General features: G+C 50.3%; 5 protein-coding genes across 31 annotated transcripts; 3 read left to right on the forward strand and 2 right to left on the reverse strand.

Annotated features, from left to right (window-relative positions):
• The first annotated feature begins 25,251 nt into the window (after positions 1 to 25,251).
• Positions 25,252 to 249,651, forward strand: CELF6 (CUGBP Elav-like family member 6). Of its 10 annotated transcripts, none has more exons than XM_084642408.1 (13): positions 25,252 to 25,522; positions 45,221 to 45,303; positions 144,887 to 144,935; positions 171,418 to 171,546; positions 174,199 to 174,278; positions 177,237 to 177,380; positions 179,245 to 179,389; positions 179,727 to 179,876; positions 181,589 to 181,651; positions 190,742 to 190,822; positions 192,494 to 192,637; positions 231,323 to 231,478; positions 248,460 to 249,651. In XM_084642408.1, exons 1-12 carry the CDS (start codon positions 25,288 to 25,290, stop codon positions 231,448 to 231,450), a joined length of 1,431 nt encoding a protein of 476 aa, XP_084498534.1. In that variant the 5' UTR covers positions 25,252 to 25,287; the 3' UTR covers positions 231,451 to 231,478; positions 248,460 to 249,651. The 10 variants fall into 10 exon arrangements, with proteins under 10 accessions (XP_084498534.1, XP_084498535.1, XP_084498531.1 ...); XM_084642409.1 differs by having other exon boundaries at positions 171,421 to 171,546; XM_084642405.1 differs by lacking the exon at positions 231,323 to 231,478.
• Positions 249,652 to 271,933: 22,282 nt separating this feature from the next.
• On the reverse strand, positions 271,934 to 323,771 carry PARP6 (poly(ADP-ribose) polymerase family member 6). 14 transcript variants are annotated; one of them, XM_084641700.1, is made up of 23 exons: positions 323,512 to 323,771; positions 313,535 to 313,712; positions 309,344 to 309,421; positions 308,810 to 308,904; positions 305,555 to 305,615; positions 304,619 to 304,709; positions 303,041 to 303,107; positions 300,794 to 300,943; positions 299,758 to 299,935; positions 298,403 to 298,456; positions 296,870 to 296,965; positions 295,174 to 295,266; positions 294,695 to 294,820; positions 293,882 to 293,947; positions 293,246 to 293,313; positions 292,088 to 292,160; positions 290,974 to 291,086; positions 289,496 to 289,568; positions 288,591 to 288,660; positions 281,087 to 281,259; positions 276,232 to 276,295; positions 273,588 to 273,672; positions 271,934 to 272,581 (listed from the first exon to the last, which is right to left on the reverse strand). In XM_084641700.1, exons 2-23 carry the CDS (start codon positions 313,535 to 313,537, stop codon positions 272,479 to 272,481), a joined length of 1,980 nt encoding a protein of 659 aa, XP_084497826.1. In that variant the 5' UTR covers positions 313,538 to 313,712; positions 323,512 to 323,771; the 3' UTR covers positions 271,934 to 272,478. The 14 variants fall into 14 exon arrangements, 11 of the variants coding, with proteins under 11 accessions (XP_084497826.1, XP_084497833.1, XP_084497832.1 ...); XM_084641707.1 differs by having other exon boundaries at positions 281,180 to 281,259; positions 290,974 to 291,083; positions 292,112 to 292,160; positions 299,785 to 299,935; positions 313,535 to 313,789; XM_084641706.1 differs by having other exon boundaries at positions 281,180 to 281,259; positions 292,112 to 292,160; positions 299,785 to 299,935; positions 313,535 to 313,789.
• A 39,957-nt stretch (positions 323,772 to 363,728) lies between these two features.
• Positions 363,729 to 403,081, forward strand: PKM (pyruvate kinase M1/2). Of its 2 annotated transcripts, none has more exons than XM_084642317.1 (11): positions 363,729 to 363,880; positions 375,659 to 375,819; positions 376,816 to 376,907; positions 382,321 to 382,452; positions 383,039 to 383,225; positions 385,266 to 385,536; positions 386,775 to 386,925; positions 390,039 to 390,191; positions 396,240 to 396,406; positions 400,682 to 400,863; positions 401,774 to 403,081. In XM_084642317.1, exons 2-11 carry the CDS (start codon positions 375,678 to 375,680, stop codon positions 401,878 to 401,880), a joined length of 1,584 nt encoding a protein of 527 aa, XP_084498443.1. In that variant the 5' UTR covers positions 363,729 to 363,880; positions 375,659 to 375,677; the 3' UTR covers positions 401,881 to 403,081. The 2 variants fall into 2 exon arrangements, with proteins under 2 accessions (XP_084498443.1, XP_084498442.1); XM_084642316.1 differs by lacking the exon at positions 396,240 to 396,406 and adding an exon at positions 397,065 to 397,231.
• Positions 403,082 to 441,354: 38,273 nt separating this feature from the next.
• On the forward strand, positions 441,355 to 524,308 carry GRAMD2A (GRAM domain containing 2A). Its single transcript, XM_084640916.1, has 13 exons — positions 441,355 to 441,439; positions 481,592 to 481,705; positions 482,918 to 482,975; positions 493,201 to 493,273; positions 493,867 to 493,970; positions 495,665 to 495,763; positions 500,157 to 500,228; positions 503,756 to 503,818; positions 510,411 to 510,567; positions 512,000 to 512,102; positions 514,185 to 514,292; positions 516,836 to 517,584; positions 517,693 to 524,308. Exons 2-12 carry the CDS (start codon positions 481,641 to 481,643, stop codon positions 516,837 to 516,839), a joined length of 906 nt encoding a protein of 301 aa, XP_084497042.1. The 5' UTR covers positions 441,355 to 441,439; positions 481,592 to 481,640; the 3' UTR covers positions 516,840 to 517,584; positions 517,693 to 524,308.
• Positions 524,309 to 542,664: 18,356 nt separating this feature from the next.
• Positions 542,665 to 555,102, reverse strand: SENP8 (SUMO peptidase family member, NEDD8 specific). Of its 4 annotated transcripts, none has more exons than XM_084641990.1 (3): positions 554,959 to 555,102; positions 550,375 to 550,445; positions 542,665 to 545,788 (listed from the first exon to the last, which is right to left on the reverse strand). In XM_084641990.1, the coding sequence occupies exon 3, from the start codon at positions 545,743 to 545,745 to the stop codon at positions 545,107 to 545,109; it is 639 nt and encodes a 212-aa protein (XP_084498116.1). In that variant the 5' UTR covers positions 545,746 to 545,788; positions 550,375 to 550,445; positions 554,959 to 555,102; the 3' UTR covers positions 542,665 to 545,106. The 4 variants fall into 4 exon arrangements, with proteins under 4 accessions (XP_084498116.1, XP_084498118.1, XP_084498119.1 ...); XM_084641992.1 differs by having other exon boundaries at positions 550,375 to 550,500; XM_084641993.1 differs by lacking the exon at positions 550,375 to 550,445.
• Positions 555,103 to 573,548: the final 18,446 nt, after the last annotated feature.

Raw genomic sequence — 573,548 nt, forward strand, 5'->3', positions numbered from 1 at the left:
ACTTTGCCCACAGTGGAGAGCACTCTGCCTTGCTGGGTGGGTCCGGGGCTGGGGCCAGTAGCATTTGCTAAGCAAGGTGAAGGGATAGCTCAGTGCTTTGAGTATTGGCCTGCTAAACCCAGGGTTGTGAGTTCAATCCTTGAGGGGGCCATTTAGGGATCTGGGGCAAAAATACAATTGGGGATTGGTCCTGCTTTGAGCAGGGGGTTGGACTAGATGACCTCCTGAGGTCCCTTCCAACCCTGATATTCTATGATAAGTGCAGGGTGTAGGCTAGATTCAGTTTTGCTTCAGGGGGCAGCATTGCCTAGTGGCTAGGGCACTGAATTACAATTCAGGAGCCCATGGTTCAATTCCTGGCTTTGCCACTAGTTTGCTGGGTGACCTTGGGCAGTTTCTCCACCTGGAAATCACTGAAGACATATGCGATATCAGGTCTGGTGGTGGTGGTGGTGTTATTATTGCTAACATAGCCTGAACTCTGCCTAGCTTTGCTCCCCAACACGCCAGCCCCCAGTGTCAGAGCTGAGTTCCATTCTCTTACTCCAGTGGAACGATAGCTCGCACAGAGAGGTTCCCCATGGGAGTCAATGGCTTGATTAGCCTTTATACTGAGGCCGCTTTGCATCTGCAGAGTCTTACAGTGAGTGTCAATGTAATTCACTCTTGCCTTAGGCCCCTTGACACCCCCAGAGCCCCGTGGTCTTCATGCGAATGAGAATCTGCCCTCCTAGGGCTACTTGTGGAGCCAGGTCCTACTCAATGGGCTGATGCAAAACAACATGGCTCATTGGGTTCACCCTGGCTATGGATCTAGCCCCAGGAAAGGAAGGGAAAGGAAAGGAAGGGAATTGCAACTCAGCCCACAGTTAATCACCTGCCCATGCATGTCCCCAAGGCTCTTCTAGTCACAGAGTCAATGTCACTGTAGCATCAGGACAGGCCACAGGACTATCGAGACCCTTTCAGCTCCGTTCCAACACACAGCCCCAGAGCAAAGGCGGCGAGAACAGACAGGCAGGTACCTCTCCCAGGCAGCATTGCCCTCTGCCAGTTGACGTTGGCCAGTGTGGGCAGGTCTTACAATTTTACTCCAAATTTTGTAATGTTGAGGTTTTCTTAACCTCCCAGCTTCTGGGGTCATGTTATTACCTGAACATCTCAGCTTTCCTTTTCTTTAAAGTAAGGCCCCAGCCCGCATGGCTGCAATGCAAAGCTTGAAAACATGAGCCCCCAAAATTTCCAGTAGCAGAAGACAAATAAAAAGACCTCCATATTGATCATGTTTGAGATCTCATGATTTTAAAGGCAGACTTAGGATTTAGATGGGGCCTGGCTCACAATTTCTGACTCCTTGTGGCTGGTGATTTTGAATATCCCAGAGGGGAACACCGCTGAAAGGAACAGTTGGCTAGGGAAGGGATTTTCTATTTCATGGGAAATTCCTCAATTTTGAATTTTTTTCCAACCTGAAACGGAGCCAAACCCCCAAATTACCCGTGACATAAATTATTTTTTTTAAAATGGATCAGTCAAAATGAATCACTTTGATCAAATAAATACAGTTGTTTTGAAGCAAAACATCGGGACATTCCATTGTGAAACTGGCAAAACAAAATGTTCTGCCCTTAGCAAAACCCTTTTTCCAGTGTTTTCCCAAAATGAAATGCATCGAAATTGACGTGTTTCCCTGAAACATGATGATCACAATGGACCCTTCTGTTCTGGCCCCGCGATCCATGCAGGTGTTTTGCTTTCGGTTAATTGACATTTTCTGATGGCCTGGCAACACTCCCAACCAGTCCAACTGAAAAGCAAAGTTCCTGAGATGGAAAGCTGCTTCCAATTGCCCAGAGCGCCCCAATCTCCAGGTCAGCCCCTCTCTGCCGCTGAATACGCAGAGGTGCTCACTCCCAGAAAGGGCTGCAAATTCCAGCAAGAAACATCTCTCCTCTGGCTCCCGAATGGGGTTTGTAATGTGTGCCAAGGTCCCTGTCATTTAGGAGTCCAAGTCCACACTGGCAGCACCTACTCAAGACTTGAACCCCCTGTGCAGGGCGCTGCATGGAGAAGACACCCGCTGACCCAGAGAGCTCCCCCTCCACCCAACAGACGGGACAAAGCCCAAGGCAGTAGGGGTCCAACTGCCCCCTCCCAGCTTTCAGCTTCCTAGGCCGTAGGTTGGTGGGGTACACTCAGCGGGTACTTTGTGTATTTTCTTGCTTTTCTTTCCCTTATTCCATTTCTTCCATCCCTGATTTCTCTCCTCACTGTTCCCTCTCTCCTTTTCCCTGCTCTCTGCTCCCTCTCCCCAGAATTTCCTTGTCCTATGTCTCCTTTCCGGGTCTGAATCGCCTTTCCCACACTGTCTGGTCTCTGCCCCTTCCTGTTCCTCCCTCTCTCCTCCCCTCCCCTCCCTCTCTAGGGCAGTAATAAAGGGAGGGCAGTGCTGCTTGTGTGCTAGGCCCAGGGCAGAGCCCAGCCACAGAGCAGCCATCTCCCCACGGTCCCCTCGCATGTGCTGCAGACAGGCTGCAGCCAGAGTGCTGGTTTTCCAGGCTCTGGCCCGGGACCAGCTCTGAATCACCCAGCGGGGCCTTCAAGGTTAACTCAGACACGGCTGAGGTGAGCCTGGTGCCAAAATCGGGCCCGGAAGTGGCTCCTGTCACAAACCTCTGCGAGATCCTTGTCACCATCCCCTGCCAAGGGCAAATGCCTTGTGCGGTTCCTGAGCCACCTGGGAGAATGCCACACACAGTCGTTAGGCACCTCAGGAGGCCAGACATGGCATGGGAGTGGGCACAGCCTGCCACCCCTGTGCCGTTGCTGCGTCCCTCCACAGGGCTCTCAGAACTCTCCTAGAAAATTACTGGTGGCCTGGATTCTCTCCAAGAGTCGCCAGACTTTGGGGGCAAGTCCCCGCTGGAACACGCACATAGCTCTTGGGACCATGGGACCGAAGGTGTCTCAGCTTGCCGATGGGAAAGTCACAGAGCTCTGGACGCACCCAGGCCAACCTGGTGCACAACAGACTCGGTCCTGCATTACCACAGTGCCTAGAGACTCCAATCAAGTCAGAGCGAGAACACGTGTCTGCCTAGGACAGTTTCCCTTTGCCAAACAAAGTAGAGGGGACCCCTGAGAGAGTCCCTCCCTGGTGCCACACTGAGCGCAATGCATGCTGGGACAGGACTTTGGAAGTTTAGGGCCACTAATACAAAGTGGCCAGTGGTTTGGGTGCCAGCTTGACACACTGAGGACCTGATGTTCAGAGGGGCAGAGTCCCGCAGCACCCACTGGCTTTATGGCTGGCCCCTTCCTGCCAGGGTTGGCCCGCTCAGCATCAGCAATGTGCTGCAGAGACTCCGGCTGGGCCTGTGGAACACCTGACCTGGAGGGGCCCGGGCCACAGGGCGAAGGTGGGTGACCTTGAGAGCTGCTCGTGTCAAGCCCCATGCCCAGGAGGGGAGTCTGATTCAGCACAGCCAGAGCACAAGGAACATTCCCCTGTGGCAGCCGAGGGCTGCAGGCAATGGGTGTTGGGCATGGGGGTGCTAACCATGGGCAAGGGCGGGGTGTGTGGACACTCGTTATGGGTGATGGTATGAATGCTCGTTATGATATGCGGACTCCTCCAGAGAGGTGGCCAGTCTGGGACAGTGGCTCAGTCCCCTGACTTGAGAATTCCCGCAGGGCGGACAGCCCATCCTCAGTGCTTAGCGGGGTCGACCTGTGAGCAGGGACAGCTGCACGGCTGGGTCCGACCTCATGGAGGACAGGCTGAGGGCGGCACTAAGCCAGATGCGTGTGAGGCAGGGTCCTCAGGAAGGGAGAGGGGCTGAGGCTCCTGGGATACAAAGCTGCTATTATGGGAGTGTCTCTCTTGCGGCATGAAGGCCCTCCCCAAGGAAGCAGAGGGTGAATGCTGTGGGGGGGCAAGGCAGGGCAAGGTGCCAGAGCTGGACATGCCATAAGCAAGAGGAACTACCCAGCCTGGCAATGTCGGCCTGGGTCCATGCTGCCCCAGCTGGCTTTGCGGAGGTTTTCAGGCTGCCCCGGGCAGTAGGCACAGGCTGGGGATGTGGCAGCCAACCAGGCTCCAGATGAGGTGGTGCCCCATGACGAATAGTGAGCCAAACAGGACCTGGATGGGCCTTGCTCCAACCACTGATGCTGCTAGGCCTGGGCCAGCCACAGCCTCCCTCACAACATCCTGGAGCCGCTCTCCCTGCCCACTGGAGGCCGCGGGAGGGCAGAGAAGTAGGGTGCCAGGAGGGAGATGCTGATAAGTTAGAGGAGAGCTCTGGCTGGTTCCCTTGTTTATAGCCTAGTGCCTGGGTCACTGGGCTCAGAGTGAAGTGATAGCTTCTGGGATCTCCTCCCCAGAGCCATGAGATGAGCCCCTTGGCATGGCACTGCACCACTCAGGCCAGGTGCTTTGGGGTGGGGGGGCGGCTTGGCTCAGGACTCCCATGGGGCATCTGCCTCACATGCACTGGGCCAGGCATGCCACCTCCTCCTGCCTGAGTTACCAGGGCTCTGCCCTGGCCTATGGGCTGGTGACTTCACCTGGGCTTCACGGAGCTGTAACAGGTAGCTGGGACCCTTCCAGCCTGAGCGTCTGCTCCATGGTCCCGGCCCCAGTCCTTGGTGGCACCCGACAGGGTTAGGGTGGGGCAATGATTTCCCTGCGTGGCCAGGTGCCCTCCCCAGTGCCAAAGCCTGGTGCCCTCGGCATGGCCAGGAAGAGTGCTGTGTCCAGCCTCCATTATGAGGCATTAGCTCAGCCACCCCATGGGCACTTTTCAAAGGGACGGCAAGGCAGTATCAGAGTGGCTGGCAGGGACAGGTGTATACAGGCATCCCCCTGCTCAGCTCTGCCCTGGCATCGCTGCACATCTGCACCGTCCCTGCTGTACTCCCAGCGCTGCCCATTCCCCTCACTCCTGCCCTACAGCACCCTCTTGCTAGTCCTGTCCTGCACCCTCACACAACACCTCAGTCCTTCCCTGTAGCCCCCTGTTCATCCAGTCCTGGGGTCCCCCACACAGCTCCTCTGCTGTGCATTAGCCTGACCTGCAGCCCCCTGCTGCTCCACTGCTGGGCTTGTCCGGAGCCAAGCCTCCCAGCCTGCAGAGCTGTGCGCTGAGGGTGTGGAGAACTAACTACGCCGGGTGAGTCTGAGACCCCCGCCCCTGCTAACACCAGAGTTTGGAGTGTGTTCTCCCTTTGAGCCCATGGCCAGTGCCCAGAGTGAGAGCCCATGGCTTATGGCTGCCCAGCGTGCCCACCCACCGCCCTGGGAAACCAGCGAGCTCGCACGGGTGCACTGCAAAGCCACCTGGCTCCCTTCCATGGGCAGATTAGATTAAGAACGGAAATGAGGGGCTGCAGCTTTAAAGGGCCCCTGCATTTTAGGGAGAGAGAATCCCGCCCCAGACAGTCCTGGGCCTCTTGGCAGAGCTAGGCACAGACCCGAGGGGAGCACTGTTCTTATTGAACTCACCCCTGCGGGCCCTAGCCAAGATCAGGGCCCCGCTGGGCTAGGCACTGACCAAACCCAGACGGAGAGACAGCCCCTGCACCAAAGCCCTGGTGGGTGAAAGACACAAAGGGCGGGAGGGGAAGCAGAAGGAATTTGCTCCAGGAGATGAGTGGCAGAGCTGGCATAAGTCCTAGGCTAGGGCCCTGCTCACTAGGCCACGCTGCTGCTATGTAGTTAGCTAGGGGGAGCTGGAATTCGAACCAGAGGGAAGCCAGACTTGGGCAGGAGGCTGCACTGTGCCACGTAGAGACACACACAGCCCAGTGGCACAGGGCTCCGTGGTTGATGGGGCAGCAGAGCAGCCAGCTCTGCCATGCTTTCAGGGGAGATGGCTGGTGGGAGCCTGCTTCGGGGGGTGGGGGGCAGACAGGCGGAGGAACTCAGAGCTCTTCAGAGCCAAAGCTCAGGACTTCCTGCTGGTGCCCTGGAGCGAGGGAGCAGCAGGCACAGGGCGAGGAGGAGAGACTGGAGGTGGCTCTAGTGTTCAGTGGGAGGCCCCAGTGAGGGGCGGGGGGGGCACTAGGAGCCAACAGGTGGCACTGGCAGTTGTGTCGTGATTGTGGAACCAGCTGGAGACGTCGCCGTCCAACCATCCTCTTCTTTTCTCTCTCCCAGGGCTCACGCCAGTGAAAGGGCATTGCCAGATCCCAATCGGTTGAGGGTCCCTCTCTCTGGCCAGACCCTGCCCTACTATAAGCCTCTGTGGAGCTCTCTTCCCCGGTACCCTCCCCCTGACCTGGCCCCTGCTCAGCATGTGCCGTGGGGGCAGTAGGAGCAGCAGGCTGGGCGTCATGGAGATCTCAGCACAGCAGCCTCCTCTCCAGGCTGCTCCATGGCCGCACTCTGCAGGAGGCCACCTAGGGACAGATCCCCCAGCCCCAACCACTGCATGGGGCTCCATTGCACACTGCGGGGGGCACCCCTCCCCCCGGCAGTGCACTAGCTCCGGTCCCACTGCAGGTGGGGCAGTGCCCTGAGGGGCTGCATTCTGAGCTCAGTCAGCCTTCTCCCTCAGTGGAGTCACTCTGGCTTTGCCCTGGTGCCAGCAGGCTCAGAGCATGGCTTTCGTGCGGGCCAGGACCTGGCTGCATGCCTGGCAGGTGAAGCTCTGCTTTGCTGTTTAGTCCATTGAGCCAGCAACTTCATTTTCTGTGGCCCTGCAAATGACTCAGGACTAATGAGTGACTTATTGGAAGGGCTCTAAAAGAAGGGCAAAGTACCCAGGAGGGGAGTGGAGGGGCCTTCCTCTCTTGCCAGCAACCAATGAGATTCTGGAGGGAGACTGCCCCAAAGTGGGGAAGCAAGGAGAAAGCTTCCATCAATCCCCTGCCCCCCAAGACAGGGGCTTTCTTTGCCAAATGTACCGGTGCCCCCAGGCCTCCCCAGATCTCCCAGAGCAGCGCAGAGGGCATGTTGCCAGCGGCACCCAATGCCTCAGAGGGGCAGTCCCTGGTGTTTCAAAACTGAAGCCAAGAAAATCTTCCAAGCAAGCATGACTCTTCAATCAGCTGCTGGGCTGCTAGGCCTGGAGTGTGAATGCACCATGCTACCCCTGGAGCAGGAGTGCTGAGCATGGATGCTTCTCCCTGCATGCATCTGGGGTTCACAGCGATCCCCAAACTGATCCCTGTGAAGGTTTCTCACTGCGTAACTCCCACGTGTGCTGTTCACGGCAAGGAGCAGCGCTCTGACAATCCAGCTGGGTTGGTTAGTTTCCACTTGATATTTCTCTTCCCCGATTGGGTGACACTCAGGACCAAATTTTTAAGGGCTCAGCACCCTAGATGAGGATTACATTTTCTAAACTCTGGCATCACCCATGACTGAGCTGTCTGAGCTCTTCCTCAAATCCACCCAGGCATCCTGCTGCCTCAGTGCAGGAAACCCTGGGCCTGGCTCTCTGGCCCGTGCTGTGCAGGAGGCCAGACTGGATTGTCACACTGAGCCCTTCGGGCCTTGGGAGCATGGAGTTCTTTTGAAAATCACAGCCTGACTCTTGGGGCTGGGTTTCCGGTGCGAATCCTCAGGGTTCTGAGACGGTGATTAAACTGGGACTGTTCCCAGGGCCGATGCTATCCCCAAAGCGGCTCGCTGGAGCAGTCCCAGCACGTGTGGAGTGGCAGGTCGTGGAGCACTTTCCAAAGGCACCTCCCAGCTCTTCATTTCACAGCCGCCACCAGCTACAGAGATGGGAACGAGTGCCAGCTGCTGCTGACACTGACCGATCTGAACCTGCGACCTCGGCCAACTAGCAGCGTCTCCTGGGGTGCGGAAGAGATGTGACTCAGTTGCCCTGGGCACAAAGGAAGTTCATTAGGGAGGTGCTGGGCATGCACTGATCCTGCCACTCTCTGGGTTTGCAGGAGGGCAGGTTGTGATGCAGCCTGTTACCATACAGGGCCAGCCTAAATCCTTGGCTGGATTAGGCTCTCATGGGCTGGATTGCTGACAACTTGGTGGCCCAAGCGTCTCTGAGCTTGGTGTGAGGGCACAGTATGATTGGGGCCAATAGTGTGAGCACACTGAGCTGGGACTCAGGCTCTCTGGAAGGAGACTGGGGGCTGCATCTGTGTTTGCACACACAGTGGGACTCTCTGCTCGGCTCCATCTGGGCAACGGATGCAAGTCCCGTTTTTGCCGTTTTGTCAGTAAGGCAGAGCTGCTCATTGGCTTTGCCACATTTCCGTTCCAGGTCGCTAGTTCCACCCCAGCTTGGGCTGCTAGGGACTAAGACACGTTTTCAAAACTAGCCACTGAATATGGATGGCTCAGAATCACGAGCTGGGCACTCAGCAATGGCCATGCTCAGAACTGGAGGCCACTTCTGAAGGGGGGTCTCTGGGCTGAGGGGGTCAGTCTCTTTTCTGGGCGACAGGTGGGTGCCCCCATCACGAACACATTCCTTTATTGGTAACCCCAGCAGAGAGATCCTGGAGACTAAATTTCCTCTCAGTGGAGTGGGGTCAAGAGACTCAGCAATTGGCAGTGCGTTCTCTCAGGACTGTAGGGAGTGTTTGCATGTAGCTTAGCATCAGTATAAAATAATGCTGAAAGAAAAAAAGTCGCAAATCAAACCAGGAGGCTGAGCCCAGCTGCCTGTGCGTCCCAGCCCTGCCTGGCATTGCCACGTGGCATTGTCAGAAGGAAGGTTCATTTTGGTCTGCTCCCAAATTTTCATTCACGCTCTGGAGTCGTGTGACGGTGGGCAGTCAGTCCTCTAAATCACAGTAGAGCCCAGGAGTCAGCCCACTCCATCCCATTGTGGCCCTTTAAGATTTGGGGAAGTCTGATATAGGCAAGGACCTAGGAAACAGGAGACGTTGGCAGAGAGGAAGCGGTCCCAGGAATAAGTAGTATTTAGCGGGGCACCCAGTACCTTGTCTTTAAGGGCCTGGGACGAGGAGCCTTAGAGAGTGGGTGGGGAAAGGCTCTCCCCTCTCTCAGCCAATTCGGATGAGCTTTGGGAAGGGGACCAATATAAATGCTGTTTCCTTCCCCATAGTACAAGCAGTTCAGTCTGCTGACCTGGCGGAGGCTGAAGGTAAAGAGGCAGCTTTGGGAAAAGGAGAAGCAGGCACAAAGTGCAAGCCTGCTCTAGGAAGAGGGCTAGGGGCACCGGAAAGGGGAAGGAACCTGCCAGGCCTTACGTGGACCCAGAGTGGGTGTGAACTCATGAGACTAAAGCAGTGGGTTGCAGCCTGTAAAAAGGGTTAATAAACCAGCCCCTGCAAGGCAGGTGTTTGTTTGAAGTAATCTGGCCTGGGTAACTGATTGAATGAACCAGAGCCAGGTTGGTGGGCAGGCCACAAGGGACCACAAGGGGGCGTGCTCCAGGGCGGCACCCCATTCTGGGGGAATTCAGTGTTAGGAAAGAGACGGAATAATAAGCATCAGCTGGAGTCAGGTTTAGTGCGTGCAGGGGCTGTATTAATCATCCCCCCAACTTGGCCAATGAACTTCAGTCCTGACCTGTAGCCCCCTTGTTAGTCCAGTCCTGGGCTCCTATACATTGATCTGCAAACTTACTTCAATCTGCCACCCACCCCCATTTCAGTCCCAGGGCTCCTCTTCAGCTCTGACAACGTGATCTTCAGCCCCGCACTTCTCTTCCAGTTTTGGGTCTCCACATCAGGGTCACAGAGGTTTTTGGGGATCCAGGGCAAAATCTGAAAGTGACCCCCCCCCTTCCAAAAAATGACCATGGAGATGAGGGAGTTTCCGAAGAGCACTACTGAAAACTTTCAAGCTGATTTGTGAGGACAAAAGACAAATCACATCATGTTTATCTTTCTTGGGGTTTTTTGAAGCAGACGCATTTATGACAGCAATTGGAGTCAGGTTCCAAAGCGGTTGACTTTTTTTTCAGCTGCTTCAGATTTTGTAATTTTGCAGATAAGTGAATGTAGAGCAACATTAAAAGATGAACCTTCAACTTGCTTTCCTGGTTTTCATGGTCGTATGCACTGGGCCTGTCTTCATCATGGAGTGTTTTCCTCTTTCGGCCTCTTCTCTTCTGGAAATCTTGTTCCAGGCCAGTTGCCACAAGTTTGGATTTGCTGAGAATCAGGCCAAGATTCTCAAGGGTACTCCAGTTCACTTAGCTGGGATGGCGCCAGCCTTGGTTCTTCATCAAGTTAAGCTCAGAGGCTCGAAGTAAACAGCTGATGTTGTCAGCGGCTGGGAAGGTTTGAAACCAGAAAATACGCAGGAAAACGCATGTGAAAGATTGTAACCATTGAGACAAACATTCCACTTGGTTGCATAAGTTGAATTCTTCCTTCCGTTTCACCGGAGCCTGGTGAATTTCCCTGGGTCTCTTCACTAGCGCTTTCATTGCTTCAGGTCTTGCCCTCCCCTGAGTCTGGGATAGACTGTGCAGTGAAATGTGCAGCGTCCTGTAGGATTTTCCATCGGGCAAGACTGGAACTGAAGAAATCCACGGCTAGACTGGTCAGGGAGACAAGCTGTTTTGCACCTTGGCTTATTTGCACCTTGGCTTATTGCACCTTGGCTTATTAGTGATCTAGAACCCCCTTTCATCTTCTTCCCTGCACCTGAGTGAGTTATACGGAGAGCTGGAGCCCACCCTCTAATGAAAACTCAAGAGGAGGTTTATGTAAGCTGGAGCGCCTGCAGCACTGGCCTTTAGTGAGCTCGCTACTTAGTAAAGGGTCCTGCTAGCCCAGGCCTGTGCCGGTCTCACACACAGGCTGTGCAGAAAGCAGACACAGGGGGTCTGTGACAGAATTCTCTGTTCCCCCAGTTTTTGCATTTTATTGTTTCTCGAATCCATGTCAATTCTCCTTGCGCCTCTCGTTGAGATGGAATACCAGAGTTGATGCTTGAGTGATCGGTGGTCACTAGTAGAGACACGATAAATCGACCCCTGCTGGATCAGTCGCTACCTGTCGATCTGGCCGGTAGTGTACACATGCCCTAAGGGCCAGATGTTCAAAATCTGACACCACCTCCCCCAAGCCCCCTTTTTGTATTTTCAGTCTGTGGATGTAAATAATTGCAAGTGAAAATCAGGTTTGCAGCGGCTGCAAGTGCCCTTTAAGAGGGGGGGGGAGCTTTTTGCTGCCCCTGGCCATGCCACTCCCCCCACACACCTGACCTTCTTTGGGACCCCCCCCCAGCAGCCCAACCCCCTGTCCAATGAGCTCCACCCCTGCCCAAAAGCCTCAGATCTCAAGGGGACCACCCCAGCCTGTCTGCTCCCAAGAGCTCCTGCCCTCCTTCCTTGCCTTACCCCACTCTGCCAACCTCTCTCTCAGGGGACACGTCCATCCTGCTTCCAGCCCAGTCCCTGGTTTCACCAGCCAGCCGGTGAAGACCCAGGGCGCCGCACACAGGAGTTGCACTCACTGGAGTGGTGTTGTGACCCCCTGCGCCAGGTCACACCACCACTGGCTCAGATTTGGCTGGGCCCTGGCCTGGGTGGCCCCTCTGGCTCTTCAGCCTGAGATGCATATGTCTGGATTGTGTCCATGGACATATGTCAACCAATAATCATGTTGTGCCAGAGCAGGGAGGCCTTGTCAAAGGGGGGGACCCAGAGCAAATTGCCCCTTTTCCCTCCTCCCTGCCTCCCCACCACCACCCCCCTGCACCACTCTGCCAGTGCTCCTCAGTATCTTCCTGCAGCTTGCCCTTAGAATCATAGAATATCAGGGTTGGAAGGGACCTCAGGAGGTCATCTAGTCCAACCCCCTGCTCAAAGCAGGACCAATCCCCAACTAAATCATCCCAGTCAGGGCTTTGTCAAGCCTGACCTTAAAAACCTCAAAGGAAGGAGATTCCACCACCTCCCTAGGTAACACATTCCAGTGCTTCACCACCCTCCTAGTGAAACCGTTTTTCCTAATATCCAACCTAAACCTCCCCCACTGCAACTTGAGACCATTACTACTCATTCTGTCATCTGCCACCACTGAGAACTGCCAGGTGGGCTGCATTGTCCTGAACTGCAGTACGAACAGAGCCCTCTCGGGTCCCAGGCTGAGGTTCCCGGGCTTGTCTCACTTGCAAACTAGCCTGTGCCTTCCCTGGATTTGTCATTCGTTCCCCTGGGAATGTGGGCTGCGGAGGAGCCGTCTAGCCATATAGTTTTAACTGGCAGGGCCACTTCATCTTCACTGCCTTTTGTGGAGGGGGCGGGAGGCACCGAAGGGACCAGTCGATAGTACTGATGGTCGCAGCCCATGGGTGCGAGGTGCTATATGGCCCAAGAGGGGAAGGGGGCCCTATGCCCAGGCAGCTAACTGTCAAAAGGGTGGGGGTGCAGTGTCCATGCAAAGGGACAGTGTTACGGATGGGCACACAGATACAGAGACAGACCCAATATGGACCTTACTTCATGAGGAAATTAAAGCACAAAACAACGAGCCCAACCAGGAGATGCCCTCAGAGATCTACAGGTTCAGGCACGGGGCCATTGGCCTCTCCTGCCCCTCCCTAGCATTTTGGGGCAGTTCCTCTGTGGGGCGGCATGGGGTCTGCTGGGCTGCGGACAGAGACTTCATAGACTCTCCTGCCCCCCAGGGTCTATAGGAGGGCTTGGCACTTCTAGACTGTGTGCTTCAGCCAGGCCCCTGACTCCAACCTCGCCAGCATTTGGGGGTGAGTAGAAGTGTCTGGCAATGCCTTTGTTCCCCTATCTCACTGCCTCCCCACATCCTGGGGCTCCTGGGTGGACTGGGCCCCCCTTCCCCTTTGCAGCCCAGTAGTCTGTAACCCCAGCGTGCTGCTCTGGCAAAATTGAGTTTTCTGTAATGTAATTGCTGCAGTGATTCAGTTCCTGTAGCATTTAGTGTAAATTGTGTTCTTCCCGAGCAGCGCACAGGTCAGCTCTGACAATAATGACTGCAAGTCAGAGTCCCTGGCACCGGCTGCACAGAAAAGGTGCAATTGGTTCCCCAGCAGAGCTTTAGCCAGAGATACAGCTTCTTTGATCAAGTGTGAAATTCATTTCCTGGCTGTATGGAATACAATTCCAGTGCCGTGCTGCTCCCTCCACGGGGACAGGGCTGCAGGAGGGGGTCTCTGCTTCGCTTTGTCCGCAGGGGCTTGGGGGCAGGAAGAGGAGGTGACTGGGGAGAGGAGGAAGGATGAAATGGGGGGACCAGAGAGAGCTGCATGAAGTTTCCCAGGGCAGCACTCCCAGTGCCAGTTTGCTCAGCATCTTGCTGACTCCCTGACCAGCCTGAGACGAGTCTTGTGCAGATTCCAAACCCTCCAGTCACAAGAGTCACTCGCTGCCCCAGCTCTGGGCTTCCCCGTCCACAGGCCTGCACAGCCATCCCTAGGGGTCCCAGCAGGGCCTTTGCATGAGTGTTGCTAGGTGGAGGGGTAGAGCTAGCGGTGTTTTGGGGTGTTTGGAGCAGGGGAGGAAGGGGGAGAAAGAGATATCCGGTTAAAAATAAACATTGCACATCACCCGTACATTTAACCCCCCTACACACTTACAGCCGTGTGCACATACACACGAGTACACGGAAACAGACGTACACACCCACGTAGATGTCTTTATACGTATGCACACACCCAGACACATGCACACAACAAACTCATTATGTAATGACTGGGGGTCTATTTCCTTTTGCTAGTTTCAATAAACCACATTCTAATCCCGATTCCACCAGAGTTAATCCAGAGTCAGGCTATTGAAGCCCATAGAGCTAATCCTGATGTACAGCAAGGGGACGCGGCTCAGATGCTAACTAGCTAACGAGTGTCATGATTTCCTTTAAGTGTGTGGAGCTGACAGTGGTGCTGCCTGGGGTCCATGGTGCATCGGTGGGTGCTACCTAGGGACAGCCTGCAGGAGGCTGTGGAGTAACACCAGCCAAGGATCTGGCCCCAGGACTAACCTGGGTAGCGTAGCCTGCACTGAGTGTGATCGGGTGAGTTCCTGAGCGCTGCTCGGGGATGTGTAGGTCAGCGCTCCCTGTGGCAGTGCCCACTCGCAAGGAGAAGCTGGTGGAGGATGGGAGCCAGGAGGAGAGACCAGTCCGGATTCAAATTGCGTCCTGGACCTGGGAGCAGGTTGTGCCAGGAGGTGGGCCAGTACTGCCCAGCCCCTGAGGCAAGGACGCTCATCGTGGCTTTACGAGCTCTTTGTCACCAGCCCCAGCTTGCAGGCCTTGTCCCTGCTCTGCGTGTGCTGCAACAGGCAATGGGACTTATAAGGGCGGGTGCCCTGCAGCTGCCAAGCCCTGGTGGTGGGTGCCAGCCTGCTGCTCCTTACTAGTGGGCTCCACCTCCTGCTTCTCCCTCACAGCCTTTGTGTGAGGTCTGAGCCCAGCCAGAGCTGGCACAGCACAGCTCCAGGGCCGGGGCAACAGGGGCTTTGCTGGGATGGGGGCAGGGCCCCATGGATGCTCCTGCTCTCAGCCCTGGCCGCTGCCCAGTGCGGAGGGGACTGTTCCTGGAGAAGCTGCTCCAGGCCTTGAAGGAGGCGAGAGGGTGGGGAGGAAGGGGGAAAAGAGAGATGTCACAGGAAAAGAGGTTAAGGAGGGAATGGGGGGGGGAGAGATGGAGGGTCATCGGGGGGTGGGGGGAGAGGAGAGAAAAGGGGGTCAACAGACAGGACCGGTAAAGAGAAAACGCTGAAGCAACAGATAAGGGGAAAGAAACTGGTGTCAGGTGGCTCCCTTTGTGCCCTGTCCACAGGCCAGGTGAGTCTTTTATAGCCCTATCCAGGAAGCCCTGGGGGGTTTCAGCTCAAGCTGTGGCTGCTCATGCGTTTAGCTCTAGAAGTCTCCGGGGTGCTGGCCGAGATGGCAACCACCACCCTGGCACTGTCCCAATTAACCACGCAAGCCGCCTGGGATGCACCCGTCCCCCAGGACAGCCCATCCCGCCCCCTCCTGTGAGGATTGTGCAGGCCGTCACCACAGAGCACGCGTGAAAAGGGCTCCCCGAGCAGGGCTAGAAGCTGCAGCAAGGAGCAGACAGGCAATAGGCTCAGGTGGGGAGGATCCGAGGGGGCTGATCTGGGGGAAGAGACGAGGCACCGGAGCTTGGCGGGACGGGGATGTTCTGCTTTGAAGTCATGGGATCTCTTGCTGTTTGGTTTTATTTCTAAACGAAACCCAAGAATGTCAGCATTTCCCGGGACATTTTCGAAAAAATTCCATTTTGGGTCCATGAGAAGGTTCTGTTTTGAGAAACTCAGCATGGTCCACTGAGATTACAAGTGGTTCTTGTCTCTCTCACATCACTTAGATCAGACTCAAACCTCAAACCAGTTTGGAAACAAAAGGTGCTTTGAAGAGAAAAAGCGAAATTTTGTCAAAATCGAGGCTTTCCCAGGGGACGTTTGGATTTTGACAAAATGGCATTTTCCCACAGGAAATTTCTGACCCACTTTCCTAAGCTTTGTTGGCTGCTATTTCTCTGGGCAGCACATACTGTCCAGCCATGACTGGCATCCCCCTCTCCCCTCTGTACACACCCAGGTAGATCTACAGAGTCATTTCCCACATGGACTCTGTCCCACCAACAATGGAGATGTGGCCATGTGGCCAGCATATAGAGGGGACAAGTTTAGCCCCAGGTCCTCAAAGCTATTTAGGCACCTAACTCAATTGATGTCAATGAGGATCTAGGCCTCAGAGTTTGTCAGGAGGCAGCATGGCAGGGGTGATACAGGACATCTGGGATTTCTTCCTGTCTCCCCATGTGGTTTTCCCCACTCTGTGCCTCAGTTTCCCCATCTCATAATACTTCTGTGTCTCCTAAGGAGTTTGCGGTCCTTATTAGAAACAGACTACAGACACACTCGGTGGCAGTGAGTCAGTCAGCCCTTCTGTGCTGGGCTGTGCCCTCATGTCTCTCCACTCACTGGGCCAAATCTGCCCGAGGGATAGTGCCATTGGCTTCACTAGAGTTACAGCAGGGCTGAGTGTGGCCGGCTGCATTCATGCGCTGGGGGCCTGTATGCTTGCAGAATTCATAGGCGGCTCCCTCTAAAGACCATCAGTGACTTGAGAAGCGTCTTACACTCCTTCTCTTTCAATAAGTGTCTTTGGAGCTCGGTGGCCCGGTAGTACTGGGTTTGGATACGCAATGGGTCCAGCGTGGGCACCAGCAGAGTAAGGTCTCCTTCCACGGCCTGCCGCCTCCGCCCCAATCTGGCAAGATGGCCTCTCAGCCTGAGAGGGGAGTAGGGTCTATGCAGTCCTTGGTACTTCTGCTGAGGCTGCCAGGGGAAGGGGCTGACCAGCCCCCGGGATGGAGGTATTGTCTGTGGTGTAGCTGACTAGCTGAGATCCTCAGTGCATTTCACACAGGCCACTCAATGGGCATCGGCTGGGGGACGGGGTTTACAAACCCCATGCTGAGCACTGGCAGAAGGGAGAATCTCCCCCGCATACAGGCTGAAAACACCCATCACAGCTGCTAGAGCTGCCCATCATGGAGGTACGCACCACAGCTGGGACCAATCAGGAAAACAAGCCCAGCTAGAAAGGAAGGAGAATGGCAAGAGCTGGGGAAGGAGAAAGGCCTGGGGGGGGAGGGGTGACAGCAGACCCATGCTAGCTGCTCTGCAGGAATCTGACAGCCTGGTAGGGGACGAGGGCAAGCCCTGGTAAGGGCTGAGTGACTCATTTTAGGTTAAGTTGATGGGCTGGGCTAATTTGAGATGAATAGAGGGCCACCAGTTAGGAGAAAGCTGGGACCTCTGGAGAGACTGCCCCAAGAATAGCCAGCAGACAGTAATTAGGTCAGCACTAGCCTGGGATGGATTTGAACTCATGCCATGGAGGAGCAAGATGCTGTAACCCATCACCAGATCCCAGACAAAAAAGAAAAAAAAAACGGGCTGGGGCTTTTGCCTGCTGGCCGTCCCCTCCAGCCTCCCTAGAGCAGCGTTAAGCCATGGTCCAGACCCATAACCTGCCAGTTTCCCAGGGAGCTTTTCTCCTGCAGACACTTGTCAATTCAGATCACTCAAACCTAAGGCAGGAGGATTTGGAACAATAGTGTTGCTCTTTCCCCCACAGAGCACCTTTCATAAGCCCACCATTGAAATGCAGCCTCCACTGAGGACGGCTGCTTATCAGCACCCAGCGCCCCTAAACAACGGTTTATGAGACGCAGTGAAGAATCCCATATCCTGGGGGATCTGCAGAGGGAATTTAAGGAGGCAGAATGCTACAAACCAGGCTGGAATCTGGGGATGACAGCCTGCCTTGTATAATGGGGGCCATGGGCTCTTTAAGAACTACTGGCTAGACTGCTGAACTCACTGCCACAGGAAGTTTTTGAGTTCAAGAATTTAGCAAAATTCAAAAAGCATTTGACCATTTATAGGGCTTAAGGTGATCTCCAACTATGAGAGAGCAGGATGGTCTATGTGGGGGACTGCATGGTTCTTGCATCTTCCTGGAAAGCACCTGCTGCTGGGCAGTGTTGGAGAGAGGATACTGGCTGGACCTCGGTCTGACCAAGTCTGGCAATTCCCATATTCCTTTGACGTTCAGAACCTCCTGTAAAATGGGCCCTCCAGCTGCTCAGTGCCTCCTCACGCTCTCCTGGGGTACTGCATCAGTCCTGACTGAGATGGAAGAGCACCATCTTCTGTCCGGTTTCAGAGTAACAGCCATGTTAGTCTGTATTCGCAAAAAGAAAAGGAGTACTTGTGGCACCTTAGAGACTAACCAATTTATTTGAGCATAAGCTTTCGTGAGCTACAGCTCACTTCATCGGATGCATACTGTGGAAAAACCATCTTCTGTCCATTTGCAGCATCTTCAGTTAGCCTTGGCGGCACCCCATTCCAGCACTGACTCATGTACTGGATGATCTGCCAAGATTCCACCCCATGGTGGTAATGCTCCCTTTCTGGCACTGCGTCTCCCACCTGTGGGAAATCCCTGCCCTGGGTGGGTTGCTAGGTGGCTCGTTGCAAAATTGCTGAAAAATTGAGCCCATTTGGGAAAATGCCAGTGCGAGTCTTTGAAGAGTGTGTTGGAAACAGCTCCAGTGATCACCCGGGCTGCTGAGCTCTGGATGTATTAAATAAAATAGACTTTCATTATGTAAGTGGCAAGAAAACTGCCAGAGACCCCAGTGTAGTAATTATGATGTCTTTTATTAGAAGCATGGAAAAAGATGAAGATTGTATGGCCCTGGAGACCTCCTGCAACTTCTTTGAGGTCTGGAAATCTCCTGTGTTTTTGTCCTCTCTTTTAGACTAATAGGAGATGTCATGATTGCATTCCCCATGCTACAGTTCATTTTACGAGGCTGTGTGAATCTGGAATCTGATAGAAAAGTGGCATGTGAACCCGGCCGGGAGGGAAGGAATCCAGAGTCACAACTTGCCTTGGAGATGGTTCAGGACAGGAGGGAAGTGTGTGTGTGTGTGCTCACACCTGATGAGGTGTGTCTGTTATCATTATTGTAGTTGTGGCCTAGCAACCTCAGTCATGGACCAGGCATAGGCACTGTACAGACACGGAACAAAAAGGCAGCCCCATCCCTCAAGAACTACAATATATATTGTAAGTATAAGACAAGAGACAGCAGGTGGAGACAGACAGACAGATGGGGGAGCACAAGGAACCAATGAGATAACATTGTGTCTATCTGGGTGTGGTTTTGTGTATATACAGGTATGTGCAAGTCTCTTTGTGTTGTTATTATTAACCGTTGAATTGCAGTTATGCTTAAGGTCCAAGCAAGACAGGCCCTCATTGTGCTAGGTGCTGTACAAACAAAATTCCCCTGAGATGCATTCCATATGTTCACCTGCCCTCCCCTCCCATGAGAGCCATGCTGGGTTCTAATATTAAGCATGTAGAACCAGCATCTGTCTCTCAACCTGCCAGAGCTGTCCTCTTACCCCTTCAGAGGGCATTAAGATGAGTGTGCCCTGTGTATTCTGGGTCCATTACAATAACAATATGCAAAGTTTCTTGGAAATCACTGGGACCTGTGCACATGGTCTCCATGATGCAGAGCTGTCCTGCCCATGGCATCATATGACACGGGGGGAGATCCAGGAGAGAGTCACTTTCCTCTAGCACTGAACAAGGAACTTGGGAGATAGCATTACCCCTAAAGCTATTCTGGCTCTCTCCTTGCCTCTCTGTAGAGCTTCTGCATAGCATCTTCCCCAGCACCCTGGCTTCCTGCTACCATTTTAAAGGCACAGGACACATGTCCTCACATATGGAAAGAAGCTGGTTTGGTGGTACACGGGCAATAGCTTTTGTTGCTAGACAGGCTGGGCCAGATCCATAGCTGGCATAAATCAGCAAGCAGTGATAGTATGGAGGAATGCAAACCACCATGCAGCAGGCCTCCTTTCCCAATCTGGGTTGTGATCTCAGATTTAAGCAGGGTTGAACTAGGTCACTACTTAATGGGAAATCCCGAAGGAACTTGTAGATGCTGTGCATGATTCACCAAGAGGCGCTCTCCCTGCTGAGTCAGGGCTGACTCTGTGTCCCTACCTCTTGTGATGGGGAGGGATGTGACCTCTGGGGTTGCTTCTGAAGACAGGTATATAATTGGGGTGCATAATTCCCTGTTATCCTGCATCTTGTGTCCTTCACACAATGATTGCAACCCTGCACCCACTCTATACACACTTTGCATGGGTGAAAGGAGTGAGAGAATAGAAAATCAGTCCTAAGCGGGAACGGGGAGAGAGGCAGCAAGAGAGAGACAGCGAGAGAGCAGGGGTGTTGAACCTAATGTTCTGGCTAAATCTGACCCTGGGTCATTCTGCTCTATCCAATGAAATTCCCTCTGATGCCTCAGTTCGATATGGGATTCTTGTCCACCTTCTACCTTCAAACGTGGCTCTAGCATTGCTGGGCGCTGTCAGAGAGCTGCCATGCTCTGTTCCAGAAATGGATGCAGTGAGCAGTGAACAGTTAGCCAAAAACTCAAAAGGTAATAACAAAATGTTTTTTAAGTACATCAGAAGCAGGAAGTCTGCTAAACAACCAGTGGGGCCCCTGGACAATCGAGATACAAAAGGAGCACTTAAAGATGATAAAGTCATTGCGGAGAAACTAAATGAATTCTTTGCTTCAGTCTTCACAGCTGAGGATGTTAGGGAGATTCCCAAACCTGAGCCGTCTTTTGTAGGTGACAAATCTGAGGAATTGTCACAGATTGAAGTGTCACTAGAGGAGGTTTTGGAATTAATTGAGAAATTTAACAGTAACAAGTCCCCGGGACCAGATGGCATTCACCCAAGAGTTCTGAAAGAACTCAAATGTGAAATTGCGGAACTATTAACTATGGTTTGTAACCTGTCCTTTAAATCAGCTACTGTACCCAATGACTGGAAGATAGCTAATGTAACGCCAATATTTAAGAAGGGCTCTATAGGTGATCCTGGCAATTACAGACCGGTAAGTCTAACATCAGTACCGGGCAAATTAGTTGAAACAACAGTAAAGAATAAACTTGTCAGACACATAGAAGAGCATAAATTGTTGCGCAAAAGTCAGCATGGTTTCTGTAAAGGGAGATCATGTCCTACTAATCTATTAGAGTTCTTTGAGGGGGTCAACAAACATGTGGACAAGGGGGATCCAGTGGACACGGTGTACTTAGATTTCCAGAAAGCCTTTGACAAGGTCCCTCACCAAAGGCTCTTATGTAAATTAAGTTGTCATGGGATAAGAGGGAAGATCCTCTCATGGATTGATAACTGGTTAAAAGACAGGGAACAAAAGTTAGGAATAAATGGTAAATTTTCAGAATGGAGAGGGGTAACTAGTGGTGTTCCCCAAGGGTCAGTCCTAGGACCAATCCTACTCAAATTATTCATAAATGATCTGGAGAAAGGGGTAAACAGTGAGGTGGCAAAGTTTGCAGATGATACTAAACTGCTCAAGATCGTTAAGACCAAAGCAGACTGTGAAGAACTTCAAAAAGATTTCACAAAACTAAGTGATTGGGCAAAAAAATGGCAAATGAAATTTAACGTGGATAAATGTAAAGTAATGCACATTGGAAAAAATAACCCCAACTATACATACAATATGATGGGGGCTAATTTAGCTGCAACTAATCAGGAGAAAGATCTTGGAGTCATTGTGGATAGTTCTCTGAAGATGTCCACGCAATGTGCAGCTGCAGTCAAAAAAGCAAACGGGATGTTAGGAATCACTAAGAAAGGGATAGAGAATAAGACGGAGAATATCTTATTGCCCTTATATAAATCCATAGTACGCCCACATCTTGAATACTGCATACAGATGTGGTCCCCTCATCTGAAAAAAGATATACTGGCATTAGAAAAGGTTCAGAAAAGGGCAACTAAAATGATTAGGGGTTTGGAACGGGTCCCATATGAGGAGAGATTAAAGAGGCTAGGACTTTTCAGCTTGGAAAAGAGGAGACTAGGGGGGTTATGATAGAGGTATATAAAATCATGAGTGGTGTGGAGAAAGTGAATAAGGAAAAGTTATTTACATGTTCCCATAATATAAGAACTAGGGGCCATCAAATGAAATTAATGGGTAGCAGGTTTAAAACAAATAAAAGGAAGTTCTTCTTCACTCAGCGCACAGTCAATCTGTGGAACTCCTTGCCTAAGGAGGTTGTGAAGACGAGGACTATAACAGGGTTTAAAAGAGAACTGGATAAATTCATGGAGGTTAAGTCTGGCTAATGGCTATTAGCCAGGATGGGTAAGGAATGGTGTCCCTAGCCTCTGTTTGTCAGAGGGTGGAGATGGATGGCAGGAAGGAGATCACTAGATCATTACCTGTTTAGTTCACTCCCTCTGGGACACCTGGCATTGGCCTCTGTCGGTAGACAGGACACTGGGCTGGATGGACCTTTGGTCTGACCCAGTATAGCCATTCTTATGTTCTTATTCTTATGTTCTTGTGTCACCCATATGGCTTATATCGACAGCTGTCCATTCCCTCCCTTAACATACATGTTGTCTTGGAGTAAATGCACATGAATCACTACGAATGATGGGTGAAATCCTGGCCCTACTGAAGTCAACGGCGAAACTCCCACTGGGGGGGATGGGCTGGAATGACGGCCCCTGCAGCTCAGAGTTTTCTATATACCAAAGCCACAGTGGAGTAGGAGCAGCAGCAATGCCTCTCACCCTGCCCTATCGAGGTACCTCAAGGGACCAGCCCAGAAAAACAGAAGGGAGTTCACACTGCACAGCTCACTCAGCCCTTGGCCTCTCCACTTGGACTGACAAGGGGGCCAGCGGAGACCCCCCTGATGCTGATTATAGTGGTGCTGGGCAGTTCCTGGGTTCTTTTCAAACACCTCCCACAGGCCAAAGAGGCTGGCGGTGTTGCTCCTCCCAGCTGGCCCATTGTCTCCCATGATCTTGTTCTTGCCCGTCACAGCAGTGCCCATTTGAGCCTCCAGGTGGGGTCTGGAGATTGGCCTTCAGGTGCTGGTGTTCCTTCAGCTACCACACTGCTCTCCAGGCCTTTCAGCTCACTTCCTCTCTCTGCAGCCAAGGGCTGCTGGTCTGGGCTGCGGGGGATGCTGAGGGGGGCGGGGGAGGCAGCTCTCACACTCATGGCTGGCTGGTTTGTGCAGAGGGAGTATGAGGGGTTTAAACATTCCCCTGTGGAGCATCTGGTAGGTGAACAACCACATGTCTGGAGGCCCCTTTGGAGCAGCCATTTCATCATACACCCAGGCGGCTGCGGTTATTTGGCAGTGTGCGGGGGATGGTGGGTGTCACGGAGTTACCGCGTCAATGCTCTGGAACTACTCTGTATGAAGCCAGTCAGGACTCTGGGGGAGCCTCCTCTCTCTGAGCACACTGTCACCAGGGCAAGAAGCTTACACAGCTTCGACCTTCCTGGGTCTGACCTCGGAGCATTCAGCATCCCCATCCACACCGTACGCTTCCCACAGCGAGTCTGCCCAGGTGGGGCTCCTGGGGAAGCCAGAGGGTCCTGCACCCCAACTCCGCAGACAGACGTGACTCTCAGCCAGCTGGTAAAACAGAAGGTTTATTATTCAACAGGAACACAGTGTAGAACAGAGCTTGGTATCACAGAAATCAGTGACTTTCAGCCAAGTGCATCATGGGAGTCCTGGGTCAGACGCCCTGGACTTCCCCTCTTCCAGTCTCCCCACCAGACTGCCAGCTTCCAGCAACCAACCTCCAACACCCCCCTTGTTGTTCCTCCTCCTTCTCTTTGTCTCCCTTCCGGGGCAAAAGGTGTCACCTAGTCACATCCCCCCTCCTGGGTCACAGGTTACATAGGTGCAAACAGCTGGGCAGCCTCACCTGCCCTGAGGGCATCAGCAAAAATCACACACACCCAATTCCCACCACCCAAGTATTGGTGCAGTACACAGGGAAACTAAGGTACACACAGTATTAGTATAGGACAGTAAGACTCACATGCAACATGACAAGATGAATAAAACCCCACTTCGTCACAGGAGGATAAATGTGGCTCCTTTCCACATGAGGCCTCCTCCCACCTCAGCTTCCCACAGCCTGGGAAGACCATGCACAGCCAATGGTGCTGCACATTGCTACCAAGAGAGGGACTGGCTAGGCCTGAGCTGGGAAATATGGGCATCTCCTCCAGTGCCCATGGTGTACTGAGCACAAGCTGGAGAGGCTGAAGGGATGGGAATTAAGCAAATGGCATCTCACTCCCACTGTGTTTGCCCCCACTGGGAGTGGGGGGAGGGCCTGAGCTCTGAGATCTCATTTTGCAGGATGAGGGTGCTTCCCCTCCACACTCTGTTAGACAAATCCAATCTCCCTCCCCATCATCCTCCATTCAGGGCAGTGTGAACTCAGGGGGAAGTGTGATCTGAGATCCCATCTCCCTCTACCCCCATATGCAGAGCCCTGGCATTAGGCTCTGAGGGCCCTGCCACTGGGGATGCAAGAGGAGCCCAGGTTCCCCCCAAAGCTCCCTCCTGGGTTGAGAGCTTTTTACAGGCCCAGGGAGCTCCCCAGTTACATGTTCCCTTTCAACTGACCTTTCAGTTCCTCCAGGCTACTGGATGAGACTATAAAGAGTGTGCTGAAATCCAAAGTGCCTCACTGCATAGCCAGCTTGCTAGGCTTCTACCCCAGCTTGTTTAACATAATATTTGTCATAACAGCTCCCATTCTGCTCCTGACCAGTGTATTTATGTTAAAAACAACATAGGCCCAGGTCCACACAGGTATTTAAATGTCTAAATTCCACTGAAATCAATGGAAGATCTAAACTAATCTATCTATCCCCATACACCACCTCTATCTAATCTATCTAATCTGATATTGGACAGACACCTAACCTTAACACATCTGATGAGAGAGGGTGGGATTTTATTAGATATTTCTGTTGCATTCTGTCCCCTTATACCCCTTGTTAAAAGGCAAATGTTTCTGTCTGGCAGACCCTAAAGTTGTCAGTTCATGAGCAGCTGGAGAGATCCTTCTTCTGATTGCACAAAGCCTCCCCTTCTGCAGGGGTGCTGGAACAATCTGCGTAGCCGGGGTGCTGATAGCTACTGAACCAAACTGTGCCCTGTAGGTGATGGAAACCACTTCTAGCCAAGGGTGCGGCAGCACCCTCCCGCGCACTCCTACACCTATGCTCTTCTGCTGCCAGCTGTCAAAACACACAAATGCCCTACCGGGGAGGAAAGAGGCTGGCAGCTTGGCTGAGTCCAAGGGGTGTGCGTGGTGCTGGGTGCTGCACCTTGCTCCGGCCCCTGGTGTCTGCTCCTGGGGCCAGCACGCACAGGGCTGGCACCGCTCCCCTCCCACCGCCTTGGCATTTACCCTCTGCCCAGCTCCCCCAACTCTTGGTTTGCAGGGCAGTCAGCCCTGATCCTCCGGCCTCTGCCCCGGCTCCCGCCCGCCCAGCTGAGCCGCTCATGCATCTGCGGCAATAGTAGCTCCCTTTGCTCTCGGAGCGGCTCCGGCGCCCGGTGCCAGTCCCACGGAGCAGGCTGGTGCAGCCCACCCCGCCCTGCCGCTCCGCAGCCCCCTCCCCGCCGCGCCCCGGGCACCCCCAGCCCCGTGCGCGGGGGAGCGGGGCTGGCAGGGGGCGGGGAGAGAGGTTGTCTCCCAGCCCCTGTCCCGCTGCCGGCTGCCCCCTCTGATTGGCTCCCGCTGCCTCATTATGCTAAACCCTTGCGTCTCGTGGCGGGCTAGCCGGCTGACGTCATCCGGCCGGGGGGCAGGCGCGAGCGGGGCGCGGAGGGGCGCGCAGAGGCGGCCCCGCGCGCGGAGCAGGAGCGCGGCCGGCCGCGGGAGCATGGCCACGGGCAGCGGCGGCGCCGCGCTCAGCACCGCGGACAGCGCCGCCAGGATGAACGGGCTGAGCCCCGGCCCGGCCGGCATCGCCATGAAGGACCACGATGCCATCAAGCTGTTCGTGGGGCAGATCCCCCGCAACCTGGAGGAGGGGGACCTCAAGCCCCTCTTCGAGGAGTTCGGCAAGATCTACGAGCTCACGGTGCTGAAGGACAGGTTCACCGGCATGCACAAAGGTAGGGGCGCCCCCGGGCCCCGGCCCGGAGCAACAAAGGGCCGGCTGCTGGGGGGAGTGGGGCCCGGCCCCAGCTCCCCGCCTGCACCATGCACCCAGCCCCCACACCCCCCCAGATTACCCACCCAGCCCTGCTTCAACTGCCCCAGCTCCCCCACCTGCACTGTGCACCCAGCCCCCAAAGCCCACCAGCTCCCCAGGCCCCGTGTGTGCAAGGGGGAGAGGATCTGGCCCCCAGCATCCGCACCTGCACCCAGACACTCTCCAGTCACCCACCCAGCCCCTCTGCAGCTGCCCCCAGATCGCAGGACTCTGAGCCATGGAGAGGGTAAAGTTGGGTCAGATGAAGAGCAGGGTGCCTGGTTATACATTTCCCCCTCCCCCCGTCCTTGTGGGGCTGAGCCCCATGTGTGCCATCGGTAACTGCTGGCTTTGCCACATTTGCCAGGAGTGGTCTGGTTCAAGCATGGATGGGGGACAGGCACTGGGAGTTGCCTACCTCTCCCTCTTTGTCTAGTGATTTAAATTAGTGCCAAAAAATTGAGTTTGTGTTTAGAAATCAATATTTTCGTGCCCATGGGGGGGGGCAGCTTTTCGGTTTGGTTTCTAGCTGGAGAGAAAATCACTTCAAAATAGAGAATAAAACCTCTTGATCCCTTTAAATAATAATAATGGGGTGTTTATGGCTGGGCTTATACTGCAGTTGAGGAACAACATTTTGCAGGGGAAAATGGTGTCTGTCATCGGCTGGCAGCTGGTAACCTCGCTGAATGTCGAAAGTCGGGGGGAAACAGTCCTGGAAAGGATTACCTGTTGGGTGACTTCTTGCAACTGTTGTTAAAGTAGTAGCATGCAAAAAGCAAAGGGGTAAACCAATTGAGTAGCAGCAGCCAAAGAGCTAGGCGAGGGAAGCAGACTCAGTTTGCCTCTAGGTAAATGCTCTGATTTGTAATACAATAAATGTTCCTCATCCATCCCAGCTAGGTCCTTAACAAATACTCTGTTTTGTATTTTTAAAAGGAATAAAGAAGTAAGGTACTCCCTCTTGATTTGTAAAAAGCAGAGGATCCAAATCCGACTCTGCTTGATAACGGATTCCCTACTTATGTTTCAAAATCTTGGTTTAGCTTTAAATGTGTCATGGAATATTCTCTGCTCCTCAGAGGGATTCTTTTCAAGGGAGAGAGGTAATGAAAGCTGGTAAATTTCAGAACAACCTGACCAGGCGGGAGCTTAGATCACTGTCCCCCATCCCCAAAACTGCCCCTCCTGAAAGATCTACAATAATAAAATCATCCCATGCCTTTGCAACTTTTCCTCGGATGGCTGTTCTGAAAAGCTCCCCTGCTAAATACAAACCAGAGGCCTTGTAATCCTGATTGCTTTCTCCTTTGCAGAATTAGGAGTTAATACCCTGTAGCATGCGTGAGTTCATTACTCCTTGATTTCCAATATTTCCCAGGTAGGATTCCTGAGATAAGGGGTTTATATAATGCTGAGCCCCAGTTCAGGTAGAGGCACCAGATGACTGAAACAGTGGGGGAAGCACAGAACTGGTACATGGGAGGTTAGATCTCTCCCAGATGGAAAGAACAGAATGGTTTCCAAGACATAAAATGAGACTCCAGGATGCAGGTAGCAAGAGGTATTCTCTGGAGTTTCTAGGAAGCCAAAATGAAACTTGGTCTTTAACATGATAGATGGATGATTGTTCCGCAGCTGGCAACTGTCTGGCCATTTTAACTCTCTAGTTCTCAGGTCTGTTACTGTTACCCTTCCCCAGTCCAGAAAAATAATCAGACTTGTGCAACTTTAAATATCATACTGAAAAAATGCATTTTAATTTGAGACACTCATCTCATTAAAATGTCATCCCTCTTTACTTTTTAAGTTTTGGAGTGGAGCTAGCTCATGTGTGTGCATTCAGAACTTCTACCAGACATTTCAGGATAGATAGATAGATTCCTGCAAACCACCCTCCCACCCCCCGCAACCCGGAGGAGAGTGCTGAGTTGGTTTGAAATGGTAAATATTCTAAATGCAGACAGCTGATAGGAAAGGGACATAAATGGCTAGTATCTAAACGGCGTTAGTTGGATATTTTAAATTTTACATCAGCAACTTTTCTAAAATGCCAAAAGATAATTTGTGTGAGTGCATGTGATCTCCCCGCTTTACACAGGAGAGTAAATACATTACACATAAAGGAAGTTTAAAGATTGCTAAACAAACAGAACAAATTGGCCGCCCCCAATCGCTGTTGTCTATCCCATTGCAGGCTGATGGCAACACTCATTGCATTGCTCCACTCCTGAATTCATTCTATTTGAAGGCAAGTTGATTGCACTTATTAAGAGTTATTAATACTTAATCATCTGGCAGATTTAATTGTGCCAATATTAAAAATGCATCAATGTCAATTTCATTCATTAAATATTTACTTTTTTTGAAGGGAAACTGTTTTGCTGCTGTTTTAATATCACTTTAAGAAGCTTTGAATAGGACCTAATAAAATAATTGGAAGAGAAAGATGTATACAGCATACAGGGAGCTGGGCAAAATTCTTCTTTCCTGTTTGCTTTGGCTAATTCTTTTTGCGAAACTCTAGTGAAATATCATTCATTCATTTCACCAGCATAATAAAGACGGGGTAAATAGATTTGTGCCTGGGCTGGGCAAATTGTGCTGTCAGTTTTGCCAGCCAGAGATATAAACAGTGCAGGTTAGATTGTGCAACCCTTATACATAACAACGAGCATTTACTCACATGACTGTGGCAGAGTTACTCATGTGAGTAAGAGCGCACCAGATTGAGAAATCTTACGCTAGTTGCATTTTTGAGTCACAAACCAAAGCATGTGATATTGAAAGGGCCAGAAACCAGTTCCCTTTTTCACACTGAGTAGCCCCTCTCCTCAGGAATAACCCCTTTACAATCAGTAGGAATTACTGAGGGCAATGCTACTAAGAGGATCAGAATCAGGCCCAAAGAGATTAGATCGAAAGATGTCAAAATTCACCCTTGTAGTTTAGTCCTGAAAATAAAATAATAAATTTGTAGTGTAGCAGAAGGTGGCTACATTCTCTAATCTAATCTAATCTAATCTAATCTAATCTATCTGTCTATCTGTCTATCTATCGAGTGTTTTCTTAGCACTCAGCACTGGAAGGAGCTCAGCTGAACTAGGCTTGACCCATAAGGACAAGATTTCTGCTTGCACCCCTTTCCCGCCTTAAATTTAAAATACCAATCAAACCTTTCCTAGAATAGTTTTACAAACCCTTTCCCTGCAACACTAAGTCCTGTCCATCATCCCCGAGTATTTCCCATCACAATAACACTCTGAAACAAAAATCTGGGGCACAAATGATGTCTCATAAACAGCAAAGCACTCTGAATTCCCCAGAATTACTATCCCTTCATTTTTGCTTTCCTTCATTTTTTCCCTTTTCTTACTTTTCCCTTCTCTACCCCTTTCACTCTTTGATCTGGCATCTGCACCATCCCTCCTTGCTCCCTCCTTCATTGACAATTTTTCCGTACGGTGTCACTGCTGAGATTTGGGCTCTTCCTTCAGTCTTCAGGATTTTTTTTGTGACTAAATTGAAATGTGCTATTGAAATTTAGCCTCTGGACCCAGATTTGGTGACAGAGCTGATGGGGGTTGGAGAAAGTGAATCAAAATGTCTAATGAAGGAAGAAAAGGAGCTGTGAAGAGAAGGAAATAACTGGCAGCACCAGTTTTGCTCCTTTCAGCACGAAGACACAGGGCCAGGGAGACCACACGCACGCACACACACACGATCTGCACCAACATAGATTGTGGTTTCTTCCTATGTACTATAGTAATTAATACCAATAACATCCGATCCCCTGTATTGGTACATAGTGCCTTTTGCCGGGAAGAATTGGTGCATGGTATGTTACAGACAGCTTCTGGGGATGTGAACCCCAGGGCGTGTTACAGACTGCCTCTGGGGACATGAAGAGGTGTTTATTTCTTTGCCTTTGTCCACCACTGAAATGCAGCTGCCTCTGGGGAGCATTGCATTGCAAGTGTACTGGTGCGAGGCACAACAGTTCAGGAGAGGGAGGTAATGGGACCAAGGTGCTCAGTTTTGCAGGGGGAATTTAGGGAGGCAGAATATAAATGCCAGAGTTGGGTGTAAGAGTATAAATACAAAAGCTAAGTGTCTGCATAATGTGAGTGTAGAGAGACTTTGTGAAGGGCGGGGGAGGGAGATCTGTCCTGCTATACTATGTGCACAGGGCCTAACTTCACTGGCTAACACCAGCTGCCCTCCCTCAGCAGCCAGGAGGGCTCTGCTAGACACCAGGCGTGTAAGCACAGAACCTGCATTGAGCTGGGTTAGCAGATGCAGTGCTTGAAATCTCAGTGCCTGGACCCCTGTCTGGATTGAGGGTCCCACCAGAGGATCCAATGTGGCAGAAGAGCCAACTTTGGGAGTGTTCAGCGAATAGATGCTGCTGTAGACAGAGTCACAATTCATGCTCCTGATCAGAGACAGCTGGGAAAATGCTGTCTTTCTTGAAGGGCCTAGTCCAAAGCCCATTGACCTCTGTGGGGCTTACTGGTTTCTGATGACAAATTGTAGCCCATGCAAGGCTCCCTCTTCCCAATCCCACATTGGTTAGGGGCACATCAAAGCCCTTCCTTGCAGAATTAGCATACCCAGTGCAAACTAAGCTGGGGCCTGGCTCCTGAAATGCCTTTGTGCCCATCTGAGGAGCTGAGGAGATGTGGCTGAGATGGGCTGTGTTCTCCTGAGATGTGGGGTGACCCTGTCCTACAAGGGCACCCCAGCTTGGCTCTCAGCAGAGCCCTTCTCCTGATGCATGGAGAGCTCTCTCGGTAGAGCGCTTTTGGAGTCAAGTAAAGGTTATGCTGGGAAAGGCCTTGGATTGCCAGCCATGGGGATATGTTTGTCCATAGAACAGGGACTGCATGGGTGACTGCAGGGTAAGCATCCTCCCACATTGCCCCATCAGTGTGCATCACTGCTCCAGTGAGAGGGGAGCTCGCTCTTCACATCACAGTCACTCCTTGGTGACTCTCAGCCAGGGGGTCTAGCTGGTGCCAGCTCTCATGAGACCGCTAGGACCTGGTCTGAGACCCATTCGCTCAGCTCATGCTGAGGCCACCAACCAGCCATCGTGGTCTGGACGTTGGGTTGCTACAGTGTCACGTCCATTGCCTGGCAGAACAGCCACTGCTGGTCTTTGCTAGTGGCCTGTTGGGAGAGAAAGAAAGGGAGAGGCAAGGCTGTAGGAATATGAATAATGGCCGGAGAGCCAGAGTCTAGCTGCCTGCAGCATTTTCAGCCCCTTGGGCCAGGCAGAGGGGCAGGGATGGGGTGGCTGCCCTCTTGGCTTGTGGAGGTAGGGAACCTTTCTCTTTCCAGTGGCTTGGCTTGCTGAGGGAGAAGAGGTTACAGTGACATGGTCTCCCTGGTTACCAGCTCCCTGGAGAGTCTGGGAAGATCTGTGTGACACACAGCACCCCCTGGGGAATGCCGTGTGAGCCACTCATGACAAAGCTCCAGTGGCATGGGTGTAATGCAGAGCAATATCCACCCACCCACCACGGGCAGGAGTGCATGGACACTAGATACCAGAGTAGCTGCAGCACTCATGCTGGCTGAGAGAGGTGTGTGCCGCCAGTACCTAGATGTACAGACAATACGGACTGCCAAGGCTGGATCAGCCTCTCTGCTTCCTTAGTAGAGGAGACCCAGATCTAGGGGGATCAGCCCTGGGGGGCCACCCGGGGGGAGCAACCCTGGAGGTCACCTGTGGGGAGCAGTGCCAGTTTGGTGGCATCTTCCCACCTTCCTCCAACCCAGGAGAAGTTTCTCTGGGAGGTGGAGGCTCCCGTGGATACCAAGGTCAGGGCTGAGCTAGCAGTATGGGGTGGGGAGCAGCCTCTTAGCAGCTCTGTTGCTGCCCCCAAGGATCTCTGAGCTGGAGCTAATGCTGCATGGACCCCTGCTGGGCCTCTATATAACTGCTACATTAGCTGTGCTAATGAGGGGTGGTGAACACAGCAGCTATGCACTGAGTGCTGGAGACCACCCCAAGATCCATAGGATGCTCAGGAGATCTCTCCTAGGCAAAAGAACCCCCCTTCCTGGGGCTCTGACAGCACCTTGCTTTCCTTTCCTCTAGTTTGCCCAGCTCTGGAGAGGACATCCCCTGAGTGATGTTCTGGGCCATGTCAATGCTCACTAATTTCTCTCTAGGCAGCAAAACATGCTGCGGAAGTGACACAGCTTGTCTGAGTATAGGTGGAGGCAACAGGTGTCTTGCTTGACGTATGGGTCTGATCTGAAATTCAGTGGCAGAAAATGACCTTAGCACAGAGTTCTGTTTGCTTAGTGGTTGGTCGTCCTGAATGCTGAGCAAAACTCAAATGTCCGAAAAGCGTTAAGGTCACCCAGACAACCTTAACTGCCCGCTTTCAGACCTGTTAATGCACACACCTTCACACTGCCAGCTACACCATTGTTGAAATATACAAACTCTTCCCCTCCTTTCACAGCCTGTTCACTCACCCACAGGACTCCATCAGACACTAGTCAAGGGCAAAAGGGAAATAGAAAACCCCAAGAGGCTGCCTGCCCCACCTTCTCTGTGTTCCCCTGGAGTGGGCAGTAGCTGGGGGGATGCTGCGGGTACACTTCAGGTGCAGGCAGGGGATTAGGAGGGCCAGTGGAGGCAGTAGGCAGGCCTGCTTGGCATTGTAAAGTCCAGAATACACTCACACACTTAGCCACGGCCCCAGAAAGTGTCCCCACAGGTTCAATTTCAGAAGTACTTCACAGCCTTGTACAGCTCCCCTATGTGTACTGCCAGGACACCCTCACCTAACCATCATTAAAGCATTAGCATCCTCTCATGTTCCATCACACAACTGGCAGGATCCTTTGGAATCAAAGACCGATGTCCAGCAACCACCATAACCCAGGCACTTCTGCACTGACATGGTGCATCCTGGACATGCACCCCTTTCCTTTCCTCACACAGGAGGGGGTGGAAAACATGCATCTTCCCTCAGATCACAGTCACAGCCCTGTCACAACCCCCCTATGTCCTTACAGCACGAACACTCCTGTACCAAACAGGCAGTGATTCCTGTCGGCCATTGCCCACTCGAGAGGAAGAGCGGGCGAGTGGCCTGGGCAACCTTTTTGTTTTGTCCTTTAATAGTGTTCGATGGAATCCAGGGTGGGGGCATGACTGGGTGGTGAGAGGAGGGGAAGAGCTGGCACATTTCAGCAAGTGTGGGGTGGGCAGGGTGTTGACAGGGCCTGTTGGGGCCTTGCTGGAAGAAGGCTGTGTTGAGGCTGCCTGGGCACAGCCAAATCAGAGAAAAGTATCACAGCTCCTGGGCGCAAATCTCTGATGCCGTCCGCAGCTGCTCTCATACATTGTAGGAGGGACACATGGGAATAAGGGCCAGGTCATTTCTGCCTGAGTTAATTACCACAATGGCGGGTAGATCACAACCTCCTTAGACACTGCAGAGTGGGCTGAACGCAAGGCCAACGCGGGCCACCTCTCGCCACCCAAATCAGCCTGCAGTCAGCAATCCCCATGCCGTGGTGTTCTCCTTGCTCTCCTGCAAACTTTTGCAACCTGGGGATCTAGGAATTGTCCTGAACCCACACGTTGGCAACGCTGCCAGCGCAGATAGTTCTTTTTTCTCACAGTCCTTGTGCTTTCAGTTCCAAACCTCTGTACTATGCCTCTTTGGAGACACCACATTCATCTGCCCTGAGATCAGGAAGTAGATACTTGCCTCCCCTCCTGCAAAGACTAGTAAAATACAGGTTTCAGAGTAGCAGCCATGTTAGTTTATATTCACAAAAAGAAAAGGAGTACTTGTGGCACCTTAGAGACTAACAAATTTATTTGAGCATAAGCTTTTGTGAGCTACAGCTCACTTCATCGGATGCATTCAGTGGAAAATACAGTGGGGAGATTTATATACATAGAGAACATGAAACAATGAGTGTTACCATACACACTGTAACAAGAGTGATCACTTAAAGTGAGCTATTACCAGCAGGGGGGAGGGGGTGAACCTTCTGTAGTGATAATCAAGGTGGGCCATTTCCAGCAGTTGACAAGAACATCTGAGGAACAGTGGGGGGTGGGGTGGGGAGGAATAAATATGGGAAAATAGTTTTACTTTGTGTAATGACCCATCCACTCCCAGTCTCTATGCAAGCCTAAGTTAATTATATCCAGTTTACAAATTAATTCCAATTCAGCAGTCTCTTGTTGGAGTCTGTTTTTGAAGTTTTTTTGTTGAAGAATTACAACTTTTAGGTCTGTAATTGAGTGACCAGAGAGACTGAAGTGTTCTCCAACTGGTTTTTGAAAGTTATAATTCTTGACGTCTGATTTGTGTCCATTTATTCTTTTACGTAGCAATTGTCCAGTTTGACCAATGTACATGGCAGAGGGGCATTGCTGGCACGTGATGGCATATATCACATTGGTAGATGTGCAGGTGAACGAGTCTCTGATGGTGTGGCTGATGTGATTAGGCCCTATGATGGTGTCCCCTGAATAGATATGTAGACACAGTTGGCAACAGGCTTTGTTGCAAGGATAGGTTCCTGGGTTAGTGGTTCTGTTGTGTGGTGTGTGGTTGCTGGTGAGTATCTGTGTCAGGTTGGGAGGCTTTCTGTAAGCAAGGACTGGCCTGTGTCCCAAGATCTGTGAGAGTGATGGGTCGTCCTTCAGGATAGGTTGTAGATCCTTGATGATGCGTTGGAGAGGTTTTAGTTGGGAGCTGAAGGTGATGGCTAGTGGCGTTCTGTTATTTTCTTTGTTGGGCCTGTCCTGTAGTAGGTGACTTCTGGGTACTCTTCTGGCTCTGTCAATCTGTTTCTTCACTTCAGCAGGTGGGTATTATAGTTGTAAGAATGCTTGATAGAGATCCTGTAGGTGTTTGTCACTGTCTGAGGGGTTGGAGCAAATGCGGTTGTATCGTAGAGCTTGGCTGTAGACAATGGATCATGTGGTGTGGTCTGGATGAAAGCTGGAGGCATGTAGATAGGCATAGTGGTCAGTAGGTTTCCGGTATAGGGTGGTGTTTATGTGACCATCACTTATTAGCACCGTATTGTCCAGGAAGTGGATCTCTTATGTGGACTGGTCCAGGCTGAGGTTGATGGTGGGATGGAAATTGTTGAAATCATGGTGGAATTCCTCAAGGGCTTCTTTTCCATGGGTCCAGATGATGAAGATGTCATCAGTGTAGCTCAAGTAGAGTAGGGGCATTAGGAGACGAGAGCCGAGGAAGCGTTGTTCTAAATCAGCCATAAAAATATTGGCATACTGTGGGGCCATGCAGGTACCCATAGCAGTGCTGCTGATTTGAAGGTATACATTGTCCCCAAATGTGAAATAGTTATGGGTGAGGACAAAGTCACAAAGTTCAGCTACCAGGTTTGCTGTGACATTATTGGGGATACTGTTCCTGATGGCTTGTAGTCCATCTTTGTGTGGAATGTTGGTGTAGATGGCCTCTACATCCATACTGGCCAGGATGGTATTTTCAGGAATATCACCAATGGATTGTAGTTTTTTCAGGAAGTCAGTGGTGTCTCGAAGATAGCTGGGAGTGCTGGTAGCATAGGGCCTGAGAAGGGAGTCTACATAGCCAGACAATCCTGCTGTCAGGGTGCCAATGCCTGAGATGATGGGGCATCCAGGATTCCCAGGTTTATGGATCTTGGGTAGCAGATAGAATACCCCAGGTCGGGGTTCCTGGGGTGTGTCTGTGCGGATTTGTTCTTGTGCTTTTTCAGGGAGTTTCTTGAGCAAATGGTGTAGTTTCTTTTGGTAACTCTCAGTGGGATCAGAGGGTAATGGCTTGTAGAAAGGGGTGTTGGAGAGCTGCCTAGCAGCCTCTTCTTCATATTCCGACCTATTCATGATGACGACAGCACCTCCTTTGTCAGCCTTTTTGATTATGATGTCAGAGTTGTTTCTGAGGCTGTGGATGGCATTGTGTTCTGCACGGCTGAGGTTATGGGGCAAGTGATGCTGCTTTTCCACAATTTCAGCCCATGCATGTCGGCGGAAGCACTCTCATATGCAGTCCAGTCTATTGTTTCGACCTTCAGGAGGAGTCCAGTCTATTGTTTCGACCTTCAGGAGGAGTCCACCTAGAATCCTTCTTTATGTAGTCTTGGTAGGAAGATCTCTGTGGGTTAGTATGTTGTTCAGAGGTGTGTTGGAAATATTCCTTGAGTCGGAGACGTCGAAAATAGGATTCTAGGTCACCACAGAACTGTATCATATTCATGGAGGTGGAGGGGCAGAAGGAGAGGCCCCAAGATAGGACAGATTCTTCTGCTGGGCTAAGAGTATAGTTGGATAGATTAACAATATTGCTGGGTGGGTTAAGGGAACCAGTGTTGTGGCCCCTTGTAGCATGTAGTAGTTTAGAAAGTTTAGTGTCCTTTTTCTTTTGTAGAGAAGCAAAGTGTGTGTTGTAAATGGCTTGTCTAGTTTTTGTAAAGTCCAGCCACGAGGAAGTTTGTGTGGAAGGTTGGTTTTTTATGAGAATATCCAGTTTTGAGAGCTCATTCTTAATCTTTCCCTGTTTGCTGTAGAGGATGTTGATCAGGTGGTTCCGCAGTTTCTTTGAGAGCGTGTGGCACAAGCTGTCAGCGTAGTCTGTGTGGTATGTAGATTGTAATGGATTTTTTACCTTCAGTCCTTTTGGTATGATGTCCATCTGTTTGCATTTGGAAAGGAAGATGATGTCTATCTGTATCAGTACGAGTTTTTTCATGAAGTTGATAGATTTCCACTCCATACGGCTAAATTCAGTGCCTTGCATAATGACAGGTTTCAGAGTAGCAGCCGTGTTAGTCTGTATTCTCAAAAAGAAAAGGAGTACTTGTGGCACCTTAGAGACTAACAAATTTATTTGAGCATGTGCTTTCGTGAGCTACAGCTCACTTCATTGGATGCATTCAGTGGAAAATACAGTGGGGAGATTTATATACATAGAGAACATGAAACAATGGGTGTTACCATACACACTATAACGAGAGTGATCACTTAAGGTGAGCTATTACCAGCAGGAGAGCGGGGGGGGAAAGTGGCAATTCTTCAACAAAAAAACTTCAAAAACAGACTCCAACGAGAGACTGCTGAATTGGAATTAATTTGCAAAGTGGATACAATTAACTTAGGCTTGAACAGAGACTGGGAGTGGATGGGTCATTACACAAAGTAAAACTATTTCCCCATGTTTATTTGCCCCCACCACCACCCCTTCACCCCCACTGTTCCTCAGACGTTCTTGTCAACTGCTGGAAATGGCCCACCTTGATTATCACCACAAAAGGTTTTTTCCCCCCTGCTCTCTTGCTGGTAATAGCTCACCTTAAGTGATCACTCTCATTACAGTGTGTATGGTAACACCCATTGTTTCATGTTCATATAAATCTCCCCACTGTATTTTCCACTGAATTCATCCGATGAAGTGAGCTGTAGCTCACGAAAGCTTCTGCTCAGATAAATTTGTTAGTCTCTAAGGTGCCACAAGTACTCCTTTTCTTTTTTAGTAAAATACAGACTCCCTCAAACAGCCAATCCAAGGCTTGCCTACCACCCAGGCCCATGTCCTGTCCCCTCCACAGCCCCTCTCCCTGTCATCCCCTGCCCCCCACACATACAGTCCTCTCCCTCCATCTCCTCCTCACCCCACAGAACACAAATGTTGGTTAGACTGGCTGTTGACTATTCCGCTGTGTTCACAGTAACCCTCCCATAAACTAAACACACGTTATAACAGAGACAGCTTGCAGCAAGCAACATGTGTTCTTCAATCTTTATTGCACAGACATACAAGGGTTCGGACTAGAAACTTGTGTGGCAGAGTGCTGAAGAAGAGAGGGGATCCAGGAGAGGGGGCGGGGACAGAGACTGGAGTCCGGATTTTCCCAGTGTCCCAGCAGCCAAGAGGGAATTCCCTCAGGGTGCCATCTGGAAGGGAGGGGTGTGACTTGGGCTAAGGGGTGGGATTTGGTGGGAGGGGCTTGAGCGTGTGTTTTGGCAACCCAAGTAAGGCCACCTCCAGAAGGCAGGGTTTCCCAGAAGGAAGTTACTGTCAGCTAATGGGACCTCACTTTCCAAAGACTGCAGGTTGTACCTGGGAGGTGGGAAAGGTCTGTGTAATGTCCCAGGGCCAGGCCCTCCAGATCCCTTACCAGGACTTGGCAACATCCTAGGGTCCCGCAGAGCCCAGTGCCTGCTGGGACGAGGCTGTGGGGATGCCTGTGTAGTGGAGGGTGGAGTCAGACACTCTATTTATGAGCATCAGGGTGTTGAGCAGCCAATATTCTGCCTTGTTTGGAGGGGGCTGGCTCCCCCCACCCCAGAGACAACTCTGGGCTCTACAAAGAGTGCGGGAGGAAGAATGTGGCACTGATGGATTTACCCAAGAGGTACAGGGCGAATCACTACTGCCTGGAGGGAGCCTCGTCTGTGCCCACTGCTACTGGCAAAACAAGCACCCCACTTCGGGCTCTGAGAGCCCCACTTTTTTCCTCTGTAGGCTGGCAATTTCCACCCCCAGCCTTAGGCTCCCTGAGTGAGTCACTGGTAGGGTTGCCAGGTGTCTGGTTTTCGACTGGAATGCCAAGTAGAAAAGGGACCCGGGCAGCTCTGGTCAGCACCACTGATCGGGCCTCTAAAAGTACAGTGGGTGGCGCAGTGGGGCTAAGGCAGGTTCCCTAGCTGCCCGGGCTCCGCATGGCTCCTGGAAGCAGCCAGCATGTCTGGCTCCTAGGCACAGGGGTGGCCATGGGGGCTCTGTGAGTTGCCCCTGCCCCAAGTGAGGGCTCCGCAGTTCCCATTGGCCGGGAACTGCAGCCTATGGGAGCTGCGGGGGCGTCACCTGCAGGTGTGGACAGCACGCAGAGCCACCTGGCTGTGTCTCCACCTAGGAGCCGGAGTGGGGACATGCTGCTGCTTCTGGGAGCCGCCTGAGGTAAGTGCCACCCTGCCAGAGCCCGCACACCTCACTCTCTGCCACACTCCAACCCTCTACCCCAGTCCTGAGCCCACTCCCGCACCCAAACTCCCTCCCAGAGCCCACACCCCCACCCTCTCCCCCACCCCAACCCACCTGCCCCAGCCCTGAGCCCCTCCTGCACCCCAAAGCCCTCATCCCTGGCCCCACTTCTAAGCCCACACCGCCAGCCGGAGCCCTCACCCCCTCCCACACATCAACTCCCTGCCCCATCATGGAGCCCCCTCCCACACCCTGAACCCCTCATTTCTGGCCCCCCCTGGTGCCCACACCCTCAGCCTGAGCCCTCACTCCCTCCCGCACCTCAACCCCTTGCCTCAGCCTGGTGAAAGTGAGTGAGGGTGGGGGAGAGTGAGCGATGGAGGGAGCAGGGATGGAGTGAGCAGGGGTGGGGCCTCGGAGAAGGGGCAGGGCAGGGGCGGGGAAGGCGCATGGCAAGGGTCTTTGGTTTTGTGCGATTAGAAAGTTGGCAACCCTAGTCACTGGGACAGAGCAGAGAGAAGCTGGCACTAAATCTATACAGCTAGTTCCCCCCAGAGTTCTGCACTGGCCTGGGGCACAGGTCTCTCCCACCTGTCTATACACCCCACTGCATTACACCTGAATGCCCAGCCCCGCGACCCTGGACACCCACAATGCGCACACATCCGCTGTTTCCCCTCTGCTCCATGCTGCATGAGCTGTGTCTCTGGGAAAGGCAAGAGACGTTTCTTTCACCAAGCTGAAGATGATGATTCCAAGAAAAGGCAGCGTTAGGATTGAAAACATGATCACAGATAAAAGAAACAGATAAACTGCAGCCTAGAGCCTGTGCATACTGCCAAGGTCCTTTCCTGGCTACTGGGGTACTTCTCACCCTCTAGCCTGGCCACCCAGTGCTGGGCCTGTCCAGAGAGCTGGGAGCCACTTTTCATGAGACAGAGTTTGACCACTGTAATCTGTGTCCTTCTTTCCCCTCTTACACAGTTCCAGTCTCTTTTCAAAGCCAGGGTGCTTCGTTACCTTCAGCTGCCCACCCTTCTCCCCGCCAATGGTCCTGCTATTCAGCGTCATCTTCCTGGGCTACTTTGTAAAGGCCCAAACCTGCACCTTGTCTTGACTGTCACGTGGATGTCAGTGATTTCACTTGTGCCTGAGTGAGCGCTGAGAGCCTCTGCCCCAGGTGACCGGTTTTGCCTCCCACAGTTTTGGAACACAGTGTCCTACGTGTCACAGATCTTCAAATCTTTGCTGTCCATCTGTCCCGAAATAACCACGAGAACCAGCGAGTATCTTAGGGCAGAGACCCCGCCCTGGCCCCCTGTGGTGAAACGTCCTACAGGTGGTGAACACGGGGCAGGGTGCCCACCTGGGCATGTCCTGGCAAGTCCCTGGCTACAGACTCATAATTGTAGGTTTCAGAGTAGCAGCCGTGTTAGTCTGTATTCACAAAAAGAAAAGGAGGACTTGTGGCACCTTAGAGACTAACCAATTTATTTGAGCATAAGCTTTCGTGAGCTACAGCTCACTTCATCAGATGCATACTGTGGAAAGTATTTCACTTCATCGGATGCATACTGTGGAAAGTGTAGAAATACTTTCCACAGTATGCATCTGATGAAGTGAGCTGTAGCTCACGAAAGCTCATGCTCAAATAAATTGGTTAGTCACTAAGGTGCCACAAGTCCTCCTTTTCTTTTTACTCATAATTGTGTAGCCCCATCTGTTGCCAACAGGGGGCGCCTGGGACACAGCTACTCACTCTGGGCCAGCTTTTAAAGTGTTCAGCGCCCTCTGTTGGGGCTGCATTGTCAGTGCCATTTAGCTTCAGTGGAGGCAGCAAGGCTGAGGTTTCCAAAGGAGTCACAATTCCCATTGAATGCCATGCTGCTGTGATACGCCCCACCTGCCTCGGGGCACCATCTTTCTCAGCAGGATAAAATCCTATAGCAAGGGGGTGTTGGGAGCTGGGAGGGGGGCTGAGCACTGCGTGGGAGACTCTGGCCTGTTATTTCAAACCCAGCAGACCTAGAAATCACTTTACAAGCCAGCCATTGGCATGCAAATATCTCAAAGGTAAAGCAAGGCCAGGCGGCCAGCATCCTGGTGATTTTGGACATGCTTCTACCTTGGTCTACTTGTATCTTGGCTGCTCAACAGGGTCAGACATGGTCACTGCTTGGCTGGGAGACCTCGGTGGAAAAAAACGTGACGCTCCAGGAAGTGGCAGGTAGTGCTTCCCCTCTGAGTCATGCCCAGGCTTCAGGAGAGGAAGGATAGCCTTGTGGTTAAGGAGACGGACACAGATTTGGGTTTGATTCCTGCCTCTGCCACAGACTTCCTGCCTGTTGGGCAAGTCAGTTAATTCTCTCTGGCCCTTGGATCCCCATCTGTGAAAAATGGGGATAATAAATCTTTCTGACCTTGCAGGATGTAAGCCGGATAAAGCCATGTTAGTGGGGTGAAGGGGCTGTAGAAATAGCCAGACAGCACAGGGTTAAAGGAAGAGGAGTCTAAAGATGTTAGCCTAAGCCCTAGGTCAGAGCCCATGTGCACTAAAAGATGCTTAGTGCACATGGAGTGGAGCATGAACAGGTGGTCCACCCCCTCCTCTGCAATTTTACCAGCCTGTAGCACTAATTAGACCATCCTTGGGGCTGGTCTAACTTGTGCCTGCAGGTACTGGCTCCCAAGGAGCCACTCCACAAGCGCCAGTAGCGAAAATCCCCAATGGCTGGAAATGGGACATTACATGGGGAGGGCTTTGAGTTATAACAGGGAATCTTTCCTAGGTATCTGCCTGGTAGGTCTTGCCCACATGCTCAGGGTCTAACTGATCGCCATATTTAGGATCGGGAAGGAATTTTCCCTCGGGTCAGATTGGCAAGAGACCCTGGAGGTCTTTTTCCTTCCTCTGCAGCCTGGGGCATGAATCACTTGCAAGTTTGGTGGATTTTCTGTAACTTGATGTCTCTACATCATGATTTGAGGACATCAGTAACTCAGCCAGAGGTTGGGGGTCTATTACTGGAGTGTGTGTTGGGCGGGGGGTAAGGTTCTGTGGCCTGCAATGTGCAGGAGGTCAGACTAGATGATCACTATGGTCCTGTCTAGGGTGACCAGATAGCAAGTGTAAAAAATTGGGATGGGGGTGGGGGGTAATAGGTGCCTATGTAAGAAAAAGCCCCCAAAATCGGGACTGTCCCTATAAAATCGGGACATCTGGTTCCCCTAGTCCCGTCTGACCTTAAAGTGTATGAGTCTATGAGTGCATTGTGTAGCAGCTAACCTTAGAACAACTGGGGCTGGGCTGTCTAAGCCAGCTGTGGATTTCCCTATGCTAAGGGACTCCTTTGCTGAGGGCAGCATTAGGTAGCCACTGGACTCCTGCAGGAAAGTAGGAATCCAAAAGAAGTACCCCATCACCCCCCAGAAGCAGATGCTGAGGCCAGAGGGGTTGACACCCAGGACTCACAGGGACCCATGGCTGGCAGTGGGAATGATCACTGCTCTCTGGCTAAAGGACAGCTGGGCAGCCCCTACTCTTTTCTAGGCAAGCCAGTTCCCAGAATCCCCACTCACGAGCTCCTATTCTCCAGTTCTGCTAGCCATTTGGGACTACATTTCCCAGGATGCCCTGCACTTGAGCCTCCCACAACCAGCTGACTATGAACCCAAGCCAGGGAATGCCTCTTTGGAAACAGCCATTGCTCCCAAGGGGAGAGCGCACGCAGCACTGCTGAGAGCACACAGCAGGCTTCCCGCAGTGCTGGGCACCTGAACTGACGGGATACCTTCAAACAGCAACCCTGCCACCGCATGCCTGGAGAAGAAGATCTGGCTGACCCTCAATGAATGGAAATGAGGAATCCCCCCTTGTGCTAGGCGTGCCCCGTCACAGCCTTGGCCAGCTTTGGCCTGTAATGGGCAACCGATGGTAACAGGGTGGGGCTTTGGACTTGTCCAGTGGCTATCCAGATTTCTGAGTCTGTTCCAGCCTGGGCCTTTAGCTCAAGCCATGACAGCACCTGATCTAGATCCCTCAGTCCTTTGGCCAGAGGACGCAGGCAGGGGCATTATTGCAAGTGGGCATTATCAGTTCCTCTAGGGAGGAGCAGAGGGTACCAGATGCCCAGTGAAGCCTCTTTTCTAGCAGGGTTCCTGGCCTCACAGAAGCACCATGCTGGTGTAGATGCTAGGAGATGTAAAAGTGAGGTCCTGAGCATTCCTGGCCATCAGAGATCATCCCGGGGCCCTTTTCACAGTGTCAGGGAGCTGAGCCCTGGGATCCTGGCCAAAGCCCACCTCCCCAAATTCCCTATGGCAATTTCAGGTGGAGGTTGGATCACCCTTGGTTACCTGATGGGGCAGTGTTGCTGTGCTCTGTGAAACAGCTGTCCTGACTCACCCCAGAAGGGGCTGCATTTCAGGAGAGGGTGAAGTGATCCCTGGATAAGGTGTGTGTGGACGAAAGGTGAGAAATGCTTGTAAAATAAGGGGACAGATTTATCCCTGGTGTAGTCATTGGCATTACGTCGGGGATGAGTTGGACCCACCCTCACTGTCCGAACCCCGGCTGGATGAAGAGCAATCAGTCATGCCCTTTGAGATCAGTACTTACAGCTGCTTCCACAGCTGATCACAGGGAGAGCAGTTCCTCATGGACTCTTAGGCCATTAACCCCTCAGTGGCTGAAGTCTTTTAGCTACTAAATGACTGAAAGGTAGCGTCTGTCTTGGGGAAGGGTGTTTGTGCGGGGGCAACTGGGGAGGAGACACCCACCTCTGGGTCTAACAGTCTGGGTCAGATCCAGGCAGGGACAGTGCCCTGCACTCTGCCCCACACCCCGTCATGTTGCCCAGCCTCACTGTACAGCCCGTCCCTAGTCGGACATGGGCATTGTAGGCCCTTGCGTGGGGCCAGCTCCTGGAGCCATGTGAGGAAATCAGCTTTCATTAAAAACCAATAGGAAGATTCTGAGCCCCCTGGCTGGGAAGAAAAGCTTGAAAACATGACCTGGGTGCAACAATTTCGCCTGCGTTTGCAGAGACCCTGAGATAATAGCTCTGAGAGCCCCAGGCAGCTCAAGGGAGTGTTAACCTCCAGCCCTACTGCTCTGGGAGCCCAGCCAGCCTCACCCCAACAGCATGAGAAGAGCCCAGCCCCAGGCAGATACACCCCAATTGTGGGGGTAAATACTGCGGGTGCCCCCTGCCTCCTTGGGGGACAGAGGGTATGCCTGCTGCATCGCCCAAGGGGAGGAAGACTTGGGCTGCTCCTGGGGATATGGGAGTCATACTGCTGCCCCAGCCTCTCTGGGGGAGGGGTGACCCCAACTGGAGGTGGGGGTAATGGCATGAGGGTGTGGCTGTGCTCAAAGGAGGGCCTTGTCTCAGGGCAGCCTGCTCCCCACAGCCTGGTCCGATCCCCTTCTCCCCACCTTGGCAGCCTAGTGCTGCTGATTTGTTAATCTGGAGGGATTTGCTTTAATCCTGGTGTGTTTGGCTCTGCTCGCTGATTTCAATTAACCAGACCTGGCTAATGCACTCCGATTGCCTTAGATCCAAGCCTGTTTCCCCTCTCCCTGGACCCAGCACTGTCCTTGCACAGCGGCCAAATCCACATCACCTCATTTGTGATTTAGACCCAGTTCCGTGGACAGGCGGGGCCTGCAGCTTTGGTCTCCATGCCAGGGGAGCCAGTACCGAGTACTGGGCCCCTCTGGGTGGACAGCCAAATTTCGGTATCGATTCCCTGGGGCTTACAGTCAGTCTCCATGGCACATCCAGCCCCAGGCTTCCCCAGGGGCAATGCCAGTGACGGTGCCAATGCAGTGGTGGTTGTGGTGCCGTGTTAGGATGCAGTGAGACTGCTCCTCTGCCCACAGGTGGTAGGAATGATTGGACTGACTCCCTAGTAATAGCAGAAACAGCATGCAAGTGCCCCTGACAAGAGAAGGTGATGATAAGAGACCCAGCATGAGGGACAGACATGTTGGAGCCTCTTTGGTGCCCCCTACCCAGGGTCTTGCTGACCCCTCCCTGGCGAGGAGCGCAGGATTCACCCTTGTTAGGCCTCCAAGACTTGGGAGTCTGCAGGTGGCCAGTGAAGAGATTTGTTTGCTGCGCCCCAGCCCAGCACGCTCTCCAGGGCGTGGCGGGGTCAAGCCGGGCTCTGTGTGGCTCCTGCAGCATCCACAGGGTGAGATCCTGCTGCCCAGTCCTGCTCTCGGCTCCCCGGCAGCATCAGTGAATGGCGCAGAGCGGGAGCTGAGCACAGAGCGGGACTCTGCTGGTGAACTGGGGTGATGAGGGCCGAGCTGGAAGAGGGCAGTGCTAGAGCTTCAGGGCATGAAAGAGGCTCAGGAGACGCAGCGGGGCGGATGTGCTCAGGAGAGGCCATTATCCAGGATCACTGCAGAGCGGTGGGAGTCTGCAGTCTGCCTGGCCAGGGTTTCGCTGAGGACTGGCTATGGCACACCTGCCTGCGTACCTTAGTCGCCCCTTTCCGTGCTGCCATGTGCCCTTCGCTGCAGCTGGGGAGAGGCGCCATGTCAACTCCGTGCTGGGTTTGTCGTCTGGGCAGGAGCTCTGGCTTGGCGTCTGTGCAATAACTGCCTTCTCTCCCCTCCCCAGGCTGCGCCTTCCTCACATACTGTGCCCGGGACTCTGCTCTGAAAGCCCAGAGTGCGCTGCATGAGCAGAAGACGTTACCTGGGGTAAGTGACACCAGCTCCTTCTTCGGGGAATCGGGAATGGCCGGTGGGGCAGAGTCCGCAGCCCGACGTGAGTGGGTGGCATCTGGGCAAACCTTAGTTCACTACTTGGCATATGGGATCTGGATCGTTTGTCAGAGTAGAGTGAGTTCAAGCCAAATCCTCAGTGCTGTGCCCTGCGAAATCCCGTTTACTCCAGCTGGGGAGCTGGCCCCATGCAGCTGCAGCTGTTTCAGGGCTACGAATTCTGTGCTGGCTGAGGCATCACTGGGGTTATTTTTTGGTTAATTTCCTTCATTCACTGAGGCCTGCCGTAAACCCCCTGGGTTTTCTCTCTGTTTGGAAGCATCTCTCCTACTCTCACATACTGGTAACCGAGCAGCACCCCAGTGGCAGCCAGGCTGCTAGCCCCAGGGCCAATGTCGCAGGTGGAGGGCAGAATCCAGATCCCCAGGTATGTGGGGTTGCATCCAGGTTTAGTGCATCTCCTCTGCCTCCCTGAACTGAATCCGCTTGTGAGGAGAGAACAGATCTGGGAGCAAGTGGGATACGGGCCTTTGGCCATTTGCTATCATAAATTCTACATTAGCTCCTTCCCTGGTAACTTCAGCCTCCAATGCACCTGAGAAGTGCTCGGGCTGTTATGTAATTTTCCTTCCTGTGTGTGTCAGAGGAGATTCATCCCACCAATTCATCCCATGCCCAATCCAGAATGCAAGAAAACCTGGATTTCAGCTTGTAGGAGTCCAGTGGCTGCTTCTGCATGGGATCCTTCTTATTTACAGAGAAGGGGCGATTCAGCCCCTGGGCAGGGGGCCAGCACGAAGCCAAAGCTCTGCTCACGTCTGGCTGATGCCTTGGCCCCCTGCCCAGCAGTGAATCCCTCCCAGAGGTGCAAAGATGCCTGGAAATCCAGGTGTGAATATGAACTACCAAAGCAAAATAACACTACTGATTTGAAATGGACTGAGGGGGTAGGACAGCATGCCCCTTGGGGCAGCTCTCGCCTCCCTGTGGTCAAATTCTCTGCTCAGCCTGGCCCTGGGGGCCTTCGCTCACTTGCGGGGAGAGAAGGGGATAAGATACAGTGATCAGTGTTTTGGCAGGCACCCAGTGAGGTAGGTTTGGTGGGAACAGGAGGTCCAGTTCCACTCAGCCTAGCCCATTCCCAAGGCCCTCGGGCTGTGATGGTGGGAAGACCAAGCTGGCTTGGTCCTCAGTTGCGGAGGAGAGCAGAGAATCTGTGTGTGCAGCACCGCGCTCCCGGTTGGGTTGTCGGCGGTGGGCGTCAGACCTGGGATGGCAGGCAGGCATCTCTGTTAGCTAAGGCTGTGGCATCTTCACCAACCTGTACCTGTGACTGGGCCACCATGCAGGGAGGACAGAGCTTGATGCAGAACGGATCACACATGGTGCGCATGCCTGTTGCTTTGGTACCAATCCATGAGTCAGAAGTGGCTGATGATTTTAGGGGAGCAGCCCTGAGAAACCTGAAAGCATACTGGTTCCAGGCAGTGCTGAGCAGCCACCCACATAGTCTGACCCCGGTCAGGGATCTCGGCTTGGGCACCCAAAATCACACGTCACATTTGCAAATCTTGGCCGGGGTGACTGGGCCAAGACTCGGGGGATGTGTGGCAGAGCCAGGAATTGGATTCTGCTCTCCTAAGTCCCCGTCTGGATCCCCAGCCGGAGCCACGGCAGAAGGCACTGAGGCTCTCCTGAGAAAGGCTGTTCTCCTGAGCTCTCCAGCCCAAGGCAGTGCGGGTGCGTTCAGCGCAGGCGGCATCTGAACGTAGGCATGCTCACATGAATCTTCTACCTCGCTACATGCAAAGTGTCCAGCCCAGGCAGAGATGGGGGCTGTCGCAAGGATCTCGCTCCACCCTGTCAGGCTTTGGTTGGGGTTAAGAGGATTCATTCTGAGGGAAGCTAAGAGGGGTACAGGGATGCATGAGATAACACAGGGGCAGGAATAACAGCAGCTTGCTCCCCTCTGCTGCCTTCCCTCTGAGGACTCACAGAGCTCTACAGACATGAATGGTTAAGCTTTGCCCCCTCCCCCACAATGGGTTAGGCCTTGTCCCCATTGTACAGATGGGGGAACTGAGGCACACAGCAGGCTTGTGAGTTGCTCCCATAGGAAGTCAATGGAAGAGCTGGGAATAGCAGCTGGGTCTCCTTACCGCTCTGCCCCACCAGTCTTGTGCCTTGTTAACGTGTGTTAAATATGAGTACAGACTGTAGAGAAGACAAGCTCATAATGAACAGCCCAATGTCCATATGTTCTCGCTAGTGTGCCAGAGCAGCCAGTAGATGGCAGTGTTGCAATCAGCCGTGCTCAACTGTGTGTCATAGCCTCAGTACTGCTAAGAGATTCATATGTAGTTCACGTGGTGGTGGTAGGGAGGGGATGCTTTTGGAACAGAGGGTTTATAGTTCAGCTGTCGGAGCAGCTGTGGTGTCTGAGTACTCATGGTGAATGTAGCTTCTTTATGTTGTTGCACTGTGCTCAGCAGTAACAAATATTGGGGTCTTGCAGGTCGGCTTTTCATCAGAGGAGAAATGATGGGGCGGAGTCTGGGTGTATTCCTAGTACAGCTTGTTTTTTACACGTCACGCAGCAATCCTAGAAGAGAGGTGGTCCCATGCAGCATGCAGGCAGTCCCCTCTCTGCAATCGTGGCCCAAACTCCAATGCCCGGTGCCCAGGGGACAGCTCAGCAGCAAGAATTAACTCTGGTTAAAGAGCTCAAGGCACAGAGCAAACTCCTATGCCATTTGCCACAGCTCCCCAAACAGAAACTGCATCACAAAACTAACAGCGATGCAGCATTTCTTCCAAGACTGCTTGCATGCTTAGAAAAACCTTGTCAGTTCACCACCCAGTGACCCCTGCCACAGCGACATGTAATACATGGCTCTGTCACCAGGGGTATCTTCTTTCTTCCCTGATGGTGTTAAGTGTTTATGCTTATCACATACTCCTCTCCCTGTCGCCTGCATCCGAGATCACTAAAGGTATTATCCATCCATGCTATCCTTTCCATCTCCACTCAGTAGACTGCCTGGAGTGCAATGCTATAAACACTCATTAGCTCTCTGGCCTTGTGCAAGTCACACAATTGATCTGTGCCTCAGTTTCCCCATCTGTAAAACAGAGGGGGGGACTCCCTGATGGGAGAGTGGTGAGGTTTTGTTAGTGACTCTTTGCAAAGTGCTGGGAGATTCTCGCATGCTGGTAAGTGCATGGTTAAAATGACTGCCCCCAAGGTATTTTCCATTGTGAACTCTTTGCGTGTTGGGGAGTCTGCCTCTCTGGCTATAAGTTGCCTAGTATAACAGGAGCTGTGGGCACTCTGGGAATATCGATATTAAATAATAAGGATAGGAGCAGTTCGCTTGTGGCTAGAGCTGTGGGGGGAGAAATGTCCATGAATGGGACTTTTGGTAGTGACTTAGCTAGAGGGCCAAGTCACTGCAGCAAGTCACCTCTATGGCAGGAGGAGGGCAAACGTAACTGTGGGGATACTGAGGCAGATCCCTGTAATGCTGGGTCTTGCTGCAAGGGGGCACTCTGTAAGTCAGTGAGGCTGTACCCCACAGTAATAATTAGTGACAACAATAATTTTGGAAAGGAGATAAGACCTTATGTGTCAGGGCTTAACCAAACTATTAGGGATCACGGTGAGACCTTGGGGGGTGGGGTGGGGTGAGATTATCGCACAACTGCCTGCTGTGGGGGTTTTTGCACCTTCCTCTGAGCTGCTGGTGCTGGTTACTGCCAGAGACAGGATATGGGCTAGATGGGCCTTGGGTCCAGTCCAGTTGGGCAGGTCCTATGTTCACAGGAGCACCCAGTTTTTAACAAACTTTGGAGAACTCTGTCCGGGCTTGTCATCCAGAAGGTTTGTAGCAGAAACCAGATTCTGGGAGCTCCCCTCCTCCTATCAGAGAAGAGAAACACCAAGTCTCCTCCACCTCCAATCAGAACACCTGGAGTTTCACATGCTGACAAGGAACAAACCAAAGAGTGCTTGTGGATAGGAATTATTTCAAATAATGCCTCAATTGGAGGAAAGCCAGGGTGGCTCCGGGAACACAAAACCCGATGGCATGAGTTGAGGAAAGGATCTGTTCTAAATGATCCAGCTACAGCACCTGGGCCTGTCAGCAAGAAAGTCAGAGCTGGGCTCGCATTGGCCACCTGCCGAAAGTGGATTCTGGCTCAGTTCCCTGATTAGGGACTGATCATAGCTTCACAGGTCCTGCACTGTACTAAGGGCTTGAGCCCATTCCGCTATTATTAGTGACAAAACTCCCACTGACTGCAATGCAAGAATCAAGCCTTCAGCGTCTTCTGGGAGCTTTTGAGCATCCTCAGCCCCCCTTGACTCCAGTGAAGATCAGAATGCTGAGCACCTCACAGAATCAAACCCTGAAGCCCCAGTTCCTTAACTTTATGCACATGCTTGAGTCCTTCCCTGTTGAGCAAAGCTCTTAACCACAGGCTTAAATCCCACTGATTTGATGGGACGTAAGCTCACGCTTATAGCTAAGCACATGCGTCAGTGTTTCACTGAATTGGGGCCTTGATGAGGAAACAAGCAGGAGACTGAGGCTCTGCCTCCACTAGAAATGGTCCAGCTGCATGGTTGTGTTGGAGACACGACTGGGATAGAAGGGGTAATTAATCCAACTCTCCGAGAGGCAGTAGCTGAGTCAATGGAAGAATTCTGCCATCAGCCTAGCAATATCCAAACCAGGGTTTAGGCGGGATTAATCACATCGCGTAGGGCATGAAATGAACTTTGTAGTGTATACCAGCCCACAGCAGACATATATATAACAATGGAGAGTGTAAAGGAGGCCAGTCCAGTTCCTGCGTATCATGCCCATGATACAGTGACTTGGGGATTGTCGCTGAAATGCAAAGGCAATGTGTTTGTAAAGCACTGTGGTTAGTAGTAGCCATTTGCTTACCACCTCACCCGGACAGAAACACGTCTTTGACAAATTTCTGTCACAACCTTTTCTTTGATGAAAAACGTCTCTTCAATGGAATAGAAGTTTCTTTTTTCAGCAAAGTTTTTTTTGGGGGGAGGGATTAATTTAAAAAAAAAGTTGGTTTTCAGTTTTTCAGTGAAAACTGGAAAATTTTCATGAAAATTTTCAGGAAAAAATGTTGAGTGTTTTTTTTCCACTCCAAAATTGTCCCAGAAAATCAAACCCCTCTCTTTCTCAGCTCAACTTCTGACGCAGTGTTGAATCGACTTCTGGAACTCATTGCTGCAGGATGTGACTGAGGCAGCTAGCTGAGTTTAACCAAGTTAGGCACCTAGGAACAAGAGATTCTACAGTGACAATAGCCAGGGTAAAAAGGACAAGTTCTCTCTAGACAGCATCATGCTTCAGGGAAACAGCTGCTCTCCAGCAGGGGTCAGGTGCAGAGCAGAGGTCATATGACTGAAGTAGTGAGCAGAGGCAGGTGAGCAGACTGGATGGTTTGTCCAGTATTGCAGGCTGTGAGCTGGATCCTGCCAGGTGCTGAGCCCCGCCATTTCCCCTCATTCCAGAGTGTGTTTGTTAGCCAGAAGCCTGTTCTTGGGATCAGCAGTTTGGGAGGTCATTGCAGACCTGGTGAAATGAGCTAGTGAAATGAGCCTGCACAATTGCTTCTCCTCTCCACTGGCTGCTCTAAGACCCCACCTGGGGCAGAAGAACTCCTGGGAGCGAGTCAAGGGGCAGGATCCCAGCCATTGAATCGAGAGTGAGGGGGCCATTCTAGGCAGAGAACTGAACCAAGTGCAGGAGAGAAAGCTGCAGTGACGGACACTGCCTAATTTAATTGTTCCGGATTTTGTTAGATCCTCCTCATTTCACCTGTGGCTTGCTCTGCTGCTCCCTGTCTGTCTCTGCTCTGCAGATGGAAGAAGAGTGGTGAAGAACTCAGGAGTCACTTTCTCTGGGACAGTTAAACTGTATCTGTAATTCTACTGCTTTGGCCAAGCCCTGAGCCTTTCCTGGCATGGGGCATGCTTGGCTTACATCAGAGGAAGGCATTTTGAACCAGGGCTGAAGGCAGCTAGGTAAGGCGGGGAGGACAGTAGAGCATCAGCCATGCAGATGGATCCACGAAGGCCCGGCTGTGTGATGGGTTTGGATTCAGACTGGGTCTCGGCCCGAGCGCATCGGAGCGCAGGAAGCAGCCCTTGATGGACTGTGTGGGAGATCTGGGGAACTCTGCAACGAGGCTGGCCAGTTGCACTTTGGGAACCTCCTGGGGAAGGTGTTAATTGCTCTGGGCCTTGGTTCGGTTCTTCGTACCCTCTCCTCTCAGCGTGGGAAGGAAGGGGCAGGGGAGATGGTAAGAGACAAGAGCAATGAGAATGAGTGTCTGGGATGGGACTGGGGAGGTGAAGGGGGTTGGGCCTAGGAACCAGGGACTGGGAGTAGGTCTGAGCTGCTGCCCTCTGGAAGGGATCTGAGCGCCCTCTAGGGGCAGCGCTAATCACACCACTGCTGCGCTCAGGGGATGCCCCGTGGATGGTACCACCTTGATCCTCAGCCAGGCGGGGCAAGCGTCTGTGGAGAGTGGCAGAGCAGTTTGGAGCATTGTGAGCAGTGCCCCCAGGCCTCTACCCCACTTAGGCACCCTCTCCTCGGGGTGCAGGGTGCCAGCACAGAGCCCATCGGCCAACCTCAGGCAGGGCTTCCAGCTCCCCTCCCACACCTCTCTGTCCCTTCTCCCTCCCCCAGTCCCTGATGGGGCTTCTAGATTTCAGTTCCCAAGGCCCAGATTCTGAACCAGGCGCCGGATTGGGCCATGGTGGAGGATCAGTGAGCCCAGGAGGGCGATGGAACTGACAGGATAGTGGGGTGAGAATTAAGGAGAGGCAAATCCTCTTGAGTGACCTTTGACTTCCCTAATGGATATTCAGGGAGGCCCAGCTATTCCCTTGCTCCCCCCACCCCCCTCCACTCTTCTCTGCTGTATCCGGCCACTGGGGGGCAGGTGAATAGGCAAGACTTTATGTCATCCCTTCAGGCTCTTCAATGGAAGCTGGCTGGCCTGCTGCCCTTTCTTGTTCTCATCCAAGGTACAGTCCCACCCCACCCATTCTTCAGCCTGGGGCCCCCAAAATGTTCCTCTGAGACCCAATATAGCTGCAGTTAGCCCTGCCCAGCTTCCAAGTGCATTGCAGTATAGTGCTGGGAAACCTCCTATCACGTGGGGCATCTCCGTGTGCCCAAACTCATCCTATGGCAAGTGATCACATGGAAACATGCATCCCATGGGAAGAGACCACATGGAAACACGCATCTCATGGCAAGTGATCACACGGAAACATACATCCCATGGGAAGTGACTGCATGCAAACATGGATCATGCAAAACAACCACATGCAAACGTGAGTCACATGGGAAATGATCATACACAAATACTATTCATTTCTCCCCAGCAGCACAGCGCCCCCAGCATCAGGTCCATGAGGCCAGGGCCACTTATTGGAGTGCCACCAGCACTCCCAGAATCTGGGTGAGCTATGGAGTCTCTGGCCCAAGTGTCAACCCAACCTGCTGCATCTTAGCTTGGGAAGTGGGCTAAGAACCCAGCCCGAGGGGGCAGAGCTGCAAACACTCAGCTCTGTGGACTCCAGTGAGGTCAATCCCACGCGACAGGTGAGAGCTTCGCTCCCCGCAGCTCCTAATCTGCGTGGGTCTTGCCAGCTGAGCCCTACATCCTGCTTGAAGAGAGGCTGCATGGAGAGCTATTGACCTGCTGTTCTAATTGCCTGACATTCTGTTTAGTAAACCCTAATTACTGCAGCCAGGAGTTAAATGGGAGGCTGTTAAACGGGGATTGACAGCTGGGGCCGGGGACCTAATTACAGACGTTCCTCGTGCCCAGCACGAGTGTGCACTGCCGCTGTTGCCTTGGAAACACACAGGCCCCACATGGCGTGTGGGAAGGAAATTGCAGGCCTCAGACAGCCAGGCCCGGTGGGTGCTTGTTCTTTAAGTCTGTGTGGGCAGGTGTTTGCTTGATGCTGCTAGGCGAGGGCAGCACCCGGGGGGATCATTAGCGTGAGGCCCGTGTCACTGCTGCAGCAACTTTGGGGGGCTCAGACCAGATGGAAGTGGTGTTCCCCTGATGAAATGCCCAGAGGGGAAGGCAGGGCTAGCGGTGAGCAGGGTGCTGGCGCTTGACGCAGTCAGTGCTCCATGCCCACTGTAAGGGCTCGTGACGATATCCAGCCCCAGCTGTAGCCCAGCTGCGATGCCAGGGATGGAACGGAGGATATGGCAGCCAAACTGGCTGGAACGCACGCTGTATGGTGGGGGCGCCGGACACTGCTTTGCTGGAAGACAAGCGCAGGAGGATGGGAGATTAGAGTGCTGCTTGGTTGTCAGCCCTGGAGCAGGTACTATATGGCAAGAAGCAGCAGACCCTGCTTCACGCCTGACCTGGAAGGACTGTCTGTGAGGCTGGGAGGGAAGTTTGGCCTCCCATAACCTGTTCCATCCTTGGTTTCTCAGCTGGGGCTGCCATGGGGAGCAGAGGCTGAGAGTGACCAACTCATCGGCCACGAGGGGTCCCCAAGAGCTGTCAGGGGGGCGATTCTGAGCCATTCTGCAGCTGAGCTGCAGAGTTGGGTTCCTGTGGTGAAAGGCTCTATTGCTATTCCACTGGCACACAGGGTACGTCTCTACTACAAAAAGCACCGGCGACAGCGACTCTCCGACCCGGGCCTACAGAGTTGGGCTGACAATCTGGTGCTAAAAATTCCCACTCAGGCTCTGACACCGGGCCAGGGGGTTGGTCTCTGAGCTCGACTGGGAACATCTGCGCAGCGCATCTTAGCGCCATAATGTGAGCCCAGCGAGCCTGAGCCTGAAGACCTGCCTGTACTCACTGCTGCGGGAATGTTGTTTGCAGTGTAGATGAACCCACAGAGGTGCCAGCTCAGATCATGGCTGAGCACTGGATGGACACACAGACAGAGTGTAACAGCATTGCTTGGAACTGGCTAGCCCTGTTCAGTAAGCCCTGTTTGTGCCATAATTAGCTGCCTCCCAGGCTCAGGGGCAGGACTGGTGGAGGTGGGTGACAGCCTGAAACACCTGGGCCTCAGCGAAGGGCAGAGGACCCAACTTAGAGAAGGACCCACAGGCAGCAGGTTGGGTTCCTGTTGAAGGCCTAGGAAGGACTCTGGGGAAGCAGTCTAGGAGTCAGTGCCCTACCCCAGGGAGGAGATTCAAAAGTAACCCAAAGGGGTGGGAATGGAGCTCAGAGGGCATGCTGTAGGCAGCCCAAGCAGGGTGGAAAAACCTCATTACCGTGGAAGGGGATCGAACTCTGTAGGGGCTGCACCCTGTGAATCCCTGGGAGAGACAGAAAATTCTGCTGAGGGGAAACTGAGGCAGGGTGCGCCTGCAGCCCCATGCTCAGCCAGCAGGGGGTGTTACAGGGCAGTATACCCTGTGACACAGCAGCTGCCCCAAAGAGCTTACAATCTAAACATACAGACATGGCAGGAAGTATCACTGTCCCCAGCTTCCAGAGGGGGAAACTGAGGCACAGAGAGACTAAGTCACTTGCTCAGGGGAGCCTGTAGTAAAGCAAAGAATTGAATCCTGGTCGCCTGAGAGCTGGACAGTGCCTCAATCCCTCTTCCAGCTCCCATTAGCCAGAGGGAGCAGGCATTTGTCAGTAATCCAAGCCAGGCAGCATCCCGATTTTGATTTGTGTGGCATGGGCTGGGAAGGGTGTCTGAGCTCAGCTGCTGCAACAGGGATCGAGGCACGTACGTGTGCCAGGTGCGCAGACCTTTCACAGCTGGTCACCTTTCAGGCTGAAACGTTCTAGCTTTCGCAGAGCGTGGTTAAAATGGCACTGCTGCTGCTTTGAGTCAAAGATTGAACAGAAAAATTCCTCTCCCTTTTGTTTTAAAGGTGGGGAGGGGAGAACCCCCTTGCCATCCTTTGCTGGGTTAGCTAGGGAGCCCCTGGGACTTGTGCTGGCTTGCTCCAGGATGATTTCTCTATGTCAGGCAGCACCAAGAGGATTTCACAGGCTGGGAACGGGGGAAACTGGTTAGCAAACCTGCTCTTATAGGTTCCAGGGTCAACAGGGACCATTCTGATCATCTGGTCTGACCACCTGCACAGCACGGGCCAGAGGCCTTCCCTGAATTAACCCCTGCTTGAGCTAGAGACGATCTTTTAGAAAAACATCCAAATCTTGATTTGAAAATTGCCCGTGATGGAGAATCCACCCAAGCCTTGGTCAGTTATCCCAGTGGTTAATCACCCTCCCTGTTAAACATTAATGCCTAACTTCCAATCTGAATTTATCTAGCTTCAGCTTGAATCTTGTTATGCCTTTGTCTGCTAGATTGAAGAGCCCATTGTCAAATTTTTGTTCCCCACGTAGATACTAACAGACTGTGATCAAGTCATCCCTTAACCTTCTGTTGGTTAAGTGAATTAGTCAGAGCTCCGTGAGTCTCACTGTAAGGCAGGTTTTCCAGCCTTTCTCTGCTGAATACCCCACACCCTGAGCTCAGAAAGCTGGCCTGAATCTACCCTGCAGTTCCACTTTAAATGAGCCTCTTCCAGACTCTGTCAAAATGGCTGCTTGTACTCCACCGTTTTGATTGTGGTTTTTAACAGGGGCAGCTGAGCCCTGACAAACTCCGTGCCTGGGTGGGTTTGCAGTATTGTGCATATTCCCTTTAAGTGTGGGTGTCTGGAATGAGCATGTGCGAAGTGAGGATGATGGCAGAGCAGCCCGGAGGTCCACTGTCACAGCCACCGGTCTGGGTGTAGCAGCACCGTGCACTGGGGATGCACTTAGCAATGCAGAAATAAAGGTAGGGATTAAAGATTCTTTCTGGGGTGAGCTCAGAGCACGCAGCTCTTTGGAGATGTCTGCAGATGCTGGCAACTGGAGATTGGGTGGGAAGCTGGGGACTAGCAGGGCTGTGCGTTCATTCTTTACACGTCTGTGCAGATTATGTTTCATGCCCTCTTTTTGATAAGCAAACCAGGGGATCTAAACCCTGCAGTGGTCCTCCCTTTAGCAGGTCCCGGCTGTTTGAGGAAATATACTGTGGATTGGTGTCCGGAAACTGCCTCCGGACCAGAGCTCCCGGTCTCTGATTAGATCCCTCTCCTATATTATGTTTCCCTTTCGTGTGTGTGCCCTGGTGAACTGGCCCTTCAGCAGGGGTGCCTGGGGACCAGCGCTGGCTATCAATTGCTGCTCAGCATCTGGCGGGCAGGGTGTGAAGTGGGGTCCTTTCACAGGGCGAGTTTATTCCATGGGTTCTGCTCCTCCTCTCCTCCCCAGCACTCCCACTGAGTCTCGCAGGCCTGATCCATCCCCACCCCCTGACCTGATCCAAAACCCACCAGAGTCTATGCAGAACTGGTTCTTGACCTCAATGGGCCCGAGCGCCTCAGAGCTGAGAGGGATTAAGAATCAAGCATCTCGGTCCAGGTATTCCAGCATCAGCAGGGCAAATAGAGACAAAGGGGGCCTCTGCATACACACAGGTGTGGACTGTGGGGACTGGCTCCCAGCATGCAATGCTCCTTCGTGGGCTGGGCGGCAGCCCTGCGGAGGGGGCACCGTGCCCAGAGTTAGCTAGGGCAGAGAGGGGTTGCTGGACAGAAGTCAGGCATTCAGCCACAGGGTCCTAGAGGCTCCCCAGCTGGACAGCGGGCTAGCCCCACCACAGAGCCAGCTGTGGGGGTCGGGGCACTTGCCTTGGGTTCGCAGATCTGGAACACGAGGATCTGATGTAGTTATTCCTGATTTACACCAGTGTGTTGGGGGGGGGAAAATCTAGCACTGCACCATGCTTTGGGGTGGGGGTATACAACAGCTCTCTCACTCACACACACACGTGTACACAACTGCACACACTGAAACCCACAAGGCTGGCTAGATGCAGAGCCACTTGCTAGCCATACTGGGCTGCACCCCTGATTCTTGCATCTTCTCCTGTCCCCACCCCTCCAGCTCTGAATTTCACTCTTCCTGATCCGGGGGCTGGTCCCCTTCTGCCAGCTATGCTCCCACCCACAGCAGGTAGGCGGGGGTGTCCCTTTACAAACTAGCTCCCCCATCCGTGGTGTCCCTGCATGGCTGCTGTTGGATCCCTGCAGACTGGCCCCGCTGGCTGAGTGTGGGGAGAAGCTGGGCTGGGGAGGGAGCTGGAAGGAATGAATGGTTCCCATGCCATCTCCGGCTCTGGCAGAGTGGGGAGATGAAACAGGTCTGAGCAGCTCCCCCGGCCCCTGTTGTCTCTGGGTTTGGTTAGCAGCCTGCTGCTTGCTTGTGAGTGGGATAACGGGGTGGGGAGGTTGCTGGAGTGTTTTTCCCTGGGGTGGGGGTTCTTGGGCCAGTTGGGAGAGGGAGCTGTGACATGCTGCCAGTGTCCTGGAAATTCAGATGAACAAGAGGGAATGACATTAACCCAGACTGAACTCGGGTTAAGCCCTTTGGGGCCCAGTGCAGTCATGTCTGAGTTACGTGGCATTGCATGCACCTTTGCTAGTCAGGAGCTGGGAGGCTTGTGAACATCTGTCATCAGCCTGGGAGGCCACCCCCGGGGGAGATTTGCATAGGCTGGGTCAAACTGGGCTCTCCAGAGACCAGCAGGCAAAGCAAAGTCTTTTGGATGAACAACCAGAGTTTAAACAGGCTCAGGGCCTTCTTCCTGGCCCAGCGAAGGAACAGGACTGCTGGCCCACAGAGGGCCCCAATCCTGAGGGGCGGGATGGAGGGACTGGGCCTGCCATGGTCAGGTGACCACGGTGAGCTTATCAGCATGCGTGCAGGTTCTTGTGGTGTTTCTCCGATGCTTTCTACCTGAAGTGGGCCAGCTGAGAGTGGAAGCTTTTACCTCTCCAGAAGTCTCTGAGGAGAAGCAGGCCAGTCTCTCTGGGCAGCCTGTCTGTGCTAGGAATACACAGTGAAGGCAGGGGACTATGCAGCCTGGAAATACCCTGCTCAGAAGGGAGTGAGGCGCAGATCTGCACCCAGCAGCCAGGGAGCTGGGCGCCTGAGGGTGGGTATGGACCACTGCCAGAAGATACAGGTGCCCTGAGCTGTGACGGCAGGCACTAGGTGCCATGATTTCATAGTGTAAGCACCACCCCCTTGTGGGCTTTAGACACACCCAGGTCCCGTCCCCTGCCTTACACCGTCCCTCAGAGTGCGCTGCCAGGCACGCTGTTGCTAAGGAAGATGCTGTAGGACAGTGCTTTCGTTGCTAAGGCTGCCTGTGCCAATGGCCTCCAGCGCTGTGCTCCTCCCAGTGCCCTGAGTGACCAGTCGCGATCCCCAGCAGGCTGCAGAGCAGGTGCCAATGGCACGTGGGCTCCCACTCATTTCACCCGCTCGCAGTCATTGCTTGGGGTAATGAGGCAGCACCGGGGAGTGCTTAGAGCAGGGTGCTGCTGGCCAGAAGACTTGGGTTCTGCTCCTGACACTGCCTGTGTCACCCACGGCCAGTTGCGGCCCCTCTCTGGCCTCATTTTCCCCATGTGTGCAATTGGGGGATGCTGCAGCTCACCCTGGGTTCTGGGAGGAAAGGCATGGTGTAAGTGGTGGATATAAGGGTAATCAGCAGAAAGAGGGACCAGGGGGTCACGCTGGGGGGTGAGGTTGAACGAAGGAGGCTGAAGAGTGGGAGGCATGTTCCTGACCGGGTGCTCTGGGAAGAGGGAGCTCACTTGGCTCAGTCCAGAGTGGAAGGTGCATCGGCAGGTGGTGTGCCACGGACAGCCCTGTCCTCTCCCAATGGGGCAGGCTGGGGGCCCCAAGAATAGGCCATTTCCCTCTGCCAAGTCTGTGACTGAGGGAGGGTTCCCCAGAGGGAAGGGGCCCTCCTGTGGCTCCAGCAGCCACCCCACAGAGCCTGTGGCAAGGGCGGCCTCAGGCAGGACCACGGAGGCAGCTGCCTAGGGAGCTATGTATAAGGGGGCTGGCTGTGGGATTGCTCACTAACAGGCATGCCCTGACCCCTGCCTCTGCCCACCCGCACCGCCCCTCCCAAGCAGGGCTGGCTCCAGGCACTAGCTTTCCAAGCAGGTGCTTGGGGCGGCATTGAGAATGGGGTGGCAGTCCGTGTCCCACGGTGGCAATTCGGCGGCAGCCCCCCTGCTCTCCCAGGCGGGGGGCGGGGGAGCAATTCGGCGGCCTCTCTGTCGCTGTTGTGGCGGCGGCAATTCAGCGGCGACTGCTTGGGGCGGCAAAATTGGTAGAGCCACCCCTGCTCCCAAGGGGCTGCTCTCGGCACTGCCCAGTCAGGTGAGGCCTCAGGTACATCCCAGAATCCTTTGCACTTAGCTGCCATGGCTTCCTTTGAAACTTGAGTGCAAAGGATTCTGGGAAGCTGTGGGGAGCTAATGGCACATGCAGCGTGGGAGTGAGAAGAACCGGAGACACACCTGCCCCTTGGGAGGAGGATGGAACCAGTACTGGGGTCAGGAAGGATGGGGCAGCCCCACAGTCCTGTGGGAAAAGAGGAAGGGGACAGTGCCAGCTACTGGGCCATTGTAGCACTGCCCGTGGACTGCCCCGCATAGCTGCCCCTAGGGCAGGGTGGGGGAGTCTCTTTGCGAGTGGTTTGGTGGCCTCTGGCTCAGCATGGCTCGCTCTGTCTGGCTCGGGATGCCTCTGAGGCAGAGCCTGACAGCTTTACTGATACTTTTTATGGTGCGCTGACAGATAGCTTCGTTACAGAAGGGGAGAACTGTCCATAAATTACCAAGGAAACATCTCCCTGTCCCCTAGGGCGCAAGCTTGCAAACACATTCTGATCCTAGCTGGGAACTGCCATGGGGTCACTCTCCTCCACTGATTTCCAGTACCTGGGGGGAAAGGAGCAGTGAGGGGAGGGGGGACTGGTCAGTCACATCTGGGAGAGGGGGCCAATCGAGACCTTGAGATCAAGTCTGGGAAGCTGTGGTCTCTGGAGACACTGGTGCTGGTCCATTGCCCAGAGTCCTAGGACTGACTGTCTGATCTCTCTTGTTGGCTCTTACATGAGAGCTCCCTTAGCGCTAGCGTCAGAGCCCCTTGGAAATCCCACTGTGTTGGCAGGAAGAAATGCCAAGCAGCTAGATAACCAGTTTGAGGTGCTGAACAGAAAGAGCAGAGCTGAGGAAGCCCAGTTTTTATTCAAAATGGGAACCGGGCCACCAGTTCTCCTGGGTGGCTTTGGAAATCTCAGCCCAGGTGCCTCCAGGCTTGAAGAAGGTTGGGATCAGTCCTGATCGAGGTTAGGCATTTCCCTCACCCCAATCCTCTAACTCTTGGGAGCCACCACCCTGGAGGTCTCCTGTCCTGCACGTCCTGCTCTGGAAGCCCATGCTACAATGAATTGCCCACCAATTGGAAACAGCGTTCCTAGGTAGGAGGTTCCGTGTTTCCTGTGGTTGAGGGTACCGTGCATTGCAGTCTTGGGCAGCGCTCATCTCCGGGAGACTGGGCTATAGTGTGGGAATCCAAAGGGAGTAACCGTCAAGAGTAGGAGGGAATGGCAGGCTAATGGCTGAGAAACTTCTGTTTAGCAAGAACCTCTTTGGCCAAGGTAGTTCATAAAGAAATGTTGGCCCAGGACAGGATGTACTTGTAACCACAACTCAGGGGATCCGGGCTCTGTCCCTGGATTGGGTCACTCCTGTGAAAATCCCAAGCTGTGCCTCATTTCCCACATCTAAAGAGGAGAACTATTGTTCTCTGCCTCACGGGGTGTTGTGAGACTAAATTCATTGATGAAATGAGGTGCTTGGATACTAGACTGATGCGTGCCAAAGACAAGCCCATACATACCTCTGGGGTGAAACCAACCAGCTGTTTAATAGTGCCCAGTCATGCTTAACAACAGGGTTTGGGTCAGGAAAGGGCAAAAGAATTCAGCTTTAATTGCCCATGCAGACCTTTAGATGGGACAGCAGTTGTGATACCTCTACCCTTATGAGAAGACCATGATGGTTTTAATAATGACTATGAGTGGTCAGGATCACTGTTGATCATCTCTGTAGAAAGATGATTCCACCCAGCAGCAAAGCACCCGCTAGCATATTGGTCGCTACTGACTCCAGGGAAGAGCTACCCTTTGCTGAGTTCTGCGCTAGCAGCCGGGCCCTACACTGTTCAGCCTGTGGGATGCAAGGAGACCACAGCCCCTGCTGAAGCAGCGATGAGTAGAAGAGAAACGACAGAAGGTGCAAACCCAGGAAGCTCCTTAGTTAAGCAAGAGGTCATCTCAGAGCTAAGCAGTTTGGAAGTTACGAACATTTTAAATGCTGTTCTTTCCCTTGTGTGCACTGGAACTTTTCTGTCTGTTTTCTTCAATGCAGTTTTTAAATAGCATTTGGAAAAATGCTCCAGTTGCCCACATGCCATTTAAATGTTCATCACTTTAGAACTACTGATCTGATTTGCCTCACCCTGGCATGACTTTTAAATCTCTACTAGATCTACAAAACAAGCCAGGTCGGACGTTTCTGGCTTTGAGTTGTCAGCCATAATTGAACTAGTCCTTTGCCTGGTAACAATGGATTCTATCCTTCCCCACCTCATCCCTTGAAAAAAAAAAGCCTGTCTCATGAAATGCTAGATAAGTAAATACAGTGAGGTTTTCAAAAGCGCTCTTTGCTATCCAAAGTCTGGTCCCATTAAATCAATGGTAAAAGTCCCATTCATTGCAATGGGAGCAGAGTTAGGTCAAGGCTTTGAAAATCCCCCTGAATACGAGATTTAGGCTGTGAAATCAGTTGCTCTTGTGAGATTGAATCAGTCATGTTGCATACCGGTAGACTATTCTAGTCTTCTTCAGATGCCAACTTTAGAGCTGCTCAGGAAAGGACATCTCTTCTGGGGAAGAACTTTGATGAAAATAAACCACAGAAACATTGTTTTTGCACAAATCTTCCATCCAGTCTTTTTCATAGAATTCCAGGGTTGAAAGGGACCTCAGGAGGTCATCTAGTCCAACCCCCTGCTCAAAGCCAACAAATTCCCAATTTTTGCCCCACATCCCAAATGGTCCCCTCAAGGATTGAACTCACAACCCTGGGTTTAGCAGGCCAATAGCTCAAACCACTGAGCTATCCCTCTTCTCAGTGAAATGTTTTGGGTTTTGGTGGCTGCAGGTTTTAATTATTTTGTGGGTGGAAAATCAGGCATTTTTTCCATGAACATTTACATTTTGATGGAAATTGTCCTGAATTTTCTGAGATGGAAATGTTAATGTTCTGTTGTGAAGCTACTCTGTATAAAGTAGAGACTGCCTGTTATGGAAGCAAAGTCTGTATTCAGGGATCCCTTGGCTTGATATAGCCTCTATGTGGTATTCATGAGTTTTGCTGAAATTCTCTATGGGTAAAATGAGGCCCAGGTTTGAATGTGTATTTTACCCACCCACCCAAAATGTATCTGCCAATCAGTCTTGCACTTGCTTAGCTGCTAAGACCTAGCCTCAGTGGTCTGGTGATGACCTCACGAATGCAGAACATGGAGCTGGATCTCTGGTGCTGGAGTAGTTGGAGGAATGGAAAAGAAAACCCTGCCCCAGGGCTTGGCAGGATAAAAAAAATTGCCCTGCCTGTGAAACAAAAAGAACCCCTCGCAGGAGTGCAGTCTGGGAACTTGCTGCTTTATTCAGCTGCATCACAGCAAAGTGCCAGGGGGCAGGGGAAACTCCCCCTGACAAACAGGAAGCAGGGATGGGAGGATGGTGTGGAAAAAGTGAATAAGGAAGTGTTATTTACCTTTCACATAATACAAGAACCAGAGGTCACCTGATGAAATTAATAGGCGGCAGGTTTAAAATAAACATAAAGAAGTATTTCTTCACACAATGCACAGTCAAGCTGTGGAACTCATTGCCTGGGTATGCTGTGAAAACCAAAAGTATAACTGGGTTCAAAAAAGAATTTGCTAATTTCGTGGAGGATTGGTCCATCAATGGCTATTAGCCAATATGGGCAGGGCTGCAACACCCGTGGTCTGGGTGTCCCTAACCCTCTGACTGCCAGGTGCTGGGAGAGGATGACAGGGGATGGATCACTTGATAAATTGCTCTGTTTTGGTCATTCCCTCTGAAGCATCTGGCACTGGCTACTGTTGAAAGACAGGATACTGGACTAGGTGGGCCATTGGTCTGACCCAATAAGGCCGTTCTTGTGGATAATTTAGCCATGATCACCACTTTACTCCTTTCAGTGCCTTATAGTGTCCATCATAGTAAAAGAGACACCACTATTCTCCTGCAGTGAATACAAAGGGGATTTGTTATTAAGGCTGCTGGACACAGACAGACCCTGTGATTCTCTCTGGCTCCCGCCTACCAGCTTGTGTTGTTTAGGGTCACTAAGGAGATCTCTGGGAATCCTGGCCTGGATCAAGTGATGGGGGAAGGACTGCTGACTGCATCCTCATTGAAGGTGTCAGGAGCAGTGCTTTTAAACTGGAAACTCCAGTAGTGATCCTGCTCAGCCAGGCCAAGTGCTGCAGGACTGTGCTCCTCACCTGAGGCAGGGCCGGCCTGGTCCAGCATCTCTGCTGCAGCTGCTGCCGAAATCCATTAAAAATTGAGCAACAATTTGAAATAACACCAAACAGATCAATCAAGCATGTGTGCATTAAAATACAACCAAATTAACCACGGGATCATCAATCTTTAATGAGCCCCCATCCACAGCTATTAAAGGGGAGCTGCTGGGAACTGGTGTCTGTGGAGAGGGCTGCCATGCAGCGCTTGACTGCATGACATAGCTAGAAACACATTGAACGTTCCTTCTCGCCGTGATACATGACAGACCTGGTAAACACATACGCTTCGTGTAATGTGAACTGATGCCTTCCTGTGGCTCCTTCGCCTGCTCTCTTGTGAGCTGGAGAGGTGCATGGGAGACCAGGGAAGTGCTTGCTGTTTGCTCATAAGAGGGTAGGATCCTTGTAAGTTTCCTGCAATGGCACCTACACATTCCTGGGTGCACTGAACATTGGGGTGGGCTGGATCTGGGGCACAGTGAGTCACCTGGCTTTCAGCAACCTCCAGCTGTTGATTGCAGTTGACTGCCAAATAAATGGACCCAGACATTGGAAAGCAGTGAACTGAAGAGCAGCGAGAGCCATAAGTAACGGCATCTCTTGTCTCATACTGACACGGACTTAGGCACTGTTTTGCTAATAACAATCAATCAGTCTACAGCCTTTTGGGTAGAGCCCTTTTGAATTTCTTGTTCCAAACTTATTTTCAGTGAAAATGGCCTTTTTTCTCCCCCCAAAAGAAAACATCCTCATCGTTGGAGGGGTGGCGGGGCGGGTTGTTTTTGTTTTGGAATTTTCTGATTGTTCTCAACAAGGAAACTGCATTTTTTCAGTTTTCAACACTGAAAGGGAGTATTTTGTTGCTGTTGTTCCCCTCTCCTTTTCTCTTCCTTTTTCCTGCCTTTCTCCTTTTTCAGGGGCAGAATGGAAAGGGAGGGGGCAGGGAGAGATGAAAGGAAGAGAAAAAAAAACAAAAAAGGGAAGTTTTTACTTTTGGTTTCAAAAATTGAAAACATTCTCAGTTTTCATTTCTTTTGTCAGGGAAAAAGATGGAATTTTATGACGAAAAGTTTTGAGGAAACTGTGTTTTGGCTTACTGTGCCCCTGGGCTAACAGAGACCTTGTTAACCTGGTAGCCTCTCATGGGGCGTACAGACCCCATGCTCTCCCCACCCCTGGGCTCCTCAGCTGGGGCTGATTGGTGACCCCGCAGTCGCTGACCAGATAAAAAGACTGCAGGTCAGAAAGGCAGACGGCTGCTAGACAGGCTGAAGCACCGCTGCCTGCAGCAGTGTGGAGGGAAGCCGTCCAGCTAGCTGGGCCTCCAGAAGCAGAGGATCATGGGGTGGACTAGAAAGGCATGGCAGGAACCAGTCAGGAATTGAGAGAAACTGGCCTCAACTGTTTCATATTGGGTCCCTGCACTGTAGCCCAGAGGACTGGGCAGTCCTACCAAACTCAACAGAAGAGTTAGCAAAGCCCGTGGGTCAAAGGGCTCTGAACCCTCCAAGAGTCTGGAAACTGTTGACCCATTGTAGTGTTACTGGCCTCCTGACTCATTAGCCTCTCTGCTGCCTTGAGAGGGGAGAGACTATTCATGAGCTGGCTGGAGTTAGAGTGAGGAACTACCAGATCTGGAGCTAAATGATGATTGGTTGAACAAAGGGGAAACTGAGGCAGACTTTCCATAACACCTGCTCAAGTGGGGAGGGGGCGGGGGGTGTGCCATCCAGTGGCTGAAGCAGCCCCAGACCCTGCCCTGATGGGAATTCCCTACATTGTGAAAATAACCCATGTTCCTGTGCTCTATTAATGAGGGGGGAGAAGATGAATTACAACTTTTTCCCTCTTCCCCATCCCCTGAGTGCACAGACTGGAGCCTTGTTTCTGTGCTGACTCAGCCAGGGCTGCTTGCAGCCAGGCCTGGAAACGGACGTGCTAAATTCCCAGCAACACGGCTGTGCTCATGGGGCCTCTGGCCATGCAGGATGAGAAAGAGGCTGGAAATCTCATGCCACAGGGAGACTTTCTGGCTCATTTTCATAGGTTCATAAGTTTTAAGACCAGAAGAGACCACTGTGGTCACCCGGGGTGGCAAATGCTCCGTGTGACACAGACAGGGAACCTCACCTAGAGATTCCTGCAGCAAACCCAGAACATCTGTGGCCGATGCCAGGCCCACTGCTCCTGGAGAGTAGTCAGCATGGCTCATGGGCAGGGGACTCCGCATCAGTTCACTGGGGCTCTACTGACCAGTCTTGGCTAAGTCACTTCATCTGTGCCTCAGTTTTTCCATCTCTAAGGTGGGGATAATGACCCTTCCCCGCCTTTATAAAGCATCTTCAGAGCTTCCTCTGGGCAAGTCCAGTGAGGTTCATCCAGCACTGCCACGGCTCCCTCTCCAGCTGCTGTGCCTGAGAGCTGCCCAGCCGCTCCCACAAGGGTTTGCTTTTGGAGAGCCCACTGAATGCTGGGATCTCCAGGAATTCACTTGTGAGGCGCCTGCTCTCCAGGCAGGGGAGCTGAGAACCTAGCTGTGCGTGAGGGGATCCCAGCCTGATGCAATTGACTTCATGGGGAGCAGGGCTGGGCCCAGCAACTCCGCCCAAAGTCATCTCACCACTTCTCTGGCTGCAATCGCTGCCCCTGCCTCCTACAGAACCTCAGCCAAGTGTCTCCCTGGGGTCTGCTCCCACTGACAGCTTGGGGGAGCCGCTCATTGGTTTCAGCGGGGGTCAGGTTGGGGTGACTTGGAGGCGCTGGGGCGGGAAAGTGCAGATCTAGCCCAAGTGCAGCGGAGATGAAATATTCCAAAAGCCACAAACCAGAGCATTGATTTTCTCCCGCGTGTGTGCTGTTCTGCTTTATGTGGGCTTCGACCTCCTGAGCTTAACAAAGTGAAAATAAATATTTAATTATTCTCCTAAATAAAAATCAATAGCGCTGCTGGTTGGCTAAGTAAATCGCCGGGCCCATAAATTTCCCCGCCACGCAGCTAGCAGATCTTCTATTAAGGTTACGACTAATGGAGAGAGGCCTTCACTAAATGGTGCTGCACAGAAGCAATAATTAAAGAGCAAGAGGGGAGCCTGACGGACCGCAGGGAAAACACCAGCCCAGGCTGAATTTGCTATATGATTGGGCATTGCCTCCCCTACTGTTGGTCAGAGAGGAGTCCCTGGACTTTGTATTCCACTGGAGTAGCTGCGACGCAAGCACACTGTGGTCCTTAAGAATAAAGAGATGAGTTATACAGTACATCTATAGACCTGTGAGTGAAAATGGAGCATGTGTGTTCTCGCAACAGGGCTGGAGTGTGTGTGTGTGTGAAAGAGAGAGAGAGAGAACGGCCATACTGGGTCAGACCAATGGTCAATTTAGCCCAGTATCCTGTCTTCCTACAGTGGCCAATGTCAGAGGCTCCAGAGGGAAGGAACAGAACAGGGCAATGATAGAGTGATCCATCTTTTGCTGTCCAGTCCCAGCTTCTGGCAGTCAGAGGTTTAGGGACACTCGGAGCATGGGGATGGAGAGTATGTGGGTACATGCAGCAGACATGAGCTGTATGTTGTCTGTAGGGAGTGTGCTGTTCATATATGGTGCATGTACCCATGGCAGTATCTGGTGTGTGTGCATGTTTGCAATGGACGTGTATGCTGCGGGTCTGTGAAAGGTACAGCATTTCCCCCCAGCAGTATGTAGCCTTATGTAGAGATGGGTGTTTTTCCCCCCTTGGAGTGGTAGATGCATTGGATTGACATGCATAGGAATTGACTTGAACTCATAAGTCATAGCAGGCTGGGCTAGAGGAAAGCATGTAATAGTCCGAAGTTGGCCTGCTACAAACCCCTGGCTAGGCACTACTTTGCCATCGTGCACTTCTACATATCCATGCACTCGGGAAAGGTTCTTCCTTGGCACACCCTGGGTCTTCTCTGGGCAGTCCCCCAGCCACCTATGGGCCAGCTCGACACTGCTTAGCTTGCCAAAGCTCCGAAGCAGGCATTAAGCGATAGCACTTTCTTTTTGCTAACAGCAGATCCAGCCTTGGTCTACAGGTGCCCAGCTAGCCTGGTGCTGTCTTCACTCAAAGGCTTCCTGAGGCATGTGCCCATCCGGCACGGCGTCTGGAGCCAACTGCTGGTGGAGTTCAGGAAGCAAGTTTTTAATCTTGGTATAAAATTGAATCTGATTTTTTCCTTTTTTAAGTTCATCCACCTAAGTCTAATTCACTTTACACAGCCCATAGCTGTCAGAGGCTGACTTAGATTGGAGGAGAGTGCTGGCGAGAGGAGATTTCGGCTCCAATGCTCAATCACTGACAGACGTCTCTGCCTTGATTATCTCTGTGCAGTTCCTCTCCTGCTGCTCATGCAGCTCCCTTAATGTCTGTCTTGTGTTCTGTCCCATCTCTCTGCTGTGGGCTCCAGAAATTCCTGCTGCTGACAGGAAACACAGTTGTATGAAGGGTTGATAGGTGGAGCATTACCATTAGTCGTCACAACTCTGTGGGGCCGCAGATAAGCAGCAAAGCTATGGAACAGGAACACTGGAGCCTTATAAATGTGAACCAGGGCTGGGAAATCTCCCACTTGTAGGAAATTTCGGACCACACCAGAAATATCCAGTGTGCACTTTCAGGGATAGGGAAACACATAATGTACTGATATGTGTATATGCAAATGCAAGATGCACAGAGATATTTTTGAGAACTATAGAAAACCTTGAGAGGGGTTAGATTGCTTATTTAATGAGATTGTGCTAGGTGCTGTGGAAAAACACAGAGACCTCAGGGCTGGGGTTGAGGGGCAGGGAATCAGACTGGGAAAACAAAGAGAGGTGCTCCTCCACACTCTGCCTACAAAATAAGCTCTCCCACGTGACACACGGCTCTGAGTTGTTTGTGCAGACGTGCAAAGTATGATCACCCCTGCTCCCTGGGCTTGACTGTCCCTCACTGGGATCCAAATGTGCACTCGGCCCTGCTGGGAGCCCCATGCTTGGCTTCCCCTCGGTGCGCCTGGGGTCTCTGGTGGGCTCTGCTAGGCTCCTTGGGCATGGCTCCTTTTCAGCTGGGGGAGGGAGGAGTGGGTGAATCTCCCAACTCCATGCACACCTGGTCCCAAATAGTTGTCACTCACAAGAGGCTATGGAGATCTTCATGGCACGATTGCCCTCTCCTTTCTTGGTGACTAGTGAAAAAGGTAACACTGTAATGGTCGGCATTGTTATCCTGGAGTGTCTGAGCTGGCCCCCATTGAGATGAACAGGGCAGTTCACACCTCTGCTTTTCTGCTAGGCATCTGTTACGCTCCACTCACGTAGCCGAGGCATGCCAGGACAGCTCGAGATGCTCTGTTTTTAAATGAAAGCTTAGGTGCTAGAGGATAAGCAGGCTGCCAGTACACCATACCAGCTGCAGCTGAGCCCTGCCTGGAGGTGATAGTGGACAGCGTATTAGACATGAGCTTGCATGGAGTTAGTGACACAATGTGCCAAAGCACCTGCAGGGGTATCAGTCACAGAGCAGGGATGGTCTGGGCTCTTCTGCTGAAAGGAATTCACAGTGGAGCAGCAGAAATGAAGGATGTGAAAGGATTAGCGTGGAAGGAGAGATCAAAGCCCGGCTCCTGCTCCCTTTGAACTTGCATTGATCTCCATTACGGGTCTGATCCACCTGTCACTGGCAAGACGCCCATGAAGTTCAATGGGGGTTGGATCAGTTCCTCTGTGCATAGGCTGGCCAAATGGTGACAAAGCAGGAATCTGCCAGCCTGCGAGGTGTGTAAATGTCTGAGAATGGTCTTGGGTGTCTGACTGTGGCTCACATGGAATCATAGAACTGGAAGGGACCTCGAGAGGTCATCTAGTCCAGTCCCCTGCACTCATGGCAGGACTAATTATCTAAACCATTCCTGACAGGTGTTTGTCTAACATCCTCTTAAAAATCTCCAATGATGGAGATTCCACTGTGACGTTGCACTCCATATGTTTTATGGAAATATGCTAATGAGTGTGAATATAATGTAACTGGAATATGCTTCATGCAAAAGGTCTCTTGTAAGGTATCATTACAAATCTTATAATCTACTGAGTGTGTTCATCCTGTTTGTATGTATGTATCATTCTTGTATCTAAAGCTAGAAATGTGAAGTATTACTCTAAAGTCTATTGTAACTATGCAAAGTGTTGGCCATTAATAATGGCTTGGAATCTTGATGGCTCCCATTAACCAGGACAATTGGTTGTAAATGGCTCTGTTTACTCACAAACCTTCCTGGGTACTGTCCAGGCCGACCCTGAAAGAATGGAGAATGAGGTCTTACAGTGACATGTGATCATGTCACCTGGTACTGGAATCCATCTTAAACCTGGTGCTTTTCCATTTAGAAGGAAGGGTGGGAACCCAGAGAGAGACAAAGGATTCCCGCCTTATGCCAAAGCTATAAAAGGGGGTGGAACAGAACAAAGGGGGATGCCAGTCATGAGAAATCTCCTAGTTACCACTGGAGCTGGAACCAACAAGAATTGTACCAGGGAAAGGATTGGGCCCAGACTAGGAAGGAGTCAAGTCTGTGAAAGAAGCTTATTGGAACATCTCTGAGGGTGAGTTTTTGACCTGTATTCAGTTTCTTAATGTATTAGGCTTAGACTTGCGTGTTTTGTTTTATTTTGCTTGGTAACTTACTTTGTTCTGTCTTTTATTACTTGGAACCACTTAAATCCTACTTTTTATTCTTAATAAAATCACATTTGTTAATTATTGAACCCAGAGTAAGTGAGTAATACCTGAGGGAGCAAACAAACAGCTGTGCATATCTCTAGAGGGCAGACAATTTATGAGTTTACCCTGTATAAGTTCTATACAGAATAAAACGGATTTATTTGGGGTTTGGATCCCATTGGGAGCTGGGTGTCTGGGTGCTGGAGACAGGAGTATCTGCTGAATGGTTTTCAGTTAAACCCTGCAGCTTTGGGGGTGTGGTTCAGACACTGGGTCTGTGTTGCAGCAGGCTTGCGTGTCTGGCTCAATAAGACAGGGTTCTGGAGTCCCAAGCTGACAGGGAAAACGGGCTCAGAGGTAGTTTCAGCATGTCCAGTGACAGTCCCAAGGGGGTTTCTGTGACCGAACCCGTCATATTCACAACCTCCCTAGGCAATTGATTCCAGTGCTTCACCACCCTGACAGTTGGGAAGTTTTTCCTGATGTCCAACCTAAACCTCCCTTGCTGCAATATAAGCCCATTGCTTCTTGTCCTATGCTCAGAGATTAAGAAAAACTTTTTTTCCTCCTCCTTATAAGAACCTTTTACATGTGTGAAAACTGTTATCATGTTCCCCTTCAGTCTTCTTTTTTCCAGACTAAACAAACCCATTTTTTTCAATCTTCTTTCATAGGTCATGTTTTCTAGACCTTTAATAATTTTTGTTGCTCTTCTCTGGACTTTCTCCAATTTGTCCACATCTTTCCTGAAATGTGGCGCCCAGAACTGGACACAATACTCCAGTTGAGACCTAGTCAGAGTGGAGTAGAGTGGTAGAATTACTTTGCATGTCTTGCTTACAACACTCCTGCTAATACATCCCAGAAAGATGTTCACTTTTTTTGCAACAGTGTTACACTGTTGACTCATATTTAGCTTGTGGTCCACTATCACTCCCAGATCCCTTTCCGCAATAACTCCTTCCTAGGCAGTCATTTCCCATTTTGTATGTGTGCAGCTGATTGTTTCTTACTAAATGGAGTACTTTGCATTAGTCCTTATTGGATTTCATCCTATTTACTTCAGACCATTTCTTCAGTTTGTCCAGATCAGTTTGAATTTTAATCCTATTCTCCAAAGCACTTGCAACCCCTCCCAGCGTGGTATCATCCATAAACTTTATAAGTGTACTCTAAATGACATTACCTATGTCATTCATCACATGACTATGCAGTCTCCTACTCTATCAGTGTCAGAGGTGGTCTCCTTTCCCTTGGGAGAGGCTGTATTTTCAGGGTATAAAGCCCTGGGTTCAGTCCTCCATGATAACTGTAGGGTACTTGCTTGCTGCTTGTCACACACCCACCAAGGCTGAAGAGGCTCTCTTTAGTGTAACTAGGAGAATGGGGTGGGTGCAAGCAAGGGCAAATTAAGGAGGAATATCTAAACAGCCTAGTAGTGAGATCTGGTCAGCTGTGGGAAGTGGTGGAAGCCCTCTTGCTTTAGACATTTACAACCAAATTGGACACAACACTAGGCAGTGTGTTGTAGGGGACAATCCACAGCTGCACAGGGGATTGGGATGGAGTCCAGCTGTGTGGCCAACTTTCATGATTTTCTTGTGAGTCTGGCAATATATGGGGTTTCTCTTGAAACCCTAGCTCCTGGATCCATGTGATTACGTGAGACTCAGCTGTCATTTAAAAAAGACCTAAGTTCCTAGAAACCCATGGTTGTAGAGCAAAGCTTCTATGTATTGAGCAAGGCTGGTCCAGCAGTTAGGGCACTAACCTGTGACTTGGGGGACCAGGGGTTAATTCCCTGCTTGGTTGCCAACTTCCGGTGTGATCTTGTGCCAGACACTTAGGTTCTATGTGCCTCAGCTCACTACCCCTCCATGGTGTGTGTGAACAAATATATTCAAGATTGTGAGACACTGAGATTCTCTGGGAATGGGGGCCCATAAGCAGCTTAGAACAGACCCAAGTGCCTTCAGAGATGCAGAAATGAACTCAAATGTTCTTGGTTTTAGACCTCTCCTGGTTTTTGGAACGTTTGGGGTTGGCAATGCTAGAGTCTGTGAGTCAATGGGTTATTTTTAACGACTCGGGGCCTGAGCAGCTGCCATTGTAGTCATGGGAAGATACCCATTGACTTCAGCTAGTTGGTTTGTGCCCTCTGATTCATCACAGTGAATAAGACTTCATGTAACCCAGATACAATAGACATTTACTCTGCAGAAGGATGGGAACATAGGAACGGAAGGGATCTCCTGTGTCATCCAGGCCTGGCTATCACAGGCAGCATCCGATCTTGTTTATAAACTTATCAAACGCCATCTTCAAGCTAGGGAGGTTGTTTGCCCCCCACATCTTCTCTTGGGAGGCAGTTCCTGAATCTCCCTCATCTGGTGCTCTGTTTATTCATGGAGAAAGATTAAATAGTTTGCCTCAAGGACTCTGGCAGCTTAAATTTCACCCCAAATTTAAGCCTGGTGAAAATGAGCTTTTACAAATCGTGAGACTAATCGACACATTTTCATGAAGTTTCATTTGGATTCAAGTTCCACCAGAAGCAGAGTTTTAAATATGGAACAAACATCCACCCCACTGCAGAGCCTGTGACCCAGCCATTGCCCTGCTGAGCTGGGGTCTGGGGCTCCAGATGTGCAACTGACTAGCAACCAAAGTGGTACTGACTAAGGGCGAATTTCCTCCATTTCTGGCAGTCTCAGTCATTCCTAGTAGACTGCAGAGGTTGTGGTGCTCGGGGCAGGGAATGCTCCGGCACTGCACAGGGGTTGGGCAGCTGTTCTTTGTTTCTGCAGCGTCTGGCACAATGGGACCCAGTCCATGAGCAGGTCTCTGAGGTACCATGAGAATAATGATAATAGGTAAGAAAGAGCCTGTCAAGGTTCCTCCCTGACTCTGAACTCTAGGGTACAGATGTGGGGACCTGCATGAAAACCTCCTAAGCTTACTTTTACCAGCTTAGGTTAAAACTTCCCCAAGGTACAAATTAATTTTATCCTTTGTCCTTGGAATAACCACTGCCACCACCAAACTCTAACTGGGTTTACTGGGAAACGTAGTTTGGATACATCTTTCCCCCCAAAATCCTCCCAACTCTTGCACCCCACTTCCTGGGAAAGGTTTGGTAAAAATCCTCACCAATTTGCATAGGTGACCACAGACCCAAACCCTTGGATCTGAGAACAATGAAAAAGCATTCAGTTTTCTTACAAGAAGACTTTTAATAGAAATAGAAGTAAATATGAGTAAAGGAATCACCCCTGTAAAATCAGGATGGTAGGTACCTTACAGGGTAATTAGATTCAAAACATAGAGAATCCCTCTAGGCGAAATCTTAAGTTACAAAAAAGACACACAGACAAAAATAGTCATTCTACTCAGCACAATTTTTTTCTCAGCCATTTAAAGAAATCATAATCTAACGCATACCTAGCTAGATTACTTACTAAAAGTTCTAAGACTCCATTCCTGGTCTATCCCCAGCAAAGCAGCATACCAACAGACACAGACCCTTTGTTTCTCTCCCTCCTCCCAGCTTTTGAAAGTATCTTGTCTCCTCATTGGTCATTTTGGTCAGGTGCCAGTGAGGTTACCTTAGCTTCTTAACCCTTTACAGGTGAGAGGATTTTTCCTCTGGCCAGGAGGGATTTTAAAGGGGTTTACCCTTCCCTTTGCATTTATGACAGGGCCAGATTCTGAGCTGGTGTCAATCAGTGCAAGTGCTATTGACCTCAGCGAAGCTGCACTATCTGGGGAGCTGGCCCTATGATTCTTGAAAAGACAGTACAGAATTTTTCACCTGTCCATACTGCTGTAGGTTCAGAACAATTCCTTCCCACCCAGCGTCCCCTCAAGCTGTAGCAGGCCTGCAGTGACAAAGGGCCCATCTCTGCAGTTAGCTGGCAAGGCCTGGTGCGCCCTCTGTGTGCAGCATGGCTGGGCTGGGAGCTCTGGGCCGGCTGGTTACAGATGCACTGGGGAGGAGCAGGGCTGGGTTTTCTGGCTGGTGGTTAGGGCCTGCGTGGGAGGGAAAGGTGCTACATACAGCAGGCCCTGGAGAGTCAATGGGACTGACCACCCAGCTGCCACAGACACGTCCCCGCAGACAGAGGGGGCTGGGTGCCTTTGAAACTGGAGGAAGCCCCAGCCCCAACTAGGCTCTCAGCACTGAACAAACATGTCTGCACCAGGGATGTGTTGTCAGTGTTTGGAGAGCGCTGATAACTGATCCCTGGGGAGGGGGGCGCCTGAGTCGGTCAATTCATGTATCCCTAATGACTCCTGACAGCTGCTGCTGCTGTTCACATCCTCCTCGGCTTCTGCCTCCCAGCCTCTGAGCCCAGGCTCGCTGGTGCGTGCACACACACACGCACACACTCAACACACACACACACACACACCCTCTGGCCTGCACTCTCTGGGCTTCCCAAACCCCACCCCCCATCACTTATGTCCTGCACTGAGCCAGGCAGACTCCAAGCTGTATGCTCACTTTTGCCAGAACACTTTCTGTACCCACCTCTCCCCCATCTACACTCACTTCCACCCCTCCTCTGCCCAAGTTCTCCAGCTCTGCCCCCCCCATACCCTGTACACATTTCCCCTCACAGACACAGTCCGCCTCTGCCCCTGCTCTGCCAGCCCTCCTCTGGCCTACACTACCCCCACCCCGTCCTCTGCCCTGGCACTGCATTCCCTGCTCTGTCACCCTTCCTCCCATACCCGCCTCTGTGGCAACTGCTCCCCCTAGCTACACACACACATTGCCCAGTGCCGTCTAGGCGAGGAATCCTCTCTCCACCCAACACTGCAGGAGAGAGGAGAAGAATGGAAGGCAGAATTAATTCCCCTAGTCAGTGATGACCCAGAATGGGCTAACCCCCCCGTCCCCCATTCTGATATAAACCACAAGGGGAGCTTTCCTGACCACATGTGGCCATGGCCCTGTGTTACATCATCTCTGAGAGATGGCACCTCTAGCCGCACAGAGCCTGCTGCACCGTGCCGGGCAGCTGGCTTTCTGGGAACCTGTAGTGAACTGCCACCACCACTTCCTACCACAGCCAGGGCTCTTCCCTGCTCTAGCCTGCCCCAGCTCACCTTAGGAGAGCATGGCGGAAGTTGTGCTGACGAAGCTGCTCGGCTATAGGAAGGCTTTATAGAGTGTGTGGTATGAATACAAGTCGCCACGCTGTCTCCTTGCATGGTACAGTGTTATCGATGCAGTGGCAGGGCAGGGAGACTCAGAAAAGATGTTGAGGGGAAGGCAAGCGGTCCTCGCCTGACCCAAGCCTGAGATCGTGTTGTATGCAGTGGGGGGAACATAGGGCATGGGTTAAGGCATTGATCAGCATAATGGTACATTAACAGAGACAATGGTACAACCCACAATCCCAGTGGATTAACTGACCATGGTATGACCCACAATTCCATTACATTAACAGTGAGCATCATACGACCCATGATCCCATTGCATTAACAGTGCCCATGGATGACTCACCATCTCTGTGGCCAGTGATAATATCCCTCTGTTTATTTTGAATATGAAAAAGTTCGGAATGGCCAGTTAAAGTGAGCTGATTGGCTGGGCCTGCTCAGGGTGCTGGAAGGGGGCTTGATTAAAGGTGGCTCTGGGGACCTGAGGTCTGTTCCTGGCTCTCCCAGTGTCTTGGGTGAGGTGCATCCCCCTCTGTGCCTTAGTTTCCCCATCTTGGAAATGAGACTCAGGTTAGTGACTTGCCTGTGTGAAGAACTTTGAGATCTACAGGCGACCAGCACTCCATGGAGCTGTGCTGTTCTATCACCGCTCACCAGCACCCTGGAGATGCAGTGCACATTTCTGGAGAGGCCTTACTCACAGGAAAGCTAAAAAAAGCTACTTTCCTCTGGTGTGGTTCCTCTTTCTTTAGTTTACTGGGAACACCAGGCCCATTTCCACATGGGACCCAAGTGGTACCAACCCTTTGATATTTTCCTGACCTGCTGGTGCCTGGATTTGTCTGAGACTTGTGTATTGTCAGTTTGGATGACTCCTTTCTCTACTCTTCCCACCTTCTGCCTCATGGTGTGAGGTCTTTTCTCACTCTTCCTGTATGGCAAGTGGGTAGGTACCACTAGGTTTGGGGGAAAAGAAAATGTTTGTACTCTACCTAAGTCCTACCTTCCATCCCAAGAACTGGTGTCAATACAAATTCCACCCACCATGCCAGGAAAACTGGAGGTCAGCAGTGAGACAGTTAGCAGTGTTGATGTCTCACTGTCCATCGCTAGGTTTCAGAGCCAATGCCCCACTCAGACGACTGGGGGGTAGCTCGCCCAACTCTTGAAGCTGTGGCTTTAGTGTGTATGTTGACTCAGGAAAGCTACTATTACAGCAGGCGAGAAACTTTCTTCTTTCTAATGAAAGTTGACGGGCTGCTGTGGATTTGCTGATTTGGGATTTCAGCCAATGCCAGCTCTATCCAATTGCTGTTTGTCCATCACTGTGTACTGATGTATCATAGGCCTTGTTTCTTGGGCTGGGTGCTGAATTAAAACAGGAGCGGATCTGTGTTTTGTGGCCGTCTGTGCAAGGCTTAGATATAAACCCCAATAAGCAAACACAGTGCACTCTAAACACCGTGTTTAAAAATAGACCCTATCTGTAAATACAACCAATCCGACATACTGCTGAGCTCAGGCTGAGATTAGACCCAGAGTTCTGGCTGTTCTCCAGAAGGCTGGATCAATGGGTATCAGTTTCCCTGATAATAAGGGGACAGATGGTTTAGGCAGCCCAGGAACTGCACATTATTCCAAGGTCCATGCATGTGTTTGAATGGGAAGGAAAAGTAAAGAGAGAGAGAGATAAGGATGCAGCTATGGCTCAGTACGGAAATGACAGGGGAGGCGGAGGACTCAACATAAGGCTTTGCTTGGGGACGTACTGAACCGCATACTATGGTGTCTGGAACAGAAAGAAAGCGCTACCAGGAATAGTGCAGTGCTACATGTTAGCAAGAGGCCACCTTGGAAGCTGGTAGCATAAGATGGCTTGGATATGCTGTTCCTAGCAGCTAATGGAGTTGCTCTCTTAGCTGCAGTGACGGAGTTCCATGCTGCAGTGCTGGGTGTGACCCTGATCCATGGTGCTCTGTTACCTGCGAGGCCCTTACTCTGAACTTCAACAGCAAGTTTGAGGACTCTGCCGTGTGTGAGGGCAGGTAACAGTGCATGCTGCTGGACTAGCTCCATAGGAGAAGGGCTAGTGGGGGGGCCCCGATCTGAGAAGGTAAAAGGGCTGCTGACCAGAAGCCTCTGTCCAGTTCCTCCCAGTGCTGGGAGCCGTGAGGGTGGTGCCCAGCTAACTGTAAAGCCTCCTATCCCTGCTGGCTCCCAAAGCACCTACTCTCCCGTCTTCCCTGGAGAAAGACGCTGAGCTGGCATTAACCCCCTGCCGTGCCATGGTTTGGGGACATATCTCGTGTCTTTCCCCATGGCAGGGCCATGGTGCGATGGAGGGAAAGCTCCTTCCTGCCTCCCCCATTCAGACTGGGGGGATTCACCTGACAGAACTCTGGCCAGGGATCTGAGACCCAGCAAGCCCAACAGGGGTGGGATAACTCGGGATCACGGTCTTGGTAGGGAAACCAAACCTTCCTTCCAGGCGACTGGCATTGGAGTGCCTAGAGCCCGAGCTTGGCTTCAGCATCCTGCTCTGGGGGGCAGGCCTCCCTTTCTGAAATAGTGCAGTCACCTGACATGCAGGAGCCAGCACAAGGCCTAGGCACCACCCCCAGCCCTCTCCCGCCAATGAGGTCTTGGCCCCGCCCCTGCCTTCCTCCCGTCAACAAGGCTTAGGAGTCACCCCCACCCACCAATGAGGCCCGGGCACCACCCACACCCTGCTCCCACCAATGAGGCCTGGGCGCCAGCCCCGCCCTCCTCCCACCATTGAGGCGTGAGCACCACCCCACCCCCTCCCACCAACAAGGCCTGGGTGCCATCCCCGCCCCCCTCCCGCCAACGAGATCTGGGCCCCACCCCCGTCCTGCTCCTGCCAGTGGGGACTGGGGGCCATTCGTGTCCTTGGCATGCACCTGTGGTATGGAAGGGCTGCCTGGGCCTCATGCTGTCCTCTGCCTAACTGATGGAAACTGCCTTCCCCAGGGGTCACAAGAGGCTCTGTGAAGACAAAGCTGAGGGAATCTCTTCCCCACAACCCCAAACCAGTTTGTTTGGTGCTTTTCCAACCCAGTAAGTTGCCATCTTGCAGAATCCATTAGCCCCTTGCTGTGGCAAGGCTGCAGCTCCTGGGAATGCTCGTTATGCTGCGTCTAATGAGAGCTGGGCTTCCTGCCTCAGAAAAATGAATTCCCCCCACCCCCCGATGCCAGCAGTCAGGCTGGGATGCAGGAGCTGCAGCACTTTGGGTGGGATCGGCTGGGTTGAGCAGCTTGTAAAGCCCATGGGTGTCTGTCTGGCTCTTTCTTACCACCCTGCAGTGATAATTACTCCCCTTCGCTCCCAGCCAATGCAGCCAGGCCCCGCACTAAGCCCTTTCCAGGCACTTTGCTCTGGGGCAGGAGGAATGAGTGAGGGGGGCATTTCCCCTGAGGGCGAGGCCCAAACATGGGTGGTGCTGGGGGTGTCGCAGTCTGGGAGCAGCAGAGGCAGCGCTCAAGCCGGGAGCCTGCCTTCCCCTGCTAGCTTCAGCCCTGAAAATTCCCCACAAAGAATCTTGTGGTGCCTGTTGGCAAAGTGGGCATCCAAGAGCCGGAGGAAAGGAACAGGGCCATGGACTTACCGTGCTAGGGATTTTAATGGAAGAGGCTTGCTCTGAGTAGCATACACATGGTCAAACACAGGCCCTTATGCACCAAGGCACTGTAAGAACCTGCAGGACTAGAACCAGCTCACGCGGGCTGTTTGCTGGAGGGTCTCTGTGACGCTAGGCTCTGCAGGAAGTACCGCCCAGCAGGGACTGAGTGGGAGCCCCTCACAGCCCACTGTGGCTGTGCTGATGATTGGCTGATGCTAGTATTTAAACCAAGAAGGCAGTGTGGGGACTCGGTGTTTGAGCAATGCAGACTGCCTGATCCGGATCCTGATCTTGCTTGCTGCAGACCCTAAGACTGGCTTTTGACCCCGATTTGTCCTTGAGTTTGCTATTTGCTTGCTATCTGTAACCGCCTGACCCAGCTCACTCTTGACCCTGCTGCCTGTCTCCTGGCTGCAATTTAACAGCTGACTGGTGCGGACTGGCCACAGCAGTCTAGCCCTGACATGCACACCTTTGTACCTGCAGCCAGATACCTCCATGCACACATTTATCTGTATACACTTCCACAATGAGGGGAGGTTGTTACATCTTGAACAAGGAAAGTTAATGAGCACAGCTGAGTGCACCAGGCTCAAAGTTCACAAGAAGCCTTACCATAACAAGTCAGGGTGCGTAGCCCATTGGAGTGGGCACAGTGTTTGTGAGCAGACCTACTGTAAACAAATCCCCCTGCCTCATTTCTAGGAGAACAGCTTTTTACCTGCTTCGTCTCTTGAGCATGGAAGCCCAGAGATTATGCAAATGTGCCAGATTTAGCATGATAGGGCCTGGATCTTGGGGGCAGTCTCTAGGCGCTACCATGCCATGATCAATGACAACCATTTGCAGGGTCCAACAGGTGCCCTGGATTTGGGGGATAGAACCATGGGGATAGCTAGTGAAATTCACCAATGGGCTGCTCTGAGGCCTGGGCACCCCTTGTGCCTTTGGACAAATGGTGCACAGCACTGAAGCAGTGCCCAGACCTCATGCCAGCCCTCTGCCCATGGGGAATTCCCCTGTTGCCTTACCCTCTCTGCTAGGGAGGCGAGAATCAGGTCCCCTAAGAGTCCCCAGCACCATTTGCAAGAGCAAGAATCCAAAAGAGCTCTGTGTCACCACTAGGGGTATTGCACCGGCTCCCACTATGGGTAGGGTGAATGCCAAGGGTAATTACTTCCCAGGAAAAATTAAAGAGCGCAGTATTAGGGGTATTGGCCCAGCTCCTCAAGAGGATTTAGGCACCTAACTCCCATGGGATCGGAGTCATCATCGGAGTCATCGGTGACAGTGGACGAGAAGCTGGATATGAGTCAGCAGTGTGCCCTTGTTGCCAAGAAGGCCAATGGCATTTTGGGATGTATAAGTAGGGGCATAGCGAGCAGATTGAGGGACGTGATCGTCCCCCTCTATTCAACATTGGTGAGGCCTCATCTGGAGTACTGTGTCCAGTTTTGGACCCCACACTACAAGAAGGATAGTGGATAAACTGGAGAGAGTCCAGCGAAGGGCAACAAAAATGATTAGGGGTCTGGAACACATGACTTCTGAGGAGAGGCTGAGGGAACTGGGATTGTTTAGTCTGCAGAAGAGAAGAATGAGGGGGGATTTGATAGCTGCTTTCAACTACCTGAGAGGTGGTTCCAGAGAGGATGGTTCTAGACTATTCTCAGTGGTAGATGAGGACAGGACAAGGAGTAATGGTCTCAAGTTGCAGTGGGGGAGGTTTAGGTTGGATATTAGGAAAAACTTTTTCACTATGAGGGTGGTGAAACACTGGAATGCGTTACCTAGGGAGGTGGTAGAATCTCCTTCCTTAGAAGTTTTTAAGGTCAGGCTTGACAAAGCCCTGGCTGGGATGATTTAATTGGGGATTGGTCCTGCTTTGAGCAGGGTGTTGGACTAGATGACCTCCTGAGGTCCCTTCCAACCCTGATATTCTATGATTCTATGATTCATTGCCCTTAAAGATGCCCTTATCTGTGGGGGAGGGAAGAGCATGGCATGTGGGTAAGGCTATTCCAATAGCCTTGTGGCAGCACAGGCATCCAGCCCCACTTTTTGGTCCTGCTCCCATCTGCCTTGCTTGGGCACTGAGGTAACTGGGAGTTTGCACAGCTGCCACGTTCCCCACCCCGCAGCCGCTCATTAGGATTCTGCCCGCACACCCGGTTGCTGTGTAAACCCTGTGGTTCCACTAAGTGGGCACATTTTTACATCCCATTTGGGTCCAGTTATGTAAATTTGACATTTGTAGCAAAGAGCCATTCCTAAGCCACTCGGCTCTGCTGAGCCAGATGGGAGCAGCTTGGTGTGTCAAAGTCCACAGCGTTGAGGGCTCCATATCATGTCCACGAACTGCGCCATTGCCCCTCCCCCTGCCGGGCCTCAGCAGCAAAGCAGAATCCTGTGGATTTGAGTGCCATGGCTGCCCTCTGCCCCTGCCGCTCCTCTGGGGTGGCTTTGGTTACTGTGGGGCACAGTGGGGTAGTTTGCAGGGCGAGGGTCTCTCTAGGCAGCATTCTGAATTAAGGCGGCTGAAACTGGCCTGGGTAAGGCTGGAAGTGGGCCGAGGCCAAACCCCTGCATCCAAATGGCCGGGTGGAAGCTGACCAGAGAAGGCTGATGGCTATGCAGCATCTCGGGAAGGGGTTGGGAGGGCTGAGTGGGCAGGAGTTGGTGCTGTTCAGCGGGGAAAGAGTGCTGCAGGGCATGCAATCTGCATCTCCGCATCAGCACAGCATTCTCTCACATACCCACATGCATGTGCACACAAGCATGTATGCGCACACGCCTGCATTCAGGTGTTCACACACAACCTGGCGTTGTATCCCAACGGCTTGTCTCTGCCATTGCATGACCGCCTTCTGGAAGTGAAGTGGTACTGAAATGGTACTTTGATTTTCTGTCGGAGAACATGTAGAATGAAGTCAGATTACTCATATGAGCAGTGTTGGGGGGGGGTGTCCCATCCCCCCCACAGTGTGAGGCTTTGTCTAGGCAGCTGTAGATATCTTTATTCATCAAGTCAGGCCTCTTGTTGATGCCTGTCAAATCATAGAATCATAGAATATCAGGGTTGGAAGGGACCTCAGGAGGTCATCTAGTCCAACCCCCTGCTCAAAGCAGGACTGATCCCCGACTAAATCATCGCAGCCAGGGCTTTGTCAAGCCTGACCTTAAAAACTTCTAAGGAAGGAGATTCCACCACCTCCCTAGGTAACGCATTCCAGTGTTTCACCACCCTCATAGTGAAAAAGTTTTTCCTAATATCCAACCTAAATCTTCCCCACTGCAACTTGAGACCATTACTCCTTGTTCTGTCATCTGCTACCACTGAGAACAGTCTAGAGCCATCCTCTTTGGAACCCCCTTTCAGGTAGTAGAAAGCAGCTATCAAATCCCCCCTCATTCTTCTCTTCTGCAGACTAAACATCCCCAGTTCCCTCAGCCTCTCCTCATAAGTCATGTGTTCCAGTCCCCTAATCATTTTTGTTGCCCTCCGCTGGACTCTTTCCAATTTTTCCACATCCTTCTTGTAGTGTGGAGCCGAAAACTGGACACAGTACTCCAGATGAGGCCTCACCAATGTCGAATAGAGGGGAATGATCACGTCCCTCAATCTGCTGACAATGCCCCTACTTATACATCCCAAAATGCCATTGGCCGTCTTGGCAACAAGGGCACACTGTTGACTCCTATCCAACTTCTCGTCCACTGGAACCCCTAGGTCCTTTTCTGCAGAACTGCTGCCGAGCCATTCGGTCCCTAGTCTGTAGCAGTGCATTGGATTCTTCCGTCCTAAGTGCAGGACTCTGCACTTGTCCTTGTTGAACCTCATCAGATTTCTTTTGGTCCAATTATCCAATTTGTCTAGGTCCCTCTGTATCCTATCCCTACCCTGCAGCGTATCTATCACTCCTCCCACAGGCCATGGAGGCTGGTGACCAGCAAGGTGGGACAGCATCATCATATCTCGTGCTGCCACTGGGAAAGTCTGAACCTCCAAAAGTGGTCTTCTAAACATGGACATGGCCCTGGATGGTCAACTGTCCAACCAACCTGTGGCTGCGTGCACATTCTTCGGTGGTGGTTGGGCCCCCTGGGTCTGTTAAAAACACTGGACCGGAAGGCAGGTCCCAGAACAACATTCACACGCAGCTCCAGTGGCTGATGCCCACCCTGGAAGGGGGTACAGCCAGCCTCCAGTTACACCCAGAAATCCCCCTGAGCCTCACACAGTCCTGGTGCATACAGCCAGACCATATTGTATTGCGTTCTAGCCAGTTCTCAGCAGCTGTACAGGTCCAGACCTAGTTACTCCAGTAAATGGTGCTGCTGTTCCAGGAGGTGATGCGTTTCCTTCAGTTTTTAGTCTCTCAAGAGTGAGTGTGTGTGAGGTCCTGACCCCATTCCTATGAGCAGGGTTGCGGCTAACGCTGCTGAATGCCTGCCCAAATTCCAGCTCCAGTAGTAACATGTTGCTTTCCTGAAGTTTTAATTGGATTTGAGGATTCTTTACTTCCTCTCCTAAATGTCGCTGTGCTCTGCTAAACAGTTGCTGCACTCCAAGCCAGAATGGGCTGCATTTCAGAGAGAGGTGACAGGATGAGTAATCGTGTGGGGGGGTGGGGGATGAGCCTTAATTAGTAAATGTGTGTGGTGAGATTTGAGACACTGTAGGAGTGGAAAGTGGTTTCTATGATTATTATTCCCCCCAGTCCCCAGAGGAGCTAGCCATGTCCCAGTGGGATGGAGCAGGAGAGAGGCATGTTGGGTTTGAAACCACTCCAACTTCAGGAATTTTTTGCTAGGGATTTGGATCCAGATTCCAGCTTTGTTAGAGCACCCCAGGGATGCTGCTGCGCTGAGGGGCATGGGGGACGGGCCAGCCCACCATCACCCTGTTAGCGGCGCGTTCCTGAGGACAATGGTGTAGTGTTGTCAGCAAGGAGCACATCAATCGTATATTGGGCTGCACTGAGTCAGGAGACAGGCTCCTGCTATGTGGGTTGCTCCTAAATGAAGTGGAGCGTAAGTGTGGTTTCCAGCACTCTGTTCCCATTAATGAAACTCTGAAATGCCTACTGACTAATGAGGCCTCCCTAATACCCACTGAGTTGTGATCTCTGGTGGGCGGGGTCGCTCCCACACACTGAGCAGCTACACAGGGACTGGAGAGGCACCGCATTGTCTTGCCTTGGTTGATAAGGGCCAGTACTGGCCCTTACAAGGCAGTCACATGCAAAGTTTGTGTCATGCAACCCTCTTGTGATTAGTCTACATGGAGGATTACAGCCTGCTACTGCTGCCTGTGATTAGGGTCACTCCTTTAGCCTGGTGCTTCGGTGCCAAAGGTCCCTAGCTCAAGCCATGCTGAGTGGGCTCATAATGCGTGTGTGTGTCTACATGCACAATCGCATGTGCACAGAGATACAGCCAGGCACACATCTTCGCATGGCGACTCACAGCCCATGATTGCAGCAGTTAATAAAACAATGTACACGCTTTGGGCAGACCCCAAGGGGGACTTCTGAATTGCAGCTGGGCTCAAGCTGGTGTGGTAAAAGCAGTAGTGTGGATGTCCTTGGCTGGGACAGCAGCTCAGGCTCTCCAGCTCCCTGCCCCCCAACCCCCTGAGTGTGAGATCAAGGGCCATGATTAATGTGAATTCTGCTTGCTCCCAGCTGCAGTGTAGACACACCCATGGGGCCAGGACAGAGCCTGGGAGTTGGGAGAATTGAGTATCAGGACCATGGACAGCGGGACTGTGCCTGGCACCAGGGGCGGAGCATAAACCGAGGTGTTTCTGGGTGTAGCTGATGCTCAGAAGTTGAGTTTGAAGATCACGTGGGGGTGGGGGGGGCGGGGTGACAGTGATAGATGCTGATTGAATGATAAGAGCAAGGGGGAGAGTGACTGAAAACACTAATATTAGCCTCCAGCTGGGGGGAAGAACTAAGTAACTGCTGCTAGCAGGACATTGCCATCCAGTGCAGGAACACAACCTGCCTCCCACCGGAGCGCCCTGCAGCTGGAGAAGGTGGGAGGACAGCTAGCAGGGCCCTGCATGTGGGGATAGCCCAGCAGGAGCTCTGCTGCCTGTTCCCCATAGGGTTGAAATCAGAGCACAGGAATTGCTCCCCCATGTGGATTTTGATTGTTTACGGCTCATCTCATTGGGTGGACAATCACACATATAGGGGACGGGCTGTGAGAGTCACTGGCAATGTCTGGCCTGCATGGCCATCCATGCAACTCTGACACTTCTCCCGCAGTCCTGCCGCAGTGTGACCCTGCTGTGGGCTCTCGTCTCTGGGTGTTCCCAAAGCCTGGTCAGGAATGGACGGCTGTGTCCCCAGGACACTAACCTTCCTGAGGTCAGAGATGGGTCGCCCAATCCCTGACCATGTCTGACTCCCATCTGTTAGTGAATGCCCTGGCCCATGTACAAGGGAGAAGAGGGGCCCAGGTGTGAATGGCTCCCCTGGTCACTGCTGGCATCAATGGGGGCAGGCCCAGCTGCTTACTAGCAGTGGGGAGTAGGAGGCCAACACTGCAGACCCCAGATCCATGAAAGCTGGGACCCTCCTTCCTCTTTATAGGCGGTGACAATAATATCCCCTTGCAGCGGAGAGAGACAAGTAACACTGCTGCTTTGGCCTTGTGTACACGGGGAAATTGTTCCAGTGTAAAGTAGGGTGGGAATTCAGAGTGCAATAGTTATGCTGGAATAGGGGTGTTCCCATTCAATATTTTCATTAATAACCGGGATAATGGAGTGAAGGTATGCTTATAAAATGTGTGAATGACATCAAGCTGGGAGGGGTTGCAAGCACTTAAGAGGATAGGATTAGAATGCTAAATGACCTGGAAAAACTGGAGAATTGGTCTGAAATCAACAAGATGAAATTCAGTAAAGACAAGTGCAAAATATTTCACTTAGGAAGAAAAAATCAGAGGTGCAACTACAAAGTGGGGAATGACTGGCTAGAGGGTAGCACTTCTGAAAAGGGTCTGGGGGTTCTAGTGGATCACCAATTGAATATGAGTCAGCGATATGACACAGCTGTGAAAGAAGCGAATTTCATTCTGGGGTGTGTTAACAGGAGCAGCATATGTAAGATGGGGGAGGTGGCTATTCTGCTCTGTTCAGCACTGGTGAGGCCTCAGTTGGACAGAGCTGTGTGTTGTCTGGGGACAAACGTGAGGAAAGATGTGGATAAATTGAAGAGAATCCAGAGAAGAGCAACAAAAATTATAAAAAGTTTAGAAAATCTGTGGGGAAAGGCTAAAAAACTGGGTGTGTTTAATCTAGACAATAGAAGATCTGATGGGGGACCTGTTCAGGGCTGTTATACAGAGGACAGCGATCAGTTGTTCTCCCTGTCCATTGGAGGTAGGACAAGAAGTCATGAGCTTAATCTGCTACAGAGGAGAGTTAGATTCGATATTAGGGAAAATTGTCCAACTCTCAGGGGAGTTAAGCTCTGGAACAGGCTTCCAAGGGAAGTTGTGACATCTCCATTACTGGAGGTGTTTAGGAACAGGTTGGACAACACCTGTCAGGAGCAATCTAGGGTTACTTGGCCCTGCCTATGATTCTGCAGTAGCTATTCTGGTCAGCATCCCCATGTAGACAAGCTCCTAGTTAGTCCATTGCTGTTCACTGTCCTTTCTCCATTTGTTAGTAGTTTCCCGCCCTTCCAGTGGCCCCATCCTGGTATGTCACTTCGAGGTAGGGAGGGTGATTACAGGTATGTGCATTACAGTAGCACCTGCAGCCCGTCTTGAAATCAGAGCCCCACTGTGCTGGGTGCTGTACAAACATGTAGTGAGAGACAGCACCTGACCCCAGTCTGAATAGACAAGGCACTGCTGAGTGCTCGGGCCATGGGGTGGCAGCTCGCTGAGTTGGGTCTCACTCGTAGCTTGGTGCCTGTCTGAGTGGGATGGCCTGACCCTCTGTTGCTGGCAGCCAGAAGCTAGGAACTGGGGCTGCTGCCATGCACAAGAATGGAGGCTGATCCCCATTTTCTCAGCTAGCAGAGTGACTGGTGTGGGGGTTAAGGCTTGGGAATGGGACAGGGATCCAAGGTGGGCAGTGGTCAGAAGCTGCCTCTCTCTGGTGACAGGCAAGCAGCCTCCATGAAATGAGGCAGGTGCCCAGTGTCCCCTGGCATTGGGCACTCACAGGCAGCCAGGGCAGCAGAGGGGGACGAATGAGCAACCAGGGACTGACTGGCCCTTCGTAGGCACTTGCTCCAGGCCCTGAGCAAGACACATTGACAGGACAGCGTGGAGAGGGGAAGCAGGCACCTGCTGCGCCCGTTCTGTGGCTACAGAGGGAATGCCAGCACAAGAGGGCTCATCTCCCAACTGCAAATGGGTTTATTGTTCTGATCCTCCCCCCCCCGCCCCCGCCATCCTTTGTGTGCCAGAGTGCCAACCCCATGCAGGTCGGAGATGGCCCCAGTCATGTGACAGGGAGCACAATGCTAGCCTGCAACCCCAGACTGAGCATCACCACTGCCGCCATGTCCCACCCCTTCTCAGAGCCCAGCCTGGCACAGGGGAGCAGCTGGGCTGCCGCCTTTAGTCAGGCTCTGGACAGAGGGATGAAGCACTGTCTGATCATCATCATCAAGGCAAATCCCAAAGGGCGGGGCCTCCTTGCAGATCCTGCACCGCCAGCTCAAGCTCTAGACTGATCCTGAAGGTGGCCTGGCTGGTCACAGTCCAGGTGTGGCACTGGTGATCTCACCACACACGGGCCGTGTAGCAGCGTTCCTGCATAACTACCCCCAGCTCTGATGGGCCTGCTCTGCTCAGTGGGACGAAATCAGCTCTCCAAACAGATTTGTTAGCAGGCTGGCTGGAATGACAGCGCGGCCAATGCGTCTCCTGATGCCTTTGCTCTATAGCAGGACAACCCTCCCCCCCTTCTATCCTTATTATTTTTTCAGTGCATGAAAACAGGATATTACAGGAAAAGAGGAGAAAGGGAGAGAGCACAATTGACAACATCCTATTCAAAAAGAGAAAGAAAAGGAATTGGATCAAGCCGTTCTGTGGAAATCACAGCTCTAATAAGGACACGTCCATCCTGGAGCCTCACCCTCTCACTCATATCAACAACGGGGCAGGAGAGTTTATTAATGGAAAAGCTGGAGAAAGCTGGCACTTACAAACCCTCCACATTTAATATGATTTTCTCAAAGGTTAAAGCATAAGAGAATCCTATGGCTGGAAGCTGCAGCCAGATACATTCAGTCTGGAAATGAGGGGTAAAGAAACAGGGAAGGAAATTAACCATCCAAACATCTGCCCCAGGAAGAGAATTAACCATCTGCCCCAGAACTGTGATGGACCATCCATGTGTTGGGATCTTTACCCCAAGACAGAATGGGTCTCTGAAAGATACACGCCATCACAACTACATGCTATTGGGCTCAGTGCAGAGGTCGCTGGGCGAATTCTCTGGCCTGGGCTGTGCAGCAGGTTGGACTTGCTGATCACAAAGGTCCCCTAGTCTGGCCTGAAGATCTAGGCATCTATCTATCTTTTTTTGTCTGCCAGGCACAAATTTGCTGGCAGTTCTGCCTTTGAAAGGGACTGGCGTTAAGTGGACATTTGGAGGGCTTCATAGATTGGCTCCAAAGAGAAATGGCCAATATTTTGGAATGAGTATTTTATTTATTAGTTTTTTTCCTCCTGCAAAGCTACCATTGGCATTGTAACACCCTGACAGACAATGGAGCAGGTGCAGAGGCAATGCCCGGGTGGGCCCAGGCCCGAGATGGCTTCTGGAAAGGGAATCATTTTTGTGTAGGGCATGTTTTTGGAAGAAGGGTGAAGCTGGGACCTGATGATGATGATGAAGGCAGGTGGCAGGACAGGGGTGGGTGCTGGGGAATTGGTGCAGAGCAGTATGGATCTTCACAGTGGAGCAGGGCCATGTGCCTGGGGGTGCACTTTACTGTTTCTCACACCAGGAGCTGAGTCCGTCCCTGCTTGTTTTGAGGCAAGAGCTCACAGTTGCTGGCAGCCTGTGTTATATCGGGGAGGCGGATGGGATGGACACCCCCTCTCCCGGTGGGCTGCACCCCCTGGAGGATGTGACTGCAGGCTGGCACATTGGCACACAGCACCTCTTGGAGGCGGGCCCAGACAGAGAGGGGCTTTGCCTGGTTCTTTCCCATCAGCCCTTGCACAGCAGTGCCACGGGGTGGGCGGTCGGGCACGATTTAACTCCTGTGTGATACCAATCCTCAGTGGCCCCTCCCTTTCTCATTTACATATGTGATTGGCAGCTCTTTAGAAGCACACAGCAAGCAGAGTCTTCATCTTGGAATTACAGCAGATATATAGCTAAAGCAGCAGTGCTTCCCCCCTGCATAGTGTGAGCAGTTCTGACTGTCCTGGCCCGAAAAGGCCAGAGCAGAACCAGGAAAGCTCCAGCGAGGAGCAATGAAAATACTTCTGTTTTGAAAGAGATTGAAAGATGTGGGGCTCTGCACCTTGAAGAGGAGACACAGGAGGCAGAGAAGCTAGAGAGCAGGTTTGAGAGGTCAGTTGGGAGCTCCTTCTTTAGCCCTAATCCCAGAGCAGGAAACTGAAAGGGAGCAAATTTAACTGACAACACAAAAATGCTGTTTCACCCACAGCATGAATTCACCTGCAGAATCCACTGCCACAAGATTTCGTTTTATTCCAAAAAACAATCAGACATGTTTATGAGCATGAGTAGCAGATATCTGCAATTACACAGCAGGGGAAACACACAGATTCCCCTGATGGGAAGACATCCTCATTTCAACCCCCACCTCGGCACTAGATGCCCCTTTGCTGGCAGGCTTAGCAGAGGATTGAATGGGCAGATGCCCATTGGCAGAGGGTTGAGGAGGCTGCATTGTCCCAGTCCTGGTTCAGATTCCCGGGCTGTCGTCTCTCACCAGTGCTAACTTCACAGCTTGTTCAGGGCAGAGTAAGTGACCCAGCCTGAGCCTGAGCCCAAGGAGTTCCCTGCCCCCACCCAGCCCGTACTGAGACGACGCCAGCCCTCAGATGTGATGGGGTGCGAGCTAGAGCCTTGACAGAATGAAATACTCCGTGCTGGATCCTGCTGTTTGCGAGGTTCTGGCCACCCATGGCTAAGGTGATTGGATTTGGGGTCATGGCAGAGTTAACAGCAAAGCAAAAGAACAGCCACACTGGGTTAGAGCAGTGGTCCATCAGGCCTAGTATCCTGTCTTCCGACAGTGGCCAATGCCAGATGCCCCAAAGGGAATGAACGAAACAGGGCAATAAGTGATCCATCCCTTGTTGTCCAGTCCCAGCTTCTGGCAGTCAGAGGCTCAGGGACATCCAGAGCATGGGGTTGTGTTCCCTGCCCATCCTGGCTTATAGCCATTGATGGATTTATCCTCAAGGAACTTATCTAGTTCTTTTTGAACCCTGTTCTGCTTTTGGCCTTCACAACATCCCCTGGCAATGAGTTCCACAGGGAACTATGTTTTCCAATGTGCATTACTTTGCATTTATCAACATTGAATTTCATCTGCCATTTTCTTGCCCAGTCACACCACCAAAAAGAAGGTTCTGATGTGAGTTCCGCGCCTAGGAGCTGTGCAAAGCCACCAGAATGCCCAGCCCCACCAGCCTGCCACGCCAATCACCTCCAGCCTCTGAATGAAGCTATGTCCGGCTGGGAGCCAGAGTGGGCTCAATGAGCAGAAGGTTTCCAGGCCAGAAGGGACCCGTCTGACAATCTGGTCTGACCCGCTGCCCAACCCAGGCCAGAGAACCTCCCCCAGGAGTCTCTGAGTCCAGCTCGTAACTCCTGGTGGAGCTGGAGCAGTGCCCTGTGGTTAAACCAAGGGGCTGGGATTCCAGAGGTGTAGATTCTCTGCTACGGCCTTCCTGTGTGACCTCAGGCAAGCCACTTCCCCTTTCACGTGCCTCAGTTTCCCTGTCTTTCCCATGGGGCTGTGTAATAGAGCCAGACTCACCCAGCAGCACCTCCTGCTGGTTGTCCTTGGGAATTAGCCCATCAGCCTCTAGAGCGCTCTCTGCCATATGGTGATCTGCCTTACCACCGGCCCCCATCCCTCCCAGGACTCAGTGCCTCCTCTCACTGGGGTGCTGCCCCTTGGCAATAAACCCCAACAATCCCTGAGGGTCTCCCCTCCCCAGGGAACCCCCACCCACTACCCCCACCTCGCCTCAGTCTTGGCTACTGCCAGTCATCGCTTAGCCCTGCTCCCCAGCGCAGACTGCAGTGTATGAGCCACTCATCACAGGCGAGGGGGCTTGGACCTGTTGCCTCTGTCTACCCGTGGGCTGCCCCCTTGCAACCTCAGTACCTAATAGGCCCTAAACTAGACCTCGCAGCCTGGGGGTTTCCAGGCTAGAGCTCCCCTGGCTTTTTCCCCCCAGCCCTGCTCCAAGCTAGGTACTCCCTCGGGTCCCTGCAGCCAGGCCCTTCCCTCTCTGAACACAGAGACTCTGGCTAAGCGTCAGCCGAGCAGCTCCTTTATAGGCGCAGCTGCGACCTGATTGGGCGTGGCCCAGCTGCGGCCATTTCCCCAATCAGCCTAGCTTTTCTTGCCCTCAGCCCTGGCTCTCTCCCAGGGCTGGCTTTTAAGCCACATAGGGCAGGAGCGGGTAACCACCCTGCTACAGGCTGAACAGCAGACTCCACTCATTACAGCTTGCAAATCTGTCTGCGATGGTCCCGTGGCAGGCGCTGGAGAGAAGGAGGGGGTTGTTCTAATTGCCAAGTTGATTGATGGGCTCAGCTTCCGGGCGGGCGTCACTCCCAAAAGCTTCCTGGGCACCATGCCAGGGACAAACCCAGCCTCGTGATTGGCAAGGGAGACTGTTGTGTCTCAGCAATGGCTTTCTTTTCCTGCGCCCTTGTTTTGTGGCTGGAGCTGGCACGACAAGCCCTTTCAGAGGAGAAGCTGAGGAGGCCGTGAGCCATGCAGAGCACACCAGAGAGCGTCTCGTCTTGTGCAGCCCCCTCCCTGACACCACACCTGCCCCCTGCCCTCCCCAGGCCTGGGCCATCGCTCCTGCTGGGGTCCCAGCTGGACGTCTGCAGGTGCAGTGTGGCTGTGGGTTCCTGCTGGGCCGGGCACACCATGCCATGCCCCGACCATGCCTTACCTTGTAGTAACGTGGCTGTTTCAAATACCATCCCCACCAACTTTGGCCTGCATGAAAACCCCTCCCTGGGAATGCTCTGAACAGCCCTGCTCTCCTTTGCGTGGCTCCTTCCCAGCCCGGCTGAACACATGGAGTGCTAATTGCCTGAGCTCTTCCGCAGGCCCTGTAGTTCTCCAGTCCATCATTAACTACTGGGTAGAGGAGCCACGCATCATGCAATTTACGATTAATTAATTCAGGGAGGAAGGACGGGCTGGAATTTGTTCCATAGCTAGATGAAGCAGCGAGGGCACCCAGCATGGACCTGCTCTTGTGAATACTTCACAGACAATAAACCATTAACACGAGGGGCCGCTGGAGAAGTCTAATGAAATCCTGGGGATAACTGACTCCAATTGGTACCGGCGCTGCTGTGGGTTTGATGCTGGCACTCCAGGCAGTAGCTTCCAGAAGGCAGCTCCAGGCCATCTCTGCTCCTGTTGAAATGTCAGTGCTTGGGTTTCAGACCGCCAAGCCCTGCAAATGCACTGGCTGCAATTGTACGAGCAGGTCACGTAATTGCATGGACATGGGCCTAATTAGCTGCCTAGATGTACAGTCAGCTGATCTGTGAGCGCAGTGGTGGCCATCATGGGCTGGCTTCTGATCCCCCTCAGGGTAAAGCAGCAGTGATGCCGTTTAAGACAGCTTTATGCCTGTGTAAAGCTGAGCTCAGAATCAGGCCCTCAGTGGGAATTGGAATCTGCACACCTAACCGGGCTGAGAATCTGGCTGGCATGCTCCAGGCACGCTCACCTCCAGTTGAATGTTTGTTGGTGCAGGGACAAACCCAGAGGGCCGAGGACCTCTGGCTGGGGTAAGTTAGGGCTCAATAGCACTGCCCAGAGCGGACCTTGTTGGGGCCAGGCACTGGGCAAGCGTCTGTGCCAAAGCACCCGAAGCATCGCCCATAGCTTCTGACTCTGGACCAGCACTCTGACGGTTCCCTTGCCCCACACCCGCAGCGCCCACCACTTGCCCAGTCTGGCAACTTCCTCCTCCCACAGCTCTGCCAGAGCAATGCTACTGACTCAGCGTCCATGCCTGGCTCTCCCCAGCCACCCTCCCACACAGCTCTGATCAAGGAAGTCAAGTCAGGAGCCGAAATATGTAATGCTGTTGTGGTCCTGGGACCCCAACAGGCTCCTCAGTCCTGAATGGCAGCCCCCTCCAGCCACCCCCACCCCATCATAGTCCTGAGCTCACACACACTGTTCTGCCAGTGCCTCTCAATACAGGCCCCAGCCCTGCCAGGCTATCTCAGTCCTGGGCTACCCTCCCTACACAGCTCTGTGAATGCCCCTCAATACCGACGCACAGCCCCTGGCTCTTCCAGCCTTGGGTTCCCCTGGGAGTGTACACACAGCTCTGCGAATGCCCCTCAGTACGGACCCACAGCCCCCACCTCTGCTATGCCAATCCTGCGGCCCACCTCACCCACAACTCTGCCAGTGCCTTTTAGTCCTGACCTGTAGCCCCCTCTGCTATTTCAGCCCTGCGCCCATGCACCGCTCTGCCTGGAAGCTCTGCCCTTCTGTCCTGCTGGACTGTTGCCTCTGACATTGCAATGTTAGCCATTCGCACAGCTCTGACAATGCCCCTCTGGCTTGCCCCACAGCAGGTATGCTGAGCAGTGGGATGGTCCGGTGGTATCAGGGATTGGGGGAGCCCATCACACTGGTGAGCCTGGGCATGGCTGCGGGCACTCCTCAGCACAGATGGGAGCCAGAGCATCCACTCACTGCGCCTCCATGCCAACTGGGCACCTGTTAGCCTGAGCTGAGTCAATGAACAAAGCCAGGCCGGAGCGAACTGCTGCCCAAAAAGCAAAATGCGGTCACAAGGCAGCGTGAGGAGGATTAGAGCAGTTTGGAATAGAGCAATAGGGCGTCCTTGCACAAGCTCCTCCAAATCCAGGCTTAGCAAACAGCTGCATTCTCCAAGCACCTGGCCGTTGTTCCAGCATCTCCGACTCGGGCCTCTGGGCAGGGCCCCTTGGAGTGCAAGACGCTTCACTTCAGGTCTTAATAAGTATAATGGAGCCTACTTAGTGTGGCAGCATAATTCATGCTTTAAACAAAGCCACTTTCTCTGCTCTGCTGCCTTACGCGTGTTATATAATTTGACAAAAGCAGAGTGGGCTATTTGCTTAATACGAGCATCAGTGTCACCCCCGCGCTGCGCTGGGTAAACAGGAGCCGTTATGCTGCTTAAAGAGCTGCGGGGACCCCCTGGCATCATTGCAAGGTTGAAGCCAATTGCGCTTTGGCTCCTCAGCAACTTTTGAACCTCCAACAAAGGCCTGACTTCACTGACATGAATATTTGATGCTGCATTTTTTCTTCTTTTTCCCCAAATGAAGCAGGGAACAAAAAGTGTCGTGATTCCATTTTGCAGAGCAGGGAAGTGCAGCTCATTAGCTTCAAGTTCTAACGTGATTAGAACTCTGCTACAATATGGGTGGATCAGTCCCAGAGGATGGGCCCCAGGGTGTGAGGTGCTGTACAGGCACATAGGGAGAGACAGGTCCTGTCCCGAAGAGCTTACAGCCAGAGCCTCACAGGGATTTAGGGTCAGAATCTAAATACAATTGAGGCTCAAGGCCTTACAGTCCATATAGAAACAGAGAAAGAAATCTTCTTCTCCCCATTATTCAGGTGGGAAACTGAGGCACAGAGCAATGAAGTAATGTATACAGAGAGTCTGGGGCAGAGCTGAGCACTGATTCCAGCTCTCCTGAGTCCCAGTCTAGCACTTCAACTATCCTCCCACCAGGGTGAGTATTAGAGCATCACAGGACAGAGAGCGTGGGTCTGCTGATGCGACGTGCTGGTGGCAGTAATGTCCAAGTAGCACTGAACCCAGGAAGTAAAACACATCCAGAGTCAGGAGTGGGCAGAGGGAAGCTGGGGATAGGACTGAGGCCATTTTGCCTTTAGCCAAACACTGTCTATGACCCAGTCATGAATCCCAGGAGAAGCCCCCATGAAAGATGACTTAATAAAGAGGAGAGAAGTGTTGTCTTGGCTTCTGTGCTCAGCTCAGCTACTACTGGGTGAGCTCGGTCAAGTCACTTATCCATCTGTGCCTCAATTTCCCTATTTGTAAAACTAATCTCATAACAACTCTTACTTATTTCTAAAGGGGCTGTGTGGCTTAATGAGATAGAGGTTGCAAAGCTCTTTGAAATCCTCAGGTTGCTGACACCAGAGTGACCAGCAATGATTGAAGCAAGAGGGAAAATGGCTACAGAGCTGGTTGGGGAGTCTGACTGAGACATACAGAACCTGTTGTAAACTAGAATCTGGCTCTAGATCACCCCATATGAGTTCACAAGACTCGTTCCACCCTGAGTACTTAGATTCTGTGCTATAGGGGTACAGGATGTTTGTCCAGTGATCATATGCTACAGTGAGTACTACATGGAGGTAGGTAGGTAGGTAGATTATATGGAAGGATATGCATGGTGATGATAAGTAGGTAGATAGAGGAATGTGTATGGGGGTGGATAGATAGATGGATATGGAGGGATATGCATAGGATGGTAGATAGGTACAGGGATGTGTATGGGGATGACTAGATAGCTATGGAGCGATATATATGGTGATGATAGGTAGATAGGCAGAGGGGTGTGTATGGGGATGGATAGATAGACAGATATTAAATACTGATGTTTAAAACTGAACCTCATCACATCAGCCGTTTCTATGATTAAGCCCATGTGACACCTAATACCGATAAAAGCTGTAGTCAGTTTTGTTTATACCATTGGCTCCACTTCAGCACCTGGGACAGCAGCTCTGCCATTCTCTTGGCCTGGGGAAGACTTCGGACCAGGGATCCAGAAATCTTGTGGGTCTGTGTGTTTGATCAAACCCCGTCTGATTAACAGGAAGCAAGAACAGAACATGGACTCCTTAGAACAAGGCCAACTGAGTCAGTAGCATTTCTAACCCTGACACAGCTCTTTAAGCCAGAATCCTTGATGTACTAGGACCCGCCAGGAGATAATTGACCACAACCTGAGTTATGTATTCCAGGCAAAGGTGAGGATCATTTACTTGATTGCCAAGTCTTCTGCAAAGGTGGCTGCTGCAATCAGAACATGCCATTAAAAGAGACTTAGTGATTTCTACTATTTTGAGTTGCTGCACATTACTTTAACAGTGATTGTGATATTGCCCAGGCCCAGCAGCCCCTTGGAATCATGCCGTTTGTACTGTAGAGGGCTGATCATGCTGAACTGGTTCCTTCTTGGGGGCAGGGGGCAGGTCTTGTAAGTAACAGGAATTAGAGCCACTGCTGGGCACAGAATCTGTTTGGCTGAGTTTCATCAAGAGTAACCCAGGAGACTTGGGGATGTTCGCCATTGGTTGAATGATTTAGTCAAAGGAATGCAAGTGTTGTCATATGGGAGCAGCTGACTGTGAGAGAAGATCATTGGCCCCCCTGAGCTGGTAGCTGCTTTCTGATGTAAAAGTGAAGCTCGCTGGTCTGTCTTGCCCAGAATCCTGCCTTCTGCCATATCAGACCAACCCCCTGGTCCATCCAGATTGGTTGGCTGCCTCTGGGAGTAGTTGGTACCTGATCTTTCAGACGATGGTGGAACTATCTGTAGCATATATGGACATCTGTGCACTGCTGTACATGAGGCAGGAGTGGAGGCAGGCAATTCCTTCCTGAGGACTTGAAGGTCACCTGATGCAAGAGGGCCAATATCACCTGAATCTGTGTGAACCATCTAGCATGGCTGCAGATGCCCAGTGGGAAGATCAAGGGGTTCACTCCTGCCAGATAGAGATTACTCAGGTTCAGCATACGTATTAAAGAACAGTGCTTCAGAGCTTTGGGCAGCTTAGTACGGAAACCACAGCAGGAGGCAGGGGATCAAACTCTCCTGGAGGAGAGACAGCTTTAGCTCATGATGAGGCCTGGCTGAGTTTGCAGGTGTCCTCTGCTGCAGGATCTATGCAAACCAGCTGAGAACCTAGCTCTTGAGGGGCTGCAGCTGTGTAGAACCAGAACAGATGATATCATAGGGCGGTGGGAAGGTTTCTCCTGCTGTCTGCACTTCTAGGGTCACATCAGCCTTTCTGCAAGGAGAACATTCCATCCTGGTCCTGAGGTAGCAATGATCCTCAGCTTGACCTCAGAAGTAGTCAGACTTTGGGATGCATCAGAGGCAGGAGGCAGCTTCTTCGGCCCCAGAGACATCAGCAGAGTTGAGGGTGCACCCGGTGAGCACCAAGAGCCTCACTTTGGATGTGTTCCTTTCCCCTTTTCCTTTGGAGGAGTCACTGTCCATTTTTGTGCCAGCATGGACTGTAATATATGGCACTAATGGGTGTTTGTAATTTTCTGTCCTGCTCCACCCCATGCCAAGCCCTACCCATTTCTCCATCCCCATTCAAGGATCTTTCTCATGAGAAGGTTCTTTGAGCAGGAGTTACCTCCCTGCTCCCAATGGGATCAATGGAAGAGGTTCATCAGCCGTTACAGATATCAGGAGGCCATTGTACTGTTCTGGATTTGAGGAGTTCAACAGGAGACCATCTGCATTTGTGATGGTTACATACTGTTTTGGAGCTCCTGGATTCAGGGGTACCTGCTTCCCCATGCCCGTCAGACTGGCACACAGGAAGCATCTCATTTTGCAGCTGCAAGGATCGACACCTGCGTGAAGTGCTCATCTTTGGCATGTGCACCACACCATGAGTCTTCATCAAGGCCCTGAGTATAGCTGCAATAGGTCCACACTCTGTTTGGACAGCTGGCCGGTGAATTGCCTCAGGGATGCATCATACCATAGAATCATAGAATCATAGAATATCAGGGTTGGAAGGGACCCCAGAAGGTCATCTAGTCCAACCCCCTGCTCGAAGCAGGACCAATTCCCAGTTAAATCATCCCAGCCAGGGCTTTGTCAAGCCTGACCTTAAAAACCTCTAAGGAAGGAGATTCTACCACCTCCCTAGGTAACGCATTCCAGTGTTTCACCACCCTCATAGTGAAAAAGTTTTTCCTAATATCCAATCTAAACCTCCCCCACTGCAACTTGAGACCATTACTCCTCGTTCTGTCATCTGCTACCATTGAGAACCGTCTAGAGCCATCCTCTTTGGAACCCCCTTTCAGGTAGTTGAAAGCAGCTATCAAATCCCCCCTCATTCTTCTCTTCTGCAGACTAAACAATCCCAGCTCCCTCAGCCTCTCCTCATAAGTCATGTGTTCTAGACCCCTAATCATTTTTGTTGCCCTTCGCTGGACTCTTTCCAATTTATCCACATCCTTCTTGTAGTGTGGGGCCTAAAACTGGACACAGTACTCCAGATGAGGCCTCACCAATGTCAAATAGAGGGGAACGATCACGTCCCTCGATCTGCTCGCTATGCCCGTACTTATACATCCAAAAATGCCATTGGTCTTCTTGGCAACAAGGGCACACTGCTGACTCATATCCAGCTTCTCATCCACTGTCACCCCTAGGTCCTTTTCCGCAGAACTGCTGCCTAGCCATTCGGCCCCTAGTCTGTAGCGGTGCATTGGATTCTTCCGTCCTAAGTGCAGGACCCTGCACTTATCCTTATTGAACCTCATCAGATTTCTTTTGGCCCAATCCTCCAATTTGTCTAGGTCCTTCTGTATCCTATCCCTCCCCTCCAGCGTATCTACCACTCCTCCCAGTTTAGTATCATCCGCAAATTTGCTAAGAGTGCAATCTACACCATCCTCCAGATCATTTATGAAGATATTGAACAAAACCGGCCCCAGGACCGACCCCTGGGGCACTCCACTTGACACCGGCTGCCAACTAGACATGGAGCCATTGATCACTACCCGTTGAGCCCGACAATCTAGCCAGCTTTCTACCCACCTTATAGTGCATTCATCCAGCCCATACTTCCTTAACTTAAGACTTCCTTAACTTAACTTAACTTAACTTAAGAATACCCTTCGGACATTCTGGTCTCCATTCCAGGCATTGGGTCTGCAGATCAGCTTTCATGGCTGCTGAGGAGAGAACTTCTGTAGGAGCTGCCATGAGCTCAGCAACTGCATGCCTCCGACAGCCCAGGCTTCTAGAGGTCGTGCCAGGCTCTGAGCACAGTCTGCTTCTTCCTGAGCTGATGAGGAGTCACGTCCTCTTACCTATTTGTTATTCTCTCTGCCAGTCTCAGACGGAGATGGCTGAACTAATGGTTTGAGTGTTGGTTTGGACAACATCCAGACTCGGCTGACCATTCCTCAGGAAACCAGAGATTGCCTTGAGTGAGAGAGTCTCATGAAACAGCATGCGAGGGCGCCTCATCTGCCCCCCACCCCTGTTTCATCAAAGGTGACAGTGCCAGAAACTTCAAGGACAGGATGGGTTACTCATTTCAGCTGCTTGTCTATATACACCTGTGGGCCTGTGCATGGGAGCCTACAGGAACCAGACTGCATGTGTAACCCACACACCTCCTGGGTGTGGTGTTCTCTCCCCTCTAGTGGTACCAAGACCACTTAGAGATTAATGAGTGCTCCACAGCTTTAGCTGAGAGCCATATGGTTTTAATTCATGTGGTAGAGGCTCATGCACTAAGCTCCTTAGGTCCCGGGTTCGATCCCGCCCACTGATGACCAGGGTCTGTCGGCGTTACAAGGGGGCGCTCATCCAGGATTTCAACTGGGAAGTCTCTGAAGCTCGGGACGCGCTTCCTCAGCTAGGGGAAGTATGTAACCCACACACCTTCTGAGTGTGGTGTTCTGTCCCATCTAGTGGCACCGAGACCACTTAGAGAGAGATTAATGAGTCTGCTCTACCGCCTTAGCTAAGGGCCGCATGGCTTTTAGCTCCTGCGGTAAAGACTCATGTATTTAACTCCAGAGGCCTCAGGTTCGATCCCGCCGACCCACGACCGGGGTCTGTTGGCGTTACACAAGTAACACCTCCCATAGCTGAGAGCAGTTCACTCACCCGCAGGGCTCTCTCCTGCACACGAAGTTCTGACACACAGCCCCCCTGTGATGTGTTACATCAGTCAATGAGGTGGAGCTCAGCCCACACTCCCGTGCCATGGATCAGTCTGACTTGGGAAGTGGCGCATTCATCATCTGATCTCACCTGCTGTTGCCCATCTTCCAGGCAAGGACGATGTCCTGGCAGGTGATGTAAGCAGGAACTGGAGTGTTCAGTACCAATGGTCACTGAAGGACACTGCAAATCGAGTGTTTTGCAGCTGGGACCATCTCAGATAGATGTGATGGTGAGGAAGGAGAATGCGAAATGTCAGTGTTTGGGCTCCCCATCGCAGGGTCCTGACCCCTAACGTCTACATTTCAGTTTTAGAGCCCCGCAGCCTGATCCCCATGATCCCGAGTCAGCTGACACGGGCCAGCCGCGGGTGTTTAATTGTAGTGTAGACAGACCCTAAATGCTTCCATAACAATAGTAATGGTGATGCTAATGTCTTATTCAGACCGCTTTGTGAACCACCAACTTCTTGGGGCTTGAAGTTGCTCCCTACCATGTTGACTGGAGGCTCCTAAGAGCTTTGGGAGAATATTCTTTAATGCTGTCTATCCCTGGAGAATATATCCTTGGCAGCAGTATCACCAGAGCCAGGGGAGTCCATGAGATCCACACCTTAATGGAGGAACCTCCTTACATAGTGCTCCATGAGGATACAGTAGAATCAATGGGAGTTTGACACCAAAATATAGTTAAAAATCTGGTCCTTAGATTTATGTGTATCAAACAGGAGACTTGCCTGCGTAGGTAGGAGATGATCTCTAAGTGCAGCTCATGGAAGGCAGCTCACGGGCAGCTCACGGAAGCTACTAGATCGCATGCCCTGATTCTCATGGGTGACTTTAATTTTCCTGATATCTGCTGGGAGAGCAATACAGCGGTGCATAGACAATCCAGGAAGTTTTTGGAAAGCATAGGGGACAATTTCCTGGCGCAAGTGCTAGAGGAGCCAACTAGGGGGGGCGCTTTTCTTGACCTGCTGCTTACAAACCGGGTAGAATTAGTGGGGGAAGCAAAAGTGGATGGGAATCTGGGAGGCAGTGACCATGAGTTGGTTGAGTTCAGGATCCTGACGCAGGGAAGAAAGATAAGCAGCAGGATACGGACCCTGGACTTCAGGAAAGCAGACTTCGACTCCCTCAGGGAACGGATGGCCAGGATCCCCTGGGGGACTAACTTGAAGGGGAAAGGAGTCCAGGAGAGCTGGCTGTATTTCAAGGAATCCCTGTGGAGGTTACAGGGACAAACCATCCCAATGAGTCGAAAGAATAGTAAATATGGCAGGCGACCAGCTTGGCTTAATGGTGAAATCCTAGCGGATCTTAAACATAAAAAAGAAGCTTACAAGAAGTGGAAGGTTGGACATATGACCAGGGAAGAGTATAAAAATATGGCTCGGGCATGTAGGAATGATATCAGGAGGGCCAAATCGCACCTGGAGCTGCAGCTAGCAAGAGATGTTAAGAGTAACAAGAAGGGTTTCTTCAGGTATGTTGGCAACAAGAAGAAAGCCAAGGAAAGTGTGGGCCCCTTACTGAATGAGGGAGGCAACCTAGTGACAGAGGATGTGGAAAAAGCTAATGTACTCAATGCTTTTTTTGCCTCTGTTTTCACTAACAAGGTCAGCTCCCAGACTGCTGCGCTGGGCATCACAAAATGGGGAAGAGATGGCCAGCCCTCTGTGGAGATAGAGGTTGTTAGGGACTATTTAGAAAAGCTGGACGTGCACAAGTCCATGGGGCCGGACGAGTTGCATCCGAGAGTGCTGAAGGAATTGGCGGCTGTGATTGCAGAGCCATTGGCCATTATCTTTGAAAACTCGTGGCGAACGGGGGAAGTCCCGGATGACTGGAAAAAGGCTAATGTAGTGCCCATCTTTAAAAAAGGGAAGAAGGAGGATCCTGGGAACTACAGGCCAGTCAGCCTCACCTCAGTCCCTGGAAAAATCATGGAGCAGGTCCTCAAAGAATCAATCCTGAAGCACTTGCATGAGAGGAAAGTGATCAGGAACAGCCAGCATGGATTCACCAAGGGAAGGTCATGCCTGACTAATCTAATCGCCTTTTATGATGAGATTACTGATTCTGTGGATGAAGGGAAAACAGTGGATGTATTGTTTCTTGACTTTAGCAAAGCTTTTGACACGGTCTCCCACAGTATTCTTGTCAGCAAGTTAAGGAAGTATGGGCTGGATGAATGCACTATAAGGTGGGTAGAAAGCTGGCTAGATTGTCGGGCTCAATGGGTAGTGATCAATGGCTCCATGTCTAGTTGGCAGCCGGTATCAAGTGGAGTGCCCCAAAGGTCGGTCCTGGGGCCGGTTTTGTTCAATATCTGCATAAATGATCTGGAGGATGGTGTGGATTGCACTCTCAGCAAATTTGCGGATGATACTAAACTGGGAGGAGTAGTAGATACGCTGGAGGGGAGGGATAGGATACAGAAGGACCTAGACAAATTGGAGGATTGGGCCAAAAGGAATCTGATGAGGTTCAATAAGGATAAGTGCAGGGTCCTGCACTTAGGATGGAAGAATCCAATGCACCGCTACAGACTAGGGACCGAATGGCTAGGCAGCAGTTCTGTGGAAAAGGACCTAGGGGTGACAGTGGACGAGAAGCTGGATATGAGTCAGCAGTGTGCCCTTGTTGCCAAGAAGGCCAATGGCATTTTGGGATGTATAAGTACGGGCATAGCGAGCAGATCGAGGGACGTGATCGTTCCCCTCTATTTGACATTGGTGAGGCCTCATCTGGAGTACTGTGTCCAGTTTTGGGCCCCACACTACAAGAAGGATGTGGATAAATTAGAAAGAGTCCAGCGAAGGGCAACAAAAATGATTAGGGGTCTAGAACACATGACTTATGAGGAGAGGCTGAGGGAGCTGGGATTGTTTAGTCTGCAGAAGAGAAGAATGAGGGGGGATTTGATAGCTGCTTTCAACTACCTGAAAGGGGGTTCCAAAGAGGATGGCTCTAGACTGTTCTCAATGGTAGCAGATGACAGAACGAGGAGTAATGGTCTCAAGTTGCAGTGGGGGAGGTTTAGATTGGATATTAGGAAAAACTTTTTCACTATGAGGGTGGTGAAACACTGGAATGCGTTACCTAGGGAGGTGGTAGAATCTCCTTCCTTAGAGGTTTTTAAGGTCAGGCTTGACAAAGCCCTGGCTGGGATGATTTAACTGGGAATTGGTCCTGCTTCAAGCAGGGGGTTGGACTAGATGACCTTCTGGGGTCCCTTCCAACCCTAATATTCTATGATTCTATGATTCTAAGTGAGAGATGATCTCTGCTTAGAGCTTAACCATGCAGCTCAAGCTTTGCATGCTCTGACTTCTGCAGGAGTCATAGTACCTGAAGGACCTATCTTCACCGGCTTCACAGCTTGCCTGCATCATTATAAATGCTTCCTAATACGCAAGTCTTACATGTATGCAGAGCCACATTTATAACTGAGCTAGTTCAGCCCCGACCCACCTCCTCTGACAACTGGTACTGCTTGTGCTTGTTACCCTCTCCAGACAGACAGCACTTGGAGAAAACACCATCATTAGCCAGTAGTGCAGGCTGTCTGTCTAGATCCACACTCCCCACCCTCTATCCCTATTTCTCTGGACTTCATTAGAGATTGTAGGTGGAAGGGACTGAGTGGAATGGAATGCCTAATCTAGCCGACAATAGCACATGCACACAGCGATGTGCTGATATACACTGAGAATCTATTTGAATAGCACCCATTAGATAATCTATCTGCAGTGATATTCAGAATGGAAAATCTCACTCCTTGTAAGCAGGAAATGGAACAGTCCAACAGTAACTATGACAGTTCCTAAGAATGGTTATTTCCCCAACATGAGGCCTCCTGTGTAAGCAACACTGAATGGTCAGTCAGTGCAGCGATCTCATTGGCTGAACATGCTTATGTATTTCATAGCTACTGGGATATTTATCTAGTGTATAGAAGTAAATCAACCCCAACCTTCATTTATATCCAGCCTCCACTTACAATGGTCAAAGTCGGAATATGACAACAAGATTGTAAATATGAAGATGATCTGTGTGTATATGTGTATAGATAGAGGGGAGGGGATGGGAATGGATGGATGGATGGATAGATATGCATGCAACATAATCTCTCTAAACAAAGACTACACCCCTTACGAAACATCCCTCCAACAGCATCATACCATACTTCATATGACATAATAAAGAAAAAAAGAAGAATCCGATTCTGCTCTCAGATATGCCAGTGTAAATCTGGAGTTACTCTGGATTCACACTGGAGCAAGGCCAGAATGTGGCAATGTAACTATACCAGCATGTATATTTGTTTGTATAGGTTTCAGAGTAGCAGCCGTGTTAGTCTGTATTCGTAACATATCGTATCCAGTGCATGTCCTGTATATGCCCATATGAGCTGGGGTGGGTGCTTTTAAACGGTGATTACCACACGGTTGGAGGGAATGTATTACACCCCAATGGTAGGTAGGCAGGTCACCCCAAATGAGTGCTGATAAAATCTTTGGTGCACCCTACTACACCATCGGCTGCTTTATTTATACCACTTATTTTTGTCCTTCTCTAGTGCACCTCCAATTTTCCCTCTTGAAGTACATTAGTTTCTATGGAAACAATGGTTTCATTGCTATAGGCAGAACTTAGCATCAGCTACATGTGCAATATAAGATCAGTGTATGTAATTGTTTAGAACTGGATTGGGAAACCTTTATGTATTGGCATGATTTTGTTTGTGATATAAATATATATGTATGCAGCAATTCTAGGCATAGCTATGTGATTACCACATGAATCTCTCTCTCCCTATCTAATTCCAGTCGGTGGAGTTGCTCTTGCCTCATAGCAAAGTGTAGCCTATCTGTTGGTGTGCCTACCTGTCTAGGTGTTTATGATGTGCGCATCACCATGGTATCAATGTACAAATATAACTGAGGATGTACTTTCCTAATGTTAACTGGGCACAGGGCTGTTTTCCATAGCAAATTAAAACCATGTGCCAATATAAATGGCTCTAAAACAGATTTCATTCCCCGCACTAAATGACAGCTTAATAAAGCACCACTGAGGAACCATTCACTGGAGCTTGTCAAATGAAGCAGTAGAATTAGCTCAGAAGAAAAGAGTATGTTTGCTAAAATAATTATATGATGCCCCTTCCATGCACGATTGTACACTCTTTGAAATGGGGATGGTTTTCACTTTGTTCTTTGTACAGTGCCTAGCACATAGTTAGCTCTTGACACGTAATAACAAATAATCCTGCAGCTGCTCGGTACTTGGAGTTTCCACTGAAGTCAACTAGAATTCTGTGCATAGAGACTAGGACAGTATTTGTGTCTGTTTGGTGTCCCTTCCTTCCTTTGATTGCTGTCTGTCAGCTCAGCAGCAGTAATGGGGCCAAATGAAGTCTTCCCACTGCTGTCTTTCTTATACCAGTTTCATGGATTTGTTCATCTTGAAATATTTTAGGTCTATGTCATTCTTAACATGTCTATGCAACATATCCTTGGTTGTCTTCTACTTCTAGTTCCTTGCACTCTGGTATATATTGCCATGCATGGTATCTTTTCTGAATCCATTCTTGACACGTGTCCAAACCATCACAGTCATCTTTCTTGAATCTTCTGTAACAGCATCATTTCTTGGCCTAGCCGTTTTCTTATCCCTTCATCTTTTCCCCCTGCAGTTTTGGAACTCAGTATTATCCTTTAGCTAGTTCATTTCGTCAGTCAATATCTTTCATTCATTGGCTTTCTTCGTATGCCACTGTTCCAACCCATACAGCAGTACCAGCATGACAGTTGTCTTGTGTACACTGATTTTCATTTTTATCTAAATGTCGTTAGCCTTCCAGATCTTGCAAAGTTTTCCAAATGCAATAGCGGCCAGTCCAATTCTTCTTTTTATGTCATCTTCACAATTCCCATTCTTTGACATTAGTCCTCTAAGGTACACAGTTTTTTCCGCTTGTTCTAGTTCTTTGTCTCTGACTTCAATCTTTACCTCTTCCTTTTGTCTGTTTGGTGTCCAGCTAACCAAATCATAAACTTAACCGATAGGCAGTTAATGAGAGCTAGGCAAGGCAGAATTTGATTTTTTTAATGATTTTGACAGATCACATCAATGTTTATTTTAAAGCTTTGTTTTCTATTTTTATAGATTTTAAGTTTCACGGTTGTACACAATTATAGGTTTTAAGCTTATTTTTAAAGCTTTTTATCAATTAAAATTTGTACAGTTATGGGAAGTTATTGGGGGACAGACAGTGGAGAGGGTCAGATAATAATTATTTAATGACAGTAGATGTTGAGATTCAAAAAGTGAAAGCTCTATAACTGTCAAAGCACATATTGTCAACGTCACATGCCAAAATATGCAAAGTAAATATCCTTAAATCAAATGCTAATAAGTTCTCAAGCAGCACTTTTCTTACTGTGTCTGTCTGTCTGTTCTGATTGTTATCGGTGACAATAGTTTTTCATGGGGGGGAGTGTACAGTGAAATCGATGTTTACTAACACTGACCAATAAAAATCGAATCCTGCCAAGCCTAACTGGAGATGATGCAGCATGGGGGTTAGGATCCGCAAAGTAAACCAGATCCTTTGCTGCTGGAAATCAATGCCATTCAAGTCAATGGAGTGACGTGGTCTACACCAGCGGAGGATCTGGCATATGAGCTTAAAAGGATTATGTCATTATTTGTATTTATTTAATCCATTTAAAAGGCACCTGTCAACACGCATATAATTCATGGAGCTGCCCTTGTACCAGCTTCTCCACTGGTACTCCCATTTCCCAGGTGTTCAGAGCAAGGCCAGCAGGCATTAAACAAGGGGGGAGTGCGAGGGAGCACTGGGGAAAGGCCTCCCGCAGAGTACCCTCTCCTCTTACCTCCTCAAGGGGTGGGGCACTCTGAAACCGGAACAGCAGGAGGAGCTGGGTCCTGGCTAAAGGGTCCCTGGGCTTTCCCCAGCACAGAGAAGAGGTGTCCCCTCACTGCCTCTTCCATTCACACACCAGTCTGTCCCCTCCCAGCTCCCTGCCTCCTCCAGGGGCAGGGGGAGGAAGCCCCAAAGAGCCAAGGGGTCCGAAGAGGAGATCCAGCCAAGCTGGGGTGACAGGCTCTGGATCCCCTTCCTGGCTTGGGGAGGGGGGTCCTGCCCAGATCATACCTCACAGCCTGACATGGGGGAGGGCGCCAGAGCCCGCTGTCACTGGAGGCTGGGAAGGGGCAGGGATAGTGGCCATGCAGGGAGGGGATGGCTAGTGATGCTGGGCCCAGGCAAGCAGCACGGGGCTTTGGGGCTAGCCCAGCCTGAGCCCTGGGGGTGCGGGCCGAGCCCAGGCTAGTTATGTGCTGCTTGAAGCCCGTTTGGGCTGGGGGCTGCTTGGAGCCAGCCAGGCCAAAGCTGCCCAAGGAAGGCCAGGGGGCCGATTGCAGCATGGGCTCGGGCTGTCTCTGTAGCTGGGCTTGGGGACACTGCTTCACACAGTTTGGGCCCTGAGCAGCGGTCACACGGCAATGGGGAGCGGCGGGACCTGGAGCCGTGGCAGCACCATGCAGCTGCCGCCCTGCTCTGCTGCTCCGAGGTGGGCTGCACTGCCCACCCCGCGCTGTTCAGATGTCTGGCCCCCAGAGCAGAGCCTGGAGGCGAGAGGGACCTGGCTTGGGGTGGCTGGGGAGTCCCCCCAGTGTGGCAGGGCTGGCTTGGCATGGGGCTGGCGGGGGGCTGGGCCGGTGGGGGGGCTGGGCTGGCCTCATGTGGGGCAGCTGAGAGGTCCCCCCGAGTGTGGTTGAGGTGTGGGGCTGGCCTGGTGTGGGGCCCCCAGTATGGCAGGTGTGGCATCCAGTGTGGCTTCAGTATGGTTTCAGTGAGGAGTGTGTGTAGTGGGGGGTTGTACAGTAAGGGTTTGTGGGTCAGTGTCAGGGTGTTGGTAAGGGGTGTGTGTAGTGGGGGAGTTGTGTTGTAAGGGTTTGTGGGTCAGTGTTGGGGTGTTGGTGAGGGGTTCATGTAGTGGGGGGGTTGTGCGGTAAGAGTTGTGTGTTGATGGGGGTATGTGAGCGTGTGTGTGATGCCCAGAGAGTGAGCCCCCAGCACATGTGCTCTCTGCTTCCTCCCAATGGGGGCCTGCACAGCCCAGACCCTCTGGGAATGGGCAGGTTGCCCTGAGGTTGTTTATCCTGATTCCCTGGTGTGATATGGGGAAGCCCATATGCTCAATCTGCCTTGGAGCAGGCAGCACCACCCCCGTTAGCTAGAGGCCATCCTGCCGCCAGGCTCTGGGTTGGGGCTGGCTGGCTCTAGCTCAGCCCCTGGGGCTATAACCCAAGGGAGGCGCGCACAGCGAATTGGGCACACGTGTTACTGTGTAGGTGACATGCTCCCACACAGCACCCAGTGGGAGCAGCCTGGGCACGGGGGCTGTGTGTGCAGTCGCACCTCAGTGACACAGCATGATGACCTCCCACTCGCTGCGGGCCAGGGATGAGTGGGAACCCCGTGGAACGGGGGTTAGCTGGACAATGAGAATATTACCGAGCTCTGGCAGGGGCTTTTCCTCTCTAGAGCTGGAAGGAGGCCAATGTCATCATCCCATTGTAGATATGGGGAAACTGAGGCACGGAATGGCAGAGACTCACCCCAGGTCATGCAGCCAGTCAAGGACAGAGCCTCGTCCTGCTGACTCCAAGATTGCTGGCATGCCCACTGGCTCATGCTGCCTGCCTTTATCCCTACTGCACTAGCCCCCACTGCCCCGTCTAGTCCCCTGCAGGGCACAGCTCACCGCCTGAAGCTAGCTATTGTGAAAGGGCTGCGGGCATCTCGGCAACATGCACCAATATTGCAAACACAACCTTGCCCAGCAGTTACCATGGAGATGCTGCCATGGAACATCCAGCCCATTAGTGACCCGCCTGCTACCAGGTAGACGCAGTGAGTTGGTGGGGAGGGATAGCTCAGTGGTTTGAGCATTGGCCTGCTAAACCCAGGGTTGTGAGTTCAATCCTTGAGGGGGCCATTTAGGGATCTGGGGCAAAAATTGGGGATTGGTCCTGCTTTGAGCAGGGGGTTGGACTAGATGACCTCCTGAGGTCCCTTCCAACCCTGATATCCTATGATTCTATGACTTGGGGTAGCTCCACTCAAGCTGGCATTCTAAAAATAGAAGCTCAGGCTCTCAAGCCTAGGGGCTGGGTGAGCTGCAAAGCCCACACTGCCGTGTCTAGGGGGCTTTGGCTAGCCATGCTGACTGAAGTGGAGCTAGTGCGAATGTTCACCCACATTGAGAGGCTGCCTGCTCCCTGCAGGATGGATGTACCCAAAGGGGGTCCGGGTGGCTCAATGCAAATGCCCTCTGTCTCGCCCAGGACCTGGGCCCTGGACCAGTGAGCACAGAGTGTGCTTCCCCTCCCACCAGGGCACAGTTAGAGCTCCTGCCCATAGGTGAGTACCAGTATGCACCCTGGAGGTGGGGCCCTGCCCTCCGCTCCCCTCGCTCCGAGCCAGCAGAGCCAGAGCAGAGAATGGAGAAGGGCTGTAGAGGTTTTCACCCTCAGATCCTTTGCAAACCCAGCCTGCGCTGGTGGGGCAGCCAGGCTGGTTCTGTCAGAGGGAGTGCCCGGCCGGCTCCGAGATATGTAAATGCAGCAGGTCTGGGCTGAGGCTGAGCGCAGAATGCTGGCCAGCTGGCAGCATGTGCTGAGATTTCCCAGGACAGCAGCCTCAGAACTGGGACCATCCTGGGAGATCCTGAGCAGCTGGCAGCCCTGCCTCGTGGGCAGGCTGAGCAGAGGTGCTGAAGACTGGCTGGGCTGGGCACACAGGCTCCCCTCGAGCTTCGGCAGGTTTGGGAGCTCTGTATTTCAAACCTTACTGCAGCCCTGCTCCCGCCTGTCCTCGCCTGTAACCCCCGCCATCTGCCCTCCTCCTCCAGGCGCCCCTTTAACTGTCCCAGAGGTTCCAGGGGGACAAGAGCACATTTCTGACAGCACCTCTGTTATTGAACCCCCACAGCATCACTCAGTGGGCCTGGGCCTGGGAGCCCATTTACACTGCAGCTGGGGCCCTGTGTGGGCCTGGCCAAGTTTCTGAGAAGGGTGCTCTGAGTACCCCTCCTCCCCAGTGCCTTCTCCCCCTGAGCAGAGAGCCAGCTATTCCCAGAGCAGTGGATTGATTGAAGCAGGCAAGCTGACTGTTCTGCTGTACTCACAGGAGAGCTGCTGTCTGGGCTCCAGCCCCAAGAGCACTGCACAGGGCTGGGTAGCAGCCAGCCACAGAGCCTTCCTGGCCAGCCACGGGGCAGGAAAGAGCCCATGGTAGCTGACACATTTTGTGTGGCCAGTGCCTGCTGATGCCACCGGGATGTCTGTTTCAGCACCAGTTCAGCCATACCAGAGCGGGTTTGTAGAGTGATTTGATGAGGTTGGTGAAAAGAGCGCCATCCGGGGTCAGGCAGTGGCATCAGGCACCGTCTGGGGCCGGGCAGTGGTGTTGGGTAGTTCATTGATTCCTGCCTTGGTCCCTGTTCTTGCCTTGGCACAGGAAAGGAAGGGATGAGGAGCATGGCTTTGCTCTGGGAAGGCTACCTGCTGGTCAGAGGTTTGTCAGCCCTGGAGGCAGATGCCTCCTTTACTCACAGAACGCCCAGAGCAGCAGAGGCCAAAAGCGTGCTCCCATGTTCCTGGGCCACAGAGCAGCCCTGAAGGGACAGTCGGGAACGGAGAGAAGGTGACTCAGTCTCTGTACTTCACTCAGCTGTCAGACCTGCTGCCAAAAGGACACCAGTGAGAGTTCCCCAGGGTTGCGTCCTAGCTGATGGGGACACCTGACCATTTTGAACTGGACAGAGGTCATCATTCATTCCACACATGCCATCAAAGAGCCAGGAGGTGTGAACAGCCGCAAGTTACCCCAGTGTTGGCCACCCAGAGGGACCACCGCTCCCCAAGCCAGTGCCTTTTCCCATTCCCATCCACCGGCTGTACAGAGGCTCCTATCTGAGTTTGCCCTTGTTTCTGGTAAAGACAGCTCTTTCCACTGTGGTTCTTAGACCGCCCTCCGTGAAGCTGGGCCCTGGCTGAGCCTTGTCAAAGCGCTTACTGGCACCATTGACTGGCCGGGTTTGGTTGGCTCTGCGTAGCCCAGGACAATAGTGCTGCATGAGCTCCGTCAGTTCCAGCAGGTAGCTTTGGTGGATCTCTGTCAAGGGCTCCTCTCCTCTTTGACAATCAGTGTGTTCTCCATTCAACTTGTGATTGTGTTTGCACTGGATCTGGAGGCAAAGCAGCCAAAGCCTCACAGCCTGGTCTCCCGATCAAGCCCTCTTTGTACTAGAATTTCCTTTCTGGATGAAAGAGCAGGGTGGGAGCTAGGAGGTGTTGTCACCAAAACTGCCTTGGGAAGCATGCTACCTACCCCATGCTCTCTACTGGCCTAGATTCTATGTTATAGCCCCTGTTTCAGGCCTGAGTTTACCTCTGCCCAGTGAAGGTACTCAGCAGCTGCCAGATCCTGACACCGAAGTAACAGAAAATGATGGATACAACTGAAAAGGACTGAATCCATTGCTTGTAGCGTCCTCCTCTTCCTTGGGTGTGGCAATGTGTCCCTCCTCTGGGATCTTCTCAGGATCTTCCCTCCCACCCCCCATCTCTTGACTGGAAATAGAAATAACTTTCCACTGGAATATCTCCATGGGCTTCATGTACAGTAAGGAGTTCAGCGTCACAACTCCCTCCCCCCCAGCAAGGGAAGAATCCTTCCCCCCCACATTTTGTAGGTGGGGAAACTGAGGCATGAGAAGGCTAAGCAAGGTCCCACAGTAAGTCAGTGTCTGGCAAGATTAGGGCACAGCTTTCCCAGTTGCATGCTCAAATCAGGTCATGCTGGCTGTCCCAGGTTGTAAATAGGGGAGCAAGGTAAAGAGTGAAGACTCTGTGAATGGGACTGTGATTCCCCACACCCGCCATGCACATGGCAGAGCCTTGGTTCTTTAAAGGGGCCGCATATAACATAGCAGAGTTGCTCACCACTGGTTGCAGCTAAGGACGTCCCTTGTAATGCTGTCAGCTGGGTGGTCCCCATGGCACACTAAGGCACACTCTTGAACTGGAGCAGCCAGGGGAGGGAGCTGAGCAAGATCAGGTGATGTGCCAGAGCTGTGAGTGGAGGGCCCAAGTGGAGAAGTTGGTGCCGCGGGCCAGTCCAGATGCGCATTGGCGCAGCTCCCAGGGCAGATTGGCAGAAGTGGAGTAGAAATGGGAGCTGCAGATCTGGGGTGCAGTGCGTTCATGGTGCTGGCCCAGTTCCTGCCTGCCCAGGCCTCTCTAGGTCCTTCCGCTGATAAGGCCTGTTCTCTTGCACACCATTCTTCCTGCCAAAGGCCAGTGGGCCATTCTGTAGGGGCTGGGTTTGCTCTAGAAATCCAAGAGGCCCAACCCTTCCCCGCAAGCTGTCCCATAGAGGGGCTCCCTGGGCGATCCCAGACAACTGCTTCCCTCCACCCCTGCAGGGACCCAGCGGAGAAATTCCTGCTGGCCTCAAGAGAATCTCCACTGATCCCAGCTGTTATTTATAGCCCTTGCGGCCAGCAAAGCAGGTGATGTTCTTGCTGGGGGCAGGACAGTGAGGGGTGGGGGCATCCTGGTTAGGAACCCTGGCCCTTGGGGCTTTTGCAGCGAGTGGCAGGGCAGGGGTCATGGAGGACGGCTGCAGAGGTTTGGTGGGAAGGCCCCTGTGGGACAGCGTTGCTAACTGGCTCCGAGTCAAAGGGATTGCACCTGGAACACAGGCATGACAAGGGGTGGGGTTTGGTCTCTGGCCATGCTGCTGGGCCTCCAGCTGAGCTAGTCCAGCAGGGAGCTCTCAGCACAACCAAGGCAGGCTCCTCACTGCCCAGCCTGGAAGGATGGGTGCTGGGGGACAAGGAGGCATCCTCTGACCTCTGCTCTGAGCAGCTCAGGTCCCAGAGGGCCCTCATTCTGGGCAGTGCTTCTCAGGAGCTCTGGCTGCTAGGGAGCCCTGCATGGGGCGGCTGCCAGGCCTTGAGGCAGACGCGATTCACTTTGGCACACCTAGGTTCCCACAGGGCTGAGATCTCAGCTAGGTGGGTTTCTGTGCTCCAGAGGGGTCGGTTCTGGCAGCAGGCGAGAGGGAGAGCAGCGATGTTGTTACGACATGATTCCTTGCTGACATCAGGTTGCAGCTCGCTCCCCCACTGCCAGATTCCTGGTGCGATGGGCTGTCTGATACCATCCCCGGAGAGCCCACGCCTCTCCAGCTGGGAGTGCAGCCACTAACAGCATCAGGCAGCAGGGCTCGCATTGGGAGAAACACCTCCCAGGGACGGCAGGGCTTGGGTTCCCCATCTGCCCAATACTGCGCAGCTCGCCAGTCACAGCTGCCTTTTCTAGTGAGGACAAGCTTTCCAACCCCCGGGTTTGCCCGGGAGGCTGCAGGCTGGGGAAGGGACTAGCCCTCACTGGGATTCTTGGGCAACTAATTGCCTCTTCATGCTTCACGTTGGGGTTCATGGTCTAATGTGTGAGCAGAAGGTTCTCGGCGCTGCGTCCCAGCCAGGCACTGAGCTGCCGTGCTTTGTAGAGTTAGACTGGCCCTTTAAGTTCATGGAGTATCAATTACAGCATTTGTGAGACTGACTCTGGCTAGGGGTGAATGGGACTGGAGTAACTGGGAGTGTGTCCTGACCCATTCCCTACAACGCCTCCTGCTGGGGAAGGCTGGGACTGGATTAGCTGGAAGTGTGTCCTGCACTATTCCCTCCAGAGCCTCCTGGTGAATCATAGCTGTCACAGGAGGTCATGGTCACAGAAGAAGCAGGATCTGGCAGGTAGCCAGGGCTAACCACAAAGGATGGAGCACCAGGACAGAGGCCTTGAGCTTGACTGTCAGGTTGGAGCCAGCCCAAAGAGCAGGGCACCACGGTGATGTATGCACTGGCAATGAACAGATGGGCTGCTGCATTTTGCCCTAGGTGGAGCCTGTGCAGGCTGTTTGGCCTCCTTCCTGGATGAGAAGTGCAGTAATCCAACCGGGAGTTCCCAAAAGCCTAGCATCCTGGCCAGCGGTGTCTGGGACGGGGTCGTCTGCAGCGGTGTCTGGGATGGGGTCAAGTTGCAGATGGAAGTGGGTGTATTTTGCCGCTATGGCTATTTGGGCCTGGAGGGCCCAAAGCTGTGGCCCCATGTTCCTGATGGTGAGGGAAGCAGTGGAGGAAGAAAGTTCTTCCACCGACTTCCCACCCTGGTTGGGTCAGGCTGTAGCCACCTGCTTTTCCTCCAGGCTTAGACTGGCTGGGCATTGAGTGGAGTGGTGTCCTTTGGCAGCGCTTTGTCTATCCAGATGTCCCCAAGTTGTTGGGAAGGAGTGAAGAGGGCGCTTGAGGGTCCCGTCTTCCTAGGGTGGGATGTGCTTGTGCTGGTATTTCATTCAAAGAGAGCAGTAAAAGATGTTTTTATCTCCAAGGGTACAATCTACACGCTCCCCCCCCTCCCCATACCCATACACTTCTCCCACTACGTTGCTGGATTTGGAGCTTGCTCTGTGGTCCCACTTGGAGTCCTGCTGCCATGGACTCTCCTGGCATCCCCCATGCCAGCTGATCACAGGAGGGAGGCCTCCCAGGAAGTTGCTGGGCTCTGCAGGTGGTTTGTTGTGAGCTGTTAAGCAGCTGCCATGTTCCACCCCAGAGAGGGCTTCGTATTTCAGCAGCCAGTGACGGGCTGCCAGTTATACTAGCTGTGCATTTACTATGCTCCTGTATCTATGCACACAAACCTCCCTGGCCTAGCTCCTGGACATAGAGCTCTTACGTGAAGAGACCCAAGGTGATAAGGCATCAGACTTACAGCTGACATCAGCAGTGCACAGGTAACTCCAGCGGGCACAGCACCCATGTCACTGGGGCAGAGCTGAGCCGGTGGGTTCCATTCTGGCACCACAAAAGTCAATGGGAATTCTGCTGCTGACTCCAAAGAGACCAGCATTCAACTCCCCCAGGTCCTGCACTGCACTGACCACTCAGCCGTTTGCCGGGGCCTGCCAGGAGCACCATGGGGAGCAGGGCTAAGTGTCCAGGTCGTGGGCTCTGCTTAGCCTCATCAGGGTCATTACAGCAATGAGGTAGAGGAGAAGGGAGGCCGCTGTGACTATCAGTGGATAGTGCAGAGCTGGAGAGTTTCAATAACAAATTAGTCCTGATCATTAGGAACATTCCCCACCACCACCCTGGGGCCCAGACTGCCTGCAGAGGTGGATTACCATTTTGTGGGGCCTTGGAGTGCCAGGCAGAGTGGGTCGGGGCATGGGGGCAGCCATTTTTCCAGGGGACCCCAATTAGCCAGGGCCCCTGGGCACAGGCCCCGTTGGTCCAGTGACTAATCCGCCACTGTGCCCATGTCTGGCTTCTCTCATCCCAGCTCTGGCTGGCAAACGGTACCTTTGCAATCGTATTTCCCCAGCCTGCCCCCATCCCCCATGCCTGAATCGTTACCAGTGGCAGTTTCAAAACCATAAACAAACCGGGTCTCAACATTCCTTCCCACCCCGCATTTTTATTCCTTAATCAAAGAGTTCATGGCGCGTTGCATTCTAGGCCATATGCAGAGCAGGGAGCCAGCAGAATAAAAGAGCTCGCTGTGATGGCTCCACAAAAAACAAAAATAAGTTCAGGCCACCGTTCCTATAGCGAAGAGCCTGTGATCAACCTGACGTTAGCAGAGATTTTACAGCTGTATTATTGCCCATTAAGTCAAGTAAGTGTGTTTGTCAGAGGAGTTCAAACATAACAGCTTATGGGTGCTGGTTAATACAGAGCCCCGGACATCAGCCAGGGACAAGTCCCATCCCCCCACCCCTCCCACTACCCCCCCCCGTGCAGCTCTCAGTGCAGGATGTTCCCGACAGTCCTGCCCAGTACTCATAATAGCTAACGCTGTTTTGTTAGGATAGCAGGAGCTTGGCTGCAGTTTGATGCTCAGGATACTAGAATGAGGCTGGTATTTTTCTCCTGGCGTAGTTGATGCTGCTGGTGTGGGCAGGCAGAATGCCCGCCTGGGCTGTGGGGAGAATCTGGTGCCAGCTGAGGAAGTCCAGGGCAGCGTTAGGCAGCTGGTGGCAGAGCAGTCTCAGAATGAATCAATGTTCACCTAGGAATTGGGATGTGCCCTGTAGTGCCCCCTCACAGCAGAAGCAGAACTCAGACAGATCCCCTGCTCGAGAAGACGAGGGCCCTGCCGCCTGAGCTCACGGAGAATTGCCAGTAACAGTGTAGGGTGTATGTCCTGCAGTTAAGCTGTTCACATTCCGCCCAGAAGAAGGCAGCACCAGCCAGCTCATTACACTAGTTAGCATTTCTACGCTGCCTTAGAGGATCTCCAACCTCTGGACAAGCATCAGGTCGGCCCCCAAACTCACCCCCCTGTGAGCAGCATCTCAGGAAAACAACACTAGCCTTTGTTTTGAAACATGCTCAGTACCCCCACAGCGTGGCAGGATTAGAACCCAGGTCTCCTGCTTCCTGCCTGTGCTTTAAACTTAAAACTAATAAAGGAAACAAGGAGCAACACTGGCTTCTTCTGCCCTTTGGAAAGGCCTGGTTAACGCCCCGCAGGGAGAGGAGGGAGGGGGCAGCATAGAGATGATTGTGGAATGTGAACCCATAGGTCTTGCTTCTTGAACTGGTTTGAACGAGCTGCTGGAATGGATTCAATCCTTTAAATCCCAGGACAGCAACCTAGGCTGGCATGAAGTGTTGCTGGCACCTCCAGCCTCGCCACTCTAAATACCGCTGGTGCCACGCAGATCCCGATGAGCCCTTTGGCCGCTGAGCAGGGAGGGGACATGTGGTCGTTGGCTAGTCATCATCTGGAGTGAAGGTGGAGGAGCGGATTGAAAAAGCATGGTGTGTGGGGCCGAGGCCAGCTGCTCCAGCCCCACACTCCCAGCAGGAGGCGCTGTTGGATTAGGGTGGGAGCGGTGTCTGCCGGAGAGCTCTTGGCCCTTCCGGTCCCGGTCTCTCTGCACCAGAGCACCTATAGGGCATGCTGGGGGCATCACGGGAGGATGCTGCCCTGGTCCCAGCCACTCCAGTGGAATCGCTCTGTGGGGATGGTATGAGATGGCTTCTATGAGGCTACTTGATTCTGAGCCTCTCGCGCCTGTTTTCCCAGCCAGGGACACAGCTGTGCACAAAGCAACCCTCCCTGCCGTCTCACTACACTGCGCAAGGATGAGCTGCTTGGGCTGGGGCCATGAATGAGTGAGGGGAAGGTTCTGCCATTGAGTGTCCTAAAGCCGTTTGCTATTCTGACTGTTATGTCACCCGTGACATGACACGCTCAGACCCATTGCCTGTGAGCCGGTGTAGTCCAGAGGAGCTGGGTGTCTCAGTATTTTTGCTGTCTTCAAACTGAGCCGAGATGGGGGTGAAGTCAGGCTTGGTATGTTTGGCGGAGGGAATGCAATGGGCGGTAGGGGCCAGACCAGGCCTGGTGGGAAGTGTGGGCAAAGCCAGGCGTGGCATTTTCCTGCTCTTCCATTGTGATAAAACCCCAGGAGGTGGATATGTATGCACCCGACTCACACTCATGTGTGTCCGTCTTGTGCTTCACACGTGGGCAATGGCCGTGGCAGGTGTGAAAATGAAACCACAGGTATGGCCCAGGCCCAGGCAGGCAGATGGTTCCCTGGTGTGTTTGAAGTAGTAAGGGTACGGAGGAGAGGTACAGAACGAACAGCTGAGGGTATTAGTAAGGGACTAAACTGTGCTGCAGGCAAAGGCTGTGCCGGTAACATTTGGTTGTGAAACCTGCCAGTCAGGGTGTTGTGCAGGCTTGCCCTGTGCCAGTCTATAGAGGATGAGAGACTGTTACATTACCCGCTAGGTAGGTTAGCTTGAGCTGTAGCAGCTCAGGCTTTCTATGTCCGGAGGTCTCTGGTTCAATCCCCAGGGGCTGGCCAAGATGGTGCCCGCTGCAGTTACACAGAAGCTCTTCTCTTTTCTCACTTACCCTCCTCCACTGGCACCTGCAGCAGTCTGCGCAGTGCGGGGAGCATTGCCGGATAGCCCTGGCTCATTGGCATCTGGGCTTCGAGCCATCAAGCCACTGGTCTGTAACGGATTGCAGCAGAAACAGCTGGTGGCTACTGAAATCCTAGCCAAGGCAGAGAAGCAACAGGGCAGCTGCCCGCATGAGGGGCTGTCTCCCCAAACATTGCACTGAGGTTGGGGCTCCCAGTGCAGGCTCAGAGCAACAGGGGTGGGGCTTCTACCTAGGGTGTTTGGACAGCATCTCCTCAAGGCTGATCTGGTCTGTTCACAATCCACCAGCAGAAGGGACCCTCTCAGGCAAAGCACTTGGGTTCTTACTGAGCCTCCCAGGGGGAGAAAAATTCATTAATGACAACAGGCAGGGGAACATGCAGCCATTGGAGATCAGACATCAGAGCCAGGAGGAGACCTGGCAGGTCCCTTCCAGTGGGCCCAGCACTGGAGGAAGGAGGAAGCGGTCTGTTTCCCAGGGCTCTGCCCAGCCTGGGTAGCAGTGTCATGAGGTGAGCCGGTGCTACATGCACTCTTAGATCTGGGCAGTAGCTGCATAGAATGGTTCCAGCCCAAGCGGAGGGAGCCATAGTGAGGAGTTTGTTGATTAGGACAGAGGGCCTGGTGGGGCTACTGGCTTAGAAAACGTAGCTGTTGGAGTGGGAGGCAGGTGGCCCCAGTGTGTGACTAGGAAAATGTACGTTTGTGGGCCCATCGGAGGAGAAGGACGGTTTGTTACAGCTTCACACACTTGGGCACACACTTCACCTTGGCAGGAGGAGGAGATACCACCCCTACTTTTGTCTCCACCCAAGAAGAAGGCAAGGAGCCGGTGCGTCACCGGCTGCTTCCCCCCAACGGACCAAGGCAGCCTGCAGCAGCTCCCAGCTGAGTTGTGGATGTTCCTGGGGTTGGCCATGCTGGCAGCTGTCACATGAGTGGGAGCTCCTCCGGGATTCACCTAGGCAATGGCTGCACTGACAGCCCCGAGAGCTAAACCCACGGGCCCCCATTCCATGAGCTGCTGAGCCAGGCTCAAGAGCTGCCACCAGCTCAGACGCTACGTGCCTGTAGGTTAATTAGAGAGGCAGAGTAGCGTATCTTGGCACTCAGAAGACCTCAGTTCTGCCACTTACTGGCTGCATCACTGTGGGCAAGTCACTTCCCCTCTTTTTGCCTCAGTTTCCCCTCACACCCTCCATCTTTGTGTCTGTTTAGGTTGTAAACTCTTTGGGGCAGAGAGTCTCTTTCTCTGTTTGTACAGCACCTAGCACATGGGGCCTGCATTTGGCAAGGATCGCTAGGCACTGCTGGCATATAAATAATAGCCTCCTGGAGATCTCTCTTAGGAACTGCCTGGGTCCCTGTCATGATAGCATTTGAGCACCTCCCAATCTTTATCCTCCCAACGGCCCTGGGAGGCAGGGCAGGGCTATGATGCCCATTGCACAGATGGGGAACTGAGACAGAGAGACTGTGTGACACCCAAGGAGTCTGGGGCTGAGCAGGGGTTGCGCCTGAGTCCTAGTGCTCTAACCACTGAGCAATCCTTCCTCCCTCTAAAGAAGGTCTCTCAGGACCTCCATTTTAGCAGGGAGAAAACACTGTGGGAGGCCAGTGCTGTCCTTTCCCTTGCTCACAAGGGGTCTGCAAACAGGCCGCAGTGTACAAGGAACAGCTGGCTGTGCAGACTTGTCCTGACCATGAGGGAGAACCATGGGGGTCCCTCCCCTGCAGAACATCCATGGCTGTTAATGGCTGTGAGGAGCCACAGGCTTGGGAGGGACCAGTGAATTTCCACGTTCCTTAGGCCAGTAAAGATTCTGGGGAGGATGGGGGACAAGCGTGCACTGCACGCTGCGGACACAGGACGGGGGAAAGTCATGAAAATGCTCAGTTGCCGGGGGCTAGCAGGGCCCCCAACCTCGAGAGGGAGAGGGACAGAACAGGTTGTTCAGAGCTGGGTTCTGGCTGATGAGGGTGAGCTGCCTTGACACCAGCCAGAGTGGCTGGGAGAGAGCATGAACCGGTGGCTGCGTCTCCATCAGGAACAAACTGCCTGTCATTCGTATTCAGGGTCTATTCCTGGAGAAATTCGTCTGGCTGGCTCGCTGCGGGCACCACTGAGGAGGGAGAGGCGATGGAGGGAGACACAGAGAGAGGGAAAAGGCAGGAAGAAAGATAGAAAATAAGAGAGTGGGAGAGAGAAAAGGGGAAATTGGGCATCTAAGGCAGAGAGAGAGGGGCAAAGGTCAGGCGTCGCCAGGGCGGGGCAGTCGGGAAGCAGAAGTGACTTTGATTTATGCCCATGAGAAAATTGAAAACTGTGTTACATCAGCAGGTCATGTAAACGAGTCTTGGGCATGGCGCTAGGCAGATGTGGGGATCAGAACAGCGGGCTACTGAGCAGGGGGGAATGGCTTAATGAGCTGAGCTGCACAATGGGAAATGAAGATTAATGCCCAGAGCCCAATGGGCAAGCCTGGCCTGTTCTTTGCCTCTTATTATTTATGTGTGTTGTGCAACTGGTGATAGGGGACGGGACACCGTGCTTGGCAAGGAGAAGAAAAGAGGGATAAAGGGGTATTTGCTTCAGTTTCCCTGTCTTTATTTTGCTGCTGTGCCACTTGCGGCTGGGCAGTGTAGTCACATTGTGGGACTAGATTCCAACCTATGTTTATTGAAAAACCAATTTTGGAATGTATTTTCACTGGGAAAATGGAATATTTTGAGTAAAAAAAATCAATAACTTGGGGGGGGGGGTGAAAATATTGATTAAAATGTGAAAATGTTCGAAACCCTTAAAATCCTCCTGCTTCCAGAACTAGCCCAAGGAAAACCATTTCAGAGTTTGCCAGCTCTGTTTAACAGCACAGGACACTGCAGGCTTGTCTAGACGGAGTGGAACCAAAGTAATATAAGTTGCTGCTGGAAAGTGATTTCTGATTATTTATTATTGGTATTGCTGTAACACCTCTGGGTTTTCTGATGGAAACTGGTTCCATCAGCCAGCTCTAGGGGTAGGTTCATATAGATGCTTTATAAGGGCATGGAGACTTTCAGCTCAAGTGGTAGCCACTCCTGCTCTTAGTGCCAACGGTCCTGGGTTCAAATGCCTCTGTCAGCCCAAGGCAGGTCAGTTACAGTTCTGGGGAGAGGCCCGTCAAAGGAGTAGGGAGGTGCTGTGCAGGAACCAATGGGAACACACAGGAAATAAGTGGCGGAGGAAAGGTGAGGGGATCCAGTGGGAAGAGGCTGTGACTGCCTCCCTTTGGCAAGTTCCTTCTCTGTGGGAGGCACCAAGGCTGGCTCTGCAGCCTAGCGTATCTAGGGGCTGCTTGGGGCAGCAGAGATCCTATGGCCATGACGTGGGGAGGGTCCCTTTTTTTCTGCGGTGGCCTGGCGCTCTGGCCCTAGCCCGGAAAGGCAGATGGAAAGGGGGCTGGGCTGCTTTCCCCGCTCCCTCCCCAGCTTAGCTCTCAGGGGGATGATTTATGGACAGGCAGTTGGCAGCCTGGCTGAGTTTAATAGAGTGTTTTGCAAAGGCTCAGGGCTGTGAAGGAGCCAAGTAGAAACCGGAACAGGGAGGATGCAAAAGAAATAGAGTAAAGGTGGTGGAGAGAAAAGAAGGGGACATGAGCCACAGTGCTAGTGTCCCCCACACCCTCCCTCCCTTCCTAGTTGAAGCCTCAGACAAAACTACCCCCTTGTTGGTGTTCGTCCTTCTCCTCCCAAGTGGCTCATGGGGTCTGAACGAATGTAGCTAGCTAGCCAGCCCCCTCCCACTGCGTTACCGGCAGCCTCCCTCAGATGGCGGCGCAGAGCCCTGGGGAGAAGACGTGGTCAAAGGCTGGTTGGGCCCTCCCAGGGTTCAGGCCCTGAAGGCTCTGAGGAGGCCTGTAGTGAAGTGAGCAGAGGCAGCTGTCGTGCACAGTGCGAGTGGGCTGCCAGGCTGGAGGCTGCTGGCTGCAGGGCGTGGCTGGTGTGTCCCTGCCTGAGCAGTGATTTTCTGCCCCCCACCCCGTGTTCTGTCCCTCCCTAGCTAGCTCCACCGCCCCCCTCCCCCCCGCTCCCTGAGAAGCTGGACTCCCTCCAGCTTGCTGACCCTGGTCTGTCCAGGGCTTCCTGCTGCTCCCTCCAGGTTGCCCGTCCCATCCCTCAGCTCTCCAGACCGGGAGAGGGGCCGGGATGGGTTGGTGCTCACATGTGCCACCTGCCTGTTCCTGCCCTGGCCGTGGAAGGGGAATGTGCTGCCCATATGCGGGGCTGACCCCACCCCATCACCTTCCCGAGGCCTGGTGCTTACCTGATAGATGTCCCTTTGGCGCTCATGCATCCACCATTCCTCCTTCATTCTGTGGCCCAGGCCCCTTTGCACTCCCTCATTGGACACGTTCTCTGTCCTCTGGGCCAGTTGGGCCCATTGGTCCATGGCTCACCCCGCCCAGCATTGACCTGGGCCACCTGCCACAGGGGTGTACATTGGGTCCCTCTGCCCTGGGCTCACAGGAGGAGAGAACAGATTTCTAAGAGCCGGAACCCCAGATCTACTGAGCGCTAGGCCCAGCGCTGCGGGCAGCCTGGGCCCTGCTGGATTACCTGGGCTGGGTTGGCTCGCAGAGCCCCCTCTGACCAGCACTGAGGCAGGGAATTGAGCTGTGACTGGGGAGCTGTCACACCTGTTTAAAGGAGCCGCTCGTCTCATTTGAATGGAAATGGAATTTTCTCCTGTTTGACATAAGCCAATTTGGATGAAAAATCGGGGGGAGGGGGGAAGGGGGAGAGCACGGGGGGGCACACTGGGGGGGGAAGCTAGCAGGAGGTGGGGAGGCAGGAGTGTGGGGAGGCAGCATGTCCTAGTGGTTAAAACACCCAAGTGCAAGGCAGGCTTGGGGAGGGGGTTCTGCTCCCAGCTCCACCCCTTGCTTGCTGTGTGCATGTGAGCAGGTTACGTGGGTTTTCGGATTGGGATTATGATGCTGCACTAGGTGGTGTGTCCCTGCGGAGGAAAAGCAGCCCCGCTCTCCCCAGGGTGAGTAGGACAAATGCTTCTGCCTGGCCTCAGCGCACATGCTGGGGATGTGATGCAGGTGTGTGAGGTTGTGTCTGGGGTGTGCGTGAATCCGTGTGTGAGTGCGTGGTATGAATGTGTGCAGGGATATATAGATGGTGCACATGTGCGTGCACGAGTGAATTTGTGATGTGGGTGTGTTCCGAATGTATGTAGAGCTGTGTGTGTTCATATATGTGTGTGGGGGGGTGCACATCCTAGTGTGTGTTACCAATGTATGTGGGAGTGTATGTATTGTACATGTGTGCGTCTGCGCATGTGAGTGACGCAAATGGGTGTGTGTGTGTGTGTGTGTGTGTGTGGCGAAGGTGGCTGGCCCTGTGTCAGTGTGCACTGTGAGGCTCCCTGTAGCGTGTGATGCATCACCAGGCAGCTTCCAAAAGAGAAGTGTAGGGACCAGTTCTGCTGTCAGTTACCCAGTGGGTTACTCCGGACTTGTGCCAGAGAATCCCATTGGCCCCACAGGAGATGCCATCCCACGCCATTCCTTTGGCCCATACAGTCCAGGAACCTGGCCCTGGCACTTGCCACAGCTGATGCTGCAGAAGGCATATAAAAACTGCCCCAGCCCATTGTGTCCTGCTTGGGAAGGACTCCCCCATATTGCCTGTCCATTCATGGGAGGGTTACTGTCTACGTGCAAGATAGTCGTCCTCAGGATGTTACCTCATGCCAGTGCTGCAGCCCGCTGTGTTCAGGATATGGGGCCTTCCGCTGAGGGACCCTCTCAACTGGCACCTCCCCTGCACAGTCTGGACAGAGGAGGAGTCTGTCTGCCCAAGCAGCTGTGCAGCACATCTGCTGAGTCTCTTCTGCACGTGGTTGGGATGGAGGATCTAACCACAGACATTTCCAGCTCCCATCCAAATCACAAGGGATCTTGCCATTATTTCCAAGCAGGTTCTGCTTTTTCATGCCCTGAGTTCCAAAGCATCCCCCTGCACCTTATCATGTGATACAGCAATTCTTTCACCCAGCACTGTAACGCAGCCACCTCTGGGGTGAAGCATCACAGCTGTTTAACTGTGCACAGCAACACTACAGGCTATGATTTGAATACTACGTCTTGGGGGGTGGGGTAGTTAGGGAGGCAGAAAACTGGAATTTGGCCAGGACACTAGGGCTAACACCCAAAGATCCAGGAGATCTTTACTGAGCAGAAATGGTAAGGCTGTCAGCTATAATATCCTAGTATAGGATTCACCAGTAACTGCTATACCATGCCTATTAGCCAATACATTGGCCTCCGTACCTGGCAGGTCTGTAGGACAGGTAACAGAACCCAGGGGGGATGCTGGTGCCCACAGCATTTGTGCTGGGGGAGCTGAGAGCTGAAGTAGAATGGCAGAGTGCTGACTCACAATGGTGAGAGATCAGCTCCTCATCACGCCCGAAGCAGGGACATATTCTGCAGGAGATAGATGAGTTCTTCACGTCTCCTTGGTAGAGTCATGAGCTGCTAATGGGCAGCTCAGCGCTGAATGGCCTGTCCCTCACCTGGTGACTTTGTCATGCCTTCCAGCCTGGTGATTGCCCTCTCAATCAAACATTTAACCACAGGGGCATGACTACCCCAGCTGGCATATTCTGGGTGCTTCCTTGCATCCTGGGAAATGCAGTCCAGGACAGAAGGGCTGCCGGATCCAGAGGAGCCTGGAGCAATGAATCACAATTCAAAGATTAAAGCAAATTCCTTGCACTGGACCAACACACCCAGACACACAGCGAAGCTCTGTTACGTGACAAAGGAATAAGACTCAGTCCTGACCTGCAGCCCCTCCCAGGTACTCCAGCCCTGGGCTTCCCCCCCCCACCCCAGACAGCTCTGCCAGTGCCCCCCACTCCTGACTCACAGCCCCCTGCTATTCCAGTCCTGGGCTCCCTGGACAGCTTCAACACCACAACCTTACCTGTCCCACCCCCTGGCGCTGCATATTGGCACCTCGCCCAGTGGCATGATGGGTAATTTAAGCAATAGCTGGTGCTTTGGTTCATCCATTTTGTCTTAAAGTTTAGTATGGATAAAAGTGGGGGAGGTGAGACGCACCTCCCCCTCCCTCAGCCCAGAGCAGCACCTTCAGATAGTGCCCATCCCCGCCCCAGCCTTCTCTAACTGGATGGATGCTGCAGGGCTGTTCTGGACAGTGTTCTGTTCTGGAGGGGGACATCTGGGCCACCTCCTGCTTCTGGGAGGGCTGAAATAAAAATGGGAAAGTCTGGTGGGATCCCAGCTGGAGCAGTGGAAAGGGAAAGTGTGTGTGTGTGCGGGTTTGTGTGTGTGTGTATTGGGGGAGAGTGATCTGAGTTTATGTGAGCCTCACAAGGGGGCAGAGCTAGTTTGGATAAGGCTCTGCTCACACCAGTATAATGATTAATTATTGTTTAATAATTTCTTGCAAAGCACATGCAACTCCCCTGTATTCTGTTGCACTCGGGGCCTCTCAGAAGCATGGCCAGTTAATGATTATTATGTACTGGATAATTAGTACCTGGCCCTGTTTCCTGTCTCTGACTGGCCAGGTGCTGTTTCCGACTGGCTAGGTGCTTCCGAGGAGGATGCAAGCCTCCCTTCAGTGGGCAGCCTGTGATTGTTTGTACTGTCCCCCTTTATCCTCCCTCTGTGGCGAGATGGGGTGACCAGACCTGAACACAGCACCCAAATCAAGGGCTCCCCATTGGTTTACAAACAGTTGTTATCATGGGTCCAATCAAATTTCCCCTCCTGGCCCTCATATGCCCTGGGAGTTAGCTCGCCTGAACCCCAGGCTTAGCTCTGCCACAGATCCAGTGCGTGAGATTGGGTGAGTTACTTGACCTCTCTGTGCCACAGGGTGCCCACGAGATCCCACTGACCCCCTCCCAGGGCTCGGGGGAGATTGAAGGAATGTTTGTGAGACTCTGGGGGATTCTGGGATGAAAACCGCCAGGCTTGGGTCCATCCCTGCTCCAACTGCCCTGGCTTCAGCGGCATTCCCAAGCCGGCCTGTTGTTCCTATGTCAAAAGGCTCAGGCCTAGATTCTCCTTGTGCCCAGGTGGTGCTCAGAGGCAGGGATGGGCAGAGCTGGCTGGGATCCTTGATCCTGTGCTACCCAATCCCAGTGTAAGTGAGAGCAACTAAGGAGCTGCCAAAACTTATGCCGATTACAACAGGTCCTGCAGTGACCTTACATCAGCCAAGGATGGCGTACTCTGCTCCCCTCCCCCTCCTTCTGCTATTCTGGGCGGGCACCTGCAGAAAGCTCCTCTTTCCAAGGGCTCTTGCCTGCCACCTCCATCCAGAATACAGCCGCTTGGCAGGCCCGGAATGGCACAGAGCTGACCCGAGAATCCCTGTTCATGTCCGGAGTCATTTCCTCTTGGTGGGGAGGAGCGAGAAGGGGAGCTATCTTTCTGACCCCCATCCCCCCGCCCGCCCTTTTAGAAGTCCTCGTGAGCCTGGCAGCACACACAGTCCTTGGGTAGGTTAGTCAGTCCCTGAAGTTCGTATCACGCAAGCCGGCTTGACATTTACAAACATCAGACAGTCCCCAAGAATCAATAGAGTTTAATAAGCGCCTGGCAAAGACGAGAGACCCGTCACAATGACATTCCGCGTTCTGTAAATGTTATTCGAAATCATACTCACAAGGTTTTTATTCCATGCAGCGTAGAGCGGCAGGGCTCTGGGAATACGTCCCATCAAAGGCCATTTCGCTGGGAACTGTGATGGGCTGGTCGGTGAGGGGCTCAGCCAGCCCCCCAGCCCTGCCCCACTTTGTACAATGTGTGTATTGCCACCATGCTTCAGTGCACTGGGGGAGGCCAGCATCTCCTGAGGGTGTCACCCAGGCAGAGCCAGCTGGTCTCCTTGGCCAGGGGCCCGGTGGAGTTGGGATGGAGATGTCAAGCCCCAGGGTGTGGAAGTGGCAGAACGCTCCTCGGGTGGGATTCCTCCGAGAAAGGGAGTAACGGCGACATCAAGGTGAATGAGCCCACGCCTGCAAGGTGCAGAATGTGCCCGCAGCATGAAGCTGAGGCTCTGCCAGTGGCCTCCAGGGGAGCTGCTGAGCATCCACTGGCAGCACTTGAGGTCAGCTCCTCCGAGGGGGCATGCAGGGCCACCAGCAGGGGCTCAGCTTGGGCTCATTCACCCTGATGTTGTCGCCGTTATTCCCTTTCTCAGAGGAATTCCATCCAAGGAGCAGCGCCTCTGAGGGGGTACGCAGGGCCAGAGCCTCTGATGGGGTACGCGGGGCCAGCACCTCCTAGGGGGAACACAGGGCCAGCGCCTCCGAGGGATCAAGTTACTTGGGCTCCTAACGTACATCACCTGCTGAGGCTTTCTGTGCCTTGCAGGGCGAGTGGGGGAAGGGGTGCGACACTTTTCAGGGTGACCTGAGGTGTCTGGGGGGATTTGCTAGCACCCGCTGACGGCACAAGGGAGTCTTGTCTGTGCCGGCCGGGGGCAACTCCCAAAGCTACCCACTGCCGCCAATATGAGCCCTCCACACCGGGCTATGGGCAGCCCCTCCTTTCCCTCTGAAGGTTAGCAACAGACACCCCACCTTGTCACGCTTGAGTGCCCACTGCCCGCTCTGTACACCGATCCGTTGCCTCCACCTCATTCCAACCCTGTCCGTAGCACGAGGCGCTTAGCTGTGGCTGTAGTGAAACATACCAATGCTCAGATTAAAGATCCCAAAGCCAATGTAAGGGTTTGGACACAGAAGGTAACAGGTGGGAGAAAAAAATCACAGGCAATTATAGCCTCTACTCACGAGCAAGGTCCTTGCCTGGCCTACAAGGTCTCTCACCCCATGGTCCATCCAGACAGCGCTTATCCAGCCTGGAGCTCTGCAATCCCCTCTTCATGGCATGCTCCCACAGGTGGAATGTCTTTTCCATAGCAGGTCCCATTGGTGCCGTTTCTTCTGCTCTTACGTAGCCCACAGCTGTTTATCCCTTTTCAGAGTCTGGTAATTTCACTTGCTTCAGCCCTGAGCGTTCCCTCCTCCAAGTCTTTTCTTGGGGTTCTTCTGTCACCTATTGGGTCCAGGCTGGAGATGCTGGGCTGGGTGGAAAGGGATTGGTTGCTCCCACTCTTGCTGAGGTAGCAGCGACCCGCCCTGCCTCAGGTGATGTACGCCATTTCCAGGAGTTGTGGAACCTCAGATGCCACATTATACGTGTCTCTCCAACTACTCCCCCTACAAACATCTCACAGTAACGGGGGCGATAGGCTTATTCTGCAGAGATGACCCACAGCCCCCTTTGGTGGCATATTGAGAAGCCAGTCAGACTCTGGTGTGATGCCTACCTGGCCGTACGTATGCCGCCGACGCCGAAGCTTTCAGGTGCTTGCCAGCAGTGCTGGAGATGTATGGTAGAGGTGGGAGGGCAGAACCAGATGGAGGTTCTCAGAACCATGCTTACCCCTCGGCTCTGCAGAGTCAGGCTGGAAGAACAGGCCTGGTGGGATGTTAAGCCAGGAGCTGTGCAGGGGCATTTGCTGCGGTGGAAGCCTGGTGCTCCTGGTAGCTGATGCGTGGTCTTGGTGCTGGCTGGGGATGTTGGAGATCTTGGGTCAGTTCCCAGCTGTGCCCAGTGTCCCTTTGTCAGGCCTGAAGAGAAACACTTTCAGTGCTAAGGAGGAAAAGAAAAATTATCCGAATGAACTAGTGGAACCCAGGAGCATGTCACTGGTCTGCCAGGGAGCTTTGAATCAGGACTGCTGACGCAGCTTCCCCTGGGCATTTTGCCCTCTATACAATGAGGATCATAGCACTGCTGTGCCACACAGAGGCACTGTGCAGCTAAACGTGTAAGCGACTGTACGGTAATGGGGCTGGAGACATCCCTGAGCTGGCTTCAGCTGACAGGACAGTGAGACAGGACATTAGTGGAGTGTCTCCATAAACAGAAGGTTTGTTCCAGTTTACATAGAAACCACTCGGGATGGAGGGGTTCGCTGTGGGCGCTGGTAGACCTGGAGGGGGCACTGGTAGATCTGGTGGGGTTTGCTGGTAGATCTCTTTGGCTTCAAGAAGGTATTTGACAACCCACCGTGACAGGGTGTGGAGATCCGCACTCGGCTACAGCCATGAAGGGATTACGGGGCAGAGTCACTACCTCCCCAGCTGAAGCAGTTGAGATAGAGATCACAGGCCAGACAGGGAGCTGGCTGCTAGAGAGGCAGAGAGAGGGCTGTGCTGATCTGTGGCAGACAGGCAGAACGCTGCCCGGAGAGCAGGACCAGCAGCCTCTGAGGACTGGGCTCAAACTGCTGTGGGGAGCAGAGCTCCTCAGCCTATACCCCTTCTCTTATGCTCCAAGAGCTAAAGGAAAATGGGGCTCCTAGGGCCGAGTCAGCAAGTCTGGGAGAATGTGACAAGTGGGGTTGGACTGGGAGGCAAGGTGAGCAAGGTCCGAGAGAGCTGGTGGCTTCCCAGGCACTGAGGCCAGGGGAGGAGCTGAGTCCCCACCTCCTCCACTGGATCAGTGTTGCGATGGAATGGAATGGGCTGCAGGGATCTCTGCAGTGCTTCTGTAGATTCCAACAGTGTACCGGACTGAACTGCATTGCATAAGATGTATGGCGTAGCCTAGGGTATTTGGGACCCCATTGTGCTAATACTGTATGTTGAACTAGGCAATCCTAGGGGTCTTCCAATTAAATTAATTGGCAGCAGGTTTAAAACAAACAAAAGGAAGTATTTCTTCACACAGCGCAGTCAACCTGTGGAACTCCTTGCCAGAGGATGTTGTGAAGATCAAGACTATAACAGGGTTCAAAAAAGAACTAGATACATTCAATGGCTATTAGCCAAGATGGGCAGGGATGGTGTCCCTAGCCTCTGTTTGCCAGAAGCTGGGAATGAGTGACAGGGGATGGATCACTTGATGTTACCTGTTCTCTTCATTCCCTCTGGGGCACCTGGCATTGGCCACAGTCAGAAGACAGGATACTGAGCTAGATGGACCTTTGGTCTGACCCAGTATGGCCATTCTTATGTTCTTATCCTGTAGCAATATTGTCACCCAAATAGTAAAAGACAGGGCTCTAAGTGTGGCGGGAGAATCGCAGAGGCCCTGCATCAGGTCATACTGGCAGCCAGACAGAGCTGGACACAGTGAATGTTGATTTGCACTAGATTGGACTGGAGCTCCTAACGAGTGGTAGCAAAGCAGGTTCTCTGCCCAGACACGACCTAGTGTTGGGTGGTGCGCTCTGGACACAGAACGAAGGGCCTGTCTAGGGGCTCTGAAGTCGAAAGTCAGGACATAGAGAAAGGAATGAGCTGGACTCAGATGGGCCAGCCTATGTGCCTCTGAGAAATTCTGCCTGCTTGGCTTTTTCCTATCCCAGCCTCTCACTCCCTAGCCCAGCCGAGGACGGGGCCCTGGGTCCAGCCCTTGGGGAAGAGGGGATGAATCAGGCAGGAGCAGCATTGATGGGCTAAAGAGCCCCACTGATCTTCCGGAGAGGAAAAAGGGGACTGCAGTATGGGAGGGGGTCTCTGCTGAGGACAGCACCTGTACCACAGGCTTGGGGTCCTGCTCTGCCTTAGGCTGGGAGGTCTGAAGCAGGCAGCACCTGGGCCCATCCTAGTGGCCACACACAGCAGGCATTTCATGTTGGTTGGCTGCAGTGCCACGAGGGGAGCGGGCAGAGGAGAGGGGGATGAGGAATCAGCCGGACTTCGGAGATCCGGTTCAGGGCTGGCCAGGGCTGGGGTTCGCATGCTGTCTGCTTGTCCTCGAGGGCGGGGCCACTCCCTGCCATCTCCCTCTCACTGACTGTAGCGATGGCATGTGTCAGGTGGGCACCCTTCTCCACCAAGCAGAGGGGCCTTGGGCAGGGACAGTACTGGCCATGGGAACCCATAGCTCTCCAGGTACCAGCTGGCGAGCCCAGCTGGTGGGCTGCGTGAGTGAGTGAGCGTCCGGCAAGGAGCCGGCATGCCCGGGGCAGGGAAGCGCTGCTGGCTGAAGCTAGCTGTGAGCTGGAAGAAATGCTTAGAGATATTGAGGAGCAGGAGCCATGGGTTAGCCGGGCCCCCAGCGCGGTGTGTGGGAGTGGGGGACTGATTACTGTACAATAGCAGACTGGAAAATCTTTCCTATGTGGAACTGAACCTGTGGGGATCTGTGCAACGGGGTGGAGCCCTGCTGGCATCTATGGCTGCTGGAGTTTAATCAGTTCAGTTTAAATTAGTGTCCAGAGCAGATTTTCTCCTGGTTTCAGGAAAGCAAGCTGGGGTCCAAAGGGTCCACACAAACCGAGCAAGTCAGCATACAGCAGTCATGGACCAGGCCAGACCTGTTCCCATTCCCAGGGGCAGGACTGCATGCCCTCTGCTGATCCCCCTCGCCCTCTTGCATGGCCTGGGAAACCTGGAAGGGAGGCTGCTAGCTCACGGGGCAGGCCCCCCACTGGAGGAGCCCGGCCCTTCGTGTGGGCCTGGTTGTTCAGGGCCTTGTCAGAGCACGTCACAGAATCGGCACTGAAGCCCAGAGCCAGAGGGGACTATGGAGACGTGGGAAGAATCAGTTGTTTTTCAAACCCTGTTAAAGGGGAGCAGGGTGGAAGGTGACTGCGGACCCTGCCATCCTGGTAGGTGGGGAAGGAGCAGGAGGGAGCTCTCCCAAGGGCACTGGCTATAGGAGGAGTGCGCCTGTGAAATACATTGGGAGTCCATGCAGCGAGAGCCAGGCCGCAGCTGGAGCCTGCTAGAGCAGGGAGGCACAATGAGCTGCTGGGGCTGGCTGGGCAGGGATGGCCTTGCCTGTGTAAACACACCGTGTGTCTGTGGCAAGGCCACAGGAGTAGGGAATGGAAAGGTGGGAGCCAGGAGATGCTGAGGCTGTTGGTCAGCACCTGCTAACACCCTGGAGAGAGCCGTCAAGCTGAGACTGACGACTGGCCTGGAGACAGCAGCTCTGACAGGACCCAGCAGAGCTTTTCACCTGGAATGGATTGTGCCAGAGGAACCTGACCTCTGCTGAGCAGCGTAGGGCCAGGGGAACGCAGAGGTGCCATCCAGCTCAGCTCCCCGAAAGCTCCCCACACACCACAGAGACCAGTGAGCCTCTGGCACCGTTCCCACCCCGGCTGTGACCAGTGCACAGGGCCTGACAGAACACTAGATGGGGGGCCACGTGTGCCTCCGGGGTGGGGGGAAGGCTGGGAAATCCCTGTCCGTGGCACACAGTGCCCCTCTGACGCATAGGCACCAACTTCTCCTGGCGCCGGTGGGTGCTCGACCCCTCGGCCCTGCCCTGACTCCACCCCTTCCCCCCCATTCCATCCCCTTCCCCAAAGTCCCCACCCCAATTCCGCCCCCTCCCTGCCACTATTGGACTCCTTTCCCAAATCCCCACCCCGGCCCCGCTTCTTCCTGCCTCCTCCCCTGAGCACGCCACGTTCCCGCTCTTCCCACCCCCCCCACAAGAGCTTGTTACTCCGCGAAACAGCTGTTTTGCAGCGGCAAACGCTGGGAGGAGAAGTGGGGATGCGGCACGCTCAGGGGAGGAGGCGGAGGTGAGGTGAGCTGGGGCGGGGAGGGGAGCTCAGCTGTCGGTGGGTGCAGAGCACCCACCAATTTTTCCCCCTGGGTGCTCCAGCCCCAGAGCACCCATGGAGTCAGCGCATATGCTCCGAGGGACAAGCTTCGTGTCCCATGGTCTCCCTGCACCGGCGTGAGTGGGTGGCTGGACATGCCTTCCTGACCCAAAATGTGGCTGAGCCCTTCCCATCTCCTCCTTCCGGGGCATTGACCAGGGTTGTAGTGGGCATGCTCCCACTTTGTCCGGAGCACAGAGCAGGTGTCGTCTGCTAGAATCCAGTGGGCAAGCGCTACAGAATCAGTTTCCCTGTGATTGAGGGGGCAGTTGATGGATTTCAGTCCTCTCCCCTCCTGGCCCCCTCTGCCCACACTGACCAGCCTGCCAGCCTCCACCACTGCCTGACCCAAACTGTGCCTGCTCCACCCTGGCTTCCTCCCTGTACTGCCAGCATGTGCTGTATGAGCCCCTCCAAGCTGTTCTGAGCTCAGCCCGGTGCTGGCAGGGCACTTCAATCCACACTGTGGCTCTGATGCGGCTTTGGTCCGGGGCTCGTGCTCCTGTGCCATGTGCCCGCAAAGCAGGTGCTGCCTGGGGACCCTGGTAATTGGTTAATGGAGCCCCTGATCAGTTGCGTTTGCCTGGCTGGCAGGGCAGCGAGCAGGCTCCTGTCCAGCTCAGCAGCAGCCTGGAAGGAACAACATCAAATTAGAAACCCCAGAGTCATTTCTCACACCCTGGTGTATCACAGCCCCAGCTTTGGGGCTTCCTGCAGACCAGGAAGGGAGAACTCCTGGGGGAGGCCCAGGCCTTTGTCAATGGGGCTACTCCCCCACCCAGCCCAGAGGGGTGTCTGTGTGTTGTGGGAGGGAGGTGTGAGTGTCAGCATGTGTGCACGTGTGGTACACACTGGGGTCAGTTCTGTGCCCGCTCTGTCTGCGTGCGTGCATCTGTTTCGCCCCAGGTGTGTCTGTAGGTGTAGGGCTGTGTGTCAGGAGCTGTACTGGGCTATGGCGGAGTGTGTCAGGCCGTGGGTTGTGGTGATGGAAGGAGGCCTGTGCCCATTGCGGTGCCAGCTGCACTCGGTTCTCTGCCCCTCTCATGGTCAGCGGCCTATTAGCGGCTCACAAAGTCAATTGTTCAACTGTGACTGTCTCCTGGGTTACCATAGCTACCATCCTAAGCACATGGCATGTCTCCAGGGCAACGCAGGAGAAGCACGCTCTGTTGCCTGGGTAACCAATATAATTGTAGTGCTTTTAGGAAGGGGGGGGGTTTAAAGAGAAAAAGGAGGCGACAGCACAAAATTGCTGGCTGGGACAGTGGGTGGAGAGGGCACCCAGCACACACAGGGCTGGGTGTGGGGCAGAGGTGGGTGGGCGTAGGGCAGCGGGCACGGAGACAGCCCCTGCCCCACTCTGGATTGGGGCCAGGGATGTCCACAGCAGTGGGTGATCAAATGTTCCTCATCCTCTGGCCCCAAGGGAATCGTGAGCCACATGCTGGCACTAGGGGGGGGAGGGGTGCATGCTTTGTGCATAGGGCGCTCTGCTCTCTGGGGAGCCTGGGGTACAGCAGGCAGAGGGGTGGGAGTGAAATGGGGTCGAAGGTGTCAGTTGCAGTAGCCGGGGCTCAGCCCGTTTCCTTGTAAAAACCCACCTCAGCAGCGGGCAGCCTGCGCAGGGCAGCTAAGACCCAGTGCCCCCCTCACAGCCTCTGGGGGGGGTTCCTGCGGGGCAGGGCTGAGGCACGCCAGCGAGGGGCAAAACATGAGGCGCATGCTGTCCCTATCCTGGGGGTGAACAGACACCTTCCTTCCACAGAGTCCTGGACACACCCACAGGCGCACACCCCTCAGCCATGCTGACACACCCAGCGGGGGGCACCTACGGGACACACGCACCCCATACAGACACCCACACAGGACACACCTACAGAACACACCCACTCCAGACTGGCACACACCCCTCGGTCATGCTGACACACCCAGCGGGGGGCACCTACAGGACACAAACACACCCATACAGGCACACCCAGACAGGACACACCTAAAAACACATATACACACACACCATACAGGCACACCCATATGGAACACACCTACAGAACACACACACCCCATACAGGCACACCCAGACGGGACACACCTACAGGACAGATGGACCCATACACCTGTACAGACATATACAGCAGGGTGCACACATCCAAACCCCACAACCATGTGCATGCATAGAGTTACCCCCCACACCTCCATAACCAGCAAATGGCAACACTCACACACCACCAAGGGCACAAGCCAACACAGCCGAGCCCCTCCCAGCAGCCAGAGCGTCACTGGGGAAGGACTGTCCTGATTTGTATTTCATCCTAAGAGCAGCGGTGAGAGGGCAGCTTGACCCCCCCCCCCAACCCATCCCGCATGCCAGTGGGAAGTATGGGACATGGCTGGGGCACCTTCCAGGCTCGAGCACCGGGGAGCGCTTGGCAAAGCAAGGAGTCAGACGGTGCCCAGAGGCCGTGCAGCAGCTGTTCTGCACAGGCAAAGGGCTGGCACACAGCCTGGGCTGGCCCGGGACCAAATGCCCCTCCCCTGCTCCCCAAGCGAGGACCCTGTTGTGGGGATTCAGCTGGTATTCAGAAAGGGAGCACAGATACAATGGGGCAGGGGAGCATGTGCTCCAGAGAGTGGGGGAGGGTGGAGGGGCTGGGAGAGATTTAGGAACTGGAACGAATAGTCTTATCCCAGGATGGCCTTTATCTGGGTACTCCCTTGGAGTGGCGGGCAGGATTTGCCATCTCCCCTTCTGGGGCGGCACAGGGAGCAGCACGTCGTCCGGGCAGCAGGGGGGCTGGTTTCTAGCTCCAGTCATCCCCACAGAGTTCCACGTGCCCTTTGGACGGCCATCAGAAAAGCTGGGCATCCCATCAGCCATCCCCACGCGGAGCAGGGCAGGAACTGGTCGGTGCTCAGCTGGGCTGGAGGGAGGGGCTAGCCGCCAAGAGCCTGCAGCCAAGTGGCATCGCACCACTGAGCCCTGGGGAGATCCTCTGGCTCAACACCAGCGTAACCCAAAGGAGTCGCTAGGCTGGGCCACCCGGTAGCAGCTGGGGAGCTTCAGAGTCCGGGAAGCGAGGATCTCAGCTCATGTGGGGGGGCCTGAGGAGCATGTACGGGGGACGTCCCCATGCTGGCTGCCCCCTGAAAAGCTCCACACTCCCCCTGGTGGGGTGGGATGGGCCAGGGGCTGGCCTGTGAGCTCAGGGACGGGGTAAAGGGGATTCACGCCACTGACGTCAGCGGAGTTACTCTAGATTTACACCAGTGTAACTCAGATATGAATCTGTCCCCTTGCATCTGATGTTACCTTATGGGCTCGGGGAAACGCCCTAATCTGTGAGCAAAATTCTGATCTGATTTACACTGGTATAAATCTAGAGTTACTCTGCATACTTTAATGGAGTGATACCTGATTTTCAGGCTCCACCGTAGGAGCCTCAGTCTACCATGGGAACCCTGCATGTGAACACGCGTGTCGGGTCGAGTCAGGGAGCAGCCTTAGTACGAACATGAGCACCCAGGGGCTGGGCTGGGCTACCCTTCAGGGGCCGACTTGAGAACTTGGGCTCTGAATGGTCAGGTCCCTGCAGGACTGAGAGCCAAAGCCCGAAGCATGAGTGGCTGGCTGTATTTGCCTGTCCCACTCGTGAAGGAGGATGGGGATTAAGAAGGCAGATGGGCCAGTTGTTCTGCCTGATGGCCTTCCTCTGTCTGTTCAGTGCTCTGGAAAGAGCTCTTGGGGATCTCCAGGGGGTCCCGTCACTCCAGGTGGGCTGGGTCCTACTCCTGTCCACGCACTCTCCCTCTCCCTGTGCCCTCCTTCCTTTTGCCCTCTTCCCCTCCCTGTTCCTTTGGTCTCGGTTTCTGCTCCAGGTCTGGCCTGGCCCCAGAGCTTCCTTGCACACCCCAGGTGTGTTCAGCACTAGATTCTCTGTGGCTCTGCCAGGTGTGGCTGAGGTTAGCTCCAGTCAGGTATGTTACACACTGCACCACCTAGTGGCTGAACAGTACAACACAGCTTAACATCCCATTACAGTTCCTCCTCCTTTCTTTTCTCTTCCCTCCTGGCTTTCTCCACCCCCCTCCTTTGCTAGTTCCTCATTTCCCTCTTCACTTTTCAACCCCTCCTGGCTCTTCTCTCTGTTCCTTTTCCATTGTCTCCACCTCTCCACCCAGTGCTTTCCTCTCTCTTCCCCCGAGCCAACAAGGACCAGCAGGGGCCCGTGCAGTAGTGCTGAGGGGCTGGGGCATGGTCCAGTGCTTGCAGGGAGAATTGAGCCTCTGAGCTGTGGGGCTGAGCTCCCGGAGCTGCCTCCTGCCACAGTTATGAGGCTCAGGGCTTCCCAGGAGAGGGGGTCCGCTTGCCTCTGAGCTCCAGCTGGGGGACGTTTTTTCAAAGAAAAGATTTTTCATCAGAAAAACGAGTTCTCATTGAAAATAGCAGATTTCATGGAAAAAATTTACTTTCAATGAAAAATATCGGGGGGCTTTCAGTCGTCATCATCCCCCCCAAAAGCCCCAAACAACCCTGGATGGTTTGGGTGGGGATTGGGCAACTGAAAACCAAATTTTCTTTTTCTTTTTTTTTTACAAGACCCCAACATTTGCCACAAAAAAGAAAAAAAAAACTCATACCCCCGGCAGCTCTGGACTGGACACCTCCTAGGATTGACCGAGCCAGCTGAGGCTTAGCTGTGCTGCCAGCTGCCGTGGCTCTGTTAGGACACTCAGGATATGTGACATTGGTCTCAGACCCCAGCTCCTGGCGTCCTGTGACTGCGTATCTCAGTTTTTGTTCCAAAACAACATCTCTAGTTCTCGTGGTGGCAGAGAAAGACCTGAAAGCCTGGCCCCATGATGCCCCAGAGCCACAAAGAACCTGAGCGCTAGGATTTTTATTTTAGATCTCACACTTTTTAAGCCAGTCCCATGATACTTTGGGGGCTGGCTACTGATGTTGGCGGTTGGCAGGGCTCAGGCCAAGGTGTCAAGGGGGGTTACACGCCAATGAAAGTCGATGCGAGTTGGGTACCAGATCCCGTAGGACCCTTTGGAACTCCTGGCCTTAAACTATTAAGCCAGTACAGTTATGTGGGGCTTGTATGTCCCTAGAGATAAATGGTTCTGCACACTGTGCCAGGAAAGGCTCTGCTGGGCTTAGCACCATGGCACAGGCCTGCCCTCTGCCCTCCATCCAGCCCAGGAGCCTGGAGCTGAGCAGACCCAGTCTCCGCACCGTGCAGGGAGAGAGGTGTAGCAGCCTGGGAGTGGCAGGTGCATAGAACATGGCAGATCCAAGGGCTGCTGGTGCCTTATGCACTCTGGGAACAGGGAAGGGATTTGGCAGGGACTGAAAGACAATCCCTCAGTTGCTGGCAGGTTCCTAGGAGCGCGGGGTCACACATGGATGCCCGCATGCCCTGAGGGGTTGTGAGGTTCTTCTCTGCACACTGCAGGGGTGAGCTGGATGATCAGAAGGTGGGATCCTCATCTCTAGATCACTGACTATGCTGAAGAAGGAAGGAAGGAGTTGGGAAGGAGAGTTTTCCTCAGGGTTCCCACAACATCCAAGCAATCGGCCAGATGGATTGTGTCCGCCTTCCTCTGTGGCATCCCTGATTGGCCAGAGCTGGAGACAGGCCACCCAGGCCAGTGCTCTGAGGAGTTCCGAGAATCCTCTCCCTTGCTGCCTGGCTGGTGTGTCCTGGTCACGTAAGCAACCACCAGATTTGGGCTCAAGAAGGGAGGTGATGCCAGGGTGATGGGGTAAAACCAAGCGAAGGCTGACAGCGAGGAGACGCCCCTTCCTGGGAACTGGGGTGTGTGTATGTGATTTCTACCTGGTCAGGAAAAGCCCTTGTGTAGGGGGTGCCCTGGAGTGAGGTGCTGGTCCCCTGTGCAGACACTAGGAAGGTGTGGGTCACCCAGCTGCCCATGGTGTAGGGGAAGGTGTAGCCACTGCCAGGGGGGAAGCACCTGATCTCGGCTCCATGGCTGGCATGGGCTGGGTGCGGTGGGGCAGCATGCTCAGCCCCGGAGGGAGGGGTCACCTGCCAGGGCACAGCAGTGACCCAGCCAGCCACATGTGGCCCAGGGCAAGCTGGGGTGGGAAGGCTGGAGGGGTGGGAGTGTCCTCAGGACAGCCAGTGCCAGCCTCTGCCGCCCCGATCCCTGTGGAGGGACACCAGGAAGAACAGGAAGGGCCAGAGCCTGTGTGGCCCCTGGGCAGCATGTGCCTGGAGCTGGATTCCAGACGCATGAGGCTGGGATTCGGAGTCTGGATGGTCCTGTCCTCTGTCCATCCCTGTGGGGCTTCCCACACCAACACCCACCCAAGTGTAATGGATGCTAAACTGCAGTACGCTATTTAGCCCCTAGGGGGTCCTGTGCATAAAGTACCTTATTTAAGCCAACCTGGGCCATAGCTGGGCATGAAAGGCACTGATGCTGAGCACAGCTGGGGTGGCTCAGCGAGAACTGGGACAGTCCGGAGCTGGTACTGGGCCATGCCAACGGGGAACAGTGGCTCCTCCATTCACCAGTGTGTCACTGTTTGTGGTTTGCCAGAGCTGATCTCAGTGCCCCTGGGCAGAAGATGGGTTCCCCAGGGAGGGAGGGGGACCTTGGCAGTCCAAGCCCTCGCCCTTCCTTCAGGTATAGAGGAGCGTGGAGATACTGCAGGTGACAAGCTGGAACCGGGGCTCGTAAAAATTCCCCTCGGTGTCAGTTTGACTAATTTGTTAGTCTTACCGCTGGCAGGATCCGCTGGGCCCGGCCCAGGCCCAGGCCATAAAACTAATGTAGTGAGGCAGCAGCCCAGCGTAATGAGGGGTACGGCTCACCGCCTGGAACAGGCATTAGCTTTATGAACCGGGGGGTAATTGAAAGGAAATATTTGTCATTGGGCTCCGGCAGAGGAGAAGTTCACAGGAAACTTTGTGGCTGCTGCTGCCTTGGCCCTGGCCTGCCAGGTCTCCTGCCCACCCAGATGTGCAGGAGGCCCGTGCAGGTGGGTGGTTGGAGAAGGGCACCCAGGGGCACTTGTGTCTAAACAGCCATTTCACAGCCCTCCTGTCACTTAGCTCCGTCATGCTGCAAACCCGTTCCCAGCCTGTGTCTCTCCCTCGGAGAGAGAGGGGCTCAGCAGAGGCTCCAGGGGCATGAGCAGCTAGTGGTGCTGATTTATGACCGGTCTCCACTGACACCCCCAGCCCTACCTATGCAGCTAATGCCGGACCTGCAACCCTCCACACTATCCCAGTCTACTGCTGCACCCCCTAGCCTACCGTCCCCCAGCTAGCCCAGTCCTGACACCCCCTCCCGCCCAGTTCTGCCAGGCCCTCTCAAGCCCAATCCATAGCACCTTGGGTTTGTCACCTTTTCAGTCTTGTAATGTAGGAAAAGAGCCACAACCCAAAGCTGGAGCTGGTCTGGAAGCCCAATTAGAAACCCAGCAGGATCAGGGCATGATGCTCTGAGGTCAAGCCGGGAGCCCTTTCTCTGATCTTCCACCGCTATTATCAATCAGCCAAAATCCACCCCCCAGAGTAAATCCACTGCACTCTCCAATGGTATCTGAGCCCCCAATTTGCCCAGCCACCTCCCCCTTTCTGGGCTGATTTCCTGCATCGGCTGCAAGTACTCAAACCAGCCTCCCAGCAGGTAGCCGACTGCAGCGTGGCCCGCGCAGCTGCGTGCGATTGTGAAGTAGTGGACGTGTCGTGTGGTTGTGTCAGGCGGGGCAGGTGAGATGATGGATGGGAGATGTCAGCATCCTTTCATCTGTCATTTTGACGAGGCCAAGGAAAGTTAATTGACTTTAATAGCCAGCAAATGACATCAACAACTTCTCCTAATACGCAAATCAGTTAGCGAGATGGTTTGGCAGGAGCGGGGCTGCTGGGTTCCTCAAGCAGCAACGAGCGAGCAATGCAGGCAGCCAGACAGGCAACACGGAAAGCAGCATTTGTCCAAGGATTCCTGCTGCGAAATGCAGCCACCTCTGGGGTGAACAGCTGCAGCCTTCCCACAGCACTGCTTCCCTTCTTGACACTTTATATGGCATGTTGCCTCTGGGCAGGGGTGGGATTAGACCAGCAGACTGTCCCCCATCTCCCACAGAGGGGACTGAGAACCCTAGTGGGCAGGGTTCACTCCCTGGGAGAAGAGGCAGAGGGATCAGCCTCCAAACCTGTGGATCTCCTAAGATTCATATGGCTCTTGGCAGACAAGTGCCTAGTGGCCCTGGGTCCTCGGCTTGAAGCCACCCCTGTTCTGGAGCTTCCTGTGTACACACGGTTCAGCTGAGAGGGGAAACTCACCTGGTCTGTTTCACGTTTGTCCCTGGTCAGTTTCACCTCTGGCGCCCCTTCCACTTGGTGGAGCGGGTTGAAAAAAATCTTCCTGCCCCAAAATGGGGTTTAACTGGGGTTTCCTTGCAGGAAAATGTAAGTTTTGGTGACATTTTTCATTTTGTTTTTCAAAAGCCCCAAATGTTGGGATGGGGGGACAACCCCCCGCCCTTTTCTACTGTCCATGGTTGGACCCAGTCTAGCGCTAGTACAAAGCTGTTGCATTGGAGCTTCCAGCACCTCAAGGGACCATCTAGAACTGAGAAACAGAGACCGGCCTTACCCAGCCCCCAATGTGCCAAGCCATGGGCCTACACACCACAGCCGTCAGCAGGGCCAAACCCTGGTCTTTCAGCCCCTTGGGTTAAAGCACAAGCCCTGCTGGCTGTGAGCCACCTGATCTAGCCTCTGCGACCAGCCACTACCGGGTGCCCTGGTCCCGGCAGCACACAAATACTCCCAAGCTTGCAGGCTGCTGAGATCTGGATCCAGGGTGCTTTTGATTCAGCAGCACGTTCATAGTATAGTTTATAAACTCTGTATTCTGAGCCGACGGGGTCCTTGGAAACTAAGCAGGTGTGCGCTGTGGGGAGCTCCCAGACTGGAGAACAGGCAGTGGAGTAGATCACCTAAGTCTCTCCCTGTTTTGCCATCTCCATGGGAGCATGGTCTCTTTAGGGCTGGCTGGGTGGATAGCACCACCAGGCCCAGCTCACTTCACAGGGGCTGCACTGGGTGTGTTTAACAAACAGCTTGGGAGACCTGGACTGAATGCTCTGTGTGAGACAAGGCTGGCAGTTCTGTTTGGGCAAAGTGCTGGGATAGCTGGAGCTGCAAAGAGCAGCCCTGGAATTGGATCTGGACCTGAATCTCCCCCAAGTCTGTGGGGTTTGCTCCCTTAGTCTGGGCACATCCCTGTAGCTGTCGCAGAGCCACGGAGAGCAGCCGTGGGGTGAAAAGGTATTTGTAGGCAGACATTGAGCCGTGTGCTGCCACGCCCTGAGAACCCGGCTTTGCTGTGTTCCCCAGGGTATCGCCTGGCCATGTACAGTTGTAATTGGCCTTACCACCCACTGAACCACAATTAAATAGGAACAAATGCCTGAGACACTGTCTCCCCCCACCACCACCCATGGGGGTCACTGAGTGCAGAACACAAGGCAGGCAAGGGCAGGTATCACTGTCTCTCTTTTGTAGTGTCCCCCAGTTCATACTGCCGGGCCAGGCCCTTTCTGCCTCTAGCTGGCAGGGTCACAGTCACAGCCTCAGCACAGAGCTTGGTTAGCAGCTAGCACTTAGCAGGCTTCCCCTTCACCCCCCTCCTTGTTAGCCCTAACACTCACCAGCTACCAGCTACAGCCTTATGGGCACAATCCAGGCTGTGGGCTTTTCCCCCACAGCTCTGTGCTGACTTGGGGAATCATGAGATGGCTGGAGCCCATCCCCAGCAGCAAGACCAGAGGGGTAGGAAACTCCTTGCTGTCAGATCCGCTGGCTGGGCATGGGACCTCCCCGTTGGGAGCTCCCCTTCAGCAGCTTGGGGCCTATGGCCAGGACAGCCTGCCGTGGCACCAGCAGCCTGGCCTCGGTTCCTTTGGGACGGGCGGTGGGGTCACCTCCTGTGTGTATGCTTTACCAGCAGCCTTTCCAGGGTGAGGGTGCAGAGGCCTGCCTGTGATGGAGAGCCCCTGAGAGCAACCGGGCTAGGGGACAGCCGCCCAGAGCTGGAGTGAACCGCTCCAGGATGGTCCGGGCTGGGCTGCTGATGCAGTTCCACCTGCTGCCACATGGGGCAGCAGGGCGCCAGGCTCAGGGGGACCCTGTGCTCCCTGGCCAGAGAGGGCACTAGTGAGCGATGCCAAGACTCCCTCCCCCAGGGCGGCATCGCCCAGGGAGTCCTACTGATGGGAGCAGAGCCGCCCCCTAGTGACCCCGCTGGCTGGGCTGCCCGAGTGCCCAGGCACTGGTGGCAGGACTGGGCCTGAGGTTGCTGGCTCCTCATACAGATGGGAGGTGTCACCCTCTCCCGACAGCAGCGCCCCCCGTCAGTGATCTGCCCTCCCCCTCTCTCCTGCCCCAGCTCCTTGGCCCCCAGCGAAGCGGCCAGGCTGGGGGCTGTGGGAAGGCCAGGCCCTGATGAAGTTAATCATTATCACCCTTAATTCCTCCACTAATCCCTGCGATCTGGGGAGAGTTTAGCGCTGCTGTTCTCTGGCTGCCTGTGGGGAGGGTGGCTTTGCGTCGGGACGAGGGATGGGGGAAGGGATGGCTAGCTGGAGATCCTGCTTTGCCATGCTGCGTTGGGGGGGCGGGGCTGTCACTCCCACCGCTCCTCCCCCATGTTGGGTGCTGTTCCTCACCCCCACCCTATTGTCCTCGCTGGGCAGAGTCACTGACCCAGCTCCTCTACCTGCTCCAGGGACTGGCCCCTGCCCTCCAGAGAGGGGAGTGGGTGGGGCACAGCACAGGGCCCAGCCGCTCAGTCCTGCGGTGCATTAGTCGGGTAAGTTGCTCGGCAGAGGTGGAGGTGGGAAATATTCTTGCTGTTCCCCCTCTAGAGGGGCTGTTGGTAGGTGTGATCTGACACCCTCCCCACCACCACCCACCCACCCACCCATGCCTGCCTGGTTCCGAGGCCAATCCTCAGGCAGGTTCTCTGGCCAGTGTCTCTTTTTGGTCTCTGTCCCAGGACACCCTGCCTACCCCTCCATCCCAGCAAGAGGCTCCAATCCCATGTGCAGCACATCTGTCCCTTCAGTGTCCCTGGCGTAGAGCTTGCAGAAGCTTGCCCCATTCCCTGTGGCTCTGCCCTGGCCCCTGTGAAGTCAATGGGACATTTGCCATTCAGTGGAGCTGAGATGTCAGCGTTCATCCCAGCTAGGCCCACAGATCCAGGGCCAGCTTCCTGATGACTGAGCTGGGGGTATCTTTCTTTCTCTTGATACTAACACTCCCCACCTGGGCCAGTCATGTGGAAATCCCTAACTGGACAGCTGTGCCCGCTTGGAACAGATCACGCTAGTGGCTCCTGCTTCCATGTGTCCAGCTGGTAGTCACCCTCCATCCTCTCCCTCCTCCCCCAGCCAGCAGCCCATCCATGCCTGCAGACTCTAACCACGCTGCTCCTTGTTTTGTTTTGCAGATGAATCGCCCCATCCAGGTGAAGCCAGCGGACAGCGAGGGCCGAGGAGGTAGTTGTCTTTTGAATACATACCCATGTGTCTTGGCTGGCTGCTCTTGCTGGGTTAGCTGCTTGCACAGTGCAGGGAAGGGCGAGGACTAATTATGCTCTTCTATTCCATCCTTCTCCCTCCTGGGGCATTTGCCTATAGCAAAGGGCCATGGAGAGCGGGGAGAAGGGATTTCATTTGTCTGCAGTGATTAAAAACCCTTCAGAGCCCATGCTTCTGGCCCTGACAAATTGTGGTGCCTATAAAGCACATGGGAGGTGGTTTATCATATAAGGAACTGCTTAGGCACTCTAGGGAATATCCATCATCTATCTATCTGTCTATCTATCCCCATACATCCCGTCTATCTAATCTATCTATCAGTGAGGGCAGGGGGTCTGGGTATCAGGGGGTTCAGATGCATGGGGGTTAGACAAACAGGGGGCAGCTCTCCGTACAGTGACCCCTCCTCCCACGGCTGAGGAGCAATGGGGGCAGGAAGCAGGGGAGAGAATGTGGAGCTTCCTGCAGGCGGGGAAGATTTCTGGGGTTGGGTTTGACCTGGCCCTGGCCTGGCTGCTCTGGGCAAGGGAAAAGAAAGCCCCATCCTCCCCCACCCCCAGTCCAACTGGAACTAGCATCTGAGCCCAGCGCAAGATAGGAGCCACCAGCTGGAATGTCCCCAGCCTCCCCCCATCCCCCGCAGTGATTTACCTCTCCGCTAGCTGCTCCGGGCACCCAAAATGATGCACCCACACTGACGGAGAGGGCTGTGTGACCATTCTTGCAGTTTCCCTTTGTTTGCCCATCATTTTCTGCAGGGAAGCAAAAAAACCTGGGGGGACATGAGTGCAGCATGCGCACAGTGGTGCAGAATTCCCGCAGGAGTACATGGTGCTGGGCATGTACAGACACAGAACAGACAGTCCCCACTCCAAGGAGCTGCCCAGCAAAGTAAAGAACGAAGTCCATTAGCTGGGACTTGGTAGCAGACTCATTAACCTATGTGTGATCCGCATGCTAGAGGAAGTCAGAGACCCACTGCAGTAGCCGAGGCGGTACCAGCTAGCATGCACGTGTTCTGCAACCGGGGGCAGTTTGCCTGGCCTTCTGCTCTCATGTGCCCTCATAAAATGGAACCAGCTAGTAGCTGAATCTGTCGGTAGCTTCCCCTGAAGGGGCCTGGGCTTGGATGGCCCTGGAATAGAGTACACTTACAAAGTTTGTGGATGATACCAAGCTGGGAGGGGTTGTAAGTGATTTGGAGGATAGGATTAAAATTCAAAATGGTCTGGACAAACTGGAGAAATGGTCTGAAGTAAATAGGATGAAATTCAATAAGGACAAATGCAAAGTACTCCACTTAGGAAGGAACAATCAGTTGCCCCCATACAAAATGGGAAATGACTGCCTAGGAAGGAGTACTGCGGAAAGGGATCTGGGAGTAATAGTGGATCACAAGCTAAATATGAGTCAACAGTGTAACGCTGTTGCAAAAAAAACCAAACATCACTCTGGGATGTATTAGCAGGAATGTTGTAAGCAAGACACAAGAAGTAATTCTTCTGCTCTACTCTGCACTGATCAGGCCTCAACTGGAGTGTTGTGTACAGTTCTGGGCACCACATTTCAGGAAAGATGTGGATAAATTAGAGAAAGTCCAGAGAAGAGCAACAAAAATGATTAAAGATCTAGAAAACATGACCTATGAGGGAAGATTGAAAGAACTGGGTTTGTTTAGTTTGGAAAAGAGAAGACTGAGAGGGGACATGGTAACAGTTTTCAAGTACGGAAAAGGTTGTTACAAGGAGGAGGGAGAAAAATTGTTCTTCTTAACCTCTGAGGATTGGACAAGAAGCAATGGGCTTAAATTGCAGCAAGGTTTAGGTTGGACATTAGGAAAAACTTCCTAACTGTCAAGGTAGTTAAGCACTGGAATAAATTGGCCAGGGAGGTTGTGGAATCTCCATCATTGGGGATTTTTAAGAGCAGGTTGGACAAACACTTGTTAGGAATGGTCTAGATAATACTTAGTCCTGCCTTGAGTGCAGGGAACTGGACTAGATGATCTCTTGAGGTCCCTTCTGGTCCTATGATTCTATGATTCTATGCCCTTAGAGACGTCTGCCCCTAGGGCCAGGTGGGTGTGACTGGCCGCAGGACTGGGCCTGGCATGGAGGCTTAGAGCAACTTTGGGGTTCATTTTGCTTGACCAGGAGGTTGCTTGAACTGACCCCCACTTTACGCCCCAGCACCCTAGCTGGGTGGAGAGCCTCACTGTCTGTGGTGCATGGGCTGGACTCCAGGCAGCATGGGGCTGACAGCTAGCGAGCAGCACCCAAACGCTGCCTGTGACCTACAGTAGGTGTGTGCGGCAGGTGGCCTGGGGCGTGCACATGTAGAACTCAGCTCAATAAGAGCTGGGGGAAGCCAGTCTGTGCTGGGGGAACCGAGGGCCAGAGGCTCTCCAGAGGGATTGCTGGGCTAGAGGAGCTAGAGAAGAACTGACCCATAAGGGCTGTGGGAAACTTGTAGGCCCACGTGTGTGCTGAGTCCCATCCTGGTGGGTAAGAGCTCTGTGTACACAGCAGGTCTCAGCTCTCCCAGTTTAAGGGCCTTGGTGCATTGGGGTGGCAGGGCAGGGAGAGGAGAGAGGCTGCGGGGGGACCTGGATAGGGTAAGGAGGAAGCAGAGGCTGGGGGAGATCCAAGCACTTGAAGGAGTGGTAGGAAGCTTGTGAGGAGACTTTGGCAGGGGAGGGAGGGATGGAGGTTGGAGGAGGCTGGTGGCTGGGGTGAGGGAAGAGGGGGCAGAGGCTGAGGAGATGGGGGCTGGGTTTGCTGGAGCGTTGGTGGCCTCTCTTCACTGCGAGATGCTGGTTCAGAATGTGCTGACCAAAGGGGAGGTGCCCGAGTGGTGTTCCCCAGCACGCCCTGTCCACGTGGCTCTGCCAGTCGTGCCACGGGGTCTCCGCAGGCTCTCTATTACATTGAGTTGCAGGACCCAGGGCCACAGATCTTATGTCAGGGATGGGCAAACTTTTAGGCCCGAGGGCCACATCTGGGTATGGAAATTGTATGGCGGGCCATGAATGCTCACAAAATTAGGGGTTAGGGTGAGGGCCTTGGGGTGGGGCCAGAAATGAGGAGTTCAGAGTTCGGGAGGGTGCTCCGGGCTGGGACCATAGGGTTCGGAGGGTGGGAGGGGGATTAGGGCTGGGGCAAGGGGTTGGGGCGTGGGAGGGGGTCAGGGTTGCAGGCTCCTGGTGGGGCTTGTCCCTTCTCCATCTCCTATGCAGAGGTGCGGCCAGGTGGCTCTGCACACTGCCCTGTCCGCACGCGCCACCTGTGCAGCTCCCACTGGCCGCGGTTCCCAGCCAATGGGAACTGCGGGGGCAGCACTTGGGGAAGGGGGCAGCATGCAGAGCCCCCTGGCTGCCCCTACATGTAGGAGCTTGAGAGGGGACATGCCGTTGCTTCCAGGAGCCACGCGGAGTTGGGAAAGCCCTGGACCCCGTTCCCCCACGGGAGCTCAAGGGCCGGATTTAAATGTCTGGAGGGCCGGATGCAGTCCCCGCACCGTAGTTTTCCAATCCCTGTCTTATGTCACCACCCTGCTTCAGTTTCCCCTCTGTAAAGCAGGGACTATCCTGTTAGCCCTGTCCCCCCAGGGGGCTGTGGGTGCCGGGAAACCCTCGGGAAGAGCTCTTTTCTCTCTTTTGTGTCTCTCGGTGCAAAGGCCGGGCACCTTCCAGCTGACACCAGCGTTTAACTCCCCTCCACCAGGGCTAGATTCCAGGCTGTAGGAGAGGGAGAGCACGGCTCTGCCCTGCTAAGCCCCCATCACCTGCCCAGGCCGGGGGGTGAAGTACTGGAAAGCCGCAGGTGCCGCTGCCAGAACTCCAGCAACCGCTTGCAAATCACATGGGTGCCACTGCACCCCATCCATTACCAGCCAGCATGTGGGGAGGGGACAGGGGGCAGCGCTCGGGAGCTGCCAGGCCAGTAAGCAGACATGCCAGAGCTGGGCCTTCGGTGGGAGAAATGGGGCCATTCGGCAGGCTGGGCTGGGAATTGGCAGGGATAGGAAAACAAAGGCACCATGGGGAGCAGGCAGCTCCTGCCAAGCCTGTTCAGCACACACCTGTGCTGGGCATTGCAGGTACAGGTGGGCATTGGGGAGGGCAGGGACAGGAGAGGAGAGTACTGTCCCTTACACACACAGACACATGCCATCTCGCCGCAAACCCCCCAAAACACCCAGCTGCAGTCTTTGCAAACATGCTTTTACACAGACCAGCTTGCCACGCCAATGGATCCACGCATACATGTTTACCGACACAAACGGGCACCCATATGTGCACACACGCTCATCCAAGCACACCTCACAATTGCATACCTGCACCCACACAGACGCCAGCTTTGGCATCCACAGAACCCGGCCCCAGCCTCCTGTGCTCTTTGCCTTCGTGAAAAGCACGGCTAGGGGATTGCCTAGTATTCAAGTGCACACCCCCTCTGGGGTGCAAATCTAAAATTGTATTGTCTTGTGCTGAACAGAAATCTGTACAGCGTAAGCTCATGAAAATCACCCCCTCCCTCAATGTGGAGGAAGATATGCACAGCTTTCCCCCACCCCGTTATGAATTGCACAAACTGGTTTAAAAAAAACAAAACAAGTTTATTAACTACAAAGGATAGATTTTAAGAGATTATAAGTAAGGCTGCAAGTCTGTCACAGAGGTAACGGATTCCATGACTTTCCGGGACCTCTGGGACTTCTGCAGCTGGCAGGTGCAACTGACCCCAAGTCTTGGGGTGGCCCTGGGGCCAGCCACACTACCCCCATCCCCTGCCCAGCTCCCCGCAACAGTGGCAGTCCCAGGCCGCCCTCCGCCAGCAGCAGCTGTGGCGGTCCCGGGCCGGCAGGGCCAACCCCCACCAGCAGCGGCAGTGGAGGCCCCATGTTGCCCCCCCAGCACCAGCAGGCACCCCAGAGGCAGCTCCAGCACCAGTGGATGCCTCCCAGCAGCAGCAGGACCCTCCCCCCCCACAGCACCAGCAGGTGCCCCAGCCCCCCTTTCAGAGCAGCAGCTACACCCCCAGAGACCCGCAGAACACCATAGATGTAGTCAGGGGTGTATAGTACAAGTCATGGACAGGTCACGGGGCCATGATTTTTTGTTTATTGTCCATGACTTTTACTAAAAATGCCCATGACTAAATCTTAACCCTTATAAGTAAGGCTAGCAAACAGATCACAGTAGGTTACTGAGCAAATAAAACAATCGCAAAAACTAAATACACTGAAGAAAGTGGTTACAAGTAGTAATTTCTCACCCTAAATGTTGTTTTAGGCATTTCTTTCACCGGCCAGACACATTTTCCAGCATGGGCTCAGCATTTCTTCTCCTCCTCCTCCTCTCCCTCTCCCCCACCTTGTTTCTTAGATGTTTCCAGCAGTCATCCTGGGCAGGGATTCAGTGAAGAAAAGCTCCTGGATGAACTCACTTCCCTGCCTTAAATAGGATTTACATATGGTGGGAATCCTTTGTTTCCCAGGTTGGTCCCCACCCCCTATTAGCAGAAAAATACCAGTAGGCTGAGATGGGGGTCTAGTACCGGGTGACATGATCACATGACCCTGCAGTGTCACACCAGCATCCCAGGAAGCTTCTCAGGAAGGAGGGTCCTACTGTTCTCCCTAATGGCCCATCCAGGCTGATTGCATTGTCTGGTGGGCGTGCCCCAGGTGTAAACACATAAAACATATCTTAGTTATGCCATATTCATAACACCAGCTCTATGAAGAATATTGGGTGTAGTGTCACATGCCACCTTCCCTGCTGAGATGCAGTGTCCTGGGTGACTAGGTTTTCTGTTGTCTTCTTGGCTTTTCCATCATTATGGGGTTGGCCTTGGCCAGTGCTTTAAGGGCCCATTTAGGGACAGCTGGGTGACACTCCTCCTCCTATCTCTCTTACCCCACCCTGAGAGCAACTTAGTCCTTCCCTGCCACTCCCCCAAGGAGCCATTTAAAATACAGGGGAAACTGAGGCACACCTAAGACTCACAAAAATGCTACAAAATTTCCTCCGTTGTCATAGCCAAGGGCAGAGATTAGAGGGAGACCCTATTTGGGGTCTGGGCAGAAGACTTTATTTCAAGTTTATTTGGATTTAATAAAGTAGCACCCCCGCAGGAGGAGTTTGCCTTCCACTTTCTGGGGCGGGGTGCAGTTCTTAAGGGGAAACTGAGATGGGGGCTGCTGAGCTATGCTTGGCCAGTGGGGGCGCTCCAGGCCTGGCCTGCCCCTCTGACAGGCAACCAACTGTTGTTTGGGACTGGACTGTTCTTTTCAGAAACGTGAGGGTCTAAAGCACTTAGAGCTAAACCCAGTGTAGACAGATACTGAGCGATCCAGCCCCACCCCTCTCTGCTGACATGCCTCGTCTGGCCTTCACCTCTGGCTGCTGCTCCTGTACTGGGCTCCCTGCCACAGTCCCCCACTCCCATCCCACTTTCCCCATCCTGGGTTCCTCACCCAGCCCTGCCGCTGCCCCTCAGTCCTGCCCGCAGCCCCCTGCCATCCCAGTCTAGGATCTCCCTAGAGCAAAGATTGCTAAAGGCAGATCTGTGCAGTGATCTCTGATTGGCGCCTATGCTGACCCCCTTCCCCTCTAATTCATTTCTCGTGGGTTGTAACCTGACCTAGCTTTGAACCTGCGGCTCTAGAGTGAAAGCCGGTGCCCTGCAGGTGAATTCTTGCCATAAGGAGTTGATGGGTCTTGGAGACGGCTGACCTGGCAGCTGTGGCCAGTGCTGGGTTCTGTCGTTAGGGCGTCAGGTCACGCCCTGGGTGGCGGATACAAGCTGTTGGTAGCATTGCTTAGGTACCGCAGCCTTCCTCCTCAGATAAACCGGAAGAGCGGCGGAGCTGCCGCCGAATTGCCGCCGTGGGACATGGACTGCCACCCCATTCTGAATGCCACCCCAAGCACCTGCTTGGAAAGCTGGTGCCTGGAGCCGGCCGTGGAGTGGGGGCACGTGTGTGGAGAAGGCAGAGAGAGGTCAAACCCAATTCCCAGATCCAGACTCCCCAGGCTCTGGGAAGGATCTGCTTTGAAGCTGCGTCTGGATTTGGTAGCTTAGGCCCATATCTGCTCAGAGGTGGAGAATGGGGAGGTGCTGTGATTGGCTCAGAGTCCATAGCAGCCCACCTCTTGGGCACCCACATGGAGTATTACAAAGCACCGGCAGGCTGTCGCTCTGAATGGTGGCCTTGTTCCCTTTCCTTGTGTGCTGGAAGGCTAGAATGAGGATCCACGTCAGAACATGTGAGACAATTAGAGGATCTCAACGCACCAAGTGACTGAACTAAGCCCTACAGCTGCCCTGTGAAGTTGAGCACCAGTATCATGCCTTCCACCTGAGCCAGTGATTACCCCATCATCAGAATATCATCACTTGCCTAATGAGAGTTTGCCTGGAAATCTCTCTCTGCCTCTGTGTAAATTCTCCTGTTGCACCCATCACCGTGGTATCTGGTAAAGCACTCAGAAGTCTACCTGAGTCTTGGTTCCAGAGGAGGCGCACACACTGTGCTCTCTTGGCGAGAGTTTCCTTGGCTGCTTGTTGTTTTCCCACATCCTGAAATAAGCAGAGCCTGAGAGCCAGAGTCCAGGCTTTGCAGGGGAAAAGCTAACAAGTTCTCATGTGAGTCAGGCCCAAGTGGTAAAACCGGGGATGGACGGCGGTGTTTTGGTTTGGCCCATTATAGCAATAGAGACCAGGTGCAAATTTTGGCACTACATGTGACTCAAACTTCCCCAGCTCCAGCAGGAGTTTGTTGCCGCTCAGTCTCTGGTTCACTTTCATCCAGTCCAGTTCCCTCGTCCCTGAGATAAATGAAGAGCCAAACCAAACTCTTTTGAAGGCACCTTCTGGAACTGCAGCTAACTTTAAAGTGAACACTCTAGCCGAATTCTGAGTGCTTTCTCGCCATTCAGATGCTCACTGGGGAGTTCTCTCTTGCCTAGTGAGAGGCCAGCGCTGTTGCAGGGCGCATGCCGATGGATGTGTCTTGAATCTTAAAAGCCATGGGGCAGCAGGCTGGAGCAGGACGCCTTTGTCCCTCCAGCCTGCCGTTAGACCCATTCCTCTTCCCAAAATGTCAGGGAGCTGAGATTATCATCTGAGATGCCCAGCAAATACAGAGATAAACGGCCCAGGAATCAATAAGAACTTGGCCTTGGCCTGGTTCCCCAGTGATTGGTGAGCCCGTTCCCTTCTCTGCATCACACACAATTACTCCAAGCGGCAGGCTGTCACTCGCCCAGCAGCATGGACAGGCCTGAGCGTGGGGCTGGCTCACCTTCTACCCGCAGGGAGCAGAACAGGGCTCCCATCCCTCGCAGGTGGGTGGGAGCATTGCCAGTGTGCGTGGGACCCAGCATGAGGGAGTAAAGGACAAGAGATGGCCGCAGAGGAAGGCTAGGCCAGTGGTTTGAGTGCCAGCCTGCCACATGGGGACCCCCACTTCCATTCCTGTCTCTGCCTTGGACAAGTCACTCGGTTGCTCTGTGCCTCGGTTTCCCATCTGTACTATGGGGATTCTTGCGCTGCCCTACCTCCCTGGGGGCTTGCTAAGGGAAATTCATTAAAGATTATGAGGTGCTCAGCACCAACGGTGATAGGGCCAGAGAAGTCTCTGAGGTAGAGAAGAACTGGCAGGGATGGGTGATGCTGCGTCTGTCTCCTAGGCCTAGGGCGTCTGGTGAGGCTGAAGGCCTGGAGCTGTCAGTTGTGCTTTGTGTGATGATAGTTCTCGACCATGGCAGACTAGACTCCAGGCCCCGAACTCCGAAGCAGACCTGGTCCAAGTGTCTCAGTAGAAACTCTTGTGACCAAAAAAATAGCCTTGTCTGAAAATGATGGGTTTGGAGGAAAATTTTCATTTTTTTTCTAAATGTTCCAGTTTTTTATGAACCCCCACCCCGCCCCAACCACTGACATTTTTGCCTTTTCAGTTCTCTCTCTCCCTCCCACCATCACTGGGCTGATGTCCTGGAGCTGCTCCGTATGAAGCCAGTCAGAACTCTAGCGTGCCTCCTCTCTACACTGTCACCAGGGCAAGAAGCTCACACAGCTTCAGCCTCCCTGAGTCTGACCTCGGCGTATTCAGCATCCCTTTTCACACCATGCGCTTCCCGCAGCGAGTCCGCCTGGCAGGTCTCCTGGGGAAGCCACAGAGCCCTGCACCCCAACTCTGCAGTCAGCCATGACTCTCAGCCAGTGTGTAAAACAGGTTTATTAGTCAACAGGAACACAGCGTAGAACAGAACTTGTTAGAACAGAAATCAGTGACTTTCAGCCAAATCCGTCTTGGGGGAACCCTGGACCAGACGCCCTGGACTACCCCCTCCTTGAGTCCCCCACAGGAGACTGAACTCAACCCTGCTGCCTGGCCTCAGACATACCCGTTGCTCCTTCTCCGGTCTTTGTCCTGCTTCCCTGGCAAAGTGTCACTTGGTTGCATAGTGTCACTTGGTTGCATCCCCCTCCTGGTTCTCAGGTTATGAAGGGCACTGTCCATAGCTTTACCTGCAGGCAGCTAAAGCAGCCTCACTGGCCCCCCAAGGGTCTCAGCAAAAATCACACACCCTTATCCCCACCACCTAGGCACTGGTGCAGTACACAGGGAAACTGAGGCACACACAGTATTCATGCAAAACAGTAAGACTCACATATACACACATAAAGCATAACAAGGGGAAAAACCCACTTTGTCACACCACGTGCCAAGCCATTGGCCTAGCATTTCCGCCATTGGTGGAGCTCTGGCATGACCCTTGGCCCATTAGATGCTTTGGAGAAAGTTGCTGGGCAGTGGATATGTACAGCCCCATTATTCTCCCTGCTGGCCTGGCAGGGCCAGAGCGCAGCCTCTCTCTAGGACAGCTAGCATGGCTGCCTTGCCATTCCCCGGGACTGACTCGCACACACAAGTCCCATGGCGATGGTCGCAAGAGGTTCCCAGGAGGCACAGAAGGGCGTGAGACTGGTGTTTGTAGCAAAGTTTAATGGGGAATATCCATGTTTATTTCCAGGCGGGTTGTTTTGGTTTTTATCCGCTGGAGGTTTTGTGCCAGCAGAGAATTGAAAGGGGAATATCCCTGACAACCCCATAGCTGTAGAAATCAACCCTTATGGAGAAGCCCGGTAGAGTTTAATAGGGCTAAACGCAATCAGGGTCTTTAGAAATGACCCGAAGAACAAGAGGGGTCTCTGAACTCTGCTTAGGGTCTGTCTTCACTGCACCGTTAACCCAGGGTCTTATCTGGGTTTTAGTCTAATCCCCCTACCATCCACACAGAAAAACCTCTAACCTGGGTTTGGAGGGGCCTTAAGGCTGGGCTAGCTGACCCAGCTGTGGGGGGGGCGGGGATTACAAACCAGGCTCTGTTTTAACTTGGGCTGAACCCACCCTCCTGGATACAGGCAAATCACTGGAATGTTGCTAGTCCTCCAGTGGAAGCTGGGGCATTGGGTCAGGACTTGTTATTCCTTACTTGGAATATTGATTGTGCGATGGTGCTTCTCTGCTCCCCAGTATGCAAGGTGCTGTACAAACACGCCCTGAAGACACGCTCCCTGCTCCACAGAGCTCTGAATTGAAGAGAATCTTAGAAGGAAGAGCGCCACCTGCTGATTCGGCTACGCCACTTCCTGGCAAAGTGCCAGGCCAGAGTTTGCTGGTGGGCAGAGGGGGCACCAGAGTGGGCAACCTGTGTTTTCGCTCCTGCCAGTCCCCATGAAAGGTGCCCGGTTCCTAGGAAATCCCTGACCAGGCCATTAGCTCTGGGGAGCTGAGGGAAGCAAAACTGCAGGGTCGTGCGCTAATCTCACACCCTCTGCTCGTCTTCTTGGCCTCGTCCCTCTTTGATTGGGTCATGTGTCTCGGGGCGAGGAGCCCGATTGATTGGTTCTGCTAATGCCTGATAGGAAATGGCTGTTATCTGAATGCGATCTGTTTGTTCTCCTGCCCAGGGGAATCTCAAGATCTATGGCAGGCAGATATGGAGACAAATGGAGATCTCACCTCAATCACAAACCTTAGATCAGATGTGCTAAAGGTGCCTGGGTTATTGGTTCTTCTTCCCCTCCCGACAGCTAGCAAGTGGCGAGTGTGATGGGTACATGGGCTGTTTCTGGACGGTGCATTTCCATGAGGGTGCCCCACTCCGATCCCCCGCGTGCGGCACCAGAACCATCGAGCTGCAATTTGTTGAGCTCTTCTCCAGGTGGGCGGCTGGTTTCTCTCTCCGGGCAGCTCCCGTCATTCCTGTCGCTCTCTCTCTGCCCTTTCCCAATAGAAAATACGGGCCAGATCCTCCACAGACGTAAATTGGCACAGCTCCATTGCCACCAGCTGAGGATCAGGCCCAGTCAATGTATTTCCCGTCCAGGTATCCCAATAGAATGCACAGACACCCAGTGGAGCCTTAAACTTTCTCGGGCCATATGGTCTCACGATCAGTGGGTCATCCAATGTAATGACCCAGAGATCCATCTTCCCTCTGTGCCGCCATTGGCTTCCGAGCCATAACTCCTGAGTTACGCAGGTGTCAATGCCCGGGGCCTGATTCCGATCTCACAGCCCTGTTAACCGGGGTAAGTAATGAAGTGACGTCAGTGTAGAGAGCTGGCCATCCCCAGGAGGTCAGACACTGCTCCCCAGCACTCCAGTGTAAATCTGCGGTAACTTCACCGCTCTCAGCCCAGCATAGTGCCATTGACGTGAGTGGAGCTGTGTGGATTTACGCCAGCAGATGACTTGGCCCACCGCTAATTTCACAGCGTGTTTGGAGGCAGCTGTGTGCGACTGCTGCATTTTCAACCTCAGTGATTAACATTTAGCCCTTGTCTCTGTGCAGTGCGTGGCCTGGCTGGCTTTCTCCGTCTCTCCATCACACCGGCCAGCCTTGCTTCCATTCCCAGGCCTGCAGCCTTTGCTTTCTCCGTCTCTCTGTCACACCGGCCAGCCTTGCTTCCATTCCCGAGCCTGCAGCCTTTGCTTTCTCCATCTCTCCGTCACACCAGCCAGCCTTGCTTCCATTCCCGGGCCTGTAGCCTTTGCTTTCTCCATCTCTCCGTCACACCAGCCAGCCTTGCTTCCATTCCCAGGCCTGTAGCCTTTGCTTTCTCCATCTCTCCGTCACACCAGCCAGCCTAGCTTCCATTCCCGGGCCTGCAGCCTTTGCTTTCTCCATCTCTCCGTCACACCAGCCAGCCTTGCTTCCATTCCCAGGCCTGTAGCCTTTGATTTCTCCATCACACCAGCCAGCCTAGCTTCCATTTCCGAGCCTGTAGCCTTTGCTTTCTCCGTCTCTCCATCACACTGGCCAGTCTTGCTTCCATTCCCAGGCCTGTAGCCTTTGCTTTCTCCATCTCTCCGTCACACTGGCCAGCCTTGCTTCCATTCCCAGGCCTGCAGCCTTTGCTTTCTCCGTCACACCGGCCAGCCTTGCTTCCATTCCCGGGCCTGTAGCCTTTGCTTTCTCCGTCTCTCCATCACACTGGCCAGCCTTGCTTCCATTCCCAGGCCTGTAGCCTTTGCTTTCTCCATCTCTCCATCACACCAGCCAGTCTTGCTTCCATTCCCAGGCCTGTAGCCTTTGCTTTCTCCATCTCTCCATCACACCAGCCAGTCTTGCTTCCATTCCCAGGCCTGTAGCCTTTGATTTCTCCATCACACCGGCCAGTCTTGCTTCCATTCCCAGGCCTGCAGCCTTTGCTTTCCTTGGAGGCCAGGCTCAGCCCCTTCAGCCCAGAACATAGCCAGAAGAGCAGCAGGCATATTCAATAGCTGGAATGTGGATTTCATAAACGTTAGCCAAGCCTGTGTCCTGTAGCAGGGCAGACACACACGTCCAGCATACACAGCATCTATTGCACCCACACAGGCAGAGATTCCTCAGCCACACGCCTAGCTTGTGATATCCACACAGACTCACAAGCGTACACAAACATCACTTATGCTGCATCCACACACAGGCAGAGATCTCTTAGCTACACGCCTACCCTCTGTTACCCACACACACTCACAGGTGTACACAAACACCGCGTATACTGCACCCACACACCGGCAGAGATTCCTTGCCACACACCTACCCTCTGTTACCCACATACACCCCCAAGCATACACAAACACTACATGTGCTGCACCCACACCCTGTGATACACACACACACTCACAAGCGTACACATGGGTCTACTCACTCACACATTACAGTACACAACACACCATATGGGCACCAAACACCTCAACAGCTGTAGATGCCCTACACACATGCGTAGGCCATACCAGATACACAAACGCACACCACACACAGACCACATTGCACGCATCAACACTTGTCACAGTCTGCAAAGGTGCAAGCAATGCAGGGGGGGGATGAAGAGCCCAAACGGGGATACAAAAATAGAAGGAGCTTTAGATCTCCTGGGTTGAATTCTGTAGCCCAGTGAACAAACAGGATCAGCCCACCCACATGATCCAACGCTGCTGATGGTAATACATGACAAGAATGAATGCAAAGTCTCACCAAGGGAGAGGGGCACCCCCTTAACAAGAAACATCTGAGAGCTACCCACACATCATGGAAACACACACACACACCCGCCCCACACATAGCCTGGGCAATACACCATATTTACACACACACCATTTATCTACCCCTTCTGCACACAAACCCCCATAAACAAATACATTGTGTGTATTCACACGCGCGCACACACATCCTGAGCAGTTCACCATACTTACACACACACACACAGTTTATCTGCCCCTTCTGCACACACACCCCATGAAGAAATACGCTGTATGTATTCACACGCGCACACACACCTTGGGCAGTACACCCTACCTGCACACACGCTTTATACTCCCCTTCTACACCCTACACCATGACCAAATGTATTATACTAACGTGCACATTTTGACACAGACCGACAGAGAATGCAGACCCCCTCGCAGACATACTGTGTATGTATCTTTCACTCTTTAAACAGGAAACCACACTCCCTTTGCCATCCCTGCCGCAGTACAAGCACAGCCGCACCTCACACTACAGCCGATGCCCACAGCCCATGACCAGGCACCCCCTCCCACGGCAGCTTCCAGGGAAAGCCAGCCCATGCGCTGCCACATGCCTGCACTCACACCCACACCCCAGGACAGGCACACACGCAGCATGTGGCCTGTCCACGGCCAGTCAGTGCAGCTTGTTACAGCAGCGGAGAAAAGGGAAAGCGGGCCAAGTCTTTAATTTCCTCCTCGGAGACGGATCAGGGTATTGATGAGGTGGTTGACTGGGTGCTGGGAAGTGGCCCATGTGCAGTATCCATGCAATCTTTTTGCCCATCCAGGGCTCCTTCCTAGAATGTAAATCCAGCACCAAATCCTTCCTGTCCGGCCCCTCCAGAGATCCCATAGCACAGCCTTGTGTCCTCCATCCAGCCACCTCTCTCCCTCGCCATCCATCTGCTGGGCTTGCTGCCCCATCGCCCCCGCCCCTGGTGAGAAGAACCCCTGCCTTGTGGACAGTCCCAATGGCTCTGAGCAAGGGGAAAAGGGACCCTCTGATACTGTCTGATGTTGCAGTCTGGCTCCTAATGGGGTTATTATGTCAGGAGTCACCAGGTGGCAATGTTACACATAATCTTACCAGCTCTTTTTCTTAGTATGAGAGAATGGTTCAGTCATGCAAGAAATATTTTAATACTGTGTTGCTAATTTTGTGGTGGGGAGCTGTGGCAAGCAGCTGGAGAGTTTGCATTTTGCCTTTATCTCTAACCTGGTCAGTTCTTAGGAAAGAGTTGCTCCCTGGAACCTAGACTTTGGGGTTTGGGTTGCAATTGCTGAGAGGAGATCCGTGCGCTGTTTGTGACCACCTCTGTTCCAGGACTGTGTATATATAGTGCAAATAAATTGCACTACGAATATACCCAGACTCTGTGTCACTGATTCCTCTTCCAATGGGATGTCGACCTGCAAGGCCGTGATGTCTGCTACTGCTGGATAGAGGGGCAAAAGAGATGTGGGGCAAAGTCTGAACTTGGAGTGGGATTTATCAGTGAGAGAAACAGAATGAAGAGACCCAAGGGAAGAGTGGGGAATGCATTGAGCAATAGGCCCTGGGAAGAGACTCTGCCTCTCTTTGATATTTATATAAGCTTTGTTCATTTCCAGACGCACAGAGACTGGCTACACTGTGCAGAGACACACAGCTAAAAGCTGAGAGATGGTCACAGACTCCTCGTTAAAATATGTTGTTTCTCTGAAACTGAAACGTTTCATGGAGATGTCTGGGTCTCGGTGTTGTTTTATCTGGGAAGGTTTCTGAGGTCCGGAACTCCCTGCTCAGTTCTGGCAAGAGAGAGAGGAGAATCAGCAGCCTGACCTTTCTGAGGAAGGAGTGGCCGTTCCATTGTGATTTCCTCGTGACGCACTTCATTTGTAAGGTTTCATTTTCACTCCAATGTGGAACAAAAACAAATTTCAAATTCAAAACCTTAAACGTTCTTGCAAAACAGAGTTGTCCGCTGGCCAGTTTTCATTGTAAGCTCTTCAAACGGAGCTTGGCTTTTGTTCTTTGTGTGTACGGCACCAGCACAATGAGTCCTGTCCCTGTCTCTGGCCCACAGGGGCTATTCCAGCGCTAAGAATAATAATGATCACAGGGGTTGCTGGTCCAGACTAAGGAGCATTGGCATTGCGGTATGGGGACCCAGGCCTGGGGGCTGTGGCTCAGGGTTGAGGGATACTGGCAGCGCTGTTTGTGGGACTCTAGGACTGGAGTAGTAGGGGAAGTTGCATGTCAGGTTTGGGATCGGGAAGCGTTCCACTCTGAAGATCATGAGTAATGTTTACACACCATATTCATACAACACGCAGCTCTACTGCAAGTAGTGCCTTGGCTGGGGCTCATGTTACAAGAGTTATATGTTTGCTTAACTTATTTTTCTAAACTGGCATTTCCCTGCACCGGGTTCAGTGTTCCCAGTGTAAATCCCACCGCAGCCAATCTAGGGCTCAGGATCCGGCCCATTGTAGTTAAAATGTCTCCCCTCGCGTTTGGTTATTAAAGGGAAAGAAGCGAGTAACCAGTGAGAATACTTGTCACTGCTGAGGTTCTGTCTTTGCTTGTTACACCTTGCACAACATGTGCAATGACATTTGGAATGTGCCGCATTTAAACTTTTGCGTTTCTTGGTGGTTGGGGGAAAACGATCCATTTCAAGATCAGCCTTGGAAGTGTTACCTGCTAGTGAGAGTTTTTGAGCGAAGCCTCCAATCCTCGAAAGGTTCCATTTTAAAATTTGGATTTACGAAATTGGTGTTTGTCAGCTGCCTCGAAAGGTATGGAAATTGGAGCAGTCAGCTCTTTCATGACAAACCCCCATTTCCTGAAATCCTGTGCACTGCAGGGGAATCATCACCCCAAACAATCCTGACAGAATTTCCCAGTAAAGTTTGCTGAACCATGCCCAGCCCCAGAGCCTGGTCAGTTGCACTTCCTTGTTGCTCTTATTTGTATTACAAGAAGCATCCTAGCAGCCCCAACCAAGAGCAGGCCCCCATTGGGCAAGGCTCTGTAGAGATGGGTGGTAAGAGACAGGTCCTGCTTTGGACAGCATCAGCACATCACCCTGAAACTTACTATAGTAGCGCCTGGCGTGCCCACTCGAAATCAGTCCCGTCATGCTGGATTCTGTAGAGCCACCTAGTATGAGACTGTCCCTGGCCCAAACTGCTCCCAAGATAGACAGGGTGGGAAGGAAACAGAGGAAATGACTTGTCCGAGATCACGAAGTGAGTCAGTGGCAGAGGCAGAACAGCTACGCCAGTGCTCCAGCCACCAGCCCGTGCGGCCTCTCGCTGACCAGAGCCATCTGGTTCTCCTGCCCTGGCCCCATGCTGCTGCGTTCTGCTCTGCAGCTCTGCATGTTTATAGTGCCTCCCCCAATGGCTAAAACACCCTCTTCTCAGTATTCAAACAGCAAAGCAGGCCATCCTTTCTCTACTAGCCAGCATCTTTGAGGGCCTGGGCCCTGGAAGGGGTGGGGTTCTCCGCCCCAATGAGCGCTCCTGGAGGGAGTCTGCAGGCACACAGCCCCCTTCAACACTCTATTCATAGTACCCAAGGCTCTAGCTCAGCTGACTGGTGGGCAGGAAAGCAGACCCATGGCCCCACTCTGCCCCCTTTGGGAAGGCTAGCAGTGCTGTCTAGATTTCGGCTCTTGGGGCATTCTGTCTCCTGACCAAATACCATCAGGAAGATTTCACAGCAGTGCCAGGCAATGAGAACATTGTCAGCCGCAAGCAATGGGCACGCCCTGGTCCAGGCAGTGTTGTCTAGTGGTTAGAGCAGGGGCCTGGGAAAGTATGTCCCTCACTCTGCGGGTGTGGAGTATGGTCTAGCTGCCAAAGCAGGAATGTGGATCTGATCTTCCACTTACACAGGAGTGAAGCAGGAGTCGTTATGCTGAAGTCAGAGGGGTTACCCCAGTGTAAGGCTGGAGTCAGGGAGCAGAGAACACGGCCCTGGGAGTCAGGACTCCTGGGGATGAGGGGCCAGTTTATTCCTGGCTGTGGAAGGAAGTGTGGTTTGGCTGTTTGAACCAGACACTGGGAATCAGGAAGCCACAGTGCTATCCCTGTCTCCATTATGAGCCCATTGTATGGACCTTTAGCATTCTGTGCCTCAGTTTCCCCATCTCCTGGGTATTGTGGTAGTGCCCAGAGAGCCCAGCCTGGCCAGAGCCCTATTGTGCTCAGTGCTATCCAGACAGTAGAGGGATAATGCTCCCCTAGCTCAGAGGCTGCTGGGTGGGGGGTGCAGTGTGAGCAGGAGTGAAGGGTGGAACTTTAGCCTGGCCTCTGCCTCCTGGCCCAACACCCACCTCCCAGCTGAAAGCCAGTGAGCTTGGTGGGATCTGGAAAGGCTACAAAGTCCCCTGGACCAACTACGTTCCTCGTAGGCCCCTGTCCCAGGATGAAGCTGCTCCCTGGGGTAGAAGCTGCCGGGGCGTGTGAGCGCCAGTCTTTCCTCCCTGGCCACCTGCCCCTGGCGTGATGGGCGTGTGTGAAATCTCTATAGCAGGGTAAATAACTGTATCCCAAGCGAGATGTAGTTATTAACCACGACTCAGCTGATGCCAGCGACACCTCCAGCGCATCCCAAGGGGACCCTGGAAATAAATTACCCACTTACAGGACGTAATTGGTGAGGGATTAAAAATCAATAGGAAGGAGAGTGCGAGCAAGCCGCCTGCGCCTGGCCGCAATGCATTGCTCAGTGGAGGAGAAATCCCACGGAGGCAGGTGATTGCTTCTCCCCAATCCCCCAGCCCTGAATATCCAGCATCCCCCACCTACTCCTTCCCCTTGCTGTCTCCAGACCTCCTTGTGGGTGTCTTTAAGGAAAGGGACCTTGACCTCTCCTGAATATACTGGATGACAACCAGCTGGCAAAGAACTCAGCCTGACCACACCACGTGCCAGATCTGATCCTTGTGCTGCGCAATCCCAGAGGCTGCCATGCAGTCCCGGATGTGACTGCTGAGTCCAGACCAGGGTTTAAGTAGACTAGGTGGTAGAGGCTGTGAGTCAATACTGGGAGCTCAGGAGAACCACATGGTCTGTCTGTGTTCAGCACAGCAGCCTCAGTATTGTATTCATTAGTTGAGTCCTGTCTCTTCTCTGCCATTGCGCTGGAGTACCAGGAAATAAGCCGCTGGCCCCTCTAGGCTGGTGTCCCACCTCTGGCCATAGTGGACCAGAGCATTTGGCCATCACATCCAGCATCCAGTCCTGCCAGGCACATCAGTTCAGCTTGTCTCCAATACCAGCTGCTTCAGAAGACGTCAACATTAAAAAACCCCACTAGCCAATTGTGTGCTCCGCACATGGAGGGCAAATTCCTTCCTGACCCATGGGCAGGCCAGCTGCTGCCCTTAAGCATGAGAATGGACTCCCTCTACCTGCCACGCGTAATTAGATGTGTGGTTCCTTGGTGGCAGACACCAGGACCCTGTCTAGGAATGCAGGGCTTTTCTGCTGGATCACCCGAGGATGAGGTGTGAAAACCCTACAATAGTCAGGATCATGCTGGGCAGTGCCAGCAGGTAGCTCCAGCCAGAAAACCAAGGGGAAGGAGTGTGTCTCTGCCAAAGGGGACGAGGGACCTGGAGCGAGGAGGTCCTGCAGGGAAAGCAGGGAGGAAGGTTGGGCTGAGGGGACAACATGGTGCCTTGGCGGAGGTGTAGTCCAGCCCAGGAGCACAAGGCAGCTGAACAGCAATGCCCATGGGGCACCACAGCAGCATTCCCAATGGAAATATTTGGCGTTTTCCATAGACAAACCACACCTCCCCGTGGGAGGCAGGCGCTTCTCCCATGGAAAAGCCCAATTTTTTGTTGGAAACCGGTTTTGATGGAAAACTTTTGACCAGCCCTAATCACAACAATTAACATGCATGTGCCTGGATCAGTGTCCTACTCCTCTTGGGGCAGGCTGATAGCAGCCTGTCCTGGATCTGTGGGCTGGGTCGTTCGTAAGGGGGCACCCTACTGTGGCTGAGTGGATGCACTCCTCCGTCTCAGAGGGACAGACGGTTGCTGGGCTTACACTTCTCTGAGGGGGTCGGTGTCCAGGAGTAGCCATCTCTTGGGAAGGGCATTATACCCACCCTTCACTGAGCAACAGCCAATTCGCAGATGGAGTGTGTTTCTGTGGGGGGTGTTATAGGGTTGTCTCACACATGTCCAGGACAGGGAAGGTTACACAGATGTATCCATATGTCTATGGGCATGTCCACACATCTCGGGGTGCTGGCAGACAGGTGCCGAAGGAGGCAGGGTTATACAGGCATAGAGAGCTCTGTGCCTTTGGCGCTAGATGGTCATACACATCTTGGATGGGCCCACATGTCTCGGAGATTGAGGAGGACATGTGGATTTCCTTTTCTCTTGTTTGGGGGGTGTAATTTGGATGGGCAGTAGGGCTGTAGGGTGGGCAGTAGGGCTGGTCAGAGACACTTCCAGGGCACCTGTTCCAGCAGAATCTGCAGCTCTGTGGAAACCGAAACTCCTTGTGAAATCAGGTCAGTTTCACTGACGTTGTGTTAGGGAAAAAAACCAGGGTGATGGGGTAGTTGTGACTATGCCAAAAAATCCAGTATCGACATTTCCCGGACAAAATGTTCTGATTCTTTGTTTTGAAATGACTTTTTATTCTGATTTTTTCAAAATATTGTAACCCTTCTGCCTGTTGGAATTGACAGCAACCAAGGCCGAGTTCACTATCTAAGGGTTCCTTTTCAACAATACACCACAGAACTGGCTCAAGCCCCGACCCAGCAACCTCGAACAATTACATACCACCCGCTGGGTGCCTCTCGCAAGCACAGAGTCTGAGTGTAGAAAAGAAACTTTTAATAAAAGGTGGGAAGTAACCAGCATTAATTTGGGAAAATGCCACAAGCAGGATTCATAACCATAACCATGAGGAAAAGCCCCACCCCAGAGTACATTGGGCAGTGTCCTTTTGCCTCAGGTTCTTAAGTCCAGCAACCAAAAGTTCCTTTAACATGCCCATCCCTTCTCTGCACCCCACTCACAGTTGTTGTCCTTGGTCAGGGCAGACCCAGAGTTCAGAGGTGCATCTGCAGAGTTCACCTCCCACCCTGGATGCAGGGGTAAGAAGGCACCTTACTCGCACCACTTCCCAGGTACTCACTTGCCACTCCTCTCCATAAGCTGCCCAGTCACCTCGCCTCTCTGCAGGGCACTGCTCCAGTCCTCTCCACCAGCCACCCTGCCAGCCAATCACAGAACCACTGTGATGTTTTCAGGTCACTCCACTTAACACAGACCTGCAGTATGTAACAAGACTCTTATTTATCTCTCTATACTGTGTAGCAACAGAGTCTAAATTAGCTCTGTTGCTACACAGTATAGAGAGAAAGAATGAAATGATGCCTAGAACCCTTAAGCCGGCCCCCACACCACCAGATACCTGTCCCCACCCCCTCTCAACTCACTGGGTTTGGGGATCCACGTGCCCTGCCTAGCAAGTGCTCTTCTGTTGTGGGTGAGTCCCTCAATCAGGGCATGCCAAGCACAGTTCTGCTGCCTTACTCCTGCCCCAATAACAAGGACACTGGAGGTGTCAGCCAAAAGTGATCATTTGGGCAAGCAATCCCATCATGCTGAGCCCCTAGGCAGGGTGGGTGTGCCTATGCAAATGAGATCAGCTCCTGAAGTCCTCTTCCACTGTCTCTGGGCACCACATCACCCATGACGAGCGTCCTGGGGCAGGCCACGCTTCCCTGCTTATAGCCCCAATGGGAGTCTTCTCAGGGGTGTGCATGGGACTGGCCTGCCCCCCCGAAGCAACCGCTTCACTTCCAGCACAGCCCTTGGAAGGACGCAATGCCCAGGCCTAGCTCCTGAGCTGTGCATTCCCAAAGGCAATGCTGCAGCTGCAGCCCTGTGGGTCTCTGTGTCGATTATAAAATCACTGTTCAAAGGCGACTTCCCAGTGCTCCTCTGAATGGTGATTTGCAGGAATCTGGCTAATAGCCCTGATCTATCTCTCTGTGGCATTTATCTGGGCCCCATGACCATGGCATCCGAGCACCTCCTAGTTGTTAATATATTTACCCTCACACCATCCCTGTGCGGTAGGACAGTGCTACTATCCCCACTGTACAGTTTGGGAATAGGTACAGAGAGGCTAATGGACTTGGCCAAGGTCCCACAGGAAGTACATGGCAAAGCTGAGCATTGAATCCAGTTCTCCCAAGTCCTAGGCTAGCACCTAGCCAATAACTAGGGTCTTGTCTGGATTAAGGTAGGGTGTGAATTTAAAGAAGAATACATGGCCGCTCTCATTCCAGAATATGTATTCCTTTTTCCAAATTAGCTTAATCCACTTTGGAAGTGGGTTGAACCGGAAAGCACACCTGGAGTTATTCCAAAGTAAGTAATTCTTCTTTAAATTCACACCCTATCTTAATTCAGAGTAACTCTCTTGTGCAGATGAGCCCAAACAAGGCCCAGACAGCAATCCCAGGGATCCGAGGACAGATGGAGGAGTAAAACGTAGAGAGTGAAGCTGAGGCATGGAGCTGTCAGCAAAATTTACACCAAGCTGAATCCTACAGCTCAATAGAAGCCCGGCTTTTATCGAGATGGTTTATGTTTAACTAGACAATATATGAGCCCTGTTCCCTTAACTAATTTTCCTGGTGCCGTAACTGACAAAGCATTAATCGTCCCCTGCCATTATTTATTTATTTTCTCCGGCCATGCTGTGACAGGACACCTTATTTTCTTTGTCAAATGCCATTAGCCTCGGCACAGGCATACAGGCTGCAGAAGACAGATGCTGGTAATAATCATGAAATTCTCATTATTTACCATCACTTCCATCGTGTTTCAGTTATTTATGTCCCTTGGGCACGGCCAGAGACTGTGGGTTATTCTGATAGTCAATCATAAAAATGCAATTGTTGTGAATAGTCGCTCTGTCTCTCTTCATTTCACCGGCTCACCCTCCGCTGCCCCCCAGACACATTCTGCCTTGGCCCGCATGCTCTGCCTTTGGTTTGCAGGAACGAGTGTGGTCATCATGTGGATTGGGAAGGGATAAAGTACCAGAGAAAGACAGGCCTCAGGCCAGGTTCCCCAGTGTTCTGAGCTCTACCAGCTCTCCTCTTCCTGACCCACAGCTCCCTGCTGTCCTGATCCTGGGCTCCCACATGCAGCCCTGTCAATGCACCTCTGTCCTGCTACTTCCCCGGCTGTTCCAGCCTTGGGCTCCCATGCAGCTCTGCTGATGCCGCTCAGTCCTGATCTGCAGCCAAACCTGCTATTCTAGCCCTGAATTCCCACCCACCCAGCTCTGCCGGTGCCCCTCAATCCAAGCCTACAGCCAGCTCTGCTGCTCCAGTCAGGGGACCCAGCCAGGCTGCACCATTTGGGAGCACTTCAGACTGCTCCCTGCCGGGGCTCTTTTGTGATCACTAGGATCCGACCAACAACCTGATGTTCACTGCGACCCAAAGCACAAACCCCAGGTCTCCCCCCACAAAACCCGCCAGGGTCTCCTCGGCTTTAAAGTGGAATTGAATTCAGGGATGGCTCGTCGTTGGCCTTGGAGCTTCAGCAAAGCTGATGCAGTCCTCGCAACACCATGCACGCCATCCTGGCCAACATTCATGGTTCCCCTACAGAGGAAGGGCAGGGGTGAGGGATTCACTTCCACGGGTCATACATAGGTTGGCCTCTCCACTGCGACGGCCAACAGATACTAAGTAGGGACAACTGGTTTAGCATTGGCCCCATGGGGTACCTCCCTTGCAGGAAAGGCACTGCAACCCATTTCCGTGAAGGCCTCTAGGGTGGGTTGAAATGCAGATTCTCCAGGCTGCAGGAAATTGCGACATTTCCAAATTTCCCTTTGTCCTGAATTGGAATGAAAAGTTGAAATTTTAAATTTTCCTGGGAAACAAAATTTCTGAAAAATTCTGCTTCAGGAACCTCAAAACCACCTTTTTGACATGCCTGATTTTGACTTTATCTTTTCGGCAGGGGTGCCAGAACAGAGTGGGCCAGGGGACCATGATTCCATCACTTTTTAGCAGCCATAAGGGCAGGGGGTGGAGAGGAGCAAGTGGGGGGTGGGGCATTGGGGGAAGGGGCAGCACATGGGGTGGGGCCAAGCTTTAGGCACCAGTGACACCACACACACTTTTAGGGAGCTTCCTCCACTACTGCGTTTTGGCCTTTTATGTTATGTTACAATTTTATATATATATATAAATTTAAATGGTAAAGTTGAAACAGGGGGCTCCAATCATTTTTCATTGAAAAGGTTGATAAGATGGACACATACCCACAAAACCATTTGCTTCTGTCCAATCAGCATTTTTTGATGGCAAACTTTCCTGTGAAAGGTTTCGACCAGCCCTAGGGGCCACTGAGCAGTAATGCCATGGGCTGTATTTGAACCAGAGACGAGGTTGTGAGAGACACCATATCCCACAGACCTGTTCCTGCTCTCCTTTTTTTCCCTAACACACTGCTCTTTTTATAATGCCCTCCCTGGACACTGCACATGTTGCGTGTCATAAACGGCACAGGCGCCAACTTTTGTTGGCGCCAGTGGGTGCTCACCTCCCCCAACCCCACCCCCGCCCCAACTCCACCCCCCCTCCCCCATTGGACCCCTTCCCAAATCTGCACTCCGACTCCACCTCTTCCCCCTACACGCCGCGTTCCTCCTCCTCCCGCCTCCCAGAACTTGCTGCGTGAAACAGCTGTTTTGCCGCGCAAACGCTGGGAGGGACAGGGGAGAAGCAGGACGCAGTGTCATGCTCAGGGGAGGAGGCAGAGCGGAGCAGAGGCAGAGGTGATCTGGGGCCGGGGGGCAGGTCAGGGAGCTGCCGGTGGGTGCAGAGCACCCACCAATTTTTCCCCGTGGGTGCTCCAGCCCCGGAGCACCCATGGAGTCGGCACCTATGATAAACGGGCACTGAAGAGAGAAGTCTGATGCAGCTGGGAGCCAACTTTGACTTGGCTTCCATCTGAGAGAGCATATTATGGAATAAGACCTTCTCAGTGGTCTGGGCTATCGATGGGCAGATCTCACCCTAGTTTGGAAGCTCAGCCAGACCAAGTGCATGTTTCTGAGCCTCTGTACCAACAATTGCTGTTAGTCTCTAGCACTATCTGCACCCACCGGTTTGATTGCAATTAAGATGCCCGAAATATTTCCATTCACAATGAAATCAGCACTGGGAAAGGGTTGGCTCTTTTATTTGAATCCCACTTTGTAAGGGATTATTTGCAGTTATGCATGGCTTGATCATGCTAATGATATCTCCTGCCTCAGGACATAAGGGATTCACTGCGGCATTAGGAAGAATTCACCCCAGTAGCGCTGGTGGAAAATAGTGCAACTGAGCATTTGCCCATCAGAAAATGCCATTTCATCAAAATTGAAACGTTCATGGAGAATTTGTCAATTTTGATGAAAATTAATTTAGAAAAAAAATCAAAACAAAGCTTTTCGATAATGTCAGAATGGGATGTTTTGACATTGAATGTTTTCCCTTTTTTAAAAATGACTATTTTGTTTTTTCTAATATAAAATAAAATAATTTCATGTTGAAATTTATTTTCTATTATAATTTTTTAACTGTTAAAAGTTGAAATAGAAACAAACTGTTTCATTTTATCTGCATGAAAAACTTTAATGGATCCAAAATGATTTTTACAATTTCATTGGCGGGAAATTTTGAAATTCAACAGTTCTTTCTGATTCCGAACAAAACCAAGTTTTAAAATCATGGTGTTTCTCATGCAACAGACATTCCAGTCCCTGTGCAGCTCTCACCCCAGCCCCACGGCAAGCAGTGGACAATTAGCAAGATGCAAACATCACTCACTGGCCACTGCTAGAGACAGTGTTTCAGGGACTGAGCCAAACCCAAAGACGCCAGCTCTTTGCCATTACCTGTATTTATAATGGGAAATCGTCTGAAATAATCAGACTGGCCAAGTGGTCTTTTAGAACAGCACAAAACTTATGAATGCAAGGAATAGGTTAATCTTCCTTTTGCCACCCACTTTCCTTCTGGCCTGCTCCAAAATTTTGACCCCCAACTTCCCTAGACTGCCCACGACATGGTTTTCAACCTTTTTTCACTTGCAAATGCCTAAAAATTTTGAATGGAGGTACAGACCCCTTAGGAAATCTTAGATCTAGTCTGCGGAGTCCATGGACCACAGGTTGAAAACCACTGGACTACAGTACTGGCAGCCAGGTAGACAAACAGTAAAAGTGTCCACAGTGTTGCCAACTCTTGGGATTTAGTTGTGAGTCTTGTAATATTTGGTGCTTTTCTTGAAACCGCAGATCCTAGAGTCAGGGGATCATCTGAGAATCTCGGCTTTCATTTTTAAAAAAGCAAGTTTCTAGCCCTCCTGCCTGCAGAGAGACGCTGGGAAACAAACAAACTCAGTACACCCCAAAGAAACCAGCAGCAACTAAAAAGACCCCCCAACTGATGGTCTATTGAAATCTCATGATTTTTAAGCCAGTCTCATGAGTTTGTTGGGCCTGAAGCAGAGCTTTGAGGGCTCAGGGTTGGCTCACCTGCCTCACACGTGTGGCGTAATGGATGCAACACAGTGTCCGAAGGCCCAGCGAGCAGGCAGCTAGCCACATGACTGAGTCAGATCAAAGCAAGACTGGAAAGAGTTTATGTGGAATCTGTCTGTAGCCACCCCAGGCCATGGCCCGTTGGTTTGGTGCAGCATATTCTTCCAGTGTGTGTGTTTATAATGCCTGCGTGCCACCCTGCCTCCCTGCTCGCTGCGGCAGTGTGCATGCCTGTTCCGCTGGCTAACCATGTTTGGTTTGGTTTCAGAAGACAGGAAGCTCTTTGTGGGGATGCTGGGGAAGCAGCAGAGCGAAGACGATGTAAGGCGGCTGTTTGAACCCTTTGGCCAGATCGAAGAGTGCACCATCCTCAGAGGGCCCGATGGAGCCAGCAAAGGTGGGAGACCATCAGGCCCCACCTGAGAGCTGGACAAAACCGCGACCCACCTCCCACTCAAACAACTGCGTGACTTGCCTTTGCCCAGGCTCGTGACCCCCTTTGTGCCGGCTCCTTTCCATTAGTGTTTGTGCGTAGGGACAGAGCGTCGCCGTCAGCCAGGCACAAGCCTTTGCACCAGAAGTAACACGGTTCTTATGGGTTGGAACACAAATGTGTCTCAGATACTCCAGGCACCCTCATGGGGGCTCCTTGCTGATCACTGCCCAGATGGAGGCGCCCCCTCAGCGCCAGCCTCCTCCCCTGCCAGCCAGCGCAGCCCCCTCAGCGCCAGCCTCCTCCCCTGCCAGCCAGCGCAGCCCCTCAGCGCCAGCCTCCTCCCTGGCCAGCCAGCGCCCCCCTCAGCTCCAGCCTCCTCCCCTGCCAGCCAGCGCCCCCCCTCAGCGCCAGCCTCCTCCCCTGCCAGCCAGCGCCCCCCTCAGCTCCAGCCTCCTCCCCTGCCAGCCACCGCCCCCCCCTCAGCGCCAGCCTCCTCCCCTGCCAGCCAGCGCCCCCCCCTCAGCGCCAGCCTCCTCCCCTGCCAGCCACCGCCCCCCCCTCAGCGCCAGCCTCCTCCCCTGCCAGCCAGCGCCCCCCCCTCAGCGCCAGCCTCCTCCCCTGCCAGCCACCGCCCCCCCCTCAGCGCCAGCCTCCTCCCCTGCCAGCCAGCGCCCCCCTCAGCGCCAGCCTCCTCCCCTGCCAGCCACCGCCCCCCCCTCAGCGCCAGCCTCCTCCCCTGCCAGCCAGCGCCCCCCTCAGCGCCAGCCTCCTCCCCTGCCAGCCAGCGCAGCCCCTCAGCGCCAGCCTCCTCCCTGGCCAGCCAGCGCACCCCCCTCAGCGCCAGCCTCCTCCCCTGCCAGCCAGCGCCCCCCTCAGCTCCAGCCTCCTCCCCTGCCAGCCAGCGCCCCCCTCAGCTCCAGCCTCCTCCCCTGCCAGCCACCGCCCCCCCCTCAGCGCCAGCCTCCTCCCCTGCCAGCCACCGCCCCCCCCTCAGCGCCAGCCTCCTCCCCTGCCAGCCAGCGCCCCCCTCAGCTCCAGCCTCCTCCCCTGCCAGCCACCGCCCCCCCCTCAGCTCCAGCCTCCTCCCCTGCCAGCCACCGCCCCCCCCTCAGCGCCAGCCTCCTCCCCTGCCAGCCAGCGCCCCCCTCAGCGCCAGCCTCCTCCCCTGCCAGCCACCGCCCCCCCCTCAGCGCCAGCCTCCTCCCCGGCCAGCGCAGCCCCCTCAGCTCCAGCCTCCTCCCCTGCCAGCCACCGCCCCCCCCTCAGCGCCAGCCTCCTCCCTGGCCAGCCAGCGCCCCCCCAGCTCCAGCCTCCTCCCCTGCCAGCCACCGCCCCCTCAGCGCCAGCCTCCTCCCCTGCCAGCCAGCGCCCCCCTCAGCGCCAGCCTCCTCCCCTGCCAGCCAGCGCCCCCCTCAGCGCCAGCCTCCTCCCCTGCCAGCCAGCGCAGCCCCCCCAGCTCCAGCCTCCTCCCCTGCCAGCCACCGCCCCCCCAGCTCCAGCCTCCTCCCCTGCCAGCCACCGCCCCCCCAGCTCCAGCCTCCTCCCCGGCCAGCCACCGCCCCCCTCAGCGCCAGCCTCCTCCCCTGCCAGCCACCGCACCCCCCCCAGCGCCAGCCTCCTCCCCTGCCAGCCAGCGCCCCCCTCAGCGCCAGCCTCCTCCCCTGCCAGCCAGCGCAGCCCCCCCAGCTCCAGCCTCCTCCCCTGCCAGCCAGCGCCCCCCTCAGCGCCAGCCTCCTCCCCTGCCAGCCAGCGCAGCCCCCCCAGCTCCAGCCTCCTCCCCTGCCAGCCACCGCACCCCCCCCAGCTCCAGCCTCCTCCCCTGCCAGCCAGCGCCCCCCCCTCAGCTCCAGCCTCCTCCCCTGCCAGCCAGCGCCCCCCCCTCAGCTCCAGCCTCCTCCCCTGCCAGCCAGCGCCCCCCCCTCAGCGCCAGCCTCCTCCCCTGCCAGCCAGCGCAGCCCCCCCAGCTCCAGCCTCCTCCCCTGCCAGCCACCGCCCCCCCAGCTCCAGCCTCCTCCCCTGCCAGCCACCGCACCCCCCCCAGCGCCAGCCTCCTCCCCGGCCAGCCACCGCCCCCCCCAGCTCCAGCCTCCTCCCCTGCCAGCCAGCGCCCCCCCCAGCTCCAGCAATATGCGCCGACTTCCCCTCTGCCCAGTGGGTGCTCGACCCCTGGCCCCGCCCCTGCCCCACCTCTTCCTGCTCCTGCCCCACCCTCGCCCCATCCCCATTACACCCCTTCCCGCTAGCCCAAAGCTGTTCAGCAATAACATTCCTTTGCATGTACACAGGACCGTCCACCTGAGGATCTCAAAGCACTTTACATACTTGGGTGACTCTGACCATCCCCACTTTGCGGATGGAATAACCGGCACAGGGACGTGCCCAAGGGGATGCAGCACGTCCGTGCAGAGCTGGGGCGAGAACCCTGGACTCCCAGGGCTCTGTTCTACCCACTAGGCAATGCTGCCTCTCCTGAACGTCCTGGATGGATGCGACTATGCAGGGCAGGCGGAGTCTCCTGCCAGCATGTGTTATAGCCACGAGCACACATTCTCCTCTGCAAAGTTCCTCTTGCTGTAGCTCCCAAACTTAACACTTGTTCTTTTCTCCCCCTAGGATGTGCCTTTGTAAAATATGGGAGCCATGGGGAGGCCCAGGCAGCCATCAACAGCCTGCACGGCAGCCAGACCATGCCGGTAAGTGCTAGGGCTGGGGCAGGAGAGAGAAATAGGCTCATCTTTCTCTTCCATTGCATGGGCTAAGTAACTGGGAGCTGCACCTGGTACCACCAGAAGAGAAAGATATTGTCACAGAATAGTCCACACACTGTGTTACCCCCAGGCATCCACACTGGATTGACTGGGCTTGAACCAGGAGAACATGGCCCAGTGACTTACTGTCCATCTCTAGCTTAAACCAGTTCACTGAGGCTGAAATTCCATCCCAACTGATCAGCTCCTGAGGCTCCTCCTCAGAGCGGGTGGTTTTACACACGCACACTGGGTGTTGTAAGGAAAGTCCATTGGGTCAATGAGCTCGAATCCCCAAATGTCCTCGTCTCTGAGTGTACCTAAGAGACTCCAGGAATCATGGCGATTAGCGATCAGTGGTGCCAAATCACGGGGTGTGGTGGGGACAACCCCCCAATTTTTGCACTTGCTCCAAGTTCTATAGGAGCTGGGAGGGCCCCGGCCTGACCACTTTTAAGCTGTGGTCCCATATCCAATCAGTACCGCCAGTGCTGGAGTGGTCAGGAGCATCGCTCCAACCTGCATGCTTGCAATGCCACTGAAATTTGACCCAGCTGCCCCTCCATACAGAGTGGCAGTGAGGGCTGGCTGGGCCAAACATCCTTGCAACCTGGCGCACTGGGAGTTTGTTCCTGTCCAGCAAAGCGTGGGGGGTCCACCGAGAACTTGATTCCTGGCAGCACTGGGTGGGTAAGGGAAGGGGAGATTTATGGGGGGAGGAGCAGGGACCAGAACGGGGTCCTGGCTGTGCGGGGGATGGGAATTTACCCCTCCCCAGGACACATCTGATTTGAAGCCACTGGTAGAGATGGAAAAGGCCTGCGCGGCACCAGCTTGTCCAAACCCTTTTTGCCAATGCAGGATTGCTCCTGGGAGCACAGACTCAACATAGGCAGGTGCTATGGGGGGTTCCCCCACACCACTCTGTGAATGCCCCTCAGTCCTGAGCTCCCCCGGTTCGTCTACTCCTGTATCCCCACATCCCTACGCAGATATACAGCTTTGCCAGCAGATCTATGTCTTAATCTGCAGCACCCCCTGCTGTTCTCATCCTGGCACCCCGCCCGGCTTGCAAGCGTCCCTCAGTCCTGTGCTTGAGTGCTCCAGCCTCTCCTTCCAGCCCTGGACCTCCCCTAAACAGACACTGTGAGCAGGGCAGTGACTTTGTGACGTGGGAACAAAGCTGCTAGGAACCAGACCGAGCCCAGCAGCCCTCACCTTTGGCCTGAGGCAGGATTTGAAACCAAGCCTTGAGAGGGGAAAGGCAATTAGAGCCGTAGCTCCGTCATGTCACTGAATTCAGAAAAAGGGTTTGCTGCTGAGCTGGGACTTTGCCCGTTCCGTGCCACTGTCGCAGCTGGCATTGGGCACATCACATTCCCTCTTCTCTTTCACCACCGCTCTCAGAAGAGGAAGCTCTCATCTCTCACTCACATCCACACCTCTTCATCTCAGTGCCCTTGGCACTGCACTAAAATTGCCCCCTCAGTAGGCACTCAGAGGGGTAGAGAAATGGATACGCCTACTGGCCATGCTCTCTTTCCCTTCCCCACCTATGCATAGTGCTGTCTCCTTAATCCAATCACCAGCTAATCTGATCCTCCATTTAATTCGATCAAAATCTCAGGGATCAAACAGTTTCTTGTAAAAATAACACCAGGCCCGTCCTTTATTTTGATTAGCGCTGAGCTCTCTAGGCAGGTGTTAGGGGTTAATTCAATCACAGGCTAGAGAAAGTTGCCATTTAATTAACAGTGAAGGTCAACATTCTGAATGGGAGAGGAAGGAAACAGAGTCCAGGGAAAAGCAATGAGTATAAAATACGACTGCAATTAAATATTGCATTGATCAGACACTGCTATGGAAAAGCTGGGCCAAATTCTTCCCTGGCAGGACTGCACAGAAGTCAGTGGAATCATCCTGGACACGAATTAGCACTGTCACCTGCAGGGTGGCTGAGAGATGCTATCTGATGCTCTTGAGATATACAAGATCAGTCGCTCACATAAATCTGATGATGGGATCATACCACAGAGAAATGAGAGGAAATCTCCCTCTCCGCATGATCCCCCAAGCCTGACCTCAACTAAGGTGACCATATTTTCAGACTCAGACACTTTTGTGGCTACCTGTTTTAGGGCCACAAAGTATTCCTATAAAACCCAAAAGTCCACTTGGTTTTAATGTGTGCCAGCTTTTGACTCAACAGCAACATTTTCCTGTTTCTCGGAGTGGAGGATTGTTTCTACTAACCTAGATTCTGAATGAGTTTATCATGAAATGCTGGACAAGTGTCATTAATGTTCACTCTGAGCAAAACAGCAGCTTGGAAAGTGTCTGTGATCATTCCACTTCTCCCTTCACTCCAAACACTGTTCATCACTCTGAACACTCATTCCACTGGACTCTCGGTTCCTGGTAAACACAGAGCAAATCCTACTTGGTACAACACTACAACAAGAACAGATATTTTGTAGTCCACAAATTTGGACAGGTGCAATGAAAATCTGCAACATTCCAGCTATCCTGAAAGACGTTCGAGGGACATAATATAAAAAAAATCCGGGCCTATGTAGGATGGTGAAACCAGGACATATGGCCCAGATCCACAGCTGGTGTAAATTGACATAGCTCTGCTGACTTCAGTGGAGATCTACTGATTTACACCGGCCTAGGTTCTCCCTACCTCGATCACTAACACAGAAGTTGCAGCTCGCAAGAAGGAGAGAGAGCGGTCAGGAGGGGTTAATAATGGAGAATAAAGAAACCTGCCAGTTGCCATCAGAAAGTTTGTGCTCCAGGTTCATCACCTATATTTTATCGTCCCCTCTAGGGTATACCTAGCCACCTGCTGCCAATGCTCACGTGCAGAAGTGATGCAGCTGTGCTTTCTCTTTCCCCTAGGGAGCCTCCTCCAGCCTGGTGGTGAAGTTTGCAGACACAGACAAGGAAAGGACTTTAAGGCGGATGCATCAGATGGCAGGACAACTGGGAATCTTCAACCCGATGACCATCCAGTTTGGAGCCTACGGGGCATATACGCAAGCGGTAGGAGATGCTGCCTGATTAGATGGGGTGGGGGGTGAATCCTTTATCACAGATGTGGGGCACCGTACCTCACTGTCCTTCAAAGAACTGATATGGATACCTTCATGTGTACTGCAGATGCCCTAGCTCAAGTTGTGCCCATAATACATTCTTAGCAGTAGGGTGTCCAGGTATCCATAAAGGCCCAGCTATTAGACACTAAGGTCCAGTGCATGTGGGAACTGGTATGCCCACTGCTTTGGAAGAGCTGTACCACACAGTGAGACCACTGCTCATCCCTTCCAACCATGGCTAGCCCTTTCTCCCCACTGCTTTGCAGTGGGGCTCCAGGAGCAGACACACCCACTTCCCTCAAACTCATCTGGCTGGAGGCCAAAAAAGTTTAACTAGTGGCTTATTGTAAAAGAATTTCCTGTTTTTTGTGGCTACCATCTTAAGTGGCATATACAAGACTAGGTATGTGCTAGACATACCAAATTACAGCCCCCGCCCCCCTCCAATACGGAAATCATGTCCGAAATGTATTGCAATACCCACCAATCAAAATTGGCAAATTCACATTCAAGCCAAAACCAAGCCCTCAGTTTAACTCATCATGCATTGCTTTTGCAGCGCACATGCTTTTAAAGCGTCCCGCTGTTGAAAGCACCTTGCAATACACAGAAGCAGCGAGTCTCTCTCTTTCCAAAACTGCTGTGGAGTTTTATACAATTTATCATCCTGGCTTGGTAGGTCTTTGTCGACAAGAGGCCCAGGTCTGGACTAGCAGGTCACACTGTGGTGTCGGGGAAGGATACATTCACCCCGCAACTGCTGTCAGTTTCTCGCTTTCATAACCATTACACCTACTCAGTCAATGAGAGCCTTAAAGACAGTGTTGAAATGGAACGGAGCAGGACACAGTATGTCATAATGCACTTTTCATTCCAAAGGGCTAGAGGCAGGAATCACTGGGCGCGGGCGGAATTCTCTGGCCTGTGTTTTGCAGGATATCAGACCAGATGATAACGATCTGTTCAGGCCTTAATATCTGTGAATCTGTGCTTGGCAAAGCAATGCTTTGGATAATGACAATGTAGTGACTAGCAGTAAGCACTCTGCAACAGATCACACACCGCCTTAGACCTCTCTGACCCAGGGAGGGAATGCTGGCACAACGCTTTTCTGTACAAGCTCTCTTATTTCAGTCTTCAAAGCCACTAGAGATAGCTAGAAAATAGGACCTCGGTGTTCAATGTTAACTGAAGGCTGCCATGCAGCAGCAGCCTTTGGCTACCCTCAGCACTGCAGACTAGTGCAGGTATTTGGTATGAGCCCAAGTCCTGTTGTGGTGGCTGAATCCGTTTCTTCCTGGCCCAGAGGGAAGAGTGCTGCTAACAGAACTGGGCAGACCGAAAGGAAGACACACAATTCACTCACTCTCCACTGTTGCAATATTTTCTCACACACCATTAAACACCCAAAGAAACAGGCCAGGGAAGAGACAGATTCAGCCCAAAATCCCCAAATCCCAAACCTCCCTGTAGTGTGGGCCGGTTTAGAACTGGAGCTGGAGCCAGACGTCCCTGGAGAACCTATTCCTCCTTCTGGAACTCAAGGAAAATGTCAGGAACTCAGGCGCACCCCTGCTTATCATTAAACACACGACTCGGCTGTAGCAGGCCACAGTGACGAAAGTTACACAGGAGGATGTGACTGGATCCTGGCTACAGAGAAAAGCTAATTTTCAATTCCCTTCCTTCTCCCCTTCTTCCACTTCCTTTCTCTTTCCTTTTCCGTTCTTCATTTTCTTTTTGTCCTTCCACCTTTCTTTCTTTCTCTTTTTCTTCTGCTTCTTCCCTCTTTCCTTCTTTCTTTCCTTAAGATAATGCAGCAGCAGGCAGCCCTGATGGCTGCAGCACAAGGGACCTGCCTGAACCCCATGGCAGCCATCGCCGCAGCCCAAATGCAGCAGATGGCAGCCTTTAACGTCAGCGGACTAGTTGCTGCTCCTATGACCCCCTCATCAGGTATTTGTCACCCACCCTGCTCAATCTCTCTATGGTGGGTTTCCAGATCGTGTTATGGCAGCCAGATAGCACCTGTCTGGTGTAAAACATGGGGTGGATCCTCTTGAAACTAGGAAGCCTTCGTCAGGCATGCAGAGGGGACTCACAATCTCCTTTCTTAACAAACTTTGCCCACATGATGATTTGTTTAAAGCAAACAAGCCAGCAATCACTGTTCACCTACAAGCCCCCAAATCCTCCCATATAGGACCCTAAATCCCCCCCTCATCCTCCTAAGTGACTCAGGGCTAAAGCTCTCATTCTTTCTCCCCTGCACCCCCTTTTCTTTGGGGGTTAGGTACAAGCACACCTCCAGGGATCAGCACAGCGCCCGTCCCCAGCATAGCCACTCCCATTGGGGTGAATGGGTTCAGCCCCCTCCCACCACAGACCAATGGGCAGCCAGCATCCGAGGCCATTTACACCAATGGAATCCATCCATACCCAGGTAGGTCCTGGGGAAGGAAGAGGGAGGAGCTGGGAATGTTCTGCCGCCAGCGCTCTTGCTGTTGAGCTGGCTTGTGCCTGTCTGCTGGAGGAGAGATGGGTGGTGGGGTGTGCACCATGTGGGTGCACAAGCGTTCCCCCACCCTTGTGTCAGCCACACAGGGGAGGGCCACCTCTGCAACCCTTGTGCTCACCTGAGCACAGAGATCCCTTAGGGCTAGCACCCTTGTCAAGAGTGGCAGGGAAGAATTGGGGCCAGGCCCTTCTTGTCCCTCCCCACCCGGTGCAGCGGCTATGCCCAGCAGGAACTTGGTGAGTCATTGTACCCCCCTGAGTCACAGAGTTCCCTGCTAGAGCAAAGCAACACCATGCCACCCTGGACACAGCACAATGCCTGAATGGCCCCGAATGGCTCTAAAGGAGCAAAGAGAAAAGCCGAGTGAGTGCCCCTAGATTACGGCTTTCAAACAGGCTTAGGTGAGGAGCGGGGATATGCTGGATGGCTGAGTGGCAGCAATTAGTGGTGGGATACCAGCTCTTTCAGGTCCAGCTCACCAGCTGCTATCCTTCTGGGGTCAGGAAGGACCCACTGCGTGTCTGCTCAGAGAGGAAATGCCATGCTGCATGCTACTAACTAATGGGACACAGGGCTCAGGGGAAGGCTGCCCTGCTGGCAGGAGAGCGGTAGGTAGTTCATTTAGGGTAGGGGTCACATCCAGACCCAGGGGTCTCTGCTGGTTGATTTGCTGTGTCCTAGCATTCAGTGGCATAGAGAGGAGTGTTCACTGTCAGAGCTGGGCAGGAATTATTCAGTGACATATTCCATCAATTAGTCTAAATCAAACTTTGCAGAGACGGATTGGCTTTGGAAAAATTCCCATTTTGAAAAAAAAAATTGGGAAGAATGTTATGGAATTGTCAAAAATGTCCTATTTCAATGTTTCCTAGGTGAAAAGTTCTGGTTTTCAGGTCCAAACGACTTGTCGTTTCACAACAGATATCAATGTACAGTTGGTTTGTATTTCAATTTAAAAGATCAACATTGAAACGGAACGGTTCAGAATGATCAAAATGGGTCATTTCGGCTAATCCCAAATTACTTGTTTTTCAGATTTTCAGTTCGTGCCAGTTTTTGAAGGTTTTGACTGTTTGTCCTGATTCGAGATTGAAAGTAAAGCTGAAAGCTCAAAACTTTTTGCTGAACCAGAGTACCATTTTCCACCCAGCTCTGTTCACTTTGTTCTCTGCTGCAATTCACTAGAATATGGCTTCCAGATGCTAGCTGGCCTCTGATGTGAACCTGGACACTCTCCAATTTTCTAATAAAAACCTCCTTCCCTCTGAAAGGGCCTGATCCTGGAGGGCGCTAAGAACCCTCCACTCCCTTTAAAATCACTGAGAGTGGAGAGCACTTAGAGCCTCAGAAGGTCAGGCATAAATGTTTCAGAGGGAACATTTGGCATCCCCTAGTTTCTGAGTAATTAACAGTGATCAGGAGTGTGTCTGTTACTTTGTTTCTCAGTACACTACAGATTGCTTTGCTGAGCTGTGGGAGGGGACGGGGACAAAAAGCCAAAAGGAAAATGATAGGGGGACAAATGATCTGCTGTATCTCTGAGTGATTCCTGCTGGCTGCTCCTGCTGCAAAACCTGTTTCTCCTCTGGTTTATCTTGCTTACTCTTTCTTCATTCTCCCTTCTCTTCTCTTCCCAGCTCAAAGTCCCACTGTGGCAGATCCCCTCCAACAAGCCTACGCAGGCATGCAGCACTATGCAGGTCTCAAACTTTGCTTTGCAATTCTCCCTCTGTCTCTGCCTTGAGCTCTTTCTCTGTTTCTTGGTTTGTTTTTGTTGCCTTGTGGCTTTTAAGTAAAATGACCATGAAAAGAACTGTATGGGGAAGGACACTGAGGGAGGAAAAGGGGACACTTAGCAAGATCTTGCAACTGCATGTTTTGGTGAACTTCTCTTCTTACTTGCAAGCAATGGATTCCCCATCACTTGGCATCTGTAAGTCAAGATGGGATCATTTCCTAAAAGACATACAACCACAGGCTGTTGGGATCAGTGCAGGAATCACTGCGTGAAACTCTCTAACCTTGATTATGCAGGGTCAGACTAGATCATCGTTTTTCAAACTGGGAGTCCTGACCCAAAAGGGGGTCACAAGACTATTGGGGGGGGGGGGGAGGGGGGGTTGTGAGAGAAGTGACAGCTGCTGGCAAGGCGCCCAGCTCTGAAGGCAGCGCCACCACCAGCAGCAGCACAGAAGTAAGCGTGGCATGGTGTGGAGGGGTGTCACTTTTTGCGGGGTCATCACAACCTGAAATATTTTAAAAGGGGGTCCCAGCCAAAAAAGTTTGAGAACCCCTAGACTACATGATAGCAATGATCCTTTCTGGCTTTAAAATCTGTGCAGTAAATGTCAGGAAACTGAGAATGGGAAAAGTCTTGCAATGACCCCAGAAAAGAGTAGAGGTGAGACCTCGATCTTTCTGCTTGTTCCTGAAACAGCGCCATCCCCAGCAACGAAGCCAGGAAATAGCTCTGAGCTCATTTACACGGTGTGCTCATTTACATGGCCTTACCCCAGGTGTGCTCATTTACATGGCCTTACCCCAGGACTCTGGCTAATTTAAGGTACTAGTGGGTAGGATGAAAGTTTTAGTGCAAATAAGCCGGAGATAATTCAGCAGAGGGAGGCTCAGTCGCAGCACAGATATACATTAAGGGAGTGCTAGGGAGAAAGCAGCCTCAGAGCATTAGAGAGATGTGGGGTAATGGTGGAGAACCAGTTCAATATGAGTGCTGACTGAGAGTCGGTTGGGTTGAAGATCAGGTCAGTACAGTTCTAGTAGGGAGTCTGCTGAGAGATCACTTGAAAGAAAGCAGAGGTTCTAATTAGGTTTGCGAGGATTCTGGTTTTATTTGTTGTTGATGGTCTCAAAGGGTGTTTTTCCTGAAAGGTTTTTTGGGGTATGTTTTTACTTTTATCAGCTTAAATTTTGTACTAGTAGGAAATTTTTAAAAATAGATATTCATAGTTGTAGTGTGTTCAGAATATGAGGATTGTAGAAAATGGGAATCTAACAGACTGAGAAATAAAATCATAATGTAAGATCAGCATGGACTTTCATAATTTAATTAGGGATGGTCAAAAAATTTCCATTTAAATTGTTTTATGACAGAAAACTGGGGTTTTGACTGGGGTTTTTGGAATTTTTTGCAAAAAGTGTGTTTTCCACCAAAAAAAATGTTGTTGTTTTTTTTAACTGAAAAACCAAATGCCTGCAAACTGAAATATTTCAGTATGGAAATACTGCTGCAGTGCCTCATGGGAGTTGTAGTTCAGGCACCTCACGTCTCCATTTTCCTCTGTGGGCCAGGCTCCCCTCCCAGACTACATCTTCATGATGTACCATGGCCAGGGACTCCCATGATGCACCACTTCCACCAAGAGGGATGACCGTGGTGCATCATGGGCAATATAGTCTGACCAGGGAGCCTGGGATATAGGGGATAATGGGAGCCTGTGGCACTTAACTACAACTCCCATGAGACATTTGGCATTTCCAAAAACAAATATTTCAGTTTGTTTTTCAGCCAAAATATTCAGATTTTGATTTTTCCATCAGAATTTTCTATGGGGGCAAAAAATCTATTTTCTGACCAGCTCTAAACTTAATAGTTCATTTTTAAGTCTGATGGGATACTGCTAGAGTCTCTCTCATACATTTGAGCAGGGATTGAGTCTGCTGGAAAGGTTTAACTGAGTTACTATTAGCAGCTGTAGAAGTAGCGTAGTAGCACCTAGAGGCTAAGATTGGAGCCCTACTGGGCACTGTATAGACGCATAGTAAGAGACAGTCACTGCCCCAAACAGCTTGCACTCTGACCAGACAAGACAGGCGAAGAAAGTATTCTTATCCCCATTTTATAGATGGGAACTGAGCACAGAAATTTAAATGACTTGCCCAAGGCCACAGAGAGAGTCTGTGGGTGGCAGAGTTGGAAAGTGGACCCAGATATCCAGAATTCCAGTCCAGTACCTGAAGCACAGAACCATCTTGCCTTTCTGCTGACTCACTGCTGCAGCTGGTTTGTTACCACACCCAGACACAAAGGAAAAAGACGGACCTCTCTAATCAGATTGGATCTAGGGTGTGGGCTGAGTAACTTCCAGGGAGGAATCCTGGGAGCTGCCAAGTTTGCCAAAATGGCTTAGATTGGCTTTTGTTTCTCTTGGAATTCTGTTTGTGAATAAAACCAAATCGTAGGAAGGGGCTATGTTCTGAATCAATACAGTGTGAGAGACCTGAGTGCAGAAAGGCGGGGAAGCCAGTTCTCTCTCACACATACTTCTCAGCCCTCCAATTTAATTTAATTTTTAAAAATTTCCTCTCTATTAATGTTGATCATCACCAGTGTAATCATTTTTCACTGGGGTTTGGGATGGGGGAGAATTAATAGGTTACAGACATGTACCGGTTGAAACTGAATCCTTCCAAACCTGCTGTAGTTACATACCCCTGCAGGCTGCAAACCCGAGGTGAGACAGCATCTGGCATACCATATGCAGGTCTGGTCTCTGCTCTCTTACAATAGAAACTGAGAAGATACGCATTCAAACAAGGGAAACCAAAGTGACACAGAGATGTGAGAATTCCATCAGCAGGAAAAGAATAAAGAAGCCATGTTTATTTGTTTAGCCTAAAGAAACCGTCCTTGAGGGAGGACATGATGATGCTGTATAAATACTGAGGACCATATCCTCAGCTGATGTGATTCCGAGAGTGCTGAAGGAATTGGCGGCTGTGATTGCAGAGCCACTGGCCATTATCTTTGAAAACTCGTGGCGAACCGGGGAAGTCCCGGATGACTGGAAAAAGGCTAATGTAGTGCCAATCTTTAAAAAAGGGAAGAAGGAAGATCCTGGGAACTACAGGCCAGTCAGCCTCACCTCAGTCCCTGGAAAAATCATGGAGCAGGTCCTCAAAGAATCAATCCTGAAGCACTTGCATGAGAGGAAAGTGATCAGGAACAGCCAGCATGGATTCACCAAGGGAAGGTCATGCCTGACTAATCTAATCGCCTTTTATGATGAGATTACTGGTTCTGTGGATGAAGGGAAAGCAGTGGATGTATTGTTTCTTGACTTTAGCAAAGCTTTTGACACGGTCTCCCATAGTATTCTTGTCAGCAAGTTAAGGAAGTATGGGCTGGATGAATGCACTATAAGGTGGGTAGAAAGCTGGCTAAATTGTCGGGCTCAACGGGTAGTGATCAATGGCTCCATGTCTAGTTGGCAGCCGGTATCAAGTGGAGTGCCCCAGGGGTCGGTCCTGGGGCCGGTTTTATTCAATATCTTCATAAATGATCTGGAGGATGGTGTGGATTGCACTCTCAGCAAATTTGCGGATGATACTAAACTGGGAGGAGTGGTAGATACGCTGGAGGGGAGGGATAGGATACAGAAGGACCTAGACAAATTGGAGGATTGGGCCAAAAGGAATCTGATGAGGTTCAATAAGGATAAGTGCAGGGTCCTGCACTTAGGACGGAAGAACCCAATGCACAGCTACAGACTAGGGACCGAATGGCTAGGCAGCAGTTCTGCAGAAAAGGACCTAGGGGTGACAGTGGACGAGAAGCTGGATATGAGTCAGCAGTGTGCCCTTGTTGCCAAGAAGGCCAATGGCATTTTGGGATGTATAAGTAGGGGCATAGCGAGCAGATCGAGGGACGTGATCGTTCCCCTCTATTCGACATTGGTGAGGCCTCATCTGGAGTACTGTGTCCAGTTTTGGGCCCCACACTTCAAGAAGGATGTGGATAAATTGGAGAGAGTCCAGCGAAGGGCAACAAAAATGATTAGGGGACTGGAACACATGAGTTATGAGGAGAGGCTGAGGGAGCTGGGATTGTTTAGCCTGCAGAAGAGAAGAATGAGGGGGGATTTGATAGCTGCTTTCAACTACCTGAAAGGGGGTTCCAAAGAGGATGGCTCTAGACTGTTCTCAATGGTAGCAGATGACAGAACGAGGAGTAATGGTCTCAAGTTGCAGTGGGGGAGGTTTAGATTGGATATTAGGAAAAACTTTTTCACTAAGAGGGTGGTGAAACACTGGAATGCGTTACCTAGGGAGGTGGTAGAATCTCCTTCCTTAGAGGTTTTTAAGGTCAGGCTTGACAAAGCCCTGGCTGGGATGATTTAACTGGGAATTGGTCCTGCTTTGAGCAGGGGGTTGGACTAGATGACCTTCTGGGGTCCCTTCCAACCCTGATATTCTATGATTCTATGAGTGTAACTCCAGTGATTTTTGGGAGCTTCCCTTATTTACACCTGCCTACCATCTGGCCCTGATAGAGCAATAATAAAGTGAGAGAAGGAAAATGATTATTTACATTGAAATGAAGTGATGGGTTTTATCTTAGTTATACTAGAGTAAATTGAGCTCAAAATAGGGATCCGATCCTGCAGGCCAAATTCATCCCTAGTGTTTCTCCATTTACTTCAAAGGAGTTCATAGCAGGGATGAAAATACACGAAAGTAGGCACAAGTGTTGGCTGCTTCCCAGATTCCTCCTTAAGCTCTGCTCAGCTCACACCCTTGGTCCTCGCTCACTAGAAGTCCACTCCTATCTCCCAAATATCTAGGAGGGGTAAGGACATACCTGCCTCAGCATATCCCACCCAACACTTTCCTGCAGGACCATCACCTGCTGCCAGCCTGCTACAGGGAGTCACGTGGCTAGAAAGTTTGCTCAATACACTGAAAAGAGACCCTTTGAATGCCTGCAACCTGTGGGGTTTGATTCCTTTTGTTGCATTATAATGAACATGTTTGGAATTACCCCTCACTCTAGACAATTCACATGTGCTATTCAGAGCTTTCTCAGAGGCTGAAATAGCAGCTGGCTCCCTTTTCATTCTGCAGAAATAATGCTGTAGACAAAATGCTACTCATGGGTATTTCATCCAGTTAATTAAGTGTTTCTCTGCCAGTACAGAAAAATCCACATGTCCATTAAAAGCATGCTCTCTAAAACACACTGCAGCACTGAGCCAGTCTCTCTGCTCAGTTACTCCAGTGTCTGTAGCTCAGCAGAGCACCACTTGTGGGAGTGAGCGCAGAAGCTTGTCCATTGCACATATGTACTGTATCTGAAATGTGAAATACCATCAATTTCGCCCCTGTTCATTGCTGCTGTTCTGTGTTCTACAGCAGCATCTACCAGCTGGGATTGGGCCCCATTGTGCTAGGCGCTGTATGTATACATAGCAAGATACAGTACTGTCCCTAAGGAGCTTGCATTCTAAATAGACAAGACAGACAAAGGGTGGGAGGGGAAACAGAGGTACAGGGAAGGGAAATGACTTGTCCAAGGTCATATAGCAGGTCAGTGGCAGAGCGAGGAATGCAGTCTAAATCTGCCTCCCACCAGCATTCAGCTAGATCAGGCTGCTCCCTCTATTTATGTTATTTAGCATGTACATACCACATGTCTCATCATAGGTGAACAAGTTGTGTATAGGTTCACACTCTGACATGTATGGGCCAGATTCTGATCTCTCTGAAACAGAGGTAAATCAGGAGTCAGTGGAGCTACACTGGTGTTAACCTGGTGTAAGAGCAGAGTCAGGCACCATGGGAAGTAGGAGGCATGGACATGAACTGGGGTGCCTGGAGCAATGCCAATTGACAGATGGTATAACTTCAACAGAAGCCTCCACGGATCAGCTGATCACTGAACACAAAGAGTGCAGGACTTGGTATGCAGTGAAAATGGACAAAGCTCAGAGACTTCAGAGCTTCAATCTGGATAAATCCCCACAAGTTCTGAGACTGTGCTGCCTCCAATTGGTTGCAAGGATCTGCAGAATGGACCATAAATCTCGTGAGAACAGGATTTTACAGTAGTTTTAAAGTTCTTCCTGCTTCTCATCCAAGCAGGAATACCAACAGGACAGCTTGTTTCATTGTATTCAAATGCTTCTGCTTCCCAGCCAGACTGGACCCCAGATGGGCAAAGGCACTGGGCAAAAGTGGTTGAAAGTTAACCCATCTTTTTCATGCTCAGTTTGGTTGGAGTTGGGGGTGGGAGGGGGCCTATCCAAGGTTTGGTATCTGCCCTGGTGCTCAGATCAGATATGGAGATGACCACAATAATATTCGGTATAACACTGGGAGAAGAAAGGAGCAGATTGTGCAGGAAGGAATGAGAAAGTGTTCCATCCTAGTGTGGAAAGGAAGCTCCCGTCTTTCTGGAAAGAATTTGGACACCTGTGCATTGCCAGGCAGGATGTTATGGAACAGAAACAAACACCCCAGGCAGACGCTCCCAGACAGGGAAGAGGGCCTCCCAACTGACACTGCAAAGAGAGCAGGGGCTGATTGTTGTCCCTGGAAGGGCCTATAAATGGGGGAGCAAACTGCTGCGCTTCCCCTAGTGAAGAGTTGCCACGGCAGTGTAACCCTTCTGCCCGTCAGAGTTGGCAGCAACAAGGGCCGGGTTCAATATCTAGGGGTTCCATTCCAATAACACAATGCAAACCGGCTCGAGCCCCCACCCAGTGACCTGGGACAAATATATACCACCCCCGCTGGGCGCCTCCAAGAGGCAATACTTCCCCTCTCGCAAGCACATAGTCTGAGTGTAGCAAAAGTCTTTTAATAACAGAGAGAAACAATGTGGCATTATGTTGGGGAAACACCACCAACCGGATTCATAACACAACCCATGAGCAAAAACAACCCCACCCCAGGCAAATTGGGGCATGCCCTTTTCCCTTTGGTTCTTGAGTCCAGCAACCCCAAAAGTCCAATGCCCCAAAAGTCTCTGTCCCTGGTCAGGGCAGCCCCAGAGTTCGAAAGTTTATCGGCGGAGCTTTACCTCCCAACCTGGGTGGAAATGGGACGGGGGTAAGAGGCACCTTACGTGATCTGAAGCTGACCGCCCCATAGCTCCATAGCGGCGCTCCGCTCCGCTCCGCCAGCCGCCCCACAAAACTCCTTCGCGCAGCTGCACTCCGCTCCACCAGCCGCCCCACGAACTCCTTCACTCAGCTGCGCTCCGCTCCGCCAGCCGCCCCACGAACTCCTTCGCTCAGCTCCACGGCCCACAAGCAGCTCCTGCCATCCACACACTGCTCCGTGTCGAACTGCTTCGCCAGCCGGCCCGCAAACTGCTCCACAATATATCTTCAGGCTCCCCCACTACTTAACACAACACTCAGTGATTTCAGCGCTTAGGTGAATTCAGCTTATAATAGGGGAGCCCCAGTGCTGGTGCACTGTCAGCCCAAAGTGAGCTCAGCAGCCTGTAACTAGACTTCTAATGAAATCAAAATTAGCTCTGATATTCCACAGTGGAGAGAGGAGGAAGTGCAATTAGCATGTAAGGCCCTCACCAAGGGGCCCATGCCACCAAGTATTAATACTTGTCCCCAGCCTCTCTCCATTCACACAGTTTTGGAACCCATGACCCTTGCCTAGCGAGTGCTACTTAGATGATGGTGAATCCCTCCATCGTAACAAAAGGCCACGTACAGTTCCAAGCACAGTTCCCATAATCAGGGTAATAACAATTTATTCTTCCTGCCCCAATAACAGAGACACTGGGGATCCCACAGCAGCCAAAGTGACCATTTGGGCAGCTATGGTCTCATTCTAGGCGTGGTGGGTGTGCCTATGCAAATGAGATCGGCCCCTGAAATTCTTTTCCACAACTTGCCACACCTCACCACCAGATGTCAGGGTGGAGCTCATCCTGACACTGCTTACAGCAGAAAGGAGTGGGTGGGGCCGGCAATGTAGTGCTGGCTTTGGGGAAGGAGGAATGGCTGGCCTGCTCCCATCTTTCTCTGGGAGGGAGGGAGGAGTCCTCAGCCATTCTGAACATCAGAAATGCTATTGTTTGATTCCAGCTCTAAGACTGAGTGGAAACCAGGTAGGGGACACCTAGCCAGTCTAACTGACCAACCTGCTACCCAGGGCCAATGATTCCTCTCGCTCTTCATTCCCTGGTCAATGTCACACTGAGAAAGGGACCTGGCAGATTAGCGGCTGTACTGATGAGGAGCAAAAAGTGTCCAGCAAATGCCACTTTCCTGGATTACGTCAAGGGGCAAAGAGCGAGCCCCAGCCAGAGTGGGTAAATGAATGCCCAGCCCAGCAGTCCCAGCTGAGCGTCACAGTCCTGAGAAATTCTGTGCACAGAAGAACTGTGTCCACATGCTAATGCAGTCAGGGCCATTCCACTGGGACACCTGGACCATTTCCTTTTTATGTACTTCTCATAGGGCTGGTCCAAACAGAGAGGGGATCAGCTGGAAGCAAATTATACACTATGATCCCTGACTGAGATCAGTGGAGAATATGTCCCTATGGTGCTGGGTGGGCTCTGCACTGCTTTAGATGGGATGTAAAACCCAAGAACGATTCTCCCTGCAGTCCTCCAGGGTGTGCAGAACCCCAGTGCTCTGTGGGAGCTTTCATTCCCATGGGCACAATAGTTTCCTTTCCTTCCCAGCCATCCCGTTCCACCCCTTTTCCACATCATAAAGTGAGAACTCTTTTGTGAGCTGTCTTCTGAATGAGTCTTACACTGTGGATGTCACAGGTGTAGAACTAGGAGCCTCTGGTACAAAACAGAAGCAGCTTTCTGGGAGAGACTAGCAGCGCTACCTGAAGCTTCAGAGCTAAGCCAGGCAAAAGAAGCTGAAGGGCTCATGAAAACGTGGCCCCTATACCTGGGTGTCTCTGAATCGTTCGCTGGGGATGCCATTTGTGCCGTCTCGGAGTGTTAGCAAAGCAAAGCAGGACAGACCACTGAGGCCTGACCCTTTTGTTTTTCTGTTGTCCAGCAGCATACCCAGCAGCCTATGCACCTATCAGCCAGGCCTTTCCCCAGCAAGCGCCCATCATTCCACAGCAGCAGAGAGAAGGTAAGGGGGGGGAGGCGCACGTTCGGCAGGGGATAGGCTGAATGATGAATTCATTGATGTGGGTCTATTCGCTGGTCACTTATCCAGCTGTACAGCTATTCTGGGGTGGGGGAGCAACATCTGTTGGTCAATAAAGTAGTGTGTGTGTGGCGGGAGAAAGAGAGAGCCCATTAAAAAGGAAAGATAAGTGAATGATGTTAGACTTTGCTGCTTCAAAGACCATAGAAGGTCTCAGAACAAAAGATTTCCAGGCCAGGAGATAAATAAGCAGGCCCAGTAATTTGAAAGGAAATATCGAGGCAGATCTATTTTCCTGGGTTGAGGTAGGGCCCCTCATCTCAAAAAAGATATACTGGCATTAGAAAAGGTTCAGAAAAGGGCAACTAAAATGATTAGGGGTTTGGAACGGGTCCCATATGAGGAGAGATTAAAGAGGCAAGGACTTTTCAGCTTGGAAAAGAGGAGACTAAGGAGGGATATGATAGAGGTATATAAAATCATGAGTGGTGTGGAGAAAGTGAATAAGGAAAAGTTATTTACTTGTTCCCATAATATAAGAACTAGGGGCCACCAAATGAAATTAATGGGCAGCAGGTTTAAAACAAATAAAAGGAAGTTCTTCTTCACTCAGCACACAGTCAACCGGTGGAACTCCTTGCCTGAGGAGGTTGTGAAGGCGAGGACTATAACAGGGTTTAAAAGAGAACTGGATAAATTCATGGAAGTTAAGTCCATTAATAGCTATTAGCCAGGATGGGTAAGGAATGGTGTCCCTAGCCTCTGTTTGTCAGAGGGTGGAGATGGATGGCAGGAGAGAGATCACTAGATCATTACCTGTTAGGTTCACTCCCTCTGGGGCACCTGGCATTGGCCACTGTCGGTAGACAGGATACTAGGCTGGATTGACCTTTGGTCTGACCCAGTATGGCCATTCTTATGTTCTTATGACTGAAGTCCATGCTACCGGAGATGCTTAATAGAAATCAGCCATATCCCAGAGGAAGAAGAATTACTGGTAGCATGTGTGTGTATATGCTAGGTGTTTTAATGTAATCCCAGAGATTGATGGTTGGATGGTGTGTAGATGAATGGAAAGGATGGATGAGAAGACAGATAAGTGATAGGTGATGTGCAAATAGAGAAATGGGGAAATTGAGACATGCCAGGAAAGGTGGGTGAAAAAAATGAAAAGAAAAAGATGAAAGGAAACATAGCTGGAGAGGTGGAGTGGGGTGATGAACAGAGTAATGGGTATATGCAGGGACCTGAATGAACTGGTGAAAGGAAGTAGCTGAATTGCCAAGTGAACATTTAGATAGATTGCTGAATGGGCAAACAGTTACATGAAAAGACCTAGAGATGTAGAGAGAAATGTGTGGGCATAGATGGCTGGTTGGGTATGTCAACACAGGGCTAAGCAAAGCAATGCTGGGCCATATGGGTGAATGGAGTAACAGGTAGCTGGACACATTTAGAAAGAGATGGGTGGGTGGACTGACAGAAGGATGCACTAGTAATTTACTAGAGAGATCACTCAGTGACTGAAGATGCTCATTACAATGCCAGCTCAAACACAGTACACTGCGCAAGTCTGAGAAAGAGGAGGAAGGCACATGTGGCCTCTTTGCTAATGGGCGGCTGTTCTTTGTGTGTGCACGTGTGTTATCCCAGGTCCCGAAGGATGTAACCTGTTTATTTATCACCTGCCCCAGGAGTTCGGAGATGCGGAGCTCATGCAGATGTTTTTGCCTTTTGGCAATGTCATCTCTGCCAAAGTCTTTGTTGACCGTGCCACCAACCAAAGTAAATGCTTTGGTAAGTACCAGAGAACCTGCTCTCATCTTTCCCTCCAGGAGTTTTGCAGCATTGGCTCCTTTGGATAGTTGGGTCTCCTGTTGCATTTCACACAAAAGAGCATTTTGATGCATAGTGATGCTATGCTTCATTAAGGAGCCAATTAAGCCAATCGGTGGCCAGGTTTACCAGCAAATCTGAGCTATTTGGGAAACACGTGGGACATTTCTTCAATCCCACTCCAGTTACACACAAAGCAATCTGCATGTGAACCTTTCTGCCTGAACTGATAGCAGAGAGACTAGACCCTGCATCCCCTCTGCAATCACATCATTATTGATATGTCCAGTCTGTTACATGAATAGGCTGGAACCATGTCTGAAAGGACTGACCACTCAAGGAACCAACAACACTTCTAGGTGGGCTTCTGAAGGAGGTGGTGCAGAATGGTACTCCGTACACCAGGGTGGTATGTTAGTGCATTCCATTCAGACAGGAGCTTACCTGATTAGGGAGGCTGCTTGCACAGGTCTCACTGTGTTCCAGAGGCTGAGATGTTCCCCTTAGAAATGGATAAAAGTTGAGTTCTGCAACATGAAATGTACCCAAATACGCAGGGTTTTGTGGCAAAGTTTCAGCAAAGTGAAACTGGTGGAATGTTATGTCTGGGGCTTCCTTCCTTTCATTCATAAGAACATAAGTATGGCCATACTGGGTCAGACCAAAGGTCCATCTCACCCAGTATCCTGTCTTCTGACAGTGGCCAATGCCAGGTGCCCAAGAGGGAATGAACAGAACAGGTAATCATCAAGTGATCCATCCCCTGTCACCCATTCCCAGCTTCTGGCAAACAGAAGCTAGGGACACCCCCATCCCTGCCCATCCTGGCTATTTGCCATTGATGGACCTATCCTCCATGAATTTATCTAGTTCTTTTTTGAATCTTGTTGTAGTCTTGGCCTTCACAACATCCTCTGGCAAGGAGTTCCACAGGTTGACTGTGCATTATGTGAAAAAATACTTCCTTTTGTTTGTTTTAAACCTGCTGCCTATTAATTTCATTTGGTGACTTCTAGTTCTTGTGTTATGAGGAGGAATAAATAACACTTCCTAATTTACTTTCTCCACACCAGTCATGATTTTATAGACCTCTATCATATCCCCCCCAGTCATCTCTTTTCCAAGCTGAAAAGTCCCAGTCTTATTAATCTCTCTTTATATGGAAGCTGTTCCATACCCCTAATCATTTTTGTTGCTCTTTTCTGAACCATTTCCAATTTCAATATATATATTTTTGAAATGAGGCGACCACATCTGCACCCAGTATTCAAGATGTGGGTGTACCATGGATTTATATAGAGGAAATACAATATTTTCTGTCTTATTATCTATCCCTTTCTTAATGATTCCCAACATTCTGTTTGCTTTTTTGGCTGCTGCTGCACATTGAGTGGATGTTTTCAGAGAACTATCTACAATGACTCCAAAATCTCTTTCCTGAGTGATATCAGCTAATTTAGACCCCATCATTTTATATGTATGGCTGGGATAATGTTTTCAAATGTGCATTATTTTGCATTTATCAACACTGAATTTCGTCTCCCATTTTGTTGCCCAGTCACCCAGTTTTGTGAGATCCTTTTGTAGCTCTTTGCAGACTGCTTGGGACTTAACTATCTTGAGTAGTTTTGTATCATCTGCAAATTTGCCACCTCACTGTTTACTACTTTTTCTAAGTCATTTATGAATACGTTGAATAGGACTGGTCCCAATACAGACCCCTGGGGAACACCACTATTTACCTCTCTCCATTCTGAAAACTCACCATTTATTCCTACCCTTTGTTTCCTATCTTTTAACCAGTTACCAGTCCATGAGAGGACCTTCCCTCTTATCCCATGACAGCTTACTTTGCTTAACAGCCTTTGGTGAGGGATCTTGTCAAAGGCTTTCTGAAAATCTAAGTACACTATAATCAACTGGATCCCCCTTGTCCACATACTTGTTGACGCCCCCAAAGAATTCTAGTAGATTGGTGAGGCATGATTTCCCTTTACAAAAACCATGTTGACTCTTACCCAACAAATTATGTTAATCTATGTATCTGACAATTTTCTTCTTTACTCTAGTTTCAACCAGTTTGCCTGGTACTGAAGTCATGCTTGCTGGCCTGTAATTGCTGGGGTCACCTCTGGAGCCCTTTTTAAAAATTGGCGTCACATTAGCTATCCTCCAGTCATTTGGTACATAAGCTGATTTAAATGATACATTACAGACTACAGTTAGTAGTTCTGCAATTTCACATTTGAGTTCCTTCAGAACTCTTGGGTGAATACCATCTGGTCCTGGTGACTTACTACTGTTTAGTTTATCAGTTTGTTCCAAAACCTCCTCAAATGACACCTCAATCTGGGACAGTTCCTCAGATTTGTCACCTATAAAGAATCGCTTAGGTTTGGGAATCTCCCTCACATCCTCAGCCGTGAAGACCAATGCAAAGAATTCATTTAGTTTAACTGCAATGGCTCTATCATCCTTGAGTGCTCCTTTAGCATCTTGATCGTCCAGTGGCCCCACTGGTTGTTAGCAGGCTTCTTGCGTCTGATGTACTTAAAACAAAATTTGCTATTAGTTTTTGAGTCTTTGGCTAGCTGTTCTTCAAATTCTTTTTTGGCCTTCCTAATTATATTTTTACACTTTATTTGCCAGACTTTATGCTCCTTTCTATTTACCTCACTAAGGTTTAACTTCCACTTTATAAAGGATGCCTTTTTGTCTCTCACTGCTGCTTTTACTTTGTTGTTTAGCCACGGTGGCACTTTTTTGGTTCTCTTACTATGTTTTTTCATTTGGGGTATACGTTTAAATTGAGCCTCTATTATGGTGTCTTTAAAAAGTTTCCATGCAAATTGCTGGGATTTCACTTTTGGCACTGTACCTTTTAATTTTTGTTTAACTAACTTCCTCATTTTTTTGTAGTTCCCCTTTCTGAAATTAAATGCTGCAGTGTTGGGCCGCTGCGGTGTTTTCCCCGCCATAGGGATTTTACGCTTAATTATATTATGCTTAAGGATCCGTGTTTGTCACAGAGGTCACGGAAGCCACGGATTCTGTGACTTTCCATAACCTCCATGACTTCTGCAGCAGTCCGTGGGGCTGGCCTGGGAGCTACCTGAGCAGCTCAGGCAGCCCCTGGGCCATTCACACCAGCTGCTGCTGGGGCAGTCTTGGACCCCACCGCCCCCCAGCAGAAGGAGTTTGGGTGGTGGGGGGCTCAGGGCTGGGGATTAGGGTGCAGGGGCGGTGCTTATGGGGGGGCTCCCCAGAAAGGTGACAGCAACTCCCCTGCCCACAGCCACCTCCCCCACAGCTCCCATTGGCCGCAGTTCCCAACCAATGGGGGGTGCCGGGGGTGCTTGGGGGGGCAGCTGCAGGGGCACTCTGGAGTGTGGGGGCTTGGGAAAGAGCGGAGGTAGCATGTGGAGCTGGGAGCTGGAGGTCACTGCTTCCAGAAGCCGGGTAGGGAAACTGCCCCAGGTCCACCAAACCTCCCCCTCCACCCCCAAGTACCCATGACACCGCCCCCCCCAGGCCACAACCTCCCCCCGTGGCACCCCTGGGACTGCCACCCCCAGCACACCCCTGCCCCCCCCCAGCACCTGCAGTGCCCCCAGGGCCGCCCCCTGGAGCCACTTCCCCTCTCAAGTTTTAGTCAGGGGTATATAGTAAAAGTCATGGACAGGTCACGGGCTGTGAATTTTTGTTTTTTGACCTTGACCTGTCCATGACTTTTACTAAAAATACCCGTGACTAAAACGTATCCTTCGTTATGGTCACGATTACCAAGCAGTCCAGCTATATTCACCTCTTGGACCAGATCCTGTGCTCCACTTAGCCCTGGTCTACACTAGGACTTTAGGTCGAATTTAGCAACGTTAAATCGATGTAAACCTGCACCTGTCCACACGATGAAGCCCTTTTATTCGACTTAAAGGGCTCTTAAAATCGATTTCCTTACTCCACCCCTGACAAATGGATTAGCGCTTAAATCGGCCTTGCCAAGTCGAATTTGGGGTACTGTGGACACAATTCGACGGTATTGGCCTCCGGGAGCTATCCCAGAGTGCTCTATTGTGACCGCTCTGGACAGCACTCTCAACTCAGATGCATGGCCAGGTAGACAGGAAAAGAACCGCGAACTTTTGAATCTCATTTCCGGAGACTGCGGGAACTGTGGGATAGCTCACCACAGTGCAACACTCCGGAAGTCAACGCTTGCCTCGGTACTGTGGAAGCACTCCGCCGAGTTAATGCACTTAATGCACTTAGAGCATTTTCTGTGGGGACACACACACTCGAATATATAAAACCGATTTCTAAAAAAACGATTTCTATAAATTCGACCTAATTTCGTAGTGTAGACATACCCTTAGAACTAAATCAAGAATTGCCTCTCCTCTTGTGGGTTCCAGGACTGGCTGCTCCAAGAAGCAGTGATTTAAGGCGTCGAGAAACTGTATCTCTTCATCCTGTCCTGAGGTGACATGTACCCAGTCAAATATGGGGATAGTTGAAATCCCCCATTATTATTGAGTTTTTTATTTTTATAGCCTCTCTAATCTCCTTGAGCATTTCATAGTCACTATCACCATCCTGGTCAGTGGTCGGTAATATATCCCTACTGCTATATTCTTATTATTAGAGCATGGACTTACTCGCCATAGAGATTCTATGGTACAACTTGGTTCATTTAAGATTTTTACTTCATTTGACACTCTGCTTTCTTTCACATATAATGCCACTCCCCCCTGCCCCACAGCATGACCTGTTCTGTCCTTCCGATATATTTTGTACCCTGGTATTACTGTGTCCCATTGATTATCCTCATTCCACCAAATGTCTGTGATGCCTATTATATCAATCTCCTCATTTAATACGAGGCACTCTAGTTCACCCATCTTATTATTTAGACTTCTAGCATTTTTATATAAGCACTTTAAAAAATCCTCACTTTTTATCTGTCTGCCATTACATGATGTAATTGAATGGGACTCTTTTTCATTTGATTGTTTCTCATCAGATCCTACCCATATTTTATCATCTTCATCCTCTCTTCCTTACTAGGACATAGAGAATCTTCATTAATAGAACCTCCCCTAAAGGATGTCTCTGTCAGAACCACGTGTTCCTCCGTACATGTTGGCTTTCTACCCCTTCCCTCCCCTCCTCACCCCCTCCTATTTCCAAGAAAATTACATGTTGCCTAGATTTTGTAGACTTTATAGACCTTGGCCTGAAGAAAATGACAAACAAAATCACTTCTCATGCACTGTTTGTGTAGGTACCGGGACTTGAGCGGGATGTCATGCATTAGCCTTCTAGTCAATGGTCTGCCCTGAAAAGAGTTGTGTAGAGCAAAGCACTGCAATTCCTGTCAGCCAGTGGGGCAGCCTGATGCCTCAGCACAGTTTGTTGAGGTTTTGACAAGCAGTGGTGGCTAAGGCAATTGGAGTGCAGTGCGTACTTCCATCCAGGTAAGACAAGGAGGACTGATACTATGGTGATGGGTTTGGTATGGGAGAGTGGATGGATGATTGGTAGATATCCCTGCAGTGAGCTGGGATGAGCCAGGTAGCACTTAGGCTTCATGATGGCTAGATACTACCTCCAGGAGTACAAAGCCATCCCAGAGAACAACTATTTTCCTATCCTTTACTCTGACCTAGGCCTGGGTGGTCACTAAGTCCTGGACCAGGTGTGGCTTCTTTGGTGGGCAGAAAAGTATGTTAATTAGTGAGAAAAGATGGTTTCAGGTGAAATGTCACAAGCTTTCCCAACCCTGCAGAGGTGGGACAAAGACAAACTTGTGCCCAGAGGGCATGTGAAGACATTTACAAAGCCCTCTTTATGTGTAGAGGATGGAAGTACCCTGAGGTCAGCTCCCTCAAGTCTTTATCTCATGCCAGGACCTGCTCAGGCAACAGGCGTAACATAATGATCAGTTTTATGTTGCATAGTCACTGTGCTGCGTATAAAGAATGTTATAAAAGGGACCAGCAGTCTTGTGTCCAAAATCAGTTTAAAATAGAAAGCAGGCATGGCAGAAAGTCTGTCTGATTTCACTTTCCACTAACCAGAACAGACCCCTACAAACACGTCCATGCCTACCTTGGGCCAGCTCTTCAGCTGGCATACAGAAGTGTGGTTTCATTGAGGTCCATGGAACTAGTGCAGTTTACACTAACTGAAGCTCAAGCCCAGTTATTTTATGGCTATTGAAGTCCTGAACAAACCCATGCAGCCAAAAAATCAAAAGACCTGTATTCATGTGAGCAAAGTCAGCACACAGGGCTGGTCCAGTCAGAGAGACAGGATGGTTCAGTGGCAAGGGTACTAGCGCAGTACTCAGTTGATAGGGCTATACCACAGACTCTGCGTATGACCTTGGGCATATCACTTAGTCTCGCTGTGCCTCAGTTCCCCCTCTGTGAAATGGAAATGATAGTTCTTACCTACCTCACAAGGTGTTGTAAGGCTAAGTAGATGAAAGAATTCAAGGCACCCCCATGATCATGGGGGGCCACATAGGTTTAATCAAAGTCCAGATGAACTTAGGGCAGGTGTTTTTCATGGCAGCTTGCACTAGGAAGCCCCAGTGAAAAGGGCAGAGGTTGTGCAAATGGAGTAAGTAGTGAGAGGCTGGGCACAGGATTCTCAGCATTTCACTCTGCAGCTCTCCTGGAGGTTTGTTCCAGTGTGGCCATCCCACTCCCACACCCGCTCCTGCTCAGCACTCAGCTCACAGACAAAAGCAGGGGGCAGGAGTCATGGCTTGTTTCGAAATCTTGTACTCCTGAGACTAATAACAAAATCCCTGCCTGGCACGTGCTGCTATCCCAGTGGGAGGAGTATGGAAGGAGACAGTGTCACAGCCAAAGCAGCCACACTCCCCAAACCCACAGGTTTGATTCCCTCCCCCAGACTCAACTCACCCCGTCAGTTTTCTGAGGCGGATAAACTGAGTACTGGCCTCTGGCTAGTGACCTTAAAACTCAAGATCTTCTGTGTGTGTACGAAAGAGCCCCTGGCCCTTTCCTTAAGATGAATCATAGAATATCAGGGTTGGAAGGGACCTCAGGAGGACATCTAGTCCAACCCCCTGCTCAAAGCAGGATCAATCCCCAACTAAATCATCCCAGCCAGGGCTTTGTCAAGCCCTTAAAAACTTCTAAGGAAGGCGATTCCACCACCTCCCTAGGTAACGCATTCCAGTGTTTCACCACCCTCCTAGTGAAAAAGTTTTTCCTAAGATCCAACCTAAACCTCCCCCACTGCAACTTGAGACCATTACTCCTTGTTCTGTCATCTGCTACCACTGAGAACAGTCTAGATCCATCCTCTTTGGAACCCCCTTTCAGGTAGTTGAAAGCAGCTATCAAATCCCCCCTCATTCTTCTCTTCCGCAGACTAAACAATCCCAGTTCCCTCAGCCAGCCTCTCCTCATAAGCCATGTGTTCCAGTCCCCTAATCATTTTTGTTGCCCTCCGCTGGACATTTTCCAGTTTTTCCACATCCTTCTTGTAATGTGGGGCCCAAAACTGGACACAGTACTCCAGATGAGGCTCACCAATGTCGAATAGAGAGGAACGATCACGTCCCTCAATCTGCTGGCAATGCCCCTACTTATACATCCCAAAATGCCACTGGCCTTCTTGGCAACAACAGCCCACTGTTGACTCATAGCCAGCTTTTCGTCCACTGTAACCCCTAAGTACTTTTCTGCAGAACTGCTGCCTAGCCATTCAGTCCCCAGTCTGTAGCGGTGCATGGGATTCTTCCGTCCTAAGTGCAGGACTCTGCACTTGTCCTTATTGAACCTCATCAGATTTCTTTTGGCCCAATCCTCTAATTTGTCTAGGTCCCTCTGTATCCTATCCCTACCCTCCAGCATATCTACCTCTCCTCCCAGTTTAGTGTCATCTGCAAACTTGCTGAGGGTGCAATCCACACTATCCTCCAGATCATTTATGAAGATATTAAACAAAACCGGCCCGAGGACTGACCCTTGGGGCACTGCACTTGATACCGGCTGCCAACTAGACATGGAGCCATTGATCACTACCCGTTGAGCCCGACAATCTAGCCAACTTTCTATCCACCTTATAGTGTATTCATCCAGCCCATACTTCTTTAACTTTCTGGCAAGAATACTGTGGAGACCGTGTCAAAAGCTTTGTTAAAGTCAAGGAACAACACGTCCACTGCTTTCCCCTCATCCACAGAGCCAGTTATCTTGTCACAGAAGGCAATTAGATTAGTCAGGCATGACTTGCCCTTGGTGAATCCATGCTGACTGTTCCTGATCACTTTCCTCTCCTCTAAGTGCTTCAGAATTGATTCCTTGAGGACCTGCTCCATGATTTTTCCAGGGACTGAGGTGAGGCTGACTGGCCTGTAGTTCCTCCTTCTTCCCTTTTTTAAAGATGGGCACTATATTAGCCTTTTTCCAGTCATCCGGCACTTCCCCTGATCGCAATGAGTTTTCAAAGATAATGGCCAATGGCTCTGCAATCACAACCGCCAACTCCTTGAGCACTCTCGGATGCAGCGCATCCGGCCCCATGGACTTGTGCTCGTCCAGCTTTTCTAAATAGTCCCGAACCACTTCTTTCTCCACAGAGGGCTGGTCACCTCCTCTCCATGCTGTGCTGCCCAGTGCAGTAGTCTGGGAGCTGACCTTGTTCGTGAAGACAGAGGCAAAAAAAGCATTGAGTACATTAGCTTTTTCCACATCCTCTGTCAGTAGGTTGCCTCCCTCATTCAGTAAGGGGCCCACACTTTCCTTGACTTTCTTCTTGTTGCTAACATACCTGAAGAAACCCTTCTTGTTACTCTTAACATCTCTTGCTAGCTGCAACTCCAGGTGTGATTTGGCATTCCTGATTTCACTCCTGCATGCCCGAGCAATATTTTTATACTCTTCCCTGGTCATTTGTCCAATCTTCCACTTCTTGTAAGCTTCTTTTTTGTGTTTAAGATCAGCAAGGATTTCACTGTTAAGCCAAACTGGTCGCCTGCCATATTTACTATTCTTTCTACATATAGGGATGGTTTGTCCCTGTAACCTCAATAAGGATTCTTTAAAATACAGCCAGCTCTCCTGGACTCCTTTCCCCCTCATATTATTCTCCCAGGGGATCCTGCCCATCAGTTCCCTGAGGGAGTCAAAGATGAGAGGTGTGCCCATCTCCCCTGACCTCTCTGGCTATGTTGTGCCCTGGAGATGGCTGTACGTTGGGCTGTCAAGCATTTTGGAAAGCTGTGGGTTGTGAAATACAGGAGGTGTTATTGTGATGCATGGGATCAGCTGTCTTTGCCTTCAACATTGATACACCTGAACCAAGTAAACTACAGTGTGTTCACCTCACATTTACTGCCTCAAGCCAGTTATTAGGCACAGACCCATCATGTCTATAGACTGCCCGGGGTGGGGGTTTTACTACTGTTGGGATAATCCTGGGAATGGGGCTAGGAATATATGCTTTTATATAAGCTATCAACACACTGGTAAGATACTTTGCAGCTGGTCTTCCACTCCAGACGTGCTGTGGCAATCCCTTAGCATCCCACTGAAATCAATGGGATACCCTTGGTACAGTACATCATTCAGCAAAGGGAGGTGCATCCTGCCTGAGGAATGTGGCATACTTAGCAGCATGCTTACATGGACAAGATGGTACCATTTCTCCAAGGGAGAACAAACCTTTTGAATTGGCATTAAAGACTCAGGTTGGTATAAATCACGTAACTCCATTGGTAACACCAATTTTCACTGCTGAGTATTTGGTCCTAGAAGAAGACAGTCCCTGTCGTGATGATTTCTCATATAGCTGGACAGATGTCAGAGGCCATTCAGGTGTGGTACAACCTTATAAATCGCAGCAGCTGTGTTCATTGCTGTTGACCATGCTAGGCTGCCCTGCAGTGAGTCAATAATCGTCTCTTTCAGCCTGGTTTAGTTGCATGGCACTGCCAAGAGCTCCTGAGTAAGTTCTGAGGCACCTTGCATTGGCATAGAGCTGAGAAATATGAGCATGCTATGACAGCCGGTAGATGCCAAGTGTAAGGATGCAGCCTCTGGCGGGACACAACTGAGAGTATCAATTAAGGACAAATTGCTTAGAGCAGGGCAGTCACAGCCCAAGGCTGGGTGTCCTTTATTATTAAGGCACGCCAAACCAGCCAAACAGAGAGGACTTAGGTTTTACCCCACTGGCTAACCAGAAGTCAGACAAGCAACTCCCTCAGACACTCCAGTTTCCCAGTATCACCACCAGCACCACTCCTTACGGGGATGAATGGTTATGAAAACCAATACCCCAGTAAAAGAAAAAAGGTTCTCCCGATCCCAAAGGAACAAGCCTCAGACCCAGGTCAATATACAAGTCGAATCTTATCCACAAATCACGCTGTTGCCAATCCTTTAGAATCTAAAATCTAAAGGTTTATTCATAAAAAGAAAGAAATATAGATGAGAGCTAAAATTACTTCAATGGAATCAATTATGTACAGTAATGGCAAAGTTCTTGATTCAGGCTTGTAGCAGTAATGGAATAAACTGCAGGTTCAAATCAAGTCTCTGGAGTACATCCACAGCTTGGATGGGTCATTCAGTCCTTTGTTCTGAGCTTCAGTGTAGCAAAGTTCCTCCAGAGGTAAGAAGCAGGATTGAAGACAAAATGGAGGAGTTTCCAAGGCCTTTTATATCCTCTGCCATGTGGAAGGACACCCCTTTGTTCTTATTGTGGAAAATCACAGCAGCAAGGTGAAAAGAACGAGGAGTACTTGTGGCACCTTAGAGACTAACAAATTTATTTGGGCATAAGCTTTCGTGGGCTAAAACCGATTTCATCAGATGCATGCAGTGGAAAAGACAGTGGGAAGATATATATACACAGAGAAAGCTTATGCCCAAATAAATTTATAAGTCTCTAAGGTGCCACAAGTACTCCTCATTCTTTTTGCTGATACAGACTAACACGGCTACCACTCTGAAACCAAGCAGCAAGGTGGAGTTTGGAGTCACATGGGCAAGTCACATGTCCATGCATGACTCACTTTTTCACAGGTAGAGCAGCCATTGCTCACATGCTACCTTGAATGTCCTCAGGAAGACTCCTCATATGTGGACTGGAGTCCCCCACGGTCCATTGTCAGTTAAGTGTTTCTTGACTGGGCACTTAATCTGAAGAGTCCCTTCTCAATAAGCTGGCCAATTGCTTCACTGATGCTACTTAGAATCAAACACATTGAGATACAAGTACATAGCAAATATTTATAATTTTAAATACAAAAATGATATATGCATGCAGATAGCATAATCATAACCAGCAAATCATATCCTTTTTATAGACACCTCACTCGACAACCTTTGTACAATATTTGCTGCAAATATATAACAGTGATTGCAACAATGATCTATATGGTCACAGTTCATGTCAATAACGTCACACCAAGGTCAGGACCTGTAGATAGATCTCCACTGTTATGATGATCAACACCCCCAACAGCACACCTTTCAAGACCCAGGGGTCCCAGGACATGCCTATCACAACATGTGGTATATCTCATCCAGTGCACCCACAACAACTATGTGGGCGAAACCATTCACTAAGCTCTCGAATGAATTCACACAGGAAAACGATAAGACAATAACACCCTGTCACCTGCGGGTGAACAGTTTTCACACAATGATCGCTCTATATCTAACCTCTCGGTCATCATTTTCAAAGGAAACCTGCACAACGCCTTCAAAAGACCAGCCTGGGAGCTTAAATTTATAACACTGCTAGACACTAAAGATCATGGACTGGACAGAGACACTGGAATCATGGATTATTACAACAATCGGTAACCCACTAACAACCCCCGCAAGCTGCCATTTTCCCCCTCCCTTCTTCCCCCCTATGACTGCAGGGGTGTTAACAGACCACTTCATGTTGAATGGTCCCTTGAAATATGGGTTAATGACTTATACTAAACAATCTGTTCCACCTTGTGTTTCGCTGTGATTCTCTGAGTACCTTCCCCAGACCTGAAGAAGAGCTCTGTGTGGCTCGAAAGCTTGTCTCAGGCCCTGTCTACACTGGCAAGTTTCTGCGCAGTAAAGCAGCTTTCGGGTGACCAACCGTCATCCCCACCCCATAAATTCCTTTGGAATTTTGAAAGTCCCCTTCCTGTTTGCTCAGTGATGCATGCAGTGGTCTCAGCGCATCTTTCCAGGTGGCGATGCCTGCTCCATGCACCAGGCGATCCCCAGCTTGGAGCAATGCTGAACTGCTGGACCTCATCAGCATTTGGGGAGAGGAGGCTGTGCAGTCCCAGCTGCGCTCCAGCCATGGGAGTTATGATACCTACAGACAGATTTCACAATGGATGACAGAAAGAGGCCATGACCAGGATGCATTGCAGTGCAGGGTAAAAGTGAAGGAGCTGCAGAACGCCTACCACAAGGCGCTGCGCCCACGAGCTGCCGGTTCTACAAAAAGCTGGACGCGATACTCTGTGGCGACCCCATCTCCACTGCGAAGACCAATATGGATACTTCATTGGCTCGTGTGCCAGTCAAGAGTGGACCAAGCGAGGAGGAGGAAATCTTGGATGAGGATGTGGAGCGGGACCCAGAGGCAGAAGATGACTCAGACGTCAGAGATGCATGCAGCCAGGAGCTCTTTTCTACCCTGGAGGAGGCTAGCCAGTCACAGCTGTCAGATGTTGGTGAAGCGTAAACAGGAGAGGAAGCCCCTGGTAAGTGGATTTGATTTTGGGAATCACTGATGCAAATTGTTGGGGGCAGGAGGGTTGCAGAAAGCAGGCGTGTCTCCCACCACATGCCTAGTCTGAGCGCCGTAACAGGCTGTTGATTGATTCCCTCTCTTCACGGGAATCTCCCTCAGAGATCTCCAGAAAACTCTTGTAGAAATACTGGGCAATCCACTGCCACAGGTTCTTCGGCAGAGCTGCTTTGTTTCTTGCTCCATTAACAGTACCTTTTCCGCACTACTGTGCCGTCACAGGGAGAGTGCGGACAGGAGGGTGAACATTGCTGCACACAGGCAAGCTGCATAGGGGCCAGGGCAGAAGCTGCAATCTTGGAGAAGACCCTCCCTTGATTCCCTGCTCACCCTCAGCAGCGAGATATCTTCCATAATGATCACCTCCTGTGAAAAGTGTGGGGACAGGAATGATTATCAGGCCCCCCACTACAGTGCTGGCTTTCCCCGAGAGCCATGTGCCCAGTGTACAGCAGAGTCCGGGAAGAGTGATTTACCCTGCCCTGGTGGCTACTCACCATTATGGGGGTCTTGTGGCTCATGTGTGCTTGCCTGGGGTCAGCCAGTTAGTGACAGGTGTCAGTGTATGGGCTGTGTTTTAATTCACTGAATCAATGTTCTCTGTGTTGCAAACAATACTGCTTCTGTAAAACGTTGTGTTTAAACTTCACAGAGATGACCTTGGGAGCCCAGCCTCCTTCTTTGTTATTGGCAGCTGAAAGGCTGTGCAGAATTAGAAAGCGGCCAAGAAGAACTAAGGAGGACTTTCTGTGTGATGTTATGATGCACTCCGCCACCAGGAAATAGGAATTGAAGGAGTGGCTGGACAGTGAGAAGAGGGACCAAAAGGATAATGCGGCATGCCAGAATAAAGCCACGGAGCGGCTCTTAAAGGTTATGGAGCACCAAGCAGACACGCTCCAGGACATACTAGCTCTGCAAACCGAGCAGCTGTGTGCCCGCCCTCCCCTGCAGCCGCTGTTGCAAAACTCTTTCCCATGCTCCCCCCAGAGACCACCAACACACTCTGATCAACCTCCTGTGTCCAGTCTATACCCATATCATTCCACTCCTCCCCCATCACAGTCCAGCACTGTGGACTTCCACTACCCACTGCACTCAACACCCATCCCTCTGCAGTTTGGCCCTGCTGAAGTACAGTACCCACTGCACTGTACTCCAAAGGAGAAGGTTGGATATGATCCTTGGACATAAATCTTTAGCTGTCCCAGGACCCCACCTCCTCCTGGGACCTTCCCTTCCCCCATCTCCCTCACGGCTGATGTTTTTTTTTGTTTGTTTGTTTGACTCTCTTCTCCAGTTGTTGTTTTTTAATAAAAGAATTGTGTTGGTTTGAAAGCAATCTTAATTCTATTAATTGAAAGCAAACAGAGACCTGCAAAGCAACAGACAATTATCTTAAACCTTCATATTGCAGCATCTGCACCAATCACAATCCCCTCCTAACATTACAAGTACTGCACTCCTGAGCATAGCAACAAATATTAGTGGCTCTCAGCTTTAGATTGCTGCCTCAAGGCATCCCTGATCCTTATGGCCCCGCGCTGTCCCACTCTAATAGCCTGGTCTCTGGCTGTTCAAACTCAGCCACCAAGCACTGAGCCTCTGCGGTCCAGCCATGAGTGAAGCTTTCACTCTTCCCTTCACAAATATTATGGCGCGTACAGCACGCGGCTATAAGCATAGGAATATTGTCATCGGCCAGGTCCAGCGTCCCACAGAGGCAGCGCCAGCGGGCCTTTAAATGGCCAAAAGCACACAAAACAGTCATTCTGCACTTGCTCAACCTGTTGTTGAACCGCTCCTTGCTGCTGTCAAGTTGCCCAGTGTATGGCTTCATAAGCCACAGCATTAAGGGATAGGCAGGGTCTCCCAGGACCACAGTGGGCATTTCTACTTCCCCTACGGTGATCTTCTGGTCTGGAAAGGAAATCCCTGCTTGTAGCTTCCTGAACAGGCCAGTGTTCCGAAAGGTGCGTGCATCATGCACCTTTCCAGACCAGCCTGCCTTAATGTCTGTGAAACGCCCACGGTGATCCACAAGCGCCTGGAAAACCATTGAGAAATAACCCTGGCGATTAATGTACTAGTTGGTTAGGTGGTCTGGGGCCAGAACTGGAATATGTGTGCTATCGCTGCCTCCGCAGTTAGGGAAGCCCATTTGTGCAAAGCCATCTACAATGTCACGCACATTGCCCGGTATCATGGTCTTTTGGAGCAGGATGCAATTAATGGCCCTGCAGACTTCCATCAACACGAATCCAATGGTAGACTTTCCCACTCTGAACTGGTTTACGACCGATTGGTAGCAATCTGAAGTAGCCAGCTTCCACAGTGCAATCGCCACACGCTTCTCCGACAGCAGGGCAGCTCTCATTCTCATGTCCTTGCGCCGCAGCGCTGGGGCGAGCTCATCACACAGTCTTATGAAAGTGGCTTTCCTCATCCGAAAGTTCTGCAGCCACTGCTCGTCATCCCAAACGCGCATCATGATGTGATCCGAGCACTCTGTGCTTATTTCCCAAGCCCACAAGTAGCATTCCACTGTGGTCAGCACCTCTGTGAATGCCACAAGCAATCTCATGTTGTAGCTAGTACACGTGGCGAGATCAATGTTACATTCCTCTTGCCTCTGTAGTTTAAGGAATAACTCCACTGTCACTAGTGATGTGTTGGTCAGCACGAGCAGTATACTGGTCAACAATTCGGGATCCATTCCTGTAGCCCCAAGAGGCAGGGCACACAGTACACAAACCATTGAAAGATGGCGCCAAATATGGACGGAAGCACAGAGATTGCTGGGAGGCGAAGCAATGCATCGCGGGGCATTGAGACAGGACCCAGGATGCCCCGCGACCCCCTCCACTTTCCCACAACTCTGAGCGGCAGAAGCAGAAGAGGTGCTCTGTGGGATAGCTGCCCAGAGTGCACTGCTCCGAATAATGCTGCACGTGCTGCAAGTGTGAACACGCTATTGCGCAGGCAGCTGACAGTGTGAACACACAGCAGTGGTTTCCCTTCAACACTCTCTGAGCGGCACTGCAACTCCCGGCGCTGTAACTCTGCCAGTGTAGACATGCCCTCTCTCACCAGCAGATGTTGGTCCAATAAAAAATATTATCTCCCCCACCTTGTCTCTGCAATATCCTGGGACCAGCATGGCTGCAACTACACTGCATACAATCATGACCGTGATGCACAGGTAATAGACAATGTCGGGAGGCATTAGTACCCTGCAGTGGAACCTTCACTATCCTTCTAGGGCAGTGTGATCAACAGTGCATTGGAAGAGTGTATTGGAGAGGCAGGAGGGCTCCTAGTGGTTACTCTGGGGGTAAAAGTCACCAGTCCCAAGTTGGTTTCCTCACACAAGGAGTCATGCTGGACTCTTGGCTCTCACTGCTTTGGGTCAGGGAGGCTGGTAGATATCAAGCAGTGTAATAATAATAGTTGGGAAGCACTGTGCAAACGTATTAATCCTCCATGCATGCTAAGAAGGAAGAGTTCCTCTCCTCTCTGCCACTCCTTCCCCACTCACAGACTCACGCCTCCGCATCACACACATGCCTGCAAACTCATACACAGGAGAGCACGTGCTTGCATTTGGAAGCTCAGTCACGCTACTCTCTGCACCCACAGTCCCTTACGCTCCTGCACGTTCGTGCATCATATTCACAGTCATGCTCCATACGCAGATCCACACACCAACCCCTGCCCACGTACTCTCAGAAAAACTTATACATGCCTCATCTGTGTTGGCTAAAGTTGAGCTGGAAACTGGAGGGAAAGAAAGGTGATAATATGTAATATAATAATATTTATAATATATAGTCTGGGAGCCTTCCAATTCCATTGTTCCCCCAGAGGGTTTCCAGTTTAGAGTCCCAGCACATTTCTCACCACAGCTCATCTACAAAGCTCATCCAGATATATTCATTACACACAGGTTTTGGCGAGAACACTAGTAGCAACAATGGCTTTTTGTCTTTCCCTGGCATTTCTAGCACATCAGGTATCTGGAACTGTGCAACTGTCTCAGTGATAATGAATCCTTTCGTTGCTGGGTTAAAATGTGCAAAGCATGTATTTTAAGATGTAGCACTGCATTCATTTCAGTGTTAGGCTTCCCAGAAGAACTCACTGTAACAGCTCGGAATAGTTGCGCTCTGGAGAAGGTAAAGAAAGCCATTACGGAGCGTGGTGTGTTGGGCTCCCAAATTGCAGCCCTGTCACAATGGGTTAAGTCTCACACTTCCTTGCCACTGCAGAATTCACTTGCTCTCTTTGTGGCTAGAGCTTTAGCATCACCCTGGTTCACCTGCCCCACCCCTTACAGTTCTCTCCCAGCCAGGCCCCAGCAGGAAATTGCATTGCGATAACTGAAAATGCTGTCAGCTCTTTGGGGCAGAGACCGTAGCTATGATTGGTGTTTCCACAGCTTCTGGTCCACACCTGAGGCACCTAGGCGTGACAGTGATAGATACACCCCTCTGTCCCGCATTTTAAACAGCTGCTCTTAAAGAAACGTGTATTTTCTCCAGATACCGTCCTCCAGGGTTCTTGCTCCATCAGCCCTTCGGGTCATCATTTGGGCTCATGTTTTTCTAGTGTTCTGAGGAACCCCCCTCTCACCCTCATGCTCCGGCACCTCTACGGTTTGGCGCCTCAGCACCTCAGTACTGGCACCTAGTGTCCTGGCACCTGGGCTTTGTTAATGGCCCCGCGCCTGGCTTGGTGCTTCGGTGCATTGTGTTACGGTAGGTGGCGTCCCCCTGGGCACCAGATACATCTAGTCTTTGGTGCCCATCTCGGTGTGCAGAGACCTGTGGTTCAGCACCTGGTGTCTCCCTCGACCCACCTCAGCAGCCGCATTGGTGTCTCAGGTAGTATCACGTCAGGGCCCCACCATTCTCCTCAGCACTCTGACCCCTTCCTGCAGGATTTCCCTTTGGGGACCCTGGAAATGGGGTTCTTTGTCACTTACCCGAAAAAACAAAACAAGCACCTGAGCTGCTGCTCCTGGCACCAAGCAAAGCGTGCATTAGCAGGGCACTGCGCCAGCCACTGTGCCCCTCCAGGAGGTCTCTTAGAATGTGGCCCTAGGCTTCCTGGCTGCTGGGATCCCCTCTGGCAGCAGGAAGGGGTGGAAAGAGAGTGTGGAGTGCTGCAGTCAGGCCCAGCAGCCCCTTTACTTGCCCTGCCTAACACCAGCCTCACTTCCTCCCTCCCCTGGCTGTCTGACTGAAAGCTGGAGCCCGTCCAGGCATAGGCGCTGACTTGCCCTCTCCCTGGTGGGTGCTCAACTCCCGCCCCCTGGCCCAGCCTCTTCCTGCCCCTGCACCTCCCCTATTCCACCCCTTCCCCAAAGTCCCTGCCCGTACCCTGCCTCTTCTCCACCTCCTCCCCTGAGTGCACTGCGTCCCCGCTCCTCCCCCTCCCTCCTGGAAAGCCCTAAGCGCCGCCAAACATCTGTTAGGCAGCTAGGGGGCAGGAAGCGCTGGGAGGGAGGGGGAGGAGCGGGGACGTGGCACGCTCAGGTGCGGGAGGGGAGAAGGAGGCGAGGAGAGGGAAGCTTGGCTGCCAGTGGGTGCAGAGTACCCACTAATTTTTCCCCAGGGGTGCTCCAGCCCCAGAGCATCCACGGAGTCAGCGCCTATGCATCCAGGTGCCTCTGGCAGATATCTTACTCGCTCGCTCATTAGTGGAAGGTTGGCCAGGGTCTCTGGAGCCCCTAGTGTCAGGTTCATGCAGGGCTTGACACTTTTGAGTCCTCACTCCACCCAGTTAAAAAGTCTTGTGAAACACCAGATATTAATGTGATCTCAGCAGAGCTGACCCAAGTCCCAAGTTCCTGTGTGGTTCTGTGTTTCACATGGAAAGTTGTGGTGTCACTGGTAATGGGCTTCAGTGCCCATCATGGGTGCTTCAGGCCCTATTGACTGATCCATCTGACCCCATGTTTTGCAAACATAGGCACCCCTTGTTACATAGGCCTCTGAACTTAATTGGGGGTGTCCTGGTCAAGAAGAACTTGCAGGCTGCAATCCAGCCTTGGAGACTACAATTCCCATGATGCTTAGAGGAAGAGACAGACTTCTGCTTCCAAGGGTGAGGCCCTGGAGCCTTGATTTTGGACTCGGAGGCAGATGTGCTTTGTGGGGAGCTGAGGCTGTGTTACTGGTCCCCTGGCCAGGGATGGCAGGTTGCTTTGTGGAGCTCTGGCCCATCTGGGAGCTGCTGCTGAGAAACTTCCGGGGCTTGGACCAAGGAGGGAGCCAGGCAGGCTATTGCTGGCAGGGGTGCTGGAACAATTTGTGCAGTGGAGGTGCTGTGAGCCATTGAACCAAACTGTAAACCCTGTATATGAAGGAAACCACTTCAAGTCCACCCCCCTCGCCCCTAATTCCAGCACCTATGATTGCTCAGCATCAGTGGAGCTAGAGCAGAGACTGCTGTTGTGCCCAGAGCTGCCTGAGGCTGGCCTGCAGTGACGGCAGTGGAAGGAACCACCGCCTTGTTTGTTGGGGCAGTGTGTGAAGGGGAAGCGGGACAGCAAAGAGACTTCAGTGTGAGAATAGACTAAATGGTCTTATTGGCTGGCCAGGATCCAGGTTACTGCCCCCTGGTTCTAACAGCTCCCATCCTCAGGGGCTGTGCAGCTTGGAATGATCCCAGGTTAGATTCACTCTGCCCCATGTTGCCTTGGCTGGACTGCGTTACTTGATCCACAGAGCTTTCCTGGCCCCGTCTTCACGATCTTTAAATGCGCCCACACATTAATGAATTTAAGAGGTCTGAAATTAAGAGGAGTTCCCCACTCTGGGGTGGGGTAACTGGTGGCAGTGTAAAGGTAGTGAGTTGGTTACGTTTTATTCATTATTCTAAACAGCATTCATCAGTTGACTGATTGAAGCGCCCCCTACTGACTTAAAGCGATTGTGACATTTTAATTATTCTCAGTCTGTTATAGTGTGTTTTTCTAAATTGTGCAGTGAAGGGGTGCTAACTCTAGTGTAAGCAGGTATTGTTTGCAGAGAGTGTATAATTGCTAAATTTGTTAGTCTCTAAGGTGCCACAAGTCCTCCTTTTCTTTTTGCGGATACAGACTAACATGGTTGCTACTCTGAAACCTGCTATTTTTGGGTTAGCCCCATTGCATAGATTAGCTCAGGTTTATTCCTGGAGGCTCCCCAGGCACCCCAGTGGGTGTGTGCAGGGCCCAGCCAGGATTAATTTTGTTACAAGTAAAAGGACTGCAGCAGAGGGGTGGATCTAGGATTCCCACCTAGCCACCACCACCACTGGGATACTCAGGATCTCATTCACTGTTGACAGCATCAGGCAGCCAGAGAGGTGTTGCCTGCTCCTGATAACCCAGGGAGAAAAGGAGGGGTTACATTTTGGAGGCACCATTGGGATCCTTCTGCCACCCCCAAATTCTCCAGCAAGAAACCTTTTATATCTATTTTATGCTATTGTAGTTCTGCCTATTTTCCTGAACCCTTCTGGACTTTAGCTAAAGTCCTGGTGTAAAGAGATAGGCGTGCCACCCAGTCGAGCCCTTATACTGGGTAAGGTGCTACTGTCTGTCAGTTGTTGGGAACTGTGAAAATCTTCGGGAAGACCATGATTTTTACTGTTGCCAAGGTGACTCTAGCACCCAGACTGTGGCTGTATTGGTGAGAGCAGCTGCTGACTTGGACCCACTGTGTGTACCCCAGGAAGTTGGGATTGTGGGTGAAATTGGCCCCTGGCCTGTGTTTCTGCCTGGGAGTGCCCAAAAAAGGAGACTACACTAGTTGGGACTGCTGATTTTGCAGCTAAATTGAAGGCTTTACTGAAAGATGGGATGGCCATCGTTACACCAGCATCTGTTACGAATGAGCGTCTGATAACTGCACTAGGACAATTGGTGGAAGGTTGTACTCGGCCACTTTGTGAGGGAGCTGGGTACTGTAGCTGAGTTTCTTCTCAGGATAAAACCTACTCCTGCTGGAGAGGGGCAAAGAGTCATGTGGCACCTTATAGACTAACAGATATATTGGAACATAAGCTTTCGTGGGTGAATACCCACTTCACCGGATGGATGTAGTAGAAATTTCCAGAGGCAGATATCTTCTCCTAACATGAGTGGGATGTGGGCTGTGCAGAAAATACTCAGCGTGAAATCCATCTGATCATAGGTGCCGACTCCGTGGGTGCTCCAGGGCTGGAGCACCCACGGGGAAAAACTGGTGGGTGTTCTGCACCCCACCAGCAGCTCCCCAACCTGCCCCAGCTCACCTCCGCCTCCTCCCCTGAGCGCTCCGCTGCATCGTGCTTCTCCCCCTCTCTCCCAGTGCTTGCACAGCGAAACAGCTGTTTCACACAGCAAGTGCTGGGAGGGAGGTGGGAGGAGGAGGAATGCGGCATGCTCGGGGAAGAGGCAGGTCTGGGGCAGGGATTTGGGGAGGGGTCCAATAGGGACATGGAGAGAGCGGAGTTGGGGCAGGGCCAGGGGCAGGGGGGTGCGAGCACTCACCAGCGCCAAGGAAAGTTGGCACCTGTGTGTCTGACTCTTGACCTTTTCGAGAACAAGCTCCTTGCCTAGCTCTGGCTGTTGTGGAAAATGTTCAGAGACACCTACATCACTTGATGGCTGCTGGAGTAATTTCTGAGTCAGAAAGTCCGTATGCCTCCCCAGTTGTTGTGGTGAGGAAGAGGAATAGGTTTGTCAGAATGTGTGTAGATTATAGACCTCTAAATAGGTGAACCATACCAAATCAAAGGCTGAGGACTGAGGACATCCTTAACTGCTTACATGGAAGTAAATGGCTCACTGTATTACATCTTCGTAGCGGATATAACCTAATACCTATGAACAAGGTGGATAAAGAGAAAACTGTTTATCTGTCCACCCAGATTTACCAATTTAAGAGAATGCCCCAAGGCATTTGTGGGGCTTGTATTATCTTTCAAAATTAATGGAGTGAACAGTTGGAGACGTGAATCTCCAGGAGTTACTTGTCTACTTAGGTGACCTAGTTGTTTCTGGGCAGAGTCCTGAAGAATATGAAGAGCAGTTCCTGAAAGTCCTTGATCGTTTGAGAGAGGAAGTCTTGAAACTGTCCTTGGACAAGTGTAAGTTTTTCCATCATTCAGTCTCCTATGTGGGACACATAGTGTCCGAGCAAGGTATTGCCACAGATCCATCAAAAACTGAGGCTCTCTCCATTTGGCTTAGACCACATAACCTGTCTGCCCTGCATTCTTTTTTGGGGTTCTGTGGTTTCTGTATGCACAGTGTGACGTAACCACTGAAAGAGCTGTTGCAGGGCTATGCACCATCACTTTGTGGGAATGGATCAAAATCTAAGTCTATACAACTTGATAAAAGCTATTTCCATCCCTCTGAGCCATTTGGAATGATCAGTGTGAAGTGGCCTTCCAGAAAATTAAGGCATGCCTCACCAATGGTCCCATCTTAGCATTTGCCGATCTTCAGAAGCTCATGTTTTGAATGTAGGCATCAGCCTCGATGGCTTAGGAGCAATACTGTATCAAGAACACCCTGAAGGATTGACGCCGTTTACCTTCATCAGCCAGAGCTTGTTGCATACCAAGAAAAACTATCCTGTGCACAAACTTGAATTTCTGGCTTTAAAGTGGGCAATAGTAGACAAGCTGTGTGATTATCTGTACAGGACGAGGTTTGAGGTTCACATGGATAATAATCCTTTGATCTACATTTTAGCAGCAGCCAAACTGGATGCTACTGATCACCGGTGGTTGGCAGCATTGTCCACCTGCAATTTCAGCCAGGATAGTAAGAACTTGGTTGTCCACAAATTGTCTAAACAACCTCATAATGTCCTAGCACCTGAGAATGAATGGGAAGAGGTACCTGACCCAGGGGGTTGCGCATTGTGTCTAGTATCTACAGTTCCTGGGATACTAGCTATGATGTTAACAGCCAGCTCAGACTAGAGCCCTAAGGCAATTCACTGATGTGTGAATATCAAAGAAATATTAAAAGGTCCTGGGGTGTTCAAGCCAATTCATTTGTATGTATAGATTAAAAGGCAATATTAGTGTTATTGTCTTCACTTATCTGTAACTTGTTGATTTACATTATGTATTTGTTAACCCGAGGTTAAAAGGTGTTTTAGTATTTGGATTAGGGCTGTCAAGCAATTTAAAAAAATAATCGCGATTAATCACACAATTAATTGCACAATTAATCGCACTGTTAAACAATAATGGAATATCATTTATTTAAATATTTTTGGATGTTTTCTACATTTTCAAATGTATTAATTTCAATTACAACACAGGATACAAAGTGTATAGTGCTCACGTTATATTTTTGATTGCAAATATTTGCATGGTAAAAAATAAAAGAAATAGTATATTTTAATTCACTTAATACAAGTACTGTAGTGCAATCTCTTTATCATGAGGGTTGAACTTACAAATGTACAATTATGTGCAAAAAATAACTGCATTCAAAAATAAAAGAATGTAAAACTTTAGAGCCTACAGGTCCACCCAGTCCTACTTCAGGCAATCGCTCAGACAAACAAGTTTGGTTACATTTTCAGGAGATAATGCTGCCCGCTTTTTGTTTACAGTGTCACCTGAAAGTGAGACCAGGCATTCGCATGGCACTGTTATAGGCAGCATCACAAGATGTTTACTTGCCAGATGCGCTAAAGATTCATATGTCCCTTCGTGCCTCATCCACCATTCCAGGGGATGTGTCCATGCTAATGGCGGGTTCTGCTTGATAACAATCCAAAGCAGAGTGGACCAACCCATGTTCATTTTCATCATCTGAGTCAGATGCCACCAGCAGAAGGCTGATCTTCTTTTTTTGTGGTTCAGATTCTGTAGTTTCCGCATCTGAGTATTGCTCTTTTAAGCCTTCTGAAAGCATGCTCCACGCCTCTCAGATTTTGGAAGGCACTTCAGATTCTTAAACCTTGAGTCAAGTGCTGTAGCTAATTTTAGAAATCTCAAATTGGTACCTTCTTTGCATTTTGTCAAATCTGCTGTGAAAGTGTTCTTAAAATGAACATGTGCTGGGTCATCATCCAAGACTGCTATAACATGGAATATATGGCAGAATGTGGGTAAAACAGAACAGGAGACATACAATTCTCCCCCAAGGAGTTCAGTCACAAATTTAATTAATGAATTATTTTTTTAACAAGCATCATCAGCATGGAAGCACGTCCTCTGGAATGGTGGCCGAAGCATGAAGGGACATACGAATGTTTAGCATATCTGGCACATAAATATCTTGCAACGCCGGCAACAAAAGTGCCATGCAAATGCCTGTTCTCACTTTCAGGTGACATTGTAAATAAGAAGCAGGCAGCAGTATCCCCCACAAATGTAAACAAACTTCTTTGTCTTAGTGATTGGCTGAACAAGAAGTAGGACTGAGTGGACGTGTAGGCTCTAAAGTTTTACTTTGTTTTGTTTCTGAGTGCAGTTATGTAACAAAAAAATCTAGATTTGTAAGTTACATTTTCACGATAAAGAGATTGCACTACAGTACTTGTATGAGGTGAATTGAAAAATACTACAGTAAAAGCTGTTTTATCTGGCACTTCACTAACCGGAAAGCTCTATAAACTGGCATTTCTGATCTTCATTGAAATTCCAGTTTATAGTCCAGTTGGCGTGGGGCCAGCAGGGGGTTGGGGTGCAGGAGGAGGTGTGGAGCGCGGGCTCTGGGAGGGAGTTTGGGTGCGGGATGGGGCTTGGGGTATTGGAGGGAGTGTGGGCTGCTGGATCTGGGGTCCAGTCACCTCGGGCAGCTCCCCGCAAGCAGCAACCTGTCCTGGCTGCTCCTAGGCAGAGGCGCAGCCCCTGCGCTGCCCCGAGCGCAAGCAACGCAGCTCCCATTGGCTTGGAACCACGGCCAATGGGAGCTATGGGAGCAGCGCCTGCAGGCAGAGGCTTAGGCAGCGTGCAGAGCTGCCTGCCCCGCCTCCACTTAGGAGCAGCTGGGACAAGTCATCATTTGCGGGGAGCCGCTCAAGGTGAACGGCCCCCACATCTGGCACCCCGCACTCCCTCCCACGCCCCAAGCTGCTGCCCCAAGCCCCTCCTGCACCCAAACTCCCTCCCTCTTAGTTAACCAGCATTTTTCACTAACCAGCACCCTCCATTCCCCCAACATGCAGGACAAAACAGCTTTTACTGTATTTCTTTTATCATTTTTACAGTGCAAATATTTGTAATAAAAAATAATAATATAAAGTGAGCACTGTACACTTTGTATTCTGTGTTGTAATAGAAATCAATATATTTGAAAATGTAGAAAAACATCCACAAATATTTATTAAATTTCAATTGGTATTCTATTGTTTAACAGTGCGATTAATCGCGAATAATTTTTTTAATCACAATTAATTTTTTTGAGTTAATCGCATAAGTTAACCGTGATTAATCAACAGCCCTAGTTGTAACTGATCATTTCACTAGGTATGCACAGACCTTTCCCACTAAATATCAAAAATACTTTGTGCATTATGGGCTGCCCAAACAAATGCACTCTGATCAAGGCTGGGACTTTGAGAGTCATCTACTTCAGGAATTTCAGACTAAGCTAGGTGTAAAAACATCTAGGACAACACCCTGTCACCCACAGGGAGATCCCCAGTCTGAATGCTTTAATCTGACCCTGCTTAATATGTTGGGAACTTGAAATCCCTAGCAGAAATCTAGATGGAGCTAGCACGTTAGCCATATTGTGCATGCTTAAAACTGTATGCAAAATGAGGTCACAGGGTATTCTCCATATTTCATAATGTTAAGATGAGACGCTTGATTACTTGTGAACCTCTTTTTGGGGGGTCTCATCAGATGGATCCTCCCACCTGTTTTACCTTCAGTACGTGGCTACATTAAAAAGAGACTTGCATGCTGTTTATTCGCTTGCTTAGGCTACGGCCGATAAGATAAACCAAGGTAATAAAGACCATTATGATCAGAAGGTGCAATACTATGATCTGCAACTGCGTGATCGAGTTCTTATCAGGAATCTTGGGCTCCCAGGAAAACATAACCTTGCATACTGTTGGGGTTCGCAGCCCTCCATTTTGGAAAGTCAAATGCCTGGGCTACTTGTCTACCAACTAAAGCTGGAAAAGAATGGCGGCCCATTAAAGATCTTGCACCGAAACTGTTTACTTCCTCTGGAGTAATGTGAGAATGGATCCTCCATTGATTACTGAGCCTACCCCTGTACCCTGATCATCTTGCCAGAGGAGAGCGTAACATGGTTACCCCAGTGGCTATGTTTGGTTCCCTATCGGTGACTGATTCTAAGGAGGTTTACTCTGACTATATATCTGTGTATCCTGGACCCTCAGATGTGCCTCCTGAGGCTGTTGTATTGTCACTTGAACCACACCAACCTGAAAGTTTAGCTGAAAAACCTGTTTTTACCTCCAAGAGATGTTTCCAGGGAAGGCTCGGACCCTCTCAGTAGCCTACTTGGCTCTCTTGTGTACACAGGGATCCTGCTACAGATAATTCCCCTCTTCCAGTAGTAATCCTGTGCAGAATGTAGAGCCTAATAAAGTGTTGTTGACTCCTTCTACTGAAGAAGAAGAAGAGCTTGTGCAGCCCTTAAGGAGGTCCCTGCAAGAGATCAGACACCCCTCTGTAGTTAACGTATGATGCAGCTGGAGTTACCAGTGAGGTGTCCAGACCTACTGTGCACCATGGTGTGGCTGTGTCCCCTGGCTCTAAAATACCTATCGAGTCAAAAAGGGAGATAGAGCCCTCTAAAGATGGGGACAAGTGTTTTTCATGGCAATGCTCCCCTCAGGTTCGGTGCCTAAATTGTGGCTATTCTAGTGGACATGTACTTTGCCCAGCATTTAATGTTACCCCAGAGAGCAACAGGGATTAAGAATGCATGTATTATTTTTGGGTTGTTTTCTTCCTTGTTCTGGTTCCTTAAAAGGGATATTAAGGGTTTTTCTGGTGGGGGGAGAAGTGTAGGCACTCCATAAGAGGGGCCTTTGAACTTAATTAGGGGGAAAACATGAGTGCTTCAATCCAGCCTTGGAGACTACAACTCCCATGATGCTTAGAGGAAGAGACAGACTTCCGCTTCCAAGGGTGAGGCTGGGGACCCTTGGTTTTCCTTGCTGAGGCAGATGCGCTTTGTGGGGAGCTGAGGCTGTGTTACTGGTCCCCTGGCCAGGGATGGCAGGTTGCTTTGTGGAGCTCTGGCCCAGCTGGGAGCTGATGCTTTGAAACTTCCGGGGCTTGGACCAAGCAGGGAGCCACACAGGCTATCACTGGGCGTCAGGGGAGCCAGGCGTCAGGGGAGCCTGAGGCTGGCCTGCAGTGAAGGCAGTAGGAGGAACCACCCCCTGCACACTGCAGTGGGGCAGTGTGCAGGGGGATGGGACAGTGAAGAGGTTGGGGTTGCTCTGAGTGTGAGAAGAGATGAAATGGTCTTATTGGCTGTCCAGGATCCAGGTTACTGCCCCCTGGTTCTAACAGCTCCCATCTTTAGGGGCTGTGCAACTTGGAATGATCCCAATTTAGATTTGCTCTGCCCCTGGCTGGACTGTGCTACTCGATCCACAGAGCTTTACTGTCCCCGGCTTCAAGATCTTCAAGTGCACCCACGCAAGCATCTAGAACTCTGAAATTAAGACAGAAATAATGGTAAAGGTGGTGGAGTAGCATTGTATATCAATGATGAGGTAGAATGTAAAGAAATAAGAAGCGATGGAATGGATAAGACAGAGCAAAAATCTGAGCAAAAATCACACTGGGGAAGAAAACTACATAGTGCTTAGGGTGTGCTATAGACCTCCGGGATCTAATTTGGATATGGATATGGGCCTCTATAGTGTTTTTAATGAAGTAAATACTAATGGAAAATGCGTGATCATGGGAGATTTTAACTTCCCAGACTGGAGGACAAGTGCTAGTAATAATAATAGGGCTCAGATTTTCCTAGATGCGATAGCTGATGGATTCCTTCATCAAGTAGTTGCTGAACCGGCCACGGGGGTTGCCATTTTAGATTTGGTTTTGGTGAGTAGTGAGGACCTCATAGAAGAAATGGTTGTAGGGGACAGTCTTGGTTCAAGTGATCATGAGCTAATTCAGTTCAAACTGAACGGAAGGATTAACAAAAATAAATCTGCGACTAGGGTTTTTGATTTCAAAAGGGCTGACTTTCAAAAATTAAGGAAATTAGTTAGGGAAGTGGATTGGACTGAAGAACTTGTGGATCTAAAGGCAGAGGAGGCCTGGAATTACTTCAAGTCAAAGTTGCAGAAACTATCAGAAGCCTGCATCCCAAGACAGGCGAAAAAATTCATAGGCAGGAGTTGTAGACCAAGCTGGATGAGCAAGCATCTCAGAGAGGTGATTAAGAACAAGCAGAAAGCCTACAAGGAGTGGAAGATGGGAGGGATCTGCAAGGAAAGCTACCTTATTGAGGTCAGAACATGTAGTGATAAAGTGAGAAAGGCTAAAAGTCAAGTAGAGTTGGACCTTGCAAAGGGAATTAAAACCAATAGTAAAAGGTTCTATAGCCATATAAATAAGAAGAAAACAAAGAAAGAAGACTTGAGACCGCTAAACACTGAGGATAGAGTAGAGATTAAGGATAATCTAGGCATGGCCCAATATCTAAACAAATACTTTGCCTCAGTCTTTAATAACAGGTTTAGTTCTCCCCCCACCCCCCACCCCCCCACTGCTCTTCGGAGGTTCCTGTTAACTGCTGGAAATGGCCCACCTTGATTATCACTACAAAAGGTTTTCTCTCCCCCCCCCCACCCCCAGCTCTCCTGCTGGTAATAGCTCATCTTAAGTGATAACTCTCCTTACAATGTGTATGATAACACCCATTTTTTCATGTTCTGTGTGTATATAAATCTCCTCACTGTATTTTCCACTGAATGCATCCAATGAAGTGAGCTGTAGCTCACGAAAGCTTATGCTCAAATAAATTGGTTAGTCTCTAAGATGCCACTAGTACTCCTTTTCTTTCAGTCTTTAATAAGGCTAATGAGGATCTTAGCGATATTGGTAGCATGACAAATGGGAATGAGGATATGGAGGTATATATTACCATATCTGAGATAGAAGCGAAACTCGAACTGTTTAATGGGACTAAATCGGGGGGGGGGGCCCAGATAATCTTCATCCAAGAATATTAAAGGAATTTGCACATGAAATTGCAAGCCCATTAGCAAGAATTTTTAATGAATCTGTAAACTCAGGGGTTGTACAATATGACTGGAGAATTGCTAACATAGTTCCTATTTTTAAGAAAGGGAAAAAAAGTGATCTGGGTAACTACAGGCCTGTTAATCTGACATCTGTAGTATGCAAGGTCTTGGAAAAAATTTTGAAGGAGAAAGTAGTTAAGGACATTGAGGTCAATGGTAATTGGGACAAAATACAACATGGTTTTACAAAAGGTAGATCGTGCCAAGCCAACCTGATCTCCTTCTTTCAGAAAGTAACAGATTTTTTAGACAAAGGAAACGCAGTGGATCTAATTTACCTAGATTTCAGTAAGGCATTTGATACGGTGCCACATGGGGAATTATTAGTTAAATTGGAAAAGATGAGGATCAATATGAAAATTGAAAGGTGGATAAGGAATTGGTTAAAAGGGAGACTACAGCGGGTCATACTGAAAGGTGAACCGTCAGGCTGGAGGGAAGTTACCAGTGGAGTTCCTCAGGGATCGGTTTTGGGACCAATCTTATTTAATCTTTTTATTACTAACCTCGGCACAAAAAGTGGGAGTGTGCTAATAGAGTTTGTGGATGATACAAAGCTGGGAGGTATTGCCAATTTAGAGAAGGACCGGGATATCATACAGGAGGATCTGGATGACCTTTTAAACTGGAGTAATAGTAATAGGACGAAATTTAATAGTGAGAAGTATAAGGTCATGCATTTAGGGATTAATAACAAGAATTTTAGTTATAAGCTGGGGACACATCAATTAGAAGTAACAGAGGAGGAGAAGGACCTTGGAGTATTGGTTGACCACAGGATGACTATGAGCCGCCAATGTGATATGGCCGTGAAAAAAGCTAATGCGGTCTTGGGATGCATCAGGTGAGGTATTTCCAGTAGAGATAAGGAGGTGTTAGTACCGTTATACAAGGCACTGGTGAGACTTCACGTGGAATACTATGTGCAGTTCTGGTCTCCCATGTTTAAGAAGGATGAATTCAAATTGGAACAGGTACAGAGAAGGGCTACTAGGATGATCGGAGAAATGGAAAACCTGTGTTATGAAAGGAAACTCAAGGAGCTTGGCTTGTTTAGCCTAACCAAAAGAAGGTTATGGGGAGATATGATTCCTCTCTTTAAATATATCAGAGGGATAAATACCGGAGAGGGAGAGGAATTATTTAAGCTCAGTACCAATGTGGACACAAGAACAAATGGATATAAACTGGCCATCAGGAAGTTTAGACTTGAAATTAGATGAAGGTTTCTAACCATCAGAGGTGTGAAGTTCTGGAATAGCCTTCCAAGGGAAGCAGTGAGGGCAAAAGATCTATCTGGCTTCAAGATTAAACTCAATAAGTTTATGGAGGAGATGATATGATGGGATAACATGATTTTGGCAATTAATTGATCTTTAAATATTCATGGTAAATAGGCCCAATGGCCTGTGATGGGATGTTAGATGGTGTGGGATCTGAGTTACTACAGAGAATTCTTTCCTGGGTATCTGGCTGGTGAATCTTGCCCATATGTTCAGGGTTCAACTGATCGGCATATCTGGGATCGGGAAGGAATTTTCCTCCAGGGCAGATTGGAAGAGGGCGGAGGGATAGCTCAGTGGTTTGAGCATTGGCCTGCTAAACCCAGGGTTGTGAGTTCAATCCTCGAGGGGGCCATTTTAGGGATCTGGTGCAAAAATTGGGGATTGATCCTGCTTGAGCAGGGGGTTGGACTAGATGACATCCTGAGGTCCCTTCCAACCTTGATATTCTATGATTCTATGAAGAGGCCCTGGGGGTTTTTCGCCTTCCTCTGTAGTATGGGGCACGGGTCACTTGCTGGAGGATTCTCTGCACCTTGAAGTCTTTAAACCATGATTTGAGGACTTCAATAGCTCAGACATAGGTGAGAGGTTTATCGCAGGAGTGGGTGGGTGAGATTATGTGGCCTGCATTGTGCAGGAGGTCAGACTAGATGATCCTGATGGTCTCTTCTGACCTTGATATCTATGAATCTAAGAGGAGTGCCCCACTCTGGTCAACTTACTACGTTTACACTGCCACCAGTTACCCCACCCCAGAGTGGGGCACTCCTTTTAATTCACTACTCTAAATAGCATTTAATAATTGACTTCTTGTGGAGCACCCCCAGTGACTTAAAGTGATTGGTAGTGTGACAAGGTGGGTGAGGTGATGTCTTTTGCTGGATCAACTTCTGTTGGTAAAAGACAAGCTTTCCAGCTACACAGGGCTCTTCTTCAGGTCTGGGAAAGGTCTCTCTCGCCAACAGAAGCTGGTCCAATAAAATAAATTACTTCACTCACCTTGTGTCTCTAATCTCCTGGGACCAACGCTGCATACATTAAAGTGGCTGTGACATTTTAATTATTCTGAATCTGTTATAGCATGTTTTTCTAAATTGTGCAGTGAGGGGGTGCTAACTCTAGTCTAAGCAGATATTGATTGCAGAGAGTGTATAATTCCTATTTTTGGGTTAGCCCCATTGCATAGATTAGCTCAGGTTTACTCCTGGAGGCTCCCCAGGCACCCCAGTGGCTGTGTGCAGGCCCCAACCAGGATTAATTTTGTTACAAGTAAAAGGACTGCAGCAGAGGGGTGAACTGAGGATTCCCATCTAGCCACAATCACCACTGGGGTACTCAGGATCTCTCTCACAGTTGACAACATCAGATGCCCAGGTGAGCATTGCCTGCTTCCCCAGAAACCTGGGAAGGAAGGGAGGTTACATAAAGCTCAGGTGGTGCTGTGGACTCACCCAGGATTCCTTTCCAAGGTGGTGTGGGAGATCTGCTGTTAATGAGCTGTGCTAACATGGTTCACACACTCGCAGGTTCCCCCTGGAAAGGCCTTTCTCCGTAAGCTCTCTGTGAAAAGGATTGACTTGAGCAGACCTAAAAACCTTTGAACATTCATCTGACTGTTTCATCTGACACCAAGTGGCTGAGCCATGCTCTTCTTGAGAGGACTGTATGTAAATGCATGTCTGATCAGGCCTCACCTTGCTGTGGCCAGGCTGTCCTGGAATTAGAAGGCCATGTTAAGGCACACACGGACTGAGACAAGGGGACCCTCACAGTCTGCCTCAGGGAAGTTTCCATTATTGACATCTGCTGAGCAGCTGCATGGTCTCCTCAGCATGCTCACAAATCATCATGGCTTGGATTCAGCCTGCAGGTGGGAATCCGGTTTCAGTGCCTGAGCCTACCTAATCCAGAACTGGGTTCTAAGGTAGGGAGTCCAAACCCTCTCACCCCAAAAGGTTTCATTTCCATTTAGTATCTCTCTCATTTGAATAGACCATTTTTTCCCAGGCTACCCATGGAATTGATAATGTTGGGAGGGATTTTATTGTTACCACAGTTAGACAGGTAACTGGACAGAGCTATGTGAGAACCCTCTCTGTTCGCTCTGTTGGCTTGGGCCTGGCAGTTGCTGCCTGTTGTGACTAAGCTCTCGTTTTCTCTCTTGGAACATCTTTCAAGTTTCTTCTCCAAGAGCGAGATTCTTGGTGGTTGGTATCTTTCGAGAAGGAGAAATTGCAGACCTGTAATTCTGCTTCGTTGCGCCTATGATTCCGACCAAAGTCTCCCCTCCCCTCAGAGCTGGGGGGCTCCCTTTGCAGGGGGTGTTGATTTTGCACTTTTATTTTATTTTGTCTTGTGAGGTGTGATTGATTGGCTTGTTCCTTTGGGAGCTTCGCCTCCTGCACAATCAGCCCTGACCACTTCCTCCAAAGGCAGCATTTCAGCTCAGCAGGAGGGCATGTGACAGATAATAAGAGCTCTGTTACCACCACTCATAAGGGTTAAAACCTTTCAGAGCCTGGGGAGTTACAGCACTCTGGTACTAGGTGATGAGACCCTGCAGTGAGAGGCAGAAGTTCAGGTAAGTCATTTCCCTTTCCATGCTACACTGTTGCAATGCTGGATTTTTCTCTGTTACTGATTGTGATTTAGCCCAACAGGCGAGGTTCATGGCTGTGAAATTCCTGGAGGGGCACCTACTTGTCATACATGCTACCTTTAGTCTTTCCTGCACTGGGTTTTCAGTACTCTGTGTGAGTAGTATGGTCTGTTTTCCTCTGGATTCTCATGTGGTTGTCAGTGTCCAGAGCTCTTTATGCTCATATAATCATTTATCTTGCAAGTGGGGACATTAGTTTCTCCTTCCTGCCAGTTTATCTTTTCCATGGCTCTGCTGTCTGTGAAAAGCACCAGACTAACCGCCCTGGACATTGGTATGTTCCATGAATCCACGGAAGGGCTGGGGGGGAGACGTGGGCAGCGGCAGGGCAAGCGTAGGTTCACACACACGGCTCCCTTCGTCTACACCTTGGCAGCATGCTTTAGGTCTGACCTGTGACCTTTATAAAAGGTACACCCACCTTGTCTCTCCAACAATAACCCCAGAGCATAAGAAGCTGGGTCACTCTGCAGGCCTATTCAGTTCTCTGCTCAGCCTGCCATGAAAGGTGCCAGTTGTGATGTTCACTGAGGAGATGGTACACCAGATGAGAAAAACTTACAGCTGCTATTGACTTGGGCAGCATTTGAATGAATGCCGTAGAGGTGACAGACTCCAGTTCCAATAGCCTATCCCCTAATCCCTCTAGCGCCTATCTTGGACTTAATAATTCTTGGTACAAGTTGGTCATCAATGTTAGACATAACCAGCATGATAATATGCAGTCTTGCCTCCTTCTTGTTCCGAAGAGGATTGCTGCTGCTCTTGCTGTTCTTGTGGTGTATGGTGTGGTTGTGGTGTATGGCACCACCCCTTAGATGTGTACATCTGACGGCCCTGGTTTGTTTTTTGTCTTGGCAATCCACACCTACTCTTTCCTGCTGAAGGCTCACATTCAGATGGTCAAACAGAACTGCCCCACCCTACCAGTGTCAGCATGTCACAATGCAAGCATTGCTTTCGTAGTACGCTGTCTCACAAACATCGGCCGTCTTCAGGCAAATAACGTAGGGTGATGACGTTGCATCTTCCCCCAAGTGAATGCAGGACACTGGCAATGTCCTGCCCCCTTACAATCAAAATTGTTACTGCCCCACACAACTCAGCATGCTTATTCTGAGGACGCACATTCATACTATATTCAGTGTGAGCTCTGATGGGACCTTGCACAAATGCCACCTTGTGGCTGGAGCGCTGTTTGGTGGTTAAAACAAAGGAGTGTAGGAAGGGGATGTGGGTTCTACTCCCAGCTCTGACAGTGGCTTGCTGCATGACCTTGGCTGAGACACTGCCCCTCTTTCCACACACACACGTGCATCAAATGACACCCATACTCACTAACTCACACTGGCATGCAGATGAGGCTTCATTCAATAGTGGCTGTGAAGCGCGTTGAGATCCTAGGCTGGAAGGTGCTGGGAAGATCATTACTGACACCAATAAGTGCTGCAATTCTCATAACCTTACCACCACTGCTGTTGCTTCTGTCCTCCTCCTACCCCCAGCCCTGCTCCATTAATGGCTGCTGCTGCTCCATGGTGCCTCTCCCTGATGCTCAAAGGAAAGGAGAAAAGTATTACAGAGTTGCCCCCTGCCATCCGTGGGAAGGAAAGTATCCATTCCCTCAATGTGCCCCCTTTCCAGGATGTGAAAATGGTACGTTCAATTAAAATGCCCTCCTGCCGGGACTGGCTGCCAGTTCCCAGGAGATGCAGGGACAAATGGAGCTGCCATGCACACTGGAACGCTGCAGCTTATTATTGTATGTTACTTTTTTATTGCAGCAGATGTTAGCAAGAAGAGAAAAAAATACAACAATAGGTGACAGGAGAAGCCTTTCAAATATACAATACCACCACATCAGCCTCTTGTGAGTAAGGTTGACGCTTCAGGCAGTTGTAGGCACCACGTGCTGTATCTCAGAGATCCTGGATTTAGCTGAGGTCTTTTGCCAGCCAAGTGGGGAACTGGGAGGATGCTTTGCAGGGACTCTTTTAAATGCTGGAGAAGTTGGTGGTTGGTTTGGAGACTGTACTCTTGGCGAAAGGCTGGGTGTCTTTAATGTGGACGCTTGGGTTGATGTCAAGCATGGCGAAGCCCAGCAAAGATTGGAGCTGGTTAAGTGAACATGCAGGAAGGGCAGTGTTAGCAAAGGGAAAACTGCAACAGAGTCCACAGCAGAGATTAGGACAAAATTAGTTTCCAGGAGCCTGATTCTTCACTGCTTTGTACCCTGTGTTGTCACTGTTCCTTTGCAAACTGGTTGCAAAATGCTGCAGGATCTAAGTGGCTAATCTAACTGTACACCCGCTTTGCACAGCTGTAAATGACAACCCAGGATGCAAGGCAGAGAAACAGGTCCCAGATCTCAAATTCTCAGGAAATTCAGAGATTTACCTCTCCTGGGTTTTGTTGAGACCACTATAAAAATTCATACACAGGTTTGAATTCCAAATCCTCCCATAAATTGGGGTGAGACGATTGGTGCCGCCCCATACTGGGGGGGCACCAACTAAAGGGGAAGACCCGTGACCTCCACAGGTGTCTCCTCCCCGCCCTGACCCCAGCTCGTGGCCTCTGTGCTCTCCCCACCCCACATTACCTGCGGGGGAGAGGGGGAACTCTGTCCTCCCGCTGCACTGTGTCCTCCTCCCCCAGGCACATTCAGCTGCTCTCCCTGGAAGCTAGGCCTGGCCCAATGCAGCGCAGCAGCTGCCTGGGAGAGCACCTGGCTGCAACAGTGGCAGGCTGCCCCCCACGCAGGCTTGGCTTCAGGGACATGGGCCAAGTGAGCCGGAGCCCCACCTTCCCCTTCCGGCATGCTCCCTGTGCAGCAGCAGCTGCCTGGGAGAGAGGCTGGCTACGGAGGGGTGGCAGGCAGCGGCAGCCTGCTCCCTGCCCAGGCTCGGCTTCCGGGGATAGGGGCCGACTCCAAGCATGCTGAGGGGAGAGGTACTCCGGCTTGCTCTTGGCCCCTGTCCTGGAAGCCGAGCCTGGGCTGGAGGCAGGCTGCTGCCACCACAGCCAGGTGCTCTCCCAGGCAGCCGCTGTGCTGCACCAGCCAGTTCATCTAAGCCCTTAAAAGTTCAGATGAACCGTCACTAAACTTTCCAACCCTCTGGAGAAGTTGCAAATTCGGGCTCATAGTCTTGGGAGAAGGAGCATTTCCTGTGCTGTATTTTCTGCTCTTAGTAGAGCCTGTGCCATATCTCCTCCAGAATGGTGGTTCTCAAAGCTGGAGGTACAGAGGCAGCACTCAAAGGAATTGGGTGGAGGGAAAAAGTTGTCATGCCTCCAAGGTTCAGGGTTTCCCATTCAATGGCAGTTGCGGGGAAAGGTTTGGCAGGGTGATGGCATGTTCATTATATTATATCCAAAGCAGCCCAAAGCATCCTTTGTGACAGAAGCATAGACCTCTTGGCTTTAAAAGTGAATTGTTTTCTTCTTTAATGTCTACATCTTTCTGTTCTGTATCAGGAGTAGGGTAAGGGAAAGCATGTGGCTTTTGCTTTAAAATGCTTTCCTTTGAACACCTTCTATAAGCCTGTTCTCTTTGGGGAGTGACTTATTTCGTAATTAGCCTCGGGACATAGGACAATGTAGGAGTCCAGGGCTGCGTTTGGGAGCAAGGGGCTGTCAAGGTTCCTTCCCCACTCTGAACGCTAGGGTACAGATGTGGGGACCTGCATGAAAAACCTCCTAAGCTTATCTTTACCAGCTTAGGTCAAAACTTCCCCAAGGTACAAAATATTCCACCCTTTGTCCTTGGATTGGCCGCTACCACCACCAAACAAATACTGGTTATTGGGGAAGAGCTGTTTGGAAACGTCTTTCCCCCCAAAATACTTCCCAAAACCTTGCACCCCACTTCCTGGACAAGGTTTGGTAAAAAGCCTCACCAATTTGCCTAGGTGACTACGGACCCAGACCCTTGGATCTTAAGAACAATGAACAATCCTCCCAACACTTGTACCCCCCCTTTCCTGGGAAATGTTGGATAAAAAGCCTCACCAATTTGCATAGGTGACCACAGACCCAAACCCTTGGATCTGAGAACAATGAAAAAGCATTCAGTTTTCTTACAAGAAGACTTTTAATAGAAATAGAAGTAAATAGAAGTAAAGAAATCACCTCTGTAAAATCAGGATAGTAGATACCTTACAGGGTAATTAGATTCAAAACATAGAGAATCCCGCTAGGCAAAAACTTAAGTTACAAAAAAGATATTCGGACAGAAATAGTTATTCTATTCAGCACAGTTCTTTTCTCAGCCATTTAAAGAAATCATAATCTAACACGTACCTAGCTAGATTACTTACTAAAAGTTCTAAGACTCCATTCCTGGTCTATCCCCGACAGAAACCAGCATACAGACAGACAGAGACCCTTTGTTTCTCTCCCTCCTCCCAGCTTTTGAAAGTATCTTGTCTCCTCATTGGTCATTTTGGTCAGGTGCCAGCGAGGTTACCTTTAGCTTCTTAACCCTTTACAGGTGAGAGGAGCTTTCCCCTGGCCAGGAGGGATTTCAAAGAGGTTTACCCTTCCCTTTATATTTATGACAGGGGCAGACATCGCTTCTCAGATCTCCTGATTTCTGGCAGAACTCTCACCAAGATTGGCCCTTGTTCCAAAAGGCTGCTGTCTGCCATTACATTAAATGGGACTGAAGCCACAGGAGGCCTACAGTCAAAATAGCAGCCATTTCCTTACAACTTTTCCTTGTGGAAGTGAGTGTGCCCCTAGCAAAGATGGGCTGGCACTTCCCGTTGTTTCCAATAGGACTGAAGCCAGGCTATCTTTGGTTATAATGACTGTGAGGGGACAGGACTAGGAGGGAAACTCAAGTGGTGCAGGAGAATATGGGAAGAAGAAGGGTGACTGAGGAGGATGCAGGGGAAATGTGGGGTGCAGAAAGGAGTCTGACAAGGTGTAGAAGGGATATCATGGGGATGCTGGGAAATGGGGGACAGAGACAGAGAATGTGTGGATTATGCAATTGTAAGGGGAAAGAAGGAAAAATGTAGGGGCAGGTGAGGGACAGGAGACTAGGGGAGTGTAAAGGGAGAATGTGAGTCTATCCCGGGGCCAGTGCAGGGAAAGTAGAGCTCCTCTCTGAAAAGCCAGTGAGGAGGCCCACATTTTTGTGTACACGTCTAATATTGAATTTTGACCCTTACATGATCACACACTAAGTGAGGGCAGGCAGCTTCCGCCCTTAAAAGCTCCAAAATCAGGAGCCAGCCAATGTGAGTTTAAACCTCATGATTTGGGGGGAGGGTCTGATTATTGAATGCGGAGGGCTGTGGTCACAATATTCCCAGCATCACCTCTCCCTTCCCTGCACCAGAGTCTTCTGGGTAATCCCATTGCCCTTGTCCAGCAGTTACTGATGGATGCTTGGAGTCAGGGTTGGCTCCAGGCACCAGCTTTCCAAGCAGGTGCCCGGGGCAGCATTCAGAATTGAGCGGCAGTCCGTGCCCCGCAGCGGCAATTCGACGGCGACTGTTTGGAGCAGCAAAATTGGTAGAGCCGCCCCTGCTTGGCGTGAACTTGTGGTGATGAGTGGAGAGGGTCTCTGGTGCTGTTGGTGATGAATTGTGTCCTTCCTTCTCCGTCCCCCCTCTCACCCTCCCCTCACCCCCAGGTTTCGTCAGTTTTGACAATCCAACTAGTGCTCAGGCAGCCATTCAGGCCATGAACGGCTTCCAGATCGGCATGAAGAGGCTAAAGGTCCAACTAAAGCGGCCAAAAGATGCCAACAGACCCTACTGACCCCTGCTCACCCTGGCCCTGCAAACAGGTAAGGCACTGGCAGACCAGACTGCCCCAACTGTGGTACAAGTGGGAGAGTGGGGTAGTTTGGTGTTTTCACCAACTCATCTGTGCTTGCTGCCAGGAAGCCAGGGGGCAGTATGGCATCTCCTGTTGTTTCATTCATACCAGGATGATGCTGACTTCTGTTGATCTGTGCACCGCTGCCATTTGTTGGAGAGTGTTGGACCTTTGACTTAGCTATCAGAGCTGCTCCTTTGGCTCTGCCTTATTCTTTCGGACCTGGTAGCCCTGAATTTGAATCAGTGTGGTCCAGTGGCTAGGGCGCTGGACGAGGACTCACTCCCAGATCTGCTTCTGACTGGCTGGGCGACCTGGGGCAAGTCACTGTCCCTCTCTGGGCTTCAGTTTCCCCATCTGAAAAATAGTGATAATGATGTTTGCCATCTTTTTAAAGTGCTTTGAGATCTCTTGGTGCTAGATATTGTTATTATTGTTGCTTCCTTCTGACTTGGTGTCTTGTGTGTATCATATGCAGCCACAAACCATTGCAGAGTCTCTGATCAGCAGGGATCCTAGAAATCCATTTGCCATGGAACAACACAGAAAAACACAGCATTTGCGTTTTTACAGAGAATCTTTGGTTTTTATTCCGGGTGCCCAGCTCTGAAGGCAGAGTGGAGAGCGGCAGCTGCTGGCAAGGCACCCAGCTCTGAAGGCAGTGCTGCCCCAGCAGCAGTGCACATAGGTGCCGACTGCATGGGTGCTCCGGGGCTGGAGCACCCCTGGGGAAAAATTAGTGGGTAGCCACTGGTAGCCAAGCTCCCCTCACCCTCCGCCCCGCTTCACCTCCTCCCCCCACCAGAGCACGCCGTGTCCCTGCTCCTCCGCCTGCCTCCTACCACTTCCCGCCACCAAACAGAAACTAAATGAATTCTGTGCTTTAGTCTTCACAGCTGAGGATGTTAGAGAGATTCCCAAACCTGAGCCGTCTTTTGTAGGTGACAAATCTAGGGAATTATCACAGATTGAAGTGTCACTAGAGGGGGTTTTGGAATTAATTGAGAAACTTAACAGTAACAAGTCCCCGGGACCAGATGGCATTCACCCAAGAGTTCTGAAAGAACTCAAATGTGAAATTGTGGAACTATTAACTATGGTTTGTAACTGGTCCTTTAAATCAGCTACTGTACCCAATGACCGGAAGATAGCTAATGTTACGCCAATATTTAAGAAGGGCTCTAGAAGTGATCCTGGCAATTACAGGCCAATAAGTCTAACATCAGTACCGGGCAAATTAGTTGAAACAATAGTAAAGAATAAAATTGTCAGACACATAGAAGAGCATAAATTGTTGCGCAAAAGTCAGCATGGTTTCTGTAAAGGGAGATCATGTCTTACTAATCTAGAGTTATTTGAGGGAGTCAACAAACATGTGGACAAGAGGGATCCAGTGGACATGGGGGGAGGGATAGCTCAGTGGTTTGAGCATTGGCCTGCTAAACCCAGGGTTGTGAGCTCAATCCTTGAGGGGGCCATTTGGGATCTGGGGCAAAAATTTGGGATTGGTCCTGCTTTGAGCAGGGGGTTGGACTAGATGATTTCCTGAGGTCCCTTCCAACACTGATATTCTGTGACATAGTGTACTTAGATTTCCAGAAAGCGTCTGACAAGGTCCCTCACCAAAGACTCATACGTAAATTAAGTTGTCATTGGATAAGAGGGAAGATCCTTTCATGGATTGAGAACTGGTTAAAAGACAGGGAACAAAGGATAGGAATAAATGCTAAATTTTCAGAATAGAGAGTGGTAACTAGTGGTGTTCCCCAAGGGTCAGTCCTAGGACCAATCCTATTCACCTTATTCATAAATGATCTGGAGAAAGGAGTAAACAGTGAGGTGGTAAAGTTTGCAGGTGATACTAAACTGCTCAAGATCGTTAAAACCAAAGCAGACTGTGAAGAACTTCAAAAAGATCTCACAAAACTAAGTGATTGGGCAACAAAATGGCAAATGAAATTTAATGTGGATAAATGTAAAGTAATGCACATTGGAAAAAATAACCCCAACTATACATACAATATGATGGGTACTTTGGGGAAGGGTGGAATGGGGTGGGGCAAGGGTGGTGCAGGGATGGAGCCAGGGCAGGGGTAGCGTCGAGCACCCACCGGGAACAGTGGAAGTTGGGGCCTTTGGCAGTGCACATGTAAGGCTGGCATCAGGGCTGTCCTTAGGCATATGCAGCATACATAGCTGCATAGGGCACCTGAAAATTTGGGGCACCCCTGGGTCTTAGTGTCCACCCACCAGCCTCTTCCTATCCCTGTTCTGACCCTTCCTGCAGGCTCCCACCGCAGCTGGCTGCTGCAGCCTGGTGAATCTTCCTCTGGAGGGGATCTAGTACTTAAAAGTGAAAAAGGCTTCCAGCCTGCCAGACCTATTAGCACAACATTGAAACTGTTAAAGAGCCATTCAAGTGGTAATAAGAAAAGGAGTACTTGTGGCACCTTAGAGACTAACCAATTTATTTGAGCATAAGTGGTAATGAAACCATTTAACAGGCATTTGCCAACGCCCAAGTATATACTGTCAGTTTCTGAATTTACTGATGAAAACAGTTGTGCATTACTGTAATATTTACTCAGAACATGTTATTCTACAAGACCTTAGTTTAAAATTTTCTTTAAAAATATTTCATCAGTGTGTTGCTGAAGATTATAAAATCACATCTCTAAAAAATCCTTGCATAGATTTTTAGATGGACAATCTGAGTATTCATCTTTAGCCTTAAATGCTTGGCTCTTCAGACATAGTTTTTTAAATAAATCCTTCAAAAGACCACCCTTATCTAAAATACACATGCAACCCCGGGCTGCCGTTAGGCATGGGGCAGCAGTTTAATAATACTGCATAGGGCCCCATAAATCCTAAGGATAGCCATGGGTGGCATGGTATGGTGTTGCCACCCTTACTTTTTCACTGCTGCTGTCTGCAGTGCTGCCTTCAGAGCTGGGCACCTGGCCAGCAGCTGCTGCTCTCCAGCCACCCAGCTCTGGATGGCGAGGGAAACCAAAGTTCAGTGTTTATTTTTTAATTGTGGAAAAATGTGGATTTTAATGTTTTTTATCAGAGAATTTTGGGGGTTTTATCATGGAAAACTAGGATCCCTGCTGATCATGCGCTGTTTATAGTAATGCATGGCTGCATATGCACATATGCTGATGTCATCAGCTATCTACCTCCATGCAATAGCAGCATCAAGACTGATGTCCAAAAATACATGGGGTAACTGCTCTCCTGAAGCAGGTCCCCTGAATCTAGCCGAGGGCAGTGATGCACAAGCACATGGTGTGCCAACCATAGAGATGATTAGAAGCTCTTTATTTGCTAACTGCTCAGGATTCAGCTTGTTTTAAGAGGGATAAGCACTAGGTTTGTCCTTAACCCTACCAGATGCCTGTTCCCCCACTTATTAGACCATAGATGTCACCTTCCAGACTGCTGAACCCTTCCCAGATACACTAAGGGCACTTTCCAATAGAGACGACTCAAGCTGCAGAATTGGGATCTGAATTTCAGAGAAGGGAAAGAATTGGGAGTGTTTGGATTCAGGGTGTGGGTTCGGGTCTCTCTCTGCTTTGAAAGTGTGCTGGACTTTCCACTTCCAAAACATCATCTGCCAGTACTTCCAGCCAGAGGCTTCTAAAGAGGGCATTGTGTTTAGGGAAAGTCAGGCCTGAACTTGAGATGGCTGAACCATATTGGATAAAAATCATATTTTCAAAATGAATCATCCCTAAAACTCAAACGCACCAGAGCACCCCTCCCTCCACAATATTAATCAAACTGCCACTCCACCATCCAACCTCCATCCCAAATGCAACTAGACCAGAGCCCCCAAGCCCTTTCACAGGTTTAAAATGCTCTGTTTAAGTTTTATTTGCTATTCCCATTTTATTTTCAGGCACATTTTGCTTCCCTGCCTCTAGCCAGGACATGGAAGCAGCAGACGCTGAGCTGAAACTAGGAAACATTGGAGAAATCTAGTGAGAAAGCCTATTCTTGTACCATTTCTAAGCTAGCTGCGAGGCCAAGGGACTAGGTGGGTTTAGATGAGTATCCAAAATCCTGGCTCTAACCTTTGGTTGATCACTATTTTGAATGTAGACAGTAGTGACTGGAGGTGCTTGTGGACTGCTTGTTAGTCAGAAATTTGTGGCTCTCCAGGACTGGCACTGTGCTGCACTAATCCTCATGGGAACATGACGGCTTTTATATAGTGACACTGGGCCTATTACTCTGCCTCTTCCAAACACTGGGGGGATGCAGCAGTTTGACCCTCTTTTAGAACTGGAGGAGAGGGGCTTCCAAAGAAAATGTCAAGTTCCTGGTGAAAAATAAAAATCTGAACTATTTTGGCCAAAAACTGAAATAATTTTATTCTGAAAGGCTGCCGTAGTGCCTCATGGGTGTTGTAGTTTGTGTGTATCATACTCCCATTCTCCTCAGTTGTGCAGGCTCCCTGGTCAGGCTACATCTCCCAGGACGCACTATGGTCCTCATTCTTGATTAGGGGAGGTGCATCGTGGAAGCTGCATGGCCATGGTGCAACATGGGAAATAACGTCCTGCTAAGAGTCGTAGCTTGTATAGGAAAATAGGGTAATGAGGTGGGCTTATGGTAAGGTGAGGTAAGGTGAGGTAAGGAGGTGCCTGAACTGCAACTAGCATGAGGCACCGCAGCCACATATCCAGACTGAAATATTGTTGGGTTGGGCTGAAAACCAAAACAATTTCAGTTTTCACTCGTTTAATTTTTTGTTGAAAAACTGATATTTTCCACAGGAATCAGATGCTTTTTCAAGAAAAATGAATTCAGTCAAAACCCCAAATTTCTGTCAAAAACCAGTTTTGAGATAAAAAGAAATTTTGGACCAGCTCCACCCTTTCTCACTGTGTTGCCACCTGCTGCTCTGAGTGGTCGGGTATAACTATGCAGCCGTCCTGCAGCCGTCTACATCTGCTCCCTGCATCAAAGTGCACTCCCCAGAGACATGTCCACTCAAATGTGACATTTCATAGGTCACCCAGAGAACAGCCAGCTGAGAAACAGCCCATGCTGTTTAGAAGATAGGCTGAGATAAGATGTGCAAGGGTCACATTCGGATGCACTTTGCCTGGTATGGGCATTCCGAGGAGAGGGGATTCCACGAGCAGATAAAATAGTGTAAACAGGTTCAGCACTTACTTGCACATCTTAAAGCCGCAGGCCACGTTGCCACAAGATCATTATTCCCTAGCGACTGAGGGGAAGGATATATGGGTGAGCTTGTACAAGGAGTTGCTGGCATGTTGTCCCTCTTTGACACTTGAAACTAGCTCCGACCCTCTAACTAGGGGGATGGAGCAGAGGGGATGGAACACCTGATGGCAGGGTTGTACTCTAAGGCGGGTAGTTGTGGCATGATCCTCATCAGGAAAGGCTGGTACATGAATGAGTGAACCCCTGAGAGACACCCCAAAATTAGCAAACAGTTGGCTTGTAGATTCATGTACGCGCGCGCGTGTGTGTGTGAGATATACAGGCATAATTACAAGACTCTTCCAACATGCTCTCCAGGCTCTCCCAACATACACAGCTGCACACATACCAAAGCTCACCCATGCTCTCTCTCTCTCTCTCTAGGCAAAATATTTTCAGTAAATGGTAAATTTGTGAGGGCTCCTGAACTATTTGCACATTCAAGTTGAATTTGGTGAATAGTTTTGGACAGAAAAAAATTTTTTTTCCAATATGTCAAAACAGTTCATTTTGACCATTTTAAAATTAAATGTTTCAACTTTCCATTTTGAAATATTTTGTTTCTAAATTTAGCTATATTTATTTTGAAAACACAAAAAAGTGTGAAAAGCACCCCATAATTAAACACACCCACACATGCATTCTACTCCCATCGTGCACTAAGAAAGGGTATACGACTGTAATCCACACACCTTCTGGGTGTGGTGTTCCATCCCATCTAGTGGCACTGAAACCACTTAGAAAATGAGTCTGCTCTACAGCCGTAGCTAATAGCCAGTTGGCTTTTAGCTCATACGGTAGAGGCTCATGCACTAAGCTCCGGAGGTCCCTGGTTCGATCCTGCCCGTTGACAGACCAGTGTCTGTTGGTGTTACACAATACTCCTGCAATGATACATGCTGCTGTCATGACCAGTAATGCCCCCTCTCTCAGTAGCCATTTGCGAGTTTGCTGCAACTCCCAGACTTGTTTCTCCAATAAGATACAAGTCACCATCTGAGCAATGCTGCAAGGGGCTCCTGGTCCAGGCTGATTTTTACCTGTTATGATCCTGTAACACACTAGAAGTTTAGTGATTTTTTTTTTCTTTCTCTCAAGAGTTGTTCCATTATTTTACTCAGGTTAGGGATAGATCTTATGGGGTATCAGTAGGTAGGATCATGCTTCTTTCTGCTTTTGGAAGATCAGTCCTGCATTTTCTTTTCTCCATCCTTCTGGTACCTTCCCAGCTTTCTGAGAGTTTTCCAAAATAATTGTCAGTGGTACAGTAAGTTTTTACCAATTCCTTTGATGCCCTATGATTCATAATGTCAGGACTGGCTGGCTTGACCACGCAGAGACAATCAGCCACACTGTGAGAAACAAGCCCTCAGCAGACTTTGCCATACAAGGTCTTTCCCAAGTAGCATCTAAGCCAGAGGTTCTCAAACTGTGGGTTAGGACCCCGAAGTGGGTCACGACTCCATTTTAATTGGATCACTAGGGCTGGCATTAGACTTGCTGGAGCTCAGGGCTGAAGAAAGGGGCACGGCTCGAATGGGCTTGGGCTTCAGTCCCCTCTCCTGAGATCATATAGTAATTTTTGTTGTCAGAATGGGGTCACGATGCAATGAAGGTTGAGAACCCCTGATCTAAGAAAACATGGCTAAAGACACCTAACTTCTGTGTTTGCTTGTGTAAGATGTGAAAGTGCAACAGGAGAGTAATTAGATTGCTGAACTGAAAAACTAATTACAAGCAAAGGGCTTGGTGGTGCAGGGAACTATAGTCTGCCCCTATCCACTCTGGAGACTTAAGAACATGAACCTGAATTAGGGCACGGTGACACATGGTTTGAAATCATGGTCCCTTAGAGGTGTTTATCTGCAGTACTGCACAGATTGATGCAATTGGCAGAGGTGTGTGGGGAGCTCACAACGGAACCCCACAGAGTTGCTATAGCTTGGGAGCAAGGTCAATTGGAAGAGCTGACTGGGAGAAAAGCAGGAGGGGCTGCAGATCAGGACCACGGACTGGCTTGGGTTGCTAGGCATGGGGAAGTCTGCCTGCTGTCAGCCTGATTCTAAGCAAGATTATTTCATTTCTGACTTTCATAAACACAACCCCTGCAACCAGCCCATCCAGGGAAAAAGAGAGGTTGTGTTTTGAATCAGTCTGTGCTACAGAATACAGTGGTGCCAACCCACATGATGTTACCAAGGGTCTGGTGATATTTGACGTTTTTCTTAAAGCCCCAACTCTTGGAGTCATGTGATGTGGTGAAAATCTCAGCTTTCATTTAAACAAAACCCCAAGTTTCTAGCCCTTCTGGTTGCAGAGATAGGCTAGAAAACATGGCCCAAGTGTACCCAAAATGCTTGGAGACCAGAAAGCATATAAAAAGCACTCCAGATTTTTTTTAAAATGTTTTGGATTGTATGCCAATCTCATGATTTTATGGGGCCTGTCTCATGAGTTTTGAACGCTTGGGGTTAGTAATACTGAAATATACAACCATGAAGCTGGGGCAGTGACTCATCAAGATGAGCTGCTATGAAAGCACAAAGGCCGCACTGGGAATTCGTGACAAGAGAGACAGTGGAGGGGAAAGAGGCATTTGCTTTTTTGTCTTTCCTCATGCTCCAGGCAATTAGTAGCTCCATGGATGATGTGACCTGAACAGATAGTACTGACTGGCCAAAAGGAGGCCCATTCAGTCTCTAGAACAGGGGCGGTAACCCCCATATCCTGGACAAATTCTAGCTCAAGTAATTTCATGTTGTTGATTTGGATTCCTACTGCTGCTTCATCTGGCTACAATATTCTCATCTGTCCAAACTGTGGCATATTGTTGCCAATCACTGTTAAAAAACCAGGTGCCACCACAGAGGGGACTACAGCCAAGAGGTGAATGAACTGATTCCTTGTATACTATATCAGGCCAGAGCTTGTAGGCCTCACTTGGCATTTAATCATGCCCAGCTGGGCGAATACAGCAACAAAGTATTCCCCAAAATTAGTTTGATTGTTCAAACTAATTGGCTTCAGCTGTGTTTGTGACCTTGTTGCATTTGCTTTCTGCAGATAAACTTGCCAGTGAGTATGCTGGCAGGAACACAGGAAATCATGAGGGAATAGCTCAGCAGTTTGAAAATCAGGCCCTCAGGGTGTCATGTTGGGCACCCAAAACAGAGACACTTGGAATTACTGGCTGCTCTGCGGAAATGGGATTGTACTGACAGCCCCTGAACCTCGGAGGTGGTATGGCTGAGAGGTGCAGGACGGGCGGGCTGTGTCACTGTCCCACCTAACAAGAAGACCTGTCAAGAGTAGGGTGATACCAGGAGCCTCACATGCACTTTGCCTTATTTCTTTGTCCAGGGTGGCTAAGTGCAGCTATGGGAACTGGCTAAGAACATGGGCATTCAGAGTAAGGAGGGAGGGAGGATGGGTCAGTCTGTGGTGACTGGTTGATCATTTCCAGGGATACCAAAGGGGATGTTTTTAAAGAGGTTTTTGAAGAAATCACCCTCTTGTCACTCCCATTAGCAACTTTGTGCAGAGGAGACCCTGGGCCCCTCCCACCTGTCCTCTCTAGGGTGCCATATCCCCGCACACCCTCTCGGGACGGGGGGGGAACCATGTCCCCATATGCCCTCTCAGCGGGGCAGTGTCCCCGCCTACCCTCTCAATGGAGTGGGGGGCGTGTCCCTGCATAAGAGGATCAAAATAAACCCAAACTAGTACTGCCCGGAAAGTAAACGAGACCCACTTGGGCCCCCTGGTCCAAATTGTGTTTGTGACTAGGGCAGGAAATGCAGCTAGAGTGGGGTTTCTCATGGCCTGCCAGCATTTCTCCTCCCAGGCCTGGTGGGAACCCAGAGAGAAAAATGCGACAAAAGCGAGCCTCGGTTCAGGGTAATTTCAGGCTCTGGATGATGAATGTGCGTGGTTTTTCCATGGAGAAATTCTTTTCCTCTCCCCTTTCCTATAGCTTCTAACCTTGCCCCCTCTGCTCTGCCCCGCCTCATCTCCCATCATGCTCACCCTAACCGCTGCGCTCTACATTGGCCACAATGTCCTTGCCGTGTGCCATCCGCCCAATCTAACCCCATTCTCTTCCATTCTTGCTCCCTCTCATGCCTTGCCTGCTCTTCTCCCTATTCCCAATCGACTTCCCATGTATGCCCACTGACCTCCCTCCCTTCCTTTTAATCCCTCCTGTAACGATGCTGGTTCTGGCGGGACCCAACTGAGAGTCCCAATTCAGAACAAACTACTTAAAGCAGGGCAGTTACAGCCCAAGGCTGGGGTTTCTATGCACACCAAGGCAAACCAAACCAGCCAGCCAGAGAGGACTTTGGTCTCACCCCACTGGCTAACCACAAGTCACACAGGCAATTCCCTCAGACACTCCAGTTTCCCAGTATCCCCACCAGTGCCACTCGTTATGGGGACAGATGGTTATGAAAACCAATACCCCAGGAAAAGAAAAGAGGTTCTCTCGATCCCAAAGGACCAAGCCCCAGACCCAGGTCAATATACAAATCAGATCTTACCCACAAATCACGCTGTTGCCAATCCTTTAGAATCTAAAATCTAAAGGTTTATTCATAAAAGGAAAAAGATACAGATGTGAGCTAGAATTGGTTAAATGGAATCGATTACACACAGTCATGGCAAAGTTCTTGGTTCAGGCTTGCAGCAGTGATAGATCAAGTCTCTGGAGTACATCCACAGCTGGGATGGATCTTTCAGTCCTTGGTTCAAAGCTTCAGTGTAGCAAAGTCCCTCCAGAAGTAAGAAGCAGGATTGAAGACAAGATGGAGGAACTGCAGCAGGTTTTATGTTCTCTTGCCATGTGGTCTTTCTTTCTTTGTCCCAAAGACAAGCCGTCCATCACATGGCCTGGAAAAACCTCAGAGCTCTGTCCATAGGCATGTCCCTGCGTGCCTTGCTGAGTCCCAAGGTGTGTCTGCCTTTTCTCAATGGGTCAGTTGTATAGCTGATGGTCCTTAATGGGCCATCAAGCAGGCTAAGCAGAGCTGACACCAACTTGTCTGGGGTGTCACCCAGAAGCATAGCACAAGTTTGAACTACAGATGTATACAGCCAATACTTATAACTTTAAATACAAAAATGATACGTGCATACAGAGAGCATAATCATAACCAGCAAACCATAACCTTGTCTTAGACACCTCATTTGACCCCCTTTATATATGATTTGGTGCCACTACAGGACCTTGGTTGCAACCATGATCTATATGGTCCCAGTTCATGTCAATAACGTCACACCTCCTTTGCCTTTCCCTGCGCTGCCAGCTCCTCCCCTGTGCCCACCCTCAGTGCCTGTTTCAACACACAGAACTTACAAGATTGGCTCCCTTTGCAATGTGACCTGCCCGACCGTTCCTTGATTTCACTCCTGCCCCTTCTTTCCCAACCCATGTCTTTTGACTGTTCTCTTCTGATGGAGATAGTCAGCTCTTTGGGCCAGGACTGTGTCTCTTTCACTCTCCTGAAAGCGTCACACAGAGTTATGTGTGATGTAAATTCTAATGGATGATGACAACCACTGAGCATTGCCCCTGCAGATCCTCACAAGTGCATGCCTTTGCATCGCAAGCCCCGGACCATTATGGGACCATGTGCCCAACCTCTCAGAGATTCGCTTGTTCAATGCAAGGGTTGGTGACCCCAGCTGCCTTCAGTTCCATTCCTACTGCCATAGGCAGCATGTCTCAGAACCATCCTTCAGCTCACCTGTGCTACAGGCCATCTTTAGCTCAGGTTAGGTAGCTAATTTACATGTTTTCTGGAGAAGTTCGAAGCTGTGTCCAGAAGCGTATCGGTTTCTTGGCTGTTAGATTCACGACAGTTCAGCTGGCTCCACTGCAGAGCCCCAGGTCAGTTGTCATCTGTGGCATTGCAGGGTTCTGATCCATCCTCATCCCCTTCATTGCCCTGCTGAGAACCTAGAGTTTATCATCCGATAGCCAGATTTAAATGGTGTGTGTCTTGTGACCAGATATCCATAACAGCCCCAGGCATGGGAGAAGGGCCGTCCCTGAAGCCATTGGGATTAGCTTTACCCCTCCAACCTGCCTTGAGCAGGAGGGGCAGCTTAAATGCCTATTGATGGATAATTCCTTGAGAGGCCAGCCAGCCAGCACTGGACCCATTTCCTCTGTACCAAAGGTTTCAAAGGAACTGGCCTCATCGCATTTTGGTTCCACCTCAGAACCAAAGGATCAAAAGAAAGTTCAATGAGCGAGGGACTGGTTGCAATACTTCTTGAGATGTAAGGGCTACAAAAAACCCAAAGGCCGTGACTCCTCATAGGAAGTCCTCATTCCTGTTCTCTTCTCTCTTAACCGAGAATAGGTGCAGACCCACACACTCTCCTCTAGCTCAGTGCAGGAACTGGTGGTTTGCAAGCATCATAAAGCCCTCAGATCCAAGCACCTGTTAGTGCTGTGGGCTCTTCAGATCCATAGAGGTTGGAGCTGGGGCTGCCTGAATTGAAAGCTTGAGATCCAGTGACTGATGTATCTCTCTCTGCCCCTGTTTTGTCTGGGAGTTCAGGGAGGCAGTAATCCATGCTCTCATCCTTCTCAGGGCAATAGGAGATCTGCCACGGTCCAAAAAACCAAGCTCTCCTTTGATTTTTCCTGCCTCAGTGGCCCAAATTCAGATCCAAGGACTTCCTGGACAGAGATAAGAATGGAGGGTTGTCCTGGTGGCTCTCTGATCCATACATTTCCTTGCAAACCCAAGTGTAAGATGAGAGAGAGGGACCATTCTCCCTCTCCTAGCACCTTGGACACATGCTCCCAGTATTACAGGGAGGTTATACTGAGACATGCTCTTTGGACTTCTCCCTCACCATGAAGTTCTTCTAAGAGGTCACTTATGGCCATCAGACACCACGGACAGTATGGCACAAGTGGCATTGTCTGTCCATCGAGCCAAGAGGCAATCCACTGAGAGGCCTCTTGCAAAGCTCATCTTCTCCAGAGTACCTGGAAGAAATACTCACCTCATCACCTAAGCCTGCCTTTTCCTCCACTGACAAATCTGGAGGATGATCCTTGGAGTGTGAAGAAAAGGAGGAGGAATTAGAGAACCCAGAAGATGCATGTGGTGCAACAAAGGCTGAAGCCATCCTCTCTCACCTCCCCAGAGGGAAGTGAGACTGTGCCCTCACTCGGAGAGATGGAGACTGAACAGCTCCAGGAGTTGCAGAGACCCCTGACAGTCCAGGGTGGGCAGTGAGAGGGAAGTCACACGAGCTCTTTGGGATCGGAGAGCAGAGAAGACTATTCTTCCTGTACACAAATGGCTCTTAAAGCCAGCAAGAGGCCTCTGGCTCAGGCCGGCCTCACTTCCTGCTCTGGCAGAGAGACATGGCCACCTTTACTGAACAACACAGCAGAGATAGGGTATTTCATCAGCTGGAGCTAGGCTACGTATGTTAGACAGTGAGAAGGCACTGTGTCATCACCTGGGGAGGACAAAACTCTTTTGCAACTCTTCAGAGTTATTTGTGATATTCGGAGACAAGTGTAAGGGAAAACCAGTTGCTGTTCAGAGAGTGTATAAACAGATTAGGCTCTGGAGTCAGTCCTGACCAAGCACATGTCCCAGTGCCAGATGGCTTAGAGGCCCTCAAAGCAGTTCACACAGCGAGTTTGGGGGATGTCTCCATCTCTGAACTCTGGGAAGTCACTCTGTTGCGCTCCATTCATAACATCACACAACATGACTGTCTTGACTTAGGGGCCAAACATGGTGCTAATTTTAGGAGAACAGTCCTTTGACCTTTCTTTAACCAAGGACTCCTCAACCCTCCTCTAAGGGGTTCTTACTGCTAGTCAGTCTCCCAAGCATGGGATATGCAGAGGCAATTCTGGGTGAGAAAGAAAATATACTTATCTGTAACTACAGTGTTGCCCCTGCAAATTCACACTGAACCAACCTCCTTCCCATACACAGCATTCTGAATTTGTGGGAAGAACTGAGGGTGGTCAGATGTGCAGTCCTTGCATTACTTCACACCGAGCCTTGAGCTCCACAGGTAGGTGTATGTGTGGGACCATCCATCTCTGCTTTCTAGGTGCTATCTGGGCTCATGGCCCTAAGGCATATGCACCCCCAAAGGTGTGGCTCTGCAGAGGCAATGCACACTCAGAACGCCACTCACAGGTGAGTAATCTTACTTTATTAAATCTGACCTGGGTCATCCATCCATTATGTGTTTCCATCCCATCGTTGTCACCCATTCTAAGCCTAACAGCAGGGCAAAGCCTTCACCTGCTTTCACCCAAGCCCCTGAAAAGCTGGGCCTGGAACTCTGGCACATGTGCCTACTCGTTGCAGGTCTGTAGGTTGAAAAGTCATGGCAAGACTTAGACAACTCAATCTCCTCACTGACTTTGTCCTAGTCGCCCAGCCAGAGATAACCCTTTTCTCTCTACAGCCCATATGCTTTGTGAAATGTCTTGCTCATATGCTGCATGTGAAACAGGGGGGCCTGCCCTCTGCCTGAGAGAGACATACCTAGAGCCTTAACTGGGGCCTAGTTAAACAGAACAGATTGCAACTATCCTGGGTGCAGGGGGACTGGAACAATTTGTATGGGGGGGGTGCTGAGAGCCATGGAACCAAACTGTAAACCCTGTATGTGATGGAAACCACTTCAAGCCAGCGGTTACAGCAGCACCCCCAGCACCCCTAGTTCCCGCACCTGTGCCTGGGTGTATAAAGTAGGAAACTGTGGCCTGAAGAAATAGATCACAGCATTCAGTGTTCCACCTTGCACCTGGCTGCTTGCATCTAGGAGCTTGGCATGCCAGGCCCTGAACACCCTGGTCTTCACTTCTGGGTTAAGAGGAGAGCAGTGGTGAGACTGCGTAGAACTGATTTTCCATAGGAGTGAGTGGACTGTTCAAAGACAGCCATTCCTGACGGTACTGTTCAGTCTAGCACAGCAGCGAGGAGGAAGTCTCTCTGAAGACGGGGCAGTTTCTCCATAAACACTTTGTCAAGTGTTTAGCAAAATTTCCTGGAAGAAAAGAGCCAGAAGGTAAAATCTTGGTCTTCCTTCACCACACACTTAGTATACGTGACTCATATAACCTAATCTTCCTTTCATTCATAGAAATAGGTGAATAAGTTCCATTTTTCCTTTAACATGCAGCTATTTAAGCTGAGAAGCAGTGTCTCTAATGGCTAGAGGGAATGGGTTTGGAGCTAGGATCCCCAGGTTCTAGTCCCAGCTCTGATTCACTGTGTGATCTTGGGCAATTCACTTGCCACCTTTATGCCTCAGTTTCCCTCTAAATGGGCAGAGCAAAGCAATTAATGCAAAAAAAAAGGGAAAGAATGAAAGAAGTTGTTCATCATGGTGAATTTCAAAGTCACATACGTGAGTATTTGCAGCTGCCAAATTTGAAATTTGCACACCCAGATTTTCCAGTTGGATGTGTTTGCTGGCTCACATCCAGTCAGGGAAGAGAAATTATACTAGGTAGCTTATGTAACCAATCACAAATGAGCATCCGTTAGCTCTGAGAATGGGGACATTCATACTCACCTGACCCTGGGTCTCTTGCGAGTGATGTGACATTAATGTGTAAAGCATTGTGAGATTCACCAAGGGGAAGGTGCTAGAGGAGATCAAAGCATTATTACACATGACCTCAAAAGATCACTTTCTGTTCTTGATCAACCAAAAATGAAAATGAAAAACTCCATCAAACCAATTCATCTTTTCTTTATGTTTTGTTTCCTCCAACCCAACCACTACTGTACCTAACCAGACCAGGCCAATCATTGCTCCAAGATGGCCCCCCAGTTGCCTAGCAACCCTCTAGCTGTTGTGGGAGTCCCAAACCAAAACTATCTCTCCCAAATAAACCGAAACTGTAAGTGACTAACTCATGTTGTCATCGTCCTCTGCGATGACGCCATGTGGCCGGTTGTAATCTCGTTGCATGATTTGACGTTGAGTTTTCTATATCTCTATTTCTATATCTTTATTTTTTCTGTATTGGTGCTTTTCTTTTGGCGATTGTGAAGTGCCGTAGTGAAGCCCCTGGTGGATAGTTTTTGGAGTGCTGATTGGTCAGTCTTGATTAGTTGTGAACTTTGACTCCCCACCCCCCCAAACTCCGTCTCCTCTGCCCTCTCTTCTTTTCTCTTTGTTGTAACGTAACAATCTGTGTTTGTGTTTCACCAGCATTCACTATATGGCCCTAATGACTGGGGGAATTTAATTGTTAAGGAATCACTCTTGGTTCCAATATTATTTCTGAAAAAAGGGGGTTTCACTTAATTTCGGTTGAAACAAGAAATGAAGGGTTTTATTTCGTATTCTTTTCCCTTTTGTTATTTTCTATATATAGTCTCAAAAACTTGGTAGTGCATGCAGAAAAGCACTTGGGAATACCACGAACGTTGATCCTTCAGCAGTATGGTTTGCGGATTCTGAGTTGGAACTGAAGTCTTGTATTTCTTTGCTGAATATTCCTTCTCATCCCATCCAAAAGGGAATTCAGAGTAGAATAGCAGAAAGTGAGGCTGGAGCAGGAGAGAGTGAGTTATGAGCAAAGACTGAGGTGGGATTTACAAAAGAATATATGGTAGTTAGGTGCTCAGGTCCCATTCCCTAACACAGGAGGACTAATAACTCACCTCTGGTTCAGCCAGTGCAGTTCTGTCCCGTTAGCACATCAGATCTCCATGCAGACCCTTTCACTTTCATAAGAGGAGACAGAGCGGGCAGTCTTTGTGATTCCTCAGCGCTAGGAAGCCAGTATTCGCAGTAACAAAATGAGCCAAATGAGATTGCAAAGGAATCTAGGGCAAAATTATCAGCTGATGTAATTGCTTTGACCTCAGAGGAGTTATACCACCAGAGAGTTTGGCCTCTAACATTCTCACTGCTGAACATTTTGCAGAGACTTTAAATAAGAAGTGCCGTCTCCTTAAACAATGGACTGGTTATTTTTGTGGGGGGGGGTGATGAACCAGCTGAAGGGCACATGTATCTCACTAGTGCTCCTCCATACCACTTAACCAGCTAGTAGAATCCTGTGAAATTTAGAGGTGCCCTTGCCTTTTTACATTTGAGAACTTAGCCTCAAGTCTAGCCTCAGTTCCAAGTGAAAATGTGTTTAGTGGATCTAAATGTAGTTCCTACTGGACATTTCTCCAAATTGCAAAACCACTGTACTATTTAACATAAAGGTAGTCTGGGCTGAAAAGCACCCAGTACTGGAATAGCAGGGTCAGCTACAGGTCAGGATTGAGGTGCACTGGCAAAGTTGTGCGGGGGCCCAGGACTGAAGTAAGTCAGGACTGAGATGCATTCATTGGCAGATCTGTGTGGATAGTCCAGGACTAAAATAGCAGGGGTGCTACAGGTCAGGTTTGAGGGTCATTGGTAGAGCTACCCAAGACTGGAATAAGAGCGTGTGCTTAAGTTGAGGATGGAGGCACGTTGGCAGAGCTGGGATGCTGATGGAGCTGCAGGACAGAGTTGAGGTGCCTTGGCAGAGGTGGGTAAAAAAAGGGAGCTTGCATAGTTCTGTTTCCTCTGTTTCCCAAGCACTAAAACTCACCCAACATTAAAGCCGTTCTCAGGGGGCTCTCATGCATTGTACATTGCAATGGGCCTTGCAAATCCTGGAGCCTTGTAATGTGCCCTTTGTTGTCTTGCAGGTTGGATGCCCTGCAGCGTATGAAGAGTATTAACCCTTTTCCCAAGTGCAGTATCCAAACTTGTAACTCTCTTTCTTTGCAACATATCATGGAAGAGGCGGAAGCGAAGGAGGAGAAGAAATGCTGGCGAAAAAGAGAGCCATCGTGGTTGTATCTTCTTTTTCTTTTTTAATTTTTGAATCAGTTTTGTTTGTTTCTTAACAAGAAAGAAAAAGACACAGTGATGTTGGAGAAAAGACAAACAGGTGCAGATATTTGCTGAGTCAGACTATGAAATGGTGGCTGCTGGAGAAGACTTTGAATTCCTCGCAAGGAGAGAGGTGGGATTCTTGGAAGGAAAAACAAACCAACCTAGGATTCAGAGCTAGGACAGGTCATTCATGAGGATGAACCCTACCTTTTTAAAGCACTCATTTGCTGCTACAAGTTTCAAAGGAGGAACTAGGAAAGAGGATCCAAATGGATATAAACCAAAGCCAGTGGGATTGGACCAGGCGTGTATGTTTCACCTGGATAACGTTTTGTTTTAAAAGGGAAAGAGAAATTGATTTTTTTCCATATCTGGCTGGAAAAAAAAAATCAAAGGCTAAGCGCATGTTGGACTTATAGAAGAGATATATAAATACGTTTATATATATATATATACATATATATATATGTATATATATATACACACATACACACACCATGGAGCAGGGCAGAGGGATGTGCCCCCTCCTTGCTTGTCACTGGCACAGGGACATAGGATTTACTTCTTTCAAAGTCATATCATTCCTTAGAGTTTAGGGACCAAAGGACTACTGCTTTTTTAAAAATATATATAAATAAATTAATTTAACAAAAAAACAAAGAAAAAAGGTAGACGTATCACATAACAGCTGCGAGCGTTTCAAAAAGAAACACAAATAGAGGGAAACTAGAAAGAGCTTTGTTTACCGTGTCGTGTGTTCCAGTGGCCCAGCGACTCCATAGGCTGTAGGAGCCCAAGGGACCGGAAAGCAGGGAAGTTTTTCCAAGGCTATGGAAAGTGAAATCGTGGCATTTCTGTCATGGCAACTTCTTCTCGCACCTCTGTCCTACCCCAGACAAAAACATAGAAATGAAGATTTTGGCTGGTAAGTAGAGCTGGTTGAAAGATCCAATTTTGCCTCCACTGAGAACATGGAAGAAATCATTCCATTTGAAATTGTTAAGGAAGATTTGCGTTTTGTCAAAGGAAAATTTTTAAAGAAAGCGAAGATGTTTGTTTCAAAGGGAAATTTTCATTTTGTTTTGAGTTCTTGAGAAATTGAAAATTCCATCCAAATTGGCCTGTTTTCACTACACATTTCAATTTTGATTAAACTCCCTTTGTGACAAAAACCGATTTTGGTTGAGAAATGTCAACCAGCTCTACTGCTGAGACAATTATGAGAAATGTGTTGCAACCTTCACTAGCTCCTGAGATATATATGATCTCCTCGGCCTCTCCTTTACACTGTGTGCGAGAGGTGAATTGGGGCCATAACGTTGTACATCCAAATCCAACTCTGTTACACCAGTGCATCCCTTGCTGAGGTCGCTGCATTATCTGGGCATAGCCGATCAGAATTTGGTTCGTGGGTTGCAGATATATTAACATACGATACCTGATGCTTCAGCATAAGACTATATCAGACTGTGCCAAATATGTATGTGGAGCACACGTCCCCTCCAGGTGCTTACATGTTTCATTGTGAAAACAAAAGATTTTCTTTCCCACACACCCTTCACCACCTCTCAGATTTCCTATCAGCAGGGCAGATTTGCTCAAGGTCAGATATTTGCATCATGGTATAAATCTTCCCCACCAGCTGATCTCACTGATCGCTGCATGCGTCCAAAGGTAAAATTCAAGCCAGGAGAGGCAGTGCGGGAGGCTGTTATTAACTATAGTGGACCAGACTCTGCACTGATTTATATTCCCTGCAATCCCAGTGGAGTCAATTCGATTGTATGGGGCATCCATCAGTACAAAGTTTGGCCCATTAAGTTTAAACAAGGGCTGAATTCATCCCTGAGGTATCATATAATCATAGAAATGTAGGGCTGGAAGGGACCTCAAGACATTATCTAGTCCAGCTCTCCCTCATGAAAGCAAACGTTCATCTTTCCCCACCTCCAGGCCCAGAATAAAAAAACTAGCAACTTGGTCATATACAAAAAATAAAACAAGAGAGAGAGCAAACGTCTGAGAGACCAGCAGCCTCTGGGAGAGGTCAGATTTTACATGTCATGGAGATTTATAGTCATAGCATGAAAACTTGACTGCACTGGAATCAGGTGTTTCGCCATTGACTTCAATGGGGTCAGGATTTCACCTGTGGATTGGAAAGCCAGAAGGGACTGCATAACTGCATCTAACACAATAATTTTGCAGAAGGGTAGAAGCAGATATCCCCTGCCATCCATAAATACATATATACCAGTGGGCTCTTGTCTCACCTGTCCCTTTACTTCTTGTCTTTGATGTTCTCCAGGGTGGCTGAAGCTTTGCTCCCCTCCTCGCAACCATTGGAAAGGCCTTGCCTTCAAGTCTGAGAGGATGTGCAGTCATGGCCCTTTAAAACTCCCCCTGTCCTGCAGGGAGGGAGTGTCCTTTTTGACAGGAACTCATTGTTATTCAATGGAATTCACCCTGCAGAGCAGAAACCCCCAGATAGGACAGATGGGACCTTAAATGAGCTGGACTATATCTCCTGTGGGATCTTAAAGGAGCAGGCCTGTAGCACTTTGTTTTAAATTTCTTCACACATCTGTCACTTCTCTTTTCTTAGTTTCTGTCACAACTTGTGTTTCCCACGGGCAGCAGGCTGTGCTTCCCCCAGTGCCTGAACCTGTCACCTTGCAAGCAGTTGGAAGGAATCATCATAAGGCTCACAAAAATAGAGGGGAGTGATTCAGGATCTAAAACCATGCCCCTGAATTGTGCTCCAGAGTCAACTCAAGGGAGAGGAGGGCATTTCTGAAGCCTCAAAATGAGCACCTTCCTCAGATGTCTCCATCCCTGACTCCATGATGCTTTCACACTCATAGTAGCTATAAGCATGCCAATGCATGGACCACCTTCTGTTCCCTGCAAGCATTACCCAGGAGCGTTACCTAGAAGAGTATTCCTTGACATGCAGTGTTCCATCCATTGTCATTACCTATAGGGCTTGGACTTATAAGGAGCTCTTTGATCCAAATCCACATAACCAACTGAAATGCCACAGGATCCATTATGCACCAGCCAAATGCTGGGTGTTGAAATGGTCACAGACCTGCTCATTTTATACTACCAGTGCATTTACTTGGATTCACTGCTGCTCTGCTGGGCTAGGTTTATGGTTTAAGTAGGTGTTAATTATCATGCTGTGTATGGGAGATCCTGCTGCCTTTGACCTGTTTAGAACTAAATTAGACTCTATTTCAAACTAAAATTGTTTGCAGCTAGGCAGGAAGGAAGAGGGGTGTAAGGAATGGTGCTGTACACGCACTGCATGGTTAGAGCAGAGGACTGGGAGTTGGAACTCATGGCCTTTATTCCTGACATTGCTGCAGATTCACTGGATGGGATAAAAGCTCTGTTTAAAGTCACTGTCCTCGCTCTGCCTCAGTTTTAAAACAGGAATAATAATAGTGCCCTAACTCACAAGACACATTGTGAGGCACGTTTAATCGATGTTTGCAAAGTGTTTTGAGATCTTTGCATGCAACGCACTGTAGAAGTGAAAAATATTATGTCTGTATAGCGGTCAGATACTGAATTGCCAGCCCTAAAGTACATCACTCAGAGCCTTTCAAGAAAACCCTTCTACTCCAACAGTACTAACTAAGCCAGGGCCTGATCCTACGCTATTGGAGCAGGATCCATCCATCCCATTGCAGCTTTGCCAATGACTTCAGCATGTACTGAATCAGACTCTCACTGCAGGCTGCCCCCGAGCCTCAGCCCGCTCTTTGCCCTGCTGAATGTACAAAGAAAAGAAGTAGCTGGCACCAGGCACGGCTCTCACAATGCTAGTGGGGGTAGAAAGAAGCGCATACTGTTGAGCATTCAGGGGACAAGGGAGCTGGTTGACTAAAGGTTTGTGGAAGCAATCTAACCAAAGAGCTTCTAAAGCAAGTATGTAGAGCCAGGCCACTCATAAAGCCTAGCTGTTATTTAGTGCTAAATGCCATGCTACTGAGGGTAAATGTGGTCAGAAATTCCGTATTTCTAAGACTAGGGGTTGTCTCCAAACCCTCCTTGTTTTTTGCATCTCTCGAGCCATCTCCTGCCTTACAGTCCCAGGCTCTGAGAGTCATATTTGAGTCACAGCATTGATGAACATACACCAACATACTCCACAGCACTCGCACCTTCTTTAGCCTCTCTGGTGCCTGCAGATAGCCCACAAGGGAGGTGGGCTCTGTGTCTCTTGAGCAATATTAACCAAGGGCCAGATCCTGCTCTCAGCTGCACTGGTGTAACTTCACCCACATTTGTTCTTCAGTACCTAGTGACCAGTCACTTTACGACATGACTTTTGTGGGTACTGGTTGGCCATGAATGGGTTGCCCAAAGCCACAAGGGGAGGAGAGGAGGTCCGAGATGGAATTTAGAAAATGTCCAGCCGAACAGAATGCAGGATGGATAAGGCATGTGAAGAGACTAGATGTGTCTAGTTGCCCTTCACAGCTCACATGCCCTGGTTTGGTCGCTTGGCCACTGGACTCCTTTTTCTGTGATTCATTGTTACATTTCCTAGTGGTTTAGAACAGAATGCTTTTGTAGAACGTTAGCATTTAACGTAGGATAACTCTCCATTTGAAAAAAAAAAAAAAAAGACAATCGACTTTAGTGATCATGTGAAGGTGACTTTTTTTAAAAAAAAAAAAATGAAAAAAAGCAACAACAACAAAAAATACATACAACAGGGGGGCTCCAATCAGCAAGTGATACTCATAGTACAACTGAACAATGTGTTCCAGGCTCTACTTCAAACAGCAGACCACTGTAGTGAATATGGGGCCTGTTAGGTGTGATAGCCCTGTTCCAGCTGCCTCCAGGAAAGTTAATGAGTGGCTCAGTCCTTGTTTCCATATAAGTGACCTGAGAAATTCAGTGACCTGCTCCCAGCTGCCTAGTATCAAAGGGTGGTATGTTGAGTGCCCCGTCACTCTTTAGCTCATCCATGTCTCTTTCTGAAAGACTGAGATTTTGATGGCTTAGCTCCAGGTATAACCTACATAAAGAAACTGCATTGCCCAGGGAAGCTACAGGCCTAAGTTTTAGAAGGCAATTTATGATCTATAATCACCTACTAAAAAAAAAAAAGAACGTCTTACACCAAGAACCAAGGTACATTTGGCGGGAGATCTTGTTTATTCTTAAATTATGGTGTTATCATACAGAAATAGGTGTTTCCTCTTAATGGTGAAGGGCAGTTGAAAACCTTGACTCATGCAAGAAATTCACTCAATAGAAAGAGGCCCTAATTAGCCTTCAGTTTGCAATTTGTGTTGTCATTACACCTGTTCAAAGTGAGTGTAGGACACTACCAGATCAGCGTTGGTGCATCTTATATCCACTTGGTAGCAGTGAAAATAGCAACAAACGATGCAGGACATCAGAGAATTAGGTCCAGAGTCTTCTGACCCAACCATTAACTTAAACCGCCAAATTTTTGTGCTTCCTTTGTCAAATGGTCCACTCCATTCCAACTGTTGGAAAAGTCTGTAAGTATTTCAAGACAGCATTCTCTTCCAGTTCCCATTTACTGCCATTTTGGTTTGGATTCGCTGCCCCAAAACGTTGGGGCCAAAAACCGATATGCAAGTAACTGAAGAAGTGATGGTGAAGGGAATAAAGGGAAGCTTTGCTGACATGTCCCACTGTTGGGATCAAACTACAGTGTAAAGCAAAGGAGTGGATGTTCTACAGATCCTGTTAAACCATACTTAGTATTACAGCTAAGAGAAGTAAAGCTAGTCTGCTACTCCCTGCCTTAAAAACTGGTCCCTCAGTCTAGAGCAAGCAAAAACAAGACTTTCATAAGACTTTCCTGGTTATCTTACTGGCTTGGACAACACCAAATAGGCATTAAGATACCATAACGATTGGCACAGCATAAGAACCTGAATAGAATAGAAATATGAAGGGGTAAGTGGCAAGCAATAAACAGGGAACCAATAGAACAGGGAGGTTTGGACAGTGGAAATGTAGGTCACTGAAATTGTACTGTACATCCCTGCCTCAGTGAGGGCTTGGGAGAAGCCATGGGTTCATGTTGTTAGTATGCTTTGAGAGCAGGGAATGAAGGATGCGTTATACAAGGAAGAGATTAGTAGTATTCTAAGGTTACTTTAGTATTTCCTGATTCTCACAAATTCAACGGTCAATGGTTGGGCCCAAGACTCTTCTCTGTATCACAAAGTCCACACATTTTTGTAGACCTGGAGGCTCTGACATGGTGGACAGTCCTGGCTTGAGATGCCAATTCACCCTTTCTTGTTCATAATTTCACCAGTGGAGGAATGAAGGCTGGGATTTCCAAAGGAGCCTAAAAGAGGTAGGTGCCTAATTACCATTGACTTTTAATGGAAGTTGGGTACATAACCCCCTTTGGCTCCAGACTAAACGAGCATTCTTAAAAGGCTTAGACAGAACAGGCAAGAGCCTGCTCATGTGATTTGCCTCTTGTTTCATTTCCCATAGTTGCATAAAAGAGAAAAGGAAACAACTGAGGCCGGTAACACTAGTGGGGGATAGTGGGCTCACAGAGTAGAGAATCTGGCAATGATCTAACCTCAGCCTTGTGCTGTCTTGGCACAGTATTCACTCTCCCACCACATCTGAATTTCAAAGATCTAGTAGATTCACTAGCAGCAGAAGAAGCTAGACAAGACCATGACCTGGCCAGGCTCCATAGTACAAAGTGTCCATGGAACATATTTGTCCCAGTTATTTGGATGAGATTTTCTTTTTCAACAAACAGATTTTGCTCACCAGCCGCTGCCCACAAACCCTGTTGGGTGATAGCTGTTGCCAGATACAAGGGATGATATTCTCCACCTCCTGTCTTAATACATCTGCCAGGTCCCAGAGCATGTTGTGTTGTAACTGAAAAAACAATTGCTTCTTATTTCTTAAAGAGCTGACCACCTTCTTGCCCAGCATAAAATATTCACTAGAGTGTGTTAACTCATAAAAGGTTGAGTGATTGGTCCATTGCCTTTTGCCTGTGGACAGCCTTGGGCCAGATCCTCAACTGGTTTCAATATGTGTAGCTTCACTGAATTGAATTTGTTGGCTCCAACAGAGCTACATTGATTTACACCAGATGAGGATATGGCCTTGTGCATCTCTCCATTTCAAGCCTATTGTGATAATGACTTGAGCTGGCAAATTAACTGACCAAAAATGCAGAAATACCAACCGTTGCTTTCTTCTTGACAACACATGCAGTGACCAAGTGGACGTGTACCATCCCACCCACACAGAAATTCCAGCTGCAGAATTTCATCTAGTTCCTACTGGTCCAATTGGACAATGACCAGCAGGGTTTGGAGCAGAACAAGGGACCTATTAATCTGCTTGTTCCTAGGGCTACTAGTTCATGGGGCTCCTGGCACTTCAGTTGAAGGATTCGGATTGGGCTTACTGGAACTGTTACCAGGGCAAAGGTGGCCGCATTTCAATGTGGTATGAAGTGATCTCTGAATAGATAGGGCTGATTCTGGAGTTCCCACTGGTGTACTGCCAGTGACTTCCCTTACTCTTACTGTCTCATTGTGATTTATCCAGAAGTGTGATCAGAATCAGGCACTATACATTTGTAAAGCACTTTGGAGTCCTTCACCATGAAAGGCACTAGTTCCAGGTACAAGGCTGACATTAACGATGGAAAGGCAGAGAGACAGTTTCAATCAGCTCATGTGCCTGGTTCATCCAGTCTCATTGCTGTACCACACATTGAACAGGGAGGGAGCGTTCCTGATCTACGCCTGCTCCAGTGTAGCACCATTATGGCGCCTACTCCTCCACCCCATTGGCATAGACTAAAAGTAACTACACTGAAGTCAACGGAATAACACTGATGTTCAACCAGTGTAAATGTGGGGAGAATCAGGCTCATAAAGGGTTAAACATAATATATATTATTAGTTGCGATTATCAATACATTTTAAGAGGCCCAATAAAGATGCCTATATCTGTGCATTCCTCTAACTTTGTGGAATCATAGAATCATAGGGTTGGAAGAGACCTCAGGAGGTCATCTAGTCCAACCCCCTGCTCAAAGCAGGACCCACCCCAACTAAATCATCCCAGCCAGGGCTTTGTCAAGCCGGGCCTTAAAAACCTCTAAGGATGGAGATTCCACCACCTCCCTAGGGAACCCATTCCAGTGCTTCACCACCCTCCTAGTGAAATAATATTTCCCAATATCCAACCTACACCTCCCCCACTGCAACTTGAGACCATTGCTCCTTGGAGTGTCATCTGCCACCACTGAGAACAGCCGAGCTCCATCCTCTTTGGAATCCCCCTTCAGGTAGTTGAAGGCTGCTATCAAATCCCCTCGCTCTTCTCTTCTGCAGACTAAACAAGCCCAGTTCCCTCAGCCTCCCCTGATAAGCCATGTGCCCCAGCCCCCTGATCATTTTTGTTGCCCTCTGCTGGACACTCTCCAATTTGTCCACATCCCTTCTGTAGTGGGGGGAACCAAAACTGGATGCAATACTCCAGGTGTAGCCTCACCAGTGCCGAATAAAGGGGAATAATCACTTCCCTCGATCTGCTGGCAATGCTGCTACTAATGCAGCCCAAGATGACATTAGCCTTCTTGGCAGCAAGGGCACACTGCTGACTCATATCCAGCTTCTTGGCCACTGTAATCCCCAGGTCCTTTTCTGCAGAATTGCTGCTGAGCCAGTCCGTCCCCAGCCTCTAGTGGTGGAGCTCAGAGGCATCAGTGGAACTAGCGCCTAAAGCACTGAGGCAGGGATGGGCAGGCTACAGATGGAGATGGACTGGGAGGAATACCAAAGGGGCAGATTTGCTTCTCTCTCTTCCCAGCAGCAGCGAGTGCTTGGGACCTTTTTCCCTCTTGATGCCTGACTGCAAATAACCAGGGATGAGCCCAAGCAATCGGATCCACGTGGGCTCTTTGCCAAAGATCGGCAGTCCTAGGCCCAGCCCATCTCTATAAAACGTGAGTCTAAGTCACAAATGATGGAGCCAGCCCCTGTCTAAGAGCCTACACCCAGGGTAAGATCACAGGCCCCCAAGCAGCTTGTAACACAACTAGACTGCAATTAACAAAACGGCAGCATTTCAACAGAGGACTGGGGCCAGGTTATTTTTCCGAGTGGGAGGTTTTCTCCTGGCTTCTGGAAAGGGCTGTATGACAGTGGGGCTGTGGCTCTGCTGTGTGTGCAGGGGTCTTTATTACTCTATCCTAGCCATTGCTCTAATATTGCCTTCATTTAGAAGTACAGTCACGCATGCCTGAACTTTTATCCGTGAGCCTTGGCAGACTCCCTAAGGAACATGCTTGGGGGAAACAATCTGTCTGGGAGCCTCACAGTGGCTGTTGCAGGGCAAGCCCAGAATAGGTTTCTCAGTGGAGTGAGGGCAGGGATTTCGCTGTCTGATATTATTATATGGTAAAGTCACAACTGACATATGTGTGGGCCCAGGCCTGGTCCCCAAAAAAGAGGGTCTGAGCCAGATGATCAAGAGCAGTCACCTGGGAAGGGCTTCAGCAGAAAGCTTTCGGATGAACGACAGGTATGAGTCATGAGTTCAGCTAATACTATAATTCAGTAGCAATCAAGGGGGACTATCTTGGACAGCCAAGGCACACAGAACTGAGAGCCAAGCTTCACTCCTCCACAGGGCATGTATGTCTCCAGCTGATGTAACATTTTCAGGCACGGGGAAGAAGCGAGGGAAAGTGACCCCTGTGCTGGCATATGAGCCCAGCCAGCCGGCTCCCAGACTCATTTTCAGCCTGCGCACACTCCCCGTCAGCAGCAAGGCACATCGTGCTCTCCGGCTGCGCCATCGCCCTCAGCCCCAAGGGCTGTGGGACGAGACTGTCAGCTCACCGGTTCTGCAGAGCGCAAGCAGAGGCAGAGACAGCGTCCAGCGTGGAGGTGCCAGCACCTCACCACTGGGTTTGCTCACCCTAGTCAGGCATATCCAAAGGAATTGGACAAACTGGCAGCCAACCCAGCACGGTGACCTCACAGTCTTGGGCAGCGGGGAGCACACACCAGGTGGCACGTTGTGTAGCTCGGCTTGTGGTGAAAGGCTGGGATGAGGGGCACAAGCGCTGGCTCTTCCACAGACTCACTGGGTGGCCTCGGACACGTTATGCCACCTCCCAGGGACTCGGCTGCCCCACCTGGAGCATGAGGCTAATAATCAGGACCAAACTCATTGGGCTGGGAGGCTAAGTCCAGTCATGTCTGTAGCACGCTTGGAGACCCTCCCAGGAAAGGCAGCACCAACCTGTAAAGGCCTCGTGTTACTGGGTGCTGAGCCGTGCACAAGGGCCAGTGCTGGTGAAGAGAGGGCACCAGATAGCAGGTCATTTTGAGCTATGACTCATTGCAGGGCCTCTGGCTCCTCTAGGTTCATCCTCACATGAGTGTAACCCCCCAGGTTTTTGAGCCATGCAGCACAGACCCTAGCGAGAGCTAACCACCATAGAATCATAGAATACCAGGGTTGGAAGGGACCTCAGGAGGTCATCTAGTCCAACCCCCTGCTCAAAGCAGCCAGCAAACCTAGGGCCCATGTGGCAAGGGGAGGGTCCATTTTAAAGGCTATAGCGAGGGAGATGCAGAGAGATCAGGGCTGAAGGCCAACCAGAGGCCATGTGCTCTACAGGACAGTAGAGCCAGCTGCATCAGCAGTGCCAGCCACATCCCCTTAGGGCAGGGATTTTGACTGGGCAGTCCAGGTTGCTCCCCATCACTCACAAGGAGGGCATGGCAGACTCCAGCAGAGGTAAGGGCCCTTCAGACATGAGTACCTTCCTGACAGCCCGGGGCTATGCAGCGTGGCCCATGCTAGTTAAATGGGACTGCTGGCCAGTTGGGGCTGCACAGCAGTTTGAATGACTCCTGAGCCGCTCTTGCCAGCAATGTCAGGTATCAGTAAAGGGACAGGTGTGAAATGTGTAGGGAGGGGGCAGGGCCCAAGCCACTGCTACATGTTACCCTGCAGGCCTGCAATGTCAAGCAACTGATCATTTTGGGTGCCCAAAGGGAGGCTGCTTAAAAAGAAGTTTCAGAGGAGTGGTGCTCAGCACTGTCTGAAAACCAGGCCCCCTTCGGGTCTCCAAGCTGGCACCCAGGTCACTTTGGAAATCGCAGGCCTCAGTATACAGCAATACACATGCGTCAGCCTTTGTGATGCCAGCAAGTCCTGGCTGGCTTTCTCTAAGCAACCCCAAGGCTTTTTCTACATCTGGGGGTGAGGGGAGTGTTAGAAAGTGCACTGGGCCAGATCCTTCACTGGTACAAATCATCTCCATTGACTTCAACAGCCCTACCCTGATTTACACCAGACGAGGGTCTTCATGATTAGCATTGTGATAGCATTCCTCGGAGCCCTAGTCAGGGCCCAGGACCCCATCATTCCATGTGCTGTGCAACCACAGACCAAAAAGAGCTGGCCCTCTGCCCATGCAGGTACAAGCCAGGGATTGCACCGAGCAAGTCTTGCTGCCTCCCAGAACTCCTGTAACGAATGTCCCCTTTGCCTGAGAAACAGTCCAGTCCTAGAGCCAGTGCTGGGAGCTATCCTATGCCATGAGGAGATTTTCCTGCTGCAACAGGCTAGCTGTTCTCTTTGCCTCTGCTTACCCTGACTGCCAACTAGCCACAGCGACTGTCAGTCATAACGCATCATTTTAATTACATTGTTAACTGCTTTATAAATCATGGTTTTAAAATACAAGTGATTTCAGTGGGTTTGTGCAACGAAGGACAGTTTGGAATTCCTGATCCAAGACCACTGCTGCGCCAAGGGGAACAGAATTCTTCTCTCTTTGTTTTTGGCTTGAATTATCTGTAGGGTTGAGAGGGAGTGGTGGGCAAGGTAATTTCTCCTCCTCCATACATTGAAATCCTTACACATGAGCCTAGTGAGGAGAACAAGTCCCCTCACCAAGTTGGTTCTCTTGGTGACCAGAGGCCGATGACTCGGAGGGAACCAGAATTACAGAGGTAGGCAGCTACTGAGCTACAGAGAATTGATGGCTCAAATGTCCTGGAGCTCTGGGCCTGGGGTGGAGGCTTACCAGTCTGAATCCCAAAGAACCTTGGCTGCCTTTTTGGGTCTGGATGGGGGGTGGGGGGTAGTTGGTGCACAATCCCTGAGAGCTTGGTTAAAGACGTGTGTTGTCATGAGCGAGCAGGGAAAGGGCTTGGTCTGCTTTGCTATCTCCCAGCCCTGGCAGGGCTGAGCTCACACGCGGTTGTAGGGACATGGCCCTGTCCCAGCAGCTCTTCTGTTCTCACCCTTCTTCTTCCCGGCGACCCAGCCCCGCATGTACATTGACACAAACCCAGCAGTGACTGCCGTCTCCAAGGGCTAACTTTCTGCTGCCAAGGTCTATTGCTACCTTGAAGGACCAGGGCAACCACAGGAGAATTCTCAATATAAAGCTACCTCGGACATAAAGGCTGCTATCTCCCAACCCCATCTTCCATTGACTCACCCTCTGTGCCCCCCTCGCTGCAGCATGGACCCTCCCTGCTTCCTGCCAGCTCTCGGGAGTAGAATCCATTAAGGAGCATTGGCCTTCCATTCAAAAGTTACTTATGTCCCAGCCCACCTCCCTCCAAGCTGGGAAGCCTCTTCGGAGACCGGGGGACCCAACCAGCCAGTACCTTTATGCAGTTCTTCCCTTTAACAGCAGATTTGGAATTCCTGGCGCTTTGTCCCCTGGCCCAACATCTGTGTCCAGGAGAGGGCTGGAGGCCCACTGGGAGGACCATGTGGGCCAAGGCAATGGTTCCACCAGGTTTGATGAGCCAGTCAGAGCCATGCTAAGCTTGTCTATAGTGGAAGATGCTCTTCGCACAATGCGTTCCTGCACCCTGTTCTCACTCCCTCTTTTTCTCCTGGTCCCAGCCCATTGCAGCATGGATTGGGGGGACAGGGGAGAAGAGGAGTTGTAGCTCAGGGGATCACAGACAGCTCCCATCCCAGGAGACCAACGCCAGCTCAGGAGCCCTCCCAAACCCCACCATGACTAGAATGGCATCCCCCGGTGAAATACTGAGACCCCCCACACATACACAAACACACACACCCTCCTTCCCCCAGCCTCCTTTCCCCCTCCCCCCTCCCTCCAGCCTTTCCCAGCTGTTGCCAATTCCCAGCTGGTTTAGTGCCGACACCCTTTGCTGCATGGACTCCTTCTGCTATCGCACCCATTGTCTGTCGTTCCTACCCCCACCCTAGAGCACAGCCACTGGAGTGCTGGGCTGAGTCCTCCCAACTGAGCGCTTTTTCTGATGCCTCAGGCTTGGGGCGGGAAGGCTGGGAACTCCCTGGCTGAAAAGCAACACCTGAATCCTGCCTTGTGAAGGGAACCAGGAAATGGGCAGGAGAGACAGTCCATCCTTCTGGCCATATCACACTTCAAGGCACCAGGCCTGTTAGCAAATGCTTTTCAGTGGTCCAATTCCTCACCCCATCCATGCCCGGGGCAGCTTGGTGAAAAGCTCCTGACCCATAATGACCTACCTTCCTTCTTAGGAACAAAGCTCCAAGGCAGAGTCACCTGGCACTCTGGCTAGCTACACACCCAGCCCTCATCTGGCTTTTGGCAAGGTCTAAGTGGGCCTTCTGGGCTGACAAAAACACATAGACCCCCCAGCAGGCAAGCCAAAGAGAACAGAAAACGTTGCCCCTGGCCTGCTGGGATAGACGTTTCTTTCACGCCCACCTTGTCGCTCAACTAACCCTTTTTAAAAATCTTTTCCCTCTCCACCCTCTTCCTTTCCCATGATTCTAAGCAGAGCACTCAGCTCCAAGGAGTGGGTGGGGGGGGAACAGACCACAACAGGCTTTGAGATTCCAATTGAGTCCAATTATTTTGAATGAGTCTCATTTTGATGTCCTTGTAGCATAAGCGAGATGAATGGATGGTAACTCTGTAGCTCTGTAGTTAATGATATGCTGCTTAGACTGAAATAAAGCACAGTCCAGTGGGGTTTTGCCTGGTTGTTTCATATGGGGGTCTCTTATTAATCTGTGTGTCTTCATCCATCTGCAGGACACAGCTGGCCCTGGGCCCTGGTGCCATTGGCATTAAAGCCCTGGGATGTTTCTCATGGTCACGATGCCCCAAGCCAGAGCTAGCCATTTGCTCTCCTAATTTCATTTGTCCTGTATGTCCCACATGGCAGTGCTGATGCTTTCTGCTCCACTCCAGGTCTGTCACGGAGCATTCCAAGTCAGCAGCCGCAAAGGGCAGGTTCTGATTTATTGGGACAGGGAGACGCAGGGGATGGAAACAAGATCCCAGGTCTTTCCAGGACAGCTCTTCCCGCTTCCAAGCAGCTGCAGTGACTCCAGCCAGCGGGCTCTCTCTCCCCACACACCGCATGGCTCCGAGCTGATGGCAGGAGCACTGGTCTCTCCCCAAGCAAGGCCATGTTTTCTTCTTCAGTAAGCCTGGCAATGGGGTCTTTTCTAGGGAGCGGCTGTTGGGGCAGGGTGGTGCCTTGGGGTGGCCTGAGTTTTCCAGACTGGCCTCTGCGTTTGGAACCCTCCATTTTGGCAGGGCAGGGGTGTAGACCAGAGGTGGGCAAACTTTTTGGCGAGGGCCACATCGGGGTTACGAAAAGGTATGGAGGTCCGGGTAGGGAGGCCTGTGCCCCCCAAAACAGACTGGCCCCCCACCCCCTCCCACTTCCCGCCCCCTGACTGCCTCCCTCAGAGCCCAGCCCACCCGCTCCTTGTCCCCTGATTGCCTCCTGCCAGGACCTCCCCCCCTGCTGTCCCCCCTTGGACCCCCCCCACCTGCCCCCCCCACTCCCTGACCCTGACTGCCCCGACCCCTATCCACACCCCCACCCCCTGATAGGCCCCCGGGACGCCCACCCCCTATTCAACCTCCCCTTTCCCCATCCCCTGACCGCCCCACCCCCGAACCTCCACCCCATCCAACCGCCCCCCGACTGCCTCCCAGGACCCCCTGCCCCTTATCCAACCCCCCTGCTCTCTGCCCCTTACCATGCCGCTCAGAGTGGCAGGACTGGCTTATTAGAAAGGTGGGAGGTGGGCGGGCGCCAGCCGCACTGCCCGGCAGGAGCGGCTGGCCAGAGTGGTCCCCGCACGGCGGTGTGGCTGTGGGGGAGGGGCCGGGGCGAGCCTCCCCGGCCGGGAGCTCAGGGGCCAGGCAGGACAGTCCCACGGGCCGTAGTTTGCCCACCTCTGCCTTAGTGGCTGCTGCTGTGCCATTCACTCTGTACAGCTGCCCACTGCCACCACTGCCCTGCCGGGCCCTGCGCTGTCAGCCGCTCCACAGCCACCGACTCCACCACTGCCCTCTAGTGCAACCTCTGGGATGTTCTGAGGTCCCACCGCTTAACACAGCTCTCAGTGATTTCAACAGTTAGAGGGGGAGCCTCACTGCAGACTGGGCAGTTTTTTTCACCAGATACTGTCCCCATATCAGGCCTAAAGCTTAGCACTTAGACCTGACTAACACTGATTTCAGATTCAGTGATCCACAAGAGCTTCTCAATTAAATCTTAATCAGCTCTATTATTAAACAAGAAAAAATCAAATAGCAGATAGGACCCTTAAAGTAAAGTGAGTGCATGCATGCATGCGTACATGCATGCATACTCCCTGCCTCATCTCCACTGGCCTCTGGCACCCCGTCCCCTGCTTAGCAAGTGCAGTTCAGTTGGGGGTGAACCTCTGATTCAGGACATGCCAAGCTCAGTTCTGCTCCCCGTCATTCACACAAGGATAACAACCCCTGAACCCAATAACAAAGGGACTTGCCATCCAACCCCAGCCAAAAGTGATCATTTGGGCCAAGCGGCTCCATCATGCTGCGCACCTAGGCAGAGTGGGCATGTCTATGCATACAAGGGCGGTTCCTGAGGTCTTCTCCCCCAGCTCATCACTAGATGTCAGGAGAAAGCTCATTCAGACCCTGCTTACAGAGAGAAATGCTGAGAGTGCATTCATAGGATGAAAATGCAGGACAGCAGCGTAGCCTTTTGGTGAATGACTCAGTTCTAAGAGCAAGGACTGTGCTGTGATTGGTTCCTGCAGTTCTTCACAAACCAGCTCCGCACTGCCCACAAAACCTTACTGCAGGGGAGGGGCTTTCCAAGGGCACATTTGGCCTACCCTGATCACAGTCTGTCCCTGCAATATCATAGAATCATAGAATCATAGAATATCAGGGTTGGAAGGGACCTCAGGAGGTCATCTAGTCCAACACCCTGCTCAAAGCAGGACCAATCCCCAATTAAATCATCCCAGCCAGGGCTTTGTCAAGCCTGACCTTAAAAACTTCTAAGGAAGGAGATTCTACCACCTCCCTAGGTAACGCATTCCAGTGTTTCACCACCCTCCTAGTGAAAAAGTTTTTCCTAATATCCAACCTAAACCTCCCCCACTGCAACTTGAGACCATTACTCCTTGTCCTGTCGTCTTCTACCAATGAGAATAGTCTAGAACCATCCTCTCTGGAACCACCTCTCAGGTAGTTGAAAGCAGCTATCAAATCCCCCCTCATTCTTCTCTTCTGCAGACTAAACAATCCCAGTTCCCTCAGCCTCTCCTCATAAGTCATGTGTTCCAAACCCCTAATCATTTTTGTTGCCCTTCGCTGGACTCTCTCCAATTTCTCCACATCCTTCTTGTAGTGTGGGGCCCAAAACTGGACACAGTACTCCAGATGAGGCCTCACCAATGTCGAATAGAGGGGGACGATCACGTCCCTCGATCTGCTCGCTATGCCCCTACTTATACATCCCAAAATGCCATTGGCCTTCTTGGCAACAAGGGCACACTGCTGGCTCATATCCAGCTTCTCGTCCACTGTCACCCCTAGGTCCTTTTCCGCAGAACTGCTGCCTAGCCGTTCGGTCCCTAGTCTGTAGCTGTGCATTGGGTTCTTCCGTCCTAAGTGCAGGACCCTGCACTTATCCTTATTGAACCTCATCAGATTTCTTTTGGCCCAATCCTCCAATTTGTCTAGGTCCCTCTGTATCCTATCCCTGCCCTCCAGCGTATTTACCACTCCTCCCAGTTTAGTATCATCCGCAAATTTGCTGAGAGTGCAATCCACACCATCCTCCAGATCATTTATGAAGATATTGAACAAAACCGGCCCCAGGACCGACCCTTGGGGCACTCCACTTGACACCGGCTGCCAACTAGACATGGAGCAATTGATCACTACCCGTTGAGCCAGACAATCTAGCCAACTTACTACCCACCTTATAGTCCATTCATCCAGCCCATACGTCTTTAACTTGCTGACAAGAATACTGTGGGAGACCGTGTCAAAAGCTTTGCTAAAGTCAAGAAACAATACATCCACTGCTTTCCCTTCATCCACAGAACCAGTAATCTCATCATAGAAGGCGATTAGATTAGTCAGGCATGACCTTCCCTTGGTGAATCCATGCTGACTGTTCCTGATCACTTTCCTCTCATGTAAGTGCTTCAGGATTGATTCTTTGAGGACCTGCTCCATGATTTTTCTGGGGACTGAGGTGAGGCTGACTGGCCTGTTGTTCCCAGGATCCTCCTTCTTCCCTTTTTTAAAGATTGGCACTACATTAGCCTTTTTCCAGTCATCTGGGACTTCCGCCATTCGCCACGAGTTTTCAAAGATAATGGCCAATGGCTCTGCAATCACAGCCGCCAATTCCTTCAGCACTCTCGGATGCAACTCGTCCGGCCCCATGGACTTGTGCACGTCCAGCTTTTCTAAATAGTCCCTAACCACCTCTTTCTCCACAGAGGGCTGGCCATCTATTCCCCATGTTATGATGCCCAGCGCAGCAGTCTGGGAGCTGACCTTGTTAGTGAAGACAGAGGCAAAAAAAGCATTGAGTACATTAGCTTTTTCCACATCCTCTGTCACTAGGTTGCCTCCCTCATTCAGTAAGGGGCCCACACTTTCCTTGGCTTTCTTCTTGTTGCCAACATACCTGAAGAAACCCTTCTTGTTACTCTTGACATCTCTCACTAGCTGCAGCTCCAGGTGCGATTTGGCCCTCCTGATTTCATTCCTACATGCCCGAGCAATATTTTTATACTCTTCCCTGGACATATGTCCAACCTTCCACTTCTTGTAAGCTTCTTTTTTATGTTTAAGATCCGCTAGGATTTCACCGTTAAGCCAAGCTGGTCGCCTGCCATATTTACTATTCTTTCGACACATCGGGATGGTTTGTCCCTGTAACCTCAACAGGGATTCCTTGAAATACAGCCAGCTCTCCTGGACTCCTTTCCCCTTCATGTTAGTCCCCCAGGGGATCCTACCCATCCGTTCCCTGAGGGAGTCGAAGTCTGCTTTCCTGAAGTCCAGGGTCCGTATCCTGCTTCTTACCTTTCTTCCCTGTGTCAGGATCCTGAACTCAACCAACTCATGGTCACTGCCTCCCAGATTCCCATCCACTTTTGCTTCCCCTACTAATTCTTCCTGGTTTGTGAGCAGCAGGTCAAGAAAAGCTCCCCCCCTAGTTGGGCTACCCTGTCCTTTGGGCTGCACATTTCGACATAGGCCTGACAGACAGAGTTCTGGTTTTTAGTTTATACTTTTTCTATCTCCTTTAATTGGTGTTGGATCAGATTAGCAACAGGTACCAAAACTGTCCAGCAGTGATGGAAACATGCACAAGGTGTGAGCAGTCCACCAATGTCCCAAGCATTACAGCAGGGGCTCCCACTGCTTCTTCCACTGGGGGGGGTGAGGGCCAGCATGAGCAAGCAGCATCATAGAATCATCTAGTCCAATCCCCTGCTCAAAGCAGGACCAATCCCCAACTAAATCATCCCAGCCAGGGCTTTGTCAAGCCAGGCCTTAAAAACCTCTAAGGAAGGCGATTCCACCACCTCCCTAGGTAACGCATTCCAGTGTTTCACCACCCGCCTAGTGAAAATGTTTTTTCTAATATCCAACCTAAACCTCCCCCGCTGCAACTTGAGACCGTTACTCCTTGTCCTGTCATCTGCTTCCACTGAGAACAGTCTAGATCCATCCTCTTTGGAACCCCCTTTCAGATAGTTGAAAGCAGCTATCAAATCCCCCCTCATTCTTCTCTTCTGCAGACTAAACAATCCCAGTTCCCTCATCCTCTTCTCATAAGTCGTGCTCCAGCCCCCTAATAATTTTTCTTGCCCTCCACTAGACTCTTTTCAATTTTTCCACATCCTTCATGCAGTGTGGGGCCTAAAACTGGACACAGTACTCCAGATGAGGCCTCACCAATGCCGAGTAGAGGGGAATGATCACATTCCTTGATCTGCTGGCAATGCTCCTACTTATACAGTCCAAAATACCGTTAGCCTTCTTGGCAACAAGGGCACACTGTTGACTCATAGCCAGCTTCTCATCCACTGTAACCCCTAGGTCCTTTTCTGCAGAACTGCTGCCGAGCCATTCGGTCCCTAGTCTGTAGTGGTGCATGGGATTCTTCCGTCCTAAGTGCAGGACTCTGCACTTGTCCTTGTTGAACCTCATCAGATTTCTTTTGGCCCAATCCTCTTTTTTGTCTAGGTCCCTCTGTATCCTATCCCTACCCTCCAGCGTATCTACCACTCCTCCCAGTTTAGTGTCATCTGCAAACTTGCTGAGGGTGCTATCCACACCATCCTCCAGACCATTAATGAAGATATTGAACAAAACCGGCCCCAGGACCGACCCTTGGGGCACTCCGCTTGATACCGGCTGCCAACTAGACATCACCCCCGGAGCTGCCCTGTGTCTGCCCTGGCTGGGCACCACCCCCACACGGCAGGAAGGTGCAGGTGGGAATCCAATGCATCCAGCAATGAAGATGGCGCCTTGCAGCCAGTGGGGAGCCAGAAGCTGGAACTGCGGTGTCCAGCCGATACAGAGTCTGCCAGTCCAGGTGGATGTTATCCTCTCTCCTGGGTCGGATCAGCCACTCCTCGGGGGGCAGTTGGAGGTTAGCATCCATCACCACCCGAGCACCCACATGTAGTAGCGTGGGGGGGGGGCAGGCAGAAATGTGTAGGAGCAGGGGCTAAGGCTGCAGCAAGTGCCTACAGTCAAACCTGACTTTAAGGGGCTGGCTACACTGACGCCTTAGCCCCCGCTCCTACACATTTCTGCCTCCCCCCCACACACACGCTACTACATGTGTGTGCACATGCCCATGGCCACCCCCGCCCGGCATGTGCTTACTTAGGGCGAGTCTACACTGGGAACATTAAAGTGCTGCCTTGTGTAGTCACGGCAGAGCGCTGGCAGAGAGCTCTCCCAGCACTCTAAAAACCACCTCCACGAGAGGCACGGCTCCCAGCGCCCGGGCACGGCTCCCAGCGCCCGGGCACGGCTCCCAGCGCCCGGGCACGGCTCCCAGCGCCCGGGCACGGCTCCCAGTGCCCAGGCACGGCTCCCAGCGCCCGGGCACTGTCTACACTGGCGCTTGACAGCGCTGAAACTTGCTGCACTTGTGGGGGGGTGTTTTTTCATACCCCTAAGCGAGAAAATTGCAGCGCTGTAAAGTGCCCGTGTAGACAAGCCCTTATACTTTGAAGCCATGCATGTTTGGATGGGTGTAAGAACCCAGGCTCTGCTTCAGCTTGGGCTGCAACCCACCCACTCTGCAGTGAGGATGCAGGCAAAATCAGTGGAGTGATCACACTGTCACAGTGCCCCCAGGGCAGCCGGTTCTCCTGGAGATGGCAGGGAAAGGACCCTGGAGTGGTACAGCACAGAGACCCCTGGGCCAGGGGGAAACATAACCACCATTTCCACCACAGCCTTCAGCTGGTGATTCTTGAAGGCTGGTAGGGTAGGTGGTGTGGAAGGAGCCATGTTCCCTCGAGCAAAGGATGCTGTAGGGTACAGGTGGCCAAAGAGCAGCCTGCATGTGTCGCACCACTGTGCCCATCTGAGTGGCAGTGAAGTGAAGTGAGCTGTAGCTCACGAAAGCTTATGCTCAAATAAATTTGTTAGTCTCTAAGGTGCCACAAGTACTCCTTTTTTAGATTATCCTGAAAGCATTCCCAGGCACTCCAGTTAAAAGATAGGAAACAAAGTGTAGGAATAAATGGTCCATTTTCAGAATGGAGAGAAGTAAATAGTGGTGTTCTCCACCACCATCACTTGGCCCTGAAGGGCTTATACTGGTCTGGGACCAATGCTGTTCAGATTCATAAATCATCTGCAAAAAGGGTAAACAGTGAGGTGGCAAAGTTTGCAGATGATACAGAATTATTCAAGGTAGTTAAGTCCAAACCAGACTGCAAAGAGTTACAAAGGGATCTCACAAAACTGGGTGACTTGGCAACAGAATGGCAGATGAAATTCAATGTTAAATGCAAAGCAATGCACATGGCAAAATATAATCCCAACAACACATATAAAATGATGGTGCCTAAATAAGCTGTTACCCATCAAGAAAGAGATCTTGGAGTCATTTGTGGTACTCTGGAAGCGCTATGTTTCCAGAGCTCTGCAAATTCATAAGAATCCTTCTTACTCTGCCTGTATCACCCTGAATTGTAGCATGCTCACTCTCCTGCTTCAAAAGATTTAAAAATTCTCTCCAGTCATCAGGGAGACACACACAACTGAATAATGTAGCTGTCCTTAACGTGCACCAAAATAATACCAGGGAACCTAGATGTCAATAAGGTTGCTGAGAGTTTCATCCAGAAAACTACAGTGAGACATTATGTCTTTAAAGTGGGACGTTCGTGAAGACAGCTTGTGATTGCAATGATCTTAATATACTGTAATTCATGATAATGTAATTATGTAGTTCATATCAATTTAATCATTATTAAAATAGTAAAGATACCAGTGATAGACATATTCAATAACTAGAATATGAAAGAGGTATATAAATATGCTGAAAATAGCCTCCCCGCAAAACTGGCAGAGTGCCCCCCCAAACACACACACCTCTTCAAAAGCACCCACCAGCAAAAACAAAAGTCAACACCTATGAGCGGGATCCCTAGTGTGCGATGTGACTCGTGCCAGGGAATTTAATGGGACGGTTCAAGTGCTTAAAGCTTCACACGCCGGCTGAACTGGGACCCTAGGGAAGGCCTGGGCACAGGGCTGTGCGTTTGCCTAAGGTGGGGCAGGGGCTGAAGCTCTGGGACTTGCTGATGCTGCCAGGAGCTGACTAGTTTCAAAGCTGCCCGTGCCTCTGGCGGCCCGTGCGATGGGTGCATGTTAGAGCTTTGCAGACGAAAGCCATTCTTCCTCTCCTAGCCTGCAGGGCCATGCTAGCTCTGGAGAGGCCTTCCCACCGGGGACATCCTTGCCAGAGCAGGCAGCCCTCACTCAGTGCTGGTGGGCCTGAGTGGAAGAGTCCAGCTCGATGCTGCCCCAGTGCCTCTGCTTCTTGCGTCCGTCTCAACACCAGGGCAAAGCAGGGGCAAGCAGTCAACACTCTGCACTGACGTCAGTGGGGCAGTGGGGAAGCTGGCTGGTGGGGATTGGGGTTATGGCCCTCGCCAAAGTCACTGCAGGGTTTGTAAATGGAACACATTCTGTAGCACAGCCACAGAGCAAAGAGAGCCCCTGAGGCACCATTGCAGAGCCGCCTTGCGCTCCCATCAAAGTGCCTGGCTGCACTACCAGGGCACAGGCATTGCCCCAGGGATGTTCCCCTGGCGATTGCTTGGCCACTCTCCAAGCAGCATGGCCTGGGGCTTAGAGTCTCTGATGCTGGTGCTGCTGATATGGCTGGCACACGATCAGTGGCACTTTCCTCAATCATGACTGCCCCCTGGGAGGCTGACAGAGTCTGGCTGAATAACAAACAGCTCAGCCTTCCTGGCTATGGCTTGACCATTCTTGGTGCCCCTTGGGCAGAGAGCTGGGCTCACAGCTCATCATAACTTGTGGCTGGCACTGCTGTGCCACGGAAGTCTCACTGCACTGTCCCAGCAAGGCTCTGTTGAATGGATGAGCCACCGAGCAAAGCCACTGAACCTACTGCAGCTGTTCCTCTGATCAGACCAATCGGCACCGCACCACCCTGCTACTTACAGTGACACAACCAGCCCCTGGGTTCAAACGCCAGTGTAACCACCCCCGCTGCACTTCAGAAGCACAGGAGCTTCCACACTGAAGCTCAGCCTGCTACCACTGGAACTAAACCAGCAAAGCCACTAACTGGCTGCAGTAGTAGGCTGTTACCTCTGTATGGCCCAACCACTCATGGTGGCCACAACATTCACATCAGAGGCCCATTCACAAAGGCAGAGTCGGGGACAGTTTTTTAAAGAACTTTAATAAGCTAAAACCTTTTTTTTTTTTGCTTTGTTTTTATTGTTGTTAAAAATGTCATTGCTGTAAACTTGAGAACGGCCACGTGCCCAGGGGCAACGCCCAGGTCCAAGGGCAGGCACATGAGGCAGGACGTGCCCATGGCTCCTGCTCAGTGCTGGGATACAGGGAGATCAGGGCAGGGGGAGAATGGGAAAATATCAACAAACCCGCCCTGGCCGCGTCCTCTGCTATACATCTATGCACAGACAGGAGGGAACCAGCTGGGAAACCTGACCCACAGTCGCACCTCTGCTTCCCAGATGTGGCAACGGAGCCATTGTCCTCCAGATGTGGTGCTGGCTGAAGCGGCAGAGTCCTGCTCCCAGGAGGATGCTGAGGCCCTCACTCCACCCCCACACCTGTCTGTTTCCTTCCTGAAGCCAGTGTTTTCATTGCTCCTTTTGGCAGCCTCGGACACCCGGCTCCTCTCTGCCTGTGCCAGGGGGAGCGGCTCCCTGTGCGAATAGTGTGGGCTCCGCAGGTGCCCCTCAGTTTGTGTAGACCTGAGTTCCAATCACGCGCATGATTTCCTTCTGGATCTTGGGGTCCTGAGTGTTTATATTGGCGTCTCCTACTTGTCCATCTTCGTACCTGGGAGGGGCGAGGCAGGGAAAGCACTATGAGGGGGGACTCAGAGGTTACCCAGAGCTTCCCAGAGTGTCCATTGCCAGCATGTCCCTGCTCCAGCAATAACACCCCCACCCCCAGCTCTGTCCTCCCAGGGCCACGCCCCCATCAAGGGGAGCAGAGCTGGGGTCTCCAGGCCCTCGGACAGAGGGGGAGGTCTCTGATTGCAAAGATAGGCACTTCACTCTGTATCTGGGCGAGGGGCTGGCAGGAGGGAAATGGGCCCCTAGTCCCAGCGCTGGGAGCCCCAGCTAAACCACCCAGGTTTGCCAGTGGGGCCACAGACTGGGAGCCATTCCATTGCTAACACCCCTCCCAGAGCAGAGCCAGGCTGCAGGCACCAGCGGCCTGGGTGTCAGTGTCTGGCCGTAGCTCTCTGCTCTGAGACGGGTCTGTCTCGGCAGGGCTGGCCCCCTGGTGACAGAGTGCAGACCCCTCTACTGTGATGCTGGTGCTGAGCACTGGGCCAGGGGCTCTGCCTGCCAGCACCTTCCTACCCAGCGCCCCCTTGTGCTCCCGGCTGGCAGGCACCAGGCCCTGAGCTGTGCAGAGCCAAGGGGAGCAGGCTCTGGGGCTCACCTTCCTCCCACTGCTGACGGCTGCATGCCAGTGCCGCTCTGGCTGGCTGGGGCAGGGGATCCCATCGGGAGAGGAAGCGGTAATGAACAGGGGGCCTGGCGTGGAAGGAGGGGGCAGTGGGGCTGGAGGCTGCACTCGAGCATCCATTTGGTGGCACACAAGATGCTGCTGGGCCCTGGCAACCTCCCTGGGGGGCAGGGGCAGTGAGGGGCACTGTGCTCTCCTCTCCTCTCCCCTCCCGCATGGGACTGAGTCGAGATGCTGACTAATGGTTCGCGATGCTCTTGCTGTTTGGGCTGTCCTGGTGCTGTTTGGGCCGTCCCATCCCCAAAGAGGGAGCTGCCCCCACCACATGAGCAGGGCCCCTCCCCACTCACGCCCCGGCACTCACACAAAGAAGAAGCGGGTGCAGACATGGTCCGAGACCGGGCACACCCAGATGTTCCCGTGCTTCTGGAGATCCTTCGAGGTGATCACTGCAAAGGGAGGAGGCGTCAGAAGGCGCCAGCGGCCCTTGCGGCTCACACACAAAGCTGGGGCCCTGCCTTGGGTGCCAGTCCCATGGGGCTGTCCCTGGGCATGTCTGTCCTGCCACACCAGGCTGTGGGGGGGGAAGGGCTGCTTCCCCAGGCCAGACAGGAGTGCTGGGAGAGGCACAGCCACCAAGGGATAATGGGGTGACCATGCCAAGGACACCCATGGTGCTGTGGAATGGCACAGGGAACTGCACCGTTATCTACCCACTGTCCTGTTAACACCTGTTACTGCAGCCTGGCTGCGCTCCCATCAGTCACCTCATTTAACTAAGCCATTGAAGTGGGCCCACTCAACAGGAGTAACGGGGTGAGATTTATTATGCAGGAGGTTCTCCATCTTTTTCATTCCACAACATGCTATAAAAACTCCACAGCCCACCTGTGCCACAACAACTGGTTTCCTGCATATCCAGTAGATTAAAAGCCAGGGCCAACATTACGGGGTAGCAAGCAGGGCAATTTCCCTAGGCCCCATGCCACACAGGGCCCCACAAAGCTAAGTTGTTCGGGCTTCAGCTTCAGCCCCGGGTAGCTCGGGCTTTGGCTCTCTGCCCTGAGCCCCAGCAAATCTAAAGCCGGCCCAGCTCTCTGGTTTATTTGGCAGACCCCACTGAAACCTGCTTAAGGCCCCCCAGGGGGCCCCAGGTCCCTGGTTGAGAACCGCTGGACAACATGATCTAATGGTCTGGCCTTAAAAACTCTAGGAATCATTAGGATCAAAACAAGGGACCTGCCTATACAATTATGTTTCAAAACACACAAAAAGGAGTTGACTAACATCAACTGAATATCGTAATTATTATTTGTACTGTTGGATCATCTAGGAGCCCACGCTGAGATCAAGACCCCGTTGTGCTAGGAACTGTATAAACACGCAGCAAGAGACAGGCCCTGCTCCAAAGAGAGTGCAGTCCAGCCAGACAAGCGAGGAAAGAGCTGATGGAAATGGAGTTAGGCTACAAGCAAAGAGCCTAGAGCTGGCTGGGATTGATTCAGTTCAACATTCTTTGTCAAAAATAAATAAATAAAATGCAGAATCATTGAAACCGAAACTTCTGGTGGGAAAGTTTGGACAAATGTTTCAACTCCAAAGCATATTTGGAAAAACCGTTTCTGAACGGTCAGAATGCCCATTTTGACATTTCTCAGAACAAAATATTCTGGTTCCTCCAGTTGGAAAGTCCTGTCCATTTCAAAACTCAAGCCAGCTAGAGTAAAAAATCAAAAAAGAAAAGTGGGCAAAATGGTTTGACTTAATGCAATGAAACGTTCGACTGAGTCAAACCAAAATGCTTTCGGATTTCTGATGCATAACTTTTTCGAGTTTTGACTTTTCATCCCAATTTAGAACTGGAAGACATTTCTAAGGCCAAAGTTTCACAGGACAAGAAAACTGTTTCCTGCCCAATGTGAAGATCAAAACCCTTCACCCCCACCCCCCATCCACCAACCCCAGGAGGGGACAGGCAGGCATCACACCAGCCCCAGGAGTCAGTGGGCTCAGACCCAGTAGAGGGCATAAGCCAATTCCAAAGCATAGGGGCCCAGCACTGGAAATGCCCAGGCAGGGTGTCTGGCTCTGGGGAGAGTTCACAAGAGCAAATCTGCTGATCTCAACTATTACATGGGGGCCTGGGGAAGAGGCAGGATCCCAGCCAGGCAGTCCCACCAGGCAGGGCTTTAAAAAGCCAGTATCAGCCACTGGAGCTGTGCCCAGAAGCCACCAGGGATCCACCCAGATCCCATGGGCAGGCCCCATCCATGCCAGAGCCCAACCATCAGCTGACCGAGAGTGAGCCCCAGCCAGAGCACCATTCCCCAAGCCCTTTCCCCAGCCAGGCTCTGAGAAAAGCAAAGACACTGAACCCACTGGGCTCAGCACAGAAGAGACCAAGACCTACCTGTCAGACGCAGCTCACGGTGGCTCACTGCCCCCTACAGCCTCACAGCCATGCTGAAAGGGGGGGATGTGATGTAGCAGAGCCCCTGCAACCCTCACTGCTACCGGGGAAAGCTGCTGGGGAGGAGCCAGGGCTAACACCATCCTTCTGGGTCTCCAGGAGAAGACGCCTGAGTGAGTGACGCCAGCTAAAGCTCCACCAGAGACAATGTGGTATGGGTCCCCTCCAGCCATGGACCAGCCCCCAGACCGGCCCAGATACTCCTACATAGAGGGAGGAACAATGCCCACCACAGCACAAGGCCTGGGACACACAGTGTCACAGCCATGTGTGTGGCAGAGAGGGGACACCAGCATATGGACAGCCAAGGTGGTGAATGGGCAGCGCATCCCACGAGGGCATGGAGCGAGCAGGCCACAAGCTGCAAAACCCAGCAGGAAGGGATGGCACGCTGCGACAGTCTGAGCTCAGAGAACAGGCAATAGGCAGCCTGGTTTCTGGCACCCACCACTCCAACCCCACCTTGTTCCAGTGCCATTCCTGGGGTCCCAGGGACCTCAAGGCGGTGCGTGAGGACACCCCTTCCTCTACCTCTTACCTTCACAAAGTGCTATACAGTTTAGATTCCGACTCTGCAGGAACCGGGACTGGATGGATCGAGTCTGCAAACAAACCACAAAGTCTGGGTTACCATGATCTGCCTGGCATCCCACTCAGGTTGTGTCACCACTCTGCCTTTGAAGGGGCCAGCCCTGTCCCTTTCATAGTCCAAACTCCGTAGGAGCAGCCAATCACAGTGAAGAATACTGACCATGTCAGAGGTATAAACACTGATAACCCAACCGAGGCTGGACCCCAGCCCTGCTTTCTTCATTTGTTGTTCTCAGTAATTTGTTGAGTTCTGGGCTCTGTGGCCCAGCCCACATCTGAGGGTGGGATCCCAAGAGCCCCTCAATGCCCCCTGGCAGAGGGCCCACTACACCGTAAATTGTATCAGGCCTGACACACTCACCACCCCAACATGCTGTTGTCCTAACATGTCTCTAAAAGGTATCACGTAAGGTATCATACGTAAACTGGTAACATGTTGGTCCTGAAAGTCATTACATGATGCATGTACAGGTAGGGTACAAAGAGTTGTATATGTGTGCTGGAAATGTGTTTGGGAGACAGAGCATGACCCCAGCCTGCCCTAGGCAAAGGAATGTTTGACCGGCTTGATGATCAGCAGAGGACAATGAAAGTACATTTACATATCAGGTGAACAAAGCCATCAAGCTAACAGGCAATGGAGGAAGGCGCTCAGTGAGTTCACCGGGGCTCCAAGTCTGCACACCCAGGAAGTCTTTCTGGCTCTTGAGACAAAGACAATAGACTTTGGAAATTGTAAGAGGCAGCACAAAGACATTATAAGTATCTATCACTTAAACGAGGACAGAGCCCTGGAAATCTGTGAAAGGTGGATCTTCAGCCATGGGGGTTGAAGTCTCTGAGAAGAGATTATAAGTGAGAAATTGCCTGAGACCAAGCTTGTGATCTGTTATGCTTTCAACCCTAGAAAGCGGGTTTTATTTTTGTTTCGCTTGTAACCAGACAAGCCTCTTGCTTAGTATCACTTAAATCTCTGTTCTGTATTAATCAACATATTCTTGTTTTCTTACCAAACCATCTCAGTGCTGTGCATGGAAGTGAAGGGCGAGTCTTCAGCTAAACTAACCAACTGGTGTGCACACTGTCTCTTTGGAGGCAGCAAATGCAAGTGTCCAGTGAGAGGGGCTGACACTGCAGGGAGATGACTCCAGGGAGCACGACAACTGGGGCTCACTGATGGGTCCCAGCAAGGCAAGGCTTACATGGGCAGAGCCTTGAGGAGTGTGTGGTGAGGTGGGCAGGCTGGGTGGCAGGGAGCTGACTCACAGTTTAAGCTCCAGCACAGTTCTCACTTGCGGAGGCAGCGGGTTAACACTTAGCTTTTTAGGACTGTAACCTACCTTTGCATAACTGTATTTTCATACTTTAATATTAGATGGCAAATCTTGAACTTCCTCTTTGAACAGAATGTTTCATGTTGCTGTAAAGTCTGCCGGATCTATTGCAGATCTCAAAAGGTCCACAGAAATAATGCTCCCAATGAAAAGTGAATGTAGTGTGCATGTGGGGCATTGATATTACAGTAACTCCTTTGGAATTCAAAGTGTCTTGGAGCGTAGATGTAGCAAAGGGCCTTGTGAGTTTACAGTTCTACCTGGCCCACAGTTCCTTCAGTGCCCTAGAGAGTTAAGAGCTAAGACCTTTGTCTCCTTTTGTTCCCCTGTGCCTTCTTATTGAAATGTATATTCTTGCTTGGTTGGTTTTTGGCCAATGAAACTTCCTGTCCATGGGGCTGGAAGTGTTTTGTGGAGCAGAACCAAGGAATCCTGTTACCACTGTTCTCCTGCTGTCATAGGAAACAGTTGTACAAACTGTTTGGAGAGAGTGCGTAAAATATGGAGTTTTATCCGGATAAAAGAAAAGTGTGTTGCATGCCTTCTAGTGGCTGGTCCTCAAAACTGAATATTTTCACTTGATTGCTGAAGGGCTACATATGGTCAGCTCTCCTGTATGGATGTGAGAGCTGGACACTTACAAAGGACACAGATCAAACTCAGAACATTTGAATTCTGGTTTTCTAGAAGAATGTTTAGTTAGTTGGATAATGAAACCTATGAACAAAGAGGTGATGAGAAAGATTAACTTAAAGGGAGCACAGTGACTTGAGATCCTAAGTAAAGGAACATCTTTTTGTGGACACATAGCTTGCTGATCCCCAAGTGACTCACTTCCAACACTCTGACTCTCATGCAAAATCGCAGGCAGAGGAAAAAGACAATTATATCAGAGATATCACCAGATGGACTGGCCACTCAAAAGAGGGTGGAAGGTAGATGAGGTAATATCTTTTATTGGACCAATTTCTGTTGGTGGAAGGGAGAAGCTTGTGTCTTTCATCTCCTGAGACCAACACGGCTACAACAACACTGCAAAGAAGAAAAATGGACAAGCAACAAGGAAGGGGCAGTGGCTCAGGAACACACCTATCTGCAGCTTAAAACAGAAAATGGAGATTTGTTGAGGGGTCTTGGGAGTGGAGGAAACTGAGGAGTTGCTGAAACAAGATGTGCTGTGTTTAAAACTTTTTTCCTGGGGGGAGAGTTTTATTGATACCCAGTGTATTTCTACTCAGGGCTTATCTACATTACCCATAGGATCGACGGGCAGCGATCGACCCAGCGGGGGTCAACTTATTGCATCTAGTCGTGATAAATCGACTGCCGAGCACTCTCCCGTCAACTCCGGTACTCCACCGAAGCAAGAGGTGCTGGTGGAGTCGACGGGAGAGTGTCAGCTGTCGACTCACTGCAGTGAAGACGCCAAGGTGAGTAGATCTAAGTACATCAACTTTAGCTACGTTATTCACGTAGCTGAAGTTGCATAACTTAGGTCGATTTCCCTCCGCCCGCCAGTGTAGACCAGGCCTCAGTGTTTCACAGGGATGAATTAGGTATTTGGGGCAAAGGGAGGTACAGATCTGTGTTGGGGGTGTGGATCCCCTCCCAGAGCCATGCTTGCACAGCTCTCAAGGCTTCCCTCCTATCTTAACGCAGGTCCAACCTGTGTAAAACACCACCCTGGACATGTGTCTGGGCCCACCCATATCCCCCAGCATGCAGGTGTGACATCAGGTACTTGTATATTACAGAAAAAGCTAGGTCCAACTCTACATGGCTTTTGGCCTTTCTCACTTTATCACTACATGTTCTGACCTCAATAAGGTAGCTTTCCTTGCAGATCCCTCCCATCTTCCACTCCTTGTAGGCTTTCTGCTTGTTCTTAATCACCTCTCTGAGATGCTTGCTCATCCAGCTTGGTCTACAACTCCTGCCTATGAATTTTTTCCCCTTTCTTGGGATGTAGGCTTCTGATAGTTTCTGCAACTTTGACTTGAAGTAATTCCAGGCCTCCTCCGCCTTTAGATCCACAAGTTCTTCAGTCCAATCCACTTCCCTAACTAATTTCCTTAATTTTTGAAAGTTAGCCCTTTTGAAATCAAAAACCCTAGTCACAGATCTATTTTTGTTTATCCTTCCATTTAGTTTGAACTGAATTAGCTCATGATCGCTCGAACCAAGTTTGTCCCCTACAACCATTTCTTCTATGAGGTCCTCACTACTCACCAAAACCAAATCTAAAATGGCAACCCCCCTGGCCGGTTCAGCAACTACTTGGTGAAGGAATCCATCAACTATCACATCCAGGAAAATCTGAGCCCTATTCTTATTACTAGCACTTGTCTTCCAGTCTATATCCGGGAAGTTAAAGTCTCCCATGATCACACAATTCCCATTAGTATTTACTTCATTAAAAAAAATTAAAGAGGCCTCTATCCATATCCAAATCGGATCCCAGTGGAGCACACCCCAAGCACTATCCCAAGGGAGGCTCTAGTAGCTTTCTTCCCCAATGTGATTTTTGCACACACACACACACACACACACACACACACACACACACACACACACACTCACACGCACACAGCTCTGCCAATGCAGCCCAGCCTTGTCTCACAGCTCCTGCTGTCCCAAGCCTGGTCCTTCCCCCGGAGGCTGCTAATTAGGCCAAACACAAGCACCAACTTTTGTCAGGGCCGGAGAGTGCTTGCGCCCCCGCCCCCACTCCCTGCCCTTATTGGATCCCTCCCAAATCCCCGCCTCCTCCCCTAAGCTTGCCGCGTACCCCCTCCTCCCCCCTCGCTCCCAGGCTTGCTGCGCAAAACAGCTATTTTGCGGCACAAGCGCTGGGAGGAAAGGGGGAGAAGCAGGACCCAGCGGTGTACTCAGGGGAGGCGGCGGAGTGGAGGCAGAGGTGAGCTGGGGCGGGGTGGTGGGGTGGGGAGCTGCCAGTGAGTGCAGAGTACCCACCAATTTTTCCCAGTGGGTGCTCCAGGTCCAGAGCACCCACGGAGTCGGCACTTATGGGGCCAAATTGTCTCAGGACACATGATCAGCTTCATGCTTTGCGAAAATGGTCACTAGGAGCTAGAATAAATCCCACCAAACATCTGTGATAGATGTAGAAAGCCAGGTCTCCAGATGTGGAAGTCCAGGGAGGTAGGTGAGGCTGACTATACACATTTTATAGATGTGTACACATTTTATAGATGGGTAAACTGAGGCACAGAAGGTGGGGTTTTCAGAAGTTGACCGCCCATTGACATCAATGGGACCAGAGTTGGGCCAATACTAAGCAGTTATGGCCCTTACCAAAAGACCAACAGAACAGCAAACAAATCCTAGGAGCCCTGAGCCCCAGTCGCCTGCTCTAACCACTTGGCAACATTCCCTCCCCTCAGGCACAGAAAAACAGTGATTGCACAAACACATCTCAGATATGACACAAGCCAGTCTTGCACATACCCCTGTGGCTGATGTGAGGGTAGAAGGACAAACAGAGGCTGTGCATGGCTGGGGTTCCAGGGACAAGGCCCAGCAAGCAATACCGCCGGTTACCTGAGGGATGGTGTTCATTCGGTTATATCTCTGGACGAGCTCATCCTTTGAGGGCATCCTGTGCTGTCCTTTCCCCATCCCTGTTGGACAATAAAGGAAGAACAACAGCACAGGTCAGCAGTTACTGGGGAAAGGCCGCCCTCCTCTCACTAAATCCTGTGTCCAGGATGCTCCACAAGGCATAGCTGCTTGCTGAAGGAGGCGAAAGGATGAGGCCAGCTCTCCATGCAGATCAATACTGCCCTCATAGGCGCCAACTCTGTGGGTGCTCCAGGGCTGGAGCATCCACGGGGAAAAATTGGTGGGTGCTCTGCACCCACCGGCAGTCAAACTTCCCTACTCCCCTGCCCCACCTCCTCCTCCTCCACCTCCTCCCCTGAGTGCACCACCTCCCCGCTCCTCCGCCTACCTCCCAGTGCTTCCTGCCCGGCTGCCATCAAACAGCTGTTTGGCCGCTCTGGGGGGGCGGGGAGAGGAGCAGGAATGTGGCGCGCTCAGGAAAGGAGGCGGGGCCCGAGTGGGGATTTGGGGAAGGAGTCGGAATAGGGGCAGGGAGGGGGCAGAGTTGGGGCAGGGACTTTGGGGAAGCGGTCAGAATGGGGGCTGGGCAGGGCCGGGGCCTCATGGAAGGGGTGGAGCCGGGGCAGGGCCGTGGGTAGAGTGGGGTTGAGCACCCACCAGCGGGAGCAGAAGTTGGCGCCTATGATTGCCCTGGCAATGCACTGCCACACCCAAGGGTGTGCCATGACCCAAGCAGACATTCCCATGAAGAACATTCGATGGTGCAGAAACCCTCTCGTATACAGGAGCACAAACGGATGTGTGCACGTGGGAACTACCATGCAGTGGGCTAACTTGGATTTGGTGAGTGTAGCCACAAAGGGCCATGTGTCCCTGGAGATCATTTGGGCAAGAGCTGAGACGACCATCTTCAGTCTGCTGTCTACCTTTTAGGAGGCAAGGCTGAGCGAGGTATGTAACATGGCCCCACAGCACCACAGCCACTCATGGATTTAGCCCCAGTGGGAGGACTGGCCCCACTCTTTCAGCTCGGGAACTGGGAAACAGGGTAGATCACATGATTTGCCTAAAGCCACAGGCATTTGCAGCTGAGCTGGGAATTGACCCCATGTCTCCAGAGCTACAGCCCGGCACACAGCTCCACCAGGCCAGGTGTCTTACCCTGCGTATGTACCTCACTGGCTACATCAGCAGTTCTCGAATTTTGCTACTGGTGACTCCTTTCAAATAGCAAGCCTCCGAGTGTGACCCCCCCCTTATAAATTAAAAACACTTTTTTACCATATTTAACACCATTATAAATGCTGGATGCAAAGCAGGGTTTGGGCTGGAGGCTGACAGCTAGCGACCCCCCATGTAATAACCTCCCAACCCCCCGTTTGAGAACCCCTGGGTTACATGATAGACCCTGTAGCTTAACAATCAGAGGTGTTCAGGGAGGAGGAGACTAATAATAATAGTAGTAATAAAGTGCTCCTGAAAGGGCCATGCACTGTGGAACAACAGAGCCCCGCAGCTGCCACCACCTGGGGCCATTGTGAAGGACAAGGGTAGGGAGTGAGTGATGCTGCTGAAGGTGGGGTCTGAGTCTTGTTAACAGGAGTTGCTGTGGTTCCCTGTTAGTCTGGAGTTTAACAGGATCTGCAGCTCAAATTCTGTCTCCCCCCAGCCCCCTCAAACTGCCATGGGGCAGCTTCAATCCACAGAAACCAGATGAACCCCAGAGCAGCCAGTTGTCTCCCTAGGTGCTTGTGGCTGAAGCAGGGGCACCCTGACTTTCTCTGCCATCCCGCTGGCCTGGTCTGGGCCCCCCAGACGTGCATTGTCACTGAATGCTCCAGGTGAAGATCCAACCCGACTGGGAAGCATCCATGGCTCAGGGCCCTTGACAGACGACGTAGCAATGAGTCTGACTTTCCGGAGCTAAGGGGCAAGGCCTGCAGCAGTGTGATGTGTGTCAGGGATGCTCAAGCTGGAGGGGGGTTAAACAGACACGGCTTCTGCTGCCCTCGTTTGCTTCCTGATATGCCCTAAGAGACATCAGCCCACTGGCCCCAGATCCCCAGAGTGAGTAGTGTAAAAGGGCCCTGGGAATCAGAAAGCTCCCCACGTTCACCTCCCAGTGGACAGGGGAATAAATAGGGACCAGGAGTCTGCAAGTCCCCCAGCTCTCTGGCCTGGGTTAGACAGGAGGCCAGATTAGGGATCATGGCAGTCCCTTCTGGCCTTCGAATCTGTGAATCCATGGGACCAAGAGAAGGGCTAGCAGAAGCCCTGGAGGGGATCTGCGTGGACTCTCCCTCCAACCCCACTGGCCACGGCAGCACTGTCTGGCCAGTAGCCGTGATGCCGGCGACTGTGCTGAGACTGCTCCAGGAGGGAGATCTATGGCTTCCAGCAGCTTTGGCTGCAGCTCTTTAGCAATGCCTGGAGCTGCGATGACCTACCACTCAGGGCAGCTCCTCTGCTGGCCACATCCCTGCTGCTTGTGTGGCCAATGAGCCATGTGGAAGCTGTGCAGAGGGGACAGAGCTGGCTGCCTGGATGAGCGGCCAGGCTTCCCCTCCACATGGCCCTGCTGCAGCTCCCAGGCTAGCTGGCTTGGCTCCCCTTTGTGTCCCACTGCAGCGGGAAGGGGAGGCAAGGCATTTGCCAATGGAAACTCAAGAGGAAACATCCCCTGTTCACCAGGTGAGCGGAGTGGAGAGGAGAGAAGGAGGGCAAGGCAGGGAGGGCAGGTAACAGATCCACCATGCCAGTGCTTCACAGCCTTCCCCAGAGCAGGACACACACACCTCATCTACCAATGCAGCTTGGTCACTGACCCTGACACCGGCGTGTGACCCTCCCCAGAGCCATGACCCCAGGCTACCCCCGCTCTAGGTGTTCATACCATGCCTATCACCAAGACATGACAGCACCCTCGAGGCACTACAGTCATTCATTCCCCAGGCAGGACGGCTCTCTAGACAGTGCAGCCAGGGGCTTTCAAGAGGCACTGCTCTATAATGCACGGGCAGCAGCTGATATAATGCTAGGCTGGACTAGACACAAGGGACTTACCACAGGGGCCAATCTCACCAGGGCTCCTGGGAAATGCAGGGGGACAATCGACTGGCCTTTTCCCGCTTACCGGGGCTGGAAGGGTGCTCTGACCAGAATTTCCAACACCACTCCCAGGGAGGCACCAAAATGAGTGGCTTGATTTGCTTAGGGGCTCCGCCCACTGAGTACGGTCGGTGCAGGGCTCTCTGGGAAATCTGGCCCCAGTGAAGGGTGCCAAGCACTAGAAATCTAGGCCTGAGCTCTTTTGAAGAGATAAAGCCAGATTTTCAGAATTCCTATGGAGAGTCTTTTGCAGACCAAATAAACCAAGCCAGCCCCAGCATGGGAACGGCCTGAGAGGTGAGGGGCTAAGAGACGAGGGCCCTAGTCCTGGGTTCCTGGTGGAAGTAAAACTCCCTGAAGCCAATAAAAGCTTCAGATATGCAAGAGAGGCAGGAGTGGGCTCCCAGTTTGCGACAGGTTTCTCACTGTGCCGATTCAGTGGCTGAGGGAACTGGGCCAGCCAGGAAGCCGGGCGCCCTGGCAGACACATCGGGGGAAGTGTGTTAATTAAAGCTCGTTGGAAAGCAGGTTATTTTTCTATGGCAAATTTCTACACAAATTAAACAAGTCATTTTTGTCCAAATTTTCCATGGGAAATGTTGATATTTCTCTGAAAAATGGGAACCTGAAAACGAACAAGCTCAGTGTGGACATGCTGCGGTGGTGCCCATAGCAGCTGTAGTCCAGGTGCTCCACGTTCTCTCAAGCGGAGTACAGAGTCTGGTCCAAAAGGTGACCGCTGCTGAACCGCTCAGTGCTAGCGGCCCCAGTGTAATATCCTCAAAGTGCCTCAGAAACCCATCACAGTCGCCTTTCATGTCCAAAAGGGGAACCCCACACAAAAAGGAGGAGGTTCATTAAATGGACATTAAAAGGGACAGTCTCAAGGGGGAAAATTCCTGCAAACTTCATAGACACTATTTTAAAACACCACAACAGTGGTTCAAACTAAATGTACACCGCAGAGATAATACAACAGAACAGTGAGAGAACCAAAACACATGCTGTGATGGCTGAAGAGCTGAGTAAAAGAGGTGGTTAGAGGTAAAAAGGTATCTTTTAAAAACTGAAAGTCAAATCCTAGTGAGGAAAATAAAACAGAGCATAAACTCTGGCAAGCCAAGTGTAAAAGCGTACTAAGGCAGACCAAGAAAGACTGAAGAGCAACTAGCTAAAGACACAAAAACTAACAGCAATTGTTTTAAGCACCTCAGAAGCAGGAAGCCCATCTGCCAAATAATCAATGAGGGCACTGGATGTTTGAGGTCATGAATGAGCACTCAAGGAAGACAAGGCCATTATGGAGAAGCTACACGAATTCTTTGCATCAGTCTTCACTGCAGAGGATGTGAGGGAGATCCTCACACCTGAGCCATTCTGAGGAACCGTCTCAGACTGAGGTGTCAATAGAGGAGGTTTTGGAATAAATAGCTAAAACAAACAGTAATAAGTCACCAGGACCAGCTGGCATTCACCCAAGAGTTCTGAAAGGAACTCAAATGTGAAATCACAGAACTAATAACTGTGGTATGTAACCTATTGCTTAAATCAGCCTCTGTACCAGATGACTGGTGCATAGCTAATGTAATGCTGATTTTTTTTAAAAAGCCCCAGAGGTGATCCTGACAATTACAGGCTGGTAAGCTCAACTTCAGTACCAGACAAACTGGTTGAAACTGTAGTAAAGAAGAGAATTATCAGGTACATAAACATGATAAATTGGGGGAAAGTCAACACAATTTTTGTAGAAGGAAATCATGCCTCACCAATCTATTACAATTCTTTGAGGGGGGGTCAACAAGTATATGATCCAGTCGGTACAGTTTTCTTGGACTTTCAGAAAGTCTTTGACAAGGTCCCACACCAAAGGCTGTTAGGCAAACTAAGCAGTCATGGGATAAGAGGGAAGGTCCTTTCATGGATCAGTAACTGGTTAAAAGATAAGAAACAAAGGGTAGGAATAAATAGTCAGTTTTCAGAATGGAGAGAGTGGTGTCCCCCAGGGATCTGTACTGGGACCAGTGCTGTTCAACATATTCATAAATGATCTGGAAAAAGGGGTAAACAGTGAGGTGGCACAATTTGCAGATGATACAAAATTACTTGAGAGTTAAGTCCAAAGCTGATTGCAAAGAGTTACAAAAAGATCTCACAAAACTGGGGGATTGAGTAACAAAATGGCAGATGAAATTCAATATTGATAAGTGTGAAGTAATGTACATTGGAAAAAAATAATCCCAACTGTGGATACAAAAATGCCGGGGTCTAAATTAGTTGTTACCACTCAAGACAGATCTTGGCATTATTGTGGACAGTTGTCTGAAAACATTTGCTCAACATGCAGTGGCAGTCACAAAAGCTAACCCAATGTTAGGAGCTATTACAAAAGGGAGAGATAAAAACAGAAAATATCATAATGCCACTATATAAATCCATGGTACACCCACACCGTGAATACTGCTTGCAGTTCTAGTCACCCCATCTCAAACAAGGGGTATTAGAATTGGGAATGGTACAGAGAAGGGCAACAAAAATTATTAGGGGTGTGGACAAGCTTCCATTTGAGGAGAGATTAAAAAAACGGGACTCAAACTTAGAAAAGAGACTACTAAGGGAGGATATGATAGAGTCTACAAAATCATGACTGCTGTGGAGAAAGCGAATAGGGAAGTGTTATTTACCCCATCACATAACTCACAAACCAATGAAATTAATAGGTAGTAGGTTTAAAACAAACATAAGGAAGTATTTCTTCACGCAATGCACAGCCAGCCTGTGGATCTCATTACCAGGGGATGTTGTGAAGGCTAAAACAATAACTGGATTCAGAAAAGAATTAGACATGTTCATGGAGGACAGGTCTCTCAATGGCTATCAGCCAAGATGGCCAGAGACTCAACCCCACGCTCTGGGCATCCTTAAACCTCTGACTGCCAGAAGCTGGGACTGGACGACAGGGGATGGATCACTTGATAATTGCTCTGTTCTGTTCATTCCCTCTGGGGCACCTGGCACACAGTAAGACAGGATATTGGGTGAGATGGACATTTGGTCTGACCCAGTATGGTCATACTTATGTTCTATGGGCTAAACCCCCTGGTCAGACTACATCTCCCATTGTTCACCACGGTCTCCCCTCTTGGAGAGGTGGGTGATGCATCATGAGAAATAAAATCTGTCTGGGGAGCCTGGTCCAGAGAGGAGAAAGGGGACACGAGGTGCCTGAACTAGAGCTTCCAGGAGGTATTTGGGTTTTGGATGAAAAATCAAAGCTTTCCCCAGGAAGCAGACGCTTTGCAGAGAGCCATTCATTGTCCATCCGTTCCCGAGACACGGACGGCACCTTCCCATGGCAGACATGGGAGGCTGCTGCCCAAAATCAGTGCCATGCAATGCTGGAGAAGAACCAGGACCCCCCACAGGCTGGCAGAGTTGCCTTCCCGACTGTACCAGGCTGTGACAGCAGATACCCATGTAGCCAGGGACTTCCCATCAGAGAAGACCCATCACCCCGTCAGACCGAGGCAAGATCTGGCACTCCCAGCCAATGGCTGCGGGATATCCCAGAGCATGTTACAGAGGTGAGGAGGGGAGAATAAGGGAGCAGTGCGATGTGTGGGGACTGCCATGGCCGAGACGGGCACACACACAAACACACCACAAAGCAGGCATGCTGGCACCACCAAGCAGGCATGTCTCTGAGAAGGGAGGCCATGAGCAAGGGTTAATCCCAGGAGGCCACAGGACCAGCTCCCCCACAGGTTAAACCTGCCTCCATGCCACCAGCACACCCTGCCCAGCCACCCTGGACAGAGCTGCTCTTAGCAACAGCCCTGAGGGGGACAGCCTGGAGCACAGCGGTGATGGAGGAGCAGGGCCTGGGGGTACTCATGCCAATCACACACAGCTCTGGCTGGAAGCAACATGTGCAGATAGGCCTCGCATCAAGCAGATGCGACCAGAGACCAGACCAGACCAGACCAGAGTCCTGAAGGGCAGGCTGTGCAGGGTCACCCATCTGGGAAACCCCGCTCAGGTGTCCCTGGGAGCTGCATTCTCCTTCTCTAATACACATGGCTTCTGGAAAATGCTGTTTGCACGTGCTTCTCCCAGCCTGAGCGGTGTGCAAATGGCACGAGCCATTTACCCAGGGAGCCCAGAAGTGCCCCAGCCCAGCAGTGTCCCTCCCAGGCTGGGTTTGCAACAGGGCATGGAGGGGAACGTGTAGCTCTCCAGGGCCATTGGGTGCACAGACAGACAGGGAGAGAGGAGAGCCTCTTACCTGAGTATCCAAAGGAAATACTGGAGATGGGGCTCAGATAGATGCCTTTGCCATAGGCTGCTCCATGCAGCTTGCAGGAAAACACCAGCGTGAGCAACACAGGCAGACGGTGCAAGCCTGTACCCAGGAGGCGCTGCATCCGCCAGCCCAGGGCCAGGGCAGGGAGAAACCAACAGGGCACAGACTGGCTGGACTGCAGGCCCCTCCCCCGCTTGTCAGTCTGTCCATCCACCCCATGCTGCAGACCCCTCCCCTGCCTGTCGGTCTGTCCATCTGTCTCACGCTGCAGACTCCTCCCCCACCTGTCAGTCTGTCCATCTGCCTCATGCTGCAGGCCCTGCCCCCGCCTGTTGGTCTGTCCATCCACCCCACACTGCAGGTCCTTCCCACCGCTGTCAGTCTGTCCATCTGCCCCATGCTGCAGGCCCCTCCCCTGCATGTTGTCTATCCATCTTCCCACCCATCCCCCACCAGTCAGTCTGTCCAACTACTTTTCTGTCTGCTTGTCCAACTCAGGAGCAGCTGAGCCTGCAGAGCCAGTGCCTGGGCACTGCTGGGAGCGGGGTGGGTTTGGGAGAGTTGGCTGCTGGGAGCTGAGCTGCAGTGGAAAGAGGAGAGGGCATGGCCTTGGGCATGGGACCCTCCCCATGAGGGCTGTGAGTGAAAATCCAGGTCTCCCCCAGGCACAACCCGCTAATGGGAGACTCTGCTGCTGGTGCTCACTGCAGCCCAGCACTGCTCTTGCCCCACAAAGCTGGGCTCTCTTCTAATGCCAGCCAGGCCAGAGCCCGGATCTCAGACCCACTGGCTCCCTCAATGCCCAGGACAGCCTAGGTCACCTGCACGTGGCCACACCCAGCCCATGAGGTCAGAGGGCTGGCAGAGGGTGGGCACCAGACCATTACCTGCAGTTTGGTGTAGGACGCATTGACCAGCCCGTTGCGTAGGATGGAATGCCAGTTCTCAATGTGAGATCCACTGTAAGAGCAAGGAACCAGCACATCAGGCACACAGCCCAGCCGAGTGCTGCCATCCTGCGTGCACACCCTGCTCATACCTGTCCCCTCACGCACCCGCCCTCCACTCCTTCACTGGCACCTAGCACACATACAGCCAGCCACTCCCTTGCTACCAGAGCAGCACCCGGGGCCTCCCTCTCTCCCATACACCCACATCCAGGATGGCAAAGCCAGAGGTGGAACTTCCAGCTGGAACAGATGCACCCATGAGAGCGCTAAATGCTGCCGTGTCTGCAGCGGTGCGGGCACCAAAAGAGGCTGGCCACCCCGAGGACAATCCCAGGGGATAGCCTAGCCTCATCCCCAAGGCAGCTAGCCCCTCCCGCTACGCCCGACTATGTCCATGCCAGCTGGGACTCACACCTCCTGCTCCAGGGCAGTCAGACCCACAGACACACCCTCCCCTAGGGCTGACACGGCTTTGTAAAGTCTCAAGAGCTCTCTCCTCTGCTGGGCCATGCCCAGCCTCCCCTTCTGAATGGCCCTGAGCCTTGGGCAGGATGGCGGGCCAGGCTGAATGGAGACAGAGCTTCGGCAGACCCAGCCATCAGCCTTCCCAAGGAGCTCCCTACTCACACACCCTGGGGATGCAGGCAGCCTCCCAGTGCTACCTCATCAGCCCCACAATGCCCCAGAATGCCCAGCTGTGCCATGCCACACAACACGGACTTAGCCGGGCAGCCACAGGAAGGTCCCACTTAGTGCAGGTAAGTTTGGATCCTTCTGCACCTCTGGGCTTTGAGGCAGCAGGCTGGGATTCTGAGAAGAGCAGCCCCCACTGTTCCATCTGGGCCTGGCCACGCCTCTGCCCACCCAGGGTAAGAAAATAATGCAAGTTAGCTGGTCCCTGTCAGCTGCCAGCTCCTTTGGGGCTGGAGTCCCTGTTCTGGCAATGGATCAAGCTGGTTCTGATCTGACACAGAGGGTCCTTCCCCTCCCTAGCACACAGCACCACCATTCCACTGCCAGGTGGGCTCACAGGGTCTGATCCAAAGCCCAATGGGGGTCTTTCCATTGACTCCAATGGACTTTGGATCAGGCCCTAAGTTTCCTTATCTAGAAGCAACCCCATTGCCCCAGCCTGCCTGTAGCCAGAGCTCTCCCCCAGGTACACTCAGACCCTCTTGCCTGGCTGGGTACCTTGCTCAGCTGCTGAAGCAAGGGCCTTGGATCGCTCTCTCTGGGCACTAGCTCTGCCAGGGCATCGCTACCAGAGCAGGGACAGGCCCCACTGCGGGGATTCTTCTGACATGCAGCAGCAAAGGGAAACCCAGGGGCAGCAGTGCCAGCCGGTCTGGAGCCCCCAGGAAGAAGCAGTGGGGAGCTGCCCCAAGGGGAAGGGCCCCGTCCCACCATGGACTCACTGAAAAGCGAAGGTGCTCCCGTAGAGTTTCTTGGCTGTGCGGAACCGGGCTTCCTTGGCCGGGGGGCTGCTCAGCAGAAGGAACTGGTGTGAGGTGTGCATGAATTTCAGCTGCTACCAAGGGAAACAGACCAGCAAAAAGGGGAGGGAGCAAGCGACCGAGCAGGAGAGAGATAAAAGAGAGAGATCATGCAGGGAAGTCCATCCCCGCGCTGAACCCCCATCCCAACCCCACCACCATCTCCAGGAGCCAGCACAGGGCCCAATGGTGCAGACCTCTCTACACCTCAGGGACACTGGGTGCCAAGCAGTGACTGGTGGGGTGGAAGCAAACCAAGGCTGCTCCCTGCATGGCTAGTGTCAGCAATGGCCACAGATGGAGCCTTTCACCTTCCCAGTCCTGCCCCTCTCGGCAGGGCCTGCAGGCTGTTACCAGTGACCTAGGAGCGAGTGAGCTATACTCAGAGTCCCACTGGATGGGATTCCCCACCCCAGAGCCCCAGCCCCCATGTGCAGGCAGAGCCTTAGGGAACAAGACACATTCGGGGCACGGGGACCTTGTATCAGAGGACTGCAGGCCCCAGGATGGGAAGGGAGCCCGCCTGACGCAAGGCTGAGTCACACTCACGGTAAGGGCTGCTCATGGGCAGAGCTGGGGGGTTGCTGGTAGGTGAGGCTTCGGAGCGTCAAAGAGGCCGAGGAGCTCCCAGTGGTGGAGAGAGGGGAGGGGTTGGGTGGTTACAGGTCTGAGGACCAGCTGAGCTTGTAGAGGGAAGGGAACTTACGGCTTCCCATTGCTGAAGTTACCACTGAGGGGAAGTGGGAGGGGGGGCTTCCTTTGCTTCCTGCCACATGGCAGATCTCCTGCCATCTGCACACAGGCTCCCTCTTGGGAAGCAGGCTCTGTGCATTCTGCATCATGCTTGGCCTTGGTCCTCTGAGCCCCACAGCAGGTGGCTCCAGCCACGTGGGCCGGGGAGCTGTGCTGGGAATGGGGGTTAGGGAAGCTCCGGCCCACTGTGGCAATACGGAGCAGGGCTGCGCTCACTGGGCATGCAGGAGGGAGCGGGATGGTGGCACGCAGCCAGCCTGACCCAAAAGGAAAGAGATCGTACCCTGAAAGGGGAGCGGCCACGTACCCTGCTGAGAGGCAGCTTGACAATGTGAGATCTGTTACTGGAGATTATCCTAGGGAGGAGAAAGAGGCCGTTAGAACTGCGGGGTTAGGACATGTTAGATCAGACCAGTCCACACTCTTCACATCACTTCACTCACTTCATCAATGAAGTGAGCTGTAGCTCACGAAAACTTATGCTCAAATAAATTGGTTAGTCTCTAAGGTGCCACAAGTACTCCTTTTCTTTTTGCAAATACAGACTAACACGGCTGCTACTCTTCACATATTGAATCAGACCCCAGCTCATCCAGCATGGTGTACGGCCGCCTGCCCTGGCAAGTCAGATCCCAGCCCATCCAGCGTGGCGCCCCGCCCCCTGCCCCGACAGGTCAGACCCCCAGCCCATCCAGCGTGGCGCCCCTCCCCCTGCCCCGACAGGTCAGACCCCCAGCCCATCCAGCATGGCGTCCCACCCCCTGCCCTGGCAGGTCAGACCCCCGCCCATCCAGGATGGTGTCCCACCCCCTGCCCTGGCAGGTCAGACCCCCGCCCATCCAGTGGGGTATCCTGAAATCTTCAGAAAAAAGAAAAACGAACCAGCCATGCCACATGATCTCAGGGGGAACAGTGTTTCCTCTCAACTGTTGCCTTTCAAGGCTCACTAGCAATTCAAACCAGCACCCAACCCACAGATAGCATGGCTCCAGTCCTGCAGGATTGGTGCCTCTGTTTCTGGCAATGGGCCGGAGATGATGACAAATTTCCAGCCCATCTGCCCACCATGGGACCCATGCTGCCCTAGTGGGCCAAGCAGGGGCTGTTTGTGTGAGAAGCAGCACAGCTTTTAGCCACTCATGGTGGCATGGGAGAACCAGAGGCTGGGCAGTACATCTGATATTGGCCCAGAGAGAGAGTCATGCTTCTACAACATCACTAACTATGGGGTCTGACGCTCCGTGCCCTGGGGACTTTGCCTCTATGCTGCCTGGGAAGCTCAAACCCTCATTGTTCCCAGATTGCTCATCCCAGGGGCAGTGTCACTGGGTCCCCTCGGTGAGCTGGTGCTTTTACCCCCTGGCATTTCATCCATCCTATGAGCCCCTCGCCGACCTCTGCCCACACTCTCCCACAGCCCAGCAGGACATGGAGCACTGACCATTGCAGGAGAGGGTGTGCCAGAGGGTCCAGTTTGTCCATCTGCTTCTTGATTTCCAGATACGAGCCCTGCAAAGAACAGGGCAGCGCTAACGCTGGGGCCTGGCACAGGACACCAAGGAGCGCATCTCAGTCAGAAAGTCACATAACTAAGTCGGAGCGCCAAGGCCACTGGGTTTTCTGTCACCAGCGTCTGCAGCCCACATCCTTCCATGGGGAGAGGAGGGTGACAAAGTAAAGTGAACCTGGCTCACCAGTAGTGCCCCGTGGCTAGGACACTGGCTCCCTAGGGGTTGGGACGCTGGCCTGGGGCTCAGGAGAAGCAGGCTGTACTCCCAGCCCTGCCCCTGACCTTGGAGAGGTCATGTCTCTTTGGGAAAGAGCCTAGTTCTTTCTCTGGGGCTGTGCATCGCATAGCACGCTGAGGCCTGGATCTCAGTTGGGACCTCTAGTGCTGCGGGCCTAGGAGTAATAATGAACATCAAGAATGTCACCTCCTCTGCAGCAAGGGGACACAAGCAGCCGCCCCGTTGGGTGAGGGTTGAGGGGCAGGATGGGCTGAGAGAATCAGAGAGGGGCCTGGATTTTGGGTCTATCCTGAGGCCAGGCCCAGTGTTGGTAGCACCAGCTACCATACCTGGGTCATTTCCCGGATTGACATCACGCTGTCCAGGGCCTTCTGCAGACGCTCATAGTTCTTCTTCTGCAGTGTGGGAAGGGAAAGAGACAGCTGTCAGGCACAGCACACACGGGCACGTACCCAGCCTGTCCTCCTTGCCCCCAGCCTGATGCCAGGGGTCAGAGCTCCCTGGGGACCCTGGAGTCCTGTCAAGGGAACCCCTGGCCTCATCGCCCAGTTGCACCAGTGCAAATCGTAGCTGCACTGCAGCCACAGGGTGAGTGGGAGGCGGATCAGACGCAATCCCCGCCCATTCACACGGGGATGCTCCGGAGTCTGGCTTTGGGCCACAGCAGGTTGGTAGCATGGATGCCGGTGGCTGTCAGCAGGAGCTTAGACTCTGTTGAGATCTGCTCTGGCAATTCCTACGTCCCTCTGTCCAACTCCTGCACCCGAGCAGAGTCGCCCCACTCCCTGAACCCAATGGGAGTGTGGGAGGAGGACGTCTGTCTCCTAGCTCTGGTAACATCTCCTCCCCCTGGAGCGTAGTCACACCTGGAAATGTCTGGGTATAAATGGCCTGTGGTCACCACTGCCTTCTTGACTGACAGCAAAACGAGGCCCTGCCGAGCCAGCCCAGCTCCAGGAGAGCGACTGGCATCTCCCCAGCCTCAGGCGGCAGCAGCTGGGTCTGTAGTGAGAAGGGACAGGCCGCCACACCCCGGCTCAGTGACCCTCCCAAGTGGGAGTCGCGCTCCCAGCTGGAGCTCGCCGCCGTGGTCTTAGGAGCAGCCCAGGGCCCCGCTCGCAGCGGTGGGATGAGGCGCTTACCTTGGGGTTAAAGGCAAGTGTTTTGGGGTCGCTGGGGTCCACCACGGAGGGATACGGTTCGAAGATGATGCTTTTGCGTGGGGACTCCAGGGCAGCCCGACACATAGCCACAAGCAGATCCACCACCTGGGCCGGGGAGAGCGCGACTGAGAGGAGGAGGAAGGCGGGAAGGAAGCACCACTGCCCCAGTGCGAGATCAGGCCCTGATGCGAGATCCAGCCCTGCCAGGAAGCAGGGCCCTGATCGGGTGCGGAGAGGTATCCGCTATAGCCGAGGCAGGGCGAGATGCTCAGCTCAGCACCCCTCTGGGCTGGGGTTGTCAGGGGAGCAGGCACGCCGAGGGACTCTCACCTGCCATGGCATTGCTGTGACACCATCACTCTGCTCCTTCCCTAACAGCTCTCCCCCGGGCGCAGGGCTCCCCGCCCCCCAACTCTCTGCCTGTGCCCTTGCTGATGTCCTCTGCTCAGTGCTGGTACCTCTGCTCCCGTGGCCACCTCCTCCGCTGCACCAGACATCACCCCCAGGGTGTAGAAGGAGAAGACGCACAGCTCCCGCGTGCACACAGCCGGCTGCAGGGAGACGAGAGCGACACGGGGGGTCAGAGAGAGCCCCATGCCCCAGCCTCCCACACTGAGCCCAGCACTGGAGTCATTCACCATTGGCCAGGAGCGGGTACCGCAGGGAGCAAGCCTGCCCCAGCCCCAGGCATCCTAGCAACCCAGATGGGTTGGCACTGCAGCATTTGCCCCCTGGAACCGGTTCCCATAGACACCCTGGTGCATTTTGGGAATATTTTTTGTTTCTGTTAAAGCCGGCCATGCAGCTCCTGCACCGCTCCGAGGCTCCTGGACACAGAAGCAGCTACAGCTACATGTCACAACAACAGGCCACCTCCCTGCTCCAGCACCAGCCATCCAAGGCGCTCAGCACACATTCCCTCATTAGCACTCACACTCCCCGGGAGGCGCCATCCCCTTATGACAGGTGGGGAAACTGAGGCTTGGGTACAGTTGAGGCCAGCGTTCTCAAGAATGCCCTCTAACTTTGAGTGATCAGTTGCTAAGTCCTCAGGCTGAGGTTCTTTGGGCTGGATTTTCAGAGATACAGGGCAACCAATCTTTCAGTTCAGCTGGAGGTGGGGGTGCTCAGCACCCCAAGATGCAGGCCTAAGGGACGCAGGCTGGGCACCCAAAAACTGAAGCACCTAAACTCAGAGGCCACTTTTGAAAAGTCTGCTAGAAGAGACTGGCCCAGGTCACACAGCCATTTGCGGCAGAGACAGGATTAGAACCCAGGGCCCCGACTCCCCGTCCTACGCTCTGCCTTCTTGTCAGCTGGGTGGGGCCAAGTGGCATGTGGTTAATGCTCCCATGCTAGTTAGGAGTCAGCCAGCAGGGGGCAGCAGCAGAACAGGCTCTGCTCCCCCGCACACACATCACCACCACAATGCAGCTGCTGCACTCCAGGGGGGAGGGGCAGCAAAGCCCGCACACACACCCCCCATAGCCTGGCTATTGGCGAAGAGGGTCCTGTGGGTGCGAGATGCTGGGCAGGGAGCAATGCTGAACTTACCCGCTAGAATCCCAGCATGTGGGGACAGTCTCTCTCTGACTGGGGGGTTTCCCAGGGGACAGTTGGGCTGGGCAGGGGAGGCCAATGAGGCCGGCCCAGCTGGCTCCTGGTAGCACCCCTGTGATCATAGACTGGGATCAAACCCACCTGCATCACTGGTTGTGCCCCTGGCACATAGCAGCCCATGGAGTGAGGGAAGATAGCACTGCCAAAGGGCTGCCACCAGCTACAGCCACTCTGAACCATGGCAAACCTCCCTCAGTGGGGTGGGGTGCGTGTTGGCACAATTTAAAGGGCCCTGGCTCCTCCCACATCCCCTTCCACCAATCACTGCACTTCTCTTCGCCTGCCTCATTACCCCGCCTCCAAGTTACCAGTTTCCATCCTTTACTGGGGCAGGTTAGTAAAAGCCCCAGCTGCCAGGGCTTCACCCTTTGCTGCCTCTAGCAGCACAAAGGGGCAACGAGGAGCGCTCCCAGTGCCAGCCAATCCAAAGGACATCAGCACTTGACCTGCCTCCACCTGTCCGCATGGCCCCTCTTGGTGACCAGCCCTACCACAAACGTGCTCCAGGGGATGCTGGCCTGGAGGTCTCTGTACCTTGAGCATGGATCCATTCTGGAAGACGTGCTGCTCGTCGCATACCACGCAGTATTCGTTCAGGGTGGGGATCCGCTGCTCTGCATACTTCATTATCTGTGCAGCGAGGCCGTAGTGAGCCAGGACCATCCACGCACCCCAGCACAAGCCACCCTCTCCACACTGAGCCACAGGATGAGCATACTCCAAGCCAGGCAACACTTCCCATCCCGGGGCAAACGGCGGGTCCAGGCCGTTTATTAGCACTGAGCTGTCTCTGTCCTGTCCCACCTGCTGACCTGGGCTCCTGCCTGGGCAGAATTCACCACCTCCCATGGAGCTACCCCCAGGATGTGCCTCTATCTGAGCTAGGACCAGACCACTTCTCAACTCAAGGGGCAGGATCAGAACAGGTGTGGGCGGGCGCAAAACAGCAGAGCTGGCCCTGCTTAGGCAGGGCCATGTCTCGGCTCCCTGGAGGTGTGTACCACACGGGGCAGGGCTGAACACGTGGCCAGCTCGCTCCCTGGAGGCTGCGTGTCAGGCCAGATACCTGTGTTAATGTGGGAACCATGGCTCAGGCGGAGAGTTCCCAGCAGCCAGCACTGGGTAGAAGAATGCTGACCAGTGCGCCCTTCCCCAGGCCTCAAACGGTCAGCTAGGAAATGCTCAGCTCTGCTGGCTCAGCTCCGAGGAACAAAGCCCCCCATGCTGCCAGCCCACAGCAGGGTGGAGAGCTGCCCTGCAACCCACAGATCTGGGGGGAGCGCTAGGGGTTCAGAGATGGGACCTTTGAGGATTCTGACCCAGCGCACTGGGAAGAGCCGCTCCAGGCTCTGGGGTCATGTTACCTAACGGGTCATGTTACCTAACGTGTTACAAACACCTCTTTTCTCCTGGTGAGACAAGGCCTGGCAGGGGAATCCCTTATTGGCTGAGGGAATCCTGTCCTGTGACGGTAACACCATCACAGACACCGGGGAGGAGTGCAAACAGACCACGCTATGGCCTTGCGGATGGGGCTCTGTCCCCAAAGACAAAAGCCTGTGGGCTGCCCATGTGCCAGGAACATCCATGAGAGTAGGACTGTAGCCTTGCAAAGCCAGGACTGGCCCCATGGAGGGGGGTTAATCAAAGATTTTTCCCTATTGACTGACACCCCGGAGGTTGAATTCCTCCACCAGAACAGACCCTTCCTCCACCGGAGAGGGCCCTCGCCCTCCAACCCAGCCTGAGGCCTGGTCTCACCTGGGAGCTCAGCTGAGTTTACGTCGAGTGGAGAAATGGAGCTCAAGGCATTAACCTGCATCCACACAAGGGAAAGGCAATGAAGTGAGGCTGACCCAGCTGGCTCCTGGTAGCTAAGCCTGACCCTGCTCCTAGCCAAGACAAGCGTCGAGAGCAAGAAGGCCCTGTCTCCAGGGCCTAGCACACCTGGGCCTCTCCCAGCAGGCAGCAGCCGCCTATGAAAGGGGCCAGGCTGGAGGGGGGCAAGCAGGAGGAGAGGCCAGGCGAGGAGTTCTCAGGGGCCCCCAGTTAGCGACCGTGGTTTACCTGGACGAGAAATCCATATTCCAGTGTGGGGATGTTCTTGCAATGGCCGCCGACCTGCAGAGGGCACACAAACCCGACCCAGCCACGTTACCCTCCATTCCTGGCCCATGGGCCATCGTGCCCCTCAGTGTAGGCTGGCAGAGGGGGGAGCAGCCCAGAGGGCTCTGCGCTCACCCTCCCCTTTGCCGCATGGGATCTCATGCCAGATGGCTGAGGATGTTGGGCTCTGCTCCTCATCTACCCCAGTACCTTACTGCACCCTTCCAAGGGGTGATATTCACCTGGGGTGGTTCAGCAGGCACTGTGCCAGGGTGCACTGAGACCCCATCCCGGGGCAGAGCTCTTCTGCTAACTGCCCCTGCTTCTCGCCACCCTCGGCAGAAAGGAGGGGAGAGTGGCTCCCGGGCCAAGGGAACTAGGGAGCTAAGCCAGAGGAGGTCCTGGCGCATAGGCACTAACTCTCTGGATGCTACGGAGCTGAAGCATCCAGAAAAAAAATTAGTGGGTGCTCAGCACTATCAGCACCGATCAGCTGTTTGGTGGGGCCTCCAACCAGCTGTTCAGCCGCTGGCAGAGGCCCTTGGGGGAGGGCAGAGAGCAGCAAGCAGCGGGGGCCTCGGGGGAAAGGATGGAGAGGGGGCAGGAAGACGTGGGGCGAGGGCAGGGCCTTGGGGAAAGGGGTGGAGTGGGGGCAGGGCCAGGGGCGAAGCAAGGGTGGAGCATCCCCCGGGGGAAAATAAAAGCCAGCGCCTGTGTCCCAGGGGAAGAAGGGCCACGCTCCAGGAGGCGGCTTCGGCTGAGGGGCCCGTCATATCATTGCTGCTGAGTTCCCAGTGAAGACATGCCCCAGGAAAAGGGTGCATTAGGACACTGACTCAGGGCCTGGCTGCTCCGCTGGCAAGAAGGGAGGGCTCCCAGCTCCCAGACGGCGGGGTGCTGACAAGCAATAGCACGTGCTATCACAGCCCGAGTGCAGCCACACGTCCCCAGAGCAGCCCCATCCGGGAGAGATGGAGGAATGGTACGCATGGAATGAGGCGGCGCAGGTGCCAGGCCAAACCAGGTTGCTGTTATCCCTGTTGGCCCCAGGATCTGCTGGAGCTGCCAGGCTGCTTCCCAGCAGGGCCAGGAGCTCTGCTGCCACGCACAGTGTATTCTGAACAGGCCTCGTTTCAACAGGCTGCCTGGTGACCATGGCGGGGGAGCCGGCCTGTGCCCCGGGGAACCCCCCAGATGCTGAAGTGAGGAAGAGTGGGAGGCAAACCTGCATGACCATTAGCAGGGGGAGCACGCTCCAGATCAGTGTGAGCAAAACCCACCCAGAGCCAAGGCAGGGGGACGCAGAGGAAACCCACCAGGATGTTGAATGGGGCGACACCTGCCTGGGTGCTGGGGGGGTAGCCGAACACCTCCACCTTAGGGTTCTTCATGGTGCAGGAGATGGAACGGTTCATAAGGCGATTGACGCGGAGCTCTGGCACCCCCAGCTTGCCCTTCAGCATGGAGTCCTGGATGATGGGGAAGCTGGGAGACCTGGGGAGACAGAGGGAGCCATGAGCCAGCCAGGGGGCCAGCCAGCGCACAGGGAGAAGGCGGGGTGGGGAGTAACGCAGTATGGGCAAGGGGAGAGCAGCGCGGCGTCTGGAGGCCTGTGCCAGTCCGGCGCAGACAGAGCCAGCGGCACAGCTCAGGGGTCATAAAGTGCTGGCTCGGGGGGGAGAGCAGCAAGAAGGGGTGCCAGCCCCAGGGCCTGGTGATCAGTGCCCCCTGCATGCCTGTGGAGGCCTGAGCATGCTCCCAGTGTCAGTCACTTGCTCCCGGGCCAAGAGGAGCTGGGAGTGCTACCGAGGCAGCCTGTGCCTACCCCTCTTGCAAGACTCACCAGCTGCGGGGTCCGGAGAGCCACTGGTGAGCTCTACCCACCCCCCAGCAATAAGGAGGGGATGGCTGAGCATTGTCCACAGTTCGCTGGCCTTTAGCGCCCTGGCGCAGCCTGCCTGGCACAGGACATCCCAAAGAGCAGAGCAGAGGCAGGCCTGACACCGTCAGGGACAGCACCAACGAACGCACTGACACAGCACCAGCCCAGCCAGCACCCCGGCACAGGTGGGCAAACTGCAGCACAGAGCATGGCAGTGACTCCTGTCCGGCACAGCGCCCAGGGAGGCTCCTGGGCTGACGAGGCAGCAAATGAAATCTCCCCCGGCAGCCTGTGGGCGTGGCAGAGGGCCAGGCAGCATGTGAGTCCCACCACACGCACACTGACAGACTAAACGCAGAGTAGGAACTGACGGGGGTAGGGGACGACCCTGGGATCACAGTTCAGAGAGAGCCGTGCTCAGGGAGGGAGCTGGGCCGGAGACAGTCCCAGGTCAGCAGCGGGAGCCTTACTTGGGGATGGGAGAGAAGATGCTGAGGCCCGCTCGGAATTTCTTGATAGTGCCACTCGACTTGAACCAGCTGTGCCGCTTCTCCTGCTGGGTCTTCAGGAAATCGTTGCTGAGGTGTTTCCATTGCTGGGATGTGAACATTCCCAGGATCCTGGGGGGAAGAGCCAGAGGTGACTTCCCAGGCCGGATGAGGTCAGCCAGCCAGCGCTCGGATTATAGGGAAGGGCACGAACGCCACACCTGGAACATTACTAGGGGTCAGGTCTGATGGGGATCAGGGACCTCCTCTAATTCAGGGACCTCATTTAAAGCAGTGACTGGAGCTCACCAGCTCACTTTGCATGGCTCTCCACCAGATGGTGACAGTCTCCACTCAGCGTGGGCTGGAGCACGGACAGGTGCATGGCACCACAGCCCTTTGCCAATCCCCTGTGCCATCCGTCCCCTGGCGAATCGCTCTGGTCACAGCACAGCGCCATGGTTCCCGCCCAGCAAACCCCTCAGCAATCCAAAGGAACCCTAGTGCCCTGGGCTTTGTGCTCATGTCTGTCTCCTGTGGAACATTCTGGCCTCAGGGAGTGTCATAAATATAAAGGGAAGGGTAAACCCCTTTAAAATCCCTCCTGGCCAGAGGAAAAATCCTCTCACCTGTAAAGGGTTAAGAAGCTAAAGGTAACCTCGCTGGCACCTGACCAAAATGACCAATGAGGAGACAAGATACTTTCAAAAGCTGGGAGGAGGGAGAGAAACAAAGGGTCTGTGTCTGTGTCTGTCTGTCTGCTGCTTTTGCTGGGGATAGACCAGGAATGGAGTCTTAGAACTTTAGTAAGTAATCTAGCTAGGTATGCGTTAGATTATGATTTCTTTAAATGGCTGAGAAAAGAATTGTGCTGAATAGAATGACTATTCCTGTCTGTGTGTCTTTTTTGTAACTTAAAGTTTTGCCTAGAGGGATTCTCTATGTTTTGAATCCAATTACCCTGTAAGGTATCTACCATCCTGATTTTACAGAGGTGATTCCTTTATTTCTATTTACTTCTATTAAAAGTCTTCTTGTAAGAAAACTGAATGCTTTTTCATTGTTCTCAGATCCAAGGGTTTGGGTCTGTGGTCACCTATGCAAATTGCTGAGGATTTTTATCAAACCTTTCCCAGGAAGTGGGGTGTAAGGGTTGGGAGGATTTTGGGGGGGAAAGACGTGTCCAAACTACGTTTCCCAGTAAACCCAGTTAGAGTTTGGTGGTGGCAGTGGATATTCCAGGGGCAAAGGATAAAATTAATTTGTACCTTGGGGAAGTTTTAACCTAAGCTGGTGAAAGTAAGCTTGGGAGGTTTTCATGCAGGTCCCCACATCTGTACCCTAGAGTTCAGAGTGGGGGAGGAAACTTGACAGGGAGTCATTGAGAGATGGGAGCCCAAGAGTCCAGATCCCATGGCATTTCAGCCCTGGCTAGGGCTCCTCACTGCATTAAAAAGGCCTGTGAGAAATTCAGACCAATAAACATAAATACAACCTGCCAACCCTGTATCCTGCCTGGCTGCCCCTTCTGCACTAACAGGCACTCACAGAGTCCAGCATCCTAAAGCCAGAAGGGACCGTTGTGATCATCTTGCCGGGTCTCCCTTACAACCCAGGCCAGGGGACATCCCTGTTACCCCCTGTGTGAACCAGAGCAGGGCTGGTAGACAAACAGCCAGTCTTGGTTTACAAATGGCCAGGGATGGAGAATCCACCATGACCCTGGGTAAATTGTTCCAACAGTTCATTCCCTCACTGTTAGAAACGTACATCTTATTTCCAGGCTGTACCTGTCTGGCTTCAACTTCCAGCCATTGGATCTTGTTACACCTTTCTCTGCTCGACTGTAAAAGCCTTTAGCCAGTATTTGTTCCTGTGTAGGTCCTTTAGCCTGTCATCAAGTCACCCTTCAACATTCTCTTTATTAAGCTAAATCGATGGAACTCTTGGAGTCTGTCACTATTATTTAATCCTTCTCGTGGCTCTTCTCTGACCCCTCTCCAATGTATCACCATCCTTCTTGAACTGTGGGCACAGAACTGGACACAGGATTCCAGCAGCACTCACACCAGTGCCAGATACAGAGGTAAGGTAACCTCTCTGCTCCTACTCGTGGTTCCCCTGTTTATACAGCCCAAGATCGTGTTAGCCCTTCTGGCCCCAGCATCGCACTGGCCTAGGGGAAGACGCCCCGACTGTATGTCCTGGTGACAAGCTCACTGGCCTTACTTTTTCAGCTGAAGACCCAATCCGAACCCCTCCTTATTAGACGGCTGGAAAACCTCGATCGATGGCTCTGCAGAGAGATCAGTCAGCTGACATCAATACCAAGCTCCCCTCCTCCCGGGGCACTTTACCCACAGGCAGGAATCCCTTCACCCGGCCCGTTGAGTAGAGCATGGCAGCTGCTTGACCATGCACACCCACACTGAGCCGTGTAGGGCACTTGCAGAACAGGCCATAAACACAAGTAGGCCCCCCACACCTCTGCAGGCAACTAGCCCAGGGCTGACTCAGGGAACAGAATGTTGCCCACTGAATCACCAGCAGCCCATGGCTCCTCCCAAGTGGTCTCCCAGTCAAAGGACTGGCTAAGGCACCCCTCTCCTTGATTTCAAACACTCTGATCGCTGAGCTACAGAGCTCCTGGAGTCCACACACCTTGGTAGCTGAGTGTTAACTAGGCCAGATCGCACTCTGTGGTGCCGCAAATAGGGAGGGGAAAGCCAAATCGCTGCCCAAGTTTAGACAGATTGAATGGATTCCCTCCACAAAGGCTCTGACCCTGTCCAACCTGTCATCCTGGAGGATACACCCACTGGCTGCTCCACATGAGGGCAATTTCCAGGTCAAGAACCCCCGCAACGCCTCGGAAGCGCTGCACAATTTCCAGGGGACTTGGAGGAGTGGAAGCACAGACACCCCCACCCCTAGGGAATCCAACCCCTGCGACTCCCAGGCCAGGGAGAAGGGCTGGCAGGTACCATGGGGGCTGTTTCTCATCATCCCCTTGGAGAGCCTGGGAACGGGGAAGTCCTGAAGCCCTGGATGGTCATTGCAAACCAGGGGATTGGGTCGATATCCATGCAATGGGTCCAGGTGCCTCTCCACAGAGTCCCAATAGCCACTGGGAATGCCATAGTCCAGGGAGGTTTGCAAAGGCCACCCCCACCACAGATGGACCAAGCTACCCCTGGAGCCTGCAGAATTGTGCCAGGGATAATTGTGGCCCACAGATCACGTGGTTAATTATTCCCAGTGGATTCTGCAGTGTAGTGATAATAAAACTGAGCTCTTACAGAGCATCTTTCCTCAGTCAATCGCAAAGCACATTACAACGGAGGGCAGCCTCATTATCCCTGTTTTACAAGATGGGGAAACTGATGTACAGAACGAGGACGTGACCTGCCCAAGGTCACCCAGCAGGCCAGAGCTCAGAATAGAGCCCAGGTCTCCCAAGGCCCAGTCCAGTGCTCTAGTCACTAGCCCACACTGCCTCCAGAATACCCATTTCTTTGGCCGGGATGCTGGACAGGCTATTTGTGGCTGTTCATGTTGCCATGACTATTCAGCACATGATGCAAGGCTCCCTTTCCCTGAGCCAGTCTGACTCAGCATGCTCCATGCTTTTCCCTACAGAGCAGGGATGAAGGGGTGTCCGAACAATCACCCTCTGCCCTAGCTTGCCCTCTGCTTGTGGGCAGGGCAGGGGACAGAATCCTGGGCAGCAGATGAATTGCTGAGGCCAAGGTGTGGTGCTGCCCTGCTGTCGCTCTCTCTGTCCCCCCAGTGTAGGCTGGCACTCACCGGGTCCATCCAGGTACTGGGAGAGGGAGAACCGCAGCCTCAGGACAATGGGTTCGGTCCGTAGTACCTTCCAGGCCGTCGACACCTCCTCCTGCAGAGAGAGCAGAGCTGGGGAAGGGCAGTGAGAGCTGAGGGCTCCCGCTCTTTACTGGAGGGCAGCCGAAGGAGGGCCTGATCCTGGGAAGGGCTGAGTGCTCATAGCCCATCAGCACGATCACTCAGCAGCAGCATCGGCATGCGTCCGGTATCTGGCCACAGTACTGGTGGCCACTGCCAGGGGCCTGCGACTGTTCCTGTCATTGCTCCAGGGCGATGGTTTGGCTTCTCTGGCAGGAGAGCTCCCACGTCTCCCTGCTGCTATGGCTGAGCGCTCCCCAGCAGCCCTTCTGCACTGAGCTATGTCAGACCTCAAAGCGTCCCCACCCCCACCTCTGGGATCCCACTTCTACGCGCCCCCAAACCTCCGGGTAACTCGCAAAACCTGCCACTAACTGCCCATTATCTACCTCTGCCTGCGCTGTGACCCTGAGCCAAGAGTGTCCACAGGGAACGGACATCTACACCCACCGAGTAAAGCAGGAGCAAACGCTGAGTAGGCACAGCTGGATTCAGCCCAGGAACTCTAACGATCTAAGACCGAGCGTGTTTGTATTTCCCAAGCTTTTTGCAAACACAAATCCTCTGGAGACGGGGCACTTTCATCCTGACCAGCGGGCAGGTTTGTACAGGGACAGGTAGAGCTTTATCAGATCTCTGCGGCCACGGGGGAATGCGAGACCCTCTTGGAACCCGAGAGGGAGCTGTCCGTCCGGCGGCAGCGGGTCTGACTGCCAGCTCCTACCCACACGGGAGGGTCGTGCATGGGACCGTCCAACTACTGGGAACGAGCCGCGGGAGCACATGTAACCGCCCGCGGAGAGCCCCAGCACCACTTACATCCAGGAAGCTGATATTGACATGGAGGTCGATGTCCACGTCATCAATGGTCCCATATTCTCTGCAAAGAGACACAGCAAGATTAGGGGCTGGGCCAGAGCCACACACTCAGCTCTGTTGGGATCAGCGTTTCCTTGGGGCGGATCCACCAGCCAGCGCCCAGGAGCATCGAGAGCCCGCCTCTCCTGGTAGGGGATTTATAAACCAGTTGTACAAATGTGGGTGTTCACAGGCATACCAAAAACACCCCACAGCTCCCCCATGGCACAGACACCCACCACAGAACCCCTACAGCACACACACACACCACAGCCCCTCATGGCACAACTCCCCCCCCCAACAACCCCCCAATAGCACAGACACCCACCACAGCCCCACTACAGTACACATACTCCACAGTCCCACCACAGCACACACCCCACAGCCCCCCCATGGCGCACATGCCCTACTGCCCCCCACGGCACACACCCTCCCACAGCCCCACCATGGCAAACAGGCCCTGCAGCCCCCCCACAGAACACTCACACCACGTTTGGTATGTGGGAAAATGATGCAATGATCTCTCACTGAGATGAGCAGCAAACATCTGCACTCCGCGCCGAGGCCCAGCCTGACCCATGCAGCAGGAAATCACAAGTCATAGCTCTTTGGGGAAGAGTCTGTCCATTGGTTCTCTCTGTACAGCACCTAGCACCCTGGGGCTCTCTGCCAGGCCTGGGCCGCTAGGTGCTCCCAATAAGTAATAATGATCGCAAAGCCCTTCCACTGATCCCTGATGCGAGCAACCAGTTACTCACCTCCAGAGAGTGCCTGCTGGCCCACAACCCCCCACAATCCTCTCGGGCACAGCTGGCCAGGCCCCCGTTGGCTGATCCCGGCCATGCTCCCATGGGACACAATCCCATCCTGGATTGCTGGTGTTATTTGCATGGCAGTAGGACCTAGGAGCCCCACTCAGGGATCAGAGCCATCTTGCACTACAGACACGTCAGGAAAAGGCAGCTCCTGCTCCAGACAGCTCCCATGGGCAGGGGCATGTTCCTGAGCCAGGGGCTCTCCAGGCTAGACTGATACGGGAGAGTCAACCTCTCCCACCAGAGGCAAACACGTTCACTCAGGATGGAGGAGAACTGGAATGGTGGGTCCGAAACCCCCCTCCCCCTGCCAAGCTCCTAGTTCTGGATCCAGATGGCTCTATTAGAGATGGGGGCAGGGTGCAAACTCCACAGCCACACCCGAAGAAAGCCCAGGTGTCTCAGTGCAGGCCCACCTCCAATCTCTATATTGGGAAAAACCACAACCCTCACCCAGGCACCCCAAACTCAGATCTGTGCTGGCCCCCAAACGTCCTGGCTGAGGCCCGGCCCTCCTCATGAAATCCCAGTCCAGCAGAGATGCCTGTTCCTGAAGGACCCATACCCCTTGGAGGTTTCCAGGTCTCAGACAAGGGGCTAGGGACAGCCACAGGACCAGAGCTTGCCTTGCCTTGATCATGCCTGCAGGGGGACCAAAGCACCTCCCTTCCTTACTGGCCCGGACAAGGGGCTTCACGCAATCAGGGCCCGGTGCCCCATGCTCCCCAAAGCCACCCAGCCAATTCCCAGGGGCAGGGGAGTGAGTCCGAGGGGATCGATGGCCGTTGGCGCTCCTGGGCCTCTGCGTTCGCCCAGCCCCCCAGCACATCAGTCACACTCGGCTAGACTCCCCAGCCTGGGTCAGGCGTAACGCCTGCCTCCCCAACACCCCAGCACAGAGCCAGGCCCCACCTGCGCCATGCGGCACTTAGGCCAGCAAAAGGTGTGGGAAGGTTCTAGGCAGAGACAGGACTGGCTCTTTGTAACGGCCGTTCCCCGGGGCACACAGCTTTCATCGCCTCTGCCCCCTCCCCCCACAGGGGAGACACGCCATGTATACTCTAGCAAGTCTGGAAGAAAATCTCGCAGAATTGGGGGCCTCTGGCCCAGCCACACATATCATAAAATCATAGAATATCCGGGTTGGAAGGGACCTCAGGGGGTCATCTAGTCCAACCCCCTGCTCAAAGCAGGACCAAGCCCCAACTAAATCACAGTCCTGACGGATCCCCCTGCTCGGCTCTGAGAGCCCAGCCCCTGGGTTAGATGCATTTGAGAAGCGTCTGGTCCTCTCCTCGGGTAAATGGCCCTGTCTTCCGTAGCTAACTGCTGTTCTGCTTCACCAGGGGAAGAACAGCAGGCTCCCCCAGGCCACCACAATGCCTCCCAAGTCTAGTCCCTCCCTCCTCCCCTTTTCCAGACTTCCCGGCTCCTGCTGCTCAGAGCAGGGGAGCAAGAGCCCCTGCATCTTTCCCTGTATTTAGGCAGGAGGCGAGTCGGGGGGGCCCCACTCAGCAGCTTTCCCATCTCCCCAGACGTGCTTGCCCCTCTCAGGGAGGGGGCTACACTCTGTTCTCAGGACCAGCTCCTGCCCACGCAGGCCCATGGCACCAGAGGGTGCTGGCTGATTCAGCCCCACTGCACAGCCAGGGACAGGATTCAGGCAGATGGCTCTGAGAATCACTGCCCTGGGAGTGAAATTCAGTTCAGGCAAACCTCGACCATCCCTGACGGGTTTCTCCAGCCTGGTCTTACAAAGCTCCAGCACTTAACTACCCTTAGAAAGCTCTTCCTAATATCTAACCTATATCTCGCTGCAGATTAAGCCCATTTCTTCTTGTCTTACCTTGAGCAGACACGAAGAACAACTGATCACCCTCCTCTTTATAACCTTCAACATATCTGAAGACTGTTCATGGCTGTGACTCTTTTCCCTCTGACTAGAGAGAGGTCCAGACCAACCCCGCATCCAAATGCAGCCTGGACCTGTCTCTACTTCTGATTGGGTCATTCATACCCTCACGAAGAGGACATGGTTCACAGCAAAGCTGGCACCATCTCCGCCCTTTGCAACAAGCTCCCACATAAGCCTGGGGTGCAGATCCCAGCGCCAATCAGCACTTTAGGTGGGTTTTCTGCACCTCCCCATCCTAGCAGCTCAGATTCTTGTCCCAGTGTGAATCCTCTTCCTCTCCCCATCTCTGACGCATAAGCAGGGGCTCTGGGTATTCCCCATCCTGGCATCCCAGTGAGGAGATGCAGGGAATGTGCTGCCCTCAATGGACAAGCTGTGATCTCCGCTCACCAGTGCAGGGAGGAGAGCGGCTCAGTCAGTGCAGCCCCCATGGGGCAACCAGGAGGAAGCTGCTGCCCGGGGCTGAGTCCCGTCCGCCCTACGCACCTGACAGACACAGAGTTCTCACTGTAGATCTCCTTCACCGCCTCAATGTCAGCATCCAGCTGTGGGTGTCGATACAGATCCGCCGCGCAGGTCCCCTGCAACACACCGCAAGAGCGAGGAGGGGAGGGAGTTCAGACAGGGGCTACAGCCAGCATCAGTGCACTGGGCCCGAGCTAGGCATATAGCAGTGGGGGCTGCAGGTCAGGACTGAGGTGCACTGACAAAGGTGGGGGCTGGGACAGGGGCCAGGGTTTAGCTCAGGCTTCAGATGCACTGGCAGAGGCCCAGGATTTCCTGGCAGTGGGAGCTGCGGGGGAGGACTGAGGGGCATCGCCACACCTGCCTCCCAGCCATGCAGTGAGACTGTCACAGCTCCAGACACTGACCTCCACTGCAATCAGAACAAGTTCCCCATGCCAATCCCACTGGATACGCTGCCCTGGCACACAGCAGAGGGCCTCGAACACCGCCACGCCAGTTTCAGCACCACACCGTGGCCCCCAGGGGCAGCCAGCCGATCACCCAGCTCCTTACCTGGACTCCATAGAGGAATTCTTCTGACTCATTGTCTCCATCCGAATCATCGTCAGTCCAGTACTGGCCTTTGATGTCCTGTGAGAAGAGGCTGTTAGTGTTTATAAGCCACAGCCAGAGCCTTGGGCCATGGCCACCTCACTCACACCCAGCTCAGAGCAGAAGGGTCAGTTTGCCAGGCCAGGGCAGAGGGGACCAAAGTGTCTGGTATGGCCTTCATCTCCAGAGCACCTCAGAGCCATTCATGGGGTCTCGCATCAGCCCCTTGGAGGAGGGGCTATTACCGCCAGGTTACAGTTCATAGACTAACAGACTTTAAGGTCAAAAAGAACCATCATGAATGATCATCTAGTCTGACCTCCTGCACAACACAGGCCCCAGCATCTCACCCACTCACTCCTGTGACAGACCTCTAACCTCTGGCTGAGTTACTGAAGTCCTCAAATCATGATATAAAGACTCCAAGTTAAAGAGAATCCACCATTTACACTAGTATAAACCTGCAAGTGACCCATGCTGCAGAGGAAGGCAAAAAAACTCCCGGGTCTCAGCCAATCTGACTGGGGGGAAATTCCTTCCTGACCCCAAACATGGTGATCAGCTGAAGCCTGAGCATGTGGTCAAGACCCACCAGCCAGACTTTAGTAACTCAGAGCCCTGCCCATCTAGTGTCCCATCACCAGCCATTGGGGATATTTGCTGCTAGCAGCCACCAATGGGCCACATGCCATTGTAGGCAGTCCCATCATACCAGCCCCTCCATAAACTTATCAAGCTCAGTCTTGAAGCCAGTTAGGTTTTTTGCCCCCATTGCTCCCCTTGGCAGGCTGTTCCAGAACTTCACTCCTCTGAGAGTTAGAAACCTTCATCTAATTTCAAGCCTAAACTTGTTGCTGGCCAGTTTATAGCCATTTGTTCTTGTGTCAGCACTGGCATTTAACTTAAATAACTCCTCCCTCCCTGGTATTTATCCTCTGATGTATTTATAGGGAGCAATCCTATCTCCCCTCAGCCTTCATTTGGTCAGGCTAAACAAGCCAAGCTCTTTGAGTCTCCTCTCCTAAGGTAAGTTTTCCATTCCTCACAACATCCTAGTAGCCCTTCTCTGCACCTGTTCCAGTTTGAATTCATCTTCCCTAAGCCTGAGAGACCAGAATTGCACACAGTATTCCAGATGAGGTCTCACCAGTGCCTTGTATAACAATACAGTACTAACACTTCCCTGTCTCTACTGGAAATACCTCGCCTGATGCGTCCTAGGACTGCATTAGCCTTTTTCACGGCTGCATCACATTGACAGCTCACAGTCATCCTGTGATCAACCAGTGCATCCAATGAAGTGGGTTTTAGCCCACGAAAGCTTATGCTCAAATAAATTTGTTAGTCCCTAAGGTGCCACAAGTACTCCTGTTCTTTTTGCGGATACAGACTAACATGGCTGCTACTCTGAAACAATACACCCAAGTATTTTTCCTCCTCTATCACTTCCAACTGATATATCCCCAGCTTCTAGCAAACCCCAGGATTGGGGAGAGGAAGAGGTTTGCCCAGTGTCACTTGTGGCTGAACAGGAAACTGAATGCAGGTCTGCTGAGTTCCCCTCCGGTGCCCTGCCCACTGGGCACAGCTCTGACCTGGTCCCACTGGCCAACCGGTGATAGCACTTCCCCTCCACACACTTGTCCAGACCAGATCAGTTACCAAGGGGCCTGTGCCCTTTCCTGACCCTTCTCAGTGGATACAGGCGGCCGGAATTGTGGCTTGTTTTCCATAAGGAGAGAGAGAGGGTCTCAGGAATGGCCTGCCGTATTTTCCCTATAGGGCAGGAGGTCCCTCTGTGTGGAGCCAGAGATGGGGACTGGGAACTCACTCAGCCCTTAGCTAGATGGGGCTGCTGGACCTTTAACAAAAGAGCTTTTCTCCCACCAGTTTGTCAGGTGTTTGAGTGAATTGAGAGTTAACAAAAGACCCAGCATTTGAAACCAAAGGTTCTCTCCAGTTTTCCCACTGTGGGCCAAATGCTAATACTGTTCCATTCTAGTTCTTCCACTGTGCTCATCCCTCATTATCCCCCATGAGACTATCACACAGACACTCCCCACAGCCCAGCCCAGCTCCCAGGCCCCTGGCAGCTACAACATTCACTAACATGGAAGAATGACATTAGGGAAGCATTCAATATATTTTTAGCTTCTTTTGATGCAATTTATCTGCTGGAAGTAGCAAGGAGGAACCAGCATCGTGGGACCAGCCAGCTCTCCACACACCACCAGCGAATGCTCAGCAAACTATTGGCATTAAATTAACTTCCCCTCTCCATTAATTGGGGGCAGGAGCAACATTTTTAAAGCATCTGTGTCACCTGAGAACCTACACCCCATTCAAATCAATGGAACTGAGGCTCCTAAGTCACCTAGGTGCATTTGAAAATGTTGCCAGGTGTCTGTAATGTCACCTGCCAGTCAAAGATTCCAAGCCCAGAACGGACCACTGTGATCAGCCAGTCTGACCTCCCGTATAGCACAGGCCAGAGAACTGCCCCCAAAATAACGCCTAGAATCCACTACGACCCTTATTCCTAGAATCCACCACGACCCCCAGTGGTTAATTCCCCTCACTGTTACAAATTTACCCTTTATTGCCAGTCTGAATTTGTCTCGCCTCAACTTCCAGCCATTGGATCGTGTTAGACCTACCTCTGCTAGACCAAAGAGCCCATTATTAAATATTTGTTCCCCATATAGGCTGTAATCAAGCCACCTTTTAACTTTCTCTTTGTTAAGCTATATGAGAGACAAGATGGGTGAGGTAATATCTTTCACTGTACCCACTTATTCTTTGTTATCCATAGACAAAGCTTTGAAAATAGCAAAACCAAGCAGCGAAAAAGTGTAAAAGAATAAAATGAACTTTGGGGCCATGTGGATGCACCACATAGGAGCCAAAAATGACACAAGCCACACTGCTTGTGCGAGTCTCCTTTAAAAAAATGGCTGCTTTGTTTTCCTTCTCAAGTACATACAACAATGACACCCTCCCGCACCTTGTGTCTACCCTGTTGACAGAGATTGTACACTCTCCATGGCTGGGACCACCTCTTACTCTCTGTACTTCAGTGCCAAGCACAATGGGGCCCTGCTCTCAGCTGCCATCTTTAGATGCTACTTATTAGAAATGTGTTATTAATTAACAATACAGTGATGGACCAGGGAAGCAGAAAAAAGCCATGCCAATTATTTTATTATTATTTCCCGAAGCCCCTAGAGCTCTAGGCATGAAGCATCATGCTAGGTCCCGTACAAACACAGAACAGACCAATTGTATTTAGAGGGGGGGAAAACAGGCTTGGGAGTAGTGCAGAGCAGAATCGGGCCCTTCATATCTTCAGAGCTAGGAGCCCCCGTCCAAGTGCTCTGGGACATTTGCAAACCCACCAGTCCCTCCCTACATTGGGGTACTCTTCTTCCCATGGCGACTGCTAGAGGCCCTGTGGTTAGGAGCCAGGTCTAAGCCCAGTTTCTCTAGGGAGAAATTCCAAGAGCCAGATTCCCAAAGCCACAGAGATAACAGTCAGTTTAGGAGAAAAGAAGGAAGGACAAAAAGGGGAAAGGAAAACAGAGTGGGGGACAGAGAACAGGTGGCAAGGGAGGAGTGAGATGGACCTGCTTTGGCCACTGAGCAACGAAAACAAGAAAGATGGAAAACAGTCAGAAAGATAAAGAGATAGGCAAGAAAAGACAGGATGGAAGAGGCCATGAGGGAGGAGGGAGGGAGGAACGAGAGGGAGTGAGTACAAAGAAGCCACACCCCAAATGGCAAGCCATGCCCATCTGTGTGACTGGTGTGCAGCCGGCCTGCTATCCTTTGCCAAGCTAGCCACTCTCTGGGAACCCCTGATCTCGTGCTCTGGACCCCGACAGCCTCACTTGTCCACACCACCCCTGACTGTGCCCCCCCCACTCCCCCACCTCAGCACCATCTCTCCACGCTGGGAGGCTGGGGGAGCCAGAGCATCATGAGCCTTGGGTTGACCCCCTCCCCACATTCGCCCCTTGTTTCCCTCCATGCTGCTTTCCCACACCCCACGCCCGCACCCCTGGGCTTTCCCCCGTAGCAGCAGCCCGGTGGCCGTGGCTACGCTGGGCTGGGGCTCCTGCTTGCCTGCCCGTCCCTCTGCCACACCCCGCTCACCATTTGCTTTGTGGTTCCCGGGCACTCCTCTGTCAGGCTAGGCCTCTCCCCTCCATGACACCAGGCGGCCTGGAAAGAGCGAGCCAGGCATCCAGGCAGCGTCAGGCCTTGACGTCAGGGCTGAGATCCGGGCTGGAGAGTATCTTCTGCTGTTTCCAGGCAACCGAGTCCCTGGCCTCTAAAAGGCAGCCAGCACCGTGGTTACGTCAGCGCTGTGCAGCAGGGGCTCGGGTGCTGCTCCAAACACTGCCGGCCCTGCACGGCAAACGCAGGTATTGCAGACAGAAAGGAGAGACCGGGGACATGGCATAGGTGCCTCGGCCCCCAGGCAGAACCACTGGCACCCCTCGCACCTGGGATCCTGCCTTCACCCTCCTGCGTCGCAAGCCAGGAATGAATCCTGCTTCACTCCCATGCCCGGGGGAGAGAGGGCTCGCTTTCACATGGCAGGAACATAGGCCCATGCCGCCCCACTGTGCCCGGGGAACACACACAGGGCAAAGCGGGTGCAGCAGGACAAGCGCCCAGCCCCTTGCAGGGCGCTGGGCTGGTACCTTGGGCAACTGGGAGGCAGGGGAACCTTTCCTCTGGAGTATTTAACCTTCCTCGTCCCCACGGAGTGAGTGTGACACATGGCATGGCCCAGGCGGCAGGGGTCAGGGGCCCTGCACTGGCCAGTCCACACGAGGGTGTGACAGCAGCTAGGGCAGCGGTTCTCAGCCTATCTGCAAACCTGGATGGCTTGTCATGCCCCAGAGACACTCCCCCCCGAGATGCCCCCAGACCCGATGCACACCAGAGGTCCATCCAAGGGGGCTCGGAGGAAAGATTCTAGATGCTCTGGCCAGATATGAACAGGGGGACCACCCCACACATCTGCAACTGGAGAGAGAGGCAAGTCAAGACACCCCAAAACAAACAGCCCCCCAGCTCATGGAGGGCAGAGGATAAGGGCTAGGGGGGATTTGAGGGCCTGGAAGTGGAATGGAGAGATTGAGGGGTGCAGTGAGGAAGGAATTAAGGGTTCTGGGAAGGCTGGGGAAGGAACTGGGGGGCGGAGGGATATAGGGGTATGGTGAGGGACTGGGGGAAGGATCTGGGGGCAGAGGGGTGGCAAGCTGATTGTTCCCCAAAAAGCAGAACCTCCCACACATGGCTCCTGGGTTGGGGGCAGTTTAAGTCCTGGGGGAAAAGTGAGGGGCTGGGAGGAGTTGGGGGGCTGAAGAGGCTGGGGTGCAGTGGGGGAGGAGCCTGGCTGTGCAGCGGGGGGAACATCGGGGTGCCCAGGCTGGGGGGACAGGACAGCGCATATGGAAGATGGGGTGTCACCAAGCTGCAGGGCAGGGGGAACACCAAAGGGCCGATACATACTGGGGAACATGACACCAACCGCTCCCTCCTGGCCCAGCCCATGGAGCTGGCATAGCTCGGCTCCCCGCTCTGGGCGTGCGAGCTCCAAGGCCGCAGCACTGCTAAATTTTGGCTCAGCCGTGGGCGGCGTTGCAACCTGGCGAAGGGGTGGCAGTGGCTCTCCCTCACACTTGGCCCAGATGGCCCTCCCCACCACCAGGACGGAGTGGTGGCCAGGCCAAACCTGAGCAGCCTTGTGACCCCGCGCACCAGGCTGCAAGGCCCAGAGTGGGGAGCCGAACCCAACCAGCCCCACAGCCCTGGGACGCTCTCTGGAGAGCCGATGTTGAGTGGTGAGGCCAGGGTAAGAACACCTGGGCGAGAGGCTGGCTGTATGTAGACGGGCCAGGCTGGTTCCACAGACCTGGAGGGAAGGGTTGGCCAGCCTATTGAGTGAGAGGCTGGAAAAGGGTGTTGGAACCCACCATTCGTTAGACCGCGACTAAGCAGGCCGCAACAGCCTCCTCCTGCTTTCCCCTGTAACACCCAGCCCAACCAGCAGGGGGCACATGCAGCCACTCCTCCCCAGGGGCAGTGGCCACTGCACCTGGACTATGGAGATTGCCCAGTTTAGCAGAGTGCAGGAGCACCCAGCCGCAGCAATGCTACAGCGCTGGGGTATTCCAGCCCCAGTGCTGCAGTAAGAGTCCTGACAATATGGTAATATTGGTAAACAATCCCAGTCCCCTCTGCTGAAATGCAGCCACCTCTGGGGCAGAGCATGCCAGCTGTTTAATGGCACACAGTAACAGCACACAGCAGTTTGAAATCCCGCAGCCAGCTGAAACTACAGGACCAACCGGGAATCTAGACAAGGACCAATATTCCTTCCATGGCAAAGAATGCCCAAACAACAGGCCCACAAGCCACCTACTCCAACAGGCCCACACCCACCTATCACCCTACTACCCAACATGCCCAGTCACCCAACCACCCGACTCGCCCACACCTGCCAGTTACCCAATCACCTGACTTGCCCAAACCCACCAGTCACCCATCCACCTGACACACCCACACCTGCCAGTCACCCAACCACCCAACTCACCCGCAACTGCCAGTCACCCAAACACCCAACATAACTGCACCCACCAAAGGGCTCCCTTCATAGCCACTGCACCCCGAAGGCCCACGGCATCACCCCTGGGGACAGCTCCCATGGCACATCCTGCACTAGTGGCGTGCAGCTCCATGTCCCCCCCTAGTGGCCAGACCCCTGCAGCTCACCCAGACCCAAACACTGGGTTCCACACCGGTCCAAGACTGCTGCCACTTCACTCCTCTGGCCCCTGCCCCTAACCTGCCTCGTTGGCTCTCAGAACCCCGTCAGCAGCCTCCAGGCCAGATGGGTAGGGGAGAAATCCGTGGCCTTACAGTGTCAGGTACCTTTTCTCTTCGCGCGCCTGGCACCCTGTGTTATAGCATGCCAACAGGTGACCAGAATGTGGTCCCGGCAAGGCCCGTGGAGCTGGACTGAAAGTGTTGTCTCATCTCTGGCTCATGCCCCAGGTGAGACTGTCACCTGATCATATTGGCCCAAGAGCAAAGCCAGGGCTGTGTTGCTACGCTGTGAGCTTCTGGGAGAGGCTGGCAGCAGGGTAGCTGTGGGTGCTGCCCACAACCCATGCTCCTGCTATTGGAAGTGACAGCTGTGAATACCACAGAGCTGGGCCATAGATCAACCTCTGAGGGGGGGAGCCTGGAACTTAAGTCCAGCATTGTGTTGGGGACACTGGGGCATGGCCACTAGGTAACTCGAGGGGATGGAAGACCACGAGTGTCGATGAAGCCCCCTCGCACTAGGCCCAGGTGTCCTTGCCCCCGCCCCCGCCTGGAGGCACTCGCAGCAGCTCTGCGTACTAGGCCCAAGTGTCCTTGGCCCCCCCGCCTGGAGGCACACACAGCAGTTATGCTGAGGATCTGCAACAATATGCTGCGGAGTCAGACTGCCTGAAACTAAGCAAGGCCAAACAGGGCAGATATGGAAGAACAATGCTGAATAAAGCAGCTTTATGTATAGTTTAACAAATGATACAGAGAATCAGGGAACTAGCTGGGAACTGGATTGGCTGGCTATATGGATACTTGGGGCAGCTTGCTATTGGATAAGTATGCTGGGAAAAAGGATGTATAAAAGCCTGTGTAACTTCCTGCTCTGTGTACAGGATTTGAGATTTTATTCTCCCTGTACCTTTTTGCAGCTGCAAATAAACTTTTCTGCTTCTCCACCCCGTTGTGATTATTGGGTGTAACACACCAGGTCGCGAACCAACTCAAGCTGTTGTTCAGCCTCTCGACACTGGGTGCCAATAGAGGCTGCGAAGGCCGGGGTGGGAGACCCCTGGCCAGCGGGGGCAGGAGCAGCTCTGATGGCTCGTGGCAGGAGCTGTCGCACTGCACTCAGCTGGAGAGGCATGGCCCCTCAATGGAACAGTATGGCTGGGGGAATCTGCAGGGCCCTACCAGAGCAGTGGGGCTGGGCCGGGGGGTGAGAGCAAGGGACCAACCAGGATTTCTTCTAAATCCTTGGCAAGGCTGAGCCAAGCCCATGGGGACCCCCCCCACCAGCAGGCGGGGCCTTTCACCCTTTCAGAACTCACGCAGCCAGCAGGTAGCAGCATATCCCCAGGGGCTCTTGCCACCTCCACGGGGGAGAGTTAAGGTGATGGGCGGGGGCTGGTGTGCCCCCGAACTCTGTCTCTCCACTTTGCAGAGGGTTAGGTTCATGGACACTCGGTGTCCTGGCAAGGCAGGAGCCACTGTCCGTCAGCCTCAGCTCTGCACCAACACAGCTTTGGGGCAGTGATGATGCAGAAAGCTCATGAGCGCTAACACCACCCTGAGAGCCCAGCTCCACGTACACATGGCTGAAAGCAGAGACCACAGTGAGCACCACTAGAGGGTTCACAGGCTATTTAAAGGGATACCACCCAAGTCCCATAAGGACACAGTGTCACTGGGTAAAGCCAGCTTGGCCCGCCCTGGGAGGAGCACACCAGCATGAGAGGGATCCTCCAGGGGCATGGAGCCTTTATGCCACACACCACACGACATGCGAACAGGGGCATGGCCGAGGGGGAGAGGGCAAGGCTTCGCATGCAGCCCCTTGTGGGTATGACAGCTCTCCAGTGGCTGGCCAGGGACTGGCCCGCCCAGAGCTGCAGCAGGATGGTGCTATATTGTCCCTCTCAACAGAGGAAAGATGGTGAGTGTATTAAAGGGGTTCTTTACTGGGGCTGCTCGGCACAGACCACTGCAGCTCCTAGTCAGCATGCTGCCATGGTACTGCACAGGGCCTGGTGTCTAAGTGCTGGCTGGGAGCATGTCATGAAGAAGGGCTCGCTGACTAGATACTTCCCCACCCACCCCAGCATTGGGGCTCCTTTCAGCCCAGCCCTAGGGAGGGGAGCCTGCTGCTGCTGTCCAGCCCTTCTCAAAACCCATTTCTCCCCGCTGTGGCTGGACAGAAGAAGAGGCCTTATTGGGAAGGGCGTTGACCAGGGCCTCCAGAGCAGTGCTGCCAACCCCCATGATTTTAGGGTGAGGCTCGGGATCTTTGGTGGTTTTCATAGAGCCCCAACTCCTGGCCTCACAGTTTGAGAATCTGGGCTTTCAGGTACATCCAAGAGTTTCTAGCCCTGGGGGTTGCTGAGAGAAGCTGGAAAACGTGTCCCGAGTGCAGGAACCAGGAGGCAAAGAGAGACCCCAGCATGGATTATTCTAAGACAATCTCCTGTCTTGGTGATGCTCCAAGAGACCTGGGCACAACTCCCAGCTCTGCCACAGATTCCCTGTGAGCCCCCGGGCATATCACTTCATCTTCATTTAAGTGTTTCCTAACAACCTGGGCCAGGAGCAGTTTCCCTGTGACAGGGGAGAGCCCCGGGCAGAGGATCCCCACCAGGCAGGGCAGAAGCAGACAGAGTGCGCACCCAGCCACCAGGAACTTAACTGGCCCCACCAGTCATTTCCCAGGAACCCAACCACCATCTGATGGGCACAATGGTCCGGCACCACTGAGCAGCAATAGACAAATCCTGGTGACCCCATTTAGTCAAGAGATTGCACAGGGATTCCAGCTGCTCTCCGAACTGGGCTCCAGACCCTCTGCCTGTGGCTGGGGGCTAGCGCCACCCTGGCTACCCTGATGCAGGTGGGCTGGTTCCTTCCACTCCCTGTCCCACCCCCATAAGGCTGTCTTTCAACCAGGGTGGGCAAAGTGGGGCCTGGCCTATGGAGCAGCCTCCTCTTAACGGACCAGGGTGTGTGGAAACAACAAGTCCCGGGGCAATGCTCCAACTTGTTTTGCTCAGAGCGTGTTGGGACCTGGAATCTATGCAGGGTGCCCCTCTGGTGTAAACATGAGGGCCCCTGCCATCCAAAAGGCAGTGTGGGCTGGTGGTCAAGGACCTGGGCTAGGAGACAAGTGACTCCCATCTCCCAGTGCAGTGCTCTAACCACCAGACCACAACATGTCTGATTGCAGGTGCCCTCATAGTTAATAGAGAAGCACAACCTGCAGAGACTTCATGACCCAGCATGCAATGCTGTGGCACCCTAGGAAACCCACTTCCTCTCTGTTTCCCGTCCCACCCTTTGTCTTGCCTATTCCGATTGGGCAGAGACTGTCTGTTGCTCTGTGTCTGTGCAGCTGGTAGCACAGATCCAGGAGAATCCCAACTTTCTGTTCAAATACAGGAAATTTCTAGCCCTTATGGTTGCAGAGAAAAGCTTGAAAACATGAAGCAAGTGCAGCCTAAAGGCTCAGAATGGAGAAGGCAAACTAAAAAGAACCCCTGCTGTATTGTTTTAAAGGACTCGTGATTTTTAAGCTCATCTCATAATTTTTGGAGGTCTGACTTGTGATTTTTGAATGCTTAGAGCTCGCCAGACTGCAGCGCTGCCCTTGGACAAGCAAAGGTTAAATCCTCAAAGGTCTTTTGCCACTTAATTCCCCATAAAGTCAATGCGAGTTTGGTGCCAAAATACCTTTACGGATCTAGGCCCAGGGCTTTAACTCTAGCACCAATGTGGGGTACAGCAGAGAAAACATATATGTATGTCAAGCTGCGTACAAGTCTCACAGACATATCTGAATCCTAAGGGAAACCCCTTCCTGTCTGACACCCAGGTGTAACCCCAGGACATCCTGCCCTCACCAAGCTATCAGTTAAGGCCTGGAGTGAATCCAAGGGACATTAGAATAAGCTGCCAGATTTTAGCAGCTATTTCTGTGTGAGGCCCAGGCTTTTCCTAGCTGAGAAAACTGCCCTCTGAGCTCCTGTGTGGCAGGGCAGCCAGGATGACAGTTACCTGGCCCAGCCTTCGCCGACCCCAAACACCATGCAGGATGGTACAGCAGGGCCAGCAGGAGGGAAGCACCCGCTTTTGTTCTCCAGAAGGCTGGTGTCTCCCTGGGGCTCTCCCCCTCTGCCCTGTCTGGGAGAAGGGAGAGGCTGGAAGAGTGAGATAACTGGCCTTTGATGGCCCACCAGTGGGCAGATAATTATACTGAGACTTCTTGACATCTTGGGATTTTAGCAAGGCTTTGACTCAGTCCCACATCACATTCTCATAAGCAAACTAGGGAAATGCGGCCATTATATTTTCCCCGGAAACCCCGAGATGAAGCCCAGAGACTTTAGTCTCCTGAGAGCTGAAATGCTTTAGTCCAGCTGACCTGTTTTGTGCCACAGGCAGAGAACAGGAGGAATGGAGGGGCCACCTCTGCCCCAGGCCCCTGCAATGGCAGGGTACTGATTAGGTGAGACATGCCCAGCTGATCGCAGCAGCCAACCAGCACCCCGTGCTATAGAGGAAGAGAAGACTCCCTCCCCAGGTTCCTGCTAATCAGCCCTGGGGAAAAAACCCTTTCTGACTCCAAATCTGGCAATCAGTTGGACCCTGAGCATGTCAGCAGGATGTACTAGCCCAGCATGTAAGACAGAGGCATCACACAGCAGTGGTCCACCCCAACCAGCACCCCATCTCGAGATGTGGCCAATCTCTGATGCTTCAGAAGGCAAAAGAACCCAAACAGAACACAATTGTTAAATTGCGCATCAGGGCGGGGGGAGGGGAGGAATCCTTCCTGACCTCTGCAGGCAGCCAGGCGTGAAGCATGAGATTTCATAGAATCATATAATATCAGGGTTGGAAGGGACCTCAGGAGATCATCTAGTCCAACCCCCTGCTCAAAGCAGGACCAATTCCCAAATTTGGTTATGCTCATCATCCTAATGCACAGCAGCAAGTGTTGGGAGCACGTTAAGGCCAGTATGGGCAATCCTATTCTCCCCGTGGCCCATGAAGGAAGGGGATGAACAGAAAATCACAGATTCCAACCAGAAGAGACCCCAGACCCTCCAGCCCCATGCTCACACATACAAGCCGCAGAATTTTGCCAAGAAGACGGATTAAAGCATGTCTTTTGAAAACACAGCTAATCTTGTCTGAACCACTCCAAGTCTACCACCATCCCAGGAAGTTGTTTAAAGCTGCAGCTACCAGGCCTTTCTTCTATTTCTGGGGGTGGGGGGAAGTTCCCTAGAATGACCCCTTCCTGCCCAGAGACACAGATGTTGCCCAGAGATGTACCAAGCCCTGTACCCCACAGCCCCTGGCTAGGAATCTCTGCAGTAGGAAAGCAGGCCTCTCCTGCCTCTCTCTCCCCTTTGTCAGCCTCTGAGTGTTTTTCCAAGAAGCCATTATGAAAAGCTCCGGCAGAAAGGGACACCTGGAAAAGCAGGAGCTGGATCTACTGCTCTGGCAGGATCCCAGGAAGGTGAGGGCAGCCCAGTGCAATGACCCAATCACCACTTCCAGGCTCTGGGCTGGGCGGAGGGAGTATAAAACTCTCCCACACACAAGGGTTGAAGGAGCAGGAAGTTGCTAAGGTGGTGAAGGGGCCCAAGCCCCAGCTCTGCCAGTGCTTTAATCCCCCCAGCATGGAACAATACAGTGCGTGGTATGAGGGGCCCTGGCAGAGGGGCCCAGCCCAATGCAAGTTCACTTCATTTTCCCTCAGCAGCCAGCGCAATCACTAACCCCTGATTAGTGCCGGACAGGTTGGCTCTGTAGGGGCAGCTCACCACTAAAGTGGGGCAAACTCTTGCCCAGTGGGCACTCCTGAGCCGCTGCCTGCTGGCATGAGGCAGGCAGGGCTGGCACATAACAGAAAGTAGGGCTCCCCTCGCTGAATCTCTGTCACGCAAGCCACAGCCAGGGCAACTCCACCTGTAGGCGAGGGGGACTCTGCTCACAACCCTTCACAGCCAGTGCTCCTGCACTGTGCCCTGCAGCGCCTCCTGCTGGGAGAGGCAGGGTTGGATAACTTCCCTCCAGCAGCTGGGATGCTTGCCCAGCAGAATCATGGATTTAGTGAAGTTTTGGCTCTCCTTTGCTCTGTAGGGTCTCTCCCTCTCCCCCTCCTTCCCCAGCCCGGAGCAGCGCAGCATCGCCCCACTGCGGTGAGGCAGGCAGTGGGGATCAAGACAAAACCAAAGAGGATGTCTCTGCACTTCCGTCAGACAGGAGTCACGCTCTGGCCTCAGCAGTGTCTCCGGCCTGCCTAGGGACATAACCCAGAAGGCTTTGGCCCTGCTCCAAACCCTGCCTCACTGGTACAATAGGACTCCATGGGAACAGATCCCCTCCTGGGATTATATCGCCAAGTGTGGCAGCGTCCCTTAAACAGCACCCAGGCAGTGCCACAGCGACTCTGTCTCAGACACTGACAGAGCTCAGTGAGGGACCTGGGCCTGCTCCCCACTGCCAGCAATGCCAGGGGCTGCAGGCTGTCCCCTTTGCTCCTGGGAATAGGCAGAATACCCGCACGGGATCCTTCTGCCTGTGCACGGCCTGCTCCGCTCTGAAACGCCCACCTCGGGCAGATCCTGGCCACAGGAACAGAAGACCCTGAATGGGGTTCCTGTGCCTGGGTGGAACAGCCCTAGGGTGGAACTGAACTTTCCAGGATCCCTGGGCCCACCTGGAACAGACCTGTGAGCAGGCGGCTGGGGGGAACAGAGCCTGAACAGGACTGCTGGGCCCGCCTGGACGCACCCCGCTGCAGCCCCTGGGAGCAGAAGAACCTGAGCTGAACCCCCATGCCCACCAGCAACAGCCTGGTGGCACAACACCGGCCCACCCCAGGCCTGCCGCCCCAAAGAGACACCCTGCTGGCAGGACCCTTCCCCTGATCACAGCCCTGCCCCTTTGCTGCCCTTGGCTATACACCAGGGTCCCCCACAGCGTGACTAGGACTCAAGCGCCTCACAAAGGCCTATGTGGGCAGAAGGCGTTGAGGTGGGGGGGGAATGAGCAGGAAACCCCCCCCCTTCCTCCCAGCTGGCTCCTGCCCCCTCCCAGCCCCAGCACAACAGGCAGTGTCCTGAGTGGAAGGGCTTGTCCATTTAGCAGCACCTGCCAGAGCCAGGAGGGCTGGGCAGGACCTTCCACACCTGTGGCTACTTCCCCCTCCTCCCTGCCCCGCTCAGTGACAGGCAGTGTGGCTCACTCTCCCACCTACCCAGCCCCAGCTCCGGCCACTGCCAGGCCTCGATACTCACGGTGATTCCTTTGGCCAAGTCCCCGCAACCACAAAGGCCCTGGGAGGCTGCCAGGCTGGTCCAGGCTGGGGAGGAAGTGCTGCTGGGTGCCAGGGATCAGGGCTAGGGATGGCTGGCCTCTCTCCACAGGGGAGCAGACAAAAAGGGGGACCAAGGATGCTCAGTGGAAAAAAACAAAAGGGTTGTCGGCTGGCTGCCCCTCCTGGCTTTGTTGTTTCATTTAGCGCACAGCACAGTGAGCCAGATGGCTTCGCCCATGCTCAGTGCCACTCCAGGCTGGAGTCATGTGATGCTCTCGGCTCAGTGAGCAGGAGAGTGCTGCTGGGCTGGAGGCAGGGAAGCACAAAGCTCACACACGTACACACACGCGCGTCTAGTGCACCAGCCATCCATGCATCCGTAGGCCGAGCCCCCCACATACCATCTCGATGCAGCACAGAAAGCCCACAAGCTTTCTGACCCTGGTGCAGCATAAGACACAGGAGATGACCCAGATCGCTACCCCGAGGTCTGTCCTGCAGACCCACTGTGCTGCCTTGCCCTGGGGCTGGGTGTCAGATCTCTTGAGGGGAGAGCACTGCACTGCTGGCGGCAATTATACCCGTTTCTCACCCTTGAGGAGGATTCCTAAATGTCCTTTCCCTCTCTGCCACCCTCACAGTTCACTCGCCTGCCCAGCTGTGGCCTGGTGACTTTTGAAGGCCCTGTGCTGTGGTGATGATGATGAAGAAGGCAAAGAAAGTCTTTGTTTCTTCCACCCAACTACCACAAGGTTCCCAGTCAGAAGGCTTGTTCCAGGGGGTGAGGTGACCCAGCCCAGCCTGCCTCCCCTTGGGAACCAAGGCAGCATGTCCTCGCTTGGAGGAATTTCCTGATTGCTTTGTCGAGAAGGTTGCTCAGGTTCAGACCAGATTGTCCAATTTCTAGCAGAAAGCAAATGCTATTTCCCCCACCCTGGGCCAGTTTTATTGGGGCAGATCCAGGAGGTAATTGGAGGTCTGCAGCCTCCAGCCTGTGGGATGGATAATTGCCCCCACTAGCTAGTTAAGTGGTGAGGCAAGGGCAGAGCAGATCTTTGCTGGTAAACACTTATCACCTCTGCCCAGGAGGGCCAGGTGTTAGGGGGCTTATTCCTTCACCCGCTTACTTCCCTGGTCCTTCTCGCATGAACAGAGAGCAACAATACCCAAAGTCCAAAGGTACAAACAATTCGATGTTTATTGGGGTGAACTTCCAGCAAGCATGATTCCAGTTTCCTTCCTTAGTGTCCCCCTTCCCAGCTCTGACACCACAGAGTCTTACTTGTGTCCCTATTCCCATTTCCCCCCTTAGCAAAAGGTGATTGCAATTGCCCCACCCCCATTACCTGTTTCTGTTTCTGTTCCTATTCCCCCACACACACACACTTCCTGATTGACTGCAGACTATATAGTAAAACTTGAGTTCTGCTTAGCTAAACCTTAACCAATCATTTTACTGAAATTTAACTAACCAATCCTGACATATTGTAACATGATTATTTAACCAATTATATCCCACCATGTTAATTAGTTTACACCCAGCAAACTTAATTATACAGCAGACAGAAACAATCACAGAACCAGACAGAGACCATGCAAATAAACAATAGCAAAGTGGGAACTATCATGACAAAACAATACAGAAGTGAGGATTTCACAACTACATCTATAAAGACATAAGGGTTTCCCAGCTGTGTCTATTGATAAGTGAGTTCTTACCAAACAGAAAACTATCAAACTAAATTTCCTTTTACATCCTGTAGGCTCTTCCCTTTCTCTGGAGGTGATAGATCAGATCACCTTTCTAACAGTCCCAGATTGCCTTATTTCAGTGTGACTAGTTTGGAATGTGAGGATGTGACAGGTCGCTTCCCAGCTATTTAGACCACACCTGAGGGGAATTCGGTGGCCTATCAGGTTAATCAACCTACTTTAACCTGCTTTACCTTGTGCAGGGGGGGACACCCCCTCACAAAGACCCTTCAGACACTTCCCCCACTCTTAGCCCAGTGGTGATGCCCAGCGTCAGTGGTGCTCTGCGCTCTTGATGCAGATTGCGCTAACTCCCTGTTTGTTTCTGGCAGTGTCAGCTTCAAGCTAGCTGGAGTTCCCTTCCCCCATTAGCCTGCCAAGACCTGTTTATTTCTGGTATGGTCTGGCCCCCAGACCTGTAGTTCTGAGCACTTCACAATCTTTAATGTAGAAGCTACGATCCTCATTTTACAGACTGGGAACTAAGACATGGAGAGGCTAGATGACTTGCCCCAGATCACACAGGGAGTCTGTGACTCACCAGAGACTTGAGCCCAGGTCTCCAAGTCCAAGGCTAGTGGCCTAACCACAGGTCCACCCAATCTGTGACTTTCAGGCCACGTGGCAAGGTTTTTCCTCTTCACGCCGGCTCATTTTCAAAAGCAGCCACTGACTTTGGGTGCCAGCTTGAGACACCAGGAGCCTGATTGTCCAAGGGGCCGAGCACATCTGAAAATCAGAGCCAAGGAGTCACATGCTGCAATCCCAAAAATGAAGCAGTGACTGCTTTTGTAAATGGTGGCGTCTGGCTTTTGCCTGAGGGAGGCCAGGTGCCTCCTCTGGACTGGGAAGGCAGGTGGGGGATGCGCTTTTGGGGCTGACTTTTGCTGTCTTCTAATTTGGAAGTTTGGTGGGCTGAGATCCGTTACTGGCGGACAGGGGAGGCTCAGACTGCAGTGCAGTTCTGGAACCCCCCAGAGCCTAGCGAATGCACTGGATGATTCAATTAGAAATGCTCCTGCCTTCCTTTCCAGGAAGCGGTGACTGGCATTCAGACCCCCATAGCCCTGCATCAGCCCCCACTAACTCAGTGGGTAGGCTGCTGAGTCATGACAACAACATTTCAGGATGCCTGGGAAGGGAGAAGAGGACTAAGCCATATTTCCTCAAGGAGACGACTCCTTCCCACACCCACTGCTCCCCATCTCAGACTGATGAGGGAGGCATGACAGGAAATAATTGAGGGGAGGAATGTGGGGGGCAATGACGTTTCCAGCTGGTGACAGATGTCAGCCTATTTGGTGGGTGGAGCCAAAGAAAATGAAAGGCCCACCCCCATCAGGTGTGGGTGGGGCCACACAATATAGATAACAAGTGAGTACATTTTGACAGCCCTGGAGACCTCTTTATATGCAGAGTAGGAACAGCTCAGTGCAAGCTTCTCCAGCCACATGCCTCTGTCCTGAGCGGGAGTGTGGGAACCACCCCCATGGAAGAGAGGGCAGTGCAGCGCAGCCTCCATGGCCTCTCCAGTGCCTGACCTTGCTGCTGAGGATGCCAGCTAGTGCCAATCACAGTGAAGGTTTTGTCAAGTGTCCCCGGGAGCTGGACTGAGACCCAGCAAACTAATTTCACGCAGGCCACTGAATCACCCCCAGATGGGAACAGCTAGACAAGTTTGTGAGGGGGTGCTTGTGATGGTAGGGGCAGGGCTTGGCAGCCCTTGGATTCCCTTCTGGTGGATGTCTGATGTTCCATGCTTCAGAGCTTTAGCAGCTCACCTGCAGACATCAGGACTGGATTCCCCTCAGTGTATTCTGGCATTTTTTGGTCTCCTTCCTCTGAAACATGAGGGATGGCCACAGCTGCAGAGGGGACTTTGGGCGGGGTGGGCCAGGCTGTGAGGTGGCACTGAGCACTGTCTCTCTTGGGTGCTTGGCTGGCTGGTTCTTCCCACATGCTCAGGGTCTCACTGATCACCATATGGGGGTCAGGAAGGAATTTTTCCCCAGGGCCAGTAGGCACAGACCTGGGCGGCTTTCACCTTCCTCTGCAGCGTGTGAGTGCAGGTCACTTGCCAGGATTACCTGGGTATATCTCATTAACCATTTCCATGCCACTCGGTCCCTCCTAGCACTCCCTGTGGCAAAGAACAGTCTAGGCTCCTGTGGGCTGACCCTTTACTCTCGGTTCTGTTGGTGGGTTTAGCATGCGGGTGCTGGTGACCTGTGATATACAGGAGGTCAGACTGGGTGATCTGAGCCTTTCTAGCCTTAAACTCTCTGACTCTTTGAGTTGTTGCACCCAACAGGGCAGCCTACAGTGTTGAGGATGAGCATGCAGGCGGGCAACTCCTCTGTCCGGGCATTACCAGGATGCTTCTTCAGACTCTGTGCCTTAGCCTGCATCCTGACCATGGGGATCCAAGAGGTGTTGTGGGAGCGGGGGGTAGCTGCAGGGGGCAGTAGGAATGTCCCACAGAATTTCTCCTGTGCTGGGGACTTCTTCAGGAGGCTGGGGAGTCTTCTTCTGGAGGCCTGGCAGCCTTCTGGCCACAGCACCCTGTGAGTTGCCCCTCTCGTCCAGTAATCTCCTTTGTCAGCAGGTTCAGGACTCAGTGTGTGTGACCCTGACAGCCTGGAGCGTTCCAGCCTCCCCATGGGCACAATTAACGCTCAGTTCCGCAGGAAGGGTGGCACAGCGAGATGTGGGCTGGCACTGGGAGCTGAGTCTGGCTCACAGCTCTTCAGTTATTCCAGACTTGCCCTGCGGTGGCTGGAAACAGCCTTGGCCACTTCCCCTCGCCACCCCTCCCAGAAGGAGCTCTCACCATGGCATTGGGCCCTCACAGACAGCCAAGAGGTGAAGGGCATCGCCTGACGCTGGGGCTTGTTAGGAGGGTGTTGATTAGGAACCCGAGTTGCAGAGGCCGTGGGTGGGTGAGGGGTGATGTAAACAATGGAGGGCGTGTGGCTGTAGCAGCGGCACTGCCTCCAGAGCACCCCCTCATGGCAGGAAAGTGCCCCTGCAGCCTCAGTTGCCCCCTCCCCAAAGACTCTTTTGGGCTGAGAACCCCCTTGTCACAGGGTAGTTTATTATTGTGCACATCTCAAATGTGTCAGCTTCCATCCCATCTCTGCTGCCTTTTGTCACCTCGATTCTTCTTCAGTGCCCAAGAAGGGGTGGGGTTCCTGGGCTTCTCCCCATCATCCCCAGCTCCCTGCCCCTTGCACAGGGCCATGGCCGCAGGGCACTCCCTGGACTTCCTTCACCCCAGCAATCTCAGAGACTGGCAGGACACTTCCCCTTGGCTTCCTTCAGCTGCCGTTCTCTCTGGGTTCCCTGCTCCTCACACCCAACAGGGGCACAGGGACCTCCCTGGACTGTCCTCTGGCTCCAGAGTCTCCACCCCCCAGGCCTCACCCTTATCTATCCCAGAGGCCTGGTGGGACATATGTCCCCTCTTTATTTTTCCCTACCTGGGAAGAGGAGTTCACCATGGCACAGGCAGGGTTGAGACCCATTTCCTGTGACCCACAACCACCCTGTGATGGTGTTACTGACAGCAGAGGTAGTGGACTCCTCCTACCACAGTCTGTCCCCAGAGCACACCAGCCAGACTTGGGTCAGCTGGAATACAGGCACAACAATCATGAGTTTCAATTGACTTAATCACCAAAGAATCACACTCTGGCTCCAGGGATGGGTGTGTGCACATGTATGTTCACTGGGTAACAGAAGGTGGTCTTCCCCTGCTCACTGTCTTAGATGACCGCCCAGTGTCATGAGATGGGCATGACCACAGAGGAAGGGCTGGCTGTGAGGCTGGCTCTATGGCAGTAATGGAAGGTCACCATGCTGTGGGTCCTACCTCTGTTTCTGCTTTGTCAAGCATCCAAAAGTCCTGCCCTGAACACACACAACATGTACCAGAGAATAACACGGCCACCATGCCGGCTGCCAATCCACAGGGCCAGCTCTGCCTCCTATACCCCCTGCCTCCTCCTGGGGCACAAACTGTATCAAACTACCCCCAGCCCCTGAGGAGGAGCAACTGTGAAAGGAATGAAATAGGAAACCAAGGTGCTGGCCACCTGTGGGCATTAAAGATCCCAAGTCCCTTTCTATAAGTTCAGTAGTGTTAGCCAGATGCCCTGGTGTAGTGGAGTGCCCCCTGGTCAAGTGTGTGCATGCCTGCAGTTCTCAATTTCTCAGCTCATGGTGCCCCCAGGCAGCCACTGTGCTTGTCAGGTGGGTCTTCGGTGACACAGCACAGTCCATGTGCAAACAAACAAAACAAACCCCTTCTGGGGTAGGCTGTCCAACCAGGCCAATCTCAAAGACTTGGGTAATATCCTGTAGCCCTCCCCAGGCTCAGTTCCTTCACAGTTCAAGAGGACCCATCACAGCAGCCCACCTGCTGGCAACGTCTCTGTCACCCTCCCCAGGCTCTAGTCTTCAGTCTGACCAAGAGGGCCTATCTCAGTACCCTAGTTGGCCAGCTTGCGTGAGAAGGTGCCTGCTCTGGCATGGAGCAGCACCCCCCAGGGCTTTCTCCCTGGAGGCTCTTAGCCTGCCCTTTAGTCCTCTGACACCAACTCTCTAGCTGGGTCAGTCTCAGTTCAGACCCCTTCCAGGGGATAGCCGGTCCACATACAGTCCCTTTCCTGGGCCTGTCTAAACTCCTTTCTCTCAGGGCACACCACTACCCCAAATGGCTGCTGGTGGCAGAGGGAGACCCACACCCACCCACTACTCCAGGTCCCAGCCCAGGGACCCTCTAAGTAGCAGCCACACACCCCATGCCTTTAACAAACTGCTTTTCCCTGGGCCACTTCCCCGTAGCGAGCAACCCACGGGCTGCACGCAGCCTATCTGGGTAACCAAGCAGCTGGTGGCCACCAGAACCTTTGTTTACATTTGTACAGCTGCCCGCTGTTCCCAGTGGCCACAGTTTGCCATTCCTGGCCAACAGGAGCTGTGGAAATCGGTGTGGGCCTGATGAGCTGCAGGCAACCATGCAAATATAAATAAATGCTCTGGTGGCCCACCAGCTGCTTGCTTACCCTGACGGGCCATGTGCAGCCTGCAGGTTGCCCACCACTGCCATAGCCTGTCTTAATTGAGTCCTGGCAGCCAGCCAGAAGCTATTCCCTCACTTTCCTGGGCCCTGCCAACAACTACCAGCCTCAGCCCTTGCAATCCCTGCAGCCAGCCAGGAGCACCACTTGCTCACCAGTGCCTGCAAACAGACTGATCTAGCCAGTCCTTTCAGCTCCAGCAGCCAGCCAGGAGCACCTCTTACATCCCCAGGCCCTGCAAACAGACTGAACTCTGCCCCTGCAGCTCCTTTCATATGAGCCTGCTGGGCCCTCATTGGCTGCTCCCTGCAACCTCTCAGATTGGCGGCTTCCCCTGCAGCCACTCTAGCCTGCTTGGAGGACCTCTCCACTGCTCCTTTCCTGGGATGGGTGTGGCAGGACCCTGAGTCTCCAGTCCACTCTTTCACATCTGGACAATTTCTAACTCAGGTAACTACACTCAGCCAAGGAAACCCTCCAGAGATTCATTTTTCTCCTTCACTTCCTATCCTAAATCATGTTGCTGGGTGCTGTTAAACAGCTGTCAGGTTCTGCCCCAGAGGGGCTGCACTTCAGTGGTCGGTGAAATTATACATATAAAGGAGATTAATATTAGCCTTGGGATCCTTCTGGATAAAAGGTGCTATATATTTGTGCCACTAGCATTTAGACAGATTTGCCATAATCATAATTAATAATAACCACTTAGCTCCATTTCAATGCAGCAATGTTGGACACAGGATTCTCCTTCACTTCCTACCCTGATCTGTTCGGTAGCATTGCTGTGTGCTGGTAAACAGCTGCAAGGCTACTCCTCAGCTGCAGCTGCGTTTCGGAGGTATGTGAAGCACTGTATGTAGAGTCAGTACAAGTCATGTCGTCAAGGGCTTATGAATCTTTGGCATGCTGTGCAGCTGACAGTTGTTGTCACGATTATCCTCCACTTCACTTGTAGATGGGCACATGAGGTAAACCAAGTGGAAAGGAAATCTTGTTTGCCTGCAGAAGTGCTGCTGGGGCTGGCTCAGGGATTCAAAATACAGAGTGGGAAGCAAATTATCCTGTGCCATGATGAGCAAAGGTACTTGCCTTAAGAGACATCTTCCTGGATTATGCCGTACCAAGGAACAGCATGGGCTTAGTGCTCCTCTCAGTTACACTGGTATAAATCAGGAATAAGTGTTGCCAACTCTCCTGATTCTGTTGCGAGTCTCATGACCCTTGGGGTTTTGCTGAAAGCCCCAGCTCCTGGAGTCACATGAATACACCAGAATCTGAACTTCCAAATCAGTACAAAATTGAGTTCCTAACACCTATGATTCCAGAGAAAAGCTTGAAAAAGTAACCCCCTAAAGAATCAAAGGCCAGACAGCAAATAAAAAGCACTCTGAGTGTATCGTCATTAATATATTGTGATTTTTAAGACAATCTCATGATTTTGGGAAAGGGGGACATTAGGTAGGTATTTAAAGGGCCAGCAGCCAGTTGTTCCCACTGGGTGGCCCCAAGGAAATGAGTTGGAGGACTGTCATGCTTTTGGAAAGCGTGGGGTCAGCACTGACAACGCACTGCAGCCAGTGACATTCTGCCCGCAAGAAACCTGCTTACGCCCCAACAAGTTGCCTTCCAAGGGGCCCAGCCGGCAAGCTCCTGGTGTGGGGATCCCTAGGGTCAAGTGCTCCAACTCCTCCTTGGACCTATGGACTACAAGATTCTGTTTCAGACAGACTGAAACATAGACCAGTTTTTCATGACAATTTGCAGAAACCCCAGAGGGTCCAGCAGGGTCTTTTCATTCACCACAGGGACAGTGGGGCTGGTCCAGGACCCCAGGTTCCAGAACCTGTGGGCACTAGGAAAGTACCTCTGGGGACACAGCTAACTAGGACACAGGGAGGGCAAATGTTTTCCCCACTCCTGGGACAGATTTTCCTCATGACACACCAGCTCCAGCACGGGGCCAAGCTCATGCAGAAACCAGCAGCTCCTGAAAGAGATGAAGACAGTCCTGGTTCAGGAAGTTGAAGAAATGTTGATATGGGGGGTAATCGAGGAATCCCATAGCCCCGCGGTGTAGTCTTGGGTCCCAAACCCAAAGGGGCTGTCTGGGTCACTGTAGACTTCAGACAGGTCGATGCCAGTCCATGCCCCAGGTGGATGATTTACCACATTGCCTCAGCCAAGCCCAATATAGCACCATGTTGCTCTGACAAGGGCCTATTGGCAGGTTCCTCTTTCTCCCGACTCCCAGAAAAAAACAGCATTTGCTAGCCTGGTAGGCTTGTTCCACACCATCACAATGGCTTTGGGGTTACGTGGGGCCCTGGCTGCCTTCCATAGGTTGATGGACTGGGTGTTACGACCTCAGTATTGCTACATGGTGCCATGGCTCAAGGATGCTGTCATCTGCTGCCGAGACAGGTTTACTCACCGTCAGAATCTGGCTGCAGTCCTACAGTCCACACGAGAGACCCATCTCACAGCAAACCGTAGGGAGCCTCAGGAGGGCCAGGTAGGCAAGCGAGAAACAAAGGATTTGGGATCTCTAATGGGTACAATCCCTCATCAATAAGGCAGAGGCAAATAGAAAACAGTTGTGGGGTCTAGAAAGCTGTTACCTGTGGTCTGTGTCAGATTTTGTTTCCCTGGCAGCACCCCTCATGGACCCCATCAAAAAGTCAGCAAGTCCCCTGCTCCCACACAGTGTGACCAGGCCCTCCGAGAGCTAAAGCAGATTCTCTGTAGTAAGTCCCTTTGCCCAGCCCAGATTTCACATATTTTATGGACAGATGCTTCACACCAGGGAATCGGGAGGAACGCCGTTGAGATGAATGGCGCAGCACTGGGGTGCAACTGGGGCGGGGAGGCAGGGAGGGGAAACAGGTCTAGTGTCACTATTCAACCGGTAAACAGCAGCTTCCACGAGAGAGATGCTCGCTGTTCTGGAAAAATGGCAAGTGTAATAGATATTTCCTAAAAAACATTATTTGGGGATTTCAGTGAACTATCTGCCCATGGCCAGGTGCACCCCAGGATCCTTCAGGGGGTTAATTTATTTGTCATTTCTTTCTGTCTCTCCGCTGTGCTGTGCGTATTTGTTCCTGAAGCAAAGTCCGCAGAGCCTCTGCAGGAGCCATTGCGGGCCTGACGCTGCAGAAAGGGACAGCTCCCACACCTAACTACCAGCCATTGGCACAGACAAGAGTCCATCTGGGAGCAGCAATCCCATGCCCAGGGTCATTGTGTCATGGCAGGACACTGACTCTCCAGCCAGCCCAGCCCAGCGCATGCACTCACCTCTCACACAGACAGATGGACACAGAGCCAGACAGAAAAGGGCAAAAGCACATTAATAACTATACTTAACTGGGCTAATACTAGAGACAGCTCTTGCTAATAAGGAGAATTCTAATAATAAGTAGCTGAGACTGATAAATAGTTAATAGTAAATACAACTCATAGAGTCAAATAATAATTACTATTTAATGTACTTATCGGTAATAAATCATTATTAATCATAAAAATGCAGTAATCCTAAATAGTTAATAATAATAGATAACAATAAGAACTAGCTATTTCTAGTCGCTATTAAGAATCCAGTCTCTGAGCCCTATCGAATATCAACCCCAGCTCCAGTCCCTCTCTGTCCTGTCTCTCTCTGGAGGGCACTGGCTCTGTGCTCCATGGGGCGGGGGCTTGCTGCAGGGGCTCCTACCCTCCAGTGCGATCTCCCACAGACCTAGGTAGGAAGCAAAGCCAGACCCTGACTCAGATGCTCCGGGCAACCTTGGGCTCTCATCTCCCCCTCGCTACAGCCTGAGGAACTCATGCCCCAACATGCTGATTTAAAGGGACCCCAGAAACAGGCCCCTCTGCAGTTGCACTGGCCCCTAGGGGTAATGGGCCCTCAGGCATCAGGGCATAAGTCGATTCCCACAGGGGTCAGGAAAGGTCCCCCCCTCCTCACAGCTGCATCATGAGCTCCCCTCACCTGGCGCAGGGGGCTCAGCTAGGGGCAGGATCCCAGCCTGAGGGACCCTTGATCCAGCCTGTGATGGCCAATGCTGTGTCCCTGCAGCGGGCCGGCAACACCCCACTCCTCCCCCCTCCCCGTGATTTCCTTCCAAACACATCGCTCTCCCCAGGGCCCCCAGAGCCCAGCCCTGAGGGGCACACGAGTTCCAGCCCCACTCAGCACAGAGGAGCTGGGAGAGGCAGACTCAGGCTGGGCCTCCGTCCCCAGTTGTTCCAGCTCCCCCTCTGCTCACCATGGCTTGGGCCATGGGGGGAGCTGGGAGCCTTTATTTCTCCTCCATTACCATTTAAGGGGAAGGCATATGCTTCCACTCCCCATCCTGGTCTCTTTCCCACTGTCCTGCTTCTCCAGGGGGCTTTGGTGAAACAGGCCTGCCCCTCCCGCACATCCACAGCACCTTTGGGGGTGAGTTCCTGCCCCCACCCTATTCTGCAGCGGCAAACCCAGCCCCCCTGCTGCCTCGCCCGGACTCTTTTCCCCGCTTTCCCTCCCCCCCGAGGCCCCTTGCTAACCGCCTGGCATTGGGTATTTTAGGAAAGAGCCACCCAGCTCAAGCGATCAGCCAGAGCAGGCACAGTGAACAGAGAAACCCCCAGCTGGGAGCCAGGGATGAAATAACAAGGGTCCTGCTGGGGCCAGAGCCGCTACAGCTGGGGAGGATCCAGCTGAGGCTGGGGAGGTGGGGGACCAGGAGCAGAAGTAACCGCACCCCAGATGGTAGCCACACAAGGCCAGTGCGGCTGGGGGGCCAACACAGGGGCCTCCCATCATGTCTCCATAGGGCCCTGGGGAGAGCACTCCTGGGACACGGCACTTGGCTCTGGGCCCCCCACCCATGGATGATGGCGGCAAAGGGCTGGGGAGCAAAGAAGGGGATGGAGTGCCAGACTAACAAGGAGAGAGCAAATGAGCCCCTGGGTCTCTGAGGCTGAGCAATGGCTCAGTGGGGATTCCAAGGGGGAGAACTCAGAGGATGGGAATGAAGGAAGCAAAGGCAAAGTGACGGCTCTCCCTGCTGGTGAGATCTGTGGGCCTGTGGCAAAGTCTCTAGAGGGAGGCACCAGGAGCCATGGCAAGGGATTGAAAATGGGGCTGGAGGAACCAACGGCCAATCCCCTGTGTCAAGACCCTGGGGAGAGGGATCCCCCAGGGCCTGACAGGCCTTTGAAGTGTTCTGGCTCCCATTGAGTTCTTGGGAAATGGAGGCAGGATCTATACGCTTCTTTATGGGTGTGACCCATGGCTAGAAAGGGTTAAACATCCTGCAAAATAAATAACCCTCAAAAGAAAATTTTTCCCTGGAAAAATCATGGAGCAGGTCCTCAAGGAATCAATTCTGAAGCACTTAGAGGAGAAGAAAGTAATCAGGAACAGTCAGCATGGATTCACCAAGGGCAAGTCATGCCTGACTAATCTAATTGCCTTCTATGATGAGATAACTGGCTCTGTGGATGAGGGGAAAGCGGTGGATGTGTTGTTCCTTGACTTTAGCAAAGCTTTTGACACCGTCTCCCACAGTATTCTTGCTAGCAAGTTAAAGAAGTATGGGCTGGATGAATGGACGATAAGGTGGATAGAAAGTTGGCTAGATTGTCGGGCTCAACAGGTAGTGATCAATGGCTCCATGTCTAGTTGGCAGCCGGTATCAAGTGGAGTGCCCCAAGGGTCGGTCCTCGGGCCGGTTTTGTTCAATATCTTCATAAATGATCTGGAGGATGGTGTGGATTGCACCCTCAGCAAGTTTGCAGATGACACTCAACTGGGAGGAGAGGTAGATATGCTGGAGGGCAGGGATAGGATACAGAGGGCCCTAGACAAATTAGAGGATTGGGCCAAAAGAAATCTGATGAGGTTCAACAAGGACAAGTGCAGAGTCCTGCACTTAGGACGGAAGAATCCCATGCACCGCTACAGACTAGGGACCGAATGGCTAGGCAGCAGTTCAGCAGAAAAGGACCTAGGGGTTACAGTAGATGAGAAGCTGGATATGAGTCAACAGTGTGCCCTTGTTGCCAAGAAGGCCAATGGCATTTTGGGATGTATACGTAGGGGCATTGCCAGCAAATCGAGAGATGTGATCGTTCCCCTCTATTCGACATTGGTGAGGCCTCATCTGGAGTACTGTGTCCAGTTTTGGGGCCCACACTACAAGAAGGATGTGGAAAAATTGGAAAACGTCCAGCGGAGGGCAACAAAAATGATTAGGGGACTGGAACATATGACTTATGAGGAGAGGCTGAGGGAACTGGGATTGTTTAATCTGCGGAAGAGAAGAATGAGGGGGGATTTGATAGCTGCTTTCAACTACCTGAAAGGGGGTTCCTAAGAGGATGGATCTAGACTGTTCTCAGTGGTAGCAGATGACAGAACAAGGAGTAATGGTCTCAAGTTGCAGTGGGGGAGGTTTAGGTTGGATATTAGGAAAAACTTTTTCACTACGAGGGTGGTGAAACCCTGGAATGCGTTACCTAGGGAAGTGGTGGAATCTCCTTCCTTAGATATTTTTAAGGTCAGGCTTGACAAAGCCCTGGCTGGGATGATTTAGTTGGGGATTGGTCCTGCTTTGAGCAGGGGGTTGGACTAGATGACCTCCTGAGGTCCCTTCCAACCCTGAGATTCTATGATTCTATGATTCTATGACATGTGGGGAGATAATATCTGTGTTTTTGTGTATTTACATATGTATGAGTAGGGTCAACAATGTAATCAACAGTCCCTGTCTATGCTGTATTCTGATAGTTCAGAGATCAAAAGGACATCCTAGCATTTAGATGAATTGTAAAGATGGGATATCTCCATATTCATCTCTCTTTGACATGTACTGTGAATGGTGGAGGAACAAGCAAATGGCCTTATGTTAATTTGTATAGCTAAGTACCAGTGATGGACCTCCTTCAAAGTCATCCTAATTATCTTTTGTTCCATGAGGAACTCCCAACTTCTCAAAGAGAACATGAAACTGTATAAAAGATCCTTGAGTCCTGATTCTATCATCTCAGATCTGCTTAGGCTTCATCAGGGAAGTCTGAGTCGCAAGACTGAGGTCCCAGTTATTATGGTATGCCCTAAATACGAGATTTGGACATTGAACTATAACCTATGAACTATTTCTGAAAGAACTCTTTGCAATTACAGAGCTCACCATCTCTGCTATGAATCTGTACCTCAATGAATTGAACTCTATGTCTGTATGTATATTGATGTTTTAACCGTACTCCCTCTCTTTTATTTTTTAATAAATTTTAGTTTAGTTAATAAGAATTGGCTGTAGCGTGTATTTGGGTAAGATCTGAATCATTCATTAACCTGGGAGGTAATGTGTCCAGTCATATGGGACTGGTAGAACCTTTTCTTTTATATGATGAAATAAGATTTACAGAAATTTTCATCATATTTGATGTGGATACCTGGATGCGCACCTGAGTCTGGATCACTTTAAGGGAACTGTGTTGTTTGGACTTCTGAGTAACCAGTAAGGTAATAAAGAAGCTGGTTTGTGCTGGTTTGGTGAATCTAAGTACTGGAATATCCACCAGCTTTCTGGGGGTTGTCTGCCCCATTCTTTGCAGTTCACACTAATTGAGTGACCACAGCTGGCTCCCCACATGGACCTTAATCACAATGGGGTTTTCTGTGGGAGGGGGCCAGGACTGCACACTGATCCAATGTGACAGCTCCCCCCAGCCTCCCATTGTGACCCTGGGAGCCCCTGAGTGCCAACGGGCAGAGGGCACAATATACCGTAATGCACATCAGGCCTGACACACTCATTGCCCCAACACACTGTTGTTACAATCTGTATCTAGAGGGTATCGTGTGAGGTCTCATACACCAGCTGGTAACATGCTGGTCATTAATATCACCATGTGATGTACGGATGAGCAGTGTAGAAAGCATTAGATATGGGTGATGGAAATACATTCTTACAAGGTTTTTTGCAAGCAGGGCATAAGTCCAGCCTGTCCCAGACAAAGGAATGTTGTTTCACCTGTTTCCTGTGTCTCCAATGTAAATTGAGCCAGGTAATACCTCAGAAGACAATGAAAATAAATCTACATATAAGGTAAATAAACCCATCAAGCTAAATGAGCAGGGAAGATCCTTAATGATCATGGGGAGGGGTGGAGCCTGCACCCCCAGGAAGCGTTCCTGCTGCTTGAAACAAAGACAGACTTTGGGAGATACAAGCAAAGGGAGAAAGCTATTTTGGCCTCCATCACCTAGGAGGCAAAGGGGGAGTAGCATAGCCTAGAGTAGCTGGAACTGACTACAGGTGAGAAACCTGCTGAGATAATAATTGTAACTTGCTGAAGTTAAATTCTGGTCACTAGAAAGCTGGTTTGTTTTGTCTTAATCGTAACCGTATCAGTGTCATCTAGTCTCACTTTTCATCACTGAACGAGCTGTTCTTCGTTAATGAACTTAGTCTTCTTTTCCTACACAACCCCTCAGTGCTACTGCTACTGTATTAAACTGAAGGGTGAAGTCCTCAGCTAACCTATCAGTCTGGTGTGGGCTCTGTCTCTTTGGAGGGAGCCACTTAACTTCTGTGAGGGACTGGGCATGGCTGGGGAGACAGTCTGGGGAGACTAAGGCTGGAAGGGCTTGGGGGGGTCACCCTGCAAGGAGTAACCTGGCTGCTGGAAGCCAGGGGGAGGCCATCGTGCTGTGAGCAGGCTGCTGGTGTCAGGGCGCTGAGCCACACCTGCACTCACTGATGTGCCCAGGGTTACAGGGCAGGTGGTGACGTGACCCCTCACTGGCCTGGGTGACCTACAGGCCTTTGTGTTCTTCTGGCTCCCCCTGAGTTCACCGGGAAATGGAAGCAGGGCCAGACCCTCTATGTGCGTCTTTGCGGTGGGTTCTGTGGGAGGGGCCGGGCCCACGCCCTGACCCAGGGTGAGAGCCACCATCCCCAGAGCTGCCAGCTCCCCTGATTCCTTCCCCAGCCACACCGTTAGGCAGGGTTGGAGGAGCCCATCTCCCTGCCAGGAGTGGGAGGGTCTAGCCCAATTGGGAATTTCATCTCTTTCCTAAGGGAAAAACCCCATCCAATTGGCTGCCTTCTCCACTGCCCCATCTCCTGGAGAAGAGCAGCCAATCAGCACTATTGTGGAAGCAAGCAGATCTCTCCTCCTATCACCTCCTGACCCTGCTTTTCCAGTGAGGAGCCCAGCAATTCAAGGTTTTCTGGTGTTCTGGTTTTCTGGAATTAGAAAGTTGGCAATCCTAGACCATCCTGATATTAGGGGATTTGTCTGATATAGGTAACTACCCCATCACCACCCCCAAAAAAGTGTCCTGATTTTTTATACTTCCTATCTGGTCACCCTATCCCCCACCCCCTGCAGCACCTGGCCTGGGAAGGGGCAGAGGGGGGGCGAAGGGCCCCTGGAGCTACCCCCACAGCCTGGAAGGGGAAAGGGGACCCTGCTGCAGTGCCCACCGCCCGCCCCCCCGGTACCTGGAAGATGGGGGTGAAGAGTCCCAGGAGGAGCAGGGATGGGAGAAGAGGGACAGAATTAATTGCTAGGCAGAGGGAGGGTGGATGTAGGCTGAGAGCAGGGCCAGTTCTAGGGGCGGGTGAGCAAGGAAGTTGCTCTGGGTACCAGCTTCCAGGGGCTGCTGAACAGCTGTGCTGCTTTTTTTTTATTTTGGTGTTTGCCCTGGCTGGCAAAACAGCTAGGGCTGCTCCTGGGGGAGCACTTCTGCAGGGGTCCCACATCCCCTTGCTGCATTTGGGACCACTGGCAGCACTGACTGTCACCCGCCCGGCGGGGTGGGGAGATGGGGGGAGTTCACAAAACAAAAGCCAGGCCAAACCACAGTCTAGTTTTTGTTCAAAGCTCTTGTGGTTTGCTGGGGTCTGATTCCTGCTTGGTGAACCACTGGGGTGGACAAGGCTGCAGTGCAACACGAGCGCTTGCTGTGGCTTCTCTTCTCCCACCTCCTTCTTGGAGCCTTTCTGAGAATCCAGGGCTAAGGCTGCTCTAGAAATGCCCTGCTTTCCCCCTTTAAACCTCTGCCCCGCCCCAGCCACCCTGGCTGGACAGCGCACCGTAGGAGCCCTTCATCCCCCACCCCCCCCCTCGCTACCCCTTTTTGTTTTAAGGCCTCAGTGTACCAGCAGGATCCAGCTACCACAGCCTGACAAGAACTCAGGGCTCGGGGCCTGCAGGCAGCACATGCCTCCCCCATCTGTACATTATAGCACAGCAGCGCAACTGCGAAAGCATAGCACAGCGCCTCCTCTTTCCTCGCCTGGTAGAGAAATTAAAACCCCACGAAACTCAAACAGGAGGTGGTAGTTAAATCCGACGGACCGTATGGCAGGAACCAAACCGGTCCCACCTCCGACCGGGTCACAAGACGATCCAGGTGTAGAGCTGAGTCGTTCCAGTTGTTTGTATGCACTACAGAGTGGCTCTGCAGCCCTCATTTGAAACAAGTGACAAGCTGAAAGTTCCCCCAGGAACCGGTCACTGTGACATTTAAGGGACAGTGGCTTGGTTACTTCATAGATCAGCCTTGGTGGTGCCCTGTAACAAGCAATCCTGGCAACCCTCAGGGAAAAGTCCTGAGTCCCATGTTAAATGAATCAGGTCCCTCATCTCCTTTCAGCCTCCTCACAAAACCAGCAGGGTTTTGCCACAACTGGCATCTCTGCCTTCGAGAGCCCCAGGAGGCAGCAACCAGCGGGTCAGGCTTCAGGTGCAATCGCCAAGCTGTGTAGGGGTGCACAGGGCAGAACCCCACAGAGATCAGCAGGTACACCTTAATCCTGAATTGCAACCCCACTTGCTAGTCCATATAACAAAAATACCCCACCGCAGTACTATGGCCTGCTTCTCCTATGAACTCAGCACCTAGCAACTCCCATTGCACTCAGTGAAGAAGGAAATTGTCCATTCTTCTCAGTGGAAGCTGCATGCTGAGTGCCTGGGAAAATTGGGCCCTTGCTGGCAGCAAACTGAGCAGAGGGGCCAAAGACTGAGTGGAGAATTTCTTATTAGTTATGATTGCTGCCCCTTTTTGACCCAAATGGCTAGTCAAAGTTTGGGACCCTGTGCATGCTCCTGTTGGGAGTGGAAACTGGAGATAGCCAGGTATTTCTTTGACGTGGTTTTGTTTATTTACAAAGAATGTACCAAGTCTCTGAATGCGGAGGACTCAAACCACAGGAATTAGGAAATGGTTTCTTTTGCTCACAGCACCAAAAGCGCCCTGACCCAAAAACGTCTTCCCAGCTTTCTTGCAGGGTCAGCCACCATGCTTTCAGCTGCTCCTCCTTCAGGCTCTCTCTCTCTCTCCCTCAGTTTCTGTGAGACCTCTCTTCACGCTCACACACACAAAACAATATTCATCCAAAAGCTCTTGGGTGGGTTCACACACACCTTTGGTCTTAGGTGGGGCTTATGCTTACAGTTGTGTTAAATTAAAGAGTGAGTTGACACCTGCCAGTCTACATGGGGTTTTAACTCAAGCCATAATAATGACAGGTTTCAGAGTAACAGCCGTGTTAGTCTGTATTCGCAAAAAGAAAAGGAGTACTTGTGGCACCTTAGAGACTAACCAATTAAGCTCACGAAAGCTTATGCTCAATTAATTGGTTAGTCTCTAAGGTGCCACAAGTACTCCTTTTCTTCAAGCCATAATAATGTTTCACCCAGCTCATAATATTATTATTTATTTTTATTATTTAGCACTGGGAGCTCCAGTCATAGAATCACAGGACTGGAAGGGACCTCAAGAGGGCATCTAATCTAGTCCCCTGCACTCAAGGCAAGACTGGGATGATTTAGTTGGGGATTGGTCCTGCTTTAAGCAGGGGGTTGGACTAGATGACCTCCTGAGGTCCCTTCCAACCCTGATATTCTATGATTCTATGAAGACCAGTGCTCCTTTGCACTAGGCGCTGTACAGACACCGAACAGCCAGTTTCAGCTCCAGAGAGCTTACAATCTAAGTGCTCCTAGGCAGAGCAGTGTGGGAAGAGCTGATTTTGTGTGTGTGTCCCTCCTTCCATGTTGTTCTGAGGATAGAGGTCTTTGGCCATGCTAGTCTTGTACCTTTCCCACACAATGAAGTACCTAAAACCCACTGCCCAAAGGGACTCCATATGGAGGAGGCCCTGAAGCAAAGCAAGAGCTGCAGATGAGGCAGCAATCCTTCATTTTCTGGAGGCAGGTCTCTGTTCTAACCCCACACTCTCATTCAGCATTTCTGGTGTGAGTGAAGGATGATACTAAACCCAGAACACGCTGTTCAGGACAGACGGATACCTGAGTCCGTCCGTCAGGTTCTCACAATTCGATCACAGATGGAAGCGTTGAACCCTCTTGATCATGATGGGTTTCACATCCAGCCAGGAAGGGATTTTAACCTTTTCAGCAGAGTTAATATGAAGAGCAGAATAACTGGTGGGGGATGAAGCTGGACACTCTCCCTTCCAGCCCCCTTTCTGTCACCAGGGGTGTCTTCTGCTGCTGCTGGGCAGTGAAGTACGTCTGATGAGCAGGATCCAGAGACAGATCAGTTAATACACCCCCTATGGGATCAAAGGAGACGAACGCTCTTAATTCAGCACATGAGCCAGCCACTAACTGCTGAGAGTTAGGGAGAAGCTGCCTTTTGGGCAGTTTACACAATTGTCTTCTCCGGGGTTTCTTCCCACCACCTGCTCTGAAGGATCTGGCCCTGGGGCAAGGGGCTGGGTGGCTTTTAGATCTTTTCCTCAGCATCATGAAGATCAGTGGTGCCTTCCTCCCTATGGCCAATGCAGGTCTGTGGGTGTCAGCACTCACCTGCACACCTTGCCCCACAGCAAATGGCAGAGGCACATCCCACCCCGGCAGTACAACCCCCCTGACCCCACGCACAGCTCACAAACCCTGCCCATCCTATAGCCCCCACCCCTTACTGGCTCCTCCTACCTCCCTCTGAGCCTTGACCCACAAAATGGCCAAAAATATCATCCTTGTTAGCCCTTTTGTGAGTCATGAACTAGAAGGCTGAGAACCACTGGGCTGGAGGGCTGGGCTGTGGAGAAAGCTTTTTCCTAAAGATGCCTCCCCCCCCCCCCCCCCGACTAGGCAGGAACTGGAGGGATTGTGTTTCGTGGTGTGCCCAAGTGCCTTTGGCATAGGCTGAGGGGGAACAGAATGAGGCTTTTGTTGTCCTCTCATTATGAATTTAGTGCCACTGCAAGGTGAGGTATGGCCCTGGAGGCAGGAATCTGGCATTCCTCCACCCAGCAGGGACATCAAGAGTAGCAGCAGGGCCAGTGTCCCCCCGACTAGAGGGGCTGCTTTCCTAGGAGAAGCAGACACAGGACCTCACAATGACTCAGCTCAGCACATCCAGAGTCTGCTGAAAAATAACTAAATAAATAAACTCTTCCTCAGCCCGTGTCCTCAGGCCGCAGCCCTGGCCTTAATGGAGAGATGAAGTCAATAAATAACAACGGAGGGAGGGGGCAATGTAGAGGGATAAGCCAGGGAGGGAGAACACACTTTCTAATAGGATCTGAAAAGAGATGGAGTCAGGGAGGCCAACAATGACTGTTCAGTCCTGGCCCTGCCACCAAGGACTACTGGTCACTCGCAGCCTGCGGCTGGGTTTGCACCCTGGATAGACAGGTGAAAGGCTGCACATCCTGCCGTGCTGAGCCACCAATGTCCCCAGGTGCCCTGTGGGGATGCTGTGTGCAGGGGTCCCACCGTCTCCTCTCCTTTGTACCTCACTGCCCCACCTCAAGATGCAATGCACAGTCAGAGCCACGCTCTGCCTGAGGTGCAGCCGGGTTTGATTTTCCTCGGCTACAAAACAACGAGGACAATACTCAATTAAATAATTGATTTGTATATCAGTAGCCCCTGCAGGCTGACCCATAATCGGGGCCCATTGTGCTAACACTACACAAAAAGTGAGACACAGCCCTGCCCTGAGGAGCTGCCAGTCTGAACACTCAAGGCAGACATGGGGTGGGAGGGGACACTGAGGCAGCAAGCAGGGAAGTTACTTTCTCAGGGTTTATGGCAGAGCCAGGACTAGACCCTGGCTCACCTGACTCCTGTTCATGCCCCTCTCTCACACCAACAAAGGGTTACATTATAAAAAGAAAATTGTTTGGAACAAGATTGATGCTGATTCCTCTGCAGCTCACAATCATTCCATGCCAAAGACTGGAGCTAGGAACCAAATCCTCAGCTGGTGTAAATCAGCAGAGTCCTATTGACTGATTTACACCAGCTGAGACAATCTGGCTTTAGAATTATAAGCATCCTTGGCACAAAGAGACCCATCTCAAACCCCATTTAGCTACTCTCCTGCCCTTTGGACGTCTCCTTTCCCATTATTGCTGTTTCTGTGTCCACTCTCCTTTCCTCTCAGCTTCCTCCTCCTGGGATGTCTCAGCTTCCTGCTCGCCCTCCAATATCCCCCCCACCCCCGCATTCAAATCAATAACAATATCTTTCTCTAGAGGAGAGGACCAGGCCTAGGATGTGCATGGGTTCAAATCTGGACTCTGCTGGCTCCATCCTAGGTTAATATACCTAAACCCTGACCTCCAGCAACCCTGCTATTCCAGACCTCGCCTCCCCTACAATGTGATTGAACCTGGGACAGCAATACTCCCTCTTATTCCAGTCCTGGGTCCCCCCACAGCTTTCTCAATATATCTCAGTCCTGTCCTGTCCTGTATCACTCCCTGCTACTCTCATTCTGTTGATTGAGAATCTCTTACTCATTTCACAAAGGCTACTGCACAGCCATCAGATGTCAGGTCGCTGCCGACTTGCACCGGATCCAGACACGTGACCTAAAGCCGCAGCACATCAAAACCCCTTGCCAGCCCCCCGAGCTATCTAGTCTCTCTGCGAGCATGCACTGCTGAACACTCTAGCAAGCTGCAGACTGTGGGCATTAATAAACAGACAATTATTCCAAATGTGCACAAACAAAGCCAGGATTTTGCAGGAAGCCCCATGCAGCAAGATGGGGGAGGACAATGCTGTCTGTGGAATGGAGTGGGAGGGGGTTATACAAAGCACACGGTCTCGGGAACCTACCGAATGTTCCACTGCAGAGACAACAGCTGATGAAAATGCAGAGTCCATCAGCCAGAGCGCTTCCACGCAGCTGACCTCAGCCGATGAGCCTCATATGAGGCTGGCATGTGATCCTGTAGAGCTGAGTGGAGGAGAGCCTGGAGAGTCACTCACCATCACGATCCCCTCTCAGGACACATACCCCATGGCCTGCAGCGGGCACCTGTCCAAGCAGCCCCTAAGATTCTCAGGTGCAGAGGGCTCATTAAGTTTGTGCCATTTGTGCCAGGCTTCAAGGCTGCCCTACAACACTTTCCCCTGGAATACGCCTGCCGTACTGCAGTGCACAGATAGTTCAGTGTAGGCAGCTGCTTCTGGTGGACACAAAATACCCAGTCAAGTTCTTCTGTTGTTTGTAAAAGTGGAAAAGTTTGAGGTGGGTTTGCTGATTGTCCTTTTCAAGTGAATGGTCATTGGTAGCCAACTGAGCCCTGGAGACCAGAGTAGAGCCCTCTGTTTACAAAGCCAAACAGGTGCAGCCTAGACAGCAGCAGTGCCAGCTGTCCCACATTGCCCGCCAATCTGCAGAGACTGCCTCTCGGTGGAGGAACTCAGCTGAGTCCCCACAGCCCATTCTGTCCATGCTGAGAAGAGGCCCGACTCTGCTGATGGGGTCACCTGTCCACTGGGCAATGAACTGAAGCCTCCAACTCACTTCACCCAATCAGCCATCGGATGGGAATGACTTCCAGTTACTACCGGCCTGCACTAGATCCAGGCCAGTGACCTAGGGGTAAAGGGCCTGCACCCCATCTGCACTGTCTCACCTAGACTCTAACTGTAATAACTAGGAAATGCCAGGTGGGCCCAAGCAGGGCAGTAGGTGCTTTGGCAATACCTCCGCTGTCACGGTTTCGATTTATAATTGTAACACACACTGCTGGGTAGGACACTGGCGCCAGGTTCAGTCCCTGAATCAAGCAGCATGAGCCCCTGTGGCCTGAGCTAAAAGCTCCACCTCTGTTAGCCAAGGCTGTAGCTGGCTCATCAGCCACTATAGAAGGCCTAGCCACCATCAGTGGTGATCAGAGTGCCACTCCAAGTGGGTGTGGGTGGCACAGTTATCAGGTGGGGCCTCCCAGGGTTAGACTAAGGGGTCCCAGGTCCCAGCCATGTGCCTCAGCACACACACCAACCCTTACTCCGAGGGGGTTGCAGTTAAGCCCTGGAACATGCCCCACACTTAACAAGAGAACAATTCATTTATCTAACCCAGGCAAAGCCAGGAGCAGACCCAGACTAGGATCTCTAGCAAGGATTGCACAGACTCCCGTGCCCTCGGCACAGCCTGTAGCAAAACAGCTTCCCCCCACCCCACGTCACACCTGGCTAGATATGCACAGGCTCTCTGCCCTATTCCCATGCACTCCTCCCTCCACGTGGGACGTCCTATTTATCCATGTGCTCTGCTCCACTGCTGGCATGTGATATGAGCTCAGAATGGTGTGTCAGTTACGTGGTCTCAGCTGTCCTGTCAGCTCCAGGCTGAGAGTTTACAAGAGTTCCCTTTTGCCAGCAGCTGGCTCTCCTCCCAGCAACTTTCTCTCTGCCCTAGCTCCAGGCTTCTTGCTTCTCCTTTGTTGCACAATCCAAGGGCAAAACCACCCCTGGCGCTGGTTTTGGATTCAGAGCCTAACCCCTTCCTAGCAGGGTAATACAAGTGAGGGTATTGGATTTCCAAGCAGCAGCAGCCACCAATGAAATGTAATTCAAGAAAGGGACTAGGAGGCAAAGTGTGAATTAAATACAACCAGAAGGGAGAAAAGAAACAGCAGATCCATAGACACTAACAGCCAAGGGTCTGGAATCAGTGCAGCTATCAGCAGCAGGACTAGTGGCAACCTAGACAGACCATTTTTGACAGGTCCTTGTGGCCTCGGGGGTGGGGGTGGGGTGGGGGGAGAGACAAAGAAGTGGGTGGTGCAGAAGGGACAATGGAGCTGAATGACACTCAGTGGGCAGTGATGGTTGTGTAATCTTCAGTTTGATGGCTTAGTTCTACACCTGTGGGTCCATGCTTGGATGCTGTGAATTGCTTTTCAGCTCAAGGCAAGTCTTGCTTTTTCATTATCTCTGCATGGCGTCGCCAAGACAACCTTTGCTGCAATACACTTGCTGGTTGACGCCTGGTATTGGGTGCAGTAACCTGCAATATGCTGACAGAAGGCAGGAGCTATGTGGGCAGAAGAGAGAGCTGGATCTAGCCTAAATGGCTGCAGGATCAGTACATCTTGCTTCCAATAATCAAACTCACCCAGTGGGAAGGGAGTTCTTCCTTGGTACTTTTAAAGGAATCTGTAGTGGATTCTAGGGCACAGTTTCCAGGTCTGGCCAAGATTTTCAGAAGTGACCAGTGTCTCAATTTGAGGGCCCAACTGGAGACACATTAAAGGGGATCTGATCTTCAGAAAGTGCTGAGCTGCCACCCGCTGAAAATCAGGCCCCTTTAAAGTGTCAAGTCAGTCACCCAAAATCCCTGGTCACTTTTGAAAATCTTGGCTTAGGTATTTTGTGCTTGTTACGGAAAAATTCATCAGCATGAAGCCTCTGCACCACTTACACCTCCAAACCAGGCTTACACAGGCTTGAGGAGCATAGGTCTTGTGTGATCTCCCTGCTGAGCAGGGGACTTTACCCTTTAATGAAGATCATATAAAACAATGAGCATGGCCAGCATAGAACACAGCTCCCGGGCACATAAAACTGTGTGAAGGAGGGACTCTTCTCATAATCATTATTGTCTAGCCTGTGTCATCAGTCGATCTCAAAGCACACTTACAAAGAAGGCCAGCATCATTATCCCAATTTCATAGACAGGGAAACTGAGGCACTGAGAAGGGATGTGCCTTGTGCAAGGTCACCCAGCAGGCCCATGGCAGAGCCGGGACTACAGCCCAGCTCTACTGAGTACTAAGCTGGCACTCAATCCAACAGGCCACACTAGAGAATCAGACCCTAAGTATCCAGAAACCTTGTGCTTTGGAAACTCTCTACGTGGCTCATCTCACTGTCTTTCTTAGTGCTAGGGAACATTTTGTGAGTGTTCCTGCCAAAGGTCATAGCCACCTTTGGATGAGGATTTCCTTGTGCATTTGACTGGAGAGATATGAGATTGGGTTTTTTGCCTCCTTTTCCTCCCGTTGCATTTTTTTTATGCTGAGCTACATTTATTCCTGTCCTTGTTGGAGCATGTTGGCTAATGAAGCCGCTGCATTCCTGCCCAGACTAGGCACTTCAGCTCATAGAAACTGCACATGCATATACATTCTATGGCTGGATTTCACCTGCTCATGAACATACTTTCCAGGGTCATCACGGGGTCTGTGCTGGCTTCCACCCATGCAGAAAATCAGCAGAGGACCTCGTTGATAGAAAGTCCACAAAGGAGAGGTAACTGCACCAGCGAGCAGCTGCAACATCCTCTGGATGCCTACAAGTGGCCAGGGCTGACCCAGAAAAGGGTGATATTGGCTAGGAAGCAGGCAGTGGCGATAGCATGCAGTGACTCAATGGCTGGGGAAAGACTGGTAAAAAATGGGGCCCGCAGAATGTCTGTGAAGAGCAACATTATTATTACCATCCTGGGTAAAGAATCCCCAGCCAAAAAGCCCATCAGTAATGGGAACAGAGGGGTCAGATTCCATGGGTTGTTTGCATCCCCCATCCAGCATCCTCAACACCCACATCCTACTTCCCTCCAGCCTCCAACCCACCGCTCCAGATTTCCAGTTCTACCCCTTCCAAGCAATCCTTCCAGGCAGCTCCCCTGGCATTGGGCCCCCCACTTCATTTACCTGCTAGGCCCTAATCCTTAAATCTACCCGCTTGCTATGCTGCAAAACCCCTCACCCAGAGCAACTGACGGTGGTCCTTCCTCTAGCCAGAGGGAGAGGACTGCCTTTTCCCCTGTTAACCAGGGTGGGAACACCCCTACGTTCGCAGGAGCAGACAGCAGGTGGCTTCACAGCTATTTTGACATCAGAAACAGGGGGTAAACAGGCCCAGTTCCTTTGCAATGTCTATTATCCAACACACCGAGGCTGGAAATGTACCTTCTGCTTTATAGAAAGGAGACAAGCTCCCTGCCAAACAGGTCTGCAGTCGAAGGCAAGTACTGCAGACATGTAGACTATTGATGATGGACTGAAAGACTGAACTGTTGTCCTATGTCTTTTATTTGGGGTATGTTTTGTCTTATCTGGTCTCTGTTACCAAGTGCCTCACAATCTTTAATGCATTTAAATTCACAACCCCCCTGTCAGGTAGGTTAATACTATTATCCCCCAGGCACTGAGAGATTATGTGACTTCAAGGCCACCCCATAAGTCTGTGGTTCCTCCTAGACCCAGCAATTGTTTTAAGTCACAGCCTAACTCTTGCTTCAGCACCTGCCCTCTCAAAGGCAAGGCTGGAAGTCTCATTCACTAATGGGACTAACGCTTCCCCCACTTGATTTTACCATCCGACAAAGGCATGGCCCCAAACTACAAATCCTAACCCAAAGCTCCCGCAAAGCTTCCAGAGTGAGTGACCCTGACCAAGCAGAGATGACACAGCCCTTTCCTCCACCAGTCACAGTTCTGCCACTGAGGGAACAGACAACCTGGTCCTGATCGGAGAAACCTTCTTGCCAAAGCAATTAAAAAATCCTCAGGTCATGAAAGGCTGCACTGTGCTGCCAATGGGTGTCACTAGGCTGCATCCCACCTGGAAGCACTGCACTGGCTGGAGTGCTGCACCGCCCAAACAGCAGCCCCATCAAATGTCACATTCTCTGTGCTGCAATCAGTCAGGCTTGGACTCTAGCCATCTTCTCTGACGGTTCAACTGTCACAGGCCGTCAGTATAGCACAGCAACCTGTGAGAAAGAAGCAGGGGCAGATGGGTCGACAGTTGATGACAGAAGATGACTCATCTGTCCTTCCAGGCCACTGATGGAGTTGGTCTGCCACTTGCTCACTGTTCATCCTGTGAGCCATCTGAAACTGCGTGTAAGAAACCATTTGTTTTCTTGTAACCAGGAAGGTCATTTGACACTACTCCACTCTGTCTCAGCTTTTCATATAGGGCCTATCACGATAACATATAAGGGCTGTGAAAGGCCATGGACATGTGCAATCTTATGGGCAGGGACTTGACTTCTGTTACTACCTGTCTGGAAAGTGCCGACCACACTACTGGGGTTGTAAAAATGAAATGTGATTAACTTCATCATGACGCACCCTACCCACGCAAAACACAACAGTCTCCTGCACTCCTTACCACCCTCCCTTCCCTGGCAATGCTGCTGATAATGCGCTCCACCATTCCAGAAGGCTTTCCCTTCCTTCTCCAACATACTGAAAAGCAATGAGTTCCCCACCTTCACCAAACACACACTACAGCACAAAAATTTAACTGCAATCTACCATATTCTTGCATCAACAGATCAGTACATCCTGATCTGACTGTCACAAATTCCATTGTAACCCTTCTGCCAGGCCAAGTTGATAGCAGCAAGGGCCGGGTTCAATACACAGGGGTTCCCTCTCATTAAAGCAAATGCAAAACTGGCTCGAGCCCCCACCCAGTGACCTGGGAAAATCTTACACACCCCCTGGGCGCCTCAAGGAGGCAATACTTCCCCTCTCGCAAGCACAGAGTCTTGGTGTAGTAGAGAATCTTTAATAACATGAGGCAAACAACATCAGCATTAAATTGGGGAAACACCACAACTAGTGTTCATTAACCAAACCATGAACACTGACCCACCCCAGAAAATTTGGGCCACATCCTTTCCCTCAGGCTCTTGAGTCCCAGAACCCAAACGTGTCTTGAGTCCAGCAATCCACTAATCGCCCAAAGTCCAAAAAAAGTCCAGCCCCGGAGTTCAAAAGTTCACCTGCAGAGTGTTACTCCCCAATCTGGCTAAAATGTGCCTGGGTGTGGGGGAAAGAGGTAAGGGGCACCTTACGTGTCCTGAAGCTGACTGCCCCACAGGGCTCTGCTCCGCTCCACCACGACCAGCTCCGCTCTGCACAGCTCACCGTCTCACGACCGGCTCCGCTCAGCTCGCCGTCTCACGAACACACCGCTGTCTCACGACCGGCTCCAGACAGCTCGCCGTCTCACGAACACACCGCTGTCTCACGACCGGCTCCGCTCAGCTCGCCGTCTCACGAACACACCGCTGTCTCACGACCGGCTCCGCTCAGCTTGCCGTCTCACAAACACACTGCTGTCTCACGACCGGCTCCGCTCAGCTCGCCGTCTCACGAACACACTGCTGTCTCACGACCGGCTCCACTGCACACTAGAACTTCCGGCTCCCCCCTACTTGACACAGTGCTCAGTGATTTCAGCTCTCAGTGATTTCAGCTCATAGTAGTGGGAGCCTTAGTGCTGGTGCACTATAAGGCTGAAGTGAATTCAGCACAATACCTGTAACAAAACTCTTAATAGACCCAAAATTAGCTCTGACATTCCACAGTGGAGAGAGACAGAGGTGCAATTGGTGCTTCAGGCCCTCACAAAAGGGGCCTACACCACCAGGCACTAATACCTGTCTCAAGTCTCTCTCAATTCACAGAGTTTTGGAACCCATGTCCCTTGCCTAGTGAGTGCTACTCAGTTGATGGTGAGTCCTCCATCATAACAAAAAGGCCAAGTACAGTTCCAAGCACAGTTCCCATAATCAGGGTACTAACAATTTATTCTTCCCGCCCCAATAACAGAGACACTGGGGATCCCACAGCAGCCAAAGTGACGATTTGGGCAGTTATGGCCTCATTCTAGGCAGGGTGGGTGTGCCTATGCAAATGAGATCAGCCCCTGAAGTTCTTTTCCACAACTTGCCACACCTCACCACCAGATGTCAGGGTGGAGCCCACCCTGTCTCTGCTTACATCCTCCCCCCAGCCGAGAATTTGGCGTCCCGACAAATCATACTCCCTTTATACCAACTCATTGATTTCCTCCAAAAGGCCTCAGAAAGCCCACTTTGGCTTCCACAATCCTGTGTGCTAAATGTATTGGCTCCTCACTAGTCACCCCAGGTGCATCATAAGTTAACCGTTTTACTGGTCTTATCACCCTATCTCGTCTATTGAGAATCTCTGTTGCTGAGGTAAGGGGAACGTCCTCTTGATTGATGGATGGAGAGGCTTCCTTTGAGGGTCTCTTGGCTACTGGCGTAGGCCCCTGCACTCCTAGTTCTAACGCGGGAGGGTCCAAGGTGCCCAGGACATCCTCTACCTGAGTGTCTCCACTGGCCAATAACCTGTGTGTGTCATCACACGGGGGTCTCATCAGCGGCACAGGGGTGTCAGAAAGGGGCCTAAATAATTCCGCCATAGGGTTTAGGGTGGAAAAGGGAGAACTCTCATTCGGTTCAGCTGGTCGAGACTGAAATCTTGTCTCCATCCCAGGATACACCAGGGTTGTGTCTTCCTCCTCAGACTCACTCTCAGATGTGCAGAATAGGGGTAAGTTAGCTGCAGGAGGCTCACTGTCTGTGTTGGATGGCAGCTTTGGTCTAGCACTTCTGTTCTGCCCGGCTGCCCTGTCATGGCCCATCTCATAAGGGGTGCTTACCAATTCCCCCACAGGGAGCAAAAGGTTTCTATGCACCGTCTTTATTTGCCCTGGACTGTCTTCAGGTTTGATCTTGTAGACCGGCAGATCTCCCAGCTTTTCCATCACCAGGTAAGGTATTGCCTTCCATCTGTCAGCTATCTTGTGTTTGCCAGCGATACCCAAATTTCGCAGCAGGACTCTGTCCCCCGGCTGGAGCTCCTGCGAACGCACTCTAGCATCATATCGATGTTTGTTGCGGTCTGCGTTCTTCCGAGCCGCAGCGGTAGCCAAGCGATAAGCATCCTGCAGCCTCTCTCTTAGTCGGGATACGTATTGCTGATGAGTTTCATAGCTATCTCCATCCTCTGATACACCAAAGCACAAGTCTATGGGTAATCTTGGTTCTCGCCCAAACATCAAAAGATATGGGGTGACTCCCGTAGCATCGTTCTTTGTGGCATTGTAGGCATGCACCAGAAATGCGACATGCTGGCTCCAGGTTGCCTTCTGCTCTGGTCGCAAAGTTCCCAACATATCTAATAGGGTTCGGTTGAACCTCTCTGGCTGGGGATCACCTTGGGGGTGATAAGGCGTTGTCCTAGACTTTTTAATTCCTGCTATCTTCAGCACCTCCTTCAGAAGGTGACTCTCAAAATCCCGCCCCTGATCAGAGTGTATCCGAGCCGGGAATCCATAGACTGAGAAATATTTGTCCCACAATACTCGAGCGACGGTGGTGGCCCTCTGATCACGTGTGGGATATGCCTGTGCATACCGTGTAAAATGGTCAGTCACTACTAGAATGTTCCCAACATTCCTCTTGTCTACCTCTACAGACAAGAAATCAATGCATACCAACTCCAAAGGTTTGTTGCTGGTGATGTTCTTCAGATATGCAGCCCTCGTGGGCAGGGTTTTCCTTTGAACACATCGAGCACAAGTCTCACATTTCCTGCGAACATCTTCAGCCATTCGGGGCCAATAGAACCTACTACGAATAAGTTCCAGAGTCCTCTCCATCCCTAAATGCCCAAAGTCATCATGCAGGGCCCTCATGGCCAGGGCTCTGTACCTTTTTGGCAGTACTAGTTGTGCTCGTTGCTTTTGTAAAGAGTCGGTGGTCATTCGGTGTAGCACTCCCTGAATCAGTTTTAATTTGGTCCATTCTCTCAATAGTAGTTTACCCTCCGGGTTAGGTGGGACAACTGCAGCTGGGCTTCGCCCCTCCCTTTTGGCAAGTAGTGTATCACGAATGTCAATATCTTGCCGCTGGGCTTCTTGCCAGTCAGCCGCATTGAGCATGGGCAAAGGAGATTGGTCCAATGCAATATAGTTCACTGAGGCAGAAGGCATGCATTCAGGGGGCAGGCCCAAAGCTTCTGCAATACATCCCTGAAGGCTCTCACAGGCCTCTGGCTCTCGACGACTCACACTGCAAATAGCTCTCACTCCATCTGTAGGTATCACAGCAACTTCTGGAGCCTGCGGACGCCTGGACAATGCATCTGCATCTACATTGCTTCTCCCTGATCGGTACTGAATGCTAAACTCATAGCTAGCCAAGGCGGCCACCCATCTCTGCCCTGTAGCATCCAGCTTAGCACTTGTTAACACATAGGTCAGTGGATTGTTGTCTGTCCACACCTGGAACTGAGCACCATACAAGTAGTCTCGAAATTTCTCAGTGATGGCCCATTTCAAGGCCAAGAATTCCAGCTTGTGGGTGGGATAACGAGTTTCACTATCAGACAATCCTCGGCTGGCAAAGGCTACAGGTTTATGTTTGCCTTCCACTTCCTGGTACAGGACTGCTCCCAGACCCTCCAAACTGGCATCAGTATGCAGGATAAATGGTTTGCTTGGGTCAGCAAAAACTAGGACTGGAGCATGAGTTAGGCAAGTAATGATTTCTCGAAAAGCCCTTTCACATCTCTCATCCCACCGTGGCCCAAATGGTGCAAAGGGGCCATTGTGTCTCTGCACAGGAGGCTTTGGGAACCTCCCCTTATTCCTGGTCTTAGATTTGTTCTTGCTGGACTGATGTCCCCTGGTAAGATCATTCAGAGGCTTTACAATCGTAGCATAGTTTTTCACAAACCTGCGGTAGTAGCCACTAAATCCAAGGAAGGTCTTGAGTTCTCTATAGTTACTTGGACGTGGCCATGTAGTGAGTGCTTCTATTTTATCAGGATCAGTACTCACACCCTCTTGGGATACGATGTGACCCACATACTTCACTGAGGTTCTGCAGAACTGGCATTTGTCAATTGAAAGCTTCAGACCATAATCCTCCAACCTATCAAGCACTTTAAGAAGTCTTTCTTCATGCTCCTCTAAGGTTCTTCCAAACACAATCAGGTCATCCAAATAAACTAACACTTGCAGTAAATTCATGTCTCCCACAACTTTCTCCATGAGACGTTGAAAGGTGGCAGGTGCTCCAGAAATCCCTTGGGGCATGCGTTCGAACTGATAAAACCCTAATGGGCAGATGAAGGCGGTCTTCTCCTTATCTTCTTCTCCCAGAGGGATCTGGTAGTACCCACTTCGAAGATCCAACACAGAGAACCACTGGCTTCCCAGCAGACAGTCTAAGGCATCTTGCACTCGAGGCATAGTGTACTGGTCGACCACAGTACGGCTGTTTAGGGTGCGGTAGTCAATACACATCCGGATTTTCCCATTCTTTTTACGAACTACCACAATGGGCGAGGCGTATGGGCTGCGGGACTCTGTAATGATGCCATTCGCAGCCAGCTCCTGAAGATGATGTCGCACATCTTCCATCTCAGAGAGAGCAATCTTCCTAGATCTCTCCCTAAAAGGTCGAGAGTCATGTAGTCTGATATTGTGTTCTACTCCTTTTGCACATCCCACATCCCACTCATGCAGTGAGAACACCTTGGATCTTTCACAAAGTTTCTTCCTCAGGCGATCTTTCCACTCCTCGGACACTGGTGAATCTCCAAAGTCAAACTTTGCTGGGTCTATCGTCGGAACTTGCGTTTCACACTGGGGGGTTACAATTGACTCGGGTTCAAAGAGGTCTGCTATCTTTTGTCCTCGCCTCACAAAAATATCACGACTTGTCCCATTAGCAATCAGTATAGTCACCTCTTCCTGGGCTTCAGCAGGTAGGGTTATGACTCCACTAAGAACCAGCACTCCTTCAGGGAGCCCTCCCTCAGTTGGCTGCTCCACCACTGCTAATGTTCTCTTATTGCCTTTCAGGCAGGTACTCATGACAATCACCTCCTTTTCTGTCATTGCAGACACCACTAAGGGGACCGGGCCTGCGTACCTCAGTGCTCCCACCGGCAAATCAGGCATCACTCTTTTTGCGTCCTCAATTTTTCTGTAGGCTGCAGCACAATGTGTGTGTATCACCAAGGTATTCAGGTATTGGTCCCCTGCTCGCTGTCTGCAGTAATCTGCAAGTACCTTAAAGAGGCTGGAGTTGGTCCCTATCAGCACGGACACATCAGAGACACCTTTAGGGTCAGGGCATATTAAAGCTGCAGTGTCCACCTCCTGTCTTACCCCAGCGATCTCTTCTGGGAATTCCAGGTGTACAATGACATACCCCTGATACGGGTATTCATCCATGCTGAGACCACACAGGCCAAGCCCTGTCAAGGGCTGTATAGGCAGATGCATAAGCATCTGCTGGTAGAAAGACTGGAATATGATAGTCACTTGGGATCCCGTGTCAAGCACTGCTCTACATTCTGTCCCTTCAACCTTTACAGTGACCTCAGCTCGAGGTCCTATCAATCCTGGTGGGATTCGGGTGGCATGGTTCTTCGCAGGGGAGCCTCCAAACCCTGCAGGCCTAGGCGGCTCCCTTCCCAGGCCCTGGGGCCGTTTCCCGACTTTCCCCAGGTGGTCCTCAGCTTTTGGTATACTAGCGGGGGATTCTCTGCATTCTGACACCTGGCAGCAATGTGCCCATCCTGGCCACACCGGTAGCAGAAGAAGGATTGCCCTTTCCCGTGTTGCCGGGGTGGGGCAGAGGTTCTAAATGTAGTCTTCTGGACCGTGGTAACAGGGGGTTCCTTGTACGCTGAAGTCTTTGCTGAATCGATGGTATTCTCTAGTTCAGCCACTTTCTGTGTCAGGACCTGCACTCGTTGGGTAAGTTCCTCTTGAGGATTCACCATCAGCGCCTTGGGCGCTCGTATGGATGTTGTGGCAGTTGCCTGGGGTGGCTGAACCTCCCAAACCTCACCAGCTGCCTGCCTCTCTTCCTCCTCTCGGACCTCTTTTATCAGTCGAGAGTAACCCGGTGGATTGTCTTGGCGCTCCCTTAATCGAAGGTGGAGAAGGATTGGGTTCTGATATTGAATTCCCCTCACAATCTGAGCCAATCTAGTCCGGTCCATTTGCTCAACCGCTACTGCTCCCCTCATGATGGCTCTCTGTAATAATTTCTCCAACCTCTGTATGTAGGCAGAAACTTTCTCTCCCTTTTGTTGCCTGGCATTGAGGAACTTGCAATAAACATCCTCTGAGCCCTCGGTTCTCCCGAAGGCATGATCAAGGGCCTCTAGGCAGTCCTTTACCTTGACCCCAGGGTTACTGAGCTTCAGGGTGCGAATCACATCTAGGGCTGGCCCCCTGAGGCACTCTACTAGTCGCCTTCTCTTTTCAGCATCAGGTACTGGCCACTCCTGCAGCATTTCAGTGGTGTGTTCCAGCCAGGGTTCAAATGCTTCCTCCCCGGGTATTGGGGTGGGACCCCCAGAAAACAGCCTCAGTTTACGATAGGGGCTTGACTCAGGGTGGGGTGGCACGACCTTCTCTAATGCTTGTCCCAAAGCCTTCACCCACTCATCAGGTGATGGAGCAGCCTCCCGGGTTGGGACTCCTGGGTCAAGGCCCAACAGACCCGGCATATCAGCCAAGGTCTTCCCCTCTCTCCCCAAAAAGGCTGACATTTTCTTTAAAAACTCCACTTCAGATGCAGGAGCCGGTGAGGGCTGGCTCCCAGTAGTTATTACCTTCCACTCACCATCTTCCACTGCTATCGTGCCTGGAACCTGTAGAGGGTCCACAGCCGACGGCAGCTCACACAGTACAGCAAAATCTCCATCCTCCCTCACAAATATGCGCCCACGCATTTTACACTTACTCAGGTACTCAGTGGATGCCCTTAAGGTAGGCTCTATTGAGCCTTCATCGAATGCCTCCGGCACCCCGGTCACCAGGACACAGTTCCTAGGGTTAATATTCATCCCCTTGCACCAATCCTCTAGCAAATGTAGGGCCATTATACAAACTGTAATTTCTTTCCCAAATATAACAGATCAAAACAACAACAACCAGATTCTGGGTTCTCCCAATTTAATGACTCACCTAAGATGTGCTTGCGAGGGGTACTGACCCAGTCTCGATCCCGGACGAGCCCCCACAAATGTAACCCTTCTGCCAGGCCAAGTTGATAGCAGCAAGGGCCGGGTTCAATACACAGGGGTTCCCTCTCATTAAAGCAAATGCAAAACTGGCTCGAGCCCCCACCCAGTGACCTGGGAAAATCTTACACACCCCCTGGGCGCCTCAAGGAGGCAATACTTCCCCTCTCGCAAGCACAGAGTCTTGGTGTAGTAGAGAATCTTTAATAACATGAGGCAAACAACATCAGCATTAAATTGGGGAAACACCACAACTAGTGTTCATTAACCAAACCATGAACACTGACCCACCCCAGAAAATTTGGGCCACATCCTTTCCCTCAGGCTCTTGAGTCCCAGAACCCAAACGTGTCTTGAGTCCAGCAATCCACTAATCGCCCAAAGTCCAAAAAAAGTCCAGCCCCGGAGTTCAAAAGTTCACCTGCAGAGTGTTACTCCCCAATCTGGCTAAAATGTGCCTGGGTGTGGGGGAAAGAGGTAAGGGGCACCTTACGTGTCCTGAAGCTGACTGCCCCACAGGGCTCTGCTCCGCTCCACCACGACCAGCTCCGCTCTGCACAGCTCACCGTCTCACGACCGGCTCCGCTCAGCTCGCCGTCTCACGAACACACCGCTGTCTCACGACCGGCTCCAGACAGCTCGCCGTCTCACGAACACACCGCTGTCTCACGACCGGCTCCGCTCAGCTCGCCGTCTCACGAACACACCGCTGTCTCACGACCGGCTCCGCTCAGCTTGCCGTCTCACAAACACACTGCTGTCTCACGACCGGCTCCGCTCAGCTCGCCGTCTCACGAACACACTGCTGTCTCACGACCGGCTCCACTGCACACTAGAACTTCCGGCTCCCCCCTACTTGACACAGTGCTCAGTGATTTCAGCTCTCAGTGATTTCAGCTCATAGTAGTGGGAGCCTTAGTGCTGGTGCACTATAAGGCTGAAGTGAATTCAGCACAATACCTGTAACAAAACTCTTAATAGACCCAAAATTAGCTCTGACATTCCACAGTGGAGAGAGACAGAGGTGCAATTGGTGCTTCAGGCCCTCACAAAAGGGGCCTACACCACCAGGCACTAATACCTGTCTCAAGTCTCTCTCAATTCACAGAGTTTTGGAACCCATGTCCCTTGCCTAGTGAGTGCTACTCAGTTGATGGTGAGTCCTCCATCATAACAAAAAGGCCAAGTACAGTTCCAAGCACAGTTCCCATAATCAGGGTACTAACAATTTATTCTTCCCGCCCCAATAACAGAGACACTGGGGATCCCACAGCAGCCAAAGTGACGATTTGGGCAGTTATGGCCTCATTCTAGGCAGGGTGGGTGTGCCTATGCAAATGAGATCAGCCCCTGAAGTTCTTTTCCACAACTTGCCACACCTCACCACCAGATGTCAGGGTGGAGCCCACCCTGTCTCTGCTTACACCATGAATTCAGGAAGTTATTCTGCCCTCACTTTACTTAGGTTGATGTTAAAGTTTTGGTATCGAAAGTGAGTTTGATGAGCCCTTAATCCTCCCTTTAGCTTAGTTGAAAAAGACTGTTCCTGTAAAAATGCTTAAAATATTGCAGGAGCGGGGGAAGTAGTCTGATTGAGGCAGCTGCGCCCTTTATTCGGCTGTGAGCTCTGGGTGACAGGATAGTGCCCACACAGCCAGGGGATGGTGATGTTATCTTTGTAACCAAGATTAAAGCAGGTACAGGCCTAGGTTGTGTCAATATCTGGCAGCAGAGATAAAGCCTGCCATCTGTGTGAAACACCCTGTGGGCCCTGTCTGTTGGTAAAGACCTGGGACCAGAAGGAAGGGTGGATCTGAGGATGGGTCTAATCAATGATAAGATGCTAGCATGGGCTACTTTCTAAATCTTCCCCTTCTGTCTCCCTCTTACTCCTCCACTCTTCCTCTCCTACTCTGCCTCCCAGTGCTTTCCCCTCTCCAGCTATGGGGACATAGAATTCTCCTCTTGAGGAGAGGAGGCAGGTGGGGACTTCCAGTCAGAATGTCTCTTCATTTCCTGCCAAGTACTGCTGCTGCTCTTCCACTTGCTGCAGGAAAGCTGGGAGACCCACAAAATCCCCACCCAGGCCAGGCTCCTCCTGCAGATCCCACTTCACAGTCTTCTGCCTGGAGAGTCCTCACTTCGCCAGAGAGGGAAGAGATGGCAGGAGGGTGAGCCCTCGGGGAAAGGCTCCCCCAAGCCAAGGAAAGAGAGATAAATATAAGAGGGGCCCTTCATTGGCTTTTAGCAGGGGAAGAGGGACCAGGCACCCATGTACTTTAATCCCTGCACATCAACTCCTCATAGGGGAAGCACCTTCCTGATCTCCCTTCCTGGTGGTTGGCTCATGCTCTATAGCAGGGGTGGGCAAACTTTTTGGCCCGAGGGCCACATCTGAGTGTGGAAATTGTATGGCGGGCCATAAATGCTCACAGTTCCCAGCCAATGGGAGCTGCGGGGGCGGCGCTTGGGGTGGAGCAGCGTGCAGAGCCCCCTGGCTGCCCCTACGTGTAGGAGCCAGAGGAGGAACATGCCCCTACTTCCGGGAGCCACGCAGAGTCATGGCACATGTGGAGCAGGGCAAGTCCTGGACCCCGCTCCCTGTTGGAAGCTCAAGGGCCAGATTAAAGCATCTGAAGGGCTGGATGCAGCCCCCAGGCCGTAGTTTTTCCACCCCTGCTCTATAGCACAAGGGTTCATATCTCTTATCCATTTTTATGCTATTTAAAGTAACTGCAGATGTTGTCAACATTGTAGTCTGAGGGATACTGGAATGAAAGGGGCAAGGCCACAGAGTCTTAAGAATCTAGCCGGACCCTGATTCCCCACCATTCCGATAAAGAAACATTTTGTCTCACTTTTCAGTCTCCCAGCCTCTCGCAAACCACGCCCAGCTGTAACCAACCCAGCTGCTGGGGGAAGGAAAGAATATTAACATAATCATATACATTTCTACATAACAAAATCATATGAATCATATAAATCAAGTGTTTTGATTGCTACCAAGTTCTTGGCTTCCATGAAATCCTGTAGCAGTGAGTTCCACTGGCTAATTATCTATTATATGAAAAACTATTCCTTTCTATCAGGTTTAAATATGTTATCCTTCCATTTCATTAGAGAGCCCTTTCTTCTTGTGTTATGAGGAAGAGGAATTAGAAGCACCCGATTCAAACTTCTCTGAACCATTCATCAGTTTCTACACTTTTGCCGTGTTCCTTTATGCACCAACAGACTGAGACGTAAGCCTTCTGTTCAACATGGAGTGATATTCAGGGCTCCTAGTCATGTAGGGCTTGATTATTTCTGACCAACAAATATTTATGGCTTAGGACACAGGGTCCACAGGGGCTCAGAGTACCAAGGTTTTTAAAAATAGGAGCCTAATGTTTCTAAATCCGTGTTCAGGTTCCTAAATAAGTGGCCTGATTTTAAGAAGTGCTGAGTACCTAGCAGCTACCACTGAAGTCAATAGTTGCTCAGCATTGTTGACAATCAGAGCATTTATTTAGGTGTCTAACATAAGACTCCTATTTTTGAAAATATAAACACAAGTCCTCAGTTTATGACCACAACTGGATAACCCCAAGAAAGCAGGAATTAGGAGGCAGTTAAATCACTAGTCTAGGACTGAGGAGATCTGGTATCTATTCCTGACTCTGCCAAAGACCCGCTCGGTGATCTTGGGCATGTCACCTAACGGCTCCATGCCTCAATTTCCCCATCTGTAAAATGGAGATAATGATATTTCCCCCTCTTTGTGAAGCACTTTGAGATCTACTGATGTAAAGTGCTATATGATAGCTAGGTAAAATTATTGTTTAAGCATGTTGCTTTAAAATAATACCTAGAGCACTTTTTATCTATTGATACCATTATCCACATTTTTCAGATGGGGAAACAGAGGAAGGGATTTACCCAAGGTAACCCAGTATGTGTCACTTTCATTTCTCTAGTGAGGAACCTATGCTGCCCCAGGTGCTTTGTGGTCTAGAACCCCTGAGTTGTGGGGTGACTCATGTCAGCCCTTAACTGGGCACATGGGTTTATACTCTGAGAAAAAATAACCCATCTCTTCTTGCTCTCATAATGTGTCTTACTGTGGTATTCAGAGATCCCAGCCCAATGAATATGTGGTGATATGATGAACAGGAAGGAGCAGTCTGCTGTAGGAAGTGGGTGTGCTCCATTACTCAGCATGGTATGTGAATTATTTCCAGTTCAGGGAAAAGACAATGTGACCTTAAAACCAGAGCAGATGAGTCACAAGCTGCTGCTACTGGGTGCTCCATCACTGCAAACTCATCCTCTGAGTCTGCTGGGCAGAATGACACACTCATTCTTGCTGATAACAGCCATTATCAGGGCTAGCCTCCCACCTGGCAGGGCCCAAAGCTCCTAGGACAAGGGGAAATTGGGGGATGGCCCTGGTAGTCTCAGCAACCCAGAGCCCAATTCCCCACTCTTTAGTCTTTGGGGAACCCTCAAAGGTAGCTTTTGGCTCAGCTTCCCGTCTCCTTGGAGCCCGGCTGTAACCACCTATGGGGAGGGAAACTGGCCATGCATGGGGACCTCAAGCGTTCATTTGTCATGCTTGGTTTTCAGCTTGCTCCCTCCTCCCTTTGTCACTAGAGTGAGAAAGCAACAATGGGGAACAGAAAGATCTTTGTAAACGGTTTCTAGGGCCCTGAAAGACAGGGGGAGGGGCAGGAGGTATTCAGGACAGGCTTCCAGCTGGGATGTAGGGCAGCCTAGCCTCTGAGCAGGCACATGGGGGATGGGCAATGGGGTGCTGTCCCGTGGCAATGAGGCATAGCACCGACGCTACCGGGAGCCCAGGCCGTGGCAGAATGCAGGGTCCCACATGGAGCTCTCTCTTGGCTGGCACACCCCGTGATAAGAGATTCTGCTGCTGCTGCTGCAGGGGAAGGGAAAGGGAAATGAAATGAGGCTGCTGCACGGGGAACTAAGGGGCGTGGACCCCTTTAACAGATGTTACAGCATGGGGGGGGTGAGGCCTGCAGTCCCCTTCAGAGCTCCTGCTGCATGGGGGTTGTAAGGGATGCGGCCCCTTTAAGAGATGATACTGCTGCATGGAGGGAGGTAAGGAATGCTGCCCCTTTAATTGCAGCCACCGCTGCCTCTGTCACTCGCAGCCCGTGTGCCGAGCGCCTTGGGCGCCTCTCCATTGGCCAGCTATCCGCGTGAAGTCGAACTACCTTTTCCCACCGCAGCTTGTGCCTCCGCTAGTGAAAAAAAATCCGTCCGCCCCGCCTCCCCTAGCGAGCCAGGCGCGGGCGGCGGAGGGATCCGTAGGGCGGCGGCATTCACCTTGAGGAGCGGCGGCTGGGGCTGCAGAGAAGCTGAGGCTCTTGGGGAGAACGGACGCGGCGAGGAGCAGCAGGTACCCGGGTGGGGGGAGGGAGGGAGATAGATAGATCGGTTGGCCAGCCAGCCAGCCAGCCAGGTGCCGCCACTCCCTGGGGCGGAGCGGGTCCTTCCCAGGGAGCCTCCTCCATCCCCCCGCGCTGAGGGGCCCAGGATGCCAGCCGATCCTGGCCGGCGTGGCCACTCTACTGAGGCCGAACGAAGGGCGCGCGCTGCTGCGAGTCGGGGATGCTCGGGCTGGGGCGCCGAAGCTCGTCCCTTCCCAGCTAAGCGCGCAGCCACCGCTGCCTCGCGCAGAGCGAGTCTGGCCGTTGGTGGCGCGCGGGGGCACGTGCGTGGTCCGAGCTCAAGCTGTCCCGTCGGGAGCACGTGGGGAGCCGTCCTCGCACGTGGGAGGCTGCCGAAGCTCCACTGCGCCAGGCTGTTACAGATGCGGCGGGGGTGCAACCCATTGCCCTAGCCTGTTGTTGGGAGGGGGGCTCCAAGAGCCAGATGAGACCATCTGATGCACCACACTAACATAGCAAAGAGCCGCGTCCTGAGGCGGGACAAGCCCAGCTTCTGTTGTCAGATTCTTGCTTGTACTAATTCTGTACAATTTGACCTATAGAAAATGCGATGTTACTCTTAAAGGCTCCGGTGAAACTCAATCCTTTTAACCTTCATTGCTTCAGTGATGCAGGGGAATCTACACCAGGGGTGACTTTCAGTAGAAGAGGAAAGGGCAGACTTAACATATGATGCAAAATAGAAAGTGAGGCAATTAAGTACCTTTCAAAAGGTTTTAAATCAAAGTTTAAACCTCTGTCCCTTCATCCTGTGTTCGAGATGTCTTCCTCCTACAGTGAGCTGTTAAACTAGGTTAGCTATCCTTAGGTTAGCTTTTGAATGGCTCTTGTAGCATTGGTTAGCCTTGTGAGACAGGGATTATGTTGCATTGCATACCAAGTCTAGTCAAATGTGATCTGATTGCCAATAGGAAGGGTTCTTCCATCTGCTGCAGTCCTGTAATGATCTGCATTTCAGAGCTGATGCCATTTTGTGTAGTTGCAAGGGAGGATCTTTATAAAACATTGCTATTAAGTTAACTGTGAGGTCAGTGTAAGGGGGTGATGCTAGATCAGTAGTTCTCAAACTTTTGTACTGGTGACCCTTTTCACATAGCAAGCCTCTGAGTGTGATTTTCCCCCCTTTATAGATTAAAAACATGTTTTAATATATTTAACACTATTATAAATTCTGGAGGCAAAGTGGAGTTTCTGGTGGAGGCTGACAGCTCGTGACCCTTCCCCCCCCCCGCATGTAATAACCTCATGACCTCCTGAGGGGTCCTGACCCCCAGTTTGAGAATCCCTGTGCTAGATTCTATCCCAGCTTTCCCTTTTATAGGGAGGTCTGAATCACAAATGCCCCCAATGGTATCCTGAGACTGTATGTGTGAAACAAAACTGGCCCTCCCCCAAGCAGATCGCTTATGCATACTATTGTCAAAATGGCAAGGATCAAACTTCCCTACCCCTGGTGGGTCTGTTGGCCAAACGTAACTGACAAGAAACTACTTTGTGGGCAAACCTGATGGGTCAGGTTGCTGCAGCACCATGCAGGGGGACACGTGTCTGCTGGGATTGTTCAATGGAGTGCGGGTACCACTGCTGTCGCAACCCCTTGTGATTGGCTCTGATGCTGCAGCCTCAGAGGTGGTCATCTAATGTGCCACAGCACAGGACTGCAATATAACCGCTGATGTATAGTGCAGGAAAAGAAATGTGGAAGAGAGTTGTTCCTAAATTGTTGCCCTGGATTGAACCTCCGCTTTTCATCTTAATATCTGTTTTTTAGGTGGGTGATGTGTAAAAGTAAACTGAACATGCAAGTATCCCTCAAAAGAGGGAATTAAATACACCCCAGCTAATGGTATTCTTTAAACAGAATTCCAGTGTTGGTAAATTTGAAACTATTACCCTATTGATGGATGCTGAACTTTGTAGTGTACTATGTCTCTAAGGTAGAATTAGCTAGAACACCGTACTATGTACTGCCTTATTCTATACTTCCTACTTTTATTCAGATTAATACCAAACACCTCTGGAAAACAATTCTTGGTTTTGGTTCAGATACATGGGTTTTAATATACTACTGTTAGAGCCATGTCTTAAGAGGTGTGGTTATTACTAGCTATTTCTCTGATCTTCTCCCCTCAAATGCAAGAGTAATTGAGTAATCAAACTGGGTTGATATGGCACTGAAGTAACTGAGCTACTAAAAGGGGGAAGTGATTAAGCAAATTACATTTATTTCTGGTTGCAGCTACATGCCATAGAATTTGCAGAAAGAAGCTTGGATTCAGAGTTGCAAGGTATTTCAGTTTAGTGTTTCCTGGGGTTCAGTGGGCCAATCAGACTGGGAGTATTTGCCACTTCCCCCTCCTCCCACGCCAAGAAAGCTGGCAGTATCCTAAAGGATGCTAACTTAGATCAGTATATGGCTCAATAAATTTGTTAGTGACTTAGTCATCTCTTCATCGCACAGGCAAGCGAAGGCCCCTTTTGAATGTCTCCTGTATTTTTTCCTGTATTATGTCTGTGCAAACATGTCCAATTTTGATGATCATCTGTACTTCACTAAAGACTGGTTTCAGAGTAGCAGCCGTGTTAGTCTGTATTCGCAAAAAGAAAAGGAGGACTTGTGGCACCTTAGAGACTAACCAATTTATTAGAGCATAAGCTTTGCTGTAGCTCACGAAAGCTTATGCTCTAATAAATTGGTTAGTCTCTAAGGTGCCACAAGTCCTCCTTTTCACTAAAGACTGGTTTTCTTAAAAAAAAAAAAATCTTTGAACTGCTCTTTTTAGAGTCAGATTTGCATGAATGGTGCTTTTGTTACTACGCAGTGGAAACTTAATTGCTGTCATCTCAGGTTAATAAAAGTAGAGTAGATTTTTTTTTTTAAATGGTCATGGCTCTGGCATTTCAGCTATTTTGGGATGGAGCACAGCATAACAGAAAATGCTGCTTATGTTTGTACAGAGTTTTGAATCTGTTAAGTAATACAACCCACTAATGTTTGCACAATCCCTCAAGTATTTTGTGACTCCTTATTCACTGAAATTGCTCCTATAAACTGCAGCCTTATTTTTATTTGTATCACTGAAATCTAGCAGAACAATTATAACTTCATCCAGCTTCAAGAATCTTAGACTTGTATCTGGTTATCTACAGCTATACATCAAGGGAAATTGAAGTACAGTTAGCCTTTTGAAATCAAGAGCTTTTATAAACAGAGCTGGCCACTCCCCACCTTTCTTCCTGTTCCTCTAACTCCTCCCCCCCAAATAGTGTCTGGGCCATGCTAGGGTTATCAAGATAATCCTTCACTAGAGAATTGGAAAGTTTTAGAAAGGTTCTAACATGGTTTGAGAACAGATTTGGGGGTGAGGCATAATGCATTTTGTGGCTAACAGTTATAACTCTTTTCAGAGTAGCAGCCATGTTAGTCTGTATTTGCAAAAAGAAAGGGAGGACTTGTGGCACCTCAGACTCACAAATTTGAGTATAAGCTTTCGTGAGCTACGGCTCATCCGATGAAGTGAGCTGTAGCTCACGAAAGCTTATTCTCAAATAAATTTGTTAGTCTCTAAGGTGCCACAAGTCCTCCTTTTCTTTTTAGTTATAACTAGTTCTCACTCCCACTCTTCTGTTGTGGCTAGATAACTGAAACAAACTCAAGTTCTTCCAGCAGAAAAGTAAACATACTGTGAAATCATAAGATACTTGGGGCTGAATGTTTTATGTCTAAAAAAGATCCTTCTGAATTTTCTAGAGATGAAATTACAAATTCTAGTGAAAAGCTGGTGGTAAATAAGGCAGTCAGTTTGATATTGCATTGACTGCACATTGAGGCGATCTAACATCTAAGAATGCAGTTAGTCTACATCTATGTGCCTCCACTCCTGGGTAAAACACTTAGAATTTTTATCACCTATTTAGTATATAAATAAGACCATCTGCTACCAGCAAGGTAGGAAAGAGGCCAATCTTGATTACATAAAATCCAAAGCTGAATCCATTTTGCTGAAGCTGTAAATGGCCAGGACAAATCACGTGGGTGTGTCCTCTTTCCTGTCCTCTGGCTTTAGACAGCAGCCTGTTCCTATTCCTAGGAGAGGCTATATAGCCCCACCTCCTCTGGCAGCAGAGCTTAGCTGCAGTGTTGTGTGATGGATAGCACGTAGGGAAAAAAATAGGACCGACAGCAGTAGCAGCTAACCGCCGCTACTGAATGATGTGTGCAGAAATGCTTTATCTAGGAGGTATTTCAGTTGTGTGCTGTTCTGACTCATCTATAAATCAAGGTAGGGCTCAAATCTTCACTCTACCAATGAATCTGCTTCCTTTCCTCCGAAAGAGATCACTAGCCTTGTTTGCTGATAGCACAGGGGAGAGAACTCTTGGATTTTTCTGGAATTTTGCTTAACTGTAGTTGCTTTGGTAACACATGCAATACAGATAAGTGTGGCTAGCATGTTATGCCTGCACCCTGATCTCTAATTCTTTTTGGAGGGGTTATATGATCTCGTTATTAGCATCAATCTGACTCCTTAATCAAACATGTGGTGAGCTTGATTTCTTCAGGGAGGTGCAGACTGAACTAGATCATGTTAATCTGACTGCTAATTCATTCTCATCTAGGAAAAGTATTGATGTCACAAACACAGCACCAGTGTGGCCCTCCCACCTATCCTTTCTAATCCAGTTAATTTGTGCTCTGAAAATCCAAGAAACATTAGCATCCCAAAAGCTGCTGTCTGAATGTCTGTCTCTGAAGATACAGGTTTAGAATCTGCAATTTGATGGTATCTGAGAGAGGTGTTCTAAATCAATTGGGTGAAGCAGAAATTGCAATGTGGTCCTGAATAATCTGCAGTATCTGTCATGCTGTCTGGAGTGGTTCATGACTGAGTGCCAACCTCAGGGTAGAATGTCAAAAAGTAGGACAGACACCCCAAACTGGTGCTGTGTTCTAGAATTAGATTTCACCAGTCCAATAACAAATGTGAATGCCTGGATCACTATAACAGTCTTACCATAGTCACAGACTAGAGTGCCCAAGCGGATTTTCTGTCTTGCCACCCAGGCAAGCTGGATAAATGGTCACTTACGGTTAAGATGACAAAATATTCAGGTTACTCCCAGTCACTTACCCTCAGATCAATTTGTACCTTAGATGTCACACCAAAGACAATCCTATAATTAACTAAGGATTTATTAGCAAGGAAAAAGATGAGGCTGTCTACGCTACAGCACTTACAGTGGCGCAACTGCATCACTGTAGCGCTTGTGGTAGAGAAGCTCTAAGCCAATGGCCTGTCAGCTTAAAGCTCCCACCTCTTGCAGAGGCAGGACATGCCTGTGATCACTGTTTCTCTGACTTTTGAGTTGCATTGGAAAAGATGGTAGTTAATGGGATTTTGACTTCAAATGAAACTTTTAAAAAGCCGTGATCTTATCACAGAATGAGTGTGAAATACAGAAATTTAAATTAGAGTAGTTTGTAGATGACTGTTAGGGGTTTCTCCTCCCCCCCCCCTTTTTTTTTTTTTTTGAAAAGCTTGTGACTCAGTAATAGCCTGATAGCCAGTGGACTGTCAGTTTCCATCTCAATTGCTCATCCCTTGTACAGAACCAAATGAGATGAGATGCTTCAAATAGTGCATGTTTTGACTTATTGATGTCAGTGGGCATGGGGAGAACTTTTGCTGCTACAGTTCCTTCTCATTCATTTATGAGAATATACATTATACTACTCCCTAATGCATTCAGCAATTTAGACTATACACGGTGCTACATAATATAAAGGTTTTGCTTGAACTCTTCAGAGGCTTTGCACCTGAAATCTAGGCTATGATGACTGGCTGTGGGAACTGTTCCCCTTCTGCAAAATCCATCTTTCTTCTTAGTAAGATCTGAGAATTGCTCCCCTCTCCAGAAGTTATTTCTTATTTTAAAGTCAGGCCAACCAGAAGGAAATAACTAAACAAATCCATCAGAGGACCAAAAGCAGCCTAATCGGTTGCAGGATCTGGAAGCCTGACACTGTGTTCATGTGTGAAATTGCCTTTTCAGGGAACTGCTTTGTTTTTAATATCTAAAAAACTCTTACGTAAGAATGGGGAGGAAGTGGCTTGATATGAAGGAGCTAAGGTCTCTCCTTCTGTACCACCGCCTCATGCTGCTGGGAAACATAAAGCTATGTATGCTGGAATAGCTATGTATCATAATGTAACCTTGCAATGTTTCTAATATGGGCAGACTTTCATGTGCCTTCATTTTTATGCATCCAGTGAAGTGAGCTGTAGCTCACAAAAACTTATGCTCAAATTTGTTAGTCTCTAAGGTGCCACAAGTCCTCCTTTTCTTATTTCTAACTCAGTGAGTCAGCACTTTCCTATGGGGCTGGATAAGAGACTACTTGCCAGGGTATACTGAGGTTTTCAGTAGCCTGTGTCATTGCAGTACTTCTCTATATCATAATGAGGATGTAGTGAGTCAGAGCTGCCTTGCATGAGAAACTGCACGTAGATGCAGAGAAATTGGAAGGCTTGACTGGCAGAGGTGGGTGAGGGAGGAGCTAAGCTTTCTGAGTGAACCATCTTAAAATAGCATGTGCTCTCCTGTGACAGCAATGCTTAATACGTTGTGGTTGGATCATAGTGGATATCTCTTCTGCAAAGGACTGTAGGTGAAGTCATAATGCCAATTGCAAAGTTGTTTTATGTCCATATTATCCAAACTCTTAACTGACAGTTGGGACTCTAAATCTCTTAGCCTTAATGACTGATAAAGCGGAATATCCTGATCTAGCTAACAGGTACAACTAACACTATCATTTGACTGTTACAGTAACTTTGATCTAACAAGCAATGTTACTGGTTTTAAGTAAGTTCTGCCTGCTTTTTCCCCAGTGTCCATGATGTAGGATAAGTTCAGGTTGCTGCTATAAATGCTAATTAGAGGGGGAAGTTGGGAATGTGTTTATCTTAGTTATTTTAATAGGCAATGGTTCAGAATAATCTATGAATCCAGATACACACAAGTACCATGTGGAGCAGTATGGTCTCAAATTCACCAGTAATATTTTTGGCTCTGCAGGAGTTAATAGGCAGAATTCACTGGCAGGCCTGTCTTATGCAGAAAATCAGACTAGATGATCATAATTGGTCCTCCTTCATTGGTTGAGCATGCTACATTCAACATGATTTTTGTCTTATGTAATGCAATAACACTGGAACATTGCATCCAACCAATTCCAACGCTTTGGGGAATGTTTTAGGCCTTAATGGCCAGAGCTTTACATTTGGGGGGGGGATAAATGGGAGACATGGGAATACCTGTTACCTTTTCAGCACAGCCACAAGCACTTCTGCAATAGTGTATCGATCAAACTGGTTGTCACCTACTAATGCCTTCTAGCATAACAATACCACCCCCCCCGCTCATCCTTCTAATAGTTTGTTCACACACTGAAGGACTATCAATCTCCCAGACCGTTAATGGAATGGGGTAACCTGGAATGAGGGTGGTAGGCCTACATTGGGGGACCCTGGTGTTGCAGTATATGTAGGAGGCAAACAGCCCCTGTCAGGGAGGAAGATTGAGGGGAGTTACAGGAAGTCCCTGCCAGAGAGGGAGATGGGAGAATAGCACCCAGGAATTTCTGGCCTGGAAGGCAGGGAGTCCCTGGTGTGTGCAGGAAGTTCACCCTACAGACACTATGAAGTGTGATTTCTGCCACACCCCCCCAGATCTGATAAAAAAACAGATGGCCTAACTTGCTGTCAGACTGCATTCCAAAAAAGCTACTTATCTAGGTGAAGGTGGCAGATTACTCAAATTATATAAAGAAAAGGAGGATTTGTGGCACCTAGAGATTAACAAATTTATTTGAGCATAAACTTTCGTGAGCGACAGCTCACTTCATCAGATGCATTCAATGGAAAATATCTCCCCACTGTATTTTTCCACTGAATGCATCCGATGAAGTGAGCTGTAGCTCACAAAAGTTTATGCTCAAATAAATTTGTTAATCTCTAGGTGCCACAAATCCTCCTCCTTCTTTTTACTGTGTTCTTTGTGACTGTGGAGCGCATCCACATTAGCAGCTCTTGCAACTGTAAAGAGCAGTGAATTGTGGTGGCTATCCAACTGTGTAACTGACCACAGGCTGCTTTGGGAAGAGTTTGCAATGCCTCATGGGGCAGGCACAGCATCACATGATGCAGGTTTCCCAATCCCATTGTTCCATGGGCATCATGCTACATTGCCAGCTGCTTTTCAACTGAAATAGGCAGGGGAGGGCAGAGTGACAGGGAGTGTGTGTGTATGGGGTGGAGATGGTGTGTTTCGGGGTACAGTGTGTGTCAGCATGCGGTCTTGTAAGTTCAGACAGCATCAGGAAGCAACCAGTCCTGGGGGGAGGGGGAAACCCCGGCATCCGCTCCCAGCTCTCTGCACAGCGGTCTCTTTCACACATGCACCACATGCACGCCTGTGTTCAACAGCAGGACCATTCCACATTAATGGTTTGCTTTGTATCCTGGAGCAGATCAGCACAGCATGCAATGTCTGTCAGAAATGGAGCTTTGAAAAGGGGGGGAGCACTTGTCTCCAGGGTAGTAGAGTTCAAAACAATGAGAAGAGCAGCCACTTGAGGGATTATGGATCACTTCCGGAGGCCAGTTGATTGCTTTCTGTGCTGTAAGATGTTTACACTGTCAATACAGTGCTGGAGCCCTCTATGCTTTAAGGCTTATGAGGTGTGGTGTTTTTGGGGGGGTTTTCTGCAACACTGCAGCTGAGGAGTTTCTGCGCACAAAGTGGCTTGGCTGTGTGTACAAGTCAGGAGTTACACTGCAGAAAGCTGCTTTACTGCACAGTAACTTGCCAGTATAGACAAGGCCTTGGCTCTTCTCTGAACCCTCTCCAATTTATCAACATCCTTCTTGAATTGTGAGCTCTGGAACTGGATGCAGTATTCCAGCAGCACTCACCCTAGTGCCAAATAGAGGTAAAATAACCTCTCTAATCCTACTTGAGAGTCCCTTTTTTATGCATCCCAGGATCTCACTAGCTCTTGGCCACTGCCTCTCACTGGGATCTCATGTTCAGCTGATTAGCCACAATGACCCCTGCATTCTTTTGTATCACTACTTCCCAGGATAGAATCCCCAATCATGTAGATATGGCCTACATTCTTTGGTTCTAGATGCATACATTTACATTAGCTGAATTAAAATGCATATTGTTTCTTGTACCCAGTCTACCAAGTGATCGAGTTTGCTCTGAATCAGTGACCTGCCCTCTTCCCTATTTATCACCCTCCCAATTGTTGTATTGTCTGCAGACTTTATAAGTGGTGGTTTTGTTGGCTTCCAGGTCACTGATAAAAATGTTAAATGACATAGGAATGAAAGTTGTTCCCTGTAAGACCCCTGTAGAAACACACGCTTGATGACTGTTGCCCTTCTACAATTAATTACATTTCGAAGCCAGTCAGTTAGCCAGTTTTTACCCATTTAATGTGTGCCATGCTAACTTTATATTTTTTTAAATCAAAATGTCTTTAATAGGAATCTTCTTGGGTTGCATATGAATTCAGTGGGGATGGGGAGGCTGGAGTGGTGCTGATATTGAAAGAGCTGAGGAATAAGCATTTCAGCTGGGAATATCTATTGACAAGCAAAGTGAAGTTTCTCAATTCAGTGTCCTTCACTGGCACCTTTCATACAACTTGGTGTTGCACATACCTGATTCCTTGTTTCTCTGTTCTTAGTAATGACTAGCTCCAGCATCAGGTGGAAGTGTTGCCTTCCAGCTCACCTTTGGCAGCCTTAGGCAGTAAACTGAACCCTTGCTTGAGACTAACCAGGCCCAGGCTTTTCTCTCAGACCTGTCTGATTAGAACCTCGTGGTAAAGCAATTCAAACAACTTGTGTCTTAAGGCTTGTCTACACTGGCACTTTACAGCACTGCAACGTTCTCGCTCAGGGGTATGAACACACACACATGCGCGCGCGCCCCTGAGCACAGCAAGTTTCAGTGCTGTGAAGTGCCAGTGTAAACAGTGCCCTGGCGCTGGGAGCCATGCCCCTCGTGGAGGTTTTTTGTTTGGTTTGTTTTGATTTTTTTTTTTTTTAAATCGAGCTCTTCCAGCACTCTGCCACGACTACACAAACCACGTTAAAGCCACGTTTAACATTGCCAGTGTAGACTAGTCCTTAGCTGGTGTTACGAAAAGGGTTAATCTGTTCTAGGATTATTAGTCTCAACATAGACTGGCTGGCCTCAAGAACTGAGGGGGGTGCAATTTCCTCTTATTTAGGTCTCCAGAAAAGATCAAAATCGGGAGATTTATCTGATTCCATAGTATAATTCTGTCCAAGTTTATTACAGTGCTATTCTAATGGTCGGGTAGTGTCTCCTTCAGACACCCTCAGCTTGAAGAGGTTTTATTCAAGTTTAAGCCTGTTGAGTTGTTCCGACTTAAAGGGTTGGTTTTAAACTTCTCCTACAGGATTAATCCATAATGTTGATTAGGCACTTGGGTATAGAAGAGACTTCAGCTCAGAAATGAACCTGTTAAATTGTACATCAGTGTGCATATTTTCTGTAACAAGACTTTGGTACTATAATGTTCACAATGGTATAACTACTATAGTCTGTAGATACTTCAGGGCAGAGAATGGAAACAGGTTAAGGGAGTAAGGATGAGGGAGCAGCACAAATTATGGATGTATTTTGGACTAACTGTAGGAAAACTACAGTAGTGGTCAGTTTTGCTGTTGCCTGAGTCCTCAACTGGTCACAACTGGAGGAAGTGTTCCTACGCTTAACCCCAAAGTGTAAGCATTCCTGGAACTCTGCAGTACGGTGACAATACCTGTGCACTTTCATAGTAGCACACTTGAAGACTGGCCTACAGGGAGGGGTGTGAATTGTAGAGTGCTCCAACTGCCGATGTAGACCCTGCTGGCATAAACTAAAAAGGTACCCAGTGCATGTTGATGTAGTCCACAGGACAACACACACTGGTACCTTTTTTGTTTACGCCAGCAGGGTCTACATGGGGCAGTTAGAGCACTCTACAGTACAGTTCAGACCCCTCTAGTATGGACTGGAGCATCATGTAGACAGGCCCTCAGGAAGTCCAGCGTTCTGAGATGATCGGTTCAGGCAGTGTTTGCTTATTATACAAGAGTCTGGCATATCTACCTGAGGTGCCATATAAACAAGCCCTTAAACAATCTTTACAATGGTATTAAGCAAATTTGTTCCTGATCTGATCAGTTAGGGGCTTCCCTTGGGCCTATGTTACATTAAGGCCTACATTGGGCCTTGGGTTACATTAATATGTCTGCAAATCCATACACTTGTCCATTAAAAAATACCCTCTAAAATCACTACAAGGAGACCAAATAAACTAGCTGTAGAAGACATTAATATTTCACTTCATAACCACTACCTCCCAGCAATTTACCAGGCACTCTTCCTAATCTTTGGTTTCTAGTATTAGGGCTTCACATCAATAGTTTGATTCAATAACTAACACCAGTCTGTGCTGAGATTACCCAAGAAATGATGTAAAATGGAATGTATATAACTTAAACACTCATGCAGAGTTGCTTACTGAGATTTGTTTTTAATCTCAACCAGCTCAATTTTCAGTGTACTAGTGTATGAGAACTGCTAAACAAATAGATTTACCTGCCAGTCTAAAATAACTCTAACCTCTCTCCTAGGTAAAGAATCCCAGCAACCATGTCTAAGCACCACGATGCTTTCATCCAGACCCAGCAGCTACATGCTGCCATGGCAGACACTTTTCTGGAGCATATGTGCCGCCTGGACATTGATTCTGAGCCAATCACGGCACGAAACACCGGCATTATCTGCACTATTGGTATGTGACTCTTAACACGTTGGGGGAGGTGGGTAATTGCAGCTGTCTCCTAATATAAAATTTAAGAACAGCCCCAAAGACTTCAGTGTTCTCAAAGATCTGTAGAGTGGATTAAGGAAAAATGCAAATATTTAACTTCACTACCTCTCTGTAACATGAGGAGCATGGGTGAACTCATGAGTATTGCAACCGTATCCTTTTCTCAAGTTTGCATGAATCCTGGCTTCAGAAGTAAGAGAGCCTATCCACTACTACAAAATATAAAATTGTGATTAGCTACGAAGTACACCATTCCTACTTTGGAGACTGAAGCAAAAATAAACCGTTGATCTCTGCACCAGTCTTCCTGCATGCTGCACAATGATAGTTAAAGTAGCTTGAAATACAAACTTGTACCCAAAGTAAGAGATGGATAGGAGTTGCTTCTATTAATGGCAGAGAATTGTCTGCTTTCATGTGCAGCTAGGGAATTGACTGCTAGTTTGAATTTGTGTTTCAAAGTGAAATGCTCTTCTAGCTATTGCAGACAGTTTTCTTTGCAGCATCATTATCCCTTTTTCCCCACTAAATCTAAACTGGCAGATTGAAAATGCAGTAGTAAAGATCTAGTGTAATGCTGTATGCAGCAGACTTTGGCTATGGGAGTAACATACAGCCAGGGTTGAAGAATTCTTTTAATACTTGGGAATTGCATTTGTGAGTTACAAGGGCCCTTAATTGGAGTGCAGTCATTCTTTACAGATATACAAACTAAGATATAGATGGAGACATCTGAACTAGTTTGAGGGCATGCACGCAATTTCCAGAAGCCCAGCAAGCAGAGACATGTCACTTCAGATATTCAAGTCCCTTTACGTCGTCTAGGGATATGTGGTTTACCCCTTCCTACCTTGTGAAATAGCCCACAAACCTAGAACAGTTTCTGGTTTTGCTATCTTTGCCTTTAAAAGTCTGTAACAAACTTAATCAATTGGTAATAACTGTGGTTCCTTCTAGGCCCAGCCTCCCGCTCAGTGGAAATGCTGAGAGAAATGATTAAATCTGGAATGAATGTTGCCCGTCTCAACTTCTCTCATGGAACTCATGAGGTAAGGGCAGAGAGTCTGCTGGATCAGGACAATGTTTAATCAAAAGCGCTTTCATGGGGCAAGATACTTGGTCCAAGGTGTGTGTGTGCTGCTTCAAGCTTCCAGCCGTAGGCAGTGGGAAGATGATACTTAATCACAAATTAACTTGTCTTTTGAAAGAATGCATAACATCCATATCCTGTATGTGCAGGTTCCTTAATGCACTTGGTAAGGTGTCTTGCCATCAGTAACTTTAGAGTCAAAACATGCACAACTGGCCATGCTAAGCAAAGGAACAATATTAGGGTGATCTCTCTCTCTCTCCCTGTACATGTCTCTGCCCTGCAAAAAATCTCATGCTAGAATCTTCTTTACCCAAACTGTCGTCCTTAGACACTTGCAGGAGAGGTTTGTTCAGGCCTAATCTTAAAGTATGACCTGAGCCCACCCATCCTGAGGGGGTTGAGTTGTTTTCAGACCCAAACTGACACTTCCTCCTGAGCCTGGGTCAGTAGTGTCATCTGTAGCATATCCATTGGTCTGCACAGCCTCATTTCGGCTGGCTGCCGCCAGCTGGTCTCTGCTGTAGAGAGAGAGGTATGCTGCACTGAAACGCCTCAGCACGCTCAATCCAGCACAGCAAGGTGGCAGTGGCTGACAGGAGCAGGGCATGCAGCTGCTGCTGCACGTACCCCACAGGCAGGAGAAGGTGAGCAGAGATGATCTGAGCCATGCAAGTTGTTTTTTTTCTTCACCTGAACCTGACACTTGTAGTTAGGTCCCATGGTGTTCAGGTCCCATTGCAGGTCTCAAGCTTACAGTTCACTGGAGGCTGATTAACCTTGGTATTTGCCACTTATGATAGTTTACTACACGTGGGCATACTTTCCTAGTTAAACAACTACTAAATCTCTCTGATTCTTCCCCAGCTTGTCATAAAGCACCACTATATCAAGAGGGCTCTGTTCTTGCACTCCACTGAAGGCGCTTCTAAGTATGCAGGAGTATGAGGTCCCCTGCTCTAAAGAATTTTCTGGCTAAATTGAATCAACCTATTTGAGCTGCAGCCTCTTGTAGTAATAGGCATAAATGAAAGCTGCTGGGAAAGCGGGTATGTGTATGTATGTGTGCACGCTTCCTTACGATCCCTTAAGTGTGTTAGCAAATGCTAGCCTGTAAAACCTTTTTCTAAGGGTATTCTGTTTGCTGCAGAGTCTGGATTTCACTACTAAACTAATAGGTCACTGACACAGCTGGCATACAGGTGACCAGTTTCAAGATCCTTGAAGCATGGACTTTGCCTCTTCGTTGCCTCTGAAGGAAGTCCTTTTTTGAAAAAAACAAACATGAAACCTAAATCACTTGACTCGTGTTACTATGTATCCTTTAAGTCCTTCCAACTACCATTTAGAATTAGGTTGGGTAGGAATAAAAACAAACATAGGAACAGCCATACTGGGTCAGACCAAGAGTCCATCTGGCCCAGTATCCTGTCTTCCGACAATAGCCAGAGCCAGATGCTTCAGAGGGAATGAACAGAACCAGCAATCACTGAGTGATCATCTCTTGTCATCCACTCCCCACTTCTGGTAGTCAGAGGTTTTGGACGCCCAGAGAATGGGGTTGGATTCCTGCCCATCTTGGCTAATAACTAGTGATGGACCTATCCTCCAGGAATTGATCTAATTCTTTTTTTGAACCCAGTTATAGTTTTGGCCTTCACAACATCCCCTGGCAAAGAGTTCCACAGGCTTACTGCATTGTATGAAGAAGTACTTACTCTTGGTTTTTAAACCTGCTTCCTATTAATTTCATTAGGTGACCCGTGGTTCTTGTGATATGCAAAGGAGTAAATAACACTTCCTTATTCACTTTCTCCACACTATTCATGATTTTATAAACCTCTGTCATATTCCCCATAGTCATCTCTCTTCCAAGCTGAGAAGTCCTAGTCTTTTTACTCTCTCCTCATGTGGAAGCTGTTCCATACCCCTAATTTTTGTTGCCTTTCTCTTCCAATTCTAATCTTTTTTTTTTTTTTTTTTTTTTTGAGATGGGATGACCAGAACTGCATACAGTATTCAAGGTGTGGATGTACCATGGATTTATGTAGTGTTTTCATATTTTCTGTCTATCCCTTTCCTAATGGTTCCTAACATTCTCTTGGCTTTTTTGACTGCTTAGTTCTAATAACCTAACTACTTCCGAGTCAGTATAGAGGTCTGCTGGAGTGGAATGAAATTCCATTTCTTCCTCAGCCACTGGTTTGCTGTTAACATGTGAACTTTATTCAGCAAACACTGATCTACTACTACAGAAATAAACAGAGTGCTATTAAAGTTATACATTTTGTTGTAGGCCATGCAACTTGCTGACTAGTACAATTCCATGTCTCAGAAGCAAACTCTTAACTACTTCAAATAAGTCCTGGGTCTCTGTTGCTTGGCTTGCTAGTTTGCAGAGGTATGTTCCCTGACCGTTATGGACATCATGCTCTGGCATTTGAAAGCACTATGTTAAATTTATGTGAGGAATAAGATCATAAGAAATGCAAACCATTTGTTGTCAAAGACAAGCCCCCTCAGTTTATATAAATAGACTAGATTCCTCTTTGTGACCTGAGATGTGGAAGTGATCCCATTCCCAAATATGGCTTCCCTTGCAGTGATGCCCAGGGCCTCCATGTTGCCTGTCCTTTAGCCTTCAAAATGTCAGGGGCTGTAGTTTCTATAGGACACAAAGTAAGCACCTCAAGCTATGTTACAACTTGGCCTCTTGCCCTCCCCTGAACTTTAAAGGGCACAGGTCATTAAAATGAACGCACACACTGCAGAAACCACAAACATGCTGACCTTTAAAGTTACGGAAAACTGGAAAAATCTAACCATTGGAATAGTGTCAGTGGCTGGGCTTCTGACCGTGGCCAGAGCCAGAAGCTGCTCATGTGTATGGCAAGAAGTATGCCTTGACTTATTTTTCTCCTTTCATAATCTCAGCACTTTCAACAGTTATCTGTGCTGTACTCCTAACTTGGATGGATGAATATATAGGGTAATGCAGAGATTCCAGTCTTATGTATAGCAAAGTTTCTTGACCCCCTCAGGCCACAACAGGCTGTTCAACTTTAACTTCTCCCCACACTAATCCTTCAGCTATTTCCTGGACTCCCATTTAATGGTTCCCCCCCACTCTCCTGCTGGTAATAGCTCACTTTAAGTGATCACTCTCATTAGTGTGTATGGTAACACCCATTGTTTCTTGTTCTCTATGTATATAAATCTCCCCACTGTATTTTCCACTGAATGCATCCAATGAAGTGAGTTGTAGCTCACAAAAACTTATGCTCAAATAAACTTGTTAGTCCCTAAGGTGCCACAAGTACTCCTTTTCTTTTTACAATTGTCAGGAATATTCATTAGGTTTATATACCTCCGTTCCTGTGACCAACTTGACACCTTATGTGTGATTTGAGTTACTCCCAAAAACTGAGGTTCACAAGGTTTACATACTCCTGAAAACTTGATTGTATTGCTGCCTTCCAAGTTTGCCTACATACAGTCTAAAAACTGATGCTACTTTCCTGGCACTTTTTTCACTGCATAGTCTGCAGACCTGTTTGTTTCAATTCTTATTTAATCTGGAGGTCACTGATACTTGCTTGAATACTTAACCTTTTGCTTTCTCCATGCTTGTCTACCATATCTATTTTCAGGATCAAATGTCACACCCTTTCAAATTTGCATCTCTTTTCCTATCCCATTGTTTGTACAAGAGTGCAAGAAACTGTAACCATACTAGTGGCTGAAATAAAAATGAGTAGACCAAAAACCAGATCCCAGTTATACCAAACCATACATTGCAAAAGCATGATGAGTAAAAGGTCTAAAGCTTTATGGGATGTTGGATAGACTTCCTCCAGCAGCTTCCAATAAAAGCCTTTGATGGAGTGTGGAACTTCATATAAACTTGGTAGTAACATCACTGTTACAACAGTGATCAAATGAGCTGGATTGTGCCAGCTCAGGTTGTCCACCTCCTTTTTTAATTAACAAATTCGTTTCCCTCTAGTTCAGGGGTGGGCAAATAGTTTTGCACCCAATGTGGCCCTCGGGCCAAAAAGTGTATGGAGAGCTGGGTAGGGAGGGCTGTGCAACAGCCTGTCCCCCTCCCACTTCCAACCCTCCCCTGCTCCTCGTCACCTGACTGCCCCCGACAGGTTCCCCAAGACTCCCACGCCTATCCAACTGCCTCCTGCCCCTTATCCAACCCCCCCACCCCTTTCCCATGCTGCTCAGAGCACCAGGACTGGCAACTGAGAGTAGCACATTCCTGCAGGGAGCAATTTAATACACTATACTAGCCCTCCATACACTTTCAGAACCCTGATGTGGCCCTCAGGCCAAAAATTTTGCCCACCCCTGGCCTATGTAATACTGTGCCAAGCTGGACCTGAATTCTGTAGCAGCAGCTTCAGACTCAACCTGCAGTTTTGTACAACGTGTTCTGTCCAGCTTTATGCTCTCCTAAACTGTCTCTTCAGACCTTGCCATTTTTGTTCTGGAGCACTGCTGAAATTGTCAGTAGAAAGCTGGAGGTTCTTACATGTGGGTAGGCAGCATCCAGATCTTTTGGCCTCCGGCTGGTGTGAAAAACAGTCTGGGGTTGTGGCACTCAGAAGGCAGTTTGGGCTTTTGGTACCAGAGAGTGAGTGTGTGTGTGTTTCCAGTGCTATGAGGAGGGGAGTGCTAGTTCTTCACCCTGGCAATTCTTGGCAGCTGAGCAGTCCACTGCATCCAAAGGTAAAGCATACTGGCTAAAAACTTCTGTTAAAAAAATTAATAACAAAATAATATTGATGCTTTAAACCAGCACTGGGCTTCCATGTTAGTACCCATTGAGAGAAAGTGAATTACTTGCACTTGCCTGCCATTGGTTTTGGCTGTCTTTGCACACTTGACAGAACTGAATTTACTTAGGCTGGTCTATAAACAGCTTTTGTATGAATATAGCTATATTTAGGGCTGTGACTTTGCCAAAATATTTCTACTAATACAATCCTAGTATGGACTGTTACCCACACCACACACAGCAAGGTGCCTCTTACCAGATAGCTTCCTGACTGGAAGGGAAATACTGGTATAAGTACCCAACATAACTGTACCCACCCTAAGGGAATTGTACCACTTGAACTATACTGATAGTTAACTCTTGTAAGACCTGGTCCATACACATGGCCTTCATAACAATGAGTAATCTTCATTAACTGAAAGCTTAAATTCTGCACTGTATTCCACTCTGATGGAGTAACTCGGCATGGGGGAAGGGGACAGCAGTCTTTTACTGTAGGCTCATAGTGTCCAGGACAGCAAATGAAAAGAAGTGGGCTGAAAGTACTTCCTTTTTTTTCTTCCCCCACCCCCTCCCTCCTTGCCAGTACCATGAAGGAACAATCCGGAATGTGCGAGAAGCTACAGAGAGCTTTGCTTCTGATCCCATCACCTACAGACCTGTGGCTGTAGCACTGGATACCAAGGGACCTGAAATCCGAACTGGACTTATCAAGGGAGTAAGTTTGTTCTATATGATCAGTAATTATACAAGCTTTCATTCTACATGGAAAAAATTCCTCTAAGGAACTAGATAGTCTTGTGGCTGTAATACTAGCTCTGCTTCTGGACCAAGGGTTAGTGTTAACAAACCTCTGAATGAAAGAATGAAGCTGGACCATTTTCAGCCACTTCAAGTTCAGGGGGCTGAGTATTGCACAGTGTGGATGAATTGAGTGTCCACTGTGCGAAACAGGAGTGTGACCATAATGAGCATGCTTACTGTGATGGAACACGTCACATGCAGGAAAGTAACCTTGCTAGTTTGTGACTATTCTTTTCCATTGTTGGCTCTGGGGTGGGGCTGTGTGCACAGAATACACTGTAGGTGTGAGAGACCTACTTCTAGCTTTGTGATGGCAACTTCTGCTATAAGTCACAACTGCTATCCTGAGGGAAGTGGATATTAAAGTCGTCTTAAAACCAGAAGGGACTACCAGATCATCTAGTCTGACCTCCTGTATATCACAGGCTATCAACACTTGCATGCTAATCCCAACACCCCACATGCTATTCTGTTACTAAAGTTTCCATTGTTGCACACAGAGTGGCACAGCAGAGGTGGAACTTAAGAAGGGAGGAACTCTCAAAGTGACCTTGGACAATGCCTTCATGGAGAAATGTGATGAAAATGTACTGTGGCTGGATTACAAGAACCTCCCCCATGTTGTGGATGTGGGCAGCAAAATCTATATAGATGATGGCCTCATCTCCCTGCAGGTTAAGGGGAAAGGTATGTAATAATCAAGGGATTCCAATACCGTGAACCCTGCACTCATGTTGATCTGTCCCTTCACATCTAAGTATTAACTTGTGGTAATGTTTCACTTTGCAATAACAATTCCATTTAGTCTATCTTCAATAGCTAGCTGAGCTTACTTGGTACTTTACTGGTGAGTGGCCACCCATTTTCACTTCCAGATTTGACCTAACATAATGGGGATGGACTTCTGATTTTGGTAAATGCAGTAAAACCACATCTAATTCCTTACCGTTAAAACCATGATTCCAGTAACTGAGTGATGACTTAAGCCAGATTTCACTAGGCTGTACATGTTATCCTAAACCAGGGGTAGGCAAACTACTGCCCGCAGGCCGCATCCAGCCCCTCAGACCTTTAACCACCCCTCCTTCTACCCCCCAGGAGCAGGGTCAGGGGCTTGCCCCACTCTGCCCGCCCGACACTCCCACATGTTCAGGTGGGACCTGCATGAGGACGCACATGTTCTGTGGCTGCACAACCCAATTACCAAATGCACCTCATACGCTATCAAAGCCTGGAATGTGCAAGCCCGTGTGCCTGCTACTTGTTCTCTTAGCTGACTTTGCTGTTTTAGTAGTGTTAATTTTCCATTGCTGATAAAACAGAGTAGTTGGCCAGGACATGCCAACTGTATTGCTCACATTAAAGAGGGCATGGAAAGGAGGTAAGTTTGGTTTAATTATTGTAATACTTTATTATGATGTTTAATTTTTATTTCCACTAAAATGTATCTTTATTAAATAAAGCTTTATTTAAATCTCTGAAATTTTAATTTCATAAGCATTCATGGCCCTCCATACAATTTCCACACCCAGATGTGGCCCTCAGGCCAAAAAGTTTGCACATCCCTGTCCTAAACCCTTCATTGCTAGCTGCTCTGATAAAGCACAGGTCAAATTTTTGGTCATTAACTACTTGACAATTTCTGCCACTTACGGGGAAAGCTGGCTACCTCCAACTAGTTGAGTATCCCATGAACTTAGAGTATTAGCATGCCATGGTCTGTGCACAGACCAAGGCATATTAACTGAGTTCTGAAAGTGATGCAGAAACCAATGGGTAGGGAACTTTGAGTAAAAAACCTAACCATTTAAAAATCACTGGTTTCGGTATAAATAAACTGTTCTGGCAAATAGCGAGAACTATGCCTCCTGGCAAACTACTGTCTGCTCTCTAAATAGCTTCTCTGCAATCCTCAGATACCAGCACAATAAATCTGCATCAGTGGACAGAGTTGCTGATTCTTGTATAGAATACCTAATCTTTCTGATCTGGGGTGCTTATCTCCCTTCTGAAAGGGGAGTAGTATGGGACTGGGATAGGGAGACTTTGAGTACTCAACCTATCTGCCCTCTTGCTGCACCATGCCAATTCCTGTTTGTAAAATTAGATCATATAGCTAATGTGGGACTAGTCTTACTGGGAAGTGAAGTACCAACAGTTCTGTTCTGTGTTGTTGTTTTTTTTTTTTTTAAGCTATCTGCTTTCATGGTAGAATGCCCTGAACTGTGGCTGGTGAAATGCATCCTCCAGGGCTCCCCCTCTTTCAGTGGTACTTATACTTGCGAGTGTCCTGGAACAAGTGAACAGCCTGTCTCGAAGTCACCAAATTGCATTTCTGTAGTTCAGCAATCATACTCGCAAGTCTATAATGAATAGATATCTTCCCTTTTCAGGAATGGTGGTGGAGGTGAATCTAGACTGACAGAATTTATTCACAGGAGCAGGATTTATCAGACCAATGCAAAATGCGGGTGCTCCCAACCAGCCTGTGCCTAAGGGATTATCATAACATGATTGTCTATTGCAAAGGCAAAAGACAATCTAACTGTGCTGTCTGTTGGGCAAAGCCGCTCTGGTTGTGAAAGTGCTCAGTCACCTGCTCTTCTCCAGTAGAAAGAGGAGATTGTACTGGTCACTTCCTACTGAATAATGGTGAACTGGTGGGGAAGCAAGCAACAGACTATATGAAAGTAAGATGCTGACTTAAACTCATCCAATTTAATTCAGGTGCAGACTATGTTCTCACTGAAGTTGAGAATGGTGGTATGCTTGGTAGCAAGAAGGGTGTAAATCTGCCTGGTGCTGCAGTGGACCTTCCTGCAGTCTCTGAGAAGGACATTCAAGATCTGAAATTTGGTGTGGAGCAGGATGTGGACATGGTGTTTGCTTCCTTCATCCGCAAGGCAGCTGATGTCCATGCTGTCAGGCAAGTGCTGGGAGAAAAGGGGAAGAATATCAAGATCATCAGCAAGATTGAGAACCATGAGGGTGTGCGCAGGTGAGCTTTCCCAAGCATGGCTTGTACAAGTAACAGTAAAGACTCTCACAGGTATGGGGAGGGGGGGAAAAGACACTGGGAGCACAAATTTCATTTTGCTGAACTGCAGCTTGTCCTTTTGGTTCTTATCCCACTTCTCCGCAGAAATGAGTCACTACTATACTACTGCCTTCATTGCAAAACTGGTTAGCAGTTATTGCTGTATATCTATCAACATACTGTAACATACAAATGGGTACTTTTTTTTTTATTTTTTTTAATCCGTCTTATGTACCTCACCTCATCAGCTCAAACTTCAGTAATTTGCTGTGGATCGCCTGGTACTTAATGCTAATTAGCAAGGCCTCTACTTTTTTCCCTGTACAAAAACTTAATCTCCAATTCTAATAGCAGCCAGTGACACTAAAGTATTGACCATTTATTTATCAAGTGATTCAACAGATATGTCAACGCTGCACCCAAAAACAAAACAAAAAAACCCACCTGAAGCAGCAAGTCTCAGACCCCAGGTCAGCTGACTTTGTCTGCGGCTAAAAATAGTGTAGATGTACCCAGTGTCACAATACTTGCTCCTTGTTCAATTTAGAAAACTGGAATCTGATTAGCTACCAAAATGATAATCTCTTCTCTCCTCCTTAGATACACCTGGTAGTGTAATTACCTTTCACATAACACAAGTAGGCTTTGAATGAGAGTAGATTTTTATCAGTGAATGTCAATTTCATCCTCTACACACTTTTTTATCAATAATTAAAATTTTCCAATAGGAGAAGTGAGAGAAATGCTGCTTGATAATTTAGTCAAAATCCAGTGATTTAGACTTGTTACAAATGGACTAATGAATGAATAGTAAAATGACTTGTACATTTTAAGGATAGTTGCTTTGTGTATTTTGACTTGTTGACAGCCTGTGTTTTAACATCTTGGAAAGCTTTTTGAATGCCATTATCTGTCATTAAATAACTGACCCCAGTTTCACACAATTGTGAAAATGTAAATTGATTTAAAAAGTTTAAAAATAAGCATCATACTATCCATTTAAATTATATATTAAGTGGAATAGCTTATGGGAACACAATATTTGTAACTATACACAATCTAAGCAATAAACTTGTACTAATAGAAAAGTATCTGGTGGAGAGAGTGACTTCCACCTTTTCCCTGTAGTTCCTAGAACTGAAAGGTGTCTTGCAGATGGAGGAAAGAATAAAACTAATGTTTTGTTTTTTGGCCATGAGGTTTGATGAGATTCTGGAGGCCAGTGATGGCATCATGGTGGCCCGTGGTGACTTGGGTATTGAGATCCCAGCTGAAAAAGTCTTTCTAGCCCAGAAGATGATGATTGGACGTTGCAACAGGGCTGGGAAGCCCATTATCTGTGCTACTCAGGTACTTCAAATATCATTAGCTTTCGTAATCGGAGTCTTTATCATATAACTTCTCTAGTAGTACTTGAGATTCACTATGTCCATTACACACTTAGGGATATCTTGAAACAATGTCTATCAGAGCATGAAGCTAACACACAGAGCAGGGCTGCAAAGTACAGTGACTCAGCAGCTTTTCTGTCTTCGTGAATAAGACGCAAGCAAACTGAGATTTCTATACTTGCTTATCCCAAGTTAGTCGTAAACACCTCGTACCTCTGTTCAAACAAAGAGTAATTTGGGTGTGGGAAGAGATGCCATCCAAACGTTCTTGTGACTGGACATCTTGCATGGTTTGGAATGAATTATATATAATATAAAAAAAGGTTAAGCCCTAAAATATAGGGCCTAGAAACATTTCATCCAAGTGAAGAAACCTTTTATGGATTGGCCAATCTCCCCTCATTTTCCTTTCCTCTTGTGTTCACTGGCCTGTCTCTCTGCATTTAATGGAGGCAGAAGGTTCAGTTTCCAACACAGAAGTTAAATTTCATTTTATAAGGGTAGCTGGCATTAGTGATAGTGGATTAACTCTCTCCCCATGTAAAGGAGTCCATTCTTCATTTCCTTTCTGTTATGACTTCAAAAGCAATTACAATTGTGCAGGGTTTTATGTAAACTATTCTGCAGAAGGGCTCTTGTCTGAGTATATTCAGATAGAGTTAAAGCAAGTAACTCAAAGCCCAGAGAATGGAGCAGTGCCTTGTATGGAAAATCTCCAGAACTCTGCAGCAGCACTACAGCCTCAGTTGTAGGGACTAGAGGAGGCGCACAAATAAAATTTCTAAGTTGTTACTAATGGCAACTGAGATCCTCTTCTTCCCCAATACTTCTCCTTTTGCTTCACTCTTGGAGAGTGAGCTTTAAATGAGTTGATGGTGAGTAGGCAGATTACTCCTGGGGACATTCTGCACCAAAAAAATTAAATTCTGCACACAACACTTCCAGTTCTGCGTATTTGTCAAATTAACACAGTATTATCACACTAGTTTCCATGATTTTTGGTCACTTATTTCAAAATATCTGTCAGCAAGTACGTCTGTAACAATACAGCAACAAAAAATTCAGGAAATGTTTTTTGACAAATTCCTTACAAGGCATATTAATACAGAACTCTGAGTAATACATTTAAACTACAATACCATATTTCCCACACCCCTCTGAAGCAGTGCAAAGGCTTGGGGGAGTCAGGGTAATGGAGGAGTTGAGGGAGAGAAGTGATTGCTGGGATGGAGCCTGGGTGTGAACTTGGAGGGTTGTTGGGTATGGGTCAGAAAAGTATATGGAACAGACTTTTTTGGGAGGGAGGCGGGGGGGATTGTTAGGGAGCTTCCCCCATGCTGACCCCTAGCATCCCATTCAGTCAGACACATCTGACTTGCACCCCTTGTCCACATGTCTCCCCCATTTCCATGTGGCCCTGCACGCCCTGCCCCGTCACCATGTGGCCCTGCACCTCCACTTCCATTCAGTCTCTGCCCCAGTCTGTCCTCCCCCACTAGCCCTTGTTAGACTCCCCAGCAGCCCCATGCTGTGTCTCCCCTTAGTCCCTGTCTCCTGACCTGGCCCAACAGGTGCTATGAAGATGGTAGGCTCTTTCTCTTCCCTAGTTGGCCAGGAGCTGCTGCTCTGTTCTAGCACCACAGCACTCTCTGGTGGGCAAAAAGCAGAGCAGCCGCAACTTTCAAGCCAAAGCTTTTTTCTGTGAAAAATTAAAAATATGCATGGCTCATTATGCCTGTGTGTAGTGGTGCAGAATTCCCACAGGAGTAACTTCTTGCAGGATTTTTATAAGCAGCCTTCTGGTACTGGAAGGATCATCTTCTTAGTATCTCTGCAGCTGGTGTTTCAAGAATAGCCTGGTTTCCATTAGTAGGATATTTAAAGGACCATATGGCTCTGGACACTAGCCAGTTGGGCCTCTTGGTGTTTACCACAATGCACACCAACTCCTGGCACTGTCCAACTGAGACCTCCTCACTGGAAAAGTCCCTAAATTTAAGTCACAGGTGGAGTAGTAAGTGGGGGAGACTGGGAGAAGGACCAAGACAAAACTATATTATGGGGACTGAAAGGTGGGAAAAGATGGTGCAGAAGGGATGAAGGAGAACATAAGTTGGTGGGTTTTGGTTTTTGTTGGCTGGTTGGTTTTTTTTTTTGTTTTGTGTTTTTAAAACTACCCTTATCTTTCCACCCGCAGCCTCATTGGCAAAGTACTAAAATGCTACTTTGGCTGTAGTTTGTAGGCACTTCAGCCTCAACTTGCTTTCTGAACTGGTGTCTGTCAATTCTATTTCACATCTTCCTCTTCATAAAGAGTCAAAATAAACTGCTGAGAAGGCAGCGAAGCATTTTGGTGGGGAGGAAGGACTGTTTGAATAGTCAGCAAACAGTAGAAGTTTGAACTACCCAGTTCAAAATAGAGAAGGTGTTTGTACAACCTTTCCACCACTATTTTACTAAATGATTACATAAAGGAAAGATGTCATATAAACCTGAAAAGTCTCCTTTTTAGAAGGAAGTGGGCAACTAATGAGCCAGACTGTAATAGCAACAAGCCACAACGGTGTGCATTAGTTGGCTATTGATGTATTAATTTCTCTGATACATGCCTGGTTGTGGATTATGTGAACCTAAACCTCTCTCATCCTCATATTCAGCTCTTACCTTGCTGCTGATTAACTAGTAGTTGAATATTAATGGTACACGGCTGTCTTAAATAAATGCCAATTGTAGCATCAATTCATTTTTAATAATTTGTATGTAGCAGGTTTCTTGGTGAAATCTGCTGTAATGCTGTTCTAGAGTTCTGTCGCAAGGTTTGGCATATCAGCATTCATACTTCAGTATGTCATCAGCTCTGTTTCCATGCATAACACTCTTGTTCTGGTGGCCAGACAAAATACTTGTTTCAAATAGTCTAGTCAGACTTACTGATACTTAACTTTGTGCTGTACCCTACAGTATAAAATGCTTTAAAACACATTCCAGTGCTTACATAGATGTACTAGAAAAGTAGTTGGTCTCCTTCATAGTAGGCTGAGTAAATTAACACCCCAACTTCTCCTTTTCCAGATGTTGGAGAGTATGATTAAGAAACCTCGGCCAACCCGTGCTGAGGGCAGTGACGTTGCTAATGCTGTCTTGGATGGAGCAGACTGCATCATGCTGTCTGGGGAGACTGCCAAAGGAGATTACCCTCTTGAGGCTGTCCGTATGCAGCACGCTGTGAGTAGTGCCTTTGCTTTAAAGGGTAGAATTACATAGTCCAAAATTGGAAATTTTCCAAAGAGGTAAAGGTAGCATATATCCCACTTCCTGCTTTTCACTTCATCCAGATGTCTGGTTGTCCAAATGCATTCAGAGTCAAGTAGCAATACCTAGCAGTTCTATAATGGTAGCTCCTTGTCCATGCTCCCACTAACCCCTGCTTTCTGAAAAAGTAAATCTGTTCTTCCTTCTATTTCTTCCTCCCATTCATCTTCCTAACCTACACTTACATGGAGCATGGACTTGTAAGCCCACTGTAGCCTGACCAGGAGCAGATCAGTGTGGCACTGCCCTCTGCCACTAGATCATCTATGAGAAATGGTTTCCTTTACATGCCAGACATGCAAATGTCACTTGCCATGTGCTTTGTACTCATCACTTAGAGGCAGAGCCAAGAATTGAAGTGCAGTGCTGAGATGTCCACTTCAGTGGACTGTAAGAAACCGTAACTTATATTTATGTGGCAAGGTTGAGCTTTCTTCGTTACCCTGGTGTTGATTTCCTTGAGTCCACGGCTCTAACCTCTAACTCAAGCTGCGGAGCTGCTCCAAGGATCATTTTGGCCTTTGAGCTCAACTCCAGATACTGAAAAACCATTCAAATTTAAATAAATGAACTTGTGTGGTAAGGGAATGGGATGGTTTAATGGGGTGCTTGTTCCAGGTTTACTGTCCTGTTGCCTTCAACAGCTCTGCATTTGACTACTGTTTATGGGGATGTTTCTTGCATGATGACTGACAGGACTTTTTTTTTTTTTTACATGTTTAAACTGCCAGAAACCTCTCTGCTCTGCCTTGAGTTCACCCAGCTCATCTTCCCATTAATTTAAGTTTAATGCTAAGTGTCTAGAAGTACTGATGATCTCCGGGTAACTGCTGTGAATTACAGCATTTACAATGCACTAGTTTGTCAGTTGCAGTTCAGGTTATATAGATTAATAAACATAGCTACTAATGTGCATTTACAATTCCTTACATAAGTATACTTTCTTCTCACTGTTAATTGTATTTGATTTATGTGCACTGGAACTTTTGTTCACTTAGGGAACAGATGATGAAACCAGACTGTGGGCCAATGATCTTAAAGCATGTGATAGCTCTGCACTGTAAACTACTCACTAACTGCCTGCCTAAAGCTTCTCCTACTAGGAAATCTTGAGGGTTGACCCTGATACCTAAATCTGGAAACTTGCTGCAGTAAAACTTAATTTCAGAAATGAACTCTTGTGATCCAGTTTAGTTTCAGATAATCTAGTTCGACTAGCAGAAGTTCTTTAGATCTGGCTACTAGATAGTATGTGGGTACTGGTGATCTCAAGTGTTTGACCTTCCTTTTTTTTTTAGTTACTGTAGGTAGGTCAACAGATTAATACAAGTGGTTCTAGGCTGTATTTTTCACATAAGGCAAAATACTGCCTTTCTTAATGGATGGTGGCTTTTATTGATGTAGTCTTGAACTTCCATATTATAGCTCATCGTACCTACACTGCATTTATGCGAGGTTCTTAATTACCAGGTTAAGTTCTGAACACTTGGTTTCATAGTGGCAAAACATATTGGAGAATTGAACCTCCAAGCATGAGGGGAAAATTAACCAGGGCACGCAGCTAAGGTGAAACTGAAGCTTCTGATGTAATGCAAAATGGATGTGCCTACTGGCTTCAGAATCATAACCATCAAAGGTTTTGTCCCCACCTTTCCTTAAACTTGGGCTATCCCCTAATCAAACCCTGCCTGTGGAGGCATTTAGTACCGCTGCAACGTTACTAGGAGTAGCTAGACACTTGTGGTTTTTTCCTAAAGTGAATGCTATTAGAATAGGCCAGGTTACAACCTCAGAGCACCAACTTCTGCTTATCCCTTTTTACCATGATGCAATGAGTAGTTAATATTGGCACACATGGACTAAGGCTTGTCTGCACAAAAGTGCACTAAATCCCCAGGCTCAGCCGAGGGCAGCTCAAAACATTGAGGCTTTCTGTTGCCTTTAGGGTGCGGGGAGGGGAAAATCTCACGAATCTCTCTAGAGTATCTGGGGTCAAAACCTCCAATTATGGAATCTGGCTTCTGTAAAATAAGGCCGTGAGGCTCAGTCTCTACCTTTCCAGACTAAGCCATATAAAATGGCAGTGTGACAGCTTACCAGCACTGCAAGCATTGACCACTGTAAAACTAACTGAAAGGAGCTGCTCTTCTTTCTAGAAGAAAACAGTTTATCCTAAACCTTACAGCGGGTAAGGAATCTGACATGACAGTGACACTATAGAAATGTCTAAACAGTTCAAACAAATTCAGGTTCCCCAAGCACTTATGCAGTCCCATTACCTGCAGCTCCATTTACCAGAACTGCTCTTCCTAGAAGTAGGGTCTTAATACTGGGTTGGTAAGTTTGTTTTTTCTCACTTCTAGAGCACAGTTTTCTCCCTTTCCAGGAGCATGAGGGTTTTACATGCAGGTGTATGGTGACTGCATAATCCTCCTGGGTTGCTCCTGCTTTCTTCCCAGGTAACTTTGCCAGTGGTAAGACTGCCCAATTGCAGTGACAGCAAAATGAGCATGGACCACTTTTATTGATGCTTTCTTGGTCTAAAAGTCAAGTCAGCTGATAAGAGTAGGACCCTTATGTTCCTGCTTTCCAGCTTCTGTTATGAAAAATGTATTTCACATTTTAGCATCTTTTATAAATGTGAAGACTGGTTCTTCACACCTAAGCTGAAAACAATGAGATGCTCTAGCTAGGTGCACTCCCTCCCTATAGCTTCTAGGAATGTTAGGGTGTTTCAGAATCTGGAAGTACTTTATGTACCAATCTAAAAGAATTTATCCTCTAGGAATGGGGGAGAAAGCCTGTTTAAACTTGGTGCCAGAAGTTTCTCCAGTATACTTGATACGTCCTTTCTACACCCAATGAATCTCTCTGACCTGACAGATGTGTTGGTAGAATGTAATAATTACCACTTGCTGACAACTCTCTAATTTCCACTGGATATCAAAAATTGACTCTAGTGGTAATCCTAATGTCCCCAAAAGATGAGGCACAGTCCTCTAGGAGTTCAGTAGCAAGTTTCCAGATGTTGGACAGGATACCTCTCCCTGGGAAGGAAGCAGCTCCCAAAATTTCCATTCGTCCTGTCAGTTTAAAAAGTTGGCAACTAATTTGACCGGTGGGAAAAGCAAGTCTTGAAACTCTGCCCTTGCCTGTTTGTCTAAAGAGCTGAATGAAATTCAAAGAAAGTAGGACATGTCTATACTCCCCTGCAGTTTGGACTATAGGATGTTAATAGCACATACCAAAGTGCTTTGCAGTAACTCTACCATGTGTATGCTGCAGGTGCATACTAAGATTTCTAGTTCACGTTAATGTAATCCATTTTCCAAACTGAAGGGCAGTGTAGACAAATCCTAAGGGCAGGTCTACTCTACAGACTTGCATCAGCAAAGCTGCAGCACATCTGGTGAAGATACTCTAAGCTAACAGAGCTCTCTCCCGTTGGCTGAATTGTGACCGCTTCTCACAGAGGTGGAGTTACGTCAGTGGGAGAATTTCTGCTGCTGACATAGCGCTGCCTACACAGGGGGTTACTGTCAGTGTAGCTATGTCACTCAAGGGCAGGGGTCTCAAACACAAATGACCACAAGGGCCACATGAGGACTAGCTCATTGGCCTGAGGACCACATTACTGACCCCCCCCACCCCTTTCAGAGGCTCCGCCCCTGCCCTGCCTCTTCCCACCCCTTCCCTGCCCCCAGGGGGTGGAGGAGGGGTGTGGGGTGTGGTGGGGATTTAGTGCACAGGGGGTTGGGGTGCGGCAGGGGGCTCAGGGCAGGGCATCAGGATGCAGGGTGCAGCAGCAGATTCAGGGCGGGGGTGTGGGGTGCAGCAGGGAGCTCAGGGCAGAGATGCAGGGGGACCGCAGGGAGCTGGCGGGCCACAGGAAATAGCACGTGGGCCATGTGTTTGAGACCCCTGCTCAAGGGTATGGATTTCTTTCACACCTCTGAGTGATGCAGCTATACCGAAGTAAGTATGTAGTTTAAACTAAGGGCTTGTCTACACCGGCAATTTACAGCACTGCAACTTTCTCACTCAGGGGTATGGAAAAACACCCCCCTGAGCACAGCAAATTTCAGTGCTGTAAAGCGCCAGTGTAAACAGCGCACCAGCGCTGGGAGCTGTGGCTCTGCCATGACTACACAAGCCATGTTAAAGCGCTGCCTTGGCTTTTATATGCAGACAAACAGTTATTGCACAGGTGGGCCATGGCGTTTTCATAACATGTTGGGGGTGTGACAGGGGAGCCTCAGAAAGGTTAAGGTTGAGAACACCTGATTTAGGTGTCTCAGTCTGAATTATTGTTACAAAGGATCTGGTGGCTGGAGACCAGGAGTCAGAATTTCCGCATCCTCTGGGATATCTAGACAAGCTGCTGAACTTGTAACTTAAATAAAGAAAATTATAAGGTGGGCATAACAGTGACAATTCATTAACATTTGTAATATGCTTGTCCTCACCTGGAAAGTCCCATAGGGTGAAGTATCTCTATTTAGATGGATTTAGTCTGTCTGAAGCCTCCATTTGTCTTGCTTGCTATAAATAACTTCAGCTAGTAATCTCTTCAAGAGTATCAACTTTTCTGCATGCTTTTTTAGTAAACTCTGCAAGCCTTCTTTATGTGGTTGTGAAGGGCTAGCATTGCCTAGTCAGACAAGAATTCTTGTCCTAAAAATGCTTTGTTAGGCATACCTACTGATCTGTATAAAATTCCTAGATTCTATACAAACTCACTTGGAATATCCATGGACTGTCTGTAAGCTGGATGTTGAAGCTTCTCATGACGCCTTCATTCTATGAACAAAAACTAGAAGCATCTTCTGTAGTTGTACACTTGACTAAGTAGAGTAAATACAAATATTAAATGAGGATTTCTGTACGCTACATTTTTTTGAGAAAACAACCATATAAGGAAGACTTGTAATACTGTTCACAGTATAGAAACTAAAGGGTAGGGTGGTGCAACTGTAAAGATTAAGTTTCTTGGCTTGTCTTTAAGGTAACAGCCAAACCATAAAATGAGCCCGCCTTCTTTGCTTGCAAAGAATGAGATGGAAGGTGGTGGCATTGTTAACAATTGGACTCTTCTTCTATAGAAGATTATTCTAACAGTGCTCTGGGCCATTAGAAGGATGGGGTGAACACATATGCATCCCTGAAGCAACATATACCTTGCATTCTACTACTATGTGTTCTCTGGCACACCTAAAAGTTGAGCCCCTGGTAGAGTGCAGAAGCAGGACCCACAGTAAGCTGACACTTTAAGGCTTGTCTACACACTATGGGAGTGTGATTTCTAAAGTGCACTGTTGTACATTAATTGGTGCACTTAACATAGTACTGGTTTAAAAAAAAAAACTACATAAAATTGCACCGAGGAACTTATAGTGTGCACCAGCAGTGTCTAATCGACCAATTAATGTGCCACACATAAATGTGCTTTAGAAATCCTACCCCATAAAGTGCATTACCCCACCATGTAGATATGCCCTTAGCATATAATTAGATGAGCAGTTTTCGTAAGGAAGTGAGGGGCCCCCCACCTTCCTTAGCCTAAACAAATACAGACAACTCAAAAAATTTAGCCTGACTTCAGGCCCTGGGGCGGCTTGACTGTAAAGCTATCTGTACTTGAGATTTTTTGAGAGCAGCTATCAGAATAATGTAGCAGAAAAGGTCCCATTCTGAAAACACATGATCTGATGTACAAACTAGCTGTAAGAAATGGCACTGAATGTCCACTAGCCTTGGCAATGTTAGAATTCTAACCGTGTTTGTCTATATTAAATCTTAACCTCCAAGCCAAAGGAAGTTTCACAACCCTACCTCTAATAATCTTTGCCTGCATGACTATGACAATTAAGCAAATTAACTCAATATCACATTACTCTCTGGTGTATCTTTCCTTCTTTCTGTCACTTCTTTCTTCTCCCTCCCTCTTACCCCGGCCTGCAGATCGCTCGCGAGGCTGAGGCCGCAATTTTTCACCGTCAGCTGTTTGAAGAACTTTTCCGCGTCACTGCTAACAACAGGGACCCTGCTGATGCCATGGCTGTAGGCGCTGTGGAGGCCTCTTTTAAGTGCTTAGCTCCAGCTCTGATAGTTCTGACCGAGTCTGGCAGGTAGGGCTCAGAAAGGGCAAGAAAGACTTAGGCTCTAAAGATAAATAAGCATTTTCACTCCACAGAGCGTGCGTTAGAGATGCTCTAACAAAGACAAACTTCTTGTGCTTCAGGCCATGTTTCGATGGGTAGAAACGCATTCCACTATAACACAATAGTACACACCGTGTGAGCAGCTCTTTGTAGTTCAAAACTTCAGCTTGGCATACACTAGCAGAATCTGAGTTTACATCATCCTTATAGTACAGCAGGATTGGAGGTAGGTAGAAGCAGAGCAAGAGTGCCTGGCAGTTGGGCATGGATGTGAAGAGTGTGCTGGCCAGGCAGGGTGGGGTGATTTGGCAGGTCTCACTTGAATTCAGAAGAGAAACCTCTTTATCAATTATCTGGTGGGTGAATGTTTATTAAATAGCATACCCTGATTGCTAATTTGAGGTTGCACAAGCAGTGTGCTTGGCTAAACAGATGACCGCCACCAGCATGGTACCATACATTAATCTGGACTTGCTAGTATAAAACTGATTGGTAAATCTTCTGAATATCAAAATAAAGGTTATGCTATTGGCATCCTGCTGGGCATGGCACCTCACCTTACCCTGTCACCTGAGCGCTGACTGACACGAATGTCGTCTTCCCCGAATGCGTGTTGCTCTTATAGATTGCTCGTGAGGCCGAAGCCGCCATCTTTCACAGGCAATTGTTTGAGGAACTACGTCGGCTGGCCCCTCTGAACCGTGACCCTACGGAGGCCGCCGCTGTTGGCGCTGTAGAAGCTTCCTTCAAGTGCTGCAGTGGGGCTATTATCGTCCTCACCAAGTCTGGAAGGTAGGAGGTGAAAGGTTCCCTCAAGTCAAATGGACTTCAGTGACCGGGGTGGGGGTAAAGGACACCTTCAAAAGTGTGTTTTTAAGAACGAATGAAATGGTGACACTGAAGCAGCTAGAAAACCAGGCAACTTCCAAGCTAAGGTCATCAGTCTGCAATACCCAGTTTCACTAAGAAGATGGACAAACATTTCAGAAATCTGCAGATATTTAGTCTTAATTCAGTTCTTCAGCGTTCCTCAACCATTTTGGCATCAGCACCAAGCATGTAGAATTTTTTTTTTCTGCTGATAAAATTGCATCTTTGTTGCCAGTAAAGCTGGCTGGAAAACTTTGACAGGAAACAACTTTTGAAAGTTTGTGTTTAGTCACTTTAACCAGAGAAATCTTGGATTTTGACAGTAGGTCTGAAGTTCACTGGATGCAGAATCTAGCTTTTTGAATAAGGCAGTACCTTTCAACCTACATTTTCCAGCTGAGTTGACTACAGTAACAGCAAAAGTAAAGACCTGCCTGACATGGCATCACTGGCTAAACCATTATTAGAATATTGACTCCTCCTGTTTTCTAGTCCTATGACCATACAGCAGACTTCAAGCACAGGACTACTGGGCCTGGCTTAAAGAGAGGCTTGTTTAAACAGGAGGCTAAAAATACAGAAGTTTGTTCCCTTTTGTAGGTTAACACTTCTTAATGTCTGTCCTGCTTAGGTGTACAGTCTAAGATCAGTTATTGAAGACAATAAAGCAAGGCCTAAAGTATCCAACAGACAAATCTGTGGAATATGCCTCTAATACTAGGTTCACCCAATGCCTGTTTCCTGCACCAGCTTCCACTGCTTAGTGCCAACAGCGTGCAAGGCACTAGTTCATGGAACAACACCCTGGAGTGTTTTGGGATTATGACAAATGTTAATGCTATTATGGTCGCCTGTGGCTAGAAAATACAGGAAAGCACAGTAAGGGGCCTTAAACCAGCTCATCAGCTTCTAGTTTCTCCAAACTGAGAACTGAGTTGCTCCTCTCAAAGCAAGTTTTGGCTAACGATAAGTTGTAGGTGGTTTTTGTTTTGATTTGATTTTTTTGCTTGTTTTGTGCCTCCCTTCCTCCCCCATCCCCTCCCCCCCAAAAAAACAAACAAACCAACCTGATGGGCATTATGAATCTTCACCCTGAATCTGGACCCTGCAGGTAATGGTACAACTGACATGTCATTTAAACATACTCAGCACCTATTCTGGATGAAGAACTGTGCCAGTTGTGAATTCTTCACTTTAAAGAAATTTTCAAGCTGGTGCTTGCTTTATTGCTACAGAACAGGGAATAATAGCTGTAAGCATGAGAGCTTGTGTTCTTCTTGTGCTTGTGCTTCCAATGTTTCTGTATAAAGGGTTCCAGCCAGCCTTACACTTGACCTTTCTGAAGAGATCTGAACTTTGATATTTGAATATTTTTAGCTCTGGATTCTGTTACAGCCTCTGAATACCTGGATCTCCTTGAGCCACTGGAAGGCTTTTCTGACAGTAGAAAGGGTTTGTCAGAGTGGCTGGGTTGATGAAATTGGAACTGCTGTCTTTTAATCAACAAAAACTTTGACTGGAAATCTTTAGTATTAAGCATCTTTGAAGTTTGATTCATTAGAACTGGACCATAAGAATCTAGTTGAAACAAGTGTATAATTCTGTTCTATGATACATTTTGAGCAGTAAAATATAACTATAAATATCGTGGCCTTTTGCAGTTCCTGACAGAGTCTGTTTAATCCCTGAGCATGCACCACCTTCCAGAATTTAACTTCCCTCCCAGTAGGAAGGGGTGGCACCTGTACCAGTACTAGCTTCTGCTGCTAGAGACTTTGAGACTCTGAATAGGCATCATTTGTGCCTACCATCCCATATTCACTAGATGTCCCACGTAAATATTTCCATTTTACCATATTTGCTTCCAGACCCTTGCATAAAAACCAAGTTGGGCAACAGATCATAGCAGGATAGGCCTATTATGTTATCTGCATTCATCTTTAAGCAGGTGAAAAGGGGATTTCTCCCTATGTATCTGACCTGAGCTGTGTGTGGTTAATAAAAAAACAAAACACTGATTCAAAGAACCTTAGAGTTCCCTATGTTTTTCCCTACAGTTTCCCTCTAATAGTGGCTCCCAGTGACTGCCTTGAAAATAGCCTGCTCTAGCAAGTCTCCTGTTAACACTTCAGTGACTGCGCACAGGGTATGATGCAGCAGAGGTCATTCCTTCTACCTGCCCTCCCCGCCCCCCTTTTTCAAGGGAAAGGATTCTAGATCCTTCAGAAGAATTTGATTTCTTGTGACTGCAATTCTGCCACAACTCTCCCCGGCAAATTATTTGAACTTTGTGGATGCTCTGGAAATGCCAGTGACTCCCCCAAAATGGTGTGGGTTTTTTGGTTTTGTTGTGGCTTTTTGCAACATTGCATTCCTTCTCCCACACCAGGGACTGAATATTGCCTTTGCCAGCCATGGGAGCAAGGGACTCCACCTAACCCTGTGATCAGATATGCTTAAATGAAAAATAGACTGAAACCAGCAAGCAAACTCCGCACTCCTATCTGGCAAGCTGTCACCACTACTTACATCCCCTTGCACAGTTTATTTGCAGTGATTATTTTCTCCTTTCTCGCCCCCCCCCCCCCCCAATAGCACAGTGGTGGTATTAGGAAATAAAGTCTTCCATTCTCCTGCCCATGAAAAGAGGAGCACTCAGGCCAAACCTTCACTGTTTTGCTCTGAAGAGAACAGGATTCATGCATGCTGCCTGAAGTACCAAAGGGTCAAAACCACATGACTATGACGCACAGAAGGGCAGCAAAATAAAAGCCACACAATATCTGCCCACCTTGACATTACTGCCAGCAGAGCTACAACACCCAATGCAGGAAACATCCACCTTAAGTGTAGAGTGAAGTTTCCTAAACTCTTTGGTTTCGAAAAACTGAAGTGGGATGACACCAGGTTTGTAGAGAAGGGGGAAGAGACTCCCTGTTCCAACAGATGGTTTGCTATGCCCTAAAGCAAGAGAGATCATGTGGACCTGAGGCAGTCCTTCCAGGAAAGGATGCTGTGTATCATGTCCTCTATTGTAGGTCGGGGGACAAAGGACCAGCCTGGCCTTCAAACTAAACTTGATGTAAACCTTGATTCTCTTGCATGATTTTTATTGCAAGTAGTCTTCCTGGCCAATGTGTGCAAAATATCCAAGCAGTGGTTACCATTAGCTGTTTCCACGCCACTCAGTCTCCACATAAGTGAAGATAGCACCTACTTATAAGAAGTGCCATGATCATTTCTCTGATCTTGTCTTCTGTTCACTGTGCTTGCTGTGAACACTTGAAGTTTCTCAAACTCTTGTTGGGCTGCCATATATGGGATGCTTTTGGAGGTTAATTCTACCTTCAATTTTGTTCTCCCTCCTATTAGATCTGCTCACCTGGTGTCCAGGTTCCGCCCACGTGCTCCTATCATTGCTGTGACTCGTAATGGACAGACAGCACGCCAGGCCCATCTGTACCGTGGCATCTTCCCTGTGTTGTGCAAAGAACCCACCCATGATGCATGGGCTGAGGATGTGGATCTCAGAGTTAACCTTGGCATGAATGTTGGTGAGTTATGTTGCTTTATCTTTACTCTGGTCAGGTAACTGATAGCTTATGGAAGAACCACCCCTTGGGGCATCTTTTGCCATCTGGCAGAGCCTTAAGGCTGTTAGTTAGAAGAAATACTGCTTGTGACCAACGAATGGGCCTCCTACAATCACACCTCCTTAGCCAGATCTGGTGCTCCGACTGATAACTTCATACTGAAAACCACTCCCCTTCACAACAGGCCTTGATTTTTAATAGCGCTAATGGAAAGTTGTACAGACAAATGCTTATTGGTCTGTCTGGTGAGTGGCCACCTTGTTTTTTTTAAAAAAAAAAACCAAAAAAAAAAACCAACCTTGGGCTGCGGTAAAGGGTACTCCTCCCACTGTTACGGTGCACTTTGCATTAACTGACAAAGGCCCAACACCAAAGTTCACTATGGGCTGTATGAACTGGAATTTCATCTAGCGGCGGCACCTGTAGCTGAGTTTAAGGTCTCAAGATGGAACAAATGGTGTAGGACAGAGGTGAGGTGTCCTGTCTTTTTTTTGTGGTAGATCAAACCATGTTTGAAGTGCTCTTACTGCTAGGACAACTGAGTCCTTTAGCCTGGTGTAATGATGTCATCTCGTGGCATGAAGGGGGTATGGGAACAAGAACTAGGTGAAGCCCTTAGCCATAGTAGCTGCTCTTTACATTCTAAATGAGGTCCAAGAGAGCTACTAAATCCATGTGGTAGCTCTGGTAACCCCCCTCTATTACATTTGGACTTACAAGAAAGAAATGGTATTCCTTGTCTCTGGATGCAGACCTGTTGTGGAAGACATGCTAAAACCTAGTGATACTGAGTCTACTGTATATTATGGCATCTAATGAAACAGTTGACATGAGCTTGGTTTGCAGATATTCACAAATCTTTCTCTTCCAGGCAAAGCACGTGGCTTCTTCAAGACTGGCGATCTTGTCATTGTACTTACAGGATGGCGCCCTGGGTCCGGCTACACCAACACCATGCGTGTGGTGCCAGTTCCATGAACACCATCTCTCAAACTCTCCCCAGCAACACCTTCCCTCTCCCCCACTTTCTTCTCCTCTGCTCTACCCCCTTGCCTTAGGCTGGCAATTGCTTGCAGTGTTATCCGTGTGTAGAGTGGATATAGGTTGCTAAACACCATCAAATGCAGCAGCGGGGGAAGGAGGACCTTTGTCACTCTAAAAATACTTGAAATGTTTTAGTTTTTGAAAAGTAAATGACCTTTTTTTTTCCCTAAGGTGATTCTGCCCTGAGGTAGTTGGGAGTTGGTGTAGGAAATTCCTGAATGGTGACCGAACTTGTGCTGCTCATCCCCCTCTTTGTAGACTGGATACTGTCTTAAGGGTGAATACTGTGTCTTTCCCTGCACCTTTCTCAGGAGTGCAGGGGAAGGAGGCAATAACAAGGTGATCGTCTGAGTTCCAGTGTTAACACTCTGCAACAGGCAGAATACAGCTCTGTACCCTGTAGGTTCAGATAATCATCAGCTTAATTCAATGCCTCTCTTCTCTGCCATGTCCTCCTAATTACTCCCCCACTGCAAACTTGTACTGTCACCAATGCACTCCAGTTTAGGAGCTGTGGTAGATTAAGGCATGGATCTATGTAGCCACACTTGAACACACTTGCAGTATGTAAACTAGTCTTCTTGTCTCCCCCTCTGGATTTACAGTGGCTCTCTGCACTCCATAGTTTAAACTCCACTACAGATACATCCAGTATCTAACACACCAATGGATGTTGATGAAAGAGTAAGATGTGCTTAACCCTTTAAGTCCTAAAATGTCAACTTTCATGAGACAGATTACTGTGTATCCCCCTCCCAGTGCAAATGGAGAGAACTACTTCAGGGTTCCAGTATACCTGGAAAGCAGTGATAGAAACCTCCAGCACAGACCAAAGTCTAAGATGCAGGGTTCCTTCTAAGTCAGTTAGTCATTTCTGGGCAGCAGGGAGAAATAGAACAAGGATAAAACCAGGGTTTTGCTCTTAAAGGGTTGAGTGTTGCATTTCCATTTCCTGTGCTGCTGAGCTCCTTGTGCTCCTCCTGCAATGTTGCATATCTGTCTGAGTTGAGTAGTCACGTTTCCTGAGAGCATTCTCCTATGTTGTAAATCTGGACAAGTTATTTACTGTAACAGGTGTATTGGGTGGTAGAGCACAACTATGTACATCAATAAAGAAAAGCTGAAGCACCCATCAGACTTCTGCTCTTGCTTGGTTTTTCCATTGGCAAGGTGGAGTCCTTTGCGAAGAAAAGGTGACTAAGCTGACCAGCTGAAACACATCAATGCTTACAAATAATATCTGAAAACTAAAGGAGGAAAAACCTATTTTCCATATTAGTTGAAAGCTATTTTATCCTTGGTTGTGGAAGGAATTCTCAATACTGTAGTTGTTGCATGGCAGCTAGATGGTAGAGCCCTCAGATGTGCCAAATCTATTGTAACTTCAGACATAGCTGTCTCTTGTGCAGACATAAAGATCACTTACCAGCTACATCACTTCCCAATCCAGTGTGGTAACTAGAGCAAAGCAGCTGTCATCTACCCACCAATTTGCATCACAGTGCAGCTGGATGCTACACATGTGGTAACTTACTCCAGTTTCTAAAACTTTCTAGTGTGAGTCTTCAAGTACCACATGTCTTGATACGGGAATGAGTCTTGCTCTGTGGGCTTCTGCTGTTCTGCCCTAACAAAACAAGGGCTGCCAAATTTTAAAAATAGTACATCAGAATGTGCCGCTAGTACTCCTTTTTACATCAGAATGTAGTAATTGGTATATCTAGTAATCTAGACTTCTGCTTCATTGTTCAGAAGCACCCTTTGATACAAAACCCAAACTTGCTGCTACTCAAGTTGCACTTGATTTGCCAGGGCTAAATGTGTTCGAGGGAGGAGGGGAGCATCAAAAAAAGAGGCCTTGCAGGGAAAACATGGCTAAATATTCTCTACACCAGTGGTTCTCAACCTGGGGTACACAAGTCTTCCAAGGGGTACATCGGCTCGTCTAGATATTTGCCTAGTTTTACAACAGGCTACATAAAAAGCACTGGAGAAGTCAGTTAAAACTAAAATTTCATATAGACAATCTTATATTGATCTAGATATTATGCACTGAAATGAAGTACAATATTTGTATGCCAATTGATTTTTTTATAATTTTATAGTAAAAATGAGAAAGTAAGCACTTATTCAGTAGTAATGTGCTGTGACACTTACAAAATCAGACAAAATACGTAAGCAAGTCGTTTGAGGTGCAATGTGGGGGTGTGCAAGACCAATCAGACTCCTGAAGGGGTAGAGTAATCTGGAAAGGCTTAGAGCCACTAATCTACACTACTAGCTTATTCCTAGAAATAGACAACATGGAGCTGTTTCACTTAAATTCCCCTTTCCTCCTCACCCCTGCTCTTAATAAGCTGTGAACTTTGAATACTCTTCTTCTCTGGGCAAATGTTTCGTACCTGACTTAATACAAGCAATATATATGGAGAGCAAACAAATTTTTGTGGGTGTAGAGGGCTTAAGCATCTACAGATAAATAAGGCAAGGGGAGGAGTAGGTGTTCAGGGCCTTAATCAGACATCAAGGACCTCGCTTACAGCCTATGGCAGGATGGGATCAGTTGAGCTGGCCACCATAAAAAGGGTAGAGCTCTCCTGAAAGGGCTAGTGCTGGCCCGCACTTGAACTAGGGTAATAGAATGCTGCCCTTCCACTCCTTAATGCTTTCCAAGTGTAGGGAGAGGGAAGGGTGAACCAGCTGCCTTTGGGTTGCAAGGTTCCAGATTAAGGCGATAACTGTAGATGTGCAAAACTACTTAAGTGAGAAGTTTCACAAACCACTAGCTGGCATAGCTGTTTTGGTGTGAATAGTCTCTTGGGGCCAGACATAGTAGCCTCTTATATCTGAAAGGCATCCTTTTTGAAACCCACAGCCTGGTATATGACTAGGAGACAGGCTGTCTGCCTCAGAGGCTATCCATTAGAATCTTGCCTAGTCAAGCTGGAGCCCATGTCTGGCAAGTTTGTCTCTAGACTCTTCTTTCCCTTACTGAGCTGGAACTCTTATCTTGAGGCCTAGTCCTACATCTTTTGCATTCCATTCTCTGGCTATGCTAAGTGTGAGGGCTCTGGCTGGGGGTGAGGGCTGGGGCAGATGGTTGGAGAGGGCCAGGGGTGAGGGGTCCACGGTGCAGGAGGGGTCTCAGGGCTGGATTGCAGGGGGGGGGGGAGAGGTCTACTACCCCTTCCCCCCCACCTACCCTCTTCCTGCAGCAGCACTGTGCCGGGGGAGAGGTGCGCAGCTTAGCAGGAATTTGGGCCTAGAGTAACTTGCTGTGCTACAGCACACTTCACCACTTCTGAAGAAGCTTATAACAGCACTGGCCAAGGCATTTTTTTAAAGTGAAACAGTATTACAGAACATCCTTCTTTGCTGTTAGAAAATGACCAGTGGATAACCTGTATCCCTGTTCCTTTGGGAAGGGGTCATCACTAGAGACCAGCTCACTAACTCTGGGAAGTTGGGGTATGTCTACCTTGCAGTTAAGACACCTGAGGCTGGCCTGGGTCAGCTAACTTGGGCTTTGAGGCTGTTTAATTGCATTGTAGATATTTTGCCTCCTCTGAACTATGTGCCTCGCCCCACAGTTAAAAACTCTCTACAGTTCACGCAGAAAACTGAACTACACGCACAACAATGTGTGCAGACTAATGCTTGTTTATCTGCACTGGTCGGCTCAAGGGGAGGGGGTAGAAGAGAGTCCTCAAAAGCAACTGGAGGGTTCAGAAGACTGCTGGTGGATGACTGAAAATACCTCAGATCACTGCTTTGAGTCCACCTGTACTGACAAGTGAGATCATTAGCATGAGATGACCTCAAGAGTTGGTGGTCTTGGTTGGTAGGGAGTAGATGTCTCCAGTATGTTGACAGTCTCATCAGGGCTGAGGAGTGAATAGGTGCAAAGGCTGAACAGTGCCCCCCGCACCCCCATTCCTAGGCACTCTGTCTGCATGTGCATATACATGCAGAGTGCTGTATGTACCAGTGAGGCAGTATCCACAACACAGTTACACAGGCAATGTTTGGGCTTATCACTGCTGCAGTGTGAACAGGACTTTAGGAAAAGAGTGACTGATAGTGGGGACCCTCCCCTCACATTTCATGTCCCTGGCCCCATTCTAGGACAGTGGTTCGGCAGTGACAGGGAACAGTGTCACCTCTTAGAATGGCCCTGCCTGTTCCTTGAATGTCTCTGATCCAAACACTGAATAGGTTTGACCCTGCTTATCTTGAGAGCACAGTAGGAGACTGCCATAAAACAATGGATTCAATCGTAGGAGTTAAAATGTGGAAGCGCTGGATTTATAGTTCACAGGCCCTCAGGTGCTCATGGTGAATTGATTAGGATGGTCCTAATTTTAGATAACACTTTAACAACATAAAGGGGGGGGGGTCTATTCTGGGGCCAAAACTAGCTGAAATGTCAAGTCTCAAATTGTTTTATTTTGAAGAACCAAAAATGAGACAATAAAATGGGAGCATGCCCTTCTGAATTGTCCCAGCAGGTGGTGAGCTTTCACTGATGTTATCAAGTTAGACTGGAGCCAGACTTGTATTTGTCCCAGATTTAGCATCCTTCTGCTTTTTATTGCTATTCCTGTACTCTTTTTGTAATGCAAATTTATTAATTCATACAGTCCATGTGCCATGGCCATTACAGTAATGGTCAGCCTTTAAGTACATGTGTGGTTTTTATCTAATCTACAAAAAGCAAAGTCTTCAACCTTAGATTTAAAAAGAGACTAAATCTGTAGTCCAGTTCCACAGGGACGGGAAGTTAGGACCATCTGATAGCTATTTGCTAACCTAAATGAAATGTGTTTAATGGGGTTCAGATTAATTTCCTGGGTCTTGTCTACTCATACATCTATTCTTGAACAGTGATAAAGGTGCTAGATAGCACCTTTATAAATGTGCATTTTAGTGGTCGTATCATAACTATCACTAAAAATCACACCCCTAACCAATGTATTTATGGAGGCACAAAAAGTGTGTGTAATAGGCTTTAGGGGTCTACAGTACACAGGTCCTAGTCCTGCTGGCAGGCACAATAATGAGACAGAGCTTAACTACTCAGGCAGAGAATTGGCCATAAGAATGGCCATAGCGGGTCAGACTAATGGTCCATTTACCCCAGTATCCTGCCTTCTGACAGTGGACAGTGCCAGGTGCCCCAGAGGGAATGAACAGAACAGGTAATCATCAAGAAATCCATCCCCTGTTGCCTATTCCCAGTATCTGGTCCCTCTGGAACATGGCTATTTGGGGGATTGGTGGGGGGAGCTCACACTGTTAGAGCACCCCTAGCCCTGCAGAAAAGGAGTGGGCATTGCAGCTGCCCATCCAACTTTCACTCAAAAAATTAAACTTTTTTCCTTACAAAGAATAGGGGAGAAAATCAGCCAGGAGTGGGGGGGGGGTGTCAGAGGGAAGGCAAGCAGCAAAGGGATGGATTGCTGCTAAACACGCAGAGCTGGGCAGGGCTTATACCCATAGTTATTTGCTTCTGTGAGATGGTGGGATTAGAAGCCTGACGAACACATGGGCAAAAGGTTCTCTTCCCTTAAAGTTCCAGCAACTGCGTTTAAAGCCATTGAGATGAGCAGAGTAGGCTGTTCTTGTTTGTTTCCTCATGGGGTTACAAATTTGTCTTTGTGCCTTGCTTTCCCCATCTATAAGGTGGGGGTAATAATACCTACTTCCCACAAGGGGTGAGGCCAGCAGCTCTTCGAGATCCCCAGATGACAGGCATTTAGCATGATGATAATGATTTCAACTAACTAGGGTGTGGTTTCCTAGGAGTTTGACACAAATGACCAGAGGGCTGTGTGAGGTTGAAAGAGCTCTATCCACCTAGACTGGACTAGAGACAACAAAGCTGGGTACATGAGCACCCTCTACAAATAACCCCCAGCATAGGGAGCAATTGTTCTATCTGGAACAAAGAAAAGGGACCAGCAAGCGGCTGTTAGTATGGACTGCAGTGCAAACAATACATCAGAACAAAAGAGGGGCTAGGTTTTGTCTGACTAGCTGAATGTGATGCTGCATTTAGACCATTATGCTGAGAGTGCTAGGAGAATCAAATGCTGATTACACTTAACAAGGTTCAGGCCTGAGTCCATTTGGTTCTGGGGATTGTCACAATCCTGCTATCTATAACTTTCTTTTCAGGTACAGCTCAGAGGTATTGGTGCCTGTACTAGTGTGAATACAACTTGACAGAGCCGCACATTTAAATAAAGCAGCTCTGACTCCTCATCCCTTCCCTCGAGCTGTTCTCTCGCCTCCACTAGGTTGTTGCATTGGTGCTAATTAAAGAGCGTGTGTAAATAGCCTTCTGTGTGTGCCTCTCAATCTCTCTCTTGTTCCTCTGGAACTCAGTCCTTTAGCAGGATTAGTGGGCTGATTTCCCAAAGTACACAGTGGCTTGTACTTCTCACTAAAGCTGTGACCAGCTCAGTGCAGATGGGCTGGAATGTCTGGTAAAGCCCTTCAGTCACACACCCTCACCCTGTGTGCTGGTCTGAACCACACGCATTCTGCATCCCATTAGCCAGCTAAGTCTATTCATTAGCAGCACGGACAGACTCTACTGGGGCTTAGAGAGATCTCCGAAAAGAGCCAGGTTTCTCACTAAAAGCCCTGGGCTTTGGCCATGGCTGGGATGCTGAGGAGGAGAAGACAGTACCTCCATTTTGGAATTCTATAGACAAACTCTCACTGCAATTGCCATGCTAGTCAGGTATTTCACAAAGCAACAATCAGTAAAAGGCTTAGTTAGAAAGATCTAGACAGATGTACTGGGGAGACAGTGAATGAGTCGAGCTCTGAAGGACTTACTGTGAGAGACTAAAGAGGACTCAAAATATTTAGATTATCAGTGGCTCTCAACCTTTCCAGACTACTGTACGCCTTTCAGGAGCCTGATTTGTCTTGCATTACCCCCAAATTTCACTTAAGTTAAAAACTACTTGCTTACAAAATCAGACATAAAACTACAAAAGTGTTAGCACACTGTTACTGAAATACTGCTTTCTCATTTTTACCATATAATTATAAATCAATTGAAATACACTGTATTTGCACTTGTGTTCAGTACATAGAGCAGTATAAACAACTCATATGAAATTCTTGTTTGAACTGACTTTGCTAGTGCTTTTTATGTAGCCTGTTGTAAAACTAGGCAAATATCTAGATGAGTTGATGTACCCCTGGTAGACCTCTGTGTATTCCCAGGGGTATGCATACCCCTGCTTGAGAACCACTGATCTAAGGCAAGGTTAATAGGTGATTTGATTTCAGCTTACAAGTCCCTACATGGAGAAGCCATTTCTGTCAGTCTACTATCAGACTCTTTAAACTAGCAGAAAAAGGCATGAGATCCAGTGGTTGGAAGCTGAAGCTAGACAAATTCAGCTTAGAAATAAAGACTACAAAAATGGTGAGGCTAGTTCACCATTGGAACAACTAACCTAGGGATAGGATGGATTCTCCGTCACTGGAAGTGTTTTAGAAAGCTGCCCATCTAATCTTAAAGACCTGCTCTAGCTCAGCTGGAAGTGATGGGCTGGATGCAGGAATCACTAGAGGTAGTTCTCTAGCCTTTGTTATACAGGAGGTCAGACTAGGTCAGAGGTGGGCAAACTATGGCCTGCGGGACCATTCTGCCATGCCCCTGAGCTCCTGGCCTGGGAGGCTTGCCCCCAGCCCCTCCCCTGCTGTCCCCTCTCCCCCTCAGCCTCAGCTCACTGCGCCGCCGGTGCAATGCTCTGGGTGGTGAGCTCCTGGGGCAGCGCAGCTGCAGAGCCCAGCCTGACCCGGTGCTCTGTGCTGCGCGGCACATGGCTGGCTCCAGCCGGGCAGTGCGGCCGCCAGCCACTGGTGCTCCAGGAAGCACGGTACGGGAGCAGGGAGTGGGGTTGGATAGAGGGCAGGGGAGTTTGGGGGGTGGTCAGGGGTGTGGATAAGGGTCAGGGTGGTCAGAAGGCGGGGAACAGGGAGGTTGAATGTGAGGCAGGGGTTCCAGGGGCAGTCAGGAAGTAGAAAGGGGGTTGGATGGGTCAGCAGGAGGCAGTTGGGGCAGGGGGTAGTCAGGGGACAGAGAGCAAGGGGGGTGGATAGGGCAGGAGTCCTGGAGGGGTCTGTCAGGGAACAGGGGGATTGGATGGGACAGGAGTCCCGGCGGGGGGGGGGGGGGGATATCAGGGGGTGAGAAGCAAGGGGGGTTGGATAGGGGGTGGGGGCCGGACCACACCTGGCTGTTTGGGGAGGCACAGCCTCTCATAACTGGCCCTCCATACAATTTCTGAAACCCTATACGGCCCTCAGGCCAAAAAGTTTGCCCATCCCTGAACTATGTGATCATTGGGGCTGCTGAAGCCTGAAGACATGATTTTGTGGTGAGCTACTCTGGATAGCCTTTTCCCTTCTGTCTCCCCAAGGTCCAGTGGGGACCTGTCCCTCCTAGTTCTTAAGAGCTCTAACTTACTGTCCCCTTCCTTTAAAAGGAGATGAATGAATGAGATTGATTACTTTATTGCTGCATGAAGTGTTCTCCGACTTCAATCTCTCTGGTCACTTGATTAGAGACCTAAAAGTGACAGTTCTTCCACCAAAAAACTTCAAAATCAGACTCCAACGAGAGACTGCTGAATTGGAATTAATTTGCAAACTGGATACAATTAACTTAGGCTTGAATAGAGACTGGGAGTGGATGGGTCATTACACAAAGTAAAACTATTTCCTCCCCCCACCCCCACTGTTCCTCAGACGTTCTTGTCAACTGCTGGAAATGGCCCACCTTGATTGTCACTACAAAAGGTTTTCTTCTCCCCCCCCCCCCCCCACCCCCGGCTCTCCTGCTGGTATTAGCTCATCTTAAGTGATCGCTCTCCTTACAGTGTGTATGGTAACACCCATTGTTTCATGTTCTCTGTGTATATAAATCTCCCCACTGTATTTTCCACTGAATGCATCCAATGAAGTGAGCTGTAGCTCACTAAAGCTTATGCTCAAATAAATTGGTTAGTCTCTAAGGTGCCACAAGTCCTCCTTTTCTTTTTGTGAATACAGACTAACATGGCTGCTACTCTGAAACCTGTCATTAACAGGCTAGAATCCAAGAGTCGTGGCTCCCAGTCCCCAGCTCTGGCCGTTAGCCCACCCTGAGAATACAGTAGCAGCAGCAGCAGAATTTGGAGCACTTTATAGTTTGCTTTTTCAAACAGGTTCTCGCTCACTCAAGCCCCCATCTCACACGCTCCACTCCCACTGGATGACACAAACAGTGACCACAGTGGTGCTAAGGGAGCCCATACGCGCTGCTCCCTGCAGCTTGTGGAAATTAGCACGCTCTGTTCGTTCTTCTGGCCTCCCTCCAAGCCATATTCTGGGAAGTTGTGGGGAGGGATAGCTCAGTGGTTTGAGCATTGGCCTGCTAAACCCAGGGTTGTGAGTTCAATCCTTGAGGGGGCCATTTAGGGATCTGGGGCAAAAATTGGGGATTGGTCCTGCTTTGAGCGGGGGGCTGGACTAGATGACCTCCTGAGGTCCCTTCCAACCCTGATATTCTATGATTCTAAGTCAGTCGAGCTAACGCTGTCCACGGTGGTGACCTCTTTGGCAGGAAGCAGCTGGGGATTTACTCTTCTAAGCTGAAATCCTCTTACCCAGACCAAAATGTTCTTGTAATGACCAAAAATCCTCAGTGCATGATAGTGGGCCTGATTTTCCACTCTAGCACCTTGTGGAGTTGTTTACAGCAGGGTAAAGTGGGTGTAAAAGGCTGCTCTACTGTGCTGATCGTGGAACATTTGACACCTGTTCACGATAGAGGGTGTAACGGTGATGGAAGGCGCAGGGGGAATCAGTGCCAAACCTGTATGAGTGTAGGTGACTAAGTACAATGCCCTGGGGAGTGTTACTAGTCCCTTGCTGTGCCTGATCCATAGAGGATATGAGGCTGTTGCAGCCTCATTGAAGTAGGGTTGGGATTTTACTTCAAGCTGCAACAGCTCATGCTCTTACCCCTGGACAGCCCTGGTTCAATCGCCAAGATGGCGGCTGTGACACAAGCTTGAAAACATTCACCATCATTCTGGATGCTCTCCTGGGCCTAGATCCACAGTGGGTGTAAACTGACACAGCTCCACCGAAATCAATGGACTGTGATTCACACCAACCAAGGATTTGGCCCAGCGTGTTCACCGGGATTCTGGGGGGCAACATACTGTGACTAAACAGGGGTCATTGCATACAAGGACAGATGAGTGCTGCCCAATCCCCATCCTTTTCCTGCCTTTCTAATGGGGCAGACTTCAACATGGCGCCATTCCTTTGCTTCCTTGTTGGTGCCGTAGTTTGACAGCCAATGCCGTTGGGAACATGCCTGGCTCTCCAGGCTCTGTGTATACTTGTCACTGCACAGCCAGCGTGCACGTGGCTTTTTGGTGTCCCCAGCAGTGAAGGAAACAATTATTCACCATTTGAAGGTGCTGGAATACAGCACTTACATTGCATTTGGGATCAACAGTGCTTGTCAGCAGGTCTGATCTCAGCTTCACCAGTGTAAATCCAGAGTAACCCCAGTGCAGTCAGTGGAGCAACTCCAGGTTTACACCGGTATAAGGGAAATCACAATAGAAGTGATTCATTAAGAGGCAGCATGCCTCTTGTCACTCTGTCCTCTCTGAGAGAAGGGTGTCTTCTTTCTCCTTTGCCTCCTACCAGAACAACCCAATTACAGTGACACTGCTTATTGCATTAGCTCCCAGCACGCTTCTCTTCAGTGAATGTGGTTAGAACCATTGGGCCAGCTGACCTAAACTGGCAACTGGGGATCTGCCCCATTGACTCCGATGGTGTTATCCTGATTTACATCAATGTAAAGGAGAGGAGAATTATTATTTGTATGTCTGTAGTACCTCTGACTCATTGTCATGGACCAGGATTGCACCATGCTAGGAGCTGTACAGACACTTCAGAATGAGACCCGCAGATTTCATTGGAGTTACTCCTGATTCACAGTGGGGTAACGGAGAGCAGAATATGGCCGTTGCACAAAAGGGAACACCGTAAGGAGATCATCGTCTCCTCTTGCTGCAGAGAAGCCAAGGTGAGCTGAGCTGTTTGTTCTCACGCAGGGGTTCTCACAGAGGCTGATCCTGTAACTGTATCCCGAGTGTCTGTCACAGAGCTCTTGATGCAAATATGGGGAGCTCTTCACAGCTGTTTGTTAGTTGGTGTAAAGGTGACACCTTGTAATTCCATATGTTCACCCTCTCTCTCTCTCAAAGGAAAGATGGTCTGGTGCAGGGGTGGGCAAACCTTTTGGCCCTAGGGCCACATCGGGTACAGAAATTGTATGGAGGGCTGGGTAGGGAAAGCTGCAGGAAGCTATGCCTCCCCAAACAGTGAGGCGTGGCCTGGCTCCCGCCCCCATTCCAGCTCCCCGGAACTCCCACCCCCATCCAACCCCCCCTGCTCCCCACCCCTGACTGCCCCTGGGACTCCTGCATCCTGTCCAAACACTCCTGCTCTCTGCCCCCTGACCACCCCCAGGACCCCTGTCCCATCCAATCTCCCCTGCTTCCCACCCCCTTACTGTCCCCCTGGGGCCCCCCTGCCCCCTATCCAACCCTCCCTGTTCTCCCCGCCCCACATTACCTGTGGGGTGGGGGAAAGGGGGGCTCAGTCCTTTTCCTGTGTGTTTCCCCTGCTCATTTGGCTGCTCTCCCTGGCAGTCGGCCAGGGCTTGCTCCCTGTCTGGGCTTGGCTGCTGGGGACAGGGACCAAGCATGCTGGAGGTGGAGGGGGGCCCTGGTTTGCTCTGTCCCTGTCCCCGGCAGCGGGGCCCAGGCCCCTTGACCACCCCTCTGCGATCCCCCCTGCTCCTCGCCTCCCCCCTGGAACTCCCCCTGACCGCGCCACAATGCCAGGTTTACAATGGCACCAGTGGCTCCATGCTCAGAAAGGGCCCTGGCCTGCTCTGCTTGGACTGCACCCCGAGACCCCGCCAGCCCCCTTGGCTCCCCCCCGCCCATCACTTGTTCCTCAGGCCAAGGGCTCCTCTCCACTCCCTGGCCCCACCTCCCTGGCCCTCTCCGCCCCCTGGCCAGACCCCAGTGCACCTCTCTGCTTCCCATCACCTGTGGGGCACCGTCTGTCTCCCCAGAGCTGAGCTGTCTGGGACTGGTGCAGAAGCCTGGCCAGTCTCAGACGGGGCAGGTGACAGTGTGGGGAGCTTGCCTGGGCCCCTCCAGGCAAGTGCGTCTTGAGAGAGCCCGGCTGGGGCAGGCCCTGGCCTGGCTTATCGTGCCACTCCCGAGGGGCCAGAATGATTCCCGGCCCTGGGATCAGCAGCCCAGCAGACACAGCCACCTCCCAGCAGGGCTGCTGAGTGTGGCCGGGAGTCAGGGGTTGGGGAGTGGGTCTCTGCGGGGTGATGGGCTGTGAGGCGGCAGGGAAGATCTGTGTGTTGAGGCACTAGGGAGTGGGGGTTCTGTGGGGGGTGCTGGGCAGTTGTGGTGGGGCTGTGGGCAGGGGGGCACTGGGCAAGGGTGGGGTTGTGCAGGGTGCTGTGGATATGTTGGGGGGTGCTGGGCATAGCAGGTCCGTGGGGGCTCTGGCCACAGGGAATCGGGGGGAGGGGTTCCGGTGTTGGGTGGGAGGGGGCTGTGTTGCATGGCATGGGCCCACCCCCTAGGGGAAGGAGCATGCTGGCAGCACAGGTCCGGCTGGGCCACTGTGTGTCTGGCAACTGCTGGTTTGTAAATAGTGCCCTCGCACTGGGCTGGGTGGAATGGGGCCGCCCCTGTCATGCCATGCCCCATTGCCTCTGGCTGGCCCCTCGCTCTGGGGACTGGCGTCCCCATAACATGCTCCTTTGCCTTCATGGGGGCCCACAAATATATTTGGTGCCAGGCCCAGAAAAGGTTAATCTGGCCCTGCTGCGCCGCCCTGGAGCACCAGGTCTGGCCGTGCTATAGCCGTGCCACGTGGCCGGAGAGGCAGCCACGCTGCCAGGTGCTGGGGGAACTGTGACTGCGAGGGAGGGAGGGGAGCAGAAGGGGAGGGGCCAGGGGCTAGCCTCCGCCCCACTCACCACGCTGCTGCCGGGGACTTGGGCTGGCTCCTCTACAAGCCTGTCCTGACCCAGCTCCCTGGCAGGAGCTCGGGGGCTGGAGGGAAGGGTCCTGCAGGCCGGATGTGGCCCGCGGGCCGCAGTTTGCCCCCCCTCTGGTCTGGTGGGCAGTGCAGCAGAGTGGAGTCAGGAGACCTGAGCTCAAGGTCTGGCTATGTCAGGGACTTGCAGTGTGGCTATAGATGAGCCATTTGGCTTCTCTGCCCCTCTATTCCTTGTCCATGAAATGAGGAGAGTAACATTTCTTGGGAGTGCAGCCTGAGGGTAAGACTCCTGCATCCATTTACACTGACAGCATTCTTTGAGACCCTTGGCTGGAAGGCAGCAGAGGCCGTGCAAGGCTGTTGCCAAAGGTAGTTATCAGCTGGGTTCTGCTCTCAAGCCACAAAGGCCAATGTTGCAAACTGTGCCTGGGATCTGACAAACGGGCTGGGGTCTTGCTGCCTCCTCCACCGTCGCCAGTGGTAAAGATCCCATAGTCAGAACTCTGGTGACAACCACTCGGCCTGCCTGAGAGTCACTAACCATCAGAACAAATCACCAAGGGCTGAGGTGGGTTCTCCATTGACAGTTCTGCAACCAAGGCTGGATGTTTTTCTAAAAGGTCTCCTCCGGGAATTATTGTGGGGCCGTTCTCTGGGCTGGGGTAGACAGGAGGTCAGTCTAGAGCAGGGGGCGGCAACCTTCCAGAAGTGGTGGGCCGAGTCTTCATTTATTCACTTTAATTTAAGGTTTTGTGTGCCAGAAATACTTTTTAACGTTTTTTAGAGGGTCTCTCTCTGTAAGTCTATGTGTTATATAACTAAACTATTGTCGTATGTAAGGTAAACAAGGTTTTCAAAATGTTTAAGAAGCGTCATTTAAAATTAAATTAAAATGCTGATCTTACGCTGCCGGCCCGCTCAGCCCGCTGCTGGCCTGGGGTTCCGTTCGCCTAGGCCATCAGCAGGCTGAACAGTGCGGCCGGGACCCCGGCTGGCAAGGGGCCGGCAGCCAGAAGCCCAGACTGGCAGCGGGCTGAGCGGGGCCGGTGGCTGGGACCCCAGACCAGCAGTGGGCTGAGCGGCTCAGCCCACTGCCACTCAACTCGCTGCCTGTCTGGGGTTCCGTCCGCCGGCTCCTGCCAGCCAGGATCCCGGCTCCCGGCCCCGCTCAGCCCACTGCCGGTCTGGAGTCCCGGCCCTGTCCACATACAGTAGGTACCTACCTTCTCCCTGGTTCTAGCACACTCTCTTCCTCTCTCTGCACTGAGATGAGGGTGGGAGTATGCTGAGAACAGGGCTGGGGGTGAAGGAGCAGGCTGGGGGTTGGGGTGCAGGGTTTGGCCAGGAGCTAGAATGAGGGAGGGGGCTCAGGGTTGGGGCAGGAGGTTTGGGTGTGGAGCGCTTACCTGGGCAGCTCCCATTTGGTGTGAGGGGTGCAGGTGGGAATGTGGGAGTGTGTGTGTGTGCAGGAGCTCCCATTTGGTGCTCAAGGTGGGAGTGGGGATGTGGGGGGTGCAAGAGTTAGGGCATGGGGTGTGGGGGGGTGGGTATATGTGGGGGGCACAGGAGTCAGGGCAGGGGGTTGGGGGTGTGTGTGGGTGCAGGAGTCAGGGCATGGGTTGTGGGGGGGGGTGCAGGGGTCAAGGCAGAGGGCTGGGGGTGTGGGCTGGGGTTGTAGGTGCTACCAGCCCCCTGCCCTGAGCAGCTCATGGCAGGAGGCTGGAGGGGATATGCCCTGATTCCACCCCCTTCCCCAAGGTCCCCGGAGCAGAGAGCGTGCTGCGGATCCGCTTTTCCCTTTCCCGCTCCGTAGCAAGGGCCATCAGCTGATCGGCCGCAGGGAGGGAGGGAAGGAGGGGCAGGAACCCAGTACCCTGGGGGAAGAGGCGGGGGAGGGGGAAGCTTGCCTGCCCTGCAAGGAGAGAGCGGTGGGCAGGGGGTGGAAAAGAGCGGGCCGGGCCAGGCAGGATTTTTAGTGGTATGCTGTGTCTGCCAGAGTCCGGCAGACAGCAGCCTGCCATTAAAAATTGGCTCGCGTGCCGTGTTTGGCACACGTGCCATAGGTTGCTGACCCCTGGTCTAGATGATCGCTATGGTCCATTCTGGCCTGGGGATCTCGGAATCCTGCTAATGATCCAGGGCAGAGCTGGGCTCCTGCATGGGCTGTGTCGTGCCAGGAAAAGGGAAATGAGTTTTGTGTTGGTAAAGTCGGCAGCTGCTCCCAGGGAACACACCAGGCGCAGAGATGGGGAGTACAAAGAGGCACTTGTATTGTACAGTCACTTAACTGACCATAACTACAGTCCGAACAGATAGATTAATAGGAGGAGGGAGTCTAATAATCAGGGATCAAGATCTATAACTGTAACTGGCTGAAAGTGTTCTGTACTTTGGGGGCTGGTTTTTAGAGGCACCACATAGTCACAGCACAACATTTGGCTCAAGGGTGTCTCAAGATGCCAGAATTACTGACCACTTTGTAAAACTGCAGGCCCTTTTTATAAAAAATTGATTCCTGATTGACTTCAGCTCCATTCTTTGTAAAACTTTCCCCAGTAAGCATGGGTCAGCCAGCCAGTAATCAGAACCATCCAGTAATGTCGCTGGCTCAGAGCCACCCCTCTAGCAATCCTGTCCGCACAGATTCCATTTAATCCGGCTGAGCATTTTAGCAGCTTTGATAATATTTCCAGAATTCTTGCCTTTTCCAAACCAAACTTCCCTACTTCCATTCCTGATCCCCAAACAGAAACAAACAATGCAATCAAAGGAGAAGCTTGTTTGCAACGCACAGACTAACCCAGAGAAAAAGGAAAACATGATGGGTTACTTCCTGGTCTGTGAATCACAGGGTAATCATAAAAAGAAAAGGAGGACTTGTGGCACCTTAGAGACTAACCAATTTATTTGAGCATAAGCTTTCGTGAGCTACAGCTCACTTCATCGGTAATCATAGATGCAGTAGTAGCGAAGGCTGTAGCTATGATGAATACTATGATAAAGCAAGGATATGCCGTGTAGTTTATGCCCTGGGTTTGTTTACCAACCAAACAGGACCGGATAGAGAGCTGCCCTACAGAAAGAGACTCAGAGGAGAATGAAGCCTTAGCTGGGAGGACACATAAAGACCTTTACAAAGGAATCCAAGTAAGACACGGAGAGAGAGGGGATGTAGCTGCCGGGACCTCTACCTGATTCCACAGAAGCAGCTCTAGCTTCCCTGAGCACCTCCACGGAGGTGAAAGTCACTGTTGCTTTTTCACGGTGCTAGAATGCTGAGCTGAGAAGCCCACCCCCCCTTTCTCTCCTGAACATTCGTGTTACTATAATAATCCTGCTGAGCATGTGTATGTTGAGCTTAAGAACATAGAAGTGGAAGGGCCCTCCTGGACCAGAGACTCCAGTCCCTGGCTATTGCAGGCAGCCCTGTCACATGATCCCATTCATAAACTCATCACCTCCATCTTAAAACCAGGTAGGTGTCTTGCTCCGATTGCTCCTATTGGAAGGCTGTTCCAAAACTTCCCTCATCTGGTGTTAGAACCTTCTTTGCATTTCCAGCCTGAACTTACTCAGACTTCTCATCCACAGATCTGCGGGTGCTTTGCAAAGGGGGTTCAGCATCAGCACATGAGCAGGGACTGTGGGGAAATTGAGGCAGGGAATAATTACAGGCTTAATGTTCAGAGGATCTCTTTCTCCAGCTCTGGGTGCTGCAGGGAACCCAGGGCCTTAGGTGCTGAACCGGGCAGCTGCAGCAGCTCCTGTGCAGGTTCTGTGCAGGCGCTGAGAGCTGAGCTGGAGGCTGAAGTTGCTGGTGTCTGTCTGCTCCACTGCTGGGCATCGTGGAGCAGGGAGGGGCACTGTTCAGTGGGGATCCAGGAACAGAGGGGTGGACTGGCCAAGCAAAATTTGAGTGTTGTGATCCCGCGCTCTGGGTCCAGTTGTCAACCAGCAGCATTTTGCAAAGGGAAGTGCTGGAGCGCTACTCCATCCCGGATTTCGGGTGCCAGCAGCACTACACCCCGGTAGAAATGTGGGGAAAAGGCATATGGATTGAGTACAGAACAAGCAATTTCTTATTTAATCCTTGTAATACAGTACTGTTGGCGCGCTGCCCTGAATGTCAGTGACAGAGGGTGGAATAGAGCCCAGGGCTCCTGGTTCCCTGTCCTCCATTTCACCTGGGGCCCAGGACAGGTACCTGGGATTGGCTGCGGACTCTAAGCCCTGGTCTACACTAGGACTTTAGGTCGAATTTAGCAGCGTTAAATCGATTTAAACCTGCACCCGTCCACACAATGAAGCCCTTTATTTCGACTTAAAGGGCTCTTAAAATCGATTTCCTTACTCCACCCCTGACAAGTGGATTAGCACTTAAATCGACGTTGCCGGCTCGAATTTGGGGTACTGTGGACACAATTCGATGGTATTGGCCTCCGGGAGCAATCCCAGAGTGCTCCATTCTGACCGCTCTGGACAGCACTCTCAACTCAGATGCACTGGCCAGGTAGACAGGAAAAGAACCGCGAACTTTTGAATCTCATTTCCTGTTTGTCCAGCGTGGCAAGCTGCAGGTGACCATGCAGAGCTCATCAGCAGAGGTGACCATGATGGAGTCCCAGAATCGCAAAAGAGCTCCAGCATGGACCGAACGGGAGGTACGGGATCTGATCGCTGTTTGGGGAGAGGAATCCGTGCTATCAGAACTCCGTTCCAGTTTTCGAAATGCCAAAACCTTTGTCAAAATCTCCCAGGGCATGAAGGACAGAGGCCATAACAGGGACCCGAAGCAGTGCCGCGTGAAACTGAAGGAGCTGAGGCAAGCCTACCAGAAAACCAGAGAGGCAAACAGTCACTCTGGGTCAGAGCCCCAAACATGCTGCTTCTATGATGAGCTGCATGCCATTTTAGGGGGTTCAGCCACCACTACCCCAGCCGTGTTGTTTGACTCCTTCAATGGAGATGGAGGCAATACGGAAGTAGGTTTTGGGGACGAAGAAGATGAGGAGGAGGAGGTTGTAGATAGCTCACAGCAAGCAAGCGGAGAAACCGGTTTTCCCGACAGCCAGGAACTGTTTCTCACCCTAGACCTGGAGCCAGTACCCCCCGAACCCACCCAAGGCTGCCTCCTGGACCCAGCAGGCGGAGAAGGGACCTCTGGTGAGTGTACCTTTTAAAATGCTATACATGGTTTAAAAGCAAGCATGTGAAAGGATTACTTTGCCCTGGCATTTGCGGTTCTCCTAGATGTAGTCCTAAAGCCTTTGCAAAAGGTTTCTGGGGAGGGCAGCCTTATTTCGTCCTTCATGGTAGGACACTTTACCACTCCAGGCCAGTAACACGTACTCGGGAATCACTGTAGAACAAAGCATTGCAGTGTATGTTTGCTGGCATTCAACCAAAATCCGTTCTTTATCTCTCTGTGTTATCCTCAGGAGAGTGAGATATAATTCATGGTCACCTGGTTGAAATAGAGTGCTTTTCTTCAGGGGACACTCAGAGGAGCCCATTCCTGCTGGGCTGTTTGCCTGTGGCTAAACAGAAATGTTCCCCGCTGTTAGCCACAGGGAGGGGGGAAGGTTGAGGGGGTAGTCACGCGGTGGGAGGAGGCAAAATGTGACCTTGTAACGAAAGCACATGTGCTATGTATGTAATGTTAACAGCAAGGTTTACCCTGAAAGAGTGTAGCCACTGTTTTATAAAATGTGTCTTTTTAAATACCGCTGTCCCTTTTTTTTCTCCACCAGCTGCATGTGTTTCAATGATCACAGGATCTTCTCCTTTCCAGAGGCTAGTGAAGCTTAGAAAGAAAAAAAAACGCACTCGCGATGAAATGTTCTCCGAGCTCATGCTGTCCTCCCACACTGACAGAGCACAGACGAATGCGTGGAGGCAAATAATGTCAGAGTGCAGGAAAGCACAAAATGACCGGGAGGAGAGGTGGAGGGCTGAAGAGAGTAAGTGGCGGGCTGAAGAGAGTAAGTGGCGGGCTGAAGACAGGGCTGAAGCTCAAATGTGGCGGCAGCGTGATGAGAGGAGGCAGGATTCAATGCTGAGGCTGCTGCAGGACCAAACCAGTATGCTCCAGTGTATGGTTGAGCTGCAGCAAAGGCAGCTGGAGCACAGACTGCCACTGCTGCCCCTCTGTAACCAACCGCCCTCCTCCCCAAGTTCCATAGTCTCCACACCCAGACGCCCAAGAACGCGGTGGGGGGGCCTCCGGCCAACCAGCCACTCCACCACAGAGGATTGCCCAAAAAAAAGAAGGCTGGCATTCAATAAATTTTAAAGTTGTAAACTTTTAAAGTGCTGTGCTTAAAGTGCTGTGTGGCATTTTCCTTCCCTCCTCCACCACCCCTCCTGGGATACCTTGGTAGTCATCTCCCTATTTGTGTGATGAATGAATAACGAATGCAGAACTGTGAAGCAGCAATGACTTTATTGCCTCTGCAAGCAATGATTAAAGGGAGGAGGGGAGGGTGGTTAGCTTACAGGGAAGTAGAGTGAACCAAGGGGCGGGGGGTTTCATCAAGGAGAAACAAACAGAACTTTCACACCGTAGCCTGGCCAGTCATGAAACTGGTTTTCAAAGCTTCTCTGATGCGTACCGCGCCCTCCTGTGCTCTTCTAACCGCCCTGGTGTCTGGCTGCGCGTAACCAGCAGCTAGGCGATTTGCCTCAGCCTCCCACCCCGCCATAAACGTCTCCCCCTTACTGTCACAGATATTGTGGAGCACACAGCAAGCAGTAATAACAGTGGGAATATTGGTTTCGCTGAGGTCTAAGCGAGTCAGTAAACTGCGCCAGCGCGCCTTTAAACGTCCAAATGCACATTCTACCACCATTCTGCACTTGCTCAGCCTGTAGTTGAACAGCTCCTGACTACTATCCAGGCTGCCTGTGTACGGCTTCATGAGCCATGGCATTAAGGGGTAGGCTGGGTCCCGAAGGATACATATAGGCATTTCAACATCCCCAACAGTTATTTTCTGGTCTGGGAATAAAGTCCCTTCCTGCAGCTTTTGAAACAGACCAGAGTTCCTGAAGATGCGAGCATCATGCACCTTTCCCGGCCATCCCACTTTGATGTTGGTGAAACGTCCCTTGTGATCCACCAGAGCTTGCAGCACTATCGAAAAGTACCCCTTGCGGTTTATGTACTCGGGGCTTGGTGCTCCGGTGCCAAGATAGGGATATGGGTTCGGTCTATAGCCCCACCACAGTTAGGGAATCCCATTGCAGCAAAGCCATCCACTATGACCTGCACATTTCCCAGGGTCACTACCCTTGATATCAGCAGATCTTTGATTGCGTGAGCTACTTGCATCACAGCAGCCCCCACAGTAGATTTGCCCACTCCAAATTGATTCCCAACTGACCGATAGCTGTCTGGCGTTGCAAGCTTCCACAGGGCTATCGCCACTCGCTTCTCAACTGTGAGGGCTGCTCTCATCTTGGTATTCATGTGCTTCAGGGCAGGGGAAAGCAAGTCACAAAGTTCCATGAAAGTGCCCCTACGCATGCGAAAGTTTCGCAGCCACTGGGAATCGTCCCAGACCTGCAACAGTATACGGTCCCACCAGTCTGTGCTTGTTTCCCGAGCCCAGAATCGGCGTTCCACAGCATGAACCTGCCCCATTAGCACCATGATGCATGCATTGTCAGGGCCCATGCTTTCAGAGAAATCTGTGTCCATGTCCTGATCACTCACGGGACCGCGCTGACGTCGCCTCCTCGCCCGGTATCGCGTTGCCATGTTCTGGTGCTGCATATACTGCTGGATAATGTGTGTGGTGGTTAATGTGCTCCTAATTGCCAAAATGAGCTCAGCGGCCTCCATGCTTGCCTTGGTATGGCGTCCGCACAGAAAAAAGGCACGGAACGATTGTCTGCCGTTGCTCTGACGGAGGGAGGGGCGACTGACGACACGGCTTACAGGGTTGGCTTCAGGGAGCTAAAATCAACAAAGGCTGTGCATGTACATCAAGGAGTATTTCAGGCAGGACTGCACGGAGGGTTCCAATAAGAAATGGTGCACCTAAGTTATCGTTGTTATTGGAACAAGGAGGTTAGCCTGGCCTCTGATTGATACATGGCTAGATTTACCTCGCTGCACCTTCTCTGTGAGTGACTGCAGTGTGATCTAGACAGGGGAGGAGGCAAATGAGTACAAAACAAATCTGGTCTATTTCTTGTTCTGACCCACTCCATCTATCTTTTACATCTTTGGCTGGCAGCAGACGGTGCAGAAGGACTGCATGCCATCCACATCTCATGGCTGCTCGGCAGAAGATGGTACAATATGACTGCTAGCAATCCTCATCTCTTGCCTGCCTGGCAGAAGATGGTACAGTACGACTGCTAGCAGTCCGTATCGCCTGCCCGCTCACCATAAGACGGTTCAATAGGACTGACTGCAGGACTGAAGAAAATGACCTGGTCAGGTCACTCCAAATTTAGTCCCTGCGCCCATGTCTGCCCAGGCGCTCCCAGCCGACGTGGCCAGGAGCACCTCGGACACGACGAGGATGACTACCAATCGTATTGCACCGTCTGCTACCAGAAGGCAATGGGTTGCTGCTACTGTGCAGCAAAGCCGTACCGCGTCTGCCAGCACCCAGGAGACATAGGGTGACGGTTACCTGAGCTGGCTCCATGCTTGCCGTGGTATGGCGTCTGCACAGGTAACTCATGAAAAAAGGCGCGAAATGATTGTCTGCCCTTGCTTTCACGGAGGGAGGGAGGGAACGGGGGCCTGACGATATGTACCCAGAACCACCCGCGACAATGTTTTAGCCCCATCAGAGTGCTCCATTGTGAGTGCTCTGGACAGCACTCTCAGATGCCCGATTGTTTGCCATTGCTCTGACGCTGGGAGGGGTGCTTACAGGGTTGGCTTCAGGGAGCTAAAATCAGCAAAGGGGGTGGCTTTACATCAAGGAGTATTTCAGGCAGGACTTCACGGAGGGTTCCAATAAGAAATGGTGCACCTAAGTTATTGTCCTTATTGGAACAAGAAGGTTAGCCTGGCCTCTGATTGATACATGGCTAGATTTACCTCGCTGCACCTTCTCTGTAAGTGACTGCAGTGTAATCTAGAAGAATGAGTCCCCTAGACAGGGGAGGGGGGGAAGCAAATGAGTACAAAACAAATCTGGTCTATTTCTTGTTTTGATCCACTCCATCTATCTTTTACATCTTTGGCTGGCAGCAGACGGTGCAGAAGGACTGCATGCCATCCACATCTCATGGCTGCTCGGCAGAAGATGGTACAGTACGACTGCTAGCAGTCCGTATCGCCTGCCCGCTCACCATAAGATGGTTCAATAGGACTGACTGCAGGACTAAAGAGAATGACCTGCTCAAGTCACTCCAAATTTAGTCCCTGCGCCCATGTCTGCCCAGGCGCTCCTGATCGACCTCACAGAGGCGACCAGGAGCACCTCAGACATGACGATGACGGCTACCAGTCGTACTGTACCATCTGCTGCCACAAGGCAAGGGGTTGCTGCTACTGTGTAGCAATGCCGTACCGCATCTGCCAGCACCCAGGAGACATAGGGTGACGGTTACCTGAGCTGGCTCCATGCTTGCCGTGGTATGGCGTCTGCACAGGTAACTCAGGAAAAAAGGCGCGAAATGATTGTCTGCCCTTGCTTTCACGGAGGGAGGGAGGGAACGGGGGCCTGACGATATGTACCCAGAACCACCCGCGACAATGTTTTAGCCCCATCAGGCATTGGGATCTCAACCCAGAATTCCAATGGGCAGCGGAGACTGCGGGAACTGTGGGATAGCTACCCACAGTGCAACGCTCCGGAAGTCGACGCTTGCCTCGGTACTGTGGAAGCGCTCCGCCGAGTTAATGCACTTAATGCACTTAGAGCATTTTCTGTGGGGACACACACACTCGAATATATAAAACCGATTTCTAAAAAACCGACTTCTATAAATTCGACCTAATTTCGTAGTGTAGACATACCCTAAGTGATTTAAGAGGCTGAGATAAAGGAGCAGTTCCCCTGTCTGACAGCAGGGGCGGCTTTGGTAGCCAACACTTCACATGGGAAGCCTCTGATTGGATTTCTGCCCCTACCTCCCCACTTCCTCTTCCTTCATTGCCTTCTCCTGGCTAACCCAGCAGGTTGCACCTTGTCCTGGGAGGGGCCCACAGGCAGCGAATGTGGCTGCTGATCAGACTGGCAGCAGGTTGGAAATCTGTGAGCCAGACTCAGACTGTGAAAACAAAAGAGATGGAGTGGATTGAGCTGTTGTGTAACCTCAAGCTGTGGGGGGCTGGGTGTCTGACGGCACTTACACCTCTGTAACCCCCTGGCTCAAGGAGACCAGAGACCAACCCCACAGTGCTGACAGGCCAGGCAGTCTGGTCGGCAGCACTCGGCATACTGGGGCCCAGCTCAGGCTTGGGGGAAGCAGCTGCACCTCCTGTGGAGTTCTCTGGGCCATATTCACCAGGAACATAAATGGGGGTATCAGCCACACAGAGTGGGTAGGTGTGAAGGAGTGGGTGTGAGTCTATAGTATAACATGCACCCATTTGGGTTTGGCGGGTGTGCAGACTGGGTGTAACCTACACACTGAGGGGTGAAATGGAGGCTGAGTAGCAGGAAAAGCAGCTAACAGGAGAGATTCAGGGGGTGCTGCCCACTTCCTTACACATTACTGTAAGTTGCTTTCCCATCACCACCCTTTGCCTCCTGCACCCCCAAACATGTAAATAGCACTCACTATGCACAGGGCCTGTCGTAAAAATAAAGGGAAGGGTAACCACCTTTCCATATACAGTGCTATAAAATCTCTCCTGGCCAGAGGCAAAACCCTTTCACCTGTTGTCAAGGTTCCTTCCCCACTCTGAACTCTAGGGTACAGACATGGGGACCTGCATGAAAGACCCCCTAAGCTTATTCTTACCAGCTTAGGTTAAACACTGCCACCACTAAAGTGTTACACAAAGAACAGGGGAAGTGCCCACTTGGAAACGTCTCCCCCCCAAAATATCCCCCCAAGCCCTACACCCCCTTTCCTGGGGAAGGCTTGATAAAAATCCTCACCAATTTGCATACGTGAACACAGACCCAAACCCTTGGATCTTAAGAACAAAGTAAAGCAATCAGGTTCTTAAAAGAAGAATTTTATTAAAGAACAGTAAAAGAATCACCTCTGTAAAATCAGGATGGTAAATACCTTACAGGGTAATCCGATTCAAAACATAGACAATCCCTGTAGGCAAAACCTTAAATTACAAAAAGATACAAAAACAGGAATATACATTCCATTCAGCACAACTTATTTTATCAGCCATTTAAACAAAACAGAATCTAACGCATATCTAACTAGATTGCTTACTAACTCTTTACAAAAGGAAAAGGAGTACTTGTGGCACCTTAGAGACTAACAAATTTATTTGAGCATAAGCTTTCGCGAGCTACAGCTCACTTCATCGGATGCATTCAGTGGAAAATACAAGTGGGGAGGTTTATATACATAGAGAACATGAAACAATGAGTGTTACCATACACACTGTAATGAGAGCGATCACTTAAGGTGAGCTATTACCAGCAGGAGAGCTGGGGTGGGGGGGACCTTTTGTAGTGATAATCAAGGTGGGCCATTTCCAGCAGTTGACAAGAACGTCTGAGGAACGGTGGGGGGAATAAACAAGGGAAACAGTTTTACTTTGTGTAATGACCCATCCACTCCCAGTCTCTATTCAAGCCTAAGTTAATTGTATCCAGTTTGCAAATTAATTCCAATTCAGCAGTCTCTCACTGGAGTCTGTTTTTGAAGTTTTTTTGTTGAAGAATTGCAACCTTTAGGTCTGTAATCGAGTGACCAAAGAGATCGAAATGTTCTCCGACTGGTTTTTGAATGTTATAATTCTTGACATCTGATTTGTGTCCATTTATTCTTTTACGTAGAGACTGTCCAGTTTGACCAATGTACATGGCAGAGGGGCACTGCTGGCACATGATGGCATATATGACATTGGTAGATGTGCAGGTGAACAAGCCTCTGATAGTGTGGCTGATATGATTAGGCCCTATGATGGTGTCCCCTGAATAGATATGTGGACACAGTTGGCAACGGGCTTTGTTGCAAGGATAGGTTCCTGGGTTAGTGGTTCTGTTGTGTGGTTTGTGGTTGCTGGTGAGTATTTGCTTCAGGTTAGGGGGCTGTCTGTAAGCAAGGACTGGCCTGTCTCCCAAGATCTGTGAGAGTGATGTATGGTAACACCCATTGTTTCATGTTCTCTATGTATATAAATCTCCCACTGTATTTTCCACTGAATGCATCGGATGAAGTGAGCTGTAGCTCACAAAAGCTTATGCTCAAATAAATGTGTTAGTCTCTAAGGTGCCACAAGTACTCCTTTTCTTTTTGCAAATACAGACTAACATGGCTGCTACTCTGAAACCTAACTCTTTACAGGAGTTCTGACCTGCATTCCTGCTCTGGTCCTGGCAAAAGCATCACACAGACAGAGAGAACCTTTGTTTCCCCCCACTCCAGCTTTGAAAGTATCTTGTCTCCTCATTGGTCATTTTGGTCAGGTGCCAGCGAGGTTATCTTAGCTTCTTAACCTTTACAGGTGAAAGGGTTTTTCCTCTGGCCAGGAGGATTTAAAGGTGTTTACCCTTCCTTTTATATTTATGACACCTGTAAAGGGTTAAGAAGCTAAGATAACCTCGCTGGCACCTGACCCAAAATGACCAATGCGGGGACAAGATACTTTCAAATCTGGAGAGGGGGGAACAAAGGAATCATCTGTCTGTGATGCTTTTGCTGGGAACAGATCAGGAACGCAGCCTTCCAACTCCTATTAAGGTAGTAAGTAATCTAGCTGGAAATGCATTAGATTTCCTTTTGTTTAATAGCTGGTAAAATAAGCTGTCCTGGATGGAATGTATATTCCTGTTTGTGTCTTTTTGTAACTTAAGGTTTTTCCTAGAGAGATTCTCTATGTTTTGAATCTGATTACCCAGTAAGGTATTTACCATCCTGATTTTACAGAGGTGATTCGTTTATCTTTTCTTTAATTAAAATTCTTCTTTTAAGAACCTGATTGATTTTTTCATTGTTCTTAAGATCCAAGGGTTTGGGTCTGTGTTCACCTGTATAAATTGGTGAGGATTCTTATCAAGCCTTCCCCAGGAAAGGGGGTGTAGGGCTTGGGGGAAGACGTCTCTAAGTGGGCTCTTTCCCTGTTCTTTGTTTAAAATGCCTGGTGGTAGCAGCATACAGTTCAAGGACAAGGAAAAGTTTGTACCTTGGGGAAGTTTTTAACGTAAGCTGGTAAGAATAAGCTTAGGGGGTCTTTCATGCGGGTCCCCACATCTGTACCCTAGAGTTCAGAGTGGGGAAGGAACCTTGACATGGTGGCAGAGCGGTGGGATCATTTTGAACCAGAGATTATTTTGAACCAGAAGCACAGCAGGATTTTAAAAGGTTTTGAAAAGGTGATTGCAGCTGTAGATTCTGTCTCTCTGCCTGGGGGACAGAGCAGCAGGCATAACAAAAGGATTTTTCTGTAGGATGAGAACAGCTATCAGAAAAAGAGGTATGAGGTTATAGCACAGCAAAATTTTACAAGCCAGTTTTTTTTGTTTGTTTGTTTTTCTTTCTAACTCTCGGGTGTAAAGTTAGTTAAAAACAGAGAGGTTAGGATGACAGACTGCACTGTTCAACAGAAGCTGGAATTAGCCAGTTTTCAGGCTGAGGAAAAACAAAAGGAAAATGAAAGACGGGTAGAACTCAGACAGATGGAAATGGAGGCAAAAGAAAAAGAAATGGCAGCCACAGAAAAAGAAAGGGAGGCTGCCCACAGGAGAGAAATGGAGGCAAAGGAAAAAGAGAGGAAGCATGCTGAGGAGGCAAAGGCTAAAGAAATGGAGGAGAAGGAGAAAGAGAGGAAGCATGCTTTGGAGATGGAGAAGGCAAAGGCTCAGTAGAATACACCGAATAACCCTAACAATCCTTCCCCAACAATCCACAAATGGGTGACTATGTATGATGTATGGGAGTGACAGTATGATGAATCTAGTGACCACAGATGCGTCCGAGCGTGGTGTGGGAGCAGTCTTAATGCAGGAAAGACCGAATCAAGAGTTCCATCCTGTTGTGTTTCTCAGCAAGAAGCTGTATGAGAGGGAAAGCCACTGGTCAATCAGTGAAAAGGAATGTTACGCCATTGTCTACGCTCTGGAAAAGCTACGCCCATAAGTTTGGGGACGGCGTTTCCACCTGCAAACCTACCATGCTGTGCTACAGTGGCTTCATACCACCACGGGAAATAACAAAAGACTTATTCGGTGGAGTTTAGCTCTCTAAGACTTTGATTTCAACATCCAACACATCTCAGGAGCTTCTAACAAAGTGGCTGATGCACTCTCCCATGAAAGTTTCCCAGAATCAACTGGTTAAAATCGTCCTTGAGATGTGGAAAATATTGTTAGTCTTTATACAGTTAGTAGTATATTTAGAGATGTATGTGTCTTATTAACTGTGTTTTCTCCTAGAGCTCCAGGAAGAAACCACAGCCAGTGTTCCACCCTATCTGTGATTTGGGGGGGCGTGTCATAAATATAAAGGGAAGGGTATCCACCTTTCTGTATACAGTGCTATAAAATCCCTCTTGGCCAGAGGCAAAACCTTTCACCTGTAAAGGGTTAAGAAGCTAAGATAACCTCGCTGGCACCTGACCCAAAATGACCAATGAGGGGACAAGATACTGTCAAAGCTGGAGGGGGGGAACAAAGGGTTCATCTGTCTGTGTGATGCTTTTGCCGGGAACAGATCAGGAATGCAGCCTTCCAACTCCTGTTAAGTTAATAAGTAATCTAGCTAGAAATGCGTTAAATTTCCTTTTGTTTAATGGCTGGTAAAATAAGCTGTCCTGGATGGAATGTATATTCCTGTTTTTGTGTCTTTTTGTAACTTAAGGTTTTTCCTAGAGGGATTCTCTATGTTTTGAATCTGATTACCCTGTAAGGTATTTACCATCCTGATTTTACAGAGGTGATTTTTTTTATCTTTTCTTTAATTAAAATTCTTCTTTTAAGAACCTGATTGATTTTTCATTGTTCTTAAGATCCAAGGGTTTGGGTCTGTGTTCACCTATGCCAATTGGTGAGGATTCTTATCAAGCCTTCCCCAGGAAAGGGGGTGTAGGGCTTGGGGGGGATATTTTGGGGGAAGATGTCTCCAAGTGGGCTCTTCCCCTGTTCTTTGTTTAAAACACTTGGTGGTGGCAGCATATGGTTCAAGGACAAGGCAAAAGTTTGTACCTTGGGGAAGCTTTTAACCTAAGCTGGTAAGAATAAGCTAAGGGGGTCTTTCATGCGGGTCCCCACATCTGTACCCCAGAGTTCAAAGTGGGGAAGGAACCTTGACAGGGCTGAATTAATACAGGGGCTTTAGGGGCTGCAGCCCAGGCCCACAGGTCAAGGGGAACCCTTTAGGCCCATGTATCGGATGTAGCCCACTGCTTCTTTTCATCCAGCCCATGGGCCAGACACTGGTCCCCGAGCCTCAGCACCACCCCAGCACTGGAGCTGTGAGTGCTGGCTCGCCAATGTGCTCCAGCAGCCCCTAGGCAAGAGGCATTCAGGGAATCTCTGTGCACTGCCCCTGCCCCCAGCACCAGCTCTGCAGCTCTCATTGGCCAGGTATCTTGGCCAATGGTTGCCTGTGCCCACAGACGCCACCCCTGCAGCTATGTACACCGCGCAGAGCTGCCCGGCTCCTCTGCCTAGGGGCCCGACATGACAGCCCCCTTGGGGAGCAGAGCAGTGCGGAGCCAGGGCAGGAAGGGATCCTGCCTTAGCCCTGCTGCGCCGCTGACCAGGAGCCACCTGAGGTAAGTGCCTCCTGGCTGGAACCAGCACCCCTCGCCCCCTCCTGCACCCAAATTCCCTCCCAGACTCTGCACTCCGACCTGCACCCCAACCCCCTGTCCCAGCCCTGAGCCCCCTGCTGCACGCAAACTCCCACCCAGAACCTGCATCCCGAACTGCCTGCTGCACCCCGACCCTCTCTCCCATCCCAGGCCCCACCCCAGAGCCCACCCCCCACGATGAAGCTGCACCCCCTCCTGCACCCCAATCACCTGCCCCATCCCTGAGCCCACTTCAAACCCCCAGGGGTCCCACAAAATTTAATAGCCCTGGGCCCAAAGGAGAGTTAGTCTAGCCCTGGTTATGCGCACCCACTAAATGCCACCTCAGTGAAACTGAAACTGTTGTGCCACTCACACCCAGCTGGCAGCCTAGCCCAGCAGGCCAGGGTGAGCCAGGCATTTGGGACCACCTCACTGGATCATTGAGATTTACAACTAGGGACGAAGCCAAACAGCCTGAAGAAGCTGCAACACAAGCTGGTCAAAAATCTTCTGAGAAACCATTTTTGTCAGAGAATGTGGTTTTGTCAAAGTTGAATTATTCCATGGGAAATGTCAGTTCTGATCACACATGCCACACCCTCTCACTCACACACACACACACACACACACACACAAATTATCACCAGAAATGTTTCATTTTGAAATCACAATTTTGAAACCAAGTATTTTGGTTCAGATAAATAGTTTGTTTTGTCGTTTCCAAATGTTCAACGTTTTTGAGATATTTAATTCCATGGAAAATGTTGCTGTTTAATTATTTTGTCTGTATTGAGGATGAAAACAAACATTGAAATAGCAGAATATGCCCTAGGGTAGAAATTCCATTCCCCCCCTAGCTCCAGTCCAGCTAGTACAAAATGCAGCAGCTCTTCTGCTGAATACAGGTCACTGTGAACGCATCACCCTGGTGCCCTGCTTCCTGCATTGGCTCCCACTCAACAGAGTCCAATTCAAGGTCTCTGTCCTAGTACTCCAAGGCCCCTTGTGGTTAGCTCTATGGGTACCTGCAGCATTGTCTCTTCTGCCATGATCACAATCTCCTGAGATAGCTATGACACACTGGGACAGTAAAACTTTCCCCCATGAGCAGGACCTAGTCTGTGGAGCCTGCTGCAGGACCCACCAGCCTGGGAGAGGGGGATGAAGAGCCCCAGGGGAAGCAGAAGTGAGGTTGGAGGGCTGAACTTGGGTGAAGGGAGCGCGGCGGGGGGGGAGGGCAGACAGAACTGATTAACTGCTGAGCAGGTGTTGGGCAGACGTGGGGTGAGACTTCCAGCAGTGGCGGCCAATGTCACCTCACCCCATACATTTGGGAGCATTGGCAACATGAATCGTCACCCACACCCTGTGGAGGGGCAGGGGGAGCTCAACCACCTAAAGACAGACCAAAAACCCAGTGCAAACTCTGTACACACCTCTCCTGATGTTTGGGGTCTGACTCGTGATTTTTAGTCTCTTGAAGCTGGAAGTGCTCCTGGAGGTAGAGCAAGCACCAGGACAACATACAGACATGGAAACTACCCCTGTCATTTGCAAAGTGCTCCCTCAGGTGGAGATCCTGCCTGCATAATCACAGCAAGTGAGCTGCAGCATTAATGAAGTGGAGAATAATTCTACTAAGTGACAAGATCTGCTCTAGCTCAACCACAAGGCATGGGCTTGTGCAGGACTCCCTGGGTGGGTTCTATACCCTGTGTTCAGCGGAGGCTCAGGCGAGATGATCCTTTTGACCTTAACGTCTATAGATCTAGGAGTCTTTGCTTCTCTGGAGGGAGTCCTGGCTTCCTGCCCAGATCTGTGAACAGCCCTTATGCAGCTATCTCGCTAGCCATGCTGTGAAGAGTGACTGGCTGCGATGCTGAGGCTGTGACTCTATGGTTCAGTAATGGAACTGGGACCTCAGGGCTCATGGCTTGGCGAGAGAAAGGGAAGAGAGGCGAATTTGTGAGGAAGCAGTTCAGCCCGCCCCGAAGAGCGGCCTTGGCCAGGGTTTAGCTAACAAGAAGTATTCCTGAGATCTACGGCTGGACTGGACACTCCTTGGGCAGTGCGGGAGTGAGACTGGCTGGGGCTCATCTGAGCTGCCTGCCTTTAGTGCTTCATCCCCCCCCCATGCCCTAGGGGCAGCGGATTCTTCTCACAGTCTGCCCAGCTGACTGGGCCCAACTTCCATAAGGGACACGCATAAGCAGCTGGGGCGCTCCAGAGGAGCCTGTGGGAATGAACCTCCTGCTGAGTGGTGCTGAGCACTCACAACTCCCACTACCCCAATGAGAGTCTTAAGCTGGAGGGGTGGAGTAAAGCAGATGCATCTTGGGTTCAGAGTGAGAGGCCCCGGATGCAGCCTTGGGGCACTGTCCTCAGCTGCACTGCAGCAGAGTCTGGCATGGCTGAATGAGGGGAGGAAAAGGGGGCTCTTAGCCTCGCCCAGTCCTGCCACCAGCCTGGGATCAAAGAGCTCCTGGGTGCTGAGGGCTGCTGTAACTTCCACCTGCTTGGACTAGCCCCTAGGGACCATGATCCACATGAAGCTTAGTGGAGCACCATCAAGAGAGTTCGCTATACCCCCTCCAAGCAGCTGCACAGACTATTGGGGAGGGGGACTTAGAGGCTGCCACTCACCTATCCAATGCGATGCATCCAAGTCAGGGCACCAAGATGTTAGGGGGCTTATTCCTTCACCCACTTACTTCCCTGGTCCTTCCCACATGAACAGAGAGCAACAATACCCAAAGTCCAAAGGTGCAAACAATTCAATGTTTTTTGGGGTGAATTTCCAGCAAACATGATTCCAGTTTCCTTCCTTAGTGTCCCCCTTCCCAGCTGTGACACCACAGAGCCTTACCTGTGTCCCATTTTCCCCCACTTAGCAAAACATGATTCCAATTTCCCATTCCCATTCCCCTCCCTTACTTCATGATTGACTGCAGACTATATAGTAAAACTTGAGTTCCGCTTAAGTATACCTGAACCAATCATTTTACTGAAATTTAACTAACCAATCCTAACATATTGTAACATGATTATTTAACCAATTATATCCCACCACCTTAATTAGTTTACACCCAGCAAAATTAATTATACAGCAGACAGAAACAATCACAGAACCAGACAGAGATTATACAGACAAACAATAGGGAAATGGGGACTACAATGATAGAACAACACAAATGAGGATTTCACATCCCAGCTATTGGTAAGTGAGTTCTTGCCAGACAGGATGCTATCAGACTAAGTTTCCTTTTATATTTTCTAGGCAGTTCCCTTTCTCTGGAGGTGATAGGCATTATCAGGACAGGATTGTATTCCTAACAGCCTTATTTCAATGTGACTGGTTTGGAATGTGAGGATGTGACCGGTCGCTTCCCAGTTTATGGCTGCCTCTGCTGCTTAGCCAAAGGCCTTAGCCTAAGAACAGGGCCTCAGACTGTCACAGTGAGAGAAGGCCCTTACACCGGCAGACAGTGATTTTGATTCTTTCTTTCATACCTCTTTAACTAGCTAAGTGATAAGAATACACCTACATTCTTAGCGTATAGGCCTTTACAGACAGGCCTGAATATCTATATCCTAACAGTTTGCACAGCGGGCCTTGCTCTCAGTTGTATCGGCTTCACCCCTGTGTTACTCCACTTTGGCCTTAGGAGACACTCTGGATTTACACTAAGTGAGACTGGAATCAGGCCCAATAGAATTAGAACAGTGTGAGAACAGTGTGACCAGGTCAGAATCAGGCTGATTGACTCCTTACTGGCCCCAGTGTAAGAGAGAAAGGAGAGTTGGGCCCTGGTAGTTGTAAACTGGTAATTGAACCATGATTTTGGAGCTGATTAATCAGCAAAGGCAAGGTAAATGTGTGCGAACCAAGATTTTTAATCAGTTTACAGAGCTATGTAAACAGTCTAATCTCTGGCCGGAGTCACTAATGTTCATACAATCAGCACAACATTCACCTTGCCTTGTCTGGCAAGTCCTGAGCCGTGTCCAGCACTTGTGTCCGCACACAGGGCCACAGGAGTATTTATTCACTCAAAGGAGGAGTGTAAATTGGAGAGTGCTGTCCCATCCCCGCTAGTTTGCACAAGCAGGGAACCACAGGCCTGTCTGCTCTCCCAGCCCTCGGTCTGAGGCGAGCAGCACAGGTCAGTGGCTAACAGTACTTCTGTTATGGGTAGGTATTTTCAAGGCCTCAGCGCTGGCCTGGGAGACTCTGCTCTGGGCTGAAATATCCTGCAAGCTCTTCTCTCCCCAGCATGGCCCCCTTCTGGTCTGCACCCTTGATTTCTGATTGCTGCATAGGCAGATCACAGAGCTGGCTCAGAGCAGCCAGCAAGACCCAGCCATGCCCAGAGAAGAGCTTTTCTCTGCCTGACTAGTTTCAGAGTAACAGCCGTGTTAGTCTGTATTCGCAAAAAGAAAAGGAGTACTTGTGGCACCTTAGAGACTAACCAGTTTATTTGAGCATAAGCTTTCGTGAGCTACAGCTGTAGACTGGTTAGTCTCTAAAGTGCCACAAGTACTCCTTTTCTTTCTGCCTGACTAGTACATGCAGGGCTGGATCCTGCACAGTGCTGAGTCCCCAGGAGCGACTCTCTGCCCTTCTCAGGAGGAGTTTGGCAGCACACAGGCTTACGTTCCTGACAGAGGGAATGAATGGTTCTAGCAGGTGGCTGAGCCCCACAGTGAAGCTGAGGCATTTGCTTAGTGCCCAGCCTGCGTGCTGGGAGGGTAACCACACGCCAGCCCTGTGATCGGATGAGACGCCAACACACTGCGTGCACCACAAGGTGCGGAAAGGCAAACGGGAGACTTTCCTGCTTTCAGAGGGTTTGAAAGTTCTGTGTGGCTGCTGGCTCAGACTTTCCATTGATGTCATGTGGAGGCGGGTGTGGTGGAACTGTTTGAGGGCTGGGCTTGGAAAGCAAAAGGGACAAAACCACCCCCAGACTAACTCCACCAACTTCCCCTAGGGGTGGGACTGGCCCAGGGGCCTCATCGCTTGGAGGGAGGGACCGGGGCGGGGGGGCATTCGGCACAGGACAGAGGCAATGACAGCATAGAGCACAGTGCCACTTGCGAGAGGCTGAGGTTTGACTGGCTGCTGAATAAGTACCAATTCTCCCCTTAGAGCCTGAATCCTTTGGGATTGACAAGGGAACCTACAGGAGTTAAGTAACCAGAGACTCCAGTGACAGTCCATGGGAGTTGGGCACCTTGTTGCTTTTGGCTCCTTGAAAAATCCCAGCCTTCGTTATGTGCTACGATTAGCACAGAGGGCCAAGAGTAGTGACGTGGTTGAAACAGAACTGTCCAGGCAAATGAACCTGATCTCTGAGCGCCTGCCCTGGTCTTTGTGCGTATTTCACACTCTTAGCGACAGTGTGTGCCCATGCCACAGTCTGCCACGTGTGCAAAGGGGCAGGGGCAATGCCACAAAGGCACTTTATTGAGCTGTGGACCTTCCCAAATGTACTATTAGTCATCATGCTAATTATTACAGATTTGTATTATGATGGTACCTACATTCCCCAACTGAGACTGGGGTCTCATTGTGCTGGGTGCTGTACAAACACCTCGTGAGAGACAGTCCCTGCCCAGAAGAGCTGGCAGACAAGACAAGGTAGTGATAATAATCCCTAGTTCTTAGTGCGCATCTTTCCTCAGTTGATCTCAAAGCACTTCACAAAGGACGGCAGTATCATTAACCTCATTTTAGAGATGGGGAAACTGAGGCACGGGGCAAGGAAGTGACGTGCCTGAGGTCAGGCACAGTTTGGGGTGCTCAGTTCTTCTGAAGATCAGACCTGAGGCATCTCAAAATCGAGTGCCCAAAAATGGAGGCATTCAGACTCGGTGATCACTTTGGAAAACTTTGGCCTGAATGGTTTACTGCCCTTGGTGGCTGCCAGGCTTGCTGCAGCTAGCTCTATGCCAGCCACCAGGCGGCTCACTATTTTCCCTAGGATATCCCTGGTGGTTAAGTGCCAGCAGGTACCTGATTCCCTTGGATGGCGGGGATATACACCTAAGAGAGTGTGCTGGACCCTGAACGGGTGAGATGGGCATGCTCATTAGCCAGTATCAAACTTCAGGAAATCAGCCCCTCCCTGACGGAGGCTATATGGGTGAATTCTGCCCCCACTGCAGAAACCCCAGAGTGGCCAGGATTTCACCCTGCATGAGGGACTGGCTCCTCAGCGGAAATAATTCAGTGTAGCTCCAGGGTAGTCAATGGAGCTACACTGTATGGTGTTGGGGACTGTGCCTTTAAGGGCTGAGCTTCCCAGCTCTGGTTGTGGTTATGCCCAGCCAGTTGGAAGCTGGAACTGACTTAGCATAAAGCAGGGCCTGGATCCTCCAGGGTATTTAGGCACCAAACTCCCATTGATTTCAGGGAAAATTAGGAATAGAAATACCTTTGAGGATGTGGGCAATCACTGAGTGCCACACACTGATTCACACCAGAAGAGGAGTGGTGCAGATTCTTTCCCCCTAATGCAACTGCCAGTGCTAGCTACAGTGATCAAAGCATGGGAAGATTTTCTTGCTCTTCAGTTTTGAGTGCATTGCTACAGCTCAGGAGCCATGAATTTGCTGCAGCGGTGCAGCCAGAACGCATTGTCTCAGCGCCTTTTTCCGCAAAGCCACCATCTGTTGTCAGCCTGAAGGCTCCCAAAGAACTCCTGTACAAAACCTCAGGGCTACAGCCTGCAGTCCCCACTTGGGCAAAATGCTGCAGCCATTTCTGAGGTGGAACGTGGCACCTATTGAACAGCACACAGTAACAAGTAATTTTTGCAGCAGAGTATTTTTGTTCCCTTTCTTAGGAAGAGACGGGATTATTAACTTCCTGATTTGAAACTCTAGGGAACGTCAACTGGCAGAGTGTTTCCAGGTTGGTACAACATAATTAGGCATGTTAGAAGTTGGCCAGGGCCGTAGGGACAGCACCTACTCTTGCAAAGAGTGCCAAGGGATCTTTTAATGATTCAGGTGTCTGCTTTGCTATTTCCTGCAATACTGCCAGGCTCTCACAAAGGCAGCTGCCTCTTGTAGCTTAGAAAGGACTTTGTGCTGCAAAATGAGGGATGGGGAAAGCATTCATGGCATGGACAGCTCCACTGTTTGGTTCTGGTGCAGTATTGTATGTTACTCCAGGCACTGGCTTGGGCCATGATATCACCTCAGGAAAAAACACAGAAGTTTATTGCCTCTACCTGTGAAGTGCCTCACATGGCTCCTCCATTACCTTGATAGGTGTGGTAGGCAGTGTGGCCTAGTGGCTAGTGCACTAGGCAGGGATTTAGGAGTCCTAGGTTCTAATCCCAGCTCTACTACTGGCTGGCTGAGTGACCAAGGGCAAATCATGTTCTTGCTCTGTCCCTCAGTTTCCCCACCTGTAAAAATGGGGATAATTGTACTGCCCTCCTTTGTGGAGAGTCAACCTGTGGAACTCCTTGCCTCAGGAGGTTGTGAAGGCTAGGACTATAACAGGGTTTAAAAGAGAACTAGATAAATTCACGGCAGTTAATTCCATTCATGGCTATTAGCCTGGATGGGTAAGGAATGGTGACCCTAGCCTCTGTTTGTCAGAGGGTGGAGATGGATGGCAGGAGAGAGATCACTTGATCATTACCTGTTAGGTTCACTCCCTCTGGGGCACCTGGCATTGGCCACTGTCAGCAGACAGGATACTGGGTTGGATGGACCTTTGATCTGACCCAATATGGCCATTCTTATGTTCTAGAGCTCTGAAATTGGCTGATGAAAAGCATTAGATAAGAGCCACGGATGGGGGGTGGTCTCTCCTATAATACCACCTATGCTGGGTATTTTCTGAAGGAGTGGCTGCTTTTCAGCCCTGCTACAGGCAAAGGGCCCAGAACCTGGGCTTTTGCTTGCAGTGTTGGAATCTGAGCTCCCCATGTGACAGGTTTGGTCACAGACACCCCCTTGGGACTGTCACCTGATGTGCTGACACTACCTCTGAGCCCGTTTTCTCTGATGGCTTGGGAGTCCAGAGCCCTGTCTTGTTGAGCCAGACATGCTCGCCTACTGCAACACAGACCCAGGGTTTGAACCACGCCCCCAAAGCTGCAGATTTAACTGAAAACAGCTCAGCAAGTACTCCTGTCTCCAGCACCCAGACACCCAGCTCCCACTGGGATCCAAACCCCAAATAAATCCGTTTTACTCTGTATAAAGCTTATACAGGGTAAACTCATATATTCTCCACCCTCTATAACACTGATAGAGAAGTATGCACAGCTGTTTGCTCCCCCAGGTATTAATCACTTACTCCAGGTTAATTAATAAACAAAAGTGATTTTATTTAGTATAAAAAGTAGGATTTAAGTGGTTTCAAGTAATAACAGACAGAACAAAGTAAGTTACTGAGCAAAATAAAACAAAACATGCAAGTCTAAGCCTAATACATTAAGAAACTGAATACAGGTAAATCTCACCCTCAGAGATGTTCCAATAAGCTTCTTTCACAGACTAGACTCCTTCCTAGTCTGGGCCCAATCCTTTCCCCTGGTACAGTTCTTGTTAGTTCCAGCTCAGGTAGTTACTGGGGGATTTCTCATGACTGGCCCCTTTTGTTCTGTTCCACCCCCTTATATATCTTTGGCATAAGGCAGGAATCTTGTGTGTCTCTGGGTCCATACTCCTCCTTCTAAATGGAAAAGCACCTGGTTTAAGATGGATTCCAGTATCATGTGACATTCTTCCAGGGCTGGTCCACACATACCCAGGAAGGTTTGCAAGTAAACAGAAAGAAAAGGAGGACTTGTGGCACCTTAGAGACTAACCAATTTATTTGCGCATAAGCTTTCGTGAGCTACAGCTCCCTTCATCGGATGCACCCCCCCCCCCCAACACACAAAGAGCCCACCACTGGGCTGGGGAAGAAAGAGCTAAATTAAAGAGAGAGGCAGCCAGGCTGAGCTATTGCTGAGACACACTGGCCGGTTGTCTCGACCCCCACCACAAGCCAGATGTCTCCTCTCAGGGGGATCCTGGCACTCGGTACAAATCTGTGGAGGGCACTGCAAGATCCATGGAATAAGTAAGAAAATGGAAGTGATGCTGGTTCTCTGGCTTTATGAAAAGTTGTGCTACAGCATGTAATTTAGCGCCTGGGCCCTGTGCTGACTGGCATCCTATAAATAGCTTGCATGAGGGTGTTTCACAATCAGCCTGGATGTTGGCATGCTAAGTGCAAGGCTGATCTTTTCTGCCAGGCCTGTCGGGAGGCAGCTGGTTGAGGGGTGCAGGGGTTTCATTATGGTGGAGGGGGGTTACTGGATCCCCTGGGCCAGTGCACACCCAGGTAGATAGCATCAGAGCTAAGTGTACATCCTACCATGGGATGCTGTGGGCAGAATTCACTGATGCAAAGGGTGCCCAGAGCATAGGATGGGCACTTGTTTATGCTTTATTAATCAAAATAAATACCTTAATGACATATTGGAAAAGCGGGCCAGAGCCTCCACCCTGTGTCTTGTGTTCCTGAACTCAGAGGGTGTCAAACAGGGCCCAGTCCAGTTGGTATTGTTTGACACCCACAGTGAAAATGACTACACACAGAGTAAGGCAGTGAGGAATCGGGACTAGTGAATCTGACCCTGCTCTCATGATACCAGTGCTGCCATCCTGGTGGAAAGGAGAGACCCAATCTTCATTAATCTAATCAGCCCTGCTGGGCTCAGGTTAGAGAGTGTGGGGCAGCACACACCCCTTCGTGCAGGGACTTATTCTGCTCTTGGCTGGCCCCATGTCAGGCTTGGATCAGCCAGCCAACACCTCATGAAAAGGGGAGGGGGCTATGAGGGGAGGGGGAGCTGGGCAAGGGAAGGAGGAAGATATCTGTGGGGAGGGGGAGGGCTATGAGAGGAAGGGTGGGAAATGCCCAGGGCAGGGGAGGGGGAAGATGCATGGGGCTGGGCAAGGGGAGATGCGAGAGGGAGATGCAGGGGGGGCTATGAGGTGAGGGGGGAGATGACTGGGGGGGCTATGAGGGGCGGGGTGAGAGATGCCCTTGAGGGGGGCTGGGCAAGGGGTGGGGGAGATGCGCGAGGCAGGGGGGGAGGTGCTGGGAGGGGCTAGGAAGGAGGAGGGGGAAGATGCCCGTGTCTGGGGCGGGAAATGCCCGGGGCGGGGGTCTGGGCAAGAGGAGCAGGGCTATCACCGGGGGGTCAGATGTCCCCGCCAGGCCCCGCCCCTCACCTGAGCACGGGGCGGTGCTCTGGGGACGAGGCCTGAAGCAGCCAATGAGCGAATCCGGAGGAAGTTGAGCGCTCTAGGGGCGGGGCTCCCGGCAGCCAATGGGAGGTCGCTGGGTGGGAACTGAGAGCGGGCGGCCGGCGCTGGAACTGGAGCGAGTCGCTGGGTGACGGCGCCGAGCCGGGGGCAGAGCGCGGGGCTGCCGCCGCCCAGGTACCGGGGCCGGGCAGGGGGCGGGACTGGGGGGCGGAGGGATCAGGCTGTGCAGGAGGATGGTGGGGGGGCCAGGCAGGCGGTACAGACTGGGGAGCAGAGGGGGTGGATCGGGCAGGGGCGCAGGCTGGGTGGCTGGGTCCGGCAGGGAGCCCAGGGTGGGCCCTGGGGAGCAGAGGGGGTAGATGGGGCAGGGGCGCAGGCTGGGTGGCTGGGTCCGGCAGGGAGCCCAGGGTGGGCCCTGGGGAGCAGAGGGGGTGGATCGGGCAGGGGCGCAGGCTGGTGGCTGGGTCCGGCAGGGAGCCCAGGGTGGGCCCTGGGGAGCAGAGGGGGTGGATCGGGCAGGGGCGCAGGCTGGGTGGCTGGGTCCGGCAGGGAGCCCAGGGTGGGCCCTGGGGAGCAGAGGGGGTAGATGGGGCAGGGGCGCAGGCTGGGTGGCTGGGTCCGGCAGGGAGCCCAGGGTGGGCCCTGGGGAGCAGAGGGGGTGGATCGGGCAGGGGCGCAGGCTGGTGGCTGGGTCCGGCAGGGAGCCCAGGGTGGGCCCTGGGGAGCAGAGGGGGTGGATCGGGCAGGGGCGCAGGCTGGGTGGCTGGGTCCGGCAGGGAGCCCAGGGTGGGCCCTGGGGAGCAGAGGGGGTAGATGGGGCAGGGGCGCAGGCTGGGTGGCTGGGTCCGGCAGGGAGCCCAGGGTGGGCCCTGGGGAGCAGAGGGGGTGGATCGGGCAGGGGCGCAGGCTGGGTGGCTGGGTCCGGCAGGGAGCCCAGGGTGGGCCCTGGGGAGCAGAGGGGGTGGATCGGGCAGGGGCGCAGGCTGGTGGCTGGGTCCGGCAGGGAGCCCAGGGTGGGCCCTGGGGAGCAGAGGGGGTGGATCGGGCAGGGGCGCAGGCTGGTGGCTGGGTCCGGCAGGGAGCCCAGGGTGGGCCCTGGGGAGCAGAGGGGGTGGATCGGGCAGGGGCGCAGGCTGGTGGCTGGGTCCGGCAGGGAGCCCAGGGTGGGCCCTGGGGAGCAGAGGGGGTGGATCGGGCAGGGGCGCAGGCTGGTGGCTGGGTCCGGCAGGGAGCCCAGGGTGGGCCCTGGGGAGCAGAGGGGGTGGATCGGGCAGGGGCGCAGGCTGGGTGGCTGGGTCCGGCAGGGAGCCCAGGGTGGGCCCTGGGGAGCAGAGGGGGTGGATCGGGCAGGGGCGCAGGCTGGGTGGCTGGGTCCGGCAGGGAGCCCAGGGTGGGCCCTGGGGAGCAGAGGGGGTAGATGGGGCAGGGGCGCAGGCTGGGTGGCTGGGTCCGGCAGGGAGCCCAGGGTGGGCCCTGGGGAGCAGAGGGGGTGGATCGGGCAGGGGCGCAGGCTGGTGGCTGGGTCCGGCAGGGAGCCCAGGGTGGGCCCTGGGGAGCAGAGGGGGTGGATCGGGCAGGGGCGCAGGCTGGTGGCTGGGTCCGGCAGGGAGCCCAGGGTGGGCCCTGGGGAGCAGAGGGGGTGGATCGGGCAGGGGCGCAGGCTGGGTGGCTGGGTCCGGCAGGGAGCCCAGGGTGGGCCCTGGGGAGCAGAGGGGGTGGATCGGGCAGGGGCGCAGGCTGGGTGGCTGGGTCCGGCAGGGAGCCCAGGGTGGGCCCTGGGGAGCAGAGGGGGTGGATCGGGCAGGGGCGCAGGCTGGGTGGCTGGGTCCGGCAGGGAGCCCAGGGTGGGCCCTGGGGAGCAGAGGGGGTGGATCGGGCAGGGGCGCAGGCTGGTGGCTGGGTCCGGCAGGGGGCTTAGGGTGGGCCCTGGGGAGCAGAGGGGGTGGATCAGGCAAGGGCGCAGGCTGGGTGTGATAAGAGGGAAGTGGGGAGATAGTATAGCCAGGCCTCAGGGAGCAGCATATTTGGGCTGCTGTGTTGTGTGCCAGGGGACTGAAGGGAAGTTTCCTCCAGGCAATGCCAGGAATGCTCCCTTTGTACTGTCAGACTCCACTTGGACTTCCTGGCACATGTCCCGGGGGGTTTGCTGGCAGGGACCCACTCTTCCATTTATGCTCCTTTTACAGCAGTGACAGAGATGGATCTTGTTACTGTGTAGGGGGCCTTCAGCCCAGATGGCATCTGCTGGCTTATGGGGGGGGGGCGTTGGATGGTGAGGTGGTGTCGGTTGTAGCTGATCTGTAGTGCGGACGGACTCTGCCATACCTAGCAGTGTGCCTGCTCGGTATGAGTTTGCTCCCTTCTACGGCAGAGTCTGTAGTTGAGTGTCCCCGATCCTCCTAGGTTGGAATCTCCAAGGCCGATCGCTCTGTCCACACGCATGAGGATACTGTGAGGTTAACTCAGGATCTGTAGCTCTCATGGCACATGTGTCACCTAGTTATTGCTGTGCTGGGGCAGGGAAGTGAGGTCACACCCTGCCACTGACTTGCTGTTGCTGTTTGATTTGAGGCTGAGGCGAAGGGCCTGTTTTCTTGGTTTGCTCTCTGAAATTAATGGAACGAGTCTGAGGAAGCCGGTACGCAGCCTGCTAGGACCATATCTTCCTCTCTTACCTGCCGCTATCCATACAGTAGCGGCTAAATACCCTGTTCACCCAGAGTGAGGTGGTGCTGACCTCTGACAGATGAAGCAGGAGGGAAGAGGCTCTTGTGCTAGTTGCAGAAGTGTCTCTCCAAGCCTGACTGAACACAGGGCTTTTGCAGTTCCAGCCCGGAGCTGTGCAGGAGGTGAAGAGGGGGGTTCCTCTGCTACAGCCTCTGGAGATTTCCGATCTCTAGAACTGCTCTGGGCTTCACAAGCTGGTTAATCTAGGCTCTTTGCAGCTGTAATAGAGATAAAGGTTGCCTGCAGCTAGGAGTTCTCCAAATGCTTTGCCATGAAGACTGCTTGAGGAGGACAGAGTTGTCTATCTGTCTGAGAGCAGAGTTGTGTCTCTGGCTGAGGGCCAAACAATGAATTTTTCTGCTTGAGTTTCAGCCAGGGGTTGCTTGCTGAGGTTCTGGAGGCCCTGTGGAACTGGGATGTAAACCACAAGTCCTAGGTCAATGTCCCTTCTGGCTGGTGAAAATCACTTGGAAAGCGTTGGGACCATTATTGGAGCTCATTGTCAACACCTCTTTTCAGGAGGAAGAGATGCCTGCTTCTCTTAAAGATCCTTCCTCACTGAACCCTTTTGATGGTGCCCAGCTCTCTAACTATTGCTGTGTCCTGAGTTCCCTGTTATTAATTAAGTGGTGGCAAGGCAGCTCTGTCAGGACCTGGATCCTCAGGTCTCCTGGACTCCAGTCAGTCTGGGGTTCGGAGATGGCAGTGATTGGTATTTAGGAGTGATTCCCCTCCTGGTGATCCCTTCCTTTAGAGTGATTAGCTACCTTCCCTATGTATGGTGACTCTAATAGGGGGCAGATGAAGTCACTGAGTGATTCTGCTCCTTTCTTACTGAGGGACCCCAGAGGTTACTGGGCAATTGCTCCTATGCCTTAAGGGCTACTTCAGGCTTGGTTTCCTGTAGTTTAATTGCAAAAAGAAAAGGAGGACTTGTGGCACCTTAGAGACTAACCGATTTATTAGAGTATAAGCTTTCGTGAGCTACAGCTCACTTCCTCAGTTTAATTGTGAGTAGAATATTTACAGTAAGGTTGGGCCCTTTGACTTTGGAATTCACTTCCCTCTTGGTTCAGTGGCACACTCTGGGTATGCTGCAAGACTGGTCTTTTTTGCCAGTTTTTCAAACGGGGGAGATTAGGGTGGGTATAGGTAGGTTTGAAGTGGGGGCAATGGCTGCGACTCCTTGATAGGGTGGAGAGAGTCCACCATCTGTTGCTTTTATTTTCAAGATTTCCAGCCGCTTTAATGCAGGTGCCCCCTTGAATAACAGAGTGGGCACAAAACCCAGGCAGGTCTTAGAAAGGGCTGCATAGCACTGGGTTTTGGTGCAGCTGGTTCTGTAAATCCAGAGAGCAAGAGAGGGAATGAGGAGTTTTCCCTTGCCAGTGCAGATGGCCACGAGCAATTCCACACAGGTCTTGGTGCCAGCACCAAAGCTTGCATCAGACAGAAATGAATTACTGGGAAGGAGGAGGAGGGCAGTCAGTGAGAACTTGTGGTTTCTTCTAACTTCTCCCTACACAGTTCTTGCTTTGTGAGCAGCAGTTGAGCCTTAGTCCTGGAGAGCAGGACTGCGGAAGCCTGTCTCTGCCATGTTCGCAGCTCTGCAACTCTAAACAGGGCTGGACACGTTGGCAGATTAGCAGGCAGTATTCTGCTGCTGACACGTTCAGGCTTTTTGTGTGCGAATGTTTCCAGGCAGGTGTTAGAAACTCTGTTTTTGATGAGCTTCGTAGGTCCCTTTGTAAACTGGGTTGCGGAGCATAGGGTTATACGCTGGGAAAGCAGAGGGAAAAGCAGGCTTTTATTTAGCTGGGGCAAAAAGTTTTCCCCACACTTTCTCTTTTCTCCATTTTATTGCCTCTCATCAGCCATGCTACTGCATCGTTCGCCAGGCTGCTGGCGCTTTCTCCATATGCTAATGAACTAATGAAGCTCCGTACTGTTTCTTGTTGGGAAACGGAGTTGGTGTTTCCAGTAAAGCAAGGCCAGGCCTGCCTTTGAATCTCAGCACTAACAGGATCTGCACTGTTTGTTTTGCTTTATTACATTTCATTCTTTGTTTTTTAGTATGAGCATCTGAATAACGCCCTCCCCCCGCCCTGGTGCATGTTAATTCTTTCAGCAGGCTGAGCAGTCTCTTGGATTGGGAATGTTTATTTGCGTTGGTAGATATATATGTATATGTATATATATATATATATATATATATATAGGGATGCTGGTGCTGCTGCATTGGGGTTGGATTTCTGAGATGCGCTCTGACTGCCTGGCTTCACTTCTTCCAAACACGTGGCATCTTTCCTAGCTATCTAGACTTCACCTTTTTCAGTGCCTTTAATCCTACTGCCTGACACTTAGAACATGGCTAGCAGGGAAGATGAGAGCCCACTGTGCCTCACCCTGTTCACAGGGAACACAGGGAAGAGACGGCTTCATTCTGTATTGTTTGTGTGTCCTTGGTCTTGCTGCTTAGATTGCCAGTATGGACACGTGGCCACTAGGAACCGGACCCACAGCATGCAGGCTACCAAACAGCCAGCAGATGATAATTACTTGTGATTGTTACTGACCTTCTTGAGACTGTGGCCAACCAGCTAGAGCTGCCTGACTCAACCAGTCCCTAATCCAGGGCGTCTGCTGGATTCTTGTGATTTAAAGAAACAGGGCAGTGGGCTCAGCCCATAACCAGAGAGCTATCTCTGAAACACTGGGCTGAACAACTCCTGAGCATTCTCTTGTTCTTGGGATCTTCCTTCCTGAAATGTAACTTCCTTAACCCAGCCCCAAGCTGAGTGTTCACATCTTGGTGATTGTCATAGAAATGTCTAACCCTTACTGTTGGTGATTCTCACGTCCCCACTCCCTGGTGATTGTAGCAGCAATCTGGCTAGACGTGGCGCAATGAGCATGTGACGGAGCTTAGACATTTACGTTTTGTTTCCTATTTCTAGGCTGTTATATGGATGCCTGGGGACACTTGTTAAGTAAAGGGGGAGAAAGTAGGGTTGGCGTTTTGTTTGGCTGGCGAGTGAGGACACTGCATGGGGACCAGACAGGGGACTTGAGACCCTTTGCCAAAGGGAAAGGACCTGATTTCAGAATTGAGGTTTTGCTTTCCTGACTCCAGGTCAGCATGCTCCGCTGTTGTTTCTTGGAAGAGAAACACGGACACTGCACTCCTAATTATGCTCCTCTTTGGCACTGCGCCTTTGTCAGCTGGTTAGACTGAAGGCCTGGCGCATCTGAGCACCATGCAACCTGGTCCTGTAACCTAGTTTTCTGAGCACCTAGTGCTGTTTCAGGCAATCAGGGCAGAGGTTACAGTGGGGAACTGCATTTGATTGATTTACTCTTGCCCTGGTGTGTGTGTGTGTGGGGGAGCTGTGTTTTGGATGCTGTAGCCCCCTTTGGCTGGGTTTTTATGGTGTGGAAATCGGATTGGGGGGGGTCCATTTGAGCAGAGCAACGAGGTGGAGAATTTAGAACAGCGCCTGCGCAGGACACGACATGAGGTGTGGGAAGAGCTGGTGGCAAATGACAAACTGAGCATGGAAATCGTGCTGGGTGAAACTTGCTCTGCTTTCATGAGCCTGAGTTCACCTGGCCTTCACTGGGAATCCAGCCACAGCTGCTGCCTGTGGGGTGCTTACACAGAGTTTGAGGGTCAGCAGCTCAGCCCAATCCCAAACCTTGTAGTACCACCCTTCAGTGGCCCACTTGGGGGCAGTGCAGAAGCTGTGGCAATTCCTCTCCAGCGTCCTCACCCATAGCCTTCCCCTCTCCCCAGAGGATAAATGGGCAGCCTTTACATTGTGCAAACCCTCTGTACTGGAATACACCTTATCTTCTGCATGGTGATCACCCAGAATCAGCCTGTCCTTGGGCTGGGGAGGCTATGTGACCAGGTGTACTGGTGTGAGGAGTGGGCAGTGTGTGCGTGGCTTTCCACAGGAACGCTGGCTCCTGGCAGGCGCCACAGTGCAGTGACTGTGAGACTGGCTGGAGCAAAGGCTGATGCACTGTCCCAGTGCTTCAGGAGAGCTAGGAGCTTCCTGACCTCCAGTGGTACATGGATGACCCGGGGACACTGGCTCTGCTGTTTTTGTGGGACAAGCCATGAGGAAACTGCCTCCCAAACTGTCCCCAGGATGCTTCTGCCTCAGAGCCGCATGCCAGTGTGTTTAACACATATAATAAAATCTCCATTTGGGCAGTGGGAGAAGGGAGCCCCGCTTTTGACCCGTCTCCTGGTGCTAGGGCTTTCATGGGGTCCAGAGATCTAGTATCTGTGGTGGCTGCAAACAGCCTGAGACAAATGTCCCAGCTTCACAATGGGCCATGCTCTTTCCCAGTGCTCACTCTTGATTTTCTTCTGCTCAGTCCGTGGGCTTCCCACCTGGGATGGCCACTTCCTCCAAATGGCAGGAATCTGGCTTTCTACCTGCACTGGCTCCTGGCATCCTCTGTACCTGTCTGGCTGTCCTGATGCTCCCATCGTGTGTGAGCCTCAGGATTGCCAGTCCCCCTGCAGGTCTAGAGCACGACATGTCTGTTGAAGGATGCATGGTGCAATCGCCACTGTGATGCCTTGTCTCCATCAGTGTGGGGTGTTTAGTGGCAGGATGGGTCTTTGATCAGGATGTGCCCCAGGAGAGCTAGGAGTTGAGCCTCCTGAACAGCAGTGGGGATAAATACCCCCCTAAACCGCCTTTGCTGAGCCCTACTTTCATGAGCGTTTGTGTTACTGTTGCCTGGGCTGGGTGAGCATGGCAGGCAACTCCTGCCTGGCCTCTGGCTTAATGTGGGTTGGCTCTCAGGGCAGAGTGTGTGGCCAGTGGTGCAAGAGTTCACGTAGCTGTGAGTTTTCCATCCTCCCCATGCATTCCCACCTCATGCTAATGAGCCTGATAAGGGCTTCCTGTTGCGTGCTGTCAGCGGCACTGGGGTCCCTGCAGCCAGCAGGTTGTGCGTTGTGATAGGCCCGCCCTTGGGTTACTCCTCACGCTGTGTGTGTTCTGCCCTGGCTGCAGCGTGTTTTTATGGCATGTTTCTCTCTAGTCATGAGGAACTAGCTGAAGCAACCTTGCAGTCCTTAGCAATTATCTTTGAGAACTACTGGAGGATGGGAGAGCTCCCAGAAGCCTGGAGAAGAGAAAACATATGCTGACTTTTTAAAGATAGGTACTAACTTCAGTTCCTGGAAAGATACTAGAGCAACTTATCAAACAATCAGTTTGTGAGCACCTGGAGGATAATAGGGTTATAAGGAATAGTCAGCATGGATTTGTCAAGAACAAATCATGCCAAAGTAACTGAATTTCCTCCTTTGATAGGATTGCTGACCTGCTGGGTAGCGGGGAAGAAGTAGATGTGATATACCTTGATTTTTGGTAAGGCTTTTGACTCAGTTCTGCACGACATTCTCCTAAGCAAACTAGGGAAATGTATGTAGTCTAAATAAAATTTCTATAAGGTGGATGCACAACTGGTTGAAAGACTATACTCAAAGTATAGTTCTCAATTGTACCTAGAGGGGATGAGCGAAATTCTGTCACGATCACTAATCTGGAGTATGACTAATACAGAGGTAGATCTCAGGTATTCATTATATTCACTGTTAATACTATGCGTGGCAGAATAGGATTTTGATCTTTTCATACTTCGATATCCAGAGACTGTTTGTTTATCGATTTTAAATTTACACAGTTGCACAAAATTCTGGGCTTTAGGCATTTTTCCTATTTTTATTAATTTTAAATTTTCACAGTTGCAGGAAACGAAGGGGCGGTGAGGCGATAACGATGTAATGACATTTGAAGTGTTCTCCTGGTTAACACACAAATTGTCAACATCCCATGTCAAAATACACAAAGTAAAGAGCCTTCAGTCAAACATTAACAGCTTCTCAAACAGCGTTTTTCTTTCTTTTCCTAGCTGTACATTTTGATTATTGATGCAAATATTTTCCTATTGGTTTGTGTGTGTATGGTGAAATTGACACTTACCGATTAAAAAATCGAATCCTTCCAAGCCTAGTTAACAGTGTGACTAGCCCTGGACTGAACATGGGCGTGGGTGCGGAAGAGAGGAGAAGTATCTTTGTGTAAGATACTACTTCTGCTGAGGTGGCCACATCCCTGCCCTGGGATGGTAGGAGCCCCCTATGCAAGCAGGAACTTGACAGCAGAACTGGAATTTGAGTGAGAGCCGACTGACATAAATTCCCTGGCTACTTGCCTGGTCTTGGTCAGTCAAGAGCCTCGGGGTAGAATTGGCTGAGCAGACTTGGGGCAGTGATGGTGCTCTGCTTCGCGGGCTGCTGGGCTCTGTTGACCGTGAGAGCGACATGCTGATGGGTTCCGAAGTACGAGGCGAACAGCTGTTGCCCTACTAATCTGGATGATATTTCAGTTCTTGGGAAATGTGGGGCTTAGTTTAAGCCTCATCCTTCCCTCTTCAGTGTTCTAGGAATACATGGCACTCAGTTCTGACTGGACTTGGGGACTGATGGCATCAGATGGTGGTATGCTTAATTCTCAGGTTGGGAAAGCCTTCCTGCATATCTTTGTATGCAGTGTTGATGTAGCCATGTCAGTCCAGGATATGGAGGAAGACAAGGGGGGTAAGAGAATATCTTTTGTTGGAGCAACATCTGTTGCGGTAGAGAGACAAGCTTTTGAGCCATGCAGAGCTCAAGATATTCCCTCACCCCCCTTGTCTTTCTTCATATTGTAAGTATATCCTCCGAGTGGAGTGCCCCCCGCAGTGACCTGGCTTGTCCAAGCAGTGAATAGCTACATGCAATTGGTTTGGAGATCTGTGCCTCCTCTCTTGGGGGTAATGTGCTTCTGGATGGGGACAGGGAGAAGACAGAGCCTTAATGCAACTGTCCTACTCCAATGTATTCCACTTGTCCTGCCTTGGAGGCATCTCCAAGCCCAGGCACGAATCCTGCCCAGCTGAGGAGGGACCGTGACCCTTCTGTGGCATGGCCTCGTCTTGCTCCATGTCAGCTACCACGTGGGATCTAGAGTGGCTTGGCAGGTGTTGTATACAGAAGTGGAGCGCCTCTTTCCAGCAATGCCTGGAGTCCCTGGCTGAGTTTTCCCCTGCAAACGGCCAACTCAGGCCCAGCCTTATTGGAAACGGTGCCTGTATAAAGGGAGGTGGGAGGAGAAGGGATCTGAGGTCCTGCCTTTTACATGTTGTCATATTCGAGTGGAACCCCAGCTGTAAGGGTTTTTTCCTGCCGCCCTGGACGTGAGTGTTTGGGAGCAAAGGGTCCCTTGTAGGTTTCCCTGACGCTGTGTTTCCGGTGGCTGTGGTACCCTGGATCCTGAAGAGGGGGGAATGCTGCAGAGGATGGGCCAGCTGAGTTAGTGGTGTAACTCCAGTGGGGCCAGCAAGCCCTTACACCACGTGGGCATGTGGCTGGGTGTATTCAGGATTAAAGCAAATTCCTGGCTGCTGCCACTGGTTGTGCTGAGGGAGGAGAGAGCCGTGGGTGTGGGTGAGGACAGCTGCCACCGGGCCCTCTGGGTGCTCCTGCTACCCAGGCACGTGGCGCTCGGCTGAAGGCAGTCTGCGCCTCTCTACCCATGTGTTTGGTGCTTGTTACCCCCGTTGGCCAGATCTTCCTGCCAAATCGACTGTCACGTGTGACAGGGAGGAGGGGGCTCAAAGCTGAGGGCTGGGCCAGTCATGTGTTACAGTAGCACCCAGAGGGCCTAAGTGAGAACAGGGCTCCACTGTGGTCACATTGCAAGAGACTGTCTCTGCCCCGGAGAGCTTGCAATCGAAAAAGCCAAGGCAGGCAAAGGGTGGGAGGGGAAACTGAAGCACAGTATGGGGCGGGGACTTGCCCAGTGCCACGCAGCAGGTCAGAAGCAGAGCTGGGACTAGAGGACATGGCTGCTGAGCAGTGCCCTCTCTCTGGATCGTGATGCCCCTTGAACATACACACTAAGATCTAAGAGGAAAGCTCCGTTGCTGGCAAAATGTCAGGGGAATAGTTGGCTCAGCTGCTGCTTGCTGTGAACGTGGCAGCTGCTTTGTTAGACTCTTGTTTGCAGAATTACAAATAGTAAACCCAGAGCCAGTCTGGTCTCCTAACGAGACAAACACGCCAGGCTGCGCTCAGCGGCAGCCGGAGAGGGACCAGTGCACAGAGGGAGGCAGAGCGTAGGGGTGCCTGAGAGCAGCTCTGGAGGCTCGCTGTGCTTTTAACACCAGGATGCAGGTTCTCCCTTTGATACTGCCCCCTTGGCTGTCAGACAGGTGGCAAGGGACCCCCCCCTTGCTTCCATTCCTCTTCCTGAAGGACTATGGAGGCTGGGTGGGGTTGTGGTCTCTGAACTCATGTGAACCGAGAAGTCCTCCTGCCCCAGTAAAGTGTTGGCTGCCCCTCTCATTGCCTTACTTTACTGCCGTGGCAAAGACATGTGGAGCATAAGCTAGGGGGCGCGTTGATCGATTCCTGGCCCAGAGGCCCCATAGCTTTAGTGCTGTATCTCCAGGCATGTTACTGTCCTGGCAGGATGGATGCAGTAATCACCTGGAAATGACAATTAGTTACAGAGGTGGCCTGGGGCCATAATGAATTCTTAGCTGCTGCAGAAGTGCTGAAACAGATCTTTGGAAATTTGCAACCCTGCCCCCGAAGGCATAAGTGACTCGGCAATTCATCAGCGTCTTTGCCTCCTGGCAGACCGTGGAAATTCTGGGAAGCTGGTTAACTCAGTTGCTGCCCCTGTGCAGTGCTTGGGGTGTCCATCCCTCCCCTCCTCCCCCACCCCCATGTAGGATTCTCCCACCTTATTGCAAGGTGTGGCTGAGCAGTTAGAGCAGGAACTGGGAGTCTCACTCTCTTCCTTTGCTCCATCACGGACTGGCTGTGTGGCCTTGGAGACGTCCCCTCCTGATTGTGTGTCTTGATTTCCTTACTGGTATGTTGTGGAGGATGGTCTCCAAAACCCCCTGTAGAATTGGGCCGAGGTTCCTCAGAGGGAGCGGGGCGACCCTCCCCTGACATTCCTTTTTTCAAATTTCAAAGCCAGAAGCTAGTGAGAGCCAGAGATGGGGCATTCCTGGCTCCAGGGCCAAGGCCTTGGAACTTGGCGTTTAGCACCCAAGAAGCTAAGGGACCGCAAACCTGGCCCCTCTTCTGAACTCCATCACCTCTTCGGCCTGGCGCTCCACAGCCACAACAGGAAAGCTGAGGAGCAGGGAACTTTTTGTTTAAAGCCTTAATGGCCCTGAGGAAAGTGGGAAGTGAAATTCTGACCCCTGTCCTCTTGCGGGTTCATGGCTGATTCTTCTGGGAGGTGCCCAATGATGGCCCCATTGTCCGAATGGAGAGAGATGGTAGTGCCCTATTGCTGGGTGGGCTCCTGGGGTGGGGGACAAGTTGCATGTAACATGCTTGGTCACTCCTTCCTGGCTGAATCCCGGTCATTGCCTCTTGGCGAGGGCCACCTCATGCTTCTAACCGAGCTTTGTTCACGAGCCCAGTGGTGATCGCTCTAGGCAAAGGCAGCACAAGTTGCTGCTGGAGGGGGCTGCTGATCTCCTGGGGGTCAGCACCCTAGTTACTGGCCCCTGGGACTCTCAAATGACTCTTGAACTTGTCCAGGAGCTAAAAGGGCCTCATCAGTGAAAGAGTCGAGCATGGGATCCTGTTGCTGGCATGCAAGACCCAGTCTGGCAGCGAGAGCAACTGCTTCTCTGCCTGCTCCCCCCGCACATCACTGACTGCCTGGGAATCGGTTACCTGCCTTGTATGAAACCCGCCATGCCCGATGGCAGAGCTCCTCCAGATTGAAGGCTCTACCTGTGGATATGCCCACTCTGTAGCCCCAGTTCCCCTGGACTGGGATAACTTCCTGAAACCGCCTGGCCCGGCCTTGCTTTGAGTGACTGGGCTGAGGTGTGCAAAGGTTAACTCAGGCTGCGCTCTCCCACCAGACGGAGATTAGGGGCTTGCAGGACACGTTACTAGTTGAGGATGGCCTGTATTAGAGCAGGGCCCAGAGCCCTGGTCAGGATTGGGACCCCACTGTGCTGGGAAAGGGCCCTGCTCCAAGGAGTTTGCAATCAGTCCTCTCTCAGCATTTCGTCCTTTGCAGTGTGCGGCTTCCTTCCTCTCGCTGCCTTCAGAGATGTGCTTCCTGGCATTCAGGAATCGGGGCTCTGTGTCCGTCCGTTCCCCCCCCCCCTCCGACCCGGCCCTCCATCCCCATCTCTCGTGGCACTTACTGGCCGCTGACTGTGTCCGTGAGCTGCATCCGTGGCAGGGGAAGGGGTGTTTCCTGGCTGGAGAAGGGAAGTGACAATGAGGCACCTAGGGGAAGGGTGGGGGCTGCCACATGGGAGAGAGTTAAGACTTGGGCTTCCTCGGTCTGCAGAAGGGACCGATGTAGTACTGAGCTGTATCAAGCAGGCCGATGGCTGCCCCCTGCTGGCGATAGTGAGACCTGCTCCCTCTGTCGAGGGCACATCCATTGATTGTTAGCGACGTCTGCAGGTTGAGATGGGGACACTGTGACTATCCAGCTGCTCCTTGGTTCTTGGCAGTAGCCATAGATGCTTCCTTCCCCTCTTGCTGTCTGGAGGGCTCTGCTCACCACCGGGCTCCAGGCTATTGGAACTTACTCTGCTCGTGGCGGTCATGTGGTCTGTGCCATAGACTCTGCCCAGGCTGCAATTCCAGGTGTTGGCTTTGAGCTGGAAAGCCTTTAAGGCTCTGTCTATTTAAGACGTTTTCGCCTTGCGCTTCATCTCAGCAGCTGATTGTGCTCCGGTCCCGGGAGGAGGCATTCAGCAGCAGCACCCACCTACAGAATTCGGTCTATCAGGCTGGCTTAAAGAAAACGTTTCAATTCTAGCGTGTCTGCTCCAGCTGCAGCCAGTCCATGGAAGGCTGGTTGTGGTCTGTGGAGGTAGCAGCCGAGCTCCTTAAAGCCAGGAGAGGGAAGTACATGGAGCGCTCTAGCCCGTGGGAGAGACAAGTAAGATTAAAAAAATCAACTTCCTTTCTTGTGAGAGTGCAAGAGAATGTGAGCCGTTTAGAGAGAGCCGGCCAAGGTTACTAGGCAGTAGACACTGGTCTACAAGGAACACTCCGCTTCCAATCCCCAGCATCCTGATTCCAAGAATGGTTCTTTTGTAACTGGCTCTGCTGCCATCTGAAACTTTTGGGCTAGAGAAAAACCAGTGAGTTTAAACTCTGGAGAACCAGGGCACGTCATTGGCAGTGGCATGTGACTCATCTTACCCCCCTGTAAGAGATGCTCCAAAAGAACATGGCTGTATGGGGCAACTAGACAAGAACCATCAATCTGTGGCACTTGTAAGCTTGTCTGTAGTGTGTGAGATGCTGAGGGGCTCAGCAACTAGAGTGGCTGCTGCAGAGATGGTAGTAAGAGGGTGTTAAGTGTCCGTAGTAACAAAAATTATTTAAAAACAAGCCCAGTGTGTTGCTGAAAATGCAGCACTGGCTGCAAGGTGCTTCTCCGGTTATATTTTTATTGGAGTTGGTGAGAGACGGGACATAGGATCAAGATTCTAGGTAGCCTCTAAAATGGGTGGGCAAAGTTTTTGGCCCGAGGGCCACATCTGGATATGGAAATTGTATAGTGGGCCATGAATGCTCATGGAATTGGGGGTTAGAGTACAGGGGTGTGTGTGTGAGGGCTCCAGCTGGGGGTGAGGGCTTTGGGGTGGGGCTGAGGATAAGGGGTTGGAGGTGCAGGAGGGCTGGGACCAAGAGGTTTGGAGGGTGGGAGGGGGATCAGGGCTGGGACAGGGGGTTGGGGTGCGGAAAGGGATCAGGGGTGCAGGCTCTGGGCGGTGCTTACCTCAAGGAGCTCCTGGAAGCAGCAGCATGTCCCCACCTCTGGCTCCTACGCAGAGGTGCGGCCAGGCGGCTCTGTGCACTGCCCCGTCTGCAGGCACTGCCCCTGCAGCTCCCATTGGCCATGGTTCCTGGCTAATAGGAGATGCGGGGGTGGCACTTGGGTGGGGGCATCATGCGGAGCTCCTTGGGCAGTGTTTTCCTCAGGAGTTGAAATGTGGGGGAAGGGGGGTCAGGACCGATGAGGGGTGAGAGTGGGCTGTTTGGCACCATAGTAAAAACTGAAAAATGTTTCATGACCATTCTGTTAGATTGAATTCATGTTTTAAAATCATCACACAAATTAAATTTGGTTTCAGAGTAGCAGCCGTGTTAGTCTGTATTTGTAAAAAGAAAAGGAGTACTTGTGGCACCATAGAGACTAACACATTTATTTGAGCATAAGCTTTCATGAGCTACAGCTCACTTCATCAGATGCATTCAGTTGAAAATACAGTGGGAAGATTTTATATACACAGTCTTTTTATTCAAGCCTAACTTTACACAAAGTAAAACTAACTTAGGCTTGAATAAAGTCTGGGAGTGGATGTGTCATTACACAAAGTAAAACTATTTCCCCATGTTTATTCCCCCTTCCCTCTCCCCCCCCCCCACTGTTCCTCACACGTTCTTGTCAACTGCTGGAAATGGCCCACCTTGATTATCACTACAAAAGGTTTTTTTCTCTCCTGCTCGTAATAGTTCACCTTCCCTGATCACTCTCGGTACAGTGTGTATGGAAACACCCATTGTTTCATGTTCTCTGTGTATATAAAATCTCCCCACTGTATTTTCCACTGCATGCATCCGATGAAGTGAGCTGTAGCTCACAAAAGCTTATGCTCAAATAAATTTGTTAGTCTCTAAGGTGCCACAAGTCCTCCTCTTCTTTTTAAATTAAAGTTGGCTACTCAAGCCTTCTATGAAGCACTGCATCTACATCCTTCTTGGTTTCTTGTTATAATTTTGCACAACTCTGTTAATGAACTTCTTGAATGCAATGAATTCATCTTTGATGGCTTCTCATGTGTCCAGTGCTTCCATTCCTTCAATTGATATGCTCATTAGTTCATTCACATGATCAGGCAGAAGGCGACTTCTTTCAGAACACAAAATTCTGTTCAATGAGGAAAAAGAACGCTCAACTGTAGCTGTTGTGACTGGGAGTAGCAAGAGATGAATTCCTACTTCTTTCAGTCCAGGAAACATAGCACAAAGATCAGGTCGAGCCAATAGTGACAATAAAAAAAAGTAGTAGTGAAATCTTCATTCATTCGTCGTAGGATATTCTGCTCTGTGTTCGAATTTTCTATTCTGTCCTGATCCCATGGCAGCCCCATTGCTGGTAGTGTCTCACTCCGCTCAGCTGTTGGTGTTTTATAGGACAGGGATCTGTAAAAGCTACACAGAGGCTGAGTAGAATCTAGAAGTCACTGTTGTAGATTTTTAAGAATCAAGTCTGTGTATTTTTTCAGTTGCCTTAACAAACACTTCTTGTCCTCTTCACTTAAGGCATTTATATTGAATCCTTCATTAGTCAACTTCTGGACTGAAGTATTTGCTTCTTCCAGTACTTTTTCAATGGATAGCTCTCTGACTGATCCAAATGTAGCTTCTATTGCTAGACAAAGATCTACTACTGTTGTAGCGGATGCCTGGATGACATTGTTTAATAACCCAAGTGGTTTCAATGGTAGACTTACGAGAGAGAGAATAGCAATAATTTTCTCTGAAGTAGTAGCAAAAGTAATCTACCAGCCTCACTACTTAGATCCATCCCATCTTAGTAGATACTTTCAAAAGCCAGTAATAATGGCTGGAGTAATTTTAAGACAACAGCCAAGGATTGCTCATGAGAGTGCGAGCAGGTTTTCCCAGGTTGGACTAATTTGAACTTCAGTTCCAGTGTGTCTTCTGTATTTTCCAAGATATTCAGTCTTTTTGGACTCTTGCTGAAAAAATATAATGAAGACATTAAATTTACAGCTTTTTAAAATGTTTTTTAAAGCGTCTGCAACTTGTACTAGTGGTAGTTGGAGTAGATGGCCTCTGCAGTGTGTATAGGAGAGATATTAGAGTTATACTTTTCTCTGAACAAAGCTTGTACTCCACCATGTCTTCCAGAGAAGTTTGCAGCTTCATCAAATGCACAAGCAGCCGTCTGTCTGGGGTCCAACTGAAAAGCATTTAACTCTTCTAAGATGTGGGTTGTCAGAAATGCAGCCAATGTGTCTTCTATAATTTGAACATCTAGAAATGCATCTACTGGCCTACCACTGACATCAAGATAATGTACACAATGACTTAATACTTGATGCCCATTTGCATTGATGCATTCATCAGCCGTGTATGCAAATTTTTTTGAATGTGGTGAGAGTTCTTCACTTTTTCAGCTGGTGAGTCTTTTTGTTGCACCACATACATCTAGCCAGTCAGAAAGGTAGTGAGCATTTGCTGGTCTTGTTCAGAACCAGTGTTCAACTTCAGCATGAACAAGTGACAATGCACTTAACATTGACCTCCAGTCTGTAGTGTGTGGTATCTCTTGCTTAAATAGAAAGTACGATGCCACAGCCATGTTTGTTTGCATGAACTGTGTTGTGTCTCCAGCATTCTTAACAGCCTCATTAAGTACTTCTAAAATTGGCTTTGAAAGTGGGCTTATAAGGCTTTCTGCATGCTGACGCACTCCAGAGGTGTGGTGTTTTGCAGCCTTTCCCATAGTTTCAGTATTGGCTTTGCTGATTGGTCTGACAAACCAAGCTCCTCCGCTTTTACCAGTTATAGCATTGGAAAGCTTTTTTTCAAGAGGTACACCAGTAGCCATCTTTTATAACTTCAATAAATGGGAACACTTTGACCAACAAATATTGGGAACTGCCTTTAGGTTTTGGAGACACTGTTTCTTCAGTAAGTAGCTATATTTGTGCTTCGGGCTGGTTGGATGTAGATGCACCACTTGAACCTTCAGATGACATGTTGATATATTCTTGGATTTTGACGTGTTCTTCAACTTGGTTGGTTTTTGAGGCCTTTGAGTGGAAAAATTGTTGCATTGTTTTTTGTCTTTTCATTTTCACTTTGACCTGCAACGTATAAAAGGGATATGAATAAATTAAATGTTTTGTTAGGATAATGCAAATTTAACATAAGGATAATGCAAATTACACCAAAACACATAACGCGTTCTAGATTTCTAAAAGAAATATAATTTTTAAAAATTTTTTTATTTAATTTAAATTTACTTTTGAAAAGTAAGCCATCATGGGATAAGAGGAAAGGTTCTCTCCTGGATTAGTGACTGGTTAAAAGATGGGAAACAAAGGGTAGGAATAAATTATCAGTCTTCAGATTGGAGAGAGATAAATAGTGGTATCCCTGAGGGGTCGGTACTGGGACCATTAATGTTCAGCATATTCATGAATGATCTGGAAAAATGGGTAAACAGTGAGGTGGCAAGATTTGCAGATGATACAAAACTATTCAAGATAGTTAAGTCCAATGCAGACTGTGAAGAGTTGCAAAGGGATCTCACAAAACTGGGTGACTGGGCAACAAAATGGCAGATGAAATTCAATGTTGATAAATGCAAAGTAGTGTACATTGGAAAACAATCTCAACTATTCATATAAAATGATGGGGTCTAAATTTAGCTGTTAACACTCAAGAAAGAGAAGTTGGAGTCATTGAGTGGATATTTTCAGGGAACCATCCACAATGTGCAGCGGCAGCCAAAAAAGCAAACAGAATGTTGGGAATCATTAAGAAAGGGATAGATAATAAGACAGAAAATATCATATTGCTTCTATATAAATCCATGGTACGCTCACATCTTGAATACCGCGTGCAGATGTGGTCGCCCCATCTCAAAAAAGATATATTGGACTTGGAAAAGGTACAGAGATGGGCAACTAAAATGCTTAGGGGTATGAAACAGGAGGAGAGATTAAAATGACTGGGAATTTTCAGCTTAGGAAAGAGGCGACTAAGGGGGGATATGATAGAGGTCTATAAAATCTTGACTGGTGTGAAGAAAGTGAATAAGGAAAGGTTATTTAATCCTTCACATAACACAAGAACTAGCAGTCACCCAATGAAATTAATAGGCAGCAGGTTTAAAAAACAAAACAAAAGGAAGTACTTCTTCACACAACATGGAACTCTTTGCCAGGGGATGCTGTGAAGACCAAAACTATAACAGGAATAAAAGAACTAAATACATTCCTGGAGAATAGGTCCATCAGTGGCTATTAGCCAGGATGGGGAGGGATGCAACACCATGCTCTGAGTGTCCCTAGCCTGTTTGCCAGAAGCCGGGAATGGGCAACAGGGGATGGATCACCTGTTGTGTTCATTCCCTCTGAAGCACCTTGCCTTGACCACTGTCGAAAGACAGGATACTGGGCTATATGGACCATTGGTCTGACCCAGTATGGCCACTCTTACAAAAAAATTAATTATAATAAAAATGTTTAGTACAGAAACTCCCCCAACATAATGACCTCTCAAGATAACAATGATGTGAGATAACAACCTTGGCAAATAATGCATTTTAAAACTCTTGGACTACTAGGAAACATATTTATATAAGGTTTCAGAGTAACAGCCGTGTTAGTCTGTATTCGCAAAAAGAAAAGGAGTACTTGTGGCACCTTAGAGACTAACCAATTTATTTGAGCATAAGCTTTCGTGAGCTACAGCTCACTTCATCGGTTTCCATTCCCAGTCACAAATCTAGCATTCTGGAGCAAAGTCACTAAAATATAGTCCAACAAACAAATGTTTATTTAACATGCCCATCACTTTTCCCTCCACCGCACCCCACTTCACTGGTGTTGTCCTTGGTCAGTGGAGTCTTAGAGTTCAGTGGTGCCTTCACATGAGTTCACCTCCCAGGTGGGGGACAAGAAGGCACCTTGCTCGTTCCTCCAGCTGCTCACTGTTCGCTCTGGCCACTGTTGTTCGTTGTGCCACCATTCACTCCATCGCTCTGTTGCCAATGGCCCTGCACCATCACCTGCTGCTGCCACTGTGACCTCTGTGAGTTGCTCTCTTGAGGTTCCACCCAGCTCTCAGTGATTTTCAGCTGAGATTTCAGTGGGGGAACCTTGCTGCTAGTGTAGGCTGGGCTGTCTTTTCCACAGAAACACTGTCCCACAGCAGGTCTAAGCACTTAGACCTGATTATCCATGATTTCAGCTCTAGTGGTCACTTAACAAAACAAAAGACTGTGGAGCCTAATCAGCTCTGTCTTTAAACAGTGGAGAGGGGCAGTGCAGACCATCAAGCAAAACACCTGTCCCCACCCTCTCTCTTGATGCCCTCAATCAGCACAGACTAAGTATGGTTCTACTGCCCTTTACTCATACAATAAGAAAAGCAACATTTCATTACCCCCCTCATTCAAGTGATTTGTAACCCAGCCCCAGGCAAAATCTATCACTTGGGCAACGCAACTCTGTTTGCTGGATACCTATGTATATTAGGTGTGAGTGTAAATACAATCTGGTCCTGAAGCCTTTCCCCCCAGCTCATCATTGGCTGTCAGGGAGAGCTCATTTAGAGTTTGCTTATGAATCATAATTTGAAATTATTAGGTTGGCCAACATCACTGAAATGAAGGCACTGACATTTTCTTAAAAAACAACAGCTGTACAAGGAAGCTAGTCTATGTTCATACTTTTCAAATCTATTATACTTTTTCAGATACATGTATTTTATTTCATGTATATGCTTTTAAAGTGTGTATTAATGTTTCAATTTCAATTCAAATTTCCAATCACTAAATTGGCAACACTGCATGTAACTAGTTCACAAAACTGGGGAGAGTGTTGGGGAAATTCAGGGTGGGGTCTAGGGAAATCCCTGCCCTTGGCTGTCTCTGCGCGTAGGAGCCAGAGGGAGGACATGTTGCTGCTTTTGGGAGCCACGCAGAGCTATGGCACATGCAAAGCGGGGCAAGCCCCCATCCCCCTCCCTGGCTGGAGCGCTGGAACAGTGCAAGCCTCAGACCCCACTCCCCGGCAGGAGCTTGAGGGCTGGATTAAAACATCTGAAGGGCCAGATGCGGCCCCCGGCCCATAGTTTGCCCACCCCTGCTCTAAAAGCAGGTACAGATGCAAAGTCCACCCCAGGGTGCTCACACTGTCGTGTCTTCTCCTGCGTGCGTGTAGAAGGTCGTGTTTGTTAGATGCTGGCGTGATAGAAATGACACAAGTGCAAGTTGTGTACCCTGAATGAGGGAGTGGGGAGCACCCACTGGGTGTAGCACTGAGCTGTTACTGCACCTCTCGTTCAGTTGCAAACCTATTCCCTGCAGGAGTCCCACAAACGACTGCTGTGAAATGCATCGTCTGGCTGGATAAGAAAATCTTCCTTTTTTATCCCCTTTTGAGACATCCCAGCTTAAAATGTGCTAAACCCAAGTTTGCCTTGTCTGAGGGAGGGAGAAATCCTCTTAAAAGATCCCATCTCCTGCTGCTGCTCACCAGGCATGGGGATTGTTTGGTAGCATCCAACCAGCACTAATAACTAGCTTCCAGATTAAGGGCTTGATTGTTTTTCAGAGGTGCTGAACAACCCCGACTCCCACTGAAAGCAGAGCAGCTGCAGGTGTAAGTCAGGCCACCCGTTCCTGGATTTCTTTAACACAAAAATATAGCCAAAATGCTGTAAGGGGCAGGACCTGACCAGATTTCACTACTCTGGGCCCCTCGTGCCCCCTTTGCCTTTGTGTTGGGCCCTGCAGAGTCAGTGCCATGCAGGATCACACTGAGCTCCTATGTCCGGCTCGCCAGAGCCACGGGACTTGGGGCTGGGTCAGGCTGCCTGGAGGAATAAGCCCAGTGCTGCGGGGGTCGAATACGTCAGGCTGTGAGGAGGCGAGGCTGGATTTGGCTCAGTCGGCTGCGGTGGTGTGTTGAGCTGTGGGGAATTACGGCTGGACTGGGTTTATGGTCCATGCCATCTGTAGGCCAGTGTCTGCCTGGTAACCATGCAGACAGTCAGTGGTTGGAGGGGGAGTTGCACGGAGCAAACACCCTGCATCGCTGGTGCAGTTGGAGAGTGCCAGAAAGGCAGGCTGGAGCCACTGGCCCTGGGAGATCATGAAGGCGGCTGTGAAACAATCGTATCAGGGAGCTGCTGTTCCAGGGAAGGATTGCCCATAGCATAGAGCAGACGTCAGACTCTTCTCCGTGCCAGTGCTTGGCATTTAGATCCCAGGCTTCGTCCTTCCCTTCCAGCGACCCTGCCTGCCTGCCATTGAGGGGTATGTTAGGACAGATGGCTGCTCAGTCTTCTCCCACTCTTCCCTCACCGGGAGTTCAGGGCAGGGTGTCTAAGTGCAGCTGCTGCAGTGTCGCAGTGGAGGCTTTTGCATATGATGCCCAGCTGCGCAATGGGGCCCGATCCTAATGGGAACCTTGGATCCTACTGTAACACAACCAGTAATTCCAGACACACAAAATGGTGCATCCTTTGTAATGGCTATTGATTTCTCTTGTAGGGCAAGCTTCTTTGTGTCCTACCTAAATCTATTGCAATAGGGTCCCGTGTGTTCATAGAATCATAGAATATTAGGGTTGGAAGAGACCTCAGGAGGTCATCTAGTCCAACCCCCTGCTCAAAGCAGGACCAACCCCAACTAAATCATCCCTCCCAGCCAGGGCTTTGTCAAGCTGGGCCTTAAAAACCTCTAAGGATGGAGATTCCTCCCTAGGTAACCCATTTCAGTGCTTCGCCACCCTCCTAGTGAAACAGTATTTCCTAATATCCAACCTAGACCTCCCCCATTGCAACTTGAGACCATTGCTTCTTGTTCTGTCCTCTGTCACCACTGAGAACAGCTGAGCTCCATCCTCTTTGGAACCCTCCTTCAGGTAGTTAAAGGCTGCTATCAAATCCCCCCTCACTCTTCTCTTCTGGGGACTAAACAAGCTCAGTTCCCTCAGCCTTCCTTCGTACATCATGTGCCCCAGCCCCCTGATAATTTTTGTTGCCCTCTGCTGGACTCTCTCCCATTTGTCCACATCCCTTCTGTAGTAGGGAGACCAAAACCCCTGGATGCAATACTCCAGGTGTGGCCTCACCAGTGCTGAATAGAGGGAATAATCACTTCCCTCGATCTGTTGGCAACGCTCCCCCTAATGCAGCCCAACATGCCATTGGCCTTCTTGGCAACAAGGGCACACTGCTGACTCATATCCAGCTTCTCATCCACTGTAATCCCCAGGTCCTTTTCTGCAGAACTGCTGCTTAGCCAGTCGGTCCCCAGCCTGTAGCGGTGCATGGGATTCTTCCATCCTAAGTGCAGAACTCTGCACTTGTCCTTTTTTATCCTCATCAGATTTCTTTTGGCCCAATCCTCCAATTTGTCTAGGTCACTCTGGACCCTATCCCTACTCTCCAGAGTATCTACCTCTGCCCCCAGCTTAGTATCATCTGCAAATTTGCTGAGGGTGCAATCCATCCCATCCTCCAGATCATTAAGGGGGTTCTGAGCTGGAGACGCGTTTCCTTCTGCTTCATGCGTGTGTGAAACCGTCTGTGTTTTTAAACCCTTTTTTTGGTACATGTTCCTGTCCCAGCGATGACGCCCAGAGTGTAATCGTTTCCTTAAACAGTCCTTGCCTCTTGCTGTGCTCTAAAAATGCCTAATTATTTCCCAACAATAAATACAAAGTTGAAAAGACTTTGCAAGCAGAAAATAATGGTAATAAAAGGACCCTTCCTCCATCCCAGGACATCAGAGTGTTTTGCAAACATGAACCCTCTCAGTCCCCTTCCAAGGTGGAGGTTAATGCTCACCCTGCTTTTACAGATGGGGAACTTGGGGCAGGGAGAGGTGCTGGGAATAGATCACAGGAGTCAGAGAGCTTAAGGCCAGAAGGCACTGCCAGAGTGGACAGATGGGGAAGGGGATCTGAGTAATTGTGTAAAGAGTTGTCACTTTGGATGGGCTATCACCAGCAGGAGAGTGAATTTGTGTGTGTGTGTGGGGGGGGGTGGAGGGTGAGAAAACCTGGATTTGTGCTGGAAATGGCCCAACCTGATGATCACTTTAGATAAGCTATTACCAGCAGGACAGTGGGGTGGGAGGAGGTATTGTTTCATATTCTCTGTGTGTATAGAACGTCTGCTGCAGTTTCCACGGTATGCATCCGATGAAGTGAGCTGTAGCTCACGAAAGCTCATGCTCAAATAAATTGGTTAGTCTCTAAGGTGCCACAAGTCCTCCTTTTCTTTTTGCGAATACAGACCAACACGGCTGCTACTCTGAAATGAGTAATAGCTGCGGCTCTTGGGGTTCGGGTCCATGGTGGTTCTGGTTCTGCTTGGGGGATACAGCAGTGCTCTTCATCCCATGGAATAGGTGTTGAGTCTGGCCAGCCTTTGCTGCTGTCTGCCCTGAAGTGTGAGAACTAAGTACTCTTTTTGTTCTGCTGAGCAGTCACTTGCAAACTTAGCCACATGCTCCCCTTCATGGAACCTAGGAATTGCCACGCTGGCTCAGACAGGTGCTTTGCCACCTACAGTGACCAAAGGAAGAAGATGCAAGAAACCCCACAGGGAGACATTTATGGGATAACCTGCACCAGGGAAATTTCCTCCTGACCCCTATAGATAGAAGCTGGCTTAAGCCCTGAAGCAGGAAGGTTTGTCCCTTCCAAAGCTGGGTAGATAAACTAGAATAACTCTGGACATTCTTGTTACGCATATAAATATCTAATCCCTTTCTGAAGCCTACTAAACGCTTGGCTTCAGCATCATCTTGTGGCATTGAGTTCCACATGCTAATCATGCATAATGTAAAAAGCCTTTCCTGTTCAGTTTTGAATTTGGCCTCTTTCCATTTCGTTCAGTGTCCCCTTGTTCTTGTGCTATGAGAGGGCATGATCTGCTTTCTGTGTGTAGGCTGTACCCAGCCCAGAGGGATGCCATTGTGTGGCTCACAGAGAACTTGTGTGAGTTTTACTAAATCCTTTCTAGATAGGCTGTGTGTGCTCTGGAGCTTGGCTTAAATAATCTCCGGTCTCACAAAGGTTTTGGACTCTAGAAACGAGTGATTTCCTCGGTGATGGAGAAATGAGGTGCCATGGATTCAGCATATCCTTTCTAAATCCTGCTGTTGCTTCGAGTGAGGTCCCTAAAAGTAACTACACAGCTACCACGGTCAGATCTACAAACACTCGCTCTGTGTCCAAGATCTCAGCTGTAATAAAGTGTGTGTGTGTGTGTGTGTGCGCGCACACACATCCCTTCTGTAACAATGTGTGTCTGGACTGTTGGTCGAACTCCAAGCCGGTGGTGCATGTCACTCCACTTGGTGGGCCTGATTCTCCGCAGCCCTGCAACTTGTGCCGTCGTTTGCACGAATAACGGAGTAGAATGGTGACGTAAGTGACTATACAGGGTGCAAGGCCAGGAAGAATCCCATCCTGAATGTCATCTAGTGCTGGGCATGTGGGCTGCCAACCTCCGTCCAGCTGCTCCCCATCACAAAGGGAGTCCTTTTAGAATTCAGCTAACTTCCCTCTTAAGCACAAGTGCTGAAGCGTTACTCCCATCAGCTGTTCTCCCTTAAACAGTGAGCCATTGAACCTCTTAACCTCGCCTGTTGATTCCCATTGTGGTCTTTGTTTCAGTAGCTTTATGGCTTTTGTGTCATTACCAGTCTTGCCTCACAAGGAATCAAGATACTTTTAAAATGCTGTATATTTTTGATGCAGAGAAAAGCGGTTTTAACTAGCAGTCCTGGCTGAGAATTTGGAGAATAATTGTAGTGGTTTAATATGGCAACCAGTCGACCTGAAATGTTCTCTGTCTGACCAAGAAGCTGCCCCCCTTACCCCTCCCCCCCGGGTGCCCTCGCAGCAGTATCCTGTACAGGGAGATTTTCTCACTGAGCTGTCCTGATAGGGCATGTAATTGAAATGATCAATTCATAAGGAGCCTCCATAGAGCTAAGAGGGGGTGAGGCTGGCCACCCAGCTGCTGTAGGATTGTAAGCCGGCTTCTGTTCTGTTGCAGTGTTGGCTTGGAGATCTCCAAGAAGAACCTGAGTGGTTAGTGTTTAAACAACAAAGCAAACCTCTTGTTGGTTAAACTAGAGCTATAGGTGGCTAGGAGCTGGCTTCACAGTAACTTTTTAAGACCAGGTTGGGCAAACACCTGTCAGGGCTGGTCTAGCTTTACTTGGTCCTGCCTCAGTCCAGGGGGCTGGACTAGATGACCTCCCAAGGTGCCTTCCCGCCCCACATTTCTACGATTACTTGACTCTGGACTTTCCAGTGTTGCCCCTTTCCAGGAGGGTTGGTGCAAGCAGGCTCAAATGTGCCTCTTTTTTAGTTCTCCTGAAAGACCAACTTCCATGGCAGGGCCACCAAACTCCAGCTACTTCTTTGCTGTTCAGTTTTGTACATGTCAAGTGTCAAATGAATGTGCATTAAGACTAGCAAAACTGGGGTGGGGGTCAGACAACTTTTTAGTGCAGCAGCTCCAATAGGTGAGGTACTTGGATACTAAAAGCCTCATCTGCCTTAGGATTACAGCTGTGCCAAGGGGCTCTGTTACAATGTGGCTGTCTCTGGCCTGGCTACAACACAGTTGCATTTTGTAGTGTAGATGAGACCTTACTGATATTCTGTGACCCAGGCAAAGCCTTGGGCATGTCTAAGACAGGACCAACGTTTAGGGACACCACTAAAACATGGTTTGATCTATCGCTGGTCGAAAACCGATGACTTCTTTCATGACACTTTTTGTCAATCTTGAAAATTTGAAAAATGTATCCTAGCTTTATTTCGGTCCTGTCTATGCTGTCATAATCGTTCCTAGCTTTTCTCTAGTGCTTTTCATCAGTATGGCTCAAAGCACTATTACAACTGGATCGGGGAGATCAACTTTAGTTAGCGAGACTTCTGACGCTGTTGGGGAAAATGCAGATGCCCAGCGCATGGGAGATTGTCGCTCATGCACCTGTAAAAGGCTTGATCCAGGATGCCGGCTTTGGGTGTGCATGCAGGGTGTAGTTTAAAAGGGTCTTGACGTTTTTGGACTCATTTCAGAGTGTTCTGTTTTCTGATAGTGCCCCTCTTCTGGCCAAGTCAGGCCCAGATATGTGTGGGTTTGCAGATCCTTTAATGATCTGCATTGTTCTCTCTGCTCCCCCGTTGGGGATGTCTTTCCTCAGGGAGCCTGAGAACCACAAGAACAAACTAGAACATGTTAACGCTTCTCTGAGCAGGTGGTTGCAGCTAATAGGGTTTCTGGAAGAAGTCTGCAAGAGGATTCCAGGCATGGGGGCTGTGTGGAAGGCCAAGGCTGCTGGGGAAGGGCAGGAAGGGACAATTTTGCTCAAGGCCCCTTGTTTCAGAGGGCTCCCAAACTGAATGGCGTTGCAACCTGGTGCATGAGTACACAGTGCCATGCAGATTTGGCCTAACTGCTGCTCTGTCATGACTGCGGGCGGCTGGACCAAACCTGAGTAGCACTGTTACCCCATGCACCAGGTAGTCATGCCTGGAGTGGGGAGCTGGGCCCAGCCCCATGGGACAGGAGCCGCCACTGCGGGGTGAGTGCGATGCAGGGTCACTCTCCAGTCCTCCCCCACTCCCCTTGCTAGCCTCCCCTCGGGGTAAAATTCTTGGAAGCATGGGGGGGCCTCCGTTTCAGATTTTGCCCCAGGCCCCCCAAAACTCTGCACAGCTCTGTGGAAGGCAGCCAGCAGCAGAGCGAGAGCAGGGTGCACCAGGCCATCGAGTGCTGTGGCTTGTGGGATCGGAACGTGAAGAGACGTAGCAGGGAGTCGGTTTGCAGGGCCTTGAAGTAAGGGGCAGCCAACACCACAGAGACTCAAAAAGAAGCTAATAGATTTTGTGGAAGAAAGATGAACCCAGGCTGCTTATGCCTTAGTAGGGGTGTCTCTCCTAGTTCCTGGATCTTTGGCCTGCTTCTGCTGCTTCCCACCTTTAGCAGCATCCTGGTGGCAGTCCGTGAGATCCTTGTGTCTCCCCTGATTTGTAATGAATCAGGCTCATTGAGGAAAAGGTGCCTGTCTGGACACGCGAGATGGCTCGGACGAGTGTAGATAATACATCAGAAGAGAAAAAGCCACCGAGCGATCTGAAATAACTGGGCAGAACAAAGAAAAGACGCAATTTCACTGTATTGTGATGACATTGCAGAAAGGATTAGGGCTTCGAGTTGGAGGGGAGTGGAGGAGGGGAGGAAGCAAGAATGAGCCTGTTCCTGAGTGAATGCCAGAGGGGCTGGAGGATGAGCTCTGGGGACTGTGCGTGGGCGATTGGCTTAACATTAAATCTTCTGGGCAGCAGCTGCCGGTGGCTTGGTCAATGGTGCATCCGATGAAGTGAGCTGTAGCTCACGAAAGCTCATGCTCAAATAAATTTGTTAGTCTCTAAGGTGCCACAAGTACTCCTTTTTCTTTTTGCGAATACAGACTAACACGGCTGTTACTCTGAAACCAGGCATGTAGCACTTTCCCTTGTCCTCTTCTGCTCTGTTCTGGGGCAGACAGGGCCCTGTGCCCAAGCAGGATTCTTGCAGACTCTGGGGCTGTTCATGTGATCAGAGCTGAGGGACTGGAGGAGACTGGTCTAGGTAAGGGGTTATCCAGAGAAGGGGCAGAGATTGCTCCCTGGATTTCTGAAGAATCAGCTTCCCTCTCCCTGCTCAAGAAAAGAGAGATGGCGGCGGGAGCAATCTGTTCATTTCAGGTAACTTCTGGGTGCCTCAGACTTGGCAGTGTCCCTGAGTCAGTGGTGTAAGTTTCCCCCACTCTGAGCAGGTCTAGCTGGAGATCCTACTGTAGGCGGCTCGTCCCTGTTACTGCTTGTGTGCATGTCTCTCTGTAGCAGCATCGGGAACAAACCCGTACACCAGCTTTCCTGGTACATCTGATCAGAAACTAACCCCAGACTACTTCTACGAATCGCCTCTTGGGAGCAACCCTGTATCTCTGCAAAATCCGCCCTGCCAGAGGAAGCAGCACAGTGGCTTCAGCGCTTAAAGGGTCATGTGATGGTGGGAGGAAGTCAGGCGCATCCATGGCACCTTAACCATTCAGGGCCAGTGGTGGTACAAGCCATTAGCTTGTCTCTGCTTCAGCTTCTCTTGGGGTTGGAAGGCCTGTTTCTCGCTGAGACGTCTGACTGTTCTAACCACCAGGAATCCATGCTGCTCAAGGATTCTGCAGCTTGTAGGCTTGTTGTCTTGAGCTGCTCTTACCTCGAGGCCAGTCACTGGGTTATTGCCCCGGGTCTGGTGGGTGCCTGTCTTAGTCCTGATCCTATGCACAGGGACTGAGAGAATCTTGCCAACCGGTGACACCAATGTTATTACTTTGGCCAAATTGGGGGTTCCCCGGCAATGGGATTTCGTACAAGCTGCAAACCATGGAAGTGTAGATAGAGCTGCTCAGCCACACACCCACCCCCTTTGAATCACCGTCTTCCGTGTCCCCCAGACTGTGGACCAGGCCAGCTGGAGAGACCTAGGTCCGAAAACCTCCTTCCATCTTGAGCTGAGTTTAGCCGAGCACATTGTTAAATCACTCTACATTGATTGCAAGCTCAGAAGTTAACTGTAACCCTGAGGGGCTTTGTAACTCCTTTCATACTGCACATCTCGCTGAGCTGTTCGATTCTGGGTTTCAGTCAGCCTCTGCTTGCCAGTCTCATGGGGCACGTTTGCTGCAATGACAGGCCATTGCATTTACTGGCTTCACTGGCTGTTCTTGCTACTGAGTTTTTGCAGGGCAGGAGGCATTTTCTGAGGAGGTGTGCGGACTTCTAACCCATCCCAAACCACGTGTTGGTGGAATATAGTTAAAAGTGTTTGTTTTTCTGTTGTCTAGGATTAGCAAGTGGTTTATTTTTTCTGTTCCAGTTTGCTTCCTGAAACGCCAGTCAGCTGGCTGCCTTGATTTCTCACCTAGCACAGAGCTGCGCTGCTTTGCTTTGTGGCAAGAGGCTGAGGTCTCCTGAGGGTCTGCAGCAAAACGTTTTGTAGGAGTTTGCAGGCAAAGTGAGAGGCTTCTAAGTGAAGCAGAAGAAGCTTTCATGCAACTCTTCTCTGTCTGAATTCCTGCTGTGGAGCTTGTGCTGTCCAGTTTTTGTAGCCTTGTGTAAAGTCCTTAAACGAGTGTATTGATTTAATTCTTTTTGAAGATTAATTCCTTTTCTTTTCCTGCCAGCAAATAATACTGACCTTAGAGGTAAGTGGCCTTCTTTTAAAGGTAATGTTAGCAATTTGAAAACCTCTGCATGGAAATGAGAAACATTCTTGGGATTTGTTTTTATCCGAGCATCCAGAAAGCAAAAACAGGGAAGTTCTGATTCTTACTGTGTGAGAACTCTGTTCCCTAGAGAGAGAATCTTAGATGCTCGTTACCCAGGGGTTCAAGGAGCTTGTTCTAAGAACGGGAGCCATCTGATTTGTGCTAGACATGGTTGCTGGTTCCTTTTATGTATTGAATGGGAGAGTAAAAGTGTGTGTGTATGTGCCCATCCCCTCCCTCATCTATCACACACATTGATCAGACTCCTCTGCCACACACATTAAAGTCACCCTGAGACCTCACCTGGGGAATGCGAATCTGCCATACAGATGGCTGGAACTGCTGGAAAATCCAGCTGTGCTCCCTTGACCTGCAGCTAAGTGTAGGCTTGGCAGCCGAAGGAGAACACAGGCCTGATCAGCTCAGATGATAAATGGGATATTTGCATGGGAACACAGAGATTGCGGGTAGAGTGTGCCAAATGGCCCCCAGCCTATCTCTGCCCTGCCTTGCAGGAGCTGTGTGGACCCCTCTGCCCTGCAAACATGGTTGGCCCTTCCCCTGTGAGGTGCAGCCATCTTTAATGTTTAAGCGTTTTTAAAAAAACATGGCCAGGGTCGCTGTGGTGCTGCAGAACATGCAGTTCCCTACTGCTGCGGCCACAGGCCTGGAAAGGCTGAAAATGTGGGGTTCTCCGGGCCTAGCCCATCGCCTTAAATCAATTCATCCTACTCCCCAGCTCCCTCCTCCTGGGTACATGTGCCCCACCTGCCCGTGGGCCCAGCCAAAGACTCTCCTTTCTAGCACTAGTCCCTATTCTCGTGTGACCCCTTGAACTGTGCTAGGTGGACAGGACTTGCTAAACCTTGAAAAGGCTTGGAGGCCTGCATGCCCAAGCACTGCTCCGTGCTGCATAAAGTCCCTTTGGTTTCGATCCCACTCGGGGCAGATTTCGCCAAGCTGCGTGACAGCTCGGTTTCCCTGGATAGCAGCTACTAGACTTGCATGGAATGAGAGAGCTTTGGCACTGCTGTCTGCGTCTGTGCACTGCTCTGAGTTACCCTCTCCTGGGAGGCTGAAGGCTTCCCGTAAAGCTCCGGATGGGTGTCGGGGGAGGGAGTTTGTGCTGCGAGCCAGAGGAGGCAATAATCTTAGGGTCAGTCTTCAGAGCAGGGACAGCTTGGCTGATCGGCACTCAGGTTAACCTAGCCCAGCCTCTGCAGAGCCTTGCCCAAGTGACTGTGTCCTCGCCGTGCTGTGCTTGCCTGTGGACTTCTGGGGGCATAGCCCATGGTTCTTTGTGCTGCAGCGAACTGAACGGCTCTGTGGTTCTTTCCCAGTGAATTGTGGGAGAACTTACCCAGAAGGATGGACATGTGCAGGAGGGGGGATTTTTGGAGGCATTGGAGGACTGTCAGCACTTGGGTAGTTTAGCCTGCATCCTCACAGCAAAGTGGGTGGGTTACCAGCCCAAGTTAAAGCAGCACCTGCTCTCTAACCCACCACCAGCCAGGCCAGATAGCCCAGGGTGAAAGTGGGTGTGGTGTTCTGTGCCATCTAGTGGCACCGAGACCACTTAGAGAGAGAGAGAGCTAAGGCTGTAGAGCAGACTCATTTTAACAACCAGTTGGCTTTTAGCTCATGGGGTAGAGGCTCATGCACTGAGCTCCAGAGGCCCCAGGTTCGATCCCACCTGCCAACGATCGGGGTCTGTCGGCATTACAAAAGCATCACTAACCTCAGGTGAGAGCGTTTCATGGGTGGACAGGAGGGTGGTTGGGTATAAGACCCTGGCTAACTCTGCGGGGTAAGACCTACCCTAAGACCCTACTGATCTCAGGCTCTTGTGACTGTGAGTAATCACTCTGAATCCGTTTTCTTCTGAACTCAGCTCCTGTGACTTTCCTTATTTAAAATCCCTAGGGGCTGGATTCTTTCAGCCAACTCTCTGGAAACTCTTTCCCTTCCCCGAGTTGGCAGGATGTAGTTATTTTGAGGCTGACCGTGGTATGGAGCCCGAGCTCAGCCATTTCCTTATGCGCTCGACCCACGCCAGTTACTTCCTTTCAGTTACAATGTGTGGGTGAATATAGTGCTGATTAAGGGCCCTGCAGATTGGAGGTGGCCGCATGTGCCCAGAGCGGCGTGTCACAGCCATGTTCCTCCAGCGACACGACACACCCCTGCTCTAGAGGGACCACGTGGAGGAGGGACCGAGAAATTCAGTCTTGTGGCAGTCCTAGCAGCCAATTAGTGCCAGTTGCAATGTGGGCAGCTGTTTGGTAGGAGGCATCCCAAAGTGCTGTTGACTGTATGTGGCGAAAGCTGTTTGCATTCATTACAGGCTTGAACTGTTTGTTTTTTGTAGACCTTTTATTCTGTTTCCATCCTTTGTTTGCTAGCAGAGCTATGTGATCTCAGCTGGCTGCCTTCTATAGAGCCTCCAGCAGAACTGCTCAGGCTATTGTATACCTTGTTAACTCAGAGTGCCTGCATGCCATCCAGCTGGCTAATGCCTTGTCATTTGCAGTTATACATTAAGGATCTGTGTGGGGTTACCCGTTGTCTCCATGTCAAAGAGAAGTGGCATGAAGGGGGGAGGGATAGCTCAGTGGTTTGAGCATTGGCCTGCTAAACCCAGGGTTGTGAGCTCAGTCCTTGAGGGATCCATTTAGGGATCGGGGCAAAAACTGGGGATTGGTCCTGCTTTGAGCGGGGGGGTTGGACTAGATGACCTCCTGAGGTCCCTTCCAACCCTGATATTCTATGATTCTATGACTCCCCGGGCAGTAAAAGTTTCCAGTCTGTGGCAGTGGCTCCTCTGAGGTTCTCTGGTTGTTTTCCTTTGCTGTGAGAGTAAGTATGACATTCCCCTGGTGTTATGTGGACAGGTGATCTGCTAAGTCACTCCAGTCCTTGACTCTGGGAGCCAGCCTTACCCAGCTCCACTGTGAGAACCCCCACTCCTGGGCTGTTCACGCACAGCCTCTAGCACACGGGTGAGCAAACTTTTTGGCCTGAGGGCCACATCAGGGTTGCAAAACTATATGGAGGGCCGGGTAGGGAAGGCTGTGCCTCCCCAAACAGCCTGGCCCCTGCTCCCTATCTGCCCCCTGCCACTTTCCACCCCCTGACTGCCCCCCCTCAGAATCCTTGACCCATCCAACCCCCCCCACTCCTTGTCCCCTAACCGCCCTCTGGGACCCCACCCCCTATCCAATGCCCCCTTCTCCCTGTCCCCTGACTGCCCCAACCCCTATCCACACCCCTGACAGGCCCCCTGGGGCTCCCACGTTCTATCCAACCCCCCCGTTACCCATCCCCTGACCGCCCCCTGTCTCCTGACTGTCGCCCTGGGACACCCCTGCTCCCAACCCCCTTACCATGCTGGAGCTAGTTATGCTGCTGCACGGCACGCTCAGGCTGCAGGGGAGGGGGGATAGTGGGGGAGGGGTCAGGGGCGAGCCTCCCCGGATGGAGCTCAAGGGCTGGGCAGGACGGTCCTGTGGGCTGTAGTTTGCCCACATCTGCTCTAGCATGTAAGCTGCTCACAGAACATGAGTGAGAACTTTTGGCCAGCTGCTGCTTTGACTGTGTAACCGAATGACACTAGCTAACATCTCTGGTCCCAGACACAACCCTAGGAACCTCCATCTTGCAGTGTCCACTTATGCCTGCTGGACAACCTTGTGGGAAGGGATAGCTCAGTGGTTTGAGCATTGGCCTGCTAAACCCAGGGTTGTGAGTTCAATCCTTGAGGGGGCCGTTTAGGGATCTGGGCCAAAAATTGGGGATTGGTCTTGCTTTGAGGAGGGGGTTGGACTAGATGACCTCCTGAGGTCCCTTCCAACCTTGATATTCTATGATTCTATGAGTTTGTCAGTTTAACAAATTGATATGTACCAGGCTTGTCACCCCAAGGGCAGTCTCTGACAGGCTTCAAACCAAATGCACATCTTCAGGTAGAATAAACAAACACGTTTATTAACTACAAAAGATAGATTTTAAGTGATTATAAGTCAAAGCACAAGAAGTCAGATTTGGTCAAATGAAATAAAAGCAAAATGCATTCTAAACTGATCTTAACACTTTCAATGCCCTTACAGACTTAGTTGTTTTTCACCACAGGCTGGCTGGTTGCCCTTCAGCCAGGCTCTCCCCTTTGATCAGAGCTTCAGTCGCTTGGTGGTGGTGTCTGTAGATGGAGGTGGAGGAGAGGAGAGGAAGAGCATGGCAAATGTCTCTCCCTTTTATCATGTTCTTTCTTCCCTGTTGGCTTTGCCACCCCCCTTCAGGGTCAGGTGAGCATTACCTCATCGCAGTCCCAAAATGACCAAGAGAAGGGGGGTGACTTACTTGAGAGTCCAACAGATCCTTTGTTGCTGCCTAGGCCAGCGTCCTTTGTTCCTGTGGGGCTGGGCTGGGTTTGTCCCATACATGCCCTGATGAGGTGTGAACTGCCCCTCTGTTCCTGGAGAGTTTTGCCTGGGCTTGTTTAAGCCATGAGGACACATTTTCAGCCTCATAACTATATAAATTAAATTACAACCTATAACTGGGGTGGGCAAACTTTTTGGCCCAAGGGCCACATCGGGGTTGTGAAACTGTATGGAGGGCCCGGTAGGGAAGGCTGTGCCTCCCCAAACAGCCTAGCCCCTTCCCCCTATCCGCCCCCTCCCACCCCACCCACAGGACCGTCCTGCCCAGCCCTTGAGCTCCATCCGGGGAGGCTCGCCCCTGGCCCCTCCCCCACTATCCCCCCTCCCCTGCAGCCTGAGCGTGCCGTGCAGCAGCATAACTAGCTCCAGCATGGTAAGGGGGTTGGGAGCAGGGGTGTCCCAGGGCGACAGTCAGGAGACAGGGGGCGGTCAGGGGATGGGTAACGGGGGGTTGGATAGAACGTGGGAGCCCCAGGGGGCCTGTCAGGGGTGTGGATAGGGGTTGGGGCAGTCAGGGGACAGGGAGAAGGGGGCATTGGATAGGGGGTGGGGTCCCAGAGGGCGGTTAGGGGACAAGGAGTGGGGGGGGGTTGGATGGGTCAAGGATTCTGAGGGGGGGCAGTCAGGGGGTGGAAAGTGGCAGGGGGCAGATAGGGAGCAGGGGCCAGGCTGTTTGGGGAGGCACAGCCTTCCCTACCCGGCCCTCCATATAGTTTTGCAACCCTGATGTGGCCCTCAGGCCAAAAAGTTTGCTCACCCGTGTGCTAGAGGCTGTGCGTGAACAGCCCAGGAGTGGGGGTTCTCACAGTGGAGCTGGGTAAGGCTGGCTCCCCGCCCCCTGACTGCCCCCCTCAGAATTCCCGACCCATCCAACCCCCCCTGCTCCTTGTCCCCTGACCGCCCCCTCCGGAACTCATCTGGCCTTTCCGGGCAGGGTCCTGCTGACATGTGACCTGAAGCGGGTGGGTTTTTTCCCACTTCTCGATGCAGTTAAAGCAACAAAACAAAAACAAACGAACAAAAAGGAGAAATTGAGCAATGTGGAATAAAAATCGGCCATTTTCGAAATGTTGAACTGTAAAGAGACTAATTCCTCATTATCCAGAAAGGGGAAAAATCCCTCTGTCATCTGTGTGTGATAGCTGGGTTGCCTGTCACATACATTCCCAGAAAAGATTAGGAACAGATGTTATTGAATGAACAAGCCACTCTTGTGCCCTAGTGTGAGAAGGTCTGCTGAGCGAGTTCAATGCTGCCCAGCTGGGTGACCAGTGGGTAGGTGGGGTCTCAGCACTGTCTGAGGCGCAGCCAGTCTCTCCAGAACAGGGCTATCCCTGCTCGGAGAGGAGACCTCACTCAGGACTCTTTGTGACAGTGCAGGAACTCAGGTAACTGCATCATGTAGACAATTGTAACCTTGCCCTGGCTCCCACTAACTCAGGGTTTGGAAGAGCGAGGTGGTGAATGAGAAGGTTATTTATCCTCTGAGACCAGCTTAGGGACCTAATGGCCTAATGACCTAATGACCTAATGGCCAGGGTCCACTTGACAAAAAACAAGGAAGAATCCAGGCTCTGCAGTGTATAATCCTGCAGCGTGTTCAGTGCTGTGTTGCATCAGAGGGGAAAGACTGGGAATCAGTCATGGTAATGGCCCCTAATAAGGGCTGCTGCCCCACCCAGAAGCTGATGTTTAATGCATCCATCTTCCCCCTCTCTCTCCTGCCCAGCACTCTCGCAGCAGACCAAGGTCTGGATCAGCTTCCAGTCCCAGGCTTTAATCTGCTGCCGTGTTCTCAGAGCTGTAAGCTGAATTGTTCAGAGCTTCCCTCGGCAACCTGCAAGCAGTGTTTCCTTTTGCTCACTGCTTACATGTTACTGAGTTTCCCAGTTCTCTGCTGCTAAGATCCTTAGCCCTTTGGGGTGAGTTCTCTTCTTTCCAAAGAAACCACTCCACTAGCTTTGTGTGTGTGTGTGTGTGTGGGGGGGGCTTTAGAGCCACTCTAACCACCTCCTATCCAGCCTCTCTGACGCTCAGCTTTTCATCTTATCCCACTGTCAGCTGCTAAAATGATCTCCTCCCTCCTGCTGCTCTGGCCATGTCCCGTCCCCCTCCTGTAATCCCTTCGCTGGCTTTATCTGCAAACTCCTTGCCGTCCTTCCCGCAGGACTGCACTGCCTTGCCCCTGGTTTCTGCCTGCTTTACCAGTCCTCCCCACAGGGCTGTTCCCATTGGCTCATCTCTCTCATGCTTCTGCCTTTGCCTCCTGCTCCCTGGGAGCCTGGGTGACTGACGTCCCCTCCTTGCAGTCCTAGAGTTCAAGGGCACAAGGGACCACCTGATCTCCTGTATATCACAGGCACCAACACCAACCTGCACCCACACACCAAGCCAAGTAATCCGAATGAGACCACAGTATTCCAGCCTTCTGCAGACTACACAATGGAGTGCTTCTCTGCCACACCCCACCTTTCTTCTCCAGTGCTCGCTGCTTCTGCCCAGTCTGGTCTCCGATTCAGACTTAACGTGGATATTGGCCACTCACAAGCTTCATCCGCACCCTGCTGCGAATTGCCTTTTCCTTAGAACTCCTCCCCACGTGCCTGCCTCTCTCTGCCTCTTGACTGGAGAGTGCAAGCTCTGTGGGGCAGGGTGTAGGCAGTTGGGTTCAGTGATTAGAGCTAGAGGCAGTCAGGCCTGAGGAATTAAGCCGGAATTGGTAGCCGCAGTCCAGAGCCCAGGGTTGGGCTAGAATCAGTAGCCAGGAACCGCAGGGCAGGGCAGGGTGCGGAAGTGGGGACCAGGAGCAAGGCAAGGGCCATCCTGGCACTCCCTCCAGGCTCACAAGGGGTCACAAGGTTATTGTGTGGGGTGGGGGGTCTGCGCTGTTGCTGCTGGCGGCACTGCCTCCGAGCCTGGCAGCTGGAGAACGGTGGCTGCTGGCCAGGAACCCAGCTTTGAAGGCAGCACAGAAGGAAGGATGGCATGGTGTGGTATTGCCACCCTTCCTTCTGCCCTGCTGCCTGCAGAGCTGGGCCCTCAGTCAGCAGCTGCCCCTCTCCAGCTGCCCAGCTCTGGAGGCAGAGCAGAAGTAAGGGTGGCAATACCGCAACCTCCCCCTCAAATAACCTTGTGACTCCCCTGCAATCCCCTTTTCGGTCAGGACCAGACATGCCAACCCCGCGGAAAAAACACAGAAATTGGGCTTGTTTTTGGCTTAATTGGCTTGTGAGTTGCTTGTTGGCTAGTTTTTGGCTTGTTGTAGCTTGTTGCTGCTTTTATTTTGATCAGCTCCCGGCAAGGGGGGACAAGGGGGGCAAGCAGGAGCAAGGGGCAAGCAGGGGAGAGAGTCGGGTGCACAGCAGGCCCACCACAGTCCAACTGCACACTGGGGGGATCTAGTCCCATAGAGTGTTGAGGTTCTTAGGGATTGGCTTGTTTTGGCCTTGTTTTGAAATGGGATTAGCTTGAATTTTGGCTTATTGTGAAAGTCCGGGTGCTTATTTACTGCATGAAAGTTGACAACTGTGGTCAGGACCCCCAATTTGAGAAACGCTTGTGTCCCCTGTGAAATTTGTGTAGTGTAGGGGAAAAGCACACACATAACCAGATTTCACAGAGGGAGACCAGATTTTACAGTCCGTGACGTGTTTTTCCTGGCCATGAATTTGGTAGGGCCCTAATTATTGGCTGGCTTAGCTGCTGCGATGCCAACCACATCAGTGAAAATGAGGGCAAGTTTAGTCTGCCGTCAAGTCAGCCAGTCATCGTTAAACTCTGTGGGGACCTAATGATCACAACCGTGGGCAGTGGTGAACCCCTGTTTTGTGGAGGCCAGCCTGCCGGCCCCGCCCCTTTCCCCAAGGGCCCCCGCCCCACATGCCAGAGCCCTGAAATCCTACCTCCCTAACAGGAGAAGCCCTGAGGGGCCCCCCCACAACCAGAGGAGCCCTGGCCCAGCCACATGGGTCCAAGCCACCGGCCCCCCCAACATACTACTACCAGGCCGCCGGGCTGATCTGCCAGCCCCCCCAAGTGCCAGGCCGGCCTCAGCACCACACCGAGCCACCAGCCCCCATACCCCTGACGACCCACACAGCTGAGCCACCGGCCCCCCCACCAGCACTGGCCTGAGCCACCAACCCCCCAAGTGCCAGGCCAGCCCCCCCCCCCCCAGCGCCGGCCCAAGCCGCCAGCCCCCACCCCAAGCCACTGGGCCCCTGGCCAAACCACTGGCTCTCCGCGTCCCTCCTCACTCCCCCCGCCCTGAGGAGGAGGAGGGACATGACAAGAGCAGTGGGGACCTCCGGAGGTGGGGGTGGAGTGGAGGAGGTGCAGGCAGTGGAGGCCTCGGTGAAGGGGTGGGGCTACTGCAGCCCAGGTGTCTTGTGGCGGGTGGGCAGCAGTGCCAAGTCTTCCCTGGCCTATTCTACCCACTGCCTATGATCACAACTGGATTTTGTGGTGCAGACACACACCTAAATTGCCTGACAGCGTCCTTCCTCAGCATTGCCCCGAACCGAACTGCTGTCTCCCCAGCTCCACTTTGTTAGTCCTCGTCCCAATCTCGGTGTCTTTAATTAGTCATTCACTTCCGTGCTGCTTCCTTCTGTTCCCCTGTTGTGTGTGTGGTCCCTTTTAGCCTCTGTCTGGTTGATTTCCTTGTCGCAGCTAGGAACCCAGACTCCACTGTAGTATCCAGCCGTACAAAGAGGAAGTGTCATTTCTGTGGCCTCAGGTGATAACCCTCTGCGGGCAGCCCTGGGATCGTGTTTGCTTTTGGTTTGGTAACTGCTTCATGCTGCGGCACTTCTGCCTGATAAGCCTGGTTGTAGCAGATAAGAAACTTGAATGGGAGGCAGCTGCTGCTTCCGGCAGAGGGTGGGTGGTGTTGGAAAGGGTGTCTGGGAAATGGTGTCTGTTTTACTTTATGTTCGGCCTGAGGCCGGAGTCATGGAACAGTAGGTGGGGCTGATATCGCTAGTGGTTTGGGTGATTTATAGGAGCTCACACCTGGATGACAAACTCATCCCCAAAGGAAACCTTGCATTCAAGCAGAAATGTGTGCATCACAGCCACTCCTTATTGCATCAGAGTGTCCCTCAGTTCTCTGGTCAAACAGACGTGCTTCCTCCACCTCTGTCGTGTCAATAAAATGCAAAAAACCTTAAAAATAGGCAGTGGGAGGAGGGGTAAATCTCAGCCTTTCCTCTGCTACCAAGTGAATTGACCGCTTGGATAGCAGTTGGGCTGACTGGAAAGAGCTGTAAAAGTGACCCAGCTATCTGTGAAACAGGCTAGATCCTCAGCTGGCGTGAGCCAGCGTAGCTTCAGTGACTCCTGTTGAACAATGCTTGCTTATTGACACCTGGGGAGCTGGCCCATAGCATTTCTCTCAAATGTCATTTCCCTCCAATAAGAGCCAAATGTTAAGTCTCCACTGAGCTCCAAAGCAAGGTGCCTGGTGCGGTCTCTGTCGCCCTGAGCTGTTGTTTCATATTGTAGTTTTAAAGACCATCTCTACATAAGCTTTTCTACAAGTTCAAACACTCTCCTAACAGCCAGCTCGCTTCCTCCAGCCCTTTTCCCTCTCCTGCTATTTGTTTTAGCAAGCCAGCAGGAAGAAAAGGAGTACTTGTGGCACCTTAGAGACTAACAAATTTATTTGAGCATAAGCTTTCGTGAGCTACAGCTCAGGGTAAGAGATTTCACAGGCCTGCTGAAAATGTATAGAAAGTCCATGGCTTGGGTCTGTCAGCAGCCTTAATTCTTCTGCCTATAATTCCATCAGCAGCTGCATGCAGCAGAGCAAAATACTTCGGCTGCCAATGGAAGTGGTTCGAAATGCTGAGGATTTCAAAGCCATGGAATTAGAGGCCTGTCCGCCATAGCTAATGCCGCTGCCCCCCCAACCCCCCTCGCTGGTGAACTAACAGACTTCCTGTTTTATTGTATGTCTGCAGCACAAAGCCGGTGCATGAAAAAGCAGCTTCCCTGAAGAGCTCTGAGCTCATGCACAGCCAGGAGAAACTGGAGGCGCCTCATAAGGAGAAGAGCTTGGATGCCCTGGATGGCAGGTGAGCTCTGAAATGGTTTGGATTTGTAGGGTCTGATGACAGATTAAAGTCTGAAACCATGTTGGTTGTGATCAGCTAATTAGTTCTCTGACACGCACAGGGTGGGGTTTTATTTTAAGTACTGGTTGTGAACAGCTTCCCCTGAGATGTGCTGGCCCTCTCAGTGCAGCATACCTCCCAGGGTGTGACCACATAACCTCTTCTGATCTCTTCCTCTCCCAGGGATGCAGCCACGTTCCTGCATGTTACAGCAGCAGCAGGGTCAGTGAAGGAGCTTTCTCCTGACATTCATAACTGGAGTAGGGCCTTCTAAATACACTTTTTGCATGACTCCAGTGTGCTCTGTGGGAGATCAGTGAAGGGCTGAGAAATCCTATTAAACTAGGCCGGGCCTGGCGTTTCCTGCCAAACATTTGCCCTTCTCCTTGTGTGCCAAGTTCTATCAACAACCGTAGCTGGCCCTGGCATGTGAAATGAAACCCAGCAGGTAGGAAGCTCTTGCCAGCCTTTCACAGGAGAATCCCACATTAGCAGTTAAGGGTTGGATGCTAAACATACCAAGTAATTCGCTTGACCTGTTGCTGGGTCCCTTGCTGTGATCTAGAGTAGGGTCCCAAGGCCACTCGTAGTTTTCAGTCCCCGAAGTGGGGTGAATATAAAGATTTGTATCCCATCGCACAGAGGGTCCATCTACTCCAGTGTCCTGTCTGGCGGTGGCCAGTGCTGGATGGTTCATACCTGCTACCTGGCATAACACCTTAAATTGTCCACTACTTAACCATGAGAGGAAGATTCCTACCTGACTCCAGCTAGCGTTCAGCTTATATCCTGAAATGCAAGAATTTACACCCATTATATCTTTTACCCTGGCTAGCGTCACTGCAGATGACTCATATATATGTCCAATTCTATTCCCCTGAGCTACTTGTTTGTCTCCTGCAGCAGCTAGTTTCACAGGTTAATTATACTGTGTGCACAAGGGACCAGGGGCCTGGGGCGGGGGGGGTGGGGTAGGAAGCTCCTATCGCACGGGTATTTCCTCACTTTTAATTTCAAGGGCTCTCTTATTAACTGCCCCAGGCTGAGTTCTCAGCACCATTCATTATGTTGTATACCTCTGTTGTATCTGCTCTGGGGAGAGGAGTGGGGGTGTCCAATGGATGGCTTTTCACTTAACTAGGATCTCTCTCTCTCTCTCTCTCTCTCTTGCAGTTTGCATCTGAATGAAGCTCTGAAGGATGAAGAAATAAAGAAATGTCTCAGAGAAGCGGTGAGTCGGGGGCGAAACACTGCCCGTGGTGCATTTGAACCATTACTTCAGCCTCCCAGGTGATGGCTGCCATGCGATGGGTGGCCATGTGAAGATAAGTGTTTACTGTCTTGTTGCCAGTCTGGGTCAGTGTTGGGCAAAGGCACCTTTGTGTGACTGACCAAGAGGCTCTGCAGTGCCTATAGCTGGGTGTTGACCGCTGAACAGGAACTCCTGCCCTGTGAGTGCCATACAGGGAGCAGGGTCTAGGGCCAATCCTGCTACGCATGGGGATGCTGTCTTTAGAGGTTTTGCTGCTCCCCTGAGGCCCAACCCTGCCATCTGCTGCACTTCCTGGATTCCATGGTCTCAGCCCCAGTTGGGACTCTCATCCTTCCACAACTTCTTTTGCTGCACCTGCCGCGTCCTTTCCCTTGGCATGAGCAGGATCAGGTGTATGTGCTCTTCTTCTCCCCCATGCCTGCTTGTATCTTCCGCCTTTACAAATCCAGGAGGCTATGTATTTACACTGCCAGTCCCTTTTCCTGCCACTACCAATTTCTGCACATGGGGAGAAGAGAGAATGAGGATTAGAGGCCTAAAAGTCATTCAAGTGGCTGCTCCGCTAGGGCATGCAGAATACTGTCTGACGATAAGACTGTGAGCTAGTCTGTGTGCACTGGCAGCCTTGTCTATCACAGAGCCCTCGTTGTGCCCGTGATAGCCCAGTGCACCATAGCCCACTTCCGAGAGACCACAGCCATCTCTGGGCCTGGAGCTGGTGGACCTTCCTCTGCAGCCCCTGTCAGTAACGTGACCTCTCTCCAAGAGTGCGGGAGCTGCCTCCAGTCGGCTGGACACCCAGTTCAGTTTCATTGCAGCACAGTCTAACATTGGCAGTGTTACAGAGCACGAGAGCTGGAAAGTCAGAGACGCATTTCTGCCTGAATGAGAATATACTATGGAAAGCATCATCACTTGGCTGTCCATCTCTTAGCTATGGAATATGTGTCACACTGTAACACAGGGGTCTAACCCCTATCAAAACAGCAGTGTGACTGGCTCCTGAGGGGAAAAGCCTCTGGACAGAGGGTCTGTGTGTAGCCCCTGCCCTGTAATTAGCGGGTCTCCTGCTCGCATACAGCTGTCTGCCTTTCTCAGTGATGTCTGCTTTTTGACATGATGCTCACTTGTTAGCATGGAGTCACAGTATATTTAGTTTGTGATTTGTAAGTTTACCCTGTATGGGGGGGGTGTACGTGTACATACAGAGCCATTTGAGAAATTCTGTTGCCTGTGTAGGACGGGGAAACAAATCCCTACCAATGCCCTGAGCTACTCTGCTGTAGCTTAATGAGTCTAAAGACCTGCAGTAGCACTTCATCTCCATGCGCACAAATGGCCCTATACCTGAACCGTGGCTCAAGGTGGGGAATCCGCTCCATAAAGCATAGCTCCAGAACGTGAGTTATTTACATCCACAGCATTTGGACAGCACTTGGAACTCCTGTTGAGCAAGGTGGACGTTCGTAAGAGACCATGATGCTTTGATATCATTGAGGCATTGTATATATTGCCTCGGAGACCACAGGTGGTTCACCTTTGGCCTCTCCTCAGCCACATTTTAGCCACTCAAAGCAGGTTATTTCTGCATACTCAAGAAGAGGAAGCAATACACTCATATGTAGGGAAATCCCAGTGGGAGCAGGAAGTGTTTTAAGGCAGTGTGTCGGTCACAGCTCCTCCTTATGTCTTTTAATCTTCTTCCAGGCCCGGTCTGTGGTGGGTAAATGGCTGGGTGTATGTCTACACTGCAATAAAAAACCCACTGCACCAACTCTGAGCCCAGGTCAGCTGCTAAAAAGAGCAGTGTAAACGTTTGAGCGTGGGCTGGAGCCTGGGCTCTGAGACCCTCCCCCGCTTGAGGGGCTTTAGAGCCCAGACTCCAGCCCAAGGCTGAACGTCTCCACTGTGATTTTTAGCCCAATGGCTGGAGCCACACAAGCCACAGTCAGTTGACCCGAGCCAGCCATGCCGCTGGTCTTTTACTGCAACGTAGACACATTGTAAGTGTTAACTCCTCTCTCCCCAGTGCTCCGTTTTAAGCCGGTATAGTATCCGTTGATTAAATAAAGTGGTGATAAAATTGCACTAAATCTGAGATAATTGTATTGGCTCAAAGGGCAATGAGACCTGGCGAGAGTCCATCTCAGACGGCTGCTTGGTAGGTTATATCCCGCCTCTGTGAACAGTCTAGTCTGTCCCATTAGAAAACATACATGATGGTGTGTCGCTGGCACAGTGTGTGGATAAACTTTGAGCCACGTCTTCCAAGGCAGAGTTGTTGGATCAAGCTAACCTAGGTTCCTGCTCTAGCTCACCCCACAGCACTGTGGGGTCAAACACCATGGGCCTCGTGGCTCCCCACCTATCCCTCATAACTTGCTGACCTCATTGCTGAACTTATCCTCCTCAATACTAAAGGGAATAGTTTAAAAAAGCTGCTCATTAGTCTGAACCCACAATGTATAGTGAATGTAACTGACACCAAGATGTTGCTTGATAGAGGAGAGATACCAGCTGATACAATGCTGTGATACGAATAGCTGAGTTAGCTAACAGGCTTGCATGTGGAGTTGTGAGAGAACAAGCAGGGGTGTTAAGTCACTGCAGGTAAAGAAAGCACGTGAGGGTGATCTCTGCAGTTCGCCTCTCCTGTAGATTGGAGAGGAGAAGTAAAGGGATAAGAAGGGAGGTGGAGGGAAAGGTGTCAGCAGTTAATAGTACTGAGTCGTTCCTAAGAGTGTAATGTGGTAGGAGATTCGTGAAGCCAAGGTTCTATGGGATGTAAGCTTTCTCCAGCATCTCTAAAGGTAAAGGATTCTTTATATAAGCAGAGCTTTTGAACAGGAGTTGTAGCCAGAAATGGGTCAGGTCCCCTCCAGCGATGCATTGTGGCCTCTCTAGTCCAAAATAGAGATCCCCTAGTTAGCAGTTTGCCTCAGTCCCAGTCGAAGGAAGCTCATGGCAAGCGTACTGCAAGTCAGAATCTTCATGGCATGAGATGTTGCCAGACCACATGGCAGAAGGAACCTTGTGATAACTACATTTAGAGGCAGCCAGAGGCTGAGCTGGGAACTCTCCTGGCACACACGCTCAGCACTATATAGGCTCTATCTAATAGCAGACTTGGGCGTTGTGAAGAATGGTTAGCGTTCATTAGTGAGGCTGCTGAAATGCAGACAGTGCTGATGTAACTGTGCCTTAAAGTAGCATTGGAATGTTGTAGTATGTTAACTCCTTGATGGCGCTTTCCTCATCACCCTGGATATCTGGCAGTGTGGCCTGACAGTAGTGATCCTCTGGCTGAGAGCTGCCTTTTGTCTGCTGCAGGGCAGCTACCTTTCTTATGGAGAAGGCAGATGAATGTTGGGCCATACGTGTGCAGGTTAATGCTGCTGTCTTTCCATTGATGTGGGAACATGCCTTGTAACTGCTGGTGTTGGAATAGTGTTTGTTGACAGCTACTCCTTAGTGCTGCTAAATAATACATGACAAGTGAGGTCCTTGGAGTGCCACATTGCTCAGTAAATGTGTTACCAACGTTGGCTGACTGATTCCAAATGTGTTTGTTAATAAACTGCACATCTCAGCCTTGTGCCAACAGAGCAGGGAGCATGGCACGCACAGCCCTTAATCGCACCATTTTCTCTCCCCTTTTCGTTCAGTCTTATACTGAAGTGTCATTTTAGGACTTTTTTCCATATTGTTCAAGCTTCATAACCACCGGTGGTGTTTATTCTCTGAATTCTCTGGCCAAAAGCTTTTCTGGTTGAGGTGAGCCTGTATTGCCATTTTAACACAGTATGAATCAAATAATTGCTCTCCACTTTCTCATCTAGATCAGGTACAGCATGGTCTGTGATCTGGGCATCCTTATTTGTCAGAGGTAGTGCGCAGCTGAATGCTCACAAGACCACGTGAGGGACAGGTGATGCCTCCTTCCGGCAGGTTGTCTTACATGCCGCAGTGATTGACCTCTGGGACTGTATGTGAAAAGGAGCTTTCTTCAGGAAGATGGGAGTGTTTGTGTGTGTCGTGTCCACATTGGGTGCTCAATGGCACTTCAGGCTTGGCCATGAGTTACTGCTGTGGCTTTTCTTGTTCGCTTTTGTAAAGGCAGATGAATGCTGGACAGGGCAGGCAGAGGGAAGGAGTCCTGTGGTGGAAGGCATGTCCCAGGACATGACAAGGAAGAGAGAAGAGAAAGGAAGCCCCTCATCTGATGGAAGGAGGGGCCTCTCCTCCAGGCTAAGTTCAGCGCTGGTGTGGGCAGGTCTCAGGTGGTTGAAGTCGGCGGCATTGCACCAGCTGACTCTATGGGGACCCACCTGTCTGCCGGGGTGGAGCCTGCCTGAAGAGTGACCCTCCCTGGTGCCACTGCACTTTAATCCCTCTTTAGAAAGAGGAATTACGGGTGATTCCTCATTCTGAAATAAATCTGGTCTTGTTAAAAATTAACTCCTTTGGCCTCCCTCAGGACGTGTCCTGGTTTGAATGGGCTTTCCCACTCAAATGCCGCTCTGTGTTTGGCTGAGCGTGATGGCGTACCTGGGTTTGCTCAGCCCTTGGTAAGCACACAGGTTTTCTTGCTGCTTCTGCTTTCCAGTAACTATAGAACAGTCCCAACAACTATCTCAACAGCAGCTGAGAACGAGTGAATGGAATTCAGCAGTTTGCTGAGAGAGCTTTGCCTCTGTTCCCATGTGCATCTGCGCTCGGTTTTCTTTTTTATTGAAATTCTAGCTACTGTTTGACTACTTCCCGGTTTTTTTGTTCTCTGGACCACTCAAGTCCATGGAAATACTGATTATATTAATAAAATCCAGTGTGTTACTTAAGGTAGAGGTGTTTTATGTAAACAATAAATTAGACTGAGTGTAAATGCGAGGCTGTCTGCTAGAGTAAGGCAATGTAATGAAAAAAGAAAAGGAGTACTTGTGGCACCTTAGAGACTAACCAGTTTATTTGAGCATAAGCTTTCGTGAGCTGAAGTGAGCTGTAGCTCACGAAAGCTTATGCTCAAATAAATTGGTTAGTCTCTAAGGTGCCACTAGTACTCCTTTTCTTTTTGCGAATACAGACTAACACGGCTGTTACTCTGAAACCTGTCAAAATGTAATGAAAGATACACCCGCACAGACCTGTACATCTGTGCTTGCGTCCTTACAGAAAAGTGCCAGAACTGCCTGGACGTGGCTCCCGGCTCTGGAAGGAGAGCTTGCGCTCATTGACCTGGCTGGGACAGGGAACCTAGCTGCCATCTCTCCCTCTAGAGTAGGCCCGGGAGCGGAAGAGATGGAGGAGGCAGCACAAGGAGCTGGTGCCTTTGCTCCTTCCACCTCTCTCATTTCTGGGCCCACTTCTCACGCGCGGTTGCTTTTTATTTTGTCCTCTCATCCCAAGTATTAACCCTGATATTTGCCCAGAAATCTAGGAACTTAATTTTTGGCACCAATTTTCACCATTTTTTCAAATGTTTGCAATAAACACAGATACATTCCTTGGAAATTTTAAACAAAATACAAACAGCAGAAGAAGGGCCTTGATTGCGGGAGGTTTTCATTACATGATCCTAGACCCCTGAGCAATGTGACCTCTGCAGACCTGATGCAGCTGGGCTGGCTTGTGGAGACAGAAATATTTATAAAAATAAGCTGAAGAGCATTCAGAGTATGCATCGGTGTCTAGAAGGGTTACAGGCAAGGGGCAGGGAAGGCATGCCGTTGGAACCTCCCACCCGTTGAGGTGGAACCATACAGGAAAATAATAAGATGACAGTAATAAGCAAGCAGTTTGCTTGGCATGGTAGCTCTCTGGGGCAGGGACTGTGGTTTTCCTGTTTCTGTGATGGACCTACCATGCCTTTTGTGGGGGAAAAAACAGACAGAATCTATCCTTAATTACAAGTAGTTCTACACTGGGGATGTGTAGCCAGGACTTGCTTAGTCTGACTTAGGGCCCTGGTGCTGCCTCAGTTTACCTTCCAATCACACTTTAAACCAGCCACCACATCAAAATACTGCTCCCCTTCTGGATGTGGTTAATTACTAAAGAATACCAGGCAGAACCCCCTTCCCCAGGCCCAGCAAGCCCTTCAGCAGCCATGTAGTCCTCCCTCTAGCTCAAAAGTCTTTCCAGTTGCTGATAGCCCCCTCTCCAGGTTCTCTGCCCTCTAGCTGGAGCTTCCTGCTCCTAACAGGTGTCTCTCACAGGCTGCCTGTCTGGAAGCTGTGGAGAGTTGTCGCCAGCCCTTGTCCCAGCAGCACCTCTCTGAGTGAACTCAGGCTGACCTCATATTCTCCAGCAGGCCTGATGTCTAGTCACATGCTCCTGTCCTGGTGTCATTTCCTTCACCTGGAGAGGTGAGCTAACCTTGGCACAGGCGATGCTGAGCCCCAGCTCTCTGAAAGGGCCAGCTTACCTTGTGTCTGGTGCCTGGGGTTAAGGTTGCTGTGGTCGTATGCCAAACCCAGGGCATGTAGAGCTCCTTTCAAGGGCTCCTTGTGAGTGGTTCCCAGGTCGGGTGGCTCTGGTTCAGACTCCTCTACCTGTCTCCGTGGTGGCAGGCTCTGTCAGAGGGCGTCTTCTCTGCTGGAATTCCAGCTGGTGCTACAGCCTGCCGCTTCGATCCAGGCATTCGTTGGCTGAGTGCAGATTAGCAAGGGCTGTTGGTGGAGGAGATGGCCCATGGCTGCCTGAGGGAGGGCAGGGTTCCCCCTGCGCCTTGACAAGCGAATATCATAGAATCATAGAATATCAGGGTTGGAAGGGACCCCAGAAGGTCATCTAGTCCAACCCCCTGCTCAAAGCAGGACCAATTCCCAGTTAAATCATCCCAGCCAGGGCTTTGTCAAGCCTGACCTTAAAAACCTCTAAGGAAGGAGATTCTACCACCTCCCTAGGTAACGCATTCCAGTGTTTCACCACCCTCTTAGTGAAAAAGTTTTTCCTAATATCCAATCTAAACCTCCCCCACTGCAACTTGAGACCATTACTCCTCGTTCTGTCATCTGCTACCATTGAGAACAGTCTAGAGCCATCCTCTTTGGAACCCCCTTTCAGGTAGTTGAAAGCAGCTATCAAATCCCCCCTCATTCTTCTCTTCTGCAGGCTAAACAATCCCAGCTCCCTCAGCCTCTCCTCATAACTCATGTGTTCCAGTCCCCTAATCATTTTTGTTGCCCTTCGCTGGACTCTCTCCAATTTATCCACATCCTTCTTGAAGTGTGGGGCCCAAAACTGGACACAGTACTCCAGATGAGGCCTCACCAATGTCGAATAGAGGGGAACGATCACGTCCCTCGATCTGCTCGCTATGCCCCTACTTATACATCCCAAAATGCCATTGGCCTTCTTGGCAACAAGGGCACACTGCTGACTCATATCCAGCTTCTCGTCCACTGTCACCCCTAGGTCCTTTTCCGCAGAACTGCTGCCTAGCCATTCGGTCCCTAGTCTGTAGCTGTGCATTGGGTTCTTCCGTCCTAAGTGCAGGACCCTGCACTTATCCTTATTGAACCTCATCAGATTCCTTTTGGCCCAATCTTCCAATTGGTCTAGGTCCTTCTGTATCCTATCCCTCCCTTCCCCTCCAGCGTATCTACCACTCCTCCCAGTTTAGTATCATCCGCAAATTTGCTGAGAGTGCAATCCACACCATCCTCCAGATCATTTATGAAGATATTGAATAAAACCAGCCCCAGGACCGACCCTTGGGGCACTCCACATGATACCGGCTGCCAACTAGACATGGAGCCATTGATCACTACCCGTTGAGCCCGACAATCTAGCCAGCTTTCTACCCACCTTATAGTGCATTCATCCAGCCCATACTTCTTTAACTTGCTGACAAGAATACTATGGGAGACCATGTCAAAAGCTTTGCTAAAGTCAAGAAACAATACATCCACTGCTTTCCCTTCATCCACAGAACCAGTAATCTCATCATAAAAGGCAATTAGATTAGTCAGGCATGACCTTCCCTTGGTGAATCCATGCTGGCTGTTCCTGATCACTTTCCTCTCATGCAAGTGCTTCAGGATTGATTCTTTGAGGACCTGCTCCATGATTTTTCCAGGGACTGAGGTGAGGCTGACTGGCCTGTAGTTCCCAGGATCTTCCTTCTTCCCTTTTTTAAAGATTGGCACTACATTAGCCTTTTTCCAGTCATCCGGGACTTCCCCGGTTCGCCACGAGTTTTCAAAGATAATGGCCAGTGGCTCTGCAATCACAGCCGCCAATTCCTTCAGCACTCTCCCTGCGCCTTGACAAGCGAATATCAGTCCCAGTGTGGAATGAAACAGGAAGTGAGGGGGAGCTGTTGTTTCATTACATTGCCAAAGAGCCCATGGGGGAGCAATTCTGTTCACCAATCCAGGGAAAGAAGCGGGAGCTCCCCTCATCCTGTCACTTTAACCCTTGCTTGGACCCTTGCTGAAGACACCATATCTTGATGCAAACAGTGCGTCTGGGTCTTGCCACGTCTCATGTCTAATGTTCAGGGGTAGATCATTCTGGCAGGTTGCAGCGGCTCCTACAAAAGCTGGATTCCTTCCACTACTGCTGTCAGTCCGTGTGGCTGTAGGCCAGGGCCCGGTATGGGGTGGTGGTGGTGGGTGTGTTCTCCTAGCAGTGGATGAAGGGCAGGTATTTCTGCAGATTCTTGGTTTTCTCTGCTGCCTTTGAGCCCATTGACCAGGAAGTGGCATTGGTCAACTATAGACCCTAGCCAGGCAGGTGGAGTTGCTTGTGAGTGGCTCAGTTTATTTCTTCTTAATAAATCCTAGAGGGTGGCATTGTGCAAATGGCTCATCTGCTTTGAGGGAGTTCCCATGGGTTACCACGTGGTTTCCCAGTTTCTGTATGTTGTGGTGGTGCCTAGGGATCCCAGTCATAGACTATGGCCCTGTTGTGCTTGGCTCAGTACAAACCCAACACAAAAGACAGCCCCTGCCCTGCGGAATTGACTGTCTAAGTAGTGTCCTGATGTCACTCCTCTTGTGTGTGGGTTATTGTGTCCCGGTATCTTGCTGCACCCAGCTCTGTATTTCTGTCAGGTTTGACCCTGTCAGTGCAGTGGAGCAATCTGCTCGGTTGACAGACATTGGCACATGGGTAAGATGCAGCCCAGACAAAACTGAGAGCCTGCTTCTCAGGTCTTCAAGGGATTTAATCTAAGGAGTAAAATCTTTTTTGTTGTACAGCCTCAGGAGGTTTTCTCTGCACCAGATTCACTAAGAGAGCAGTGAGCTACTTGCACATAGTTCCATTTTAAACTTTGGAATTGCATAAATATGGTGCCAGGGTGCTAATGGGCCCAGCTGTGTGATCCAGAGACATGGCCAGCACCTTTCCACCTTTGCTGCTGCTCTTCAATTCTGCTTCAATTGTCACATAGTGCTTAAAAAGCCACCAAAAATATATTGCTCAGTGTATGTCCTGAAGAGTTTAATTTTCTTGATTAATTGCCCATCACGTTGACCAATATTGTCTCACTGCATCCTTGTACTTCCCCGTGTCTCTGTAGCCAGCTCTTATCTCTAGTATGGGCTTGTCTACACATAGCCACTGTAGCGCTTAGTGAAGACACTGCTTAGATTGCTCTGCCCTGAGGAATTTACAATGTAGCTATAACAACATAAGCTTGCAGTGTAGACCAAGCTTACAACTGTCAGTTCTTTAAGGCAGGGCCCGTCTTTTTGTTCTGTGTTTGCACAGCGCCCAGCACGATGGGGTTCTGGTCTGTGTCTCCTACGCACTATGGAAATACAAATAATAAATACTATTCATTAATAATGGAGGAAGATAAAGTGTTGGGCCAAACATTTGCTTCCTGGTTGGCTTGGTGTCTAAATTGTTTCAACACACGAATGTTCAGACAGTCCTCTTCTAGATGAACTAAATATTATGGGGAACTTGCTAGTGTAAGTGTGCACCATTGCTCTCTACTGGCTGAAATTGGAACTGCCCCACTGTGTCATAGACCCTGTACCTCTCACCGCAATTCTTCTTTAGCTCTAGTGGCAGGGCCCCAGGCTTCTGGAGCAGGAGGATCTGGGTGGGTCCCATTCAGGGGTAGACAGGGAAGCTGAATCTCTGTTTACAGGATGTTTCTTGATGTCTGTGTATCTGTCAGGTCACCAGGTAGCTTTTCTGACCACCTGACCGTCTTTTTAATTTCTAGACACCAAATAAATACAACTCGCAGTACCACAAGCTGTTCAAGGACATCCCCACAGAGGAGAGTGTCTTGAAAGGTGAGTGGTGGAGACAGTCTTGAGGGAGTAAAGAGACACCCAGGCCTCTGTACAGAACCTCGGTGCTGCACTGGTGTCAGACCAGCGGCCCTCCCCGTTCCACCAATGACCAGACAGCGGCTGAGACCAGAGGCTGAGGAAGGCGACAAATGCAGAACCCAACGGGGTTCCCATATACTATAGTGGATTAACACACAAGCTTTTGCATGCTGGAGACCACAGTCTTTGAGTCCCGGCTGGAGGTCAGGAGCCAAGGAGTTTGATCGTCGTAGCCTAGGCTCTGTTGGGAGTTTGTCAACCTCGTGCCACGCACTTTAATTGTGAGGGACAGTGCTTAGCACAGTGGGATTGGTTCCTTACTTTTATGAACATCAGATGTCCCCGGAAAGAGAAAATCTCTGTCTGGATGCCCAGGCCACTGTAACTAGCAGCATCTCAGGGCAGGTGACTGGCAACGTGCTGGAGTCCCCAGGCACGGCATCAGCACAGGGCTCTGTGGGTTTTGCTGTGGGGCTGGATCCGAGGTCTGTGGGTTCCTCTCCCCTCCCCATGCTACCTCTGTGTGTGTGTGTGTGTGTGTGTGTGTTTTACAGTCTGCTCCTGTGCGCTCCAGAGAGACATCCTCATCCAGGGGCGGCTCTACATCTCCCCCAACTGGCTCTGCTTCTATGCAAAACTCTTTGGGAAGGACATCAAGGTAACACAGCACAGTTGCTCTCCACCACACTTCGCTTTGGGAAGAGGCCTGACGTCTGATCCCAAAACACCAGCGCCAGCATACAGCGGTGATCTCCCTTCCCCGTCACTGCCTAGCACTGACCTCTGTCCCATGTGGGCCTAATGAACCCTTATCTCATTCTGTCACATACGCCAGCAGCGCTGACTCATAGAGAGATTTTATTGTTCTTAGAATTTATTGCTCTTAGACAGGAGCCCCTGCACCATTCCTTTCCCCCTGGCCCAGGTTCTATCTTAGCAGGATGCAATGCGACTCCTAGCGCCCAGTGAAGGGTTACTTTGACGGATGTTCTCCTAAGTGATGCATTTTTCCTTCAGCCCTAAGCCGTTAAATAATGCTGTAGGGCCAAAATCAGCCCTCCATAAGCGGGGGGGGGGGGGGGGATTTTCATGCACTGCTGGGGGAGCCATCTACGTATCTGGTAACCTCCGAGTCGTCTTAATAGAAATATTGTTTATTTGTGTTGCTTTTTTAATTCCACACTGCAATTATTTGTAGAGGCTCAAACTGTCAGTGCCTCAAGATCAAAGGCTCCTAGAGGATTCTGAAACAGATCTGAATCTTCCTTTCAACTCTCTGCTTGAGTTGTAATTTGACATTTTGCTATTAATGCTGTAGCTGACGGGTAGCTTTTTCGTGTGTAGGGTTTATGTTCTGTTTTTTTAAGAACTGACTTCCTTTAAAACCAGTGCTGAACCGCTGAATTATTTATACCAGCGGATAGTCCTATTTAAACAGATCTCTGATAGAAAGAATGCTAGTCAGCTCCCAAAGTTGAGCATGTTTCAGTGAAGTTATTCTGCTATGAAACCACATCCTGGTTTATTTTTAACTGTGTCCTTGAGTGCAAGGACTCTTATCTAGGTCCCTAGACAAAGATCTGCTCTGTAGGTGTTGGACATTGGCCTCTTTTTGTGTTCATTATATTGAAAAAGTATAAACTAAAAACCTTTTCAAACCAAGGTTAATACACAGAGTATGGTGATCCTGCTCGGTAAATATAAAGATGTCCCCAGCCAATGATTGCTACCCAGGTTACTATCATGTACAGGATGCAATTAGACATCTGTGTAATGGAGATTGGATCACCGTATTTCTAAAGAAATTCCACACAGAACTATGTTAAAAACCCATCACTAAGGTTGCAAAGTCAAGCATTCAGAAGTTAGGAAATGCGAGAACTAAGGTTTTCCATCACACACTGTTGTTTTCCCACAGCACCCATATCATTCAGTGCACTGGGTGCACAGAGCTCCGTTAACAGGCAGCTGTTTCGTATTATGTTTAATTCTCATTGGCCAGTGTGGGTATTGGCAGTCTACACTGAGGGGGTGGAGAAATACCCACAGCACTGAGTTTCAGAGCCTGTTTCAGCTGACTCAGGCTTGTGGGCTGCGGGGCCGTAAAATTGTAGTGTAGATGTTCAGGCTGGAGCCTCAGCTCTGACACCCTGCTCCCCTTGCAGATCTTTTATTGCAGCATAAATATACCCTGCATGACCCCATGCCTTACTGACTGCATAGTCTCCAGTTCCTGCATGGAACACAGAACTGCCAGCTCCCTCGTGGGCTTTTCTGTGGCGCTCGCTCCTCCCTGTTGGATCCCCATCTATAGTACGTGTGCGTTTACCTGGTGTTTGTTTTACATTTCAGGTGGTTATCCCGGTGGTCTCAGTTCAATTGATAAAAAAGCACAAAACGGCCCGGCTGCTGCCCAATGGGCTGGCTATCACCACCAATGCCAGCAGAAAGGTAACTGATTGGAGGTCTTATTTCTACTCAGCTGCTGTGCTGTGGTCTCATGTGTGAGTCTAATCCAACAGGAGGCCCCTAGGTGCTCCCCTGCATCTCACAGCTACCATTGTGATGTGACGGAGCATGCATGCTCTGCCCCACTCAGCCTCGGGGTAGCTGCTCTGTGTCACGTTGCTGAGATGACTGGCAACTCGTCTAGTATTCTAACCCCAAGTGTACATAGCCTCTCTCATTCCAGTCCATCCCCAAATGCTTAGCAAACATGGGCCCAATCGTGCACTTCATACTTAAGGGAAAACACCCATTAAAGGCAATGAGCATTGATGTGAGTAAGGTATGAAGGATGGGCCTTAATTGGTGCAGCCACTTCTGTGGTGGAGCATGGCAGATGTTTAACTGCTTACAAAAACAACGAGGAGGTTTATGCCCAAATAAATCTGTTAGCCTTTAAGGTGCCATCGGACTCCTTGTTGTTTTTGTGGATACAGACTAACGGAGTTACCTCTCTGATACTTGGCACCATAACTGCTTACAGTAACACTGCACAATTTAGGCCAGGAAATTAAGAGAAGATTCGCATCCCCGACTGGAACCACAGGGGATGTGTGCGGAGGCAGAATGTCATTCGCATAGTGGAATTTGGCTAGGGCCTGAGGGCAGACACTACAGCTGGGAGAATCTTTGCTTTCAGTTCACCCCCTCTCCCCTGCCCGTGAACTATGTTTTGTTGTTGTGACGAACACAAAGTGAAACCCAGCTGAACCTGGTTACCTTCCTCTTGGCTTCCAGGCAACCCCATTAGCCCAACACCCAAGAGAAACGGGGGGACTTATCCAGGTTTGTGCCCAGCGTCTTGTGTTATGTGAGTTTTGTTCAGATCTAGCTAATGCTCCTTCTGCAAAGGATCCCATGGAATATTAAAGAGCGCAGATGATGAGGCCCTTGGTACGATGTCTCCTCTCAGCTGGCCCCTTGGCAGCCGTGGCCCCATGCTGGGATTTTGAAACACTGCTGAACTGAAGGGACAAGCACCATGTCCTATGCCCCAGCACTGCTTTAGCCAGCTCTTCCCCACAGCTTCCAAAGGCCCAAACCAGCACAACTTGAGAGCAGAGTTGTGCAAATGATTGACCTTTCAGTCCGGTGGCTGAATCGAAACAGTTAACAATGCTGGGGGTTGAACAGAACATTTTGCTTTCAAGTTTATCCTTTTCAAAATCAAACTGAAGTAAAATTCAAACCAAGCAATTGTTTTGAATTGAAAAATTGAAACCTTTCGATGTTTTTAAATTTGATTTTGGGGTGGGGGTCTGGAAAGGATGGTGGAGAGCCATTAAACCAGGGGGATTCTTCTGCAGAACGGTTGAATCTGAACATTTAAAAAGAATGCTGTGTGCCAGCCCCTCTGGTTGTGAGTCCTTTCACACTGTCAAGTCTCTGTGTATTAGTCCTCTGAACTCGGCATCCTGAAATAATAACATCAAGAGGCATGTGACCTGCCCGCATGCTCAGCCAGTTCATCTGAACTTGTGAGCAGAATTCTCTAACGCTTCTGCTTAAATCCAGCCACTTCTCTTCTGAATGACCGATCAGATATAGCCTGCAGATGCTCTTGTCCTGGACACGGTATCCCATAGGGAATGGCAGCTGGAAGAGAATGGGAGGCTGAGACTTAAAAACCTGGTTTGGAATGTTAATGTGCTTCAAAAAATGAAATCCCCACTTAATCAGCAAACAAGTCGCTGTTTGTGCAAGGGATGCAGAGTGCAGAGGAGGACACTTCTATAATAGAACAGACACTTTGAAGTGAGCGTTAGCTTCATCTGTAGCAAAACTCATCAGCTTGAAGGAACTTCTGGAGACAGCTAGCCTTCTGTACACCCCTCCTCCTAACACTAAAATGTGAGAGCAAAGCTAAGCAGCATGGAAAACAGCCCCTTGTTGGGAAATCCCAGCTTGGCAGTGACACCTTTAACAGTGGGAGATAAAAGACTTTAAGCTGGGCTCTCTGGGGGAAAATGGTATTGTCACTTACTTATTTTCCCACTGATTATGTGCACGCACCAGACACTTTTCCCCATCCATGCTCTGTTCTGCTGTGCAGTCGAGCAAACTTCGCAAGAACCCTGCTTTCTAAAAGGGTCATGTAAATTTCCGTGCGCTGCTCTCTCACAGGAACAGGGCTCCTCACTTGGAGGGTAACCATGCAGAATACAAGCGGGTGGCCAGCGATGTGTCCTGCTGTTGATGGTAGGAAATAGTGAAGTAGATGGAACTCTTCCTATGCAGGCTGCAGTACTGCTAATGGCCCACACAACGCTGAGGCCTTGCGATGCTGGAGCCTCTGCCTTTGGGGAAAAATTTAACACCAAAACTCTGACTGTTCTGACCATAGGTGCCAACTCTGTGGGTGCTCCAGGGCTGGAGCACCCACGGAAAAAAATTAGCAGGTGCATAGCACCCACCGGCAGCCAGCTCCCCCCCTTACTCCCCATTCCCACCCACCTGCAGCCCCCGCTGATCAACTCCTCCCCCTCCCTCCCGATGCCTCCTGTACACCACAGAACAGCTGTTCAGCGGCATGCAGGAGGCGCTGGGAAGGAGGGGGAGGAGTGGGGATGAGGCGCGCTCAATGAAAAGGGCAGAACAGGGCGAGGGTGGAGTGAGGGTGGGAAGAGGCGGAGCAGAGGAAGGGCCTGGGAAAGAGGTGGATGGGGTCGGGGATGGGGGTAGAGCAGGGACGGGAAGAAGCGAGGCAAGAGTGGGAGTTTGGGAGAAGGGGTGGGGTGGGGGGTGGGGTCTGGGGCTGAGTGGGGGTTGAGCACCTACAGGGAAAATTAGAAGCCCGCACTTGTGGTTCCAACTAATTAATTATCTCACTTTTCTCCTTGAGTTAGAGACCAGCCCCAGCGTCCTGGCTGGAGTCCCAGCTCTTACCTGTCTAATGTCCTCCCTAGTTGCAAGTGAAATAGTCATTCTTCATTTCCTTTCCTACATTATATTCAGTGCAATAAAGACAAATGCAAAGTACTTCACTTAGGAAGGAACAATCATTTGCACACATGCAAAATGGGAAATGACTGCCTAGGAAGGAGTACTGCAGAAAGGAATCTGGAAGAAATAGCGGCTCACAAGCTAAATATGAGTCAACAGTGTAACACTGGTGCAAAAAAAGCAAACATCACTCTGGGATGTGTTAGGAGTGTTGTAAACAAGACACAAGAAGTAATTCTTCTACTCTGCACTGATCAGGCCTCAACTGGACTATTGTGTCCAGTTCTGGGCACCACATTTCAGGAAAGATGTGGATAAATTGGAGACAGTCCAGAGAAGAGAAACAAAAATGATTAAAGGTCTAGAAAACATGACCTATGAGAGAAGATTGAAAAAATTGGGTTTGTTTAGTCTGGAAAAGAGAAGACTGAGGGGGACACAATAACAGTTTTCAAGCACATAAAAGGTTGTTACAAGATGACGGAGAAAAATTGTTGTTCTTAACCTCTGAGGATAGGACAAGAAGCAATGGGCTTAAATCACAGCAAGGAAAAACTCCCTGTCAGGGTGGTTAAGCCCTGGAATAAATTGCTTAGGGAAGTTGTGGAATCTCCATCATTGACGATTTTTAAGAGCAGGTTAGACAAACACCTGTCATGGATGGTCTAGATAATACGTAGTCCTGCCATGAGTGCAGGGGACTGGATTAAAAGACCTCTCGAGGTCCCTTCCAGTTCAAATTCTATGATTAGTGAGTACTAGTACTGATAATCTAATATACCACCCCAGAGGTGGCTGCATTTTAGTGCTGGTTGAAGACACGCTCTCTAGAACCCATTAGAGTTGAGCACTTGCTGAAAGCCACTCTACAGTACATAGAAGCAAAGTCCTATGGGTCTTAAACCTTACATTTGCTTTGTTAGTGACCTGAAAGGTGGGTTTTTCAAGGTACCCACTGTTGGCCTAATTGCTCCCACTGAAGTCGGTGACAAAACTGCCTCTGGTGTGAGTGGGAGGAGAGTTTTGTCTCCCCTCTGGGAGTGGAATGTCGCCGGTCCTGGTGTTCTGCACGGAACCATAATGCCATTGCGGGTGGCTTTTCTGTTCGCAAAACGAGCTGTTGCCATGTCCATCAGCATGACGCTAAACTGAGTGTGCCACACGACAGGCTGCAGCACCAGCTCCTTGTAACCTGCCCCTGTGCATCTCAACAGAGCGCTTAGCGTGGTGGTGAGCATTTAAATGCTCACACTGTGAAACCGGAACCAGAACTCCAGTGTGCTCTTGGCTCTAACTGAGCATCCCAGCGGGGAGAGGAGCCTGTGTCTCCGGGCCGATGTCGTGTGTTGAACGGGGATCGCCTCTCACTGCTGCCTCTCTCTCTGTTTGTTTTCAGTACATCTTTGTGTCCTTGATCTCCCGAGACAGCGTGTACGATGTGCTGAGGAGAGTCTGCACGCACCTACAGGTACCCTTCTAGTTCATCACAAACCCAGTAGCTCCTGCCAGCTGGTTGGAGGGAGGCTGAGGTGCGTGCCCTGAGAGCACTGTGCTTGGACGGTGGCAGCACTGTTTCCGTTGCTCACATGCATTGTGTGACGTGTCCCCTCTCTGGGATGGTGGAAGGTTCTGCATTTTCCCTGTGTGTCCCCTGGGAACCGCTGTCCTGGACGCTGCTGCAGAGCGGACTCTGGAGGGTTTGCCTGACGGATCAAACATTGCAGCCTCATGTCTCAAAGTTGCATGGCTTTGTTTGTTCACCGGTCTGCGACTCCCCCGCCCAGTGGCGCAGATGCAGGCAGGGTGATCTGGACATCCACCGCCGGCGATGGAGGAGCAGCTCGAACGGGCACGGGAGCAAGAGCATCTTCCCCTGTGACTTTGTGCGACCCAGCTTCAAATGCCTGTTACTAATGGTTCCTGGATTAGCGATGAGAGAGGAGCATTGGGCTGTCCCTGCATGATAGGAACCAACGGATGCCCCCAACAGAGCCATAGGGCTTAGATGCGTTGATAGTGCTGGAGGAGCTGTCTCAAATGCTGGACAGTGGGAGCAGAGGGGATGCCATGGTCCCCATTGGGGAGCATCATGGGCCAGCATCTGTGGCTGAGAGACTCCCCAGGGACAGGCCCTAAGGGAGGGACATGCGGGAGGCTGATCTACTGCCCTCTGCTGGCAAATGGCAGTACTGCCAAAGACAGGCATTCAGAAATCAGGGCCATAATAAATCCATGAGATTATCTCCACCTGGAAAGGCTTCCAGGACATCGGTCCCACGGCACAGGCCCCAGTGCCAGGCAGGCACTGCCCTCCCTGAATAGGGCGGGGAGCTGGCAGCACCCCTTTTCTGCAACCGTGCCTTGGAGCAAATGATCGTATCAAGCTGGGTCTATGCCCTAGCTATCAGTCAGCTCCTCAAACCTCCCCAAAGTTCTCCAGAATGCTCGTGTGGCTCCGACTATGCCTAGATACGGCCTAGGGTGAGAGAGCATGTTCCTGGCTGCTGAGGTTAGTTTCCTCTAGGTGGAATCTTCCGTTAGATCAACCAGCCCTCCCCAGCTACCTTAATTTAGATAGGCCCCATGCAGGGAATGCTAGTACCTCAATGTTTCCATTCATAATAAATGAGTCCAGGCCATTGGGGATAAACCTGCTGTTCAGATTCTCGTTCACAGTTCGGGGAGCAGAACGGCTGAGCTGTTCTTGCCCTTAACACAGACAAATCCCCTCTCCTATTAAGCCAGTGCCTACATAGATGGCTGCTGCGTAAACCTCTGTCTGAGTGCTGTGCGTTCTGCCGCAGTGCAGAGCTCACCAAATGTTTCATTCTTGGGCAGTCACTGAAGTGATTCCGCTGGAGAGTGGGATGATGTCTGAGCCAGATCATAGCCGTGGGCAGGATGTTCCAATAAGGCTTTTCCATCTGTTGCCCTCAAATAAACGAATACAGGAAACGTGACTTAACTCGGCCTCGGCACGTCTGTGGGGTCGGTCAGCAATATCGTACGGAGGAGGAAGCTGAGGTGTGGCAAGCCTAAGAGACTTGGGGTCATATGGGAATCTGTGGCAGCTGGGAATAAAAGCATCAGGCAGTCAGTCCTGCACTTCAGCAACAAGACCACCCTCCTTGGATCTAACACTGACATGAGCTTGCACTTCTCTGTGCCCGGTTCACCATCTGTAAAATAGGGATCATGCATGGGGCGGGAGTGAGAATTTGTTAAAGTGCTTTGAAGATGGAAAGTTTTGTGTGCTTAATATAAGGAAATACATGTGTCCGGGTAATTTGCCTCCTACCTGCACACACACACACTAGTGCAGTGTTGCTACTGGACTTCTCAGTGGGAGTTAAATCACATATCCTAACTTGTGCTGTTAAACTGCCCATGGTTCTATACAGTGGTGGTGTAGCCATGTTGGTCCCAGCATATTAGACAGACAAGGTGATACCTTTTATTGCTATCATGCTGAGAGACGCAGCCTTTGGAGCAGACCGGAGGAAGAGCTCGAAAGCTTGTCTCTCTCACCAACAGCAGTTGGTCCAGTACACCCACCTTGTGTCTCTCTCATGTCATACACTGCATTTTATAAAGCACCCATTTGCCTTTCTTAACTTTAAAACATACTCACTTCTGGGGTTGGGTTTTAATTTTTTTTTTATTCTTCTTTTGCAGGGGTGGGGGGGATAGGTTCAAACCCCACCTGGATGAACATTATGGATGCTGCATTTGCTTGAGCTGTCCGAGCCATCCTCTAACCTTGCCTTCACCGTCCCTAATTCAGTTTACACCTGGAGGTGAAGATGGTCTTTGTCAAGTGGCAGCTCACATTGTGGAAAATCCACTTGGCGGCTAATGTCATAACATTGGGATTGATCCTATTTCCATTGTCTTCTCCGGGAGCAGAATCTGGCCCGTGATACATAATTCACATGTCGCATCACAAGAGAGCCTGAATTTCTGCTGCCGCCAGTTACAGCAGTTTCTGGGTCACTGATAAATTAGGCTGAATCCAAGGGAATTTCTTTGCTCTAATGGTGTGCATGTGCATTATTTATAACCTCAGCATAAGAATACTGGCTCTGCCAGGATTTGTGTTCTTACACTCTCTTTACAGGGCTTTTAAATATTGGAATAAAAACCCTGGTACAAATTAGATCCTAGGGGAAATTAAAAAAAAAAAGTCTGAGGGGAAGAAATCCATCAGTCCTTAAGCTGGTGGTGAGGATAAACAGCCTCCAAAGAACCACCTTATTTTTGATGTCTTTATTCTGAGCCATCTGGGTGTGTAGTCTAATTCAGACGTACGCTTAATCCAGAAAAGTGCCTCTGGCATGTAACAGGCTGTAAGGAGCTAGGATCGTCCATGGACTTGCAGAGTTCTTCTGCTGATTCATCCTGACGGCCAAATTCGATGGAACCCAATAACTCTGCCTCAGGAGTTTTTGCTTCCCCCCCAGACAGTGTTACCTGTTTTACAGGGAGGAGAAACTGAGGCACAGAGAGGGGAAATGACTTACCCAAAGCCTGGTGATGGGTCTGGCTCGCTGGGACTCAAAGCTGGGAGCTCCTGACATCCTCTCCAAGCCCAGACTGTTGCCAAAGTGTCTTTACATTATGTTGGTTTTGTTCAGTCTTGGAAATGAGAACAAACACTTGCATGCTGCTGACTCCTCATTCATCTCTTCTCCAGCCCAGTCTAGCCTGAGCACTCTGTCTCCATTGGAATAACCCATTGCCAGAAACCCTTCTCCAGAAGTCACATGTACAGGAGCGGCAACCCCTAAGGGTTTGCACATGGCAAGTTTGTCTGCAGGCAGTGTTCTTAACAGGCTCGCCAGCAGCTTTGGAACCCAGAGTTACTATAACTTTCTGCTGGGGGAGAGAGGGGCAGCGGAGTGTCCTAGTCAGGATGCTCCATTCAGTGCCTTCCAGCAGAGAAGTGGAGATCCCCTGGTGATGAGTCGGTAACATCTGCTCCTCCCTCTCTTCCAGGTTTCAAGTAAGAAGAGTTTGAGTTTGAAAGAATTCACAGACGAACCTGATTCTGTATCCCTGGTAAGAGCCATATTTGCAAACAAGGAATCAATAACAACAATAGAATACCACAGAATGCCCCTGGTAAAATGCCTCTGCAGTGACCATACGGGCACTAATGCTGCAGGCTGTGAAGCATCTGTTTGAAGTTTAATAAAATCCCCATGCACTTTGAACCTGCCAAAAGCAGCACTGGAGTGTGGTGAACACCAGCTCCTCTGCCTGCTTCCTCCCACAGCCAAAATCATGTTTAACGTTGGTTGTTAGGGAAGGTCATGGTTATGCTCCATTTTTTAGCATGGCCTGCAGGATCTTTTGACAGAATCCAGCGTGACTTGACAGAAATGGATATTAATGGTGTGAAGGGGATCATTTGGAAAACCTTGTGTTGATGCCTGAATTGAAGGCTCATGTTCAAGTGTCTAGTCCAGGTTAATAGACATAAAATCTGCTTGACATTCAAACAGCTTCTTCGTTGCTGGTTAGAGTGGAGATCTTCAAATTGAATAAAGCGGCCTGAGTCCTAAACACTCATAACGTGCGGGGAACATGATTAAATGAGCAAAAATCCCAATAGATTAAAAACTTCTTCTCTTCTTAAACTTTCTGTTCAACCATTTCACCAACGGATCAGACTCAAAGATCAGCTTTTATTTTTATTATTTGTATTTGCAGGGAAAATAACTCTACATGAAAATCCCAGCACACCAGAAAGCACAAAGATGTTGGCAGCAGTAGGGCTGGCTGGAAAATAAGAATTCCATTTTGTGACAAATTTTGTGGCTTCAAAATTTGACTTCATTCTGCATTGGAACAAAAACTGGAGCTTTTCAGATTTTTCATGGAAATAATGAGCGAGAGAGAGAGCGAGCAAATGAGAGCCACCCCATAATACCCCATAGCCTGGTGGCAAGGGCACTCCCCTGGGATGTCAGTGCTCTGCCCAGGATGCTATTGACTATTCTGGGGTGGTGGGTCTCTCTTTCACCTGGACCTGAAAAACCTTCCCAAAGAAAGTTTAGTTGCAACTGATCTTTTTCTGTGACATTTCCTTTCCACTAATTGTAATTTTCCAATGGAAAAAACATGGTGTTAAAAAATTCCCGACCAGCTCTGCCTTTAGGGCAGGTAACTGTGCTGCTCCCAGAGTGAAATCCCTATGGCAGCTGCACGGCTTGAGACCTTACAAGCACTGTTGGAACGTCCCAGTTGTTGCTGGTTGAACAGCAAGTGTCTTGTAGGAAATTGTCAAAGATGTGTCCCGAGTTTTGAAATAAATCAGTCTGGTCAAGACACGTTTTCACTGAGATGTATCAAGTTTTCGATACAGACACCTCCTGAGCCGTGGTGAGGAAAGTCGGAGAATGGTGGTAGAACACCCAGTAGTGTTCTAGGAAGACCAAAGGGCTTCCGATCTGTGTTACATTCGCGTGATGTTGATTAACTGCTGGAAGGACCTGGGGCTAAGCGAGCTGAGGGCTACAGCAGTACAAGCACAAATTACTCCGATAAGGTGTGTGTACCACTTGGTGGTTGTACAGGTGTTTGTTTTAATCAGAGAGAGACTGACATACACGAACAATGCTGTTGGTATGCAAGTCACTGCAGAGGAAATGAGTCTCCAGCAGGGGTTAACTGGGGCTAGGACAACAGCTTTTAAGTGTTGGATTTTTTTGACCACTGGACTTCTCTTGTAATGGCCTGATTCTGAAGCTCGTGACCGCACGGTAGCTGTGTGCCCCAGAGAAGCTGTGTTTCTGCTTCTCTGTGTTGTGCAAGGAGCACTGAGATGCACCGGTCTCTCAGAAATCCTCGTTTTCTGCAGCTGCTGTCACACAAGGCTGCGTCGCTTTCAGAAACAGCAGCTTCCGAAGTAAAGCTCTCACAGCCTTCATGAAATGGAGACCTGTCTCTCTGTGTGCACTGCGGGGGAATGGCTGCCCCGTGGAAGGGAGCAGTCAGATAATCTCTGCAGACTGCTAAAGGGGAAAGTATCCCATCTGCTCAGCCCAGGCTGGCGCCTTCCAAAGCCCTTCAGCTCCCCATCCTGCTGCAAAGTGTCTCTAGTGACCGGGAGAGTAAATGTCTGTCTATGGCCAGCTGAGTGCTCTAGCCCCTGGGGTCCCCACCTTAATGGGATCCTGTTGTAACAATGGGATGACTTTTCTCTCCTGGGGCCTTTTTTTAAAAAGCCTTGTCCCACAGTGAGGGCTCTGTGCCCTGAATGAGAAAACCTAGAGCCTTGGCTACTGTGATTCGTGGGCCCAAGCTGGCTCAGCTGTGTCTGCTTCATCCACTCAGAGCAGGATCCACGTACGTTTCCTTTCCATGCCTGCCCCTGTAGATGTAGCAAAGGGGACGTGCACTCTCGTTGCTGGCTGTGACAGTGTCAGGGAAGCCCTGGCGCGGTTGTCAGTGGCTCAAAATCCATTCTGAAAGCTGTTCCAGCATTGGGGTAGGTTTTCTCACCTGGATCTCAGGGAGGCAGCTCACTGAGGTGATCTAGCCAGTGTCTCTGTCCATGTGAGCAGACATTGCCCTGTTTCTGCTCACCTCTCCTTATGTTACATGGCCTGTCATGTGGTCTCATGCCACGCTGCAGAGACCCTTTCAGTGATTAATAATCCTTTTGCAGCTCTTGTATTGGTTTTACAACTGTGTTGATAATCATCTTTTATCGCGGCCAGTTATTTTCTACTTTGCCAAGTAACTGGTTATTATCTGTTAACCATTTCCCTAATGCACCATAAAGTGCTCAGAGTTTCCAGGAGTCAGGCCTCCCATGAGGGACAGCTGCTCTGGCCTATAGATAACGTTAATGGTGAGTGTGAACAAGGCAAGATTATGGGTAATAACATAGGAACTGCTGGTTAAAAGGTCCTGTTGTAGCTGAAGCCCTTAACAGCCCGAGTGAAGCTACCTGCCTCCAACAAGGATCTGTAAGACCAATTGCACGCTTAGTATTTGCAATGCACCTTCTTGTGTGCCACAGAGATGCTTTGCTCCCCAGGCTGGAATTCCCAGAGCACAAATCCCACCTTGTTTTCTAGCCTGGGATTTGAAGTAGAGCAGCACATCCAGCAGAGCTTCCAGGGAGGCTGGGGGTTAAGGCGCCAACTTGAAGAAGCTGGCAGCATCTTACCTGAGACCATATTCTATGTTATGCTTTAGGGACAGCATATGTATTGTTGGCAGCTGGCCAGAAGTTCAGGTCGTGTAGTGCTGCTGAGCGTGAGGAATCCATCCTGACAGCTTTCTCCGCAACCCATTGTGGACATGGTTTCTGGGAATCACTCAGTGCTCATGTGTGAGTGCTTTGCACCAAGATGCCTCTCGTGTAGATCCTTCGAGTGGGGCTTTTGCTCCCTGGCCTAACGGAACAGCCGCCTCCTGCCATGGGGCAGGAAGGAAGGACTAACAGGAGCCATGCTGGACTCTGCAGGGAGCACATCCAATCTCCAGGGCAGAGAGAAGCCCGGAGGCAGAGGACGATGAATCGGTGGGGTAGGAAGAGGAGTCTCCAGAGAAGACCCCTCGTTTGAAGACAATGATTTGATTCATCCTCCTAGAACACACACCAGTGCAGGGGTTGGTTGGCTTATTGGAAGCTGACCAGTGACCTGACCAGTTCAGGAGGAGGTGGAGGAAAGGACAAGCTATCCCATGAGTCCCTCTCCCTGCGGATCAGTCTATAGCTCTAACTGCTTGGTGCAGTTGCTACTCCCCCTCCTCACTACTGTGTCAAGGGGAATGCAGCAGACCTCTTGTCTGAGGAGCTGTTGGCAGGGCTCTGAGCGTCCCTCTCACCTCTGGATCTCTGGCACATGGAAGAAGCATTTGTAAAACCCTAGCCTGGGCTGACTTCACCCACACAGCTGCGTGAGCTCTGTATTCTCCAGTCTCGGCACAGAAAGGGGAGCCGAGAGGGGCTGGAAAACAAGGGAGCAGGGCTTGTGGTGTTTCCAGTTGGCTGCTGGGGTGAGGCACGGGGGGAGCTGGGCTGACACAGGGCACACACCAGGACCCTGCCTCTACCCTCCAGGTGCCCAGGGCAGTCGGATTTATGCTCAGCGCAGCTTGCTGTGGCTCAGCACACATCCGCAGTGAGGCCTAGACACTCGCCCCTCCCCACAAACACTCGCGGGAGCTGATGACCAGGATGGGGAGAGCGGAGCAGAACAGCCTCGTGTCCAAACCCCATTGTGTGGCACCTCGGAGTGGCTGTCAACCGCTCCACGTCAGGACTGGACAGGGGCCAGTTTATTCCTAGCAAGGAGCGGCTGTGTGAACTCCCTATCTCCCAGCCAGCACACACCAGGCACTGCAAGGGCCCAATCCTGCCAGTGCTTCACCCACCACCCACCCACTGGGGCCCCTACATGGTTCAGCACAGAGATGGCTCTTTGCCTCTCCCAGCCACTGCATGGGGCTCCTCAAACCCAAAGGGGGTGGAGAGCAGACTTCCCAAGGAGGAAGGGCTGCCCTCCACATCTGAGAGCTACCAACTGGAAACAACGCAAGACCAGCATAGTTTCTCTTGTTTTCCAGCAGTGTGAGATTTGAATCTCCTTTTAAATTTCCACTTCCAGAATTAAGGAAGTAAAAGCAGTATTTTTAAGTTGGCTAGTGAGCATGAGAACTGGGAAGTGTTTTAGTCAGGTCCCCTCCATAGCCCCCAAATAGCAGAAATCTGCGTGGGGTGAAGGGAGGCCCACCTCTCCAGATGCTGATAGGCTACTGCAGCTGTAGAATTAATGTAAGCAAACCAAGCAGAAGGTACAGATCAGCAGCGCAGCCACTTAGCCAAAGAAAAACACGACACATTGGTCTGATCGCTGACCCTCTGCAGTACTTCTGGTTCTTGCTCACCATTCAACGCTGTACACTCAGCCTGACGTCTCGGTACCTCAGCTCCCCAGAGAGGCCTCCATAGGCTCCAGCATAAGGCCGTGCATCCGCCAAGGAAGGATTCAAAGGCGCACACTCACTGCAGGCGACTGGCAGGCAAGATGCAGAGTGTAGAGTTTGCAGTTGTGAAAAAGGGGGTGTGCGCTGATTTGATTGCTTGCACCTTGGTAGTGCAAGGCTGGGATAACATCTGAAAGGGACAAAGCGTTTAAACCCCAGCAAGAAATCTGGCTCAGGCTCTAGCATTGTTTGACTAGGAAGAGTTTTATAGTGAGCTCCAGAAATAAGTTGTGCAATATATAATTTATCTGTCAAAATATTTATAAAACAACTGCATCTGCCCAGGGCTGCTGTAGCGTAGCTAGGTTTGAAATCGCATAGGAGGGGGTGGTAGCAGTGCTACAAATTGTACATGCTGAAAGATTTTTAAATTCACTCTTTTGTTTATGCTTCGTGGAGGCTGTAGGGGAGATTTTTAATGCTGAGGGTAATTAACTGTTGGGCAACTTTACCAGGGATATGGCAGATTCTCCGTCACTTGGGAGTCTTTTAAAGCAAGATTGGCCGTGTGCCTGAAAGATAAGCCCAGTAACTTGCAGCCGAGCTAGAGCGTGGCGGCCGTGGGGCTGAGCTGTGAGGGTTTGTGCCTCTTGTATCTGACCTGGTTATTGCGCTAGGAACTGCAGCGCTACCTGGGCTATTGGAATGGTCCCGGTAGTGGCCTAGCCACCTCGTCCCCGAATAGTCGAGAGACAGGGCGGGTGGGGCAAGATCTTTTACTGGACCAGCGTCTCTTGGTGAGAGAGACAGAGCGGCTTTGAGCTACGCAGAGCTCTTCTTCGCACTGTTGTTTTAAAACCCTGTTTCTCTTATGCATTGCTGTGTCCCTGCTGTTAAGATGGAACAATGCTCGAAGAGAACTCTCTGGTCCCTGCATTCACCCCGTCACAGGGCGACATGCAGGTGCCACGCCCAGTCAGACCTGCTGAGCACTCAAGGCTGGGGAACAGGGCGCTGCAGTCCAAGACCCAGGCTGAGAGCGGGAAACGAGTGGGAGTCCACCCCAGGGAGGTGCAGGCACAAGGCTTGAGACTGCAGGGGTGTCCTGGGAGAGAGTCGAGGGGGGTCAGAAGTGCTGCTAGCCAGGATGGAGAGTGCAACAAGGTATCCTGGGTCAGGTTCTCTGGCCTGTGTTGTGCAGCAGGTCAGACCCGCTGATCAGAATGGTCCCTTCCTTCCATTAAGATTAATGGAGATCTGTCTAAACCCTGAGGTTGCTCTGAAAATCTCACCGAGTATTTCCACCATGGACCTGCTCTCTGAGCCCTGCCTGCTCTGGGAAGGACGCCCTCCTGCCCCCCACCATGGTGCTTTTCTATCCTGGCACGAATCCAGCTCCAACACTTGATAAAGAATCTGTATTGTGCTTCTAGTGTCTCTGAGGCTGCTAATCCAAGCAATGAGAATGTGACTGGTAGTGGCAGCCCAGGTAGGCCCTTGAGGGGGCCTCGCAGCTGTGCAGAACAGGCTGGAGACAGCTGCCCAGCAGATACGAGCCTCACAGAGTGAGAACCCTGGGCTTAGATCCTCTCCTAGAAACTGCTTCCTGTGTTGGATGGTCTGTGCTGGAGGCCCAGGCTCTCTCAGATGCCTGCCGGCAGTTGGGGTGGCGGTGTGTGGTGCTAATGTTCAGTGTCTTCCACAGGAGGTGATCGTCCCAGAAGTGAAGTGGAGGAAGGTTTCCCCAGCATCTCTCTCCCTATCTCTCCCAGATGCAGACTACCAGTGCATCCACCGAGCGTCCATCAGCAGCCTCAGCACCAAGGAGAGCTCTTTTAATTCCGAGGAGCCCCTGGTATCAGGTGAGGGATGCTGGGGACAGAGGGTTAGAGCTAGTAACCACCTCCGGCAGTGTATTTACGTTCACTGCTGTGATTGGCCTTTGGGGACGTTTCTCTGGCCATTGTGCTCCTTTTGACTGTTTGCTTGGCTTATTGCACTGAAAACATTTTACAGATGGGGAAATAGAGGCACAAGAGCGACGTCATTTGGTTAAGGACACAACGAATACAGATCAGCGCTGGGATTAAAACTCAGCATTCCTAGATCTCACAGCCCAATAGAGCAAACCTCTGCCAGGTGCTGCATAACTGAGAATGCATTCCTCTGGCTCCTGTGTAGCCCTGGTGCCCGTCTGTGGGTGGAGGACACGAAAACAGTGTCCAGGAGATGGGAGCACTGACCTCCAAGGAAGGAGAAAGTAGTATCTGCTGCCTCTTGTGTGAAGAAATGTCCCTTTGGGAATCCTGGCCATGTGATGGAGGAATATTCCCACTGGAGCTCTGGAGAGAGTGTATACAAAGGGTGTGCTCAGGTCAGAGCGGTTTCGTGGGCTCTGTGGAACGTAACTCTCATTCACCAACGGCGAAGGTGCATGTGGGGCTGCTGTGCATTACTCTGCAGCTGTATCCCCTGTGGAGCACTCAGGGAGAGGACCCCATGACCTCTCCCTAGATCAGGAGGCCTAGCCAAGACCACAGCTGAAGTGGACTGTCCAACAGAGCCGCCTCCTTGGGAGAGGAGATCCCTGTTTGAATACAACTCTTGCCCTGTACGTGTCTGAGGCAGAAAGAGCACAGAAAGCTGCCAGCAGATTTCTTTGCAGACTCCTCAGATCCAGCTCTGATGAGAGAAGAGAAATGCTGAGCCTGGGGCGTAATTAGCATGTCTAAGAGCTTAGCTCTGGTTGGATTGCCCTGTTGAAGACCTTGCTGTGGAAGCCGTGTTCCCCTTGACTGTGAGAGGGGTTTGGCCAGTCCGTCCTGAAATGTGGGTCAGGAAATCTACAGAAGGTGCCCAGACAGCCTTGCTTTTGAAAGGGATGTTTCTCTCCTTGATGTGCATGGCTGCCATGAGTCTTAGCAGGATTTGCCCTTTGGGAAGGTACCTTCGTGCCTGAACCGGGTAGCAAAGGATTAAAGGCATTTACTTTGTAAGTATCATTTTCCTCTCGAAGGAGATATGCCCAGCACAACTGAGCTCCCTCAGGTGATGTGGTGAGTATCGAACAGGTTCTTAGTATAATGGAATTGAAGCAGAGAAACTCATTTAAAGGGTGGGGGATTAGAAATGCATTTCCCTAGGGACAGAGCTGTAGTGAATGATCAGGAGTGCAGGGTATATCAGGGTTTTGTAGCTGTTCAAGGCTGGTTCAGAGAATTGAATAGGGTCCTTAAGCTGGATTAACCATCAATCTGTCAGTTTCGTTTAGGCGTGTCTTTGCTTTTGTTTCAGAAAGTGCAATAAACACAGAAGAGGAGGAATTGGAGGAGGAACCAAACTATGTAGCAGAGCTGAGACCGTCTGATTATCAGCTCTTGAAAATCTTCATTGTACTGTAAGCATGCAGTCAGCATACAGATAGCTACGTGGGACCAGAGTGGGGAACCAAGTGCACTGGCTGCAATCTTTTTCCCTAGGGCTCACTGGTCCAGTCACACCCAAGTTAATAGCAACTGAAAGTCGTTACCATCTGACAGTCCTGTAGTGGTCTGTGAGAGATCATGTGGGCTCAGTCGAGTACCTAGACAAAGATCCACTTCACAGTTGGCATCAGCAGCGGAGAAGGCCTGGGATTGAGCCACCTTCTCGGCAACACAGCCACGTTGGCAGTGGAGGGGGAGAGAAAACCAGCGAGGAAGCTTCCTCCACTGTTAAAAAGGGATTGCAGGCAGTGGTGGATTAGCCAATGGGGCCCAGAAAAATGGGCACACCCACTTCCCCCATCCGCCCGGCGCTCCTGCAAGGGAGCAAGGGAAGTCCCCATGCCCCAACCCCACTCCCTGGCAGGAGTGCCAGGAGGGGCAGGGGGGACTGCAGGTGGAAGGGGTGGGGAGAGGCCCCCACTTGCTCTGGCCCAGGGCCCCATAAAATCCTAGTTTGCCTCTGATTGCAGGCATTCTGTTCCACACTGCACACGACCATATCCATGTTCTTTGCTGCTCTCTATCATGCCCTACTGAAAAGCTCTGTAGCTCAGGTTGGGTTCGGATGCAGATCCTCGCAGGAGTTCTCAAAGCTGCTGCCTTTGCTGCATCTGCGGAGCTCTGCTGCCCCCAGCACAGCTCCAGTGTGTTGCGCTGGAGGGTCAGGCTAGCATCAGTGCGGGATGGGAGTGGCAGCGTTAGCCAGCTCCGCTGATTGCAAAGAGGAGAGGAGTAAAGGCGGGGCGGGGGAGAGGAGAAAGCACGTGGTCAGAGGAATTCAGCAGAAGGTTGGAAGTAGCCCTGTGGCTGCAGAGCCTAGCAGGGATGTTGAATACCTCACAGCTGAGCTAGCATGGCCTGTTTCAGGATTTATTATCTAAGCCACTCTGCAATCACACTGGGCTGAAACTTACGAGAGCAGGGTTGGCAAGGTGGCTGCATTGTGAAAATGATTTAGATCCGTAGAAGGTGAGAGGCCCCCAAAACGCTCCTCTTATCCATGGGCTGCTCAGCTTGCGTTAGCCACGCTCTGCCCTGGAACGACTTGGACTGTGGAGGGTGTTTGTGCTCCCCTCGCGAGTGCTGAGCCATCTGTACGAAGCTCTCTTACTAGCTTGTCCCATGCCCCAGGCCTGGGAACTCCGATCTTAATGCTTCCCCAGCTGGAAGGTGCCCACCCAGGGGTACTGGACCGTTAGCCATTTGTGCACTTCATGGGGATTGCTCTGTTAGCTTCCATTAGTCCAGTCTCCTCCAGCCTCTTGCTGCAGAGCGGCAAGGGGGCAGAGCCTGCACTGCTACTGCCTGTTCTGTGGCTTTAGAGAACTTCTGTTCTTTGGGGCTCCGCTTCCAGCCCCTTTTCACCTGCACTGATGCCGTTTAAGGGAAATCTCCATCACATCCCTGGCTGTATTCTGAGTCTGAACGGCTGGGTGCTGCGTTACGTAGCTGCTGCTTTATGGACCTGATTCCCATTTACACTGAAGCTCCTTTACACCACTTTGGCACTGTAAAACGGGCCTTATGGTTGGTAGAAGTGATTTTGTGACCACTTTAAGGCCTATTGCTGCTGCCAGAAAGGGGCCTTGAGATCTTGGTACAACTGAGAATCGGTCCCTTGTGCCCACTGGAATTGCTAACACCTGTCTAGCCCCAGGTGCTGGCTTTCTGAGCACTGACTGTATATCCAGCATGCAGCCCAGGAGTTTAGACTCCCAGCTCTGGTGGGTAACGTGCTGCATATGGCGGCCCCGTGGAGAGAGAGAGAGGTGCCGTATATCTCATGCTGTCTCAAGGAATGACGCTCTGTAAAGACACAAACTAAATAAAGAAATGTGTCTCCAATAGAGAAACCTCCCCCTTGGTTTTAGTCCCTTCCTCCTCTCTCGGGCCACATCCTCTGGCCAGGAAAACACAGCCTCTGCTATAGGCAAAGCTTTAGCCTCCAAGGCTTTCAGTCCTAACCCGCAGCTCCTGTCTGTCTTTGCTCCCAGGATCTGCCTCCTGGTTGTGTCCTCGTCATATCTGGCATTCCGGATCTTCCGTCTGGAGCAGCAACTCTGCTCTCTGAATCGGGACTACCTCTCACGCGGGCACCGGAGGTAGGGGAGTGCTCAGCTCTGGGACCCTTGGGTTACAAATAGGGGGTCCACAGGGCCATTTTTGTACAGACTTTGTTTTTGGGCAGTGCCTAAACAATAAAATCAAGGGCCCTGCTTATGGGCTGTGGACAGTAAAGATCCTATTGTGCATTACAGAATAGATGCAGTGTCCTGCCCACATCCCATATATCCCCCTGCCCACAACCTCCCTCTCTGGTGCGTCGTCAGCGTGACAGTTGCCTTCCACCTGAAGCTGGTGGCATTTCCGCAGTGCTCTCTGTGGACCATCTGTAATGCACTTGGGCTCCTTCCCACCATGCAGAGGTCACTTTATTCATTGCACGTCCATGTGGAAGTGCACCTGTGGTTTGTGCAGCGAGGCATCTGACTTCAACTCCGCAGAATGGATTTTATTTCAAGGGACCCAGGGAAGGTCCCATTGCTGTCGCTGGGACTGGTTCTTTGGCAGTGGGACAGTTCTGAGGAGCAGCGGCTGCTGCTTCCCAGCCAAGGGAGCCAGTGAGAAGCATTCTTGCCATTGGCCTGAGGCTAGCACCAACCCCTGGGCTGGGTGCTGTTCCCAGCATTGGCAGGGAAACAAACGTGAGCAACCTTCTCACCCAGATCCAGCATATCTAATTACTCCTCAGGGCATTCTGTGCCAAAAAGTTATAAATTCTGCACACAATATTTTAAAATTCTGCAAGTTTTATTTGTCAATAAACAAATGCAGAGCTCCAGCATGGCAGTGGGGAGCACAGGCCACTGGCTGCACAGAGGTGGGAGATCACCCTGCAGCCTCCCCACCCCTGGGACACAGAGTCAGTGGTGAGGCTGCACCCAACCGTGACACAGCACAAGGCCTGGGCCTGCCCCAGAAACACTCTTGGGCCCTGCCCCTCTGCGCCAGGCACACCAGGTGTAAGGCAGGCAGGCTCATCCAGGCAGGATCCAAGTGTGAAGGGGCTCAGTATGGGTGGGATCCAGGTGTGGGGTGAGTCTGTGTGCAGGCAGCTCAGTGGGGGGGGGTCCCAGATGTGGGGGGATCTGGATGCACACAGACTCATTGGGGGGGGGGGTTTCCAGGTGCAGGGGCAATGAGACTGCAGGGTGAAAGTGGTTGGGGCTCAGTGGAGGGGTCTGAGTGTGGGGGTCTCAGCAAGGAGGTCTGGGTGCTGGGGGTTTGGGGCTTGGTGGGGTGAGGGTCTGGGTGCAGCTAGTTGGGGGTCAGTGGCATGGGGATCTGGATGTGGTAGCTCAGGTTGGTGCAGGAGGGTGGGGGCTTATCAGGGTGTGGGGTTGAGTCCAGGGAGCTCAGTGGGGGATGGTCTGGGTGGAGGTCCTGAGGCAGGGGGTCTGGGTGCAGGGTGCTCCAGATGCAGGGGTTGAGGTTTAATGGGGTGGGGTTCAGGTATGGAGGGCTAGGGGGTTTCTGGGTGAGGCTTGGCAGTGGTGTCTAAGTATGGGAGATCCGGATGCATGGGGGTTGGTTGGATGCAGGAGCAGCTCCCAGTACAGTGACCCCTCCCCCTGCAGCTGAGGCGCAATGGGGGCAGGACACAGGGGAGGATGCTGAGTTTCCTGCAGCTGGGGGCGGTTTCTGGGGGTGGGGTCTGACATAGCCCTAGCCATTCCCTGTAGGGGAAGAGGAAATCCCATCCTCTCCTGCCTCCAGCCCAGCTGGGATTAGCAGCTGATCCCAGTTTAGGGTAGGAGCCACTGGCTGCGGTGTCCCCAGCCCTGCAATGATGTACCTCTCTGGCGGCTGCTTCAGGTGCCTGAAACAATGTACCTGTGCAGCTAGGGAGTGGCACTTGACTGCTCTTGCAGCTTCCCTTTGCTTCTCCATCAGAAAGTCATTTTTCTGCTGGGAAGCAAAGAAATCTGTGGGGGACATGAATTCTGCACAAGTGCAGTGGTGCAAAATTCCCCCAGGAGTAGTATCTGGTGCTGCTTCCCCTGGTAGCATGAGACCAAGCACTGAAGAGCAGTCAGACTTGCACTGGCAGGAGATGCTGGATGGGTGAGAAGTAGATGGGTCATTCCCCCTGTAGCGCTCATGATTGTGGTCAGATATAGCATCGCTCCAAGTGCCTGTGTCATGCCTGCCCTCTCTTGTCCCCCAGCACAACACTAGTGGATCAGCATCTCCCTGGCTATGGGAGAACATTTCTAGTGCAGTTACAACACGTCCCTGCTGTTTGCTCCAGCGGACCCGTCAGGACTACCTTACGGTCTGATCTTCCTGCAGTGACTCCAGCGGGAGCAGGACCTGACCTGTAGTTTCCATGACTCCAGATCAGCGTCCTGGCAGCATAGAGTCAGTGGCGGAGTGCTGGACGGGGACCTGCTGCAGTGCAGGGAAATGGCACCTGTGGATTGCCCCCTACAGGATGTGATAGGTCTTTTAAGAGAGAGGATCAGCCCCCCATCACCCCTTCCTCGCACAATGCCAGGAATAAGTTCCTTGGGCGGTCTGGAGTGAAGGCAGGGCCCCGTATGGGGTTGCTTGCCTTCATCTTCCTCTGTGTGTCTGTTTGCAGGTGACTGTCGCCCTGGAGCTGTGGCTCACAATGGACCTTGACAGGAAAATAGCACTTTGTGTACAGATCTCCAGGGAGTCCTGCTGGTGAGCGTGGCTGCAATATCGAGAGAGTCTGAGCCAAGGATTGCTCAGTCTTTTATTCTGCGTTATTTCTGGCTCGCAACGCCTCCCTTTGCAATGGCAAACCCCCATGTCCCTCCCTCCCTTGGCCTGTTGCGCTGTGGGATTGGACTGGAGCCCAGCAGGCCATCCATGCAGTCACTTCTTCCAAACGACAGCCACCCGTTTGTACCAAACCCGCTCCCAAGCCTTGACTGTTTATCAGAGCCTTGGGTGCAGTTTCATTGGACAGCGGCTCGAGCTGCATCTGCAGTCGGATTCTGAGCAAGTAAGAACAGTTAGTAGCTTGATGGTCCAGGAATCGCCTCTGTTGAGCATAAAAGGTGCTGCGCCCTTGATCAGCACAATTAGGACCAAATACTGTTGTTTTCCTACCAGCAGAGACTCCTGCTCAAGCAGGGACAGACTGTCCGTATAACCCTAGCTGCTGCCAGCAGGACTCCCCTTCTTTTCATTTGGCGAGAGCCCGGTGCTAGTGAAGGGGCTATGTTCTTCCAGGGGCCTTGGCTTTGGCCTAGACGCATGGTCCCCAGAGCCGCGTCCCCACGGTAGCAGGAGACTCTAGCGCTATGACACCAGCATTGGGCCATCGTCGCATCCATCGAACGGTGGCACACCAGACTACAGGTGACTGGGCTGTTCTGGTGGGACACCGCTGGGCCAACTCCTATGATGACTCAGTGTTCAAGTTACCATCATTTTTATTCCTAATTCTGCTTTGTTTTCTTTTTCAAGGACAACCGTGGATCTCAGTAAGTGAGAAGCCCCGGAAGCAGAGACTGACCCTCCCTACGGAGCTCAGGATTGGGGACACAGCTGAGGCATGTTCTGTTCTCCCAGAACACACATCCCACACTCAGCTAGTTCTCCTCAGGACGGATTTCCTCTTGCCCTTTGGGGTTTCCACATTACCCTTCCACACTGGGCCTTGGCCTAGCCGGGTCCTGAAATGCATCTCTGCTTAGGTGCCAGTGTTCATACGCGGGCAATAGTTCAGTTACAGTAGTTGTCATAACAACTTTCAGTGTAAAAGTTACAGCTCCAGCGAAATGCCAGACAGGAGTTAGTGCTCCTGGCCCGATACCTGCTGAAGTCAGGTTCTTTAGGTGGCAATAGCAGACTGTTAGTCACGGGGATTCTTGTGCAACTCTCATCCCCTGTGAGGCTAGTGTGCGCAGCATAGATCATGTTTAACTGCCCCATGTCCCTTCCAAAACGTACCCCGGTCCCTGTGCCAGCGTTCCTTCAGGGCAGAAGAGAGGTGAAAATAAAGGGATGAGGTGGCTCCCTAACCCCAAAGCCCAGCCCCACCCAGCGCTGTGCAGAGTACATGCCATGCTGTAATAATGCACTCTGCTGCGCTGGGCAATCCAGAGAAAGGGCAGCCCGCCTGTCCGCAAGCGGATGCAAAGCAAGGCCGACCTGCACTGGGTAGGGTTCGGCAGTGGGGAGATGAACAGGCTAGAATAAGACCCCCTCATTTGGCTCCTTGAGGAGGCCAGAGGAAAAGTTTTGAGCAAGATTCAGGAGGGCTGTTTGAAAGGCATCTGCACTTTACAGGCAATACGGAATTTGGCCAGCAACCAGCAGTGCTGAATCCGAACTTGGAGTGACAGTTGTCTGATGGCGGTGCCAGGCACACTATGCTCTCCACACGGGGCTCCTCAGCACCCCAAGTTTCTAACCACAGGAGAAGGCTGTATGGGAGCACCCCCAAAGGAGAGTTGAGAGCTGGGCCTGGTCTGTAGTAGGATGTAGCCCTGCTGCGATCAGGAGCCAGCGAACACCTTAGATGGAGCAGGAGGAATAGCTGTGTCTGTGTTCCCCTGGAAGCTCTGTGTCGTCAATATCTAAATGAAACTTCCAGTGCTCTTTGGCCTGACGCAGCGCCGTCCCTGGGGAGTGTGGGGACTGAGCAGAAACCCTGCTGCGCATGGGGGACAATGGAGCTGAGGGGGATGGGATGGGAGTCATGAGTGCAATGCTGGAAGAGGCTGAGCTCATGAATATTCAAAAGCCTGCCTGGGCTGATGCATATTAAGAGTCCAGCCTGCTTAGCGTTCTAGAAGCACCTCTCACACAGCCACTGTAACCGTGCACTTTAGGACCCTGATCCAAAGTCAGTGGAAAGATTCGCATTGGGTCCAGCAGGCTTTGGATCAGCCCCTCATTCCCCTCACACTAAATAAAGCTGTCTCTGTGTGTGAAGCGCTTTGGGATCACATGGAGCAAAAGGTGGGAGACAGACACAATACGGTGCAAGCAGCACCAGGATGCGGCACTCCCCTCACACCAGCAAGCAGCTCGTGTAACTCTGGCGTCAGGGTGCCCGGGACTCCCTCAGTGAGTTGTTCCAGAAGGGATGTGCCCAGCAGTTGTGCGTAGGCTGCTGGAGAGTGGCCGTGCTGCCGGCAATACTCACCAATCCCCTCTTCTCCGGTGTGTGTGTGTGCATCAGGCATCCGGTCTTTGGGTTGATTGTGTTTGAAAGCGCTGCTAAAACAAAGTGCCACGTCACCTGTGAGCTGTGCAGGGAGCTGTGTCCTGCCTTCGCTCTCCTCCCCTCTCCCCCCACTTCCCATCCTGCCCCGGCAGCCAATCTTACAGAGGAGAGGAACACAGCTAGCAAGGAGGGCGTGAGGACTGGCCGGAGCGCAACAAAGTGCCAGGAAATGCTGCTTTATGCCCGGGATCATTTCTGGGGGGTATGGTCTGACTCACTCTCTTGCACAAATGACAACTCAGCTTTTCGGAGTACGAATCTCTTTCAGTGTTTAACAAAGAAACCTCCAGTGACGTTAACCCACGCTCCTGGGGATGAGGTCCCAGCGAGCGGTGGGGAGTGGGCTCGCTTTGCAGATAGCACTCTGCTCCTCCATCGCTGGAACTTTTTGCCTGCGGATTGGCCATCACAGTTGTTCTTGCACATTTGCCTGGCTCAGGACTGCTCCCGGCTTTCACCCCATCCCCTATAAACACTGACATCGGGACCCCTGCAGCTGGCGGAGGTGCACATTGACCATGTTAGCCACAGCTCTTGAAATGCGGCGATAGTACTGGCAGCTTCCTGACAGCAGCAGGATGCCTGGGGGAGAGACAGGGCTGCAGTGGATGTAGCCGTGTCTGCTGTGTTGCATGGTGCCATGAGGGAGGAGAACTGTGATGCGGACTCCTGCTTCAAAGCACAGCGCTTGCAGAGCGGTGAAGGGGGCTTTGCAGGCGGCGGCAGGACTTGCAGAAAAAGAACGACATGCTCCATGGCCTAACCTCTGTGTGTCTGGGCTGAGCTCATTCAACTGCCATTAACCTCACAACTGCTGCAGGGTCAGCAGCTGCTTCTGCTCCATTGCCATCAGCTCCAGGGCTAAGCAGGGCTCCCGCAGCAGGATTCGAACACTCCCCTCTGGAGGGGTAGGACCATATGACGAGCTTATTGAAGACTTGGGATCTGTTTGAGTAGCATGCTCGTCCCAAGGCCTTTGTTAGGGGTGGGCAGTGCAGTGCAGAACTAGGGGTGCCATCATGTGTTCCTGTCACGGCTAGCTGGGGGCTAGCGTGGTGGGTGGGGCTGGGACTCCACTCGTCACTGCGCAGAGAGAGGTTTCCAAGCACTAGCATTTGGAGGTAACTGAGGATTTGGGATCTCTCCTGATCCCCCTCCCATTGCAGCTGTTTTCCACTGAAAGCACCGATAATGTAGTATCCGATATAGGTTTTTATACCCCACTCCTCACCATAGTCTGTGGGCACCTTCCAGTTGGGCATTAAGCAATGTGACTATGCATCTGTCCCGTGTTTGTTCTCCTATCCTCGTCCCAGAGGGAGCGGCACGTGCAGGGGAGTGTCTTGTTTTGGTAGGGGTGTTTTTAATCTTATTTTTATTAAATAAAGTCACCATTGCAGAATGGACATCAAAGAAACGCACCTTGCACTTGGAGCAGAGAGTGGCGAGGTTTGTGGTAGCCCTTTGTCCCTGGCTGGGGGAGTTCATTGCACAGGCTCAGACTGCAAAGATGACCTTTACTCTTGTTATGGTTCCATTGTGACAGAGGAGCAAAGTTGTCAACCAAGGTCTTCATCCCAGAGCTTAAATGGTCTTTTAGATACCCTGGCACAGTCCGTGGAATGTTTTGAAGATAAGGACTCGGCCTTGAACTTGAGTGGAAATGCTAGGGGAGCCAGGGTAGAGAGGAGAGGAAAGGTGCTCGCAGCAGCTGTGGTGCTGAGATGTGCTGCAGTGTTCTGTACTTGTCGGAGTTCCCTAAGCACTGCAGGTTTCATGCCCAGGTGTATTGCATTGCTGCAGGCCAGCTGAGCGGTGACGAAGGTGTGAATAACTGAGGCCAGGACTGATGGGATGGTGTGTCCTAGCCAGCCGGAGCTGGTGGAAAGCGTTACAACCATTGTGACATGCGAGCTTGTTGTCCAGTGAGGAATCCAGGAGTACTCCTAAGTCGATGGACTGAAATTGACCAATTGTGGGTGTGAACTTCAGCCAAAGGAGACTCCACCATGGCTGAAAACTCTTCAAAATACATTCCCCCACCCTCCAGCATCACCTCTCTTTTTCTTGGGTTTAGCATCAACCAGCTGTTCTTCATCCATGAGCTGATTTCATCAAAGCATTGGGTCATCTTGGTGGTAGGCGTGTGGTCGTATGTACTGAACAATAGGTAGAGCTGTGTGCCATTGGCATATTGTTGGCACTTGAGTCCATGTCATCCGAGCAGTAGGATATAGATGCCAAAAGGGACCAGTGAGGGAATTGATCCTTGTGAAAACCCAAAGTGAGGAGTCTAGTGATAGAGGTGCAGTTGCCCATTTCTGCTCTTTGGGTGTGTTTGTACAGGAAGGACTCAGGCCATTTTACCTCATTACCCTGGACTACTGTCCTCTCTTTCAGGCCAGACAGCATATCTCACGGTCATCTGTGTTGAACACTGTAGAGAGGCCCAGGAGGAGGAGAATGGCTTTCTGCCCACTGACAGCAGGAGATCACCCATCAGTGCCACTAGGCCAGTTTCATTTCCGTGTCCTGGCCTGAATCCACATTGTGCAAGGTCTAGAATGTTAACTTCAGTTAGACGATCTTGTAATTTGGCCTTTTGCTAGCTTCTCTGCGAGCTCAGGAACAGGAGGTTTGACACTGGGCTGGGACTGAACTAAATTCAGACTGGAGACTTTTCTAGCTGCAATTTAGCCTTCAGTTGTCATCCAATCATTCCATTTTTTACTTTTGGCATTCATTTATTTTACTTTTCTAGGTGCAATTTTTTGTCCTTCTCCCCTCCAGTCTTGTTGTCACTAAAATGGAGAACTCTAAGCTGGGATGCCAGAGCTATTCCAGCAGGAGAACAGGACTTTATTTCCTCTTTTTACATCCCTTTCTGCAACCCGCTCCAGTATACCTCTGAATGCCACATGCTAGCTGCCAGTCACAAGTTTGCTCAGATCCTCTGGGAGATGGGATGTGAGCACACAATCCTTTAGAATTTTATAACGGTATTTATTATCTTTAAAGAGCCGGGAAATGTATCCCAAGGCAATAACCCAGAGATGAGCAAATATTAAAGCTCTCAGTGATGAGCCAGTAACTTCCCAAGACCTCATCTTCCTGAGCTGGGATGCAAGGAGGAGAATAGGGACCATCCCATGAGCTATGTGATTGGGAGACGAGAGAGCTCTGCTGGGGCCCTTTGAACAGTCCTCATAGCTGCATGTTCACGCCCTATCTCCTAGTGACTGGCTTGCACACTCAAGTAGCTAGTCTCTGAGGGTGTCTCTACACTGCAATTAATCCACAGCTGCCCTGTGACTCAGGCTTTGGGGCTGTTTAATTGTGGTGTAGATGTCCAGGCTCATGCTGCAGCCTGAGGGTCCAAGAGCCTGGGCTGCACCCTGAGCCTGAAGGTCTACATGGCAATTAAACAGGCCTGCAGCTGAGCCTCAGGAGCCCAAGTTGGCGGGCACAGGTCAGCTGCAGGTGTCGAATGGCAGTGTGGACACACCCTGAAAGGCTCAGCAGGCGGATCAGCCATTGTGTGGGGCAGCAATAGCTTTGTAGTGGATAAATAGGGTGTGGGCACTGAGGTGTTCACAGTGTGTGCGCTGGCTAACCGATTCTGCCACTTGCTTTAGCTTTGCACCAAGCAGCCGTTCTTCGCCCCTTTTCAGACTTGCTGAACCTGATCCTGTTTTGATGTCTACCCATTGCCGATGTTAAACACTCTGGTTAGTGAAGGACCCGTGCAAATTGGCCAGGTGCAGTAGTAGGTGGCCATCCTCTGACGCACAAGGAATCTTGGCTGCTCGTGGAGACAGGATACTGGACTCTGATCTAATCCTGTGTCCCTAAGGAAGCTCTTGGTCCTGCTGTTGCCCTCTGTGTCTTGGGTGTTTTGTTTTGGGGAGGAGGAGAATGTTTGCAAATGTTTCACACTAGTGAAATGAGTGTCCCTGATCTGCCATGATGCACTTCTTACCCTGAGTTGCGTCCTCTAACCAGCAGCTGCAAGGCATTGCAGACATAAGAGCAGCCTGGTTTCTGTAAGCTCCCAGATAGATCACAGTGAAATCACTCAAACAGGCATTTTACCTGCCTCCACCACCTGAGACTGGCCCTCTCCCACTGAAGTATTAATGTCAATGAGTGCAGCAGCAGGCAGTCAGACGGGCTGTAACCTCAGCCAAGGAGGAAATGCCCTTTAGCACTGCCAGCGTGGTCAGGCTGAAGTGAAAGTGACAAGACCTGGGGTAAGAATGGCCCAGTAGATGTCACAATCTTGTAGCATGGGGGAGGATTCCATTCAGACACACCATTCTCCCTCCTAGGAGGCTGGGGACAAAGGCTGGACCCACTCTTGGTCCTTGTGGCCAAAGGAAGGGGAGGAGCCAGGGCGGAGCTAATGATGCAGTCATGAAGCTCCTTTTGAGGAGCTGGGATCTGTCCCTGGTCTGGAGCCACATCTTGCTGCGCCAGTCACTTGTACAGTATTTTTGTGAGTCACGTGCAATCTCGGTGCGATTTTTACCCTTACTCTTCACTCCAGCCTGCCCGAGGAGTGTGTGCTGACGCAGCACCACAGCTGGGAACTCTTAAGTACTGATGCATCAATGACTGGGGAAGGCAGCTGAAGTCGGTGCATGCACAGCCCAGCCTTGCTGCTTCTATCTTTATCTCTTTTGTAATCCAGAAGTCTTTATATAGATCCATGAATGGTTCATGTCCTTTCTGCCCCCACTCTCAGTTGTATAACTACACCTGTTGGCCAGCGGGTGACATCTGGGGCATAGATGCTGTCTTGCTGTAGCCTGTGAACATATTTTAAATAAAAACCAACATTTTCTAATGTGCCAGTGTCTGAGAAGTGGTTACTGTCTTTCTGCACATGGAGAACCCAAGCAGGGGAAAATACGTAGAAGCAAATCTGAGTTTCGCTGCCCTATTGTCTCATACTGTCATCCTGTAGGTTACAAACCAAGCAGGGCATGGGCAAAGCATGGATGGGAAGTCTCAAGGAAGACGCCGACATGGCAGGGAGTGGTGATGGTGGCTCAGTGAGTAGGGCCCTTCTTGCTCTGGGTCTGTACTGAACCACGGCTGGGCTGCTGCAGGAGGCCCTGGCCATTCATTACTGGAAGCCCTGCAGTGCTCATGTCTCATGGGTCGTGCCTGGGATCCTAGCTGCTACGGTGATGCCGATAATAACAATTAGCTCCCAGCGTAGCAGGCAGCACAGCTGGGGCCAGGGACCCGGAACACACGAGTTCCAGTCCTGGCTCAGTCAGTGCTGTGCTGTGTGTCCAGTAGGCATAGAGCCGGCAGTGTAGCTGGCCACTGTATCTCCCTCACTGCACCCCTGGGCTGATGGAGGAGGGGGTGGCTGCCACTGCGATCCTGAGCTTGGCTGGAGCACCTGGGAACTGCAACTGGTGGTTGATTCTTGGCTTCTTCTACCCCCTAGGCTACCCTCTCTTTTGGGCTGTCTGGACGTGAGCTAGGGTAGCCAACCTTGCCAGAGACTTCCCCAGGCTCAGGCAGAGCCAGAAGATCACCGGGGCTCCCACCATCCAGTAGGGAAGAAGGCAAAGGAGCAGAGCTCCTGTACTACAGCTGGTGGCTGCGGGGGAGCTGCTGAGCAGCAGCAGGGAAGAGAAGCAGCTGCTGGGAGTGCTCCTGGCTCACGTCCTGGGGCTGCAGTGGAGGTGGCAGCATCCCCTTCCTGGCTGCCAGGCCTGATTCTTCTGGTTAAGAACAACAGGTCACAGCTCAGGGACACATAGTCATAATCAACTGCACGTTTTCTTCTTAGCACGGTTGGCCAGACAGCCCCAGGCCGGGGCCGGAGAGGTGGTATGGCTATGGTGCTTTGGCTCTATAAATCCTCGCCCTTAATGGGAGGAGATACAGGCGTGAGGGAACATTCATTGGAAGGAATGCAGCGTCCAGGCTCTGAGCGCAGAACCACCCTCCCATTGATAAGGAAAGGAAACTAGCTTATTTCTTGTAATGCAGACAAGAAAGGAAGTGTTTGTCGAATGCCTGGGAGATTTGCTGGTTAGCCATTGGCTTCTCCCCTGTTGCCATGATACTGAATAGCCCATGAAAGCTTATGCCCAAATAAATTTCTTAGTCTCTAAGGTGCCACAAGGACTTCTCATTGTTTTTGCTGATACAGACTAACACGGCTATCACTCTGAAACCAGTAGCTGAATAATAGCTGGGATGAGAGCAGAGGCAGGTTTGCAGGCAGTGAGGATGGGAACTCCCACAGTGTGGGGTGTAGTCTTTTATTTTAGTTCAAGTGTATTTCGTAATGGTGTGTTACACCACAGTGGGTTCGGCTCTGGTGGCTACTGGCTCAAGCTCAGTGGAGTGAAAGTCACCTCTGCTACTTGTTCCAGATCTAGAGCCTCAATGATCACATGAAGACCAGACAGTCACAAGAACAATGTCTAATATCCTTTATCAAGTTTATTAAAGTTACCAACAAAGTTATGATTATCCACGCATAGATAAATCCTACACATAATTATAGCAATCATAATACTCTCATCCTCCTAGATCAGGGGTGGACAAACTTTTTGGCCCGAGGGCCACATCTGGGTATGGAATTGTATGGCGGGCCATGAATGCTCATGAAATTGGGGTTGGGATGCAGGAGGGGGTGAGGGCTCTGGCTGGGGGTGCAGGCTTTTGGGTGTGGCTGAGGATGAGGGGTTTGGGGTGCAGGAGGGTGCTCCAGGCTGAGACCAAGGGGTTCAGAGGGTGGGAGGGGGATCAGGGGCGTGGAGTGGTGTCTCAGGGGTGCAGGTTCTGGGCAGCACTTACCTCAAGCAGCTCCCGGAAGCATGTTCCCCCTGTGGCTCCTACGCAGAGGTGCGGCCAGGAGGCTCTGCTGCGCACTGCCCTGTCTGCAGGTGCCATCCCTGCAGCTCCCATTGGCCATGGTTCCTGGCCAATCAGAGTTGCAGGGGTGGCACTTGGGGCAGCGTGTGGGCTGGAGCCCCCTGGCTGCCTCTATGTGTAGGAGCCAGGGGGACATGCCTCTGCTTCCAGAAGCCGTGTGGAACACCCATTCCCCCTCCCTCCCCCCCCCCCCCCCCGACCATGCTCCCCGGCTGGAGCACCAGGCAGGGCAAGCTCCAGACCCTGCTCCCCAGTGGGAGCTCAAGGGCTGGATTAAAACAGCTGGTGGGCCAGATGCGGCCCGTGAGCCATAGTTTGCCCACCCTGCTCCTAGATAGTCTTAGAGTCTGATGCGGCTCTTCTGGCATGATCATCAGTAGAGGGATGGTTCATGGTGGAGGTTTTCCCATAGGGAACTCAGTTTTCCAAATCTGGGCACCCACTTTTATAATAAGAAAAGGAGTACTTGTGGCACCTTAGAGACTAACCAATTTATTTGAGCATGAGCTTTCGTGCTCATGCTCAAATAAATTGGTTAGTCTCTAAGGTGCCACAAGTACTCCTTTTCTTTTTGCGAATACAGACTAACACGGCTGTTACTCTGAAACCACTTTTATAATGTGATTCTGACTCTACCTCATACCCTGTGCCTGTGTGAAAGTGTCAGCCCTCTTTTTTCTTATTTGTATTGTGCTCCCAAAGAAGATCGGGGTACTCCGTTTTCTTTGACTTGTGCCTAGTTCCTTATATTCTCATTAGCACTGATGCACAGCCTGTGTCCTGCAGTTAAGGCCCGTGTTAGAAAAAAATGTACTTTTAGGGCATTTTGCGATCTAAAATTAATCTTACGGGCTAACTTTTCACAATACAGGAAAAGATGTACCAATGAATGGTAATCTTGGGTCATTCTTTGGTCACTTACTTATGTCAAGCATTTCTTAACTCTAAGGCCTAGTATGGCTAAGCTAAAATCTTACACGCCTCAGCCTGCAGGCCTTGCGTTTCAACCCTACTTAGATACTTATCCCTTCTAACCTACCCATCAGTCTTTTTCAGGATAGGCCCTGCATGGGGAGTGGCAGGAAATTAGGCATTTCTTAGGTGCTTTTTCATTTAATTTTTTAAAATGTCTGCCCCTGCACAACTCTAAATTTGCTCCTCTTTGCTTGCTGACAGACCTTGCACGCTGGATGCTGCAGGATTGTGTTTTTGTCCTCATCAGAGCCCTGAAGGTGCTTCATTTCCCTCACTTAATAAGCCAGACAAATAAACTGGCTGGAGGTCTGTTCCATGTCTTGATTGCATTAAAGACCATCTTATTAGTGCCAAAGCACGGGTAGCTATAGTAAAATGTCACTTTTGCTGGTTTATTGCTTGGATTCTCACTCACTGCTCTGCAGAGACAGTCCATGCCCATCCCTGCCAAGTGCCTGGGGAGGCAGAGTAAAACGAAACATTTGTCTCCGACATGCTTATTAAAAGACTAGTTTAAAATCCCAGGTTGACTCAGGGCCGTGTGAGAGCACTGAAGGAATCGGGGGAGCTGCAGGGCTGCACACAACATGGCATAGCCTTGGCTCCAGAGGAAATTTTACAGAGACAGATCCCTGCACCTCTTTCCCCGTGTGACCGCTGGCTCGGCTGAGCCGCTGCTCAGGGCATGAGTGCAGGTCCCATGTCTACACTACGAAATTAGGTCGATTTTATAGAAGTCAATTTTTAGAATTTGATTTTATACAGTCAATTGCGTATGTCCACATTAAGCGCATTAAGTCGGTGGAGTGCGTCCTCACTACTGTGGTTAGCATCGACTTACAGAGCGGTGCACTGTGGGTTACTATCCTACAGTTCCCACAGTCTCCGCTGCCCATTGGAATTCTGGGAATTAAGCTCCCAAATCCTGATGGGGCAAAAACTTTGTCGCGGGTGGTTTTGGGTACATGTCGTCAGGTCCCACTCCAACAAAAATGTTAATTTATCAGAGCAGCTGAAAGGGTAAGGAACCCAGGCCTATAACTTAGAGAGAGCTTCCATATTATTTAACTCATAATTGATATAATTCAAAGTAAAATTTCACAACGCGGTCTGTTCTAAGACTAAAAATGCAGGAGGGGAGTCAGAAAAGGGAACAGTGACCTGTTTCTGCCCAGTTTCAAACCGGGGACTTTTTGTGTGTTAGGTGAACGTGATAATCACTACCCTATGGAAACCCAGCTTGAATGTAGCCCTCACATGGTCCCTATTCTACTTTATGTAATGTGTGGTTATGTATTATTAATAGTTTGGTGTGTCACAGGGCTTCTCTTTTTTTGCCACGACTTTGCCGAATGCACAGGAATGTTTTCTCTAGCTACAGAAGCTACCTAATGCAATGTCTATATCTATGGCCTTCCTGCTCACAAAGCAGTCATGCCCCCGCCCAAGGCTGACACAGCACGGAGTGCATATGACACAGCGACCTGGCTCGGGCAGGATCGCTAGCAAGGCATGATACTTTTGCTGTTAAGCAAACGCAGCAATTCTTTCCTGGCCTCTGCCACTGAATGCCTCCATCCATTAAGCTGTGCGGGAGGACTGCATGACCTCAGAAAACACGTCAGCGTGAGTGCGTTTTTTCCGCCTTCTAATCTGCGATAACCTCAGGGATGGAGATGATAGGGGGAGCGTAGAAACATTCTGGGGGGACTGCATGGTCACCTGTGCTGCTGAGTTTGCCACGCTGGCCAAACAGAAAATGAAATTCAAAAGTTCCCGGGGCTTTTCCTGTGTACCTGGCTAGTGCATCGGAGTTCAAAGTGCTGTCCAGAGTGGTCACAATGGAGCTCCCGGAGGCCAATACTGTCGAATTGCGTCCACACTACCCCAGATTCGACCAAGCGATTCCCCGACTCCTCCTCGTCGGGGAGGAGTACAGAAATTGATTTTAAGAGCCCTTTGAGTCGACAGAAATGGCTTTGTCATGTGGACGGGTGCAGGGTTAAATTGATCTAATGCTGCTAAATTCGACCTAAACTCGTAGTGTAGACCAGGGCAAAGTCTTGCGATTCTTCTCTGCAACTGGCAGTGCTGTTTTGGCTGGAGCGTGGCTGGCAGTGACAGCGAATTTGATTCCCTCTGTTTGGCAGCCCACCTCGCTTGCCTGCCTCCTGGGGCTGTGCAACTAACCAGGGCTGCTCCAGCCAGAGCTTGCACTCTTTCTCGTCCTCCCTCAACAATCCAAAGCCGTTCTCCCAGGACGGGTGGGGGAGCTAAAGAGCCCAGTAGCTGCCCCCTCTTCTTCCTCCCTTGCAGCACCCTGGGGGGGGGGGGGGGGAGGGAAGAGCCCCTGGAGCAGAGGTGAGGCTGCTGCAGTGTTCCCACTTTCACAGTTTAAGTGATAACCGATCAAACCTGTTGTGAGTCACATGAGAGTACAGCGCGAGGCACAGTGACTAATGGGCGATCAGGGCGATGGTTCGAGTGATCCTACAACACCCTCCGAAAATAAAGCTCAATCAGAAACTGCACATTCAATAACCACTGGCTACATGAAACCAACTCCGAAGACTGGCTGGCAAAATGTGCTGATAAGACAAACAGCGGTTTATCAGTCTTATCTATAGGTGTTCTCTCTCTAGATCCTATAAGTGGCTATTGGGGGGGGAGGGTTGCCTTGTGGTTGGGCTTTGGGGTTGCGGTAGGCTTGCCTTCTAGGGCTTTGCCTATTTTTTGAATGTCAAAGGTGGTAACCCTAGCCCTGGAGGAGGGGCTGGAGCAGCTGCCATATGGCTGGCTGCAGCCATCTGGGCTGGTGTGCAGGGCTGGTACAGGGGTAGCACATTCAAGGGCAGGATACTGTTCGTGTGACTCATTGGGAGCTGGGTCTGCCTTCCAGCCACCAGGAGACCCCCACCTGCAGGAGGGGCAGGAGCACTTGTGTCAGCCACCAACGTGAGGCAGGGGCGCCAGCTCACAGGGCGCCAGCCACCAATGATGTGCCATAGGAGTGGCAATAGGCCTAGCCAGGAATGCCCCTTGAGCTGGCTCCCCTCGAGTCTCAGTAGCTCCCCTCACTTCCTCGCCTATCCCGCTGCCCTGCCCATTCACTGTGAGCTTCCATCGCCCTACCCCACCTCACATAACACCCTCCCATTCCTCTCAATGGGGCCCTTACTCTGCGGAGTGTAACTATAACCCTTCTGCCAGGTGGAGCCAGCAGCAACAAGGGCCAGGTTCAGTGTCTAGGGGTTCCTTTTCACTAACACAACACAAAACTGGCTCAAGCCCCCACCCAGTGACCTAGACAATTACACACCACCTTCTAGGAGCCTCTAAGAGGCAATACTTCCCCTCTTGCAAGCACAGCATCTGAGTGTAGCAAAAACTTTTAATAAAAGGAGGGAAGTAACTCAGCATTAATTTGGGAAAACACCGCAACTAGGGTTCATAAACATAAACCATGAGCAAAAGACACCCCCCCCCCCAAGTAAGTTGGGCAGTGTCCTTTTCCCCTCAGGTTCTTAAGTCCCGCAACTCAAAAGTCTCTTTAATGTGCTGCTGAACATTTTAGTGGCATAGCATAGCATCTCTTCCCCCTCTTCCCTCTGCACAAACCAAGGACACTGGCACTGTGTCCTGGCTGCAGAGCGGTGTGCACAGGGGAACATAGATCACATCCTCCCACCACCCTTTGTGGAGAAGGAAAAAGGGTCAGTCCCTAGCAAAGCAAACCACTCGGGAAAGTAACTGCACCTGAGTCATGATTTTGGAAGGCCTGGGAAGAACAGCTCCAGCAAGTCAAATGCCTGCTTGGCGGTCACCATGTGGTATGCTCCTGGCCTGCTTTGCAGCAGCCGGGCTGAGCAGCCCCAACCTTTGCTGAGCCAATGGGCCATTCATTGCAAGGGGGACACTGGACAGAGGCTCTGTCCACACTGGCAAAAAGAGGACCCTGTCATTTCTCCCTAGTTCCCTGGCAGTAGCAATTGTGTGAACTCTGGTATAGCTGGGCCTTGGGTGTTTTCACCATCCTGCCCTCTACACTCACTGGGTCCCCCCACAGCCCTGAGATGTTTGCATTGGGTCTTGCTTGAAAGAGGAGACCATGTATAAAAAGCCCACCACTTTCAGTGCTTTCTTTTATTAGTGGTTCAGAGTGGAGATGGGCCTGAATCAAACCCCTCAGGTCCAAGCACCCTCAGGTCCAATTCACCCTTTGGGGAACTTTCAGTCAGGGCCTGGAGCTTGCACCCTGGACCCATCTCTGGTCCCAGCGTTAGTGTTTGAGTGAGTGTGGCTCTCCTCCTAGGCTGGGACATCCAGCTCCTGCTGCGAGGCCTTCAGCCTCTTCTAACAGCAAGAACTAACGCCTCATTCACCACCAAATTAAATGGAGAGCGGTGGCACAGGCGGTTCCCTAAGTCCAGCCCTTTAACATTAAAGCGTTAGCACAGCTGGCAACATACATTGTGGCAGGCCAGCGTGTCTGAATCTGATTTGTACAACGGTCCCATGTTAACTGTTCTTCCAAGTGATTGGTTATTGCTAACAACCGCTAACCTCACTGAGTCAGAGCCCTGGCTTCCCCACAATAGCAGCATCAGTCATTTAAAAGCAACCAACCAACCCTCCCCCCACAGGCCTGCTACTTGGGAGAAGAGAAGAATGTGCTTGGAGGTGCTCAGCTACCAGTGTGACAAGAGCCATATAAGTTTCTAGATGAATGGATGGATTTAAAAGAGAAATGTTCTTGATAAAACTATAGGTTTCTCTGTAGTGTCTTGGATTATTTGTTCACTAGTGACAAAAGCCTGAAAAGTAAGGAGGCTTTAGTGTCATGTAAACAGGAGATTTACACACTAGATGGCAGTAAAGAACACAAAATCCACAGGTTGACTTCAAAGAAAACAAGTTGCCCTAAATGGACCTGCTGGTGATTCTTTTATCTATCTAAACTGTTTTTTAATTGGTTTTCTTGTGTTAATTTAGTGCAGAGATGCAAAGAATAACAGTACTGGGATGGGTGTGTGGTTAAAACATTGGCTTGGGACCCAAGAGAACTGGGGTCTGTTCCTGACCGACTCTATGAGCTGTGCTTCTCTTTGCCTCAGTTTCTCATTCTACAAAACTGGGATAATATTTCTCTGGATGCAAGAGTCAATTCATTATTTGCAAAGTGCTCATACACTATGATTAGGGCCCTATCAAATTCACAGCCATGAAAAACATGTCAAGGACTGTGAAATCTGGTCTCCCCCGTGAAATCTGGTCATTTGTGTACTTTTACCCTATACTATACAGATTTCACGGGGGAGACCAGCGTTTCTCAAACTGGGGGTCCTGACCTAAAAGGGGGCTGTGGGGGGGATTGCAAGGTTATTGTAGGGGGTCATAGTATTGCCACCCTTATGTTTGTGCTGCCTTCAGGGCTGGGTGGCCGGAGAGCAGCAGCCGCTGGCCAGGCACCCAGCTCTGAAGGCAGTGCCCCACCAGCAGCAGCACAGAAGTAAAGGTGGCAGCACCCTACCATGCCACCCTTACTTCTGGACCTCTGCCTTCACAGCTGGGCGGCCAGAGAGCGGAGGCCCAGCTCTGAAGGTGGCAGCACACAAGTAAGGGTAGCAATACTGTGACCCCCCCTAAAATAACCTTGCAACCCCCACCCAGCCCCTTTTTGGATCAGGACCCCTACAGTTACACCATCATGAAATTTCAGATTTAAATATCTGAAATAATGAAATTTACGATTTTTTAAATCCTGCAGCTGTGAAATTGACCAAAATGGTCCCTGAATTTAGTAGAGCCCTAACTATGATTGTCATACAAAGGACAATTAACCAGTTATTTAGGAAATGTGCAGCAGGGGCAGAGGTAAAGCAAACTTCCTCACACACTGCATCCTGCCATCGTGCCTCAGCTATTTCATGACTGGACACCTGTTATGGTGTGGGAGTGATTTTATCTTTGTAGCCCATTCAGTTATTGGTGTCTGCTGAGACTGCCAGTAAGGGACTCAGCTGCCATGTGGACACTACTGTGGTATGTAGCCTACTGTTTAAATCTACCTCTGTACCAAATGACTGGAGGATAGCTAATGGAATGCCAATTTTTAAAAAAGGCTACAGAGTCAATTCCGGCAATTACAGACCGGTAAGCCTAACTTCAGTACCTGGTAAATTGGTTCAAACTATAGTAAAGAACAGCATTAACAGACACATAGATGAACATGATACTTTGGGAAAGAAATCATGCCTCACTAATATATTAGAATTCTTTGAGGGGGTCAACAGATATAGACAAGGTTGAGCCAGTGTACTTGGACTTTCAGAAAGCCTTTGACAAGATCCCTCACCAAAAGCTTTTAAGCAAAGTAAGCTGTCATGGGATAAGCGGAAAAATTCTCTCCTGGATCAGTAACTGGTTAAAAGATAGGAAACAAAGGGTAGGAATAAATGATCAGTTTTCACAATGGAGAAAGGTAAATAGCGGGGGACCTCAAGGCTCTGTACTGGGACCAGTGCTGTTCAACATATTCATAAATTATCTGGAAAAGGGGTAAACAGTGAGGTGGAAAAGTTTGCAGATGGTAAGAATTACTCAAGATAGTTAAGTTCAAAGCTGACTGTGAAGAGTCTCACAAAACTAGGTGACTGGACAACAAAATGGCAGATGAAATACATTGATAAATGCTAAGTAATGCACATTGGAAAACATAATCCCAAACATATGTACAAAATGATCGGGTCTAAATTAGCTGTTACCACTCAAAAAAGAGATCTTGGCTTCATTGTGGATATTTTTCTGAAAAGATCCACTCAGTGTGCAGTGGCAGTCAAAAAAACTAAGATAATGTTAAGAACGATTAGGAAAGAGACAGCAGAAAATAGCATAATGCCACTATTTAAATCCACGGTATGCACACACCTTGAATATTGCATGCAGTTCCAGTCACCCTATCTCAGAAAAGATACGTTAGAATTGGAAAAAGTACAGAGAAGGGCAATAAAAATTATTAAAGGGATGGAACAGCTTCCATATGAGGAGTGATTACAAAGATTGGCACTGTTCAGCTTGGAAAAGAGATGGCTAAGGGGGGGGATAGGATAGAGGTTCTATAAAATCATGAATGGTATGGAAAAAGCGAATAAGTAAGTATTATTTACCCCTTCACATAACACACGAACCAGAGGGTCACTCAATTAAATTAATAGGCAGCAGGTTTAAAACAACAATAAGGAAGTATTTCTTCACGCAAAGCATAGTCAGTCTGTGGAACTCCTTGTCAAGGGATGCTGTAAATGTAGATCACGTTATCAAGAGGGAGAATCTGGAATGGACTCTACAAGCCCAGGCCCACCATTATAAAAAAGGAGCCTGGAAAAGAGTCTACCAAACAGGTGACCAAGTCTTGTTGCTGTTGCCAAGTAGTGACAATATGCCGTTGGTCAAGTGGCAGGAACCCTAGGAGATCATTTGCCAAAGGGGAAATGTGCACTATGACAGCAGTTCTCAACCAGGGGTCTGGGGTCTCCTGGGGGGCTGCGAGAAGGTTTCAGGGGGGTCCACCAAGCAGGGCCAGTGTTAGACTTGATGGGGCCCAGGGCAGAAAGCTGAAGCCCCACCACAGGAAGCTGAAGCCTGGAGCCCCAAGGCCTGCCACCCAGGGCTGAAGGTGAAGCCCGTGTAACTTAGCTTCACAGGCCCCCCTGTGGCATGGGGCCCTGGACAGTTGCCTTGCTTGCTACCCCATAATGCTGGTCCTGATTTTTATATGCAGAAAAACAGTTGTTGTGGCACAAGGGGGACGTGGAGTTTTAATAGGGTGTGGGGGGGCCTCAGAAAGAAAAAGTTTGAGAACCCCTGGACTATGAGATCCGTTGCCTGGATAAGAAAAAGGAAAAACAAATTTTCCATGTGAACTAGTTAAAGGCTTGGAAAGCACAGGAGGGCCTATTTATAGATCCCGAGACCTGCCAGATGACTTGGGGCCAGAAGCGCAGCCTCCAACAGGACCTGCAGACATTCCCATAGCAGAGAGCCTCCCTACACTCCTGCGACGGCATGCTAGGAACCTGCTGGGATACTTTAGTGATCTCTTCTCTCTCAACTGGGTCAAACCCACCTCCTCACCCACCACATCCAGATAAACCTGGGGGGCCAAACCTAAACATAGGACCCACAGAGTTCCAGAGAAACTCTGAGTAGTTCTAGAACAGGAGGTTCGGGTAGTGCTAGAACTGGGCATCACTGAAGAGTCCCAAAGTCCTTGGTGCAGTGTGGTGCTACTGGTGCCCAGACCAGACGGCACAACCTGGTTCTGTGTGGATTTCAGGGCCTTGAGTGCAGCCTCACAATTTGATGCTTATCCTGTGCCCCAAGTTGATGAACTCTTGGATTGGCTTGGAAAAACCAAGTATATTATGACATTGGATTTGACCCAGGGATACTGGCAAATACCCCTTAGAGCTGACTCCCTGCTTTGCCATCCCTTTAGGGCTGTTCTATTTTATAACCATGCCCTTTGGATTGCATAGGGTGCTGCCCACCTTTCAAAGCCTAATGGATCATATACTTCACCACAGGCACTCTGCAGCTGCCTATCTAGATAATGTAAGGGTCTTCAGTGAAGACTGGCAATCATATTTAGTGCATGAAACAATGGTTCTGCAATCACTGAAGAAGGCTGGGCTCCCCATGCCCCTGAAGAAATGTAAATTTTGCCTGCAGGAGACTTAATATCTGGGGGATCTTGTAGGGAATGGGAAAATGCAGCCCCTGCAAGATAAAACAGAGGCATTGGGAAAAACTCCCATCCCCCAAACAAAAAAATATGTGTGGGCCTTTTTAGACCTGGCCAACTATTATTGTCTGTTTATTCCCCATGTTGCAGAATTAGCCACACCATTGATGGATCTTACCAGGACGTCTGCACCGAAAAAAGTATGGCAGACATGGGACCATCACAGTGTTTTAAAAAATAAAAGACATTTTGGGGCAGCAACCTGTGCTCTGGTGCCAAGATTCTTTGCTACCTTTTATTTTATACACAGACGACTCCACCGTAAGTTTGGGGGCCGTACTGCCTCAAAATTTTCAAAGAACAGAGCATCCAATCATCTGCTTAAGCAGGAAGCTTCAGCAACATGAAACTAAGTACTCCACCATAGAAAGGGAATGCTCGGCCATTTGCGGGGCAGTAGCAGCACTGCGCGGTTATCTCCTCGGAGTCCCGTTCAAACTACTAACAGCCCCTGCTCCCTTCAAATGGACACAAGCAATGAAAGATACTAACCCATGAATTACATGGGAATATCTGGCACTACAACTTTACACCTTTACAAAAAGGCAGTGCCCAGAGTCCCAGCATGAGAACGTCTACTTCTTTTCCCGAACAGAGGGAGATCTTGTTCTTGGGAAGAAGCCCTATCCTGAATCCTTTCTGGAGGGGGAGGTATGTGATGGGGCCCCATGCTGGAGGGGGTCCTACTACACCTCACCCCAGGAAAAGAGCAGTGAAGTGGGTCCTCCAGCCTGCCTAAAATGAGCCCAGCAGGCTCAGCTAAAAAGAGTTGCAGGGCCTTACCAGGTCAATTCCTGCCTGAGACCCGAAAGGTGAAGGAGGGTGTGCCTCTCTGGCCAAAGGAGCTCAATAGGCTGCATTTACTGGACCTGGAAGAGAGAGGACTTAAGAATTGTAACCCTAAGGTAATGGGTGAAGATAAAAGGACCAAGTGGAAACAGGCCCAGAGAAAACAGCAGCAACTAATTAAAGGAAGCTATTCATGATTGTTGTGGATAGGATCTGTTGATCACTTGTATTGTCAATTGCTTGACCACACTTTAGTTTGTTATTTTGTTACAAAATATACTCAAGAAGAGACCAAATAACCAGTGTCAGTCAGGAAACAGATTCCATATGATAGCAGTCTCCAAAGAGCAGTCCTGTGCAGCAATGTTACATTTACCTTAAGCAGAAGGTGTGCTTCCCCAAAGTTCCATCCCTAAAGCCATCTTTTTATACATCTCTTGTACATCAGTAAAAAGTCACCTGAAACTGGATTCAATTAATTAGTTCTTTACCATGTTTGTTTCTGGTACCATTGTGTAACCATTTATCTCTTGTTCTGAACCCATGCCTTCCGGGTCATGATCCACCCTTATCTTTGTTCTGGGTACATGCATTTCAGGTACGAAGGGGTGTGAGACACCTCCTTGGTCTGTACCAGGATAAATAAGTTTGTGAAGGTAACACCCTTTGTGTTGCTATGCAGAAACAATTATATGTCCTGATATTGACAGTTTTCCTTTCTACTTGAGCCTAAGCTTACTTCCTATAATGGTAGAGGTTATGGGATACTTAGGATAAGTGAACAGGCTTATGATAAAGGTATAGGCCACTTTGTGCTATATAACTGCTACATTAATCCTTAATAATATGTATACTTATTTTATGCTTGGAATGCATACATTACAGATATTATTATCAGCATAATATATATGTATGCTAGTCAGCACATATTAGTCAACAGGTCTCTGGGCTGGAACCTGGAGTAGCGAGTGGGCCTGGGTTCCCCCACCAGCCACTGGCAAAGCACCCTAAACCCTGAGCGAAGGTCTGGATTTAAAGGGGCCAGCGATGGGGCTGAAGACCCTGGCGGGGACAGACAATTTGGTAAACACTTTGCTATCCTGGAAGGGGTTCGTGTATGTGACTTGGCCAGAGGGCTAAGCCACTGAAGACCAACCTAGCGAGGTCTGCAACTTATAGGGACCGTTAGGAGTGGAGAACAGATTGCAGTATCTCACCAAGCCAGTAGGAAGTATTCAAGGGGTGAGTGCCACCCCGTCACACACAATCTTTCTTTTGGTGATTTTATCTCAAAGGATATGGAAGTAGCACATTACAATGCCTGGTGTAGCAGCAGCCACAGTTCTACTCATTTCACTCAGCAGAGGGCAATATTGACTAAGAAAAGCAAGCAGCAAGTATTTGATGTATAGCTGTGAATGCCCAAGTAAAATGTTTGAAAAGTTACTTCTTTGCGAACTGTGATTTTTAATTTGGCAGTGAATCTTTGTAACATAAAACAGACTGAGCAGTGAGCGGCCTCTTACTTTTTTTACTTTCTGGGCTCTCTGAGAATTAGATTAAGGATTCAATCCAGTTAACCTTGACACATGAGTAACCTTAGTTACATGATTAGTTCCACTCACTTCAGTGCACTCAGTTACCCACATGCTTAAGTATTTGCAGAATCAGGCTCTACACGTGTTCAGTGATCTTAGCAAAATGACATGAGTTGTGGATATGCAAATCTAGGATAACTTCAACTGTATGCCTGGGCAGAATGCCATTAACATGCAGGCAGGGTTGTATTAGAATGGAGGTATCTTTCCTCAACACGTTTTTTCTTCAAGGTTAGGATGTTGATAGATGCAAGATGACTTGCATTCGGTGTATCTTACAAGTTTCTAGTAAGCCGCATGAACACTACTCTGATGTAGAAATTGGGCTGGAAATTCCATGGAAAAGACTTTCCTAGAAGCTAGCCCGTACTTTGTTTCAGAGTAGCAGCCATGTTAGTCTGTATCCGCAAAAAGAAAAGGAGGACTTGTGGCACCTTAGAGACTAACAAATTTATTTGAGCATAAGCTTTCGTGAGCTACAGCTCACTTCATCGGATGCAGGTGCCACAAGTCCTCCTTTTCTTTTTGCCAGTACTTTGTGTGTCAAGAAATACAGCACATATTTCAGAAATAGCCTCTCAGAATGCAGAGAAGCAGCTAAATTATTTTTAGAGAACATTATTCAGTAAGATTATTTCATCTTCAAAAGTGCGTGAGTTTAAGGTGAACTGTAGATCTAGAGTCTTTTGAACTGCACTTGCACACAATTCTATCTCTGTGGATACCTGAAATACACTCCCTAGATGCACCCACAATCTGATGGCTTCAGGCGTCTCCTACAGAGATAGCTAACCAAACTCTGACAAACTAAACCCTTGTATTCTTTATTTCTTTCTCTTCATTACTTAAGGGGTGTGTGTGGATACACACATGCTCACACAGATATTAGACAATCTCTCCTTTCAAGTGAGAGAACAGAAAAGACACTAGGTAAATCCTCCCCTGAGTGGAAGTCTGTCCTGAACTAACCTGAAATAGAAAACATGTACATAGGACCTAGGTGCCCTAGTCATGGACCAAAGTAATTGAATGTTCATGGACCTGGAATCTCTCTCCCTAAGCTCCATTTGCTGTCCTGAAAAACAAACTTCTGGAGGCCATTCTCGGTTAGTGGTTCTCACCCCTCCTTGTATCATTGACCCCTACCTAAGACAGCAATCCCCCCTGAACACTACCCTTGCTTAAACTCTACAATACTTACCCACGGTGGGAGGACAGGACAGGTTTTTCTTGTGCAGCAAGTATATTGTAATTGAGTGTTTGAGGCTAGACAAAGCATTATGTAAAGATCACAAGTGACACCATATCTGGTGTTGATTACAGATTGGGCCTTAACAACCTACTGAGAAAATCAGCACTGGGCAAGGGTTGGGTGAACCTCTCTGCAGTTTTCTGCAAGGAACTAATGCTTCACGAAACAGCTTCCTGCACAGATCAGAGAAAAGGTGGGAGAGCTTCTCCAGTAGGGGAACAGTTGCCATATGGTATGAGAGCTGACAAATGTTTACAAACTGAAGGAAGCTCTCAGTGCATTTATGAAACCCATCCACTGAGGAGTGGCTGCCAGGTTTTTAGGCCCCCAGTGACTCTATGCAAAATCAAATAGCTAAATTAACATATGGAGGCAAGAGATTCCAGGCTCCTCCCTAGGCTTCTCTGCATTAGGAAAGGTTTCCCTGCAGCGCTCATCTGCACTCCTGCCATCTACAAACCACGGGACAGAACTAGACGTTTTTTCAAACATATACTGGTGCACAGCAGGGCACCCCTTTTAAAAATTAGATTTGTTCCACTAAAATTACCATCTTTACTCTATGTCCCATCTAAACCTGTGATTCATTGCTCCCTATAACTGCTTCTGCTCCCATCCATGGAGGGTAATCCATCATTACCCCATACACCATTAGGGAGCTCCCTACTTGTGCTGCTACAAATGCAGCTAATTTGGTAGGTGAACAAATCCTCTCAGAAAGCAGCCCAGGCCTGCAGCTCTCTCCTGCTGAGCTGAACTCTGCTGTAACCACATTGTTTTGCCTTGTTCAGAATTCTGGGCTGCCTCTCACAATTCAGGCAAGAGGTGCAGCTGCAAAGGCACCTTTGAATTTTTGGTAGAGGTTTGTGTGTGGGGGCAGGGTTGTTTAAATGGTTAAAAACAGCATTTGTATTTCTGATATAAAACAAGGCACAGACAGAAAGCTCAGATTAGACCCCTCCTGTCAGGTTGGGTGCCAGCTCATTGCCTACCTGGGGCTTGCAGGTTGCCAGCATGTTACACAGGAAGCTTTGAGGAAGATAAAGGGGCAAATAGCCCAAGGTGGGTTCATACCTTTCTTTGAGCTGTGACACAGTTACACTGCCTGTTAGGTTTGTTTATCAGCAGGGAAGTATTTGTCTAACTCCCCCTTCACACTGTTTATTCTTACTGAGCCTGTTGCCGCCCTTGGTACTTCAATGTATTTGCTTTTCCTTGTGTAAAGAAATTCCACCTTAAGGGCTTCAGTGCTTAACACTTCCTCCACTGCTCCCTTCCCACCAGCTCAGGCAGTCTGAGCAAGAGCCATGAAGCAATTTCAGTGCCTGAACTCCAGAGTTAGGTGCCTTCGTCTTCGACAGGGCACCACTGCGAGGCATGCAACCCTGCTTAACTGCAGGCACCTAAACTCACCCGGTGCCTAACTTTTCACTGTAAAAGTTTCACAGGCACCAAATTTTAGACCCCAGGGCATGCATGTTACTACTTCCCTCTCTAGACATCCAGATGTCTCTCTCTCACCCCAGACTCATTGAGATTCATGAAGCAGGGGCAGGCAGCTAGGTGTTCAGCTGCCTAGATTGGGACCCAAGCCAATCGACAGCTTCTGAGCATGCTGACCACATCAGGTACCATTCAAAACCCATGAGGAAGAGGTGCCCACCTTATAACTTTTAGCCTAGTGGTTAGAGCAACTGCCTGGGGATGTGGGAGATCCACATTCAATTCCTCCTCTCTGCTAGAAGGAGAAAAAGGATTCAAACTGGACTCTCTCACTTCTCAGGAAAGCGCAATAACCAATGAGCTATGAGATACTTGAATGGGGGATGGGGGCCTCCCTCAGCTGAGGCTGTTTTAGTGTGGATAAATAATGAAAGCACAGCCAAATGACCATTCCACTGAAATACTTTTAGTGGAAATTGAGGGCACACAGAACCTTGTAGGATCGGGCCTTTATCCTGTAGAGCTGGGTTCAGCTGAACCACAAATCTAGGCCACCTAGCTATTTTATAGCTCTGCTAAATAACAAGTATTGACCAAAAACTTCTCCTCCCATCCCCAAGCAGCAATGCATCCCCCCTCCCATTTCAAACATTAGTTCGATCTCATGACCAATCTTTACTCATTTATGAGAAACTGTCCTGCAGCTGTCTTTTGCTGTGCAGCAGCCATTGAGCATAAGGGATGCAAAGAAGAGACAATAAAGCCTGAAAATATTTTCCCCCCTGCTATATCATACATGGTTTAACAGGAGTTAATTTCCATGCCTCCTGATTTTTGCTGGATTTTTTTTATGGCCATCCCCTTAATCTATTCCATTTACTAAACTTCAGGTCCGTTCCAACTTTCCGTGACACATGGCTCACCATCTCCTCATGGTGCCAAAACGTAGTATGAATCTGCTTGTGAATCATGCAGTCAACTGTAAAAGAGAAACTATCCAATAAACAGAAATTATGTTGCTTTTGGGCTGCTTAGCAAAGGGTGGCAACAGCAACTTCTCCTCTCTCTATGCTAAAAGAAAAGGAGTACTTGTGGCACCTTAGAGACTAACCAATTTATTTGAGCATAAGCTTTCGTGAGCTACAGCTCACTTCATCGCTTATGCTCAAATAAATTGGTTAGTCTCTAAGGTGCCACAAGTACTCCTTTTCTTTTTGCGAATACAGACTAACACGGCTGTTACTCTGAAATCTCTCTATGCTGTAATCCCATTACTCTGATGAAAAGAGCTAGATAAGAGGAAGGCATTATTATTACTGGATAACATGATGTAGGAACACCCTCCCTCCCCTTGCTCCTCACCCCAATCATTTTGAAAATGTAACCCATCAAACAACAAACCCCAATTCTACAAAACAGAAAACACTTGCTTTTTTAATTGGTATCTTTCTTTATTCTTGGTACTGGATTCTCCAAGTGACACATCTGCCTGGGAGGAGGGAGTCGGAGGTGGATTGATTTATTTCCCCCTTCTATCATATACTGTAATGATCAAAGCTGGAAAAGCATTCTCCCTGGCCTAATGCTGATATCACATCACAGACAGAAGTATTTCTCTGTATTAACTGAGCAGCTAATCTGCAATGGATATTAGAAGTAAGTGTCTGCACCTCAGTGCTGCAGGGCAAATGAGTGGGGATGTGTGTGTTAGTTACTTCTTGGTAGCAGCAGGGGCAACAAATAGGAATGGGGAGAAAAACAAGCAAATTACAGTACCTTATAGTGACCAACCCACTGTCCTGCCTCTGACCCACAGTGGGAGGCTGTCCAAGCAGTGCAGAATGTTGTGTTCAGCTGGGCAATGCACTTAGCATAAAGTGACTCAACAACCCTATTTTGTCAGACAGCTCCAAGGATTTCAGACACAGGTCAGTGGAACTGACTTTTCCCATGTACTCAAGAAGATAAAGAGAAAGCAGAGAGCCAGAGACAAATCCTCCCTTCTGTCAGCACTGGAAAGTCTAACAAGGATCATTACATTACGATCTTTAACTCCCCTCCTCCCAATCCCACAATCACTTCTGTTTATTTGACTGGGCATTTTGGAAGAATTGATTGGGCCAGATGCTCATTTGGTATGAATCAGGGTTGTGCTGTTGAAATCAATGGAGCTGTGCTGTTTTACAAAGGCTAAGGATCTGGCCCACTGTCTCCAGTGAGGCTGTTGGTTACATATTCATACTACTTCATTTTACACTGACATCTCACTCTTCCATCAACATCCCCTTCTCCTGACAATGGGCCCTACTTTCTTGGATCCAGATGTAATCCAGTGCTGCAGCAAAAGCTTTTCTATTTTGAATTCAGAGTCATAGAATATCATGGTTGGAAGGGACCCCAGGAGGTCATCTAGTCCAACCCTCTGTTCAAAGCAGGACCAATCCCCAACTAAATCATCCCAGCCAGGGCTTTGTCAAGCCTGACCTTAAAAATCTCTAAGGAAGGAGATTCCACCACCTTTCTAGGTAACCCATTCCAGTGCTTCGCCACTTTCCTAGTGAAAAAGTTTTTCCTAAACCTCCCAAACTGCAACTTGAGACCATTACTCCTTGTTCTGTCATCTACTACTGCTGAGAACAGTCTAGAGCCATCCTCTTTGGAACCTCCTTTCAGGTAGTTGAAAGCAGCTATCAAATCCCCCCTCGTTCTTAACCACTTATATTTGGTATGATAGACAAGTATACTAAGGATTAACAGCTTGATTTTTCAGAAGAGTTGCAGCTACCATTGATGTCAGCACCACTGAAAAATCAGACACTATACTTTTTTTCCCCCGTACTGATTTTTATTATATATGAGAAAGTCAAAGGCTTTTTTCTTTTTTACATTAGAAATATCAGAAATGTAAAGTCTGTTTTTGGGGGTTTTGCGAGAGAAGTTGTTGGCAGTCTCATGCGTATTCTGAGTTGTCTTAAAACTTGACTGGAAGGGTAGAGGTTTGGAATCGGAGGCTTTCCCCCAACTTTTTGTATGATATTTGTACAAAGTATGTGTTGATGAAAATAACCTTTATTCACTGTTTAAAACACTTTCCACCTCAATCAGGTTTCACGTTCTTAGTACTTGTTTTGTCATTCTTCTACTATCTTGAAAACTATCCAGTGGTTCAATCATCCAGGATATAAAAAAAAGTGTATTTCTAATATAAAAACAAGAAAAATTCAGGCCTTCGTTATACAGGATGTAAAGCAGCAAAAGAGAGCAAAAATAACTTTTCTGCGTCTTACCCTTTGAAGCACCTTTAAATAACCTACACCATTACTTCTGATTTTGCACTCTCAGATCACAAGATATGGATATCTCAATATCAAATTTTTGGGCAGAATTGTGTAGCTAGACCCCTAAATCCTATAACTTGGAACCACAATTAAAGGCAGGGACAAATCAGAGGTGTCTTTTTAAAATTAGGCCTGTGTATGTAAGATGGATATCACTGAACCAGATTAGATTTAGACTAGCAATGTCCATAGAAAATTAAAAATCATACAGTGAGGGCTCATTGCTTACTGTGGGGGTGAGAGGAATCTTCACCAACCTAGTTTGTTATAGCCAGAAAAGTGCTTGAAGTAATAAAACTTCCTTTAAGAAGGTTCTGCTGAACACAAAAAGTGATGTTACCAGTACTTAAGTCTGAAGGCTAGTGGGTTGTAGAGGAAACTAAGGCTTTTCAGCTGGGGTAGTGCAGGGTGTAGCCATGCTGGAGGGGTTACATTCTTTCTGTGGAGAAATCCTGTTCATGGATATCTTCCCTCAGGCACTGGGGGTGGAGACTAGAGGACTGGACAGGTAGTTGTTCGAAGCAGGGACAATTACATTTAAGTCATTTGCGTGCAAGTTTGGCAATGAGAGCTTTCCATTCTGCCCTCTTCCGTGTGATATAAGGAGGAGTGAGGAGCTGCAGTACTGGTTCCTGCTGTCCCCTAAAATATCCCTGACACAGAGCCTCTGTGTTACAGATCACATACATTCCACAGTCATAGCTGTTCTGCTGTGCAGGGGCCTTCTCCTCTATGAAGGCCACTTTGTCTCCGCTTTTTCCCAGAAATGCCTCTAGCTTTCCTGCCACCAGCTTGGCATGGGCAGAGTTGCTCTTACTGTGGGAGTCATAATGAGCAAAACAGTTTTTGTCCCGGAAGTAAACCAAGAGGCTCCAATGGGTGCCCCCAGCAGCCTGGTTGGAGTTATCATTGATGGCCAGGAACACAACCTCCTTGTGCGGGAGGCCCAGCGGCTTCAGGAACATGGCTACCTCCTCCTGGCTGGTGGCACACTTGATGAACTGAGCCACTTCAGGGCTGACAAAGCATACTTGTTCGGAAAAGTCTTGGAACTGGTTACTAGAAAAGTACTCAAAGGCAAACCCAATGATGTGGTCATTAAGCCAGCTGGGGGGATCCAGCAAGGAAACATCCGACTGCCTCAGCAAACTGTCCACATAACTCAGAACAACAGGGTCCATTCTGCACAGGCAGGGGCCACAGCACTCCAAGAAAGGTCAAAAGCTAAGATAAACCAAAGGGGATAAGATAAGTTACTATGCAAATAGGCTTCACATAGGCTTTTATACTGTGAAGAAGCAACTATATCTGACATTGAGTCGTGAAAACTAAGGGATTTTCCCCACCTGTAATTAAGGAACAAGGGTTAAACAATCTATCACATTTCAAGAAATGTAAAAAGGGAGAGAGAAGGGTGGTTTGCAAGTACATTCCCCCTACCCAGTGATGTGTGATGGAGACTGCATGGGGCCTCCTGGATCCCCAGGCTAATGCTAGAAACTGCATTGCTGTGTTCTCAATAATACATTGGAGAGGAAAGATGGTTCAATGGTTGGAATGCTAGTCTGGGCTGGGGGGGAAGTGGGTTCAATTCCTGCTTTGCCACAAGGACTCTGTGTAATCTTGGGCAAATCACTTGGTCGCTCTCTACCTCACCTGTAAAATGGGGATAAACAGTAATTCTCTACCTCCCAGGGCTGTTGTGAGAATAAACACATTCAAGATCATGAGGTGATTGGACACTATGGTGATGGGACCAGATAGGTACCTAAGATAGACAGATGGATGCATGGCTCATCATATCAGAAGAACCACTTGATCCACACAAAAATGCTGGTCTTCCAGCATGATGGAAAGGCAGCTGCCTATAATGGTAGGAATACACTAAAGAAAAACAAGATTACTAACATGATAAAACTCCCCCACATGAAAGCACTCCTTAGGACCCAATTTAGCAACTTTGTTAACTTCCTGGACTGTGTAAATCTATATCAAGTATGTATGTGCATTAACCCCAGCTGAAATCCTCGCTTGACAAACTTCTGCTCAAAGAGAAAGGATTTAGTAGTTATACTGTTTACTGGCCTCCTGACTAATCATAAGGAAGAGGTGTTGCAAAAAAAATTAAGGATGGTTGCTCTAAAGAGTGGCCTACCTCAACAGTTAGCTCATGTTGAGATTCTTCTCTGGACAGTTCTAGGTATCTATTTACCCCTCCTTGCTTCAGCAGGCAAATAAAAACAATTGAATAACCCTACACTGCCCCCAAATACCTGACCTAAAAAGAGATTCAGGTCCCAAATGAAGATTTTATTTAAAAAAAAATGGAATTCAACAGCTGTTTGGGGATTTAAATTTCCCCCGTAATGTTGGAAACCTAAACACAAAAGCATTGTGTACATGTATGTATTCTCACCATGGGGTGAATCACAACTCAGCAGGTAGTTATGACCACCCCACCCTTCCCTTATTGCAAAATAGGAAGGAGATACTGGGTTAGTCCTGGTACAGAAAAAGATTGAGAACCTCTGGGTTAGAGCATAAGAACTGAGGTGTGAAACTGACTAACAAAGGTGAAATTGACCAATCTAATGTCCAAGGTAAGTGAAATGCACATTAGTTAGACAGTATACTTAATAAAAATGAAGTCAGACTTTAAAATCAGATTTTTAAAACTCTGTATTTTTAAAAATATTTTTAAAAAAGTATCAAACACAAGGACGGAAAAGAGCTAGTTAATAGTAAATAAGCAGCACTGGCTGCACTTTCAAGCCCAGATTAGGATTTGCCCAGTAGAAGATTCCCCATGCTGAGGGAAATTGTTCAGTAGTATGGGGCTGACAGTGACTTCTATGCCTCTGTATTTCCTCCTCTGGCCCAAGCATCTCCATGCCTGGTGATCCTCAACTGCTAAAACATGCTGGAGTCCACAGGCTGCTCTGAAGCTGCTCTACGTAATGCTGGGTACTAGGCTGACAGATTGATGGCCCCAGAATCAGGGAATTGTAAAGGTGACTTTAAATCTCTTTTGCCCCCACATGCTCCTGAGCCATGCCATGTGCAGCACGGAAGCAAGCCAGCATCTGGCCCTATACTTCCAAAGTGCTGTGTAAAAATTAACAATAGGTTTCAGAGTAGCATCCGTGTTACTCTGTATTTGCAAAAAGAAAAGGAGGACTTGTGGCACCTTAGAGACTAACAAATTTATTTGAGCATAAACTTTCATGAGCTAAATTTGTTAGTCTCAAAAATTAGTAAGTATCACTTTAGTATGATTCACTGTAACCAAGGCAACACCTATCCATTATGATAGAAAACAGCTGGAGCATGGTTTGTTTACACATTAGGAAGGAATGGATTTGGACTCTTCCTCATGGCAACAAAACAAGCCTTTCCTAGGCTAGATACATGTAAATTAAGATAAGCCTAAAATTAATCTATCAAATCTTGGCAGGGTCCCTTTAACATGTGACTTTGCCAAAGAAAGCTTGTTAAATAGGATAACAATGACATGCATGTCAAATGTGTAATATACCGGAAGGAAGATCCAAGGTAACCTGTATGAAACAGGTTGGATGTGTAATATATAGGAAGGAAGGCCCAAGATGAAATATCTTACCTTTAAAAGCTCATAACTACTAATGTGCCACTGACAGCTCCAACACAGGTCAAATAGAAATAGTCATTAAAAAGGAAAGGGAGCAGCCATTATTATTTCTACGGAGCCAGACACAATGGTATCTGGGACCATTTCACATGTTAGTTTGGACTCAGATCCATTATTTCCAAATGTAAGGAGCAAGTACAATGGAACAACCTGGAGCTTAGGACAGTAGAGAAAACATGGAGAATGCATTAAGTCTCCAAAACTCCCAAACTCTCACTTAGCTGAAATTCTGGATAAACAGGTTTATACCTCGCAATGCAGTCTAAAAGTGGGATGTCTTGGGCCAGTCTCCTAATGAGAAACTTCTCAGATGTGTGCTTCATCTTTTCCCAGAGACATGCAGATTAGAACAGCAAACTTGCCAATCAAGCCTTGCAAGGATTAATGGTTGCATGATGAAGCTTGCATTCTGAACTTTGTTCTTTTTCCTCCCAGTGAAACTTGGCTTTCCTTTTTTTTTTTTAAAGTAAATAATTTGGTGGCTTCCCACAAGCACTCTCTCTTCCTGATTATAATGAACAACACTTAATTGCTACTAGCTACTACTTTTAATTTTATTGCCATCTGGAGCTGCTTGTACGAGCTGCATGAAGACTCACCAGATGTATTGCAGAGCTTAAAGGAGAACACTTCACAGACTCACATTCATTCCAGAGCCACTCAGCATAAGTGGTACATACGGCACCACAAATAGTAGAGCCAGATTGGAAAGTGCAGTTTTTCCTCTGTGAAACAGAACCTTCCAATTAAAACTAAAGATGAACTCTGTGTGAAGTTTGGATTTGGATTCAAACTTCTTCAAGTCCAAGTCACAAAATTCCAATCAGAACTTCCCCCATATCTTAAGGGGAGTCTTTTTGAACTCTCAGTTACAGATCTGACTTACTCTTTGTAGAGAATCTCTAGCACACCTCATCCAAAACCCCTAATATTTTAGAAGAAACACTGATTGGCTACAACGAGGACTACAGCAGTAATCAAGATTATGAACAAGAGTAATGCTCTTTGTTTTTTTGTCAAGTAGCTGGCTGAACTTGTGAAAGCAAAATATACTTCTTTGCCTCCCTGCTGGATAAAGGAACTAGGTATTGGTTTTGAAACAATGGCAGATGGGCATGCCTTCTTTCTGAGTGGAAGTTGAAGATCCAGAGTATTTGGGGACAGAGGAAAGTAATTTAAATAGAAATTTGACTTTTATATTAGTACGTGGGTTTATTCTATCAAGTCCCACTTCTGAAGTTGTCCAGATGGTTCAGTAATTTAAAAGGTTACTGTGGTACCTTGCATTAAGATGACTGAATTACCACATTGATATGCTATGTTCTTTTTTTCTGTCACATCTCAGTTATTGCAATCTTAAGTGCTACTAATAACAAGTAAAAAAACTAAGACAAAGTGTGATTCTTAAGTTAATGGTGTCCCTTTGAAGCCAAAATTTAGGGTGGTGGTGATGTTTTACTAACATTTTGCAAAACCTGAATTATTTTCATGAAACATAAATGAAGTCTTTTTGAAGTTGTGAACACAAACTGTGCCACACTGTGCTAGTGCATGAGAACCAGGAAGTGAAACTGACTACAAACTGACACAGAAAAAGTGAAAGTTTGTTTTTATCATCTAACCTCAGCAAAAAAGAACAAATGGTGAAGAGTGAATCAGATTTTGTTACACTTCTGTTTTAATAATATGTCTAAGAACATATGGACAGAATATTTTAAAATATGTTGTTTATTGTGCCCCTTTAACAAATCTACAAAATTTGGAGAAAGCCCAAAAGCCAGCAGAGGAAGATATTATCCAAACATTAGAAACACTGAGGAACAGAGATGGAAAATGATTTGTCCAAGGTCGTATAGGAAGTCTTTGGCAGAGATGGGAATCTAAACCCTCCCCTCAGCCCCACAATTTAACCACAGTGCCATCCTTCTAAATGATGTAGTTTTTGATAGCGTGTCAGTGCTTTTTCATAGATTCCAGGCCCAGAAGAGACCATTGAGGGTCATCTACACTTCAGTACAAAACTTATGGCACTAAGCCCTGGTCTACACTGGAGGATCGGGGGGGGGGGGGAAATCGATCTAAGTTACCCAGCTTCAGCTACGTGAATAACATAGCTGAAGTCGACGTATTTAGATCAACTTACCATGCTGTCTTCACCACCGTGAGTAGACTGCTGCTGCTCCCCCGTCGACTCTGCCTGCGCCTCTCGCGGAGCTGGAGTACAGGAGTCAATGGGAGAGCGCTCAGGGATTGATTCATCGTGTCTAGACTAGATGTGATAAATTGATCCCGGCTGGATTGATCGCTACCCATCTATCTGACAGGTAGTGAAGACATACCCTAAGTCTCAGAGCTGAGGTCAACTGACTGGAGCTCATAGGGCTCAGACTGTGGGGCTAAAAATAGCAGTGTAGACACTAGGGCCTGGACTGGAGCCTGGGCTTTAAGACCTACTCCCCTCACAGGATTTAAGAGGCCAAGCTCCAGCCCACGTCTGAATAACTACATTGCCATTTTTAACCCTGCTGCCTAAGTCCCACAAGGGCTAGCTATAGCCATGCCACAGGTCTTTTTATTGAGGTTTAGATGTACCCTGTGATCATTTAGTTCAGGGGTGGGCAAACTTTTTGGCCTGAGGGCCACATCTGGGTATGGAAACTGTATGGTGGGTCATGAATGCTCACGAAATTGGGGGTTGGGGTGTGGGAGGAGGTGAGGGTTCTGGCTGGGAGTACGGGCTCTGGGGTGGGGCCAGAAATGAGTTCAAGGTGCAGGAGGGGGCTCCAGGCAGGGGTGCAGGCAGTGGTGGTGTGAGGGATCCAGCTAGGGGTGTGAGTTTGTTTGGGGGTGGAGCTGGGGATGAGGAGTTGGGGATGCAGGAGGATGCTCCGGGCTGGGACCGAGGAGTGTGGAGGGGGGGGAATCAGGGCTGTGGCAGGGGGTTGGGTGCAGCCTCCGGCCGGTGCTTACTTCAAGCAGCTCCTGGAAGCAGCAGCATGTCCCCCCTCATAGAATCATAGGGTTGGAAGGGACCTCAGGAGGTCATCTAGTCCAACCCCCTGCTCAAAGCAGGACCAATCCCCAATTTTTGCCCCATATCCCTAAATGGCCCCCTCAAGGATTGAGCTCACTACCCTGGGTTTAGCAGGCCAAAGCTCAAACCACTGAGCTATCCCTCCCCCTCTCCATCTCCTACGCAGAGCACGGACAGGAGGCTATGCTGTGCACTCCCCCGTCCATGGGCACCACCCCTGCAGCTCCTATTGGCTGCAGTTCCTGGCCAATGGGAGCTGTGGGAGTGGCACTTAGGGTGGGAACAGTGGGCAGAGCCCCCCTGGCTGCCCCACTGTTTAGGAGCCTGAGGGTGGACATGCTGCTGCTTCCGGGAGCTGCACGGAGTGGGGCAAGCCCTGGACCCCGCTCCCCAGCAGGAGCTCAAGTGCCGGATTAAAATGTCTGAAAGGCTGGAAGCAGCCCCTGGGCCGTAGTTTGCCCACCCCGATCTAGTCTGACCTCTTATATGACTCAGGCCAGAAGACTTCCTCAAAATAATTCCTACATCAGATTTTTTAGAAAATCGTCCAATCTTGATTTAAAATGGAGATTCCACCACATTGTTCCAATGGTTAATTTATCTGTTAAAAATGTGCCTTATTTCCCATCTTAATTTGTCTAGCTTCATCTTTCAGCTATTGGATTGTGTTATACCTTTCTCTGCTAGACTGAGGAGCTCATTATTAACATTTGTTCACCATAAGTACTTATGGTCTGTAATCAAGTCACCCCTCAACCTTCTCTTTATGCTAGATAGACTCAAGGAGCTCAACCTATCACTATAAGGCGTGTGATTAGAGGATTAGAAAGCATTCTCGTGGCTCTTCTATGAACCCTCTCCAATCTGTCAACATCATTCTTGAACTGTTGGCACCAGAACTGGACAGTATTCCAGCAGCAGTCACACAAGTGCTTTACAGAAGTAAAGTAACCTCTCTACTCCCACTAAACATTTCCTTGTTTATACATCCAAGAATTGCATTCTCTCTTTTGGGCATAGCATCACACTGGGCTCTCATGTTCAACTGACTATCCACCATGACCCGCAAATCAAAGTCACTGCTTCCCTGGATGGAGTCCCCTAGCCTGTAAGTATGGCCTACATTCTTTGTTCCTTGATGTATACGCATTAAAATGCATATTGTTTTCCTGTGTCTGGTTTACCAGGCAATCCAGATCTCTCTGTATCAGTGACTTGTCTTCATTAATTATCACTCCCCCCAATTTCTGTGTCATCTGCAAACTTACAGTGATTGTTTTCTTCCAGGTCATTAACGTTAAATAGCATAGGACCAAGAACAAATCCCTGCAGGATTTCACCAGAGGAACACATCCATTCAATGATGATTCCTCATTTACAATTACATTTGATAAAATGGATTAAAAACTAGCTAACTGATGTAATTGTAATGTGTCATGTTCATTTGAGATCTCTTTCTGATTTTTTTAAATCTAAATGTCATGCACTACCAAGTCAAAGTCTAATTTTCAATGGTATTGAAATCTGATGGGATATTGATTTCTACTTTGTCATTGATTGTCCTGGACTACTAGCATGACTAACACCAAACTGTTGTTTGCAGAACACTGTTAATTTAATCTACATCTTCATATATGTCAGAGCTGCCTACTATGTTCTATTATTTAATTCCAGCACAATAAAACATCCTTCCAAAGTTATGAAAACTTACCAGCCGAAGCACAAGGTTTACTCACCCTCCCCTTACAAGAAGTATGATTATTATTTACCAAAAACTAATAACTAACTTGTCAATTAAAGGTTATGCACTGCAGGCTAAGTCGAATGTTGCAGGGCTTCAGTTAGGTTCTAGATGGTAGAAGTTGTGAGAACTGTTAAAATTTTTCTCATGCCTACATTCAGAAAAGACTGCATCCACAGACAATGCCTAAGCCTTCCAGTTTGTTATCAAAGCTCAGAGATCAGCCCACTCCAGCTGCAAGATGGAATAGCATTTTTGGTATTTACATATCAATTAAGCAAGCCTTAGAATTCTACTTCGCTTCAAAAGCTTATATGGCAATAAAAAGCCTTTGAACCTAAATAAAATTTACACAGGCTAGGACTGCAGCTATGGGCTTATATTTGACTCAAGGGTGGGGGGCAGGGAGAAAGATGTGAGATCAGCGGAGTACAGCAATCTGATCTGGTGGAGATGAAGCTTTGGGGAAAAAGGGGAAGAGAAGGGGAAAAAAATCACTTCAGATAAAATAAGAATCTGGAACTTAAGTATAAAAATCAGAAAGCAAAGTGGATCACTATTCACTTATTTTTCAAGCAGCATTTATTCAAAAGGCCTAAATCAAGAACATACTTAAAACCAAAGTGTGCATCTTCCTCCTGAAAAAAAAATACCATTCCGTATGGTGGAATTCAGTCATAAGAATTGCTTTGGGCACTATGTTGTCTGATCTTTTAAAAATAGTATCCACTGTAACTGACATGATAACATAGCTATCAGGTGACATAGCTGATCTCAGTGTTTTTAGATGGTATACTCTGACCATTTACAAATGTAGTTATATAATATTAGACGATAAGAGACTGTCACAGGATTGCTGTACCTCTCTGACTGGGTATGCTGCTATGCCTCAGTTTCCCTTCTTTTGAAGAATCAAATGCCACACAATTGGTGTTTTAAATATGTCTCCTCTTCTGAGGTCTGAAGGCCATTCAGCTCTTCACCCTTGTGTGTGGAGTCCCCAAATCCTTTCTGGCCCTCTTCCTAGGGCTTCATAGATAAACTTGTATCACAGCTTTGCTATGCCTCCCTAACAAGACTTAAAAATAATCTTGTTTCTGCCCCAACTCCCTCTATAACAGGAGCTCTACTGATCCATCCCTTCCGTGAGGTGGCAAATTCCTGTTCACTTCTCCTTGTCAGGCAGAGGAGGGGCTTAAGCCTGGGGTCTACCACATGCATCCCCACGTGAATGCTCGAAGTTTAACCACTGCGCTAAAGATGATAAAACAGCTGCTCCTCCTCTCCCATCCAGCTGTTTTGTGGAGTTAAGTGTTGGGCTGCATAAGCGGCTTGTGTGGCCTTATCACAAGGCAGGTGTGGTCACAAGCTGCCTATATCCCCCTAGCTGGTAACTCACCAGCAGATAGGGGCCAAACCCTAAGAGAATGGGGTTCCTCACACTCCCCTCGCCCTACATCTCCTACGAGCTAACGCGGGCAGATCCCCCTTTGAACTGAAAGAACCCGAAGCTGTAGACTGCGGGCGGGTCATGCTGCAAAGCCCGCGGGGAAGGCTCAGGCAGGGCACACAGGGGTGTGGCAGGGCTAGCTAGTTTATGGGGTAACGGAGACGGGGGTGCTTCTCGCTCGAAGATGCTCCTGGGAGGACAGAAACACGCGCGGTCTGTCCAAGGCAGGCAGCTCTCCCCGCGGGGTGCAGCAGGCACCGGCCCCTCCTGCCCGCGCGGCCCGCACAAGCGCTTCTCCGCGAGGCAGCGTGGGGAACCCCCCACCCGGCTCAGCTGCTGCGGTGGCGAGCAGCGCGCAGACCCGAGGGGATGACGGGGGCTCCAGCAGGAGGGCGGGCTTTACCCCCTGAAGACAATGTGTGGGGCTCGAACCCCCGGTGAGGAGCCAGAGCGGGCCCGACCCACGCCAGGGAGGAACCCTCCCCACACCGCCGCGCCTCACCTGCCACCTCATAGCTCGGGCGCCAGCTAACCGAGACAGTCCCCCGCCAGCCGGCCCCTGTCAATTTGGTTGCTAATAACAGCCGCAAAGGTAGAAAATACACTGTCGTAAACCGGCATTGCGATGTACAACGCCCGTAGTGTGGACACGGGAAGGAGGGGTCAAACTAGCCCCGCCCCCAAAGGGTGCTAATTAGCATAGGGCTCCAAATGAGGTAACGAAAGCGACGCATTAAGCTACTGCGCAGGCGCAGAAAGAGAGCGCGGAAGCCGCAGATGGCTAGAGGAGCGTGACTGAAGAGCGGGACCTGAGCTGGTAGGGGGCGTGTTCTCTCGAGGCTCTGGGGGAGTGTCGGATCCAGTGGCCTCAGGGGAGTGTCGGGGGCGCGGCCGGGGGCGTGTCTGAGTAGCGTGGCCGCGCGGGCTGGGCGCGGGTCCGCGCATCTGCCGGGAACGCGCGCGGTGTGTATCGCGCGCAGGCCAGTTGGGCAGTGCGAGACGCGCAGTATCTGTGCGAGCCAGGGCGGGCGGGAGCCGGTGGCGGAGGAGCCGGGAGAGCGACCTCCCTGCCAGTGTCTCCGAGCGAGCGGCTAGGGCAGCGGGGAGTGAGCTGAGGGATGCGCCGCGTCCCCGACACCCAGGTGAGAGATCGGCCACCGCTGAGGGGACCTAAGAAACCTTCCCCCCCCCACATCCCGCGCGGGGCACGCCCCGCCATTGCCCCCCCCGGGCCCCGCCCAGCTTTCTCTTTCCTGCGTCCCTGGCGGGGGGCAGCCCCGCCCCGCATCCCACCCCCCCCGGGTGGGGGAGGACAGCCCCACCATGCCCCCTCCCCCGCAGCCCCTCCCCGGGTGGGGGAGGACAGCTCCGCTGCCGTCCCCTCGTCCCTGTGTCCCCCCGGGTGCGGGGATCTACCCCTGACACTGCCGTTCCTTTCGTCCCGTTCCTGCATCCCACAATGGGAGCGGGGAACCTGACCTACCACTGCGCCCCCTGTCTCTTTCTCCCTTAGGCGGGTTTTTCAGCTTCTGTGTTCCTCCTCTCTTCAGTCCTCTTTTATAATATCGACCATTGCCACACCGATAAGTGTAGTGTCTTTAGCTGCACCCTTGATGTTGCTGGGTCTCTTGCATGCATGCCTTGTGACTCCCCCAGACAGAGCAGACCAGTCTTTATTGGGGTGGAGTGAATAAGACTATGCATTTCAGAAGGGTGGGGTTATGCCCTGTGTGTTTTCTTTGCTCCCTTCTCCCCCACCCCATTGTCCTGTGTTGGTGGCATTGGCAGCTTTTATTAGGGGAGGGGTATGTTGGGGCTCAGGGCCTCTGATGGGGAAAGGAGTGTAAGATGCCTGAAAATAGTGAACTGGGCACAGAGGCCAAGATTTTTGAAGTTGGGTGTCTAAAGTTAGACACCTAAATCAATATTTAGCTAAGTAAATACTTTAGAAATAGGTACCTAAATAAATGTTCTGATTTTCAGAGGTTCTGAGTACCCTCACCTTCTGCTAACTGCAAAGCTTTCCATTGAAGACAGTGAGATTTGCAGGTGCTCAGCACCTGTAAAAATCTGCCGTTTATATAGGTGCAGATTTGCATCTTGTCTTAGGTATCTGTAGTGCTTGGTTTTGTGAGCACTAAATTGCTTTGTATTAAGTTTTTCTTAATGTATCTTTTCATTTGGTTATTGTTACAAAAGGTCGTATGGCCTTGTAAAGCAAAACACTCAGCGTTGTGGCACCATATGCACTATAAAATCCACCATATTAGACACCTGGTTACAACATTTTGATCTTCCAACACGGTTAATACAAGGTTTGGGCTTGCAACCTAGCTAAGACTGACAGATTTTTTAACTGTTCCCAAATTGTGCTACAGCTTTAGACAAATCATACCTCTGTAAGAGGATGATAATGCTGCTGCTCAGTTGTGAATCTGTGATGAAAAGAGCAAAATTAAAGAGTGAAGCGGGGAAGCTGTTTTCAACTGGTAATCTACAGAAGAGGTCTCATTGTTTTTCCATATGTCTTTTATTAGAGTTGGATAGATTTCTTGTTGCATTTAGGATTTTCTCAGAGCATTTGGTTTCTTTTATTATCATTTTATACTGGATAGGAAATAAGGTAAGTTCCTTTTTGAAATGTCAGAATAGTAGCAGGATTTGTTGTAATACCTAAACACCTATGATTCATGGTCAGTGTTGTGGTGATATATTTGTTTGTGCTGATGCTTCATTCTGTCTGTGTTGCTCAAAGGGGAAAGTGGAGAAGACTGCAGTGTAGACTACTATCTATTAGCAAGTTAGCAACATTAGTGTCCTCAGTACAAGGCTTGGAAATCACTCCAGGCAATAAATGCTTCAAATGATATTCCAAATGGTTATTAAAGGATGCAGTATCCTGATTAATTTTTCATAGGAATACTTTAAACTATTGCATAGTTTGCATAATATACAGTGGACAATATGTTACCTCTTTATTTATAATCAATTATTTTATTTTGAGTCTTCATTGAGTGTTGTAGTTTTTGTGAAGCAAGCTTATGTGATGTTTAAGGTAAAATGACTATGCAGACTGTAAAATAAGCTATCTTTTTGCCTTTAATGCCTTATCAAAATATTAGTCTTCTCAACCATAATTAAGGGTGGGAGGAGGATTCAGTGTTTCTTTTTTTCTCTGACTTAACATTAGTGTTTACATAATGTATTTTAATTAGGGCATGGTTAGTATAGAGGTGTTCTGTGATTTAAACTTTTTTTAAGAGTAAATAGAGGTGTAGAATGTATTCTCAACGAAAAAAGAGTCGAGGACTTTTCAACACTAGTGTTTTTTTGTTTTTTTTTTGAGGTGTGTGTTGAGTAAGGAGAATTTCCCATGATTGATAACACTAATAGGAAAAAAGAAAAGGAGTACTTGTGGCACCTTAGAGACTAACAAATTTATTTGAGCATGAGCTTTCGTGAGCTACAGCCCACTTCACTTCACTGCCACTCAGATGGGCACAGTGTTGCGACACATGCAGGCTGCTCTTTGGCCACCTGTACCCTACAGCATCCTTTGCTCGAGGGAACATGGCTCCTTCCACACCACCTACCCTACCAGCCTTCAAGAATCACCAGCTGAAGGCTGTGGTGGAAATGGTGGTTATGTTTCCCCCTGGCCCTTCAGGCATCGCACTGTTGGACACAATTAGCCTCATGTGCTGGAACAGGCACCAAGGCTCCTTAGCGAGATGCAGACCAACTCTCAGCCACCCCAAACCCTTTGCTCACCGTCACGCACCGTAGAGCAATAGCGAGCAGTGGTGCTGTCTAAAGAAACCCACCACGCAGCGCTCGAATGGGAGCTCCCATTCCTAGAGTGTTTATGAAGGGGTGGAAGTCCCCAGCAGAGTTCTCCATCCCTGGAATCAATGCACCTCCCATCACCCAAAAAGGCTAAGCAGCTTGCAAGGTTATCGGTGGTTGGGCTCCTCCAGCCAGCCCCCAGCCCAACCGTATCTCCATCCATCCATATGGAAACACTCAAGTCTCTGCCCATGCTGCTTCCTCTAAAACAAGGAAGGCATCCGATGAAGTGGGCTGTAGCTCACGAGAGCTTATGCTCAAATAAATGTGTTAGTCTCTAAGGTGCCACAAGTCCTCCTTTTGTTTTTGAGAATACAGACTAACACAGCTGCTACTCTGAAACTAATAGGAAAGCTAGCATAGACAAGGAATCAGGTGAATGTTGGTATTGTAAATACTGTGTCAGAACTGTTTTGAATAGGGTTCGATAAGATATTAAACACTATTGCCTGTGGGGAGTCTTGTCCTAGGGTAGGGGTTCTCAAACTGGGGGTCAGGACCCCTCAGGGGGTCATGAGGTTATTACACGGTGTTGCGAGCTGTCATCCTCCACCCCAAACCCCGCTTTTCCTCCAGCATTTATAATGGTGTTAACTATATAAAAAAAGTGTTTTTAATTTCTCACTCAGAGGCTTGCTATGTGAAAGGGGTCACCAGTACGAAAGTTTGAGAACCACTGTCCTAGGGTTTCCAGTGTTGCTGCCACCAATAGATCTGTATAATAACAGCAATGGGGGAAATTTTTGTAAAACTTCTAGCATAGACATAGCTCTGGTGTCAAACTTAGATAGTACATATTGTGATGGCCTTTGCTATTATTCAGTTTAATTATTTAGCAATTGCAATAAAAATAGACTGTAATGCTAGTAAATAAGAGCTGCATGTAAACCTCTTTTAGCCTCTAATTTAGGTGAAATATCCTGATTTTCAATAAATGCAATATTCTTAATGTACAGTACTTAACTTCTAGCATGAAAGGTACCTTAATACTTCACCAGAGTTTTGAGTACTGTTCTTCTAGGTTAAAAAAAGCTATTTTCTTCATTATTCTAGCATGGGGTAGGCAACCTGTGGCACACATGTCAAAGGCGGCATGCCAGCTGATTTTCAGTGGCACTCACACTGCCTGGGTCCTGGCCACCAGACTGGGGGGCTCTGCATTTTAATTTAATTTTAAATGAAGCTTCTTAAACGTTTTAAAAACCTTATTTACTTTACATACAACAATAGTTTAGTTGTATATTAAAGACTTATAGAAAGAGACCTTCTAAAAACTTGAAAATTATTACTGGCGTGCAAAACCTTAAATTAGAGTGAATAAATGGTGTGCTGAGTCTTCACTTCTGAAAGGTTGCTGACCCCGTTCTAGAATTTTTCTTGTTTGTAGAAAAATGTCTACTTTGCTTTAGGAAAAAAAGAATCCCCAAACAAGTTAGACTGACACTACAGCAAATCCTAAGTGATATAGAGAAGTTTTTACAGTATCTAGCTGTCCTTGTCCTTTTATTGTTGGAACGGGCTTGCTTATGAATGTTTTGGCAGCCCTCATTTCATATAGTTACATTTCATACCCTGAGGTCATGTTGAGACTAGTAATTTAGAATATGACCACAAGTAATCATGGCTTTCGGATGGTTTGCTGTAGCGTATGTTATTGTGACTGTCAGACTAGCAGGCAGTGTCTGCTCTATACTGGTACTACACAATAGAGCAGGGGTGGCCAAACTTACTGACTCTCCAAGCCACATACAATAATCTTCAGAAGTTTGAGAGCAAGACATGCACAACCTGCCCCATGGAGCCTGGAGGCTCCCCTCCCTGCAGGGCAGAAGCCCTTATCTCCATCACCCTGCCGGAGGGCAGAAGGCCCAAGTTCCCCCACAAAGTCTGGTAGGTCGAGAATAGGGAAGAAGCATGGTGGGGATCCGCAAGCTACTCTTTAACTGTGAAAGAACCTCATGCTGCTCACAAGTCATGGTTTGGCCACACCTAGAGGATAGGAGCAAGCCTAGTGAAGAATTATTATGTAAAGATAAGTATTGGAGAAAGTGAATTGAAGCTCAGTTATAAGAAGAAAATTTAGTGCTCTACGTTGACTTGTGAAGTTGATTACTGAAAGTCACGGTCTACAGTTAAGTTCAGTGATGTAATTAGGAGATTGTAAAACTTTATATTTCAAAATATAGTTTAAACCTTTGTTTCAGCTTTCCCAGTGAAGTGCTAGGAATTGGATTGTGAATCTTTTCCTCTCAACTCCAGCAAATTTTATATAGCAAAAGGGTTTTGCACAGCCTCAAGATGATGACTGGAGTAGACTAAGGCACCAATCCTGCAAACACTTAAACAGACTACGTGCCTGTAATTAAACAGGTGTGTATGTCAATGAGGCTGCACCATCACTCTGTACTCAACTGCAGAGCATCCCTCCTTTAGTGTTCGAGTATAGAGTTAGATAACTAAAATTTCCTTTAGAGATCATAAATGTATGTATTTATTAATCTTGCTTACCATGTCTCTTTTTTTTTTCACTTGAGAATTAAGTTTGCACTTGTCCATAGGGACTATTGCTGTGTCAGGGTATATGAACCCTACTCTGGGCTGTCCTTCCACAGGTCCTATTGTAGCAGGCATGCAGAACAGCCTCTTCCAAGGTTTCTCCCAGTATTCTCTTCTCCAGACTAAACAAACCCAATTTTTAAAATCTTTCCTCAGAGGTCATGTTTTAATAATTTTTGTTGCTCTCCTCTGGATTCTCCAATTTGTCCACGTCTTTCTTGAAGTGTGGCGCCTGGTATTGGACACAGTGCTCCAGCTGAGACTTTACCAGTGCTGAGTAGAGTAGAAGAATTACTTCGTGTCTTGCCTATAAAACTCCTACTAATATATCCCAGACTGATGTTCACTTTTTTTTTGCAACAGTATTACATTACTGACCCATATTTACTTTGTGATCCACTATACCCCTTAGATCCTTTTCTGCACTACTCCTTCCACGCAGTCATTTCCCATTTTGTATTTGTGCAATCGATTATTCCTTCCTAAGTACAGTACTTTGCATTTGTCCTTATTGAATTTCATACTATTTATTTCAGACCATTTCTCATTTGTTAAGATCAGGATTAGAATTCAAAATGTCCTCCAAAGCACTTGCAACCCCTCCCAGCTTGATATTATCTGCAAACTTTATAAGTGTACCCTCTATGCCATTATTCAAATCATTTATGAAGATATTGAATAGAACTGGACCCAGGACAGATTCTTGCGGGACCCCACTAGATATGCCCCTTGAACTTGATTGCGAACCATTAACAACTGCTCTGTGAGTACGGTTTTCCAGCCAGTTGTGTATCCACCTTATAGTAGGTTTGTCTAGGCCAGAGGTGGGCAAACTACGGCCTGATCCTGCTGGGCCCCTGAGCTCCCGGCCTGGGAGGCTAGCCCTGCTGTTCTCCCTCCCAGGCAGCGAGCTCCTGCCGCTCTGAGCGGCATGGTAAGGGGGCGGCGGTGGCGCGCGTGGCGGTGGGGGGATAGGGTCGAGAGTCCTGGGGGCCAGGCAGGGAGCAGGGGGCGGTTGGATGGGGTGGTCAGGGGTTGGGGAATGGGGGTGGGGGTTGGATATGGCATGGGAGTCCCGGGAGGCTTGTCAGGGGGCGGGGGTGTGGATAGGGGTCAGAGCAGTCAGGGAACAGGGAGCGGGGGGGGGTTGGATGGGTCAGGGGTTCAGAGGGAGGTGGGAAGTGGGAGGGGGTGAACAGGGGCGGGGGCCAGGCTGTTTGTGGGGCACAGTCTTCCCTACCCTCCATACAGTTTTGTACCCCGATGTGGCCCTCGGGCCAAAAAGCTTGCCCACCCCTGGTCTAGGCTATGTTTCTCCAGTTCATTTATGAAAAAGTCATGTGAGACCGTATCAAAAGCTTTACTAAAGTTGAGATGTATGACATCTACTGTGTCCCTCCATTCACAAGACTTGTTACCCTGTCAGAGAAGAATAGTAGTTATTATCTTAATTCTTGGGCTTAAATATATTCTGTATGTACTAGTGTTTTCATAAATGTTTGTTGCTTATTTTCAGTAAGGGCAGGTGCATAATTTATGAACTTTGAGACCCAGCTAATAAACCTATATCCCTCTAGTTTTTTTCAGTGTTATAGTGATAGTGGTCACAATGGAAGTACAGTAAAATCTTTTTATCCAGCATGTTGAGGGAATGTGGGGGTGCCGGTAAGTGAAAACTTCTGGTTAACTAAGAGGGAGGGAGGTTGGGTGCAGGGCTGGGGGTTAGGGCGTGGGAGGGAGTTTGGGTGAGGGCGGGGGGTTGGGGCGTGTAAGGGGTTTCTGGGTGCCGTATCCCAGGGGCGCTCACCTTGGGTAGCTCCCCGCAAGGGGCAACCTGTCCCTGCTTCTCCTAGCTGGATGCACGGTTAGGAGGCTCTGTGTGCTGCCCCTCCCCTGAGTGCTGGCTCCACAGCTTCCATTGGTCGGGAACCACAGCCAGTGGGAGCTGTGGGGGCGGTGCCTGTGGGTGGAGGCAGTGCGCAGAGCTGCCTAGTCACACATCAGCCTAGGAGCAGCAGGGACAGATCACCGTTTGCGGGGAGCCTCCCGAGGTGAGGATTGCCTGGATCCGGCACCCTGAGCCCCCTCCTGTACCCCACCTCCCTGCCCCGAACCCCCTCCTGCACCCAAACTCCCTCCCAGAGCCCATGCCCGCATCCCCTCCCACGCCCGAACCCCCAGTCCTGCTTCCCCTCCTACACTCCAAACCACTTGTGGCTATTCCTCCACCTAGGAGCAGCAGGGACATGTTGCCACTTCCAGGGAGTCCCCTGGAGTCAGGTAGGGAGCCTGCTGGCTCAGCATCAACCGGATTATAATCTGGATTTTCTATGAAAATTAGAAATTTTGGTTTATAGAGCTTTCCGGTTGGTACAGAGCCAGATAACAGTTTTACTGTATAAGACTAAATTAATGCCATTTAATAAAGATGATTCATGTGTGAGGCCTGGATCCCATCAATCAAAAATAGCAACTTTGAAACAGCTTTCAAGTAAACTGAATCAAAACTCAGTTTCAGCATGGGTCATTTGAGTCTGTTATTAAAATAGATGATCAAAAATTTATATTATGTAATGTATAGTTAATTACGTTACTCATTATTGTATGTAATTAAAAAGTACAGTACATTTTAGTTGTTTTTCCCTTTGGAACAGTATTGCAATTATGGCTTATAGAGTTTTATTTTTCAGTCCTTCATTTACACCAAAAAAACAGCTCTTTGTAATTTGAAGAGGTCAGCAGGAAATTAATACAAACAATAGACCAGTTTCTGGTAAAATCTGAACGTGCTGACATCTATACGTACCAGCTAAAACTTCAGTAAGTAGGGATATTAGAAAAATTTTTGCTAAACTTTCCAGATTGGATTGACAAATATAATTGTTGTGCGTCTAAATTATTTTTTAGTCTAGGATAATTACGATAATTTTAGTCAATATAAATCATAATTACACACAAACTATTAAAAGAATGTTAAGGTTGCAAAGTCAAGCACTCAAAAGTTAAGAAATGTGAGAATTAAGGTAGCCTGTGCTATCTTAATTCATCTCCCTTGGGGGTATATGCATTATGATGTCATGTAATTAAAGACTCTCATACAATTTTTTTTTTTTACACAGGACCACTTTCCTTGCCCCAATCTGGATCTTGTTCCCTCTGCATTCAAGTCAGGGATGAGTCCTCCTCCATGCTAACGGGGTGCCAGCAGGGATAGCATTGAGAGCACAGGGGAGACAGTCTCCATGTCTGGCACCACAGCAGCTCCTGGCAGCTATGAGGAGTAATTGCAGAGAAAGTCCTGTTGAATCCTTACACCCCTGGGCTAGAACATACCCAGTACAGAATAATCTTCACGGACTTTAGCTGCTAAACTCTAACAATTCTTTGTTGGGCATATGTGAACTGAGACTTTTAACTTGGCCAACTTGGATTTTTTTTAATGGGAACAACAAAAGGCATGTCTTGATGCAAAGGCCATCCCTTGCGAAACTTCAAGTCCCTGCTGCAAAATATGGAGGCACAAGAATTTTTTAATGAAAGAGTCTTAAGAACTTGTTTTTAACATGGGCAAAGGAAAATAGTTTGTCTGAACTTGTTCTCAAAAACAGCTGAAATATTTTTGCTGAAATTCCCCCCCCCCTCCCAAAAAAAAAAATCAGTCAGAGGCAGACACTGTGGCATGGAAAATTTCAGCTAAAATGGTAAGAATCTGGCAAAGTTAGAAGTAACTGAAATGAAAATTGGGTCTTATAGGATGAAAGTGTTAGGCGATCTTAACTGTCATCCCCTCTACCCAAGCTACCTATTATTCCCTTTCTAAATGAGCTGGAATTATAATTAAATATGAAATATTTTAAAGCATAAATAAATGAAGTCTTTTTTAGTGCTTTGGGAGAAACAGCTGTCTGATAAAACTATCGGAGAGAAATTTGTTTGCTCTTGCATGTGATTATGGTGTATCTAAGTATTGAAACACTTATTTGGTATATGGTTTGCGTGTCTTGCATGTTTCTTTCCAAAAGTTAATCTTCCAAATGGTGCAGATTTCAACCTCTGAAAGCCAGACCTTTATTTTGCTTAAAAATAAAAAGCCTTATTCCTGCAAACATGTATTTGCATAGCTTTGTGCATGTGACCACTTCCTCTGCAGTGAATGGGACTACTCCTGCGGCTAAAATAAATATGTGCATATGTACTTGAATTAGGGCTTAAAATTTCAATTTTGTGATTTCTCCTGGTTTTCCTCTAGGGAAAAACAAAATGATAGGTTCTGATTTTAAGCAGATGGTTAATGAACTCTGAGATAAAACTTGTTAATTGTGTGATCTTCCTGTTACATGTGGTTTAAAAATGCATAGTTGTAATTTTCAGGTTAGGTGACTCTGGGGTTATCACAGTTCATTACACTAGTGTCAGGGGTGAGTGAGTTTCTTATTGTGCTATTAGAGTAATACTTCTAAGCACACGTATATAGAATATCAGAAACAATGTGATGGAATTGTTTCCAGATTGAGCTAATTTTTATGGTCAGTCTTTTTTCTTATTTATGCTAGATTTTTTCCACAGACTTCATATATATTGTATTTTATAAGAACAAGTGTTCAGGATTTAGATTCCAATAAATAAATAAATTTATTTATTTAAATAAAATAAACATGCACAGCTCATGCCAGATGATGAAGAGGGGAGGAAAAAAGGGAAATTGAAGTCTTTTATAAAGGATCTCTGTATATCTTAATATTGACAAGTAATATAGTAATAAGATAGCTGAATATCTTGGTGTACTTATAAATTAAGCATTGTATTAATATTTCAAGTTTATATTTTAGGAATCTTTGATATAGGTCAAATTAAAATAAACTCAGATACTTCAGATGGGTGGCTTTGTTGAAAATATCAAATTATTAGATCTTATATGAATATTGAATTGTGACTGAGATTATTAGGAACAGATGTAATACTGCTGGTTTAATAAGTGTAAACACTTTTTAAGAGCTATGTTTCTCTATGTATTTGAAATGCAAATTATTCTGTTAAAATTTTTTGTAGTGGGGAGGGATTATCTGACAGGTAGCCATAAAGCAGTTTTATAAGTAAAATGAGAACTGGCTGTCCTTGCCACAGATACCTTTTAAAACAAACAAACAAAACAAAACAAAAAAAATAGCTTATCCTTTATTACTATCCAGTATCAAAATTCCACCTCTGGTTTTTTTTTTTTTACCTTAGGTTTTTTAATTTTATTTTCAGGGAAGATAGCTTTATTAAGACGACATTACTAGATTCAAACACCTAGTATAATGCTTATTTGCCTTTCAAGCAGGTTATCAGACTTCCTTTAGTCTCAGCAGGGTTGCATTCTCCCCCTTTAATCCTTTCCATCATGATTTTACCGTACAGGTACCATCATTCTGGCTGAAGATACCTCAGTGGGACTTCCTTTAGACTCTTGTTAATGCTGCTCCTTTGCCAGCCAGAGGTGTTGCTATGAACATTATGAGGCTCTCTTTCCCCTACAGGGACTAAGAGAGTTGCCTTTGTGCCAACCTCATCTCCTGCAGGCTTGAGGAGCAAGAGACAGAGACCGGAAACAGAATCCAAATTTCCCACATTTCTGGTAGTGCAGAACATTATAATTAATCATCAGGTCAGGCCCTTTTAATTAAGTGCATTTAACTTCAAAGGAATCTGAGGATGTACAATGTCTGTCATTAGCACCACACAGAACCTATTTTGGTAGTCCTTGTGACTCAGATACTGTTAATATATTTAACTATAGGGGAAGCTGTTAGTGAACTCTATATTTAGGTTGTCTGACACCTTCCATTATGAAAGATTCTTGTGAGATACTTTTTGAGAATCTGTAACATCTCCATTGTTTGCAGCAGGTCTTTGAGATTCAGCAGGGAGAAAACCGTAGGGTCAGCGAAATGCCTTTTCTTTGTCCCTTGAAATTTTATTGAGATTTAGGTGAATTATGAACTGTTAAAAATCACAGTTATCCTGCTGTGATATGCATTTGTCAGGAAAACTGTACACTTAAATTCTAAAGAGCTGGGCCCCTGCTGCTGCCTCTACAGCAGCAGTGCATATTACACTGGGAATGCTTCGGAGGGTGTGTTGGAGCAAGCTACTCTTGCTCCAACGTGGCAGGACTGGGCCATGTTCTTCCCCTTGATCTGATGCATGGCCAAATGTCCTATCCCACCTCAGGGGACACCACCTCGGGTAAGAGCCCCCACCTCCTTCATGGTAGTGTGTGAAGAGGGGGGTGGTACTCTTGATCACCTCCTGCACCTAGCACACGGCACCAGCAGTTTATCTTCCCCCTCCTCTGGGATAACAGCTTTCTTCTGCCAGCTAATGTAATTAGTCCCTTAGTTCAAGTCGTAAAAGTCTCTTCTGCGGTCCTGAAGAAACAGGATTCAGATCCTGATAGTGCACGATGTGATCAGTGATCATGTAGTCCATCATTCCCTGTGAACTGGGGAAGACACACTTTATGTTCTCAGGTGTGTAGCTGTTGTATAAGAATGCAAATTAATAAATTGTATATAGATTACAATATAGTTACTTTATGTTGATTGTCATAAAAATTAAGCAAATGGTTCAGATGTTCTCTATGCAACTTATCAGTAAAGTAAGGTTCTTGAAACTTGAGGTTTGGAATGTGGGAAGGGAAAGGAAGGGAGGTGTGTGTGAGAGAAATAAGAAAGTCTTCCAAAGATTGCATTCAATTTTATTTCTAGCTCTGATATATAGGGAATACAGTTTTCAAAGAGAGATGCTTTCTGCTTACTCATTCCCTTTGTGTTGTGTTCTTCTCCTTCACTGTCTGGCAATGGCTAAAAACCACAGTTTTTCAATGCACTGGATGTTACCAGTTAATATAGGCTGAGTAACAACCCCCATCTTTCAAACTGGGAAATAGCAACTGCAACTACAGGATTTTAGGGATGGTCAGGCCACCTCTCCTGTTTGCCCCTCTTTCCGTCTCTCCCCAGTTTTACTTTCTGCCTTTGTAAACGGAAGGATGATGTTGCACTAACTGCATTCTTTGTCGCATTAATTCTTTAAAGCCAGATACTTTGAGCGTTAAGACCTCTATAATATTTTAATCTGTTTTGATTTATTTTCTTCTGTTCTGGAGATGGACCCGAAACCTTATAAAAGGAGAGTAATGACTGTAAATGCCCTTCTTAAAGGCACAGTGTTGCCTAGGTCTCAGGCTTTTTCTGCCCAACTTCCTCAAAACCCCCAAACTCATGTGAGCAGGTAGTGGCTTCCAGCAGTCCTTCAAAGTCTGAGAGTGGTTTCCTCTCTCTGCAGCTCCCTGCCAAGGTCTATACTGATGGACATTTATAATATTTTATTTTGATTTGTATAAAAGTATCCTTCCATTACTCAGTGTGCTTTCAAACAGTTAAAATACACTACAAAATATATAATCATATGTATAGCTCTCCACAATAATAATCATAACTTAATTGTGACTTATTTTCCATCCTACTTGCTTCATCACGACCTCTACCAAAATATGGAAAAAAGATGGTATTCACATTGTGTCTTGAAGGCTCACAATTCTAGGCTCTGGGCCAAAGAGAGGTAGGGATTGAGCTCAGAAGTCAAAGGTGTGCAACAGAAATGGTCCCTGTGGTTTAAAATAGAGAAGGTCAAGCTCCTCTGAGGATCACAAATGCAGAAGGAAAGATGTTATCTTGAAGATAACCAGGTCCCTTATTATTCATTGTTGTGTTGTATTAGTACTCAGAAACCCTAATCAGGATTGGGGCCCCTATTATGCTGGATGTTGTACAAACACATTAAAAGACCCGAAGAACTTATCTAAATAAAGACATGCTGTAATAAGTGAGTATAATAGACAGAGTGTAAAGGGGAGGGTGGATGAGGAGAGCAGTGATAGGAACATTTGGTTACATATACTAGCCAGGTGGTAATAAGCAGGTTTCAAATCCAATTTTTTTAAAATAGAGAAATTGAAGATATTGATGTCAGTAATCCCTACTGACCACCTGCCTCGTTGTTCTTTGCTGGCAACATAGTTTGCCTTTTGATATAAGTGCGACTCAAATAGAGGGTTGAAGGATGATTTTAGTAGCTTTATAAATTACTTCAGGTAGTGCATTCCACAAAGCATGGCAGGAAAAATTGTGAGGGTATTTGTTGGAGAAGTGGGCAGGTAGATGGTGCAGGTTGGTGGTGGTAGTGGGATAGTCAGGGTGAAGGGTCATGTATGGTTTTTATAGATTAAAACCAACATCTTAAATTCTGTCTGGAAACTAACAGGTTGTCAGGGCAGATAGTGGAGTCACCAAGGGAATATGGTCTTGGTCAATGCATTAGTCTTTAGTTTCAGCTTCCAAGGAGTCTCAAATTCCAGGCCCACGGCAAACATGTTAATCACCTAATCTTTAGTTTGACTATGTTTTGATCACTCCACCAACATGAGTATGGAGGAACAGTCTAGCATCAACAGCCCATATTTCAAACAGTGACTGCACTTCCTTAATCAGGGTTGCTGACCTAATTTTTCTGATTTTTTTTTTCTTCCAGCCTATCAACGTTACCGTACTCTTATCTTGATTTGAGATTAAGTCTCACCCAAACTCTAGTCCTATACAGACACTCTTTCATTTGCTCTGCTGCACCCAGGGGATCAGACATAAGAGACATAGAGCAACGTATTGACATATTGAAGCCATTGCTCATGTTTCTTCACTAGCCCTTCCAATGGATTTATATACACACTGAATGGGCCTCTTCTAATTCCTTCTTCTGGAATAAGAATTATGGAAAAGAGTCCTAATTATAGTTTTTTCTCTCATTTCACTAATCTGGTAAAAGGGAGAATTTAATGTTTACTAGAAGTTTGGATTTTGAAAAAAATGACCATTGACTTCTCTGAATTCTGAAAGGAAGCTGTATTTCACAAAATGTTCCTTTCCCCTCACACAAACATAATTTTTTCAGTACCAGTCTTTAGAGAGAATTTTTTTTGCAAGTAGTGCATCTGCTCTTTTAGATGCGAGCCATCCTCAAAGTGCTAAAGGAACAGGAATTCTCAGAAGTGAACTCCCAACTGTTCCCTATCCCCCAAGAGATCAGAGAGCATTTAATTGTTCTTAGATCAGAAGTGGCTGTATCTATTCATTTTTACACTAAATTCAGCACAGGGTTATTCAAATCCATGCTTGCAATTATGACAAAAGTTGCCTTTTTAGCATCTGTGGACATGCAAGACACTTCACTATTTACCTGTGACATCAGAGGTGCTTATGTTTCCTGCTGGGCCCTCTTTATTTTCAATAATTTTTACTTCCTTTTAAGTCTACTTATTCAGGGATAAGAAGTTCATTCTGGTCTGATGAGGCTACATATAAATGTACATCACAGTTTTACAAAAAGAAAAGGAGTACTTGTGGCACCTTAGAGACTAACCAATTTATTAGAGCATAAGCTTTCGTGAGCTACAGCTCACTTCATCAGATGCATATCGTGGAAACTGCAGCAGACTTTATATATACACAGAGAATATGAAACAATACCTCCTCCCACCCCACTGTCCTGCTGGTAATAGCTTATCTAAAGTGATCATCAGGTGGGCTTAATAGTAAGATAGCGACCTTCATACAAATCAGATGTCAAGAATTATAACATTCATAAACCAGTCGGAGAACACTTCAATCTCTCTGGTCACGCAATCACAGACATGAAGGTCGCTATCTTAAAACAAAAAAACTTCAAATCCAGACTCCAGCGAGAAACTGCTGAATTGGAATTCATTTGCAAATTGGATACTATTAATTTAGGCTTAAATAGAGACTGGGAGTGGCTAAGTCATTATGCAAGGTAGCCTATTTCCTCTTGTTTTTTCCTACCCCCCCCTCCCAGATGTTCTGGTTTAACTTGGATTTAAACTCGAAGAGTGGTCAGTTTGGATGAGCTATTACCAGCAGGAGAGTGAGTTTTTGTGTGTATGGGGGTTGGGGGGGATGTGAGAGAACCTGGATTTGTGCAGGAAATAGCCCAACTTGATTGTCATGCACATTGTGTAAAGAGTTGTCACTTTGGATGGGCTATCACCAGCAGGAGAGTGAATTTGTGTGGGGGGGTGGAGGGTGAGAAAACCTGGATTTGTGCTGGAAATGGCCCACCTGATGATCACTTTAGATAAGCTATTACCAGCAGGACAGTGGGGTGGGAGGAGGTATTGTTTCATATTCTCTGTGTATATATAAAGTCTGCTGCAGTTTCCACGATATGCATCTGATGAAGTGAGCTGTAGCTCACGAAAGCTTATGCTCTAATAAATTGGTTAGTCTCTAAGGTGCCACAAGTACTCCTTTTCTTTTTGCGAATACAGACTAACACGGCTGTTACTCTGAAACCTATCACAGTTTTAGAAATCCTTGTGTTCAGACCATCTTAACTGAATCTTCAGCTTCCAAACTTTTTTAAAATGAATTATTTTGGAGTGTTCAGCTTCTCAGAGGGCCATAATCTTTTTTTCCCCAAAGTGTATATGATGACTAGCTTGTTCAGTATCTCTGTTGCTTCTTTCTCTCCATTTCACTAGAGTTCTCAGGAACTTCTGCAGACATGTGGTAGAGATGATGTTTAAACAAACATTAGTTCTTTGACAAATGGTCTGCAAATTCCATTTTTGCCTATGAAGAGACATCATAAATTTAAATCTTTAAATCTTCTGCTTTTGAAGTATTTTTAACTTTCTAAACTTTCATATAACATCTAAGGTTACTGTAAGTGAAAGACCAGAGAACTCTCTCTTTTTCTAGTGTCCTCTATATGTGGGGATTTTTCATTCCTAAACAGAAGAGAGAAATGTTTTTAAAAATATGATTGTAAAACTACAAAAATTTGCAGGGAACTCAGGAGCAAGTATAATATCTAAAATCACTTCTAATTCAGCTGTGAACATGACTTGATTTCGAGTTGACGCCATACCTTAAAGTGAAAGCTTGATCTGGTAAAATTTCATGATGTACAGTCAACTGCTATTCAACATCTCTACCTTTCCACCTGTTTGGGCCTTTTATATAGGGTGCCAGCCTAAAGATCTTATGGTGATGTAGACAATCCGTGTTTGCTTGTGACTCAGTGGTACATTAATTAATATGAGAACTGATGTAATGTTTGACCAAACAAATGCATTCATTTTCACCAAACTTGGATTTTATTTGCTGATAACACACTTAACTTGAATCATTAACTGTGGATTTGCAATGCTATTGCTGTTTAGCAGGTCTGTGTGTGTGTTCAGGATCTGTTTGCTTTCATCCATCAAACCCTGGCTATTTAGAAAAAGTCCTTATTTTAAAAAAGCAACAAATAACCTATCTTCCCCCAAACCATCTGCAGTTATGTTAAGGCTCGTTTTTTAAAGGGGCCTAAGAGGGTTGGGTGCCCAGTTTCCATTGAACTTCAATGGAATTGAATCCCTACATTTGGAAAAAACCCATCCTCAGCATAAACAAGTGTTTGTTCTAAATGCTTTTTTGCATGTTGCCAATATTGTTAATTATATCCTGTATATACGCACATACTGCATGTGTGTGTATATACTGTTTTATATTGAACACTCATTTAAATTATTGTTTTATGAGTTCATTAGGAGTTGTGGTTGTAGATGTATCTATTCTTTGTAGATTTTTGTCTAGATATTCATATGAAGTATCTCAGAAACATTAATGATTTATCCTCAACAGTGCTATGAGGTAGGAAATATTTCAATGGTTTGTATGTATTGGGTGCATACCACAGGACTTCAACTGCAAGGAGTAGTGGATGATGTAATCATTAATGAATGTGGTCCCATTACTGCAGAAAAACTTAAAGTGCAAGTAGGATATGCAGCAAGTAATTAGAAATACATTATTAATACTTTTAAATGTTGGATATTATAGTACTAAGTGGCTTCCTATGGTTTCTTTTGACAGTTAACTGCAGTATTGAATTAAAAAAAAACCAGTCTGCTAACAACTAAAATGTAGTTTCCACACAAATCAAGCATGTGTGGAAATATGAAACTTGCTATTATAATATGCAATTTTTAATCTTACACCTCTACCCCGAAATAATGCAACCTGATATAACACGAATTCGGACATAACGCAGTAAAGCAGCACTCCGGGGGGGCTGGAGCTGGAGCTGCGTGCTCTGGTGGATCAAAGCAAGTTCGATATAACGTGGTTTCACCTATAATGCGGTAAGATTTTTTGGCTCCCGGGGACAGTGTTATATTGGCTTAGAGGTGTGTGTGCAAAATTCAAAGCTGAAACCACTTGATAGAACCCTTCCCCAAAAGCAGATTTTATTTCATTTATACAAATTTGTCAGTAAGTTGGTATTCATACGAATGAACAAAATTTAAAATGCTGTGTTACTGGACAGTGCTGGGAATTGGTAATAAGGTACAGTGTCGTTTTCCTGCTGTTCTTTGAAGCTAGTAAATTTTCACCCATTTTACATGAGTTGAATTTTGCCCATTATCATTTGGATGTTTAGTGACCTGTGGGTAATGAATTGATATTAACAAGTGTAAGAGGCTGTTGTGAGGGCCACATCACAAAGAAAAAGGTACTTCTAGACAGCGATCAAGTAATTTTTTTAACCTTCTATTGAATAGTCTAAATCGACTGAACTTTTTTG

Source organism: Lepidochelys olivacea (assembly GCF_965140295.1).
Source record: "Lepidochelys olivacea isolate rLepOli2 genome assembly, chromosome: 10".
NCBI classification, from domain to species: domain Eukaryota; kingdom Metazoa; phylum Chordata; order Testudines; family Cheloniidae; genus Lepidochelys; species Lepidochelys olivacea.

Bases quoted from the DNA above. Each gene is read 5' to 3' on its own strand.
- CELF6 (XM_084642404.1), top strand. From the start codon at position 25,288: ATGGCCACGGGCAGCGGCGGCGCCGCGCTCAGCACCGCGGACAGCGCC. The intron at 179,877-181,588 runs GTAGGTCCTGGG...TTCTCTTCCCAG, and splicing joins TGGAATCCATCCATACCCAG to CTCAAAGTCCCACTGTGGCA. The intron at 192,638-206,123 runs GTAAGTACCAGA...TAAACTTCACAG, and splicing joins CAACCAAAGTAAATGCTTTG to AGATGACCTTGGGAGCCCAG.
- PARP6 (XM_084641700.1), bottom strand. The intron at 308,905-309,343 runs GTAAGGAGCTGG...GGTGTGTTGCAG, and splicing joins AATTCCTCTATGGAGTCCAG to GGGACCTGCGCGGCGGATCT. The intron at 293,314-293,881 runs GTATGGTAGCTG...TGTTCTTTGCAG, and splicing joins CAATCCGGGAAATGACCCAG to GGCTCGTATCTGGAAATCAA.
- PKM (XM_084642317.1), top strand. From the start codon at position 375,678: ATGTCTAAGCACCACGATGCTTTCATCCAGACCCAGCAGCTACATGCT. The intron at 383,226-385,265 runs GTATGTAATAAT...AATTTAATTCAG, and splicing joins CCTGCAGGTTAAGGGGAAAG to GTGCAGACTATGTTCTCACT. The intron at 390,192-396,239 runs GTGAGTAGTGCC...CCCGGCCTGCAG, and splicing joins CTGTCCGTATGCAGCACGCT to ATCGCTCGCGAGGCTGAGGC.
- GRAMD2A (XM_084640916.1), top strand. From the start codon at position 481,641: ATGCACAGCCAGGAGAAACTGGAGGCGCCTCATAAGGAGAAGAGCTTG. The intron at 495,764-500,156 runs GTAACTGATTGG...GTTTGTTTTCAG, and splicing joins CCACCAATGCCAGCAGAAAG to TACATCTTTGTGTCCTTGAT. The intron at 512,103-514,184 runs GTAAGCATGCAG...CTTTGCTCCCAG, and splicing joins TTGAAAATCTTCATTGTACT to GATCTGCCTCCTGGTTGTGT.
- SENP8 (XM_084641993.1), bottom strand. From the start codon at position 545,745: ATGGACCCTGTTGTTCTGAGTTATGTGGACAGTTTGCTGAGGCAGTCG.